Raw genomic sequence first — 573,086 nt, forward strand, 5'->3', positions numbered from 1 at the left:
GAGGTTTACTGGGACATGCTCTGTGGCTCCATACCTGTGGGAGGGGAGGGCAGGAAAGCAAGCAGAATTGGGCGTATGGAGAAGTAGAGTAGCATCGCCGCCTCAGCCAAAGTCTGAGTTGACCCTGTGGAGAGTCCTGAAGATGGAACAACCCTTCACAGCTGTCCCAAGTTGGAAAAAGTAAACTTGGTCGCCAGAGGAAGCCAGTTTTGCTGAGTGGCTCTCTTCAGCTGAGGCCATATCCAAAGAGAATTGAAAGGTGGGGGCTGTCCACCAGCAAGAGTAAGAGAAGCTCACTCTGCTTTGAAGTGGGAACAGCGAAGAATGTAAATGGAGCCAGGTAATCTGTTGGGGGCACCTACAGTACTACCATGATTATTGAGAAAAAAATGGAAGGCTACAGGAAAGGAACACTATCTGACTGGGCTATTTCAAAATAGTCTAGCTATTTAGCTATATGTGAGTTTGCCTGATGATGTAGTTTATTCAGGTTACTCACAAGGTCTACTGTGCAAAAGACATTTTCATAGGAGAAATGCACAGGAGGCATAATTATCCTGGCCTTAGTATAATAATGGAAGACTTCACATTCAGGACTTAGATAAAAAAAAAAAAGGTAGGAGGGCATTTTAGGCAGAGGTATAGCACTGACATGCTCAGTGTAAAGAAGTATGTCATGTTCAGTGTACTGCAAGACATTCGATAATAAAATTTTTGGCATCAGAAATAAAGGTCTGGGGGGTAAAGACCACAAACACTATGACCTTTGCACCTTGACAAACCAATCAGAAAATGTTAAGTAACTACAGTTTTTAAATCACCGCATATCTGTTGAATAAACAGGAGTCAGTGTAAAAGAATGCTATCTCAATGAAGGAATTCTCAGTAGATCTTAGATTTGTTTACTGAATTCAAATTGTTCAAATGGCCTTTTCTTGTTTATCCATTTCTTTACAATGTTCAACAACCAACCCCAAAAGATCCCTGTTAGAAAGAAAAGAGTACTACATTACTTTTTGTGTGCTTGACCCCGATTGTGGTTCAACTTAAGATATGGCTCTTATTGACCCATGCCAGTGTCCTCAGGCCATTATTTCTTTTACTTTTGTATATTGTCTTACTGAAATTAGGAGCAGAATGTTGAACTCTCCCTCACTAATCATCCTATTGCTAGCTAATGTCTCTGTTCAGATTCACAGGGGTGCTCAAGCTGGTCACAGTGGTGACGCAATGGCTTTCCGTGAATAATTTCAGGCTCCCTGGGAAGGCATTGCATGACTTTACATGCCATCTGCTAAGCCATCTGTGTCTCCTAAATAAAAACATTCGTCCCTGATAACTTACATGTGCCATTCACACAACAAACATTTATTGAGTGCCTACTATGTGAAAGGCAACTCTGCAAAGAATTGTGGGTAAAAATGTCTCACAGAGAAGAGCAATATGAAAGCAACTGAGTACAAAACAGTTTCAAAAGCAATACATAGAAGTATGTGTAAATTCTAAGGGAAGAATACGCACATTGGAAAGAAACTACATAAAAATTTTCTTTATGTTAAAATGTGTACATGCTAATAAGCATTTAATTTGGCCATGTATAAAAACAGAAGCACTGGTAGTGAACGGTGTTTTAAATTGACTTCAGTTAGGTAATTATATTGGTCAAGAAATGAGTGAAGTTGCGCTGCTTTCGGTTTGTGAAGCATTGCCTATTATTCATCTTTAAATGAACAGACACCCAGGGAGAAAAAGATGGATGGGCTTGGTAGTGAGGATCTTAAGAGAAGCAATGCTCCTTATTATGCTCAGAGCCATTGATATTCTCTCATTTTCTTTCTACTTCTATGTGTTAGACTATATTTATATTAGCATAAAGGTTCCTGTCAGTATGTAAAAATAGAAAGAAAGCTCTTGGTGCACTCCCTATGATACCAGTTATGTTTTCAACTCTCAAATTTATACAGTCTTAAACTTATGAAACACTATGTGCCAGGCACTAGACTGCATTACAGAGGTAATGTAATTTAATATCTCACAGGAACTCCTTGATGTAACTATTGGTATTCCCATGCACAGGAGTAAACTGAGGCTCAGATTTAATAATGTAGCAGTTGGGCACCCACAGGGAAATAAATATCATATTCAAAAGAGATGATTTTTCAAAGGTGGAAATGGGTAAGAAAACCTATAAGGGATGGTGAAGAACATGGAAAGGACACACAATAATGGCAATAGGAACGTGCAACAGCAGGGAGCCACTGTCACACTTGGACCCAAGGGGAGAGGGGACAGGAGGGTGTTACTAGAACCACAGGAAGGCTGGAGGGAAGGAAGGTCGTCCTATAAGAGTTGCAGCTACAGAGGAATGCACCCGCAGGCAGAACCCTGGGGATGGAGGCAATATACTGAGGGAACAAACACCCCAAATTCTCTCCTGTTTCTCCTCCCATCCTCCCGCCCCCTGCAGGTGCCTCCCACTGACCGCACCCACCCAGTAATAGGAGGAAAGGGAGCCTAGGTGGTGCAATCTGCAAAGTTCAGCCGGAGAGAGGAAGGAGGGTGGGGGATGAGGAGAATAACGAGCACAAATAACTTGCCCAAAGCCACACAGCTAATAAGAGGCAGTGCCAAGAGTTTCTGTAACCCATCTTCCACTTCAAAGATCATGTAGTTTCCAACTGCGACAAGTCATTTTCCTATAAATTAGTAACAATTTCAGAGATCACGCACCCTATAAAACTAAGATTTTTGAAAAAGGTGATATCTTTTATAAAATCAGAATATTTTGGTTTATAGACAAAGAATTTCTATCAGGGCTATTCAAAGATTACCTTGATAGGTACTGAGATCCCGTAATGAAGGCATTCACATCTAGTAGTCACTCAGTATTTTAGAAATTATTATATGAATAAATGACATTTATCAGAGAGCTTAGAGAGAACATTTCCTGTTCTTGTGAACTCTTCTAACGTGATGCGCGTTGATGTTTCTAACTCTAAGATTCTATGATTCCATACACATCCAGTATGTTCCTTAGACCTCTGTTACAAACGAGAGTTGCTTTAAGAAATTAATTGTACCAGATGTTTAAGCAATCACTTATACTCTCAAGGATCATGTCTCCGTCAGAAATGTTTTCATCTGCTGGCAATAACAGCAAAAAATTCTGAACAGAAATGTATAAACAAATAGGAGAGTGTTTACAATATAGGCAGTTGTCTTCAGTGCTGGTGTCTTTACAGTTCTCTAGGAGCTTTTGCTCATGGCCGTACGTACAGCTCCATCATCAGGTTTCATGATTAAACCTGTATCAGGAGAGCCAAGCCTTTCCCAGAAATCTCACCACAGGACTCTGCTTCTATCTCATGACAGCCCAGAAGGAGGTCAGGAGAGAGGATTGAAAAAAAAAGGTGGGTCAGCTGATCAAAAGTGCCTGCTGGCAGCTTCCCTCACAGTGTCAGTTGTGAAAATGATCCCCTAGGAGTAGATGTTTGCTGATAAAGAAAGGAGATAAAGAAAAAGGAGACTAGTAAAAAAAAAGAAGAAGAAGAAAAAGAAGAAGACAGCCATCTCATGGGTTCAGGTTCAAACCCTTGTGGGTGCAGCTGTGTTCCTTAGCATTTTTTCTAGAGATTAGAGCCCAGGGAGTATTAGCCCATAACCATCAGGGGGACAGGTATTGCTGTCACTGGGAAATATGCGGGGTTTCTCTGAATAGGTTTTGAAGGTTAGTGCAATGGTTAAAATCAACTTTGGTTCTTTAGTTTTGGGAAATGGAATTTATCTCTAATTTGGAAGGGAAAATTATGAATTTATTTTAACCTCCAATCTGATGAGATTTCTGACGGAGTTTTATTCAGCATCTGCTTTAATAGCTCTAGCATAAGGAAATTTACCGTCTCCTGGGGTTATATCACTACTTTGTTGGAAAAACCTTTAAAAACTTTTTATATTGAACTGAAGCAGGCAGCATTTTAATTTCCAATTTTTGACCCAATGGCTTTTTTTTTTTTAAACTAAATTGTGATAGATTCCTATTTCACATGAAATCCTACAAATACTTGAAGTTAATCTTTTCGGTTTGCCACTTAGGCAACTTTGTCTTTTTTTATCACTGTTTTCAAGCTCGTTATCATTTAATATTGCTTATCCTATGGTACTACAGTTTGACAGTGTCCCTTTTAAAGTGAAGAAAAAAGAGTACTGACATTCCAGGCAAAGGGCACATTACAGATGTGATAAGAATATAGGCTGATTATTTTTCTTTTCATACTACTCTTTTTGAGGCCAGAGGTTACATTAGGTCTTCGAGTGAATTGTTCAGTTAGCATAAGGTCAGCTGAAGAGTCCAGGCACTGCTCTTAAGTTTGACTCAATCCCTTAGTTATTTCATGCCTGCTATGTGCAGAGGCACTTAAGGACATTTTCCTCCATTTTAAAACTCTACAACTTATATAATCATCCATCCCTGGGCTCAATATGTCCATATTTATACCATCAAACATCTTGTCATATGTCTTCTTGAAATACATTATATTATATCAGTATTTCCCCTGTTAATAGGTATTTTTAATAAATGAGGGAACAAAGTGTAGAAAATTTCAGTGAACTGCATAAAAATCATTTAATCCATAAGAATTCTAGAAGTTCTTCAAGACTGTTGATTAGAATCAGTAATGATTATCAAAATGACTATATATTTTTTAAAAAACTAACACCCTTAGATGGAAAATTTTAAGGAATTATCCAGGAAATGTTCCCTTTTTTTTCAAAAAATGTAATCTAGGCAAAATAAAAAGAACTTTATGGAGTACATTAGAATGCAGCAGGTATAGTATAAATGAGAAATGAAGGCAAAAAGGACCTTCAGGGCCTCTAATGAGAAAGCCGTGTCTTTAAAGCCAGAAAATGGTCACTTGATGATCGTGGTATGCAGGGCATATTAAAGGAAAAGAACAGGTAGCAGACAGAGCAAATTATTTGTCAGCATTTTTAAGGAAGACGTTGTTAAGAGTCTTCTCACTCCCAATTGCTTTTTAAAGTGTGCAGGTGAGAGGCACTTGGGGCAAACCTTGGCAAATGCCCAGGATATTCCAGAAACTATGAGCAAACTAAATGTCGTTAAACCCATGAAACCAAGATGGTAGCTACCTGAAAATTCTCAATTAACCCAAGGATGAAATTGTTGAGTTGTTAGCCAAAATGTAAAAAAACCTTTCATCATGAATATAATGATGCTAAAGGAGGAAAGATCGCCAGTGAGCCCCTCAATGTGGAAGAGTCCCCCCAGGAGACTGTAGAAACTATAGCGAGGGCCTCATTACCAAAGGCTGGGCAACTGAACTTCTAACCTAAGACTATCTTATTTCTAAGAAGGATAATGCTGCCCCCAGTGAGTACATGAAGAGAATAAAGCAAACAAATCCATTCAGTCAGCAAACATTTACAGAGTCCCTGCTAGATACCAGGAGCTGGGCAAGGTGCTAGGGAAAAATAGATATCTTTCAAAATATTCCCAGTCAGGGACCTCAAAATTATATTTGGAGAAAGAAAGCAAACTGACATAACTGTGTTGAACCTTCATGAATTGTCAGGATGTATGTTTACATTTCCTACCTCAGCTATGCCTCAGAGAGTGGTGGAATCAGGATGCATCACCCTGTGTACCCGAATTTCACTTAATTATGGCCAAAGTCAAGCCTGTTGGCATTGCACAGGAAGGACTAAAAGTGAAAACATTAAGAAAAGTTATAAGCAGAAGGCTTAGTGAGAAAAAAGACTCATGGAACAGTGGCCGGATGTCACCAATGGCAGCAAGCAGATTCAAAGAGTTGTGTGATGTGAGGACGAGGGAAACAGTTTTCTGTGTACAGGAGAGGGAGCCAAGCTAATCTGCTCTAGGTTTCTATCCCCTCTGTCCACATAGGCTAGAGATGTTTCTGAGGTGGTAGGATTCTCTGCTTCCACAGAGTGCCAACCACAAAGTCATAGAGAAGATTTCTAAAGATATCTCTGATATAAGTAAAACCAGCCAAGGATGTGGGAAACTATAACTCCATTGGCTGAGTCAAATGAGAAAGAACTACATTGAAAATTTGAAAGTGCTTTGCCTCTGAGAGTGAGGTTCTGGCCACATGCACAAAGAGCAGCAACGTGCAAGTTGGCCGACCTGACCTGCCCACACACGAGCAAAGCGCAGACATGAATCACACATGGAATGCATATGTGGCTTTGTGAAGTAGCTCCTGTTCAAAGTTTACAAATAATGTTGGCTTAGCCTTTAGGGATTAATCTGGCAGTGAAATAATTTCCTCCTTCCAATTCCATTTGGCACAAATCTATGAGGATTTTTAAGTGGCCAGATTTTTTAATCTTGTGCCTTTCTTGGAATAAAGAAAAAAATTGTGGAGATCTGAGAGTTGCTTAGAATTGTGATTTAGGGATTTGCTGTGATATGTGTTGTGGGGGACTAAGGGAGGAGGGGAGGGAGAGGGAGGGAAGAAGAAGAGAGAATATGAATAAACATAAAGAAGGGCATTTGACGCAGTGATTTGAATACCATGGACGTATAAGATGCTGTTGTTTTGATGTTGCAATTCTGAGATAAAAACCCAAACTCCAGTACCAACAAAAAGCAGTATAAGAGTTTGCAGTTCCATTCATTATTTAACATGACTGTTTCTGCTTCTTGTATAGTCTCATACTCACCCTAGCTGTCACTGGTCATTAGTATGACCGTTACTCTTTTTAGTCTAATAAAAAGGGAAAGAATAAACAACCACCCACCAGAATCAGGTTATGTCTGCCTCTTATTCACTCTCATGGCATGCTGTTCCTTTCCCTTTTAGTATTTATTAAACTGAGTTTAATAATTATTCATGAAATGTCTATGTCTTTTGCATTAATTTTGAAGCTTTAGAATGGTCTAGACTTTTTCACTGCTCTACTCTGGCACGTAACACAGTGTCTACCACATATTAGGTCCTCAGATATTTTTGAATGAATGAATGAATGACAGTGTAAATGTCAGGAGCAGGCATATCAGTGATAAGGTAAAGGGGGATCAGGAGTGATATGTCGCTCAGGAATAAAGCGAAGGTCAGGGTGGGTTCAAAGATCACGAGTGGAGTTCAGTGATGGTGAGGGGACACCTGTTATAAACATGACTTGATGACAAAATAAAATCAAACATACATTTATTTCAGAGTCATTTGTTTTTAGAATCAAAGTATGTATTGACACATTTTTACATTTTCAGCCCCAAGTCCTAAGTATATCTTTTATTTTTCTCTGTGTTGAAATTTAGTAGCATTTTCTAGTAGTGATTACTTGAGGATGCTCACTCTGTGATAATTCATTAAGCTGTTCACTCCTAATATGTGGACTTTGCCACATGTGTATCATATACTTCAATACCAATTTTACTTTAAAACATGTTGATGATATTTATTTAGCTTACATCCCTTTACAGCTAGTCCTTTGCAAAGTTATGACTTTTTATTCAAATTTAAGTCTCTAAGGAAAAACTATTCCTAAATCGCACAAATTAGAAGTGTTCCCATAGTTTACTGTTTGTTTCAATATAATATTTATTTGGCCCAGTACGAAGAAAACACTGAACTTCCACTTTAAAGATTCTTCCTGCTCCAACACTAAGTTGTATTTCTTCTCAGTTGACATACTACAATATGCAAGGCCCATCGTGCCTAGGGCCACAATCCCTTCTGCGATTCACAAAAATGTTTGACATTTTTTTAATCAGAAGGGAAAAAAGAATGTTTAGGTTGAAGGAAACATTTTCACATGTAATAATAACATATTTGTCTTTATACCAGTTGAAAAAATATTTTTAGATAATGTTATGAAGAAAGAGACCCACAAAGGCAGTGCCGAGTGCCTACAGAGGTCATGGCATTGGTCCTAGGGATGAAATGAAGAGGACAGACCAGGCCTATTGTCCTGAATCAAGCTGTGGTCTTGGAGGGATGAAATCCCCTGGGTCTTCTCCGAATTAGGTCACATATCAAGCTCGCCTGTACTAGCTGTTTTTTCTTTTATATAACTGCAAATCAGTCTCTCTTTTTGAATGGAAAATTTTAGCAAAGACTATGACTTCTACTTTGTTAAAATCTTTGAAAGCTTTTCAGAGCTGAAGACTGAACTTGCCCTATTGCTATATTAGTGAAGAATACTTAGAAAATGCATTAACCATAATTCTCTTTTTGATTTGTTTTATCTTTCATTTTTCCTTTACTATATCTTAACTACATTTTTCCCTATTAGTAAAATATAATGTTGAACCTCACACACACAGTAATTTTAGTAAATCCATTCTTTTTTTTTTTACACTCAAGTAATTTTATTTTTAATGAAAGTAGAGTTGACATACAATATTATATTATTTTCAGGGGTTCAACATAATGATTCGACATTTATATATCTTATGATGTGATCACCACAGGAATCTAGAAACCACCTGTCACCATGCAAAGCTATTACACTGTTATCGACCGTATTTCCCTTCATATTTTTCATCTGTCCATCACCACCCTCTACTCTGGCAGCCATCAGTTTGTTCTTAGTTTCTATGAGTCTGTTTTTGTTCTGTTTCTTCATTTTTAAAGATTTTTTATTTTCACATATGCATGAAGTCATGCTATATTTGTCTTTATCTGACTTATTTCAGTTAGCATAATATCCTCTAGATCCATCCATGTTGTCACAATGGCAGGAATCATTTCTTTTTTATTGTTGAGTAACATTACACACACACACACACACACACACACACACACACACTCTCTCTCTCACACTCAACTCCACATCTTTATCTATTCATCTAGTAAATCCATTTTTAAAGTTGTGGTTGTGATGACTCTCTCTTTCTCTTGTCCTTTCTCCACTGGCTGAAAAGTGTGATAACTCTATGTACTAATGGCCTAAATAAGAATAGCAAATAAATACAAAGGACAAGCAGAGGGTCCAGCAAGATGTCAAACAGAAGCTGTAAATCACAATCGTAACTGGAAGAGATTCCTCATCAGGTATTCTCATTCAAAAAATATTTTAGTGCTTTAATTATGCCAAAAATAGTAATTAAGTTCACAGGAATGAGAAGGTTTCCACATCTGGTTTATATCCTTCAGTAGGGCCCCATCAAAGTCCTAGGAGATTACATTCAGTTGAAGGTAGAAACAGCTATTTTGAGAAGATGCAGTGTTACTCAGTGACTAACAAATTAACAAGGCATGCCAAGCTGAGAAAGATTTACTCACTATGGACAATTTTGAATAGTCTAAAATAATCATAAACTGCTTTAAGCTAGTAGACAGTGCCTGAGAGCAATTAGAGAATTGGATGTCTGACTCGTTACATTGCCAGAAAGATATGGAATAAAATAGATGGAAAATCCAGGACATGGTACTATTATAAAATGGGCTCCAATAACTGGCTAGTGCTGTTTATATATAATTTCTGCAGAGATTTTTTAAATTGAATTACAATTATAGAATAAGTAACTCCTTTTCTATATAATGCACACATTTTATTCCTGCTCTTAAATGCAAGATAGTTATTTTTACCTTAACCTTTAGACCCCAAAATTTATAATTTGTGCACATGCATTTTAAATATTTATAGATGATTTTTTCAGATTTGTCAATATCTTCAAACTTAGAAGCCCAGAGGAATCTAGTCCCACTAGACCAAATGTTGAAATTTACATTAATATTTATATCTGTTTCACAATGACTGTTTACTTTCCCTAAGGTCATTTCGATGATCTTAAGCCTGCATCGTTTCTTGGAAATGCTGACTGGCCTTCTCCAGACTCCCAGAGCATCCTCTGAATTTGGCTGCATATTTTTGCCTGCTGGGATTAGTTTGAATTCTGTGAATCAAATTTTAATTAAAATAAATTAGCTTGACTGTAGGCTTTCTGATGTTCTTAGTTACATAGTTTTAATTATTCATGCTAAGTAAAGAGCTGAGTCGAGGAAAAGCTGGTAAGGAAGAGAGATACTCCTCTAGAACAACATGGAAACTTAATGGAAGGAGAGAAGTCAAAGGTAGCCATAGCTAAAGATGTCTACTTATTTTGACTCTCAATTAAACAAGCATGCGTTTAAGCTTGGGCTCCAACATTGGATGCCTATTTCTCCTAAAAAAGGTGGTAAAGCAGAGTGAGGCTTTTCTCCTTCCTCCAGTCCTAGCACCTACTAAAAACAGACCACCACCACCAAGCAATCTAAGGGGAAGAAGGATAAATAGCCTGAGTTTTTCCTCTCTATATACAATATCAAGTCTTTCTGAAAAGACGTTAGTCCTATGCCAGAGTTCAGGTATTTTGTAGAAAATATATAAATATAATCATTTCAGGGGCATTATGGTACAGGTTCAGAGGAAGCACTAATTCCAAAATAATGAGGAGGACTCCTTGGACCAGTGAAGGAGTTGGAGAAGCTAGGATTCAGAGTTTATGAGTTGTGATATATTTTTTGTTGGCTACACAGGATTAAATATATTCCCAGGGGTGGATTTACTTCTCCCTCATTGTGTATTTATATTAATACTGCAGGAAGGAAGAGCAATGGCTCGGATATGTACTGCAGATACTGCTCAGGATGATAATAGGATACAAACAGAAACCTCTGGAGTTCCCCCACTGCACCACAATTATAAATAACTGTACTGGAATCCAGAAGGAATGATGGAAATCACAACTAATCACAACTGATATTGGAGAGTGAGAGAAACTGGGTGATCCATCCAACTGACTCTTCCTTTAAGTAGCCAGTTTGGCCTAATATGAACACAGATAATGAGTCCTACAGATTCATTGTAGATGTTGGAAAATAAATGAGCTTGTGCCAACCACAGTTGTCCTTGTCTTGTTATTATTTCTTATAGTACAATGATATTTTAAATCTTAATTGATGAGATTACTAATCAGGAAAATGCACTCTTTTCCTTATTTTTTCTAAGTGTATTTATTTTTGATTAGGTTATTTATTCATGAATTTCAAAATTTATAACATACAAAAGGACATAGAATGAAAACTCTCTCCTCTATTCTTGTCCCCCATTTCCTTTCCTTTGAGGACACTGGTGTTGTCATTTTTTCTCCTAACCCACCAGAGATGTTTTATACTTAGAGGAGCAAATATTTATTAGTCTCACTCCTTTTCTGTGTAAATGGTCGTATACTACACACAGTTTAGCATCTTGCTTTATAACAAATGTATTTTGAAAATCATTTCATCAAGAGCTTCCCCATTATTTTTAAATGACTGTACGTAGTTTCATTGTATGAATGCACCATTCTATTTTTCATTTCTCTCATACTGACCGGCATTTAAGTTGCTTCCTGTCTTTTGCTATGACAACTATGATGCTCTAATGAATATTCTTGTACACATATCATTTTACACAGAGCAAGTACAGCTGTAAAATAAACTCGACAGGGAAATGCTAGGTCATGGTATAAAGACATTTGTAATTTTGATAGCTGTTGCCTAATTACACTCCATAGAACTAACTTATACTCTCTTCCTCATTAACATGATGTTATTACATGTTTTGATATTGCTGGTTTCGTATATGAAAAATAGCATCTCAATTTGAATGTATTTCACATTTTATTATGAATGAGGTTGAATATCTTTTCAAATGTATAACAATACTGGTATGTCTGTTGCTGAAAAATATGCCATTAGGTGAAAAATAAATTTGTATATTATTCTCATTCAGGTTATGTGATTCCATTTCTGGTTAATGCAGTCACCATTAGCAGTCATGGGACCCCCAATCCCAAAATATTCGCTTAGGAAATAATGTTCATAACTAAAATTGTCTAAGAGTAGGTGCATAATATTAATACATAATGAAACTTTACCTTGCTTTCACCTCCAAATAATAGATATAATGGAAGTATGACATAGAGTACTTAAATCCCAAATAAAAATCCTCATGTTAACAGATTTGAGCCTGTTAATGAAAATTCCCTTTTGGGGCTGGTTTTAATTGAATCAGCATTTATGGTTCTATCTCCCTAATCCCCCACCTCCCAGCAGATAAGAACAAGGGATATGGAGAAATAAAATGAAAGAAAGAAATTTGATCAATAAATCAGACCACCCTCCCCCTCCAGGTATATCTTGTCATAATAACCACCATGAATGCACCACAAGCAAAATACTAGAACATTTCTTTGTTGAAGCCCAAGTAAAACTGAAGCTTTCTTGTGTACTGGATTTATACAAAAAAAAATTATGTATAAATACTATTTTTAATACTTTTTATAATAAAAATTCATACTACTTTTCTATTTTTGTGGCTTTAGGAAAATTGAAGCCAAAAAATTGAAAAAATAGTATAAACATGAGATTTCTACTAATTAAACCATATCAAGGACTTATGATTTTACAATTCACCAAAAATATTAAGGAAAAAACTTTTTTTTGAACAAATAGGAGGCAAGTTATGGGTTAATTATGCAAAAAAAAAAAAAGTAATATTTGAGAGCCCAAGAAAAACTTTATGTGGAACTGAATAAGTACAAGAAAAATATAATTTTAAATCCCCAAATTACTTGATATTAAGAACTTTTCACTTGATAAAAGTTTTATTTTCCAGTCTAGGTCCCTAGTCCTTCTCATTCTGATTGTAAGTTACTCTTGATTGTGGCTATTATTGATTGTATTTACCCAAATTTCCCTGGTAACAAGTATTATGGGACCTGGAAAGCAATGCCATCCCTATTTAGAGCAGATTTGGAAACCTTATGAGGCTCTGTGCACGAATCAAGAAAACCCAGTTCCCATACCGGAGACCAACTACAGACTTTAATATTAATTACATTTAACCACATACCTGGATAGCATCTATAAACAGAGACAGCTTTAAGGGAAGAGTAAGACTGCCACATCATAGTTCCTGGGAAAGTGAATCTGTGTAGAAAAGTAAATGTTACTGATAATTTGTACAGAACCTAAGTCAGCCTTGATATGCCTGGTATGAAGATCGAAGTAAAAAGTACACCAGATCCAATCTAATAATGCCTGACTCTAAATAAAATGTTTCTGTTAACAGACATAATATTCAATAAGCATATCCTGGTATCCTGAGTAGCAGTAAATTTCATTTTTAAGAAATCTCAAGTAGGTAAAGAATAAGTCTAATATAAATAATATAACAAATGGAGATGGATATAGAAATTCTAAGCATTAGAGAGTCCACAGATCAAACTGTTTTTAAGACTCTACATGCAGCTAAATCATATTTGGATATAACAATTGTCTAGACTTCACTGGGGTCATCCAAACTTAAAGAATTCCATAGAATAAAGAACTAGGTCAAATTAAAATATATGATGCCAGTGTCCGATCCTCACAAGGATCAGCTTAGCTTTAGGGAGAGGGAGATTACATAAATGAATGAGCAGTGCTGTATAGTGTGGCTCGAAGTGCATCAGTCAGTCAACATTTAATTGCGGGTCAGAATCTGTCCATGTTCAAGAGACCGAGGTTAGTTTGTTAGAAGTAGCTAGCCAAAGAATAAAACTTGATTTAATGGATTTTCAGAAGTGGAAAGTATTTCAAAATAAATTATTAAGACCTTACCACTCAAGGTTGTGCATTTTAGTTTTAAAGTATATGGTTTTTTCCTTTTTCCTTAGCGTGTAACACATTTATGGGAAAGTGCACAAATTAGAAGTATACACCTTAATGAGTTATCGTGAATGGAACACATCTGTGTAACTACCGCTGAGATTAAAAAATCAAATATGACTAAGACCCCTGAAGACCTTTTCATGTTTTTGCCCAATTTCTCACCTCTGTAAAGACAATCTGATTTCTAACATACCAGATTACTTTCACCTAGCTTTGTGCTTTACAAACGGAATTATACGCGTGTGTTCTTTAGTATCTGGATTCTTTTGTTCAGTATTATGTTTATGAGTTCTCTTTATGTTGTCTCACGTTCTTTTAGTTTACTTCATTTTAGTATGTAATTTTATCAATAGTATCTCAAACGCATAGAAGGAACTGAGATCTTCTGAGAATGGTATGGTAACCACTGGTGAGCCTCGGAGGCATCAGTTCGTTTTTGATTTTCCAGTCAATAAAACTGTCTTGTTTCTCAGCACTATGCTTCCACATAGACCAATCTACAGTCAGTTGTTTTATTCTTCTGGTTGGGAGTCTTAAATCACGGTCACCGCAGATAGATAGAAACATCTGGCTTTGTTCTAAGAGACTGTTATTGAGTACTCAACTACTTACTCTTCTTCCTGTGGGAAAAGAATTAGCAATTCTAATAATTATTCAAGTATCTAATATTAACATCAGGAACGCTGTGAGGACCACACCTGCAAGGTCACAATGACCCTAATTAATCGTGTAACTTTTGTACTCAAGGAAATCTTGCTTTTCGGAATGAAGTTACAATATTTGACCAAAAACTTTTCAGAGTCAGATCAGCTCTGCTGGATGTGTCCTCTTGTTCTAAGTCCTAGATAAAGGTGTAACCCTTACCTGCAACATATTTGGAGTCAATAGGTTGAGAGAAAAAAAATGGACCTATTTCAGTTTGTTACTCATCTTAATCTGTATTTTAGATTAATATAAAATGGAGATGCCATAGAGGTGAACATTAACTGAGTGCAGTGAAACAAATATATTTGACAAATTAGTAGGAAATTTCAAACTTGTGAATGGAGAATCCTAAGCTGCTGAGGAAAATGTACTCTTTTGCCTAGCAACTCACAGCCTTGCTGTGATCAGCCCAGGTGCCTCTTTTTAGTTATCTTCTATCAGTGAGCCAGACGAATGTCGCCTCCTTCTTTCACTTTGCTTTGAATAATGGCCAAATACCAGGATTTGCTATTCCTGAAATAGTATGGCTCCCATCTGTTCAATCGAAAGAAAGAAATGGAAATGTGGAATATGCCATGGTCTTTGGCCGTTCCTGCCATGTTGACTGAGACAGGTGTAAGCTATTTGTCATGTGACTTCATGTCCTTTTTTTAAACGTATGGTATTGGTAAAACACCATTAATATTGTATGGAATAGCAGGGCTTAATGCAGGTTTTCTGTAGAAAATAATTTCTATAGTCCATGACAAGGGAAATAAAACAAAAGCAAGAATTTTTGCTATTTGTGTTCTATTAGGGAATAGAAGAAGACTGCCTCTCAGTGCCCCAAATGAGAAAGAAAAAATGGTCACTGACTGTAGTTTGTCACCTTTCCAAGATTATGTTAGGGTAACAAACAGTCCCCAAATATCAGTAGCTTATAATAACCAAGTTAATTTGTTGTCCAATTAGATGTTGTCTGGAGGTCAGCTCTGCTCAATGTATCCTCTTGTTCTAAGATAAAAGTGTAGCCCTTACCTGCAACATGCCATTCTCACGGCAGAGGGAACAATGACAGAACCTTGAAAGGAATATAAAAGGAAAAGATAGTTTAGCTCAAGAGGAAGATGTTGTGGTGGGAACTAACCATAGAATTCGACCATAAAATGATCCCTTTTTGTCTGCCGAATCCTGAAACAGGTGGTTGGTGAGACAGTGAGGACATTTTAACTGAATTGTAATGGAACCTTTTAAACAAGCTGACAAGTAAGGTACTGAAAAACCAGCAAGAGAAGAATTAAATTGTAGTAGTCCCACCCTTATCCTCAGGAGATATATTTCAAGACCCCCCAGTAGATCCCTGAAACCACAGACAGCACCAAACTATATATATGGTGCATATATATATAAAATATATATATAATATATGTTATATATATTATATATTATATAATACACATATATATAATATATATAAAGTTATATATATAACTATATATTATATATAATATATATAATGTTATATATATAAAGTTATATATAAAGTTATATAATATATAACATATATAATATATATAACATATATATTATATATATAATATATATAACATATATATTATATATAATATATATAACATTATATATATAATATATATGTTATATATATTATATATAACATATATATTATATATATAATATATATAACATATATTATATATATAATATATATAACATATATATTATATATATAATATATATATAAAGTTTTTTCCTATACATACATACCTATGATAAAAGTTAATTTATAAATTAGGCACAATAAGAGATTAGCAACAATAACTAAAAATAAAATAGAAAGTTCTAACAGTATATTATAATAAAAGATACAAATGTGGTCTCTCAAAATATATTATGGTACTGCATTCACCCTTCTTGGATGATGTGAGATGATACAGTGCCTACACGATGAGATGAAGTGAAGAGAATGACATAGGCACCATGACATAGGATTAGGCAGACATAAGGGTTATTTGAACATAGGCACTGCGATACTGTAACTTAATCTGATAAGCAACACAGTTACTAAGTGACTGATGGGCAGGGAGCATATACAGTGCAGATGCATTAGTCAAAGGGATGAACCATGTCCCCGGTGGGATGGAGGGGAACAGCACAATATTTCATCACGCTACTCAGAATGGCACAAAATTTAAAACATGAATTATTTATTCCTAGAATTATCCACTTAATGTTTTTGTACTTCAGCTGACATCGTGTAACTGAAACCACGAAAAGAGAAACTACGGCTAAGGGGGGAGTACTGTATTACATACTTTTACTTGAGAAGAAAACGAAGGGACTTGATTGGAAAACCTTCTGACTGATAGCTGCCTTTTAGTATGCTGAACCTTTTACTTGCTTCCCTACAACAATAACTTAGAAATGAATTTGGAACTTCACAAGAAACGAACACCTGCTCTTTTATTTTTTAAAGTCCTTTTATGTAATGCTCTCCTTGACAGAATATTTGTACTTCTACCATTTAGAAATATAACTTCCAGGGAAGACACGGATCATCTCTCTCTTCCATCCCAAGTCCCTTGGAAAGGATTCATTCATCCAGCTTGGCTCATAGATCGACTCATAAACCGACCAGCCATGCCCAGAGACAGGGAAGAGGTCAGAAAAAATATGACTGCCTGTGGACTTTAGTGCTTGTAGCTGGTCTTCCAGCTTCCTTCTTGGCTCTCTTTAAAAGATTGTATCTCAGATGCTCTTTCTCTTTCCTCCTGCGCTGGCATGCCTTAGGCGATGTTAACAGCTTCAGATGTGATTGCTGTAGAGCCAGCTCCATTCGCTTGACCATCTTAGTATAATGATACACCCATTCCTTATGATGAACACATTTTTAAAGTACTTCAGAATATTTAATATGCTGAGAACATACTCAAACTAGAATAAAATAGTCCCGTACACTCATTTATTTACTCCTTCATTCATTTATTCATTATTCATTCGTTTATGCATTCATTCAACAAGTATTCATTCAATATTTTAACATGCCAGACGCTAAGCTAGGCAGATTATGATTCTTCTTAGTATAAAGAAAACGTGACCTCATTTTCATGATCATTACCATAAGATCAATGTAGCTCACTCATTTTAAAATTCTAAGTCCTAATTTTGGAGAAGTTGCTGGGAACATAATCTAACAACTCAATTATTCTTGTGAAGTAGTCATTTGGAATAATTTTTTATTTAATTAAAAAATGTATCGAGTCATAAAAAATCTTTTTATAATTTGCCCTAGTGATTTGTACTTAAGGATTTATTCTAAGGGAAAATGCTCAGAGGGTGTTTATTATATCATGATATTAATTATAAAACCTAGAAACTACCTAACTGTATAAAAATAAGAGAATAGTTAAGAAATTGTGGTATATCAATTAAATGAAATATTATATACTTATTAAAATGATATATATGTATCATTTATATGAATATGAATAGGGGTAATGTTAAATGGCAAAACTGGAATACAAAATCACTATATATCATTTAAAATTTGATATATAACCATTAATGTTTAATCATCATATGCTTAATCATATTGTCCTCTAAACTGACATTCTGTGAGACATAAAGTCAAATAATATGTAGGTTTCAGGTGTATTAATTTATTTTGATTTTGTACATTTTTAGAATATCACAATAAATTTTTCTTGGTGGTGATAATGCAACTTACCAGTATATAAGAGTGATGTAAGCTGCTATAACAAATTTGTCTCAAAAATTTATATTAGCTTGAGGACAATAGTTTTTTTGTTGTTCACATAACAGCCCAGCTCAGGTGTTCTGGTCAGAAGGGATGATTTCTGCACATAGTCACTTGGGGCTTACACTGACGCCTGCCCTGCCATTTTCAAGGGTTTCAAGCTGGCTTTGGTGGTTATCATCTCCATTAGCCATAAAGAGATAAGACCACGGTGGGACATGTGGAGGGGGTGTCTATGAGGCAAGCCTCGGTCATCAGTTCTCATATTCCACTGGTTGAAATTCAAGCAATTGTTCATAGCTGATTGCAAAGGAAACTGTGTAATGTAGATTCACTGTGTTCCTAGGAAGAAGAGAAAAAATAATTTTATTGAAGATGTAGCAGTCTCTGCCCAAACCCAAAGTTCACTTGGCTCCAAATAATGGTTTCCTTGCAGTATCTTGATACATGGATGTGAAATAATAATTAGTTGTGAGCCGAATTGCAATAACAGCTAGTACTTATAGAGAACCTACTATGTGCCAGTAGTATATGCCGTATATATGGAAAATGTATGTATGTACAAAAACCTGAACATAAACATTTAAAGCAGTTTTATTCAGAATTGCTGAAACTTGTAAGCAATTAAGATGTCTTTCAGTAGGTGAATGGATAAACAAACAGTGGTGTTTTCATAAAATGGAGTACTATTTACCTGTACAAAGAACTGAGCTATCGAGCAATGAAAAAACATGGAGGAAACTTAAATGCATATTGCTAAATGAAAGAAATCAATCTAAAAGATTGACATACTATACAATGCCAATTACACGACATTCTGGAAAAGTGAAAACTGTGGAGACAATTAAAAAGATTAGTGGTTGCCAAGAGTTCGAGGAAAGGAGGGAGGGATAAACAGGTGGAACACAGGAGATGCTTAGTATGGTACTGTAATAGCAGATACATGTCATTATATATTTGTCAGAACCCAAAGAATAAACACACCCTGTGGCCTTTAGTTCATAATGATGTTACAGTATTGGCTCATCAGTTGTAAGGAATATGTGACACTAATGTAAGAATTTAGTAAGAGGAAGCTATGTGGGAGGGAAGGGGTGAGAATGTACGTGGGAATTCTCTGTACTTTCTGCTCACTTTTTATGTAAACCTAAGCAGCTCTTTAAAAAATTAAGTTTATTAATTTCATTTGAAATATCAAATGAAAATAGGTTGACTCATAAGCTCTGAGTTTGATTCTAACAAAGTCAGTTAAATGTTTCTCATAGTCCATTTTATACTTTCTTCAGTAGACAATATTTTCTCCCCCAGATTTGTCTGAGCAAATTCTGTAGGGAATGAATAAAGGGGATTCCATTTTAGTCACTAATCCTGGGTAGGGAGACTCCACTTGAAACTTGAAAAGTTTCAAGGAAAAGTTAAAGGTATACTTCTTCATATGGAACAAACTAAGAATGAAAGTTAAAATTAAACTCAAGGTAAAATAAATTTATAAGTTTACTATCTAGGAGATTAAGAGAAAACTTCTATTAAATTTAACAGTAGTTGTAAAGAACTGAAGCAAAATCAAACCTGATAAATGATTATGTGGCTATAAACACAACACTAGGATTTTATGAAATATTATCATCACTGTCTCCTTTCAAAAGAAGTAGTATTTTGGAAGACTCTGCCTTTATTAATGCTCAGATTGGGTCCAAAATAGATCTCATATTTGCTGATGCTTTTACTCCGTCTGGAATTCCATTGAGTTAATTAACCAGATCTGGGTGAATTTCTCCATCGTAGATTTTCTCACTCATGAAGAATGTAGGAAGGAGAATTTGATTTCTCTGAATAATCCATTTGGCACCGATATTTTAATATCTTACGGTGAAATAACATCATGTGTATTTAGAGCCATTCTGAGTGTACTGTTTTAAAGGGCTGCCCCCTCAATTCTAAGCCCAAGTTTAGCTGTCTATAGAAAGGAATTTCAGATTGTTTCCATTCTTGTTGGGAACTCACTGTCTGGATTCCTACAATATGCCCAATATCTGTCCCTTTGTTTTCACATGCATTTTAAACTTGATCCTTCAGATTCTAAACTCCTCCAGGGCTGTTTCTTATATACCTAAATCACAGTATATGTTTTAAAAACATATGTTGTTAAAAATGACAGTATTTAAATTTTTGAATTCTAAGAAATCTATTCCCAATGTATTTTAAGTGTTACTATTTAAAGAAATGAATTTTTGGACTTACTGAGAAATCCTGACATCTTTATGACATTGAGACTTCAGGATGCTGGAATCTCTAAGAACTAGTTCCTTAAGATTAAATTTGAACTGTCATAATCAGTCATGTTAATATGTGGAATTGAGAAGCTCGGGAATAGGAGTACAAAATTCCAAGAAATTGCTCTAGATTTGAATTATCATATTTAATCCATTTCCATGTTGATGATGGTACAATAAGGAGCACCATTTAATTTTAATTGTTAAGAATCAGAGAGTATGCTACTTACTACATCATATTTATTACATGCTAGTATATAACAATCACTATATAAAGGTAACTTTTAACTTTTAATGTCTTCCTTTTTTACTTAGCATAATATCCAAACCCCTTGCCACGCTCTCTTAGACCTTCCTCAAGCTCATTACCCCCATGGCCTCCACCATTTCTATTTTAACTAAGTCACCTTTTAAAATGTCTTCAAACATTGCACTAAGCTGTTTGTTATTTTAAAGACTTCGTACATGCCGTTCCCTGTGCCTGAATTCTTTCCCCCTATTCTTCCTAGCTAACTCCTACTCATTCCTTAGGGTTCAGTTTACCAGTTACTTCTGAGAGGCCTTCCGCATCCCTTCCCAAATCGAAATTTGAAATTTGGCACCTCTTTTTGCTCTCTCTCATATAATACCCATTGTTATATTATCATTCATTTAAACTTGTATTTATTCATGTAGTTACATATTTGTATTTAAATATCTATCTCCCTCACTAAACCATAGGCTCCAGGAGGTCACGAGACCACCTCTAATTTGTGAAGATACTTCCTCATATTTATTAAGTGGGTGAATTAATTAATACATCAGAAAAATAGAGTTATAACATTGAAACATGGTACTTTTAAAACTATTACTAAATGACATTATATATTTTAAAATAAATCACCCAAAAAACTTGTTATACTTTAATTAGAATAGCCTCTTGCTTTTTTTATAACTTTGAATAGAATAGCCTCTAAATAGAATACCCTCTTGCTTTTTTTATAACTTTGATTAATAATTTTTAAAACAATCTTGTATTTTATGTTTAAAGTGGTTATTATTTTCCTGTAGAATTAAAAGCTATCTTACCTCTGAGAAGTAATCTTTTGATTTTGTCACAAGGGAAAATAAAGAAAATATTCAGAATATCAAACATTGAATACTTCAAAATATCAAGCTTGAAACACGAAATGGAACTAGTCTTATGGGATCATTTTATCATAAGCATCCTTTTGTAGATGGTTAGATTTCAGCTGGTTCCAAGAGGCCTCCCCAAACATTTGTACACTAAGATATCTAGTTAAAAAAAAAATTCACAGTACTTATAACACTCATTTTTGTAATTAATTATGTATAACTTTGAATTAATACTTTATGGTTTAATTTCTTATGAACCCAAATAGACGTAACGCTTCTCCTAGGGTAGAATTCTGTTATGCCACCCTCAGCACAGTGCGACACACAGGGATTGCATAATAAATACTTGCTAAATAAATTAATTCCTAATTATTTTATTGCATTGAAGAGTCCAATGACCAGCAAAAAGTTTTGACTCTGCTGCTTTTACTGGGAGTAGAAGATATAGAAAAGTGCATAGAATCTGAACAGAAAGAGAGAATTTTCCCTAGGGGCCTGATATTTATGCAATGTCAATAACATATCAGGGTTTTAATAGATATTTATTTCATTTGATACTTCCATCAACCTTATGAGATTGTTATTATTGTTATTATTGTTCTTTTATTGAAGAAACTAAGTCTAAGTTCATTTTTAAGACCAACTAGCTTGTAGGAGTTGCAACCCAAATTCAAATCCAGATCTATTCGACTCCAAGACTTCTCTTTTCATTAACCCATCATACTTTGAAGAACCAAAGAATAAAAATGTTTATACAGTAGGGAGTGTGGATGGTCAGAAAGGAACTAAAAAGGGATGAAATAAAGCCTAGATTTAGGAGGCAAAATGGTTATCTAGAGAGAAAGAAGCTGTGACTTTTTCTCTCACTTCTGCTGAAATGAAGGCTACACGATCAGCAGTTACTATAGTAATTCAAGGAACTGAACAGTTGTACAAACCATGCCCCAAATGATATATCTGCTCATGCTGGCAGGCTGTATGGCTCAGGAAAGGCTCTCTTCCTCTCAGGCAGCTGTGATCCAAGAGAAGGCCTCAGTGAAGACTGGGATAGTGAGGAAAAGAGAAGTTTTGTTTTGTTTTGTTTTGTTTTTGTTTTTGTTGTTGTTGTTGTCATCTTTCATATACAATCAATTGACTCGAAGCTTTTAAAAAATATAATTTTATATTTATTTAAAAAATTTTTAAATGTACTTCTAAGGCCACAAGAAGATTGTAAATGCCTGTTGTGCGATTCAGATATCTTCAGCTCATAGGAGGTTGAGGAAATTATCCTGGCACTCGTTGACAGAATTGATTATTTTTGAGCTCAAAAAAAGTTACTCTGATAAAACTGCCATTCATGTATATGCGTATATATGTATATATGTATGTGAATATATATATGAATAGTGAATATATGAATAAATGAAATGTAAAGTAAAATTCCCAGAATGTACAACTTGTCAGCAATGCTATTTTTGCAAAAATGCCAAGATCATTCACAGAGAAATTCTCTTCGAGAAAAATCTTAACTAAAAATTATCTGGTAAATGTTCTTTCTCCATTTCAGTGTGAAAATGCAGAATCTTTGCCTGACTTATTTCAAAAAATCATTAGAAGTTCACAGTGTCAGTGCATTCTCTCTACACACATTGTTAGTGGGAATAGAAACTTAAATGCTGTCATTTCTGCTCTTTGCATAAGTCATTGTGAAATTCTTCAGAACGTATTTTGGAGACCACAGTGGTACTGTGGATATCACCTTCATGCTTTCAAATAAGTTGCAAATAATTAAAGTATATTGTTTCTAAAATTTATAGGTATTTTTGAAAACTTTCTTTTTGAAAACCCTTGGCTACTTCAAACTTTTTAAAGTGTGCATGATTTTACAAGACCTTTTCTAAACTGCTCTAGCTATTAGTGTATGGTATTTTGATGATTTTTTTTATATCGAACTTTGAGCTGGTAGTAAACAAGAAAATGTAGTAGATATATTTGGAGCTTCAGAATTTATCTCCTCACTGGAGAATCCAAATGTGTCAGCTAAAAGGAAACAAGCCTGTTACCATCAATAATTCCTGGTCCCCCAATTCTAGAAGGCCTTACAAAGGCCTTTTTCCACAATGTGTCCTAAGGAAAAATAGTCCTGTATGATGTTCATTACCAAAACTTTGGTGATAAAATTAGGGAAATGCTGCCTCTGTGATTCACCCTCTATGAGAGTCCTCATGCATCTTAATTTAGTAGACGCTCAAAAAATACTTAGTTAAAGAAGCTTCTTTCTCTTTTAATATCTGATGTTTCTTAAATTTATTAGACATTAGGAACCTTTTTTTTTTTTGATAGAGAATTTAATAGTTGCCTTCAGACCCCAGAGTTCAGAAAACAAACTTGGTAGAAAATTGTTATATAGGGTTTGTAATAGTTAGGGTTCTCCAGAGAAAAAGAATTTATATATATATATGGTTCATCCTTGAACACCATGATCTTAAACTGCACGGGTCCACTTATACACAGATGTTTTTTTCAATTAATACACAGTTTACCCCTGGGTTTTGCATCTGTGGAATCAACCGACCACAAATCAAAAACAATATTTGCTATTTGTGGTTGGGAATCCACAGATGTGGACGCCCACTGTATGCACTCTTCTATGCCATTTTATATAAGGGATCTGAGCATCTTTGGATTTCGGTATCTGCAGAGAGTCCTAATACCAGTGTCCTCAGGGATGACTGTAGTTAAGTTTTTGGGGGACTCAAAAGTTATACACAGATTTTTGACTGCTTGGAGGGTGGTGCCCCAACACTTGCATTGTTCATGGGTCAACTGGATCGATAAAAGATAGATAGGTGATTGATAGATGATAGATAGATAGATAGATAGATAGATAGATAGATAGATAGATAGATATTGATATAGAGTGAGATTGAGAGACTGATTTATGATGAGGAAGTGGCTCATGTGATTTTGAAGTCTGGGAAGCCTCATGGTCTACCATTTGCAAGCCGGGTACCCAGGAAAGCCAGTGGTGTGATTCAGTCAGAGACCAAAGGCCTGAGAACCAGGGAGGTGTTTGATGTACATCACAGTCTGAGGTCAGGAAAAGATGAGATGAGATGTCCCAGTTCAGCCAGTGAGGCAGGAAGAAAGGGGCAAATCCTCCTTCCTTTGCCTTTTGTTCTTTTCTGGTCCTCTGTGCATTAGATGATGCTCAGCCAACGGGGAAGGGCGATCTGCTTTACTGAGTCCACAGATCCACGTGCTAATCTCACTTGGAAACGCCCTCACAGACACACCCAGAATGATGTTTAATTTGGATGCACTCGAGATGACACATAAAGTTAGTCATGACAAGGTTTAATTTGAGGACTACAACACGAACAACCAAAACAAAGAAAAAATCTTAATAAAGCAGTAAAGAAGGATTAAAACAACAATAACACAAACTTCATTTAAAACCCATTTATGGTTCAAATATTTGCATGATTTCATGTACAAAAACTGCTTATACTTTTTGGGAAGAAAATAAGTTTCAAAAAATGTGATTAGAATGTAATTGGTCTTATCTTGATGCATTATTAAAAACTGCACTGTCGTCATTAAGCTAGGCTATGGGCTTAATTGGTGTCTCATATATACTTCGACAGAGACATAAATGGATTTTATACTGTGTGATTTTCACAGATGCAAAGAATGGCCCAGAGTGTAGAGGAGCATTTTCTTTTCAGGTGTCAAGTTTGCTAGATCTCATTTATTCTCATCCAGCTTTTGACAAATTTTCACACTAGTGTGAAAACACATATCACAGGCTTATCATCTGAAAGAATAAGCAAACAATACTCCAAGCTGTCTTAGCCCTTCGTCATTACGAGGCAGGATGGATTTTGACCTGACCTTTCACAGTCTGTTTCACTCTCCTCTTCTGCGATGTTAGTCAGGCTCCGAACATACAAACGGATGCAGAAATTGACATTTTTTGTTGCCAGCAGTAATTCTAAACAAAAGAGAAAGCCAAGCAAAGTAAGATAGCCTACCTTTAAGACTATGGCTCTAACGAATGCCTGTTGTGAAAGTATTTATAAAAAGGCTGATAATTATTTTTATTTAAATTTGGGTAATTGGACAATTAATCTAGTTGAAGGGAAGAAAATCATGCAGACACTAAAGAGTCCGTGATAAATGTTTTAACCATCTTTGTGAATGAATAGTCTGGAACTATTTGTCCATGAAATAGATCACATTGATTGAGCTCGAGACGTGGATCCAAGTGACACGCTGGCGTGGGATACAAACACAACCAATGGTTTGTTGTTGTTGTTGTTGTTGTTGTTGTTGTTTTTGTGGTGGGAGCACTCTGACAACTTCCTTTTTGAGGTAGCACTCAAACTTAGTAATCCTATCTTTACACCAAAAGGTAATATTTTTTTAGACATAACTCTCCATTGGTTTTGTTGTTCTATAAAGAGAAAACAAAGGAGAAAGAAAACTAGGAGACAGAAAATGAGGAGGAAAAGGAAGAAAGAGAATCGTGAGAGGGAAGGAAGTGGGGAGGTGAGGTTCTCTCTGGTGCAAAGTAACAGTGACAAAACCAAGTTTTGATGTCCGCACCTCATGTCCGAAAAAGAAACGGTTTTTATTCTGGAGGCTCAGTCTCAAAAGGGGGGAAATGTCTTTCCAGAACACCCCAGGAAGCCTTTCTTCACATCTCATTTTCCCAGTGGGGTCTCCCGCCTTATGATGAAGACATTTATATCAGCTCCTTTGTTGCTGAGGAAGCATTCAGCTTCCTTTGAATCACGTGGACGCTTTGGGAGACCTCAGAATATTGGAACAAAAATCTGGGCATTAGCGAAAAAGGGATGTCGACAACTAATATTTTCCCCTACATTCTGATTTTATTTAAAAAAAAATCTTTACTTTGTAATACTAATATTTATATTCCTTTGGATGTTTAAGTAAGCAGGAAGGCCATTAGACTGAGATGGATCTCATGCCTTGGCAGCCTGTGTGAGCAAACCAATACCTAGGTCTGTAGCTGTCTCGAGGTTTGGAATCAAAACTGAAGACAATCAATCACAAGCAGCTAACTTGTCTTTTTTTTAAAAAAAATATTTTTATTATGGTGACATTGGTTAACGAAATCCAGTAAGTTTCAGACGTACAATTCAATGGCGAGGCATATATATGTATTGCATTGTGTGCTCACCGCCCATAATCAGATTTATTTCCGTCACCACTTATTTGACCCCTTTTACCTCTCCCCAGTCCCTTTCCCCCCACCCTCTGGTAACCACTAGTCTGTCATCCATATCCATAAGTCTCCGTTTGTTTGTCCAGTTTGTTTGTTGCTTTTAGGTTTAGCTACAGCCAGTCAACCATTTCCTCTTTTCACTTCAGCAACTTCTCTATCACCGGGGCTTCCCCTGAATGCTCTGGGCGGAGCGCCCCTAACCACTTCTGGTTTGAGGCTGCCCAATTCAAATGGAATTTTGCTCAAAAAAATAAAAATAAATATATAAATAAGCTCTGAAAAATTTTAATATGCCTCAGTTTATCTTTTAACAGTATTTTTATTTCCTTCTTTCTCTTAGTGTTTTTTAAATACCCAACTGGCATCAGCCATACTAAGGAGCCCCAATCGAAGGTCGTTTGCTTTTTAAAATATGTGTATGTACTTGAACCAAAGTGTCAAAGAAGGAGCAGTGTGGTGCCAGGAAGAGGGTGACAGAGACCAGGGTGACGGTCAGGATGCTTAGCTGGCCACTCTGTCCCCACCACCTGGAGTTTCCCCTTGGAAACGGAATAGGGTGTGTGCTTGCTGTCCCAACCTGTGGTCATCCTTCTGCGAGTCACATAATCTTGGCTTCTCCTGGTAAACTATATCTCTCGATTCTCAGACTATGAGGTCACTTGGGACTGACATCATTCTCAGACTTTAAGGATTCTTACTGCGGAATTGGTCAATCGAAGAATCGCCTTCCCCTGGCCACAGTAATTGGCTTAGGCATATGTATGAAACCCAAACTTTGCCAAATAGAACCTCAGATATTAGCCCCAACACCTTTTCCACCCTAGCTGATTACCTGGCTGCTTATAGCCTAGAACAATTAGCGACCAGTAGCGCCAACATGTAGAGATTCTCTGAATATAAAGCTAATATAGATGAGAGCACAGCCAACAGGCTGAGACAGAAAGTGCCTGATGACCCTGATGACATGGAGCACTTGGATCTAGTTAGGCATAATATTACCATCCACTGGCTTTATAATTATATGGCCCAATACATTGTCTTTCCTAAGCTACAGTTGGGCTTCTGATTCTTACCACACACCTAACCAATTGCCCTTTCACTGCAAAGCTTTGGAAGTAAAAATATGTTCCCGCATGTCTATTTTTGGCCTTTTTTCATTTCTTAGTCTCCACTGATTTTTTTCACAACAAAATACCAATTAACAATGAAAGAAGAAATAGACAACAACTTCCTACAGGAAGGCTTTCTGGATTTTTTCAGCTATAAATAATCCCCCTTTCCTTTAAATTCCAATAAGCCTCTATTTCTCTAATGTTTCACTTTTCATTTGTTGTCTAGCATTTTTGTTCATTATTCAACCTGTAATGCTTCTTAATAAATAGTCTACATTTGATTCAGCTTTGTATCCAGGTAGTGTCTGATGCATTTCCTCTATTAAATCCTTACTTAAAATTGGAAGAATAAATCAACAAAAATAGTGAGCTACAAACATTATCTTAGGTACTACTTTAAGGCTTTTTCGTGTTTTAAAATTCAAAGAAAGTTTATCTTCCATTTTAGGGCTGAAGAGTTTTCAGACACTTGCTTTCCTTTGAGGAAAAGAGCTAAACGAATCCAACAAGTAAGCAAATGCTGAATTAATATTATTGTCTTATTAACACTTCTACCCTCTGCTCTGACTCCAGAATAGCTCTTAAATGACTTCCCATGCTCCTTTGGAGAGCATGATTCTGAACTCTGCTAGACATCACTGCCAGGGTGATTCCTAAGGCAAGAAAAGCAAAGTCAATTGTCCTGGGCGAGCACAGGGAAAAGTCAGCAGGAGAAAATGAAGGATGGCAAAGGACGGGTGATAATTTTTCATTGAGATGGAAAACACCAAAAGATATCTCAGAGTTAGGTGATGAGCAGAAGTCAAAGTCAGGAAATGGTAGAGGCAGATCACATGTTTGGCAGAGAGCACTTCATAGAACTAAGTTTGTTTTAAATGGTTCTCCCCAAAACTCTTCAAGTATTGCCTAGTGGCACCTGATATACACGAAAAGAAGAAAAATCAGTAGGCAAATCTTAAACTTTTAAATATAACTCATAAACTAGTTTCTCTTTTACTATATGTAAAAGAAAGCATTTAAAAATTTCAAATATGTGCTTTGTTGGTGTATCCCGTGTGTCTCTCATACCAATCCTAGGCATTTGATTCTATTAGTTTCCTCTTAGCAATGAGGAAACTAAAACGCAAAGTAGCTGTCACCTCTACATTACTTGCCTAGGAAGAGAGGTGTGGATTAGAATCACTAAAACTGTGATGTCTGAGAGCAGAACTTCTTTCCTCTCAGAACAATAACATAATATAATACGCATTTAGTATGCACTATTCATGCATTCTTGAGATCCTAAAAATAAGATATTTTAAGAATCAATGTCTACTTCAAACTGATAACAAGAGTCCTAACAACGGAGAACTTGGGACAGAATAAGTGGTTAGATGGCTGTCTCCGTGTTTTGCCTCAATCTTCTGATACTAGAGAATTGTGAATAGTTACATGTTCTCATATACTCTTTCTTCTTCTCTATGTGTTTTCTCTCTGATGGATTAAAAAGGCAGACATGAAGTAACAAGGAAAACTAGACAAGATTATTCTATATTGGACAAACTAGCTCATTTAGAGAAAACTTAGGTTTCTTTTATTAAAGAAGGCATATTTAAAGAAGAAGAAATTGCTTGTAAAAAGTTTCATAATTGACAACTCAGAATGAAAGGAGAAAGGCAGTCAGTTGTGATATCACCTTTGTTTTTTAACAAAGTATTTCTCAAGAAACCTTTGAAAGGGCAGAGATTTTGTTAAAATAATTCAGCACTGTAATTTATAAGATTTATTTCTCCAAAACGTAATAGAATTGAATTGTGTTGTTTTTCATGTATATGTGTGTGTGTATATATATATATATAGTGTGTGTGTGTGTGTATGTATGTGTGTGTGTATATAATTTTTTTGAATCATCTCTCTTCCTCAACCTAAGAAGAACTTTTAACACATCTGTCTATCTGACATTTCAAATTTTTAATTTGCTGTATAAGAAAAATAAAAGCTCTTCCAGCATACCCTACTAAGAAAACTGTATAAGAAGGATGAAATCTATCTGCTTCCATTTGGGGGAAAGGACTGAGGTATGGATTAAATACACATGGGGAAAAAAAAACACAGATAAAGAAAAAAGAAGTAAAAAGATGCAGAAGAGATTTAAAGTTTGAGAAGAGATGACAATAAAACTGACACCACCAATTCATACTTAATATTTATACATTGGCTCTTTCTGGCTGATTATGTATCCATATGGGTGGCCCATCTTCCCAGCTGGATTGTGAGTTCTTTTCAACTCCAGCACCTAGCTAAAAGCTTTTCTCTGCACTGACTGCCAAAAATCCTTGGCTGTCAACTCATCATAAAGAACAAAACGGAGATTTTTTTAATGCCCAAAGACAAGATCTCATTTTATCTTCTTTGAAAGCCTTAACTATAAAGAGAATTATGCCACATGGGAAGGGGAAGAAAGGTAAGAGTTCGAGGGAAGTAGTAGAGTGATGTGGATTTGCTCTAGCTTTAGAAGCAGAAGTCTGAAATTCTATGAACAGCAGGACCTCAAGAAAAATGGCAAAAGTTCCTGAGTGCTAGGTGGCAAGACAGCGAGTTCTCTGTTGGCCTTCAAGGACCTGGGCACTGGCCAGTTAAGCAATAACCAGTGGATCAATGAAAGGCGAGACCTTCAGATGTTGTGTTGTTCATACAACAGCATCCTTTGCAGACACTGTTGTGAGGGAAAGTTCCCTGAGCATCTAAGGCTACATTTCCCATCAGCCTGGCAGGGTGAGGGCTCTGGTTGGAATAAGTTCACTCAAAGAAAACAACCCTGCACAGATGCATTTTTGGAATAAAAATCCTAACTACTACCTGTTTCAAGTGTTTTGAGCCTTTCATGACATCAAAGGAGTATATTTTTTATGATAAGGTTTATCTTTCTTATCGTTTTGAAAAATACAGAAAAGCATAGTGAAATAGGTAAGATATTATTTTGTTACCTAGACAGTATCACTTCTGAATTCTGGTTTATTATTCTTTCATTCCTTCTGTTATCCATCTAAAAAGCCAAAAATTTTCTAAAAACTGTCTTTCATGGAAAATGAAACATTTATATAATTATAATTACTGTCATCTATTTCTACTACATATTGTATCTTTCTAGTAAAAAAAAAGTACATTAATAATCAACTTTGTAACCATATGTAAAAGTTACCCAGAGTTAGCTCTGTATGTCTAGTTTTAATGCCAACATTTTTCCAACTAAAATTTTATCATTCTTGAGGGTTTTTTTTTTCTTGGTTACCATTCTTTTGTTCCATAGCACATCTTCAAGTAGATTATTTAGGCAATGGGGGAAATTGGTTAGTTTTATAGGAAATAGTAGTGTCATGGTTTTAAAAACTATGTAGTCTTTGAGGTCATATGCTTAGTCTTTGAATTCTAGCTTTACAATAAATGATCTTGCAACTTCGGAAAGTTATTTAACATATCTGAGACATAAAAATAACTACCTCCTAAGGTAACTGTAAGAATTAGATAAACTAATCTCTGTTAACCACTGAGCCAGACTGGAAACTTGTAAAATTGCAGTAAATGATAGCTTGTATTAATATTATTCCAGGATATACTTTTCTAACTATAGCCTCTGTTGAAGAGGTAGCTTTAGTCAGCAAAATTTGATCCTCTGTGACCCATCCTTCAACTTTACTGCTGGTTAGGTCAAGTGTAGATTCTGTACTTAATAACAGCTAATCCATAAACTGATACAAAATTATATGAAAAAATATTTTACCCAACAATGGCAAGCTGGACCAATCACACTGTCATTCTTGGGAACTGGACATAGATAATCTTGTAGACAGAAGTGCACTGCAGGAAAAGATGCTCTTTAGGCTAAAGGAAAGCGGTGCCAGATGGAAAGCTGGACCTATTGCCGGAGCCCGCCGGCAGAGATCGAACAGTACCTAAAAGAGCGGGGTGAAGCCTAAGAAAAAAGAAGAAGATAGGAAAGCGATTCGGGAGGGCATACAGTCACTACTGCAACCCTGAGTTTATTTAGCACAGCCTTTATATAAGTTTTTGGATACAATAGCAGAGCAGGATAGCAAAGCACAGAGTACAATGGCAAAGCACAAAGTGCATTACCATAGGAATGCTGACATTTACATAAGTTCCTATGTATCCTTCCCTCAGGGTAGAACATCCTTTTCTGGGCTATAAAACATTCCACTATCTTGAAAGGGTTTCTTTATGATGCACGTCTCCCCACCAGGGTCAGTAAAGTTTAAGTTAACATCTTGCTTCCTTGAACCATTGTTAAGCAGTCTCAGCAGCTGCCTCATGGCTATCAGCTATGTGACTTCTTCAGTGTCTCTTAATGGCTCCTGAAAACCTATAGGAGTCGAATGGCAAATATGTAGGTAAATGTAAAAGACCGGTTTTTTCTCTCATTTACTTCTTAAAAGACAACTGACTGTTTTGTTTAAAGTGAAAACAATAACGAGTATGAGGTAAGGTTTATAACTCATGCAGAAGGGAAAGACATTAAATAATAATGAAGTTGTGGAGATTGATAAGTACATAACATTCCATTGTTCTAAGGTTATTACATTTATAAAGTGGCCGTATCAGGTGGAAAGTGAAAAGTTCAAAATGGAAAGTAAGAAGTGTAAGTTATCTGATATAATGTGAAATGGTACAATATTGATTTCAATTAGATTTTGAGAAGTTAAGGAAATATTTTATTATCTAGAGTAAGCACTAAATATACAATAAATTACTAAAAGAGGTATAGCAGTTCAACAATCACTTAAAAATGAAGAGGAGGCATAGCTAAGGAGTTGAGAGGAAATGAACGTAATATTAAAAAGTTTGTGATTGACTCTCAAAAAGGCAAGAAAAGAAGCAGCAGAGGAACAAAAATAAAAAAAAAATCACAAATGGAAAACAAATAGCAAGACGGTTGGCTTAAATCAGCCATACCCATAATTATATTGACTGCAGACGACATTAACACTCAAAATAATAAAAAAGACCCAACTAAAAGTTGTCTATAAAATATGTAATAGTAAATATAAAGACACAAATAGAATGGAAATAAAAGAATGAAAAAAGATATCGTGTAAACCAGAGGTCCCCAACCCCTGGGCTGCAGACCGGCACCAGTCTGTGGCCTATTAGGAATCAGGCCACACAGCAGGAGGTGAGTGGCGGGTGAGCGAGCGAAGCTTCATCTGTGTTCGCAGCTGCTCCCCAGCACTAGCTTCACCACCTCAGCTCCACCTCAGATTCAGGCATTAGATTCTCATAGGAGCACTGGTCCTTGGTACCTAAATGTTTAAGGACCACTGATGTAAACAGTAAGATAAGAAAGATGATGTTATTATATTAATATTTACATTAATAACAATATCAGATTTAGGTAAAGAAGATCATTAATAATGAAAGGAGCAATTCATTAGTAAGATATAGCAATACTGAATACATATACATAATAACAGATCTTCACAATTAATGGAACAAAAACCAAAACAAGTAATGAAAGATACTCATACCATAAGAAAATTTAACACTTCAATCTCAGTAATTGATAGAACAGAAAGGTAAAAAATTTGTAAGGATATAGAGCATTTCGTCAACACTGTAGACCAACTTCAAATAATATTTACAGAGCAATACACCAAAAAAAAAAGGTAGAATACACATACTTTTTGAATGTACATAAAACATTCACCAAAACAGACAATATACTGAGATACATGATGTCTCAAAAAATATAAAATGAATTAAATTATAAATTAGTAACAAAAGGATACCGAATAAAAAGTGGCAAATATTTGGAAAATAACACACTTCTAAAAATATCCAATGGTTCGAAGAAGAAATAGAGAAATTTAAAAATATTTTAAACTGAATGATAATAAAAACAACATATCAAAATGTTCAGGATACAGCTAAAGGGGTCCTTAGTAGTAAATATATATCTTTTAATGCCAATACTAGAAAAGAAAAAATATTTCAAATAAATTGTCTAAATTACCACCTTACGCCAGGAAAGTAATTAAACTTAAAGTAATCAAAAAGAAATAACAAACATGATAGCAGAAATCAAAGTAAAAGAAAACAGCAACAATAGAAAAAACAAAGACAAAAATTGTTGGGGTTTTTTACTATCTTTTTGAGAGCAGTTTTATATTTTACAGCAACTTTACCTTTGAGAGGATGGTACAGAGATTTCCCATATATCCCATCCTCATACATACATATCGTCCCCCATTATCAACATCATCCACCAGAGTTGTACATATGTTACAAATGATAGACATACATTGACACATCATAATCAACAAAAGTCTATAGATTTCCTTAGCGTTCACTTTTAGTTTTGTGTATTCTATGGGTTTAGACATTTATATAATCTCATAAATCCATTATAATAGCATACAGAGTATCTTCACTGCCCTAAAAATTCTCTGTGCTCTGCCTATTTACCGCTTCCCACTCTCCTCCACTTCCAAAAACATTCCAACAATTTTTTTACCGTCTCCATAGTTTCGCCTTTTCCAGAATGTCATACACCTGGAATCACACAGAATGCAGCCTTCTCAGAGTGGCTTCCCTCACTTTGTGACTTGCATTTAATGTTCCTTCATGCCTTTTCATGACTTGATAGCTCGTTTCCTTTCAGCACAAATGATCTTCTATTGTCTAGATGTATCGCAGTTTATTTAAATGTATTCATCTGCTACAGGACATCTTGGTTGGTTCCAAATTTGGCAATTATGAGAAAAGCCACTATAATCACTGGCGTAAGGTGGTAATTTGACATAATTTTTCAGTTCCTTTTGGTAAGTACCGAGGGGCATAATTGCAGAATCCTATGGTAAGGTGGTAAGGGCACGCGTAGTTGTGTCAGAAACCACCAACTGTCTTCCACAGTAGCTGTTTGGCATTCCCACAGCAACGTATGCATGTTCCTGTTGCTCCACATCCCTGCTGGCTTTTAGTGTTGACAGTGTTCCAAATTTTGGCCACTCTAATAGGTATGTGGGGAGTGTTTCAGCATCGTTGTAATCATTGTTGTAATCTTTGAGGACATATGATGTGGGGCATCTTTTCATATGCTTAATTGTCATTTGTCTGTTTTCTTTGATGAGGTATCTGTTAAGGTCCTTAGCATATTTTTAATCTGATTGTTTGCTTTTTTGTTGTTGTTGTTAAGTTTTAAATTCTTTATATAATTTAGATAACAGTCCTTTATCAAATGGGCCATTTGCAAATATTTTCTCCCGGTTTATGGCTCGTCTTCTCATTCTCTTGGCACTGTCTTTTGCAAAGCAGATTTATTTCATTTTACTTTATTCTTTTTTGATAATTATTTTTCAATTACAGTTGACATACAATGTTATATTAGTTTCAAGTGTTTAACATAGATATTAGACATTTATATAACCCACGAAGTGGTCACTCCTATATTTCTAGTACCCATCTGACACCATATATGGTTATTACAATATTGTTGACTGTACTTTACATCCCCAAGACTATTGTATGCTACCAATTGGTACTTCTTAATCTTTCCCCCTTATATAACCCTCTTTAAAACCCCCTTCCATATGTCAATCACTGAAATGTTCTCTACATCTAGAAGGGTTTTTTTAAAAAATTATTTTAATGCAGTTCAGCTTATTAGTTATTTCTTTCATGGATCATGCCTTTGATGTTGTATCTAAAAAGGCATCACTATACCCAAAGTCATCTAAGTTTGCCCCTATGATATTTTCTGGGAGTTTTATAGTTTTTTTACATTTAGGTATATGATCAATTTGGGGTAAATTTTTATGACGAAGTTTTTTTTTTTTAATAAGTTAACAAAAAACATACCAATATTTCTTGAGTAAAAGAAAACACAAACTATTAACATTGGGAGTGAAAGAGGGAATATCATGACAAATTTTACAGGCACTAAAATTATAATAAGGGATACAAACACCTTTATGTTAATACATTCATAATTTAGGAAAAAATGGACAAATTCCTTGAAAAATATAACTTTTCGACAATCAAGAAGAAATGAAATATCTGTATCGCTTTGTACAGATTGAATTTAATTAATAATCTAAAACCTTTACACAAGGAAAACTCTAGACCCAGATGATTTTAGATGATATCAATCTTACACAAATTCTTTTTGGAAAGTAGATAAGGAGAGAACAATTCCTAACCATTTTTTTTTTTTTTTGAGGATGTTCTGATCCTGATACCCTGGCAAAGACATTACAATTTAAGTAATTATGGACAAATATCCCTGATGAGGATCCATAAAAATCTTTAACAAAATATAAGTAAATTGACTCTAGTAACAGAAATAAAAGAATAATACATTATTATCAAGTGAAGTTTATCCCAAGAATAGAAGCTTGAATCAGCTTTCAAAAGATTGGCCAATGTATTTCAATATAATTCATAATAAGTAAAAAAAAATGAGAAATTTAGCACATATTTATTATAAACAGTATCAAAAATGAGGAAGAAAAAAATATCTCAGTGTAATAAAGGGCATTATATAGAACTAAGAGTTCACATTATGCTTAATAGTATACCTAAGAGTATATTTTATCTAAGACCAAGAAAAGGCAAGAATAAGAATGTCCACTTTGTCACTTCCATTCATCATTGTGATTCAATTCCTAGCCACTGCAATAAGGAAAGAAAGAAATAAAACTCTATTTGCTGATAACAGCATATTCTTACTAGAAAATCCTAAGTAATCTATTAAAAAAACACTCAAGCTAATAAACTAATTTCCAAGATGCAAGGCCACTATACAAAAGAAACTATATCTATGTAGTAGCTACAAACAACTGAAAATGAAATTAAAATAGTAATGCTATTTATAATAATATTAAAAAACATAGAGCCTTAGTGCCAGACAGGACAGAAAAAAGTACCAATGATAAAGGGCAAAAATTATGACCACTTTTAGGCAATGGGGAACTTGTTTATCTCTATAGCTAAGCAGGAAATGCCTTTAAAACCCCTCTCACTGCACAGATTCCTTTGTTTCTAGGAGAGTTAGCACTAGAGGCACAATACAAGGCTTTCTGCATACTGAATGGGTCAGAAGGATGCTGGTTCTCAAAAGAAAGTGCAAGTCCAGGTGTGGGCCTTCTAAACTCATAGTCAATCCTCAGCTCTCGTTCGTTTGTTTCTCTGAATGAAAGAATGACATCAGGAACAACCAGACCCCTCTCCCCCAAATCTGGGAAGATGCTCTGTCAATAGAGTATCAAGTGTCATCTTTTGTGATCTTGTTTATTGAAACTGTATTTTTTGGCGGCTATATTGTGACTGGGCACTGTGTGAGTACTGGGGATATTATCTGAAGTGAGATATAGCCCTTTCCCTCAATTTGGGCATCAGATGAGAAAATAGGCAACTGCAACCATTAAGTATCATAAAGGGATGAGTAAAGATGAGAATACTTAGGAGGAGCATGCAGCCCAACTCTGAGCATTGGGGATTGGGTGTCAGTGGAGTGACATCTAGGCTGATACTAGACAGATGATGGGAAGCGTGTAGGTGAAGGAAATTCATCTGTCTGACGCTAGCAAAATAGGGCATGTTGATTACCCATTCCTGGTTTCCTGTGTACATTTTTCTCTGTGGGTATAATGTATTGGTTATTTAGGAAGGAGTCTCTGCTCATTCTGTTTTATTCTAGAAGCTTTAAAACAACACAAGTTTTTAGTAAAAACCCAACATTTTCTTCAAGTGTTATTTAGATAAGCAAAAAACATTACATATTTTCCCCCTTAATAACCCCTTTTAACAAAATCTGTTATGAAATAATGTCTTAGCAATGTTTCCTTTTCGTTCATTACTTTCTTTTGTTTCCTTGACCTCTTGTCATATTAAATATGCATAATTTTGGTGTTCATGAACTATTTGCTCAATATAAAATGATAAAAGCAAACAAAAATATACAAAAAAATCATAATTGACTGTGACCAATATATTTCTAGCCTCTCTTTAAGCAATTATTCTGTTCTTATTTCATAAATGGAAGTTCTTTCAAACACATGTCACTGAAAATTGAGGGAATTTATAATGTTTATTATTTATTTCAAACCATGGTTCTTCCTCTAAATGATTTCACATCAAATGTTGTTTTAGCAGAATTCAAAATATTTCTGTATTATAATGCCTAGCAGTAGAAACTTCATCTCTACCTGAAGAAGATAGCTGTTATAAAACTTTCACTGTATACAGTAAAGAACAGACCTATCTAATGAACACTCATTTATTCTACGTGCCTGGATTGTGCTGGGAATATGGTAGTGAACAAAGCAGACACAATTCCCGCTCTCCTGGAACATACATTCTAGTTAAGAAGAGTAACATTAAATAAATAATTGGATAATAAGTACACATATACACACATACATATTTACATACATGGAATTGTTATCTGAATTTTTATCCATCTCCCTGTCCGCTATATGTCTTATCAAGGCATTACTATTTTTTGATCACCAGATCCTACTAGGAGACTGTCATCAGTATAGTTACTCAGCATAAAACCTGGGAAATGATGATATAATCAAGAGGCCTCTGCATAATATATTGTGGCACAGAACCAGAGTTGATCTTCCTCTTAGATAAGACAGTAAATTGTACTGCGTTTCTATGAAGCAAAGGTGAAATCAAACACCACCTGAATTCTGTGTTTATGGACACAGTGAAAAACACATTTGGCCAATAAATAGCTAAATACAGAATATCAGAGACTGTCTTGAGTTATTCCAGTAATGAGGTTAATGTTGGAAAATCAACTGCAATTGGTGTAATCACCTAATGAAGCTTTTGAGAATCTTCTTTTTTCAGGATCCATATAGCTTGTGCATAAATTAAATAGGTGAGTGAAATGGAGGATGTTATTGTAGTCACTATTTTTGCTACTTTCAAGTATTTTGTGGTAATACTTTCTCTATGACTCCCCTAGGGATGTGATATTGCTTTGGCTCATTAACTAGTACTTTGCTAGAGAGATTGAGGTCTAGGAATTGGGAGGAGTTATTTTGCTTGTTTGAGGGGGAAATTTTCTACTTTGAAAGCAATCATGACATTTGTCTGGGAGTTAATAACAGTTACTGAGGATATATATTCTAACTCTTCACTCAGGGAGGTGAAAATTTAAGCACAGAATGTGTTTGCAAAAGCCCCCTGCGACATCAATTTAGCATGGGATTTCTATTTATCACCTGTCAGTGAATCACAGTGGCACTGGGTTAGAATGAGAATGCAATAATCCCCAGAGAGATCTGGGTACTCTTCTTTTCCAAGATACAGTCACCCTGGTAAATAAGTTCAAGTCCTTTGTGGGAAGACTAGAAGAAAGAATCAAGTATTGTGATGCAGGACACTTCTCTGAGTGTACCCAGACTCTGGTGCTCTAACTCAGGTCTGGAAATTAGGTGGGGAGCCATTGTGATAATTTAAATCAGGTCTACTTCACCACCACAACAGCTACCTTGGTTGTATAGATTAAGTAGGATCTTGGTCGACACTCAGGTATTCCAGTGCTAAGGAGCCCATGATCTTTTAGCCACATCCAAGGATCTCCTAAGGTCACACTTTCTGTAAACATTTCAGCCCTTTCACTCATTGTGATGAAACATTTCATGTATATACATGTAAAATAGCCTATCTCCTGGTTCTTAACTGTCCTAATTTCCAAGAACTAGCTCTGTATAGTGTCTTGGTGATAACTTTATCAGAATAACAAACTCTTAGGCCAAATCTGTCACGGTTTCAATTCCACTTTTGTTGTTGAAGTTTGGGTTGATGCAGTCAGCTCCAGTGTTATGCGGTAGTACAGTCAATACTGAGCAAAGCCTGAAAGGAATGATAGTCAAAGGTTTATTTTGTTTTTTTGTTTGTTTGTTTGTTCGTTTGTTTTTTTTGGGAAGTCTAGAAAACAGAGTGATTAAGAGACTGAGTTTGAATTCTGGGTCTCTTCATTTGCTATTTTCATAGACAAATTACCATAGTTCATCAAATCTAAAACAATAATATCACAAAAAAAAGATGGCTTCGATTTCATGAAAGTTAACCTGTGCACTATCTTAACAGAATTGTTGAAATACAGTACTGAGTCCCTTGACCTTAAGTTTTCGCATCTGTAGTTTCGCCAACTGGATTTCTTCCTGGGTTACTATCTACTTCACCCTTCTCCATTTGTCCCATCCTCTGAGAATGGCTGGACTAGCAAATGTGGGACCCAGGGGCCATTTTTCTGCTAGGTGACCTTGCCCACTACTCATAGGTAGTTGGTCTTAGATGCACGCCTAATCCAACATCTTGGATCATGGTTTTTCCTCGGGAATTTATTTTACTAATATTAGTTTTTTCCCCTATATTTTAAAATTTGAAGTAATTTTAGATTTATGTGTATCCCCTATGGTTATTATCTTACATTTGTCAAAACTAAGAAATCAAGATTAGTTCATTACTATTAAGTAAACTCTAGATCCATCCCAGGGTCCAGCACTAGAGTTGGTTGTCTTATCTCTTTGGTCTTTTTGGGTGTGTGTCAGTTTCTTTCTTTTTCTTTTTCTTTTTTAATGACTGTCAGTTTTGAGAAGTACTGGTCAAGTGTTTTGTATAGTCTTCTTCAATTTGGGTTTGCCTGATATTTTTCTCATGATTGGACCAGAATTGTAGTTTTTCGGAAATAATTCCATGAAGATGAGGTGCCTTTATCACACTGTATCAGGAGGTAAAAGATATCCATATGACGTCACTAATGATATTAACTGTCATCTCCTGGTTACAGTGGTATCTGCTAAGATTCTCCGCTGTAAAGTTGCTATTTTTCCTTTTCCATACTCTATTCTTTAGAAGCAAGTAATAAGTTATCTGGGAATTTTTAAGCCAAAACAAGTGGAATAGACTCAGTCTTTATTTAATGGAGGAAGCCCTGGACTATATAGGTTGTAGAAGGAAGCTTGTCTGAAAGGTGGGGAAATAAAGCCATGCAAGAGAGAGATGTTCATGAGAAATGAAGAGAATCATGGCAGTGTTCCCAGGAGGAGCAGAGAAGCCCTCTGCCTTCTGGAGGTTATATATTACACCATTATTGTACCAGAAAATCTTTTTCATTGAAATCACTTTAGGTTGGGTTTCTCTATGGGCTACCAAAAAGACACTAAGTAAAATACTACCTCATTGGATTGCTAAAAGAATTAAATGATAAATAGTATGCAATGTGAAAGCCTACCACAGAATGAGACACACAGAAGTACTGATAAATGTTGAATGTTATTATTATTAATTGATGCCAACTAGTATTTTGAATCCGTTACATTCAAATGTGTTAAGGAAATAAATTAATGATTATAAATTACTTGATAAAACTTTAGAATCTGAGATCATACATGAAAAACATTTGTTATTATAGCATTGGACTTTGTGAGACCTGAAAAGGGTTGCAGCTGAATCAAGACCTTGCTGCTCGTTCAGTAACTAAGGCATGTTTGCGTTAGATTTAGAGGCAAGGAAAGAGCAGTCTACTATTTGAAGTACATAATTATCCACATTCTTCTTCCCCAAGGATAGGGCCATCAAAGCTATGTCTTTTAGTCAAGAGGCATCTTTGATTCACAAATACTATGAGCATCCTTAATGTCCCATGACTATTACCTGGAGCTGTTTTAGCCTTGATGTGCAGAGAGAGGGGGAAGTGAACATTTATATTTTTAGTATATATATGTATCATTAGTTCATCTCTTATGCATTTATCCATAGTTATGAAATGAAAGCCTAGCTTAAGCATTAGTGACTTTGAATTACTCCTATTTAAGTCTCCATATTATAATATTTTAACATTGAGAAATGATAAAGACGAACTAGAACTTTAAGCAAATATAATCAGTCAGGAAGGTCTAGGGGAGAAGCTAGGGCTTATGGAAGTTCTCGCACTCGATATAATTATAAGAACCCTACACGTGAGAATCCTACAGAGAGAACTCTGTGCTTATAATAAAGTTCTTTGGTTCTAACTTCTCCTTCTATTAACTTCCTTTTCCCTTATATAAATATTCTTCCATCTTGGCACACAAGCCATTAACGTGGCTTGCCACGTTAATGCTTCAGCAAGCATCTATGGAACACCGAAGAAGATAAAAATACACACATACATAAATATGTCATAGTTTCAGTCCTCAATGAACTTGTATTTGGGGCGGGGAGGTCGAGGTGGGGAGAAGCAAGTGTATAGATAGCTAAAATAAAAGGGAGAGTGGTGTCAAACAAAGACAAGAAACTGCGGAGGTGGGGTAAAGGGGAAGAACTAGGAAAAGAAGAGGAATAACCAGGGGTGAGGATTAAGGTGTGGTGTGAGGAACGCCGAGTGAGGAGTTCTAGAAGACCAGGTGCAAAGAAGTCAAAGAGAAAAGGGATTAAGGAAAACATCCTGGATTTGATGATTTTAATATAACTATAAAATGCAGTTTAAACGAAATGATTCATGGATGGTGGCATTATTTCTTCATAAACAAATATTAAAAGAGGTAACAAGTGAATTGCATAAATTTAGGGATAAGTGCAGAAAAGAGGACTGTTAATCATTTCTTAAATTATTCTATCAGTGAGTCATATAAAAGACATAATATATTTAGTATAAGAAGAGCAATATTTCCCCCTTATATGTTCAGGATTGGAAGCAAAAGGGAGAAAACTCACTTTTATTATTAAATTATTAAATGGTTTACGTAATTATCAGGTCTGTAAAATTAAAAAAAAATGGACATTAAGAATATGGAAAATATCTTTTTCTCTACAGTCAAATTGTGGCCTGGAGGCTCATTAGAATAATTTCATGAACAGCACCACCTTAAGAGCAGCCAGGGCCCTGAAATAAAAATGAAAAGGCGGCAGACAGGGGACTATCTGCTACCCTTAGGCAGGCACATCAAAGCATCTGAGCCTAAAATGAGATAGGGAAAAATCACTTGAAAACATTATTATTTTTTACTCATTCCTGAATAACTCAAACCAACAGATTTCCCACCAAGGGCTTGCTTTTTGACTAAGCGGAAACAGGCTAGTCCGTGGCCGTGGTGGGTACCTATTATTTCTATCTTGAAAGCATCCTCTATCTCTTCTTCCACTGATTGGATACTTTCCTTTTGAGAAAATTTCTTCCCCTAGAGGATGCACAAAGTTATGTGTGTGACCCAAGACAGCCAACCAGTCCTTTTCCATAGCTGGACCTGCTCATTAGAGCATGAGGTTTGCTTTCTCTGTAAGATCAAAAACTGTCCTCTGTGAGGGCTGGAACTGCAGCATGGATAGAGTCTGGTGGAGAATGAAACCGACACAGAAAGCAATGCTGAGAGCAAGTGAGAGTGAGAATCTTATTCCTGCTGATGTCGTTAAGCCATGGATCAGCCTTACCATTCCTTGTACCTCTGAGTTACCTGGCCCCAGTGCATTTTCTTTATGTGTCTAAGTTAGTTAGAGTTAAGTTTCTATCACTTGCTATTAAGAGGCCTGAATGCAATATGCTTTCAAACTTCATATTTCTGTAGACAACCAAAATGTCTAAACTTTAAAATCAAACTGCCCCCGTTTCATGATTATGTCTAGAGTGCATGCTGTAGCATGAAGATGTTCAGTCATAACCATTTTAAGATTAATTACTGAGAAAAGAAGAAGGAAAACAACTGAGATGAAGACAAAGTATGTTTTTCATCTTCTTTCCCCACCTACAGAAAGGAATGGGGCAGTTGTGTTGAGACCCTAGTGAAATTCCATTTTGATTTTCCAATGCATGGTTCATGGAAAATTACAACAACGATGTTATAATTATAAAGTGGCTCTAGTCCTGGATGGCACCTTTTGGAGAGACACTCTAAAGAAAAAAAGAATCAAGGAGCTGCAGACAAGCAAGTTAAAGATCAAACATTAATTGATCATCTATTTTGGACTGGATGTGGCCCCAGATTGTAAGTGCGGAGCTTAAGAAAGAGGACAACTTGACCCAAATAGACATATACCACTACAGTTCTGTGAAAAATCACACCTATATTGCTTACTAGGTTTTGCAAAACCTTACTAATTTATAACAATGGCAAAGGAAAGTAGCTTTAGCAAATAATCTCAACTGTGGTATATTATAAAATACATACAAGGTGAATGCATTGTTCTTAGAAGAGTCTCAGTAAATTCTCTCTGAATGGAAAAAAATAATAAAAGTCACTTTTAACATAATACACAAAATCTAAGCTGTGAACGCCCAGAAATTAGGGGAAAGAATAATGGAGAACAAAATTTGTAATCAGCATTTTTCAATTATTAGCACTCCACAGAGAATAATTCCTAAATTTCTTCAGCCCTTATTTCAGGTAAAGCTATTGATTCAGGGGAATAGGTTATGCGGAAACCATGAAAGTTTCTAGTGTGGCAGACTCTGGATTCAGCACTATAGTATTATTCTAGGCAAGAGATAAACGTCCCTGAACTTCAAGGACCTTATCCGTCGAACGGAAATGATTCTCTTATGGGGTTGTTGTTAGGAGTGAATAAAATAACACAGGAATTTCACCCAGGAAACATTTGTACCTCTCAGGATGGAAATTTTCAAAAGTAGATTATCAGGAAATAAAGTAGAATATACTGAAAAGTAATAGCAGGAGAATAGTTAATTTGCAAGTGCTGTCAGAAACCATGAGACTGGCCATGCTGGGTGCTCAGGTGACTTAGGACACATCCTGGCTCTAACTTGGCAACAAGATCTACCCTGTTCCGAAAAATTAACCAAACAGCTAAATTCCACGTCAGGTGTCACAATCTACCGGTCTCCAGTTTGCACTCTTTTCATGTTGCAATTTAATCTGCTGGAAGGGGCGTGGGGCGTAAGGGTGGGGGGTGGAGGTCGAATGTGGGGGAATAACAGTTCAGATAAGGAGAATGTCGTCAAGGTCAGGGTGTCAGTGAACTAGGCAAAACCCTGCAAAATGAGGAGTCAAAAACACCCAGAAAAGAATCCTACATGTTAGAAGCTCTTCCAAGAGTCCCCTCCAGCCGGGCCCACACAGTCCTTTGGGTCCCTTTTTGGGCTGTTGAATGTCTCCCTTTCCTCCCTTTCCTTTCTAGCAAATCCAAGGATCTGGCAAAAACAAACAAACAAAAACTTTTATTTTTCTCCGGAAGTCTGAATCAATTTCGTTGTGACGGAGCCTTTACATCGCCTCAACCCAACTTTTCTCTATTTCTTTAGCGAGAACCTAAAATTTGGGCTGCCCTGGAATCGGGGCAGCCTCGGGCTTAATTCCGGCGAAACCCGCGGTGCCTGCGTGGAAGGCGCCGTTTCCCCCTAGGTGCGGGCAAGGACCTAGCAGGTCGCGCACTCTGGTCCCCGACACCCGAGCGCGGGTGGGGAATGGGATCGCTTTAAGTTTAAGCTGTGGCTTCCGCAGGAGCTATTTTTAGCGGCGCCCCGCCCCCCCTTCTCCCTCGGCTTCCAGCTTGGAAGCCTCCTGGCGACAGCCGCTTGGCGGCTCCTTTCGCTCTCCCCCGCCGCGGCCGGCTCTTGGTAGCGTCCACGCGGGCAGGCGCGGGGACTGAGCATGTCTGGAAGCGCTCGGCGGCCTCGGCGGCAGCGGGGGCAAAGCCGGGCTGCGTCAGGCTGAGCCCGTTTACCGCGCGGCCGCAGGAGCGCAGCGCCGGCGCCGCGCCGCCCAGCCCCGCCGAGAGGGGCGCACTCGCAGTCGCGGGGCCCGCCGCCGCTCACCGCAGCCCCCTCCTGGCGACCCGCAAGTAAGTTTGTGCGGCTGTTGGGCGGTGGGGCGAGGGCTGGGCGCCCCGGGGAGCCCAGGCTGGCAGGCGAGAGGCGCAGCTGGCGCCCGGGAGAGCTGGCTGACGCTGTCCCCCTTTTCCTGGCGCCTCGGCGAGGCTCTTGGCCAATTTGAAAGTGGGTGGCCACTGGGATGCTCGAGCAGAGGAGACCAGCAAAGCAGGAGGGCTGAACTGGTTCTGGCGGGGGTGGAGGAGGGCGACTTGGAGAGAGGGAAGGACCGTGCAACGGGAGAGGGGACTCGGCAGGCTGGGAGCGGGCTGGTGCGGGATGGGGAGGCTGTGTCGCGGATGCGGGAGCCCGGCCGAAAACAGCCGCAGAGGGAAAGCAGGGTGTCTCCGGGGGTTAGGATGGGAGCGGCGTGAAAGCGCAGTATGGGGGGCACAGTAGAGCGTGAGTGTGTCCTGGCTGGAGCGGCGGAGGAGAGGATGGATGGAAAGTGGGGCGGGCGTGTGGAAAGCGGATTTGAACGAGAGCAAAGGACGCCGGTGGAAGGGACAGTGGGTCCGGAGAACAAGTGCACTGGGATAATTTGGGGTATCAGTACCAGGTTAGGGCGATATAATGATGGAGAGAGGCAGCCTTGAATCGAGGTCTTCCGAGGGAGAACGGCGAGGGCACACGCTGAGAACTGGCTGGAGAGAGGATGGATGCAGAAAGTAGCCTGAGAGGGGGAGCTGGAAAATCGCTAAGGGATTTGGGTGAAGGGGAGGAACCGAGCGGTGCCGACATCCGGAGGAGGAACGGGGTTCCTGGTGGGGTGGAGAAGCTCAGGAAAGGCATGGAGGCTAAGTGCGGCCCCCTGCATAATGACTTAGTAACGGTTCTCTGAGGTTCACTTGCACCCTGAGTTCCTCCTCCATCTCCTACCTGGCTTAGTCGCCCGGACGCTCGCTGTGGGTGAGCTTGTGGGAGATTTGGGCTGATCAGGCAGCCAGAAAGGTAGTCATTTACAAGAGAGCGGCAGAGGCTTCCCTTAAGCGGTTCCTGGTACTTTCGGGGTGCAATGTAGGATCTGAATGTGTGTTTCGGTTGGGCTGGGGGAGTGGCGGCTGTTCTAGGCCACGGGAGCCCCTGGTCTCGCCCAGGAGGTGCGGAGTTTAGGGCGGCGAAGTCGGGCAGAAGTCTGCAGCGTGCAACTCGCGGCGGGGCGTGTGAGTGTGCGTGTGTGCGTACTGCCGGCCCGGGGTCGCGTGCGTTGCTGCAATCTGTCTCCATGACGAGGAGATCCAGGGCTCCACGGGAGGCACGGGGAGGGGATTAAGGGAAACGTGCTTTCCTACATCTCTTCTACCTCCTTTCCTCAGGGTCACATTCTTTGCTCGTCCAGTGATGCTCCCCTCTAACCTCTCCCCGGCCCTCGCACACCCCAAACCTGACGCGGGTCTCGTCCTCTTATTCGGTACCTGGAGGAGGGGTCCATCCCTCCTCTGCTGGAGGGAATCCTAGTAGTCTTGGCGATCAGAGGGGCTCCCGAATCCGCGGGTCTATCCCTGGGGCGTCGCTCTGGGGTCTGTAGTTCACTCTGCTGCCCCTGCAGGTGACGCGGTGTTGTTGACCCGCAGACTCGGGAAGCACGATGGCTCCAAGTGGCCCGTAGGGAGGAGAAGCCCGAGTGACCAGCGCTTACGGATTCGGGGGGGGGGGGGGGAGGGTCTTCCCTGATTACCCCCCACACAAATGTAACTTAAAAAGGAAAAGACCGGGTTAGAATAAACAAGCATCTAAGGCAAAAAGCTTTTTGCAAAAATACCTATTTGACTAGGAAGGATTTCACCTACCAACCGCTAGAAGGGAATCATTTGCATACAGAGTCGGAAATTGAGAGATGGTTAAAGTCTCCGACTTTTCCGATGCCATCCGGCCTTCTATGTTCCGTGCCATATTTTAAACTAGACTTTACCAGGTACCCGGAAATGAGGATAAAGGCGACTATTGGAAACCTGTGCCATCTGTGGAAGGACTCAAGAGGGAGAGAGAACTGTACCACCTATTGGCCGATAGATATTTAAGAGGGCTGAGACCGTGCGTGGGCAACCATCAGAAATAGTTCCAGACATCCAAAACACAGGATGTGACTCAGATGAAGGAGAGTGAGAACTCTAAAAAAGTGATGAGGACCGTGGTATGGATTGTCTTGCAAAGTAATCACTGACCCATCGAAGGACATAGCAGAAAAGACAGAAAACTTCTAATGGCCAGAGCATGTCATCTTATTCCATGTGACAGTGGCTGGCCCAGTTTCTAGTACAGTAACTATTGAAATATACCTTTTAAAATATGTCCATTCTTCTGAACATCTGTAAGGCAGAAAGTTTGGATAAAAAGACTTAGGCTGTTATTTTCTGCTTCTATTACTGTTTTTCTCAATTGATTACTATTAGAACATGCGGTAAAGGTACAATAAATTATATTAGCCATTAATTCTCTTCTCCCCAGAGTGCTGTTCAAATAAAACACAAACATATGTTTGCCTATTTTTTGTTTGGGGGTCAAGGAAGAGGGATTATTGGACAAATTGATTAGGGTTTCAAATGAAGGCAGTTTAGGTACCTGAAGCCCTTATGAGTGAGTAGAAGTGAAGGCTTCACTTACAGAATGCTAAATCTAATGTGAAATGAGAAAACCTTTCTCTCCCTGCCACTTGTCTCCTGCATTGGAAATACAAAGGATTACCCCTAGGCCTCAGAAGCCTAATTTGACAATTTTTCTAGAGACTTGTTCCCTAGACCCAGGTATGCCTTAGGAAATAGTCAAGGGACTCCTTGCTGCCCTAAGCTAAGGACATTGAAAAAAAGTGGTAAATGGCTCGATGAGGCAGAACAATGAGAGAAATGTTAGTCAGAGTAGAAGAGACAACACTTTTCTTTCTTTTTTTCCCCTTGTATCTGATTGGTAGGCTTAGACCAGTGGTTCTTAGTGGGGCAGTTTGGACTCCCAGGGGACACTAGCAATGTCTGGAGATGGTTTTTGGTTGTTACCACTTGTGGGGAGGGCTGTCGTGGCATCATCTGGGCAGAGGCCAAGGGTGTTGCTAACATTCTATAAGGCACTGAATAGTGCTCAATGACAAAGAAATGATCTGACCCCAAATGTCAGTAGTGCTGAATTTGAGAAACCTTGGCTTAGAACAAGATGTGATTAGAATTGAAAGCAACTCCTTTTAGGATGGGTTCAAATATTTCTCTTCGAAGTCTGTCTTGCAAATCAAGAGTAATTAATATTGAGAGACTTTTGTTTACAAAATGGCCCTACATACAAAAACACTTGTTTTATGAAAATTAAAGATGTTTCCTTTTAGCAGAATGTCTTTCAGCCTTCAAAAAAATTCTAAATATATTGGGAATGTTATAATGTATGGTTATATAGTATTCATGGGAAATGAGTAAACATTTTTGTTGAAAAATTAAAACTGTTCAGTTTCAGTATTTTCACTGAATTTGGTAATTGCTTTGTTAAAATACATAGCTTCAATTTTTAATTATTAATTTAATTAAAATTACACAAATATGTTCTTCATGTAGTGGGGGACTGAACAGAATTAGAGAAAAACATTAGATGAATATTTATTAGAAGCCTCAGGAAAAGTTCCAAAATGAAACCTTCATATTTGTAAACATCTACACAGGAAGGTAAGAATCCCGTATAATTTTCATGTATTTAGTTTCAATTTTGAATCAACAGCATGGCATATATTGAGAAACCTTTCCAGCCTGTAGCACAATACTCTGGCTAGAGAGGAGAGACAATAGCTTACATCCTTAAATGTAATAAGATCAGGGAACTATTCTATTGATCGTATGTAGGGACTGAGAACACTTACCAGGTAAAAGCTTTGTCATTGTCACATTGAGGCCTAGAGAAGCCAAAGAGATTTGGTCAGTGTTTCTACCCTCTCTCTGCCCTCCGCCGCCTTCTCCTGGTTTATTAGTTTCAGAATTCGTTCTTCAGGAATCATCATTTGGGCTATTTACCTTCCTTCTTGTTCTAATAATCCTTTCCTCCATCCTTGGCCAATACCGTCCTTCAGTCCCTCAGTTCCTCGGGAGTTCTTATAGCAGAAGAGACTTCATACTTCTTCTAAGTCCCTTGGGCACCCAGTAACCCCTGCTTTTCTCCTCTGCATGCCAACAAACTGCTCTGTCCTGGGTCCAGGTGGAACAGAGATTTGTGTCTCTCTTGTTAAAAGGCAGTGGGAGAGCCCTTGTTTTCTTCAAAGGCAACCTCAATTTCTCTGCTTGCATCTTTGCCTTGTTCAATTATTTGTTCAATTGCTCATTCTTGCTGTTAGGAAGGCTTTGTTTTTTCCCAAGGGAATAGTGACAGAACTGAGGAAAACACAACTTTAGCTTGAGCAACACTGGTGTTGATAGAGTGTACCTATAATTGGATTATGTAAAAGCTCAAGAACATGATTTAAACCAATGAGAATCATATTTTATAAATTCAGCAAGCATTTGCAGATTCAAAAGTAGCAAGTTCTCTTCTAGGCACTGGGACTGTTGAATTTGCAAGGCTGAGCTGCTTTGTGCATTGCAACCAGTTTGCAAAACCAAGTTCATTGAGAGAATGCACATATATTCCATACATGGCTCTAAAAGTCTATCTGTAAGAAGAAACACAGGATGGATATTCATTTTCATGAAATTTGGAGCAGTCATGTAGCCTGATTCTTGAAAATACTTCCATACACAATTGGCGAAATGCAGAAGGCATAAAAAACCATTAGGGAGGAAATAGTTACATGGATTTTTTTATAGACTAGGCAAGGAAGGAAAGAACGATGTGAGGTGAAAGGGGTCAGTTCTTGTTTCTCTTCTCCTTTCTTTATGAAATGGTTATTGATTTTGTTTGACATCTGAACAAGGAGATGGTTTCCTTCCCTGCTGTTACTCGTTGGATGGATGTGCACCCTTTTACACTTCCAATAGCCATGGTAGTGGAAGGCAGTAGGTTGTCTGATGGTTAAAGTAAACCAGAATTTCACATCACTTCTGTCCTAATAACGTTTGGAACAGAGGCTTTGAACACACACTTACAGGACTGATCATATCATGCCACTATTTTGAGGACGCTAATAGAAAGATGATAGAACTGAGCATTTTTGCTGTTCTGAGTATTACCTATGTTTTAAACTATCAGAGTATACTTATTTTGGGGAAAATGAAATAATATTTTGGTTCCTCTTATCTATAAACAGACTGGCTGGTCACTGTGACATATAAATTATTGTCCCAACTGGAAGAAGAATACTGTGAGGAGAGGGAATTTTATCAAACACTGTATATTGTCCTTGATGAATTCAAGAACTAAAACAACAAAAGCAAAGAAATTTATGCTATAGCAAAGGCAAAGAGAGTTTCTGGTTTATTTTCTTTTAGCTTATTATTGTTAAGGATGAACAATTGCAGTGCATGAAGAAGGAAATCTTGCCTGTGTAAGGTTTTACTTTTGTTTATAAATGCTTATTCATCTTAGAAAACAAAACAGCCAGAACAATTCCTGAGGCTTGAAGCCTTCCATATAAATATAGGGTGTCTCTTCTATCTTCTGGAATATTCATTATTGGATGTCATTTGAAATCTGAATACTGGGCTAAGTTGCCTAATACAGTCGCTTCTAATTTTGTGATTTAGAGCTGTCTGTGTCCTTTTAGAAGAGGTGAAAGCTTCGGCAACACCCTATGGGGGCTGATAGCAACCTGTTTTACAACAGGATGTGCATGTTCCTTGACATTGGTCTGGGACCCCCCAACTGACCAAAACAGAAGATCTCAGGTCCCGATTACGAAGCCTGACTGTAACAATGTTGATTTCAACTAGTGTTGTGATCAGGTTTAGGAATCAATTGGTATATTTGGAAAAGAGTAACTGATGAGTGAGAGCACTAAGTACCCATTAGAAGGAAAGGGGTATAGCAGTTTAGGGAGGATCAAGAGCTTTGCAGTTAAATCTGGCACTCTTTCTTAGTAGTTTTGTGACTTTAGATGAGTTCCCCCCCCCCCCCCATGGAGCTCCAGTTTCCCATCTTTGAAATGAAGATAATTTTTTTCCTCTGGTATAGTTAATTATAGGATTAGAGGAAGTATTTTCAAAAGGAGTTGTCTGTTAAATAGTGGTGGCACTTTTATGCCCTTCTAGTGCTGGAATATGAATGGCTACTGTCGAAGAAGAAAGGATGGCGAATATGGAGTCTAAAGGGCCGTTGGTGAGCAAAATGCGATGGAAAGGACCATAGGGGTGGATCATAGGGTAGGAAGGGATTTTGGAGGTGATGTAGTCTGATGTCCTCTTTTAACTGATAAGATCTTGGGGATTTAGGATTATGAAGTGATTTGCCCAAGGTCAACAGTCACTCTGCATTATTTTAGCTGAGTCCATATATTTTAAAAAAAATCTCCATTCAGACTTTCTCAACCTGAAGAGTATACTTATTTTCTTGGTTAAATCTGTGTTTCTTCTGTTTACTTTAAAATGCTTATGCAACTCAAGTTGTTATATTCCAGGTCATCTATAGACAACAACAATTCATCAGTGGATTTTTAATTGCATTTATGTAGGAGTTCAACTCAGGTGTTCACTTGAATGATCAAAATGATCAATGACAACTTAATTTTTTCTAATTAGAGTGAACATAAGTAGGATTTTAGGTAAAGATATCTAAAAACAAGAAATGCCACTATGAATAAGTATATAATGATAGATTGTATCTATTAATGGTCAGAAAATTGAAGGTTGGCTCTCGTTTTTAATTCTGTTGCTAAGTTAATAGTTTTGTTTTTGTTTTGAATCAGTTCAAAGCTATTGTCATTGACGAATGGTTTCTCAAAGAGTTTCAGAGTCAATAAGAACGTAAAAACCTATGTGTGTTAGTGGTACTTTGCGAGTTGTAAAGTATGTTACGTGTGTTGCCTTATTTGTGATTTATGATGAAGATATGTAATCCATTGCAATAATGAAAATTGAAATTGGAAGCCAGGACAGATTGCAACTTTTAAAGAACATTTCTTTTAGAATCAGATAAACTTGAATTCAGATCTCTATTTTTTAGTTAGTAGCTGTGAAAACTTGGGCAAATTACTTAACTTTCCAGCTTCTCCTATCTTTTGAGAATCAACTCACCAGATTATGAGTGTGATTCTTATGATGATTAAGTGAGATAAACAAGTAAAAATTTTAGCCTGATGCCTGGGTTTGATCTGAATCTTCATAGATTAAGATGAAAGCAAGGCACACTGGCTCTCTTCCTGAAGTATACATCATTAGACAGCTAGGGTAGACACTAAGATACAGGTTTTGTTACAAGTAAACGTTTGTTAAAGGGAAACATTAGTCCATTATCTTATATTAGATATATGTTGTAGGGTCACTGTTTTTTTCAAAAATGTCAGTTATTATTTAATGTCCAATGATTTATTTCTTGGGTCATGGATGACTGTGGCATCTGGCCTTACATCCACAAACCAAATTGTAATGTACTTAAGGCTACTAAGATTTTTGCAGCAAAGAATTTTTTGTTTTCAAACTGTTGCACATGGGCAGCTAACAAAATACTCTAAAAGGTTAATTTTTTAAATCTTTATATTTATTTAAAAATTCTACAATCTCATTGGGGCTCTTGTCACAGAGTCTCTTAAATGTAGTTATTCCTAATATAAAATGTGATCTTACATTGTGAATTAATATATTAATGGACTAAGGATTCTCATCTATTTTAAACTCTATACAGATCACAGTAACAGGCTGTCATAAGCATATATCACACATTTAGCAGGAGAATCTTAACGACCATGAATAAATAGTGTTAAGCAAAAAATAATTTCTCTGTTTTCATTCATCTGAATCATTTAGTAATATAAATAAAGTGCCTTGCTTTAAATGTTTCAGAAGGAGAAAATAAAGTCACATATCTTTGCATCTTTAAAGCTAGCTTTCAGTCTAATGTAAAATGCAATCTACTTGTGATGAAGGAGGTGAGTGTATCAGTATAGCAACTGGTTTTCCCATAGTTAGTTCCCAACACGAGAGGAAATATATTTTAGCGCAACGAAGTTAAAAAGTGAAGTACTATCAGCAGGATGTTCATTACCTGTTAGATCTCTTTAGAGCTTAAATTCTTAAAAGTGCCAAGGAGGTTTCAAGGTACACTTTTACACCACTCAAGTGCTATTGCAGTGAGATTTTCACTCTTTACCAGCATGTTTTAACATTTCAAATGAGCAATCAGATTGGTGAATGTACAGCAGAAAAAGGGTAAGATACAGTTTTCAATTATCTGAGCTATAAGATGACCAACCAAGAGGGAAAATGAACTATTCAGGCACTGTGGAAGTATTGAGCCATCTTTAGAGACATCTAGGGAAATGTTATTTTAACATAGCTTTGTAGACACAACCGTTGATTATGTTATTAAGAGTCCTGTGTTATAGTATCAGGCACACATCATGTTTGTCATGAAATATCATGGGATAACTTTTCTTTTGGGATTGCAGTTATCAGAGCTCCTTGTCTGAATTAAATAGAAACTGATTCTGGGTAATTTAAGTGGAAAGGAATTCATTGGATGGTTACGGCAGAGTTCATGGAATTGAACAAAGTATAAGACCTTGGAAAATATAGCACACTGTTGGGATGAATCAGCTCTAGTGTTTTTCATCATTGTGTCACTGTGCTCAAAACGTAGAATGGGGAGTAGGGGAAGGAAGGGAGGAAGAGAGGAAGGAGTGTATTCTGAGGAAGAACAGGACATCTTGACTGACAGCCCACCAATACTGTGTTTGATAAGCCCAAGGAGTTACCCTCAAACCATAATCTGTAACCTGCAGCCATGGGAGGAAAGGAAATAGATGATACGGTCAGGTATACTCAGCTAATGTCCACTGCATAGATTCAGGATAGAGAAACTTGCTTCAGTGATGATGAATTATTAGGGGGAAAAATCCCCCACAAACAAACCCTGATTGTATTATCTAAACAGTATCTCTACAGAAGACAAAAACACTATTATTAGTTTCCTAAGGCTTCCCTAACAAATTACCGTAAGCCTGGTGGTTTAACACAACAAATTTATTCTCAGTTCTGGAGGCTTAACGATCAAGGTATTGGCAGGACCATTCTTTCTTTGTAGACTCGAGGGGGTCATGCTGCCATGAGTCCTCGGCGTTCCTTGGTTTATAGACGTATCACTATGATCTCTGCCTCCATCATCACATGGCTTTCATTCTCCCTCGTGTCTCTGACTCTGTCTCCTTCTACTGAGGACACCAAGGCATATTAGATTAAGGGTCCACCGTATTCTGGTATGACCTCATCTTAATACAAGCAATTACATCTATAATGACTCAATATCCAAATAAAGTCATGTTCTGAGGTTCCAGGAAAAACATGAAATTTGGGGAGACACCTTCCAAGTTAGTACAAGTGTGATGTGACTAAAACCATCAGCATTTCAAATAGCTAGGTCTAAAGAGTTGGGAGCATTAGTATCATATTGTTCTGTGTTATAAAATTATATCTGAAGTATCATGCCCGATTTTAAGCATTCTTTTTCAGATGTTCCTATGTCCACTGGAGAACTAATAGAAAAACATTTTGCTCTTTAAGAACAGTTTTATTTTTTAATTTTTACTGTGGGCCATAAACTTGGCAAAGTGGATTTAAGATAAATAAAACCATCCAATGAATTCCTTTCCACTTAAATTAACCAGAATCAGTTTCTATTTAATTCAGACAAGGAACGCTGATAAATAAGATCTATGACTGGAAGGTTCAGGGAAGCCGATTTTCTCTTGCTATAAGCAAGAACATTCTTATATTAATGTGGTTCGGGAAGAGAATGAGCTGCCTTGAGAGTTAGTGAGATCCCCATCTCTGGAAACACTTGGCATAAGCTGGGTTGACATTTATCATGGATGATGTAGAAGAGATTTCTGAATATGACGAGAGCTTACATTAGATAACTGTACAAAGCTCCATGTTCAAGATTCTCTTCTTCTAGGAATACACAGGACACTAGTGACCCCCAAAACATTTATTGATCATCAAACACAGTATTTATTATATGCTGGTGGAAATAGAAGTAAACATGCCGGACATAGTTTGCAGAAGTGTATTGCAATAATAATGAAGAATAACCTTGGATTTGATACAGTATCTGGCAGACTCAATAATAACTATTTGTTGAATGAATTTGTTCTTTCTTCAGAATCTCCTTTACAATTACACATTCAAGTTGTTTACCTGGAGTACTTACCAGATCCTTATCAGCCCTGCCATACTCATTCACATGGTTTCTTCATAGCCTCCTGGTTATCTCGGATCACCTTGCTTAAATATCATCCCTCTCCTTGCTTCATTCTTGCCATCTTAAAAATAGGGTTAGAGGTGGGGAATAATTTTTCTCCTTAATCTCTTTCCTCCTCTAGGCTGTCTTTGCCAGCAGACGTAGTCCCGAACCTCTGAAGTGTGTATATTATTGTAGAGACTGAGGGAACTTTGGCTAAAGCTTTGTTTCTCAAAGTATGGGACACTGACTGGTTTTATGCATGAGGACTTTGCATGGTATCTGGATATGTATTGAGAGTTAGCGAGATCCCCATCTCTGGCAACACTTGGCAGAAGCTAGGTTGATATTTATCATGGATGAGGTAGAAGAGATTTGAAAGGATTTTGAATCTGTTCTCTTTCAATGTTTCTTATTAAGGCAAGGAGAAAGTTTTTAACAGCTCTTCAATATACATATATCTCCCTCTTTAATAAAGAATAAGTTTCTGATACAAAACTTTCAGAAGTTCAGTAAAACTTTTGTTTTAATTGTGTTCATTTTTATTTTACCTTCTGTTCATGCTAAGTGCTAGTTTCCATATAAAATAATGACACAAAGCTTCATTTAAAATTCGTGCATTTAAATTTTTTTAAAAAAGAGTATATTAGTAGAAAAACAAGAAGGTATTATATCTATGATTGAGATGTGGCAATTTCTGTGTCAGAGTTCTCCGGATGGTTCGTATGTCTGGGCTTCTTCCTTGCTGTTTCGGGCACTCCCTAGCATTGTCGACGCCTGGAAGCAGGTATTCTGTGGAAGAGTCCTTGCTTCCCTCACTGGTGCAGATGATGAACCAACTGGCGCAAGGAGAGGGACAGTTGTGCATATGAACATGGCTTTGCATGGCTTATGACGTCTAGATTCTGTGTATTTTAAAAGCAATTCATATTGCTCTTTTGGCTTTTAAAGCAGATTCTTAGGTTGATAAAATGGATGACCAATTAATTTACGTAATTATTTCTTCACTGTTTTTGTTTTTTGTCTCCAACCGTTCCCTGCATGTCTGTTTGTGATAAGAGTATAGACTTCAAAGATGTAAAGAGATTTTTTTATTTGTATAGCTTTTTACATTTTACCATCTCAGAGAACCAACTGTGATACTGAAGGAGTTTTAAAAATTGTAAACATATCTTGTCCATGTTTAAAAAGTTAAATTTTTTACAAGGCATAATGTAGGTTCGCAGTTTTCTGCTCCAGTGCTCACCATCTCCAATTCCTATTCACATGAAGCAAACTTTTTTTTTTTTTTTTGGAGGTAAACACCAGATTCCTAAATACATACTTAGAGCTCCAGATCTTGATATTTGCTTTTATCTATTGGCTTCCTAGATGAATAAATATGGAAGATGAGGCTTTATATCTTTTACTAACCCCCTTCTCTTTATTCCCAACATTTCATCATTTTCTGATAAAATAAAATTTACAAGTTCTGTTTCCACTTATGAGGGAGAAAGCCACAAGAAATCACTCCCACTAGCGTTACAGGAAAAAAATGAATAATATACAAAAGCATAACTTGTCTTGAGCCCATCAAGATCTGAAGTCACAGGATAAGCAAGTGACTGAAATCCAAAGATGATCATGCCTTTTCAAGGAGCAATGGGACATGAGCCTTTCACCTTAAGAAATAATTTCCATTAAAGCGAGTGAGAAGAGTACACCCACGTTCTTAGCAGCATTATTCAGATAGCCAAGGGGTGAAAACAACCCGAGTGGCCACTGACAGATGAATGGATAAACAACATGCGGTACATGTAAACAACGGAATACCACCCTTCCTTAAAAAGGAAGGACATTCTGACACATCCCTCTAAACAAATGAATCCTAAAGACATTATGTTAAGCGAAAAAGCCCATCACAAAAAGATAAATACTGTATGATTCCACTTATGTGAGGTATCTTGAATAGTCAAATTCATGGAGATAGAAAGTAGAATGGTGGTCATCAGGAGGTGGCGGGGGGCAGGGGGACAGGGGAGCTGTTGCTTCGTGAGTTCAGAGTTTAAGCTTTGCAAGATGGAAAGTATTCCGGAAGTGGCTGGTGGTAATGATTGTGCAACAGTGTAAATAGATTTCATGCCACTGAACTGTACACTTAACAATGGGTAAGATGGTAAATTTTGTGTTATGTATATTTTACCACAGTAAAAATAATAACGAGAAGATTTTAAAGAGTGAAGAAGGAGATAGCATTTAAAATCTTTAATAAGTTCTTAAAAGGCAAGTGATGGCTAGCACGGTAGTTGAGAATAACTGGGAGGGCAGGCACAGGGGAATCTGTACTTACTCACAAGTTCTTTCTCATGGGCGTCGACTCGGTGCTTATCAGGAAGTTTGGGGCCAGGGAAGTTGACCAAAGAGAGCACCCCAGGTTACACAAGTGTGCAGTTCTCAAAAGGCTGCCCTTGGGAAGAGGCACAAAATCCCACTTAAAACCCCAGATTCTTCTCTCATGCAAAAGCCTCAAGCTACTGGGGAGGGGCAAAACCCCCACCAGGTCCTGGATCCTTCCCTGAAACAAATCAGACATCTACAGCGGATCCAGAGTCTGATTTGGTTGCGACTGGAAGAGGGACCGGACAGAAACGTTGAGGAGAAAGCTGCCAAGGCCAGTTTGTGGGTCCTCGGGGAGAGGATAGACCCAGAGAACTCAAGCGTTTATAGCAGCTATATTCATAACTGCCAAATATTGGAAACAACCCAATGCCCATCACTTGGAGAATGGATAAACAAATAAATGGTGGTAGTATTCCATGGACTGGAATTCTACTGGACAGTAAAATGGAATGAAAGGAAAGTTCTTGGCTTCTCTGCTGTGCCTTTGATCACTGAGAATAAGCATCAGGGAGGGAGCCATGAATATTTTATGAAAAACATGGCACTTTAGAAAATGCAAAGGCACAGAAGTAAATCAAAACAATTATGCAGAAAGCAGGAGTAGCTTAGAGGGGCTGATGGTAGGGACAGGTGAGACCGTAATCTGCTCGGCAAGGAAAAAAATCCTTTATACTATCCAAGTTCTTTTTTTTTTCATTATAATACATAAAATACTACTAATTGATGAAACATTTTATTTTTAAAACTCGAAGTCTATAAATACATATACAGCTTTTCCCCTACCCTAAGCTTATGTTACGTTAATTATAGACTCTTTAAGGTTAAAGGATTTTTAGAATTCATCTCATGTCCTTCTAAAATGGGTTTTGTAACCTGTAGTTTGCAGACATAGATAGAATTCAGCTGGATACAAACTTGTATAGAGAAAATGACGTCTTTATTGTTATTATCCTCATTCGAATTTAGCATCCTCCTTCATTGTGGATGCAGGTCACAAACCACAGAAGCATCAGCACAACCTGTGGCTTAGTCACCAGTAAGTCACAAATAATACTGTATTATATTATAGTTGTTTGCAGATATTTGAAAAAAATCATTTATGTTCATCCCAACTTTGAAAGTATGGTGATTATTAGACCTGCTGTTAGATATTTTTATGTAAAGTATTAGTAAAGAAACACATACACCATGTCACAGATTCATCTATTTAAAATTTGATAGTAGTGTTTCATTGTGTTTAGTTTCTTATATAATCCTGTGTATCTCTTAGGAGAGCTCATAGACTTTAACAGACTCTTAGAGGGATTCATAGCACCAAAAGTGGTTAAGAACCTAAAACTTTTCTTGGAGTCTGTAGCAACTTCCATTTGGTGTCCATGGCTTGGTCCAGAAGGCCTGAACTGTTCAGTTTATTCCTGTTTACTCACCTTTGCCTTCGTCTGAGAGACACCAGCTGTGCTGTTCCTTGGGAAATGCCAATTGGTGAGAGCCACGGGCACTTTTTTGAGAATCTGTAGATTCTTTGGCCTAAGAGGCCTCTCCTGCGGTGGGGCCAGCATGGTCTTAGAAGTAAGGAAGGACCCTTGTGTGATGCTTTTTAACTTTAACCCTTAGGGAACCTCGGTGTTAGAGCATCATCCTCATTCATGGCTCTGGGCCTCTAACCCTTGGTGGAGAGATGGGCAGCTTGACAGAAGTCCTTCTGGTGGGTACCACCTGTTGTGTTTGTGAGGTGTAAGGAAGACCGATGTCAAACGTCAGACCCGTAGATCAGGGCGATTCTTCTTCCAGTTTTGGTTCAGTTCCCTGGCCGGCTAGGTACAATGTGAATGAATACATCTCCCTTGCTGAGATCTCCATATTCTTGCTTTTATTATCTTTTAAACTTTGTTGATTCTAAATGCTGTCATACCACAGCAAAGTGCTAGCAATGGTCTAATGGGGATCCACCAGGACCCCTGAGGAGCAGGAGGATTGCTTCCCTGTGGGTTATATTTTACAGTTAGATACCCTTTCTGAAGGCAAATTTTCTAACTATCTTAGGTTAGCTCATTTCGTTTTTGACAGTCCTGATGGGGAGTTTTTCCCCTTTTTGGGTAAAATCTGCTCTTGTTTAATTTCTATCATTGACCTAGTCTATAAAACTGCTGATCTGTAAAACCTCACAATTATCTAGAATTTTCTTACTGTGACATTCCTGATGTGTCTAAGGAACACAGATCTTAGTGAAATGTGCCAAATCAAGATATATTTTACCAGAAACATACTTACTGGGAAACATTAGTCTTCAGCCGCATGCAACATTTTTCTAACAAATGTTTGGGATCTGAGCATGTGTCAGGCACTCAGCTAGCACTGGGGCATGACAAGGGACAAAGCAGACATGATCCCGGCCCTCATGGGAGTTGGGGGAAAGGGTTAGTTATCGTACTGTTACCAGGCCAAAGTTCACGTGTCTCATTTTTTTGAAAGGCCAAAACTCAAAATGTCAGGGTCTGGAGTAAGAAAGGTTTATTGATCACAAAGGTGCCAACCGAGAAGATGGGAGATCTAATGGTGCCTCACATCCATCTTGTTCTCTTGACTGGTTTAAGGGTTTTTGAGAGGTTGGGGGAACAAGTAGGCAGAAGTGCTGGCGGGGCAAGTTTTAATGGGAGGACTTTGGAACTTGGCCATTTGTGGTTTCTGGGCGTCAACACCGGATCTTCCTGGACAGTGAACCCTTCACTTCCGAAAGGGTTCTGGTGTCCAAGTTCTGCTTATTTCCTGGTTCTGTGGGGAGGGGGCGAGGCTTTTATTCCAGGTGTAGCTGAAAGTCAATGTTTTCTCCTCTGCGCATGGTTCAGCTGCACAGCTTACGGTTTTGGTCTGTTGTCTCTGAAAAGCAACTCAATCCCTTGTAAAACAGGCTCGAACATTTTGAGCTGATTCTGCAGTTGCATTGCTGGGAAGGTGCTCTGAAGACCAGGAGGCTGTGCGGCACGGGGCCTGAGCCCGGGAAAGGAGGGGCTCCCAAGATCCAGCACTGCATGGGGCTGGAGTTTGGGGCCGGAGGAGAGGAGTGTGCTGGGCAGAGGAAGCAGCCTGGCACATAGGAGGAAATGAAAGATGATCTGTGTGTCCGGGACAGGGATGAGGGCGGGATTAAATGGAGGTGGAAAAATAAGCCAGAGAATGAAGGATATACTTGGCCAGGCTGAGCATTTTGGTCTTTGAAGCAGGGGGTGACATGATAAACTATCCTTTATTGAGACAGAGTTAACAATATTTATTTGCTCAGGTAATATTAAGCAAAATCAGGATGCTAGTAACTTAAAAAGAAGTCTACTATTTAAACATGTACCACAGAACATATACATTATTACAAATGTTTCTTCACCTCTGGATAGCAAGCTTGTGGCTTCATTGGTGGGATTAGATTACTTGTTTCTTGGAGCTTTTGAGCTTTCAGATTCTAAACCAGTTGCCTTTCCTATTTGCCTCTGAAGAATTCTCTATAAAGTTTTCATTATTAAAAGAGATTAATGTTATCTTCAGTCTTTAAAATCTGGCTATTAAAATCACTCAGATATCTACTTTTTATTTTAGTTGCTATTCTTTACTTGCTTATTTGGTTCTCATCATAAAAGGCTGAGATTATCATTATTATAATTGAACTGACTTTCAAGAAAGCCCCTTGCTTTTACCTTTATAAATAATTCAAATTCTTTGTTTGATTAGCAAACGTGGACCACAGCAGTACTAAGCACTGATGCTGTATGCCCCTTCAGCCGCTACTCTTGTTGCAGGAAGCGACACCCGACGGAAGAAACTGGACGCTCAGACAGCTTTGTTAGAGGAGAATTTAATGCCAGTGCAGCACGTGAGGCTTTAACTGCACCAAAGCACGAGCTCACCCTGGTTAGCTTTCTTACCGCTTAGATACCTCTGCAGTGTTCGTGCAAGGGCTGGTGATTCCTCAGTCTGAGGTTCTTTGTGCACTTCCTCACTCAGGATGGGGAGGGGAATTTTGGGTGGGGGCTGCAAGGCGGAAGGAATTCCCAGACCACTGGTCCTATCTATTTACAGATGTTTTTCTCGTAGGTGTGACAAGTTTCCAGAAGGCCATTTAAAGATCTATAGGATGTGGTTAATCCGTAGGTCACTTCTGCAAGCCCTTCCCTTTGCATTTTACAGATGCCTTCTCTCTTCTTCTGAATTAAAAATTCTTGCAATCTTTATTCCATTTGAGTAAGAATGTAAAATGCAGTTTTCCTTTCATGTGTGTGCTTTTTGAGATGGCAACATCTTGTCCACAAAGTAATGGAGCAGCTCTGCCTCATTTTTAGTGTTAGCTCCCAGTGGGGATGATTTAGTTCCCTGCTCATTGTATTATTCTCATGGAGAGTCAGACTTTGATTTTGGATACTCTGAGACAGACATTGGACATGAACAAGAGGGACGTTCTTCCTTTTAAATCTGTCAGCTCAGGATCTGTGTGTTCCCATACGTGCAGTTTCTGAAACCTTTCACATGAAGCTAAGACAGTGAGTGATGAAACAGTCAGCATCCACCTGTACTTAAGGGACTTGTTATTACCCAGGTTATTTTTACCTAGTACACAGAAGATGTCATGGGATGCTTATTGAGTCTACATTGTGAAGGACTTTGAAAGGTCCTTGAGACAAGGATATTCACAGGAGGCGACTAGAGCAGTTATAGAGAAAGCTTTTTTTTCCCTGTGTTTGGCATCTTTATACATGTCAACAAGTACATTTTTGAGAATGTACTTCCATAAAAATATGTCTTTTGTCTGTGCAACATTCCTCTGTGGACAGCCCCCACCCCAGTTTTCAGTTCTGTGGTTGCTGTGGGCCTGGCCTACCTCCTTTGCTCCTGCTCCCCTAGGAGTTAGCATATGACCCAGCCAAGTACCCTTTTTTCTAGTCACAGTGATTCGTTCAAGGATAGATATATGATCAACGCTGGCAGTATGAGGAAGGTAGCCCCTGGGATTCTGACGGAACACCAAGAAGATGCTCTCTTTCTCAGGGGGTTACAAAGCCATTAGGATTTGTATCTAGAGCTGTTATATGGCCATCTTTGTTATCAAATGGAGAAAGCCTGCCTGAAATGAAACTATTCCAAAGAAGATAGAAATGGACGAAAAGGAACATTTCAACCCATTAACCCCACCACACCTGAACTCAGTACAATTCCTAAAAGAATTAAGACATGGATTCCACTCACAAATTGTCCCTTCCCCGAGGTAGCAGCAGGAAGGGAGCGGTCGGAAGACATCATTTTGGTATAAGTGTGAAAGACTTGAAAATCTGTATTGCCCTGAAACAGAGTCTGTAAGGGACATGAAAGAATGTGCTAACTTTTCCCTCCTGTTGCTGTTTCCTTTAAATAGCATTGCATCTTTGAAACTACATTTCGAAGCAGTAGATTCCTAGTTTTCTCCTGTACAGAAATGAGAGACTTAGTATTGCTGTGTATTACAGAAGTAAACATAAATGGTCGTTGGCTGATTCCTGGTTGTGGCCTCACCCTGTGAAGTATGTGGCTCCGTTTGTATGCCTTTGCTTTTAGGACGAGGCATTCTAGGGTCTATTGTTCCACAAATAAGATATTACAACCCCAGTAATGGTCTCTAATGCGAATAACAAGATTAGAGAGACAAGCAGTAAAAATCATAAAAGATAAATTATCCTCTATTTCTAGTAACTCAGCAATGAGAGACGTTTATGTTCTCATTTGGACGTTAAATAGCTAGAAAATATGAGTCAGTGATTTTGGATGAAAAATTCTGCCACAGCATCATTCCACTTGGTATCCTAGGTATCAATTTATTACAGATATTTCATTTTAAAGACAGAGAAGAAAAGATATGCAGTATGGTAATGAAAATGAATATTCCGAGTGACCTGTGACCCTAAAGTGGAAAGCAAAGGAATTATAATGACATTTCTGAGGCATGTTTGTGCTAGCGGCTTATTTTTTTTCATGATTTCTTTATGAAGAGATACATAAAACATCTATAAATTGGGATTTATCATGGCTAAAAAAAAAAAGCTAGGGGAATCAGTGGCATTATTAAGACTCATTTTATCTTACATTGATGCTTGTCTCGTGGATAATAATTTCTGCTAAGAAGTGTTATAAGATAAGCCCTTGGCTAAAAATAGAGCCTGTTACTAAGCTATAAGCAGAGGTGCTCCGCGTGTGGTCTGTCGGTGACTGGAGAACACTGTCTCCCAGCTTGTGATGGTTCCCAAGGATGTGTGGAAGCTTCTTGGTTAGCCCCCTTCCGTCAGAGGGGAAAACACAGATTCCCCATGAAGTATCATGGAGTATACTGAGGTATTTATTATCCCTTGTGCTCACGTAATAGATTAGGTTTCTCTTCCCCAGTAATTTAATGTAGAAAAACATTTGCATTTTCAGAAGAAAATATGCTGCACAGGAGGAAGTAGCATGAGGATAATGAAAGAAAAAAAAGTTATCATCTTTGTATTGTTTAGTAAACAAAAATTAGCACTCCTGTTTACATTTGGGGTATTTCCCCAAGTATTTGTTTTGTTATCAGTTATTGTTTCTATAAGCATATGCAACTCAGAGAACAGAGCCTCTCTGGGCTGTTCCAGCCAGAGTCGATGCTTCTAGCCCCACATGGAAAGTGGCTGGAATCCACACACGTGTGCAGTGGGGTTTCCCGTGCACAATCTTCCACCAAAAGGCTGAGGTGTGGGTCACATCCTGTTACCATGGCCACGCCCGTGCCAAAGGTGGAGGCTGCGGGCTGGGACCTACCGCTTAAGCGTAGGGACAGGTGGACCATGCAGACAGATGGGGTTTCTGGGCAATGAGAATTCAATATTAGCAGGCGAAGTGTATCGGAAGATGTGGGACCCTCCTCATGTTTTATGAAGTTAAGAAAAGAGATAGGTAGGCTGGCACAAGTCCAAGTGGTGACTCTGAGTTTATGAACCTTGCACTTGGTGTAATTGCTGACAGGAAGCCTGACGTTTCTCTGCATTTCGTGGTGCAGACTGTGATGCAGGGGAGGGGTTGTTCCAGGGCAGAGCAGCATGAGCCACAGAGGAGCGATTCTGGGTGACAAAAGTAGAGGGAGAGTCCAGACATTTTCTGTGGCTTGGCATGAATGAAGGTCTGATTGGAGTTGATACAGGAACCTCTCCCCGCAACATATTTACTTTTGTATAATATACTTCAGTTACTTATATGATAATCTGATTGTCATTTTCATTCGATATTAATTTCAAGGATTCTTAACTTTATTTATTCTTTCATTCAGTATGTAAATTAATTGCTTACTTTGAGCCAAACATCGAAGAAGAAAGTGGTGAATAAATTCAAAGAAATCTTTGCTTTAACGGACATGCCATTCTAGTGTATGTGGGCAAACGACAATCAAGCACATACTTACATAAAGGCTTTGAAGGAAATACATTCTGATAATGTGATACATCATCGCAAGCCTAGGAATTGAGGAGTAGTAATAGCATGTGGATTAAAAAATAAGGGGGATCTGAGGATTGACTCAAAGGTAGAGTAAGCTTTAGCGGGTGAGAAGGCAAGGGGCCTGAGGAGCCATGAGTGAGGTGGCGGGAGAACCAAGGAAGTGGCCCTTAGTCGTCTCTCACTAGTGACCTGATCCTATTTTTGGATGTTTTTGGAAGTTTCTCCCTGGCTGCCAATGAGGCAGGACTGTCACAGGGCAAGGACGGAAGCGGAGAAAATATTTAGTGGGCCGTTGCAGTAATCAATGTGAGAAATAAGGATCGTTTGTACTATGATTGTAATGGTCTAGGTGGTCAGAGCCGCCACATATGGGATATGCACAAAATATGCCAGAAGACAGCATGCAAAAAAATGGTAGTACACATAGCATTTACTGATGGAGTCAACATAGGGCTTGAGGGGAGGAGAATTGTTTTATATGGGTGATCTTCATTTAGATCAGCGCCACTCAAAATACTGGTTTGCAAACTTTGCCACTTATCTGTGGCAGCATAAGGAGTTTGTGCTAAAATGTAAACTGGTTGACTTTTTCATAGCAAGATTTTTCAATGAAGGGAGCAGTGCATTGATTTACATTGTAGCACCAAGTCCTTATGTTGCCTTAGACCGGAAAGAGTTTCCAGACTGATCTGTGGCCCTCACTTTGGATAACCCTGCTTTAGATGAGGTCATCAGTAAAGGCCATTATTACCAAGTTCTCAGGTGTATCCAGGTATGGCACATTCTTGAAGAATTGCTGATTTTGTAGTTGCATAGTTTGTTGTAGTTGCCAAAGTTAATGAAACTGTATACAAAATTATAAAATATATAAAATATAAACTATAAAAGGAATAACACAAGTTATGAATTCTAGATTTTCATAGGTTTTGTTTTATTTTGTTTTTTGATTAGTAGGCAAATGTAAAAGAATAAGCTCAGGAAAATATATATATTTTTAAAATAACAACTCATGTTTATAAAGTAGGGTCACAGGACAACTCCAACTAATCCTTACTTGTTCTTCAAAACTTAGCTCAGGCGCCATCATTTAGGAAGTCAGATCTTCTAACTATTCTGTTTTGTGTCTCTCTTACTTGTTTTCATAACACTCTGTGTGTTTTATCTTTATCATAGCACCATTATAAATCAAGAGTACTTGACTTTTTTTTTCCCCTGCCTCCTCCCAAATTATAAGCAAGTAGAAAGAAGACTGTCTTCTAATGCTGGTGCTCGGTAGAATGTCTGGAACATTATAGATATCCAGTTAAACTTTATAAGCTAAGTAGCATGACCATCATTTCAGAGAACAAAAGGATAACTGTGTATAGTGCTAGGCATAATGGTTGGCTTTCAAGTTCGGGGTAACTACAAAGCAAAGACTTCTTTAGGCTAACCAAAATCTGAGTTAAATAACGTCGGTTATAGCCTCAAATAAAATGAAGAGTTTTTCCTATTTAAATGAGTATCACACATTGGACTTCTCAGCCATATCTATTAAGAGACCAAATGGCTGAGTGATATCATTTCAGAAATAAAGGACACTACTGTACATATATTATAATAACCTCATTGTAGAAGGAATGACTCATTATACAACAAACAGTATTACTGTAAGACCTGAGGTGGTGGAGTCCAGCAGTTTCTCTTACTTCAGCGTTCGCTGGACTTCAGACATGGTATTTGGCAAAATCTCTTAAAAGTCTTAAGATCCGATTACAGTTTACAAGCAGACCAATGACTGTCCAGTGATTCTAGGTTTCTTAACCAATCAGAACACTTGTAATTTTTAATTTTTTCATCCAACAGATTTCTTTTTAACATCTACCGTGCGAGGAAGTACCAGGTGCCGTTTAAGTCCTAGGAGCTGTGGGAGAACAGAATGATGAATCAGACATAGGTCTTGTTAAAGAGGAGTGAAGTGAAATTTTATCAGTCTCTTTGCTGCACATACCACCAGATGTTACAGGATAATGAAACTGAATCCTTTTCCCTGGAGAGTGAGTCATACTTTCCTGGTGGAGATCTCAGAGCTGGAAAGTCTTTGAGCCTGGCTCTGTGTCCTGTTCCCAGTGATTGCTCCCAGAGGTGGCCGTTTCCATCAGTTCTCACAACTGTTGTTTAGGTGCACTCTTCAGGGAAGATCCCAGCCACAGCGGCAATTTTTAAAGCCAGCGTTGTTCACAGCGCCCTGCTGTTTGCTCCTGTCTGCAGTTCTCATAGGGCCTTATGGGTTCATCATCAACCTGCATTGTATCCACTCCTTTCATTGCCCAGTTTTGCCTTGATGCAGTCAAAGGTTCTATGAACTCTCACTTGGCTGTGAGGGAGCTCCTTAGGGATGTCCTTCCTGTTGCGTTTCCTAAGAGCCGATGTTAAAAGGACTTGTGATTGTGTCACGCTCTTTTTAGGTAATGATGCTGTTGATAATGGTAATAATAAAGATATCACTAATATTTATTGAGGGCTAAAAATATGTGAGTCCCTGTCCTAGTTGGTTTGCAGATATGTTCTCATTTATTCCTTATAACAGCTGTGGAAGGAAGGGGCCACTATTATGTCCACTTTAGAGATAAGTGGCCAAGGCAAAGAGAAATTAAGTAACTCGATGATCACCATCCTCAGTTCCTTACATCTAACAGCAGGCATTTATAAAATGAGCCCCATCTAGAGCTCTGGTTCTTCCATTAGGTCTGTGTGATTGGTTAAACTCTACTAATGACCTGGGTTGTGTTGGTGAGTAGTGATGAGGCCAGTGTACATATTTTGGACTAAATATAATTTCTGGCTATCATTCTGTCCTTGGAACAGCTGTGAATATTTGTCTTTCTGGTCCTGAGATTGAGTCAAGGACCAAGGCAGGTTTAAGAGGAGAAAGATAATGCTGGGACAAGAGTAATCTCAGATCTTGATACCTAATTCCTGTCCCATGCTGGCAGAAGTGTTCCGAAATTTTGGCCAATGATTTCCGTTATTTATTTTTGACCTGAACTGGTTGTCGATGCTGTATTACCACTGGTTTGCCCGAAAAATTATTCTTTACTTATCAGAGGAGTCCAAGCACATTCTAAAGCTGTGATGATAGGTTCACTCAGCATCATCACCACTGATATTTACAGGCATTTACACCTGAAACTGCCTCCTACTTTGTGTGCATTATCTCACTTACTCCTCATACGAAAACCTTATAAGGTTGATCCCACTGTATTATTAATACAGTAATCTGCATGCCAGGGTACATTACTCATTCCTTAACTACCAACATCAAATGATTTGAACCTGACAATTGGGAATATTAGATGAATAGACTCTAAGGTTTTGTTTTGTTTTGTTTTGTTTTGTTTTGGATTAGATACATTAGATACATTCTTTTGTCCTGGTTAAGGGGAGGGATACTGCCACTTATTAAATATCTGCTTTTTGCTGGGCACTGTGCTGCTTGCATAAAAGTTCTTATTTTTACCAGTCTTATGATTCAGTATAAATATTCAGTGAGAGTGTTTTCTCACAGATGCCTAAGACACCTTGGGAAAGGAGTAGGGAGAAACCTACAAGAAGATGAAGGAAGTAAACAAGAACTAGTGAGGGTACTTAATGAATACAGAGCAGATGCTTAACACGGAGAACAGATTTTTGATGACAAGCTATTGCCCTGGCAGATATGTAAAATTTATCACTGCGGAGGCAGTGATTCAGCAATGGACTAAGTATAAACCTTGCAAAGAAATATTGCAAAAAATATTTTGTAGTCAACAGAATATTTTCTTATTTATTCCTCTGCCTTCTCTGTCAGATTTGCCACTGCTCACTGATGCCAGTCAAGCAGGGATTAGGGGAAAATACGTTCCTGTGATTGGAGTCTGTTGTGATGAGTACCGTCTCTGTCTCTGTAGTACCTGCTTTTTACGCAGTATTTTATAAAGATGAATGGCATGGAATGGAGGAGAAAGGAATGGAAAGTGAAGCAAAAGTGAATAATTAGAATTATAACTGTACAAAGATGAAATATGCCCATAGCTGATTTGATCTGGATATCAAATGATGTTTATGTTAATAGTTTTATTGAAAGGAGGCGCTTCTGGGTAAGAAAGTAAAACAAAAACAATTTTGTTTATTGACAGAATAATAAGAACCTAATTAATCTGTTCATACTAGTACACCTTTCCTTCCCCTCCAGTGACCCTGAAACCCCTAAAAAAAGAAAACATGAGAAAGTCATATCACATATATATGTGTGTTTGTTTATGTATAATACACTGCTACTTATGTAGTCCCACATATCATGGGTCAAAATAACCTAGGCTGTGGTGTGTTAATAATCAACCATCAAACCTAAGGTGTTTAGACCACAAAATTTTATTTCTCACTCATGCTACATGTCCACTCTAAGTCAGCTGCAGCTCTTCTTTACATCGTTTTATTTCGGACCCAGAATAACAGTGTAGCTCATATCCGGACTATTTCCTAGTTCATAACAGACAAAAAAAAAAAAAAAGTACTTTGTAGACCTCATAATAGACCCGACAGCTGCCCACAGGAGTGGGTTCTTCTACTCCTAGGTGTGTTTTCCAGGTGGTTGAGACAGTGATGGATAAGAAGAAAACATTGCTTTGTGGCTTTAACCCATTTATTCTCAAAATTACCTCCCCTATTTCTCTCTCATATTTCCATTCATTCCGTTGATGATATTGGGATGTTATTTTCATATAATAAAGTTTAGCACCAGTATTTTTCAGTCAGATATCTACTGAGAATCCGCGCTGTGTCAGGCACACTGTCATGTGCTTGATGGCACCTTGACCTCATTTAGAAACAGTTTCTTAGTGATTTAAGGTCTGGAGGAAACAGTTTATTTCATTAAAATATATATTGATTAGCAGTCCAGTGGGTGAATGAAACCAGATCACAGTTTTGTGGAAGAGGCAGATATTCTGGAAGAGAGTTGACAAAGTGCTTTGGAACGTGAAGAAGAGAAAGGTAGATTCTTGGGGAATCTACTGTATGGCACTATGGACGAAATCTTGACAAAGACGAATGGGGTTTTGTTAAAAGTTAAGGAAGAGGTGAGATGAAAGCCTTTTACACAAAGTTATTAGTATTAGCATAAAGAAAAACAGGAAAAAATTTAAAACATTTGAAAAATATGTCGTTCTTTATAGTTGGGATATAGAACTTGGAAAAAGCATCCTTAGAGATATAAGACTTTATATAAATACAAAGACAAGTTTTGGCATTATTTGATAGAATTCATCAGTTCTACCTGGAAAGGTCAGCCTTCCTGAGCCTCTGAGGCTCTCCCTGGCCCCTGGCAGTAGAGCCTGACCTCTTCCTTTTACTCATCCTTTCAAATGAACAGTGTCCCAGACTGAGTCCCGTGGTTTCTTTGCATCCATTACCTTTGAATAATTTGGGCCCCTTATTTTTTACCTTTTCCATGTCTAAGATTTATATTTAAGCCTCCCTGTTTTATGGCTTATTTCATTTGGATAGAATGGACTGTTACCAGTGAGTGACCTAAAACATCATCTCATATGTGGATTTCCATATTTCTGTTCAACATATACAATTTTCCCTGATATACCTGGATCCCTTAGTTAATGTGTTTAGAAATGAATTAATGAGTCATGTGCAGCATGAAATGCACCCTGAATCATTGTTTTTATGACGCTCTGCAAATATTCAACCCAGGGCATTCAGTGATTCATCTCTGGTATAAGGGCTGTGCTGTACAGACATTTCAGAGACAGATCAAAATGTAACCTGCCAGGAACACCATCATCACTTCAGTTATTATTTCATAAAAGTCAGAGGTACTGATACTGAAAAAGAACATCTTCTTTTTACCTTTTGAAGAACAATTGGGCTGAGGTTGAGAACACTATGTGTCATTGCTTTGCTTTCCACTGGGGAAGATGAATTTCTTCATACACCTGCCTTCCAGGGTGTCCCCGCGGAGACCCTGTTGGATAATTTCTATTGGATAATTTTATTCTTTTTCCTTATTCTTTTTCTTCTTTATGTCTGGGTTTAGAGAATGCACAGTTTGGCTTCAGAAGTGGAGTATTTCAGAATGATTCGAATTTTTATGTTATAAAATGTGAGAATTTTAGGTCCAAAAATATGAAGTGATAAAACCCAAGTCATATAAAAGCTGAGATAGAAAGTTAGTAATATTGACTTTCAATACCATGTTTGGAGAAAACTATAAAATCACCCCAAATTAGGAGTAATTAGGTGCTAGATGATTTGAGGAGTCAATACTTATTACTGGTAGGGTATTGTTAATAAATTTTACAGTCATTGTATATTTCAGCTATACTTACATATTGATCGATTTCACTAAAGTCATTTAATTTGGGAGTTGAGGTATCTTCCCTATATACCCATAGAATACTGTAGCTGTTTAAAAATATTATATTAATTTACTTTTTATATTATTACAGATAGATTTCAGTACTCAATAGGAAAACAAAAATGTAGTCAGGCTTTGAAATTTACAGGGACTAGGATTTCAGTCAAGTTTCGAATTTCAGGTTTAGATGAGGCTAACAGTTCCAGTACATTAAGTGGAGGGGCAGGTGTGGGGGGTGGGGTTGGATGTAACAGATCAGGGTCCAGATCTCTGCTACGGTGCTCTTAGTCCTGAATTTCATCAAATTAAGATACCATTGATTGCAAACAGTATCCCAATGTCAAGGATGCATTAGAGTGAAACAAGCCCATCTTAGAACCTAAGAAACACAGTACCTTTGTGATTTGGGGCAAGTTCAGGAATAATCTCTTAGAATTTTGATGCCTTTTCCTGTTATAAATGTGGCTAAATAATAGTAACTAAAGAAGGCTTAAAGATCTGCAGAGATATTATAATAGTTACATGAGAGAACATGTAAAAATGTTGAACCTTATTTTAAGAACTTAGTAAATGCCTCAGTTATTCATGATAACTTGTTTACATTTCAAGTAAAAATACTTCCTCTTAAGAATCTGAAATCAAAATATATTTTGGGTCACTTTCCTTCTAAAATAAAACAAAAGTCTCCATCATCTGAGGGAATTTAAAACAGTATATAAAAATAAAAATCTTTTTTGTTAAATTCCTGATAATAGATGTAAGAAAATAAAGAAGAACCTACCAACGTATTGCAAGATCGAAGTTATATAGGAGTGTTGGCATCACTTTATAAAGTAGAATTCATGGCCATCTGCTACTTTTTTCTAGTTTATTGTCAGCATTCTTTTTTAAAATTGATCAATTTATTAATTAATTTTTATGGTAACTGGTTAACGAGATTCAATAAATTACAGCTGTACACTTTAACAGTAAGACATATATGTGTGTGTGTGTATATATGTATATATACATATATATACATATATATATTTACACTGTGTGTTCACCTCTCATAGTTAAATTTCTTTCTGTCACCACATATTTAACCTCCTTTACCCCGTCTACCTCCTCCATTCCTCCTACCCTTTGGTAATGTCAGCATTTTTTGTCCTAAGTTTTGGAATCATTCATTAGTCAGAACTTCTTACTCTATTTGAATTCAGCATTTGTTTTTTCATAACACAAAGTTTAATAAATTTCATAGTGAAGGGTGTGCCTATGACTTAAAAAAAGCATTGAGGATCATTTAGAAATTATGAAATAAATATGGCAATGGAGTATCAGGAAGAAAACAACTATAGGTTGAATATTTTGAGAGGCAAAAGGAACAAAAGTAATATATAAATGTGTTTTTAAAATTAAAAATATAAAAAGGAAAGCGCCAAATAAGTTAGCCTATTTTAATTTTCTCTCTTGATTGGGTAGACATTGCCTCTAATTTTTAAAATGAACACATTTCACATTTATAGGGAAAGGAATAAACCGTTGAATGGTTACACTGCCATGAACTTTGAAATTTCTATATGTTACTTCATTTAGTCATTCAAGTAAACCTACTGAATAGATTAAAAATCAGGATTCTGTCAACTGAAAAATAATGTCAACTAGCAATTTCATCACCAGAAAGGATTTATTTGGGGAAAATAAAAAGAAAAGGTTGCAACCCAGAGCATGCGGACATGGCAGCCATGTGTACTCTGGCCTTTTTTTGTGCCATGATGGAGGGGTATTTAAGTAAGGGAAAAGGCAGTTATTGGAGGGGGAAGTTCTTGTTGTAGGGTTCTCCTGATTATGTACAGTGTGAGAACTTCTGCAAGCCCCAGCTCCTCCCAGAGACCCACCTGACTGATTGTGATTGCTTAAAGTTCCAGTTTATCTTTATTAATTCAAAGTCACTGTTGGCATTTTTAGCACTTAGAGTTTACATGCACAAAAACAAAAATCTATTCAATGAAATATTTTACATCTTTTGGAATAAAATATGTATAATGCAGAAACTGCTTTTAATTAAAATTTTAGCTAAATAAAATTGATATGGCTTTTCTCCCAATCCCTGTCAGGTAAATATGCTTGAGTATGTGGTTCATCTTCCAACATTATAATATCTATTAGTAATTTAACAAGTATGTATTTCATTTATCTTTGTCAGAACAACTAAAATAAAGCACCATTATCCGCCTTTCTCTTTTTAGCTGTGAAAATTATTAAAAGATTTATCTATAAATAGTAACATTCACTACTTTAACATACCTTGTCTATTTCATTAAGTAAAAGTGTTTGGCTACATCAGTATATATTATTTCAATTAACTTTTTGCTAGGAAAATTGATTCAGTCAAGTCTTTCTGCTACTGATTAAAATCCTGATTAAATCTGAGTCATTTTAAATCAAATCCTACCTAACTTAGTTACTGTGCCATGATTTAATCTCTTTCTAATCTCTAAATGGTGACAGAACTTTGCTAACCCAAAATCTTGACTCATCACCTACATTTCCAAATATTTCATGTATTTCTTTTAAAAGGAAAACAAATGGACGCTTTCTGTACTATTCTATGTCTTTTGGTTAAGATACATTTTCTTGGATAAGTGTTCGATAATCTTTCCTGCTGTCTAAAGTCTAAGGCTAGAGTTATGCCTAATCAGTAAATTGTCAGAACCAATGTGTTAGTCACAAAAGCTATGAGTCCATAGCTTTTAATACCTATGAGAATAACAAAATCTCTTTCTGTTTATTTTCTTTTTAAAATAGTTTAAACCAGAGCTGTCTAGTAGAATTGTAATATGAGCCACATATAAATTTTAAATTTCCTAGTAGCAGCATTAAAAAAAAGTAAAAAGAGGTGAAATTGCTTTTAATAATAGTCTAGTGTGTCAAAAATATTATCATTGCAATTTGTAAAAAATATAAAAAATTATCAATGATATTTGAACATTTTTTATACCAAGTCTTCAAAATCTAGTGTATATTTTATGCTTTCAGCATTTATCAATTAAATTTAAAATATTCAACTCCTTCATTGTACTAGCCTCTTTTCTAAGGGTTTAGTAGCTACCTGTGGCTCATGGCTACCACACCGGACAACTCAGTTTAAGTGGTTATTTGGGGGAAATGTCTTGGCATGTTGTACCTTTGACTCAAGGGAACTTTAGTATCACTGTTAATTGGGGTCAGTTGTCTGGAATTGATCACAATGTAATTCACAATAGCTAGCAGTTCAGATAATATATAAATAGAAGTCTATATGTATAGTTTAAATTGGTTTTTCTTATTTTGAGCTGAAATAAAAGTATAATAATCGCTACCAGAATTACCTCTCTTTTGCTCCATGCCATTTTAAGTAATGTTTTATAAAGAAAGAATAAAACTAGGCTCAGAAATTTTTGTGCTTTTGCCTTTCAAATGAGAAGAATAAATTACTACTTAGGCTTAGGAAAAACTATTGTATAAAAAAATTATATTAATTACAGTTGAAAATGTTACAGTACTTTTTCTCATGTAGTTACTCCATCAACTGCTTGTATTTAATCATTTTTTCTTCTATGTTTTATTCCTTTTTGGTACTAAAATTTGTGTTATTTTTTTTAATTTCCAAAATATATTTTATAAAATAGATTTCCATCTTAAGATTCACAGATGTGAAAGTTTATGCTTTTGAATGTTACTTGAGAGAGTTAGATTTAGCAAATATTACTTTAAGGATTAACAGGTCTGGTTAAGGAAAACACCCTAATTAAATAACTAAATAAGTAAACTAAATTAAATTAGTTTAGGAGATAGATTTAGATAATTATTTTTATGACTTTGCTAATCGTTCTTTTGACTATAATAAAATTACCTTTGATTTATTTATGTTAACTTGAGACACATTAGATTAAAATAATATTTAATTATTTAACTGTGCGGATAATTTCCAAAATCTATTTTTGCCTTCAAACATCTCCAAACCCCATCTGTTATTTTCTGCTTTGGCTGCTACTTATTAAATTTTTTTTTATTAAAGCTTAGTTGGCATACAATATTAAATTAGTTTCTGGTGTGCAACATAGTGATTCGACATTTATATACCTTATGATATGATTACCACAATAGGTTTAGTAATTATTTGTCACCATGCAAAGTTATGATATTATTGACTATATTTCCTGTGCTGTACATGACATCTCCATGGCTTATTTATTTTATAATTCTTTAATTTGATGTAGTCCCATCTGTTTATCTTTGCTTTTTGGTGCTCTTGACTAGGAAGACATATCCAAAAAAATATTGCCAAGACCAATGTCTCAGAGTTTACTACCTGTGTTTCCTTCTAGGAGTTTTATGACTGTAGATCTTTTTAATTTTTTTATCTGCCAGTGTTATCTTTGATATCTCTAGGCACAATATCTATGCTTAGCAGCGTCTGTGTCCGAGATTCATTCTCTGTTCTATATTTTTGCTCCCTCACCATTTGAATAGCTATGTCAGTTGGATCTTCTTGCTTTTTTGTTCCTACCTATAACTGTGACAGAGAAGTCTTTATTGCTAACTCAAAGCCACACTTTGTATTCTGGAGCAAAAACTAGAGGGCTCTTTGCTAATCTATTTAAATATCTAATGAGAGGATAAGAGTTTATCCAATGGGCTTAAATTTTTAGGAAGAAAAGTGAGTTATTTTCTACTTTTTAGGTTATCTTCATTGTATATTTTCCCCCATACCTTCAAAAGCTCTTTTTTTCTTATTAAAATGCAGTACGAATTTGATTCTCTAGATTTTGAAGAGCTGTTGATATGATTATACTGTTTAGTTTTAAAATTTTCCTTGTAGTAAGATATTTCACCTTTGGGACATCAGAGGAGTAATTTTCTTCATAGTCCCTAAATTGCAATATTAGATATAAGTGTTCAGAAACTAGTAAAAACTCAGTGAGATTCAACAATTTAGAATTCACAAAGCACTGATGTATAAATGTTTAGAGTTAATTTTTTCTATTTCATTCTTATTCTTAGTAAATTGGATTTAAAGCTGCAGAAATCCATTCTGACTTCATCTCCTTAAATATACACCTAGCCTATGACTAGGTCAAAATATATATTTGAAACAAATGGGAAACTTTATTTACAAAAACAATTGTACATTTTCATAATTTACATATTTTAATTATAATAGCTAAAAACTGGGGGAAAAACCCTGAAATGTTTACTGATAAGACAGATGGATAAACAATTTGTGGCATGTTCACACAATAAATAACACTCCTTAGCAATATAGAGAAGAATGAAAACATGGATATCTCTACGATTTTCTGTTGAATGAAATAACAGAATGGGCAGAACTGATTAACTAATTCCATTTTTATGAATTTCTAGAATGGGCAGAACTAACCCAGATGATAGCAAACCAGAAGAAGGGTTGCCTGCGGGGGCTGAGAATTGACTTACTACAAGGAAAAGTGAGAGAACTTTCTGGGATAGTGGAGATGGTCTGTATCTTGATTGGGGTATTGATTTCAGGGGTGTACAACTGCTAACACTTATCTGATTGTACACTTAGTGTCTGTGCATTTCACTCTATGTAAATTTCGTGTAGATTTTTAAAATAGAATCTAAATGTTATAACAACTTTGCAATAATAAAAGGAAATGTTAGCCAGCCCAAGGGGAGAGATGTAAAAAGATGCAAAGGTGAAGGAAGGAGTAGAAGTTCGTGTAACTTTACCTTACATTACAAGACAAGGGGTTGCTGACTTTATTTTTAAATTTATAACAATAACATAGTTGTTAAAACTTGTGAAAAGAAACAATGAATAGCATGAGTCATTAAGAAATCATTTTGTTTAGAATTGGGAGCCATTAAGTGACCTAAAATAAGAAACGAGTGGAAGAGATTGCTTCTTGGGAATGGTACTGTGGAGAAGGTGTGGGCATGCCCCAGTATTGTTTCTCAGCCCAAGCTTATCCATCAATAAAATATGTGTGCTGTATACACAAAACAGTTTGCTGGAAATAACATTTTAAAACTTGTCATGATTCCCCATTGCCCTCAGGATATCATTCTAAAACCTTTGTCTTATGTAGGCTGACACTCACCTACCTCTCCAGCTTCTTTCGCCAGCCTTACACTCCCTCCCTTACACTCCTCATCCTCCCATAATCATCTGGCTTCCAGACTGTATCTTATTCTGTTTCATTCTGGGCTTTTGCACATACTGTTCCCTGAGGCTCAAGCACTCTTTCCACAGCCTTTGGGACCCAGACTTCTCAGGTTTCATGCATTTCATGTGCACTGGCTCTAGGAATTTTTTTTTTTTTTTTTTTTTTTTGCATTCCGTTTGTGTTCTCTAAGTTTTTATCTCTATCTCCTACTAGAATGTAAGCTTCATAAGGGCAGGAATCATATGTGTGTCTTTCTGAAGGCTGTATCCTCAGCAGATAGCACAGTGACCTGCGGTGTAATTAATTTTCCGGAGATATATTTTAAATGAATAAACAATTTGAATAGTTAAAATAGTAGCATGAGTTTAAGAAATGATTTAAGTGATGGCTTCTAGATCTCTTCCTGTGGTCTGTAGACAGCTGTTAAGATGCCAGGCGAATGGGTACAAATTCTTTGAGTGACTTTCTGAGGATACAGAGTGAAGGCAGTGATTGTCAGAGTCCACTTTTTAAAAATGAATGGTGTCTACTATAGGTCAGTAATCCAGTGCTGACCTGGTTAGACCTAGAAGTGTTCAGGAATTACTTGCCTGCCCTGTGTATTAGCAGCTTCCTCCATGTTAACTGCTTTCCAATTAGATCAAAATCCAAAGAAAGAAGCTACAGGTGATTATCTACAAAACAAGAAGCTTTAACATAATCCTCTACTGCTTAAAGCCTGAAAGCTCTTTTTTTTAAAAAAAATGATAGACTGCATTTAGAACCTCTCTCTTGCATAAAATACTGTGTAGTCCTATAAGATCTATACAAAATAAAATTTAAAATCAGCTAAACGTATATATTGACATAAGAAAATACACAATATTTGCCTGATTATTATTCTTATTATTTATAAACTGTTGACAAGGAACAGAAAATTTTCTCGGTTTGTGCAATATGTGATTTCAATTGTACTACTTTGTAAAAGCTTTAGAATCTCGACTACAAGAAGCATTCACAAGACATAGTCTCAAGAAAGGATTACTTGGATCAATTACTGATGTGTAATTTCTGTTATACAACTTATTGACTCTATTTGTAAATAAAACTACTTTGTAAATGCACTCACAAAGCAACTAATTTTTCTGTAATATAGTCTTCCCTAAATTGTATTGGGTCTGCCATCAAGAAAGTCAGTATACTTAATTAGAAAACAAATGATATGTGACCTCTAAAATTAAAACCTTCAAAATTTAGAATAAGTGTAGTTTTCCAAAATCTATATAGTCATTGAAATATTTAGCTGTGTTCCTTATTCAAAATAATACTGATAAAAATAATCTATGTGTAACTTACAGATTGTAAGTTAAATTGAAATTTTTATATTGAGCAAAACATTTTTAGAATAATAAAATTAATTTTATGGCAATCATAGCAAAATTATCTTTCAGGATCTTACATCTATATTTTTAATAATGTGTGTATGTGTGTAGATGACTTTACATGGACAATAAAGTAACAGGAATACACTCCAGGTACATGAGAAAATTATATATTTTCTTAATGGACTCGATGCAAGTCTCATTTATTTATTCCTTCCTTTCTTCACATTTCTGTTTTGCATAATGTCTTCTCATTTCCTACCATGGAACATGGGTATGATTTTTTAAATGTTTTTTCCTTTATCTTTTCGATGGTTATATCAATTTTCAGTAAAATTAATATTTAATGCCAAAGTTATGACCAAGAAATGTTATTCATTGTTGGTTACATTTCGTTTCTTTAACGATGTTTTGTTTTTCCTGTCCTTTTGTCCCCATTCATTCTATGCTATCAGAAATGTAAACTTCTCAGTAACTATAAAAATCATGTATTTCATCATATATTTGTTTTTACTTATTTTTTCTTGGAGCCATTCTTCATGTAGCTATTATAGCTATCTCCTTGTTAAACGGGATTAGTTAGTTGCTCTGTATTCTGCTGCGCATCGTCATGCATAATTCCTCTTCCCTGTCATCCTGAAAATTCCCTTTGCTTATCTTCCGTGTTGGATTTCCTCCCTTTCGATCTCAGGTCTTCCCTTTTCTTAGTTTCCTTTTTCACCTCGAGCAGCATAACATTTTATAATTTTACGTGATAGGAGGTATGTTTTTGATTTTATGTGGTCTGAAAATGTTTTTATTCTAATTTCACGTTCGATTGATAGTTTGGGTATAGAAATATAGGTTAGAAATACCAACCCTCCCAAATTTGAAGGTATTCCTCCATTCTCTTTTAGCATTCAGTTGTGATTGAAAAGTATGATGCTATTCTGCTACCTAATATTTTGGTTTTGGCCCACTTTTTCATCATTTTATTTGATTAAAGCTTTTAAGGATTTTTTTGTTGTTGTTCTCAGTGTTCTGAAATTAACATGTCTTTGATTGGATTACTTTTTATTTATTTATATGAAATAGTAGACCCCTTCTATCTGGTAACCATGTACTTCAGTTCTGTTGTATTTTTTTTTATACAATCTTCTTTAATAATTCTCTTGATTTTCTGCTTTGCATTTCTGGTGGTCCTATAATATGGATATAGACTAGCTTGGTGAGGCCTCTAATTTTCTTATCATTCCTTTCTAATTTTCATCTTTTTCTCATTCTTTTTCTACTTTGTGCGTGAGAGTTCTTCAATTTTATCATTCATCATCTTTATTTGATGTATTAATTCTGCTCTTTTTTCAAATTTCTGCAGTCATTTTTTATAATACCCTGTTCTTATTTCATGTTTGCATGTCTTTTCTTATTGATTATACTTCCTAAAGTTTTCTTCTGTTCTCTGCATCTTTTCTTTTTTTCTTATTTCTTTGGTCTCTGTCTTAATTGTCTATCTACATTTGCAAATGAGGCATCTAAAAGCCAATTGTATACCTAGTGTTTAGGGATAGAACTTGTTGGTTGGTAAGCTTCACTGTATTGCCATATATTCATTTTTAATCATTTTATTTGGTTTATATACCAAACTCTATATATCTATATCTGTCTCTATCTCTACCTTTCCTCCCTGCCCCTACCCCCAATATACATATACATATTCATATATATATATATATATATATATATATATAGAGAGAGAGAGAGAGAGAGAGAGAGAGAGAGAGAGAGAGTGTGGGGGGGGGTTGGGGAATACTCTGAACTCCTTTCTAATAGGCGCCTGGCAGTATTAGAACTAAGTAGAGCAGCATGGTGGGGGAGGGGAATTAGTTTTCAGTACATAGACATTCACTAAACATTTACTTATTTATTGTATTTTATTTTGTTGTTATTGAGTTTTTTTGTTTGTTGGTTTGGTTTGGTTATTCTGTTTATGACACCCAAACTCACCTCTCCCCGAGATCTTTTATACTTTGATTCATCTTTTTAAGAGACCAAAGAGCCATTCTCTTGCCTGGGAGATGTTATCATCTAGTTGCTCAGGGTAAAGGACTGGAACTAAGGGCCTATATGCTTCTTGGACATTCACCCAACCATCCCTTTTAGCCCCACCCTTGCCACCGCCTTCAGAAATACAAGATGCCCCCTATTGCTACCTTCTTATTTCTATTAAGTGGGTTTGCTTGTTTTCTGTTTTTTGTTTTTGTCTTTTTATTTTTGCTGTTGCTCCTCCCTATACATTTTTGGCATTGAACTTTCAGTTTTCTCTACTATTAAGTCACCTATTCCTCATTGTTCTACTTTCCTGCATTTATAATTTGTACTCTTTCTCTCACTCCTCCACTCTGTTCTCTGCCATTGTCTCTTTGTCTAATCTCGTACTTTTGGATTTATGCCCCCCCCCTTTTTTAACCCCTTTATACCATTGCAGGAGAGAGTAGAGGCTAACTTATTTAACTGGGTATCTTAAAGATTTTGAGGTTAAAGAGGTTGACATTCATATCATTTCAGTATAAATTTGAACTAAGCCTGTCTTGAGTCTACATCTCCTTCGGTACCCTTGTTTTCCTCCTGTACTATAGTTAACAATCATAGTGTTACAGGACTCTACCCTGAGTGCATTGAGATCAAGAGCCAAACCCAATCTCAGCTCAGCTGAGGGCTAACTTGTTTCAGTTAGGGGAATCATTTATAGAAGGAAGTATGGAGTTGGCATAGAAGAACATTTGAGGTAATGGAGGATGTGTCTTCCAAGAGGACATGGCGGAGCCAGTATTCTTTTTTCCTGTTTAGTGTCCCTTCCTATAATAACAGAAATCATTCTAAAGCAAAGAATGTTTATGCTTAAAGGGAGTTACATGCAAGAGCCCTCCCAACTCGGCATACATCCATTCATGTAATACTTGCTAAGGACCTAATGTGATCCAGGGACTGTTCCAGATTCTGGAGATACAGTAGAAAATGAAACAGACAAAATCTGTGCCCTCATGGAACTTACACTTCTGTGCTCCTTGTAACTCACCATACAGTGAACCCTTGACATTTGAGAGAAACACCCAACTTCGAAAGTCTGTGCTTGCTTAAAGCCTCCCATGAATTTCTACCTGCCTGGATATCACACAACCACATCTCTGTCTCACTCACACACACACACACACACACACAGGCACACACTCTCTCTCTAACACACACACACACACACACACACACACACACACACACACAAGCCTCCCACTACAGCACATACCATAGTCATAAAACAAACATATTATAACAAGTCAAAGCTACAAAACACTACGGATTGAAGATGTTGAGTATACTTATCCATTACTGTGCAGAAAATTACCCCACCAACTTTAAGATACAATATATATTTATCATCTCACACAGTATTTTTGGATCAAGGCTTTAGAAGCCGCTTAGTTGGATGCTTGGACTGGAAGCTTCTCACAAAAATGAGTCCATTTGCCAGACAGGGCTTCAGTTGTCTGAAGGCTGGCCTTGGGTAGCTTCCAAGATGTTTCATTCACCTGGTGATAGTTGTTGGCAAGAGGCCTTAGTTTTTCTTTTTATTTTTTTAAATGACTTTTCTAAAATATAGCTAACATACAATATTTTATTAGTTTCCTGTCTACCAATGGTTATGCAACATTTATATACCTAAAGTAGTGATCACCATGATAAGTCCAGCAACCATCCGAAACTGTACAACGCTATCATAATTTTATAAGAAGCCTCACTTCTTACCCCTGTGGGCCTCTCTGTGCTTGAGTATCCTCATGACATGGCACCTGGCTTCGCAAGAGTGAACAAGAGAAGAAAATAAGGCAGTGTCATCTATGACCTAGCTTCAGATGCTACACTCCTTTATTACCACTGCATTGTACTAGTTAGATCTGTTCACTGTGGGAGAGGATGCACGTGGGTATGCATGTCAAGAGGCAAGAGTCACTGCGGGTCATACTGGAAGCTGGCTACCGCACTGGATATCGGGTTACTCTCTGTCTTCTTCTGCTATAGCTGCTGTAACAAAGTACTACAGACTGGTGTCTTATAAACAACAGAAATGTGTTTTTCACAGTTCCGGAGGTTGGAAAATCCAGGATCAAGGCGCCAGGACATTGGGAGTCTGGCGAGGGACCTCAGCTGCTTCACAGATGCCCATCGTTTCACTGCGTCCTCACTTGGCAGAAAGGGCAAGGAAACTCTTGGCTCTCTTTTGTAAGAGCCATCATGGTCTAATCACCGCCCAAAGGCCCCATCTCCAAATACGATCACATTAGGAATTAGGTTACAATATATGAGTTTCTGGGGGACACAGAAATTTAGTCTATAGTACTCTTAAGCTTTAGTGAGGCAGATTGGTGTTCTTGGATGAACTAAATCTTATGGTTTTATTTGTGAAGAATCAAAATAAAGGATAATTACTTGAAAGCTATTTATAAAGCTTAGATTAACCCAGCAACCTGTATAATTTGTTATATAATATAGATTCAGTTGTCAGCTTACAAGGACTTGAGTTAAAATTATCCCTTCGTGTGCTAATGAAAGGTGCCTACATTGCATGTATGTCTGGTTTCATCTGGGTAGGCCAGATAATCAGATGGCACCAAAATAGAGCCTTGTGTTTGGAAGAGCCAGTCTTTTGAACTGCATAGAAGGCATTTCGGAGGTATTTTCTTATTTAGAAATGTGGTCATTAGAAACATAAGATTATAAAAGAACATCAGAAACCACTAAGCAAAGTGAAATTTAAACAGAGTATAGAAGATCTTGATTTTTTTTCTTCAGTGTGCATTTGTATTTTTTATCCTAGAACTCAGAATAGTTTTAATGCTGTGTGAAATATCACTTTAGGGTGATAGAATATTGGCCTCTTTCTTGTTGAGAATTATTTGCTATTATCATGACTGCCTTCAAGGTAGGTAAAGATTTACTATTCCTTTACATAATGCTGTTAGAGCTACAGGTTCATTCTTAGAACTTTTAGAATTCCTTAAATATGTACATTTTTTTTTTTTGAGAAAATTGTAATTTTAATTTTAAATCCGCTGGAAACAAATATAATTTAGGGCACAGCATATTCCATTTTGCAGTAGATTATAGAAGCATGCAAATGAGGCACACTATTTTCCATGGCCATTTGATTTTTATTTGAATTTAAAGAGATTTTCCTAAATTGGTGACCAGTAAGCTGACACCACGTTTTACTGTGGAAGAATTTTTTTTTTTTCTATTAACAAACACAGTTATCAATTGCAAGATACATATTGCTATTTTGTGATGTGAGAGAATCTCTAGTCCAGTGGAGATTTTTCTGCCTCTTGGTAGGACAAAATGAATTGTTCAAGTCTTATCACCACCTAAAGATATATTATTTCTGTGGCAAGAATCCATTGCCAAAATTAGAAAGCTTTTTATAGAACTAAAGCAGTTTATGTAGGTAGGAAGTGTAAGACTCGCCGCCGTATGTTCTTCTCATCCTGTAGTCCTCAGCGCTAAGTCAGTTGAAATTTTTTTGAAAACTGAAGAGGCGATCCATAATACCATTACTTTCATTAAAAGTTAAAGAAGAGTTTTTTTGGGGGGGAAACTTCCAGTGGGGATTTAGGACTATGTTTCCACAGAACTTGTTTTAATAGGTGTCATGTGAAGAAAAAAGTTCCGTGAATGTGAAAATTCAGTAAGTTATTAATCTGTAAACATAGTTCCACAGGTTTCCTTCCTGTATGTGGGTGCAGAGCACAGGATCGTCGTGCATCCAGAAGGGAATATTTTACGTAAATCCAAAATTGCAGGGAACTCTTTTCTCCTAGGACTATGTCAGGAGGTGAACAAATTCTGGGAAACATCTTAATAGGTATTTCTCATTCATTGCAAACTAAAGTTCATTTTGTTTCTTGATGTTTCGATCAAGGTATGACCTCTCGGGGTTGCACATTATGGACCACAATGCAATTTTCACCAGGGCTTCTCCAATTTTAAAGGGAAGGCAAGATTCGATATATTAAGGATAGACCTGAATATATCCAAATCTAAAATCAAGTTTAATTACTTCTATATATAAGACACTGAGTTCACTTTGCTTACTGCCTAAGCTAAAGTTAAATGTGTTTGGACTTTGGATTCCCTTTTACGGGCTATATACCTCAGTAACATTTAAAATATTTATGGAATGAATGAACTGGGCTTACTCTGTGCTAGGCAGTGAGCTAAGAGCTTTATGAACACAAACTCATGATGATGGCACTGAGGCTTATAGAGGCTCAGTAAGTGGTTCAGGGTTCTACCATTAGTAGCAGTGAGGCAGGGACTCAAACCCTGGCTTCACGCAAGTTCCTAACTCTACCTCTTGACAAATGTGGTCAGGTATAGAATTTTAGAAATTAGTTGTTAAATCTCATTAAAGAAAGAGTATCCTGACTTATGTGAAAATAATGGGATCATCACTGAATTTTTTAAAAGATGGTGTTAATTAGTGTGTAACGATATAGTCACTCAGAATTATCCCTGGGGATGACATTGGCTTTATTGTTAGTGATCAGAGAGTAGATATCCCTGAAATAAAGTAAAAGATATATTTCTAAGAAAAAATTTTAAGCACATGAAAGCATATTTTAGAAATCTTGTTTTTCTAAACTTGTCAAGTTGACATTTCTTGGAGAGGCATTATAATGGAAAGGGCCTTAGACTTACCAGATATCCTACTTGGGTTAATTATTTTTTAACCTCTTTGGAGCCTGGGTTTCTTCCAATGTAAAATGCGTAAAGTCATATGTATACATAGGATTGTTATAAATCTTAAATGAAATAACTTATATAAAGCGCATAGCACAGGGCAAATAGCCAATAACAAATAGTATTTTTCTTCCTTCTTTCTCTACCTTAGTAATATTTAAAATCTTAATTTGTTATATTAATTAACTTGATTTTTTTTTTTTTTTGTAAACACAGTGTAAAATACCTGGAACTTTCTATAACTAGATGGCATCTTCCTGACAAACTAATTCATAGTTGGAGATCTTTAAGGCCTGGCTGAAAACTGCCTTAAAAAACCTTTTTCTTAATTCGAAGACTCATGTTTTTACTCATTTAACATTTTCAAAATGTTCAGAAAAGTTGTTTTTAATTGACCGGTGAGACTTATAATCAATGGCACCTTAGAATCAAAGAAATACAGGAGAAAACATAATGGGTAATATAGCAAAAATGTTGTACTCTATCATATAAGCAAGTCTTATTTCTTCCATTTTATTGAAAGGCAACTAACTGAAGCTCAGAAAACTCTGCACGGCACTGGATAGAGAGATTCCGATTTCCTTTGTCAGAGCAGGTCATCTCTACTTTTTTTTTTTTTTAACACTTAGCCCTTAATTCCACAAAAACATTAATCCAAATGAGCCAAAGTGGAAACAAGAAGCATGTAGATTGGGAAAAGGTTTTTTTTGGTATGTGTATTATTTTTAAGCTTTAACGTGAACTAAAGAAGAATAATGAAATATATTTCTCAAAGGTCTTTAGAAAACAGACACCTGTTTAGAAAACCATTTAGAGAAGCAGTTGGTCCTGAATGGTTTGTGTTATTTTATAATATTTTTTGTCAAATAAAAAGCTGTAATGCACAGGACTATCATTGTAGTGGCTCAACATTGGGAACAGAATATGTAAAGGAAAATGTGACTATTGTAGAAGTCTAGGCACCCATATTGGATGATTATGTCCTAGTGCAAACTCACCTGTTGCTTTGGTTATATAAGGATACATTTAGAAAGTATATGATTCAAAGCTTCTTTTTCTCTGTGTCAGGTATAGACAAACACAGGTTAATGAGATAATCAGGAAGGAGTTTAGCTTCCCATGTTGGTATATCTGAAGAATAATGACATTCCTTCTGCCTTGAAGGCTGTAATCACTCTTTATTGAAAAGAATCTAGGCTGAAGACGCGCAGGCTTTTTGGACACTCCTGCCTCATTACATTTTGCATTATCTGCCATCTTTTTACCTCTTGGTCATTGAGGGTTACAAGCATTTACTTAACAGTGATTTTTTTTGTTTGTTTTCAGAAAGCAAGATAAATGAACCTACAATATTAAGTTATATCCTTGTTTCTTTATTTTATTTGGATCCCAACGAAGATTCAGTGTTGGACTTCTCCCTTTAAAACTTAAGTAAAAGAGGCTAGGAATGGCTAGTGGCTCGATGTGTTTATTTTTCCTCTGAAAAGACAGTAACAGTTTTAACTGCAATTTTGTGGCCAAGTTTGCAAGATAATATTTTTTATATTAAAGTTTGTGTAACATGACACTTTGTGTGTATGTGTGTGTGTATAAAACACGTGTGTGTACAAAGAAATTTTTACGCGAGTGAATATTCTGAGTTTAAGGTCTCATTTTAAATATTGATCATATTATGCATTTGCATTAGGTATAACCTTAATGTGTATTTTCCTTTAGCTCATGCCCTCAGATGACTTTCTAGCTAGGACATCATTTGAGCAAGTCAGTCAAAAAAAAAAAATGAGAGCTCCTCTCCCATTATGCAGTGCCATGCTTCCGGATATTTTCTATTTTGAGCGGCTGTAGGATTTAACTTACACAGCAGGATGTCACAGAATATCTTTCTGTAGGAGAACTCTCATTCTTTTTTACTTTCTTCCTCCTGTTTTCTAAATTAAAAAAAAAAGTTGGAGAGTTTGCATTGTTTATCAAAAATTAAAAGTTAGAACATTTTTTGCATTCAGTCACAATGAAGTACATCTAGCTTCTGATCCTTCTTCCACCTATAAAAAAAAGGACTAACAAAGAATATAAACCTGTTATGTAAATAATAATATTAAGTGTGAAGATAAAATTCATATATTCCAAACAACTCTGACAAGTAATAATGATTATATTATTAAACTCCAGTTCCTCTTACATAAATTCTATGAATATTGGGTGTATGTGATACCTATACACAAAGGCTTCTTAAACAGAAATCCAATCTTGAGAATTATGGTAACAAAATGATAAATTTTTAAAATATCAATTACTTTGTTATCTGAGTGTGAACACACACAAAACGAAAAGTCTAAAGTAATTGGTTAGGAGTTCTCTGTTCCCACCTTATAACTGATTAAAATCAAACTAAAAGAAAATGTTTTTTAAAATCTACATTGTATAGTGTTTATTGGAGTTATTTGTTTCAAGTTTAGTTTAAGTAAATGGCAAAAGCACAGTAATCTTTCTGGCCAATAGTTTTGTTTGAGGGTTCTACCTTGTTCAGAAATCTTTAACAGCTGCTCATAGCTTCAAAGAAAGTTTTACTTTAAAAAAAAAAAAAAGATAATTAATTCTTATTAATTTTATCGGTGATATTGGTTAATAAAATTATATAAGTTTCAAGTGTACAGTTCAATAATACATCATCTGTATATTGCATTTTGTGTTCACAACTGAAAGTCAAGTCTTCTGTCACCATATACTTGACCCCCTTTGCTGTACTTACCTCCCTCACCCCACTTTTCCTCTGATCACCACTAAAGTGTTGTCCGTGTCTATGAGTTTTTGTTTGTCTTGTTCATTTGTTGTTTTCAGTTTTATATCCCACATATAAGTGAAATCATGTGGTTTCCAACTTTTTCTGTTTGATTTAATTCGCTTAGCATGATGATCTCAAGACCTATCCCTGTTGTCTCAATGGCAGTATCTCAGCTTTTCCTATGGCTAATATTCCATTGTATATCTGTACCTCATTTTTTTTAATCCAGTCATCTACCAAAGGGCGCTTTGGTTGTTTCCATGTCTTGGCCACTGTGAATAATGCTGCAGTGAATATTGGGGTGCATGTATCTTTACAGATAAATGTTTTCAAAAATTTTATCCTAAAGACTGCACCAAAAAACTATTTGTAAATACAATAAAGTTACAGAATACAAAATCAATGTACAAAAATCTATGGTGTTCCTGTATACTAACAATGACATTTCAGAAAATGAAATGAAAACAATTCCTTTTGCAATTGTAACAAAAATAATAAAATTCCTAGGAATCACTTAACAAAGCCTGCAAAGTACCTATATACTGAAAACTACAAGGTATTATTAAAAGAAATAGAAGACACAAGAAATGAAAAGATAGTTCATGGATTGAAAGAATCAACATAGTTAAAATGGCCATATCACCCAAAGCAATAATGCAGATTTAATGTGATCCCCATCAAAATCCCAATAGCAGTTTTTAAAGTAGAACAAAAAATCATCACATCACATTTGTATGGAATCACAAAAGACCTCGAGTAGCCAAAGAAAGCTTTATTTAATTTATTTTTTTCATATGGTATTCAGGAATCTTCTCCCACCCTTTCATCCTGCTTCCTATGCTCACCAAGCTCTCTGCCTTTTCTCAGAGTGGTACAGACTTTCACTGTCTTTGAAATGCCCCACTCATCACTTTGCTGACTAGCAAATTCTGATTATTCTCAAAGCTCAGCTGAGATTTCCCCTCAAGTGAAGGATTTTCACATCCTTTCTTCTGTCTCTTGGCCAAATTACTTATTTCCTCCTCTGTATTCCTTCACTCCTTATGCCACAAGTACGGCATTTATTGCATTAATATTATAGGGTACTTTTCTGCTATTTTAGTCTTTTGGAGAGCAGGTATAATACATCATTTTCCTTTTTATTGCTAGAGCCTAGCTTGGTGAAAGAGGTAGGTAAAACTGAACCACAGATCTATCTATAGTTGTCAACAGCCATTTTAATAAATGAGGGAGATAATATCCAAAATATCTTCCCTTTTATATGAGCATATTAATCTTAATGTCTAAGTGGATAGGCTATTTGAATAGTTGACATTTCTAGCAGGCTGTGTATTCCCAAGGTGATTTACATTGCTCCCATGTTTTACCATTGCCTTAATCCCAACCTTTGGGCTTTCTAAAGATTCCTCACAAAATTAATTTAACTAGCTGCAGTACATCATACCTTTTTCTTTAAACTGACTGCTTTATAGGCTCCCATTTCCATAAGATCTTCCAGCAAAAGTAATTTAGGATTGGTGTCTATCCAAAAGCCTTCTGTATAGCTGATGGCATTAAAGTGGATCCAGAGAAAAAGATAAAGAAGCAGGCTAACTACTCCTTTGCTAAGGAGCCAGAAGGACAAGCTGAAAAGTGACTTTCCAATGATTAAAGAAAATCACATTCCACTAAAGGCAGCGCATTTCCAGACTAGTGATTAGCCAACTTCATATCCAGAAGGAAAGTGATTTAATAGAAGAGGAGTCGCCTTTCAGAGAATTAAACTTCTTGTCTGAGTTCGGGCTGAGGAAACAAGGCCTATCTTGCCTGTCTCTAAGTAGGGCAATCAAAGCTCTTTTGGTCTGTAAGAAAAAATTAAACTCCTAGGGAATTTTAAAAGGCCCTTTTCTTGTGAAATATGACAGTTTGAAGAAGGCTTTTTTTTTTTTTTTCTTTCTCCCATTTAGTCTTTCAATGAGGAAACTTATCTTCCTGACAAAAATCACATTAAGAAGCAGCTGCAGCCATTCCCCTTAGGCAGCATTCCAGGGAAATATTTGCGAGAATAACTCCCTGAAGATCAGTGGGTTCCTAGTAGCTTTGGGCAGGAGGAATAAAGGCCACCTTTTACTTTTTATACTATGGGCACTTCTGCAAATTGGCTGGTGAGCCCCAGTTAAAAATCAACAAAACTTTTTTGATTAGGAATAGTCGATCAGCAGTATTTCTCATCCTTGTCGAAGTTGAGAGAGAGAGTGTGTGTGTGAGTTCTGTGGTTGGTTAAGGTTCTTTTCTCTATTTCTTAAGTTCTTGTCAGTTTGAGAGGTGTCCTTTGGTGGTCTGAAATGAGGCTGAGAAGCAGAGTGAAGTTACTCTGTAAATCTGTACCTCTTTTCAGGACGTTTCTTTGGCTACAGATTTTGGAGTGGTCGTTAACTGTTATTGAAATCTAATGATGCAGTCACATCACAGATCACATAAAATCCTCTCTTGGAAGTTGTCATTATGTGCTCAAATCTTCATAGTGTTTAGGACTCTCTGTTTCACTGTATTCCACTATCTTTCCTCCAGTGTCCCCATGGACAGTTTTTTTCTCATTGCCCACTGCTGCCTTCAGGATCTCCTTGTCGTAGGTAAAGGTTTCTCTAAGGATTTTTTCTACCCTTTACCTATGATGAGCCCACAAACACAAGATAGCAAAAATCTTCCTTAGAAAGGGAGAGGTGGGAATAAGAAAACTTACGTTTAACATTTAGCTTGCCCCATAATTCTACAATTAGTGTCTATAGTGATACTAATTGAATATGTCCCTCCATTTAGAATTTAGGACAAAATGGGCATTATTTTATCAGCTAAGAATTGCTGAGTGTATAGTTCTTTCCACCAGTAATTTCTTGGTTATAGATACGAAATCACTGTACGTATGTTTGTAATTCTCAGTCTCCCTCTCTCTCTTTTTTGTGTCTTTCATTCTCCCTTTTTCTGTCATTATTGACGGCAGTTATTACTTTTCGCAGCTTTTGACAGCTGAATATGTCGATTAATATGCATAAGACTTAGTAACATAAATCTATAATAGTTCATGTGATAAGCACAGAGTTTCTTCAAAACTAGGATTCATTTTACCTTTATAAATTAAATGTTGAGTGCAATCAATTTTAGGTAAAATGGTCTTTGGAATCACAATTTATAAAAACAGAGCTTTGTGAAAATTTTCATTTATTGATTGAAGGACCAATGACTTTATGTACAATTTTCCATATTAAATGTTTTAAGTTGATTCGGCCTTCAAAGAAAAAAATATAATGGATTCGATAGTTTGATATATATATATTTATTAGCATATTTATTTTTCTACTATGGTTGAAGAAGTGGAGTCTTTACAGTGTGAAGGTTCTTCTGACAGCAGTTGTGCTTCTGGCAATAAATAGTATGTGGGTCAAGATTTGTAGCAACAAGTAAGAAGCAGAAGCTGGAGGTGGAGATTGAGATTGGAATGGACGGGTGGTAAAAGGAACAGATGGACCAAGCAACCCTAGAGGTTACTAAATACAAAGAAGAACCTTTATACCAATTTATCAGTGGCGTTAAGACTATTTTGAAAGAATGTTAGGTAAGTGATGGGAAGTAAGAATAAGGAAGTAGAAAAGAAAGAGTGTAGCCTCTCCTTTACGTTCAGGCTTTGCGGCCAACCAAAGGCACAGGCCCCAGAGTCTACCCCAAAGTTCATTTTAACTGATGTTAGAAGTGGCTTTTAGTTCTGATAAAGATCTACTTTCTAGAATGATGATTTATGCTACGGTTGTGAAATAAACACTTCTTTAAATACTTCTTTAACTACCAAATATCTGTTTGATGTTGGAAAACCTTGAAATTAACTTTTTGTTGGGAAGACTCTAGATTATTATTTGGACAACAAATTTGTTGTAACACCTCTTTGTACAATTTTATTTTCATTACTCAGATAAGTAAAAATTGAACAATAACAAAACATCATTAAGTTGAAAAAACTTTGTCATGTAAATAACAAAAGGCATGCTCAGTAAATATATCTATTGTCACTGTTATTAATATTAATACAAATCAACTCTTGGATCAACCTGAAGTTTGTCAATCACATTTATTTTATTTGATTCATATTTTTCACTTGAATCTGAATGTTTTAGGAAGATATCTATAGAGAGAAAACCTTAACATGTATTTTACATTAACATTTCTATGAAAATATACATATTTTATTTGATTTAATTATTCTTTATAAAATACTTATGCCATTTTTATTGTTTGTTATAAGATACAATTGTCTTTAAAGGTCAAAGCATTTGTATGTGAGGGTCTGTAGAAGAATAAATTTAGATGATGTTATCTATCACAATTTATTTTTGCTGCTTATAAAATGAAAGTATAAAATCGTGTTCATACAGCCAGCAGTCATCATCAATGTGGCTGAGTTTTTCAATCCCTGATACCAGAGGTATCAAATCGACGGCAAAGCCCGCTGAAATTGGCAGAAGATCCCGGCAACAGTGGCTACATCCAGAGGCACCAGCGAGCGTAAGTCAACGTGAAAATGGCACCTGGAAGTGCTGTGAGTGCCCAGAAGTCATGTGGGTATGTGGGAAACCTTGTTCAGCCTGTGCTAATATTGAACAAGACATTACCCACTAGAGGGGGCTGTGGCAGACACGAAAAGAAAAAGCCGAAGCCACGTGGCAGCAACTGGATGGTCAACCCAACCAAGTGATGGGCACCTTTTTTCTCTTTTTTAAGTATAGTTGGAATACAATATTATATGCTACATTAGTTTCAGGTGTACAATATAGTGATTTGACATTTTTATACCTTACAATGTGGATCACTCCATTAATTCAAGTCACCATGCAAACGTATCACAATATTATTGACTGTATTCCCCTTCACATTTTTTACTCACCTCCCTTTCCCCTCTGGTAACCACCATTTTGGTCTTTATCTCCAAGAAATATTTGAGGAGCACTTTACTGTCAGAAATATTTGGGAAGTACTTCATTGGCTGCTGATATTGTGCATTTTTCAGTAACATGTTTTTTTTTCCCCCTTAATTCCAAATAATAAGAAAGAAACCATTTTGAAATATGTTTGTACTGTTTCCAGGGAATAAGATTTGCATATGAGTGTCCAGAGTTGAGAAGTACAATATACTACTACAGTTAGAACATGGATGGAAAATAGGAGACCATAGTTCTGGCATCAGGTTCCTTGTTAAATTGTATGTGTAACTAAATCACTTTAACTTCTCCGAGCTTCCATTTCCTCTGAGCTAAATTATCTTTATGATCCTTTTTCATTGGTAAAAATGTGTCTCTAATATTTTTATGATTATAAAAGCACCCAAAATATATTTAAATGGATAGTAAATTCTAAAATGAAAACAGGGACTCGAGTGCCCTTTGCAAACAAAGAACTGGTAGAATAGTACTTGCTTCATATGAAGATATATTTTGGACTCTGAGTCAATCTCTTTTTTACCAATTTGCCATGAAACTTGATTAATATATTCAAATAGTTCATTGCATATATGAACAACTATTATCTCTTGCTAATAATTTGACCATAGTGTGTATTTATTTAGCTAGAGGGAGGAAAAAAATCTACCATTGGTTTTGACAATTGTTTTTCAATTTGGCATACAAATGAATTAAATATCTCCACTGTAACTATCTTGTTTGACTTGAAAAGTCTGAAAGTGTTTGGTTAGCATTTTATTAATTTTGTCAATAAGTATCTGAATTTAATTCAGTATAAGATATTTATATTGGATGTTTCGAATCAGGGTAGCACCAGATGTACTGTATTCACAGGAGTTCTGTAATTATCTGGTTGGAGTAGTAAGATTTTATTAAGTGAAAAGATCAGTGAACCATAGGAGAAGATACGCAGTTTAGAGGCAAAGAAGGGGTAAAGCAAAGGAGGCTGGACGAGGAAAGGCATCCACGTTCGTTGGACTTGACCATGGCCTTAGAAGCTGAGTGGTGTGTTGGGGGTCTTCAAAACAACTCTCAGGCTTGATAATTCACTAGAAGGGCTCACAAGATTCAGAACTTGTTACACTCACAGTTATGGATAAGGAGAAATCAAATAAAACTGATGTCAAAGATCATGCAAATGAAAGTGCTGGACCAGAAGTCCCTGGCCTTAGCTTCACGTTAGAATCACCGGAGAAGCTTTTAAAACTCTTGATGCTTAGGCCACTCCCTGACCAATTAAATCAGAATCTCTGTGGGTGTAACCAAAATCAGTGTTTTAGAGTTTTACAGAGTATGCCAGTTTGCAGCCAGGTTTGGGAACCACTGCTCTAGAATGTAATTTCTACGAAAGCCAGGAGTTTATATCTTCTTCACAGGTGTGTCCTCGGCACCTAGCCCCGAACCTGGCACATGGTATGTGTGTAGCATGAACCCAGAAGCAGTGTTCGATTGAGAAGTGAAGTGTAGATAGATGGTTATTTGGTAATTGTAGACAAAATCATAACCAGTAAGTATATATTAGGCCAGAGAAAACACAAAGCACTACTAGAATTTTATCCTACCTTTTGTTTGTTTGCTTTTTGGGTCCTCAGTGCACAGCACAGAGCCAGGAATACAGTAAGAACTCAATGATTTTTTTTTTCAAGTATATCAATTAATGAATGTGACTAAAAAGCAAAAACAAAATAATAATAATAACAAAACAAAAAAAATGCAGTGTATATAAAATAAATGGAAGTATAGTGATTCCATTCTTTTAATGTTTTAACATTGTACTCAGAAAGCAAATTGTTCTTTCAAATTACTCGTTTTTACTCTGCTTTAATTACTTATGATATGGTTGTAAGTCCTAGCTTGGTTTCCTGACTTGTATGATTGACTATGGATATAGAACTTTCTAGCCTCTGTTTTTCTCATTTGATTAAAGAGCAGTTACCTGGATTTAGAAGATTCTTTGGCATTTTAAATTTGTGATTACAAATGAAGAATTCTTTTAATCAATAGAGATTACTTTTAAAAATCCTTAGGCGCTTTTGAAAATGAACTATTTATTTATTAAAATGATTAAACCCAAATTTAGATTGGTCTAAATTAATATGTAGGATGAGTGTTAGGATTCTTTGGTTAGATAAATTTTCTTCTGTTTACATAGATCTTAAAAATTTTAGCATTGCCTATAGGATAATTCCAGTAAGACAAAGAAAAGGTGAAGAAAATAATTTAAAAAGTGGGTCTTGTTTTCTAACCTAAATTCTACCTTTGGAAAAGCAAACATGTGCATTCTCTAGTCAGTGAAGATAGAAAAAGAACAAAGTACCAGTAGATTTTAACTTCTGATTAGAAAATTTTATTTAACCTAAGCCAGAGATTTTCAGTTCCTCCTATAGTTTCCCCTTTAGTCTTTTCTATGAGGGTCATCATTATTTCTAGAGTTTCTTTTGTGTAACACATTTCTATTATTTATGTTGCTACCTAAATATTCTTTTGAGATAAAAATTTTTATTTTTGAGCATACTTAGGTATTTTTTTTTTTGGAGAAAGTCTGAAACCTAAATATTTTTAAGAACCTTTTCCCATTACTTCTAGCTTCCTTTATTTCTCAACTTTGAGTTGCTTGAACTCTGCAGTCAGTATAATTGGTTCTTTGCACCCTCACGTGGACAAACTGGGGTTTCTGGTTTTCATCAGAAAGATTGTTTCCCTTCATATCAATGCACATTAGCTCAGTCCACCATAGTACTGAAAAGGTGAGTCTTGGAGTCACTGTCTGTGTCACAATGTCACAGAAATGACCTTTCTCTCCCTTCCTTTCCCACCTCCTTTTTGACTTGACAGGTCTGTAAGAGAAAAGAGACTCCAAACCAATGAATACTAGGGTGTAGTTGAATACTAGGGTGTAGTTCTGTTATCCTCTGGGACCAGGTATATTCTCTGGGTCCACATTACTTAAAGTTTTCCTTTTACACACGATTAGCAGTGTTGCTAATTAAATTACAGTTTGGCGATTATAGATGATATTACAAACTAGTGGGTATTTATTTCTGTTGAAAATTGTCACATTCAACTTTTCAACTATACATTCAAGAAATATCTTTTGAGTACCTATGATCTACTTCCCTAACTGCTTGGAAAAAACAGACACAGATCCCTGCCCATTTCCATGGGAACAGAGAATACACAAAACATACTGAAAATGAAGGAGAAGGAGGAGATAGAGAATAGACAAAAATATAATAAAAATCAAATTATGTAGTTCGTCAAAAGGTGATTAAGAGAGAAAATGACAGAGCAAGGTAAGGGGAACTAGGAATTGCTGTAAGACAGTTTGAAATATAATTGTCAAAGTAGGTCTTCTTAAGAAGATTGTACTTGAACAAAATCTTGAAGGAAGAGGAGTGAGCCATGTGAATATCAGGCCAAGGGGTATCCCGGACAGAGGGAAAATCCCATGTAGGGTTAGAGTATGGCTGGGACATTTCAGGAGAAGTAAGGAGACCAGCCGTGCAGAAGCAGAGTGACAGAGGAAAGCACTAGGGAATAAAGTCAGAAACGTGGTGGGTAGGAGCTGAGGGACATCATGAAAGCTTTGTTGAACTTTGTAGGAGATGGTGCCATTTTATTAATTTCTCTATTAGAACTTCTCATTTTATACAATACTGCATATTTGGTAAAGAAAAGTAACATAATTATTGTATAATTGATACTTTATGAGAGAAATCATTAAATTATTTTAACTTTTAGGGAAATTCACAGACATATATATATAATCATTTTAATTTCTCATCTATGATGAAAATATTTGCCTGTAATTTCAATAATACAGTATCTTTTATAAAAATTTTCACCTATTCTAACCACCAGATTCTTTTTTAATGTGCTAGATTCAGCTCGAATGCAGAGCCTACATTATTAACTCATTGCTCTCTGTAACTTTATTATATATTTAGTTCATTTATGTTTGAACTATTTTGTGGAGAATAAAAATAAAGAGAACAATTATAAATGTCTAACCATTATGCTGCACACCTGAAGCTAATATAAAATAATACTGAAGGTCAATTCTAATTGTAAAATAAAAATTAAAATAATATAGAGAACAATTTTATGTCTTTTAAAAAATTATAGCTTGAACCAGAAAGAGGTTACTACATGCTCCTGCTCTTTGATTACATTTTAATTTTAAAACTAATTTTACATTTTTAAATGTTAAAGGACTTTAAGGGTTTTTTAGCTTCCTGTCTTTAATTCTAACATTATCTATTATCTACAATGCTAATTTCTTTTCTGATTAATTGGGAGTACAACAGACACCAGCACAGAAATAGCAGAGGTCAGAATGCTCACCAAATTAGGTTCTGGTACAATGTATAATTCATGAAATATATTCACTCACGTTTTCCCTTGTCCTCATCTGAAAATGTGCCTGGCTAAATGCAACTCTCTACATTGTTTTAAACGTTTTTCTACTTTGGAGAAAGTCTCTTTTAGTCTGTTTCGTGATTGGCTTTCTTTATAAATGTTTCTTCTACAAAGAATACTTTTTGACTTTGTACCTCAAGATTCACTAAAAGTTGGTTACTCAGTGCCAAAGGAATTATGAGTCCTAGCTCATAATTTAAGTAAATCTATTGATAAGGAAGACAGAAATTTATTTCACTATATAGTGTACCTGTTATTTTGTGTTTTCAAAGAGAAGAAACTAATTTATTGTTGTTCTTGCATTGGTAATCAGGACTCTCATAGCTGCAAGTGGCATAAATTCATTTTATTTTTATTTTTTTTAAATTTTATTGTATTAGTTTCCAGTATACAGTACATTGGTTAGACATTTTTACAATTTATACAACGATCCTCCCATCTTAAATTAACTTAATCAAAACAGGGACAGGAAGGCTGAAGGGCGCGGGTTGACTCAAACATTGTGGATCCAGGGGTTCAAACACTAGCACTAGGGTTATGGATGCCTGTATGCCTTTCTCCATTACTAACTACTAATTTTGGCATCATTTTGGGGTAACACATGGCAGCAAAGATGGTCAGCTGTCAGTCCTCAGCTTACATGGCCTCATAACTCACAATCCCAGAGAAAATACCAGGATTCTCTTCCACCTAATGTTTTTAATTTCTTCAGAAGGGTTACATTTGGGTATTCTTGGCCATTTGCAGATCCCTGAATAAATTTTCATCTAGGGGGATGAGAAACTGATGACTATGGGTTGAGTGCCTAACTGAGATGGGAGAAGTGAAATGGCATGAGGAAAAGGTGAGAGGTTCCTAAACCACAGAACTGGGACATGCAGCAGTGATAAGTTCCCGTGTCTAATTCAGTTCCTTTTGATACCAAGAGTCAGTCAGGGGATTCAAATGGCAAATCTTTCTTTCTTTTTTTTTTTTTTTACTAACAGTTCCTCAGGTTAGTTACTTGAATTTTAAGCCTTCTTCAAAGTGATATTTTAAATCTCCAAGGACCATGGACAACAGCTCAGTTATAACTGTTCTCAAAAGGGAGGACATGCTCTTTTCTCCATTCAAACGGCAATCTCCTCAGTTACCGATGCTGCCTATTCAGAACTAGAGAAATGTAAACAAACTAAACTGAAGAAGAGTATACAATGTGTTTATGTTCTATCCGGTAGCATTCTTTAAGGTGCTAAAGAGTAAGGAAGCAAGTTGTACTTCAAAGATGATAGTCTTTGGTTGCTCTGTGATCATAAGACAGTGCCGTGATTATTTTGGGGCCCTTTTGAATTTGAGAGGTGTAAGATGCACTGATACTTGTAGATTTAGTTTTATTTGTCTTACAACAATATAGGGGAAGATTATGATAACATGTTTATTAATGTTTTTACTCCTATCCGTTAAAATCCTCTTTTACATTAAAAAAAAAATCCCACTTTAAAAATTAAAAATAAACTTAAGAGGGTATTATTGCTAAGTGTAATAAGTCAGACAGAGAAAGATAAATACCATATGATTTCACTTATATGTGGAATCTAAAGAACAGAGTGAACCAACAAACAAAACAGAAACAGACTCATAGATGTAGGGAACAAGCTGATGGTTGCCATATGGGATGGGGGTTGAAGGCTGGGTTGAAGGGAATAGAAAGTACAAATTGGTAGTTACAAAAGAGCCATGGGGATGTAAAGTACAGCATAAGGAAAATGGTCGATAATGTTGTGTTAACTATGTATACTGCCAGGTGGGTACTAGATTAATTGGAGTGCTCATTTCATATATTATATAAATGTCTAACCACTATGCTGTACACCTGAAACTAATATAAAGTAATATTGAATATGAACGTAATTTAAAAAAAAATAGCAACAAAATAAATTATACTGTTGGATTATAATAAACAGGTAAGTAGACAGGCAGATAGATTGATGATAGATAGATAGATGATAGATAGATAGATAGATAGATAGATAGATAGATAGATAGATAAATTTAATAAGCAAAGGAGACATGGTACAATGTAAGTACAGCTGTGCTGGCCGCTAATTGTGGGGCTTATGTTAAACTTCCGTGTCAGTCATCCTGCTTTCTGAGATTCATCTATTGATAGAGCAACAAGTTTGAGTTAGGGCCAAGGATAAAAGATTAAAAAAAAAAAAATGAAGGAATAGTGAAAAGAAAGACCCCCTGAGCAGGAATAGTACCCTAACAGGGTTCATTACCTACTTTCCTTTAAGACCAGGACGTTTGATGAATCTTAGGGATTGTCAGAAGCATATTTTTCACTCTGTAGTCATTAAGTAGAAATTTAAATATCTCTGTTTGAATTAATATTCTGATAGAACCATTGCCCCCCTTTTCATTTCTGCTGCCGAAATTCATAGCCGCATCATTCCTGGATCAGCACTGCGGCCCTCTAGTCACCCGCCCGCTCTGTAGAATGTCCGCTCTGTTCCGTGCTCAGCTTTGGGGTCAAGCTAATTATGCTGCTTATCTGTGTAGCACTCATCAGTGACACCTACTCATCTATAAGGAAAATGCAAATGCAAGACGTTTTATGATGGACATAGGACCTGGAATTTGGGAGCTGCAATAAAGGCCCAGCCCTCCTGTTTATTAGCTGAGTAGAGTAGGCATTAGTTCATTTACCTTCTCTATCTCAGCTTTCTCATTTGTCTTGGATGATCAAAATAAAATCTGCCTTGTAGACTCCTTGTAATGACTAAATGCGAAAAAATGTATGCAATCCATTTACCACAGCAGCTGGCATATAGTTAATTCTTAGTGTTGGCTACCCTCCGAATTCTGTCTCCCTCCCAAACCCCTCCCTGGCCACTCCCCCACATCTGCCCTATGATTTAGCCATAGCAGACTTCTCGTTCCTGAACTGCCAACTTACTTTATACTTCTTGGCCTTTACACATTCTGCTTCCTCTCTTTCTCCAACTAGGCTGATCGGATTAAGATTAGTAATTATATTTTTCTTGACATTTACAGGGCTTACTAGTACTTAGTTGAAGACTTGTGAGAAATATTGTTGGATGAGGACAATTGTTCATCCTTCCAAGTAGAATTGGCTCCCTCATCTATTTTTGCTTTTGGTTTAGCCTCACAGAGAGGTGATGTGGAAGCCATATTGGAAGAAGCTGCCTTGTCCTAGGGTCATGGGTATGAAATGAAGTGTTGTGGAAGAGGTTATTTGTGCTAAGTGCAGAGATTTTCACAGTCCTTTTCAGTGTACTGTAACCAACCTGTCTGTTTCATATGAAGCTTGATGTTAAATACTTTTAAAAAGGAAAGCATTTTCATTTACCGTATTGAGGAATATAAAAATCATCTTATGGGTAGAAGTTTTTCTGGGCATGGTTTGTTTTCTGATACATGAGGTTTTTGAATGCTGGCTGCTAAGAACTTCTTGATTAAGTCTTGTTCTCTCAAGACTCCATCTTTTCTGCGTTGACGAGAACCAACATGAACCAAGATATGCAAGTCTGCTATTGAGTTTGTTGGACTGTGTCATTAAGGTATGAAGAGCTAGTGGCACTCTCATTTTGATCAGTTTTGAAACATTCAACAAAGGTAATTTAAACGTGGTAAAATATGATAGAAGCAGTTCTTCTACAAAAATGTGTAGCTACTTTGTAGTAACTTTTTCCAGGGACTCAGAAATAGTAATTCTTCTCTGATCTTCACAAGCTACTTCTAATAAAAGGTGATCAGCTGGTTTTTAAGAATGTTAGTTGAGAAAAGTATGAAGTGCTAGGAGGAATTAAGGTTTATTGTAAATTATCTTTTAGACTTTGGAGTTACTGTGGTTCCCCGTTATCCTTCGTTTCTCTTTCCTCAGTTGAAATTACCTGTGGTCAGCCATAGTCCAAAAATATTCAATGGAACATTTCAGAAATAAGCAATCCATTCAGTTTTAAATAGTGCGCCAGTCCGAGTAGCAGGATGAAATTGCACATCATCCTGGTCTGTGCCACAGTGGACGTGAATCATCCCTTCATCCAGCATCTTCACGCTGTATACGCTCCCTTCCCTTTAGTCTCCGTTATCAGATCGACTGTGGCAGTATCGCAGTGCCTATCTTCAAATGACCCTTACTTTACTTAAGAATGACCCCAAAGTGAAAGAGTAGTGAAGCTGGCAATTGGGATATACCAAAGAGGCACTACAAAGTGCTTCATTTAAGTGAAAAGGTATGTTTGTATAGAAAAAAAAACCAGTATATATAGGATTTGGTATTATCCGCGGTTCCAGGCATGCACTGGGGGTCTTGGAACACATCTCCAGCAGCTAAGGGGGAGCTCCTGTATTCTGCTCACTGCATTGATTCAGTGTTGGCGAGGTACCCAGAATCACGTCAGTGCAACGAATGACTGTCTTTTCAAGACCTGCTTGTTACTTATTTGTTGATGAACTACTACTCAAGTACTATTTGCCCTACTTTATAATTATTTGACTTCCCTTTATCTTTATTTCTCAAGTAAACAAACATCTCAGCCAGTGACCAAAAAAAAAAAAAGTAATCTATTCTAATTGTCTAATATCAACAAAACATTTTGAAATGTACTTTATGCAAATATGATTGGATATTTCCCACTAGGTGATTGAAATTTAATGTCTGAAAAAATTGTTTTAAATGTTTTTCACAGTTACAAGTATGGTTACCATAGGTTAATCTGTTATTGAAACACTCATACAAATACATTTAATTTCTTTGCAGACTCATTGCAGTTGCAGTATCTTAGAAGTACCTTAGAAATAAATTATATAATTATTTAAAACAAATCTGGTATTAGCTTTTTAATAAAAAATTTAGTAAGTTATGGCTTTGAAATTATTTGTGAACTGTTGAAGGAAATGCCATAAATCCCATTATGACAAACTTAATTTTTTGTAATTTGTACTGAGAAACACTATGTAAAATGTCTTTAACAGAATGCTTTTGGCACCATTTGTTTTATTTATTTCTTAGAAAGAAGAGGGGGCATGTGCTCTAAGTTCATTCCTCTTCACACTTCATACACTAGGTCCCCCTTCCCCCTCCCAAAATAAGTGATGATATTTTTTGGATTTAGGGATGTATAATATCAAGTCATGTGTTAATGAATTTAGAAGCACATATGAGAGGGGATCAAGGGAAAGTAAATTAACAGCTTCACAATTTGGACTGTTACTGTTTTAAGAATCTGTCTTTGCCATATTTCCCCTTTTTGTCAGATTGTCTTCCAGTTGGATCCTCACTTTTTAAAATATTATGGGAGGAAAGCTGACACTTAAGGTCTTATCATGTATACTTAAGAAACTCGCAGTGCTTATCATAACAAATTAGATTTTTACTGATTCCTAAGCAACTTGTTAGTAGGCAATGGAATGCATTTTTAGTATGCGAGCTGATCATGTGAAAAGTCAAGAAGGATAAAATTGGGTTTTGGAGACTTGTACCTTATAATTGAGACTTAGGCCTCCTATTATGTTTGTAGAGTTTGCATTTCTTTTGCTGACTACTGGAGTTACTTGTATATTTTCCAGTAACATGTTTTCTATATTTCAAAAAATAAGAAATAATTCTGAAATATGTTTGTGCCATTTCAAGAGGATAAGATTTGTATATGATCCTCCAAAGATGAGAGATACAATGTGCTACTACAGTTAGAACCTGGATGGAATTAGCAGATCCAAGTTCTGGCACCAGCTCCCTCGTTAAATTGTTGTCTGTCTTTGACAATTAAATCTTTTTTTTTTTTTTTTAATGAGATATAATGCATATGCCATAAAATTCACTCTTTTAAAGTATGCTATTCACTGGCTTTTAATATATAAAAAAAACCCTGTCCAACCATCACCACTTTCTAATTCCAAAACATTTGCATCACCATCAAACGAACCTCTGTATATATTAGCAGTTACTGCTCTCTCTTCCCTCTCCCAGCCCCTGGCAACCATAATTTACTTTCTGTCTCCATGAATTTGCCTATTCTGGACATTTTATATATGGAATCATACACTGTGTCACCTTGTTTGCTTGTATTTTTCACTTATCATAATGTTTTTCAGGTTTATCCATGGTGCAGCATGCATCTATACCTCATTCCCTTTTATTGCTGAATAATATTCCATTGTGTGGGTATACTACACTTTGTTTACCCACTAATCAGTTGATGAACATTTGAGTTACTTCTATTTTTTGGCTATTATGAACATTTGTGTGTAAGCATTTGTGGGAATATGTGTTTTCTGTATTCTTTTTTGAGTACCCAAGAGTAGAATTGCTGGGTCACGTAGTTAATATTTTATGAATAAATTTTTGAAGAACTGTCAAAATGGTTTTTCACAGCACCTTTTAGATTCTCATCAGCAATGTGTAAGAACTCTAATTTCTAAATATACTAGTCAGTATTTTAATTTGATAATTGCCCACATTTAAGTTGGGTTATTTTTCTTTTTATTGTCGAGATTTAACAGTTCCTTATATATTGGGAAAAGCAGAGCCTTACATGATATGCAAATATTATTTTCTCCCATTCTATGGATCACTTTTTCACTTTCTTTATAGTGTGCTTTGACATGCAAAAGGTTTTTTTTTTTTATTTGGAAGAATTCCAACTTACCTATGTTTCTTTGGTTGCTTATATTATAGGTGTCATATCTAAAAAAAGAAAAATATTGCCTAATACTATTCTTAAAACATTATGCCTAACTTTCTTGTATTTCCTGTCCTACCCTAAACACATAGATAGACGTGTGCTGACACACACTCACGCTTTAGCCATTACTCTTCCTAACCATTCAAACCTGCTATACCCAGCTCTATTGCCTTGCAAAATGTTTCCTTCCTCATTCAAAGTGCCTCAAGTGGCAATTTTTAAAAACCCTGACATAGCCTACTTTAGGAAGCTTGCCCCGACCTGCCTTCCCTTGCCCTCTTCAGTGGCTTTGTATCCCCCACTTTCTTCTTACAATCTCCACACATGCAACAACGATGCAATATTTTAATTGTTCATTTACATCTCTCACTCATACTGCACCTTGAGTTCCTTGAGATCACATTCTTTCTTTGATTTCTTAATTTTCTGAACTGAACAGTGGTATGTAGTAAATGCTCAGAAATATCTGGATACATGCCTGCTATTATCCTCATACTGCCTTCTTGGCCACCCAGAATTAAAGGCTATGTCTTTCTCAGACTCCTTATTTTTCCATGGGAAGATATGAAAATTTGAACCTTTCTTTCTATTCTCCCTCTTTTAGCCCATCATACCCACTTGATTACAATTAGTATACTGTTCACTGAAGTAAAATCATAGAAAATAATTTGAGCTATATTATTCTTGAATTATTTGGTTCCTAATTTGATTAAACACTAATTCTCTAAGTGAAGAATTAGAACTAGATTTGGGGTCTTTGATTTTTCTTTAGAGGAGTGAGTTTTTACCCAGATAATGCGGACTCGCAGATAATACAGAAGTTGACTTTAATACTGATCTCATTTTCCTTAGATCCATTGGGAACAAGGGAGAGGGGAGGAAGATTAGACAAAATAGCATATTAAAGGATAGTAGTTTATCCAGGTTGGGCACAATGCATACCGACAGTGTACATGGGGAACAAACATTATCTCCATCCCAAGGACTGCCAAGGACACCAAGGCTTTCATTGTGTGCTGTAGGCAAGAGTAGCAGTTTTATTGCAGGCATTCAGTAGTTCCAGTGGCAGAGTCAGAGATGGGGTGCATTCTATAAGGGCACCCTTGGTGATGACCTTATAAGTTACCCCATTAAGAGATTGAATTTCTCAGGCTTAGCTAACACACCAGTCCCTTTGTAATGTATTGCTACCTCACTTCACATTTCAGATGTAGAATTCTGCCTAAATTCAAACTAATGCATTGGACTCAAATTGTGCCCACCAGCTTTAACTAATTTAGGACAGAGTTACACTCCCCTAACAGTCTCATTACTGATTGCCATTTGGAGAGGTACAATGGCACACCCCAGTGTATTGCCTTCAGCTTTCATCTCTGAAAGTATTTGATTTCTAGTGAACTCCTACAGCCATTCTCGGGAGGTGAAATCCAAATTGGAGAATTGTTGACACTGTGGCAAGTTGACAAAACTTCCTGTTATTTCAGACCATAAACACTGGACCAGAATGGCTCCTTAATGAGCTGGAAATGTTAACCTAAACCAATGGTTTACACTAACAAGAGTCATTTAGACACTGAGTTTAATTCAGATGTTGTTAGACAAATGTCTATAACATGATGGTAAGATATTAGAAACCTTCATAAATAAAATTACATTTGCACTTTGCAAATATGTTTAAATTTAACACCAAGCAAATATGCTTCGTGAATTTTCTAATTGGAAATTTCTCTTGAGTTATAAGCATGACTTGAAATACTTAGTTTTGTAATTAGCATAGAAGTACAAGGATGATTCACAAATAGTCTCATTTCCAGATGAAATTTTAATTAAGCATTTTAAAGGCCAAAATAGCTCCATCATATGGCATGTTAAATGAATAAAAACAGTTTGGAAGAAATTATTATGAGAAAATAATTTTATAGTCTAGACATGTTCTGCCCATGGTCTGCACTTATTGACTAACGTAAGAAAAGTGAAAGTAAGAGCTATGTAAAATGGAAGACACTAGCATAAACTTAGAAATATAGAAAGAATAAAAATAAATTAAGTTAAAATTTCTTCTTTTAAAAATATTGTATATTTCACTATACATGTAAACATTTGTGGAAATTGATTTATTATAAGGCTCAGAGAATTTTCTAAATATAGACTGTCATTGAATCATAGGACATACCTACAGAATATTATAGATTTGATTTAGTAACTTTTTTAAAAAACAAGAGGGAAGTATATTTGTGTGTGTGCATGCGTGTGTGTGTGTTTGTGTGTAGAAGAGAGAGACAGAAATAGAGACAAAAAGAGGTAAAGAGCATAACTTGTGGCTAAGGCATTCTGAATGATTAAATATCTAATGAGCATATTATTATTTAACTAACTACAATATAATAAAATACATTTAATATTAATATTATATGGAATATGATTTTATATTTGAGGACTTAAAATGTACAAATTTCTTCAAAGAGCATTACGGCAAAAATCTAGAATCTTTTTTCCCCATAGTAATACACATTATATCATTGTGCTTAAATAAAATACAAAAGCAGGTAAAAGTTATTTATGCTGTTAAAAGCCAATCTAGTGGTTATCTTTGGGGAAGGTAGTGACCAGCAGGGGGCATGAGGCTATCTAACCTGTATTTTGTAGTATTCGTCTTCAGAGTACTAATTTATGTACCATCCTGTTTAAGATTTTCTGATAGAAATAAGATTTTTCTCCATAAAATTTATATGAAACACATAAAGGAGCCTAGAGCATACTTTGCCTTAGTGCATCAGACACACCATCAAATTTATGTTTAAGTTGGAAGTGATTACTTCCACTTTCTTAGAATCCTTAGTCATCACTTTTATATCTTCTCAGGATTTTGATGTGTTTTATGAAATTTGCTTGCATTACCCAAGCGTCTGGCAGCCATTCTGCTAGATCAGCTGCCAATGAATGAGAAACAAGCAAGCTCTTGGTTGTACAATATGTGTAAAGTCATGCAGCTTTATAAAGGAACTACTCGATTTGATCTTTAGTGGTGGGGGTCTGGCAGTCAGAGGGTGATTATAACTACATCTGTTTTTTTCTTTTTGTTTTGTTTTGTTTTGTTTTGTTTTGTTGTTGTTTGTTTTTTTTTAAATTAAATTTATTGGGATAACATTGGTTAATATAAGTTTCAGGTAACAATGATGATAAACAATAAATATTATTGGAATAATGCTTGATATTTAATGAAATATTTCAGTGTCCCAGACAGATGATTAGTTCAACTTCTTGTTTTAAAGATAGACTGAGATTCCACTGCTTAAGTGACCAGCCTAGGATCGCATAGGTTACTGACACCATCTTGGGAGAGAACTCGTTTTCGAGCTTTGTTGTAATATTGGCGAACGTAGGAAACCCTCGTTGTGGAACGGCCTCTCAGATGCCTATTTATCTGACTTTAACAATTATTTAAACATTGTCAAAATTTTTAAATAAATGCCTCCAGTTTCAAATGTTCTTGAAGTCATATATTTTCCTTCAAGTTATGAGGGCAAATAAAATATTCCTCCAAAGAAATGGGCTGGAAGTATAAAGTCTCAGATGGAAATTTAATCCTTTCTCTCATGTTGAAGTGTAAACAGAACTCCATATCATGTTTGGCTTTAAGTACTACCCAAAGCATTTTTATTTCAATTTTTAAAACCGTAGATAAGAAAGACATAAAAATGTAATAACTACCTCCGAAACTAAAAGCTAATTTGGTTTTATGTAGAGTTAGGAGAACAGATTCTGATATCTTCAGTGGTAATCTCAGAGTTTTCATTGTAAGTTGTTATGTCTGGAATGATTTACAAGTATAATTCATGAAATGTCATTATATCCATGCTTTATAACATGTCTCTAAAGCATATGTTGAGATTCTTCAAATGTATACAAAATTTACTATGTGGAAAGGACATATGTATACTTGCCTCTTCTCGCCCTCATCCCCACACCCCTTTTAATTTACTCTCTGGTTTTGATGTGATTCGTTAGCAAATTAAGGTTGCAAATACTCTCTGTCCCCTCAAGTTGCTCTCATACATCGGAGAAGGGATATAATACACAATAAGGACTTTATTGTTGTTTTCTCTTGGTTAAAGCTGTTTATTAAAGGAAGATTCACATATCGGGTTTCATGTTTCTCTTTAAGAATGGACCTAACGTTTTCTGTTTCTACATTGGGAAATTCATTTGAAATCTTGCTGCTTTGTAGTCACTCCCTTATTGCATGTGTTCAGATATAGTCATTGACAAATTTAACAAAAGCACAGATAAAACAGGTAACCAGTAGTATTCTGGAAAATAGCACATACTGCCTTTTAGGTATATCTGTTCAATGAATCATACTGGCCTGTTTGCTGTACTTAGAACAGACCAAGTTCATTTCTGTCTTAGAGGCTTTCTATGCATATTCTCTTCTTCCTTCTGTGAAAAAAAATATACTTTTTTCTCTGCTAAATGTAATATATGGTCAATCATCAATTCATCCGTGAAACTTAAGAAGGTATTACTGTTTTCTCTGTTTACAGACACTAAAACTGAGGGAGAGAGCTTACCTTGTAGAGGATTGAGATAAAGTGCTTAGAAGAAAATTTAAAATAAAGTAGGTGGTTAATAAATACTAATTTTTGTGTTCTTAATATGTAAATAACATTGTTGTATTTATATGTTTGTTTTCCTAGTCAGTTAACAAAACACAATCTTCTGAGCTGTTGGAAGACTTTTTTATACAAACCTATTACCAAAAACTCCAGTAGGCAAGCCTTAAAACCATCATTTAGAATGTTTTAAATATTTTCTCTGAATTCTTTTAATCTTAGCTCTAATTTTTCATACCATAGCATTCAGCAGCAGTCAACTGTTAGGTTGTGATTAAAGCAGTTGTTAATGAGGGAAAAGAAAGAAACGATTCTGATTTAAATGGATCACCCTAGTGATCTGCCGCCCCAAGTCTCCAGGAAGCACTTAACTCCTTTATTTTATTTCGTTTAAGAAAGCAAAAGTATGTGTAATAATATGCTTCAGAAGGTTTTCCTGAGCTGCTGAATCCCAACTGTTATTTTGGATAAAAGTTGTTAAAATCCTTCAAAGTCCATAAATACCTTAGGAAGGAGATTAAATTATTTCCTTTTATATTTTATTCCCAAATATCACCTTAAATAGACTTTCCTTTACCACCATATCTAAAATAGCCTCATCGCCCACTTGCACCTTACCTTACTTTATTTTATATAGCCTTTTTCATTTCTTGATGTTGTTGTTGACTTTTTCTTCCACTAGAATATAAACTAAATGAAGACAGCAGCTTTTCCTTTTTTTTTTTTTCCAGTTTTCATGGCACATAAAACAGTGCCTCTCTTGTAATAGGCATATAAATATGTGTTCAATGACTGAATTATTTAATAAAAAATGTAAAGTCACCAAGGAATATAGAGGGAAACAATGACTTTGGTTTGTACTATCTACTACAATTTTAGTAATCTCAAAGTTTTTCTGTTAAAGCCTCTATTTGGTTCAACATTTACTGACATTTGCAAAACATTTATAGCAAATCCTACTGCCATCTCAAGGATACATGAGATAAACTTGGGTCATTCAAAATGCAGAAATGAGGACATATAAACGCAGTGAAGGGAGATATTAAGTGATAGATCCAAGTTAGACAGCTTCTCTGAACCAAGAGCAATGAGAACGTCAGCTGCTGCTACTACAAATTCTAGTCTGTATATCCTGTAAAAATGGGGGGAGGAATTTTAATATGTTTTATGTCATCTATGTGTATATTATCTCTTTTATAACCACCACCTTTACTTGAAATCATAGCTTGGGACAAAGGTCACAATTTTCCAAATAGATGCTCTAACGTATCTATTACAAGTACAAATATCCCAAATACAATATGAAAATTCAAGTTAATGAGATTCGAATGAAGATTGAGAAATAGTACACCCTTTTAGAAATAACCTACATATTTATTTCCTTGTTCATTCAAAGAACCAATCTACCTATATATCCACTTACCCACAAATGATAATATTAAATGACAACCAAATGAACTCAGATATATGTAGGGAAACAAAGACACAAAAGATACTCTCACTTCTCTAGGGAGACTTACTTCAGTTTAGTGGAGGAAGATAGCGAGGAACATCGTGTGTGTGTGTGTGACACATACACATACACATATATATATTTAGTACTTGCTCAGGATCACCATCTGCTCCCATTCCCCACATGAGCTCGTCTGGCCTCTGAAAGCCTAGTGCCACCTGATCGCTAACCAAATGGCCATGCTTCCTACTTCTCAAAGGAATTGGAGACTATGATCTCTCTTTCTCTTAAATAGCACAATTTCCCATTTCTGTACTCAAAACTGTTTCTTTATTCAACCTTACCTCCTTTTGTCAAGCTTCAGAGGAGGATTTTTTTCCTATTCTGGTCCTAGTTTCATCCATCTTTTCTTGACCTGATCTCTTCTCCTCAAGAAATTTCTTCACTGCTTCTCTCTCCATCTTTCATACATTGTGCTAGCTTTTTTTCCCCCCCTCTCCTGGCTCTTTCTCCACACCTTGTTTTCCACCTTGGCGTATTTTCCAAAGTTCATCTGTGTGCTGGACCGAGCTACACCTGTGTGGCTCCTGAGAGCTGATTGTGAGCGCCTCTTCCCAACTGTGCTTTCAACAATGTCACATGAGTAGATTGAAATTGCCCTACTATCGTGGAATCGTTTGCATGAGAGACATTAGCAAATGGTACAAACCAGATCTTCTCTCCACTCCCTAGTGCTGGTTTTGAAACGTGTATGGGGAAACCAATGCTGTAGTCCCGCAAAAACCAAGTTCTTCTTTTTCTGTACTAAACCTTTAAAAAAAATTTTTATTATTAGTTTCAACTATACACTACATTGATTAGACATTTATATAGTTTATGAAGTGATCCCCCCACTCTCTCTGTCACTCCTCTGGCTCTACGCTTAGCCCTTACATTACTGCTGACTGCATTCCCTATGCCGTGCTCTCCATCCCTGTGACTATCTATCAGCTACTAATTTGTACTTCTTTAACCCTTCACCCCTTTCTCCCAGCCCCCAACCATCCTTCCCCCTGGCAGTCACCAGAATGTCCTCTATATTTGTGAGTCTGTTTACATTTAGTTTGCTCTTTTTGTTCCTTAGATTCCACATATAACTGAAATCTTATTACTTATCTTTCTCTGTCTGACTTAGTTTAGCTCAGCATCATAACTTCTAGGTCTATCGATATCATCGCAAATGGCAGGATTTCATTTTTTTCATGGCTAAGTAATATTCAAAGAACACCAAAACACTAAGTTGTAAAGATCTATGCTCCCCTCTGTTCACGGCAGCACTATTCACAGTAGCCAAGGTACAGAAGCAACCTAAATGCCCACCAACAGATGTTTGGGTAAAGAAGTTATATGGTTCATCTATACAAAAACCAAGTTCTCGAATTAAGTTGCCCATCTAAATCTATCAACTTCCTCACTTCACATTACATCTCTGAAATGACACATCCATCCCTGGCTGTCCTGGAAGTGCTATTGCAAAAGGAAAAAGTGGCCCTTATTCCCGATGTTCGGGCCACGGCTCATGCTGTTGATGTCTTGCCTTCTGGAAAATGTCCCTTCTCCGGCTCTTCGACATAGTGTCTCCTCGTCTCCTCCTACTTTTCTGGCCATGTCTCTTATTGGATCCTCTTTCTTTGGCCCTAATCATTGATGTCCCCATAATTCTGGTCACAGGTCTCTGCACGTTCCATGTTGGCTGCCTCATCAATGCCCATAACTTTGAACTATTCCATTAATTATTGCCTAACATACAGTTCCATGCCAAACTTTTGCCTGAGTTTCAGGTTGGCATGTCCACTTGCCTTCTTAATACCTCCGCCTAGTTATGTTACAGGCACCTGTAACTCAACCTGTGAAAACCTTAATTCTTTTTTTTTCCCCCCTCTTGATGTTACTCCATTTTCTATATTTCCTATCCAGATAAATGGCCTCACCACCCACCAGGGCAACAAAGTGGAAAACCTGGGAGTCATCCTAGACCCTTTACTTTGCTTCATTCTACAGAACTATTCAGTCACTGAATATCTTTCTGTCCCCTTCCCTCTCCACTTCTGCCTTATCCCAGCTACCTTAAGTCCTCCTCGTTTCTTACTTAGATTGTTATAAATTTCTCCTAATTTGTCTTCCTGCCCTCTGTTAGACTCCTCAGCCAGCTCTCCCCAGTGCTGCAAGAATGAACTTTTAAAATGTTAAATCTTCCATTGTTCTTCACAGGCTCTAGTATAATTTATCACATAATACTCTTTCAGTACAAAGTAGAGAAAACTTCACCCAAATTGCTTAATCAAAATGGAACTAATGACAACTGAAGATTTTAGAGAGCGAATCTGGGTTGATTGATGCCAACAGGAATTGGTTTCTCTTCATATTTCAGTTCTGCCCCCCACAGTTGTTGGTTCCAGACTCAGGATCAATGTGACAGCAAGATGGCGGTGGCCACTGCAGCTATCTGTGTAACCTCTCCACTTCAAGGTACAGCAAGGAATAAAAGAAGAAACTTTAAACCTCCCCATCAAGGGACTTATAGTATATCATCGTTATTGGACCATGTGCCTGTCCATGAACCAGTCACCATCACTAGTGTAAGATGTAACATGTTGATTGGCCTGCATCCAAACCACGTGAGGCTTAAGGAGGACATATCCTAAAATGGAAATTTAAATTCTGGAAGAAGGAGGAATGTATGCTAGGGAAGTGACTGCTCATAATGAAAGCATCTAATATTTATTGAATTCGTTACATGGTTCAGGCACTGCTTTACTGTTTTGCATGGATTTTCTTATTTAATCTTTATAACAACCTCACAAGGAAGTGAGGAAACCAATGCACAGAGAAGTTAGGTAGTTAGCCTAAGTTACATGTGGCAAATGACCGATGTAAGTTGCAAAGTACAGATTTCTTTGCATGGGCCTTCCTTTTCTTTCTTACCTAATAAATTCCTGAGAATGTTTGTAAGTCAGATGGCTGATGGTTCAAAAATTAGCTTACATTTTATAAAATGAATGTGTTTCCTTTTAAAAGAACTAAAAATCTTTGGAGAGTTCCTGAGTTCCCTTCCACAGCACAGGCAACAGGCGACTTTACGAGCACATAGAAATGTCCCCAGTGGCTGGGGTTTCATGGTTATCAGGCGATTTGGGAGCTTGAGGTTGGGGTGAGGATGAGATGTTCAGTCTGCAGTTACCTGTCGCAGACGCTCTCTTCCCATGATCTACTACTGCTCCTCTTCTAATCCTGCCACAGGGGTCAGGGTGCATGGTCAGCTGGCTCCTAAGTTTTTAAACCTCAATGGGCATGGGGAGGGGGAGACCATAGGACTCTGTCCCAGTGAACTTCCTAGAATTCAGTGTGCCGGTGCATGAACAGTAAAGTTCTGTGTGTATTTTTATCTGATAAAAGTCAAATTTCTGCACAATAAGAAACAGCTGTATGACTCCAAGGCCCTCCATGATCCGCTGGCAATTGTATCCCTTTCTGCTTTTACCTCATAATGAATGAACCCCTCGCTTCCATGCCTGTGCTCGAGGATCCAGGGTGTCATTCCCTCGTATGTCATGCTCTTTATACTTTTTCAGACCCGCTTTGTGTCTTGGTTAATGCTGTACCCTCTGCATTGTTCTGAAGTTGTATCAAGTTACATCTCAATGAATACGTTCCTGAAATTACCCTCCTTCGGAGCAAACGAATCTGTCTCTCTTTGTGCCTCAACTACGTACAACAACATTTACTGTAGTTCCTGTAACTCATTATTGTATTCCTGTATTTATGTTTGTCTACTTCTACTGTGCTGCAAGTTCCATCATAAAATGTAGAACACATTTTATTAATTCTTATATTCTTAGCATACTGCCTGACACATAGCAGCTGGTGTCTACATATATAAAATGTGTAAGAAATATGCAGAAACTATAATAGGGGGTCCTAATTGGCATCAATTAATTCTGGCTAGAGCTTGAAAGAATGAATTGGGAAAAAGTTTCTCACTCAGAGATTCTAAATTAGAGACCAGTAAACACATATATGAAATAATATAGATAACCCTCACTATCTGAACACTTGCTATCCAAGTATTTGTTGTAGTATTGCACAGAAATTTTCACCAAAAATTTATTTTTGAAATAAAAATTCTACCATAACAAGTTTATATAATGCAGTGGTGGGAGTGGTTAAATTGTAGGTGAGCTCGTGTAGACAGGTGTATTCTCCCATCATAACTCAGCAGTTCTTTTTATAGGATCATGTCAATTTTTTCTAAAGAAATGGAAGAACCTGTGAAGAAAGTTGGTGAGCACAAGAGGCCTAACAAATCCCATGTATTAAAAGGAACATTTGATGGGAGACCACCTAGGAAAACCAGGCGCTGTAGGCTGTGGGGTGGGGTGGGGGGAGGGAAGGAACATTGGAAGTATAAAGTATACTGAGAGAAGTGAACACATAAAAGATATAAGCTTGGTCTCTATCCATAACATATAGGCATTTTTCTACTTGTGAGAATAAATTTAAAATACAATGTATTAATTACTGATCTTGGAAAGCTTCACTGTGTTATTCAAACATAATATGGTGTGTTCGAAAAGCTAGAGAAGTACCACTCTATGCGGTGGATAGATTATCAGTCTTTAAAACCATGTGGACATGACTAAGGGCACTACATGCCTTTGAAAATCTGAAGATGATGAATAAAGTGTTTGATCCTTTGATCGAGAAGTCCAGTTTCAACTTCGAGTTTGTAATGGTCCAAAAAGGTTTGAAACCAGGAAAGGTAGGATCATTGGACGATCACAGAGGAAGCAGCTATTTGGTAATGAGGTTGCAACTGTTTTCCCAATGATTTACAGAAAGCTTTTAACAAAGTAAGCCAATAAATTTTCATTAATACCAATTTTCTTGATAAAATTTGGCTCTTTAAAAATGAGTGTCATCTTGTCAGAGGATAAGAAAAAAGAGCCAGGACATTAACCATCCAAACATAGGTTGACACAATTTTTAAGTGGAATTTGTAAAGGGTGATAAACTAAAAGCTATACACTTGCATAACTGTAGAGACCCCAGGGTCTTGGAGTAAATGCTGAAGAGTAAATTGCCTGTATATGGTCCTCAAATTAAGAAGTTTAGTTGACAAAGAAGGCATTTAGTCATTATTCAAGGAGTCCTAATTTCTGACAGTTCATTTCTTAGGGGTGTGAAGTCTTAAAAGAACATAAAAGAGTTGGGCTTGAGACTTGAGTTAGTTTTCACTTAATAAAATAAAGAGTGATAAAGTTGTTGAGTAGACACTACTGTGAAGAAAGACAGTTTGGATGATAAGCTAAGAAAGTGCTTTTTTCTTTCTTCTCAGCATGGGTATCAGAACTATTTTTCCATCTCTAATTTATTTTGCCAGTGAAAACCTCACCCCTCAGGCTGTGTACCTTCACAGGTTGTGGCTTCACCGAATCTTTACTAAAAGTCTGGTGTTTAGAAGCACTCTGTGTTGAGCTCCTAAAGGTGGAAGTTCTTCATTTTTCAGTTTTAACTGTCTGTTTCTGCAAGTGAAAGTCAGGCTTTTAATGAAAAGTCAGTTCTTCCCCATACTCATTGAAGGGACTATTTAAGAGAAGTCAATTGATTTTGATCATGTTGGGTATTTTCAAATAGTGCCTAAAAGAAGGAAACATTTGCCTAAGCAAAGAGTGACATGCATATTTTTTTTCTTTTCTGTCTGTGAACACTGCCTCACTCCAGGATGCTATATTCCCTAAGAAACAGGTATTGCCTGCATGTAGGAGCTGACTAGTGGTTATCAACAGGGAAATCTTTCCCTTAAAGTTTTCTCCTCTTGGATGTAGACTGTTTCTTCTTATATCTATTGTTTGAGAATCTCTTATGCAGATGTCCTCATTGTCAAACAGAATAATAATAATTTGCATGACCATAGCGATGTGGCAATTCAACTGAAATCAATTTAACAAATATTCTTTGATTGTTTATTCTAGATAATAAACTATGCCAGGTAGTACGAGGATGAAGAAAACAAGATATAAAGGTATAATTATTACTCTTAAGGAACTAGTAAGACCCAAATAATGAGTAAATAGGAGATTTATTTTGCTTTTGTAGTTTTTAAAAAATATATACCAATAGGTATATTTTAAATAAATATTACTATGTCTTCTTTCTGGTTATCCATTCGTTTGTTATAATACAGGGGTTCTCCCCCATCCACATGGCCAGAAATTTCAAATTCCATGTTTCTTAAGTAGTTAAATAATATCATAATATATTATTCACATAAAATGGTTGCATTTACCAGACACATAAACCTTACCACTAGTACTATGCAAATATTGCAATAGAAATATGTGTTTTATGAGAAAGGTACAATTATGAAGGCACATAATTCTACAAAGCTTTAAATTATAGGGGTATTAATAGTTAAGCTGGATTTTGCAATATAAATAGAATTTCCCAGACAAGGAGGGGAGAGATATTGCTGGAAGCAGGAACATAATGATCAGTCTGTTTATTCCGAAACATACAGGCAGGAAAATGTTTTGCTTATTCAAGGAGGGACCAGGCACGTGTATTTTCAGGCTCTAGTGGGGAGGAAGACTGGGGGTAGCTTGAAATGAGGATCAACAAGGTTACCAAGGCTGAACTGTGAAAGGCCTTGAAGCAACGCCTGAAAAGTCTTCAGGAAAGAAAGCAACAGCTCTATATTACATTTCTAAACTGCATTGTGATCAGAAGCAGGTTTTTCCCACTTCTCTCAAGTTAATTCTGAATGTTAAAACACTTATGTTCTGAGACTACTGAAAGATTCATTAAGTGTGTTAGGATTTTTTTTTTTTTCACTTGAAACACTTATTTAGGAAAAAACAAACCGTCTGCTGCTTGTTTCTTTCTGTTTTTAATTAAACCGAGTTTCACAGACCTTTCTGCTGGATGATCCTCATGGGATTGAACCTTTAGGGACTCATCAAAATCGATTGTAAATTCTAGAAACACTAGCCTGTTTAGATATATCATACTTGTTAAAAGGCTCATTTATTTGGTGTTACCCTTGAACACAATCATGTATACCGGAAAAGCTTGACTTTGAACTGAGAATTCAGTTTAATATTTTGATGAGTTCCAGTGTACAGGGTGATGCACTAGGCCTTTAGTAGAGGGTGGAACCAAGTCCAGGTAACAGTGGTGCTCCAACCCGAGTGTAGACAAGCTTGAAAATACAGGGTAGACCATACAGAGTAGGATCCACGTGTAACATTTAGATGGAATGACTATTTGAGGTTTATTTAAATAAGGAATTTGCATATGTAAGTGCTTTGCCTTAATAAAATTAATTTTTCATATGGATTGAGACTCAGAGACAAATTTGGAGGCCAGTGCAACAGTTTCCAGTCAGTGATTTGCAGACTGTACCAGACAACTGCTTGTGAGCGAGAGGTCCCACTTCATGGGCAGTGAGATGCTGCCCATCAGACAGTAAAGGCTTTAAACTGGCCAAAGAACCAATTTAAACTCTTTCTCAATTCTTAAGATTTTTAAAAATATGCTTTAATTGAATTAATTAAATTTATTTTCAGATGCTCTAAAAATCTGGGAAAAAAAAGCTAGTCAGGACAAAAGATGGCTTCCACATGGGTGGCAGTGGTGGTGGTAGCAATAAAAAGGAGACCATGGCTTCAAGACATCTATTGAGCATTAAAGTAAACAAACAAACAACAACAACAAAACAAGATTCAGCAACTGCTGAATAAATAACTAGGAAAAATGATTCTGTAAGTCAAGAGAAAAGGTCAGATCCATAGGAAGAAATTTGTGTATTGTCTACTGGGAAACTCACCTTAGCAGAACTTTGAAGAATGTTAACATAAAGGAAATGGGGAATGATGATAGATCAATGAAGAACAGAGAGGGTTAGAAGAGCCTCGATGTTTCAGCATCCTGGGAGTCAAAGGAGAGTGCTGGGTAAGTGGGCAGAGAGAGTGGAGTCTGACAGAAGGCTGTGGAAGTCGATAGTTAAATGTTGGCCATTTGACTGGCGATGAGAGTATTGACATGGAGTTCAAAAAGCAAAAGTGGGTGGTGAAAAAGAGAAATGGATATAGAGTAATATTTTGTGGAGTTTGTTAGGAAGGGAAGAAATAAGAGAGAAATAGTCTGAATTCATAGCTGAGGCAAGGGAAGGTTGTATAGAATCAGGGACACAGAGAAGAACCAAGAAGAAGCAGAGATGAAAGACGTAGGCAACAGAGCAGCTTACGATTGCATCATGGTTCAAGAGGAAATAAGATCAAAGCAGAGGTGGAAAGGTGTCTTTGTAGTCATATAGGAATAGAATGAAAATTTCTCTGAACATTATAATAACATCTGGTACAATTAATCTGAAGGAAGGAATCCTAAACTGTTTTAAGGTGATCTTTGTTTAGCGTGATAATTTATTTAACAATTACTCTAAGGTCCATAAGCCATTGTTTCTCTGGGTATGGTAAATACTTCCTGTTATTCGAACATGGGGGAATATTTCTGAAGTGTGTACTTATGATAATTACAAATATAACCAAATCTCTGTGATAAATGCTTTTAGACTAATTACTGACATGCTCAATTGAATATTAATACTTCCTATGAAATGGCTTTAATACAAGTAAAATGACAGCTGCACTGCAGTGAAAGGACACATAAAGCTTTGCATTAGCTTGTCTCCAAGGTTACCATCTGTGCCGATCTGAAGTTTTAATGTGTGGGCTTTCTCAGCCCTCTGCGAAGACTATATTTTCAGGCTAGGTATCAATAGGTATAAAAACAACTAGAAAGGCACGTATGTTGTTTGGTCTTACATCCATGCTCATCTTAGTCATTGCATTGTTCTAGGGACCTAGATCTGTGTCCTGTTAGAAATTTTGTGTGATGATTGCCAAACCGGCTAGAATAACATGAGTGTTTGATCCCACTACATTGCATATCCAAACAAGAAGAGGTTACTTTACATATTTTACTATTAAAACGTTTTCTGGATAAAATTGAGAAACAAAATGGTTTTGAAAATGGATTGACTTCAAAGTTTCCATAATTGATATTTCGTAATTAATATGCAAGTTTCAAATAAATATAAAAAATCAGTGTAAAACATAATGACATTTTAGAAGTGTGGAACCTATAAATATAACCCAAAATTAATATTTTTATAGTTTTAAAGGAAAAGAGACCCTGCTTTTAGTTCAGTATCCTATAGGATTTTACATTTCTTGATTTCAGGCATTCTTTTTGTTTTCAGCAAACATATATTGAATACGTCTCTCTTCTAGGCACTGTGTTTCCTAGATGATATTGAGACTAGCTGTCTGTCCTCAAGGAACTCACAATCTAGAGGGAACTACAGACCAGCATCGAAGAATTAAACCACTATTGTCATGGATTAAGAGATCATGGAGAGCTTCACTTAATGAGGATTATTAGGACAGTTTGAAAGAAACATTATTTATGTTGAGTAAGCTAGAAGTTAGCCAAGCAGAGTGGGAGATGAAAGAGATGCATGTAGCATGTAATGGGACTAGCACGCAAATGGCCTATAAGCAAAAGAGACACAGATTTATTCAGAAAAATGCAAGTCGATTTAGTTAAAATATAGCTTGTAGGGATTTGGGGAAGGGTGGTACAGGCCTCAGAGAGAAAAGTGGAAAGGAAAGCAGGTGTTTGATCACCTCCAGTCTTGTAAATTATCTCAAGGAATTGGAGCTTTACTATGAGGGCAAAATAGAGAAATTGAAGGTATTGGTACAGACGTTTATATCATCAATGTTTCCTGCTCCTCCATCATCAACATCTCCATTATCATTTTTTAAACTCTTACTACATGGCAGGCCATGAGCTCTCTTCATGGATTAATTTTTTAAATTCTCGCCGTAATTGCATAAGTACTATTAACATTCCTATTTTAAAAGTAAAGAAACAAGAGAAGACACTTAATTTTTCTGAGATCATAAGTTACCGAGAAGCATAGCCAGAAATCACACCTGTTTGACACTATTATCCCTGCCTCTTGTACTCTACAGCTCTAATGTTGAAAACTACTGCATTCCAGTCATTGTGGACTGGAGTTTGAACACAAAAGACCGCTCAGCCCATAGTGCCGTAAGTGAATGTTGTGGATGGAAGCTAAACTAGACACGGGGGCTGGTGATGAGGTCATTGTTATTCAGTGGACAGAGGTAGTGGGGATGGAGAAAAGTGGATATCTCAGAGGTCGAGTCAACCAGGGTTAGTGATTAATTGGGTGTATGAACAAATGTTTTTGGGTTAGAAAATGATTACACTTCAGGAAGTGTATTTGTAAAATTTACTTGGTTTATTAGTATTCTAAGAAGCAGTAATGTTAGAATGATTAAGCTTATGTATTGCTGATAGGACTGTAAATTGGTACGACTTCTAGTAAAAGCAGCTTACTAGTATCTTTTGGAACAAAAATCTGCATAATTTTGACCTGGAAATTTTACTAACAAATATACATCTATATTGTATCATATATACAAGGATATACAGTGCAACATTATATGTAATTGCAAAATATCAAATGCAAGCTAAATCTCCTTCAGTACGAGACAGGCTAATAAATTTGGGTGAATCTATTTAATGAAATGCTTTACAACCCATAAAGGCAGTGAGGCATCTATACGTGTATCGATAGGGAAATATTACATACAGACATATGATTATGTATATATGAAAAGGCAAGTTGCGGAAGAAATTGTATATGATAGGCTACCATTTTGTGAAAACCAAGTAGGCAGGTAGGTAGGTAGGTAGGTAGCTAGATAGATAGATAGAGTTTGATATAGATAGAAATCCATAGGATAACTCTTTAAGGATAAAGATACTGGTAAGAATCATGATTGCCTTTGTGAAGGGGAACTAACTGAATGGCTAGGGACAGAGGACAGAAAAGGGAGATTTACCCTTCACTGCACATCCTTTTGCGTTTGCTTGTTTGCATACATTTCTTATTTTAAAAATTAATAAGATAACATAAGTTATAAATATTCAAAGCAGAACCTACTCCTCTTTTAAAATCTTATATCTAGAGAAGTATATAAGAGATTAACAGAAAAGGCAGACTCTTAGTTTGGTTTCCTTGTTTATTTAAGGATTTATCTATATACGCAATTGAAGTTTTCACAAGAACAATGAAATGTTTCCCCATGATTGACTTCTAGTCTGCCAAAGTTCTGGATGTCATGAAATTTATGATACAAGGATGAGAATATAAAAATTAAAAAGTAATGTTTGAACTGTTGTTTTTCTCATTCAAGTCCTGTTGCTGCTAAGGTATTGCATTTTTTTAATTAGTTTGTTAACACCTGGAGAGTACTTGGTACTTATCCAGATGCTCTGGAGTTTGAGCACGAAAGACATTTTCTGATCTTTGCATACTTACAGTTTATTTAAGCAATTAAAAATAATGTACATGAAAAATATGTACACATTTTAATGCTCAATATATTTTAATTGCTAACTTACATATAAGTTCGTGGAGAAAAAGGGATCAGAGAAACCTGAAACTGTGAGGCACATTCACAGAATCTGTGGGCCATGTATTGTTCTTTGAAAAATTTTGATACATGCAGTTAGAGGGACAAGAAAACAGCAGGCCACAGAAAAGAATCAAATCCCTGTTGTATGTAGTTAGGGCTCAGGCACCGTAGGGAATCTAGCTGGGAAATATCATCAATATCAGTTTATAGGGGAACCAGAAAGCATGAAGAGGCCTTTGATTCGATGTAATAATAGAAAAGAAGGTATTCTTGAAAACTCAAAATATTCTAATATTTCCTTGATAACTCATTTTGCCATTATTTTGAATCTTTAGTACAAAAATGTGCTTTACATACTTAATGATTCTTCACTTTATGCTTATTATCTCTTATAATGCCCTTAGGGGAATTAGAGGATATGGGTACCTCGTCACCTGTACAATGTATCTTTTAAACAAAATCCAGTGGTCTCACCCAGTTTGAAATTATGCTATAATGTTTAGTGTCCCCTTTGGCTCCAAGCTCTTCTTTCTCTAGGCAAAGCAATAAAATTTACTCTGTACACTCAGTAGTCCTTAAGGTCAAAATCATTCTCATTCTTCTCCCAAGTAAAATTTTTATAGGTTTACTGTCTTAAGTATGCAATACATAAAACATACATTTATTATATGGTAAGTTAGTTAAACTGATAATCATGGAATCTTAACATCTTAAAAATACAAAATCATTTGTATAGTCATGGGACTAGGTTATGAAAATACTTCTTTTGCTTTAATAGAATCACTTTACAGAAGTTCTATAGTAACTAAATGGCAAAGTAATGACAACTAAATGAACATATTAATATGTAGTCTTCCTTCTGGCTGAATTTGAATCCCAAAATCTTATGAATAAAATGACTAAAAGAATTATTTTGGTAAAGTATAATCTGAGTAATCTATTGCTGTAGTCAAGGGTTGTTCATTTTTATAATGTGTATCAAATGAGGGGTCTTATATTAAATTTGCATATTACTTTTCTTAACATTGTGCTAAAAGAGTGACCTAAAGAGAACAATTGTGCCTATGTTTATAAATTTAAAATCCTAGCTAGGTATTTAGGGAAAGTCAAATCACTCCATATATTTTGAAAAGCTTCCCCTAATATGAACATGTACTCTCATTCACTTATGACAAAGGGGCAGATGGTGACACTTAGTAATGAGAGAACTTTGGTAAAAGCTATGAATACATGGAAATTGAGACTGATATTGGGGCTTTTACAAAGATTGTGAATTAGCAAAATGAACAAAATTTAAACTTGCCTGAAGATCTTAAATTTTTTTTTTCTGGAAAGGTTGCATTGATAACGAATCATTTAAATATCATTTAAAAGGATTACAAACCCACTGCCAAGGCTTTTCAAAAATATTACATCATAAAAATGTAAACATAACAGACTTTTTTGTGTTATTCAACTCAGTAAACTTTATTGCATGCCTAGTGTGTGTGTGTATGTGTATTCTTGAAGAAGCAAATTAGTTATAAGATGCAAATAAAATAAAAAGATGATATAATACTAAAATGAATGTCTGAGTGATTATTGTAATTATTATGGTTACTGTGAATTTTTTGTGTGTTCAAATATTTTATTATAAACATCTAGGTTTAAAATAAGAATAAATGCAAGTCTAATATTTATTTTATTTTACAAATCCACATTTAATGTAAGATTGTTGAAATCCAAGTTGTTCATTATTGCAGGTAAAGGACACTGAGAAAAGATTTCACTTTTTAACAGTATTGCCAGTATCTTAGGAAGTTTTCCTGAACTTGAAGGGACTAAAAAATGATACCTTTTCAAAGAAAAATGGAACCAGAAAGATTTCAACAGGCAAGGAAAACTTAATTCAAGACTATTGCAATAGGGGAAAGAGACTGAATTTTTCTCTGCTGAAACTAAGGGGGTGGGGGGGGGTGAGCCAGCGGAAGACTCTGAAGGATGTTAGGGAGAGGTTGGTCAGTGTGAGTGAGCCATCTTTGTTTGCTAATTGGCACTTATGGAAGTTAGGCTTCTGTCCTCCCACAGGGACTGGGTGGTAGGGTTCTAGCTATCTCCTTTGATGGTTATATTTCACAGGGTTGGCTTCCAGGTTCTTGAGAAAGACATTCCTGGATTATAAACTGACAGGCCGCTGGAAGAAGATTTACATGTCAAAGGGGCAGAGAAAGAATTTACACATGCAGGCTTTCTAAAGTAAACGGACTAAGAAAATGGAGGTCAAGGGCCCAGAGGCACGAAGAAGTCTGTCTAAAGTTTAGACAAGCTGAGGGGAATAAGGGGTTTTCTTGATCAACTCTTCACTTATATTAAGTCATACTATGTTCATTGACAATATTTGACCATTTTTGACCTACAACAGTTTCATAAGGATTAATCTAAGATCCTGGCATCAAATTTCTTTGCATATTATTTCCACATTCTGCAGAAGTAAACAAATCTGGATTGTGGTTTTTAATTATATACTTTCTCACTCTAAAATGGACTTGAGGAGAGTTTTAGGTGTATTTTCATAAATATATTGTGCATATGCGTGCCTATGTATGTGTGTTTATCAAAAACATTAAAAATTAAAGTTGTCAATAGAGGAAAAAATGCTGTTATGATGAAGCAGACCTCAAGGCCTCGAATAACAGTTCTTAAAGAAATTTACAAATTTGCTTCAGAGCTTGCTTTCCCATAAGTTAAATCAAGGAAAGAAGCATAAATTGCAATAATGTCCTCCCCGCCCCCAAAACCCCCAGGATTAAGGAAAACCAGAAATTTAGGCTAATAGTTTTGGTATAGGACAAGGTGAATCCCCCTGAGTGGTTAACTTAAGTCCTATACCGAGAGGGAAGGTCCGTGACTGCATGTGCGAAAGAATTCAAGCGCAAACCAGAGTTAGAGACAAAAGGTAGTTTATTAGAGAAGGAATGATGCTCCACAGACACATAGTCTCCTGTCAAAGACAGAGGATGAGAGAGACCCAGAGTGTCCAAGGAGTTCAGTTTAAATCTGTTTTCCTTTTTGGTTGTGGGTGAACAGCTTGAAAGACGTGAGGGGAGTGGTAGTTAGTAATCTCAGCAGGAATTTTCCTGTGGGTTCCCCCCGGGTCTGATCTGGCCGCTTGCTGATCAGCCAGGTCCTGTGCTGGTCCAGGAACACATAGCAGGCTCTGAATACAACCTGGTGTAATATCTAGTCAATTTGTGTGGTTCTCATGCCTCTTTCCTATATTAGTTTTCCAGGTGTAGTAACCTGACACATTTTTCCTTTGGGTGCCCATGGGGCAACATCTTTCTGTTGGTACATATTCCACTAAAATCTAATAGCTTTTTTCACCGGCCTGTTTTTTGCTCGTTTACTTATTATTTTCTTTAGTAATGTCCCTCAATGCAAACTCTTGGCAAAAACCCAGAATATTATTCAGTAAAATTAATTTGGTTAGATATTAAAATAATGACATTGAGATACACAGCTCTCTAAAGATAAAATTAAATAAGAATCAGGTAATACAGAGTTTTGACAGTTTAAAGTTACCAGTTTGGGAGCAGAATTTGGAGTTTCCATGTCATTAATAGATGGAAGTCCTGATGCTTTAACAATTAACCAAAGATGGACTTAGAAGGCTTGTTTGGAAGGTAAGTTGACAGTGAGGGATATGGATCATGTAGCTGCTTCCTTACTAGCTATAAGCGTCTGTTGAAATTAGAATCCATTGGACTTGTGGATTTGTGCCTATGTATGTGTGTTTATCAAAAACATTAAAAATTAAAGTTGTCAATAAAGGAAAAAATGCTATTATGATGAAGCAGACCTCAAGGCCTCAAATAACAGTTCTTAAAGAAATGTTAGAAATTTGCTTCAGGGCTTGCTTTCCCATAAGTTAAATCAAGGAAAGAAGCATAAATTGCAATAATGCCCTCCTCCCCCCCCCCTACAAAAAAAAAACCCTAGGATTAAGGAAAACCTTCTCTGTTCCCCTATAACTGTTCATGTGCCCTTGTACATACACAGCAATCTTCAGATGCATTTTATTTTGTTTTATATTTTACCTGATGGCATCTATGTTACACAGTGAATTCTTTATGTGCAAAGACTATATTTTATTAAGCTTTGTGTCCTTAGTACTCAGAGCCTAGTAAATAGTAAGACACAAAGAATATTTTGTTTGCTTTATGACTAATTTAAGAAAACTGATGTCATATTTAAAATTATATATCAAATATGTAAAATTACCAACACACAAGGGACTGGTTCTAACTCCCCTCTGCCCCAAATTTACCACTTTGCAGTATGTACAGAATCATAAAATATTGAGGATAAAATTCACCAAGTCTCAAACAAGATGGCAGACAATGCTAGTTTTCTTCTAATACACACTTTGACCACCTTTCTTTCTCATAGACACCTGACTTTGCAGTTGACCATAAGGCTGCCTAGAATAATGGCTGCATTTTTCCAGTCTCCATTAGAATAAGGGTGGTCAAGTGACTAAACTCTGACCAATGAAATGCAAGTGGAAATGTCATGTGTAAATTTAGGAAGCCTCCTTCTTTCCCTCTTCCTTCTTTCTGCTGTCCAGACACACGTGCTGGAGCTCAGCAGCCACGTGGAACATGAAGGGGAACTACATGTTGAGACCGGTAGATGACAAGAAGGGATCCTCCTTTACTGGTGTCCATGGAGTCGCCCTATCTGCCTTCTGCTTCTTGAGATTTGTTTTTACGATAGAGAAATAAACTCTCTTTTCTAAGCCCGGTCGATTTTAGTTTTTGGTTTTTTGTTTGTTTGTTTGTTTGTTTTTGTTTTTTTGAACTTGCAGCCAAACCTAATCCTAATGGTGGTGGTTGGGGGCATATCTTCTTTAGAAATCCTTCCCAAATTCTTAAGCCTGGACCAGAAGCCCCCCTTCTGTGCTCCCGTGTACTCTGTGTAAACCCATATGTGAACACTTACCATATTTTATCTTATCATCTTTTCTATATAAAAATATCTTGAAGGCAGGAACAATGTCTTATTCGTGTGTCATTCATCTTTATCCCTGAACTATACCTAGGATAGTGTCAGTGCACATAGTACATGCTCAGTAAATGTTTAATTAAACTGTACTGAATTAATAACCTGAACTCATTAATTAAAGTGTCTAACTTAGTACCATGTAATTAATTGTACCCTAAGAAAAATTTGGTTCAAGATTATACAACACTGTACACAGGAGATATTCAACAAATAGTGTGTGGAAATGTTTCTTATGTACATGCACACTGCTTACTTTCCATGTGTTACTCAATATAAATCCTTATTCACTCACGTATAGTAGTGAACGATTTTTCGTCAGACCTTTGGACAAAACATTTGTGCCAAAGAAGTTCGTTTTCAGGATCTGCTATGAGCTCATCATGATCTTTATTCTTACCCTTTTATCACAAGTATATAAAGCTCATTTAGAGAACATAAGTGATTGACCATGTGGAAAAAAAAGTGTGGTGCTTTCGAAAACACATTCTGTTCTTTTCTTGAATGAACAAGGAATTCTGTATTTTAGAGAGTAACATTTTTCTTAACCTTTAAGTTGATTTAAAAGCTAAAACATTCAGCTCATCATGGGGTTGGTTTTATTTTATCTTCGATTTATGTCATGTCTTATATTTCAAGAAAACAATTTATATTTTCTTTTGGGTGTCTTATACCACAATAACACTGTTGACTTAGATGAAATAAATCTGTGAAAAGTCGTAAAGACCAGGTACTGTAGACATCACTTTCTTTTTCTTTATAGGTCTTCTCAAACTGTGAATGCCTAGGTGGTTTGTGCATCATTCCAGCAGCAAAGCTGAAATACCCAATTATCTTGTCTACTCGACCGACTCGCCCTGTTCTGAAATCAAGAGAAGACTGCTCCACAAGACTCCTGCCTACATCGCTGCAATGTCTGTATCTAATTTATCCTGGTGAGTGGATTACTTTCTAACCTTAAATGCAAATACATGCCTATCACGAAACACTATTTTGTAGTTCATACTGTCAGAACTGGAGCAGGGAAAGAACTTTACAAATCTTAACAGAGATTATTGGTCTTATGTTACGTTACTATGTGAAAGCAACCTGGAGTTCAAGGTTGACGATTTCAGTGCTGTGGTATCTGAGAACCCCGGAAAGGGTTCAGGCCTCCCACTGAATCTCAGTAACATCCAATGCCTGTCCTTCCAACACACTCTGGGAAGAGAGGAGTAGGAAAAAAATAGCCTTTTAGTATTCCTGACTACTGTGCTATTCCCAGATATAAGACTAACAAGCTATAAGGGTGGTTCTAAGGGTGGGATGGATATTGTCTCATCAGTACTTTTCTTCAAACTTTCTGTTTCAGCAGAGCTAGTCGAACTGGATAGAAATCAAATATGGAAGATAAAATTATCTTATAGGTTCTTATCTCTGCAAAGGGCATTCTGAATAATTTTGACTTATAGTTTATGTTGAAAAGTTGGTGGTTTTTTTTTTTTTTAAAGCGTGAAGATATTTTTCTATGGTAATCAAGAGCAGCGATAAATTTAAAGCCATTTTATTGAACTTTGAATTTTTAGTATATAAAAAGTTGAATAAGTGATATTATAAAAAAATGAATATAAGAGAAACCTAGTAATCTTTTCCATTTTTGTAAGAGCTCATCTCATTCTTGTCTTCAGTTTGTACTGGAAATATGGCTAGCATTAGATTAAAGAATAGTTTCTGCAACTTAGCTCCATGAATTTATTTTTAGTTAAGAAAGCAACTTCTTAAGGGCGAAGAGTAGAATTATTCGTTTAGATTTAGAGTAGTATCTCTGCAGGACCTAATTTTTATGAATTTCCTAGAATACATCCTTGGATCTCTACTGGATGCTAAAGATCTCAGTTTGAAAAAAAATTAAGCTAAAAGATATTCCGTTGAACTAAATTATGAATTATTACCACATAATATGTATTTATATTATTATTAAAATAAAAGACTAAACAATTTCTGTAGAACTTATGTATTCCTTCAAAATCCTGGGAGATATTAAGGACATATTTATTTAAAGGAATTATACTCCTGGCAAATGTGTGCGAGGTAAATCCTTAAAAAGCCAGCTCCCTGCCAAAGAAGGAAAAGATAGAGAAGGGGGAAGGGGAGGGGACAGGGAAAGAGGAGGGGAGGTGTAGGAGAGAAGATGAAGAAGGAGAAAGAGGAGGAGGAGAGGGAGATTAAAACACAGATACATTGCCGTAGCTCAGCATAGGGTGTGGTACAGCCCGGTTCACAGAGACCGACTCTGGAGCCTGTCCGTGATGCGTGCCTCAACCAACATTGCCTTTATGTGATAAATGATTTGATTAAGGGCCAACCAGAACACAGAACTCCACAAGCGGAAAGGTTGTATAGTATAGCTCCAGCCCAACTGCCTAGCACAGCCCCTAGTAGATATTCTATAAATTCACACTGCGTAAATGAATGAAAAAATACAAACCCGGTAATTTAATGGTAACTCAGTGTTTTCATTCTAGAAGAAATTTAAATTGTGGGAGTGTCTTATAGAATCCACATATATGAAATTTGTTAGACTTCTTTCCATGTCACAGTTTCAAATCTTACAGAAATAATCCTTGGATATTCTCACTTATCGGTGCCCTTAATTCTGATGACGGCGAATGTCTCACGTTAGATTTCCATACGGGGGGCTCTGGGTCATTTTACAAGTGTCACGCCGTCCTCCAACAGTGTGCGTTTGGCATCTCCATTCTCCCTTTTAGCATCTGAGCTCCCATGGGCTGACAAGGACGCGTAGCAAGGAAATCTACGATATGCCAAACCACTGATTTAGTTCACCTACACACAGTTTAGAAACCGTTAACCTTTTTTCATATTAACCTTTGTAATTCTTCTGTATTTCCTAACATTTCTAATCTATATGTTGGGAAACGTTTTCCTGTACACGTCTGAATTGAAATGAATGGTAACTCACTCGCTCTCTGGGAATTCCTCACAGAGATACATTAATTTAGTGACATTATTATAGTTCACGGTTGAGCTCCCTGTTTTGAAATCCAGAAACTGAGGTATGAAAATACTAACATTTTAAAATAAACTGGGTTGACAGAGTATTAATTTGAAATGAGTTACGTAACTTTTAAGTGCACAGGGTGCTCACTTTGGTCTGACCAGTGCCATCTCTACCTGCAGTAGAAAACGGCAAGTCAGAACTTTGGCTGAAGCTGCATAATCTATCAAGGAGAGTTACAGGCTTCCAGTACTCAAAGGAATCAGGATAGAATGCACCTGGCGGGCTGTGTCTATCAGTGAGGATGCATGTTCCAGACACCCCATCTGGTTCTTAGGGCAGCTTCTTCATGGCTGAGAGTCAGAGTCCTGCTGCTGGAGTTTGTGTGCATGGTTCTTCGGAGCTGCACCTCTGCCAGACTTCCCTCTGCTTGGCTTTCTCATTAATGTCAGCTCTGTATATATAGTCAAAACCTACTCCGTCTGTGACCAGTTTGGTCTGCCTACCATACCGGTAGTTCTACATATCTGACCATGTCTGTGCATTGATTTTAATATTTAACTCTAAGGCTTAATGGGCGAATTGGTGCTTGATTGTGATTCCCATATCAATCTAGGAATTTAGAAATATATGGCCTAGATACTTACATTCATATTTACAATTACCCAAGCAATACCCCCAGGTTTTAGCTCTCCGATAGAAGAAATTATCTTTTTACATATTACAGAAAAGTTTTCTGGCTTTAGTAGTTATGTGTATGAACCTTGAAAAAATATGAAATAATTGGATCTTTCCTGTAGAATTTCACAAAGAAATACAATCTAGGAAACTTCCAAGTTTCTAGGAAACTATGCAGTGTCAGCCAGGTAAGGAGAGTGGTGAGAATTGATTACAAGAGTTACACAGAGACATACGACAGATGTTTCATGAATCTTTCTGTTTACCAAATAATTACCAGAGGGAGACAAGGATTGAGCTGATGCTGGCTGAGATAGAGACAAAGGGACGCACAGAATCAGCCGCAGACATTCATGAACAGGTGACAGGTTCCGGGCTGTGGTCTAAGGGAAAGAATCGTCGCTGGTGGCAACAGGGGACATAAAGTAAACAGGAGACGTGACGAGGCACAGACAGTAGAAAAAGGGGGAAATGGTGTGATGTCAAGGGGTGCTCGCAAGGACTTTCGGTTCCTCCTTCCCTGCTAATCATTCTCAATCCCTCCTTAAAAAATATTTTTGTAAGATGTACATCTTACATATTTATATATCTTATACATCTACAACATATATATCCTATAAAATAAATAAATAAGTAAATATTATTAAGAGTGAACATTTACATGGCATTTACCACATACCAGGCACTTTTTTAGACACTAGCAGATACGAACCCCTGTATCCCTTACAATCTAACCTTGTGAGGACCGTAGTATTATTATTCGCATTTCCTCAAGTGGAAAAGTGAGGCACAGGAAGTTAAGCGACTGGCCCGACGTGACACAGCCACTAGTAGCAGAGGCAGGAAGTGAACGCGGGCAGCCAGTCGGTGCTCCTGAGCACCGAACTGCAGTGTGAAACGAAACTCTCCGTGTCAAAACGATCTCCTTGCTCTGTGCATGTGGCTTCAAGACAAGTGCCCTATTCCCATTTTCCAGCTAGGCTAAACGTCCTGGCCCTCTCCCAGAAGGAAGTGAGTGTCCGGACCTGGGAACATTATAAGGCATCGGGGTAGTTGTGAGGGTGGGGTGTCGGGGCAAGGGAGGAGCCCCCTGATTTCCTAGGTAAGGTAAGGAGTTTGTTGCTATTAGAAACTTAGTGTAACTTCCAAAATTATATTAAATGAGCTACCTAAACTAAAAAATATAAAACTTAGTTCCACTTGTGTTACAGGTTAAGAAATTGTCAGGTTTTCATCCTAATACAAAAACAGCACAACAGAAAGATACCAGCACTTTGCTACGATTCCATGAAATGGCTCTTCAATTGCCTATGTCATAGAGCGGTGGTCCCCAACCTTTTGGCCCCAGGAGCCAGTGCTCCTATGAGAATCCAATGCCTGATGATCTGAGGCGGAGCTGAGGCAGTGATGCTGGTGCTGGGGAGCGGCTGCACATACAGATGAAGCTTTGCTTGCTCGCTGCTCACCTCCTACTGTGCAGCCCGGTTCCTAACAGGCTGTGGACTGATACTGGTCTGCAGCCCAGGGGTTGGAGACCGCTGTCATAGAGGCCCTCCACTAATAAATCAAGTACTTTTTATTTTCCCAGACCCTACTGCACCCTTAGCTTCCATTATGTTAGTATTATTGTATGAATGTTAACCGGTGTTTAGAGAGATCTTAGTAGTAGCTCAACTGATTTTGCCAGATTGTTCTACATTGTGATGTCTGCACACACTTCAGCATTTGCCCCACAGTATTTTAAAGGCTGTCTAGCTCCTGGCAGAGATGAAGGTAATGTAACTAGAGCCAGGGATGGGAGAAAGAAGACACTAGATGAAAGTAAGGAGCCAAGTAGCCAGTCCAAATCTATTGAGCGGCTCTAATGTGCCATGCTGTGTGTTAAACGCAGAGACGCGGTGTTCATAAGTGACAGCTACTCTCATAGCAGCTCATATTTGAGCCGGGAACTCTAAGTAATGAAAGAACTGACTTACTGTGGTCAGTGCTCTAAAAGGTATGTTCAAGGTGTTTGGGGAACAAAATGGATATTTCTTTTTCCTGCTTGGAAAGAAATGGCTTGTTTTTTTTTTGTTTTTGTTTTTGTTTTTTTTAAAGAAATACAAATAAATCTTTTGTATTTAGTTCTAAAAATAAAGCAAGCAATATGCTATTTACGAAGAGCCAAGTGTTATAGGAAATTATAAAGCAGAAATAAAATGTGACCTAACTCATACCATTCCTAGGAAACCACTGTTATAAATGCTGAGGTATAGTATTCTCTACATATGCTCACATATTTTTTGTAAAAATGGACTCAAACCATGCATGGGATTCTGCCATCTTCTGTTTTCACTGAAAAAATTTTAAGGCTATCTCTGTGTTTGATGTATATAGAGTGACATCATCACATGTAAGGGCTGGGTGACATTGTGTCGAGGTAGCATCATTTATTTTACCCATCTGGATTGGACCAGCACATGTTTTCTAATTTTATTTTTTTCTATTCTAAATACTTCTGTTTGTAGGAAAATTATTTAAATGTTGCTGGGTCACAGAGTTCTGTGCCAGCCAGGGGACTGGCGAGGCCGTATCTTACAGCCGCTCTCTGGGCTGTGGACATCAAGTCTGCAGAGATAATAGGTATTTCTGAGAAAGGGTCTCATCACCTCATCTCCTTTTTTCTTTTATAAAAGAATCCGTCCTCTATGCTAACTTTTTCACCAGATTTAGTCCCTCATAAACATTGAAAATGTGCTGATAATTGTCAAAGAAATATTTACTTATAGTTGACTAATAGAATTTTATCAGATGTCAACAAAATAATCTATCATGCATAACCATAGATTGGAAAATAACAAAGTGTGAATTGTGTAAATTAATTGTTGTATTGACTAAATTTAGAAGTGATGAGTGGTCTTTATCTAATAGAATGCTGTTCTGAATGTTGGTGAGTTTAATAATGCTCTAGTAGGAGATGAAAACTAATTTGAATTATCTTCCTTATCCAAAAGTAATGGTGCGTTAGAGTTCCAGAATTAACATGCAAAATTAGAAGTAAAGATACTTTCTTTTGTCAGGCTACTTACATTATTAATAATGTTTTTTATCTAAGTTCTTTAGTGAATAAATGAAGAAGTGAATCATTCCTTATCATTCCTCAGCACCTGCATTTAGGAGGGAAAAAAAAATCTAGAGAGAGAGAAGCAACCTATTTATTCTAAGCGGGGGTGGGGGGAATCAGGATCTTTCCTCAAAAGTTACCTTAGCCACTGTTCTGCAAACAACTTATGCTATTTACACTGCGGAATGGTAGGCTCTCAGGGACAGTGTTTGCAGCCGCAGAGGAAGCAGAGACTGGAATTGTCTCTGCTTTTGAAGGGATCAGAACTCACAAAGGGGAAAATGTAGATAAAACAGAGATTGCAAGGGAAGTTTTTACCCCGTTTTACAGAATTGTCAACAGCCTTAGAGAAGAGGGGGAAAAAAAGGAAAAGATTAGATGTAAATATAAATCTAATGTTTCTAACTGAAAAAAAAAAAGATGCGACCTTCTGAGTGACAGGACGAGCTTAGTTGGCAAGATATCGTATTTCTCAGCATAGTAAGTGGATGCTAAATGAATAACTAGTATATTTAAGTACTGAGAAGAAGGAGGGGGTTTGAGAGTCTAAAACTTAAGAAGCTTCATTTAAGTGGGGCTGTTCAGCTTTAAAGGTGAATATAACATCTATCAGGAGCATAGAAGAAGAACAAATTGATGTTAGAGAACAAATAAAGAGCAAATAACCTAGGAGAGGCAGAGAGGAGAGAATAATATAGCCAATGAATACTCAAGATAAATAAAAATGTGTCCCCAAAATTACATAATATTTTAAGACCTAGTGTGCTGATTTGGATGCAAGTCAATTTACTGAATTCTGAAAAATTCCAGTATGCATTTCTGTTTATAATATGCCTTTTTAAATAGAAATCATTTCATTATTTTGATCTAGTCTTGACACTTGAAGTAAACACATATTTTTAGACTCCCTGACCGTTTTTGGCTTTGAGCTCTGTGCCTTTAGAAGTAGCTTTTTAAAAATTAAACATTCTTAGGAAACTTCCTAGATGTTTTTCTCCATATATCTACATCAAATTCTTTGTTCTTGTAGAGTCAAATAATTAGTAAGGCAGATTTTTGTTTTTAATTTTTGTTCTTAAACACTAGTGCTAGTTAGACATGAATCGCATTTTGTAGGAAATTGGTAAGTTTTGGTCTTCTTAGAGGAGTTTGCTTTCTTGTGAAGTTAATGAGTTGGAGGTTGCAGGTTCGTTCCCACAGGGACCAATTAGTTTCACTCGCTTTCATAGTCGAAGCCTACACCTGTAACCTTGGCCATTCCTTCTTTTCAATCTTGTCATTGGTTGAAGTCATTAGAAACAGTTGATTGATCATCACCAATTCACAATCAGTGTTGGGGAAAAACAAACACTCAAATCAAGTGTTTTCATCATCCAGGTCTATAAATATGCTTTGATGTATGTCTTTTCATCATTCACAGAGGGATTATAATTTACTCTCTTGCGAAGGAACTACAGTGAGTGATCATGTCAATATTCTCTTAGACTTTAGAAGCTTTAACATAAAACTGGACTGTCCATTCCAAACTTAAGACTAGAGTTACCAGACACCAGCGTTTTTAGGACTTGAATAATTAAGATAAAGACCGGTGAGTGGTCTGTGAAATAATTTAGTTATTAAAATAATTATGTAGGCTAAGGTATGTTATTTTCAGCATGATCAAAATTTAAATGACTGAGATCTTAAACATTTTTTGCCATTGGTGTATAAAATTCTCAATCATCGTGTTATCCTGGTATATATCCCTCACTGTCTTCTTGTGTTTGTTTGTTTATTGGATTTTATTCATTTGCTTATTTTGTATTTGTTTTTAAGATTGTGAAGAGAATTCACCTTGATTTTAAAACTATTTCTGTTTAATCGAGAAGACAAAAAACATTTTTCACCTCAATTGAATAGTCACTAAAAGAGTTAGATTCATTCATTCATACTTGGCTTTATGTTTCTTTTAAAATAGGTTTGTTGTTATGATTTTTAACAGGAATTTAAAAATAATTTCTCTGAAGTTAGAGAGATGAATTAATGTAGATAAGTTGTATGTATATAAGTTGAAGGTATTTTCTTACATTTATATTCATCCATGTTTTCATTTAACAAAGATTTTTGAGTACCTACAATGTGCAGTTCTCCTTAAGCTTATATTTTAGTGCTGAAGACAGATATAAACAGATAAACAAATATTTTTATATTAGATAATGATATGTATTTTGAAGAATAATCAAACAGTAAAATCAAAAGAGTGATGGGATTGAGGAATTGGTCAAGAAAAGCCTTTTGGACAAGATGTCATTTAAGTAGAGAGGGAAGAAGCTTAACAAATCTTACAGGAAATCATTTCAGGCAGAGGAACAAGAAGGACACAGGGCCCGAGACTGAAATGTACCTGGTGAGTTTGAGGAACCATCAAGGAAGCTGGTTTGGTGGAGACAGAGTCAGTGGAGGAGAGAGTCCCAGGAACTGAGCTTGAAGAGGTAGCAGAGAGCCATGTAGGTCATGAGAAAGACTGGATTATATTTTAAATGTGATGGGAAACTTTGCCCTCACTTATTAGATTGAAGACAAAAGTTCATATAAAATATAAATGTAGTAAAACTCAGTAAGTATTGAGAGCAGAATTTTGATTTAATTTCTGTTTCAAAAGGACCTCTCTATGATCTTCAAATTTTATGAAAACCATTTATATTCTTAGTATAAACACTCAGCAGATATAATTAATGAGATATAATAATGAAAGAAAAAAGGTTAATGAAAAACCATTTTCAAAAATATAGCTTGTCTCATTAGCATTCATTTGAAAAGATTCAACCAATCTGATATATCTGAATAATTAAGACAATATAAAAGAGAGTCTATAGAAATATTCCATTTTGCATTAATGAGTTTTACAGTATATGATTGAAATGCTATTATAAATTATGGAAATTTAGATTATTAGTTATCCAACTTAGTTTTACATTTATTTTTAAATCTCTCCCCTCACCCCTTTCCATAAACTTTAAGGCCGTTTTCAATATATAAACACAACAGTGCATTAAGCAATGAAGTATCTATTCTATACTGGATATTTAATGTGTGTGGTTTTAGTGAGGAACCAAATGTAACACAGCATCCATACAAGTGCTAACATGTGTTTCAGAGAGAATGTTGACTTAAAATTACTAGGTGTCTTTTCTTGGAAAAGAAATTCACCTTTATTCTAAGGTTATGCTCTTTCTACACTTTTGGTGGTAAACATGGTTTCCTCTGTGGTACTGGTTATAGGTAGAAGTTAGGTTAGTTTTCCTTTTCTGTGTCTTTACTTGACAAAATAAAAGTTGGAAACAAAATATCAATCCCACTCTTCCTCCAACGTGTGTGTGCGTGTGTGTGTGTGTGTGTGTGTGTGTGTGTGTGTGTGTGTTAATTTAATTGGATCATGAAACCAAAAAGTCTAGAACTTCTGATATACTGGGAATTATTTCACACCTTCATTTGTCACTATGGGGCTATAGATTCAGTGTATTGAGAAAGCTTGAAAATTACTTCATTGCCTAGAATGGGGTAAACTGGTCTTGCATGCATATAATATCCAAACTATTAGATTATGCACGCCACTGCCTACATAAGGAGGCATGGCTAATCCATCCTTTTTCCTGGATGTACTTTACCACTTGATGTCTAGGAAGTATCTCTATAGGGTTACATTTACATCCTTCCTGCTATTTATTTTTAGTTATATTTAACAATGATGCATTTTTCTTTTTAATTTCTTTATCAGATAGTGTTAATATTTTCCTACTGGTATTCAGCAAACTCATCTTTTATTATGGACAGAATAATTTACACAGTTCATTGCTCAATGCTAATTAACTTGTTAATGCCACTCCCAATTAATAAGAAATATCTATATATAACAATAACTAGACTTTGAGCCTTCAAATGCATTTCAATTCTGCAGAATTTGGAAACGTAAGTGCTCTAATGTTCCCATTTACAGAGGTCATATAAATGGTATCTGGTGAGTTGAAACTATTAATTACAGACACTAGTTGAACTCAAATGAAAAATATTCTTGGATCTAGGTCTACATAGATAAAATGGTGCATGATTTCACAACTGCGGTGCTAAATGTTCAAAGCAACGTGGTAACAGGAGCAGAGACAGAATAACCTCCACTGGCAGATGACCGGGTGCCCCAGGTCTCCCTATTCAGTAGAGAGCTTGCAGTAGAAAGCTGAGGTTCTGAGAGAGAACCATCATCTTTTCCAGCTGATAAATTTCATGAAAGAGGGATGTGATTGTTCCTGATGGTTTTTAAGCTTTATGCACACGAGCTTCATAGACTCCTGCTGTAACTGAAAATTGGTTGTACTCTAACATTTGACAGAAAATTATATTAGGTTAACTACTCTTTGGTTTTAGATTAGTGATACAAAGTCCTTTTATGAATATGACAGAAAAAAATGAAATTCAAACTAATTGATGTTGGTGGGTGCATTTTCATTTAGACATTTCCCTGAGGTTTTTATAGTATTGGAAAATCGCATTCAGATAGAATTTGCATAGAATGAGGCTCATTGAAATTTTGATGATATTTTTCAATCCATAATAATTCTTTTTAGTGTTTTTATGGAAAACTACCCAGCTATTAGAGGTGACTGTAAAGATGATGATATGAAAAGATTTAAAATGCACCTATTAATTCACTTGCCTGGTGAAACATTCATTATAGTTGTTACTTCTGGGTTCTCATGAACTGAGTATGAGAAAGTAATTTTTCTGGAATTGGTGATTTAATTGATAGCCTTCCATATTTGTTCCTGGTTCAGATTTTATGTGTTTAGAGAATTAAACAGACCTATAAAATGCTTATTCTATTTGGCAAATTATAAATATGATCAATTGAAGCCAAGCATGAAGCTGTAGTTGTTACCAGAACATATATGATGAGCTAAATGTAACTGCAGCTTCCCAGGTGGAACGTATCTGGAGAGCCTACTAGTAGGCCAGGAATGAGGTCATCCTGAGCATCGTCGGCACCTGATACTTAACAGGTGCTTTGCACTCACAAATGGCTGAACCTTCAACAGAGCGCCTAGTCTCAGTCCCTGCCAGGCACTGTAATGGAGAGGGAGTATACAGTATGGGTGGGAAGATTCTTGGTTTAAAAAAAAAGCCTAGCATTGGACCAGGAGGTGAAGTGATTTGACTGCCATCAGGTTATTCTACGTCTAATATATGCAGACATTTGTTACTGGGCACAGAAGAGTTTTGTGGATATATTTTCAGCTCTTAATTAGAGTTCTGGCTCACTTGAGCTAAGATGAAAACTTTCCTCATATTTAAGAAAATAAAACAACTCTGCTCCCATTCAGTACTCTTGATTTTTAACCTGTGCACTTTGGAGAAATTTCCTTGGATCCATGTTCTGCCATCTCCTGACCTTTCTAACTGTTTCTTAGGCTTTTCTCATCATCATAAATTTTTGGCTAACACTGACAGGTCATTTGCCTAAAATCATGGGGTATCTTCTGAGAGGAAGCTGTGAAGTCATATTGGGTATTGGTCGCAAAGTAGGGGTTCATGGACAAGGGCCAGTTGGTAAGAAAGCATCTTGTTACAAAATGAGAGAAAATGAAGATGATTTTGCTGAATTTCTTTCTTTATTCTGAAATGATATTGTATGTGATTATTTGATAATACAGTGGTCTTCCTTTTATGAAATGAAGGCGATAATATGATAATCATGTCCCTAATTGAGAAAAGCAGATGTGTTTAGCCCAAAGTAGGCCTCCAATTCTAATTTTCACATGTATGATTCTATAAATTTAAGAGTCTGGAAACTACTGATCTAGTTCAGTTCAGCTAATTACTCAAACCATGAATCGCACCAACAAAAACGCTAACAAGTGGTAATCCAGCCTTTCTTCAAAACCCTCCTTGTGACTTCTCAGCCTCATGGGCATCCCATTATGATTATGGGCTTTTCTGATTATTACAAGTTTTCTTTACACTGGATCTAAGGCTACTACTGTAATCATTACTTTTTAATTTTACTTAGAACCACATACGCTATGCCTAATATAACATTTTCCCAAACATCTTCTAAAAAACTCTAATTCTGCATATATGTTAACATGTATCACAAAGGAGGTGGGGAAACACAGTCAGATGATTTTGTAAACAATTATTTAAACAGAAGATTATTTAATTTTAGTACTTCACAAATTCTTTGTTGGGTCAGTTCATTTTACAAATATTTATTGAGCGGTCATACTATACATGACAGGCAGTGTTCTGTATACTAATCTATGCTGGAAATATTTGTGAGGAAGATACAATAATCTGGGTTTCTCAAATTTAGACTGTAGAACCTTCTTTCTTGTAGTTGATGTTGTTTGAGACAGAGCTAAAATCATTAGATAAAAGTTCTTTTCTTTCTTTCCTTTCCCTTTCTTTAAAGTTTCTCAAACTAAACATGTTGATTCCTTTAATCTGTACTCAGTGATTTCTGGAACTTCTGCGCTATTCTGGACATGACTTACTTTTGTCTTTGCTTCTGTTGGAAACATGGTAATAGCTGAACACAAACACCAGGTTTGGGCTGACCTAACTCAATATGGGACTGCTGTCTTTTTCTATATTCCTGTAAGTACAACAAGAGCTCATTTTTGTTTAGTTTCGCCCTGTTTTGTTTTTGCCGGTTTTATCATGTGGTTATCAAATATGAGCTAGAGTCTATAATAAGCACATATCTGTGTCAAATGTCATCTTGTTCGAGCTGGCATGTCAACCTGTCACATTAAGATCTGTTTTGGAAATTTGTTCATTGGACTTTCAAGGAAAGCCACTGACTCTATCTTAAGTAGGGGCATATTATTGTAGGAATAACTCTGAGATAATCAGGACAGGTGTCTTAGCCATGCAATCAAACGTATTGTACTGCAGGAACAGCAGCACAAGAAAGTGACGGGGGACACTGGGACAGCTGTACCATTGGGCTACGCAGAGCTGAGAACAGGGTTCAGGAGCTGAAGGCCAATTAGGATGCAGTAATGGCTTACTCACTGTCATCTGGGTGCCCCCGGGAGCAAAAGGTTATTGATCTCTCTTCTACTTTTTTGTCATTGATCTGACTCGGTGATGCCTGACTTTCTTCGTGACCTTCCGATCCTACACCTGCTTCCACTAAGTTGCACCATAAATTTCAAGCTCAAGCGTTGGCCCGTTCAGTACACCACTGTCTTATGCAATAGCTTCCTCTCAACCAAGTGATTCTCCCATTGCAGCAGTTCGGATCTACAGAGCGGTTTATATAATAGCTTTGATTTGAGGGATAACTATGTTTGAGCATAGTAGGATAAATTAGCCATAAGTAAGACCACAAAAAATGAAGTAGGTTAGTATAGAACAGTGAGTGGTTCTTAAAAGTGTGGTTTCTCAGCTAGCAGAATCAGCATCACCAGGGAACCTAGAGGCTCTGCTCCAACCCTAGTGAATCAGGAATTCTGGGGGGTTGGATCCAGCAATCTGTAGTTTATCAAGCCCTTCAGGTGATTCTGATGCACGCTCAAGTTTAAGAACAGATGGTTTAAAATTGTCTCTCTGGAGTTTAGATTTATAGTATGACTGCCAAAAATAATGACTTTGGTTATAATTAATATGCAGAAGATCTTTCTAATAATATTTAACACTTTTGACTGTTTTTAAAGTTGTTTTTTGATAGGAGGGGAGCATTGTAAACATATACGATCATGCTTCTTTTTCTGTTAGCTGTGGCATCCAGTTGATCAATTTTTTTTTGGTACACAACTTAAAAACAGTTCCTTAATGTTTAAAACATTTAAGAGGAATATGTGCTGCTGTGGGCCATTCCTGCCCATTCTGGTTTTCATGGTATTAAAAAAATACCATGGTATATATATATATATGTGCACACACACACACACGCACACACACATACATCAGCTTTCTTAAAATTAAATTCATGTCATAACATTCACTTATTTAAAATATACAATATAATAACAGAGTATAATCACAGTTGTGCAACCGTCACCATAATGAACATAACATTTTCACCGTCTCTCCAAAGCCCCCATACCATTAGCAGTCATTCTCTGTTCCCTTCCTTACCTAACTCCCCCTTGGCCATAGGCAACCACTAATGTGTTTTCTGTCTTCTATGGATTTGCCTATTCTCGACATTTCATAGAAATGGTATATAATACGTAGTCTTTTGTCACTGCATGCTTTCACTTAGCATAATGATTTCAGAGTTCAACCATGTTATAGCTTGCATCAGTACTTTATTCTTTAAATTATTCCAAATCATTCCAAATAATATTCCGTCGAATAGATATACTATATTCAAACATAGATCACATTTTTTTATATAAATAGCTAGACATTTTATTTATCCATTCATCAGTTGATGGACACTTATCACATTTCAGCTAGCAGAAATACTGCTGCTTTGAACACTCGCGTACAAGTTTTTATGTGGACATTATTTTTATTTGTCTTGAATATACAATTAGGATTGGAATTGCTAGGTCATATGGTAACTCTGGTTTTAATTTCTTGAGAAACTGCCAGGTTATTTTACAAAGTGGCTACATTATTTCATATTCCTACCAGCAATGTATGAGTATTCCAATTTCTCTGTATTCTTGCCAGCACTTATTATTATCTGTCTTCTGAATAGAGCCATCTTAGTGGGTATGAGTAATATCTGATTGTGGTTTTGATTTGAACTTCCCTAACGATTAATGATGTTGATGTTAGGCAACTTTTTATATGCTTATTGGCATGTCTTTGGAGAAATGCTATTCATATCCTTTGTCCATAGTTTTTAGGTAATGTTTGTATTTTTCAATTACAGTTGATATACAGTGTTATATTTGTTTCAGGTGTACAATATAGTGATTAGACATTTATATAACTTACAAAGTGATCACCCTGATAAATCTAGTACTCATATGACATCATACATAGTTATTACAATATTATTGACTATATTCCTATGCTATATTTTACATCCCATGACTAATTTGTAACTACTCTTTTGTACCTTTTAATCTCTTCCCCTTTTCACTCACTTGTCTCAATTCTGTTCCCATCTGGCAACCATCAAAATGTTCTCTGTATCTATGAGTTTGTTTCCGTTTTGTTTGTTTATTTATTTCGTTCTTAATATTCCACATGTAAGTGAAATCATATGGTAAATAATACTGCAATGAATATGGATGCACATGTCCCTTCGAAATACTATTTTGGGTTTCTTTGGATGAATACTCGGAAGTGGGATTATTTGGTTCTTCTTTGTCTCTCGTTATAGCCTTTGTTTTAAAGTCTTATTTTCTCTGGTATAATATTGCTACCCCAGCTATTTTGTTTTTTCTTTTCTACTTTTATAAAATACTGTTTTCCATTTGTTTACTTTCAGTCTCTGTGTCTTTCGATCTGAAATGAGTCTCTTATAGGCAGCATATGTAAAGGTCTTGTTTTCTTGTCTCTCCAGACATCCTATATCTTTTCATTGGGACATTTAATCTATTTACATTTAAAATAATTGTTGATAGATATGTAGTTATTGCCATTTTATTATTCGCATTTTTAATCTTTTTTTCCTTCCTTTTCCTTCTTAAAGAACCCCCTTTAAATTTCGTGTAATACTGTTTTTTTTTTTTTTTTTGGTGGTGATGAACTCCTTTAGCTTTTTCTTCTCTGGCAAGCTCCTTCTTTTTCCTTCAGTTCTAATTGATATCTTTGATGGGTGGAATAATTTTGGTCGTAGGTCCTTGCTTTTCATCACTGAATATTTCATACCAGTCCCTTCTGGCCTGCAAAATTTCTGTTGAGAAATCGGCTGACAGTCTCATGGATGCTTTCTTGCAGGCAATTAACTGCTTTTCTCTTGTAATTTTTAAGATTCTCTCTTTCTCTTTAAACTGGCATTTTAATTATGATATGTCTTGGTGTGGGCCTCTTTGGGTTCATCTTGTTTGGGACTCTCTAGGCTGTATGTCTATTTCCTTCTCCAGGGTAGATAAGTTTTCAGTTATTATTTCTTCAAGTAGGTTTTCAATCCCTTGCTCTCCTTCTTCTTCTGTACCTATATGATGCAAATTTTTGTACACTTGATATTGTCTCAGAGGCTCCTTAAACTATCCTCATTTTTTAAAATTCTTTTTTTCTTTTCGTTGTTCTGATTGGGCATTTTCTGTTACCTTGACTTTTAAATCATTGATTTGATCCTCTGCTTCATTTAATCTACTATTGATTCCCTCTAATAATATATTCATTTCAGTTATTGTATTCTTTATTTCTGATGGGTTCCTTTTTGTTTTTTTTTTCCCTTCCATTTTTTATGTTTTTGATCTCTTTGTTAAAGTTCTCACTAAATTCGTCTACGCTTCCCTTAAATTCATAGAGCATTCTTATAACAAGTGTTTTAAACTCTAGATTTGGTAGATTGCATGTCTCCATTTTGTTTAATTCTTTCCCTGGAGCTTTATTTTGTTCTTTCCTGAGACATGTTTCTTCGTCTCCCAGTTTTGGCTGCCTCCCTGTGTTTGTTTCTATGTATTAGGCAGGGCTGCCGTGTCTCCTGGTCTTAGTAGAATAGCCTTATGTAGTATGCGTCCAGTGGCACAATCTTCTTAGTCACCTGAGCCGGGTGCTCCAGGTCTGTTCCTTATTTGGGTTGTTTGTGTGCTTCTGTCGTAGTTGAACTGGTCCCTGTTTGCGTATCAGTGGGCGGGATTGACCTATGAGCTGATTGGTTGTGAGGACTGGCCAGTGACTACAGTGCAGAGGCTTGACCCTACAGAGCAGGATTCGCTCTAGTAGGGCTCCAGTGCTTTCTCGGTCTGCTCTTTACATGTGTTCTCCTTGGATGCAGCTCTGGGTGGTGCTCTTGCTCATTGGAAGCCAGCCACCAGCTGCGCCAGCCCTGGAGTCTCTTGGGAGGGTTCCGGGCAAAGGCCAAGTTTAGCCACAGCCTGTGCCCTTCCTGGGGCCACCTGGCATAGGCCACCAAGCAATCCTCAGATTGCCACCACCTGTGCTGGGCTTGGAGATGCCTTTTAGAGGCCAAGCTGTGAACCGAACGGAGGCTGGCTGCCGCTAGTGCTGGGCTTGGGGCTGCTCAGCAAGAGGTATAGGGCACGCTGAGGCCAGATGCTGCTTTTTGGGGGTTTGTAAACCTTTGATAGATTTTAGGAAAATCTGCAGCATGAGCCAAAACAGACTATTTGTCTGGCAAAGCCACTAGAGATGGCTTGGGTGGGCTCGCAAGTTGGGTGGGGCGGCTTCTCAGGAACTTTGGAGGGAAAGGTGAAAGGTATTAGCCAAGTTGATGGAGACTCAGATAAGGCAGCCACCTGGGTCTGCAAGGCAGGAGTGGGGAGGACTCAACAAAGAAACAATGGATTCTACCAGCGTTTCTTTCTGGGAGAAAGCCACTCAGCCCTAGCCCTGAAGCCAGGCAACTCATTTCCTCCTCTTATGTCCCTGGAACCATTCACACTGCTACCGCAGTGCTGGAGCTCAGAATGGGTTAGTTCTGAGTCCCCATCAGCAAGTAAGTCCTTGTGTGAGCCATTTAAGAGGATTTCCTGGGGCTCTGGCTGCCCTCTGTCTCACTCAGCCACAAATTCCACTGATTTTCATATCCAGAAGTTTTGGGAACTTCTCTTTCCAGCTCTTTCTAAATTATCAGCTTTTCTCGGGTGAATTTCCTTTGCTTTAATAGTTTATATATGAAGATTTCCTGCCAATGTGTTATCGATATCTGGAGAACGAAGGTATGGAAATCAATCTTTTCATTCATCAAAAGTCAGGAGATCCATCTTTAAGTCCTACGTGTGAAGTAACTAGCACTGTGCCTTTGGTCCGGTCACATTTTCTCTGGACACTTTGTTTCTTTGTGGTAAAATGACAAGATCTAAATGAAATTGAAAGACTCTCTCAGCTTTGTTATTTTGTAAATCTTCATATAAATTTGGAGCTTCATTTTATCTCTTTGTTTACTAGTCCAAATCCCCCAAGTTAAAAAACCAAAACAAAATAGTAATCTGACTTAAACATATAATGTACCACAATGTTTCATTTTGTCATTGCTGAGTTCTTCAGTTGATTGCAAATCCTCTAATCAGAAATCCTAATGTTCCCTTCCTGTCCTTGAATCCCTTTACATACCACCTAATGTTGACCCAGAGCTGCTGCCGGGCTGGTCCAGGCTCAGGCCTCCTGAGTAGCATTCACACACTTGCTTGGACCTTCTCCTCCTTGTGAGCCATGTTCACGACCACGGCTCTCTCGCCTCACAGCCCAGCCCTGCTACGGGGTCCTGGCAGTCTGGTATTTTTTTTTTTTTTTCCCTCTAGTCCAGATTTTCTTCTCCAGGTCTGTAAACTATATTGTGCAGGTTTTCGTTTTGTTTTGTTGTTATGTTTTGTTTTGTTTGTCGTGTGGGCTTGGAGAGACTGTAGGCGTGTATTCCATACTAGTCTCTGCTATGTTCTCTGTAAAACAATCCCAATAAATGTTCCACTCTTCCTCGGAGTTGGGTAATCATTTATACAGGAGGAAACTAAGGCTAATTCAGGTTAAATAACTTACCCAAGTAAGCAGAGGGGAATAGTCTGACCTCTGACACCTAACATCAAAGTCTTCACTCTTAGTGACTGATTTTGTACATCTAGAGTAACTCTGAGGTGGAAAAATATTGGGCTTAAATAGAAAGAAAAACTTTAATACTTTTTTCACTTTTTCTTTTCGCCTGGATGTCTTAAAGTATTGGGAGGAGGGAACCTTGAAGAATATGGAAAAGGAAATTTGATAACAGTATCTCTGAAGAGCATGTTTATTTCATTTCAAGGTATCTATTTTAATGGAAAACTTGTTTTCCCATTATTAACAATAAAATCATTTGTCATCTCTTGAGTTGCTAGTGTAATGAGTCGAGATCAGTATTTTAATTAGGTTATAGCATGAAAGCGGTTTTTGAATTTCTCTATGTAAAACTTCCATGCATTTTACATAGTTAACATCATTTGTTTCTGTGAATTTAAATTTATTTTCAGTATCTTTAATAAGCCATGCTGTATTAGTTCGTAAATGTATTATGGTGACATGCAGTGTATCCTCTAGGCAGCTACGAGATTGCAGTAATGTGAAGCATTGGTTGTAAACCAGATGTGTGTCTTGTTATTACATCACTTGAAAAACTGCTTTATGAAGAAATTGATGCAACGGTCAGAAATCTATCAGGATTATCTTGCACACGGCTGATAAAAACAAAGGGGGGAAAGCCATAAAGCCATTTATTTACTGTATTGAACAGTTCAGCGTGTATCAAGTGCATGCTTTTGGCCAGAAGATAAATAGATGATCAAGACTGAAACTCAGGCTTCATATAGCTGGTTAATAGTCTGGTGGAAGACACAAATAATTAGATTTTTAGTACCATGGGGATCATCTTTATATAGTTTATCCCATTTTTTTAAAGCATCTGAACTATAAATCACACAAACCAAGACAAAGCTTCCCCTAAGCAGAATTATTTTATCATGTAGCCCTTAGGATTTTTTTAAAAATCACCTATAAAACTATAGAATGAGAGATATTCGGTGGCATGATAGAAACTCTTCAGGAAAAGACCTGGGGATTTTATTTGTTCATAAAGTCAGTATAAACCAGAGACACGATGAGCTCCCATACCTGTTCTGATAGATGGCATTACCGGAAGTATGGAGCAGAAGCAATGGGCAAGAGAGAACAGTGCATCTGTCTACTGTGATCGTTCGATCACATGTAGAGGATGGTGCTTACTCCTAACTGTTACATTGTGGAAAGGACTGACAAAATGAGGCTCGTCTAAAGGTAGATAAAAATAGAAGTGTATCTCCTAAGGATGTTTCGATCAAAAAGTGTTTGTTAACTCAGGATAATTTGGAGTCCGTGGCGATGGTGATAGGGATATCTTTAATAACAGCTAATGCTTATTATATTACCTTATTTTATGTTCTCACTATCCAGTGTGGTATGAATACTTATCATCTCCCATTTGACAGATAATAAAATGGGCACCCGCCGGAGATCACAGAGTGAGCGGGGGGGGGGGGGGGGGGGGCGGTAGTGAGAACCCGTATCCGTAATGCCGGCACTGTGCTGCATCACCCACGAACAGCCGCCGGTCCTGGCGGTGCCGTCCAGAACCTCGGCATTTCGTGTGAGGAGAGAGAGTGATTTCGTAGACTTGCCAGGGTGAGGAACCAGCCAGTGGGATAAGCTTGGCAGACAGATTCCCAAGCCTTAGGTGAACAGAGGTGCTCAAGAAATGGCAAGAGGAGCAGTTGGAGGTATATGGAAAACCAAGGGAAGCTTTCTTCTTTGGTCTGACCCTAACTTTGTTTCTTTCACTATAGGAAGAGAGAGTTCCAGCTGTCTAAGATACTAAAAATTGTTGCAAGCTTCTATTGTTGTTTTACTGTCCTTAAATTCTTGACTCAAGACAAGAATATTGTCTTGTCTTGACTCAATATTGAGTCAATTGAATATTGACTCAATATTAAAGAACATGTTGTCATTTCTCATACTAGTTCCAGTTTAGACTCTGGTTTGTTGTTGTTGTTGTTGTTGTTTGTTTTGTTTTTCTTTTAATGATGGAAATAGAGAGTAGTGTTGAACTCAAATTTAACAACCTGGGGCAGGACTGTGCATTTCCTTCAAAGGAGAAAGGTTTCTGTAAGCTTTTATTTTCTTACCTAGGGCAGCCACGATAGGCTGTGACAATTATCTAATTTGAGGCAGGTCAGTGACAAATTTCTTTTCATTCTTTAATAGTAGCATTCTGAAAGCAAGCTGGAAAAAAGTCTAGGGACAAAATTCTCACCGGCCCTTTGCAAAGATCATATGTTCCATTTGTTGAATTCATGTAAACTATCTTCTCATAAAGATGCACACAGATCTTAGTTCGGCATACGTATTTTTTTATTAAAAGCCATAGTTTTCTGGAAATAATAACTAACATTTTTTTGAGCACTTAGTGTGTGATAAGCAGCATTCCTAGCACTTTACGTTTTAATGCACTCATTCCTCACACTACTCTGGGGAGTTAACAGTTACACATCAGTCTAGAGAGAGGAGCTTAGGAAGAACTAAGGAGATAGTTTTCTATTGTGTGGATCGGCTGATAGTTTATGAGCAGATTTAAAAGGCTCTTTTAAGAAATGTAGTATGAACATGGTAAGTTGAATGATTGCAGGTGGGTAAGAATCAGAAGGGACAATAATTATGAGACTGCTTCATTAACCTACCAGTGAGAAGTAAACACCTGAAATATAAAGCTAGAAATGGAAAGTTTAGCAATTAGGAAAGGAATACTGGTTCAAGTTGGGAAATTGTGTTGGAATCTAGCACAAACACAAAAAGAGCTTTAAAAAGATGAAAATGGTCATCAGTGCTATGCCTCAAAGATATAAATAAGAATAAAGATGTAAAACTATTGAAAATGGATATTAGCCATCCTTGAAACATGATTTTCACATACAGTGCAAGAAATAGATGGCAAATAGCAAGAGACCCAGCTGCACGCAGGCCATCCATTCTCTAGTTGTTTGTTAGGGGACAATTTAGTTGCACAACTGGAGTAACCGTGACCAGCACTGACTACCCAGGAGCCACCATGACTTCCATAGCGACTCTTTCTTCATCTAGACATAACTGCGTTTTCCAGTTTGCGCTAGGAGGAGTCCCATATGCTGCCCTTCTCATGACTCCAGGAAAGGAAGTCGTTCTTTTGAGATTGTTGGGTGTTTCTCAGAGGTTATTGTTCTAGCTATTACTTCTGTTTGTATTTTAATTGTAAATCTTTTTCAAAGCAACACTAGGAAGGCATTGAAATATTTAGCAAATAATGGAAAATCCCTAGGGTCATAAGAACTCAAAAGAATTTTTTTCTTTTCCCACCTGGAAAAAAATTAAGAATTAAAAGTTAAACATTTTAACTCTAGGATTGCATCTGCCCTAGAATTTAATTTCAGTTCGATTATCAGAGGGCACATGTGATAGATGAGTCGTACAAATACACTCAATTTTGCAAGTAATGTGATTACTCATGAAATGTTCATTATGATCAAACCCTTGAGTAGTATGCATCAGATCAGTACTAAGCTGACTTCAGGGCTCTAAATCTATTTACAGTAACACCTTATTTATCTTAAGATAATTTATTTTGCAGTCTTAACCATCCGAGAATATATTAAGGATGAGGAATCAAGTTTAAAATTCTCCTATATTTTAAAATAGATAAAGCAAAGTCAATTTTCCATGTGCTTTCCATAGGAAAACCCCTCATGCAAATATTACTTTTATTATAAATCCAATATTCGGAAGCTTAGATTGTGGCTTCCTAAATCATAACAAATTAGAAGCAACAAATAGCAAGAGGGAGGAAGAGGTAATAGTGGAAAATACTGTAAGTTCATTGAGAAGTAAAAGCTTGGAGTTTCACTGTAAGAATGATGAAGATAAGTATAATAATCCTTATTTCTCCAGTCTCGGGAAAAACTACTCAAAGGCTCAGATGTAAATAAATATTTGGCTAACCCTGTAGCTAGTGCTGGAAAAACGATGTCACCCCCCCCCCCCCCCACGCCTGTGCCTTTGGCTCAGTTCTTTAAAGACATAGAGCCCTTGCTCTTGGCGGAATAGTGCTATTATGCCATCTGTTGTCACCGAGGTTTGTGAGACTTTTTATGTTGAACTTCAGGAGCACAGCATCTAAAAAATTCTGTTATTTTACCTTCCTGCACCTTGAAGTTAATAGTTTCTATTGTTAAAAGGTAAACCAAAGCACATTGACATTTTCAGGAGTTTATTTGAGCATACGTGGTTTGGAATGGGCCAGCACCTCACTCAATTAGGGCTTCTCCAGTCTGCATGGACAAGGTTTTATAGAGAAGATGCCGAAACAAAGTGAAGAAGTTTCTGATTGGCTACAGCTTAAGGCTTTGGGAGAGCCTCGTTTGGCTGTTTGTAATGGGCTGTTCTCAGGTTTCACTTTCTTGGATTCAAGGGCAGTGACTCTGGCTCAGATTTTAGTTTGCCTTTGCGTGCTACCAGGGCGTTAGAGCCGCCTCAGTCTAACGGCCTCCTTGTTGCATTGCTTTAACACTGTAATATTTTCGACAAATGAGCTAAGCTGAAAAATTGACTATAAATTTTTTTAGGCTGCAGTAGAAGTCCTTTTGCCCAATGAAAGTCTTCTGTTCTCTCTCCCTTCAGGAGAATTTCTTCTTGGGATAGTCTTGCACCTCTAAGAGCTGGCTTCTAAGGTCCATTCACAGCTCCTGGGAGATGGGAGTGTTATTGAGTGGCCTCAATCTAAAACCAGAGCCCTGGGGCTCTGAAGCGAGTGTTCATTGCAGGCCTCTTTTTCACATGTCCTTTTAATAAGAAACAGGGAATTATAGCAATCCGGAGCCTTTGGTAAGACAGCTTTCAAAACCTTAGATCTTCCCGAGTGTATTCCTGTATTACGTACAATACAGAGCAATAATTAATTTTAGTAATGATGACCCTGAGTCACTAGGAAAAGGCCAAATAATCAAACATAAAGTTTAATCAAACAATGTTTGCTATGTGCAAAAAAAAAAAAATGCAAGGAAGAATTAAAGTTGTTTTGGGAATATGCTCATGTAAATATTTTAACACTATATGAGAGGGATAAGTTCAGGTTACCTGAAAACTTAAATATCATGACACATCTCCATATTTGGTTGTGTTTTCTCATAAGAAAGCAAGGTATTGTAATAAACAATCTTATCTACCTACCAGTCCTGGGATGTCTACGGCTATAGAACCTAAATAAGGTTTTAATTGACGTTTTAAATTCTTGTTGAATGATTCATTGAATGATCCATCTGTTTAAAAGTTGGTTTAGAAAGCTAATGATGCCCACTTCCCAGTTATTTACTAATATAGACCTGACATCAAAATTAAGTTTATCTCCTGAAAAGAAGTGAAAGTTCAATCTCAGTAAAACTGAGATTTCATATTTGATGATATATGCCTTCAAGATATTAGCTGGGAGGACAAATCTCTGGGGTACCACTGCCTTTTAAATATGGATTAGCTTCATTTGCTCTTGGCTTTTAAGTTTATGCATTGTGAATATAAGTAGCAATCACAGAATCTGTAATTTCTTCCTTCTTTTTACTTACAATTTATACTTCAGCAGGATTGTTGCATGTTTATTCTTTAATGTCATAATAAGTAATGTACATTCATGTTTAAATTTTCTCTATAATGAGACAACTAAAGTTTTATATATTTACTTATTGAACAAATATTAATTGTTTATATTGTGCCGTTACTAGACACTGGGGATACATTAATGAACAAAAAATTCCTTTCTGGAATTTATATCCTGGGAGAGGGTGGTTGGGACAACAGTTTTACTAGGTGCCAAGCATTTCTGTAAACATTTTCCATATATTAATTTTACTAATCTCTCACAACATCTTTAAGAAGTAGGAATTTTTATTATCCCCGCCCTCCCCCGCTTTTATACATAAGGAAACAGATACAGAGAGGTTACGCACAAGTTAGTGTCGGAGCAAGCCTTCAAACCCAGGCAGTCTGGCTAGAGTTGAGTGGTTCATAACCATTGCACATACTGTTGATCTACGTTTCTATTCTGAAGAAATTCTGTTAATTTATTAACAGTAATAGTAATAAAAGTTTTATTTTAAATTTCTATTTCAGAAAACCTAAATTCTTCAATAAGTCAATATTTGTTGCCCAAATAGAATCACACACATGACTCTCCAATACAGTTTGGTCTTCCATGCATGAGTCACTAGAAGTTTCCGTGACTAGCCTCTTCAGAGTTCAGATTTAGTGGCTCCACTTGAGAATGACTCATTCACATTCCTTGTGATTATTTTCTTCCTTGTTAACCAAGAAAAGTCAAGAGGAATGTGGACAGAAATGTGAAGTCAGCAAAGGTGATTTTTGGTATTTCCGATTTTCGCACTGAGCACCCTCTGCCTCTTGTTTTCTCCGCTTTAGAGACCCCACACTAGCCCCTCTTGTCTCTGTCCCATTTTTGCTCTATCCCACTGAGGGTACTTGTCATCTGTATAGCTCAAAAGCTGATTGAGCTATATTGATGGGCTGCCTCATACACTTTCCCTTCTGGGCAACTTGTGTGTATTTTGTCAAGGGACATTTAGAGAGAATGCCTTAATCCCAGGAAATGCCCTTAGGTCACTATCGGGCAGTAGGTAGGACTGAAGGATCTATTTTGTGGTCATTTGATCTTTTGGAGCTGCTAAAAATATTCTCTGTAGGAGACTACTAATTTTGTACCTATGACTCTACTTTTTTATGAGGAGAGAAAATCAGTGTTATTACATTGAATAACATTTTGCTTATGTCAGCCATTAATCTCATGTTGGGGTTTCCTTTAAAAACCATGTAAAAATTCAAATGTTATGAAGTCTGAGATTTTCTTCAAAATAATTGGAGTTGAGGAAAGTGACTGGAATATAGATGAAACATGAGTTGATAGAGACGATGTGTGATGAGTTGATAATTGTTGAATCATATGGATTTATTTTATTATTCCCCTACTCTTGCATATATTTGACATTTCCCATAATTTAAAAGTTTAAAAAAGGTGCAGAGATTATATTAGATGAAAAAATAATTTAATATTTTACTCTCTATCTGATTCTGCCAAGATTAATATCCAAAGTGAAATATGGGGCGTGCATTGCTAAAGTTTATGTAAATGGTGTTATGCATATAGCAGTATAAATAATAAACCATTTTTATTAAAACGATGCCAGGGTTCTGTGGCCAAAACACACACTCTTTGTCTTCAGTCATGAGGAAAAAATGCATTCCTTCTTTAAAATATTTTTTGAGTAACGAATACAGAGCTATAAGAAATAAAAACATGTGCTCTATTTAAAATGAGATACTAAGTTTGTGTTGCTTTAGTTTTTCACTTACCATAACAGATGTTTTTTACCATAATTTTAATTTCCTATGAAATAGTAATTGTGCATTCTTTTGAGATCTGCAAACTCAGAATTAAAAAAAAAAAAAACTTAGCATATATGCTTTTTAGATCCTGGTTTCCTTTCTTTTTTAGTGTTTTTCCAAACACTAATTTATTTCTGATGGATCAAGTCATACATTTACCAAAAAAAAAAAAAAAAATTAAAATATAGAAAATGTTAAAGAAAGAAAATGTCGCATGCAAATCTATAATCCAGTAATAGCAATCAAACATCAAGCGTAGTGACACCTTTACACTGTTCCTTAGCACTGTCCCAGAGGTAGGGTGGGATCAGCAGGAAAATGGCTACATGGTACCACAAAGGATTCCCAGCCTCATCAAAGAGTTCCTTGTCCCAACCATGACATACAAGCAACAGAGCTGCAGGATCTTGAACAGAACCAGGGCAATGGGCGCTAATCTGGGTGCATCACTTACAGGTGGCAGTGGGCCTGCCAGGTGAGATGTCAGGACTTTAAAATGACCGATGGATGCCTAGTCCTAGTCATGATGAGAGTGAATTTCCCCCACTGCATGAAGGACTTCTTGCACATAGGAGATTCTTGCCTCACATATGTATTTGCTTTATGTAACAGACCAGAGGATGAGCCCAGTAATTCTAGTAGAAGACAGTAGAATAAGTTTGGATTGGGGAAAAGGATTCATGAGCTCAGTTTTGAAAATTCTGAACTTGAGTTGCCTTTAACATATATCTAAGAGAGGATGTCTAAAAGGCAGTTGGAGAAGATAAAAATTGAGCTGGGTTGGTAAAGAGAGGAGGGCTTTTTCCAGGTCAGTTACAGCATAAGCAAGGTCACAGGGGAAGAGATATGAGGAAATATTACTAGGTCCTAAGGATCTATCAAAAGTTCATATTGAAATGAAAATAAAGTAGTAGGATAATGCCAAATATGCAAAACATATAGCTTATGATATGGTCCAATGATGTTATTGATTTATCATCATTTAAAAAAAGTGGTAACAGAGGGCACTGCATATTCTTTTACCAAGGAGCTAAGGAATGAGATTGTTGAAAGACTTTTTATAACTGGGCCATTATCCTAAACAAGCTTAAGTATATTAGAGAGGAAAGGGGCAAACAGATGTAATTTCCTGGAAAAAGATAAAAAAGGCTTAATTATTTTTTTTTCAGGATAGGTTATCATCCAATAGATGTGCCAATTCAAATGACAGTAAATCTAAACAGAAACAGTGTTCTTACTGTGCACAGCTTCAAAACAATCTATCCAGTTCCCTTGGATCCAGACTGCTCTCTCACAGGATAGCCAGAGGGCCTGCCACTGTTTCCTCCCCTTCCCTACTTGTCCAGCGAAGGTGGACATTATTTTCCTTTCAAAGTCATAGCTTCCATATGATATTTGTTTCTGTCCTCTTATACAATGAGTTGATTACTAAATCTTTTCATTGCTGAAGTCTGTATCTATAGGTACAAAGTTAGGATAAAGAGAAAATGGTATAAACAGTGTAGATGAACATTAACTTATCTATTCTCACCACCAGAGAAATAATTCAAAACAAATTTGCTAATGATAAATTGCTAACAACATCTTTGTATATCATAGCTACTTTAGTTATTCATTATTTAGCTCTCTATAGCATACTTGAGCCTGGATAGTCTCACAACACAGTTAATTATAATCTAGCCATCAATTTATTATATCGCTTTGAATTTTTCATTCGAACTACTAATTCGTATAATGAGTAAAAGTACAAATCACATATTATGGAATCTGTTTTTAAATAATCAATATAAAACAATAGATAGTAAAAATCACATTATAGCTAAATCTTTGAAAATCTCTAAACACTTAAATGTTACCAAAATAATAATCTGGATACTTCTTTATTCCACTTCTTGGAAGTATTCAATAGTAATGAAATATATAATATTTCATAAAAAGTGGATTAAAAATAGCTATATGTCAGATTTATAATCATAAAAATTCTCATAGCTTAGAAATATAGGAACTTTGATGATATTGGTATTCTAGTAAAAATTATATACATATTCATTATATAGAATTTTATAATTATCTTTATATATGTTTTTACTATCAAATTATATTAAGTAGTTGATATAACTGTAATATGTAGTTATCATTAAGATTCCATACACCTATATATTGTATACTATCTGAAACACAGGAAGTTATTAGTCAAAGAAAAATTAATATCATATTCTTCAGATAATTTTTAGCTACTTCAGTTTAAACTACATTTTAAGAAAGTAGTAGAATGTGTATTTTAGGGAAATAGTAGAAAATCATTATCTAATGGAATCCTTACCTTAAAAGCAGACCATCATTATTCATGAGATTTACTACCCATTAGATGATTAAATAAGCAATGACAGCATTTTAAGACAATATTTTATTCTAAGAGTTGAGGTAAGAAGGAACATATTTCTAACAATCGGCACACAGCCACGCGCAAATTATGATAAGTTGGTCTTTTTGAAAGATTAAACCTTTAAAATTAGAGAACATTTTAAAGGCATATATTTACTGCTACATATTTTTTGAAATGGCAAAAAATAAAAGATTAAAAAACAGTTTTTTATAGAATTAATCATACACTTGACATAGACCCAGCAGCTCCTAGTTAATTACTTAAGAGATACTAAAACCAATACTCACATGCACACCTGTATGAGGATGTTTATAACACTTTTATTTATAACCACAAAAAACTGGAAACAATCTGGATATCCATCCCTCAACTGGTGAATGGATAAGCCAATGTCATATAGTCATGCAGTTGAATACTATTCACAATAAAAAGGAAGAAGTTACTGCTATTAGCAATGCCATGAATGAATCATAAACATACTTTGTTAAGTGAAAGAAGCTAGACTGAAGAAGCTACATATTGTATGATGCCACTTGTTGGACATTCTGGAAAAGGTATAGAGATGGAGAACAGATAGTGGTTGACATGGGATCAGTATTCAAATAAAAGGGAACACACAGAGGAATACTTACAGTGCTGAAACTGTTCTATATACTACTCGGATAGCAGATATATGGCAGATATATATATGCATTAAGGAAAGCCCGTAAAATGTGTATCAGAAATGTGAACTTCAGTGTTTGCAAGTACATTTTTAAAAGATCAGAAGATCAAAGGATCCCAGGATAGAATGCAGACTGACAAGTACATCTAACTTTTTTTTTTTACAAATGTATGACATAACTTTAGCGAAGTGGGGGGAAAGTTGTTTGCCTACGTTATCTCAGAAAACACTTCTTTAACTGGAAACTATAAAGCTGGAAACTAAAGGAACTGTGTATGAACAGCACATTCTAGTTGGAAAATGGTTTGTCACAGGAGTACCTGGTAGCAATTCTTTAATTACTCCATATGTAAGTTTATATATGTAAGCTGCAGATAATGAGAGTCAAGTTCATCAGTATCAGGGATATAAGTTACAAATAAGCAGTAGGTACATATGTCTCTTTAGCAACCTGTTTGTATCTCCTTTGGATAATGGATTGCTGGGTAGTATGGTCGTTCTATTTTGAATTGTTGAGGAATCTACACAGTGTTCTCCATAGTGGCTAAGCCAGTTTACGTTCCCACCAACAGTGCACAAGCGTTCCCTTTTCTCTACGTCCTCGCCCACACTGATCATCTCTTGTCTTCCTGATCATCGCCTTTTTACAGGTTTAGATTTTCATTTCCCTGATGATTAGTGGTGCTGAGCACCATTCCATGTACCTGTTTATTTGGATGTCTTCTTTGGGAAAATGTTCAGTGCGTCTGCCCATGTTTTAATTGGATTGATCGAAGATTTTTTATTGTTATTGAGTTATAATACAGAGGGTAAATATACCTTCTTTTTCTTACTGATATATATCATTGCTTCACTGGTTCTTATTATTCTATAAAAATATTTCTCGTACATGCACATCTGTGATTTTTTTTCTCATTTTTTCTAAAATTTCAGTTTAGTCCTTCCCCCACTAAATAGTCTCATCCAAATTGGAAGACCAAGCTTTTTACTTTTGTCTCCATGGTCTTCATTTATTCGCACCTGCCATATATTTTTGGTGCCCTAAAGGCCACTTGAAAATACTACTAAAAGGTTGTGAAGTTTAAATGACAGCTAGCAGTTAGCTCTTGGGCCTCCTAAATTATTCTGAGTTCGTTTCCACAGCTCTGACATGGGTAATAGTAATTCCATAATTATCTCAGCACACTTCATTGTGTTAGTTTGGGGAGCAGATGAATAAAGATAGCAGTGAAGAGGACTTGGCAAAAATAAAATACTCTATATTGTTTATAGCAGTTGGTGATACAGCCGTGACAATAACAATCCTAGCATTTCATCATCATTATTTCATCTGGCTCCCAGCTGTTGACCTGGCTGGGGACAACTGAAATAAAAATGAGTTATTACGGATCATCTTAGGCTCTATAATCTAATAATGTCTCCCTATTCTAATATGTCATTTTTAAAAACTTAGAATTCGGAAAAGGGTACTACAGCAATAAATGTAAATAGTTAATGAACATTATTTAAAAGAGAAGTATTTCTGAAGTATAATGAAGACACAAAAGCTGATTAGAAACCCTATTTTTCTTCTTTACCTAGTGTTTCATTGGGTTCAGAAGATAATAAAAAGGAAAAGAAATCACCTAATTAGAGTAGAATAAAAATGAAATAATTGAGTTATACCGTGTCTTCTGGGACTGCAGATATATGCAGTGTCTACATAATGTAGCCATGGAACACTTCAGTAGCGGAACAGAGTGGGTGTAGTGGTGTGAGCGGGTAATCGCCAAACCAATACCCACAGAGAGAGGAATAATAAAGAATTAATGAAGCATAATCCCTTTTGTAATTCTTTCAATTAAGTGTAGTTTTTCATACCCTAGGTAAGACAAAGTGGTTTGATTACATGCTAGTACGAGAAAGTTTGAGTGTTGTCCTGCTGTGAAATTCGAGGTAAATTGCAAGTACATTGCTATTAACTAATAGGCGTTTGTGATGAATGAAGTCAGAACAGTTTTTTTTCTTAAGCCTATAGCTAACTTTGAAATGGAAATATAAACAGAATCTTCGTTATTTAATTTTCTATTATTTTTTCTAATATGTAGGTTATCAATGTGGGTGATCAGGATTTTCAGTTATGATAAGATTTCTGTGGTGGACACATATACTTGTTTTATAACCTGGCATGCTACCCCACGTGCTGGAAAGTGCACATTCTCCCTAATATGATCCCCTGTAAATGAAGGGCCTGTTTTTCAATATTTCTAATAAGATATTCACCATTTCTACATTAGCTTTCTAATTAGGAAATCAGTAGGTCTTATATGCAAATCATAGAATGCTGGTATTATTTTTAATGAAGACAAATTCAGAACCATTGGTTTTCTTTTTGATCATTTTTCTATTTTTTGTCCTGTCAGATTTAAAGAATAGATAATATCAGCCATCCATTTACTAATTACCTAATACTTTGCTAGACACTTTCCAGATATTATTATGTTATTTCATAAATTTTTGCAAAAGTGCTGTAAGGCTGGTATTATCCCCATTTTACTTTTGAGGAAAATTAAGATCAGATTTGTTAAGGCCTTTGCTCAAGGTCACGTAGGAGGGCACAATGTCAGAGTCAGACTTTTCTAGTTAACAGAACCCCAGGATTTTCACACTATGTCAAATGTGCTTTTTTTCCTGGATCACCTACAGCCTCTTTTGCCCAGAAATGTGAACAACCAGCAGCAACAATGGTCCTTCTTCAAAATAGAATCTCTCGGAATCTCTGGTAAGACACGAGATTGGCAGACCCAAGTACAGTCTGTAACGTCCTTTATTGAGACAGAAACGAGTAGGAGAAGTGCACTGTGTTTTCCAGCATATTAGACCCACTTTCCCGCTATAATAATTGTAGGCACGGGAGTTAATTTCCTTTACACATGCTTTCTTCTAGCTCATTACAGTATTATAGATTCTTTATGTGCTGCACTAACCTCTTCCGTAAAACAGAGCGGAATACTACTACTGCATAGGATGTTTGTGAAGATTACATGAAATAATACGTGTAAAAGACTTACAAGAGTACCCGCGTGCAAAAAGCACTCAGTGGATTTCAGCTATTATTATTCTGTCAGAAGTCTTATTTTGGCTATTTTATTTATTTGCCACTCACTATATAACCATGTATGCCCTATTACCCAAACTGGTATATGTTGAAGAGAGTATTGTACTTTGTCATCTCTCTCCTTCACAGATATTTTAAAATTTCTTTCTCATGTGCTTAGAGATTATTTTATTTAAAAAATACTTAGAGATATTGACTATATGCCAGAAACTGTTCTAAACATTTTACAAATATTAACCCACATGATCTACACAAAACTCTATGAGAAAAATTATCTGTCAGAATTTGTTTAGGAGATCATTCACAGTAAGTATTATGGCATACAGATTTTTCTTTATTTTTAAGGAATCAGATCTTTCACAGTTGTGGGAGGAGTGGGGACATGAAAGTCTAGAAATGGACATTAGAGGATCATGGGTGTCACCTGCCAGTCAATCTGAGAAGCCATGTATTTCGACAATTGAAGTGATGACGTGAGGGGCGCTCATGAAGAGGTCTGTGGGAAGCTGTGAACTCCTGGTACCTCTCACCTCTCTGGGTCTTTGATGAACAGCATTAAAAGTGGGGAAGAGCTGCCGGACAGGGAATGAGGAAAAGCTAGGGCAGGCTGGAACCCACCAGACATCTCTGCATCTGTTCGTCATTACAGCTGACCACAGTGACTTTCAGAGATTAAGTGGCCACTGCCTCAGTTCTACTCTGTGCATCTCCTGCAGATTCCTCTTTCGACCCGATTAACCCAGAACTATATAGGGAAAGAAGTTCTGGGAAATGAAGTTACCACCGTAACCAATTTGACACAGTGTAAAGGGCATATAGGCAGGTGCTACTATTATTCTGGTTTTACAAAGGAGGAAGTGAGGGTGGGGAGTGGTGGTGGGGGTGGGGGGGGGTGGAGAATGGCACAAAGAAGTCAAGTAAGTTGCCTAATGTCACACAGCTAGTGAGTGGCAGAATCGGGTTTGGACCCAGGCAGTCTGGAAGCCTTAACTCCTGTGCTTTCCTGCCTCTGCAATTAAATAGGTTCTATAGGAAATCTCTGTGCATTTTCCCTTGTTTCAAGTCTCTTTGTTTCTGGTTAATCAAGAAAATTCATTACCAGGCTGTTATAGAAAGCAGCGATACACCTTGTGTTTATTCTGTTCTATTTTTGTCAACACCTTTAACTTTAGTTTTTCTCACAAATCTGTTCTGCCTTTTTACGACTCACTTTTTTTTTCTGAATAAATTCTCGATCATTAGTTTTCCAACTCTTGATTTTTTTAACTCTGTCTTTTAGCAGTGGAATATAATGATCGTTTGGATTTACGTTCTTTGTATATATTCTTATATCATTGCTGTGTGCATGCTCCATATATCCTTCAGTCAGGAAGATTACCTGCTTTTCCTTTATTTCACCACCAAAGTGGGAATAGTTGATGCTCAGAAGTACTTTTTATTAAATGCCAAAACTTCCTTTTGTAAATAAAGGGAATTTTATTTGAATGACTGGAAATCATGTTCGAATTGAATAAAACTACTTTCTATATATGTATAACAAAGCTGTCAGTTTCAGCTCCATTGGGTTTTGATTTTATGGCTACTTTCTTAAAAATACCCTCGAAAGAGAATTTAATAGGATGAACATGTTGGACTGGAAGAATCCCAATATTTCTCCAAAACTAACAAAAACATTCCTTGTAAGTCAGTTTCTCCATTTTCCAGTATTAAAATATTTACAATAATATTTTAAGGCTTATATTTTAATTAACTTAAATTGGTCTTATGGTATTGTAGCCATAGTTGACAGGTTATTTTAGTGACTGAAATAGACTCCTATTTAGATTAGGAAAATAAATAGGATTTAAATTTGTTGTGTTATAAAATGAAATATTTCTCTATAATAAGGTTTCATTCTGAATCACACTTAGAGACAGAATACCTAATTTTGCTATATAAACAAAGCATATTCTCAGGTATTGTGATCCTGTTGAATGAGTTTATTACATTTAGATATCAGTAGATATGTGTTTTGGAGGATTAAATTATCCTTTTTACTTGTTAATTTACTTTAATGGCTTAGTAGCAGCTACTCAAAAATTTCAGTGTGTTAGCATATCATGGTGAAAGTAAATTTAAGAAAATGGAAAGTTAAAAACAGGTGGAACGTCAAACACTTAAAATTAGTTTTACTTGAAACTATTTAACAAATGAGAATTTGGGTGATTGTCTGTTCTTGTCAATAAAGATTGGAAAAAGCCATTCGTTATCACAAAAATTAAAGCTAACCAAAAATAACTCCTTTGCTGTTTCTATGTACTCAGAATTATGACTTAAATGACTGAAAGATGAATTATTTGAGAGAGAAGTGCAGTTTATCTCATTTTGCCCAAATTGGGTAATAATTTTGTTTCTTATGGTAAGGTAAAGTTTCTTTATAACAGATAGTAATAATAATAAAATAATAACATTGAAAAAGGCAGTATGCTAACCAATCATGACACTACGAAGTCATTATCATTATTATTCCCATTTTACAAACAAGACTATTTAGAGAGGTTAGTACTACTCACCTAGTGAATGGCAAAGCAGGGATTTGAGCTTTAGTGGGTGACTTCAAGAGCTCAAAGTTTAAACCACAATGTTGTCCTGTTAGTCTAATAACCTAGATGTAGCATATTGCAAAAATGTCAATCACTTCTTTCTGTATCGATGCCCTGTACAAGGTGACATTTCATCTTCTCCCATCAAGAAGTGAAGTTTCTTCACCCCTTCCCTTGCATCTGAGTATACCTTGTGACTTGCTTCAGTCAACAGAATCCAGCAGAAGTGACATTGGGCAAATTTAAAGCCAAGCCTACAAGAGCCCTTGCATGCTAACCTGCTGGAGAATGAGAGAATATGGTCCAGGGCTGAATTAGCCCAGTTGCCCCAGCCACAGTCACAGAGATGTGAGAGAATACAAAAAAGATCAGCAAAGATAACTTGCATCTCACTGGCAATGATGAGGTACTTAAGGTAGTTGAGACAGAAATAATGACCCAGATGAGTCTAGGCTATGTTGTTTATCCACAGAATTGTGAGTTGGATAGTGGTTGTTTTTAGCCACTACATTTTAGGGTGGTTTGTTGTGCAGTAATAGCTAACTGATACATCAAAGAAGTTCTTTAATAGAATAAAAATCTAGATAATAAGTATTATTTTAGACTTTATCCTATATATTCATATACAGTAAACTATAATATTCAAAGTATTCTGAAACCAATCTCCCATTTCTACTAAGTAACTACTAAGCATCACAGTCTGTGTGGCTAGAAAAACATAGTTGGGATCCTCCTCTTTAATTCTTACACTGATCTGATCTTGTCTTTGGCCTGCTTACGTTACTGTTTGCTTTTGCACATGTATAAGTACCCGGAAAATTATCTTTACTTATTAACCCCAAGAATAGCTGTTACTTTCAGCTCTACAGGATAGCTGCTGAGTTTATTAATAAACATGTGAATTAGAAGTTTACTTAATAAAAGTTGACTTATTTTTGAGTTAAGAATAAAGCTGTGATACCCATTTCTATCTTGCTTATTCATATACATAAAACAATATTTTAAAAATTATCTGACTATCCACACAAAAATCTTTATGTGGCTGTTTATAGCATCTTTACTTATAACTGCCAAAACTTGTAAGCAACCGAGATGTCCTTCAGTAGGTGAATGAATAAATAAATGGTGGTAGATCTAGACAATGAAATATTATTTAGTGCTAAAAAGAAATAAGTAAGCAAGTCATGGAACGTCATGGAGGAACCTTCAGTGTATATCACTAAATAAAAGAAATCAATCTGAAAAGGCTGTATACTATTATGATTCTAACTATGACATTCTGAAAAAGACAAAACTGTAGAGTCAAAAAAAATTCAGTGATTGCTAGGGGTTAAGGGAGAAAGAGGGATGAGTAGGCAGAGTACAGAGAATTTTTAAGGCAGTGAAACCATTTAGTATGATACTATTAATGGTAGCTAGATATCATTATACATGTGTCTAAACTCAAAGAATGTACAACACCAGAGTGAACTCTAATGTAAACTGGACTTTGGATAATTATGACCTGTCAGTGTTAGTTCAGCAGTTGTAACGAATGTACCACTCTGGTGAGTGATGTCGTTAGTTGGGGAGGCTGCGAGTTTGTGGAGTCAGGGATTATGGAACTCCATACTTTATGCTCAGTTTTGCTATGTTCCTGCATCCGCTCTGAAAAAAATAGTCTGTTAAAAAAAAGAATCTGAAGACTGTGGTTTATGTATTGAGCTAGTCATTTCCCTCTGTGTGGAATATTTTAGGATTTTTGAAGTATATTAGTATGATATGTGTATACATCTAGGATATGACAAGGTTGTAATTCTTTGAAACTGATGCAATCCTGAGCAGTTTAATTCACTGTCAGTACAATAATCCTGGGATTTGTCTAAAGGGTGAGTGATTTCTCCTTTGAATCTGAATAATTTTCCCCTCTGGGGCATGACAACTGAGGATGCATTTCTAATCAGTTTTCAGCACTCAACTTATTAGAACTGCTGTTTGATTAGTGCCAACTGCAAATCAATATAACATGAATGGTGTCCATTTTAATGAGCAGAGAGACTACTGTAAGAAACAAGAAAGATTTATCAAAGAATTTCTTAATTCGGGGGCACCGAAGGTCATTTCCTAATTGAACACCTTCATTTTATAAGCATGGGCACTGAAACAAAAGTTAGGTGACTCCCCAAGATCGCGTAGCTAGCTAGTGATTGAGCCTTTACCATTATTTGTTACGTTGTACTGTCATTGCCTAAAGTATACAGAATGTGTTATGGTGGAGGAAAGAAAGCATGATGAAGCCACCATACCCTGTATAGTCTGGAAAATTGATTGTTCCAGGAATGTCCAGCACCACCAGCCCTGAATGTTCTCAGCTTTGAGATCTCCATTTAAATTTATTCCTGGTCAAAGGGTTTATTTTGACCTTCTGAAGTAATTCTTGTTCACCCTGGAAAACTCAACCAAGTATCACATTGTTTGGGAACCCTTCCTAATGTCTCCAGGTACTGTTGATAATGTCCCCTCCATACCTTGTACTACACATCATATTATGGCCATGATTCTTACCTCTCAGAGAATGTATAGCAGATGTCCGGAGACATTTTTGATTGACACGATTTGAGGTTGTTTCTAGTATGTAGTGGGTAGAGGCTAGTGATGCTATTAAACATCCTGAAATGCACAGACAGGAGAGCCTGTCCACAACAAAGAAATACCTGGTCAAGATGTCAATAGTACTGCTCTTGAGAAACCCTAAATTATAGCACTGTCCTAGATGCTTGCCAAAACCAGACGTGATAAGTCTTTCTGGGATAGACTTTTAGTTCTTTGAAAAAAAGGAATAACATGGACATTTCAGGACATAGAGAGATATACATTAATTCATAGTTTTTTTTTTTTTCAATTTTTTAAATCTACAGTTGTATTCATCCATATGCAGATATGACTCACATTGGTATTGGTTCTTTATTGGTGAGACTTCTCTTCCTCCACCTCCTCGTCTAACTCTTGCTTCTCCTCCTCTGGTTCTCGGCCCCCTATTTTGGAAGATTTTGGACACACGGGGTTTTACTAACTGCTTCAGGGGGAGGGAGTAAGGGTTTATTTCATTCTTTTATCTTCTCTCTTCCAAAGTAGAATATGGGGCTCTAATTGGAGCAAAGTTCTTCTATCTCACTGGTGGCAAGTTCAGTGGGCAGGTCCCTCTCTGTTCTCTAATGGCAAATTTATTCCCACCAATTAACTTTAAATATTCTTCAATTTTTGCTGCTGTTGGGCAAGGTGCACACAAGTGTTAATATGACTTAGGTGAAGAAAACAGCAGTTACAGAAGGATAATTTCATTAGCTTCCCAGAAGAAAGAAAGGATCATGTATTCTATGGTGAGGTGTTTATGGAGGTGAGAGAGGGAGCTGGAGGGGAAGTTGGCCCATCATGAGGGATTTAACCAAAACTCTTCTGGGAAAAGCTTTTATCACTGGGATGGTATTTATTGTGTAAGAGATTTATTTGCTGCCCTAGGCTGTGAACCTCTTGAGGTTTTCTCTCTTGTGTCTAGTATGCTTCAGGCATACAATAGGCGTATACTGTAACTACACGTAGAGAGGAAAATGATCGTACATCACTTTCCCCCGTGATTATTAGCTTTTCCAGAATCATTTCTGGGAGTCAGTTTTGCAAGAGTGAGAAGCTAGAAGTATCATTGGGCTTTTGTCAAATAAAAATAGAGAAATGTTATTTTAGTATTAGACACAATGAAAATTTGTTTTGTTTTTTCTTTTGTGGGGGATGGGGAAGGTACAGCTATTTTTCTTTGTCTATAACTATCTAATTCTTAGGCAGTGATTATATAATTTGACCTGGAAAGGAATAATTAAAATTTAGAAAACGTTTCTTTCCATAGAAGTTAAGTTTTATCTTCTATAAGAAATACTACACTTTTAAATGTACTCAGTATAGAAAGCCAATGAAATAGTGGAAGTAATGAACAGAGAACTTGAAACACTTAAAGTTACTGTAAGTAAAGCTCAGTGAAATTACACTCATGGAAATTAATTCACGACTCCTAAAGAATATTTAAGAATATTTATAATTCACTCACTAGCTTTATATAGCAAGATAATACAGTTGCATTGTATGAAAGGCTTAATTATAGTTGAACTTAAGGCTAGAAAAATATTCGATTGGTGTTCATCAATAGGCAACTGGGTCAAGAAGATGTGGTACATGTATGCAATGGAATATTACTCATCCATAAAAAAGAATGAAGCCTTACCATTCGTGACAACATGGGTAAATCTAGAGTATATTATGCTAAGTGAAATAAGTCAGCCAGAGAAAGACAAATACCATACGATTCTACTTATATGTGGAATTTAAAACAAAACAAAACAAAATAAATGAACAAATAAAACAGAAACAGCCTCATTGATACAGAGAACAAATTGATGGTTACCACATTGGAGGGGGGTTGGAAGATTGGTGGAAAAGATGAAGGGATTAAGATGTACAATTTATGGTTACAAAATAGCCACGGGAATGTAGAACACAGCATAGGCAATATAGTCAATAATACTGTAATAAATATGTATAATGCCAGGTGGATACTAGACTTATTGGGGAGGAATCACTTCATAAATTATATAAACGTCACCTGAAACTAATACAAAATAATATTGAATGTCACCTGAAACTAATATAAAATAATATTGAATGTCAACTGTACATGAAAAAATTTTTTTAATTAGCTTGTATTTCTTTAGACTATGTAAAATAATAAAATATGACCTTTAAAATTAGTTTAGCGAATTAAATGATTTTTTTGATACTTTTTAATTCTACTCCCTCCTTAGAGAATCATCTTGCAAATGTTTTACCTTGGAGAGTATAAGGCAAGGTCTCTAAATAGCAAAGTGAAGAATTTATTTTTTGATTTATTGGGATTTAAAAAGAATGCCTACAGGAGATAATGCCCCCCCCCACACACACACACACGAATTTTCAAAAGACTACCAGTAAAATATCAACCAGAAGCTGACAATGAATATATAATTGCCCATTATTTCAATAATGATCTAAGGTTTGTATTCACACTTGGCCTCATTTATTTCTAGGAAGAAAATGATTAATAAACACAAATTTTTACTTAAAATGAATTATAGTTTTGTAAACATCTATAAACATCTTTCTAGGTTTAATATTCCATTTGGCAATAAAGAGATTTTGTTAAAGAAGATAATTAAATAAAATTCATTTAACTTGGAAGCTAAAGCTTCTGTTACTTTCTTGAGTTTCTAATTGAATCCAGTGATCGTTAAGTATCTTTTGTATGTGGAATAGTGACTATTTGTATGTGGAGCTATTGGCTATTAATGACTCATCTTTAGAAGGAAGAAAGATATGATTTTTTCTTTATTCGGTAAACCAATTCATTAGTGCAAAATCAACCTTTCTTCCTTCAAAAAGAGCCCTGAGCCTTCAGAAAGGGCCTTGGTCTCTTAGAATACTGAATTACTTCTAAGGTGTCATACCTGCATATTGGTAGTAAGTCAAGTGGGGACACAAATGTTTACAACTGCAGCAAAGGGGTAATTAAAGACTTTGGCTTAAAAACCTGAGATGTGGCTAAGCTAGTAAAGGATATGGCTCAAAAAATAGCCAATGGATGGATGACTGATTGGTAAAAGCAAAAGAAGAATGATGGAATGTGTACAAAATACAACTTTAAAATGAGTGTCTCAGAGGAAACAGCAATAATATCTAATGAATCTAATCTGTACTAAACTGTAGGCTTCTCAGGTTTCGTCTGTTTCTGTTGCATTATGACTTTATATGTATCCTCCAAAAATGTTTATTCATCCACTTATTCACTCATTTATTTATTTAATAAATCATTATCGAGCATCTACCAGGTACCAGATACGATGTCAGGTGCTGAGATTATAGTAGCAGATAAGACCTACAATGTTTTGGCCCTTATGCAATAATTACGTAAATAAATGTTTAATTAGATGTGAGATGAGTGTTAGGAAGGAAACAATATCTGTGAGATGAGAATGACTTACAGGGAAATTGACCTAGTGTATGAGAGAAAGAAGAGTTTTCTATGGAAGTGACACTGAAGCTGACACCTGCCTGAGGACAGACTTCCTGCGGTGGAGAAGTGCTAATGTCTTCAGGGATAATAAGGAGTGAGGGAAGAGAGTGGCGTGATGTGAGGCAGGCCAGCTCCTGCACAGTCCTTCAGGCCTGGATAAATAAGTTGGCTTTTATCCAACAGATACCCATTATGTACTACACTGTGGATGCGCTGTGCACTGTATAATAGACACATAATAGGCACATGATGCTACATAATTGGCACCATGAAGGATGCAGAAGTGAGACATAGTTGGTTCATTCAATAAAGCCCACAACATCATAAGGGAGATGTATGAATAATGCTTTTCCTCTCACATGATGTATATGCAAGACAGGATTTTTTACTCATTATTTTATCCCTTTTCCCTAATGCAATACATTTGTGCTTAGTAGTAAATATATGTTGGTTACATGTTTTTTTTATACATATCCATAATGCAGTGATAAGGCTTTGCTTAGTCAGCATCCTGATTTCTATAAAAAGTCTTTGTATGTTAGAACTGTGGCCTTTTAGCATCTAGCTACTTCTGCCTTTGAACTGTTATGATTAAACTCTGTCATCTTATATATAGTGTCACCAAAGGACCCTGCTTTTTATTCAGGACAGTAAAAGTGCTGGGCTTATTGTAAAATGCCCTTTGTATCCAGTGTTTTACTCTAGTACTATAGCAATTGAATATTTTCGAGGCACACTACTTAGGATCTAGTTTTGACTCTTCTGCTCATGATGTTTTAGTTTTCTCATCTTCAGTTTCTGAGCAATAAATGGAGAGAAAAGCAGAATCTATTTCACAGGATTATTGTGAGGATTGAATATGACAATGTCTATTAAGTTCTCAGCACACTCCTAATACATATTAATATTAAACACTCAAAAAAGTTAACTTTTATTTTTTTATTCGTGTTATTAGGAAAGTTTCACAGTTGCCGTGAGACAGTGGTCATTCTAGCATTTGAACCTACATTTTTTTTTTTTCTGACAGCTTTCACTCTTGACTATGTCAGGTTGTGCTGGGCTTTTTGTGTCTTAGAAAATTTTCTCAGCCATATCCAGTAGCATACAAATGAGTCCCCAGAATCCCAGTAGGCAAACTGTCCTTCAAATACTAGGATGGGAAAAATGTGGCTCTGGGACCAAAAGTAAGCTACATCTCATCTGTCAATCTGAACTGTAAACATGAAAGCTATTTAAGGACCAACCTTGGAAAAAAATTTGCAGACCTCTTTAAAATTGTCATCATATATTAGAGTATGCAGCTTGTGGTATGAGAACCAAATAGAACTTTGGACTGTGAGCAATTCCTACTTAAGTGTTCTTATCAATTTTCATAACCTAATTTATTATAGCAAGGAAAGCTCCTGAACACATATTGTCATTTGTCAAGGTGAAGTACACTGAGAGCCAGGAGAAATTTAGACCTAAATCTCTGCCCTGAAATAGAATTATGTTAATGATTAAGGCAGGCGATATGGATCTAAGCCTCTATTTTTTTTGGTTAACTGAGCAGACTGAATTTTAATTCTTGTATGTACTTGGGGTGATTTTTTTTTTGGTATTATTTTTCTTTTCTTTTGTTTTTTTTTTCCCCAAAAGTTTTTCTTTTGGTGTTTTGGTGTAATTCCCAAAAGTTTTATAATAAATACCATTTGCTTTATCAAATCATTTCTCTTTTTAAAAAGATGTATTTATCATTGTGGAATAATGATGTATATACTTCTCCAATCTTATTCTTATTGTCCTATAAAGGGAATACTTATGCTCATCATGTTATAGGAATTAAGTAACTTGCATTATTATGAAAGCTATTCTTGAGGAATGACATTTGAATTTTTGTTGCTTGCCAGGGAATCCATTTGTTTATCTGTGGCTGACTTAGAACATTTTTTGGCAAATAACTAAAGAAAAATTTGTTTTAGGCAAGGCTCAGCTTTGCCTTAATTTAAATTAGTTTTTTTAAATATATGCCTTATTTTTCTAGAGTTTTAACTAATCTTCTGCATTCATCATATATGAAACCAGTGTTAGTCCATTCATTCTATGATAATTTTTTGTTTTAGCTTTGACTTTGGTCTAACATTGCTTTTGAATACGTGGCAATTTAATATTAGGCCAATATATGTGTTCAGTGCGCTTGCAGGCACCCGACTCCAAGCATCCTACGGCACTCTTCATGCACACCTCCCAGAATTACACATCCCTTCCAGTACTCGCTGTGATTCATTAATACATGCACTAATAATTTTAGAAAGACATCAGTATCTATTGAGCTTCTTGTTAAGGCTCTATAACTTTTAAAATATTACATCCCCTAGACACAGTTAGTGATCATTAAACATTGTTAAAATAAGAGCTAATCAAGACAAATTTTAAGTAACACTGAAAAGAGTTTTAACAGGTTGGTTAAGGGTCATATTTAGACTTTATTTTTGCTGCATGCTATTTAGAAAATATTTGTAATTAGGTGTTTTCTAGTTTTCAAAGGAGATACAACTGTCAAAGCATATCATAAATAACAAAATAGAAATAATGCTATCTCTACTTTTAATTGAATATTTTAATAATGCACAGTGTTTTTTGTCTTCCTAACCAATGATATTTTTTTTAGTCTAAATAAGGAGCTCTGTTAAATTTCCGAAATTGATGAACTGATTTATGATATTTGGGACTTTGTTTTCTGGCATTGATGGTTTTTGGTTTGTAAATGTGTCATCAATAATTTATCACAAATGAAAGGGGAAATATTTCCTATGTGACAAATGCTAACAAATTATGAACAACTCCTAGGAACACAGTTGGACTGTTTTCTGTCATGTCCTTCAAAGAGAGAAGAAACCATGCTGAGTTGGAGAAATCAGGGGGAGGGAAGCCGTGTGTACCGATTTTCCACCATTTGCCAGACACTATAGCCAGATTGTTGCATGTGGGATCTCATTTAACATGATCAAGGTCATCAGCAAGTAGAAAAGAAATCATAATTTAGAATCAAATCTATCTCATCCAAACTTAATATATATATTTTTCCCATTCATAACACTTAAATTCTTTAATAGCATATTTTTGAGATGTATCAGGGAAGCTTGCTAAGCTTTGGTCATGAAAAAGGATGGGTAGCACTGGGACTTTAAAAATGGGAAGCAGATAGAACCTTCAGGTCAGCACCTCATGGTTAAAGGGTAGAAATCAGAAAGGGTGTTTAGAAATGAGAAGGAGTTTGGTTTGACCAGACCAGGACAACCTTTGGAGTAGTGAGAATACAGATTGGAAAGGAAGGTTAGCAACATATTGTAAAGGACTTTTAAATGCCAAGATAAGGAGTATGGACTTAATTAGGAAGGCAGCAGGGAGCCACTGAAGGTTTTGTGCAGAGGAGCAATATGATTACAGCTGACAGCAGTCTTAATAAGGCTTAATAAATAGTACAGTTTATAACCTTAGGCCAACTGCTGAGCAGAAGCCAAAAGCTGTGCTGCAGAATTAGCAAACCAATTACTGTGAAGGATGATGACCTGAATTTAATTTAAGTCATTCTTTACAATAGAGTAGAAACTCCTGAAAATGTAAACAAATATCTGAAGTGACAGGTGACATGTCTCCTCAGAGCTTACTTCCTTTATTTGACTCCACAGTGGCACGTTGTGGAGTCAAATAAAGGAATGCCTTAACTGCGCCACAATTTACTTTAAATTGCCTTAAAATGCCTTAACTTTAAAATTTACTTTAAAATGCCTTAACTGCACCACAATTTACTTTTCACCATTTTAAACTTCTCTTCCTTGTAAATATTCAGTATTTGTATGGCTTTTCAGCAGGCCTTGAATCTGTTGCCATCTGTCTTATGACTTGTATTAATGCTTTGCCATCTTTATGGGTATTACTATGCTTTGCCAGAAGGAAAGACATCATTATGGTTATCTCTGATTGGAATTAACAGCTGATGTTGACTACAAGGAAACATTCACATTTCAGTTTTAGTAACCAGGAAAATATGCATGTGTGTATATATATATATATATATATATATATATATATATATATATATATATATATAAATTTGGAGAGTGGGCTACATAAGAATCTATAAGTTTCCTTTATCTTTTTATTATTTTAAAAGGCTTTTAGTGTGATGTGTGTGTGCACACACATGTGTGTATGTTCATGCATCCATGCCAAAAAAGTAAGAATCAGAGAATATTCATATGTGTATGTAAAAAAAGGCTAGATGTTTATCATATTGCTTCCTTCTGGGGAACAACTCCTGGCAAACAAAAAGTTACATGATTATTTCTTTTAAAACATATTCTCTTTAATACATTGTGGTGATTAATTCTACTCCACCCTTACCTCTTCCATAATCAGAAATTTTTACTCCCTTGTCACCATTCCAATATCATTTTGAACTTATGTAACTTTACTTATTATATTATGGTTAGATTTTTGGCTTTTCCCCCCTGGAAAAAATGGATAGCTTAGCCATTTGTGGCTGGTGAGATTCAGAAAGGGCCTTGACTTAGGGTTTATGAAGTTTTCTCTTATCTTAGAATGTTAATTAACATTGTGCTTCTCTGGAGAACATTTGGTGCATAACATGGCACTTGGCTCATGGTATAACTTCAAACAGTTATTCTGTGGCATTGAAGTTTTCCTTTCTCAGAGCAATCTTGCTTGTGCTTTCTTAAAATCAACAGATTTTGAGAAACTCCTAAAAATGTTGCCAAGTAAACAGGACACAGATCCCTCTCTTCCAAAGCTTCTAGACAAATGATCAGGTAATTAAAATATAATCTATAAGTGTTGTGATTGGTATAGGTACAGGGTAGAAGTAACCTGGGGTGAGAGGGTGGCTTATTGGTGGGGATGACCTTTTATCTGAGTGGTAATACAAAGAAAAAAGTTGATACAAAGAGAAAGCAAAAGAGATGCTTATAACCGAATGCACATGGTCCTGAGTTTAAGAGCAATACGAAGTATTGGATTGCTGTTAATTTAGAATGACTATGGTCAGGTGGGAAGTAATAAAGCTGTAGGCAGATTCTGAAGGTATTTTTGTTAACACACAAAATCAGGTGCCACTAAGATTTCTGTATTATAATTTAAAGCTATAATTTAAACTTAATTAAATGCTAACTTCTTGATAAGGAAGTCAATTACCATGACTACCCATTGTCATTCCTTTGAAAGAAGAAAAGATTTGTTTGGTTAAAAATGCCACAGTTAATGTTTTGTCATTTTAGACTTTATAGGGATGTTTAGAATACACGTGCAATTAGGGTTCTTGTATCTATTTAAGAAGTATGATAGCATCTAGTTTTAAGGTTGTGGATTTTCAATGAGATAATGCAAACAGTGATTACATAGCAAATATGAGATTGTATTTGTGGGAAAGACCCAATGTGTTGTGAGAGACATCTAGGGTGGTAAGAATGCATAAATCTGGCCAACATCTCAGTGAAGTCTAGTCCTTCTGGTCTACTATTTTTCAAGTAATATTGACCACTGGGACCAAAATACTATTTATTTAGCCATTTTTTTCCCCTCCAGATTTAAAACCAAAGTAGCAGCTTTTGAAGCTTTTATTTTATTAGGTGGCTTTGCCATTTGTTGCTGGTGAGATTTGGATGGGACCCTGACTTAGGGTTTATGAAGTTTTCTCTTAACTTAGAATGTTAATTAACATTACAAAGAAACAGAGTTGATGCAAGAAAGGAAGAGTGTTATAAAAAGACTTAATAAGAATGTTATGCATCAAATAGATTTCTATGTGCCTAATAAATCATTTTTAGTGTCTTACACTTGACATAGTTTTTAAACTGTCGAGTTTCACTTCTGCCTTTTACCCACTGTGTGACCTCATCTAAAAATAATAGTACCTATGTTCTAAGACTTAGAGCATTATACAATAATTTATATAATATACCTAAAATGGTAACTGACAAATACTAAATATTATATTGGTCTTAGCTGTTAGAACTCTATTATGCAAATCTGCTATGCTTGTGAAAATAAGATAATTTGTGCAAATAAGAGAGAATTAAATTTATGGATTTATCATTCAGATCTGAGTAAGGTTTACTACACTATGCTATATATAGTTTTTACTCTCAGGAACTAATTATTTCTCACTTCAGACTGTGAGCCTGAGGAAATTTATTTGTTTCAAGTATAATCAGAAAAAAAACCCCTAATAGTCTAAGTAAATCTCAAATGTGTCTCTGAGGCCCATAAGTTCATTTATCGAATTTTCTGTTCCTAATATAATATAGTTTCTATCTACAAAAACTATTACTGTTCATAGAAAAATGTTTTAGATTTCCTGGTCAGTCAAATTTTATAACATAAACAGGAACCACTAGTAATTCCAGCAGTTAACATATTGCATCAGTATCAATTATAGTGTCTTCATACCTATAAAATATGTATGGTTTAGTCAGTCTCAACCAGAAACAGGTAACACACTCAAAATGACTAATTTGAGGACACTTTAATAAAGGGATGGTTGACAAATGGTTGACCAGAGTATAGAAAGCCACAGGGGAGTATGGTAACCTTGAGGGACCAGGGGCAGCAGTGGTGGTGAGTTGGGGCTTTACCAGTCCTAGTCATGAAGCGGCCAGGGATGACAAGACAGAGGACTTTGAGGGGAAGGCCGCTTCAGTCCAGCTGGGGCCTTCTCTGAGGGGCACAGCAGTTCATTCAATATCAAGTGGCCAGCTATTGTAAAGGTATGTCTTAAATTTCAACTTTTGATAAATATGGCAGCTTTTAGAATTTGATTACTAGGAAGTTAAGAAAAAGAGAGATGTTAAATCAATGGGGAGGAAGTTCATTTAGGCAGTGAATAAAGTCTGCAAATTTAGGATTTTGTCATCTTTTTTGTAAGCTTTTATTTAATCTTGTAAATGACTACTCAATATATACCAGTATATGTATAAAATAATATATATATAAGATCCATTTGAAAATATAGTAATATGTTCATTTCCTCTTTCCATCTATCTGTATATTTCATGTCCTCTATATTACAATGTCTCTGTCATTTCCTGGCTCTTTGTTCATAACAAATGTCTGATCTTTTGAGATGGTGCTGAAGCTCCTTTCTGTCGTTTGTTGGTGACTGTTTTTCAGAATGCTGCAAAATAGGTATCAGTGATGGAGATTAGTAAAATAGTATATCTTTGTTATGGAGCACAATGTAGCAGCCATTGAAAATCATGCTGTTAATCTATTTATTTATGAAAGAGGAATAGGTGTCCAAAGCAACTGGGAAAAAAGCAGGTTTCAGAATAGCGCACACTTCAGTTGATAGGTAGGTGTGATTTTGAGTGTGTGTGTATCCACAAAGATGTCCAGAAGAGTCAGTCACTCAGATGTTGACAGTAGTTATCTCTGAGAGATGGGATTCAGAGTCATTTTACTTCATACTTTTTTGTATAATTAAAAAATTTTTTTTTACAATGAGCATGTACTATATTAGTCCTTGGAACACACATCCCTTTTAATTTCAGAAAAATGCTCATACCCAAAGCTCATAACTATTAAAAATGTAGCACTATTATTAGAAAAGTATAAATAAAATATTCCACTCCTGTATATATTATCAATGACACAACCAACTGCCTTGACATGGTTGCATTTATCTATTCTCGATGCATTTGCATGTGGCATTTTGGGAACTGGAAGCCTGGGAGCTTTGTGAGGGATAGTGAGCTGTTACTTCTGCCCCGCTGAGTGCTGTGGATGAGAAAATTTGTCTTATCCTGACCAAGCATCTTCAGTCCCAGAACTCACATTGACGTTGAAAGATAGGCTCATTTGGTCTCCTAAGACTACAGTGAGGCAAGCTATTTCTTATCCTCTGTTTGCAGATAGAGAACTTTGAAGAGTGAGTGGTTGATTGGCTTGATTGAGGTCACATGGTGAGTCTGTTAGCCGATCTTCCAAGAACAGCCCAGTCCCTTGAGTCTGGATCCAATCAATAGCCTTCTGGCTCAAAAGCTAAATAGATGACAGATAAGCTCGTTATGTGGCACAAGGCTCAGAGAGCCGAAAGCCGTGGAGCTTGTGACAAGACTTGTTCTCCTGCATCATGCCCCACTCCCTTTGTGGGGCTGCAGATGGTCCCCCATCAGGGCAGGCTGGGGCTTAGCACATCCCCTGGCTCTGGCCGGATTGCTGCGTTGTTTATTGGGAGAAAAACTCATAGCCACCCCTGGTTCTTTATTTTTTATTTGGGCAATAATTCAGTGGATTATCTTAATAACCCAGACTTTATTTGCGAGTCCAACTGCGACAGTCTGAGCTGACAGATTTATTTCATTTTATGGAATTAGATATAACTCAAAACACTATGAAAATCAATATGCAAATCAGAGTTTTCACTTATGGCTGTTTTTTTTTTTTTTTTTTAACCTCAGAAGGAATATAACTCAACATGGGTAAGCATGTACACACTATTCCAACCCTCTTTTAAAGAATTAAAACTGAGCTCTCAGTACATAAGTAGCCCAGAATACTTAACTCTCTGGGGTCGAAAAGAAGGAAAGCATTTTTATGTGAAGGGAAAGAAATCACGTGTGTTTTAAGAAAATACTTTTAAATATGAGCATGTATGGATTAAGCAGGTTGATCTAAGAAGAAAACAAACAAAAAAGTATGGTAGAATTGAATCTATAAGAAAACCATAGTGAAGCAGTTTCAAATTACTTTTATTTTAAAAACATAGCACATTATAAAATTGCTTATGAATTGGAGGTTATAGATCTTTATTTGCTAATTTGTAGAATATATGTTCTAACAGTTATCTTGACTCTCTGAAGTTATGAAGAATGTATCTTTCTTATAAATTCCTTTATGTGTAAGAAATAAATACATCATTCCTCACTAGTTCATTCTACTAATAGATATATATTTTAAGTTCGGTTCCAATAAAAAAGTTATTTTGGAGTTTATATGATCAGATAACTTAGTTGTGTTTTAAAAACACTATAAACCATTAATATTTACAATCTCTTAAAAAATCCCAAACTCCTAAATCTTTATACTCATTATTATAATTGTTTCTACTAGTAAATATTTGGTGTTGAAAATATTTTGTATTTCAAATAGCTTGAAGTATTAATAAGATCTCACACTATAATTGGTATGACCATTTAAGGTGTTAATACTTGAGGAATATTCTCAAGTCAAAGAGACTACGCTCTATTTTCCTATGTGACTGTTCTGTACACTGACCATGCATTAAAAAAAGAATCCACTATACAGTCACTACCTTTATTTTTCAATTTACCTTAATTACATACTAATAATTTCTTAAAATACTTAAAATCTCAATATATTTAGAAGAGTGACACCTCATCAACAAATTGGTCTTCATTTCAGTGAAGACCCACCATGAAAGCCCATGCTATGAGAATTATTATTAGAAAATAAAATTACCAAAGGTAAACAGAGTCAAAATCAGTGGCCTCTGAACTTTCTTGAGGGTTCATACCTATCAATAAGATATGCACCTCCAATACGTATGCATGGATTTATATTAATAAATTGTATATATGAGCTTTTATAATAATATACTCGGTACATATAAAACATATTTCCAAAATAATTATTAAATAGAAATTTTAACATCTTTCATACCACTCTAAAACTGATGATTTTGTGAAAACATTAGTATAGAATTCTGTTCTTCCCTAGACTTCTTGAAGTAATCTGAGTTGTGGAATTGTAAGTTAAAACTGGAAAACTCAGATTTCTTTACTAATTTACAAGTACATAAGTTATGTGTTGCCAAAATAATACCACGTAACAACCTACCCCAAAACATAGTTTAAAACAATATGCAGTTATCATTATTCATGTGTCTATAGACCAGCTGAATGGTTCTCTGGGCTCAGCTAGGCTCACTCTGTCTGTGGTTTTCCTGATCTTGGCTGGGTTCTCTCATGTGGCTACCTGTGGACTGATCTAGGATTGCCTCAGCAGGGACAACTTGTCTCCCTTTCACATGCATGTCTGTACTGTTCCTTCAGAAGGTTAGACTGGTATGTCCTAACATGATCTCAGAAAAGTAGGACTGGAAACAAATGACTGAATGCTCTTTCAAGCCTCTGCTTCCATAGAGTTTGCTTCTATCTCACTGGCCAAGCAAAGCGAATCAATTGATGAAGCTCAGCATCAGAATGGGAGGTGAACACAAAATTAAAGAGTGAAAGGCATGGGTCTGCAAGGCTAGTCATTGGGGTCATTAATGCAATCAGTCTACATCATCAAGAAGCCTCTTTCCCATTAAATATATGCAAAGGGATTAAAATTTCTAGATAGCTGGAAGAGTAGCTAGTGCCCGCTATACCCCAGTGTTCTGATTATTTGAGTATTTAGGGTAGTTCTCTGTCCATAGAGGCTATAGATGTGTCATTCTTTGTCATTCAGGTCACTCGAAGTTTAATTTTCAAATCGTATTTCCAAAGTGTTTGACATCACTGGCTTGGGTAATCTGGGTTCTAAAGTGTAACTGTCACTATCATAATTATGTATTAACATGTTCCACATATGAATATTGCTGACTAATTCTACAGAGGACATCGTGCAGTAGAAATGTAGGCCTCCTTTCATGGAGCATTGGTCTAAAATTAAAGAGGAAATATGATCATATTTATCATTTAAGTTAGAAATGGGTAATTCCACAATGAAGACATGGGAGTCTGTGTCCTATATGTGTATATATTACACACATATATTATTTAAAGAACAAGTACCCCCCCACACACACACACACAAAGAGCACTTCTCTTCAAAAGTGAAAAAAAAAGTTAATTCTCAATGATAACCTTGTATCTGTTTTTGAGGTAACTTATGAATGTCTCCTGTGTTATTGACTTAGAAAAATATTTGCTCATTTAAAGCATTGTGAAATAGTAAAAACATTAATTGTAATAGTATCTTTATTTTAAATTACATTTTCTAATTTTCCATATGTTTTCCATTATTTTAAATAAAGAGCCAAATGACTTCTTAGAGTGTGTATTCACTCTCATGGCGATAACTACCATTTTTAGAGTACTCCTTCTATGTTATTTTAGAGCATTCATTTAGTGCTTGGAACTCTATGAGGTAGCTATATTTATTACCTGAATTTTACAGATGAATAAAAGACAGAAGTAGAAAGGCTAAGTAACTCGTCCAAGGTTACCATCAATTGTAGAGGGAGAACTTGAATCCATTTCCGACACCAAACTCTGTGTTCTATTTTCTTAATCAATACACTGTACTTCACTTAATAGTGCATGGATTTTTAATATTCCAGAGACCTATTAAGAGATGAATGCCCTAAAGTCAAAATGGTCGTTTGTACTGGGCAGAAGAGAAGGTCCAGCATTTCCCTAGGGTTCTCGATGTGTCTGACTTTTAGAGCTCAAAACCATGGGTCCCGTGGTTTGCTCAGGCCTGGTTGTGTTTTCACTGAGTCGCCTTTTCATTGAATCAGTAGATAGTCTGGCCCCGTGGGAGTTAGATTTCTTATTCTGATTGATTAAATTAGCATCTAGGTAAATAAAAATTAACAAAGAAAAACATTTCAAGAGGGACCAGGGCTCTCACAGTCTTTCACGACTGCATAAGTCACCATCAAAGTGCTCTTGCCAGTACTCTTCAGATTTCTCATCTATTCTAAAATGTAGTTAACAGCTCTCCTTTTGATCATCTTTTCTTTGTTAGTCAAGCAATCTCAGGTGTTTAGTTTTGGAACTGTCATTCATATTAAATGATTGGGTTTTATTTAAGGAGCTATTTCTCCATTTTTGAAACTACAGCTAGAATACACTCTAGAAGCAATTTGAGAGAATAAGTTGGCTAAATTCTGGCAGGTAAATTAGCTATTCCCGAGATGCTTCTAAATTGAGTTTACTTTCTTGTAAGTCTCTGTTATACTAATTTAGTGTGGCAGAACAGTTGTTTATTTAGTGGATTTCTGTCATTACTTAAACTTTTGGTAAGGCAAAACTAGTTGTAAAGAGTAGAGGAAAAATTGATTAGTGTTAGTCTATCCATGTGGGTAACATTTTTAACCACAGAAGAGGATAAAATGAAAAACCTTACATCTCCTAAGAGTTGGTTCTCTTTCTCTGATATATAAATCTTATCTTCTTTGCCTTTAGTGGCCTCCATCCAGGGAAAATTAATTCCATTATATTACTATAGATAAAATATAAGGAAAGGTGAAATCCCTTAGCCTCCTTTATCAAGTGGTTTTTAACAAAATAATTTTTCCCTTTTTAGTAAATATTCTTTGTCCTTTGCAGAAAAATTAGAAGAGACATGCAAACAAAAGGGAGAATATCAGAATTATCTTTAATTTAGTCATCCAAGTAAACCTTAATTTTTTATGTGTACTTCCCCAGGATTTTTCTATATATTTAAATGGGTTCATATTATTATAATTTGCTTTTTCCTACTAAAATACAGGTCATGAATATTTCCCATGTAATTCAATATTGTTCAATAACATTATTTTTAATGACTACCTAGTAAATAAAGGTAAACATTCCACTGAATATTCTATTATACATTTAACCAGTTCTCTTTGTCACACTCAGATTGTTTCTTAATTTTTTCACTATTAGGATGACACTACAACAAGAATCCACCTTACAAGGTCTTCCAACATCCAAAATTATTTCCTGGGCATAAATTTGTATTAGTGGAAATGATGGACCAAGGTGTGTGCAAAATTAGAAGTCTCTAGTGAGTTTTGTCAAATTATCCTCTTTCAAGGTCTTACCCCTACCAGCGATTTTATGTGATTCTAATTTCCTTGGACTCTGTCATTAATTAACATAATTTATTTTTTCTCAATTTTATGAATTTTAAAAGACAATGCCTTATTTTTATTCATATTTCTTTTATTACTAGTTAAGGTGATCGTTAATGCATGTGAGTATTTACATTTCTTTCATTTGAAAATACAGGTATTTCTTTAAACCATCCCCAAGATCAGGTTATTTGGTTAGCCTAATTTGAACTGATATTTCCTTCATTATTGATCAAAAAAATAATTTGAAGACTAATTTGAGATTAACTCCTGAAAACTAAATACTGTTATTCATACAGATTTATAGGTATTTGGCATGTTTAGCTTTTAATATTACTTTTTACTTTGATATGGTCTTATAAAGAATTTTATTATTCTTCTGTCCAGTATATTTTGTGAAAGTAAGGTTTACCACTGAATAGTATCAATAAAAATAATTAACAAATAACGAGAACTAAAAGAATCACTCACTCCCCATCCTTATTGGTCTTATTTCTTTCATCGTCTAAGGTGGTAAGAGGGACATACCATCTACAGTAACATGGTTATGTGGGCCAGTTTCTCTCTTGGAAACAGTTTTATTTCCTAGAGTTAATCCTTTATCTTGGAATCTGTGGCTCCTTCTCTTTAAAAAACAGTCTGAACAAAGACTAGTGAGGGGAGAAAAGCAAATATAGAAACCTGTGCAGAAGTGTCTTCTCAGTCAGCACTGCACATACCTGAGGGAGTAGAGTTGACAGAGGTCTATTTATTTATTCACTCATTAAATGTGAGATGGATACTAGGATTGGAGGTATGAGTATTACTTAGAAAATCAGAGTAGGCCCCTCTGATACAAGAGGAAACATAAATGTAAACTTCTCAAAGAGGGATTATGTGTGAGGAACACAACAAGGTGGGAACAAGGTGAACAGAGGGGAGAGGAGTAGGAGCTGAGGGAGAAAAGAGGTCAAGGGCCAGATCTGAAAGCAGACTGTGGAACCAGATTCCTGGGACCATTCCTCACTCCTGTGCGACCGTCTCCATGCCTTGGTTGTGTCATCTGTTATGTGGGGTAATACCACCTCCCTCACTAGGATGTGGTGAAGATAAAAGGTGATGATGATACATCTAAGATACTTAGAACAGGGCCCGGACCTTTAAGAGTTCAGTAGTTGTTTGCCTCTGTCTCTTTTTAACGTTAAGATGAAAACAGTACTTATCTTGAAGTAAATTTGTGACCATTTAATAAAAGTGTATGAACATTACTAGCAATGCTGCCTGGCTCACAGGAAATAATAAATATTTGATACCATTGTTATAATCACTGTTTTAATGTGGCTTACAAGTAAATGAATGAACTAAAATTGGAATTACCGTGAGGAAATTTGTCAGAAATATTTTTGAAATTTTTTTCATTTCTCCCTCTTTTACTATAATGGAGTTAAAATTGTAAGAAAGTACCTCATTAGATATTTCTCCCCATTGATTTTAATTCTGTGACATGCCTCCACATTTGGTAGACTGATTTGTGATTATATTAATTGAAGCTCAGAGATGGCAGGATACAGTTCCCGGAAGGCTTCAACGAGGCTCGTACTGTGGCTCATGTGGGTCTCAGATTCAGCTCTCACTCTGCCTTAATTTTTAAAACAACAAAAGAGACTGGTATATTATGAAAGGGCTGAGACCCACCCCTGGAAGTGACACTGTGTGTTGAATTCAGTTGCTTTAACTTGGCAGCTGCTGTCATTGTGACATGGTTGTGGCTGTTTTTCCTTCTTCCTGAAATATTAGCCTAGGAATATTAATTTTCTTAATTCTGCCATTATCTTCAGGGAGAATACTTGATTATTTGGAGCTATGTGAAGAATATGTTCTGACAGATTAATCTAATGCTCTGAAAAACTGTGAGAAATCTCTTGGATAAAAAGCTAGTGATAAATCAATGTGTGACACCTCCAACAATTAGTTACCTGTGGGCACGTGGGCTTGGTTAGGGGACAGGGACCAAAATATTTTTACCCTTAGCATCGTGATGAAAATATTAGCATCTGTAGCATTTACAGTCTGTTTGGCCTCAAAGAACATAATTTTCTCCAGTGCTGTTTAAATGGAAAGTTTCCGTAAGGATGGAAATGCTCCATTATTGCATCACCCAATACCAAGGAACCAAAATTTGTTACTAATTTAATTTTAGTTAATTTAAAATTTAAAGCCACATGTGGCCAATAGCTACCATATTGGACAGCTCAGCTATAAATGATGGCTTAAACAAGTACTAGGTCTTTTTTTCTCACATAAAAAGAAATCTGGAACTAGGAAGTACAGGGATTCTGTGGGTGCTTAAAGGTGTTAAGAAACGAGCCCCTTGGGTATTCTTTCTAGCAGCCCTAAGGGTGGACTTTCGTCTTCATGATCACAAGATGGCTGTACCCCGAGGCATCACGTTTGTATTCAACATAGGAAGAAGGGGATGGGCAAAAGATTAGGCCTCTACCTTGGGTACTTTTTTTTTGTTACTCCCCAAAAGACTTTTGATTGAAGAGGGCTTTTCACATGGCCACCCCTGCCTGCAAGTGAAATATTTCCCTTACCAGATTCTACTGCAGAGAAAGCAAAAGGAGGAGAAGGTTGGAATGGATATGGAGTGTGCTGGTCTACAGTTTTGCCATAGCAGACATTTAGTTAATTATCCTATAGAATTCCACTATCACAGGGGGAGTTGTCAATGTCTTTTTTCAAAGATCTACATGATAAATCGTAGGTGACCTTAGACTGTTTAGTACTATAAAATACAGGATTAGAATGTCAGTGTACTGGAACAATGATAAACAGAGTGATGCATTTAAGGAAAACCAACTGACTAATATAAGTGATCTTTGAAGTATTAAAAACGACTTAGAATGCCCAGCTAGCTCAGTCAGTAGAGAATGAGACTCTTAAAAACAAATTAGCATGTTAGGAAATAAAGAGAATACTAGAGCTAAAACTTCAACACCAAAATCTTAATGTATGTAGGCATCTTGTGGTTATGAGGTATGTGAGAGGCATGGAGTGATACAACATGTGCTCAGGGCTCACCCTTCAGCATTAAAACTTATCCTCTCAACCACGAGCAGATACCAAAAACCTCCTTCTATAGGATAGGAACCTGAGCCTTGGAGCAGTTAAAGAAGGAACTTGTCCAAAACTTTGTAATCACCTTGTGGCAGACCCAGGATTCAGACCCCATTTGTCTGAAGCAGGAGGAAGCCAATTGCTCACCCTGGTCTCACAGTCTGGTTCCTTCACTTATTGGATGATATTTCTAAGATCCATATCTGCTCACATTGGTTCCCCACTTGGACATGCGTTAGCAGTGGCTGCCATATAAGACAAAATTGGCCCCAGTCCCTCGCTCTCCACTGTCTCCCAGTGGTGGAGGGGAGGGTCCCTGCAGAAGACAATGAGCTCCTCACGAGTTATGAATCTCTTCTAATTAATTTTAGATCCCAGCAGAGCATCTGGCACATAGTAGAGACTTAAGAAGTAATTACTGTATCAAACAATCTATGATAGAGATCAAGAAATCTCTCCTTTGTGGAGGGCTATTAGGTTATATATTTTTTCTCTATCAGGAAGTGTTGAGTTTTTTTCAGACTGCTTTGGGTTTCTTAGTTTTGTTAAGAAAATATTGTTATGAAATGTAAGTAAATTCGTGACTGTCTTCTGGTTTTTTATTCAGTATATTAAAAGCTTTTACATGTTCACTGTATTTTCTAGCAATTTCTGTAATAATTTTTCTCTTTGAATATATGGTTATAGGGGTTTATGTTCACTTAAAATGGAAACTAAGAATAGAAGGATTTCCATCACCTATTTTTTGTGAGTATGGATAGAACTTTTGTGCTTTCATTTACCTAATAGTCTGGTATCATTTATTCTCTTTAAGTACTTTTCTTGAAGTAGTAATTCCTTATAAAATGAATGCATTTGCCAAACTTCCAAAGGCCTGGTTCAGAAAGTGGAAAGGAACCATATGTGTTATATAAAGTAATAGACAAGTTAGTTTGCTTGGTCTCAAAAGGGAACTGACAGGAAGAAATCAGCTGGCATTTTAAAAATACGATTGTATAGAGATGGAATGAAAGTTATGTTTATCCCATACTTCCTTCAAATGTAGATTGTGCTCTTTACCTATCTGACTTCATTTCACAGCTAAGTGAAGGAACATTTTGTACTATGTTCAAAATACCTTGGTTTAAACAGCTGCCTCAGGAAGAAAACTTTATTGATTTTATAATCCTAAGAATAAAGACTTACGTAACTCTCTCCTCTTCTAAACACCTGCTGGGTGTAAAATGATGCTCTGCAACAAAGCTGCTGCCTGTGTTATGGAAGTCATAAAACTTTGAGAACTAGAACAGATGCGCAGAGCTTGGAGTGCCTTAGAGCTAGCTGGTGTTTCAGTTTATCTTCCTGTCATGCTCTTCCAATTTCTGGGAAAAGTAACAGAGCTTTCTTATGAATATCTACCTCTTCTAGTGCCAGTGGGCTTCAAGGATTTCCTGGACCCTCCTGATCTCAGGCGAAAAGTGTTTTTAAGTTTCTTTGTTAGTTCCCTGTAGGTCTAGATGGACAAATTCATTTTAGAGGTCCTCTTAGGTACTAGACAGTTTCTATACATTATTTGCTATCTTTACAACTCTCTGAAGTAAACATTATTGCTCCATTTTATAAACTAGATTAATGCATCTCTGAAGAGTTAAGTAATTTGCTGTGGTAGATTAAATTAGTTGCCACCGCTCTCATTGAGAGACGGAGTTTAATTCCCCTTCCCTTGAATTTGGGCAGGACTTAATGATTGTTTGACCAACAGTATATGGCAGAAGTGACGTTCTAGGATTTCTGAGGCTGGGGCATAAAAACCTTGCAGCTTCTGCCCACAGCTCTGGGGATACTTATTTTTGGAGCTCTGAGCTGACATAAAAGAATTCCAACTATCCTGAGGCTGCCATGCTATAAGGAAGCCCAAGATATGCTAAGCTGCCCTACAATGGTTTCAGCTCCCAGCCTTTTGAGCCATCCTCGCTGAAATTTCAGTATCTTGGAACAGAGATGAAGTCTCTTCACTCTGCCCATTCCTAATTGCAGACTCACAAAATTATGAAATTTAAATAATAATAATAATAATAATATGAGATGATGATGATGATGATGATGATGATGATGATGATGATAAACTGTTGTAAGCCAGAACAGAGAACTGGTGCACTTGCCAATTTCTGACCCAGGGCTTCTGACTCCAAAGTTTTAACCTTCCTATAACTGTCAGTTGCCTGTGTTCCTGTGATGTTTTATTAGATCTATGATGTATAACCAGAGATAAAATTGAATAAGTAGATTTCTACTATAAGAAAACAAAGTTAGAACCAATTTAAAATAACGCATCATGCTTCCTTTTCCTTCTTATTCCTAATCCAGAATGACATTATGTTATATATCTGTTCCTTCAACTGTTTGCCTCCTCCCCCAAAATATAAACTGCACAAGAACTTTGTTTTGCTCTTTGTAGCTTTAATAGCTCCTACACCAGCATCTGGCATGAGCAGGCGCTCAAGGAATATTTGTTGAATAAGTGAATGAATCAATGGTTCACAGTGAAAAGAAAGCATAGATACTGCTTGTTCTGTATAGACTATAAGTCTTCTGGAAAATATGATAACCAGAATATTATAAAAATAATAAAGCAAATATCAAAACCCAGAATTTACAAATGTTAAAATTATACCATTTTCACATCAGAGTTATTTTCTCTTAAAGAAATAAAATATTAGAGAGAATGTTGAATCTGCCTTTGTTTTCCTATTCCCCTTTCTCTTGTCCAGAGGCAAACCTATCTATATTCAACATGTATATTATTTAAGTAATGTTAAAGTTGAACGACATTTATACCTCAATAAGGTTAGAAAAATAGGTAGGATTCAGAAAATACAATTTATTCATTTAACAATTATTTTTTGAGTACCTACTAGGAGTCGGGTGCGATTCTCTATGTTGAGGATACGGTTATGAATAAAATACTTGAGGTCTTTACTCCCTTTGAGTTTACTGTGAGTGGGGGAGAGAGATAATAAACTAGTAAACTAATACTTAAATGAGATCATTAATGCTTCACTGTGAAGTGACTAATGCTGTGAAGCCCAGAACACAGGGCAGTGTGATTGAAAGTGAGTGAGCCTGGGGAGGACCGGCAGAATTTCCTTAGCTGTGGTGGCCTGGGGGCTAAGAGCTGAATGAAACATCAGCCTTGTAGCCATCTAGTGAAAGACTGCAAAAGAATAACAATGGAATCTTGCTGAGGTGAGAACAAGTTTGCTGTATTTGAGGAATAGGAAGGTCTGTGTGGCTGAGGAAATGAGGGAGGGAGTGGTAGAAGGTAAAGTTTGTGGTACAGCTAGGGACCTTGGAGTCTTGGTAAGGATGTGGATTTTATGCTAGAAATTTCCAGGTATTCTAGAAAGCCAACGGTAGGGTTAATCAAGAGAATGGTATAATCAGATTTATAGATGTGTTCTATATTAGACATATTAATAATTAATATACAAATAATATTGTAGTTATATTGCAAGGGAGGCAGAATTTTACTTCTACCTTCTTAGGGTTTTTTTGAGTGAGTCTAAGAATTAAACTGATACAAAATAAACAGGGGAAAAGCATGTAAGTTTGATACCACATGGTAACCCTCATAAGGAAATGAAGACCCAAACGAGTGGCAAATCCTAAGTGCTTTTATTCTGGGTTGAACAAAGAGGTAATTGTGAAAAAGTAACTCAAATATACAGGGAGGCCAAAAGAAGATAACTATTTTAACAAGATCTATTTGAACAGAATTCTCTCAGCTTCGACTCCTTGTTAATGAATGTTTTTTTTCTCCTGGTCCAGGGAGGACATCTTTCAGGAAGGAAAGGGGATGTCATAGTGCCCTTCCTGCATCTGCTCTAAGGGCCACCAACCCCAAATGATCCCCACACCAGTGTGGCACACCTCAGGGTGGCACATTCTACCATCCTTCACCATAATTAATATAATATAAATATAATATAATATAATATAATAATATAATATAATATAATTAATATAATATATATAATATATATGTAATATGTAATATACTACAGAAATGTATATAATATATGTTATATTATAATTATGTATAATTATGTATGTAATATACAGTATACACATTTCATATAATGTAGACATACTTATAAATTTTGTTTCATTTTTCTATATTTTAATGACTTTTCTGGCTGCTGCTTGGAGAATGGATTGTAAGTGGCCATTAGCGGGGAGCAGCAGGGCAGGGCTGCCAGTGGCCCAAAGACAAAAATGCATTAGTGGATTAGGTAAGGGCAGAATTTCTGAGCCCAGGTACTATTGACATTTTGGGCCAGACCATTGTTTGTTTGTTTTTTGGGTGGCGGGGTGGTTATGCTGTGATAGTTAGCGACATCTCTGGCCTAGTCTCACTATATATCAGTAGCATTGCCCTTCTTCCTGCCCCAGTTGTAACCAAAAATATCTCTGTACATTGCCAAAAGTCCTCGGGGAGGGGCCAAATCAGCCCCAAATTGAGAACTACTTAATACGGGACAGTATTGAAGTTGAGGGAAAAAAGCTTTATTTAATGTATATTTGGTGGTGGAGCATAGGTGACTTGCTGACTGATTGGATTTAGAAAGTCTAGGAAAAAGAAGACATTGGTTCTTGCGTATGACTCCATTTGCATATAAATAATATTCTCTTTGCAAATGATATTTATCTACAGTTTACTAATGCAGATCCTGAAGAGCTCTTCTTGGCAACAACCTCTCACTGGTATTATTGCTATTTATAGAGTCTAGTTGAACATAGAAAACTACAAAAGTACTTATGAATCTGGACTTGTCAGTTATTCAGTCAGATCTTCTCCCTAATTACCCTCAATCATGAGGATTTGTGATACTATGAAAGAAAAGTACCTGTTCCTGATAAATATCAGTAAATCTGCTTAACCATTTATAAAGGCTGAATTATTCGTGTATGTTTGTGTGACTTCACAAGCGTGTTGGGGACTTGTGGGTATGACTATGTCACAGATGAAGAGCTAGTACACTCTCCGTGTATAGGATGTGGCGGGGACAGGAGTGACCATAAAACTATGAGAAGTGGGTATATTTTGAGTCGAAATAACAGGAAAACTATCTCTTTATTCTTTCACTTTGCCGTCCAGTTCTCTGGGACCAGCCCCTCCTCACTACTGTGGTGTGTGACTGTCAAATCCCTTTCATCTCCCCTGAGCTCAGCAGCCGCAGCTATAAAACCATTCCTCAGGTTACTCACCGCTTTATAGGATGTGATTGGTCATATTTGCGTGACCAACTGCATCCTATGAACACCTAAACCGAAAATTAAGCTCCTAAAGTAATCAGACAGATGAAGAGTAAAGTGGGGCTTTGCTTTCTTTCATCCCAGATGTTACATCCATTTTTACTATTTAAGATTACACTAGCTCTTTTGAAATCCACATGACTTGTTTTTTTTCTCTCCAAGAAAAGATTAAAAATAATCATGACTTTTTATTTAAAAACTAAAATAGATATACAATTTGTAATGCTTTTGCCATGAAAATATGTCAAGAGTCAGTAATTACTGAAATCGGTAATAACATTAACAGTAGCAACCATTTCATTGTTGCTGATAATGTGCTAGGCAGTTAGCTAGTTGGTCGTGTACCTTGTGTATGTTATTTCTAAATGGCATGATGCTTCTATAAAATGCATATTATTATTCCCAGTCTACAGATTTGAAAACGAGAATTGAGAGGTTATGTAGTTTTGCTCAAATTTGCACTGCTGGTGAGTAGCATACTCAGGTTTCAAACATAAACTGTTTGGCTCAGGAGCCCAGGTTTTTTTTTTTTTAATTAATTTATTTTAATTAGTTTCAAGTATATAGTACATTGGTTAGACATTTATACATTTTGTAAAACGATCCCCTTAATTGCTCCTTCTCTACCCTGGTTTTCCACCTAGCCAATATATTAATGCTAACTTCATTCCCTGTGCCATGAGGAGCCCAGACTCTAAACAAGTTCACTCTCTGACCCTTTTAAAATGGAAAGAACACTAGTGACTGAGTGCATCTCAACATGTTCTAGGGCCTTTGTGAATAAAATTCCAATTACTCCTCAAAAAAGTATAATAAGATGTTTTTTTGTGCCTATTTTATCACAAACATATGAGGTTAGGGAAAGTTTGATAAAATACAGTTTTATCAGGACCTTACAGTTTCAAGTGATAGAAAACCTAGGTATTAATGATTCACATGAAGTCTTCTGGTCGATCTGGCTTCCATCATGCCTGAGCCCAAAGGACATGATCTCCCTCTCTCCCTCTCTCGGCTGTGCTTTGCTTTCTGTCAGCCACCTTCACCCACAGCCCTCCCTGTTCAGGTGGCTGAATGGCTTCCAACACCTGCTGGCTCACAACTTCTCTGTTTACCAGTCCCTAGCGGGCCAAAAGAAAGGGGATGACTATCAGGTAAGCAAAGCAAAACTAAGTAACATCTATTATATGCACCTCCAAGGCAGTTGCACTAAGTATGCTACTGAATCCAGATTCAAATTTATAATCAGGATTCAAATCCAGATTTACAAGCCCCAGAGAACTTCCTCTTACCCTTTACACTGCTCTTCAGCTCTTGATCTTAAAGAATCTATTTTCTTATATTTCTGTGATAAAATATTGCATAGAATGGACTTTCTCCTCTTTTGCTATCATTTTGTCTTTTCTTCCCAAAGTACTGCTCCTGAAGTGCTGCTGCCTAACTACTGGATGGTTACGCAGTCACCACTGTACTTACATAGCCTCACATAGACAAGAAGACAGTACGCAGATGAAGGGCAAGGACCTTGGGGTCACCAGCTCTGTGACTGGTCGCTGCTTCCTCGCCGAGCAAATTATTTAACTACTCTAAGATTCACTGTTGTCATCTGTTAAGTGGGATGACAGTAATACTGTTCTCACAAGTTTGTTCTAAGTGTTAAATCAAATAATACGTTTTAAGTACATAGTGCCCAGCCCACAGTTAGGATTCAACAAGTGGCAGTGGTGTGTTTCAGATGAGCATGTTGGTAGAGGGCCCTATCACTTGTCTGATAGGTCTGGAGTTAGATTAGCTCTGCTTTGGTGCCCTTAATTTACTAGCCATTGACGTTTGAGTCAGTTACTTCACTTCTCTGTGTCTCGGTCGTCCTCTACATACAAATCTGGTTTTAATAAGGGCCTCATCTCCATTGTCATTGGGATGATTAAATGAGATAACGCATGAACGTGCTTAGAACCCCACATGGAGCAAAATAATGGAAACCGATAGTTGAGTTGGTGCTTTCGATGCTGTTGTCAATATTCAGAAGACTTTTGCTTTTTAAAATTGTATTTATATTTTTGTTTTAAATTATTTTAGCTTTTTAATTGTTTCTGTTTTATTTAGTTTAATTTGCTTTTCTGATATTTGTTTTTAAATTTAGGGGTTATAAAACATGGTACTTTCTGAATTCATTCATTCTAGACTCTTCCCATGCAGTTAAGGCTATGCATGGTGCTGGTCTTTAATAGCCACTAGTCAGCCCATCTCAATGGCTTTTCTTTTTTTGTAGCTAGTTTTTTAAACATCTCTTTTTTTTTTTAATAACGGTTGACATACAATATCATTTTCAGGTGTACAACATAATGATTAGACATTTGTATTCCTTACAAAGTACCTTTTTATTTGCTACCCAAATATTTGTGGATTTTATTTTGCAAACCCCATTGGCAGAAGGAACAAATCACTTTTTCCCCTCATGATTTGAATCCGTACATCTAGCAAAGTGCCACTCACATAGTAGTGCTCAGTACATGTGCTGAATGGATGAGAAACTTAGATAGCCATGCTTATTGTATTAATAGTGAAAATAAATTCTTAGATCTAGTTCTAATCAGATTCTGCACCTAGAATTCTCCAGTAATAAAGTCTTTGAGAATTTGTGAATTTATAATTCATCAACTGGGTCCTGGATAGGTGAAGTAGCTAGATAATTGAGGTTTTACTCTGGCTGGTTATTTGTGGGCATAAATAAAATTTCACCTAATTGACCTTTTACTTCATTTTCACTGAAGTGGAGAAAATATCTGTCAGAGAGGGGGTTAATGGGTGCCCCTCATCGGTGGGACTGCACTGGCAGTTTACCAAGTGGATAGAAATTTAAGAAACACTAGGATATTTTCTACATTATTACAGGTTTATAATGTGTTGGTTTGTTCCTATACCCACCCCACACCCTCGCCCCGCAGAGGCTATGGTAGATTCAACTCTGCTCTGAAGAAAGAAGTGCAGCATTTCCTGGACAGCTGTGCCCAGGGATGCCATATGGACCACTGCGCAATTTGTCCTTAATACTAATAAATGTCACAGGGCAATCAGCGCAATCTCTAATGAAAATATGATTTTTTTTCTTTACATGCTAAAAGCTCTGCTGGTTTCAGTAAATGGACATTATCTGAATTAGTTGGTGTATAGTTAAAAGTAAAAAGAGAATTTCATTCCTTTATAGTGCTGGGTGATAGGATAATTTACAACTCAATAAAATCGGACCGTTAAATTTTACTATAGGCCTAGGCACGCATCTTAAGAAATATCAGGCCACTTATGAACATATTACTATTCGCAGTTTCTACTCCCATTTGTTTCTTTTAAAGGAGGCATTGATTTTGGTGTGTAGTTATTATCTCTTTCCATATATGTAGTTAAAAAACTATTTTTAAAAGATATTCAGTAGTTGGAATTTTTAATAGTAATAATAAAATCAAAGTTTATGTTTTATCTTTAAAAAATATAGTAAAATATAAAGTAGTGCCATATTGAAATTAAAATACCAGTACAGCATGTTAACCTAGATAAGTGTTTTTTCATCAATTGATATTTTCAGGTTAAAGGTATAAAAATAGTGCCCTCTCATTTATGACATTCTTTCAGTATAAACATTACCATTGTCAATTTTATTGCTGAACTTGAACTTATAAACATCCATAAAATATATTAATTTCTTGTTTGAGTTTTTAAAAAAGAATCAAAGAATCATCTGAAAAATTAAATTCCAAAATTATTTTACAAAATTTATATATACACACACACACGCTCACATCATCTGTACATCCCATCAGCTGTTAGAATTAGGGGAATTTAATATAAATCACAATATTTAAGAACAAATATAATGTACTTTAGATATGACCTTGGGCAATAGGCATTAAGAATTCAGGGAGAGTTCTTTCTCTTAAGTTTCTAAATCCTTTTTCTAATGAGTCTACCAATAGAGTCCTTTATTTATAGGGAATTAAATGGAAACTACTAAAGAAATTCTGATAATATCCACCTGCTTTCCTATTATTAAAGAGCTTAGGATCACAGTAGAGAAGACAAACACTCTAATCCTACCTATTTTATTTCTAGTATAACTTCATGAGCTGGTGACAAGTTTGTAGTCATTTAAGAGGCTTATTTAGGTACTAAATTCCCAAGAAGGTGAACCCTGAATCATTGCAAAACAAACTAACAACAAAGAAGTAAAAAGTATCATGAGGCCTAACTGCTAAATTTTAAGAGTCTGTCCAAACGTTGGCATTTCCATAGTGCCAGGCGAATCCTTCTGCAGGATGCCAAGGCCAGCAGCCTGGTCCCCATAGTTTGGATCCTGTTTCAGGACAGCACCCCCAGATGGCACCAGGTCTAGCTGTGCTAACAGACCAACCTTATTGCCCGGCTTGGTTCCTTTGCATTCTTCCCCCATGTTTGCCGAAGGGTAGGACATTCTCCTTGTTTTCCATCCATGTCCATCTTCTGTGACCTTTTTTGGACTTTTGTTTTCCTTTTAAGTTTACTCTAGATGCCCCCTTAATCAGATTTTATCTGAATAAAAACTTTAGAAACAGAAATAAAAGGATACCTCATGCTAATTAGTTCGCAGCCCAACACTATGCAGATTGCAAAACCTTTGGAAGAATTTCTAAGCGTGACAAATTATATCTTAATACTTCCTTTAAAATGTAATAAAGATGTAGCTTCTCCTAAAGGAGAGTGGCAAAAATCAATCTTTTTATGGGGCCAGGTCAAGTCCTACCTTGCAAGCTGGTGCATCTTAATTTCTCCTGGAGTAGGAGTGCCAGTGAACAGAAGTTTTAAGAAGACCACAGTTCGGGCATATTTTCAGACCGTAATGTTTGCAGAGGAAAGCAAGCAGAGGCCTTTCTTCCTAGGCTGTGAAATAGAGATTGGCTTTGCAACATAACTCTTCTCCAGCCCAAGCAGATGGACAAGAGTAAAAATATGAGTGTGGTGATAAACAGCTCACCCCACTCGCTATTTATTACCCTCTAGAAATCAGCAAGGCAGACACCTTGTTGTGTTCAAATGTGATTTTCTAGCAGATCAGCTTGTGGTCTGAGGAAGCTGCTCCAATTTTTGCTTCTCTTCACAAGGCAAGGTGTGGAAATGCCTGGGGTCATCCCATTTCACGTCTTCTCTGAATCCATAGGGAGCTTCTCCACTTAGAAATGGAAGTTTTACAATGATCTCTGGTGGAATAAAGTTTTTATCCCACCCCTAAAATACCCTTCGAATGATATGTTTCACTTTTTTCTTTTCTTCTACTTCTATTTGTTATGATGGTGGGTAAATTACACTTAAGGATCATGTTTCCAGATTTTTAATATCATCATCTACATCTCAATTTTGAAAATATATTAAAAATTAAATATTTCTTTTGAAGGCATTTTTAACTTTTTGAGAGTATTAATTTGCCAGTAACGGAGGCTTATTTCTACTAATGCATCATGTTAAATTACTAAATCTGCCTTATCTTAGTATTTTTCTTTTAATATTTAGGAAGAATGTTTTAGTGATATGAGGGGCTCTACCGAAGATAATGTAATAATGCTAGGGCAGTGTGATGACATGGTCAACAAGCCAGTCCTTAGCGTCTTAAAGGGATAGAGTTCAAATTCCATACCTGCCATTCACCGTTTGACCTTGAGCAAACTGCAACGCTGCTGATTTTCCATGCTTTCTTCCGTTAAGTGGAAATATGAATAGTTCTACCTCACAGGCCACTGTGAGATCAAGTAATGCATTAGGGCACTTATCACATCACTTAGCGCATAGCAAGAACACAATGAATTACAGTGTTCTTTGGTGGTTAGAAGTCTGATACGGGCCCTATTTCTAAATTGTTTTTGTGAGGTTTTGTTTGTGTTTTTGGTATGCTACAAAGAAATTTCACCTCAGCGCTACCTGTCATTTCCTAACACATCCTATTTTATAGTTTAAATGATGTGCTACAAAGAAAAAAGACATTTATAGAAGCACATTTCCCACATACATAACTGAAGAGCAATCGCGTTTCTTTAGGGGATAACAGCTTCCCGTGAGGAGTTTAGGTCTCCATTTTCCTTGGTTGCTTTCCCGCATGCCAGCCCCTCCCCCAACAGCCGGGCCCTGGTGGAGGAGTGGGCGGAGCTTGAGAGACATCAAGTACCTGACTCACAGGTAACAGAACACTCATCAGATCCGACTGGGCTCCCACTGGACTATAAGGTTGCCTGCTGACCTGCGCAGAAACGACGAAGGACAAAACAGCCCAGGGTAGGTGGAATCTACCAGCTTCATCTGTTGTTACTTCCTCTGTTGTTATGAAGACAACGTTTCCTAGTTCCATTATCAAATAGGTTCTCTGATTTGTGTGCAAGTAGGAAATCAAATCTTTGTTTTCGGGACCAAACGTATAGATTTGTGTTGCCACTTGTTTCCTGGTAAAATGAGACTGTGAACAAGGCAGATTGCCAAAGGCACAGGTATTAAAGAAAGAGAAACCCTCGGACATGCTTGGTTTGCTGTATCCATTACATCTGATCCATTTTTTAAAACCATAGTGCTTTGTCATTTTTAAATGATATGTTTTTTTTTTCTAATTTCATCCCAGGACTATCTGTCATTTTCTAACACCTCTTATTGTATGGTTTAAATGATTTTAAATGGCATATGGAGACAATCATACTTTTTATTCTCCATTAAAAGTATCTTAAGCACTTACATATTTTAGTATGTTGTATTTAGCTTAATACAGTATTTAAAATCATTTTAAAAGAATTACTTGAAAAAACAAGTCACGAAACATTTTGTCTATGCTTTTCTAAGGATAACAGTTTTTCAAACACTTTATAATTTAAACTAACAACAGTATAGGTCTAGCAACATAGAATGTCTCTCAGATATTCTCACTTCCCAGTTCTGCGCGAGCAGTGGTGGTTTGGACGCCCTGGGATTTTTCAGAACATCAGATACAGCAGAGTTGTAGAAACTCATCTCCCACCCCCAGAAGTAAACCAAACTTTACTCACTAGTTCTCTTTTTGTTTTTCACTACAAGATTGCATTTTCTTTTTCTTTATTTAAGTAATGGACATAACTATCAATCATTTTTAACATTTAAAGATCAAAATTATCTTACGGTACCATATTATTTTACATAATTAAAGCTTTATTTCCCATTCTGATATTGAGTTTAAAGGTAAGCAGGTGGGAAAAATGTAATTTTTGAAACTTGAGTATTTAAACAGATTACTTAATTAGCATTCTGCTGCCTGGCTTGACATTTATAGTTGACCATGAATTTTCATCTTAGAAGCCAGAATAACACAATTATCTGGAAACTAAATCTGAAACATATAAATTTTCCTGATGTAGAGATATTTTAGGGGTTGAAATTGCCTAATTGAGAACTAACCTGCTTTAACAGGTGTTACTTCCTTGATCATTTTTGGCCCTTTAGTAATGAGAAAAACTTGCAGTTCTTGTTGCCTTCCATTAATATTTAAATAAGGAAAACCATCCAGAGTTCTGAGCCAAAAGCAGGTAGCAACACAGAACATGCTTTAGTCACAAAACCAGTAGAGTTATCCAGAAACCTTAGCAAATTAGTTCTTTAAAAATACACCCAGATACACCACCTCTTACACTAGAAGATGACATTTATTATTCAAAATAGGCCACTATTCTGTGTGCCCTACAGATATTAACATAATTATCACAACTGCTCCTATGAGGTTATTGTTATTATGCTTATTGTACTAATTAGGATACCGAGGTATAAAAAAAGGTAATTTCCCAGCATCACACAGCTAGTAAGTGATGGCTGTAGAGTCCATAGCTTGGTGCTTAATTTAAAAAAATAAAAACAAATTCAATTCAAGATTAATTTTTTAAAATTCTGTTTATACTTTCTTCATTAGATATTCACATTACAAAATATGTGGTTATTGATACAAGTAAAACAATATAAAAATGTACAAAGAAAAAAAATTTCCCACCTCCTTTTTCTAAACATACTCTCCTGGCAGGGAGAATATACTTACATTGTTCTTCATGCTGAAATAGGAAACACGTGTATGTTCTTCCATATGGATACATGTTTTTAAACAAAAATTAAAGTATGCTATAAACATTACTCTGAAATTTGATATTTCACCAAAGTACGTGTCACAATAGAATGATGCTTTGTCCAGGCCAGTAGAGTTATAGCTTAGCTTTGCATTGGTATATAAATACTTCTTGTGATGAATGAAGCATAATTTATTCATGTTATGATAGATGTTCAGATAAGTGAATGATCAATTGCCTAAATGTTTGAAATAGACACCTGACAGTAAGAGTTAATGAGCCAGGTGCTTTAGCTAAAGCTAAGGGCGATTATGGAGACATTCTTCATAATACTGCAGCTTCTTAGCCATTTCCTTGATCAAAATTATGCCTGGCTCCAGCCCAAGTGCACATTTCTTAAAATGCTCTTCATCACCTCACTATAATTGATCTCATATGTTTGTCTCTATGGAGTATGTTCAAATTTATATTCTTTGAAGTAAACTTCGAAGGACTTGGGAAATGTAAAAATTGAAATGTCCCTATAATGTTATATTTTGCTAACAAGAGGTGGGGAAAACCACTAAATCACGTAGTCCTCAAGTTTAGATTGTAGAAGGAGAATAATAGCAATCAAAACAATAAATTAGGGCAGGCAGCTCTGAAATAAACCCAGGGCCTGGGATGTTCCCTGTGAGAACGCACTGCCCACGGCCGAGGAAACAGCAGTTAAATCCCGTGTCTCTTGTGGCTCCAATCAGTATTTCAAGTAGAATAAAATCTTTAAGCCACCTCGGCACCTCTTGAGCAGAGGAGAATTATTCTTTAAATGCTTTTATGTTTCCATTTTTATAGAGCCCTGAAAAAGAGATTTTTCTTTTTTAAAAAAGGTTGAAAACAAAGAAAATCTATGGTTAGTACTTGCCCGTCGTGCCTGAGAAAAGTAATTCCTCATTTTCTTATTTCTCAAGAACAAGCAGCTCATCAAGGCTTTTTCTTGACTTCACCTGCTTCTAGAACTGGCAATATTCTGTAAAACAGCAAAGAGGGCTATTCAGTACTGTCCCCATCAAGAATTTAAGAACCAGAAATGGAAAAAGAATGGAACGTTCTTTGGGCTCCCATGGAATCCATCCAAGCTGGAGATGTGGAGCCTGACTCTATTTACATCTTTAATCTCTGTAAGAAATTTACATTGTGTTTATTCGCTCAAGGTTTAGTGCAAAAAAAAAAAATGCTCTTGAGGTGATGACAATGCAGTCATCTGAGAATGTGTTTTAATACTGAAACTGTGAACATTGTGTTCTGGACCACCTACAATCTAGGGCCACATCCAAATGCATTATATTGGAGCTCTTACAAGTATCTATACTGGCTGTAATATGTATTTTATTTATGCAGACGAATTCTACTCAGAAACAAAAACTTGTTCAGAAAATACATCATAGTACTTGTTCTTTAAACATACACTATTCAGAATAAAGGATTTGTTCTCATCGTTTTGAGACTTTGAGAAATTTTTTATGCATTTGATCATTCACTTTAAAGCCAATTCAGTTTCAAAGCAATTTATATAATGATTCATTTTAATTCAGATTAATAGTTTTTTTTTTCATATGTTGGTTTTGATGATGCTGAAGTATGCTGGCTGGTTGGAACATTAATGATTTGAAAATAGCACAAAGAGACAAAGCTTTAAATAGTATTAAAATTTTAATTGTTTTCTAGAAATGCTTGTACCTGTTGAGACCAATAATAAAAAAAAAATTAAGTATTGTACTCATATCTGTAATTTAGTTCAACATAGATTTATTTATTTATTTTTTTTGCTTTCATTATTTATGTGGCATGTGACTTTTTGTCATAAGAAGATACAAAAATGAATAAAACACCATTTTTGCTCTCCCGAGTTTTACAGGTTAGTGGGTGAAACTGAGAGTTACACGTGTAAATAATATATGTGGTATAATGTCAGAAAGGCTGGTACATGCGCAGTGGTGAGTTAAAAAACACAGGACATGAGATGATTTGGGGAAAGGGAGCACACTTGACCAAATGCCTACTGTGTACCCAATTGAGGTCCCAGAGCCTAGCAAATATTTCAGAACATTCCATGTGTAAAACATACAGACCGTGGTCTGGCTCCTGACTCCATTAGCACTTTATTTCTTTTTAGTGAGGTCATGTGTATAATAAAAGATGTGGGGCAAGTGGTTTATTCTTCAATGGTAATTTAAAAATGATGCAAGATGAGTGCTGAATCCCACAAATATTCAAAAGAGAAGCATAATCTTAGCTGAATTTTTTATTCATTTGCAGTTAAATTTTTGAAATCCATGTTAATCTGAACTCAAAGAAAACCATGTTTTTTAAATCTTCTGTAAACATGGCAGCAAACCAAAATGTTGATGTAAAATTAACCCTTGTTTTATGTATTTTTCTTTAAATATATTATGCTCAGAAATATAAAAGAGAAATTTTTAATAAATGGAAGATTTTCCATATTTTATCTTTACAATAAATGATCTTTAGGTTACTGGTATCTATAGATATCTTTTCTTTCTCTTATATCAAAGTGCATTGTAGAATAATTCCGAAAACAGAGCCAACCTCTCTACTTGATATTGAACTTGTAAAGAACATAATTTTAAATTGGTCACCAAATTACTGCCCCTGGTGTTTTACTTTTTGAGAAGCATTTTAAATTAATTGCATATTTCAATGGGGACATACTACAAATCTCTTCCTTTGTTTTTTATTGTTTATTTTGAAACTTGAAACTCTTTTCTGGATTGTTTTTATATATAATCCAATTTAGAGCGATAAAAATGTTTGAAGGCCTATTTAAACAACAAAATGAAATATAGGCAGTTCTTTAGTGGGTCTATAATGCTCTAGGATTAAATTGAAACCCTTTAATGTGCTGTAAGTCCCATTGGCTTATGTGGACTCATATCTCTCCCCACTGTCGATATTAAAAATTGCTCCCAGTATGCTTTGCTCTCTCTCAGCTGTGTAGTTTTGCATGGGCTTAACCTCTGTCCAGAATTCCATTTATTGCCTTGTTTACTTTGCGGCTTCTTCGTACTACTACTTCAAGTGTCTGGTCAGATGTGACTTCCCCGTGGATGTTATTTCCATCTCCAGGCCAATTTGAGCCCTCCCAGTGCCTCCGTTACCCCTCTATTACTGCAGATAATCACCTTGGCGTAATCACATCACCTGTGATGTCTCTCTTCTCTTCTCCTGGGAAAACTTGATTATCATTTGTATTCCCAGGGCTTCGCGTGGTGCCGTGCCCTCAATATTGGGACATTTAAGGCTAAAAGGTACATATAACACTTGAAAGTGAAAAATAGAGTTGATGATTGAATAGCTCTCAAACGCTATACTGTATTTCCACCAATGCGAAGGCAGTTTACATTGTCTGCTGGTTTTCTTTGATCATGCACTGTGAGCAGTGGGCATTATGTTGATTAAATCCTTTCTCTGCCTCTGGTCATGCCTTCATTTGGACCTCATTATATCTCACACAAACTATTTCAAAATCTTCCTAACTCGTCTCTCTACCACCTGTATATCTTTGCTTGTTGGAGCTAACTTCCTCAAAACATATATGATCTCATCATTCTTGTTCTTAAAACACCATGGGAGTCCCTATTATAATGCGTAATCTTGGCTTTTCAGCCCAGAATTCAAGACTGTAGCTTGGAAGTAGCGTGAGATCTGTGGTGTATCATGTTCTGCTGACCATTATTCCCACTTGTCATGTCCTAGGCATACAATGCGCATGTGCTGAATAACCCATTTCCTCAAATCTAAGATGTCAGTGATCACAAAACACAACATTATTTTGTGTACCACTACGAAAAAAAGATCTGCAAATTAAATTATGCCACGGTTCTTTCTTATATCCCTTTGAATTTGTAATTTATTCTTACGGAAAGACTTTTTAGATTCCTTCAGGAAAAAAAAAAGTTATCTATCACACTTGCACATAAATAAAAAGCAAGATAAATGAATTAAGGCTATTTTTACAACTTTACAATGAAAGCCTGACTTTTCTGAAACTCTTTCCACATCAGAGTCAGCGATATAAATGTTTTGGTCCACACAATGTTGTGCTCTGTTTCATCAGGAGTATTAGCAGTGAAGCATTTTTTAAAATAGTCATTTTCTTCCAAGTTCTTGACACCCACTTTGCAAGTTTATATGTATATGCATAGGTAATGACAATCTTTTACCTGTACCTGTCCGACTGCATCCTGATTTCAAAGCACTAGAAGTTTTTAAAAATAAGGTACATCTCAGAATTGATGAAGTAAATGAACACGCGCATGGAATAAATGCACGCTGTAATTAATCTGCTGTCCAGCCCACCCTGCGGGTCTCCCGTCTCCACCGCTCCCTCTCACATACACCAAACTGTGAGACTTTGTGAAGGGAGGGCGATTCTTTTGCAGCACTGCTATTGCCTTCATTCCTGTTCACTCTGCACCTTCTCTTTTTCTCTGTTCTCAAGCACTAGCCCTTCGTGATATGATTCAAATGCCACCTCCCAGCCTGCCTTCCTCACTTCCCCAGGTGAACCTGGTTTCTGCCCCTTTTGGTGCCTTCTCAGCATTTTGTATACACTCAATTTGACACCTCTCTCATTTTTTGGTGACTGCATGGTCAAGGATAAGGACCAACCATGTGATATTCTGTATTCTTGCTGCTTGCACACAATTATGTTTTGACAAAACTTGAATAAATATAATTTGGGTTATCTCACTCCTCTAGTTGACTGTGGACTGGTATGGAAGGAGGGAACATTGTTCCAAAATTGTCTTGGAAGGACTTCTAATATTTTTATATGACTGGTGCCCTCAGTCAAGCATCTTTTAACCAAGGGTTTGTTTTGCTTTAGTCGGAATATTTAAGTTCTGCATGGCTCAAGGTCTACGTTTCACAAAACAAAAACCTATGAACCCAGTATTTGTATACATTTCATCAGGATTGTACAACTTGTTTGGTAAATAATCATTCAAATCTTCACAGTTTTTACACTAAAATTAACCAGAAATCAGAGACAGAAAGTGACAACTGAAAGCAATTTTAGAATCTTTAGGAATAAATTTAATGTCTCAGTTGAAATATTGTCTGTTGATAAAAAATGTTAGCCGAGGTCAAATGCCTGTCCTTTAAAAGTGTCTTCTCATTTCATTAACAAATGTCAAAAGAGTCTGTCCGAATTCCTGATGTTAGCCATGATCCATTCTATTTATAGCTGTTGACATAACTCTCCAAGAGACACTGACAAAGGAGCAGGTGACAGACAACCCCCTGGAACAATGTTACCGAAAATATTGTCTGGTCCAGCTGCATTAGTCACGTGGGCACTAGATAGAAGTGCGGCTTAAGGACATGGTTTCTGGTTCCCTAGATTTGAGGTAATTCCTATAAATAAAGAAATTTGAGATTATGTGTTTTTAGGTTATGAGCCACTGAATCTGTTACCACAGAAGATATATTGAGTATTTTCCTGGTAACCTAGACTAATTCTGGGCTGTAAAAATTAGTACTTTTAGGTCCCCAAATTAAAAAACTTTGAAAAATATTTTCTAGAATATTTTCATCATTAGTTTTTTTATTATTAAATTCTTTACATGTAATGATATTTCACTTCTGTCTGTATACATGGGGAGTTAATTAACTCTTTGAATGGAGAGAGGAAAAAACCAAAAAAGATAATTTTGTATATTTTCCAAAGTAAATGATCTATTATAAAGAATTGCACAGAGGACTTTTTAAAAGAATTCTGAGTCACTGCAAGCACTCAGAAAGTGAGATGTGAGTCATTGTAGGTCACCCAGAAGATAGAGACATAGCTGGGAATAGAATGCAGATATTATCCTTCAATACCATGCCCACTTCCTACTTCCTCTGATGATCCTTAAATCTATTAATTGAGTCATATAATCATGCTCATACGAAACAGTATTGCTGTTTTCTGAAAAGCTTTTCATGAAGGATTTTCTGGGCTGCTTGTACATGCATCAGAAGCAGAATTAGCATTATGTATTAAAAAACAGCATTGGAATTATTGACAATAAAATGGAAACTTGAAAAAGTGATCAAATAATTGAATTTGATATGTCTCGCACCATTGTCTGGTTTTCTTCCTATTGATAAAATACTTATCTTGGAAATTATTTAATAGCATCAATGTAGTTTGAAGGAAAGGGACAAATTTATCCATTTCAATGAGCTACTGTTATTTCCTCCATACCACTTTTTTTGCCTGCAGTTTTTCTTTGTAGCTTTTGTAGCCTTCAGAACATTTATTCATGATAAACATCATAACAATAAATTAAGCAGGTATTTGATTATCTCTGAAGCCTAATTAATCCCTCTGCCTGGCCCCTCTTTTAATTAGATTCTTATCAGAGTTGCATGTCAACCAGGAATGACAGATGGAGACTCAGGAATCCAAGAGACCAAATAAAGAGTATGTGTGTATGTGTGTGTGTGTGTGTGTCCCCGTCCGTCCGTCCGTCTGTCCGTCTGTCTGTCTGTCTGTCTGTGTGTGCCTGTGCATGCATGTGTGTGTGCTTCCTGTGAGTTCCAGTTATATTTATTGTATGCATTTTACACAAAAATGCATCATTAAATTAACTCCTAATTAAGTAGCTAAGATATTCGACTGGCATCATTGTTAACACATTTTTTAGACAATTTTTATAAAAAAAATTTAGTCTTTCTCTACTTCTTAAGCTAGACTTTACTTATTTAATATCTAAGGACCAGTCACAGGCATTTACGAAATCCTTCCAGCATGCCAGTCACCGTTCTAGCATTGGGACTCAGGTAAGCAAGGGAATTACTTCCTTCCAACCACCTTGCTTTTCTTTTTTAAATTAAATTTATTGGGGTGACATTGGTTAATAAAATCAACCTTGCTTTTCTACTACTGTCGCTTGGCCTTTTGACACCACACATTAGGCATGATCTTCTCTCTTTCTGTCCGCATCTATGATAAGCTAACCATTTTCTGGCCTGGACAGGAGCCCTTCACTAGGTAGAAAGTGGGCAAGTATCTTGAAAAGCCCAGAACCTCACATATCTGCTGTTTATTTAGCTTAATATGTCTCAAATGATATGGCCTCGTTAATACATGCCAGGTTTTTCCTGTTGCATTTGTTGCCAGAGTATGAACTTCTTACTTCACTAAATACAATCTTTTATTTTAATAAAATACACTCCTTGTGATATACTGATGGCTATCATAAAAATGACATCATGGTTAACCCTCACTATTCACCCAGCGACACAACCCAGCTGTGCACACGCTTACATCAAGGGGAGGTAGAGCATTCATAGGTGTAGAGTTGACTGCCAACTCATTGTAGTCATTCACTTATTTATTCCTTTGAAAATAAAGTACATATTGAGTGCCTGTTTGTGGTAGACATACTACTAGGTTCAAAGGATGCAGTGATTGACCAGACAGAGGTGGTCCTAGCCTCCTGGATTCCAATCTGTCACTTGCAGGATATCTTAAATTACTTCTGACATCAGTGCTCTCAATTATTGCTCTCATCACTTCACTTTGACTCTAAGAATAGATCACCCGGAATCTCTTTATACTTTGGAAATATCTGCAAAGACTTTAGGTACACTGTCCGAGGCTGCCCTGTCCTTCAGGAGCTGCCACCTTCAATTTCCAAGTGCAGGATTAAATGTCATTATCATCTTTATAAGAAATGTGACTATGTTCTGCTTCCAATTATCTGGGGCCTACATGGACAGCAGAGTGGATTTTGATGAGATGCAAAGGCCTGACATTTTGAAAACGTTCTTACCAAGTCAAGTGGTAGAGCCTCCTACGGCTTTGGTTTCAGAAGCATTTCCGATGGTGGCTAACGGTAAAGCAGCCTCCAAAAGTGGCTGATTCCTGTGCTTGGGCAAAATCATGCCCACTGGTGGTAAAACAATTTGCATAATTATTATCATCATATAAAAGCAACTTTATAAGCATGCGCTCTGCTAGGATGTTTTAAAGTTCCAGATATGTTCTCCTTAACACTTCTTGTTAAGGAAAATACTTTCTATAAGGCAGAGTCCTTCCCTGTACTCAGATGGTACCAGCCATGTACACTGGCCTAAGAAAGGTGGCTGGCAGATGAGTCAAAATCATCCCCAAAGAAATTCGGATTTTTCTTAGGGGCAGGTGTATAATATTTGCATTATGGAAACATTCTCAGAAAGGCTGGCACCTCCCTTGTCTCGCAGAGCAGAGATTTCAGACTGCCCCTGGGCTGACACTTTATGCGTCTTTTGAGTTTATACCCACTTCCTTCATACACACTATAGACAGCATTGTTGTAGAGGCATGATCTGAAGTTTTTACCAAAGGTCTTGCGAACAAATGCCACTAAATTCAATTAAACATCTTTTAGTGTCCCACGTTCTCTGAGTCTCTACCTGTCTAAACTCTGACCGTACACAGAAAAGTAGTTGAGGTATTTCATAGTAACTCTTCAAATAAAATATCTGAGGGTCATATCAAATTATTGAGGATATTAGTGTGTGTGTGTGTGTAGTTGTGACCTTGAGGAAAAATATTCCACTGTTCTTTTCCTGTTTCCTTTGTGAAAAAGGAAAACCATAGGATTCCTAGTTTTACAGTAGTCTGTTTAGGTCCCTCTATCATTATTGATGGGCAAACAATTATTACAGTCATTTCTAAACTGCAAGTTTAGAGACCTGAAAATGAAGAGTATGAATTCTATCTTTAATAGGGCATTGAGGAATTTTACTTAAAGCATGTTATTATCATGAGTCAAGCTTCTGAAAGGAATTCCACTTAAAAACAAGTTGTTTCTACAAAACTTATAATAGTAATTTATAACCATAACAAAACCAATAATAAATTCTGGAGAAATATACCAAGCATATTAAAAATATTTTCTCAATTATTTAAGAGCAAACCTAGCATTGAATAGATGACCTTCACTAGAAATCTTTAAACTTACTTTTAATTCTTTTAAGAGGCTTCGAGAAGAGAAGGATTCTCTAATCATAGATCCAGATTCAGCACTTGCCGTGGTCAAGGCAACAGAAATTGTGGCCATTTCAACCTGTATTTGATAATCCAATAAATTTCCGTTAAAATTATAATTAGTACCAGATGATGGAGTGCTTACTTTTACTTGGATTATTCCATATACTTTTAAAATTAGATATCGCCAACTGGACTATAAATTGAGAAAAATTTCATATGTGTACCATATTTTTTTTCCGTGCGTTCTGCTCAAATTTTGGATACATAGTAATCCTTCAAATATATATATATTGACTTGGTAAAATGATACAATTGAATATATTCAGCTTTACCTCCACAGGCTTGTATAAAATCTCACAGAGAAATGTAGCATTAGGTGCCTATATATGCAGAGTAAAATTAAAAGCTGTTTGTATGTATTTATGTAAATATACATAATTATATAAGATATATTACATATTTATTATAAAGTGACTTAGTGAATTAACATGTAAATATATATTAAATTAATATAAAAGTATGTATTTTATATGTACTCGAAACATAGAGTTGAGCAAGCAGGATATTTAGCCTGAAGGAAAGAACCTTAGGGGAACATAATAACCAAGCACATATATTTGAGAATCTCTTTAGGAGTAGAGTTGTCCTATGTGGCCTCAAAGGTAAATTAGGGCCAGTGGTTTAAGGTTATATGAATAGGTTTTTGCTTTCCCTGTGGAAAAATTATCTCAAGTTCAGATCTGGCCAGATCTGGTAAGAATAATCTCTTTTGGGAGATGATGAGTTTCCCCTTTTGTATTTACATATAAAATAGAATTTCAGAGTGAAGTTAAGCATTGGGTATGTGGTTTAAATAAATGGCCAGTTATTTTTAATACTGAAAACATAGAATTCTTGCCGATTCTGTTTCTTTATTTGTAAATTGACAGTAATAATACCTGCCTTTCTTCTCACAGGTTGTTGTGCAGAATAGATAACATACGCAAAGTGTCACAAAAATATAAGGAATGACTATTTCTGTTGCGCCAAAGGAAGTTACTCATTAATGTGCTTGAGTCAGATGTGACTCATACCACAGTATTCATTAGCATTTGTAAGAAACGTTCAAATTAAAACACCTAAAGCTCTTATGTGAACTTGTATTTTTGAGGTTTCTGCATAGAGAAAAGGATACTGAATCACTTTGAAGGAACTTGGATACTGATGGATTGATTTCCCTTTCATATTTATTTTTAGTCAATAGTATTATTAATGTATTATTTTTTTACAACACAAAAGATCTTGTGTGATCTCTTTTGTGATACTTCGCTGGTTGGTGTATTGGTCTATTCTGTATGTCTCAAAGCAATTTTTGAAAAAAAAAATAATTCCAGAACCTTTTACTTCTGCAGATAATTAAGCAGAATTAAAATTGTTTTAGAGACATGAAGTTAAATCTCTCAGATTTACATATTCACATTCCTGCAATGGTCTTCATTAACCTTTAATGGACAGAGGGTTTCTCTGAGTGTTAATACTTTAGGCAACATGTAAAAATGTGAATGAAATAATTTTGTTGAACTTCTTAATCAATATTTCTGCATTGAATATGTTAGTTTATTTTTCCACCTTTGTCTAGATCATTACTCATTCATATATGCTTCAGTTCCTGGCTTGAACTTTGGGAAAATGCATTGCTTCACTGAGTGAATAGTAAATTCAATACAGGACCTCAGATAAACTATTTAAGTCTAATAACATCCCATGAAGAATGAATCTCAGTCAGCAAAAACATTGTCACGATGGGAACATTTCCTCGTTTTCTCAGCATCATTATTTATTTTGTTGTTCCATAGCCAATTAATATATGAGAAAATCAATGAAATTTACCACTGTTAATAATTAACGGGAAGATTTGCCAGAAAGAGCACTGCATCAAGGGTTAGAAGACCTGGTTGTAACACTTGCCAGTTTTGTGATTCTGGGTAATGCACTAAACTATGAGCTGTGTTTTTCCTATATACTTAAGAGGCCAAGAAATGACCGTCCTACCTTATTCTGATACTCAAATGTGATACTATATAAAAGTATATTTAAATTATTACTGCATTTCAGTAGTAATAGGCACAACCACCTATATCCCTTCCAATAATAATATGAACTTGTTTTTATAACTTTGTTATTTATACTTGCCCTGTTCTTTATTATTTCCATTTTATAGATGAGAGATCAGAAACTCAAAGGGCTTAAAATCATTTGTCAATACCAGTAAATGGTAGATCTGGAAGTCACTTCCTCTCTTCTGCCTCCAAATCCTATATTCTTTCTACTACACTCCACTGAGTACCTGTTCTCCTGAACCATATTTCATCCAATTTAAAGAAAAAATAGCAAGGCAGGGAGACTTGACAAGGAAAAAAATGCCTGGGGAAAGGCTGGTTGTCAGCCCTAATGAGGCTGGATCCTCTTTACCTAAAATGGTTCTTCATGTGACCATCAATGGCAGTAGTCTCCTAAGTGGTGATGAAAGGGATTTAATGGGATGGGGGTTTACTGAATCTGTTTTCTGTTTATTAGAGTGAACATTCACTTTTTTTTGTTAACTTAGGTATTCATCTAAGGCAGTGTTTTCAACACTTTTAATAATTACCCCTTCCTCCCACTGCGGTGCCTTCTTAGACCTTTTTCCTAATCTCTCCCACTTTCTAGTAGAATTTAAATTCCACAGGTATACTGTATATTTGTTTATGTTTTGTGGCCTTTTGGAGGTGCCAAATCATTGTGCTGAGATCTTTTTTTCACCAAGAACTAATTTTGTATGATAATGAGAACGCTTCTGCTTAGAGAAGTGACAATGAAGTTGAGAACATAGCAAAGCGTCAGCCTGCCTTCTTTCAAATCCTACTTCAGCCATTCTCAAGCGGTGTGACCTTGCTAAATTACTTAATCTTTCATTGTATCACCTAGCCTTTGGGGAAAGTAGGGATTTTAAGAGCACCAACATCATTGCATTATCCATATAAGTACTAAGGGCAATACTGGAATATAATAATGAGATCAGTAAATGCTTCATGTTATATTTTAGAATCCTGAATTAGAGTCAGGGAAACCTGAGCTCTGAACCTGAGTAATCTGGGTAGCATATAGTCAGTTATTACTCATACATCAGTTTCTTCATCAATATATAATTGATTTCCTTTCAATCCACAGGTGCTCCTGCATTGCAGAATGTAATCACAGGACCTCATTTATTTATCTTTACACTTAAGTGGAATTATCATTTTCTCCTTGTTGATATATTCATTTCATTTTATTATAATAAGTTTTAAAACTCCCTGAGTATGTGGTCATTGTTCTTTTTGATTGTAGCCTATTGAGTTGAACCTAGAATCTTTGTAGGAAAGTACTGTATTCCACAAATGCTTCCTTTGGAATAATAGGAGCACTCAATACTTTGTGAAACATTTCAAATCCAGTATTGCACTAATACTCAAAACATCTTGTGATGTAGATATTTTTATTATTTCGTGATGAGAAAACTGATAGCATGGTTAATGGAGTAAATTACTTTATGGGGAAGAAAAATCTCAGTTGTTTTTTTCTAGACTATGCAAATTAATGTATTATATTTGTGAGAAGAGAGGAGAATTGTGCCCTGTGCAATTTTTTTGCACACAAAATATGCAAAAAAATTTAAATTAAAAAAAAAAGATGTAAGGAAGAAACCATTTGTTTCTTGACATCTGTTATGCCCTTTTTTCCCTTCTTCACAGAGTGGAGGAACTTCAGACATGACAAATGTCAGCCTAGTACAGCCACCTTTAGGCGTCTCCAGGTTCTCTGACATTAGCACAGTATAAGCATCAGTGAACGAGACTCTTGGCAATGTATCTATCATCCTTTTTTGTTGTTGACACCATAGTTGTTTAATGGCAGTTAGAAGGCAATTTTTAGTTTTTATTAATTTTCTATTCAACAAATATTTGTTGGGCACCTAGCATATGTCAGGCGTGGATGTGCTCCTACGCAGTACCATGGATTGTCCTCTTGTCTGTTCCGTGTTCTTCATCACTGAGCATGGGCTTCTGTTTTATTGTCATGACATCTGTATTCATGTGTTCATTCAATGAGTGTTTACTGAGTAGCTACGTTAGGCACTAGGGATAAGGTAGTAAAGAAAAAAGAAGCCCTTTACTTCATGGAGCTCACATTCGAGAGGAGAGAGTAGACAGATAAACAAGACACTTGAATAAAATACATAGCATGTTAAATATATTTTAGTACTAAAGATAAAAATAAAATAGAAAAGGGTATAGGAAATGTTGGTTGGGGGTGAAATTCTAGATGATTTGGCCATGGGAAGCTTCACTGTGAAGGTGATTACTTATTGGATCAGTCCTGGAAGGAAGCGAGGGGCCCAGCAGTGGACATCAGAAGAAGATAAAGTAAGTACAAGGCCTAAGATGGGAGCCTCCCTGATGTGTTTGAAGAATATTTAAGAAGGAAATGTGGTTGAAATGAAGTCATTGAGGGGGAAGATGGGGCCAGAGAGAGATAGGAGATGAGGTCAGAAGAACAATAAGAGACTAAAGCATGTAGCACCTTGTAGGTCATTGTGAGGACTTCGGCTTGAACTCTGAGATGGGAAGTCATTGGAGGGTACTGAGCAGGTGAGTGACTTGATCAGATTTACATTTTAGCCGAATCACCTTGTTATGTTAAAAATAGACTAGAACAGAGCTGAGAGACCAGGTGAGAGGTGATCTTGACTTAGACCGGAGCAGTGGTAGTAGAAGGATGAGAAGTGATCAATTTATAGCTATATTTTGAAAATACACCCTCCAGGGCTTGCTAATTGTGGAATGTGAGAGAAAGATCAAGGACGATAACTGGGTTTTGGACTTGAGCACCTAGAAGACTAGAGCTCTCATTATCAGTCTGAGGAACATTATTACTTGTCAGCATCCTCTCCCATAGATTAAGAATGGACAACTTCACCAGCTTGAAAATAGTGACAGGACACTGTTATAGTACTTTATCCAAAAGACAGTTTGGAGACTTGAATATTGAGTAGTCTATGAACTAGCTAAGTGATATAAAATAAGCGCTTTAAGTCTCAAATTTATTTGTTCATAAATGAGACGAACTCAGGCATTGTCTTCTCTAAGAAGCCTTCTGCAATGTCATCGCCCAAAGCATATTAAACAGTTTCTCCAATGCCCTACTTCTTAGGTATAAGCCTCTGCTATTCCATTTATGTTTATGTGTTGACCTATCTGTTGTCCTTTCTAGACCATGTGTTCCTCAACTAAGGGCAGAACCTATATCCTATGAATTTTGTATCCTGTGCTATAACACAGTTTGGACATGTAACCGCTTACTTTACATGATTTCTGAGTTTAATAAAAAGATGAACATTCATCATTTTTTCATGAAATTGAACCTTGTTAGGTTCAATAGCATAACCTTGGACTATATTGTAGGAATAGGAAGGGAGTGTTAATATTGTTGATTTGAAGAATGGATTATACCACAATGAGCTGTATATTAAAGGGGGCTGAGGGTGGTAAGGAAAAAGAACTTTCCTTTCAATGACTATGCTTTTAACCCAAATAAGTTACATTTAGCCATAGTGTAATGTGATCATGCTCTGGATTTTTCTATGAAAGTTAAAAATATAACTTTGAAATGACATAATCATCTTTTGATTTTCTGGTTTTCAATTCAGTTATTTATTATAAAGAATGTAATTTACTTCTGATTTAATTTATATTAATTGATTTTCCCCAAAGGAAGTTCATCTCTGTACTCAGTATAAAGGAATGCATGTAGATTTAGTAGAGTAATGAACATGAGCCATGTCACTGAAGAAGTCAACAGTTTGCTTCAAATAATTTAGTTTGACTCGATTAAGCTACAACACAGATTTCCTGGATCACATTCTGTATTTCTCCCGATGCTAAAAGTTCTTCAAGGGCTTCACATAAATATGGCAGACTACCAAGCTAGTGATTCTGATTTTAAACTAATGAGAGCTTTTTTAGTTGTTTTTGAAATTAATGGCAATTCTGAAAGATAAATTCCAAAAATATTTTTTATTAAATTTATTGGGTTAATATTGGTTAATGCAATTATATAATTGTCAGATGTACATTATAACATCTGTATATTCTATTGTGTGTTTACTACCCAAAGTCTAGTTTCCTTCAGCCAAAAATATTTAAAGCAATAATAGCATCATTTGGGCTATGTTCAAGAAAGAACCTGTGAAGAGGAAAGGATTTTTTTTTTACCATTTTATTTTGAAATAGTTCTAGACATAGAAGAAAGCTACAGAAATTCTGAGAGCCCTTCACCCGGCTTTCTCTAATGTTAACTTCTTATATTACCACAGTTCAATTATTAAAACTAAGCAATGGGCGTTTATAGATCTAGGAACTAATCTATAAACCCTGTTAGAGTTCCATCAGTTTTTCTACTATTGTTTTTTTGTTTTTTTTTTTTTTGTTTTTTTCTGGTGCAAGATCCAATCCACATTCTATTTTCATTGTTATATCTCTGTCACATCCCTCAAACTGTATTAGTCTTTCCTTATCTTCCATGATCTTGTCACTTTTGAAGAGTAATGGTCAGTTATTTTGTAGAATGTTTGAATGATGTTTCCTCATGATCGGATTCAGGATATGCAGGAAAATACTCTATTGACTATATAAGCTAGGATGCATTTGTTAAAAGAAGTAATATGTTATATATAAACAATTATTCTTAAAGACCATGTTTTGAACAATACTGAGCTGATATTTTTTTTCTTAATTGAAATCTAATGAGGATTTCTTATTCACAAATAAAAGAATGAGTTAGTAAACAAAAAAATTGAGAATATACAATAAAAATATACTGGTAGGTGCATTGGGAAATACAAAGACAGTCAAGATTTCATCCTTTACCCCAAATACAGTCAGCTTAAAATGAAAAGATATAGAGTGTTCACCATTTGACTGAAATTGTTCACTATTAAAATGTGTATGCAAAAAATAAATAAAAAGCATATGAAAACAGCATAGTAAAGGAAGATTACTCTATCATTTAATTTTAAATCATTGAATCAGTTAAGATTATTTTTAATGGCTTAACCAACAGCAAAAAATTATTGGCTCATATAGGCTGACAGTCCAGATATCAGGGTCTTCTAGATTCAGGGCTTTAAAAATGTCATCAAGACATGGTTCCTTTCTCTCTCCTGCCCATTTCTCCTATTTTATTGACTTTAGTCTCAATTCTCATGTGTTACCAAAATGGCAGCAGTTACTTCTTTCTCTCTTCTTGGGTTTTAGGGGCAATGGAAGAGAAATTAATAGTATTTATAATTCCATATCTTGTTAGGTCTACGTCACATGCCCATTCTGGAACCAATGGTTGTGGCCAAGGAAAAACAACGTAAGAGTTAGCTTAGGTCTGGAACACTTACCCCGCCTTGGGGTTTGGGTGCAGAGTCAGATTCAGTGTTGGCATGTGGCTGATGGGGGACAGAGGCTCTTCCTCAGATTGGGATGTAATTTTAGGAATGAAGGTAAATGAATGCTAATTGGTAAAAAGAACAGATATTTACGATAACCCTCAAATATGAATTGGTTTAAATTTAGGGGGTAAGTGCTCTTCAAAACACAAGAAAAATTTATTGCTCTAGTAAAGGATATATCTACATACAAACAAACAACTTGCTGTCCTATGCTTAGGTCATGGAAGAGACTTATACAATTGAATCACATTAGTATATCACTGCTGTCACTCCATGGAGCTGTATCTTGTTTCCTTCCAAAGCGAAAATCCACATTTGCCTGTCATCTAAATAAGTGCCCACTGACTATATTTCTCAATAACCTCTCCCTGTTAGGCGAGAGCAGTCGGTAGTCTCTGTATGGTCTTCTGGTCAGGGCTGCAGGTTGTTTACTTTTAAGCTGTTCTTAGCTTTGTACTATGAGGTTTTAGTTTGCTTAAGCTGTTTGTTCATCTGTTTTTCCTAAAAATAAGCTATGTACAAACTGCCTAACCAGGTCAGGCATTGGGTCATTCTTTCTTTCTTTATTTTTAACATTACCCAGATTATACATCACTGATATGTTCTATAAAATGTTTTTTTTAATCCCTCACTTTTGTTTGACAGGGAAGGTTATAAAATTTGTTTATACCATTTGGAAAAGGAGAAATGACTCTTTCTGAATGGGTTAGTGTATTCTAGTTTGGAAGCTCATGTTAGATAAAAATGACCACTCAAGTTTTCTTCCAGTTCTAAGACAGGATGGAACTTAATGCCACAGCACTAATAAGCTGCTGCCACAACCGGGCACCTGGTAAATGCCTTTTGATGATGGTGATTAAACAAAGGTCAAAGAATATCACTGCACCCTAATGGTAGTCATCACACGACATCAGCCTTTCTCCCGGTGCCTTTGAAAATACCACTTGAAAAGACTATTAAAAATGTGTTTTGTTTAGGCATCAAATGCTCTCATTAGGCATTTCAGGGTTTCTTTAGAAAAATAAATGTTAGGGTTCTGAGTACTAGATTGTAGGTTTAAAAGAAAACTAAATGTAACCTTTTGTTATGTAAAATATTAAACTCCTAAGATAACCATACAGGCTTTTAACTCATCTATTTTCTAGCAGGCTCTAAAAAGAGCCATGTGATTTGACCACAAGCTATAGGGAGAAAAAAAGGACACTTCAATAAACTAACATTTAACAGTGTTTGTTTCTAGTGGAAAGTGCAGAGATTTCCAAGAGGATCATTTCCATTTTTAGGGGGTGAACTTGAGTAAGCTAAAAAATTTTTATAATACTTTTAAAACAGTTGACTATCAAGTTGTTTCTATATATTTAATGTCTGGGGTCTCTTCAGTGGGAGAAGTTTCAGTCTTTCTTATTCAATACTCTGTAAAGATAGATCAGATGATAAGGCTCCATTTTCTTTTATGTTTTGTGTGTGCCTTTCTTTGCCACTGATATGAGCATTACAACTGTCAGTGGAAGGCAGAAAGGCTGTCCAATTTGAGAACAAAAGTTTGATTACTGAATTGTACTATGCTATTATGAATCGAGTGAGAAAAACATATCTATTAAAGTCTTTCATCTGAATTTCAGACTAATATTCCCTTAGTACTAATATCATTATGGACTATAATCTAAAATGCTTTCCTATTTACTTGTTAAGCTGGCACCCCCATGTGACAGGGGGACACTAATACTGTTCTGCTTGGAAGGTACATGTTTTCAGCACCAGATTATGGACAGCAGCACATTGGATGTGTAGATTTCAGAGACTAGTTTTATGGTAATCTAAAAAAGTGAATTTAAGAGAATTGTCTGCTGATGGGCCAAAGGTGTGACAGCCACTGAAATGAAAAGGTATCCTCAAACATAAAAACACAGCAAGCAACTCCATAAAATATAACAGAATTTAGTGTAGGGTAGTTTACTTAACAGAAGGTTGGGTTGGATTGGAACAGACGGCCCAGCAATTCTGCAATGATTATTTTCCACTGCAGATTCCTGTTACTATGCTTTTTAAATAGTATAACTCAGGTATACTGTGATTGACAAGACAAAGGAACAAAGAATGCCGTAGCTCTAGGGGCCATACCTCCTGGTGATCTGGTGATAAATGATCATTTATAAACTATACTGTCATCAGTTTGATATATATCTCAGTTATCATAACCATTCCAGCCTTACTAACAAAAATATTTACATTGACATTTTAAGAAACACAGATAATTGTCAACTAGAAGGCTTTGATATGCTTGCTTAAGAACAATGAGGTTTGTCAAAGGTACAATGTGAAACTTAAAAATGAAATGAAATCTGGGACACAGATGGTGCTCTCTTTAGGTTACAGTGTTTCTCAGTGTGAACTCTGAAGTTGATTACCTGGAATTAATATACTAGTTCCCAGCTATGTCAAGGGTAGACACACTATAGCTGGTTTTCCAAATCTAGCCCATCGCCTTTTTCTTTGTGGCTTGTGACCCAGGAATAGTTTTTGCATTGCTGAAGAGTTGAGAAAAAAAAAAAAAAAGAATTTCGTGTGACTCATGAAAATTATATGAAATTCAAATTCCTGTGTCCATAAATAATATTTTATTAGAACACAGCCACATGCATTTACTTATGAATTGCCTGTTGCTGCTTTGGGGCTGTATCAACTGAGTTGAGTAGTTGCGACAAAGACTTTATGATCTACAAAGCTGAAAGTATTTGCCATCTAGCCCTTTACAGAAAACGTTTGCCTTCCTCTGAGCTAGGTGATCTGAATTAAATTCCTTACATTCTCTGTGTCTCAGTTTCTCCATTTTTAAATAGGGATGATACACTAGTTCCTGTGTCATAGAAATGTCATGAGAGAATAAAAAGGCAGCATAGTGTAAAAGTTATAAATGTAGATTCTGGAGCTGGACTGTCTGAGTTTAATCTTGGTCTGCCATTTAATAGCTTTTGGCCTATGTAAGTCACATAACTTTTCTGTGTTTTGGCTTCCCCATCAGTAAAATGAGAAAAACATAATACTAGCATCTACTTCACAGGGTTGCTATAAATTAAATGAGTTAGCACAGAGGAAAAATATCAAGTAGTATCTGGCATTCCTGCTATAATATTTTTCACTATTGGTGGTAGTGCTCTGATCATTTTTGCTTACCTCATAGGATTATTTTAAGAATTAAATGAGGTAATCCAGGTAAAGTTTAGGGTATCCCACTCAATAAATTTTACTTCTTGTTATTATGCACATTTTTAGCTGTAATAAGCTGGTGCATCTTTGATTTTCCTATCAACTAGGAATTGGAATGCTGTCAGATTAAGAGAGAGTAAGAGGGAAGCAATATTATATTAATCTATATGATTAATATAACATTTCTATATTAAATTTATTGGTGATGCTAAAGTAATTAGTAGCAATGTCCTTCGATGACCTTATTATATAATAACTGAGACCAGTTTATTATCAGTGGGTGAGTTTTGTGTAACTGGCAATTCCACAAGGATCAAGTGTGACTAAAGTTCCTTACTTATTGGTTTACATTATTTCACAAAGCACGCCATCCTTAATATATTAAAAAATAAATAAAATGGCAGTTCACTAACCAAAATGTCACTAATTCAAGTTTATGGGCGTCCAAGCAGATTATTTTTTACCTTATAACCTTAGGTTACCTCAAATCACCAAAAGTTGACATTTGGCTAGGTGGTTTTAATTCACACTTGCAAAGCAGAATGAAAAGACAATAAAAATATCTCATGCTTGAATTCTTTTGTCTGAATGAGTAAGAAAGCACTTGGCAGAAGGAGCACCTATAAAAAAGATGAAGTGCAATAATTGGTTGGAAGATAATTTTTTTTTTAGAGATAGACGCTGGACTCAGTAAACCCAGAAAAAAGAGATAGTATTTTAAGACAGGGGTGGATGAATTAATGTGAGAAGTTGATGGGAGGTTCCTGATGCCTTTATATTAAGAGTTCGATTTAACATAACCCATATGATTAATTCAAAAAAGTAATTTGATCATAGGAAAGAACTGTTATATAATTTCTCCTATTGCTTATTTTTCATTATAAACTCATTATAACTTTTAGCACTAAGAAAATGTTTTCTTGTATATGAGAGTTAAAGTTAGAATAGATTTCTAAGAGAAGTTGGAGAAAGTGTATGTGAGTGTATGGAGTGAATGTGAGTGTATGTTTGTGTGTATACCTCTAAAGTAGGGAATGGAATTAAATTCAACTACATTTAAATCTGTGATGGTTTAAGTTCTTCATTTAATTCTCCTCCAGTCCTATACTTTTGACAATTTCTACGTATTCTTCATTGAATGCACTATAACAATTCAATACCCATCTCCTCAAAAAAAGAGAAAAAGGGTTATATTTCTCTAGATAGGTCACAACTCTATCATAACTTACTATTCTACTATCTTTTTAAAAAATATAGTATTGATAATTAGCTTTTTGGTCTAAATATTTAACATATGTCCTTAATAGTTCTGTATCAGTTCCTGTCTTATATTGTCCATTTCTCAAGGCCTGTGCTTGTTTAAATTTTTTTTGGTAATTGATCCTGACCATATGCTGCTAATTATGCATTCTACCATGTTACTGTACCTAATGGAATCATAAATCAAAATCTCTTATTCAGTTCCCATTGACATAGTCTATGTAATATCTTCTCTGCCTAGTGAGTCTTTATTGCCCTCTACAGTATCACTTTAGATTTGCTCATCACATTTTTTCAACTGCTAATAGGAAGCAATTATTTAAACTAAATTCACTGACAGGGCTGCCACACTGCATAATTCCTGGGGCACCATTGTCCCATTGCCCCCTGGGATTGTGCAGTGCATAACCTGATGGCCGAACACAGCAGCCATGTATCGCCTACACTGCACAAACATAGGATTCAGTTTGGGGTATTCATGTTGACTCTAGAAATGGCTAATTAACTTGCATAAACTAGCTTTTGCAGAAAAATCCAAGATTTTAGTTGCTGTAAATTTCATCAGTATTCACACCTGTTTTATTCTGTAGAAATTCACAGATATTCCTGAACTGCAAGCGGCACTTAAGAATACAAAATTTTGGACTTTAGACTTTATTCACAAAAGATTAAATTTTAAAATTTGATTTAAAGAAAGAACTTAAAAGATATTACTGGAAATGTAAATAGTTTGGGCATATTCATTTTAGTTGTGAAGCTGTCTAGTTATGTAGGTGGAAGCTGTAGGAGTTGCAATAGTATATTTGGCCAGTTCTCGACTTCTCTATATTTTTAACTGTAGTAGTAATCCCTTAAATTTCTGGAATTCTCCATTCTTCTGCAATAGTTCCCAAAGAAATAATTATTTTTTCATTAATTCTCAAGCTATGTGCAAGGAACAATTGAGAAGGGATGGGAAGAATCTGAAGAAAAAGAGGAAGAACCATGACGATCATCTTTGCTTTACATTACATGCCTGTACACAGTGCCAGCCCACATCTTTCATTTTTCTGCATTATGATATTCCTCAAATTATCTTGCTTCTAAAATTCAAACCCATTATAGCTATTTCACTTCTGTATTTTTTCTAATTTCCTTTTATAATGGCCTGATGTAAATAGATTTTACTTTAATTAGGCTTATGGGAAAAATAGCTGCTATGAGTCTAATGATGCCTTTTTTCCTTAAAATGCTTTCTTTTTGTACTGTTGTACTTTGATGGTTTGGCCGGGTATTAATAATAATAAACCACAGAAATAATTCAGCCCCAGAACTTTTGAGTGATAATATTGTTTAATTCCTTCCTATGTTTCTATCTTGTTTTCTGAACTAGATAGTGCTTTGAATGCATGTGTGGGACACGTAGTAAGCCCTCAGTAAACACTTGTGATGTAGCAGAGCAAAACGTGCTCCAACAGGGAGGATGTGTCTGGCTTTGTGTGTTCCCTATGCCAATCACTAGCTATGTAAACTTTCATGGTCCCTTAAGCCTTTTGAGCCTCAGATTGCTAGCAGAAATATAAAATGTCTGCCTTGCCTAGGGATTATGTGGATTAAATTATTTAATGGACATGAAGAAATTTAGACCAATAAAGTACCATAGGAATCTAAGAAAGAATGGTTGGACACTTCTGATTAAATTAAGATCACAGTTACTGCTTTATAAACTTCCTTGTTTCGGACCACTGAGTGAAATAAATTGGTATCTCTGAATAATCTCCAGCACCGTAAAGAAAGTTTGCCAAGTAAATGAAAGTAACCAGGCCATGGCTAGAACTAAGCAAGAATAATGAGATAGATGACAGTAGCTTCTCATTTCCTTGAAAATTTTCTACTGTGCCAATCCTAAGACAGGCCCGTGGCTTCATAAAATATGTTTAGATCTCACGATCTTAAACAATTGGGCCAGTGCGACATATAGGATGTTTGATGTTAAAGACTGGCTAGTGAAGGGTAATGAGAGGCTCTACTGAAGTTGTGTAAAGTGTTCTGCCACCTCCTTAACTTTACATGGTAGATATAAACAAGGAGACCTGTGGAAATTTGCATTAAAGACTCCAACAATAGGGAGAGGCTGGATACGGGCAACGTGATATAACCAGATATAGAAAGTTTTGAATATTGATGTTTTTTAAACATAAATAAAGCTTTCTAAGGCAATATTGCCTAATTCTCCAACAATCGTTTTGGTAGCACTGGTAAGAACATTCGACTGGTTTCTTTCAAAGTTTCCTCAATTTCAGGACTTGAAATTGAGGACATGATTTATCGCTGGATAGAGAACCAGTAGGGTGAAATCTTTAGATGAGCCATGGGGGTAAAAGTATACCCCAAAGCTTTTAAGGAAAAAAAAAGTATCATCTTCTGTATGGAGCAGCTAAATTTGCCACCTGTTTGTTTAACATTTTAATGTGTTTTACTTTGAAAAATATATCTAAAACATGCCCTTGATGGGTTCATATTTTGATTTTGATTAAGTCAATATCTAAGAATTATAAATGACATATGTCATGTTTGTTCTGGTATATGTATATTGTAATATATACATATGTATGTGTATACGTATGTATATATATGTATGATTTGTTCCTATATATTAAAATACACATTGAAATTTAATATGTATTATATTTTCAAAATAGGCAAAAATTAGTATTTCACATTAAATTACAGAACAACTGCTGTTTTTAATGTGTATTTCAAGCACTTAGCACATTTATTCTGACATACAATATTATGTTAGTTTCAGGTGTACAACATAGTGATTCCATATTTATATACCTTTAAAGTAATAGCCTCCTGTCTCTTAATTCTTGTCTTGGCCTGATATTAGATTTCTAGTTCTGCTGTAACAAGTGACCACACATACTTAGTGGTTTGAGACAAATTTATCTTACGGTTCTTGACACTCATCTCATTGGGCTGAAATATTGTAGTAAAATATTGTTTATATATTAGGTAGGTAGACCTTTAGGAAATAAGTCCATTTTATTTGTATGAAGCATTTTTGAAATTTCTCACCGTCGCAATTTCAGTAATAGTCCTGTTTATATGCATAAAATGAAACTTATCAACTTGCCTTTTGTCCTCCAGGAAGAAATAGAATTTGTAGATTTCTAATAAAGTACTGCAGTTAAATTCGTATGTATGGTGTTATTGCAATGACCAGATACATGTTATTATAATAAGTTATAATTACTATATGATAGTATCTTAAATGACAGGATAATTTTTAAACTAAAATTTTCTGGAGTTCAAATTAAGAACAGCTTTGGGTAATATTGAGTACCCAGATACGGTAAGGACTTCCTGAATATTTTTTTATTATGTTTATTGGGGTAACATTGGTTAATACAATGATATAATTTTCAGGTGTACATTATAATTCGAAGTCTATATATTATGTTGTATGTTTACCACCCAAAGTCCAGCTTCCTTCAGCTACATATATTTGATCCCCTTTACCCACTTCACCCTCTCCCTAAACCCTGTATATGACCCCTTTTAACCGTCTACTTTCCTGAATATCATTTGAGGTACCTCTAACGCTGTTGTGCGACTTGGCAGACTCAGGATGAAGGATGCAGAAGGAGCCCTCGGGAACCCCACCCCAGTGTAATTGCCAGAAAAGCTCATTAGTTTAAATTTTCCCAGGAGATAGATTTCTTTAATGACTAAGGATATGTGCAAAAAGCATGCACATTTTTTATTAATGTATCCAACAAATTATGTTGTACCTTATACATGGTAGACACTAAAATATTTATCGGTTGCTTGATTTTAACTTCTTGAGAATTGGCATTGATATTTTTTGAATATTGGATAAATTAATGATGATATAGATAGCAAAATATTATTGCGATAGAATTGTGACGTGGTTATAAAGAATAATAGTTTTAAAAATGTTCTAATTATTAATTATAAAATGTTTCATAAACCGTTCTGCACTTGTGACGTTTAGTTTTACGAAAAATACTCGTCTCTTGCTAACTTAGGGTTATGTATTACGGTCTTTTTGTGCTGCATGATTCTGAGGAGTTATTATCACCTTTCTTACAATGTATTTTCTTACTTATCAAACAACTTTTCTTCCTGTAACTAGAGTGACCATATAATTGGGTCAAATTAAAACACTTGTGGGAGAATAAGGTCACTTTTCACAATTACGCCAGGACAACTGGCTTACACTAGTCGGTCCCAGGCAAGCGGGATGTGCACTCTCTCCACCCACAGCCCTGTTTTCACTAAATACCACAAATGCTTACTGAATACTGTTATGTGCAGGGCGTGATGCTTCGAACCAGAAGTGTATAGACAAGAACGCAGTCCCCTTTCACCGGCCTCCTCTTTCACCACCAGCCAGCAGTGTGGTGCTTCGATGCATTTTTTTTTTTTTTTTTAAATCTAACCAGTGTATTACCTGACTTAAAATATTTGAAAACCACCAAAGGAATAAAGTAAAAGAATACAGTGTCATGGGGGCAGATTTAAAATGTTCTGGGGTGCAGTATTTAAAAAGCATGTTCCGCTTCGGGGTGAGCCTGGAGGGATGGGAGGATGGAACTAGGTGGGAGGCGCCCGGGTCGGCCTCCCCACTGTCCCTCTGCCCAGCGTCGCTGAGACGCCTGGCCTCGCTTTCTGTTCTGGTCTTTCACTTCCCACCCCTAATTATCTTTGCTATCTTTCATGAGTTTTTCTTCCCCGTGTCTCAGTTCTATTTTATTTCAGTTAAAAGATCTGAAGTCAGTGTTTGTACAAACACATCCATTTGCATACACACACATCGGTGTGAGTACACTGTTTCTTCTTGACCCACAAACATTTTTTCACATTCTAATTAATCCAAACAGAACACATTTTAACCAATACATATACAGTTACTCCCAAACCCCACAGAAAGCTCCTATGAAATCTGCAGCATTTTAGAAGTGTGAAAATATTGGCAGTGTGAAATTTTCAGTTATCAGGTCTGCGAAAGAGAGTGGGGGCCTGCCGAATTATACTTCATGTGCTCCTGACCTGGGAAGCGCAGCCGTGTGGTATGAGGAGACACGTCCCCTGCCTGCTCTGAACGTGCGTGACCTTGTGCAAGTGTGTCGGCCTCTTCTGCCCCACTTCTGACCTGTAAAATGAGGCTGAGGACAGACTTTCCAGGATCAGTTTGGGTTTATGTGAATATTTAGATTAATGCTTAGCACATCTCGAGGTAACTGTTTGGTCAACTTTATTATGTTACCTCCAGATTTAACAATGAAGAAGCAAATTGAAAGAGTGAAAATGCAAAATGGCATAAAATACTAGCTGGTTATATTTTATGAGACACAGAAGAGGTTTGCAAATGTTCTGGGTTCACTCTTATCTCAGGTTTTTTTTTTTTTTTTTTTTTTTTCCCATGGGTCCCTGAGGCTAAAATAAGTATCTAACAGTTTGTTAATTAATTAGGTCCAAACAGCTAAAAGGTAGCCATTTGCCTGGTGTGCATCAATTGTCTATGTGTTTTCCTTGAAAATTATGCAAATTTTCCCCCTCACCCCTGTCCCTGTGAGTTTGCTGTGGCTTCTGGGGTGCTTTGGGGCACAATTTGGAAAAGATAAGGAGCTCACTCATTCAGCTCTCTTATTACTAATTAATAAACAGCTAATTCATGACTTCCCCCTCTCCAAAAGTTTTTGATCTGTTTGGATGGTATTAGCTCAGAAAACCCCTCACAGGGCTTTTTAAAGAAAAATTTAAAAAAGAAAGCTTGACAGCAAGGTAACATTGAAGAAAATTTAAAGAAATGGAGAGTGATACCAAGTTTATGAGTTGGAAGACAACACTAGCGATGTCAAATCTTAAAAAAAAAAAAAAATGAAAGAGAGGGAGGGAGGAAGGAAGGCAGGCAGGCAGGCCAGCAAGCTGGGACTTCATGTAAAGCGTCACGGTGTGTCCGAAAGCCTCAGAGAATTTAAACAAAGCAGACAAAAACAAGAGACGCAATTGCAGTTGCCCGTAAAACCTAGGAACACCTGCTTCTGCGGCTCTCTGGAGCTCCTCTGCAGGTGCACCACCCAGAGGCTACCTGAAGGTCACCTGCACAATCACATGTGGAAAAGGAGCACCTGAAGTTTCCTGCTCCTCCCTCCAGGCTCTGGAAATGGGCAACAATATAACACGGGCCGCTTACCATTTTCCCCATCTCTCAGTATGTTTTAAATTGCTCCCCACAGGCAATTGGACCAGTGTAAAAAAGCTAATTAAGTCTTTAGAAAAAGGAAACACTGCCTCACAGACCTGTAAACCCCCCCTCCTGTTAACCCCTCCAGTCATATGTATTATGTGCTATACAGTAATGCTGACCAAATTGTGTTGTCAGTGCTGTAACCAAACTTCACCTGTCCGGAACCCTAAACAGTACAGCGTAGGTTTCTGACTTGCTGGAGGATCCATGGAGACTAGAGCTTTTACATGTGAGCTGATGTTGAAAGAAGTTTTTATAAAATGCATCATAAATTTTTCTCCATTCTGGAAAGCAATAATTACATATACAGAAGTTACCAGAGTGGACCTTTGGGCTAAGTGACTTTTTACACCGAGCTAGTATTAAAAATAGATCTTTAAAAAATGTGTTCTAAATTGTTCCGCATCCTTGAATGCTATAGCTATAGATATAGGTGTGGTTGGTGGGGACCTTGGGGTTAAGCAGTGTGGCCACTACGCTGCAATCCAGGGCAAAGCCACTCCGGCCTGCAGGTCTGTATTGCTCAGCACACGACACATAGCACAGTGCCTCCCTCAGGTTCAAGTGCACCTCTGTCACATGCCAGCTCCTGTATTCCCTGCGCATGTTCCTCCCCCAGGCTCTGCTTCCATATTCTCTTACTCTCTCCTCACTCCCCATTTTACACACCCTTTGCTACCACCATATCCAAGGTGGTCTAGGGACCCCCCTGAGGAGCCTGTAGGAACTGCAGCCCCGCAGAATCACAGCCTCTGGGGAGGGAGTCCAGCAACAGCATCGTCAATTCACTTCTCATGAGTTTCTTGTGTTAACTAAAACTGGGAAAAGGTCAGGCCATACTAGATTTTCCCAGGTATTCCTTGCTCCTCTGGGACTCGGGACTCAAATGTGCTGTCCCGCTTTCCCAGGAGGTCAGGACCTTTCTGACCTGCGCTAGTTTCTCCTGGGGGCTCAGGGAGTGCTGACTGAATATAAAGGCCTTTTTTTTTTTTTTTTTAATGTTCTGTGTTAATATTAACAGTTATTATAGGAGAGGAGAGGAGAGTGAAATGAAAACAGCTGGGAGTGAAGGTCGATTTAGAATTACGTTACCAAACAGCTCCCTGAGGCACTATCAGCTAGAGGTAAGAACAGGCTCTTTGAAGCCTCGGCATCTCATCTGTGGAAAGGGGATGATGATACCTGCCTTAAAAAGCCATTATGAGAATAAATCGGAATATGTTGATGGAAGTTAGGTCTCTGAAAATAGTAAACACTGATAGCTTATTATTAACATTACCTCATTCTACAGATGAGGCAGCTGAGGATGGAAGTAGATCATGGTTTATAAACAGCAAACCGAAAGACACCTTCCACCTCATCTGCTTTCTTTTACAGCCTAACTTTTTCCTACTAGATAGTCTGATGCCCTCTAGAAGCTGAGGGTTCTGAAGCATCAGGTTTTGCAGTCTTAGGATTTTCTCTTTTTCCCCCTCCCTCCCTAGGTAACATGAAATGAAATTTAAAGCTGAATATATTGTTTATGGTCTCACTGAAAACAATGCCTCCATTAAAAAGCAATTATTGTGTTTGGTGACCTTTTACCACACACAGTAGGTGTGCACTGTGTGCGGTAAAAAAGAGCCTTAAAATGATCCAGGATCATTTAAAGCCTGAAGACAGGTATCTGTGAACCATAACCTTCTCCAAATTTCATCAGTCTCCTGATTTATCAACTTGAAACTACAGTGTGAATATTCACTGACTAAATGAATAAATATCGAGCCCCTACTCTGTGCTACTGCATAATCACCTGTAACAGTACTTCTCAAACATTAATATACAAACAAATCAGGCGAGCCGTTATTAAAATATGAAGTCTGGTTCAGTCGGCGTAGGATGGGACTTGAGACTGCATCTCTAACGAGCTCCCAGGTGACGCCAGTGCTGCTGGCCCATGGACCAGCAGGTGGTTCTTCTGCACATTAAAGTTCGAGAAGCACTGTGGTATTCCATTCCTCTCTTTGAATTCTGTAGTATTTTGTGGCATATTTTGATTATTCCTTTGTTATTTTACTTATTACCTACATCTCCCATCTGAAGCCTGATGTCTCCCAGGAGAATTTAAATTTATATTAGTCAGGATAGTATAGGTCCGTGCTTCTCCATGTCTTATCTCTGAAGGGAACTTGTTAGGAATATAAATCCTCAGGTCCTACCCTAATCCCACTGCATCAGAAATGCTGGGAAACAGGGTCAAGCGATCTGTGTTTTAGTGAGGCGATTCTGATGCATGTTCAAATTTGAAAAACAATAGGCTAAATTATACTTTAGTAACAAACTAGCCTCAAATCTCAGTATCGTAAAACAATGTGGTTTATTTTTCATTCAGACTTCATTTCTGTTATGGTTAGCATGGGCTTGTTCTGCTCCATGACTCCTCACTCTGGGATTCTGGTCGACAGAACAGACGCCATCTGCCACATTGCTAGTGCCATGCCAGAGGGGAAAGAGAAATGGAGGGTCTCACATTGGTGATCAACAGACCACAAGTGACACACACCATTTCCTATACAACTAGTTGGCCAGAGCTAATCACGTGGCAAGGGAGATGCTTGGAAGCCAGGGAGCTCAGTGATGACCAGCACATCAAGATCTCAGAGAGGATGGCCTTCTAATACCCCTGTGGAGAACTCATCAGCCACACCAACAATTCTCATGTTTGCAGCAGCCACAGGAATAGCAGAATCACTGGCCCTGAGCGGTCTCTGCAGCCTGGGACTGTGCGTGGTCCAGTTGGGATCAATGTGTTCTGTACTCAGCGTGGCTTGTAACAGCGGCAGACCATCATCATAGACCAATCAATGACTGGGATGGGCCAAGGGTGGGGCGATTCATTTTGCTTTGATGATGCTTAAGACTCTGGGATATTTGCATAATTCTGGTCAAAGGAGGAAAGTACAAAAGTGATTGAGATTGAATTTCCTGTCACAGGATACTCAGTGTTAGATTTAAGTTGATTTAAAGAAAATTGTTATTTCTGACACTCCTGAGATTGTAGAGTAAGCTTCCTGGCCACTACAGCTGGTATCTATGAAAACTGCCCTCGTTCAGCACTTAACACAGGACATTTTAGAGGGAGATTTCTTAAATATTTTCAATAATTAGAAAATAAACTCTGGATATCTTAACACTAACTAAATTGACATATTAACTTAGAAAAGCCTCAGGCCTATAATCTTTCTAAATTCGTATTGGAACTCAGTTAATGGAGCAATATGAATCACTGGTACTTAATCATTTCTTTGTGATTATGACAGGTAATTCTTTTTCATCTATTTGAAAATGTTACACACATTCAACCGGCATTTTTCTATAATACACTCTGCCTGCCTTGCTTTTATGTCGAAATGAAGAAAAGGTATCCATGTAATGATGAGAAAGTATTCACAGTAAAAGTTGAACTAATACAGTCTTGTAAAAAAAAAGCCTGACTCATCCAACGAAGGTTTTATTTCTTGACTCTTGGAAATATCTGCTGGAGTCTTAGCAACTGTGCCACCAAATGTATATTTGAGGAAGATTAAAATTTATAATTAAAATACTACATTTGTATTTAGTGGCCCTAATATATTTTTCAGCTGCATTGTAATGCACTCATAGGTGATCACCCTCTACCTCTAAGAGAAAAAGTGTCTGTGGAAGAATTTATGTGGTCGCGATACTTTTTTTTTTTTTTTTTGATGTTTTTACTGAATGTCAAAAAGTGAAGTAAGACATAGACATATTGGTTGAAAATGTTTCACCTTTTCACTGTGAAATACACATAGTATGATGTCTGCCCATTCTTACTACATATGTGTATTGCCCAAGAAAACTCACTTTGGGCATGGTTCCATAGTGTAGCGGTTAGCACATCTACTTTACGTGCATCAGGTCCTGGGTTCCCACCCCAGTGGAGCCACAGTCCATGCTCTACATCCATGCCACCCTGAACAAGCTGGATCCCACCTGATCTCGGAAGCTAAGCAGGATTGGGCCTGGTTAGTACTTGGATGGGAAACCACCTAGGAAGAGCAGGTGCTGTAGCCATAAATAATAGTAAACGATTTCTTTAAAAAAGAAAACTCACTTATAGGATTAGTTAGTATATGTTTTTTTTCATTTTAACTTATTTTTTTCTTTTATATTTAAGTAGAGTTAGTATATTATCTTATATTGTATATGTTAGTGTCTAGTGTACAGCATAGTGATTTGACATTTTTATACCTTCTAATGCGATCACCCCACTAATCCTAGTAATCATCATGTGTAAACTTATCACAATATTATTGACTATATTTCCCTTCTCCTTCTCACCCATCTTTCTACTGTCTCCCTTCTGGTGACCTTTCCTTTGGTCTCAGTTTTTATGAGTCTGTTTTGTTCTGTTTTTAGATTCCATACCTAAGTAAAACCATAAAGCATACTTTTAACAAAGTTCAAAGGTCCTGGCTCATCTCTGGCTTTTTACATATGACTTTTGTCTTATTGTAATTTCCTGCCAGAAATTTGCTGATAATTGTCTGTAAGCAATAGCCGCCAAAAGTTCTTATGCAGACTACTAGAAATTGGCTTATATTGTTAGCTGTGGATTCCATTTTGCAAAATTGTAGTAAAATATAATTTTTAAGAAAATGATGCAATTATATGAACATTATACTTTTCTGAAGAGCAAACATTTTTCTTAAATGTGTTTTTGAGGTTTAATGCTTACACATGTGGGGTTATTCCTTTAAATATTTCTCAATACACTCTTGTAAACAAATCACTTAAAAAAATATGGAGGGAATAATCTATCTGCAGAAATAGTAAAATTTTGCTTGCTATTAAACAAATTTCATGAGACAGTTTGCAGGCTACAATTTTAGTTTCAATCAAACAAACCTTTCTATGAAATCAAAAATCCTTTAAATCACAGCATGGACCATATGAATGCAAGGAACCAACTGATGCAGGTTTTACTTCTATGGCTAAGGAATAGACAGATATTTAAAAAGTATATAGTGTCCTTTTTAAAAAAAATAACAACTATAATTTTGCTCAGGAACTGATAATCAGAATAACTGCTTGTCGATTACTACTATTTATTTGGACTAATATGTATTCTCATGAAAAATTTTATTTTTTCTAGTGGTCTTTATTGAAGACCAGTCAGTGAGGGTCATCCTCAGTCAGAAAGAAAAAAGGGTACATGTTTAATGTGAAAGATACTCATTTTAAATTCTTCCCCTGCTATGGCCAAAACCTTTGTGTAGCATGGTTTTGCTTTTTTTTTTATTCTATATTGTCAGCAGTAGAATGAGAAAATAAATTCTACTCTGTATGCTTAGTTTCTTTTTTTCTTTCAGACTTATCTGATGCTTTGTTCTTGCTGTGAAGGAAAGATGAAAACGCACGACGGATCTATTGCTGTCTCTAAAATTGCTCCTGCCCTTAATCAACTGAGTGCATGATTAGGATTATGAACAAATTTCACAGATTTCCCTTCTTCCTTGATTCTTGAATAGCAAATTGGATATTATTTGCATTTCATGTTGAGGAAGAAAGGGAACACAAAAATATAATTAGTTGATGTCTGTAGTGAGATAACGCAATATTTGGGTTTGGACTCCAGCAATACTCTTAAAGTTAAATAGAATAATCTGTGATAGAAAAATAATTGTTCTTCCACTCAAACTCTGACCTTCTTGTCACTGTCTCAGCAGTGACTTGCAATTTCACATCATCGTCTGAATAACAAAGCAGTGTTTTTGTTGCCTGTGATATTGAGAAATGTATGCAAAATATGTAGTCACTGAGCCTTCATTTGCTTAGTGTGACAAAACCCAATGACCCAGGATTTATAAGTGATGACTGATGTCTAGCTGCTGGCTGTGGTACTCTACGGATTTTTGCGGTGCAAATTACTGTCACGTGTAGACAACATGACTGAGCTCCTGAGAAATTACCAAAGAAATTTTTTAAAAAATGGAAGTACTGTCATCAAAAAACACAGCAGATAGTGTGTATGAAACACCACATTACGATGTCAATCTTTTTCCTGCATATTTAAAAATCTCTGTAGAGAAGTTGTCATTTTTTTTTAAACAATAGGAAGCATATACTGTTTTCTTCTAGTTAACAATCTCTGCATGTAAATTGTCATTTTTAAATGATAGGAAGTGTATAGTGTTTCCTTCTAGGTTAATACAGAATAAAGTATTTGAGTATGTGACAAAATGGCCATGCCATCTAAAATTCTGTTCTAACCACTGGTGATCTGTCAGTGAACAAGGCAGGCACACTTCCAGTTTTCATACCATTAATTAAGGGGTTAGGAACCACAGATAATTCACAAGAAGATATATCAATAGTCGGAAGAAAATACAAATAATATAGGGTGATAGGGGGAGTTGACAGCTTTTGGTTGGGTGATCAAGGAAGGCTTTTCTGTAAAGAGACTTTTGAGTTTGAAATCTGTTCTCAGTGAAGAGAAGAACACATTGAAAGGACAACCTTGATCTGAATTATGTTTTTAAAAGAGTACTTTGCTCTTCATGTGGAAAATGGATTGAGTGAGAGAAAAGAGTTGAAGCAAAATGGGAGGAGGCCACAGCTGCATCCAAAGAAGGGATAATGCCACCTTTATCCTAGAGCGATACCCAGAATGCTTTTCTCAGGACTCTCCAAATTACCCTTGTTCTGAAATGCCCCCTGACTCTGCACAATGAAAATCTTATCCATTTAAACATGTCCTGCTTCAGTGCAGAAAGGGAAGGGTGGCATATTTCCTCCACGGCTGTTTCCCATCCCCGAGGCGAGACCCTCAGTGTCCTCCTTTACGTGTGGAAATCATCTCGAACCATCCAGGTGGTTTTAATCAAATAACACGCGTGCAGAATATTATTATCAAGTGCCAATAATTGCCCTACAGACACATAGATTAACTTGAACTAAGGAAAGTTCAACTTTCAGAAGGTTAAGACAGTATTGAAATTTATACTTAATAGTACTTTGGGGTTGAGCTATGACTTTCGAAATAGGATTTACTGACCAATAACAGAGACTTTTCAAGCCGGACTGTCATTCAAGGTATCCTTCTTTATACAAGATTTCTAGGTGCTGACGAATCGTTTTTGATAAGCTGTGCTTTGGGAAATCACTTCAGGGGGTCGTGTCAAGCAATAGAGGCAGGTGCAGCATTCCGGTTGTGCACCGATTGCAGCTGCACAGGGCTCGTGTTTAAAGGGGCTTCGCACTTGGTTTAATGCTCTGCTGTCACCATCTTGAATTCCTAGTGGTTTTTCAACAAGGAGTCTGCATTTTCACTGGGCACCACAAGTTTTGTAGCTGGCCCTAAATACAGGGCTTAGGAAATTGTTTTAAAATCTGTCACTTTCTTATAAAATATAGAGAGGTAGAGGCAGGAGCGGGACAGATTTGAATAAAGTGGTTCTGAGCAAAGCAAATTCATTGCCTGGAGAATCTGAGGTCCCCTGGTTCAGTGGTTAAGGGCCCGTGTTTGGTCCGTGCCTGTCTGAGATTTACCTGTCTGTGGCAAAATAAAAACTTGAGTGATGATGCCCTCAGTTTTCTGTAAAGCCAAATTTACTTCACTCAAAGTTCAGTTCTTTATTCTAAAATTAAATTTTTCTTGCCAGATTTGGTCTAACATATCTTTTGTTTTGTCACATTTTGGTAATAGGGAGCAATTTTTTCTTTGTTTTTAAAGTATTTCTGAAAAATAAAACTTGACTGCTACATTTCAGTCCAATGCTTCTTGTCAAAATAATTCAACAACAACAACAAAAACCCATTCGTAACCCATCTCTGCCTTCTACTTTACTTTTACTTTTTTTTTCTAATCTCACCCTTTTCTCATATTCTGATTATTCCTAATAGCATCCAAATCAAGATCCAAAAAGCTGATGGTCAGGAACTGATTTTGTGATGCTTAGCTGACAACCCATCTCCCGCCAATATAACGATTTGGAGATTAGAACAGGATTTTCAGAGAGAGAGAGAGAGAGAGAGAGCGAGCGCGAGAGCGAGCGAGCTGCTGGTGTTCTGAGAATTCTGTCCTATCTCACATCCCCCCAAGAGGCATGAGGGGTGCTTTTACCACATCTCACACCTACGTGGGGGACTTCACTGGGACAACCCAGGAGCTTGGGTGAAGTTGTAGGTTAGACTTGACCGAACCCTGAGAAATCAAGAGGAGTAGGGGCTATGGCTGCAGGAGCATCTGACAAGGGGACATAAGAACGGCTACATCCCAGGTGTGCCGAAACCTACAGGGCAAAGGAGTCTTGCCGCTTGTAGGCAAGGTGTTGCTATGCAACAGAGCCCTGGCCTAAAGGAGACTTGGATCTTGCCCAGGGGGGATCCCTGAGGGAGGAAAGTGACCCCAGCAGAAAGAACATGAGAATGTATGTGGGGGCTAGGGCAGGGACTATTGGTGGTGGCCAGTGAGAAGACTTGCATTCACCAAAAATGAAGAAACTGCAGATGAGAGATCTCCAGTGAGATGTGGGCCACAAAGAATCATAAAATATCCACCCGACAAAAGAGTTGTCTTTAAACACCTAACGGAATGCAGAGTGCTGATAGCAGCGAGTAGGATCCCTGGAGTGTAGGACAGTAGTTCTCCCTTATTTGTGGTTTTGCTTTCCACGATTTCGGTTGCCCATGGTCAACTGGTCTGAAAGTATTAAGTGGAAAATTCAAATATACAATTTATAAGCTTTAAATTGTACATTGTTCTGAATAGTGTAATGAAATGTCACACCCTCTGCTTTATTCCACCTGGGACATGAATCATGCATTTGGCCAGCATCTGCACACGATACAACTATCCACCTGTTAGTCACTTCGTGGCCATCTCAGTCATCAGATCGACTGTCCAGGTGTCAGTACTTGTGTTCCAGAGAATCACCGGGTAACTTGGTGAACACAAAGACACATAAGAATGTTAGGCAAATATCACAAGGATGGTTATCAGCATTGTATACAGATGAGAATGGTGCGGTCCTGGTGAAGTATCTTTCATCAGATTTTGCTCCTAGGAATGGCAGAACATAGTCCAAAACATTGTTGTGAAAAGGAGCCCGGAACAGCACTGTTCTGCCATTATCAGGCTTCTGACATGAAGCAACTAGGTATTCACAAGAAGTCTTCAAGACAGTCCTTCCCTTGGCTTTGTGCCAGATTATTCAATTTATCCTTAGGTGAAGTCAAGCTTTAGTGGTGGTTACTACGTGCCTGGCAGGACACAGGGCACTGGTGGTTCAAATATGAATAAGACAATCCCCGACCTCAAGTAGCTTATGGCATACAGATAAAAGGCAATCATTTGTCATTTACTTCACATAGAACATGAGTTCAAAAAATATTAGTTTCATTCCTGATATTATAAAATTATGTGGTTGAACTCAGGTCACTTACAGATTTGAAAGTCCTCCGATCTATAATTAAATATAGATCGCTACTTCTTTTTTCTGTCACCAGATTATATTTCTTATTCTTTAATAATGATTGACTGAATATGCTGTTGTAAATAGTTATGTAGGAATTTCCATCAGTCCTTAATGAAATTAGAAATGAAATGAATATATATATATGGATATATTTATTTTACTAACCCCCCCCCTTTTCCCCCTGGCTTTGTTAAGGTGTAGCATTTTGCTTCTCTACATTCAATCTCCATCTTATTTTTCTCCTGATGTAATTTACCACCTACAGAAGTATCAGGCTTGGAAAATGCAGAAGTGAAATGCCCATTAGCACAATGCTAGTATGTTAACAGATGTTTAAAAGGGTCTTCTAGCTTAAGCCTATTTCTTAGAGCACATATTCAACCGTAATTCTCACCTTTCAAAATTGAGTCAAGTCAGAAAATGGGAGATAACTCTCTTTTCACATAACTTATGAATATTGTGGTTTTCTAACCAAAGAGATATGACAGTAATTTCTTGAGAAATATATAAGACATTGTGACTGAGCTAAATTAAGAATGAAAGAGGAGAGAGAAAATAAATATAACCTTGTGTTCTGTAAGACTTCTGAATAAAGATGTGTACATTCTATGTGGAGGGCTAATTCACTCAGTAATATTCTTGGTGTACACATAATGTGCAAGGCACTGTGTTAGGTGTATAGAGGAAGTGTGAATGGTGAAGTGAGGGAGACAGAGCAGAGCAAAGCGAACATGAACAAACACAGCATTAGATTTTGTGATAAATCCCATGAGAACCAGGCAAGCAGAGTGCTGAATAATAACCTGGAGTTGAGTGGAGGCTGGGGGGCAGGAGATGAGAGGCAACCAGTCATTCAAAGAGCATTTCAGTCAGAAGGGATAGCACATGCCAAGGACCTGAGGATGGGAAGAGCTTGACATACGTGAGAACCTTGAAGTATACCGAGGTGACCAGAGCACAAGCAAGAAGAGCAGCCCAAGATTAAGTAGGAGATGGAGACGTGCAAGGTTTTTTAGACCATGGAAAGATGTTTAGAAATTCATTCAACCTCAGCAGGAAGCCATTCAGTTCTTTGAAGCAGGAGAACGACCTAGCTCCTTCATGCTTAAAAGTGCTTGTTATGACTGCAGTGATGAATGGTTTAGCAAGAAGAATGGTAGCAGGAGAGAAAAGTCTAACTAGAGAGATGAATCTAGAGGCTCTGGCAACAATCCAGAACAGTGATGACTAGGGAGTGGTAGTAGAGATGGAGAGAAGTGGAGTCACTTAAGATACAATTTGAAAGCAGAATAGAGAGAATTTATTAATAAATTAGAAGTGGAGAGAGTTTCAAAGGAAGGTTTAAAATATAACTTGCAAGTGTCCGGCTCGAGTAACTGCATGAGCGGGTGGTGGTGCCGTTTACAGAGATAGGGAAACAGGAAGGAAGGTTAGGGTGAGGTTATGAGTCGAGTGTTTAGGGATGTGTTAATTTTAAGATGTGCCATAGGCAACCAAGTAGCTAGTTGTATATTTTTGTTTGCTCTTCTGGGAACAGTTCGGTTGGAGGTATAAATATGGGAATTTTCAACATAGAGATATTTCATCCCAAAGGGATGCACGAGAACATCTAAGGAGACAGTGAAAATTGAGCAGAGGGAGGCCCAGCTCCATTAGCCCCTGAATATTCCAAAATATAGAGTTAAATAGAAAAAAAAGAAAAGACTCTTCAGGGAAGAGTAGAAAAAGAAGTATGAGAAGAAACGTGCATTAGGGAATCTAAGGTAGAATGCTTCAATGGTAGAGAGGCCTGTTAAAAAAAAAAAAAAGAGTTGAACACTTTTATATACCTGTGTGCGTCCTGCCAATACTTAAGTGGATAATGTTATATTGTCCTTTTAATAACGCTTTAAGGTAAATGCTGTGATTAAACCCATTTTACAATGAGGAAACTGTAGAGAGAGATTAAGTAATTTGCCCAAGACTCCATAATAGGGAACCAAGTTTTGAACCTACACCTTCTGACTCCAGAGTCCATGGCCTTAACCGATGTAGCATGTACCTCCACAAGTACATCCTGCAACTAAAAGGTTAAGAGAAATGAAAACTTTCCAAAGTGTAACTCTCGAATTTGAACACATGATGCAATTGAAAACCTAAACAAGTTATTTCGTGAAACTAATAGACACGAAGCAATATTGTAAGGGATTGTGCAGTGACGAGGAGATGAAGCTGTGTGCCGTGAAAGAGGGAAGAGAAATCGAGAAACGGGGTCGGTGGCCTTAGAAAAGGACTTGAAGGGATGGGAGGTGTTAGCGCCTGGCGGAATGCTGGTGGGAACGGTTTAGCAACGACGGAGAGATTAATGGCCGGGAAGGAAGCAGATAACCTAGGAGCAAAGCCTTGAGAAAGCGCTGTAGGAGGAACATTGTCTCCCTTTCCTGCATTCCTTCCTTTGCGTGTAAAATAGAAATGCCCTTCCTTCTGAAGCATTTGTAAGAGAGCTCTGACTCTCCTTGCCTATGCCTGTGCCTACCCAGAGGAGGCAGAGCGATGTCTCAGACTGTGAAACGACTGAGGTTCTATGTCCCAGCCTCCTCTGCTGGTACCCGCAGGTGTTCTCTGAACTGCTGTTTGTGGGACAACTTCACCAGACACTGCTTCTCCAAGCTACCAGCTTGTGATGGAGTCCCTGACTCCTGTCTCTGTTTTTCAATTCAGGACTTATCGAGGGAAGAGAGAGGTTAGTACATCAATACCCCAAGTACAGAGAGAGGATGCGACTGGATTCAGAGAACATGTGGAGAGTTTGGCTTCAACAAAGGAGGACCGTATTCTCTTCTGTAATAAGAGAAAAAAAAAGTCTTCAAATAATAGGGGAAAGATAAACATAGGTTGATAGAGTTGCCTATGGAAGAAGACAGTTATTTCTTTAATTTTAAATATTACATGTTTACATAAAGAAAGTCTAAAACCCAACTTCATTGCACATAGCATCCCTGCGTTAAACCATTATCATCTGAATGGTAGGAAGTTATAACAGATTCCCCAGGAATTCTCAAATTAGGGGAGAGAACATGGAATGCCTTATCTAAGTTAGCTAATCTGAATCTAAATAGGGCAGTTTTCAATAAAAGAACTCTTTTAAATCAATAATACAATCAATAATACAATCTAACATTTAAAAACCACAAGCATCATTTGAAGACAGGATGTCAAGTATTTCTTATGCTCATCAATAGGATGATTTAGTTTAAAAGAAGTGAAGAAGCACAAATTAGTAGTTGATAAATCGTTACGGGGATGGGGAGCATGGCATAGAGATTGCAGTTAGCATTAATGTAATGGCTAGGTAGAGAGAGAGGAGAGAAAGCAATTATGGGGATCATTTTATAAACTATATAAATGTCTAACCAATGTACTATATACTTAAAACTAATGAAATAAAAATTTTTTAAAAGAAGCGATGGATTAACCAAGGTAATATTTCATATCAATTTCCTGAATTAATGTCTAAATAAGAGACCTATATTTTTTCTACATCTTCCTTTTCTTTTTCTCATGTCTTCATTTGGGGAAATTAAGATGAAGGGTTGTGAGCTTTATTAGCATTTTAACTATAAACCATTAGGTTTTGGCCTAGATTATTATTACTTGCAGAAGCTGTCTTGATTAAGTTTGGAGTTGCCTTATGTTGTGCATAAGCAAAACTATATTTTAATCAGCTAGTCCATATGCTTTACACAGATAGTTTGTAATAGACTGTAAAAAATAGACTCCTTTAATCAGCAATGTTGGCTAGAAGCCTGGTCTTAAAATATTCTTCTGTATTTGATCCCTTCTTCCTAAAATAAATAAACAAAATGCAAGCCTTGTGGCAATAGCATGTTACAAATCATTTCATTAAAAAAGGTAATAAAATTAATTTCATTTCTATGAGTTATTGCAAAAGACTATTTAACATTTACAAGAATTTGACTTCCAAATCCTTCATGCTAATCTTTGGATTTGCATAATGGGTTTCTACTTTCAGGATTTTCCAGTTGAAAGGCTTTGAAGTTCCGAGGCAAAAACTGAAATAAATTGGAAATTTGTGTAATTTCAAAGTGAATGCTTGCAATACAGTGGTATAATTGGAAAGTATATGGAAGGGGAAACTCATAAAAATTTTATTGCTGTTGTATTAGCATTTCAAAACTTTGTAGTAGAAAGATACTATACAAAATTCTTAATGAATGCTCAAATAACATAAAGTAGAACTTTCTAGTCAATAAAACTATTCCATCATTAGGTTGCTTAACCTGAACTTGAACCCAGATGTTTGATTCCAGAGTCCTTATTCTTTTCATTCCTTTATGCCACCATGAAAATTTTTTGCATGAAGATGTCAGTTTATCAGAGCTACAGAGTATTTCTTTAGATATTACTAAGCTAGATTTAATAAATAAAGTGAAATATCACAGTATTGATAACAGAGTTTAAACTATTTCCTTTGTCTCTATTAGTTCAAAATATTCCCATAATAGGGTAGGATGAAGTCTATGTTATATGAATATATTGAATTGGTCATTATGTTGGCTATCAAACCTTCCAAAGTCTTACTCTCTTAGTTTATTTTCATCAGTTTTTACATATGAATTTGCTTGTATTTATGTAGTATTCTTGTGGCTTTTTTTCCTAATGAAGTCATTAATTCCTTTGACAGTTTTCGTACTAAGTGCCTACTATACTAAGTCCTAGGAATAAAATGGTGAACAGACTGACTTTCTGTGAATGTAGAGATCAAGGTGGCCTGGTGGCGAGGATTCCTAATAGAAAATGCTTCTGTCCTACCTCTTCTCTGGACTGGAATAAGCGTAGGGATATAAAACAGCTGGCAAATTTTGAGAACTTGGATGTCTTTTTCATAAAAGGTCAGTAAAAAATATTAACCTTTTATGTTCGGGTTTATTAAATTCTGGAGAGTCAGTTTGGTTTTGAATTTGATTCTAGTGTTTTTGGAATAAAATTATTAGCTATAATAGCAATGAATTAATGTCCACTTCCATATGATTCATAGTATGTATTTTGGCCTTGCCCTTCATGGGGTTGAATTCAGTTGCATTTAACAAGAGAATTTCTAGCAAACCATTCCTGCGTGTCATTGCATCTGTGACTTAATTCTTGAATTCTCTGTTCTCTGAATTTCTAAAATAGGAAAGCGTACATTCCTTAGAATGAATTTAGGGCTAGAAATATGTCTTTATAACAAGGTATCTAGTTGTGGTATCCCAATAGCAATTTCATTACCAATTTATACTCCCAAAGGATACTTCTGTTGATACATTTCTCATTGGTTTGGAATTGAAAAAGTAGACTGCATAGATCCTGATTCCATGTTAATGAAATTTTCTGTCTCAGTTCTCATGTTTGGGACCACGAAAACTAGTATGGCCCCAGGAATTACAGAGCAGACTATAATTGCCATATTTTCTATAGCATATGATTGTTTTTATGCTTTAATGCATAGATTTCCAATCTGTCATTTCTTCTCGTTGGACTTCTAGATGTGCTTTTTTTTTTTTTTTTTCCTCGCTGATTTTGTTGTTTGTTTTTAGCTGTTGATTTGTAGCCAGACTGTATAGGATGGGTAACAAAAGCCCTTAATTTTGCAATGTGAAAATTTTTTAGGCATTTGCTCTCTAAAGCTTTTTTTAAGTGACTTGAGATTTTGCAGCAGCCACAGTATCCAACTTGGAATAGCTGCGTTCTCAGCAGCTTTACTGCTTTAAAAAATATCCTTACATTAGCTCTTTTAGGAAGGAGTGAGACAGCTTTGCTAACAGTAATGAGCTGTGCAAACCACAGATGGTCTTGTTGTTGCTGGAAATCACTGGAAAGGACTATAAGTGTTAGGTTTTTGGGACACAGCCATTCACGTGCATCCATGTGTACATTGTGTACATGTTCATTTGTGTAAGTATATGACAAATGGGCAAACATAGTGTAGATTTCTGTGGAATTTTATTAAGTGCTTTTGCATTAATAAGCACATTTACTCTCTCGGGTAAAATAGGCAGAGACCTAGATAGTCCGGGTCCTTGTCCAAAGTCGCTGGTGTTAGGGCTGAAATTTATGTCCTAGTTCCAAAGTTTGGCATTTTGGTCAAAACGTCCTGATTAAATTCCAGCTTCCCTAATTTTTAGCCCTATCACTTTATCTAAACCTCAGTTGACCCTTTGACAAATAGGGTTATGTGATACCTACTTCATAGATTTGTTGTGATCAATAAATGAAACTATAGCATATGGCCTGTACCCTGTACCTTATAGTAATAGCTCGATGACTGTTCATATTTGCCTATGTTTTTGTTTAAAGCAAATCTTATATAATACTTATTACTTAATACTTATAATACTTATTAAAATATCCAACATGCTTTTAAACATATTAATTTAATCCTTGTGGCGATTTTATGACATAGGTATTATTAATACCTCTATTTTACTTATGAGAAAACAGAGGCAAGGAGAGAGATTAAGGAAAAGTGCTCGGATTACAGAGCTAGTGGATTCCAGATTAGGGATTCTGGCCCTTATGTTCATTGTCTTAACTGCTCTACTATTATTTTCAAAGTACAAAGTCAAATATATGAAAATATGACTTTTACATGCTACTGTTATACCACCTTAAGTTCCTATGACCGAGGGAATATACCCATTATGCTATAGTAGATTTTCTCAGCTGTTGCTACTATTGCTCAGGGTATCCTGACTATGCTAAGCATATAGTAGAAGGTTCATTTTTTTTTTCCCCAGATGGCTACAGAACTCAGGAATGTATCCAACTAGTTATAATGCAGGTACAATTCGAAGTCCACTTGATAGAAGAGGTAATTCCAGTTAAGAACTGGAACATTTCTTTCTTATGCAATTAAGTCATATCAGAAATTAGTTTTGACTTAAGGTAGAGTTCTATCGTGCAATATTTAGACTAAATAACAATACTATTAAAAGATGCAGAGCCTGATAGAAAAAGAAAGATGAAAAAGCATGGCATGGCTATGACTTGAATGGAAGATGAGAGAAAGTTGGAGATAGAAGCTGAAAACCCCACAATGTGAGAGGAAAAGAGAAGGTAAAGACCAAAAAAGTATGGCAGGCAATAAATAATAGTAATACAGGCTAAATGTGAAAAACTCAGTGGTTAAAGCTCTTGAAGTAGGAAATCGATCTGATATTTGAGAGCAGTCCTCTGTGGTAGGCAAGGGAGCCCTTTCAGTCACTGTTGGTGCAAGCCCTGGGCTGTGGGGTGTCCATGTAACACATTTAAGCCAAAAAGAGTCATGGATTCTACTCAAACAGTGATTCAGAAGATGAGTGGAAGATTTCTTATGTTCCCAGTAAAGTAGTATAAGTTATGCAAGAATAAAATTTAGCTGCTTGCTTTGAGAATAATTCTGTTTGACTTCATTGACATTGGAAGTTTTCAGGCACTTCTCTTTTTCTCTAGTTTATGACTTTATGTTTCACATTGGCCTGTGGGGCTTCTTCCACTCCGTGGACAGTTGCAGAAATTGCTGTGAGCCCTATTTGTATTGCATAGAGAAGTCAAAAACCCTCCTCACACTTCTTTTCCAATACCTGTTTTCATGGTTCCCTGGTCTCCACCTCCACTTGTGAGTTCTCTGTTTTAGGTCAACCCCACGATGATTAAAAAATACATGCACTCAAGTGAACTATTAATGAGTTTGGTTGTTTCCAAAAGACCTGGGGACTTTCATGGGGGAAATGCCACCTTGCACACACTGAAAAGACTCATTTAGCTTATCCTCTCACCTTCCCCTCCTTCCCCCAAATCCGCATTCCAGAGGAGGCGAAACCCCCTATGAAACATAGTGGAGTTACTGCAGGCTCCGCGTTTCTCCAAAGTAGTGTGGCCAGGAAGGAGTCTAAGTCTGTGTGTGTGTGTGTGTGTGTGTGTGTGTGTGTGTGTGTGTGTGAGAGAGAGAGAGAGAGAGAGAGAGAGAGAGTGTGTGTGTGTGTGTGTGTGAGAAAGAGAGAGAGAGAGAGAGAGCGCGAGAGCGCGCGCGCGCGCGCGTGTGTGTGTCTGTATTTATTTATTTATTTTTGTTATTGAAGATCCTTCCTTATTTGTCCTATTCCCATGAGTGGCCGTGACCAGGTGGTAAAACAGAAGGGAACCAGGCAGCGTGGGGAGGGGTCATCTCCACAACATTCCATTTATACACAGAACTAAACAGACAAGCACAGAGTCACTATCGCAGTTAGACGTTGGCTGCATGGGAAAGGGGAGGGTAGTCTAAGAAGCTAAATAATTTCCTCTGCATCCCATGAAAGTTTGAAGAACAAAATTATGCCCTCCCTCTCCTCTTCCAGAGAGACTGGAACTTGCCTTTATCAAGAGCATGCCGCGTAGGTGCAATGCTAGGCCCTTCCGCGCAGGACGTTTTCTTAGCCCTCAGAACCTTTGTGGGCATGTTTTATCCTCCTTTTATAGACAAGGAGACTGAGCCTCAGAAAAGTGTCCAACATTGTTACCATACTCAAAGAAAGTATTGGAACACATGCAGGGAAGACTAGGAATCGTTTTTTCTTTTCTTTTTTTTTTTCTGCTCAAAAATGGAGGAACCAGAAAAGGCAAAGATTATGAAATACCAGACAGTCTGCCTGTCGGAGCCATGCCAAGAGGGATGCCTTCTTTAACTCATTCTTTTTTCTCCATCCAAGATATTGGCACTCATTTTCTGTTTGAGATGCAAAGCACATTAAGACAAAGATCCTTTTGGTGCCTGGGAAGAGATTTTAGCCTCTATTTGTGATGTTCCACTTATCATCAATGGGTGTTTTATCTCATGTACACCTACATATTCTATTATGCTATAGTCACATTTCTTTCACACATTTAATTAAGACATTGTTAAAAATTTAGAAGGATTTCCCCTCTCATGAAATTTGGAAATCGAAGGTAGCATTTAGCAGGTTTCCTTGTCAGCCACGGTAGTCATTTTTAGAATCTGTAAGGAGTAATTTAGTTACCCACACAGTTCTACTTTCTAAGAACATACAAATGGAAGTCTTTTCTTAAGCAAACGAGCAAACCTGCTATCGAAGTTCCAGACTCCAGGAAGGAGGAAAACAGAACACCCACCCGTGGAGAGGTCAGTGGGGGAGGGCAAAAAGAAGAGGGAAAATACAAGAAGGTTATTTTTCTGCCAAACTTTGGCCTTTGGAGACGAGAACTATGGCCCTTTGCTCATTCCAAAGTTTGTGAAAAGGACTTGTGGGACACTTAGACATTTTGAAGTGCTACAGAACTTCATTAATTATATCATCTAGTACTTTAAGCCGTTACCTAGCCTGTAACTTACAAAGTCTTCAATATGTGACTTCAGTCACTCCAATCAATTCTGAAACAGGCCAATATAAAATACAAACAGTTTCTGGTGATAAAATAATCTGCTCTGTGAATTTGAGATAAAACCTGTCACACTTAACATTTTGAAAATAATCTTTGCTGAGAACTGGAAAACAGCTTTCTTTCTGTGAAATTCAGCACCTTTTCTTTAAATTCCTATTCCCTTTCCCATAAACAAACAAACAAACAAACAAAAAACCTTGTTTTATATTGAAATTAAAATTTAATTTTGAAATCAAGTTTATAGAATGAACTATAGAATATTTACATTTTTATAGATGAAAAATGGTCAAATACTGGTGATTTCTTAGGGTTTAGGGTTCAATGTAATATTTAGGGCAACCTAAGTCTGCGTGTCTAAGTGCGCCTCGCTGGAAAGCCACGTTGGGACAAATTAAATTTATTGCCCTGGTGACCTGCAATGTATTTCTTAACCACTTCTTGTTCATTTTCATGCCGCCTGCAGTTGTATAATGGTACTACTTAGACTTTTAGCTCCAGTCTACAAACTGTAGACTAAGACAAGAACGGTGTTATTGGGAAGGCGTTAATAAAAAGTAGTATAAAGCAAATCCAGGTTTCCTCAAGCATGTGGGACACTGGGTGGCTTTCAGTGGCCGCTCCTTGAAGGACAGTGCATGGAGCTCACGAATTTGAGACAGAGCCTTCAACCTAATTTCAACAAAGCAGCCAGAGGGATTCTCGTAGAATACGGTGCTCACGTGCTGACGCCCTGGCTCAGACCCTCTCCTGGCCTCATTCCTTCATGGCCTCGAAGCGCTGCATGATGTACCTACCCTCTTTCCCCTAAACCCACACCATCTTCCGGTGTCATTTCCTACTCCTCTCCCCCTTTCTCTGCTCTAGCCGCCTCGTTCCTCAAACACAAAAATCAAATTCTGCGTTTGCTGAAGTGCTGCTTCCCCAGACGCGCTCCTGGCTCCTTCCTTCAGGGTCTCCTCAGACGCGGCTCTCCCGTGTGTCAGGTGTGAGCGTGTGTCTGCCGTATTCCACACCCCTTTACTCTGCTTTACCTTAATCCACAGCACTTTTTGCCACCTGATTCATTATTTATTGGTTTGTTCATTTGCTTATTGGTCGTCTCCCTCCACAAGAATGAGTACTCCACGATGGTGGGCGTTTTGCCTGCTTTGTTCCCTGTGTGTCCCTGGTGCCCAGAACAGTCTTTGGTGCAGAATATCAATGAAAAGTCCATTCTAGCTCATGAAAAATGGGGGATGGGGATGGGGAACAGCCATCTCCAATGGGGAAAGGATCCTTCTTTAGATTTCCTCTACTCTAGCCATCTTTGAGAGGCATGAAACCAGTAATATCATTCTATCTCTTTTTACTGTTACCTCTTCGTGGCAAGTAGCCATTTAGTAACTATATATAATCTTCATTGTAAATGAGTAAGTTCAGTCACTTTCTTATGGAAACTTTATTAAAGTATAACACATACCCAGAAAAACTGTAAAAATCATGTTAGATTTTCACAAAGTAAATATATCCTGATATACAGAACCTATGTCAGGAAACAAAACATTACCAGAATCTTAGAAAACCCTTCATGTCTCTATCAATGTAATAACCCTCAACGGTTATAGTACCCACGCTTTTAATATTATAGGTAGTTTTGCTTCTATTTGAACTCTATATAAATGGACTCATACAATATGTGCTCTTTTGCATTAGGATTCTTTTGCCCAGCATTATGTTTTGTGAAAACTATATATATTGTTGCAAGTAGTCATAGTTTATTTATTTCCTTTGCTGTATAAAATTTCATTTTATAAGTGTTAGCACAATTTATTCACCCATTTCTGCTATTGGTAGACATTTGGGTGGTTTTTGATATTTGAGTATTATAAATAGTGCTTCTGTAAACATTTTTGCCTGTGTCTTTGGATGAACACATTTATATTTGTGTAGGACATATCCTAGGAATAGAAGAGGGGAGTCAAGAGATGCGTGCCTCCAGCAAGGCAGATATCGCCAGACATTTGTCTACACTGGTCCTGCCAATCACTGTCACCAGCGGCTTCAGAGAATACCCCTCGTTTATCACTGCACTGAAGATCGTGTCTACATTGTAGCCATCCTAGTGGGTGTGTTATGAATGCCGTGTGGTCTTAATTTGCATTTCTCATGACTAACACTGTTGATCACTTTTTAACATATTTGTTGGCAATCTGGATAAAGCCAGTCGATTTTCATGAATAGTAAGAAGGTAACATAGATGGTATGTGGATATGGCAGAAGACATAGACGTGATAAAGAATTGACTAAGATTTAGTAAACACTACTTTCATTAGTGAATCCTTTTCTATTGTACATTCTGTTCCTTTAACAAAGCTTTTTCTCGGGTAAATTAAACCTAATAGAAGCTTATGGAGCGTCGATGATGAATAACTCTCTCTGTGGAATGGGGGGAGACTGCCGAGGTTCATGTGATCGGAAGCTTCCCAAAGGGACCATGTTGACACCGAGTCTAGAATTGTGAGCAGCTCTGACAGTGGAGCAGAACTTGGAAGTTAACGTACTTTATTTTCAGAAAATAGAAACAAACCTGGAGGTGTGAAGACATATCCAACTTTTAGAAAATTGCAAATATTCAAATATAATTACCATAATTGATCAAGAAAACTGCCAACTTGTTTTCTATAAGGAATGAAGATCTGAAGAAAAAAAAATGACACTTGATGTTAGCCTCCAAAAGTGCAAAGGGCAAGGAATAAGCTGTGCTTAGGGTTCGGTTATGTGACAAATACCAAGTTGTGTAGCTCGAAATATTTGAATTTAGCTCATATCATTTACCGATGATTTTTACATCTAGAGAAACGTTTTCATGCATGAGTGGTGAAAATATTTTATGGATAGGTTTTTGCTTTCCAAGTTAGGCCCAATGTCAGTTATTTAAAATGCAGAAGTGAGCATTATCTTTTATTGTCATTGAGAGTGTCTGGAGAAACAGTGTGACTTCTCTAAGTTTTATAGCTAAGATGCTGTTAAAGATTAAACAGGGAAGCGCTGGCAGCTTCTAGTTATCCAGATAATCATTTCATTATCCCTTTTTCCGGGTTGCTGTTATTTATTTCTAACTAGTGTGTGACTATAGCATTAAAAATTTTTTACTTTCAGAGCCAAAAGCGATTCCCAAATGTGTTATCTTTGACACTACGTTTTAGTTTGCTATTAGAAAAATAGAAGTCCTTTATCACCTTACATTTTAGTATATTTTAGTGAAGCTTTTCAAAATGATAAGGCAGAAGAAGATTTTTTTTTCCTCAAATACTTTCAATAATATTTGAAGAATTTAAAAAGGTCTGAATAAACCTTGTTCTATTCCAGGGGCAAATATATAACTCAGTTGTTGAAAAAAATTATGATGCAGATAAATGTGAAACAAGAACATCTCTTGAGTCATAATCATAGCTCTGGTATTCTTTACCTATAGGTTGAAGAAAAAGTCCCAGTCGGTGGATATTACTGCCCCAGGGTTTAACCCTTTGGCCGGTGCAGCAAAGCAAATGCCACAAGCCAGTAAGCCCCCTGCGTCCAAGATGCCTGTCTTTGAAGAAGAACAGAACACAGCAAATACCCAGAAACATCCTTCCCGAAAGAGTGAACTGAAGAGGTTCTACACCATTGGTGAGCACTAAACATTTGATGCAAGTGGGTAGGGGAAGTCTGTGTGTGGGTCTGCAGTTAAATGCCCCATTATTTATGTAAGGCGCATATCTTTCTGATGGTTTACGTGGAGATTTTCTTATATGGTCTGAACATGAAGATGGAAAAATACTGACAACCTTCATTCAGCAAGGAGAGCAAGCTTGAGGACCTTCTGTATCTTGGCCCAAGGGGAGTAAATTGCACATACACGATTTTCCAGTTTTTAAGCTTATGTGCCACCATTTTCATTTCTGCTGTTTTTCAGCCAGCGCCATTTTTGGTTTTTTGTTTTTGTTTTTTGTTTTTGTTCTTTTCTTTTCCCCTCCAGGCTGTCAAGTCTCTGACCCTGTTCTGTCAGGCTGTTAAGACAGTGGTTGATGCAGCTTGTAACTAACAAAGCCACTAAGAAAATAGAAAATTACATTCGGAGGGAGGACAAATTACATTGTAGGTGTGTTTTGGGCTTGCACATTCCTTCACTCTAGAGAGATTGAATCACATCCAGAACCTGTCGTGTGAAAGAGTGGGGGATTTTGGAGGGGATCCTGTGAGTTAATGTCCCTTTTTTTCTCCAGGTATAATAATATTCTGTAATCCTGAACTTTAGCAGTTAATTGGAGTGTTGTAGGTAATCCATCTAAATGAGTCGAATTGCCAACTTTTATGTACTAAGTTTTGTCCATCATGTCTTTGGCCTTGCTTTTTAACTAACAAAAACAGTTTTCCATGTGTTAGGTCTATTTGAGACAAAAGTTGCTTAACATATATATGGTAAAGGATGAAGCATGTGTTGGGAACGGTGGGCGGGTGAATCAACCTGGGAAAAGGATGGATGCTTTGGCCTTGCATATTACAAATCTCCATATTGCAAATCTCCATTTTAGAGAGATTTGGTCATATCGATAAGCTTTAATAGTAGAGACTGTGGCTTAATGAATTTACCAAAGTTTCATCAAATAGGTCATGTTTTATTTGATATCTACCACTCCCACAACCCTCTATGGGATGCTTGAATTTTTTTTCCCAGATATTTTAGTGTCCCTGTCAAGAAATAGATCAGATAATCAGGAGATCTGATTCCCGCACTGATTTCCTTTGTAACCTTGTCAAGTCATATTTTTATGTCTCTGGGTTACATTACTTCACTTCAAGCTTGAAGAGATGCCTCTGTGTAGGTCTGGTAGTATTTCAGGATTTGTCTACTAAAACCAGATTTAAGACAGGTCCATCGTTTTATGTATCCCTCTTCTTCTATCTACTCTCAGGCTTCCTCTTTTCAGGTGAAGATGTTCAAGTCTTATTTTCCAACGGGCAACAAACTTGGTGTCTTAAGGATGTCAATAGTCAACTAGCAAAAATTGATATAAGATGTATCGACAGGTTTCCATTCTTAAAACTTAGGATAGCAGAGTTCGAAAAATCAATTAGAAAAGCCCATAAAGTTTATATAACTGCCTTCTCATGTTTCAATGTCTCTCCTCCCACCCTTCAACAATTCCACCACCTTCTGTTACTTTTCTGATTTATTAACTGGCTAGGAAGACTCAGTATTTTTCCCTTCAGAAAGTAGTTTACTGTACAAACTCAGTATTCTCCAAAAATGAGAAAATGATGGGGAATGACTGACCAGCTCTGCCATGGTAAATAGAGAGCTGTGCCTAGAAAACAGAAATCTGCATGGTGAGTCTGGATTGCAGAAAGTTGAACTCCGAGTCATTTTAATAGCTCTACCACTAGTGAATTTTAAATTATTGGATTTGAAACAATATCACTCATAGTCAGTGTCAGTGGTGGGTCCAGTATGTTAAAATAGACATCTGAATTGTGGACTTAGCTGTGTTTATGTAACCCTGCTACTAAAATGGACTTGGAAACATTTTCCATTTTCAAGGCCGAAATATTTGTAACCATGTAAAATCGCCTATAGTAAAAGACCACAAGACAAACCCACTTCAGTATCCCTTAGTGAAAGTATTGATAATGAACAACAACAATTAATTGAACCTTAGAGAAATGAAAGAAGAAGTCATGAGCCAGAAATAGCAGACTCAATAAATGAAATTAACCTTTCCTTGTGATTATATGTTAGAGTCAATCTTCTTTGTCACTCAGGATACCATCCCCCTCTACACACAGGTGAACCAGAGGAGTTGCTATATAGATAATGTAGCGAGGTGATATTTTTACTGCAACTCTCAGGTGATTTCACGGAAGAAAATCATGCCAACTGGCCCATCCACCAGCCAGGATGCCCTTTCATTGAAAGTTATCTTTCAATGTCTCAATTTATAGTTCACACAACTGAAAAACCTGGGAGCCCTCTTGTGGCTCTCTGGAGTATTACATTTAAATTTAGCGATAAAGTACATTACTGCATTCAAGTAAAATACTTAAATTGAAGCAATGATTCTGGGGGGTTAAAGAATTTTAAAATAAAGAACTAGAAAATTTTGGAGTTAATTTAAATGTCCCTTGGTGGCTATGAGTGGCCACATTAGCTTCTCTAGAATTTTTAATTTTTTTTTAATCTCACAGCTTTTATTCTTCATGAACCTATGTACAGGATCTACTTCCTGTGAGAGGATTCTAAGAAAGAGAAATTATAGCCTCCTTGCACAGACAAAAAATTCAAGTTCTTAATCATTTTTCATAACAGAAACATTAAATCTAGTATAGCAGCAAAAAAACCCCAAAACACACAGCATATAAAATCGTAACTTTTTATGATAGAATAACCTGTCTTACAAAAGTATAATAAAATTTCATTGATTTGAAATAAGTAGGGGAAAAGCTATTCTCTATTGATGTGAAATATATAAATCTTCAGATAAGTTAAAAGGAAAGTAATCACTATAGCAGGACTATGGCAAAAGAAAGAGCTTTTTCTATTCTGCTTCTGTCACTGATTATATAACCTTGCAAGTCATTTATCTTCATTTGACCTTAATTTTCTCATCTGTACAGATATTTAGACCAAAACAGTATCTTTCTGAGCATTTTTTTCTCTTCCTCTCTTATGATCACAGCTGACCGTATGAAGTACTATGTAAGTTTTTGATTGCTGTGAAACAAAGTACCACGAACTTAGCTGTTTTAAACAACCCCCATTTATCAGCTGCCATTTCTTAAGTTAGGTGCTGCATGTCTGTGTTCTCTGCTCAGGGTATCACAAGGCTAAAATCAAGGTGTTAGTAGGGCTGAGTTCCTGTCTAGAGGATCGATTACAGAAAGACATTCTTCCAAGCTCTTCCTTCTTGTTGGCAGAATTCAGTTCCTTGTGGTTGTAGAACTGAGGTCTCCATTTTCTTGCTGCCTTGTCAGCTGGGGCTCATTCTCAGTTTTTAGTCACATGATCCCCTACATCTTCAAGTCGGTAACTGTGGGGCAGATCCTCCTCATTAAATCTCTGACTTGCTCTTGTGGGGCCAGCCAAGAAAGCTCTCTGCTTTTAAAAGGCTCATGTACTTAGGTCGGGCCTTTCCAGATGGTCTCCATGTCTTAAAGTCAGCATAGCTTACTCATGGGAGTAATGTCTATTCACATTCCTGGGGATTGTGCAGGCGGGGGCAGGTTGCAAGAACCTTGGGACCACCTCTGTATTTTGGCCAGTGCATTTTATACCACTTCCCCAGAGTGTACACACTCAACTACCAGCACAGCTCAAATAAAGCTTCCTTAAAACATTTTCCTTAGTATCTATTCTGATCATTTTTCTTTCATCCTATTTTATATTTTAACTGCAATATCAACTCACTAAATTGATTGCATAGTCCATTAATGAGTTGTAACCTGCAATTTTAAAAATCACTGGACTAGGTAGCAGAAGTCCTTCAGATACTTAAAATTTTACTATTTTGTTAAAATGAAAGTGTTAATTGAAACTAGAATAATACAACATTAAATTAGTGGACCAGCTCTAATGAGTAAATAGATACAAATAGAAAAAGATTTTTTACTACTCCAATTTTTGTCCCTGCTGGATAAAACTACTGGAGTTTGACAATGGATATAAGGAAACCGTTTGTCAAAACCATCATCCCAACATAAAGATAAAAAAGTGAATCTAAATAGTAGACTCGGATATTCACAATACTCTGTTTATTTGCTACCTTTAAATCAGAGAAGTCCATGTAAGGACTTCTGAAAGTAATGTAAATCAGGCACAGAGGCAGCGAAGAAGCCCATGCACACAGGATCCAAAAGGTCCCCTGGCTCCCTCAGGTAGCCTTGAACAAAGCCATGTAACAAGAGTTCCTTGCTTCAGAATCCAAACTAGAGTTTATATGTCCCTATACAGCTGCTATTACTCTTAATATAAGGTGCTGACGTCTTTCCATTCTGAGGATTTCCCTGGACAGTTAGGAAGTGGGACAGCTCTTAAATGGTTGTCCCCACAATGAGTCATTCAGTGCAACACAAAATGCTGTTTCGTCCCAGATCAGAGGCTGCGGTGTGAAGACATCCCGTTCGGAACAGAAAGGAAAGCGAAACGGAGAACCTGCTTTCAAGGCGGTCATCCTATGGAGGTAGGGGGTGGGGGGAGCGCCTTGTTAAAATGGGCACACTGGCGAGTAGAAGTCAAGACAGATGCCCTGAAAGCTATGGCAGGGATGAGTGGGGCACAGCCAAGGGCAGGGCAGGCCCACTCAGAGTGCTGTGGAATCCAAAAAGATGGAGAAATTGCCTCAAAATGTAAAGACGCTTGGAGGCTCTACCGGCTCTGTAGATCCAGCCGCCTTTCACCTCCGTCCATCCTCCTTGCTTGTAAGCCCCCGTGGCATCTGGCACTTCTCACGTTAGCATCTCCGTATCCAAGTCTCAGTCCCTATGCCTAGGGAATGATGCTTTATTTAATTAATCCCAGCACTTAGACGGTGTGAAGTACATGGCTAAATAACGTTGGGGGTGAGGAAGGAGAGTGCAAGAGGGGTGCGGCCGAGGTTGCCACGAACCTTGCCCTTCTCCGTGGAGGACGAGAGGAGGGAATCTGCTGGAAGTTCAGTTGAATTCGGAAGCGCTTCCGAGGCTTCAGGGCTCTAGAGAGAAGGACCGGAACAGCCGCCGTGGAGAACAGTGAATAAGAGACTAGTGCAACCTTTATATGTGTAAGGAAAAAGAACAAAAAACAAAGAAAATAGAGAAAGGTTAGAGTTAGCAGAGCCCCGTTTTATTACTTATGCTGTTTAAATGCTCCCTGCAAGGTCATGGAGAAGGCAGAAACGAGTGGAACCTGGCCTTCCCAGGCTTCTAGCTGACCAGGCTTCCTGACAGGTCCAGTCAGGGGCTCCTTGGCTGACAGGTAACTGAATAACAGCTCTAGAACTTTCCTTCAGTTGAGATCTTCTCTGTGAACCAATAGCCCGTGTGCTCCTTTTAATCTCCTGTTATCCCTCATGGGTCAGTCTCTACCTCTTTATGTTTTTAAATCTATTTGTATTTTTATATTTGCATTAATCTCACTCTCGCACCTTATCATTGTAAGACCCCATCTAGGATGAGTCAGTCAATGTTCTTTACACAGTAATTTCCAGTTATATTCAGATGAATAACTTTTGGGTTTATTTAGGGGGTGGGTATAACTCACACTTTCCCACATATGAAAACATGTTCATTCACTTATGAATCTCTTCATTTATTAATTCAATAAATATTTATTGAATGCCTACCACATGCCAGGCCTTGTTCAAAATGCTGCTGATATACGAGTAAACAAGACCAATTCCAAGCCCTCAGGCGCTTCACATACATATTGTCAAGGAATACATTTTTAAAGAAAATTAAAACTGGTTAAAGGAGAAAAGTAATAGAAAAGTGACTCTGTAAATCTGTTTAAATCTCATGTGATTTTTATAAAAATTTTTGCAGATGAATTAATACAGTTCTGAGAAATCTGTTGGGCTGGTTTAAATTAAGGATATTAGCTTTATTAACATTTTTTCAGTTTTTTGCTTTACTTGTCATGGAATTAGTCTATAAAAAGACTAATGGAACTGATATTTGTAGCATGAAGAAGAAAATGGTTGAGAGGAAATTTAATGATTCTCAAGCCTCTTGGCATTGTTTTAAAGAGGCAGTGCCCAGATGTTATTTATTTCTACCAAGAAAAGAAGGCCTCCAGATTCAGCTGTAGCAGAAAATACCGAAGTTAAATACCTTAGAGAATGTAACACATCTTAGTATATATTACAGGAAAGTGCTGTTTGTTTATTTTTTTTTAAGTTCAGCTTTTATCTCTTTAGAATAGTTTAGACATCAACTTGCCTAGAGGAAAAAGGGATAAGATCAGCTCTCAAAGACCTAAGTGATTATGGAGTTTATGAGATGAGAGCCTCTCATCTTTTGATCCTTGTAGATCTGGTCAGCTTAGCTGCAGCTTAAAACCCTGCAGTGGCTCCTCATTCTCCACAAGACAAGGTTGTTACTCTATTGACCTTTCATACTCTGCCCCTACTTACTCTCCAGCTTTGTCTTAGACGGGGCCCTACACTCCAGCCATGCCAAATTCCTTCTCTATGAGATATCAAGTTATATAAACTTTTCCTTCTGCCTGAACAGTGTTAGGATTCAACCCAACCTTCCCTCATACCTGGCCACATGCCTTCCTCAGGTCTGGTCAATGTGAATAGATTTCAAAGCATTTTAGCACACACTTTGTCGGTTTTTTAGGTGACTAATACCCACTGAATTCAGTGCATGCTTATAACATTCCTAAAGGGAAGTGGGACGTGTACTATGACCACCATGGCACATCCCCTGGGATTATGTGTTATCTGTGATCACACTATAAATAGTGGTGAAGTCAAGGGGAAAATCTAAGTGAATGATGACTGATGGTAGAGAGCTCAGCCTCTCCGTGTCTTCAAGTCAAGTTCTCTTCTCAATGACAAAAACAAAAACGAAGTTAGAGTATTGACAGGGAGCTCAGTGAGTAGTTTCCCAAGTGGCAGCCTATAGCATGGATGGTGAAACGGATCCATCAGAAAAAGAATAGCAGTTTGTCATGAAATTACATTTATTCAATTAAAGCAACTGTCCTTTCCTTCTTTTTTTCTTCCTCCCTTGATATATCTCTCCCACCTTCCTTATTTTCTCCCCCCATCTTTCTTCCTTCCTCCCTTCCTCCTTTCTTTCCTTCTTTTCTTATCTCCTTGTGTTAACATGAATTTTTTAATGAAATGATAGCATAGCATATGCATCGATTTGGTAGAGACTGTGTGTGTGTGTGTGTGTGTGTGTGTGTGTGATAACAGATATTACTTTTTTTCCTCTTTCTTTTTTCTTTTTTGTTAAAGTGTCATTGCCATGTAATATTATATTAGTTCCAGGTGTACCACATAGTGATTCCACCTATATGTACCTTACAATGTGATCACTACAGATGGTCCACTTTTTAAATGAAATCTGTTCTTTTAAAGTGGCCTGGCTTATCAAAATTAAGTTGGAAAATGTCCCCCAAATAGTCTTTTGAAATTTTTCTGGTCTATGAAATTGTAAAATCTGAAATCCAAATGATCTCGTCTTTTGGCCTAACTTCAGGATACAATGCCTTCAACATCCCAAGCATAATGAAGCGAGTTAAATACAAATTTGTATCTTACAAACCCCAGGCTGCTTACATATTGAAAAGAGAGCCTACAGAATTACGGGCTCCCTGGGAATCCTTCTGAGTAGTTGGCAAAATTAAAACAGTAATAATAATTTGAAAACTCTAAAAAGAGAAACGCAAGATGCACATTTAACTGCTTTTAGGTTGCAGTACACCAGGCATTTAAAAATATCATCACATAACTTGTGTGCCTGTCTTTTCGAAGGTACACTTTTTAATTACGAGAATTAAAAAGATCAAATTATCGAAACAGGGGAGAAAAAAAGGAAAAGGCTAATCTTGCTGGAGGCGACACATTCTCTAACATGAAACTAGGTCAGCACTGAATGAGAACCTTCTCTTCAAGTAAGAAGACCCTTTCTGTGAAAGCAGGCGGTCTCTGCGATCTACTCAGCAGAGCCATTCTGACATACAGGTCACAGAAGCTAAAATGGATAACCGCTCCAAGGGCTCAGATTAAACTGTGTTCTTGAGAAAAATGACTTTGTTTTGAAGTTTGTTCTAACAGTTTGATGATTTCTTGTGTTTTCTGGGTCATAAGAATGTTTGGGGAAAATTATTCCGCAGCTGAGGTTCCTCCTTGATGGCCTCTGGAATTCCCTGAATGAACCTAGGTTTTTCATCAATCTGGAAGATGGGTGCATGTGCGAAAGCACCATTTCTTTCTTTTTTTACACACATTGCATAAGAATGTGAATTTTTAAGCTAGTGAATTTGAAGATGTTTAAAATTCAAATTCTACTTTTTGTTCATTTGTGGGATAAGCAGATTTGAGATTCAATATATGAGTGTGTGTGGTGGGGAGGGATTCAATCGCATTTTTGTTTTGTCTTTTTTTTTTTTTTTTAATTCCATTTAAAATCTACTTTAAAACACAAGACCTGGGAAAACTCTTGGGTAAAACCTCCATTTCAACTCTAGAAACCATATGAAAGCTTTATTTCTTTCTAGAGAAATTAGATGTTGTTTACTAAACGTTTATGCAGTTTTAAACATTCTAAAGCAGTAGTAGATGTACTCAGAAGGAGTAGATTGGAGCACTTTCAATGTGCTAGATAAACTCGATGACTCCATTTTTATAGGGTTAGCCCCACATTTGGTACGTAAGCCATATTCTGTTTTGCCTTAATTCTGGGATTGTGCTCTGTCCAAAGTAATCAACCGAGAATCAAGAAACACAGCTCAGTCATGGCTGCAATAAGTGGATTACGAAATGTCAGTAGCGCTGAGTTTCCTGGAGCAACTTGTGTTTGTGTGGTGTTCGAGTGGCACCGTAATAGTCTTACAACTTATTAAAAACAAATTATACCTGTCAATTTACTTAATGATTTGTGAACAGCCTAATTAAACCTATACCGATTAGAATCATGGGATAATTAAAATGGACATTGTTTCATGGTTGAAAAAAAATATGATCCAGTTTGAAATTTGCTAAATCCCTATTAAAATAAATCCCTTAGCTCTGTCTGCAATCACAACTTCCGTTCCATCCGTCAGCACTTGGGGAACTTTTCCGTTTCACTGAACCATGGCTAGGGCAAGAAGAGATTATTTTTTTAAAGACCTACTTTATTTTAAACATTTAATGATAAAATGGCAGTTTGAACAGTGAGATAGTATATCTAGATCTTTCCAGGATTTTCATTTTTTAAAGTGTATGAATTTGAAGAGCATCTAGGTCCTTACACACATTCAGAAATAGAACTATTGGTACCTCCTAATTTTTTTTTAAGTTGACTTTTCTTCCCAATTCATACTAAATTCATACTTCACACATAAAAAACTGCAGTATATATGCTCCTCAGTTAAATATGGACCATGTTTACAACTCCAGCCAAAAGATTATTCCTGCAAATAATGTAAATACAGTTAAAAGCCAGGCATAATTGGGGAGAAATGCTTCTGTTGCTGTTTCTGCCAGAGGTTTTGAAACTACTTTGAGTAACCCAGTTATTAAATGTTTCAGTGGCCATTCCTAACAATTCAGTATAAATCATGTGCACATCTACATGCAAGCAAGCTTTTAGTGAGCTCTTTAAAAACTTCTCTAATTCAAACTTCGTGAACATCTGAACAGAATGAGATAAAAAAAAAAAGCCTTTGTGTTAGTACAATCTGGGAATGAAAAGCTATGGAGATTTATAATGGAAACATGATTTCAGGACACAGAAAATACCGTTCGGCAAATTAGCTTAACAGCTTTTTAGTAAGTAAAAATACCTACTAAGAGAAATTAATGGACTGGTTTTAAAGTAATTGTTATCAATTGGTTAACCTACTTCATGTTACCATGTATGTTTGAAAACAATGAAGTTGAATATCTTAAAAGTGTTGCATGAATGCCTTTAGTGATTCGGATGGATGCATCCTGGGGGAGGGGAGGGGATGGATGGCTCATTGTCAGAGGACTCAGTAGGCTCTACACAGTGCCTGCCTACCCGCTGCATCACAGTATTTTCTGTTTGCTGGGATTTATATTTGGGGTGCTTAGACGTTATTTTGTTGCTTACATTTTAATACATTGGTGGGAAGAATATCAGTTTCCTATCAGAGTTCTCTGCGTCATCGGAGGCAAAAATTATTGTCAATCAAAGGTGCTCACAGCGAGTTGAACTTTGTGACTTTGTTTATTTAGTGTCTCGTAGACCAATTCATAAGAATTTATTTTCCAAAGAGGTAGTTTCAGTGTCTTTGACGTCTTTGTAAGTACCATTTCAAGTGAGACAAAATAAAGCAAATGCAGCAGAATAATATTCACTCTGAGTAAAGAAACGGATATCTGGCATGCTACTTGCAGCTACAGAGTTTCATTCCTGCTTTAAACAATTCTCTCAAATTACAGACCTCTGTGATATGAGAAATATTCTTGTAAATAAACATAGGGTGAATGGGATGGGATGGAGATGGCCCAAAAGATACATTTAGATAAAGAAGAATGTAAATAATAATTTCCTTTTTCCATGCTCTGATATGTTTTTTTCACATCCACCACTGTTAAACCTCAGCACAATTGGCAGTTTTAAGAATGCTTATACATTCATTCAGATGATTGACTGACTTCACCACTGACAGCTGCCAGTAGTTGTAAATGAAGCTTGAGACAAATGAAAGCCAGATAATTGGGATCTTGTATGCTATACTATCTAATTTGTACTTACTCTCGACACGTTGGGAATCGTTGAAGGGTTTTGCTTTGAGGAGTGCCTTGATAAGGTTGCCTTATAAAGAGATATTTCAAGTATCATAACAAAAATGGGTTGGGGTTGGATATTCTAGAGATAGGAAAATACTTTAGTTAAACAGGGTTAGGCCTGGTTAGTACTTGGATGGGAGACCACCCAGGAAGACTGGGTGCTCTAGATGTAAAAAAATTTTAAAAAATAGGAGATTGTAAGCGGACAGGATCTTTGTAATCTGTGAGGTCAGCCAAGGTCGCCTGAATAGATATATATATATATTTTTAGACATATAGCATAAAGGCTAAATAGATAGTTTGTCATATTAAGAGTTTTGGCTCTGGAATTACATAGGTCTGGATTTGGATCCTAGCTCAGCTATTCTAAGTAGCTCTGTGACTTTGAATAAGTCAGTTAACCTGATTTTCTTTTGTAAAGTGAGAATAGCACCATGTACCACTCAGTTTTGTAATAAGGCTTATGTGAGATAATATGTAAAAATTGCTTAATAGACATTGGTACAGAGTAAGCACACAGTAAATGTTAAATAAAAAAGCAAAGTTTCAAAACAATATTAGCAAAGAGTGACAAGAGCCAAAACTAAGGCAGAAGCAATAGGCAAGAGAGAATTATAGAGAGATGATGGACATCAATCTAGAGATATTGGTGACTGACCGAAAATGGAGGCTAGAGATTTTCCAGTTTGAAACAACAATAGCTAACCTTTTCCGATTAAGAAGATATATCTTCTTTTGTAAACAAAACGAATAACTCTAGGGCCAGAAACGAGCTAAAAATATATAGCAATAAACAAGAATTTAAGCTATAGGCCTTTGAGCTCTGGTCCAGAAACAGTCAGAGGCAGCCAAGAGCTTAACTCCAGCAGGGTAAGGGCATGGAAGGACACCATGAATCGTCACTGCCATATAGAGTCCAAGAGGACATCACAGCTAATTAAAGTGTATCCTGGGTAGAATCCTAGAAAAGAAAAAGGACATTAGGTAAAAAATAAGGAAATTCGGATAAAGTATGGACTTTAGTTGATAGTAATGTATGGATATTGAATCATTAATTATAACAAATATAGCATCTAAAATGATAATAGAGGAAATCAGATGTGGGATACTTGAGAATTTTCTGTACATTCTTAGCAATGTTTTTTTTGTTTGTTAGTTTTTTGTTTTTCTTTTGGTAAATCTAAAAACTTCTCAAGAGGGATGGAGCCCCACTTGCTCCTTCGAACTTAGACCGAATCAGGGATCATTAACTGAGAGAAGCTGCCCACGCAGGGTTGTGGCTCATGTTAAGTGTTCAGAAGCCGGAGGAAAGAAAGTCTTGTTAGCTTGACGTAGGAGAAGCTACCTATTCATTGCCTACATGGATCTGTTTTCACCCCATTAGCAGGATGTGACATGAGCCACCAATATAAGACCTTGTTCTATAATGGATGTCTCAGGGGACAAGGAGAGCCCAAAGAAAACTGGCTAGAAGAAGGGGGGGTGATTGGGGTTGCAGAAAGACAGAGAAAGACAGACAGACAGACAGACAGACAGAGACAGAGACAGACAGACAGAGACAGAGACAGAGAGACAGAGAGAATGCGAAACCTAAAAAAGCTCCTTTTCAAGAAGAGCCTGAAACTAAAATTTAAGTACACTAGGAAAGCTAAAACTGAGAAAGTCAACAAAGTCAAATTGGGTAAAGAATTGACTTTTGATAAAATAAAAAAAAAAAAAAACAATTCTTTAAATGAACTTTTTTTAAAATTAAAAATAATCCATAATCCATTTATTAAGGTAAATGCCTTAAAAACAGGAATTAGAGCAATTGAACACAGATCTTAAAATCTAACTATAAAGTTATCCCTAATATCTCTTACTAGGCTGGCGGATAAAGCCCACAGGAAAAAAAAATTGAGCAGCAGTTGTCCTATAGGTTCCACAGATGAAGTACATAGAGATTTTAGTCTTATATTATTTAGTAAGTTAGCTGATTAATACATTACGATTTAAAAAATTAATTGGCATTTTACAAATTATATTTTAAAGTGTTTAGTGAGAATAAATATCTCTGAATTATAAATCTAGCCTCTTAATGAACCATAGCCTACAAAACATGTGAATGGCCAAAAAATTCTATATGTAGTGTTTTCATTTGTCAAATGGGTGAAAATACTCTAGAATTATGGAACCTGAGAATCTCAAAAGAAATGAATAATAGTTTTTTTTTTTTTTTTAATTTGGCCTTCTCTAGAAAAGTACTTTAATATTAATCCGAGACTGTTGGAAGTTCTAAATATAGGGCAAATAAATACATTGAATGTAACAAAAATGCATTATTTCTCATTGTTTACAAGAAATTTCCTGGTACTATCTCACACTACTACACTGGACCATATTAGATTGGGTGAAGTTATACCATAGGAAATAAATCATTAAACCAAATCTTAGCCACAAATCAATAAACCAGATGTGGAATTATCTTAGAAATTATCAGAGAAAATTGGTTTATTACATATTCAAATTTAGAAAATATCTGTCATTTAAGCATGTTGAAGGCTTAGCTTTATGTTCTTAAAATATATGAAAATTAAGGTGGGCCTGGGAAAGAAAAACGTAGGAAGGAGCTATTTCCACATGGAGGATCCGAGAGGGATTCAGGATGAAGATATTATTCTGAGACTTGACTTAGATAGTTTCAGACAGGTGATAACTTTGAAAAGAACATATAAGTGGTCATAAAAATCAAGTGTGTAAGAAATATATTCTCGACCTGGAGGATCAACTGCTGTGGCCACCAAAGGGGCAAATGTGCCACATGGAGGCGTCAGCACAGGAGCTGGGAGCCAGGGGAGCTGGGCGAGTTGGGGATACACAGAGCTGACGGATCCAGGGGCAGCCAGTATGGTTGGGAGATTCGTTAATAAATGAAATAGAAAATTGAGCAAGTGTGTGTGTGTGTGTGTGTGTGTGTGTGTGTGTGTGTGTGTTTGCACCCGTGGAAAAGGAGGAAGAAGAAAAAGAGAGCAGATTTCTCGCTGTCAGGGAAGGGATTGTACAAACATGAGCAGCGAGGAGAGAAAGTATCTTCAGGGAAATTTAAATTAAAGACAGTATCAACTTTGTGTGTGTGTGTGTGCAATACTTAGATACTTATAGAAATATACAGAGACATGTAGATCTAGATGTATGAATATACATACATGTGTTTCTTATTTTATTTTCTTAGAGGTCCTTGATCAGTGCCATCCCAATAGCACATTGAGTCCCCAGATCTTGGTTTCTGAATACCATCCTCCATTTAAACAAACCAGAAATTCTTGGAAATGGCTGACTCCAGGACTGGGGTGAGGCAAAAACAATGAGCCTGGGACATCATTTTATGCCAGATAGTAAGAAAATGCAAAAAGGTATAGGATTCAGCTTAAAAGGGCCAAATCTATGACAGTTTGTGCCAAAATGAATAATAAGAGCAGTGAATTACTAGCCCATAGAATAAAATAGGAATTTGTTAAGTCTATATATAATAAACTAAAAAATAAAAATTCCATATACTATAAAGAAATAATAAATAAATGAATAAATGAAGGGGAAAAAGCTCTTTCTTAAAATACAGTGACAACTCATAAATGAAAATGGAATGATGGAAATAGAAAATCATCCTTTTGATAACTCTTATAGAATGATTCAGGTGGAAGTCATCAGTGGATGCTAATGGTTAGAGTCTTGATATGCAACAGTAGAGTAATATAATATCAGACTTTTTCCTCACAGAGAACTAATTAGTTACAAAAGGGAAATGGACATTTTTAAATGGAGATGCCTGGTGCACCCCAACTTGACTAAGTGGTCAGAATTAACATTGCCAGGAATATATGCCTCCATCATCATGAACTGAGAAGAACAAAGCATCATTTCCATGCTATTTCTCTCAAGAACGGATGACCTGAGTGTGGTTAAGGAGAAAACATCATTTGAACTCATGTTGAAGACCATCAAAGCCATTAGACACAGGGAAATACTGAGGAATTATTCCCGACTGAATGAAACTGAAGAGACATGATGACTAAATACACATAGGTTTCTAGATCACAAAGGAAAAAGCATCATTGTTGGGGCAATTGGTGGTCTTTAAATGGTGACTGTGGATTGGATGGTAGTGTTGCATCGATGCTGATTTTCTGACTCGTAGACTATTGGAGAGGTCCTCTGAGAAAGAATCCTTGTTTTGGAGAGGTAAACACTGGAATATTTAGGGATGTTGGGGCATCGTAACTGCAGGTCGATCTCATATTGTTAGATAATATCTACATATAGTAAGAAAGGCCGACAGAACACATACAGAATCTGGGTAAATGGGATGAGTGACGTTTTTGTACTGTTCTTGCAACTATTCTGTAGGTTTGTAATAATTTCAAAATACAGTTTTTAAAAAATATACGACTTCGTATTTCTATTAGTCAGTTTTATTTCTGTGTGGAGCCACATTCCACTGAAATGGCTGCAAACTAATCACATGAATTTCAGGTTTTCCCTTCTCCAGAGATGCATCTTGGCTGGTCAGGATGGATGAGAAGGTAAAATGACCTTATGTTTGTTGGAGGCTTTTAGGATAACCACTGAGTTTCTGATTTGAGCATCTGGGTGAATGGGGTTACATTTACAAAGATGGAAAATACTCCAGGGATAGCTTTTGAAATGGAACCCATTGAGTTTAATTGTGGGTTGGCTGATCATGAAGTCCCTGTGGATATAGGCAGTTGGATCTGAAGTTCTGATGCTCAGGAGATAGGATGAGATATCAAATCAGCATGTACGTATACAGGGGTTTCTTAAGAAGAGTGAGTAAATGAGAATAAGTTTACCCAAAATTTAAGGAGTAGGACGAGATAGGTAGGTTGCAAAGGAAACAGAAAGGATAATCAGGGATTTGGGGGCAGTCGTTATTGCTTCCCTAAACTCTGTAATCCAATATATTCATCCTCTTTTAGCCTCCACTAGTTATTTAGGAAAGGAATGAAACTATGTCACTGCTATGACCAAAAGTCACAGGAGAAGATTATCTTGATGGCTTCTTTAATTCTTGACATCTCAGTATTAGAGAATAAAGGTTGTTCATGAAAGCTATATTGGAGGTGGGTGGGCAATATTCTTTTTTTAGTAAAATATGGTTAACAAACAAAATCACATTAGATTCAGGTATACAACATAGTATTCAACATTTACGTAAGTAATCAGCACAATAAGTCTAGTAACTATCTGATACCAGACAAGGTTATTATGATATTATTGACTATATTCCTTATAATACATCCCCATAACTTATTGACTTTATAATGAAATTTGTACCTCTTATACCCCTTCACCTTTTTGGCCCTTCCTGCTGCCTCCTTTCCCTGCAGCAACCATCATTTAGGCTCTATGTCTATGAGTCTGTTCCTATTTTGTTTTGTTTGTTCATTTGTTTTTAAGATTCCACAGGTAAGTGAAATCATATAGTCTTTTTCTTTCTCTGACTTATTTCACTTAACATAATACCCTCTAGGTCCATCCATGTTGTCTCAAATGGCAAGATTTCATTCTTTTTTTTTATGACTGAGTAATAATATTCCATTGTATACATAGACCATACCATATCTTCTTTAGCCATTCTTGTATCAATGGACATGTAAGTTACTTCTGTATCTAGGTTATTGTAAATAATGCTGTAATGAACATGGAGGGGGTGTATATCTTTTTGAATGAATATTTTTATTTTCTTTGGTTAAATACCCAGAAGTGTAATAGCTGTATCATTTGATAGTTCCGTTTTTAATTTTTTGAGGAAACTTTATACTGTTTTTCTTTGTGGCTATTCCAAAATATAATCCTACCAAAGGTTTCATTTTCTTTATATCCTTGTAAACACTTGTTATTTGTTGTCTTTTTGATAATAGCCAGTTTGTGAGGTGTAAGGTGATATCTCATTGTGGCTTCGATTTGTGTATCCCAGGTGATTAGTAATGTTGAGCATTTTTTATGTACCTGTTGGCTATCTATATGTCTTTTTTGGAAAAATATTTATTCATGTATACATATAATCATGTCATCTGTAAATAGTGATAGTTTTACTTTATCCTTGCCTATTTGGATGCCTTTTATTTCTTGTCTGATTGCTGTGACTGAGACTTCTAATACTATGTTAAACAAAAGTGGTGAGAATGGGCATCTTTGTCATGTTCCCGAGCTTAGAGGAAAAGCTTTTAGTTTTTCACCATTTAGCATGTTGTTTTGCATTTGTCATATATAGCGTTTACAATATTGAAGTATGTTTCCTCTGTATCCATTTTGTTGAGTGTTTTTATCATAAATGAATGTTGAATTATGTCAAATGCTTTTCCCGCTTCTATTGAGATGATCATGTGATTATTATCTTTTGTTTTGTTGATGTGGTATAGCACCTTGATTGATTTGCAGATATTGAACCATCCTTGCATCCCTGGAATAAATCCCATTTGATCATGGTTGACGATCCTTTTAATCCATTGTTGAATTCTGTTTGGTAATATTTCGTTGAGGATTTTTGCATCTATATTCTTCAGGAATATCAGTCTGAAATTTTCTTTTTTATAGAGTCTTTGTTTGGTTTTGGTATCAGTAATACTGTCCTCATAGAATGTTTGGAAGCATTCTCTCTTCTTCAATTTTTTGGAGTAGTGTTAAACCAATATGTTTTATTCTTTAAATGTCTGGTAGAACTCATCTGCAAAGCTATCTGTTCCTGGACTTTTGTATTTTGGGAGTTGTGCTGGGAATATTTTTTATCAAAAGAAAAAAAGAGAGCAACAGCTGCTCTTTGGTTTGTTTCCTTCTTTAGCCATCACCACGATTTAAGTATAGTAGAATAATAAAATCTGTCAAGAAAAATGGAGTGGATTGGGACTAATGTTTAAGTATCATATCCGAAAAGTTTTGATGTTAAAGGCAAATGGTTTTTATTCAATTAAAGAAAAGGCAGTGAATCTCAAAAGCCAGTGAATCTTTTTTTTTTTTTTTCTGGTATTGAATCAGTTTTCATGAGTCTCTTCTCTTAGTTTAAGTTACACTTATGATTCATTCTGTTTAAACACCCTATTTAATGCAGAGTCATACCACATCACACAGTCTGAGAACTTTTTCCTACATTATTTTAGGACTTGTAAACAACTTCAGGATGATCAGCTGACAGCTAAAGCCTCAGAATCTAATGGCAGTTCAGCAGGGAAAGTTTTAACACCTTAAAACTATTCTAAGCAATTGTTTTCTAAATTTTAGTATGCATTGGAGACTCTTATAAAGACACAGAGACTGACTTGGTAGTCTGAGATGGAGCCCACAATTTTTCACTTGTAACAAGATTTCAGGTGATGCTGATGCTGCTGGTCCATGAATAACCAAGGCTAAAGAGTCTGAAGGCTTTCTTCACTTGACAACATACATAACATATTTTTAAATATTTGGATCCAAGTTATCATGGACCAAGAATTTATCACTAATACTTGCATTCTTTTCTTTAAAGAAGTTTAACTGCTAGCTCTTGATACTTATGGTACGAGAAGCTTTCAGAATAAGGAAAAGAATAGAAGTATGGATATTATCTCACAGACACATATGTATAGTTTTGATACTATAAAATATACAAAACACCATGTGATTTAATAGATAAAATTATTTTGTCAAGATGGAAGCATTTGAGACATATTAGCAGTTTCTGAATTTGATTAGTCAAGGGTGCAAGCTGTGATAGCATAATGCAGTTTAGATGGAGCAGCAGAAATTACAGATTCTGACAAAAAATAAACATGTCATAATTTAGCAATTTACTGGCTATTTTAACTCTGCTTTTCACCACTTGTGTTGATAAAGTGTTGGTCAGTTTTTCAGCTATTAAGTGTTTTTTTAAAAAAGCACTTTCTTTAGAGTTTTTGTGAGTTTTAAATAAGATTTAAAAAATAAAAGCTTGAATAAACATCTTAGTACTTTATCTGGCTAATAAGTCTTTAACAAATATTTGCTATTTTATTAAAGAAGGAGAATGGAAAAGGGGAGAAGTTAATGGGCAAATAATAGCTAATTCATAACTAAGTAGTCTTGGCTTGGGGAAAATACATTATTGATAAGTTCTTAATATCTACATTTATTTATTGTGTCCTGAAAGCAAAAACGAGGTTTCTGGATCGGACATGTTATTACCCACAGCAATAATCGCACTAGTTCCTCTTTTCTCAGTCCCTTTATGACAGCATGATGAAGGGAGATGTCAGCTCTACCTACAGGGGTTTGTACTGTGGGAACCCTGAAATTATAAATCTGGACATTTATGTAGGAGCTGGAAGAGGGAGAAGAATCCTTTTTCTCTTATGTAAATGAATCCCCTCGGAAAGGTTCCTAAGTTTTATAGTCCTTTGCAAAATAGACAAAATAGCTCTGGCATTTCACCTCCTTCTAAGTATAAATACAGAGCTCTAGGGAGATAAATCTTGATCTCTTCAAAGCCCTCTATCTGATCATTCTTTAACTCAGGAACCAATTTCCTGTGTCAGCACCAAGGGCCTTACGATGGCACCTCCACAACATTTCTGCTTGTGACTCCTGAACTTCCAGCAGATTTCATACAAATCATGAAATTCCGGCTGTGATCGGATTTCCTGTAGAAACTGATGGAAGGCCTAAGTTCAGTGCCCCGGTTGAACTGGGCAGAAATGGGGAGATTATACACACAGGACATATATGAAGAGTGACCTTCAGTTAACATCAGGGTCAGATACATTATTGCTAATAGTGGAAAGGCAGGACTAGAAAATAAGATGATTTTTAAATGGTTCCCACATTTCCTCCTAACCAAATGTGGGTCCTGGCCCTCGCTCATCCGTCCTCCCAGGTTTATAATTCCCACCTCTGAAACATTAGGGAATTTGACATCCTCATGATAATGAAGATTCCTTTGAGCCTCTAATTTTCGATTTTTAATATTTTTAACTGAGATGCATTTTATTAGTGTCCTCGTCAAATGAGATTATTCTGAGATTTGATTTTTGGCACAACAACTCTCTAAACATAGCTCAAAATAACATATTTTTAAAAAACATGTTCAATTACTTGTACAATTTCCTTTTTGCCACTGTTAGTATTCTTTCATTAAATTTTATTGTTTCAAAACTAAGCTAGGTTCTTTTTTCTCCAAAAGTACAAATTTCAGGTTGTACCTGCTGTTTCCTGTTTGTAATTTGAACTATCCTTCAAGATTTGTCTTTTTTGTGGTCTCCTAAACTTTTTCTCTGATGCAGTTATATTACTGCATTAAAACAAACAACTTTTGTAATAATTAAATCCCCTTATAGAAAGGAAACTTTTTCAGTGGCTACATCCTTTGCTTTGGTTTTATGACCCCAGATAGTTCTGACAAACTGAACAATGATGAATAGCATAAAAATAGGTGTTTCGAGTGTGGTAAGGCAAAGTTAAAGTTAAGCGTGCAAAAATGCACGTGGAGCTACATTCTTCGAAGAGGGGAAGTAGAAGGAGAAAAGGACCAACAGGAACACATGTGTGTGTTGGATGCTATGCATTATCATTTTATGAATCATTATCAAAATCTTGATAGGTTTTTCTAGTCTTCATATTATTACATATGTGGTTCAGAGATATTCATGGCTTACACAGGGTCATCACCCAGATTGTAAGATGTAAAACAAGAGTTGAAATTCACATTTGACTCCAAAACCTGTCTTTCCATTAAATTTCACTTAGTTGTTTATCAGGTGAGGTAATGGCTGTAAATGCTCTGTATAAAGTGCTGTATAGTTGTGACATATTGTCACTATATTGATAAAACAGGACGAGTCATTTAGGTTCTTAAGGAACAATAACAAATAATTGATATGCACAATTAATCCCTCAGTCTTGTTCATGTAATTTTACTTCCAATATGTGTATTTGAAATAGCATTTTATAATTAATGGATTGTTCCCACTAAGCACTAAACATGCCCTTTCATATTTCTCAATGAAAGCAGAGTATTGTCAATGTTTGAAAATTCATGTAAAATTTAGCTTTGGGGTTGTAGGGAAGGAGAAGAAAGGGAGGAAGGGGGATGATGGGGAAGAGAAAGAGAGTTAGTAAAAACTAAGCAGGACTTCTAAAATTTGCTTTTTTTATGCTCTAGTAAATTACGAACTGATTAAATTGCAGCAATATTTTTGACAAGAACAAAACTAAGTTCATTAAACATATTGCTAAAAAATGGTAAATTAATTTGAAAAGTCATGGGGTAGGATATGATATGAGTACTTTAAGAATAACTCATGTCAAACAAACCCCTTTTTTAAAAAAAATGGGAGACTAAAGGATTAGGAAAATGTCATAGAGAAAATATATTGATTTCAGCAGAACAAATTTCATCTGACAAATTTTATGTGATGGTCAGCTAGAAAGAGAGAGAAGTAAATACAAGCGATTCTATGGATAATCCTTGCTTTGAGGATGACTAATGTGGAGGGGTCAGCTTGATGAATGGTTTCTAGGACAAGAACACAAAGCCTGAATTTGGGACTGCATCTCATTCATATTTTACCAGTGCCTTTGACCTGGACAGATAAGATATAAGTTAACACAATGCTAAGTGAGATCAAAATATGACAAAGTAAGTTCAGCTTAAATGATTGACTCAGATTGAAAAATTAACATTTATATAATTAATTCAAACTTTATATAATTGACTCAAACAAAAATTTAAAGTTAGGTGTTAACTTTTTTTATTTGTTTGAATAAGTCAACTATGTACATAAACAGATTTTAGAAAACTTGATTTAACAGCAATTTGAACAACTAAAATCCATGGATTTTAGTTTTAGAGGTGAACTGTCAACTATGTGACATAGCAAGCGAAACAAGGAATATAATCTTAAATGATCATGATCTCAGGGATACATTGTAGATATTGTCCACCCCAAGGAAGATAGATCAGCCATCATCTACATGGCTCTCAAGAGTAGCTCTCAAACCAGTGGTGGAAGTTCCAAGATCACTTTTTAGCTTAATATAAAGGACTATATGAAAATAGTAACTGCAAAAAAAAAAAAAAAAAGAGGGGAGGGAGTCTAAGACAATCAATCCTGCCCTACAATTTATTCTATGCTTTTAAAATAATGCCTATTTCATTTTTATGAACTGTGATAATGTCTTTACCATGTCATTTTTAAGACTGTGCAATGCCACAATCAACTTTTGTTTGCATTGTGGTAGACTTTTGAAATGATTTCCTTTACTTTTGCATTACTGCCCTCAATTAGGAGGGTCTCAGTAAGAGGCAGTGTGGAAGAGATTAAAAGCCTTGGCCATAGAGCCAAATATAACCTGATTTAATTCTGGGGGCTTCCACTTACTATGTGATATTGGTTTTGCGAAGGTTGCTTAATTTCTCTGAACCTCAATTTCCACATCTGTAAAGAGAAGATATTGTCTACATCTCTGTGCTGTTCTAAGGACTAAATGTAGATAATATATTTTTTTAATTAGGATATCCTTTGAAATATGATAAATGATGAACAAATACCTATTAATAATAGTTTATGAGTATAATTCATGTTTTTCAGATGGAAGTGTGTCAGACACATAGTAAGTGGTAGATGAATAAAAGTGAATAACTATTATGTTAATGTGATACAAATTTGTATAATGATCCTCCCGGGATATGACACAAATCATGTATTTCTACTCCTTGTGTCTCTATCAGCAAGCATAAATCATGCTATAGGCTCGCCTTAGTTTTTCCTGAGGAAGTACAAGTTCTTTTCATCATCATTCTTTCACTGATCCTAGTCAAGGGAGATTCAATGGTGACGAAGTAAAGGAAACAGGATTCACTCATTGTTGCCAGCGCATGCACACTGCATGATGGAAGGGGTTCAGTGAAGCAATATCTGCCCCAAAATACTCTCTCTTTGGTTTGATCTCAAAGGTTTTCTATGAAAAGCACCTGTAAATCATAAAACAAAAACAGGACTTTCTTTCCACAGAGAATCACTGATCCACCTGTGGGGGAAAAAAAAAAAAGGACTACTGTTGATTTTTTCTTACCAGCCCTTTGGCAAAATTTAGTTTAGCAGATTAGTAGTGGATACCTTAGAAGCACGGATGAGTTCCCTGAGGTCTGATGAGCTATAGAAATAGTTCATTTCAGTGAGAGTTAAAGAAGCAAAGCAAGGATTAACACTGAGTGGTTGAAATCCAGGCCAGTCCACGAGGGCTCTCCGGGAGTGAATGGAGATCTCAAAGGTGGTGAAGAAACACATGAGTTAGGAATAAGATGCCAACATTTTATCTAGGCCCAAAGCTTATTGTTTGTATTTGCTCTTGGGTCTTACATGTATCATTCTGGTTTATCTTAATATATCCTGTCAGTTATGCATTTTTATCTTTTAACAAATGAGCAAAGGGCTCAAGCAGGTTAAGTAGCTTGCCTGAGTTAGTAACCAATAGACTGAGTATTTGAGTCCGTCTTCTACACAACGGAGGCCTGTTTGTTCTGTATCAGGGCCTTTAACAGATAAAGCATTCCTCTCTTTCACAAACAGCAAAATTATTGCACCACTCTAACAAGTATGCAGGTGATCTTCCCAAGCCCTTTACAGATAATTTTTTAGCTTTAGAGAGACTGTTTAGCAGCTACAGTTATACTTGGAAATTACTATAAATATTACTCAACTTGAAATCCTAAAATAAAATAACTTTACAATGAAAAAAACAAGCAAACAGTAAGTGGCCTAAAATAAGAATTTATTAAACTGGTGGTACACCTGACCAAGGAAAATATATTCTCTTTCTTGCTCCCCAAGGTTTTTCTCAATCTTCATAAAGCAACTCTAAAGTATTTTAGAGGGAAAACTTCCTCAACGTGAAATTCATATTAAGAACTTTAAAAGCTCATAAGAAATACTTATTTTTCTTCCCAATCTATATTTCTGCCAAATTTAATTGAAAAAAAGATATATATTCATATTCATGTATATACAATTATAAAATTATTTTGCCAGTAAATTTCCAGTATAGGTTAGGCATCTTTTATTTTTAAATTTCCATTCACTGCAATAAAACTGTAATAGAATTACTGCATATAAATAGATTCATTTTAAATAAATGTTTCAAATATATTATGCCGTTAGCAATAACCAGAAAGTAATAGCCCTGCAAACACCTAAATTTCACATTGGCTTGAGTGTTAGGGTCATGGAAAAAAAGTAATGAATCTATGTGTAACTTAGTTTTGGTATCTCAGAAGATTTTTACATTTTTTTTTAGCAAACCTTCACCAATTTCTGTTTCTTCCTCTTATTTCATAAATGGGGATAGTTTGTGTTGACAATCCCCCTAAAAGGTCGAGGGTATGCTAAATTCCTTTTTGCCTGTAATTGACTTGACAAGTCTTTTAGCTTGAGACTTGTGAGTCTTATGCCACATTTCTATGGGTCCCATTTCTATGACTTGTTTTATGGTAAAAGGCTACACACACCTACAGAAATTTGCAACTTCTTTCTGCACCATAAGCATAAGGAAGGGGCTTCCTACCTGTCTTCGCTTCTTGGTGACATCCTCATGGCTGGCTCCAAATATGGGCACCAGTGGATTCTGCAGAACATAAGTAAGGAAAGAGGAAGGAGGTTACTAAATGAACATAATACTCTTCATTCACAGAATTTCATAAAAGACTTATTGATCAAGTATTATACTTTGAAATTAATTCAATTTATTAGTTTAAGTTATGTGTGGGCATTCACTTGTTTTTATACCCATTTTTTAAACATCTCTACCTTGAGATGCAATTAATTTATTTTTGTTCCAGATTTTCTGTTGATGGATTGTTTCATTTTTGAGTACCCAAATGTGGGGGTGAGAGGTTGGTTAATGATTCCCAAGATTGGAGATATTGAGCATTATATACACATGAAACAAAAGAGAAGACAAAAAAAAAGAACTCTGTAAAATTGTGTTTTTCTTAGTCACAAATGACTTCTTTAAAAATTTTTGAAAAGCTACTGCCATCCTTTGGTGAGCTGATTTCTTCAGACGTAAGTAGGTAAATTTCTCCCTAAAATTCTTTGATGATCTAATACTGTATGTTAGCTAAGGTTTGCTTAGGAAATCAGAAACCACTCTAGGTATTTAAGCAAGAAAGGACTTTATACAAGGAATTATATGCTTACAAAGCTGTGGGAAAAGCTGGGAGTGAAGGTCAGAGAACTATTACTGGTTGTGAAAAACCCCGGAAGTCCAAATACGGCAGGCGGGAAGCCGGTGCCAGTCTCTCAGCCGCCTCCAGTGCTGACCCGAATGATTTGCAGAGACGTGCAAGAAGCCTCTGGAAACCTCACGCTGCCATCTGCCCATAAGTCTATCTTTACCTCTCACTGATGGAATGTAAATAGAAATCCTGCTAACAATCAACTACAGATATGTCTAGTTTTCAGGTTTCTAGCCCTTTGTGTCATTGTACATAAAAGGTCAGGGATGGGACTACATTGATTTCCATACAATAAAGAGCACACTGGTCAACTCCTCATATAAATCTTAGATGGAACTGTGTATCTTCCCCAAAGCACTGGCTTGAGTAATGTTGAATGAGTTAGCATTCTAAATGTTTACATATCCATTCTTATTCTGCCTCCTAATTTCAGAGAGGACAAGATTTTTTTCCGTTTACAGGGTGGTGGTCTTGTCAAAACATATAATGCAAAGGGAGACAGATAATGTGCAACGCACAGGCAATAAGGAAGTTACCTAGCAACCAACAGTAGGTGAAACTTTGAGCTTTTCTTTGCCTATTATGAGCATTTTTCTTTAGCACATCTGATCACATGAAAAGATAAAGCAAGCAGAAACATATATTTCCATATTTTCAGTTTATCTTGTTTTAGAAGGTAAAAGTTTAACCGCATTATGGAAATACTCTTTAAGATATATCTCATTTATTTTCAATTGACGAGAGCAATCAAGCCTATACACACATTACTAGTGGAGGGAGCCTGAGGGAGAAAGAGCACTGACTGACATTAAACTAGGTAAAAATATTCTGTTTTCTCCTGAGAATAAAAATAATAGGGGAAAAAAAAATCGTAGTGCTGCATCTATCTCATTATTACAGGAGATAGTAGATGCTCTTTGAAGGTTTTATGTGAATGATTCTATGGTTGTGCTGGTGTGATTTGTAAAGTTCAAAACAAGGTTTTTCTAGGTTAGCTATAAATTATCTCATATTGAATTATATTTTATGTGCACTTTAAATATATAATTATATATTTATATATTTTGTGACTTCTATTACGAGATAAAAATCTTCAAGATGGCTAGTGCAGTCACATATACTGTATAATTTTGCCATCTAGATTTTGATTACTTTGAGTTCATCACTGCAAAAGTGATTATCTAGAAACACGTCACTATTGTCCACCGTTACTTAACATTTTCTGGAGGTCTTAGATCAGGCTTTCTCAATCTTGACACTAATGCTATTTTGGGGTAAATAATTCTTTGTGTGGGAGGCTGTCCTGTGCATTGTAGGATGTTTAGCAGCACCTCTGGCTTCTACCTGCTAGATACTAGTATCATGACCTCCAGTGTGACAACCAAAAATGTCCCTAGACATTGCCAAATGTCCCCTGGGGGAAAAGTCACCTCTGGTTGAGAAGCAGTATTTGAGACAATGAAATATAATACAAAATAGAAATAAGAAACAATTACTGAGAGACACAATTATCATTTGAGATAATATAGTTGTCTACCTGGTGAAACCAAGACATTCAAATGAAAAGTTGTTTGAACAAAAGACTTAAGTAGTAAAAACAAAAAATATTTACTTAGCCCTCTTCTCTGCCAGACAGTATACTCTGTTGCACAGGAGACTTCTACCACTGCATTCCCGGGTTCCAGCACAGTGGGTTTGTTTTTTGTGAAGTATACTTATAAAGGAATCATTCATTTTTTAACTTGTGATAAAATGCCCATGACCTAAAATTTGCCATTTAAATCATTTTAAGTGTATGGCTTAGTAACATCAAACGTGTCATATTGTCTGTAACTGTTACCCCCATCCACTTCCAAAAGGTTTTTATCTTGCAAAACAAACTGTACCAATTAAACAATAACTCCCATTCCCTCCTCCCGCCACCCCCTGGAAACCACCATTCTACATTCCATCTCTGAATCTGACTACTCTAGGTATCTCATGGAGGTCATACAGTATTTAACCTTTTGTGACTGGTTTATTTCACTTAGCCTAATGTCTTTAAGGTTCAGCCATGTTATAGCATTTGTCAGAATACTCCTCCTTTTTTAATGCTGAATAATATTCTATTGTAAATATATACTACATTTTTTATCCATTCATTCTCTAATGGACACTTGGATTGTTTCCACCTTTTGGCTATTATGAATAATACTATAAAAATGCTTGTACAAATATACCTTTAAAGTCCTTTAAGCATATACACAGAAGTGGAATGGCTAGATTATATCATAATCCAATTTTTAATTTTTTGATGAAACATAATACTGTTCTTCATAGTAGCTACACAGTTTTACATTTCCATCAGCAATGCAAAAGAGTTCCAGTTTCTCCACATCCTCTGCCAATGCTTGTTATGTTTGTTTTGTTATAATAGTCATCCTAATGGGCGTGAAGTAGTATGAATTATTCATTTTTATATCTTAGCAATTATATAGTTTGACTCACTCATTTTGCCAAAGGGAAACCAAAGCTCAAGAATCCATGGGACTCACTCCAGGTTAAGTGACTGCTTAATATATTTCCTGGTCCAGAGCTCCTCCAAGCAAGCCATTGTGTTCCTCTGATCATACTAAGAAGCACAGACCAGAAACTTTTATTTTAATTTTGCCTTTTCCTTTCTCTTGCTTTATGGTTAAACATTTTCTAATCTCTCAATAAAAAAAAAAAAAAAAAAAAAGCTACCAGGAAAATTATGAGACTACAGAGAAGATAACTATAAAAATGTGCCAGTAGGCAAAAATATAGTATTGGACACTTACAACTTTGCTAAGAGCATAGCTGTCATGTTAAGTGTTCTTGCCACAATAATAAAAAAAAAAAATATTATGTAAAAAGCTTGTTCAGAAACATGGGCAAGTATTATTTTCTCCAGAAGCCAAAGAAGGGTAAATTAAAAAGTAATTTACAGTTCTTCTCAACAATGAATGGATAACTAGCTGAAATAGTTTTAATTCATTAGTATATGTTTAGGGCCCCAGTGAAGTAGTTTTCAGGAAATTGCTAAGTGTAAAAGACAGCTGAACATATCAGTGGGATGTGTATTACCTGTCGCTTTGCCATTTTCTATTAGTATGAAGAAATTTGGGTTTGATTTTTAGTGTTCTCAAAATATTTGTGGATTTAGAGGTAATGTAGTCTATGAATATTATAAGATGTGCCATGTTTTGGCAGACTAAAACCAGCTGCAGGAAAAGAGCAACTTGTCTAAACATCCAGCCACAGAATCCTTCCCTCTCACTGGAATCGATCACACCCGGAAAACATCCCCCACATGTCATGAATACGTTAAAAGAGCACAAAGCAGCATTACACCTGCCTCAAAGTCATAGTCACTGGGGGGGAAAAAAAAACAGCAGCTGTGATGTAAATCCAAGCCCTGGGCTTCCACCCTCCAGGGAATTGGAACAGCACACAGAGAAACCATGCTCCTCCAAGCAAGGGAAATGATGATGTCACAAGTCTGACTGCAGAACTTCCAAAGCACCCTGGAGTTTGCCATCATAAAACCTGCCAGTCATTTTTGAAACAACTTTCATCTCTACCTAGACCGTGGTCTCCAGGAAGGCGGGTGTCACGGCAGCTCAGTGCATCAGTATCTCCCCAGCACTCTGCTCAGGCCCGCACACACGTGAGGGACACAGCAAACAGCCGTTGCCTTTGTGAGCAAACGCCAAGTGTTAGCAAATGTGTGTGGACACAGTTGGATAAGTTCTAATTTCTTTAAACTCTTGAGTTTTACCTCTGCACGTGACACCAAAGGCTGTTCTTTACAAATGTTCCATCATATCTGTTTTTAAAATGCTATAATCAGATGTAAAAAATGGAGATAAAAATAATGGTCCCCTAGATCCTCCTGTGCCCTGTTACAAAACCCCATCCTCACTGCTGTGTCTCCTGCCTTTCAGAAGAACATAGTTTAGCACAGGTCATCCTGAGTCAAAATAACTGGTCTTTCTGAATTCTTACTATTTGACTGGTATTCTGTAATAATCCTTACAACAATGCTATAAAGGAGATGTTGCCGTCATTCCTATAGTTCGTATGAGAAAACTGGGGCTCAAATTACTTATATATCTATCCAAAGTCACAATGCTACTAAGGAGTGTAACTGGGAAACCTGTGCTAGTGGCCCTGGGTTCTCCTGCTAAAGTCATAGTCTCAGACTCCTCACTTGTGCTCATGTGCGCGCGATCGTGCTCTCTCTCTCTCTTGCTTGCTCTCTCTCTCAGATTCCAAGTGCTTATTTCAATAAAGTAATATGTAAGAAGCTGAATAAGGAAGAATGATGCTGTGGTCACAGCTCTCAAAATAATTGGCACACTGTAGACAAACAGGAAGAGCCAAAATCATAGTATCTGTCCACGCAACACCATTTCATAGAACTCATTAGTAAGACTTCCAAAAGAATTCATCTGAATTTCACCCACAGTGGAAAGGAACCCACATGTCTAGAACACTTGATAAGGCAAACTGTGTAAAGATGACCTAGCAGTATAGAAAATAGTTATCACAACATTTGAGCACTCTCTGTCTCTTTATCCTAGAATGGTTCTCTCTTCTAACAGGCAGCTAATTAATAGCCTATTAATGATCTCAAACTGAATTCACATGCTACCCCTCCTGTGAAAACTTATTCCAGTCCCAAAATGGACCTTTTCTTTCTCTTTGCTCCCCTTCTAATATACTTAGTCATTTAATCGAAGTGATAGAATTAAAATTGTTTACCATCGAGAGCAGTTTCATTTTAAAGCAAGCACGTAAATTATCCGGAAAATTCTCTCATCTCAGAGCGCTATATTTATTTTAGGAAATAGTTAAACAACCAATAACCAGCTACATAGGGTTCAATAATTACTGCGATTAGGGAATATTACTTCATTGAAACAAGCAAAATTTAGTTGAAACATAACAATTAAAAGAAATGAACCACAGAATAAACATTCTAAAGTCCTCTTCTGTGAAGATACTTTGAGTATAAGAACAAAAATATAAAAGCTTTCAATTAGTTTTTTAATTTGCTTTAGCATTTGGTTCACTTTTTGCCTATATAGGCTCAAACGAAAGGCCCATCGGCTGGTGGAATTCTGGTTTTTATTTCTGAGAACAGCTCAGTTTAGAAAGCTGAGGCCACATCTAAATTCAGCAACTTAGGGAGTGAGTGGGACTTTTTGGTGACATTCCTTTGTTATTCTGCTAGCTAATTTTTTAAAGTAGATTTGATTAAAAATAAGTCTTCAATAAATGATTCTTTGTACTAGGAGAATCACTCATACTAGCCAGTGGTGGTTGTATTTGGAGAACAGGGAGTGCTTCCATATTTTTACAGCTTTCTTCCAGCGAGAGGGCAGCTGTGTCCGAGCTCGCCCGTAGGCAGAGGGCTTGGCTGAGCTCTGTGTCACTGGAAGAGCCGCAGCTGAGATTTGAAACCAGGCAGTGCTTTCTTTTATGAATCTATTCTAAAGAGCCCCACTTCTGTTTATCAAGCAGATAACATTTTGTTCATGTCCCCCAACCTCTACGTGAACATTCTTTGTGGGCGGCTATTTTCTATTCTTGGGCAGTGTAAATATATGGACTTCAGGCTTCGACTATTTGTTACCTTTAAAAATTAAAGTTGAGTTCAGTATATTCAGGCCTCCTAGAAATCCATAAAGACTTCAAAGACATTAAATATTAAGCCATCCTGATAGACAGCATTTTATAATTTCAACTGCTAAGCGGCCAGATATATTTGTGGAAAACCACAATGCAGAGGTGCATTTTGATCCTACTTACTTTTTGTGTCTTCCTGAGAGAGAGGGTCCAGTGACTCTTGCATTTGCAAAAGATAAAATATATAGCTTTTGTGGTGGTTGGAAGTGGCCAGAGATTATATTTATCCTTAAATTTTCAGATATGAAATTTATTCAAAATGCAGTTGGTTCATTAGTGTGAATATTTCATATCTCTTCATAGTAGTGACGTGGCTGGGTTCTCCGTTTACTTAGTTCCACGTGGTCCATAAGTCTTAGTGTGGTCATGGGAGAGGATCATTTTAATTTCTCTCTCCAAATAAATAGTAGCATCCTGGATATGGAAGCCTCTTTCATTCTTCTCTTAAATGCCCCTCAGCGCCCATCACAGTGCTCTGTGTGCAGTTGGTGTTTCATGAGCATTTGCTGGCATCTCAGGAAAGAAAAATTTTCTAAGCCAAAAGGGAGAAAAAAATTGTTGGCATAATTAGAAATATATTCTTAGAGAAAAATAACCCTGAAGTCTTACATATTAAAAAGCAAAACCCAAACTCAATTTTTAATACTACTTTGTTATATAATTTTTATTCTTATACTATATTTTTAAAAAACATTATACTATAGCAAAAGCAAAATTGATACACTTGTTCCCCAACTAATCTGTGGTTTCATTTTCTGTGGTTTCAGTTACCTGATGTCAACCACAGTCCAAAAATATTAAGTAGATAATTCCAGAAATAAAAAAGATATATCCGTTCTTACCACTGATGTTTAAATTGAAAAATATCTAAAAAAAATTTGACATCTTATTTGAGGACACTCAAGTTTTCCATATCCAATAGAAATAATTTTCTAGTTGCTTTCCTTTGAAAAACAACCATGCTGATAAATATAGAATAAGTTTCCCTGTCAAAAAAATGGTTTCCTCTACTACTTTCTTACCTCTCGTATAGAAAAAATGAATTCTGCCTATGCTAAGTATGTGTTAAGTAATAGATTATGTCTAGTTTCATTTCATGTATAGGTTAAACGAAAACAGTGTCCCGATGTGTATTTTCAGTATCCCCATGACTTAAGAAAATAATATATAGAAAAATAGGTAGATAGATAGAGATATATAGAGATATTTATTCTTGACCTATCTAATAATGATTTTAATGTGAGTTAAATAATTCTGAGAACTAAATACACTGAATAAATTTCCTCTTCCAGAACAATTGCTTATCATGTAATGCTCTACAATTGGAATTTTGCCACAGAGTAGCTGATGCCCCCTCCAAATTAATTGCCCTCATAAAGTGAGTTTTTTACTTCAAGAGTATATTTTACTTAAGCAGCATTTTGATGATATCAAATCTAATGCGATACACTTATTCACATTGTACAAAAAATGAAGTATGCTGGTTATAATTAATGATCTTAGGCTCAGTTTTCTCAAATAATGGTGAGGAGGCTATTTTCCAAGGTTTCAATTAAGTGCAGACTGAAAACATCCTAGCCTCTGCTTATGATCAGCTTAATAAAATACCTTAGGACAAGTTCTCACCTTAACTACATGCTCATGTTTTAAAATAAAGCTTTGCCACAGAGTAGGAATTGACTATGGAAGTGTTGGTAAAGTCGGAGATCAGTGGGATTGATAGCAAAATACAGACTAATAATGCATTTGAATGTTACATTTCCTCGCCTAACAGGATACTGAATAGAGACTTATGCAGTATAATTTTCTCCTTTACTTAAGGCAATTTTAAATCATTTATTTTGGCCTAAGGTCTACAAGTTTCTCATGTCACTAGTATGGTTCATATATTAATAAAACCTTTTCCTTTGGAAATATAATCTAATATAAATTGATGTACTAGTCTAAAGACTGGATTATTACCCCACTGAGTGGAAAACATTTTTCTGTGATCTTGGGGCTCTCTCAGACCAGGGTTTGAGCAACTTGCTTTGTTGGAAAATTAGGAGAGCAGAGCTTTCTGGGAAGAAGATGAAACTGGCTAAAGTATAAAGCCATTCATACCTCTTATCAACCAAGACTCTGCCTCTGAGGAAAATTTGCAATGTCCATTTTGAAAGAAAGTTCTATCCAGCTGAACATTAACAAAGAACTAAAACAGCAGTGGGAATTCCCTCCATTTGGCTGGAGATTGTAAGGAGAAAAATATGTTTTAGGAAATGTTAACAGATGCAGTGGGGGGAAATGCCCAAGGATACAAACTCTTGAAGCCTTGCAGCAAAATACATGTTCTTGAAAGCACCAGCAGGCAGTAGCTGAGGAGAACTCTACAAAACAAAGCATTGGCCATGGCCCTCGCTTAGGCCTACTGGAGCCATCTTGGTAGTTGAATCGTAAAGCAGAGAGAAGAGTAAAAGTCAGCTAAAGAAGCTGGAAGAAGCAGGTCGAACACTCAACATTTCAGGCCCTTGTTACTTGACTGTGGGCACAATTTGAAAGGTTAATAAATAATGAGGAGGTGATACTAGGCTGTTTCGTGCTTTCATTTAAGACTGGATTTAGTCAATTCCAAGAATAAAGACAAACTGAGGCCTTGTGGTGTCAAAGAATACAAATTTTTGTTTACAACAATGTTGGTGTCTCCAGATCAGAGGCTGTAGGGTCTAGTGATGAAAAGAGGCATTGCTATCACGTGACGGAATCTGTGTTCAGATCCTGGTTCTGCCTTTGTTGTCTGAGTAAGCTGAGCAGAATACTTAGCATCTCTCCCTACATTTTTATCATCTGTGAAATGGTAAAAGAAGTACCTAGTTCTTAGATTCTTTTAATTAAATGAAATCAGTCATAAACAGCTGAGCAAAGTAGGATGTCAAAAGTCCTTGAAAAACAAAAGACACAAAAGAAGTTGAAAACTGATCTCAGCAAAAGCTGCACAGAAGCCCCTTGTTCTGCAAGATGACTGGCTCATGCCATGCCTGTTTTATATAATCTTTCCTCACTGCTTATGTAACATCTCTGCGGGTGTTGCTTCTAGTCACTTTTCTATGTATATGCTTCAAGGCACAATGTTCTTTGTAACTCCTGATTCCGGACAGCTAGTCTGAGCTTCATTCCATAGCTTCGGGCCATGGCTTCGTTCCCCTCATCTGAAACTGAGCAATTCCCTTCCCTCATTTATCTTGTAACCTTGAAGCTATTAAAACAGTCTCAGCAAATAACCACCTGCAGTTTCTTTTTATCCTAAACTCTCACATGAACTGAATTCTTTCCTTTTCTTGTCATGCAAACACGTAAACTTGAATTCCTTTTTCTTTTAGTGTTTACTCTAATTGTAGTTAATGAAACATATGCTACATTGAGCTCTTCCAATTAATTAAGATATTTTTTTCTTTTTCTAATAAAGGAAATATAACCCATTACCCCAAAAAACGATCAGTGGGATTTAAAGAAAACTTCCACTTTATGGTATTTAAACCTTTTTAGTTTCTTGCTGTCTTTAATAAGGTAGCTGAAGCATGGGAAATAACTTACAGCTATGTATGAAATTAATGCTCGGTTTATAATGAAATTTTAATTATATAAAGCATACAGTCAAAGCTTATGTTACCCACAGAGGCTATTCTTCTGGCCTAGTTTTCTTCTATATGATGACAGTGATCAATAGCCAAATCAGGTGATTAACATTTTCTGGGCATGTTTATCTGAGCCACTGAATTAGCAGAAAACAGTTCTCAGTAAAACTACTGATTTGTGGAATTCTGCTTATTTACTGCGAACAATGTTGTTGCAAGGCTGCTTCCAAGAAAAGAAAAAAGCCAGTATTTCCCCTAGATTTTACTTGTTGAATTATCACATAGGATCCATTGGCACCAGAAAGGAAAATGGATTTTCCATCTCTGCATGCAGCTAAGGATGAGCAAAGCTAAAATGCATCAAGAACAGACCTTTACGGTCATTAAGAAGAGTTGTCGTTCTATGCAGTGGTCAGTCAGTTAGTTGCCACTCACATTAATGACAGAATCCTCTTATGATGAGGGATCTTGGTTGTGACTTGTCTTATTTTTTGTTTGTTTTAATTTTTAACAGAAAAAGCTCTGTCTTAATAAAAAAAAAAAGGAAAAATCAATAAGGAATAATTTTAAATACGACTAACTCAGAAACTGAATTGAAAATTGAAAACACATCAGCAAACTAAAATATATTCCGTGTAACTACAGGTGTTGACCTCGATGATTTGAAGTCAAACGTAACTGGCTTTGAATCCTGGTTGTACCACTGATTAGATTTTTAACTTTGAAGATGTCATTTCACTTCTCTATATGTCCATTTCCTCATCTGTAGAGTGAGAATAACTATCACTTCATAGAGTTACTGTGAGAATTACATGAGGGATGCGCTCTGATTTCTGTGACATGTGCTTGGGAAAAGCTTCCTTTTTGAACAGGCTACTTTGGCAAGTAAAAGAGTATAGCCCTTTTGTATCAGTTACCCACTGCCGCATAACAAACCAATCCCAAAGCCAGTGGCTTAAAACAACAACCATTTATTGAACTCACAATTTTTTGAGTTAGCTATTTAGGTAATGCTTAGCTTGGCAATTTTTCAGGTATCATCTGGGTACCCTCATACTTCTCATGCTTCCATAGTTGTCTCAATCAAAATAATTGATTTTTATGAATGTTCAAATATTTTACCTCTATTCAGAGGTGATGTTTAAAATATTTACAAATCACTTTGGCAGAGGCTTGGACTAATTGAGTATAATTTATAGGGCTGGATCAACAGTCTGGAAGCTTCTTGCCAGATAACTGTCAATCTTTTAGTTCCTGGATCATCAATTTAACTGAGGTGCCAAGTGCAAGAGCCTAGACAGTGAGGGAGAGAGCCATCTGGGGGATTGGTGCAGTGGCTATGTGTCAGTCAATATAAAATTATTTCTGATTCAGACTGCCTGAATGTTAGGCCTGTCCCATCCAGATTATAATGTTCTTCCTTCCTGTGTTGCCCCAAGTCTCTTCATACCATTAATATACTTCACTCTGCAATTAACACTAGTGCACCTGATACCTTAGCACCAAAGGTACCTCTTACATCCATGTGTGTCTCCATCCCACCTCTCCCAAATTTCAGTAAACTCACATCAAGAACAACCACAAGTTAACATGAATACTTCTTAGGAATAGGACAACAATACTTATTTGGGGAAAAGGGAACGGTAATGTGTAGTTTGAAAAAGGAACATATTTCAATATTATAACAATCATATTCGTCAAGTGAGACCAAAAAAGCCCCATATTTTTCATAATAAAAAATGAAAATGAAGTTGGTAGAGATTTTCCTAAACACACAATTCTCCAAGTGGAAGTGATATACCCCATTTCAAAAGGTATCCTAGATTAAAAACATTGAGAAACATAAAACTAGAGGTAATGTGGAGAAACCTAGAATCTCGGAAGCAGAGTCCTGGAATATTTATTTTAAAGAGATAGTTCTAATCACCTCTAATGTTGGAAAACTTGGCTTCTGTCTGCTCATCATATCGAGGAAATGCATCTATGAAAGGGTGCTGATGTGATAAAGAGTAGGACTTCGGCTTGCTAAGGCAAATTGGAAATATCTCCTGTTGCAGAATCTGCCCCATTACCTGGTTAGGGTTTTTCCTCAGAGCTCTTTCTTGTGTACCTTCACACATATAAGCCTGTTCCGATGCTCCCAGATGACTCATTTCATGTCTGTGGTTGGATGAAGTTTGCCAGGATTGCTGACAACAGGCATCTGGGATAGTTCCTATCCTGAGCCTTGACAGATCGCCTGTAGGTGCTCTCCTGGAGTCCCCACTTGCCTTGGAAGTCCTGTTTGTAATCCTTTTTTTAAAAAATAAATAAATAAATTTATTGGGATACAATTGGTTAGTAATATTATATAAGTGGCAAAGGTCTAATTCTGTAATACGACATCCGTAGATTGCATCGTGTGCTCACCACCCAAAATCTAGTCTCCTTCCATACCATATATTTGGTACTCTTTACCCTTCTCACCCTCCCTTCGCCCTCTCTGAGCAGGGGTGTCTGCCTGATTCGCTGGGGCTCCAGATCGCCTTATTCATCACCGGCCACTCCAGTAACTACACAAGATGAGCCTGAAACAGCTCGCAGTGTAGAAACGTGAAGAAATGTTTTAAAATAATGAATGAAAAGGATAGAGGCATGCTAAATGGAAACAGGAAACGATCTGAAGGAGCCCTCAGTGGCCAAAGCTATGACGATATGAATAACAGTAAATAGGGAAGTAAACAAAACAAACAAACTCATAGACACAGATTGCAATCTGGTGGTTACCAGAGCAGGAGGGAGTGAAAGGAGGATGAGGAGGGTAAAGAGGATCAAATATAGATGATGGAGACTAGACTTTAGGTGGTGAGCACAATGTAACACGCGGAGGCTGTATTATAGAATTAGACCCATGACACTTATATAATGTTATGAACCAATTGTACCCCAATACATTTAATTTTTTTTAAAAAAGGATTACAAACCAAAGTACAAAATAAATATATGTGAGTCCATGCCCCCCATCCAAAAAAAAAAAAAAAAAAGGTTTCTGGCTATAACAAGTAGATCAAACCACTCTACTTTAGCCCATGTCATTTTTTTCCACTATGCTACAACAAATGACTTAAGAACTTGTATATCTTACTTATCATGTGATTATTTTGTTTTCACAACTCTGTCTCATTGGGTGCAGGGAGAAGAGGCCACACAGAACTTTGTCTTATAAAGGTTCGCTATGCATATGGAGATATCTAGGACGCTGATTTTATTTAGTTTCAAGACAGGTAGACCAAACACTTCAGGTTTAGTTCCTCAGGTTTAAAAAGATCACTCCTGGCTTCACCAAATCCTCTGTGATTTCATCAGCACCATATACTTTATACAGATGCTGCCTCAAAAAGAGAAATACTGAGTTTTATGCTGTATTTTTGGTGCTTATTTCAGTAAAGAATGAGTTCAGATACAATTTTTGGTCTCATCTGTTTACATTGTTTTCTATGAGCAGACTGCCAGATAATTCTCCAAATAAGGAGTTACTTATCTGGGCTGCCAGAATTCATCGTAATACCAAATACAAATGCAATTAAAACAGGGAACATTTGGAACTCACGTTGGTCTATCAAAATATTACATATATCGCATAATTTTAATGCCATGTCTATTATGCATCCCTTTGAAACACAAAGTATTCAGGAATAGTTAATAAAAGTTAATGAAAACTAAATAATTTTTAAAAATTCTGTGGTTCTCCATTCCAGTTTATTAATAAATACAGAATATCTTCAATTAAAATGTAAATGGAATTCATTGCATGAAGCTATCCAGGATGATATGTGATCATTGAATAATTTGCTAAAAGCCACTGAACAATGGCTGAAAGAAAATAGAAGTATTGCTTAATGATTCAGATTATGATATTTTAGGATCATTTCTCTCTAGTGTTGGTGGAATGTGACCACGGACAAGTTCCTTAGCCTCCTAGAATCATTGTATCCCCATCTATGATATGAGGTAATTAGAACACATGATCTACAGATTCCTTCCTGATCTAAAATTCAGTGACTTTATAGGTCATTGGCTTTGATGTATCTTGGTTTCTTCTGCCCCACTAACCAAGTTAATGAAAGAAAGACTGATTTTGGACCCAGAATGAATTTAAATCTTGTTTTCTCACTTCCTAGCTGTGTGAACATGAACAGGATACCTTTCCCTAGATTCTTCACTTGTAACAAATGGAGATACCTACCTCGTGGAATTATGATAGATGAAGAAGTATTTAAAACTTCCAGTACAGAATCCTTTATTTATATCTAATCAGGTCCTCAGTAAATTGTATTCCTTTTTTTTATCATGCATCATTTTAGAACTCTAAAAACTGCCTTTTCTCTCATGCATGGCCTCTGGCTTCTGATCCCTATAGAAAAAGGGATGTAATACTGGACATTGTACTAGAAGGATGATGAAATATGGACCCACGACAGATAAGACTTGAAAGATCTTTTTTTTTCCCTCCTAAGTTGTCTTGATGAAAAGAATGATGGCCTCTACTGAAAACAGTTGTCTTGCCTGTTTTTCTTTTTGCCTTTGAGGTCTCACATTGGCCTTATTTTTTATAAGTGAAAGATATCTGAATCATGTGGGAGTGGCACCCTTCCGGTATGATAGGAACCTTTCCTTCCCATACCCCAATTTTTTAATTAAAAATAATCTATGATTATTTGTCTATTACAAAATATTAGAAAATATAAACAAATAGAAGAAATGAAGCATAGACACAGTCTCTAGAAAGAACTACTTTATGTAACTTCCCAGATTTTCTAACTACATGTAAAATCTATACATATTAACAAAACAGGTTGGTAATGTATGGTTCTAACGTAGGCACCAGAATATATGCTCAGCAAGGACTGAGGATGCGCCCTTTTGTTTCTGTTCACTGCTGTCTTCCAGCATCTAGAACACGCTGATCGCTGATCGCAGAGTACATGCACAATATTCTTTTAACCTAATATAGCTTATATAACTTTTCGTGCCAATTAATATGATTCTGCAACATTTTCTGTGATTATACAGTATTCTGCAGTATAAATATACCACAACTTACTCAGTTGATCCACTATTATTGGATTTGTCATTTTTGGACTTTATTCATTTTGCCTATAACAGTATTTTAATCAATACCCATGCAAATAAACCTAAGGCTTTCTTCTTCTTTATGACTTTGTTGGGATAAATTCTTAAAAGTGAAATTACCAAGTTCAAGTAATCTACTCACAGTTTTAGAGAATTATTACATATTGCCAAATATCTCTTCAAAAGATTATGTCAATTCATAATCTAGTCAACAGAAATTGACCTTCTCCCTGCATTCATAGATATTAGGTATTACACTGAAAAAAAAAATTAAAACACAGTTTTAAAAGCAGGTCATTGAATACTAAATGTTGATAATACCCATTTATGCCTGCTATATGACCAGCCTGGGACGCCTTTCTAAATTATTTTTCTGAGGTACAAGATCCTATAACCCCACAAAGATAAAATCTTGCTATAAAATAGTGTTTTGTTTGTTTCAATTGGGGAGAGATGAAAGGAAAGTTCCTTTAAATATTCCATTGACATTCACATCAATATTCTCACTTTGACAATCTACCATTCTACATTAAAATCGTTTTCAATAAATCATATTTTACATTTGGATAGTTTGACAGTGCTCGTTTAAATTAATCCCAAACTGTTATAAAACCCAGAAACACCATAAAACCTTGTGGAGTATTTGTAGCCTGTTCAGTGTTCTCCCCTTATGGTATTAAGTGTGAAACGTCTGTGTGGGAGCTGTTTTTCCAAGGTAAATAGATTATTATTTATATCTCTAGGTGCAAATGCTTTGAAATAACCAGAACACGTTGCAGCTGAATGTGGCCTTACATAATTTTCACAGCTACTGCATTCTTGTTCGTTATGTCATGGTGCGGCTTTGATGGTTTGATCTGAGTTTGACCCCCAGTCATGCTTCTTGCTCACATTTTTATCATCCACTCTCCTGTGAACAATACCTCTGATGATATCCAGTTGTGCTTCCTTATGTTCTCTGACTTTGACATTCAGGAAAATCATTAATGCTGCTTTCCACTGTGTCTGTATCTTCAGACGTGAGATTCCTCCCCCCACCCCCTTGAAGATATTTCTAGAATACATAGTCTCAGAAGTGAAGAGCCAATGGCTTTGTACTTTTTCTATTGCACAGAGTTCAATTTGATATGATTAATTAATCATTACCAAGAGCTTTAGAGATGATTTTGCTGTTTAAGAAGTGTCTCAAAGAAGCACAGTTGCCAACAGGAACAATTATGAAAGAGGCCGGGTGACAGTGTGGAGATTTAAAGAGCAGAGGGGAGTGAGAATTTAAAAAGAAGAGTTAAACAGGATGTTGAGAGAATATATGGGAAACTTGAACTTCGATGCATGCTAGAAAAAGGCAATATAAAAGTAGACAAAGAGGCTGGCCTCCTCCTGCAGGGAAGGAGGTTATGGAAAAGCCTGGCCTCTTTCTGAAGGGAAGGATGTTATAGAAAAGGAAGTTTCCAGAAAAATCAAAGGAGAAATTATAGCAGGAAAGCAGAAGAATGGCCATGAATCATGCTTTAACAGTAGAGATAGATTTGAACTGTGGGACTCTGGCCAGCTTAGAGAGATGGGGAAGAACTCAGAAAACAGCTCTTTGATAAAGGCTCATTTGAAACGTGCAGTGCCTACTACAGATAAACGTGGAGGGAAAATAGTTGCTAGTGTCAAACTGTTCAAATTAGCACATTTATGTTTTTCTGATTTTAAGTCAATGCTATCTGCCTGATTTCAGAGACATTGAAGTTATCTCCAAATAGTCTGAAAATTTCTCAATGTTTCTAAAGCAAAATTTTAATTCTTAAAATGTTATACAAATTTGTAGAGGCAGACCGTGTCTAATGTTTCAAAAACTCACATATTGAATGATATTTCCATCAACTGTTTTTATTTGTTTGGAATTTATTACTCATCTAAAGCGGCCCCGTTTAATGGGAAGAGACTGAGCTTTGGAGACTCAAGTCCCAGCAGCTGTATTAACTGCTGTGTAACCTTGGCAAACTTATCTTCTTTGAACCTCATTTTCTGTATCTATTAAAAGAGACCATGTCTTCTCAGTTTTGAGAATTAAATAAGATAGTGTACATTAAATGCCTGACTCAAAGTAGGCAGAAAACTAACGTAGGTTTTTTCCTCACCACTTCTCTGTGCAATGTGAGAAGGGTCTGCAGAGGCATATGAAAATAAATATACCATAAAATTACACAATTAAGTTAAAAAATGAAGGACCACTGTTAATTGAGGGGATTGGCATTATCAGGAATGTCGGATGAAATTAACGTTAAGAATTAAGGCCTACATTTGTCTCAATTTCTTGCTGTCTCTATTAGGATGCTTTTGCTTACAGGCAACTTCAAACCTATCAAATGAATTTTTAAAAAAGAAATTTATAGGCACACGTGGCTGAAATCCAGAGGTAAGCGGACTCGACGTCAGGCTTGATCTGTCTTCTTAAACGATGTGGGACGGTCCCGTTTTCACACTCTCTCCGTTTCTCGATTCTGCTTCTTTAGGGCTAACAACATTGTGTGAAGTCTTCCTGCCTCATGGACTTCAGTTGTCTACCTTGTTCACATTCAGGTTTCTTTATCATTAGATGTCTAATCTCAAGTAACTACTGTGAATGATTGAGAACCTGAATTTCATACATTCTATTTCATTCACATTTAGCAGAGTACATTTTTCCATTCTCAAACAAAAATCCTGAGCTTTAGCCTAAACAAATCAACTTAAGCACTTACCCACTTTTATCTTAATAACTGTGATTGGAGATATGGGATTATGTCAGTTAACTTAGGCCTGAGCCATTTATTTGGCTTTTAATACAGAAGTCAATGCAGTTACCCTTGGAGCACGTGGGCTGCCTTGGTGAGGGGTGGAACCAGTACAGAAACGGGAATGCTGTTCCCAAGAGTGAGAAACATACATGCTGGTAGGGTTAAGGGGCAGATATCCACCAAAGTCACCACAACTAAATGGGGAATATTGAGTATATGCGTGTGTGTGTGTATACACATACATATGAGTATATGTATGTGTATATACGTATATACATACATACGTATACAAACAGACATTAAGTTCAAGGGAGAGTTTAGTATTGTTTAAAAAAGAAAGTCACCGTTTAATAGTGACAGTGTATTTAGTGATAATTCTGCTAGATTAGGTCAGAAATGCCAGTCAAATAACTAGCTTTATATATATATATATATTTTGTTTTGCGATATTTTAATTTAATAGGAGACATGATTTGGAGGATCTAGAATAGGTTGCTAATGTATCCATTAGTCTTTCAAGTAAGGCCATTTTAAATGCTCGAGCAGTATTCCACTGCTGTCAATCTATGATTTAGGTTTCTAAGAAGGGACTATAGTACAGCATTCTGAGATGAAAAGCGAGGCAAGGTCTGTTTATGCTTAAAATGTGCAATCTGAAGTGCCTGCCATTCTGTCATGAACAGTTGAGAACCTGACTCATCTCAGCGCTGATGTGGGGAATCCTGTGGCCTGAAAGTGCTCCCGATAAAAGCTTTGACTTTTCTCCAGCAGCTGAGCCTGAGCCATATGACATATAATGTGTGAGTTTTAATTAGGGAAAAAAAAAGGCATTCATTTTTAGAATAAGCTTAGATGGCTTCTGGGACATCTGGTTTCAAGTGGCATGATAGTCTGTACTCTCAAATAGCTATATTAATTGGCCTATAGAATGGGTTATTTAAGATGAGCTATTTAAATGTTAGAGAATGTCTGCTAAATAGTGGTTTTAGTTTTGGTGTAATTAATGGTGAACTAACCTTCTAAAAGTAATCAACTAAATTCAGCTGCTTCTGCCAGATTGAAGCAGCAGTAGTGAGCATACTAATTTGGTGGCTAAAAGATTTTATTAACAATCCTTTACAGCAGTCCCAGGGTAAAGTAGTCCTGGGCAGGTTGTTCTGGGTCAAGGGCAGAGACCCCTAGTCTCTCTGGCATCCTTAATATTCAACTCCCATCTCTTGATCTAAATAGCCTCTCTAGAGTTCACTGCATTTCAGCCAGTGAACAAGGGGGAAAGGGAAAGGCACAGAACTTTCCTTGTAGGATCATGACCCAAAAGTTGTCACATCGCTTCTGTTCATTTCTGATTGACGAGAAAGTAGTCTCATGGCCACGCTCAGAGCCAAGTAAAGCTGGGAGGTAACATCTTTTGCTGGACAGCATAGTGCCCAGTTAAACCTTCTGTTTCTATGGAAGATGAGTACAGATATTAAGGGGAAAAGCAGCAGGCTCTGGCACTGAGCCTGCAAAGAACAGAGGCTGCTTGCTTTCTGTCCACCAAAGCTAAGGTGTATCTTTCCCCCTCCCCCAGTGAATGTACCAAGTTGTCCAGCTGTAAACTGTCAGGATATAAGATCCTTCTACATGAAAATAATGTTTCTGCTGCACTTACCATGGGTTATGGAATTCAGCATTTAAAATAATTATAACATGTACTGTTTCTTATTTTTAAAAATGCACATTTTTGAACATTTGAAAAATACAGGAAAATATAAAGAAGTTAATAATCAACCATAATTCCATTAACCGGAGATGGCCTTGTCAAGAGTTTGGTGCATTTCCTTTATGGCTTTGTTCCATGAGACTTTTATATTTATATAATTAGACAGAGTTTTGCATTCTTTAACTTGATAATATACATTTTTCTCACTTCATTGAAATGTGATTCTAAATGTCGTTTTTAATGTTTTATTTAACATGTGGCTAATGTCAGATGCTTAGAGTTTCCAGCCTTTGTTGGTGTTAATAATGCTACTATAAGCATCAGTATCCATACATTTTTGTCTGCATCTTGAATGATTAAATATGGTCTTAAAATGAAATTGAATGAAAGAGTAAGAACATTTAAAGACTCTGGGTCCATATTGCAAAATTACTTTCCACAAGACTGAAAAATTCTCTTACTAGCTCTAGTAATCTCGCATCACCCTCACTAGCGCTGTTGTAATTAAATAAATTTGTCTCATTTACTTACCTGAAAAAGGACATTTGTATGCCACTGATAACTGATGAGCTTGAGTATATTTTCATATGCAATGTTTTTGCTACATTAAATTCTATTTTGATCGTTTATCCATCCCTTGTTTTAATGCAAATATAAACTATCATACGTCCAACTGTGTTAGTAACTAAAGCAGGTACAAAGTGATGTATGTCTCATTTAGTGACATGTACGTTTAATGACGCCAACCACTTTGATTCAGCCAAGAATCTTCAAGAATTGTTTTTGAAGGAGTGGGTATAGAATTACTAAAATAAATGTTGCCTTGTTTATATGCCAAGGCTCATGCAATTTTCTTAGAAGGGAGACTTCAAATTCTCATTTCAAAGCTCATTAACTATGAATTTAGGTAAAATTCTAACACATTTGATTATATGATTTCCAAGTCCATGGCAGATTAAAGTTAGGAAAGAGCAGGAGTGGGGGTGGGGGGCGGAGAGAGATAAAGAGAGATTTAGTAGTGTTTATAACACACACAACAACAACCACCACCTAAAATTCTGTTTTTAAAAGTTGTCACATCTTATAACAAAAGTGTTTAATTAAATTATGGCCCATCTATTTAAAGAGTATTAAGAATTTCCTTTATATTATTTTTACAAGGAGTATACGATCACAGAAAAATAACATTTATAGTAAGAAAAAAGCTGGATATAGCCTCGAACATAGAAACTGATCACGAATATGTCTTCAAAAATTGAAAAGAGATATCTTGGAAATAAATGCACTAAAATATTAACTGTGATTTGTTTAAGGTGCTAAGATATTTTCTCTACTTTTTTCTGTATCTTATAAATTTTCTAATATATCTATATGTATTACTATACTACATAGAATTAAAGTTATGTTAGTTTAAATAATATTCTGGAAATCTTAAATTGTTTTTGTAGATGTTATATATACAAGAATTATACAATAATTTGTGCTTATAATGGTAGCCAACTTTATAGGAAAAGATCAAATTTGGTTCCACAGACTGTTGCAGAAGACAGTAAAACAATTAAATTACAGTTTCCTTTATTAAACAATAAGTAACATTGAACATATTTATACAAGTGCCAGTTTTTAAGTTACTGTCTCTCAGATCTAAACCCACCCTTCTGAGCTCCGCTTTGTGATATCGGAGCTGGCTTTCTGGCAACCAAGTTTCTGCTTTGTCAGCTGCTACCTATTGGGTTGTTCCCACGGCGGGGGCAGAAGGGAGGCACCACAGGGCGTCTGCAAGGCGGGCACAGGGAGAAGGCACTCCTTCCTCTCAGCTGGCCCTTCCTGTCGGTATCTGCCTTGTGACTCTTCCTAGTTCTGACAATGAGGCTTCATTCCAGGATCAGCCCTTCTCTTAGTTCTTACGCTTTAATAACCAACAACTTCCTGTCGCTCCCCAGCCCTAGAGTTAGTACATGCTTCTTGCAATTGCTGTTTTTGTGATAACTTAGTGTTATCAACTTTATACCTAAGCTATTCTTTATAATTTCATTCTGTCTCCTGGCTACACTGACTGATATAATTTCCTAAAGCAGAAATACCTATATTGACAGAAATAATTTTCCTAGTAGTTAATGTTAGAAGTTAATGTGGCTATTTATGTAGTAACTCTGGCAGAAGATTTCAGAGCTTTGCTTACTCTGCAAAGAAATGACTTCTGTATAGCATATATGTACTTCTGTATGGTTAGGGGATATAAATCATGGTTCTTCTCATGCACCAGCATAGCTTCCTTATCAACATTTTAAGGAATGAAAATTTTACTATATATGCTCTAGATGTGTGTGTATATATACACATGTGATATGAAGACAAGGAAGAAAAGCACAAATTTAATATGATTGTAAAATGGATTAATCATTAATTTTTAAAATAGGTTTTCATCATCCCACTTGGATCAGAGTTCAGTACTAAATTCATTAGTTAGCAAAATACTTAGAACACCTGATTACATATTCATCAGCTCAAAAGTATTTACGTGGTATTAGCATTGTTCTTATCAACAAGTTTGTCCCCGGCTTCCCACTGACCCTCTCCCTGTTCCAGCCATCATCTCAACTCATCTGCTAGAATAGTAGCACTTTTGACCTGGGTTACCACCTAAAGAATCATCTCAGCCTTTTCTTGCATAGAAAGGAAATATACCAAGCCCTCCTGAAATAAATTCCATAAATAAATCGCTGACTTAAACTGACCTCTATTAGCTCCTGAACTTTTTGACTCTCTCTCCCTTTGCCAGTCTCTAGCCATGACTGTTTTGATAACAGAATTGTTGAGCCAACTGGCTTCCAGGCTTGCCCCAGACTACATCTCTGGCTTACTGCTTGGCTTTTGTTTTAAATTCTTACTCATGGCTGTGGTTGGTTATACAGTTATACTTGACACCCATTCCTTCCTGTCTGACGTCCTTTAATGGTGGTTTCTTGGCATTTGAAACTCCTCAAATTTCTGATTGTCTGTCCTTTCATCTTACCTGAGGCCACAGTTAGTTAGCCCTAGCGTTGCTGCTTCCCAGGCCCGCCAGCCTCAAGCTAAACAAAATGAGCAGGAATACCCAAATAAAGTGGGAGAAGCGGATAACTGACTTTCACACATCTGGGTAGCTCCGAGTATTCAGGGAAAAATGTTGTAAAGCCTCGTGGTGCGTTTGCTGGCTCTAGAGTCAGATGGACCATGATCCAGTCTCGATTCATCCATTACTAGTTGTGTGACCTTAGGAAACTTTTACCTCTATATACCTCAGTTTCATTAAGTATAATATGAATAGAACGTATCTGCCTCAAAAATTATTATGAAGATTAACTTAAATGAGGCATGTGAATGGCTTAGAAGGGTCCAGCACAGAAAAAAAGTCAAATGTTAATCATTGTCTTTATCATCCCTCACTTATGATACTTGATAACTTTGTTGATCATCTATTGAATATCATCTCTAAATGACTATTTTCCTAACTTAGGAATCATTATGCGAGGAGTAAGTAGACATAGCTTCCCTTACACAAGTGTCAAACCCTCCATCTTTATGTGGCATCCGTAAGTGGAAAAGGGCAAAAAACCATTATTAATAAAATCATTTAGACTCTTATTTCAGCCTTGTGTGTGAATTCTTATAATAGCCTGTTCCAAAGCCAGGTTTCTGGATTAAGCAATTAAGAGTCTGAGTTCGCAATCTAGGTGCATGAATGAGACAAAGGCAGTATTTTCACCCATGAAGGCCAACCTGCACATAATTAGCTAACACCTGTTTGTCCTAGATAATGACTCTACAGTGAACAGCTACTAACGATATACATCATATGTATTTGATTATTAATCTGATAAAACATATTAATTATCAAATGACTTACTGTTGATCACATTTAACTTACTTTCAAAGTTTTAATGGAAATTAATCTAATTTTTCATATGAGACTAGCTTAAATATATAAGGTATACACAAGCATCCAGTGTAACATAGCTAGCGATCAACTGCATACCTACCCCTCCTCTCGTTACTCCAAATTCAGCATTCTTTCCATTACCTCAGGGTGATGCTGAATTCTCTTGCTACTTCACAAGATGTGATATAGTTAAAGGTAACATGGTAAAAATGAAACCACTAATATTCAAATATTTAATACCTTAATTTGAAGAAACCAAGTAATTTACAAAATCAAAGTAATTATAGAGCAACAGTATAATTGATTTTGCCATTCAAAATGTTGAGATCTCTAGCTTCAAAAGGGAAAAAAAAATTTATAACAATACCCAAGGTTTAAGTGTTTATTATGTGCCTGGCAATACAGTAAGCATTTATGTTCTCATCTGATATACTTCTCATTAGAATTCCACAAAGGAATTATAACTTTTTCACTATGTAGATGAGAGAAGGAAAGCTTAAAGCTTAGAGAGGTTAAACAATTTGTCCAAAGTCACACAGTCTCTAGATAGGGAAGTCAGGGTTCAAACTTAGATAAGTTGAGTTCTGAGCCTCTATTATTAATCACAGTGCTATATGTTATTTTTTTTATGCTTATTTTTTTAAATTTTTCAGTTATAGTAACATACAATATTATATTACTTTCAGGTATATAACAGTGGTTAGACTTTTATAAAATTTATGAAATAATATCACCCCAATAATATATATTCTTGATTTTATATAATTTAGCCTTCCTGAACTGTTCATTTCTTTGGTGAAGTTTAGGGTAGTAATGATTGGTTCAATCTCTAAAAAGTTTCACTAGTCTCGTGGTAGCTGCTCAGATGCTGTTATCGTCCTTGGCTTACAGCAGAAGTGTGTGCATTTTGGCTGACATCCAGCTAGCTGTATAAAGTCATTAACTGATACTGATGAGCAACACTTTCTTCTTGTGTGTGACTGACTGGCAGTTGAGACTTTAAATGCACAGAACGATAGGCAGAGAATAATCTAAATAAGGATCCTTCCAAACATTATATCTTTTTTTTGCCATCTTAACTATTTTTAAGTGTACAGTTCAATATGTTAAGTATATTCACATTGTTGTGAAACAGATTTTCAGAACTTTTAATCTTCCAAATCTGAAACTCTATACACATAAGACATTTTTTTTTCCCCTTTACCATTCCCCCTAGCCCTTTCTGTTTCTGTGAAGTTGACCTCATATAACTAGAGTCACACAATATTTGCCTTTTTGTGACTGGTTTATTTTACTTATCGTAAAGTTCTCATGGTCCATCTATATTGTAGCATATGACAAGATTTCCTTCCTTTTTAAGGCTGAATAGTATTCCATTGTACATATATACCACATTTCATCGATCCATTCACTGATGGTCATTTAAGTTGCTGCCACCTCTTGGCTATTGTGAATAGTGCTGTTATGAATATGGGTGTATTAATACATCTTTGAGACCCCGCTCTCAATTCTTTTGGATATATATTCAGAAATAGTACTGCTGAAGCCTGTGGTAACTTTAATTTTTTGAGAATCCTCCAAACTGTTTTTCATAGTGTTTGCACCATTTTTCAGTCCTACCAGCAGTGCACTAGGGTTCTAATTTCTCCACATTATCACCAATATTTGTTATTTTTTTATAAAACATTATATTTTTTCTTTTTTTTTTGATAAAGCAATAGATATTCAGTTTCAGAAAAAATATTACTGAAACTAATACTTGTAAGTAACAATATAGGGCCAACATATTTAAATGTTTTTCAGCCTTTAAGATGTGTTTCATTTCAGAACCTGAACACTTCCCAGAACATTCCTTGAGTAAATGAATAACTTGCTCTTTCGAACCTAAAACACATATTTGTTTCTTCATTCTTTTGGCTACCACTGTCTCATCCAGCTCTAAAAGCTTCTTAAAATTAGTCAGAGGGAAACAAGTGGGAAGGTGTAGACTTCTCACTTCAACAGTCTGCTAAAGATGGAAGAAAAAACAGTGCTATTCAAAGACATCATGTACTTAGAGATTTAGAATTCAGGATGGAAATAAACCCACGGAAATAGCAACTATGTTTGAAAGAGCACCCACCAACCCACTGCTGCAGAAGGCTGGATTACAAGGAAACATGCCCATATCCCATGAAGCTGAGAAGTAAGTTTCTGAAATCATGCCCTTCTATTTTTTCTTTTTAATTTCTCATTTACTTAAAATGTCAATCATTAGTTGGGGAAAGCAGAGTCCTGCTACCCAAGCATGGAAATTAAACAAATGGTAGATTCTTATGCAAATAACAGTGGATTTGGATATTTGTATAGTGTCCATTCTGTGGTGTAAGTACCAGAAATTGCCAACCTTTGACTTTAAGAGCCCTAGTTATGTTAGCTGTCTATCATATTTTGATTCTGTGGTATGAATTTTAAAAAATACTCTAAAATGTTTATCTTATTTCCATTAATACTTATTTATTTTTCTTGTTTTCATTTCTCATTTAATTAGTTTTTTCACTCTAAATATGACACCAAATGAATAAAATGAAATTACAACATATTTAATGCCATATTTATTTACCATAAGATGATGATAGATTCTCAAAAGAATTGCTAGTATGGCAAAAATCAGATATTTAACATTTTCTAGGCGGTGACAGATAAATTTTCTAATGCCGTCAGATACTTTATAAAAATAATTGATAAGAAAGACAGCAAGATATTACTGTACAGAAAAACAAATATTAGTCAAAACTCACTTGGAGAGAAATAAAAACCTCTTAAGTAAGGCAAGATTATGTGGATATATAAGAATAAAAGTTAATAATAACCTAAGCACAAGGCACTTGTTCTGTGTGACGGCTAAAAATAGCACACCTGGGGACAATGAAATTTTCTTTCCCAGGTTTATGTGGTGTTATGGTTATATCTAGCATACAAAATTTATGGACATATCTGTCAAAAGCGAAATATCCCTGCTATTGTAGAACTTATTATAATTTCTTCTTGGTGGTGGGTGTTCAACCATAGAGAATACTTTTGTTTTTAAATAAAAATAGAGATCTCTTACATTTAAGCTTAGCCTTTGCTAATCTTAAAGAGCCAAATTACTTACCGACTTTATGAGTAAAGCTTAATAATAACCAAATTAGAGGGAAAACACCACATTTATAGGGAAGGAAGCTTATGAAGCAAGAGCAGTGTTGATTTCTTATTTTTAGAAAATCACCGCTGAAGCTTATTACTTGACCAGCATGCTTATTTTATAAAGGAATCTTTATAATAAAATGAGACTTTTGATGAGTCTATGGACTTAGTCACGAAGTGGCCATGAAACAAATTGGATCATTCTTGGGGGAAATTGGGATTGAAAAGAGAAAAATAGAGACCTTTGACTTTTCTAGGGGCCTTTTTAGTAGTAGTTGGAGATGATGAGTAATGTTCACCATTTTATTTCTTTCTACTCTAGAAAAGTATTTTGCCAATGAAATAACAAGGGAGCACCATTTTCTGGTGGGCCCTAACAATAGCCAACAAGCTCTTTGACTGACTTTGTTTCAATACTTTTTCCAGATAGTAGAAGTACTTCTCCGTGGAGTTCTCTAGAACTTTGCCCAAGGATGTCTGTATACAATTACTGCAAACTGCCTGCCCCTCAGATGTCTTCTAGGCTTTCCTTTCACTAACTAGGTTTCTTTTACCTGAGACTCCCTTTTAAACCATACAGGGAATTAGCTACTGTGGCATCATGCTGATTACCTACAAGGGTATCTGGTTTCCAAATAGACTGCTTTGCTATGCCTTCTTTTTGATTGGCCAGTGGGCTGCAGCCAGGTCCCCAAAGAGTCCCTTTGAAGACTCTTACTTGCCTTGAAATGAGGAGGAATCTCTCTCTAGCCTTCTTCCAAAACCATGTGGGGGTGAGCATAGAAGCACAATATACTGCCTACTTTCTCCAAAGAAATTCTCTCTTGGCATTTTCGACATCAACTGTTTTATACCTTTAAGGTATATGATGGGTGAATGCTGGCCAGTGTTATAGTCTCTTAGCGTCACTTTTAGGATGTGGAGATATTTGGTACCCACTCCATGGTTTTCAGCCTTGGGGTCCTCAGCTAAAAGTGAAACAAAGCTCCACTTGCATACCTTCTATGCTTCTATTCTTCTATGACATGATATAGTTACACTATTTTTTAAAACTTATTCCCATCAGATTAAAAAAGAACACTTTATCGAGGTGTGGTTGACATATAAAAAACCTGTATGTATTTAATGCATAGAACTCAATGAGTTTGGAGATAAGTATGCACCCATGAAACCATCTCCAAAATCTGTGCCATAAACATCTATCACTTCCAAAAATTTCTCCCACCCTTTTTGCTTATTTTTAATAAGAAAACTTAATATACGATCTATGCTCTTATAAATTTTTTTAGTATCAACATACTATTGTTAACTGTAGAAATCATGTTGACCAGTGAATCTCTAGGGTTTATTCGTCTGGCATAACTAAAGCTATACTCTTTGATTCTTCTCTCTTCCCACCACCCGCCACGACTGCCAAGCCACTGGTAACTACCATTCTGTCCTCTGCTACTATGAGTTTGACTATTTTACATTCCTTGTATATGTAGGATCGAGCAGTATTTACTCTTCTGTATCTGGCTTCTTTCCCTCAGCATAATGTTCTCCATGTTTTAGTTGGGAGGAGAGGTTGTCCTTTGTGAAAAAGACGATTTAAAGTTACTTGTAGTTAAGCATATAACTTCTATAAGCTGATTATTAATTAGAAAACACAGTTTTTCCTCAAGATTTAAGCACAATTCATAAGCCTAGATATTCATTTTTGCTTGATTTCATTAAGTCATAAACTTAACAGAATAGGTTTCCCTGAAATTACTTTTATTTACAAACTTAGTTAAATAAACTTTTAAAAATGTTTCAGACTATACTTACAAGTGATTTGAAACAAATTTTAAGCAAATCACCTTTAAAAAGTGATTTTTATGTAATTTTTAACAAACACTGTAAACGAGTAATGAGGCAAATTTAAAATGTAATAAGCCAATACTTTCTAAGCACTTAAACAACTCATAACTAATAAATTGCATCTATAGAGGTAGTAAATTAAATTCCCCTAAGCATTTCAAATATCTTAAAATCATGACTGGAAGCGAGACTTCCAGTTAAAGATGGCAGATTAAATACAACCATAAAGATCTCTTCCATTTTGACACTCAACTAAAATGACAGTAAAGTGAATTTTTATAAAGAAAGAGACATGGGGCAAAAGGGTAGAATACTTAAAGAGGAAATAACAGCAACAGTATTTTGGAAGCAGGAAAGCAGATGCCTTAAATGACCCAAGAAAGGAGAGGCAACAGTGGGAAAAGCTAAGAAGCACCTGATTTACGGTGCAGAATTTCCCAAAAGGCAGATCAGGATATTGATTATTTCATAAAGTAGGAATAAAGGTAGGAAAAAAAAGTTTGTCTACAAAGTGGATTGACCCATGAGAAAAGACCTAAAGCTATTGACAGAAAGAATTCTAGGAATCCGCTCCCTCAGAGGGCCTGACAGTGGAGACCACACCTGACAAGCCTCGCTGCCAGTCAGCTTTTACGGTGTGCCACCCTTAAATAGGAAAGCTGTTGAGATGTGTTCTTTAAGCACTCTTAAATTAAGAAGCCTGCTAATGTGAGAACATTGACTCAACCAAAGACATAGGAAAAAAAAAAATGGAAGGAGCAGAAAATATCAGGAAAAAAAGAGAAAAACTTCTAATAGCATTATTAATATTCTCAGTAGGATAAAATATTTTGTATGCATGAAACCAGAATAGGTTGTTACGAAAACAAAAACAAACAAACAAAAAGCACTAAGAGAATAAATATATGTTGAATAAGTGAAAAACACAGTAAAATCTTTGAAGGAAATTTCAAAAGTATAATAAGAGAAAGGGATGAAAATAAGAGAAGGATAAATACGAAAATTAGAGGGCCCGTCATGGAAGTCCGTCATCAAAACAGTGATTCCAGAAAGAGATATTAGAGAGGAAACAGAGTAGAGAAAAGTCAGAGCAAAAACTCACAAAGGATCCCCAGAACTGAAGGACATGAGTTTCTAAGTGAGAGATCTCACCAAGAACAATGAATACAAATAGACCCACACCTAGCCATATTACCATGGAGCTTCAGAAACTGGCGGTAGAGAAAAGATACTGAAATCTTCAGGAGAGCGTATTTATTCAATTGATCAAGAACCAGAACAGTATAGGACTTGTCTACAGCAACACTAGAAGCTGGGAAGGCAATGAGTGGAGTTTGCCTTCAAAATTCTAATGGTAAATTATTCCCTACCAAAAGTTATACTAAAATTATAAATAATACCTAAGCGTAGAATAAAGCCTTTTTCATAATGTGCTCATTTTTGAAACTCCGCGCATGCCTCCTTTCTTACCCAAGAACATAAGAAAATAAAACAAGAAGGAAAATGTTATGGAATCCAAGAAGCAGAAGATAAGAGGGAGGGGGAGGGGATCTCCTCCAGGGCGATTCCACTGAGATCAACCAAGCCTGACCACAGTCCAGGCTGGAGCAGGTCTGCACAGAAAGCCAGAAAATAAAGAATGGACATCGTAAATAAGTAAATTGAATAGTAAAATTAAGTGATAAGTGCTAATAAGTAAAGACTATCCAACCAGGTGAAGGGGATCAGGCGTGCCAGGGAAAGGGTGTGTTGCAATTCTCTTTGATGGTAGTAAGGGTCGGCCTTATTGGAAAGATGGCAAAGATGGGCAAAGACTTTTAGGAAGTCTATTTCCTAAAATTAGCAATGTTGATACCTGGGGAAATAGAATTTCAGGAAGAAGGAAAGCATGACCCTGAGGCAGCGGCTTTCTTTATGTTTCAGGAAGTGTGATTGGAAAGGAGTGAACAAGTTGCTGAGTTTGGGGAGACAATGGGAGCCAGATCATATGGCGTCTTCGAAGCTTTTATTCTGGATCATAGGACTGAAGCTTTTGTTAAGAATGAAATGAGGAGCGATTAATGATTTTAAGCAGAGAAGTGACAAGATATGACTTATATTTTGAAAGATTCATTATAATGGAAAGTGGAGAACAGACTGTTGGGCCTGGAGAACAGACTGTTGGACCAGCAAGAGTGGAAGTAGAGAGACCAGTTAGGTAATTATTGCTGTGATTCAGGTGAGAAATGGTGGTGGCTCACACAAAGATGGCAATGATGGAGGCAGTGAAAGGTGCTTATGTTCCAGATGTATTTTAAATGTAGAGGCAACAGATTTTCCTGATGGATAGAAAATGTGTGTGAGAGCATAAAGAGGAAATAAAAACAAAATATGGTGTCAAGTAATCCTCCAAGGCTTTCGGCCAAGGTAAATGAACATATTCTTCCTCATGCAAAGTGGGAAAGATGAGGATGGAACAGGTTTGTAGGGAATTCAGGAGTTTATTTCTGAACGTGTTGAGATATTAACTAGGCTTCCAAGAGGAGATATAGAATAAGCAAATTGGCTATACAAATCTGGAATTCAGGGTGGAGGGGAATTGTGCTGGAAACAGTAACTTGGGAGTTTTCAACATATAGATCACAACAAAAACTATATATGAGCTCACTGAAAGAGTGAGCATCAAAAGATGACTGGGAACTGAGGCCTGGAGTTTCCAATGTTGAGGAGAAGATCTGGCAGAAGGAACAACCAGTTGAGAAGGAGGAAAACCAGGAGGTCATGGTGTCCAGGAAGCCAGTGGAGAAAGTGTATGAAGAAGGAGGTAAAGGTTAATGTGTCAAATGAGAACTAAGTTGACCATGGGTTTTATTGAGGTGTCATCAATTGATGACTTTAACAAGAACAGTGCAGCGATCGACCTGTAAGACCAATCTGAGTGGATTTAAGAGAAAGCATAGGAGGGGAGGAATTAGAAACGGTAAATAGAGAAAGTTTCAAGGAGTTTTTCTGCATAGGGTTGCAGAAGAGAAGAGCAGTTTATGTCGGGTAAATTGGGTCAAGAGAAAGCTTTTTTTAAGATGGGAAAAATAACAGCATTTTTTATGTGGATGAGAGTGATCTAGTAGAGAGGGAAGGTTTTGACGACGTAGAAGAGAGTGGAGCGTTTCAGAAGGATTGTCTCTGAATAGGCGAGAGAGGAGGGGGATAAATGAGCTTAAGACGAGAGCAGGTGAGAAGGCCAAGTGGGTGTGTGCAGGTGTCGGCAGGTGGGTCGATGCAGTGCTGAGAGTCTGCGGACGTCCTCCGAATGCTTTTCCTTTTCACTAAAGAAGGGAGCGAGATCATCAGTCGAGAATATGGATGGGGGAAGAGCCTATTAGGAAAGAGGAAATGGTGTGAAATCATCTTCTAGGAGAGTGGGAGAGTGCATAACTAGGAAAATACAGTTCAAAAGCCAAGTAGCACTATTGGTCTACTTGAAGTTCATGGCCATAAATATCTCTGGAAAGCTTGCTTATCATGACATTTGAAAATACAATGGAACTCTAGTTATGGTTGTTGTTTTAAGATGGTCTTTGAATAATGAATGTTCTGTGAGTGAGGCTAAACTCACAGAAGTCCAAGTAGGTCAATGAGTAATCAGTGTGCTTCTGTTTGATGCGTATGCACATATGTGGCCTCTGTTGGGTCTAGATCAACTCCACAACCTGGCTTTTCTTCTCCCTCTCTTCTTGAAACCTCTCTGTTTGTACGTTTGTCCTTTTTTACTGGCACGTACCGAGGCGGAAATGTTAATATTTAAACCATTATTTTTGAACCGGGGAAAAGAAAAACAGTACTAGAATGCTTGAGAACAGGGAAGAGAAAGATAGAAATTTAGATAAGAAATTACTCAGAATTATAGGCCCGTGAAGATAAAGCTGAACTGTGTTCTAACATAAACAAAAAAGAGAACAGCATGATGGTGTAGAAATTCAACGTCTCAAAAGGATTCCCAAACTCTATGGAGTTACTTTTGGTGGCTCTGCCAGGTATTAAGTTAACTGAATACCGAAGCTCTTATTTAATTTTTGAAGCCTTGCTTCTTGGTTTTCATTTATTTTCAAGAAATTGATATAATTCTTCATTTACTTTTAAACCAGCAATTTATTGTAATATGATATGATAGTTTAAAAGCTTCCTTTCAGGGCATGTGTATCTCATCTGCATGATTTTAGGCAGATTAGTTAACCTCTAGCTGTTTGGTGTTTTACTCACAGGGTTGGTTAAATGGTATTATTATAGATAAATAACCTTTTGTTACTTAGCCCCAACATTCCCGTGGTCATATAATTAGTAAAGAGTGAAACTGGAAGTATTACTACCACCACCTGAATCCTTAAATTAGATTCTTGTGCGTCCCATGACTAACTGCTTCTTCATTAGTTGGAAAGAAAACCAGAAGGCACAAATGAGTTTTCCTTGATCTTTGAATTAAAAGCTCCATTTTTACAGAAATAAAAGACAGTTTACATTTTATTTCTCTGAGGATATCAGTTTTTTCTTTATCTCACAGGATGTAATGACTTGATGGAATATTTAAATAAAAGTTAATCAATTGTAGGGAAATGAGATGACACCTGGGCATTAGATACATTTTTGACACACTGCTGCCCCCTGCTGTCTGAGATGTAATTTTACTTTTTCACATGTACCCTTATAAAATTAACAAACTATCCTATATTACGGAACCATATTAATGAGGAAACTGAGACCCTGAAAGAGACCAAGTTGACATGAATGGTGGGAGATTCTGGATTAGGCTACTGAAAAGTCACTTCTTCCCATTTTGCCATATTGTGTCTTCCTTATTAAATTAAAAGCCAATAGCTTATTTATCGGACACCTGGTGCTTTAGAAGCACTCAAAATGGAGAAGTGAAAACCCAATTCTCTGCACTGATAAAACTCCTATTCTTATATGAGTAAATAGCCAATAAATAAGAAAAATATCAATAAATAAATTAAAGTTATGATAGGTGTACTACAGAATAATGACGGTGACTAATATTTTGAGTCACTATAAGAACAAAAAGTTCAAGGCAGTGGTCAGAGTTCTTTCTGTGAATTGGCTCAGTGATTCTCACAGCAACTCTCAAGTAGCTTCTTCACCTTCCAGATGAAGATAGTAAGACAATGCCAGGCTGGTCCTAAGAAGTAGAACCAAAATTTGAACAAAACCACTTGTGGCTCCAGAAGTGTTTACGGCCAGCCTCTCTGGGGTGATGATGGTGAGATGAAGAGAAGAAGCCAAGCTTTGAAAGATATAGGGACCAGCGACCCAGGCAGAAGGAAGAGCGCATGCGAAGCCCCGGAGTGGATGTGAATTTGGAGTCTCAGGGTATGAGAAAAAACAGACCCATGTGGCCATACGAGAGGAGCATTCAGGGACAGCAACAGAGGTCGGCTCATGCAGAGGACATTGGATTTTATTCTAAATTACAAGACGCCATTGGAGAATTAATCAGTTTTAACCTTATTCCTGATATAAGGAAACGTCTCTGGGTATTGAAGAGAAAACAGGTTATAGGAGGACAAGAGTTGGTAAAAAGCAGCTAATTAGAAAAACAGTGACCTCCGCCCCACCCGAGCCTCCCCTTCTGCAGGCCTCGCATTCCTCGTTCTCCAACCTTTCCGCTCACCGCAGCCACAGGCCTGGTCGCTTTCCGATGTTCTCTGGTTTGTCACAGGGTGTGGCTCCCAGAACTGGGCAGGCTCCTCTACCTCTCATCCAGCATTGGAAAAACGATCTCCCTTAATCACGTGTCATGCTAGCAAATGCAGCCGGTGGCGCCCTCCACTTTTCTTTCTCATGTGACACATTGGGGGATGAGTTTGGGTTTGTAGCCAACTAAATTGCCATGTCTTTAGCTTGATCCTTACAAAATCCAGAACCCCACATTATATAGTTAGCAATAGATATCTCTTGATACCTCTTTTTAGGAAAATATGAAGACCAACTCCCACGTTTCTAAACATAAAGCCCTTTTTTGTCCCTACGTAATAAGGTAGCGTGCTTTTATTTTTAAATACTTCCGAGTTTTCTTTAATTGAAAAACTTCCTCCCTGCCTAAACTGCGTAAATTGTTCTAAAACTCCTTACCTCCTTCATGTCAACTTTTTCTGGATTAGCACTTTATGAGAGAACAAAACCTTTTATTCCGTGAATGGAGCAGCAGCACTATAGTAAAGTGACAGGAAATCCTCAACCTGTTTCCATAAGTTGTGGATACCAATGAAGACAATTAGGACAATCAGAACTAAATTTTCCGTTATTTTGGTGAAAATATATTTGGTATCCGTATCAGAAAGGAAGTATGTTTAGCTGATGTAGACCAAACTACAGTATTTAGACAAATTAGGCCTTTATATCATGCAAAATGACCAGAGGTAGGCAGCTCAGGGTCCATGAGTCATCACTCTCCGTCTTTCCGTTCTGCCGTCCTGAGCATGGCTTCCATCATCAGCACGGCTGCTAGCGCTCCATCCCTCATCCTCATGCTCCCTGAACATCCCTTTGGCCCATCAAGCTCTACTGTCCCTGGAACCCCCCTTCTTTGTAGCATTGCCACTCTGCTGATGACCCCACTTTAAACCTTTGTTTTCAGTACTGTCTCCTGAACAACCAGTTAATAATAGTCTGAAATGGTCTCCCTCTAAAATGTCAGTCAAATTCGCTTTCTCCTTTCCATCCCCATGGCCTTTCAGGTCCTCATTGCCTCCCACCTGAACCTTCCAATCGGTCTTTCTATTCTTGTCTCTCCTTTTGCTTTCGTTTTAGACACTTGCCACAGCAGTGCCCTGACTTGTCAAATGAAAAGAACACTTTGCTTAGAGCCCTGGGAATCATAGAGGGGCTTGGCCCCAGTTCTCCTGTGTACTGGCTTGCACAGCAATGGGAACATTAACCTTCCAGAGCTCGTTTCCTAATTCATAAAGTGGAGATAACAGTGTGCGTTTTGTAGGATTGTCATGAGAGTTAAATGAGGTAATTCATGCCAAGAGCTTAACAACGTGCCTGATGTGCAGTAAGTATTCAAGAATTGTTAGCTGTTACCTTTATCATTAACTCTTACTGCACAACACCTGCGGCAGCGGCTGCTGAATTAAAAGCGGAATCCGAACTGTCAGAGTATTAGCACCCATTTCCACCGGTTTTAAAAACACTCCTTAAAGCCTGGCAGTCCTGAACCTCGTCGTGTTTTCTAAGTGCGCTTCCCTAACCCGTTCCTTTTCAAGTGTTTTCCTCTATCTTGAATCTCTCTCTTGAACCCTTTCCTCCTTTCTATTGCAGCCTTAAAATCTTAAAATCTCTTTTAAGATTTCTTTTGTGAAGCTTTTCCTGATCACTCAGCTGCATGATAATTCCAGTCTTTGAATTCAGTAGTATTTCAAGCATATTTCCTGTGTTAACCTCTATCCTGGGACAGAGGTTGCCTCCTTCATGACTGTTAAATTCTAATACTGAGATCAAGGAGTAGGTCTTGCAAGCCTACCATGTATGAGGTTGCATGTTGACCCTTTCGCAGAAGCACCCAACCAAGCCCATGATTTGCAGCTGTAATCCAACCTGAGCTCTGCTCACCAAAACTGAGCCCAGTGACACAGGGCTGCATCTGCCCAGCGGGCTTCTTTTTTTTTTTGGTCTAATTGACATAAAGGTCCCATATAGATTGCTGAACCAAGAATTAATTTCACTCAGTTTTGCATCCCAGATAGCACCAGCATCTAACATGTAGCACAGGAGCATAGACTTAGTGGGTGCTTGATTGACACACTTTGATCTATTCGGATTTAACCAAGAGAGGTTGTGGAAAATAAGATATAAACATAGGTTCAGAGTATGCTTTGTCATTTGCCAAGTCCGTATGCAGAAAGGAATGGAGTCGGGGTCCTACCAAACCTTACTGAACAGCCGCCATATCTCAACCTCAAACAGGGGAAGTAAAACGAAGTGTCTGTTAAATTTGAGGATTTAGTTTTTCCTCTTCACTGGCAGTTTATAGGACATGTGGCTTTGTCTATTTTGAGGGCTAGTTTCTTTCCCCCCCCCAAAAAAAGTAAATCTCTAATGGACATATCAGTACCTCCTATGTTACCGTGTAAGAGAAAGTCTTGACATCTTTTAAATTAATTCAGAATTAAATTCATTCATCATCTAATTCATCTGGCAGTTTATAAAAGCAGTCTTGAAATCAGCAAAGCTGGGGGTCATCCTCTTTGTTAAGTGGAGAATGATGTCGGCCCCCACAGAAATCTTAGAAACCTCTTTCGTGCCCCAATCCTAACTGCTGCTCTCTATATCTGTTTCATTTTAAGAACTTTATGATTTATCTGTGTCATATCTCTTGCTTAGAGACATCCGAAAGTTCTCATCCATCTTTCTGACTTCCGTGTGAATGAGTTCAAACACTCTACTAAGAGCAAGTATAATTAAAAAGAATAAAAATCATTTGTACCTAACATACGAAAGAATGCCAATCAGGGGTGACATGGGGCATGGAATTTGGAGCCCAAGGTGACACTGGTGAAAATGGACTGACTCGTATTGCTGCTAAGAGTGAGAACAGACCCATGAAACACAAATAGCAGAGTTGCCACAAATGAACCCGAACTGATCTCTCGCCCATCAAAAAGTGCTCCATCATTACACAGCCCCCTGTGCCTTCAGGGGAAAGTACTGCTCGGGAGAGGAAGTGGCCAGCTGGAGAGTCTGAAACTGGAAAGCACCTGCTGGTTCAAACAGGCAGCTCCCAGTTGGCTCCAGGAAGCCGCTGCCCTACAGAAACGCCTGCCCACGGCTGCCAGGTTTTCACTGGAGGTCGTCGGCATTCTGGATTTTTTTAAATTTGTGAAACCTACAGACAAAACCACACTCTTATGTGTGGGGGCCAAATGTGGACTGTGGACCACTAATTTGCAACCCTTCCTTTAAAATTATAAAAGACCCCTGGTCCCTGGACTCTGATGAAGGCGCATGCACAGAACTCACTTTTGGCTTTATTAACAACCAGCCACATCAGTACATTCTCCATTTGAATAGAGGCATCATTTCACTTTAAGAAATCCAGAGCTATACTAGTCTCCTCTGACTTGGATCTCATAACAGTCCACAGACCCCATTTCCAAAAATATTCAAGCGTGTATTGAATTCTAATTGCAGCAAGTTATAGAGAATCCGAATACCACGCTTGGAGTTCTGTTCGCCGCCTTTATTGGATCTGCCTCGTTCCCATTATGCCTGTGGGCTCATTCACGAGCAGGGAGGAAAAGTCTGCTTCCACCATTACTGCATGCTGGTAAAAAGTGACCATGTAAAACAAGATAAATATGCGGATGCCTATCCTTGCCCTTTCCTCCCCAAATTTATTGTCTACCTATAAAGTTGGTTGTGTTCCGTACTCATGGACTGCCAAGTTATTTGAAAAACGTAGGCTGTTAATAGCCAAGAGCTGCAGAACAGGAAAACACGGCTACGTTAGGAGAAGGCCATTGCTATTAGTGGGAGAGAGTACAAAATTGTTCCTTATATTCGTGGATTAGTATCATAAAAAAAAAAAAATGTGCAATTTGTTGGACAAATCTGCAGATTTATGTGAATTTCACAAAAAGCTCTTAGTTGTCACCGTCTATTCTCTGTCACATACAGCATTGTTCTTATCTTCCAAATTGGAGACAATATTTGTTTTTAGCATTCTGTAAAATTCTGTGGGTATCACTCTTATTAAGACTTGCGGCACGAACAATCCCCGCTTTCGAGCTCATCCATTTCTTTTCTGTGGACAGATGGAGAAATTTATGCAGTAACATAACTTTGCTGCTTTACTAAGTGTCAGATTGCATGATTTTCAACTTGGGACAAAGAGGAAACAGAAAGAGTTTTGTTGACAAAGCCGATTAACTAATGTTTGTACAGCTATTTGCAATAACACAAGACATGTCTTCATTTTGGTAATCGTTATGTAGGTAGTTTTTTTTGTTCTCATACAGTTGTTTCCATAAACTCTCATAGAGTTTATGTAATATGCCTAAAGGTTATACCAACAGGGAAGCATTTCAGAAATTATTCAGACTGCTTATGTATGTGCACAAGCATATGAATGATATATTTATGTGGCCTGTGCGCACGCATATGCATATGATTGACACATCTTTCACAAAGGACTTGAGGTAGCACAGGATGTCATTCTGGGTAAAAAGCCACATCAGATTACAATCAGTTAATAGGTCAGGCGCTACATAATGCTCTCTTCAGCTTAGATTTCTTGAAATCTTATAAATTGAAGAAGGTGAGACCCTGGGACTTCTAATTTACACTAAGGCAGAATCTTTCCTTCGTACTGAAGGCATGTGAGGAAAAAGATTTCACTGGGAAAGTCAAGCTTTTAGAAGAGTTTGCTGTATAATTCATAAAGATAAAAAATATGTAATATTTTATACTTGAAAACAAATTTTTTTAAAGCAATTATTTATCAAAATTAAAACTGGAGAAATCGAAACATAAGGATGGGGCATGACTTGCTTCCTGCATTTCTGATTTGGTTTCTGTTTGAGGTCTATTTGTACAGGTCAAATATTCTTCTCCAGCAAGACTCAGTCTAGGCTTGCCTAATGGCTTGTCCTAATTGACCCAACCACATTCCATAGGGAAGGATCCAGGACAGAAATAGCTAAGTTTTAATGTTGTGAACAGGGTCATTGCTAACAGCCTCAAGTCAGACATATCCTACTTCTTATTTAGATAGGAACAACATAAACACTAAGCTTCAAGGAATGGCAATTAGTTATTTGTGACAAGGCCCTTTTCACTTTCCTTGCTGAAAGCAAGCAATACAAATTAATTAGTTATCCCAACAAGAAGACAAGCATATTGTTTTTACTACATGTGATTATAATCTATTCTTGCCCCTTATACCATGGCACAGGTATCTTTAGATGAGTAGAACTATGTTGAGGCATCTTCTAAGAAAGAAGGGTGATGACTGGAAGCCCCTCTGTTGGTATTTTGGAGGAACTGGAGGGGGAGAAAATAGTGGTTGAGAGTATGGGCTTCGGTATCAGATCAGGATATGACTTTTCTAATCCTCCATTTCTATTTTTAATAAAATGGGAATAATAATAGGTCCGGTCTCAGGTGTGGTATGTATTTACCAGAGATGTGTTAGTTTCCTATTGCAGTTGTAACAGATTACCAAAGAGTAAGTACCTTAAAATAGCACAGATTTACTTATTTATCTTATAGTTCTGACAGTCTGAAGTCCAAAATGCATTTCACGGGGCTAAAGTCAATATTTGGGTAGGGCTGTGCTCTTTCCTGGAGGCTCTAGGGGAGGTTCCTCCACCACCACCACCCCTTCTAGCTTCTAGAGGCTTCTAGAGGTTTCTAGTTAGAACTCTTGGTTTGCAGCCCCCTCCCATCTTCAAAGCCAGCAATGGCTGGTCAAGTCTTTCTCATATGGCATCACTCAGACACTGAGTCTCCTGTCTCACTCTCCTACCTATGAGGACAATTGTGATTACACTGGGCCCACCTGGATAATTTCCCATCTCAAGACCAACTAATTCACAACTGTAATTCCATCTGCACCTTTAATTTCCTGTTTGCCATGCAAGGTGACATATTCATAGGTTGTGGGGATTGAGACAGAGGCACTTGTCATTCTGCCCACCACACTAGAGTACTTACCACTGAGTAAACACAGGGAATGTTGGTAATGTTAGTTTTTGCTACTCACCCAGAAAGAAACCCTCTCCGAACGGTTTTATCATTTAGGTAAGAAGATCGCAACTGACTGATATCCCAGAAACCAGATGAGTGTAGAGCCCTCCCCACAAAGCTTTTCAACACCTTTACAAACAGTAGCCTTGGCACTCCGCCTTTAAAGCTGAAAAATAAAGAATAGGGTTGTTACATCTGACCTCAGCTTTCCTCTTCTTTCTCTCTCTATGCTTCTTCCTTTCTTGAAGATATTTTCCAATGTGGTATCAGCTCACCTACATGTCTGGGTCCCCCGGAGTAGACTTGAAGTACTCACCTTTCTGTCTAGCTTCAAGTAGCACACGCCTAACCTGAACTGGACAATGCCCCCCTAACATTCTATGTGTTCCTGAGAACATCTCCAGCATTCAGATGACCCTTTTTGACTCAGGCCGTCCCTCTGGCTTCAAAGGCAGCACCGCTCTTTCTGTCACGCAGATGTCAACACTGAGAGTCACCTGCCCCCTTGCACTCCTCGACACTCTCGTAACCCTCTCAAGTAGTCTTCCTCACTGGTGCTATCCAAGTTCAAGCTCTTGGGGTCCTTGTCCGGACGACAGGCACAGCCTCCCCACCGTCACCTGCTTTCCTTCCTTTGCTTATTTGTGCCTTCACTCCCAGGAAGCCTCAGGGGCCTCGATTCCCTCTTTTCTGCCTTAAATCAGCCCTTCATGTTGTACCAGATCTGTCCTTGTCAGCACGCTAAAGGGCTCGGGGAATTATTTTTAAGCACTTACCGTGTGGCAGACATCTTACATAATTTACATGCGTTATCTCATTTAATCCTAATTCGGTGCCCTGGCAGGCAGATGTTATTTCTCCTTTTCTACTAGTGAGGCAACTGGGGGCTGGAGAGCTTTACATAATTTAGTCAAAGCTACACAGAGAGAGAGAGAATTCGAACTCAGATGTGTCTGATTTCAAAGCCCATAATTGAACCTCTACACTACGGCCCCACCATTTGACTTTGTTTTTTAAGGTATCTGTTTTACGGAGGCTCACTTGAGTTTATGTATTTAGAGGCAAATCTTCCTAATGACAAACATGGCTTGGTCATCTGGTTGGTGGTTTCTGTGGGCAGCTAACGACTGCCCTGTGTACTAGTTTTTATCAAAGATCTAGGACTTGTACAATCTCTCTGCCTTTGACGTGGGTTGTAGATTAACGCAGGTACATTTCTGAATCTAAAAATCAAAAAAGAGAGTGGTGAGGGAAGGAAGTCATTTGTCCATGTGTGAGTGGGTTTGAGCCACATTTAGTTAGGGCTTTTATGGAGGTAAATAATCTTGATAAATCTGTTGCTTTTCCATTGGAGATCAACTCTCAGTACCCAGGGACAAGCCAAGACATGCTTTTCTTCTTTGACCGAAATACCCACAAAGGAAACAGAAACCAGTTTAGCAACTTTGTAAGTGGACGTAAAAGGATTCTTGTAAATAAAGCCTCTTATTATGCAGCTTTGGTCATGTTAGGTTTGAAATGCTGAGGGTTTAAGTCATCCCACTCTGAACTCTTAGTGACAACCTAGTACATTTAGCTCTAGCTGATGCTTTGATGCCTTACAAAGCAAGTACTATACAGAGGAGGTCCATCTAAGCAACTCTTTTTTAGTCACATGGTGGCTTTGCCCTTATGTAGATGATGGAAACTGTAGAAGCAAAAAAAAAAAAAAAAAAAAAAAAAAAAATTCAAGAAATGGACTTCAGTAATATAAGGAAATATCCTTTCAAGCCTTATTACTTCTTTTATAGGAAGGAAAATGCAAACAAAGTCAACTATTAAACGTGGTTCTTAGATTTTTGTGTACTTATGAACGCTAAACATAGCAGAAAAAGAAACAAACTTGAGAACTAAAAATGCTGTGTGGAGTCATTATTGGGTCAGTAGGCAGAATTGGAATGTGGTGCAGAGAAGAGGTCACATGAAAGTATTATGTGAATGTGAACTTGACTAAAGTTGAAACTGCCTTGTGATAATGTAAGAGAGTATGCACATTCACGGGAAGTATGTACTTCAATATTTAGAAGCAAAGGACCATGATGCATGTAACTTACCCTTAAATGGCTCAGCGAATATATGCATTATGTGTATGTGTACATCAGAGAGACTGAGACAAAGCACAAGTATAAAGCAGATAGGGTGGTATATTAACAATGATTGAATCTAGGTAAAGAACATAGGAGAATACTTTCATCAAAAGCAATATTAATACATTAATCTATGAACAGGTGATGCTTGAATCTAAATTTCCAGCCAAGAAGATTGTCATAAACTCTAGACACATAAATTCAGCTGTTTCCTAGACATATCCACTAGGGTATTTCACAGGTATTTCAAAATCAACCTTTCCACAATTGGTTTTATAATGTCCCTCTTTAAACCTGAGTTTCATTCAATATTCTCTGTCAGGTTAAAAGTCAGATCTTTGGAATAATTTATAAGGAACGTGAAGGCCCTGGGTCTCATTTATTTCTTATCTAATCTCTTTACCACTCGTCTCTCTCTCTCTCTCTCCTATTTTGTCTTATACTTTCTCATTCGTACTGCAGTCACACTGGACTTCTTGAAGCTTTCTCTGTCCCCAAGACCTTTGCTTATGCTAGTCTCTCTGCCTTGAGCACTTTCCTTTTTTCCTACTCCTAACTACTTTTTCAACACGTAATCCTATTTGCCTGATTTAGTCTTCCTTTAAATCTCAACTTAGATGACATTCCTCTAGGAAATATGCATGACAAGTTTGATCAAATCAATAATTAGAAGCAAGTTGAAAATAAAACAATAGGATTATTTTGAATGCATTTTTTTGTAACACAAAGCATGTACACATTCATTCAGTCAATATAGTTTTTCACAAATACTTATTGAACATCCATTATATGCCCAGCAATGGGTCATTGAGCGGATATTTATTAATCTCCTGTAATGTTCCAGATACTGTTTTGGATGCCGAGACTATAGTAGGGAACATTCTTAGAGCTCAGATTCTAGTAGAGTTGACGATTCAGGAATATAAATGTGTAATATCAGTTAATGATAAGTGTCATGAAGGAAAAATATGTAAGGGGGTGCTTCCTTAGATACCACAGTTAGGGAAGACCTTTCCGAGAAAGAGGTATGTGAACAGGAACCTAATAAAAATGACAGAGCAGGGCTAGGCCAGTGTCTGGGGAAGAGCGTGCTAAGCAAAGGAGAACCGTGAGTACAAAGGCCTCAGGACAGGCGTGTGCTTGGCGTGTTCAGAGAATAGTGGAGGCCTGCATGTGTCTACTAAATGAACGGGAGGGCGATGATGGAGAGGAGTTCTTAGGGCCATATCTGGTGACAGTGAGCATTGAACCTTCTGTCAGTCTAATTTAGTGTGTGTATTGATTTCAGTTGTCCTCATGATTTTGTACTTGTCCTGAGCGCACAAACTGGACTGCATTTTGTGAGGAAGAAGGGATACTGGGGACCAAAGACAGTGTGAGTAGGAGCGTCTCTACTTAAAAGTTGTTGCCCTGGGAGTTGGTGAGGCAGGGTTGGATACACCCTGGAGCACTGTGAGCATGATGTCAGAAAGGGAGCAGCAGGTGGAGTGAAGCCTTTGTCCCACATGCACTAGCATCCCGGACACCCCATATCTCTTCCCTCTGCCCTTCCTCATTCCCATTCTTTCCGAACTGTTCCAGAATTAACTCAGCCAAAATCTAGGGTTTTTTCGGGTCATTAAATGGTGATGGAGAGTACTCTGCTTTTGAACTATAGCAGTGACTTTTGACAGGAAGTCTAATACATCATTTTAAAAAATAAAATAATGAATTCTAGTTTTTACATCAGTTTCCAGCCACATGGTCTAAATAGACCAAATGTTGCATAATTTTAATTTATACACCTCTGTATGATAAAAACTAGAAATAAAAGATCATTCTATTTTTCAAAAGAACTGACTTGTTTCCAGGATTGACCTGAGATTTCCAGGATATGACACTAAGATCACGAATTATTTTCTAAAATGATATTTATTCTTTTTTATTTTCTTATTAATTAGTATCTAATCATTTAATCATTTTTCTCTTTCATTTTCTTGTACTTGATTTTTGTTGTTTTCCCTTCTTGATTGTGTATAATCTTAAAGATTATCTCTCTTGTTGAAAAATAAAAATGTTCTAAAAAGCATATTCTTTCAAATTTATTTGAAATACATATAAATAAGTAAGGATAAAGGGAAACGCTGGATGGGGAGAATCATATGGAAATGAAAACAGTATATATAAGGCACATAATTCATATCCAGAGAAGTTTACTGATAATTATGCTAATTTATAAAGTAAAAAATTCAAAATTTACACTGTTAGGCAGTCTCCAAACTACCATTGATTGATGTAAATATTTTGATCAAACATCAACTTCAACATAGTTCTTTTAGGATATAATAATTTTCATATACTGTATAACTTATGTGTGTACCATTCATTTTCTTCAATAGACTTTATTATAGGCACTTGAAATCAAGTTTAAAACTCATTTGTCATGATATGAGGGGTTTTATTCTTTATTTCCATTCTGTATCTCTTCTATTTTGACAATTTTGAATTTTCTAAATCAGAATGTTAAGAAAAGCTTTGTTTTGAAGAATTCATCTCAATATAATTGTCTATGTTTTAAAGAATGTTGTATTAACATGGTTTATCTTGACACAGCAGGCACCATGTAAAATATCTACACATACTTTTATAGCTCTCTTCATAATGATAATTTAAAAAGCTGGCACTTATTGAGCACTTCTCACATGCCAAGTACTAGTCTAAGTATCTTGTATATGTTAAATCATTGAATCCTCGTAGCAGCCCTGTGAAGTAAGAAGTATTAAAATCTTGTTTTCATAGATACGAACACTGAGAGGCAGAGAGTTCAATAATTCACCCCAGGCCTCGTGACTGTAAGGTAGAAGAACAGAAATTTTAACTGTTCATGGCTGTGCAATGCTTGCATTAGCTGATATAGCCCAGAGAAAGCAGGAGGCAAGCTGACGACTTAATGCAGTTTGCTGAGAAATATAATAGGAGGGAGGAATAGAATGGAAAACATGCTTCCTAGTCAATATGAGACATTTTTTTCCCAAGGGAAAAACACAGAAAGTGTGTTCACAAGGAGAAAAAGAGAAAAAAATTTAGAAGTCTATGTATACCAGCTGGCTGAATCACCACTGTAACCCAAATCCTTAGCACAGGCCTGCCTCAGACACTTAGTTGTTCAGTAAACAACATAAATTTTTGTTACTTGCTACTTGATCTGGTTTAAGGAAAGCTGTTTTATGCAAGCTAAACTTAAAGAGATTTTGTGAAATATTTATTTTCTATGAAGCCTAGCTCACTTGAAATACCTTACATATATCCAATGATAATTGCTATTATAAGCAGTTCAAAACACCTCTAAGGACCTTTTCTCATTGAGAAGCTAGACGTTTACTCTGGACCAGGGAAGAATGCCCTTCCTTGCATCTGTCCCCTGGAGAACCTTGTTTGGGGACTGACACCATTTATCATTAAAGCATCTGAACCACATTTGTTTCCCATTCAACACTTTACTTATGAGGGATAGTGGGGTTTTTTTGTTTGTTTTTTGTTTTTTGTTTTTTTGTTTTTCGGTCTCCTGCTGAATACATTTTGATACGGGTACAGACTTCAAGTCATATTCACATCTAAGGTTAAAACTATATCCTTAACATTGTAATGTGATATTAGGAAAAGTACTTTTGTAATCTACCTGCCAACAATTACCATTTATAAATAGGAAGATCACAGGATTCCAAAATTGCCCAAGTCTTTTTTAAAGACTTTTTTAATCAAAATTATATTTTAGCAAAGTCTTTTTTCTCTACCATCTTTTTAAAAAAGTTGAGTTTGAACAGGCTCTAATCATGTAATCAACCAGATTTATTCATCTCATAAAAACTAAACCAACAAATTTGGACATTTGATCATAGTCAACATAATCACAGTCAACAATGTATTGCACACTTAAAATTTCTTAAGAGGATAGATCTCATGTTAAATGTTTTTACCACAATAAAATTGAAAAAATACATTTTAAAAAGTAAAATAAATCATGTTATTTTAAATCAATCAGTCTACATGATGTGATAACAGATATAAGGACAATAAATCAAGAAGTAAATTAGGAAAATAAATAAAAAACTAAACTAGAAAAAGAATCTAGACTAAAAACTAGAGGAGATGTGGAAGCAGTGGCCTTCCTGACTACCACATTAAAAATATTTTTAAATCTGAGTTTCTTAGCAGCCTGGATCACAAAGGTGGTGAACAGCTAAGAGGACACAATGCCCAGAGGCCAGTATTATTCATGGGAAACTATGTTCATCAGATGGCTGATGGGCAGCTCTAAGCACAGTGAAAGGATTGATTTGGTCTTATATAACCTTGAAAAAACTTCACTTAGCTGACAAGCGATTCAAGTTTAGTTCCCACCAGATTCCTAAGGAGAGCAACAAGAAGGAGCAAATGACAAAATATTGGGAAATATATATCTTGTGTAGGTGTGGCGCATATATAGATATAATTTGCTTCTGTAGGTACCTGTCCTGTGACAAATTCACAAGTGTGTTTGATGAGTGCGTATACGTGTGTCTTTATAGCTTTTTTATTCGTATTCAAACTCAATGCACTATAGATAGCATTACCACCTTTGTGAGATGTGCTTGTTAAAAGCCCTATTTGCATTTTCTGTAGAGGCTGAAAACTGAATGTTTATGTTTTGTCTAGGTTTTGTGTGTGAGAGTTTCTTCTAATATGAAGTCTTGCTTTAAAAAAAAAAAAAGATCAATTCGTTCCTGCCTTCTACCTGCAAGTGGTGTTTCCCCAGAGTCTGCGGCTTTGCTCAGTTATTTGAAGATGAATATCAGAGCATCCCCCAAACGCTTCGTGCCCTCTTTTTTTGTTTACCATGTAAAGCTACAAAGAAACATTCTATCATTAATTTTCTATACATAGCTAACTCAGCAAAACCTTGAGAATAAGCAACATCTCCCAGGGTGGTTGTGTACATAACACGAAAACATTAGTTGAGTATTCGTAAATGATAAAGCATTTTACATGTGGAAGGCACTGTTAGCATTACTTTAGTGTAGTAGAATGGTTATCTGGGACTGGAAAAAGCCAGTCATCTCATTAAGGAAAGGATTGGAAATTAATACCTATTAAACACCTATTATAACAGAGTGCTGGGAACTTTACTAGAAGTTTTACATTGGCTGTCTTATGTTTTATAGTATTCAGAGGAAATATCGCCAAACTCTTAAAGGAGCCAAATGAAGAGTTTGTAGGAGATACACGTAGCTCCATAGAGAAGATTAGACATCCTAAATTTTCCTTTGATACTGAATCACATTGCCAGTTTATATCATTTCCCTCTAGAAAGATGTTGACTAGGTCAGGTACTTTACTAGTCAATGAGTAACTTGGCAAAGGTCATAAATTCTGTATTGCATGCAAAATCTTGGTATTACTATATGGAGAGTGTCATTATTACCAATTGGTGATAACGTGAACTCCATTTTCTTTTTAACCATTATCAGTTCGATGCAGTGTACTAACTCAACACATAGTTTTCAGTGACTTGTTTTATCTTTTTAACTTGCCCCTGAAGCCCGCCTGTTTTGGCATCCCATAGTCCCTGGACTTGCAGTGATCTTCCAAGTTGACATTTTCTCTACCAGATGATTGTGATCCCTATCTCCCAAATAAATTATGGTATTATAATATGTGTGTATTATAATATGGGCTGTCATTGAAGAATTTCATAAAAATGTGATAACAGAGAGAAGAAAAGGGAAACATCCAGCAAAATCTTCTCCAGGATTCTGAAGTTTAAGGACACAAACGGGGAGTCTGGTAGAGCCAGGCTATGGATGATGCCATTTGCTTTCAGATGGCTAATGTGGAATTTGGATTAAGAAGGAGCCAACTAGGCATGAGAGAGTTATGACTCTTATTCATTCGCTCAGTTACTAAATGTTTAATACCATCATGGGTGTTGTGGTGGACTCTCTCTTTGTCCTAAAAGAGGAAAAATACAGGAAGAAAAAAGTATAATGAAAAGCAGTGTGTACTGTCTCATGACTATGCAGTTGGAGGTTCTCAGGGGGAAAAATCAAACTTCTGTTTGGACAACGAGCTAGCGGCATTTAAATATCTGTAAACACCAACTAGGTACAGAATACCCAGCCTTATCATATCTACTGCCTGTCAGTGCCGTTAGAACTAAATAATAGAGATTTGTTAAAGGCAGCTATGCCATTGATATACTTTATGATAAGAAATTGTACAGAAGTCAGATATTGAGTTCATGATAAACTATAGGGTCAACTTGGTAACATATTAGGTGGAACATGCTGGCACTGTTTCCAAAATGTTCAGTGAGCCAAGAGTCTTAGACAGATGCAGTTGGTTTCCCATGCGCAGAAGCAGAAACCTTTAAGTTTCACACACTGCCACCAGGGGTCAGGGGCCAGAGGAAGGGGAGGACTCTCTCCCAGAAAGGAAGTGTCTTGCCCAGGGAAGCACAGGAGCCAAAATCTCCGTCTTCTCTTCCTGAGAGCAGCATATTGCTGTCTCGGTAGAGCTTGAAGGGAGGACCCAGAGATGCTCTGCCCACGTAAAGGTATGTGTAAGTGCCCTCAGCTTTAAACAAGTCATTTTGGAAAGTCAGATGAGGCCGACTTTATGTTATATTTTCAAAACCAGATGAGCTGTATCGATCTGTTGGCTACTGCCTGCGGAAAGGGAATGTCTAGTGGGAGCAGTCGGCAGGGAGTAAACTCTGTGGAAATACTCACCTAAGTATAAGATATAAAAAAGACTTTCTGTGCACGTACATTATTTGTCTATGATTTGCTGTAGGTGCGGCTGCTGTGATTCTAGAAGAAGGCACTCCCTAAAACACATTCAGACTTAGAGATTGTGAGTCTGTTGTCATGTTCAGTGGCCATTTATAACAAGTTGTGACTTTTTTTCATTCGTTCATAAGAAATCATTTGTCACTAAGATTTTCATATAGCTTTACCTTGCCGTTGACTGAAAAATTGTGCACAATTAGGGTAATGATAGTGATTAAGTCACATGGTCATGCTTTTATCACCATTGTGCTCTGGGTTTCAAAGACTGGTAATACATTTCATTAGGCTCTCCTAACCACCCTCTTTAAAGTTTATTTAAATGTCTTTTTTTGCTTTAGCATTTTATTCCTTTAATTCTCTAGGATCCTGAGAAATGAGGAGAGAATTAGGAGGTTTTTAGTCTTTTAAGTTTTAGTCAGACAAGTCAAAATAACATTATTGGTGGATCGACATGTACTTTTAAAATGGGAGGACTAAAGATATAAAAAGATCTAAGGCGTGTAAGTAACCTCTTTGATTTTTAATAGCATGCAGCAGACAGAATTCATTATTGACTTTTAAAAATAAAATTGCTCTACATTATTATTTATTTATAGTTTTGACTTTCAAAAGAAGTAATTATCATTACTAGGTTAGTTTTTCTTCAATCACAAGCAATTATGTGACAATATCAGAGTGTATGATATAGTTTACTACTTAGTCATGAAGCTTAATGATTTTGTAAGATATTATCCCTTTCAAGTTAGTAATAAATTTATGAGCATAATGCATAGCTAAAAGGTTGAGTATCTTCTCTTTTTATTTGGGTAATTTCAAAACAATTGTTTCACATTATAGGGCAATTTATTAAGAAATCGTCATTGCAGAAACAGAAATGTTTTCAATTAAAAATAAACTAATTTCATTTTTCCAGTTTAGCACACACATTTTGTGCTGATGATCATAACATGCAAAATGCCAAAGTAAAATATTTAGATGATTGTTTTCAGTCCAAACAACTTTTAAAATTTCAATCACAAAATTTAGGAGATTGAATTTCCAACTAATGCCCAATGCTTAATCATTTATATTTAGTTCAAATTTGATAGGTATTGAAATCGTCTAGTTTTCAATTTTCATGATTTAAAAAGTACTCGGGAACGGAAAAATCTTCAGTAGTAGACGTGAAGTTATAGACATTTCAAAAACGTAAGAAGCCCTTTTTCAAAGCTGATGTTTTAAAGTGTCATTTCACATACCGGACAGCAGTTATATTTTATAAGATCAGGAGATCTGGTGCAGACAAGATTCGAACCACTCTTAAACTTCAGTGAAGCCCCTGATTAAATTAGATGCCTCCTTCCATTTTTGCTGCCGCCCCTCCAAGCTGTCCTCCCCTCCCCCAGCTGTTTCCTCCTCTTGACAGTTCCCCCTTCTCCTCCCTCCTATGTATATACTTATGTCCTCCTGGCACTGGAAACTCAGCCATCTTTTTGCACAAGTGGATCTGTTTTCTTCAAAAGTTGTCATCATTGTGAAAGTGTAGAATGGCAATTAATATTTCATATATAGCACTTAAGCCTCTTCACCTAGACTATGCATTTTGCTTCTTTGTACCCATCCATAGGCACTTAATAAATGTTTATTGATTGTCTAGTAAGGTTGGATTATGACTGATTTCGAGAATTTTCATCCCCTCTGCAGTTACCAGTACTATATTTCCTTGATTCTAAGAAGTATCTTTTTTTTTTTTTTACCTTTTAACTTTTTAAAGTCTGAAAATATATTATAATCAGTGGCATCTCATAATTAGCAAGGTTTTCTTTTTTTCTCTCTTGGTGGTGCATCTTATAATCAATGCTGTCTTAGGTTTGATGACATATGGGAATAAAAAAATAGGTAAATCTTTATTTGTATGATATGCTAAAGGCTGTGGATTTCACATTTAAACTCTGTAAGAATATTTGTTTTGTTTTGTGGCTTCTCCTAGCCAGTTTTGGTCTCTCCTCACTATCTGCCTCCACTCCCATTTGTTTGTACTGTGGTTCTACCTGTCCTTTGACCAGCTCTCTTGAACACCTCTGGGAAACACTCAGTTAATTGTATTAGTAATTTAATTACCAATATTTAACATTAATGAAATGGAAAGAGTACAGGTTTTTTAAACTAAAGATCTAGGTCCAAGTAATGGTTCTGATTCTATGCGTGATTCAATAATTATTCTCAGAGCTTTGAATTATTCATCTAAAGAATAGAAATAATGTGAATGATTTCTTCACAGGATTGTTAGGACAATTTGTAAAAATTATTGAACTAGTGAAAACATTGAATATGAAATATATATGAGAGTACTTTATAAAGCAAGAAATACTATTCAATTATAAAGTTTAAGCATCAACATTAAACAGAACATTAGGCAGGTTTATGTGTGAGTAGAAAGTTGGGAGAAGAAAAGAGAAACTATGGAACTTGTCCCAAACTAAAGGAATAAGTTCTGCATTTTAATTACCATTGAAAATGATATGATTGGTTAACTTACTGTCTGAATTACAAGGAAAACTATGAACTCTATCTTCAGGTGATGTCCTACTGTAAGAGTTCAAGCTATTTTGAATCCCAGTGCTGACTTCATATCAGTCTCTGAGAGCTTGTATCTTTTATTCAATTAGGAGAACCACAGTCCACAGCAGCTCCATGGCATTAAAGATAAAAGAGGTTACTTAGATTCCCCAATTGCCTTCTTACCTTTATTCTTTCCATTTGAGAGAAATCGATCTGTAAATTACAGTAAGTCTTTGGTTTCAGAAAAATAACATACACAGGTTTAACAGTAGATTTTAGAATCATTGTATGGCAATTATTTCCTCACTTTCAGAGAAAACCATGGTGGGGAAGTAGGGGAATTACCAGCAATTAATCTTTTTTTCTATGTTTGTTTTAGTTGCTTGGTCTTGTTGAAGAAGCCAAACCTTATTTGTTGGGTCCTCAAAGTTATTTATTTACCAGGCCCTATTATACATGAAGACTTAAATAAAATTTGCCCATAAACATACATTTTCACAGAGCCTTACCTGCCTCATGGAAAGAGAGTTATAGGTATAAGCTAATGCCCACTGGAAAAAAGTACTGTAAGTCATCATGGTAATTACAGAATGGCCCCACTCCCTAGTCTCAGGTATTCATGAAGAAGAAATGATGCAAAATTAATTGAATCAAATGGGATCAGTCACATAGTTATTTTTATAGCCAGGACCCTTTTCCTGATAGGAAGATTTTAAATATTTTCAGCTTAAAATATCATCTTAATGATTTGTCAATAAAAAAATGAATGCATAAAAGAACATAGGTACCATTGTGTAGAAACCAAACACTGGTTAGGGGAATTCTATAATACATATCCTTTGGTCTTTTGTTGTCTTGGCTTTCACAGATTCAAGAACATAAAATAATAATAAAAAATAAATGTCATTTATGTAAATTACATTGCTCTAGTAAGTATAAAACTCAAAAATTATATTTTTGAAGGTAAAATGTTATACTTGTATGTGTGTTGTTTTGAGGATGGAGTATGTTCAAGAGGCAGAAGTAGAGAAAAGAAAGATGTGCCATATTAAAAGTATGGCAGGAGAAAAGGGAATGGAAGGAGAAAGGATTTGGGTCACTACTTAAAAATCATGTTTCTCTTCTATACTCTATCTGCCAATGGAGAGCCTTTCGATATCTTATTTCAGTCACTATATTTCCAAAGACCAAAAGTTGTAAGTCTAACATGAACATTTTCTCATCTAATAACATATCAAGGTTTAAAGTGTTTTCCCATTTTAATTTATTAGTAGTAACAGCAAACAGTTAACATAGGGCTGACTTAGTATAATGTACTACACTAACTACTTGACATATATTAACTCATTAATATTTTAACCCATTTTAGCATAACAGTATTAATCATACCCTAAGCTACATAGCATTTCAGTTTGTGGAAACACTATTTGAATTGCTCAGGCCCAGAACATCGGCATCATTCTAGACTCTACTTTCTCTCCCACTCTGCAGCTCATCAGCCCAGAGACCCCGTTGGCTCCATCCTTAAAATAAATCCAGAATGCGCCCAGTTCTTGCCACTTGCCCTTCTTCTTTCTAGATCTAAACACCACTGGCTTTCACGTGCGTTATGGCAACAGCCTCCTCACTGGCCTCCTTGCCTCTGCTCTTGTTTCCCTTCACTAATCCCCAGCCAGGCAGCTCTCAGTAAGACAACTAACTGGTGGAGGAATGCGGTTAAAACATGAATCTCATTGTGCTACTCTTGTGCTCAAACCTTTGCAAGGGCTCCCCTCTCTCTCAGAGTAAAAGCCAAGCTAAAGTCATGCTGCACAGGGCCCTACCTGGTCACTGCCCTACAAATGCACACATGCACAAGCACGCACGCGCACACACACACACACACACACACACACACCCATCCCTCCATTTTCCTATCATTCCCTCCTTGTTCACTCCATTCCAACTATTCTGACCTTTTTGCTGTCTCTTGAATCTACCAGCCATGCTTCTTTCTCAAGGCATTTGCAATTGCCCTTCCCTCTGCCTTGGAGAATCCTCCCATAGAGATGGACGTGGCTAGCTCCCTTGTTTTCCTCAGTCATTATTCAGAACCTGATTTTTCAGTGTGGCTTTCTCTGGACACCAACTAAAACTTTAAATTCCCCCAGCCCCTCAATAGTTCATATCCCTCTTCTCTGTTTCTTTTTAGCATGTATCATTAACAAATATGTGTGTTTATATTCATGTTGCTAACTGTAACACGTAAACTCTATGAAGTAGGAATTTTTGTGTGTGTGTGGTTTTTTTCATATTCTATTCTTCATATCGAGAGCAGAGCCTGGTGTATAATATGTCCTCAGTAAATATTTGTTGAATATATCCTCAGGTCGACCTACTTATTAAACACAGTACTTACTCCCATTCCACAAAGGAGGAAGTTAAGGCACAGAAAGATTAAGAAATTTGCTTAAGGTCAAACAAACTAAGTTTCAGAACTAGGATTGAAACCCAGGGCAGAGCCTGCTCCAGAGTCTGTGTTCAAACCACTCTCCAGTCCTTTTTTTTTTTTAAATGACTGAGTAAATTAATTGAAACAGTAGAACTATATATAGATTCATCTATTCTCTGTGATTTTCTTCAATATGCTTTCCCTCCAGTTAAATGAAAAATTGAGAGTTGGCTGTCTTAGACAGCACAATATGACACAGCAAAGCCTCTTGCCTCTGTCAGCTTTTGAAATTTGTCCTAAGAAGACAATATGAGTTTTTAACATAGGAAAATATAAAAACAAATGACCCCAATCCCACCGATAATGATATTCAAATAGTAATAATAAAGTAAAATATGTGCAATGGTAAAAAAAAAATTAACACTGGAAATGTATAAATATGGACATATTTATTGAATGACTACTATGTTCTGTAATAAGTAAGCACTGGAACTACGTATTTGGTAATGCAAGTAGAATCTGATGAGAGAGACAGACACATACACAGACAGTGTAATTCTTCACTTCTTATGTGTCGCTGTAAGGTACGTATAATTATGGATTGGAATTTAGAAGAAGAAAAACCAAATAGGAATCTGCTGACAGCTGAAAGCAGGGCCTGGGAGACTGAGTTGTGGGGCAGGTATATAAATAGGGAGTGGAAAGGGATTCCATGTCTCAAGAGTAAAGAAACACTTTTTGAAGAGGAGGTTGGCAAATGCCAATAAAAAGTGTGGTATATTAAAATTTTGCTTTACAAAAATAAACGAATGGGACTACATCAAGCTAAAAGGCTCTGCATAGCAATAGAAACCATTAACAAAACACAAAGGCAACCAACTGAATAGAAAATATTTGTAAATGATATCTCTAGTAAGGGGCTAATATCAAAAAATATATACAAAGAACTCATACAACTCAACAACAACAATGACAACAACAAAAAAATCCAATTAAAAAATAAGCAGAGGACCTGAACACTTTCCCAAAAAGACATGGATGGCCAAAAAGTATATGAAAAGATGTTTCACTAGCTATAAGGGAAATGCAGTCAAAACCACAATGAGATACTACTTCACACATGTTAGAATGACTGTTATCAATAAGACAAGAAATAACAAGTGTTAGGGTGTAGAGAAAAGGAAACCCTCATACACTACTGGTGAGAATATAAATTGGAAAACAGTATGGAGGTTCCTCAAAAAATTAAGAATAGAGCTACCATATGACACAGCGATCCCTTTTCCATCGTCTACCACCAAAATTAGAAAATACATATTCATAAAGATAAATGTACCACTATGTTTACTGCAGCATTGCTTAAAATAGCCAAGACATGGAAAAAACCCAAGTGTCCTTTGACCGATGATTAGAAAAAGATGTGGTACATACATACAATGGAATACTACTCAGCCATGAAAAAAGAAGAAGTAGTGCCATTTGTGACATTGGATGGCTTGTGAAAGTATCATGCTAAGTGAAATAAGTCAGATGCAAAAGTACAAGAACCATATGATTTCACTCATATATGGAATATAAAACAAAAAGCCACAGAAAGCAAACACAGCAAATAAATTCGTAGACACAGAGAACAATATGGTAGTTACCAGAGTGGAAGGGGTGTAGGGGGAGGATGACAAGGGTAAAGAGAGTCAAATATATGGTGACAGAAGGAGACTAGACTTTGGATGGTGAGCACACAATGGAGTATACAGATGATGTATTATAGAATTGTACACCTGAAACTTATATAATGTTATTAACCAATGTTGCCCCAATAAATTTAATTAAAAAATATTTCAGGGTGGCAGAAAATTAATGTATCAAATGTCATTAAGGGTTTAAAACAACCAAACCAAAACTAATATACTAATAAACTTAAAAAAAAATTTACTTTAGATGATGGGACTGAGAGTATTTTAAAATAATATTTCATAGGCTATAGAGTAAAAATTATAGGCAAATCAATTAGTTGAAGAATGTATAAATACATGTTGAATTTAATTTTTTAAAGGCTATCATTATCTATCCAAATACTTCACGTCACCAAGGCTACCTCAATCTATTTTTTCATAGGATTCAGGTTGCAGGGATCTGACAAGCAAGAATATGTTCTGTTTTCGAGACTGTTAGTTTTGCTAACATAAGGCCATCCCCAACACTCAATGGCAAAGCAAAAAAAAAAAAGCCATTTATCCTGAGTCCATTGAGTGTTTTTATCCTCACATGTGTTTCCTTACCTACCTTGTTCCTCTAGAAAGTCAGGTTTCCAGCTGATCTTTCCTCTGATTTGACAAGGTCACTATGAACTTTGCGATTGTCATCCAGTGTTGGCAGTCCAGTTGAGCTTAGTGACAGACTACTTGGCCACTCGGGTCTTTGTGAAAAGGACACTGGGCCTTTATATTCCATCCATAAACAAGTAAAAAAGAAATAAGATATTTAGATAATAAATGATAAAGAGAAAATAATAAAACAATTGGGTAATTTGATCACATGAGAGCGGAGCGAAGTGAGGCATGCAGTTAGCTTAGAGCATTTCTGGGGAGATGTTGTTAGGGATGAAACCCACGCAATGAGAAGCCATACAAGGATCCAGAATAGCTAACCAAAAAGAGAAATAATAAGTGCAAGGTCAAGAGGTAAAAACAAATTTGGTTTATTCTCAGAACAGAAAAAAATACCAGAATGGCTGGAAGAGAGGTAATATAGTACAAGACGAGATATCAGAGTTAGCCAGTGACTTGGTGTACACTCATAATTAACTTTCATTTATGCCTGCGAGCACTGTAATGGTCTTTCTTTTATAAGTATGTCTCAAGTGAGTGTAATAGTGAATAGTTTCAAGTTGTTCTGTACTACATCATTTACAGAAACCTTTAACTTAAAACTCCATAAAATCCCCTTTAAGTAGGCAGAGCTAACATTTCCATTTTACAGATAAGGAAACTATGGTAAATAAATGTTACATAAGTTCCTTAAAAAGGCCTACAAAGCACACATAACACACCCCCCAACACACACACACACACACACACACACACACACACATTTTGATTTGCAATGCTTTATCAAAATTTTCAGTCAGAACTATCTTTTAACCCACAATTGAAGTGAACTTGTGCCTTCACTGTAACTAAGGGCTCATCGTTGCTAAAAAAAAAAAAAAAAAAAAAAAAAAAAAAAAAAACAAAATGAAACCAAACAGAGTTGCTACAATGAATAAAAGAAAAGGAAACCTCAGTTTGCCTAACAGCTCATGAGTGTAGAGCAAGCATCTATATACTCTTTTCCACTACATCATCTAGTTTATGCATCACATAATGTTCCCTGTCAGATTTAATTTTTAAATAATTCGCTTTGGACTATGAATTTGAGGAGAACAGGACAGGTTAGCTCAATGTGCGATGCTGACAACCTGAACTAGGCAACGAGGCCTCGTAGCCTGAACCACCTAGGTAATTCCGTACTATATCAATAATATTTCTGTAGTTGTGGAAGTCATGTCACATGTGACACTTAAAAATTAAAAAAAAAAAACGAACTATATTCTTCTATTTTTCATATGCTTATTTTATCATAAAAGGATATCTGATTATTTGTAACAGTTTATTATTTGAATGTTAGTTATACTTAATACTTAACTTTTTCTCTTCTATATGCTTGAAATTTGCTCTTTTAACTTCATATCTTTTTAAATACTAATCTAGCTATAATTGTCAGAATAAAAAACACTCTCTATCAAGAAGTGCTATGTTGCTCAGTTCCAGGTTTGTGTGTGTGTATTGCAGCATAAATTCTTACAAGGAAAAAAGGAAATAATCTTTTTAATTAAAAAAAAACAATATGCACATATTAGAAATATCTCAGGTTGAAGCTATCAAGCCTGCCTATTACAGGCAAGTCATGTTATGCAGTTAACCAACTGTTCTTTCTTTTTTTTAATTAAAAAAAATCAAATTATTATGAAACAGTATGATATATACTATTTTTGCCTATTAACTAAAAAAACCACTTTTTACATTTTGTAGATGATAAGATTAAGGTATTTTTTGGAAATCATTAAAAAATTAGCCTTTCCTTTTTTATATATATTTTTTATATTTTCGGTTGTATTTCTGCAAACGTCATTCTCCGCAACTTGAGAGAAGTTTGGTGGCTTTTGCTTTTAATCCTTTTGTATTTTTAAAACTAATTTACTTATTTTTGCTTTGGTCTTATGGTTTCTTAACACCGTCTCTATCTGAATGATTAAATTTTGGTGGTATTTTTTTTTACTTTAAAAGTATCTCATTTTTTTAATTTTTAAAAAACACATTTATTAAACTTGAGATAAGTTTTAATTTAAAAATGTCTTCTCTCCACCTTTACTTCCAAACCTCAAAGCTGATTTCCTGATTTAACATTTGTAGATCCTTGTTATAATCAAAAAGCAACCAACCCCAAATCTTAAACTTGAAGAAAAGATCTCTTGGTTACTATCCACTAGCGTTATGATACTTTTTCTAGTTTTAGACACATTAGTTTAATACTTCATAATTTCAAAAATTCTTCAGGACATTTATAGCTTCTAATTCTTATATAAATATTTAAACCAATTTTTAAACATTTATGATAATTAACATATTTTAAATGCATCATGATTTTTAATATGCTCAATAAGTTTTTTTAAAGAGCTAGCACACATTTTTTCCTTTTATCGTTTTTAAATTGAAAATCTTGATAAACATAAAATGCTCTGACCTTTTTTCTCCTCTATGTCCTGACTTTTTTCCAGATAGTTATCTCTCATGTCAGCAACAACATGTATCTCAAAGTACATGCACATATTACGCAAACACTTGAAATCAAGGCAACTTGGATAAAGCATGTCTTGATAAGCAAAACTGGATCAGAGCATATGTAGAAATGGAAGAATTTAGGATAGAAAAGCTTAAATTTCAAAGGAAACACTGTTTTCTCATAGATTTCTCAAGGTATATATTCAGATGCTGGTACGTAAGTAAGTCTTTCCGAATTATCGGGCTTCTGATATTTTGAGAGAAGAGTAGCCTTCCATGTGTTTTAAAATTTCTTTGCCTTCCTTGCACTTTTAAGTATGCATTTTACTATTGAGAATCTCCAGATGAAACATTAGGTGTGTGGTGGTAAATCAATGATAAAATGAGCTATTCTATATTTGCATTTTATATCAACTCTCCTGATATGCATGATTTACTGCTCTTGAATTAATGTAGTATATTACTAACGACATCACCAACATATGCAGACGATAAAAAAGAAATCCAACTATCCAAATGCTCTTAGAGCATCTGTTTTCTACTTCTCACATGTAGCTGAGAAACAATCACACCGATACTTACTTCTGCCAATTCCAGCAGGGAGCTTACTTGCTACTTTTTCAGAGATGATTAAAACCTCATGCTACTTGGTAACAAAACCAAACTGAAAAGAGCACGAGAGCTGGCACAGTTCATAGCTGAAAACATTAGCTTTTAGGCAAATCCTAAGGCTTTTGCCATGACAAGATGCAGGAAGAGGTAGAGGATGGAAGCACAGTGGGCTGCCCGCCGTCTGTCCTGAAAGTCTGTGGTACTGCAGTTAGGATTTCCTGTAATTCCTAACTGGACTCCTAACCTTACTTCTCTCTTCTTGCTCTTCTAACCCATGTACCACACTTAATGGTCTTTCCAAAACATAGAACTCTTGTTGATTCTCTCTTAAAAATCCTTGTAGATTTTCTGTTGTCTGCTACTTGACTCCTATGGCATACACAATCTTTCATGGTTTAGAACCTATCTTCCTAGCATCTATGCTCTGCACAGAGACTTGATTTTAGGAATGCCTGTCCATTGGATTGTTGCAAGAACTCAGAGAGAACATTTATACAGAGTACTTAATAATAACTAGATTTTATTGGACACTTACTATCTCACCCGATGCCAAGGACTGAGCTAGGTGCTTATGTGTATCCTCTGATTTAATCTTCATAGAACCCCAGGAGGTGTAGATACTTTTGTAATCTACATTCTCTAAATGAATAGATTTTGAGAGGTCAGACAACTTGCCCAAGGTCATACCTGTAGACAGAAGTGGAGTTGTAATTTTATCTGTCCAACTGAAAAACTGGTGCTTTTATAGATTTTACTGCTGCCTGGCACGTCGCCTGGTATACAATTCAATTTGATTAAATATTCATTTTTAAAAACCCATTACTATAAAATTTACAGTATGTGAAATGTGACCTTTTTTCCTTGCTTCCATTGCCCACCAAGGTTAACTGATAAACTGCTTTGACTCTTTTTACATGCCCCAGTCTTCTCTGTGCCGTCCTCTTTCATCTTTCCACTCACCGTACTGTAGTGTAATAAGTTGTTTGAATATCTAACGCCTCTAATCTTTTGGCAGTTTCTTGGGTGGTGGCACCATACATTTGTTGTTTTTACATCCTCAGCACTGAGCATAAAGTACAGCACTCAGCACTTGTCGAACAAATGAAGGAGTAAAGCAAGCTCCGAAGATAATTTTGAAATATATGGGGATTTCCCCTTTCTCAAAAATGAGGAATTCCTTTTTCCATTTAATGTGTAACTGCACTAACCCACCAAATAACACTCAACCAACTCATTGTGAAAGAGTATAACCGAACTTAAAAAGATAGGAGGGGGCGAAGAGAAGACAAAATCACCCTCTTGTTCTTCCTTCCTCATTTCCTTCTGTAAAATTGAGGAATTTTTTTTTTCTACCAAATGAGAAAGAGACAAGGTTGAAGGAATGAAGAAACGTTTGGAAATAGTGAAGTTAAATTTCAGTTCTCTCAAAAAACTACTAGCTATGCCTCACGCTAAGTCATCTAGGACTCAAGTCTTACGGTCTTATTCCCCCCTGGTTCTTCCTACATTTTCCGAACACAGTCATACCAACATTCACATCATTCGTGAATTAGGAAACACTCCTAAATTCTAGCAAAGATATGAAAACCAAAGGGCAATCAACTGATAGGCACATGGTTACTGAGTGAGTCAGTGCATAGTCCCAGGAATAGAGCTTAAATCTTCTGACTGCTAGTCCAGGGTTCTATTTATCTAACTAATGTCATTTCTCCTGAAGAATTTGGTAAAAAATGAGGATGATATATTTGGCAAAGTAAATCATTGTCATTGCCAGTGTTCATATTCTATTTTTCCATGTTTAATAGAATAATAATTTTAAATTCCTGGATACAAATGTTCTATTACTTAGTATATCAAGAATACCAATGCAGAAATATTTAATAGAATTTATATTATCTCCCCAAATACAGGAAGCCCACATCTATCAGCACTAAAGCATTTCTTAAATTATAAAATAAATCAAATAAGTATTTATTAAACATCGTTATTCTCTATAAAGAAGAGGGCACACATTATTTTTTTAAAAAACTGCTTTCTTTTTTTTAACTTGATTGACAGGATCCTGTGTCTCCAGATGAGATTCAATGACTAGAAGGTCTAGTCTAAAGCAGATTTTGTACTTTAGGTGAAAATAATAATACTGTGAAACAAAGTAACAAGGAATATGATATAAATACAGTATGATATACTTGCAAATTATGGTCCCATGTCTTAGGAAAGTAAAATCCCTGCCTCTAGGAATTTGTAGGTGAGCCTTAAAAATCTCACCCATTTGACCTCCTTTGTCCTCTCATTCTATAGGGAAATGGTGGCCTAGCTTTCTCTGCAGATAGGAAACATAGCTAATACCTGGGTTTAGGTCCTTGCACTGCTACTTGCTAGGTGTACATGAGTAGAGGAGTCATTGAACCCCCTTTAACCTCTTGCTTCTTCATCAGCAACACTGGGATAATGTTATTCCTCCCGGTAAGGTTGTTGCAAAGATTAATGACATGTGGATAAACATAGGCTTAACTCACAGAATCTTGGAACTGAAAAGGACCTTCCCCAGGTGAATCTACCTCACCGTTTTTCTGCTAAGAAAACTGAGGCACAAGAATGGCAAATGCTGTGCCCAAGACCATTAAGCCAGTGAGTCATACATCTGAAGCTAAAACCAAGTCTTTTGCTAGAGTGTGCTTTGTTTTATTTAATTTTTTTTTTCACTCGATAGGCATAACAGAGCTGATATGCACATGGAAGGAACATAAAAATTATGATAGACTGAGCTGAAAGAGGAAGTAGACTTTTTACACCACGTAAAATGACAGCAGATGAGAAAAGAGGAAGATATAGGGAAGAATATTTATTAAAGGGTTTAATAGCATGCTAAACATACAGTAAAATGTGTAAAGCAGACGTGCTAACCACTACACTAAGAAGCCACCCCCGATACAGTAAAATGTGAACAACTTCTAATTACCTGATTTGTGTTACATAGCTACAATATCTACTAAGGATATTTCTTAAATGTATAGGATGATCAAAAACACACTCCGTGCCCTCCTTGTTTCTAGCACTCACTCTTTGAATTCTAGGACTCAGCAGTCCTCACAGTGGAAACCGGATCCCTGCTTTCTGCAGTGTGGCCACCTGTGCTGGTGCCGGAGGCGGGGGCAGTGAAGAGGTTTAAGGGGACGAGTTGCAGAGAGGAGGAGCTGCTTAGATGGGATGAGGAGGACCAGCGAAACCCCTCACTTGGTGCTTTCCAATCTCGGAGGTTCGCCTGGATTTACAGGCCCCTCTTACGAATTGTAAACCCTCTTAAAATGATATTTGCATCCCATAAATCACTTTAGTGATAATATTTCCACATTTCTCATTATATCAGCGTTGATTGGTAGTAGAGAGGTAGAAGAAAGTGTAACTGAGAGCTTAAACAACCGTTAGCAATAGGCAGGCCTAGATAGGAATTGATAGTAGATACCAAAGGATATTAAGTGCCAAGAGGCAAAAGAATCTCATTTAAAAATATATATATTTCTCATATATGTGTATTAATGAGAAATATATATCATATATATATTAATGAGAAATATATATCATATATACATTAATGAAAAAATATATATATATGGAATGCTAAAAACAATCTATGGCTACTTTTTTTTTTCTTTAGTGCTATAGAGGTAACTAGTTAAAATCCAAGATGTGAGAGCATTTGAGATCTTGCTCCCTGGCATATGTCAAAATAATAAAATCCAGCATGTGATACTACCCTTATTTTGTTTGCTCCAGGACTCGATGTTGAGTGCTATTTCTCCTGGTAATATTCCTGCCAGGAATAAGAACAAGTCAAACATGTAGTCTAGGAATTATCAGACACCATAATCTAAAACAGACAATGGAAAGATGGCAGAGCTGGAAACTGAGAACCAAAATGCAAGTTCCTGCTGGGATGGCGAGGAATTGCACTGGCCTGTGAGTAGAGACCCCCGATTACAGTCACCCGAATACATAAAGCTTTATTTTTCTCCTATGAAAAGGAGTCTGGAAGTGGGCAGTCACGGTGTAGGGTCAGGATGTCAAGGTTCGGTCTCTCTAAAACGTTCTTAGCCGTTTCCTCATGGTGCTCAGAGGGCTGCTACACCTCTTGCCACCCGTCCATCGTCTAGATAGGAGGGAGGTGGCGGCAGAAAGGAGTACTTGTGTCAGTGAAGCAAAACCTTTCCCAGAAACCCGAACAGACTTCAGCTCACGTCTCAGTGTCCAGAACTATGTTACAGGGCTATTGAGAAAAAAGAAAAAAAAATGAAAAATCAGCTTTTTGTTGTTGTTGTTAAATACATTGTTATTCCAAATAGAATCAGGAAGAAAGAAGGGAAGGATGGATAGTGGGTACTTAACAGTCTCTTCCTACAATCACTAAGTAGTTATTGCTCTGCCTGTATCTCATTTTCTTATCTGTGGAATGGTCGTCATAAATATCTGTTCTATCTTAACTCTTTGGTGCTGCCCCCCAACCTCCAATACTGGTTAGGAGAAAATAAATGAGGGTTTTAGCAAATCGAAAAGCTAAGAGTGGTATATAAATATAAGGTAGTTTAATTAAAAAGGTAATAGGAAGGAAGTGGTTGTATGCATTTGAAGGAGACTTGAATGCACACCTTTCTACTTCTTTGGTCATCAGTGAGAGTAAAAGAAGCATAAATTTTCTAAAAGCCCATGTTGGGCATTTAAAAATACACCAATATGTAATAAAAACTTAGCCTTAAAATATACCAACCACAAATTATTCTTATAGACCATAAACTGTGCAAACTCTCGCCATTTGACCAATCATAGTGCATGCCAGGTGCGGTCTCAGCATCTGGAAAGTTGGGTCAGGTATGTCTGTATAGGATAAAAAAATACTTCTGTTTGAGAATCCCTAATGTGGATAGCTAGTTAGGGAAAAAAATTGTTTTGAATCAAGATATGGGGGTGGGGGATAAATTTGAAAGTAAACCAAATGGTGTAACATTGATCTTTTTTTTTTTTTTTTTTTTTTTTTTTTTTGGTATTTAAGATTACAATAGCTTCAGATTTTCTTGTGAAAAAAAACATTTATCCTTTGTTAGGCGGACAGTGTTCCATGTTGAAATGTATTCTCTGATAGAATAATGTGTTAAAATATTTTGTTTCAAGCTATTTTTATGTACTCAAAAAATTAAAGTTAAAAATCAGAGATCAGCTTCAATATCTTGAAGCCATCCATGCAATTACCTTCTCTTATAGATCCACATTCAGAAAGAGCCAGATAATCTGTCACATAAAGATATCAGGAACAGAAGAACACTATAGCAACACTACTAGCTAATTGAAACAGCCTGTTTCTTAAAAGCTAGGATGAATTTACAAATAGTAATGCACTTATTTCATACAAAGATTTGAGACCACTACCCAGAGGTGTTCTTTTGTTTTTACCCTGGTGGACTGTTTTCTTCCATTCAGTACCTATCGTATGACCATGGGGCATAGTGGATAGGGGTAGGGAGCAATAGGTTTCTTGCTTGTACATGATCACAACTACACCAATATTCAGTAAACAGACAAGACAGTTAAATTGGGATTGCTGGAAAGAATCTGTAACATTATGCTCAAGAAAAGATTATACCAGTTCCTTTTGGAGGATTCTGGCTATTTGCTGTATGAAGTGCTGTCTGACCTGATGTGTAAAACCTGGAATAAGACAAGGGACCAGCGGAGCAAGGGAGATGCTTCTGGATCAAGAGAAATGGTTATCAAGCATAGAACTCATTGGAGGAAGAGAAAATACTGATTAAAATCCCAAATACTGGCTCAATAATGAAAGATGGGGAAGATGAATGTGTGAGTGGTAAGAGATGTGGGGCAGAAACGAGAACTGGGAGACTCGGGAAGTGTTTGAAGTTTTTTAGACTGGAGTTTACACATACACAATTACAAACTGACGTTTTCCAAAATCTCAACTATTTTATAGTAATTCTTGATAGCATTATGCGAGGATGTTAACCAACTGTGGTTTGCCTTCATACGGATGGAGCATGAAATTAAGGCACATGCAGTGTCTTCAGAAATATTCATCCTCAAATTGTGTATGCATCTCATTTTGTATTTATCTACTTATAAACCAAATTGTAAAAGGTAGAGTATTATAGAGTATTATATTGATGTGAGTCTAGAGCACTTAGTGAACATGTAATATGTTTTCATTTTGTTCTGTTAATATTTATTTATTTAATTCATTCGACAAATAAGTACTATTGTATGCCATAGATGCCGCGTGCCAGTAATAAGCTATGTTATGTCATTAGAGATTGTAATCAGTCTAATAAGAAAGGTTTGGTTCTAATAACATATAAGTGTTCAATGATTTCAACACAAATTTACTCGGTAACATATTACTGATACAATGATTTAACCGCCACTGAAAAATCCCTTCAGTAAAGCGTTAGTGCTCTGTTTGAAGGAGATCGCTATGTCTGCTACTTATTTTAACACTTTAAATACTTATATACCCCTCAACAGGAGACAGCAGAAATAAATATGCTAAATACTTGCAGTTTGGAAACAAATCAAATCAGAGGTACTGGGAATATTCTAGTTTGTAGCCTAGACAAAAAGACAGAAAATATCTGTACTCATCAAGAAAATATTTTTGATCCATTCCCTAAACCTAAATACAGACTGGGAAGGCAGAAGATTTCCTAGGAGATTTAGATCATGCAAATATTAAAATTGAAGAAAGATGCAACATGATCCAATTAGACCGCCCCTTCAGATCTTATTAAAAGGTCTGGGGAGAAAAATAGTATTCTTTGCATGTAATGTGAAAAACAGATACTACCTTCAAGTGGTGTCACAGAAGTACGTACCTAGCTTTGCAATGTCATCCATTTTTGGCATAATTGATTGCATAACACTTTTTCTGTGCCTTTCATCTTTATACGGATGAATTTTAGAAAATCGTTCTAGCTTACAGTCCAAATATGTTTTTAAAGTGTTACCTTGTTTCTGAGTAGTCTTATTTCATTTAATTCCTTTTTATGTTTAGCTTTTAAGCAGTAATTTCAAGCTAAATGAAATTAAATGTCTGGAAATAGTAAAATTATGGCGATATCATTACTCTTCTGTTACCATATGGCTATCTTACAAGTAACTCTTCAAAAGTAATTGACTTTTGAAATATTCCTTTCAATTATTTTGCTTTGGTCCTAGTACTCTGCCAATTCTACCTTCTTATCTTACTCTGTATCTCATTAAGCTTAGAGAATACATCTCTGAAACAAATATATTTATAGTCTCATGGGAAAGATGTGAGAAAATCAAGCTCAAAAGGAAAAGAAAAAAGAGCTAAGTGTAGAACAATGTTGGGCTCATTGCTTAATATATTTTTGGCCCTGATCATATGAGCCAGCACTTCCTTGTTATGAAAGATGAGTCTAAGTTACTCCGTGCTGATGGAATTTATTATAAGGAAGGGAATCATTTACAAGTCGTGGCTTCAACTTACAATTGCAGACTCTATATAAATCATGTGCTATGTTTATATAGTCAGTCATAAAAAATTCATAATGTACTGTGCTGTTTTGTATTGTCCTCGGCTTTCTTCCTTAGATTCTTAGATTTCCCGAAGTATGAAGTTTAATTTGGGGAGTCTTTCCAAATTTCAGAAGCCTATTTTATAAAGATAAGAAAATATTAAAGTGTCCCATCAGCTCAACTTGAGTAATCTCTTGAAGGTTTACTGACTAAACCCCAATCTTCATATCAAAACATATCTTTATTATTGATAACACACAAAAAGGCTATTTTATATAGGATTTGAATGAATTTGAATGAATGAATGAATGACAAGCTCCCTTAGTTTTGTAGTATCTACTAAGTTGGTTGATTTGGAACCATTTCATATTGTGCAATTTTATTTCCTAAATTTCTGTGGCGAATTATCAAAAACTAATAGTCTTTGAAAGACTTGGATGAGTTGATGTAAGATTTTGAAACAGTCTTATTTGTAGGCTTTATAAGCCATGATAATCTGAAAGAGAAATTAAAACATGAAAAGGAAATCCTCCAAACACTCATAATATACTCCTTCTTAGGGTCCTTCTTGATCCATGGTCTCCACTGCACAAAAGAGGAAAGCTACAGCTGATTTATGGGAGAGCCTAAAGTGAACAAAGAACTGAAAAGCTAGATTTAGGTCTTAGAAAAAAGTTCCAGACACTGAAATATTACTGGAGGAAAATAGATTACAAAATCAATAACAGTAATAGCTTGCATTTTTTGAACACTTGCCATGGGCCATTTTTCATGCTTACTCTACAAGAGATATTATTATTATACCCATTTTACAGATGAGAAAACTGAGACTTGGTCAGAATGAACTTGTCTGAGGTCATACACATAGTAGATGATGCAGGTAGGAGTTAAATAATAGAAATCTGACTCTAGAGCGAGCCAGCTCTTTAACATTACAATTACCATGAAGTGAATGATAGTCATACAGATTGAATAGTTACTTGAATCACAGAACATTCCTTAAGATATTCTCACAAAAAATAAAGGTGAGCTATTCGAGGTTTTAGAACTAACATTATTTACAGAAAGTAAGGATAGTGAAAGGGGTACAAGTTAAATAATGTCATGCAACAAGCCAATGACATACAAAAAAACATACAAATAAACAAAAACCAGTGGTGCCTTTGTTAGGATTTTACAGCTCCAGGTGTAGGCCACATTGAGTCCAGTAAATTGGCACCACCTGGGAGATTGTTAGACATGCAGTATCTTAAGTCCTGCCCAGACTCTACTGAATGTTAAGGTTCATTCGCACATTCGAGTAGAGAAGCACTGGTCTAAATGCCTGGAGACCCATTTGTAATATGTAGACCTTGTTTAGATCACAAGTCAACAAGCCAACTGCAAGAAGATGTTTTTGCCTATCAGGGAAATTGAGCATGGACTAGGTCTTGGGTTCTACAAAGGAATAAGTGCTAATTTCATTAGATATTACAGTGGCTCCTAATGGTTGATGATGAATGTCCAGATCTTTTTTTTTAGTCTTTATTTTTTAAAGTTTAGTTAGTTTCAAGTATACAGTACATTGGTTAGACATCTATATAGTTAGCAAAATGATTCCCCCAATTGGTCCCACCTTCCCCTCACCCTCCACCTAGCCAATGTATTAATGCTAATTGCATTCCTTATGCCCTGCTTCCCATCCCTGTAACCATCCATCAGCTCCTAATTTGTACTTCTTTAACCCTTCACCCAATTCTCCCAGTCCCCCAAACACTCCTCCCCTCTGTCCTTCACCAAATTGTCCACTATATTTGAGTCAGTTTTTGATTAGTTTCTTCTTTTTATTCCTTAAATTCAGCATATAAGTGAAATCATAGTGTTTATCACTCTGACTTAAATACCTTCTAGGTTCATCACAGCAATATCTTTTTCCATTCTCTTTCTTTTCTTATGTAAGGGTCTTGTTTTTTTTATCCATTCATCTACTCTTTTAGTTGGAGCACTAATTCTTTTTTATTTGAGGTACTTATTGATAGAAATGTAGTTGTTACCATTCTTTATCCCTGTTTTCAATATATGTTTTTTCCTCTTAAAGAAGGTCCTCCAACATTTCCTGTAATTCTGGTGGTGATAAATTTCTTTAGTTTATTTTTGTCTGGGAAGTTCTTTATCTGTCCTTCAACTCAAAGTAATAGCTTTGCTGGATAAATTATTCTTGGTTGTATATCCCAGGTCTTCATCCTGCAAATATTTTTTTCCAAGCCCTTCTGCCTTGCATAGTCTCTTTTGAGAAATCAGCTGCCAGTCATATGGGTGTTTCCTTATATGTAATTGTTTTTCTCTTGCAGCTTTTAAAATTCTTTTTCTGTATTTAACCTTTGGCATTTTAATTATGATGTGTATTGATGTGGGCCTCTTTGGATCCCTGATTTTTTTAATCCTCTGAGCTTCCTGGGGTTTTATGTCTATTTCTTTCACCAGGTTAGGAAGTTTTCCATTATTATTTCTTCAAACAGCTATTCAACATCTTGATTTTCTTCGCTTACACCAATCAGACAAATATTTGGAGCATTAATAGAATCCCATATCCTCCTCAAATCATCTTTAGAATCTTGGCATCTTTTTTCTTGCCATTCTGTTTGAGTGTCCTGATTGGCTTTCCTGTTCTCTAGATAGGACACATGATCCTCTTCTTTATTCACTTTGTTTATTCCATTTAATATACTTCTCATCTCAGATAATGAGTTCCCCATTTCAGACTGGTTCCTTCTTATAATTTCCATCTCCATTTTTATCTCTTTGTTGGAGTTCTCTGCATTTCTCAAAAGTTTATTGAGCATCTTTAGAACCAGTGTTTTGAACTCTGCATCTGTTAGATTACTTGACTCCATTATATCTTGATCTCTGTTCTGTTCTTTCATATCATTCCTGCTTATTTGTCTTCCCATTTTGGCTGCCTTTCTGTGTCTGTTTCTATGTACTAAGCAAAGCGCCTAAATCTCCCAGTCATATCAGTGTGGATTTGTGAAGTAGGTGTTCAGTGGCATAGTCCTGAGAGGGGTTCAGCTGCAGGCCAAATATAGCCCAAGCCTCTACCCTTCCGGAGCCACCTGTCAAAATTCAGCAAACACTCCACAGATGCTGTGCTTATAGTTGCCTCAAAAGGCTATACCAGAAACCGAGACCAGCGGCCTCCAGTGTGAGTCTAGGCACTGCTCAGCAAGGAACACCTGACTCACTGAGGAAATACCTGGATGTGGCTTGGGTGGGGCCCAAGTTGGGGGAGGCAGGGTTTCAGGGAATCCTCTGGGCCGAGCGACCTTTGTTATCCAGTTTGATGACATCATAGCTATGGTGGTGCTGTGTCTGGCGCACTGGGAGTAGGGAGGGCTCAACAGGGAACAATGAATACTGCCGGAATTTCTGTACTGAGCGAGTCTCGCTTTGACCCTCACTCTGACAACATCTCCCTTAAGTCCCTCATGCCCCTGCGCACAGCCGAGCGGGCACTGGTGCTCAGAGTGAGCAGGTCCATCACCGCAAAAATCCACTTGTGGATGCGGCCCCTTTAAGAAGCCTCTGCCACTGCCACAGCCTCCATCTCACTCACCTGCTGGGGACCGAACTGCCCTGTGTCCTCACCCCATCCTATCTTTTGCCATTGCAGGGTGATTTCTTGGATTTCCCCCTAGTTGTATGGCTTATTCATCTAGGTCCCAGGTGATTTTCCTTACTGCTGCTACTTGTTTCTGTCACAGCTTTGATTTGGTCACAGAGAGATGAACAGAGCCTCTATCATCTATGCCATTTTTTTTTCTCTCCTCTAGATCTTTTAAAATTTAGACATGCATACTGTAGCGTGTAGGAGTGAAATAATATGTCTGGAATTTGCTGTAAAATGTTTTGGGAAAGAAAATAGCAGTAAGTGATACAAATGTGGCAAAATCTTGGAAATTGTTGAATCTATTTGATCGGTCATTCTATTTGTCTGTCTACTTTTGAATATGTTAGAATTTTTCGAAAGAAGTATCTTATAATAAAAAGAGATACTCATTTAACTGGATGCCAGAGACTGTTTCCACAAAGAATTTTAAAAATAGGACCAATTCATTGGTCTGGGGGGCAATTTTAGATGTAGTTCTCATAAAAGGCAGAGGACCTAAAAAATCTGTTAAGCTTCTTTTCTCAGAAATGATTCTACGGTAGATGTTATACTTTGTGACTACTTTGGGCCATTCAGCTTAGATTTAATGCTTTAGTTGTGTTTTTTAAAAAAAGAAAAAGCAGTTGATATCTTTCTTCTCGCCCCATGTTTCCTTTCTCTGAGCAGTCTTCACTGGCAGTTCACTCTAATGGTTAGCTGATGGAATGCAGAGCCACCTACTCATCCAGATCAAGCGTTTAATAGAGTCCTGTACTGATCTCACTCTGTTGAGAGTCTATGCTTGTAAGTGCAGACTAAAGCCTTTTGATGCTATGTGATCAATAAGAAAACTTTTAAGCTGGTATGTATTTGTCATTTAGAAAGGCATTCCTTTCAAAAGCATATAAACCCTTAATGTACTTGCCCATTGCAAAGAATATCAACTTTTGTTTCTGGAAAAGGGAGCAAAAGAGAATTCCACAAGCTATTAAAAAGAAAAACCAAGCACTTTTGTTGCTTATTAAAATGGCAGTATTTGTGGTAATATGTTTTATATTTTCTGGCTCCTTCCCATAGAAACCTGAGAATGCTTCTCCAAGACTAATAAACTCAGCCAGCATCCTCAGATGTAGACATTATACTGTTCACAGATGAACAACCGACGCCTGACTGGTTTAGTAGGTGCCTCGTGTTTATAGAGTGAGTCAGTGGATGAGCAAGAGTTTGCTTCCAGAAGCCTTCCCATTTTACCCACAAGCAGTTTTTCTTACTTGGCACTATATTTGGGTCTATTGGTTTGAATTTTATGGAATAATCCAGAGCATCTAAGATTTTCCTTTAGACAAATATATATTAGGAGAAATAAATGAGTAATAGGATAGTGGAGGGAATTTTGGTTCTGCCTGAATCAGAGCTGCTGACACTCAGGTGCTGCTCCTCGCACATTTCTAATTTGGGTTATGCCCCTGAGAGGCTGTTTACAGGACACTGCATTGTTAGATGTGTGTGAATTTTCAGTTTTGTAGACACCTAACTTATTTTCCCTCCTTCCTTATGCTTTCTAATAGATACCCAGTCATCTAGTCTCTTTATTCCCCTTACAAGAGTAGCCTCCACATAAAATTCTCTGTATTTCTCACCAGCCTTCAGTACAAACAATACCTGATACCTGGTAGGTAGTGAAATGATGGTCTTTTGGCATTTCACAAACATACTGCACACACTCCTGAACTTCTCAGCTTGTTCTGCTACAGCACAATATATTATTGGCTAGAGAATTGTAGTTAGAATAATTTGCTCCTTTTCCTAAACTTGTTGCCACTGTTAAATTATCATAAAACAGAACAACATTGCAAACGAGCTAAAATGCCTTTATAACTATAGATTTGAGAGGAAGCACAATGCAAAGTTTCATGGTCCAAAAAATTAATATAGCAACATTTTTTTCTTGCTATTTTAAAAGGATATCATATCAAAAGAAAGATCTTTAATATGTGTGTATGCGCATGTGTGTATCCCAAATGCTTTGTTTCAGAGAAATAAAACAGTACTACATAAGGACAGTTTTCCCCCAAAAAAGGGAAAATTAAGACATATATTAAAATGAACACATTAAATATTTTATTTAACTCATTATTAATAAAGGAACCAGTAAGGTTACAACCAATTCAAAGGAGAATCCAAACATACGTATTTATAGATCAGGATTATTGAAAAGAATGGGCAGATGGAGGCACATTCTTCCCCTGTTGGTAAAGAGAGTCAATTCAAAGTCTATTGGACAGAGTTTGCATAGAAAAGAATGTTTCTGTTTAAACGCAAGAATTATTATGCATTACTGTAGCTTTTACAATTTATAGAGTTATAAATTAGCTTCCATAGAATAAAAATCAGATAATCCAAAAGAGTACTTTTGACACTGCATAGTTTTTCATTAAATTACAGATTTCCCTCCCCCCTCCAGCTTATAATGCTGTATCTCTAAGTACACCATCAGTAACTCCTTAATATCTACAGAAGGAAGGCCAAACTCCTTAGGCAGACATTGACAATTTAGTTTCAGCCTCCTTCCAACAACATTTTCTGTTATCCAACCCAGCATGCTTTAATACTACTTTATTCAGCAAAAGTTAAGTATATACTCTCAAATTTTACTAATCATTTAAGTTCCTGATAAACTGTCACTTTCTTCAAGAAGCTCTGTTGTACATCATCTACTTTAAATAGGAATTACTATACCTCCCTTTGACACTCATCACCTTTCTTCTGTACTTCTCTTTTGTATTAATCATCTGCTATGATCTATAGTGGTTCTAAAACCTCAGAGTACATCAGAATCACCTGGAGGGCTGGTTAAAGCACAGATTGCTGGGTTCCACTCATCCTCTGATTCAGTGGAGCTGAGGTTGAGCCTAAGGATTTGCACTTCTTACAAGATTTCAGACGATGCTGCTGGTCTGAACCACCTGCCCAGCGGTATCATGTAAAAAAACTACAGATTGGATGAATGAGACATAGACTCAGCCTTTTAGGAATTCACAGTCTGATGGAAATATCAAAAAGCTGGCCCTCAAAATATCAGTACAACCACCTTTAGGTAAGATAAAACTGAGGTTATAGAGGTAGAAGAATACCACTTCACCAGAGCCTTAGTAGTGCCTTGGAGGAAGGCGGGTGGGGTGGGGGTGGGGTATAATAGTTGGGATATTTGAGATTTTGAAGTTTGATTTGAGGCAAGTCTTTTAATATAATGACTGAGGGTTGAGTAAGGAAGGATCATGATGTGGTAGTTTACAATTCATAGAATAAGATGAGGGTTTTACGGCAAAGGGTTCAAAGAGTTCTGGTATATAAACTGTTGGTTGATGCTTTCTTTCAGAGAGTTGATATGTCATTTAGGATGTTTCTGGAATGAACGAGAAAAGAGTAGAGTAGTAAAGTAATATTTATGTAGATAGTCATAGAACCCTTTGGGAGCAAGTATATAAAATCTTGCAACCTCCCAGCCATCTCCCACTGCCAGGAATTTCAAGATCGTCGATGTCCTACTTAGGGTTATCTTTGGTATAGCAAGGAAAAAGCATTATGTTTATAAAGGCATTCCTCCTTGTTTCTTTTTCTTTTTCTCTTTATACTATTAAACATGCATACTTCCACATCTATATCTTACAAACAATATCAAATTTTGGAGGAGTGGAAAGAATTCATATTTATTAAGTACCTACTGTATGACACATACAGGTATGTGTATGTATATTTTAATTAACCGGTATTAGATTTTTGTGATAATTATGATCACCCTTTGTTAATGCAGATAATCCTTATCAGGACTTTAAAAGTAAATGGACCTTTGGAAAGAGCTCTTTATATATTATCTAAAACTCATGATCTCTTCTTTTTGGTAGGGATAAGTAGTGAATATGATAATTTTAAAACACAGTAATCCTCTATTAAGAAATAAGTATATATATGTAAAATCCTCAATAGCAAGTTATCTTTGGGAAGTAACTCAAGCTATAATCTGTGGTGACATAAAATGTCATCTGTTTCCTTGCAAACAATTTCAAAAAACACCCTAGAGTGTATTAAAGTTACATCTGAGAAAGACAAATCTTTTGAAATTCAAATTCGATAAGCTCAGATTCTTGAAAAATAGTTAAATGTTTGTACCAAGTATACCCTATGTTTGATCAAAATAGTTAAAAGAATAACCATCATGCTTGTATAAGTTTCAAAATCAAATTAGAAAATACACACATTATAAAGTAAATTTGCTTAGATTTATTTATGACAAGTTAATATGCACATTCTAAAAAATAATTGAGGGAGAATTCATTTCAGTGCATCATTTACTAAAGTTTTGAGAAAACATCTGCAAGGTAGTTATCAGATACTTGCCATCATGCTAATGGCATTCATAACATACATATTTGCTAGCTAAAGAAACATTATCCTTTTAGCAATAAACAATTTTGCATGCAACTATATTTGCCATATGGGTTTTTTTCACACTTTTCTCTTAGTCCCAGATTTCTCTGTGCTAATTGCAGCTAAGTCAAATTGGTACAAAGAGGACTTCAGAGAGTAGTAGGGTGTCTTGTCTTAATTTGAAGCTGTAAGTGAAGTGAGGCTGAAAGAGAAAGCACAGAAAGATATGTCAGGAAGTGGCATGAAAATAAGGCTTTCTGAAGACAATGAAATAAGACAGACTATAAAATTTGCCAGAGGCATGATGGGGTTATGGGAGTGCTTAATCTCTCCCAACATCTACTAGCTCTGGGTTTCTCTACCTGGGCACTATTGACATTTGAAGCTGGATAATTCTTTGTTGTGGGGACTGTCCTGAGCATCATAGGATCTTAAGCAGAATCCTTGGCCTCAAGCTACTAGATGCCAAACACCACACCCTCAGTGTGATAATGATGATGCCTAAATATTTCTGGAGAGAAGGTCTGCCAGATTTAGCAAGTAAAAATAGGTAGCCTAGGTAAATGTGAATTACTGATAAGCAGCAAATAACTTTTTGATATAAGTATGTCCTGTGCAATGTTTGGTACAGACTTATACTAAAAATTTGTTATTTACCTGACATTCAAATTTAACTGGGGGTTCTATATTTTATCTAGTAACCCTCCTAGGAGTCAAAATTGCCCATAATTGAAAACTGCTGTGCTGTTGGTGTCAGGAAATTAGGAGCAAACACCCAGCATACCCTCGACTGACCTGTTTGGCAGTGCTGCTTTCCTTAAAAGCCTGGTAACCTTTTTCCCAAAGGAGGGCTCATTGACCTCCCTCACAGGGTGAACGTGAGATCTAAAGGAAATAATGAATGGAAATCTCTTAGTATGATGCCAGGTGTAGTAAACAGTCGATATGTTTATTACTGTCTAGCGGTCCCTCCCAAGATGCTGTCATATTATCTACTGGTCTGTCAGCTTAATTTTCACTAACAAGAAAGACTGTATTAAGGAAACAACAGGAGCCATGCAGTGATGCTCAGTCTTGGCTGCACATTGAAATCACCTGGGGAGTGTCCTCCCTGATATTTGTATCCTTCCACTGAGAGATCTGGATTTCAGTGTGTGGCCTGAGGAGTAGTTCTGAAATGTGTAGCAAAGCTGAGAACCCCTCTTTGAGAGAAAAGTATAGAATAATTGGTACTCTTGAATAATGAAGAGAGGGAGTGAGCATGACTTAATTACATCTGATGCTTGGATTGTACACAAGTGGGTTGGAATCAAAATTAGAGAAAAGATGTACATGATTCATTTATTCATTCAACAAATGTCATATCTGAGTGTCTACTATGTGCCAGCCCATGTTCTAAGCAGTGAAAGGAGTCCCTGTCCTTATTAAACGATAATAGAGACAGACAATAAGTAAGACATTTTAATCTAATTTCAAAGACTAGAACAAAGTCATGAATAGTCTTAATGAGAAAGCAAAATGGGGAGAAACCAGCCTGACTTGACTTGTTTTCTGACCTAAGCTCTTAGAAGAGATAGAAGTGGGAAGGACATATTCCAAGGACAAGTAGAAGGATGGCATAAAACTAAAAAGTGTCAAAATGGCCAAAACACAGGGTGGCATTTTAGAAACACTAAAAAAACTAGCTCACTACAGCAGGACCATTCGGTGAAAAAGGAAGTCCTAGCTTTATTTTTCTCAACAATGAGCTACGAGAAAATACAAAACAAAAACAAAAACTGGAAATTCATAGGCTAAAATAGGTGATGATATAGTGAAAGGCTACCCACATCCACTACACATGGATTATTAACCTCTTGGTTCAGAAAACTGAGCTATCAGTAAATTTTCATATGTGATCACAGAAACTTTGGTAGTAATATTATAGGAGTGATAGTGTATTTGTGAAAATTACACTCGTTTTTATAACCTCAAAATATATATAATGGTTTAAATGCAATCGGAGTTTATTTCTTGTTCAAGTTTGAAATTAGTGTTCCTGATTGGTGGGTGGCTTCTTTTAAGGCTGGTTCAGAGACCCAGGTTCCTCCTATCTTGTGGCTCTGCCATCTTTAATGAATGGCTTCTCAGGTCTCCATGCTCATCTACTTTCAGACTGTGGAAAGAAAAAGACCATGGAGGGTCACCAGTGGGGTGCACATGTGGGCTCGGCCTGGAAGCAGCACATATCACTTTTATAACCCTCCACTGGCTAGAACTCAAGTCTCTTGGGAACCCCCATAAAAAAAGAAAGCCAAGAAATGTAGCAGGCTCACGAAAAATGGTAATTAAGTTTGGTGACAGCTAACCAGTGTCTGCCCAGATAATGAGACATCTACCAGAAAACCCTAGTTAGATGAATAATTCAAATTTCAAAAGCAGGGTTGAAATGGAGTTGAAAGATATAGAAACAACATAGACTTGAAACCACTTAGGAAGAAAAAAGCAGTGATGACTTGCAGTCTGTACCTCCCCTTCTCCTGCATATTAGAAAGGCATTTAACAAATACATGGCATCGTTGATAAATGAGAACTGGGTGATGGTATCATTTAGTGGGTTCATATTTCTTCCGATAACTGTGTCCAGTGAGTGGTAACCACTGTTAACCATGAAGGCAGTCTCTTGTGCTGTGCCATGTGACTCTCCTTGCTCAAGTCTCAGAATTTTTATGAAAAACTTGATGAGAAACAAATTTGTGGCTGACTTAGTAAAAGAAACACTGAATGATACTGCACATGAAGGATTCAAGGGTAGTTTCAAAAGGATCTCAACAATCTAGAATATAGGTTGGCTGAATTTTTATGAAAACAGCAAGAGAGTATTTTAGACTTTTGAGTCATAAGGTCCCTGTCACAACTAGTCCTCTCTGCTGTTGTATCCCCAAAGCAGCCATAGACAATACATAAATGAACTGGTGTGGCAACCCATGGGCCATACTTTACTGAACACTGATCTAGGAGTACAGGCAAAAATCTGAAGGTGATAAATCTAAGGTTGTTCATTTAAGGCCAAAGAACAACAGGCCTAATACATTACATATATGGTATCCTTTCTAATCATAACAGAGCTATAAGATAGACTTCTGTTCTTATTTCACGGATAGGGAAGCTTAATCTCAAAAATAAATAGTTTGACCCGGCTTTCACATCTAGATAATACTTTATGGGACATCATCCCACTTCATAACATGTTTGGGCAAATTGAGAGTCACAATTAATTAATTGCTCAGGTCCAAGATGGAGCCCTTCTTGTGGTGGCCCTGGGTTCTTCCGGCTCTGTTCTTATCCAAGTGTTTGACCTTGAGAAACTTGCTTGACTTCTCTGGGCCTTGGCTAACAAAGCAGTAAAAATAAGAGGCTTAACTAGATAAACACCAAGGCCCTCCTCTCAGGTCCAATAGGGTTATTATTAAAATGTTAAGGGCATCATGTGAAAGAGAACTGAGATTTTGTGTGTGTGACTCTACAAGCAATTCTTTTTAAACTGTTCTAATGTAGTTTTACACAAAACCAATATATAAAATATAAAAATGGCATTTTATGAGTACATGTGTTTTATAAGTTCAAATTTATAATATTTTCTAATTGTAAAGACATTTATCAAAAGACAGGCTGATACACATGAAACTGAAGTTTTAAACTGAGAGCCATAGATGATGGATTCAGCATTCTATTCATTGTTATTTGCTTGCTGGCCTTTGGTTGTGTAATGAAAATCCTTATTCACATATGTAGTTTGATAAAAAAAAAAAAATTAATAGTTCTGCAATCTCAGAAAACTCCTCAGAATGTAGAAATGATAAGAGAGGCCTGAAAAATAAAAATGCATTAACTTGACAACATAAATTAATATATTAATTTGGCATACATGATAAAAATAAATTAAGCATTTGCAAAAATCTTGTATCAGGGTTGGCTAAGTTTATGCTGTTGTGCTAAATGAACCCTCAAACCTCCATGGCTTGCTATAATAAATATTTATTAATTTATTTCTTGCTCATATTACATGTCCAATTCAGGTTGAGGTTGGGGCAAGGGGCTCTGATCCCTGTAGTTTGTCAGGGATCTAGGTTGTTAGAGATGGCCGCACCATCTCGTAGCTAGGTAGCATTCCTTGGTTGCTGAGGCAGAGACAGAGGCATCTGGAGTACAAAACAGAGGCTATTCTTTATGTGAGTGTAAAAGCACATTGTCATTCTGCTTAATGTGGTCCTAGTCTCATGACCCTATCTCAGAAGTTAATGTGGGATTCATATCTATGGGAGGACTATGAAGAAACAGGTCTCAATCATGTTTCATAATCGCAGCTTCCTGAGACCTACCCTACAACCCTGGAATCAGGATCTCTGGGGTATAGCTGGGAAATCTGCATTTTAAAAAGTGTTGCACAACTGATTCTCATTATCAATAATAAGCCACTGCTATGAACCAAGAGTCTTTTCAAAGTAAAAGAAAAGCAACAATTAATTCTGTGGATTTACGATTACCCCGGCTGCAGTGTCAGAGATGAATTAAAGAGGGAAGAAACTAGAAGCAGAGTGATTTCATGTCACACAACATATAGTTTAATGAGCAAACAAAAGTGCATGTCCTCATATCTCATACAGTGTATTAGCAGGACCAGCTCAATGTGAGAGCCAAACAATGTTGTTGTAAATGTCTCTGCATATTTTAAGAATCTTCCTCCCACCCTTTCCTTTCTCAACTCCCAGAAAACCAGTAGGTACAGAGTGGCTGCTGTCAACCAGTCCTGTTCACTTTATTCAATAAATGTTCTGCATGCCATGGCTGCCCATGGTGTTGACTGGAGAGCCAGCTCAGCACTGACAGGAGTCCGTGGATAGGCAGTGGAGAATGGTAGGTGGGCGTGGCCTGCTCCTGTCTTGAGAGGTTACTAGAGGTTGTCGAACTTTTCCTCATGCCTGAAAGGGCAGCTCAGAATCTGATTATACTGCTGTGTTTTCTGCCTCTGGGAAGACTGATAGTTAAGCATAGATCTGCATTGGGAGAAAATGACCAGTGCATGATTCTTTTGTAAAATAAACCCGTCTGGTCAGTGCTGGATCACTTAAGGGTTGATCATCCGGGTTTTGGTTTCTCCTCCCACATCTGCCTGTATTTTGGCTGATTCACCTGGCATTATTAGCATCTCTCCCAAATGGGGTTTGGGATGTGGAGATGGGGAGTCAGGGAACACCCATGCACTTTGGGAAGAGGACTAGGTTTTCTTCCTTTCAAATATTATGCTCAGCACTTATCAGTGTGCTGTTCATGTACCATGGCTGAACCAAGTAGAATATTGATAAGAACCTGGCATCGCTGCCCAGCAATGTCTCTCAGAAATGTGTGATACATTCTCTTTTTATTGCCATGCTTCATTTTGTCTTGACAGAGCCCAGGATTCAGTCCTCACCCCCTCACCAACAGGAGAAAAACAGAATCAAAAACCACCTAATTACCAGCTGTAGATTGAAGTTGGACTGAGGTTTCTCCCAATTTTGCTCTTTCTTTTCCTTTTTGCATTTACATTTTTCTGGTATAATTTAAAAAAAATACGAAGCAAAGATAAATTATTTCTAATATATTCTATCTTAAAACTTCTTTAAAAATATAACTAAACATTATATAACTTTAAAATATTTAATATTAATACTCAGAATTAATATATTAAAATAAGGCATTAAATATATAAAATTATGTAGATTAAGAACATGAAATATCAATAATATAAATAAGACATAGTAGCAACATGTAAGGACCTAATATAAAATTTAGAGACAAGTGAGCCAAGATTAGAGAGGAAGAGTCCAGAAAGATAGAGAAAGAGGTAGGCATACAGTCCCACCTGTAGAAATGCACACTGTACTACAACCCCACACAGAATATAGGTGGTATAAAGAGAAGAAACCTACAGTAGAAAGAAATCTATAGCAGAAGGGGAATGTAAATGTTCATCTTCATAACGTAACACTCTTCTTTGGAGATTTTGATTAGTTAGTGATACTAAAGACTTTTAAAGCCTTGTTAAGTTTTCACAACTTTGGGCATAAATGGTGTTCATTGACCTAAGTAAAACTATCCAAAGCCAGAAGCTTCCTCATCCCATGTATGGAATATTTGGGGCTGTAATTATATAACTGTAATTAAAATCTTTGGTACAATATAAAAGGAGTCCTGAAATAATTCTATGGTAACTAGATGTGAGTTTCTGTGACCTACGTTTTTATTATAATTCTCAGTGATTGTATTCTTGGGTCCTTGCTCGACTACCTATATGTTATTTCTGACAACTTTTTAGACACTTTCAAATTGAGAAAAAGTTACTTGGCTTTTAGTAGAGTTTATAATGATTATATCCAGGGTTGGCATCTACTAGAGGGGAATTTGATTTTAATCAATATTAAGCTTTCCCCCTTCTATTGAAAGGCCATATTAAATCTTTATAATATATTCGTCAGTGTTTTGATCATGGTTATGTCAAAAGGACAACCTATACTCATTCTCTCTGTGACAGTTTTGTCACAGGTGAGAGTCCCACCTGATAAGGAATTTGAATGCTAGCCTAACCCCTTTATTGGGGAGGGAAGGGTAACCAATGCCAAGGGTAACCGATTTGGCCATCTACCAAGTTAGGCTTTAGGTTCACCAAGAGATCCAGATGTACTAAGGGAATAATAGATTCATTCCTCTGTTTCTTAACGTTTACAGAACCACTTTGCTTAGTGCCAGTTCACTTTACTGATTCCATCAGTGATTCTGCTTATCACATCAGAAACTTGAGTGCTGACATTTTTATCCTATAAAATAGTTTCCAGATAGATATTCCATGATTTTCATGAAGTAACAAATTTGTCCATGAGAAATGAGGCAAGATAAAGGTTTTCCCAAACAAAAGCAGAGGGAGTTCATCACCACTAGATCTACTTTACAAAAAAAAAAAAAAGAAAGAAAGAAATGCTAAAGGGAGTTCTTCAAGCTGCAATGAAAGGATGTTTGATTAGTAATCTAGAAACACATGAAGGATATAAAGCACACTGGCAAAGGTAATTATATAGTCAAATTCAGAATACTCTATGATAGTGTGTTAATCACTTAACTCTAGTAGAAAAGTTAATGGACAAAAGTATTAAAAATGTTACAATAATTTGTTAGTGGATACACAATATAAAAAGGTAAATCGTGATAACAAAAACAATAGGGCAGGAGTAGAGGGGTAAACTATATACCATTGAAATTAAATTATCAACTTAAAATAGACTGTTATGTTTTATGTAAAACTCATGGTAACTAGAAAGTAAAAACCTACAGAAGATACCCAAAAGATAAAAAGAAAGTAATCAAAGCATGCCATTATGGAAAATAGTCAATTTACAAACAGACAGGAAGAGAAGAAGAAATGAATGAAAAAACTAAGTAAGAGCCAAAAAAATAATAAGCTGACACCAGCAAGTCTTTACTTATCAAGTCCTTACCTATTACTTTAAATGAAAATGGATTAAATTCTCAAATCGAAAGGCACAGAGTGGCTGGATGGACTTTGAAAAGACACAACTATATGCTGCCCATAGAACACTCAATTCAGCTTTAAGGACACACACACAGGCTAAAAGTGAAGGAATGGAAAAGGACATGCCATGCACATGGAAACCAGAAGAGAACAAGGGTAGCTGTACTTAGAGCAGATGAAATATACTTTAAGTCAAAAACTGTAATAAAAGACAAAGTCATTATAAAATGGTAAAAGTGATAATCCACCAAGAAAATACAACATTCATAAATATAGATGTACTCAACAGCAAAGCGCCTAAATATGTTAAGAAAATACTAACATCTGAAGAGAGAAATAGACACTGTATGTTAATAGTCCGGGACTTCGACACCACTTTCGACAATGAGTGGATCATGACAAAACCTTTCAATATATTGAGTATAGAAGAATGTACCTCAACATAACACCCATACATATGGCATATATATATGGCAAGCCATCACGGTCAGAGATGAAAGGTTGAAAGCTTTTACCCTAAGATAAGGAAGAAGACAAGGGTGCCCATTGTTACGATTCCTGTTCATCATAGTACTGGAAGTTCTAGACAGAGTATTTAGGCAAAACAAAGAAATAAAAGGCATTCAAATTGGAAGAAGTAAAACTGTCTCTATTTGAAGATGATATGATCATATACATAGACAATCCTGAAGACTTCATGAAAGGGCTGTTACAACTAATAAATGAATTTCATAAAGTTGCAAGACAGAAATCAAATTAGAAAATTTCTTGAATTCACATACACTAACAATGAACTATCTGAAAAATAAATAAACAATTTCATTTACAGTAACATCAAAAAGAGTAAAATATTAGGAATAAATTTAACCAAGGAAGTGAAAGAAATGATATTAACATTAATAAGATATTAATGAAAGAAACCAAAGAAGACATAAATGAATGGAAGGCTGTCTTGTGTTTATGGCTTGGATGAATTGATATTGTTAAAATGTACGTACTACCCAAAGTGTTCTACATATTCAGTGCAATTCCTATCAAATTTCCAATGGCATTTTTCACAGCAATATAATAAACAATCCTAAAATTAACATGGAACTGCAAAAGACCTCAAATAGCCAAAGCGACCTTGAGAAAGAACACATCTTGATTTCAAACTATATTAAAAAGCTATCATAATCAAAACAGTATAGTACTGGCATAAAAATAGACAAACCAATGGAACAGAATCGAGAGTGCAGAAATAAACTATATGTATACTGTCAACTAATTTTTGACAAAGGAGCCAAGAATAGTTAATAGGGAAAGGATAATCTCTTTAATAAATGGTGTTGGGAAAACTAGGTATTAATATGCAAAAGAATGAAATTGGACCCTAACTTATACCATACCCCAAAATTAACTCCAGATGAATGAAAGGCTCAAATGTGAGACCTGAAACCATAAACTTTTACAAGAAAACATAGGGGGAAAAGCTCCTTGACATTGGTCTGTGCAATGTTTTTTTTTTTTTTTTTTGATATGACACCAAAAAATAGCACAAATGACAAGCAAAAATAAACCAATAGGACTATATCAAATTAAAAGCTTCTCTACAGCAAAGAGTCAACAAAATGAAAAATCAACCTAAGGAACAGAAGAAAATATTTGCAAACTATTTATCTGATAAGTAGTTAATGTCTAAAATAAATAAGGAACTCATAAAACTCAATAGCAGAAAAAAAAGAAAATCCAATTTAAAAATGTGTGGAGGACCTGAGTATACATATTCCCAAAGATAACATATGAATAGCGGACAGATACATGAGACCACAACATCATTAATCATCAGATCAAAGCCACAATAAGATGACATCTCTTAGAATGACCATTATCAAAAATACAATGGATAACAAGTGTTGGAGAGGATGTGGAGAAAAGGGAACCCTGGACCACTGGTGGAAAACAGTATGGAGGTTCTTTAAAAAATTAAAACTACAACTATAATGTGATATAGCAATTTCACTTTCGGGTATATCCAAAAGAAATGAAATCATATCTTGAAGAGATATCTGCACCACATGTTCACCACAGCATTATGTACAATAGCCAAGACATGGAAACAACCTAAATGTCCATTATTAGATGGATGGATAAACCACACACACACACACACACACACACACACACACACACACAGAGGAATATTATTCAGCCATATAAAAGAAGGAAATTTTACCATTTGCAACAACATGGATGGACCCTAAGGGGATTATGCTAAGTGAAATAAGATAGACAAATAAAGACATACTGTATGATCTTACTTAAGTTTGGAATCTTTAAAAAAGCTGAACTCATGGAAACAGTAGAATAGTGGTTGTGAGGGTCTGGGGTTTGGGGGAAATGGTGAGATAGTGCTCAAATGGTGCAAACTTCCAATTTTAAAATGAATAAAATCTGAGGATCTTGCATTGTCAGTAGTGTATTATATGCTTGCAAGTTGCTAGGAGAGTAAATCTTAAATGTTCTCACCACGTACAGTCAAAAAGGTAATTATGTGAGTTTATAGAGGTTTTAACTCACCTAATTGTGGTAATCATTTTGCAACATATACCTGTACTGAATCATCATCTTGTATACTTTAAACTTACACTATGTTATTTGAAAAAAAAAAAAACCAACGATTCCACTCCTAGGTATATACAGGAAAATGAAAACTTATATCCACAAAGAAAATTGTACATGGATGTTCATAGCAACATTATTTCTAATAGCCAAAAAGTGGGACCAATCTAAATGTTCCTTAACTTATGACTAGATAAATAAAATGTGATATATCTATGTAATGGAATATTATTTGGCAATAAAAAGGAATGAAGTACTAATACATTCTACAATATGAATGAGTTAGAAACGTTTAGCTAAGTGAAAGAAGCCAGACACTAAAGACCAGATGTCGTATGATTCCATTTATATGAAAATCTATTTAAGGCAGATCCATACAGACAGAAAGTAGATTATTGATTGCCTACACCTGGGGGTGGGAATGAGTAAGAAGTTTTTTGAGGTTTGATAGAAATTTTCAGAAATTAGATTTTGATGATGCTTTAACAACTGTGTAAATAGACTAACAACTATTGAATTGTATAATTTTAACAGGTGAAATATATGGTTTGTAGATCCATAATGAGGCAGAGAATTGCTGAAGGAAGCAGGCATGGAATATAAGGAAACTCTTTTATTCAAGATGGGAGAGATTTGTGTGGATAATATAGGTAGGATAAGGGGGGAAAACCAGAGTGGAGTGAAAAATAAGGCTAGCTAGGCATAGACAACATCTATAAGACTATGATCAGAGTTAATTTTGGAGGAGAGCAAACTTCCTTCCTTCTGAGACAAAATATGGAGATGAACTTGTAGATTGATAAGAAAAAAGGAAGAAAAGTGAGAGTGTTCGTATCTAATGGCCTATGATTTTCTGAGTCACATGGAAGGAAAAGTAGCATGTTTGATGAATTTGGTAACTTCAGAATGGTGACGGTTCAGACAATGAATGTAGAGTAAGAAAAAAAGCTGATTGTGTGGGTAAAAGGCTTTTGAAGCCATTAGGGCTTAGTTAAGTTTAAATCAAAAATTATAAAGAATTTAATCATCAAGGTTATATACATATTTTTTCTGCCAGCATCTTTAGCTTTCCATGAAATAGAAGCAGGAAAAAAAAAATCAATTGATTAACTGCCTGTAAAACTGTATTTGAACTGGTAAAGTACAGGTTCCTGCTAAGGATGGATGTAAAAGCACCGATTTATTATTCAGATATAAACCACTCAAACACTTTGGGATATGGTTATCACAAACTCACTGACAAATTTCAAGATGAAAACATACCTCAGAAAAAGAGTTTCAATTCATTAATCAAGATTAGACTTGTCATTGAAATAGGGTGTTAAAGATTACTGAGCCTCTCTGACATCTTAGGAAGTGGTGGTAAGCATGATAATGCTCCTTATCAAAGGGAAATCTTAGAAAAAAACAAGTGCAACTTACCATCCTACCAGATGGGTCCACAGGAGGTGCAGAAGGAAGTCTGGAGTAGTGCTTTCCCATGCAGCACATCTGAGTACATGGATGATTGCTGGATATGCACATTTCTGGGTCCTTTCTCACAACCACTGTGAATCACACTCTAGAGTACAGCCCAAACATTCTATATTTTTAAAGAGGTATAAATGTGATGTTGATGTTAGAATGGTGATATTTGTCTAACCTGGTAAGAATTTAAGCTGAAAATGGTGATGGGAAAAAGATCAAACAATTTTTTTTTAAGGGGTATAGTCTTTAACGCTATGGCAAAAAGCTTAAGTTCCAGAAAGATTGTCTGGACTCCATTATTTGGTATGATTAGCTATTCAACTTATTAAGTAAGTCAAACCTTTTCCTCGAATACATTAATTGGTACTTCCAAGTAAGTGGATGTTTTTATATAATGTGTGGGAAAGAGCGCCATACAAATGCGAAAGAAAGATAATAACCAGATCTCATCGGATAGTAAATGTCTGTCAAAAGTTATTGCTCTTTCTCTGCCTAAAGGAGGTTAAGGTTGTACACTAAAATCCTTAATTACCTTGCCTTACAGGACCAGATTCAGGGAATGTCAAACTCTTAGCATCAGTTCACGATGCCACAACGACTTGAAACGCGACTATTAATGCTTTATTTTACAAAACTAGTCTCCTAATCCCTTCTAAATAGCATTTTATCTGGATCAGTTTTATCTTAACGATGACTGCGATTTTACCTTAAAATTAACCTTCTCGTCTTCTTCCTCTCCACCCCGCCCCCTGAAAATTACAAGCTCCAAAAGTTTCACGTGGATTATGCGCCTCCTGCTAAATACAAACACATACACCCCCACACAGAAACTTTTGACATATAGAAACTTTTTGAAATTGCCCCTCTAGGCCCCCAGATGTTTCAACAAAGCCGCCCCTGGGCTATTTTCACTCCCAGCTTCGCCCTCAGGGCCACGGCTCGGCCTCCACTGCCTTCCCCAGCAGTCCTGAAAGTCCGGTTGGGTCCGACGCGGCGGGGCGGGCCTGCTCCATTGAAGCCTGGCGGGGGGGGGGATAGCGAGCAGGACCCGTCCCCCTTGCCTAAAAGCTGCCAACTTGTCGACCTTGTATATGTTCTAGCAAGAATGTACCTTCTTCACCAGCTAATTTTTGCCTGTATTGGCCCTTGGAAGCGACAAGAAAAACTTTTTAAAACTTTCGTCCAGCTTTTGTTCCCCCACGCTTCCTTCCGTGATGGTTCGCCCCGCAGCCACGCCGGGGACGCCCTGTTCCCCCTCCCCGCCTCCTGAGAGGCGCGCGGACCCCCCGCCCCCGTGTCGGGTTGACCGGCCCGTGGGCGCGCACGGAGTGGCCGCTGCCGCGGAAACCGTCGGCCTCCCCGGCCCCTGCCCCGCGGCAGCATGGACTACCTGACCACATTCACGGGGAAGAGCGGGCGCCTTCTACGGGGCACGGCCAACCGCCTCTGGGGGTTCGGGGGTGGCGGCGAAGCCCGCCAGGTGTGCTTCGAGGATTACCTGAGGGAGCCCGCCCAGGGGGATCCCGGGTGCGGGTCCCCACGCCACCGGCACCCAGCGCCGTCCAACCCCGAGGGACCTGGTGAGCCCAGCCTGCTGTGACCTCCCGCGCGGTCGGGCCCGGGCTGCGGGCTGTGGGCGGGGAGGCGGAGGTCTGGGTTGGGGTGCGCGGCCGGGGGAGGCGCCAGGGGGGACGTGGGTGCGCAGGGGTCGCGCGGCCGGATGGTGCGTCCGGGCCAGGCTGGCGGCGGGGCGGGGGTGACGCGGGAGGACTCATTCTGCTCTGGGGACGGGAAACTTTCTGCTGTCGGTGTCGCAGCTCTTCCTGCTCTGCTCTTCCTGCTTTCTTCACCCACACTCGACTTTCTTAACCCCGCCAAGTATTTCAAGGGTACGGTCCATGGTCCATTCGTTTTTCCCTCCGACCAGGAGGTGAATATTGAACCAATTATGACGCCCGTCTTTTCCGTCTTTGAGATCCTTAAGAACATCGTGCCTAGTTTAGTTTGGGTGTGGGTCAGTGTTTTTGATATTTGCCAACTGTTAGGATTTTCACTTCAGCACTTAATACTACTTCGGGGGAAAAAAAAAATTAACCTAACTTGAAGTTTAGTTGATTTTTGTATCATGTGTTTTGAAAGGCTGCATGTTGTTTTGAGGTGGCAGAACCTAGAAACTTTTTCTCAATTATATTTATACTGACTGCTGTGTTAGTTTTCGTTCATCGTAGTGGCTTTGTATCATTTTTTTTTTAATCTGTCATGGTATGATATTGCTCTTATGGAATTTTTAAAAGTACTTGCTGAAGAGATATTAGCATAATGTATATACTAAATTCTCCAATGACATTGGCTTTCTCTAAGTTGATAAGAGGCATTATATTTTGCTTCATTTGTTTACTTGTTTTAACATGCATTTTAGTATTGTGAGTATAGTATGATGAGTAATTATGTGAGCATTAAAGAGTCAAGAAAATAGAGAAAAGCATAAAGAATATAAAATCTGTAACCCCACATCCTGCCATTCTTTTTAAAGCAGTGAGTGAGGACATCTATTGATCTCTGAGTGGGTGTGTAACTTAAGCTTTGCAGAAACTTGAATGTTAAAATCTAATTTTAGCATGACTCCTTTTAATAATTTTCTTCACGTTACAATAAAATATCCTGTTTTTCTAACTTCCTGTTTATGGGATTAGAAAATGAAAAAGGGGGATACATTTTTTTCTGCTTTAAAGAACATTAACCAGATACAGAATCCTCTTTATAGGTGGGACCAGGAATGAGGGCTGGAACTTTAAATTATTTGAATAAAGAATTTTTTAATACATCATTAATTGCTTATTGAAAACAATATATAACCAGTCTCTAGAGAATTCAGAAGTATGTGTTATAACCAAGTAGAAATATGATCTACTTTAATAAGTATTCCCAAACATATACATCCACTTCATTCAGAAACATTTGTTGACCACACTGCTATATCTGGCACTCTCATTTCAAGTTGCAGCTTCAAAGTACTTTACCAATTCCTCTTCTGTTGAAGCTGCCTTGTGAACTCATGGCACATAATTTTTAAATTAAATTTATTGTGTCAACATTGGTTAATAACATAAGTTTCAGGTGTACAATTGTATAATATATCTGTGTATTCCATTATGTGCTCAACACTCAAAGTCTAGTCTCCTTTCACCACTATATATTTGACCCCTTTTAAAATATTCATTGTGCCCCCAAATCTTGACACAAGTTAGACAGTACTTGTGATGTCACAGTCCTGACCACAGTTATGTGGCCAGGTACATACTAGGACTAACTGGCTGAAATAATTTGTACAAGTTACTTAATCTCTTTTGGCCTTTGTTTTCTTGTTTGTAAATGAGGTTGATTGGATGATTTCGAAGGTTCTCAATTCTAGAGTTTTTTTCATTTGGAACAAAACCAGTGAAAATGATGGGTGTTAAAGCTAGAAAATAGAATTTGGGGCTATAAATGTTGTAGGTCTATAAAGTTATGCCTACAGAGTTCTGAAAGCAGTTTAATAAATGCCCCAGCAATAATTTGATCACCTCCCCGCCACTATTCATAGAATAAATACAGCTTCCTAAATTGGCTCCTTTCAGAGGCAGCATGTATAAATACACATGAAAAATAAATGGTTATTAATTTCTAGTCAGCTTTTCCTTAAAATGAGAACTCTGTTCTTTGCAGCTGCCTACTAGATGGGTTTTAGCTATAGGACTTTTCTTTACATTTGTGTCCCTCAGAATAACTACCTATTAGTCTGTTCGTAAAGGATTTATTGTGCCCTTTCTGCTTGTGACTACCCTTACTTGAGATTTTTATAATATCTTCTTAGGTTCCTATTGTCTGTCACTCTTCCTTCAATTCTTTAAAATGTCCTGTTTGTTGTAGTGGTATTTTTTGTTACTGATCTTGCCTTTTACCATTTCGTGTTCAGTAATGATGTTGATAAAGCAGTTTCAACATTGACAGGTTAAAGATGAACCAGGTAAAACTTGGATGAGATGCTTCTGCTTTTACTGTTTCTATAACCAAACTCCTTATTTTGGACAGTTGGTGTTATGCCTTTTTATGCCTCTCCTGGGTGGCTGCTTTTGCTATTACTAGCTATTAGCATTTGCTGACTCCAAAATTATAGTCCTCTCAGGAAAAATGTAGTTGGGACTTAGACACATTAAGGAGTTTATCACACTATTGCTCTAGTTAATAACAATTAAGTAAAAAAAAAAAATCTTGTGATGCAATTCTTGTTCCTGCTTAAAGTGTAAATTACAATTTGATTAAAAAAAATTTTTTTGGACCTTGATTATATTTTTTGGGGGGGCATGAACACAAGCCTACATTATGTAGCCTTTAAAATTATTCACCTCACTAGATAATATGGTAATAAATAAGTGCAAGTAAATAGATTTAACAAGTTTAGAGTCTCAATTTATTGTAATATAGTTTTTATCATAAACTGGCCTGTTATGTCAACACTGTTATTCCACTTGGTAAGAGGATACTTTAAACATCTCAGTCCTATTTAAATTTTCTTTTTATTTACTTTTAGCAATTAAAACAATATCTTTCAAGGGGAAAGAGTAACAAAAATAATAGCTCCTAAGCACATTCTGTGTGGGACAGGCACTGGCAAATATTTTTATTTAATCCTAATAACAACTCTGTAAGGTAGTTATCCCATTAATTTATCTTATTTTCCTGATGAAGAAACTGAGCCCGACAAAGAAATGGAGTGCATAATCTATTTGGATGTTATCTTTATTTTTCTGAGAGTTATGACCCTGTGATACAGGAAAGATGTGAGAAGAAAGAATTTTAGCATGTAAGATGTTAAAGTTAAAACAAGTTAGGTAAAGGGTAGGATGGATTGTCATTGAAATTTCTTCAGAGCTAGAAATATATTAAAATGACTAAGTTGAAAGTGCAAAATCCAATTACAGTGTTCAAACATATATTTTAAGTTAGAAATCACAGATGCACATGATCCGGAAGAGTTATAATTGTTTATCTTGAACCCAGGAATGACCAGATGCCTCTAAAGCAGTGATCCCCAACCTTTTTGGCACCAGGGACCGGTGTTCCTATGAAAATCTAATGCCTAATGATCCGAAGTGGAGCTGAGGCGGTGATATTAGCACTGGGGAGCAGCTGCAAATACAGATAAGGCTTCCCTTGCTGGCCCAGGTGCTCATCTCTTGGTGTGCGGCCCAGTTCCTAACTGGCCACGGACTGGTACAGGTTCATGGCCTGGAGACTGGGGACCCCTGCTCTAAAGGATTTGGAGTACTAATTGTTACAGTGGCTACAGTTAAGCACTTCAAAACAATGTTTTTGTCAATAACTTACTGCATAGATGATGGTGGTCCCATCAGATTATGATAGTGCTGGAAAATTCCTATTGCCTAGTGACTTTATAGCTATCTTAACATTGTAGCACAATGCATTACTCAGGTGTTTGTGGCAGTGCTGGTGTAAACAAAGCGCCACCAGTTGTGTATAAATATAGTGCATACAGTAAAGTACAGGACACAATGCTTGACAATAATTAACAACTATGCTACTGCTTTATGTGTTTAGTATACTATTTATTAGCAGAGTGTACTCTTTCTACAGATAAAAAATAAAAAACGTCGTAAAACAGGGTGATGTTACACCAGCAGTAGCCTCATACATTTTTACTCTCTTAGTGGGTCTTTTATCCAAAGTTAGAAGTAAATATAGAAATGGTGAAATTTATTAAATATTTATTACTATTATTTTTGTATTAAGGTTAAAAATTATCAATATACTTAATCTTTAATATATTTTTTATATCAGCAAATTAGGCCTATTAGGTGCATACAAATTAGTTTTGTAAATCTAGTTTAAAATAAATACTTTGTAATTGTTTTTTGATTTGTGATTTTAAGTTAAAAGGTATAAGTGTCTGTCTAAATTTAGAAACTATTAGAATATTTACAAGAACTTAGCATTCATTGTATTGAAAACTTTATTGTGTTGTATTTGCTAAAGTTCTTAGAAAGATTTACTTGTTAGAAGTAATTAAAGTGCTTAAAATAGAATATTGTAAATTTATAAATACAGTTTAGTATATGTGAGAGAATTTAATTACCTAAGTTTATAAATAGGATTATTTAAGGATATTTAGTTTGTTTTCTGTTTTAGTTGATCAACTATCAAAAGCAGTTTAGTGTTAAAATTGACTAGATTTATAAATAGAATGCCCTTTATAGTTGAAAGCTTAAGGGAAAAGTAGGTTTTTATATTTGTGCTTCAATAAGTCAAACAATTTGAAAATAAAGTAACTGCAAATAGTTTTTTTCAATGTATAAAGGCTCCCTTCTGGTCCACCAGCAAATTTATATTAAGTGACGATACATTTTGTCAAATGGGTGAGTGATATTAGTACAAGAACAGGTGCCTTTTTAAAGATCTCATTCATATATTAGAGACAGGTCAAAAATTTGTTTTGTTTTTTAGCAGTCAGAGAAAAAAGAAATGTGATCAGACATAAATCATAGTATTCCTAATATAAAGATAAACCTGTTGCTTATGCAGGTAGGAAAAAATGCCACTTTTTCTGTTAGTGAGAATAAAGAGAAAAAGCCTCATGGAACTTAATACATAAAGAAGTATCCTCACTATCAGATTCTAATTTCAAAAAGCTATATTTTTACATTATTCTTTAATGTAATTCAGTGGTATAACAACAAAATGAAATTTAATAAAAGCAGTTCTGTGTAGGGCCAGAGCAATTCAGATATACAGTTAACTGATGGCATGTCTTAACTGAGGAGTAGGTTCTAGATTATGAACTATAGATTTTAAATAATATAGTGAAGACTCTAGATTTTAGATTTTTCTAGGGCAGTGCTGTTCAAAAATAGAATTTTCTATGATGGTAGAAATGTTCCATATTTGTGTTGTCAGTATGGCCGCCAGTAGGTAAATGTGACTGTTGAACACTTGAAATGTGACAAATGAAGAACTGAATTGAGAAATCTAGATTCTAGATTCTATATCTGCATTATCCATTATGGGAGCAACTAGGTACATGGAGCTATTTTAGTTTAGTTTCACCAGTCACATTTCAAGAATTTGAAAACCATTAGGCTACCATATGAGGTGATGAAGATAGAAAGCATTTCTGTTATTGCAGAAAGTTTCACTGGGCAGCATTGTTCTAGAGCAGTGGTTCTCAACACTGATATCATAAATCAAAATCTGTTAAATTTAGGACTTCAGCCAAATTTGTTTCTCAGGGGATTCAACTGTGTAGGTAGGATTTAAAAACACTATTTTCCTTATTATGACTCCCAGATTACTGAATCTTGATGAGTTTAGCAGGGTTTTGTATTTTGTTTTTTGTTTAACAGCTTTATTGAAATATAATAGATAATCAGTGCTCATATTTACAGTGTTCAATTCAATGAGGTTTTTTTCAGTTATAGTTGGCATACAATAATATATTAGTTTCAGTTATATAGCATAGTGATTAGAGATCCATAGTATTCACAGTGATCACCCCACTAAATCTCGTACCCCTCTTCTCCATTACATATTTATTACAACATTGTTAACTATTTTCCTTATGCTACACTTTATACATCCATGACTATTTCATAATCATACATTTGTACTTCTTAATCCCTTTGCCCTTAATCTGGCTTACTTCATTCAGCACAATACCCTCTAGGTCCATCAAGGCAATATCTTTTCCATCCCCTTCATTTTAGTATCTGTGTGTCATTTAATCTAAAGTCTCTCGTAGGCAGCATATGTAGGGGTCTTGTTTTCTTATCTATTCACCCATCTTATCTTTTGGTTGGAGTACTTTAATTCTTTTCCACTTGAGGTACTTGTAAATAGATATATAGTTATTACCATTCTTTATTCATGTTTTTGATACATGTTATTCTTAAAAGAAGTCCCTCCAACATTTCCTGTAATACTGGATTGGTGGTTATGAACTCCTTTACTTAGCTTGTGTGTGTGTGTGTGTGTGTCTGGGAAGTTCTTTATATGCCCATCGACTCTAAATGATAGCTTTGCTGGATAAAGTAAGTATTCTTGGTTGTAGATCCTGGGTTTCATCACTGTGAATATTTTGTGCCAATCCCTTCTGTCTTGCACAGTTTCTTTTGAGAAATCATCCGCCAGTTTCTGGGTGCTTCTTTGTAGGTACTAACTACTTTTCTCTTGCTGCTTTTAAGATTCTCTCTTGTATTTAACCTTTGGCATTTTAATTATGATGTATCTGGGTATGGGCCTGTTTGGGTTCCTCTTTCTTTGGACTCTGAGCTTCCTGGGATTGTATGTCTATTTCCTTTACCAGGTTAGGGAAGTTTACCATTATTATTTCTTCAAATAGGTTTTCAACTTCTTTCTCTCCCACTTCTCCTTCAGGTACCCCTATGATGCAGATGTTGTTACATTTGATTTTGTCGCATAGGCTCCTTAAATTATTATCATATCTTTGGATGCTTTTTTCTTGCCATTCTGATTGTGGGGCCCTCCACTTTCCCATCCTCTGTATCGGTGATTTAATCCTCTGCTTAATCCATGCTGTTGATTCCCTATAATGTGCTCTTCACCTCAGATAATGTAGTCTTCATTTCTGACTGACTCTCTTTTATAATTCCTATTTTTATGTTTTTTTCTCTTTGTTAATGTTCTCATTTAGTTCATCTATACTTTCCCTAAGTTTATTGAGCACCTTTATAACCGGTGTTTTGAACTCTTTGTTAGATTGCTTGACTCCATTATTCCTGGATCTCTGTTCTATTCTCTCATATGGTTTCTGCTTCTTTGTCTTCCCATTTTGGCTGCCTTTCTCTGTCTTTTTATGTAACTAATCAAAGCTCCTAAGTCTCCCATTCTTATTAGTGTGGCTTTGTGTAGTAGGTGTCCAGCTGCAGACCAAGTTTAGCTCCAGCTGGTGCTTTTCTTGGACCACCTGTTAAGATTCAGCAAGCAATCCACAGATGCTGTATTTATAGTTGCCTCAAGAAACCACACCAGAAACCAGGCCAGCTGCCAGTGGTGTGGGGTTCTTTGCTGCTCAGCAAGGGGTACAGGACACGCTGAGGACATGACTGAATGTGGCTTGTGTGGGACTGTGAGTTGGGAGAGGTGGGATTTCAGGGAATCCTCTGGGCAGAGTGACCTCTTATTTAAGTTGATGATGTCTAAGTTCTGGCGGCACTGTGTCCGCACACTGGGATTGGAGAGGGCTCAACAGAGGAACAATGGATATTGTCAGCACTTCTGTCTGGGGGAGAGCCTTGCCTCCAGACCTCACTCTGGCAACTCAGTGTTCCTCTTTAAGTCCCTGGTATACCTAAGCAGCCGGCTCGTTGCTGGTGCTCACCGTCACCACAAACGTCTGTTCACAGACATGACCCCTTTAAAAGGAACATCTGCAGCCTCTGGCTTCAGCGGCTGTCACCTCTGTCCCACTCACCTGCTTGGGACGAGGCAGCCTCAGGTCTTTGCCCCCTCCTATCTTCTACTGTTGCAAGGTGATTTCTTATTTCTCTCCCTAGTTGTAGAGCTTCTGTTCATCCGGACTGCAGGCAACTCTGCTTGTTGTTTGCTGTTTCCATCACAACTTTGGTATGGTTCCAAGAGGAGATGCACAAAGCCTCTATCATCTACGCCATTTTGCCCAGTCTTTTGAAATTAATCTGTTTTATTTTTTTGCCTTCACAAGTATTTGGGGCGTGCACTTGTTTTATGATTCAGGTTAAGAAAAGAGATGCATGTTTAAGTTTTATGCCAACGTCTGAGTAGGATTGAGACCTTAGGAAAATTGAGATGACAATGAAAAGCTCTTGAAAGGAGAAAATGCTTATATGCTTGAAAGAAATGTTGAAGTTAGAATCTTGATATATTTGCTTTCAGTCTTTTATAAGAAAATTTTGTGGGTTTTTTTTTTTTTTTTGTAAAATGTGTGCTAACTATAAAGAAGTCACACATTGCAAATGTTAAAATGTAAAAGGTACCTCCTACTCAGCCATCCAGATCTCATTAATATTAGGGATAGGCAATATTGCAATATCCGTTCTATGTATATTCACATACAGAATGATGGATGAATGGTTAGAAGGAAGGAGGGACTAAAATATATTATTTGTTAGACATTAGAAAGTATTTCCTAAGATATGTCTAAAGTTAAGCAGATTCTGAAAAAAAATATTGAGGTTGGTATTGTGACATTCTTGGTTCAGTTTTAGGTTAGATATATTTAATTCTTTGCGATGACATTAGCACTTTGGATTCCCATATTTCATCTCCTTACCTCCTGATATTTATTCATATTTTTTCACATTTTTCCTATCTGTAACATTCACAATTAGTCTTCAGCTATGATTTTATAAGTTCTTATTTTCGATATTCCCTACTAGTCCTTTTGTCATATTCTTCTCATTCCTCAAGTTTTATTTTGATACAGTTGGGATAATTTCAGTCTTGCAGCATTGAATAATGTTTCAGTAAAGAAGTCTTAAGCAAGTTAAACTGTTTATTTTTTTCTCTAGTAGGTAATTTACTTTTTATGCATGAATTCCTGAAGAATTCCATTTTTTTTTTCCAAGCACTATAATTTAACCAGGACTAGAAATGGAAATGGCCAGATTTGTGTGCAAGAGTGTGTGTGTATGTGTATACCTTTTTAGGAATTCCATCTTTACTCTAGAATCCATGTCATTGGAGCAGCCACTGTATGGAATAGTCCAAGTCTTAAGATAGAGGGAAAAGAAAGCTAAGAAGTATAATGTTGGATTTTAACTTTTCTACCTGGAAGACTAATCACTTCTGTTCATGTTTCATGGCAAAGTAAGTCACATGGTCATGTCTGCATTAATGGGATGATACTATGTATTTCATATTCCTCCTCTAGGAGGAATACAGAATGCTTAGTAACAGTAATGTAGTCTATCACAATAACTACTTTAGAAAACAATTATATTAGTTCAACAGTGATTTGAAAATTGCTGTATTACTGTCACAAGTAGGGAATAGTATAGGGAAGCTCATTTCTTCTGTTATTCAGTCTGCATGTTCCATCCTCTCAAAAGCTCTGTTAACAGTGCTTCTCAAATTTATTGTACTTGCAAATCAATTGTGAATCAGTAGTTCTGGAGTGAAGCCTGGGATTCTGCATTCATAATAAGGTCCCAGATGATCCTGATGCTGCTGGTCCCTGGAACACAACTTTAAGTAGAAGCTTCTGTAGCACTTTATATCACAGACCTTTTCACTTAGAAGTGGACACCACCACCACCAACAACAACAACAAAAAATAGAGGAAAGGAGAGCAAGTGGGTAGGAGATGAATAGGAGTATAAGATGTTACCAAATGAGGGGAAAGATGAGTGTTGAGAAGGAATTAGTTAATGCTTCACAAAGATCACATAAAATAAAATTGAAAAACCACTTAGTTTATTCTCCTTAGCTCAAAGTAGGTGTAGTGAACTTCACAGAGAGAAGCCATTGCAGTGCATTTTGGAATCGGTAGGAGGTAATGGAGTTAAAACAGTGAAAGTGAACTCTTTATTTTCAAAAGTTCTAGAAAATAAGCAGAAGGATGGGGTGATAATCTAAATGGTTACAAAGTTGAAGGAAAATTAAAGACTTTTTTTTTATTATTTTTGTTTTGCTTATGGATAAGGAGTGAAAGGTTGAAAACACGGACATTTTTTCCTATAGTACCTTGATATAGAGGGAATCAGTTAATTAGACAAGCTGTAATCAGTGTATACTTTTTAGTTTAACAGATGCTTTTAAAGTTATTTTAAAATCTATATTGTGTTTGAAAATATCAACTCCCAGAACAATATTTTTATCAGTAGCTACTACCAAAATTATACTAGTCAATTATAATAGGAGTCTTTTGGAATATTAAAACTGGTTCTCATAGTTTTCATGGTTCTCATAATTTTCATGCGTGGTTTCCAGCCTTGCTTTCTTTCTAGTTTGCCGTTCCCATTCTGTTACCAAAATGATCTTAAAAGTTCTGATATTGTTTTGTCAGTACTCTGCTTGAAAGTCTTTTGGACCTTCTGAATCTGGTAATAGCAAGGTAGGTAACTCAGACTATCCTACTGAAAGCAATTTAAAAAGCTGGGCCAAAACAAAACAAAAATTTTAAAGGTATCAGAAAGCTAGCCTATATGACTAGATTAGGATCTGAGTGAGAACAGAGGCCCTAGGAGGAATGGCTCTAGTTTAGAATTGTTCCCCCCCCCCCCCCAGGGGCTGTTTTGATTTCAGAAGCAGCAGATAAAAAGATGCTTTTAACAACCTATGGGTGTTAGGGGGCAAGGACAAAGTTCAGGATCCATGACTAGGGAGCAGCAAACCCCTCTCACTGAGGACTCCAAAGTGTTTTATCCTAAGGTTCAAAAAAAACTGAAGTAGCTGAGCTCTCATAGGATAAAAACTCAGCCTCAAATTTTCATTCCTGTAATTTCATTAATAAAACGTGGTATTACTAGTGTCCTCAGGTGTTTGGCAGAGCAAACATTAATCTTTTCTAGAGAAATACAACTTTCTGTGTGTCAAATTCTGTCTGTAAACAATTTTGCAAATTTAGTATCCAGCACACAAAATATAAGTAGACACATGACAAGACATCAGAACAACAGAATAAAAACAGACCCACAGGGACTCTAAGTATTGTAGTTACCAAATTTAAAATAGCTGTGCTGAGAATTTTGAGTTAATTTTGAATTTTATAGAAAGATTAAAAACTATCAAAGAAAAATGGATATTCCAGGACTGAAAAATATAATCCTTTAAATTAGGACATTTGTGGATAGATTTAACAGCAAATTAGCCATCAGAGATGAGAGAATTAGTGAATTGAAAGATAGGTCAGAAGAAAATAACCAGAATAAAGAGAGAGGGACAAAAGAGTAGAAAATATAAGAGATGGTAAGCTGAGTACAAGATAATAAGTTCTAAGATAGGTATGAGTCCCCAAAGGAGAGGAGAGAGAGATCAGGGCCAGACACATTATTTAATGATACAGTGACTGAAAACTTCAAAACTGATGAAATACTTTAATTCATAGATTCAGGCATTCCTGCAAACCCCCAGGAGAATCAGTACAAATCTCACCAACAGTGGAAAATCTTAAAAGCAATCAGAACAAATAGAAAATGTGGTGTAGCAATAAGATTGACAATTGATTTCCCAACTGAAACAGCGGAAACTAAAATGCAGGGGAGAATACCTGCCAGTCTAGAATTCTGTCCCCTGTGAAATTATCCAGAGATGCGATAAAAATGGTATACATGAGTACAAAACTAAATAAATCTTCACTGTCTATAAAAATAATGTCTGATAGTGTTTCTGTATACATATATGTAATTAAAGTTTGTAATAGCAATTGCATATAAATCTTGGCAAGGGCATACAATTTTTAATGTCTTTGCATTGTCCAGGTTGAGGATAAAAGTACTAGTTAATGTTAGACTAAGATCAGTCAAGCTATAATCTCTAGGATGACCACTAACAGAATTGTTAATGTAGAACTTCCAAATTAATAAGAGAAAGAAAATTAATACATTAATGCTCAATTCAAAGGAAGTTAAGGAAAGAGTAACGGAATAGGCTGACAAATAGAAAACAGAACAGATTTTAAAGGCCCTGCTTTAGAGATGCATTATAGCATAAGGATAGAGAAGGGTTGCAAATGGGAAGAAAAAGTGAACACCAATGGAAAGTAAGTCCGTATAATTATATTCATATGAGACAAGGCAGACATTAAGGCAGAAAGTATTCTGAGAAGAGGGTCTATTTACAAGGAAGATGTAGCAGTTCTTAATTTGTATGAACCTAATATCATGGTCTCAAAATACAGAAAGCAAAGTAGAGAGGCTTATGAGGAATCAAATAACTCACATAGTGAGAGATTTTAGCAACCTCTGTCAGCAATTTACAGAATAACAATACAAAAGCAAACCAATATAGATATAAAAAACTTGAATAACACAATCAGCAAACTTGACCTCATGAATGTGGAGGTGAATATGTGTGCAAATATGTGTACACATACTGACACACAAACACACATATAACACTCACTACCATATAGTACAGAATACACATTCTTTTCAAGTACATATGGAGCATTTGCTAAATTTACATATACTCATAAAGCAAGTTTCAACAAATTTAAAAGATTTGAGCTTTTTTTTTTTTAGAGTATTTTCTTTCACCGTAGTACAATTAAGCTAGAAATCAGTAACCAAAAGATAAATTTTAAAATTGTCAAATGCGGCAAGTTTAGCAATACTTTCTAAATGGCAAAAAGAAATTAGAGTAGAAGTCAAAATATTTTGGACCAAATTATTAAAACAGAGAGTGTCAAAACTCATAGGAATTAATTTAGATGGGAATTATATATTAAGTTTCTGCTTCTGGCAGTGATGGAGTAAATTCTAACTACTTTGCTCTTTCCACTATACCAGGATAATTGTGGAACAAAGAAGCATGATGTTTTGTAAGTTGCAGTTAGTAGGAGGGATTGAAAAAAGAAATTTAAATTATGCCAGATGCTACAAAAGAAACATAAAGATGCTATGTGATTAATAACAGAGATTTGGGGTAGCCCGGGTGATCAGGAACGTTTTAGGGTAGCTTTTTCAAGCATTGCAGAGCTGACTTTTCTGGGATCCAAACTTGATTATTAATAGTAGTTTTATTATTATTAATGCTTTATTAGAACCACTCACCCAACTGAGCTAATTAGGTACATATAAACAAACTCTACCATGGTCAAAATAGCGAATAAGATTGGATAGAGGGAGAACAATGAAGTAGATATTGTTTAGATTATTTGAGTTTAGGTAGAACTAATTTTCTTTCGGAAACCTATTGTTTTAATCTTGTAAAATATCGAGGATGAATCTAGCATTTTGCTGTGTTTACTATCTTACTCAGTTTTGAATTTTTTAGAGTTTGTTTTAAATTGTTTAGATAGAAGTGGTATGTTATCAATTCAGTGCAGTCGTTGTTACATGAAACGTAGATGAGAAGGTTAACACTAATGCAAAATTTTAACTAAAACAGGTAACATAATCTAGATGATAATGACGTGGTCAAGTGAAATGTCTTGATAAGTAAGTGAAAAATAGTTGACAAAAACATAATTTACTTCAGGGTTTGTAAATAAGGAATTTAATAATTTAAAGTAATTCCATAGAGAAGACTACATCCTTAATTTTAATTGTAGAAGTAGAGAGACATTTTCTCCTGTGAGGACTAATGTTACATTTTTTTAAACTTGATTTGGTTAATAACAACAAATATCTGTGTATCTTCAAATATAGTTTATTGTAATTGGATTAAATCTGTTGAAAGAAATTATCCATAATTTAGTTCTTTATAATTTCCTTTCTGCAGACAGCTACTTATGTTTCGAATTGACTTCCAATTATTAGTGTTTCATACTGGTTACTTCCTACAGTAAGCAGTGCATTTCCTTTTATTGATGGTTTTATTTTTTTAAATTTGTTTAAATTACTTTCAAGATACAATACATTGACTAGACATCTATATAGTTTGTAAAATGATCCCCTCAATTGCTCCCTTCCTTCCCTGGCCCTCCATCTATCTATCATATTAATGCTAACTGCATTCCCTCTGCCCATCCCCCATGACCAACTATCAACTACTAATTTGTATTTCTTTAATCCTTCATCCTATTCTCCTAGCCTCCCAACCCTCTCCCCTCTGTGTTGATGGCTGTATTTTTGAGCAGTGAATCCCAGGTAACAAGCTGTTATTACTACTGAATCTAGTAGATATCAGCCCAGCGAGCTCTATTTAGTAATCTTTGGCATTATGTGAAAGGAAAATGAATTTAATAGGGGTTTTGCCTAATTTTTTTTCCAGACACTGGCCAAAAGAAGACCCTAGACAAGAAAGATGGGAGACGAATGTCTTTTCAGAAACCTAAAGGGACTGTTGAGTATACTGTAAGTTATTTGCTTTTGAAAAAGCTGATTGATCTTTGCAGTAGTTTTATGTAAGACATTCTTTGTTTGTACTATAATTGAAACAGGAGTTGTTAATTGCCTTATTTTAGAAATCTGTACTTCACTTTGATAACTTTTATAAATAATACTACTTAAATTTTTAATTGTATTTTAGGATCTTTTTCCTTACAGAAAATTTAAGTGTGATACAAAGAGTCCGGAAAATTTAACTTACTATAGATGATAAATCATTGGGGGTCAAAGCTCCTGTGCTAAAATAATTTTTATTAGGTTAGGCTTTTAAGAAAATAATTTCTTTTTTGGAAATGTTATCTTCATTTTATTCCCAGCAGTGCTAATGATAATAAAAATGGCAGGTAGAATATTTAAAAGATACATTGATATTAATCTTCCAGAATAACCTCTTACATTAGATTATTTGTATGTATTTATAGTGAAGTTTTCTTTAGCTCTGAAAATGGAACTTCTTTCTGTCATCTTGAAATGACCGTCAATTCTTCCTGAAGTCAGATTTTTCACATTTCTGGTTACCATGGAGAAGTGAAATAAGAAATCATCTTCAGTTTGTGGTGTGCTGCTTATTTGATTGAATGTAATATTATTTATTTAGATAATGTTAACATATTATAAAGCAATTATTTTAACAGCTTAATTTTCTGTTATTTTGTGTTTTTCTAATATGGTAATGTAACTATTAAAATGGTTTTTAAATAACTTATGCATTTGTGTCATCGTGAAACCTTCTAGTGTTAGTTTGAATATTATTTTTCATGAATCCTTAAAATTGAACAAATTATCAAAACCTTTAGTTAACTTTTTCATATACTGCATAATAGACAATTTCGAGATTTTAAGTACTTCTGAAAAGTTAGGAACTAGATAATATAGGGTAGAATTATATTTACTATCAAAAGAATTTCTTCTTCAAGCATATTATAAACTTAAATTTGATGTGCTTATACCTTCTCTTCCTGGTTGAGAAATTGAGAAATAAGATCAAACAGTAAAATATTGGGTAATGTAATTGATATATTCATTAGCGTTTATTAAGGCATAAGATGATAGGCATGAGGAATAAGATGTACATATAACCATGTAATTGTGCAAAATTGTAAAAGTTTGGTTTGGTTTGAATTCAGGAGTTTACCAATCTTCTCTTTGTAATTCAATAAAACGTATTATCTGTGGCAAAATTAAAGTCAAATTAAGAACCATTATTTGGGGGGTGGGAATTTTGAAATTTGAAATTATTATTTTTTTAATGTTGTAAATGACCTTTGGAATATAATCAAGTATTGATCAGAAAAGTTATTAAACATTCTCTAGCAAGATTTCATTTAGTGTTTTTTTTTTCTATTGTAATGTTGTTTATTCTTTTTCCAGTATACTTAAAATCCTGACAAAAATCTCAGAAGTTGCCTATGAAAAATGGCAATGTGAGCATGCAACTTTTATAAATGGTTGTTTAGTCATTTTTTAATTCCTTTCTTAATATTTTGTTTATTCCCTATGCCAAATCCTAAAAGAAAGAAACAAGTATAATTCTAAAACTACGATATTCCTGTCTTATATTCTATTCTATAATTTTTAAAATCTTCATAAAACATCTTTATATAAAATACTTACATAACATGATTTTTATATTTAGGAAAATATATATCCCTATACTTTTAAAAGAAAACTTTTAATATTACAGTGTACTCCCAAAATTTGTTTACTCTAAAAAATTTATAATCTAACTTAAATGTATTTCCAGACCACATAAATATATTATAAGTTAATCTTGTACTTTAGATAGCTTTCAAGTTAAAATCATACATGTATACATATGTATACATACATACATACATTCTGTTCTTAATTATAACATTACTTTCGGTAGGATTCAAAAGTAGCCCTGAAAATGCTATACATTATCATTTTCTTCCTTGTTAACTTAATATCCCTCTGTCTACTGAAGGAACCTTCTCCAGCCACTAATGACTTTCTGATTATCAGATCCAGTGGCCTTTTCTTTGTTGTTGCTTCCTGCTTATTTTTTTCTTTCTGGTCTTTACTTTCCTTCTTAAGGACCTTTAATAATTCTTTCAGTGAGGATCTGTGAATGAGTAATCAAGAAGTGTCTGAAAAGTCTTTACTAACCCTCTTCCTAGTATTTGAACTGTTTATAGATTATTAGATTGACAGTTATTTTCTGTCAGCACTTTGAACATAGTAATCTATTGTCTTAGGTCCCTCTGTTGCCTTTTTATTTTTATTCATTTCTAGAGTCTTTTTTTTTTTTAAGATTATTTTTAAAGTTTCTTCCTTGTCTTTACAGTTCTACATGCCACTGTGATAGGTCTAGATTCAGACAAATTTTTATTTATCTTGCTTTTTGTGTTTTTTTAATCTAAGGAACCATGTCATTCAGAAATTCTGGAAAATTTTCAGCCATTATTTCTTTCATTATATCCTTTCCTCCTTTCTCTATTTATTCTTGAAATTAATTGTACTGCCTTTTGCTGTCATTATGCTTTGTCCTGTTATTCTTGCTATCATTTTGACTGTATCTTCGTCTCCTTTGCTGGCTGTTCTACTCTTAATTGATTCCAAATGTGAGTGATCCCTTGTTTCTTTTTACTTTTCTATTTACATTCTATTGCTTGTGTAGAGCTTAAGAACTTTATTATATGAATAACGTGGAGTGAGACCGCACATTTTTGTATTCCTACCTTGCTAGATGCTTGCATTTCCTACTAGCACTTTACATTTAACAAATTATAGCAAACCTCTTACTAATTCTTTCTCCATGCTTGCCCAATGCTCGATTTTCTTATTTCCATTTTTCCTTTGGTCTTTTATTCATCTGCATTGAGATTTTAGGATTCAGCATCAGTTGCTCATTGACATTTACTTCTCTGACCTGCTATGACTACCACCATCATCACAACATCACTTAGTTCATGAGTTGTCTTCTGTTGAGTTTTATTTGAAAATCTTATACCTTAATCTTTTTCTTTTTTTACATTTTTATTACTTTAAACCTGATCTACTGCAGTGGTATTAATGGTTTTTCTGTATCTCTTCTCTTGTCTTATTAACCTAGACCTGTTATCACCAGGCTAAGGTTCTACTTGGGCCATTTAACTTCCTTGTTTTATAACTATTAGTGGTTTTTATTATCTTTATCACCACATTTAGTGGGATCATTGTGAGTGTAAAACGTGTGGTAATTAATAAGAAAGTACTTTGTGAACTTAGACGTTACTGAAAAATAAAATTTGTTTGCAGAAAGCTTTTACATATATTATCTCAATAAGGTAGGTGATATATCAGCTCATTGCATAGATAAGGTTTGCACAGAAGAAGCTGAACTAGATTATTATTAACTAGATTATTTGGCATAAATTTGGTTTTACAAAATGATTAAAAGTATGTATATTTATTGTTTTTTACACTCACATACATATCTACTTTTCCTGACTTTCAAAGTCTTTAGTGAAGAGCTAAAGAAGAACAAATTAGTAGTTGCAAGACGGTGAGATGGTCACAGGGATGAGGAGCATGGCATAGGGAACGCAGTCAGCAGTAACGTAGTGGCTAGGTGTAGAGCCAGATGGGGCATAGAGTAATCAGGGGTATCGTTTCATAAACTATATAAATGTCTAACCAATGTACTGTATTCTCAAAAGTAAAAATAAAATAAAATGCTTTTAAAAGAAGTATTCTTTAGCCAAATATAATGACTGTTTAATCTCATCCTTTTTTGAGATTTAACTGTAGTTACTCACCTTCCTAAAATCTTAAATTCATGAGTATACTCTGGATGATTTAGCAGGAAAAGACAGTATCCCACAAATGTGTTTCTTTCTTTCCTGTCTCTGAACATATCATTCTAAACTTTTCACTTTGTTCTTTTCCTTCTTTCTACTTCTCAAATTCCCATCCCTTCTTCTAGATTTTGCTTTAAATCTTTTCTATAAAATCTTTCCTGAACAATTTGGAGCAAATATGGTGCTCTATACTCATAACTTCTGTGACATTTGTTGTTTCATTTATATAATCTTTTTTGTCTTATTTTTCCAAGTAGATTGTAAATGTCTTATAATTTGTAAGCCACTTAGTTTCACTTAATTTTCTTTTCTGTCTCTCATAATGCCATATGTGTAGAGGATTCCCAAGGAATATATTGACTATTGAAATGACTTTTTCTTTCAGGATAATTGGCAAAATCCTATGATTTAAGATTTCTATAAATATAATCATTAAAATATACTGATTCAGAAAGAGATTGTTCAACTTGGGTTCAAATATGTTTTCTAATTTATACATTTAAATGACAAAATGTACATGAAGATCATTAGAAATAGCAACGTAAGTTTAAAACAGGCATACTTTGCTAAAACAAAATTAGTATGTTTATAGAAATTAGATATGTTTTAGGAATTATTTAAAGGAATAGTATGTTGTCTTAAAGTCTTTGTAAAAATAAAAATCACTCATTTGTGTTTTGTAAATTATATTTTGTATTTTGAAATTGCTCGAATCAGTAGGGGTTCACATTTAGTCGTGATATATTATAATGAAAGCATATACTCTGTATCATAATAGATTGAGACCGCTTGTTAACAAAATATAAAATTTCTCAAATTATCTCCAAAGGTGGAACTGCTACTTGTTAATCAAATGTAAGATTGGTTTATAAACATATTAATGATCTTTAAACCTCATAGTTCAGGTTTTCTCTTTTAACAAATTAAAATAATTTATTTTTCCTTTTAAACAGGTTGAATCAAGGGATTCGTTGAATAGTATAGCCCTGAAATTTGATACAACGCCAAATGAACTCGTTCAGTTAAATAAGTTATTCTCCCGAGCCGTCGTTACTGGACAGGTATCTTGTTTTTTTAATACGTTGATGTTTAGAAGCGTTAAGTAGCAAGACAGAAAGTATTCATTGCAGCATAGCTGATAATATAGGAAATTCTAGAAGAATACTTTTATTCATGCTTTGAACAAATCATATTGTCTCCAGAAGAGAAAATTAACTGTCATTTACATCCATATGAATTTTTCTTAAGAGATATTGAAAATCATTGCTATTGTCTTTTCAAATATAATTTTAAAGAGCTTTTTAAAATATTTAAAGCAGTACATATCCAACTTAAAAATGATTCAAAAAGACTTATAGTTTCCTTCTCCATAAGCGATCACAGTTACCACTTTGTATTCCCTTTTAGAAATATTTTAGCTTTTTTTTATCTTTGATTTTGACAAATTTTATATAAGCACAAGTGGATCGCAGACTTTTTCTCATGTGTATTGTTGCACTATATTGATATATTTTAGTTTAACTAGGCACAATAGGCTTTAGACCGTTTCTGCTCTTTTATAGCTATTATAAACATCGCTATAGGAAATGCACTTACACGTATTTTTTTCTTTATATGCAAATTCTTAAATAGAATAAAGTCCTAGAAGTAACATTGCTGCATTAAAGGATATATCCATTTAAATGTTTGCTAGTTATTGCCAACTTGTCCTTTAAGAAGAACTAACACATTATATAAGAATTATTGTTTCCCCACCCTGTCCCCAACAGTATGTATTATCAAACTATCAGATCATAGCCATCACCTGCTATCTGATTGTGGGCAATAGTTAGAAGTAATTCTTTTGAACAGTAATATTATATAAACTTCAGTTATTTTTTTAAACCTAAAAATATAATCATCACTAGATTCTAAAATAATATTTCTATATAAGTTTCTACATGTCACAAATGCTTATATCTCAGTATTATAATTATTGAATTTATGCTTCCCATTCTATATAAGTCCCTTAGAAGCACAGCTCTTATATTTTATTAGATATAAATTCTAAATGGAATTTAAATTTTTTTAACTTTGTTAGAATTATTATGATAACATTTTAATATGAAGATTTTTATTTTTTCTATTCATCACTGAAGGTCATTGTTAATGGCACTTGGTAATAGAACACTATCTGATTATTAATTTTTCAGTTTGTGTGAATGTTTTCTTCCAGGTTTTATATGTTCCTGATCCTGAATATGTCTCCAGTGTTGAAAGCTCTCCATCGCTAAGCCCTATAAGTCCCCTGTCACCAACATCATCTGAGGCTGAATTTGATAAGACCACTGTAAGTGTCCCTGCTTTTCAAAGATAGCTATGAAGAAATCTCACCGTATATGTATATATCATCATGATTTTTTTTTTTTTTAGACTATCGTTAGAACAAAATTTCACCTTTTTATTTTGTTACTTAAGTGTATAAATCCCAGTTTCTAAAATAAAACATTCTTATTAAAACAGCGTAAGTTGGTGCTGGTGTTCTAAGGATACTCATCAATTCTCTCTTATAAATACCATATAATAATTTAACTAAGGGAGAAGTTTTACCTAAAAAATATGAAAGTATCATGATAGGAAGTCCATGTTCTATTTGATTTTTATTTCAGTTTTTATGAATATTTATATAGTACTTAGAATTCTTGAGTTCATTTTGACACACTGCCTTTTAAAAAATAATTTATTATCTTAGTCACTTTTCCAAGTATTAACTCCAAGTAATTATTAATGGATTAATTTTTAGCATTTTTAAGGAATGAATGTTCTGTATAAGTTATATTTTACAAATGAATTTCAAGTAACCAAACTTGATTTAATGATTTTGAATAAAATCCGAAATTGCGCCTTTTCTATGTAAATTACTACTAATCAGAATTTCCCATTTTCATAATGACCTAATAATTATGTTTTCACATAAAAAGCTATTCATTAAATGGCTCAACTCCTATGGGAGAGTCTTCTATGTTTCTCTATTGATTTTTAAAAGACATTATTTCCTTCTCTGCTCTAATTTGCACTGAAAATTTAAGATACTAAATAGCACACTAGTAATAAAACACAAATTATTAATGTTTGTGAGGAGAGAGAGAGAGAACGAGAGCATGAGAGAGCAGTGGTGTCTTTTTCAAATGTTTATTAGTTGGATATCTTATTTGCATCAGTATGACAGCACTGTAGTTTAGAATATAGTCCCATGAAAGGAATATATTACACTTATCTTCATCATTGATGAGAATGGAAGTCAGATTCTAATAATAGGTATTGCTGGACCAAATGATGCAAGAATATCTTCTTGAAAATGGCCATGCCATTTTCCCATGGGACTTAAAAGATCTGTATTCATAAGGGTTAGTGCCAAAGGAGACCAGTATAACCTTAAGCTAATTTAGCTTGTGCTTCAAACCCTAAAGCAAAATTGTGAAAAGCCTAGATTATAGCATTAAGTTTCCTTAAAAATTAAGGTAATAATATATAGCTTATATAAATGTTTTGAAAATTAAATGAAATGGTCAATATAATACACTTAAATATAATAAGTATTCATAAATATCCATTAATATTATTAATATCCTTATTCGTGCTAAACAAACTTATACATGATCAAAACTCTTAGATACAGTAACTACCTGCAACAACAGGATGAGTGTGAAGTTATTTGCATCATAAACTGAAAAGATTAAGGATCTTGTTAGAAGTTATTAATGATTGAACAGAGGCATTCAACTGTTAAAATGTAATTCCATTTTAGGTTTTTAAAATATATACTATGTTAAATATAGTGTTTTTACGGTATTCTGCTTTGGTCTGTTCTTCTTTTAAAGAACATCTGCCCAAGTGCTAGGGATTCAGCCCTACATCTTGGGGGTGGGGGCAGCTATGTGAAGTTGAGAAAAGAAATGTAAACATTCCGTGCTATATAGGTTTATTAATTAGAGTAGATTGTTAAAATGTGATAGCTCTTTTCATTATCTTAAAAGCTGTGAGATTGCAGAGAAGGTAGGCTTGCTTATTATTTCAAAAGACCAGATCAGAACTATTCGGCATTAGTAGCACAGTGGCTGATTTTAGCTCAGAAGTCTGAAGAAATTTACTCTTATGAAATATATTCTTCAAGGCATTGTGTGTTTACTCATAATGTATGAAATGCGCCTGTGAATTCTGAGGGATCTATGCACTTGGATATAAAACATTTTAAGTGAAATGTAATATTTTTAAAATATTAACACTATAAGAGTAACACCAGGCGTAACTGACTTTGTCCCCAATAGAACTCACGTATCTTTAAATTACTTTAGAGTTGTACATATCACAAAATGTTTATAGTCATCTACTGGAAAACAGTTACCAGGGTCACCACTAGATCTTGTTATTTAATATATTAAAAAAGAGTATATATATTATTATATCTTCAATTAAAAATATTTTGATTATGGTTCAATTTGGTTTTTTTTGTAAACTTTTATTTGATGTATTCAAAAGAGCATTTTGAGGAGGTCCATAGGCTTCACTGACAGAATGGTCCATGGCACTAAAAATGTTAAGAACCTGTGATATAACTATTTAATACTTTGTAGAACTGTATTGATAAATTTTTTATAGCTTGAGCTTTTAAAAGGCTCTTCCAGTGAATGGGTTCTGCTAAATCCCTAGTTATCACAGTCACTTCACCTTTTCTCTACTCCTAACACCTGAGGGATATATTAAATGGTCTTATCAGAACCAGTAGTTTAATTCAGGAGCCAACTGAATGTGTGTGTGTGAGGGGTTGGGGGAGAAGGTCGGGGATACAAGAAATGTAATTTTCAGCATTCTCCAAATATGATACATGATTCATAAATGTATACCCTCCATTAAAAAATCATTAAAAATGTGAATGTACGCTGTATTAGGGATCTTTACTGAAAATGAAAATAATACCATTCTTACCTATATTTTCTACATGAGAATATTTTGGGCTTACCTCCAGTATATGACGAGAGGGAAGAACATTTACTGAGGAAAGCTGTTCATTTGGATTTAATAATGTGCTTATTTTGTTTAGTTCTCTGAAGTGCTTTTACTTATATTTTTAAAGACTCCTGATGTAGTCCACCCAAAAGAAGCAACTCCCTCTACTTTTACTGGTATTCGACCTGCACGAGTTGTATCTTCAACTTCTGAGGAGGAAGAAGCATTTACTGAGAAATTTCTAAAAATTAACTGCAAATATATTACCAGTGGCAAGGTAATGAATGGTACCTTAGAAAAATAACTTTTAATTATGTTTTGTTTATTACTAAAATATGACAGTTTTGCATTTACATTTTGAGTCTTTGACATTAGCAAATGCTTTAATATTTTTAAAAAGTGTTAATGGAACTAATAGTTTGGGTTAATGTAGACATTGCCAATAACTAACAATCTGGTGGCCTCTTGCAAACTGTTAAAGGCAATGTGATATAAATACATTTACTACAATAAGGTACAGTTAATTTGCTGTTTGGTAGACTGTTTCAAAAAGCTGATGTAAAATGACCACTCTTGGATACTCTTTGCAGTGCTAACTCTTGGAAACGTAGTATAACACAGAACTATGAAGATAACTCCTATTTATTGAGTAACTAGTATATGCCAGAAATTGTGTTTTGGTGTATTAATTTTTTTACTAACTCGAAATACTGTGCAATAGATCATCCTATTTCTTCTTTACAGAAAAAAGAAAAACTGTCAGAAAAGGTTAACAAGTCCAAGGTTTCTCTGTCATGGCCAGAATTCAAGCCCAGTTTCAATCTCTTTCATATACCACACCTTGCTGCTTTACTGAGCAAAGAATTTCTAGTCTGCCAAGGGAATATAGTAAAGTAACACAGAATTGCAAAATAAACTCCAAGTATTGCTTAGAAAGTAACTATAACATGATACCAACTTTAAAGACAGAATTAAGACTACTTCATAGTCATAATTCATTAATTATGAGTATTTGAAATACAGGTGTTTTAGTGCTATAAATTTTCCCCTATGTACTGTTTTAACTGCATTCACAATCTTAATGTGTTGTATTTTTATTTTCATTTAGTTTATAATACTATCTCTTTATTTCTTCTTTGGCCTGTGGAATATTTAGAAGTGTTTTAGTTTCTAAGTGAGGATTTTTCTAAGTATTTGTTACCAATTTCTAATGTTACTCCATGTAGTTGTAGAACATACTACTTTTGAAGACTTAATTTAAAACTTATAATCCAGAATATGGTGTATCTTGATAACCATTACATGTGCACTTGAAAACAATGTGTATTCTGCAGTTATTGGGAGGATTATTCTATAAATATCAGTTATTTCAAGTTGAGTGATAGTATTGTTATTCTGTATCTCTACTGATTTTCTACTTGTTCTATCAATTGGCAGAAAGATGTTGAAATAGTTCACTATATTTGTGTATTTGTCTATTTCTCCTTTCATTTCTATCAATTTTTGTTTTGTATATTTTAAAACTGCCATTCGTTATAAAAATGATATTATCTTGATGAATTTACTTATTTCATTATGAAAGACCCTTTTTATTCTCAGTAATATTCATTGCATCAAAATCTGCTTTGATGGATACTTTAGTCATTTTAGATTCCTTTTGATTAGTGTTAACATGGTTTATCTTTTTGATTGTTTTACTTTGGCCTTTGTCCTTAATTAAAATTGGTTTTCATATCTCCATTAGAATTAACTCTCTGTGTTTTGCATTGTCTGTTGGGTTTGACTAATGTATAATGACATGTATCCACCATTACAGTATCTTACAGAACAGTTTCATTGCCCTACAGATCCTCAGTGCTCTGCGTATTCGTGCATTCCTCCAGCTGAACTCCGAGAAACTGCTGCTCTTTTTATTGTCTCTATAGTTTTGATTTTTTCATAATGTCATTTAGTTAGAATTACACAATATGAATATAATTTCAGTTTGGCTTCTTTTAATTAGCATTATGTGTTTAAGAGCCCTCTATGTCTTTCATGGCTTGACAGATATTTTTTTTTTTTATTGCTGAATTAGAATTCACTGTAGATATACCACAGTTTATGCATTCACCAACTGAAAGACATTATGGTTACTTTCAAGATGGGCACTTATAAATATGGCTTTTATAAACATCTGTATGCACATTTTTGTGTAGACATAAGTTTTTTTCTTCATTTGGGTAAATACTAAGGAGTGTGATTGCTAGATCTAAATCTTGTGGTAAGACTACGTTTAGCTTTGTAAGAAATTACCAAAATGTCTTCCAAAGTGCATTATTTTGCATTCCTACCAGCAGTCAATAAGAATTGCCATTGCTCCACACCCTCACCAGCATTTGTTGTTGTCAGAGTTAGTGGTAACTCATTGTTTTAATTTGCATTTCCCTAATGACTTAGAATATTGAACATATTTTCATAAGCTTATTTACTACCCTCTGTCTTTGACATTTTCTTTGTATTTTGAAAGATCTTTTCACTGGGTATAAAATTTTAAGTTGACAGGGCATTCTTTTCTGAATTTTAAAGATGTTCTTTCCAAACTCCATTGTTTTCTGGCTTGTATTGTTTCTGAAGAGGTGTCTTCTGTTATTTTTATATTTGGTGTCCTTTACAAAATATATATTTTTCTTAGGTTGCATTTAAAATAGTCTCTTTATTACTCTTTTGAGCAATCGATTATGATGTGCCTTGGTGTATTCTTTTTTCTTGTTTCTTTGAGATTTATTTAGCTTCTTGGATCAGTGGGTTTATAGTTTTCATCAAATTTGTAAACTTGTTGGCCATATTTCTTTAAATATTTTTTTCTCTCCCATCCTCTTCTCTTCTTTGAGAACTCTTAATTATGCATGTTTGGGGCTGCTTGATCTGTATCTCATAGCTCACTGGTACTCTTCTCTTTTTTTCCCTCTCATTGTTTTAGACCATTTCAGTTGCTATATATTTATGTTTACTAGTGTTTTTATGTCATGTCTAATCTGCTATTCTGACCAGCATATTTTTCATCTCTATAAGTTCAAACTGTGTATATTATATTTTCATGGTCCCTACTTAAACTGTGCACAAACTTTCTTTTATATTCTTGAATATATTGAATATATATTAAGGTTTTATTTTACATTGTAAATATTCTCCTGTTGATTATTTCTTGGATTATCCCTTGCAGTGGAAATGTTCCTACAACATACCCCATCACTCATTGGCTCAAGTGGGCATGTGATCCAAGAATACAAATTAATATATTCAAATCTATTTAAAATATTGATCAAAAGATGATTAGTCTGTGGTTTGCATGAAGTTACTCCTTATTTAGGTGGTCTGTGGTCTGTCCGAACTAAAAGAAATGCTATTCAGAGTTTCAGATTGATTTTCTTTGCCCCACCAAAATATATGCACATGTAGAGTTTTCTCTATGGTATTGCATGCAGTTACTACTATAAATAATAGGCATGTTTTATTATCTTGAATATTTATAATAGCTTTTTACCACTTGAGGTTAGGTGACAATTTTTAGTGGGATTCCCTTTTTAACTTTTTTACTCGATTATTTTTATAAGTAGTGTCTGTCATAACTCAAGTTTCATGCTCTTAAAATTAAGCTGGGTAAATTCACAGAGCTGAATATGGACTTGGAAGGAAGGTGTGATACCAAATCAAACAGGATTTAAGTTTTTCTTTAATAGCTTCATAAAAACACAAGACAACTTTGAAGTAACTATTTGGTTTGTTTTTAGAATTCTGTCTGGCTCTTCATTTTTTACACTTACAGAATAGAGTGGAATGAGAATTTTAAAATGGGGTTAAGGACTATTTGGCACTTGAATTGGAGTGATTATATAATTTGTTACTCAAATGTTGGAGAGATTATAGTTAAAAGCACTGATTGCCTGGATTTTGAATCTTGGTTCTACCACTTATTAGTTAGCTATGTAATTTATTATTTAGGAGAAATTGCCTAGTCTGTCTTAACTTTAAATTGTTCATCTATATACTCATCTCAGAGCTGACTGTGACAATTAAATGAGCAATAATGTATATAAAGCCTGTTACATACAAAGCATTCAAAACAAGAGGGATGGACTCTGATATTTATATCACCATTTGTATAAATGTATTTAAAATTTTATAGTTTTTCGTGATTAAATTAAAATGATTACTGTGTACCTTAGAAGTCATCTAATCTACCTATTTTATAGATTAAAAACTGAGGCCCAGCAGCTTTCCTTTCTCAAGATCACATAGCTAGGTAGTAGCAGAGTCAAGTGAAACAGATTTTTTAAAAAGGTATTTAAAGAGATTATACCATTTTTTTTATAATGGATTGAATCATCATCATTATTTATTAAACCAGCATTGTGTATATTAAACTATATTTGGTACCGGTAGTGATGGAGCAACACAGGAGGCAGGTCACAGGTTGATGTGAAACATGGCTCTGCCTTGCAGGACTTTACAATCCCATCTTACATTACAAAAGCTCTTGCTTATGTAACTCAGTATTTTACTGAGTCTGCGAATCTTAATACCTGACTCGGTTGTTTGAGGGTGAATATAATATTCTTTGTATTTTGTCTCTCCTAAAGAGGAAAATTTACTGTGAAAAGCTGAATGTTAAAAACATTTACATGAGAATGCCTTAGTGCATGAATGTACTACTTCTATATGTAGGAGATGGACCGACATAAGGAAATTAGTAAAAATAGCTGGGATACTTTTTGAAAATTTAAACTTCAAAGATTAAACATTATTTTCTTTTTTTATCTTAGGGCACAGTCAGTGGTGTGCTGCTAGTTACACCAAATAATATAATGTTTGATCCACATAAAACTGACCCCTTGGTTCAAGAGAATGGCTGTGAGGAATATGGGATCATGTGTCCAATGGAAGAGGTGATGTCAGCTGCAATGTACAAAGAAATTTTGGATAGCAAAATAAAGGAATCCTTACCCATGTAAGAGTGGTATTTATACTCCTTTGCAATTTTATTGCATCTAGATAGTTGACCCTAACCTAATACTCTTAATTATTTCGATTAGTTTTATTGTAGCTGCTTTTCATTTTAACAATAATGAAACAAAACTATATGTAGTATTAAGATTATTCTTAATGCACTTAGAATAGTTAAGAGTTGCTTTAGGTTCGTATTTGTATATTTGGTCAGAGAACCAGATATTTTATAAAGTAACCTACAGTGCTCATTTAATACAATGTTTATCAGCTCTTTTTATTCAGACATAGCATTCAGAGTTCTAAATTATTTATACGAGTAATTTAAGATGATATAAGTAATCAAGGTCACTTTTAAATTTTCCTTCGAGGACCCCGAAGAGTTAGGAGTGAGACTCGGGAAGGCCACATGAGCAAAGATCTGACATTAGTATAACAACACAGCATTTTTTTTATTTATTAGTTTATATGTTTACCTCCTTCTTTCTCAGAAAAGTGTAAAATATAGAGGCGAAGACCCCAAAATTACACAGATATAAAGAGTTAACATTGGAATATACTGGTCAGGCTATGTGTGGTTTTGATTGTGATTCAGATAACATAGGTGTGAGACTACAGGTCAGCACGATCTTTGAAAATAATGTCCTTGACCAAAGGAATAACCAGAGAGAAAGAGAGGAATAAGAAATAAAAGGAGATAATAAAAGGTAGATAGGTATACAAAGAAAGGAAGTAGAAAGGATGAAGATTGATATGTAATAGAAAAGAACTCTTCCAGTCTTTCATTCATTACCCTGTCAACAGTTTAAAAACTGACTTCACTTTAACCTAATACTGGGATTTATATCCCCATATTAGCCCTGGCCCACAGGGACGACGAAGGCTGTTTTAAAATTAACCCTTGTTGGATAGAACTACTTACAAAGGAGGAGAGGAAATTATTTTTGTTTTTGAGGCAAACTATATGAGTTGTTAGGATACCCGTGGTGAATAAAATTCGTTATTCAAAAGTCTTCATTATACCTTCCACTCAATAGATATTATTTTGGCTTGCTAAACTCATCTAGAGGTGCAGATAATTCCTAGGATTTCCTCTAGTGTCAGTTAATTTTATAGATCTTCAGAGTCAGTTTCAGCACATAAGGATTGTTGGAGTGGTTGGAGGGATGAGACAGGTAAAGGAGTGAAAGATTAGATTAAAAGAGAAACAGGTTATTTATGTTTGTATATATTGTCAGTATTGGTGAGATTAACTTTCTGTTGCCCTGCTTTTTTATTTGTATTATGATACTTTGGGATCCTCTCATGCTGAATGATTTGTAACTGTTCTACAAGGATGCTGTAGGACTTCTTGCAAATCACTGTTTCATCATTTAGAATGTCACCTGGAAAGATTTGCTTTTGATCCAAACATTTAAAAAAATTCTTCCAAAAAGAAATATCTTTTAATCCTCTCTTATGAATTGAATAAAACAATATTTGTAACAAATCATGTAAATGAAATGGTTTTGCAGTGTAATGTCATTTTTGGCAAGAATGAGGTACAAAATTTGTTTGGTTTTCTTTTGTCTTAAACTGCTTGGGAAGCCATTTAAAGGTACCATTCTGGAAATACATTGAGCAGTAGCAGTATCACTGGCATAAATAAGTGTTTAGTATTTCAGTATATTAACTCTGAAGCTTACAGCACTTATCTAAATATGTATCCTGTTAGGGTTGTTAACTTTATCTCTTACCTAAGGGTCTTATTAAATGTACAGGTATAGTATCTCAAAATTTGACTAGTTGAGATCCTACATATGCAGTTAGAGTGAATTGCCAGTAGATGACACTGTTACAATATTTAAAAGCACAAGTTAGATGCTTGTGTTTCTTAAGGTGAATCAGATGTCAGGCAGAAATATGACTTCAACTTCAACTAATTAATAACTTTTAAACAATAATTTTTCCTATCCTATTTATAAAAATTTTGCATATTCATTATAGAAAATTTGAAAAAATAGCAAAAAGTAGAATAAGAGGAAAGGTGTTACAGTTTCACCATCCAGAGACAGCCAGTTATCTTTCTTGACTTACTTTCCAGTCTTTTTTTATTTTCAAACTTGCATTAATGTTAATAGTTTTTCCATTAAAAACTCATGCAATTTCCATTTATCACAAGCTAGTTTTAACCATCATTTTATATCGCCAACTTGCATTTCATGCTATAAACATTTGTACTACCTCCCTTCAGAACTTAAACTATTTAACTTTTTAACAGTACTGCTTACATATACCAGTGCCAGTATAAATGGAAATCTAGTTGTAATTATTAACCATTCAGCTGTCTACTATCAAAACCCTTTAGCTGAACAAGTTCTCTCGGAATTGTTACTAAGAGCTGTTGTTAGTAGCCTGAAGAATTCCTATAAGTACTTTTGCCTCAGTTCTATTCAGGTTGCATTTAGGCTTTGCATCTGAGACATATGTTTTACTTTAATCTCTACTTAAACTTAAGCACCGTATGTGTGCACATACATGTAATGTCAATCAATGTATTACTTTATTAAGAAATTAAAATTTAGTCAAAAATTTGAGCTTATTATATTCTATCAATGAACAAATTTTAGTTTAGAATTATAGCTTCACCCCAAACTTACCATCAACTTCTCTTTAGGTAGATTAATTCAGGAAATCTCACATTGATGTTTCTAAGATCTTAACCAAATGATGCAAAAGCTTAACTATTACTCGGTCTATATGAATAAATCAAAATTTTGATATACTTTTAAGAGAAGCCTTTTTAGTAATATTAATTTAATGTTAGAATAGAAAGAACTACAATTTAAAAAGTCTGATTGCTTTTAATTTTGTTCACTGACAGAGAGATAGACCAGTTATCAGGAAGGGACTTCTGCCATTTAAAGAAAATCGTAAGAAGTAATACTGATGAAATAGACTCAAGAATCCGCGATGCAGGTAATGATAGTGCCAGCACTGCTCCTAGGAGCACTGAGGAGTCTCTTTCTGAAGATGTGTTCACAGAATCAGAACTCTCTCCTATTCGGGAGGAACTTGTCTCTTCAGATGAGCTACGGCAGGATAAATCATCTGGTGCGTCATCAGAATCTGTGCAGACTGTCAATCAGAGTGGAGTAGAATGTTTGACAGTCATATCAGAGTCTACCGGTACTCCTGACCAGTTAACATCTGATTCTGGACAGTCTGCAAATGAAGTTGGGGCTCTTTCTCTTAAAACTGATTTAAATAATCTCGAAGTGGCCATTAAAGAAGGAAGTCAGACTCTAGAGACTTTTCAAGAAATACCAGGCGCTAAGGAAGAAAGCATAAGTATAAAAGGTAATACAGACCAGGATTTTCTTAATGAGAATTCACTGCACCAAGAACAGGATGAGAAAGAAAGTATGCCTTGTGGGGAAGCAACAGAATGTAAACAAAAGCAAACTGGCAACAGAGGAAAACAAGGAAAGGAACAAAATCAGGACTCAGAGACAGAGGTAGAAGAGCTACGGAAACTCTGGAAAACCCATACTATGCAACAAACTAAACAGCAAAGGGAAAATATTCAACAGGTGTCACAAAAAGAAATTAAGCATAAAACAGCAACTGTTGAAATAGAAGGTAAGTGTTAGAGAGTATATAAAGTTCACTTTATTGCATATTGGCTCCATTTCCTCACTGACTCAAAAGCTGCTGTTATCTTACGCTACTCCGAAGGATAATTCAGTGGCCCATGACTGGTGTTTCTCTGGGACAAACATATAGTCTCTGGTTTCTACTGTCTTGTTTTTTCTTATTCCACGATGGATTATACACATAATTAGCGTATTTTCCACCATGTTTAAACATTCTGAACTCACCACCTTCTATCTTTAAACAACTTATTTCTTAAAATAAATATATACAAATTCTGTAATACCTTTGATTTCTCCATTTTTTTTTTTTTTTTTTAGGTTTTGGTGTGTTACCTCATTAAAATGTCTTTTTTTTTTTATTACGTACATAATATCCTAATAGCAATTTATAATTGTCAAAGTCATCCCAACTTTTTAAAAAAGTACATTAAACATAAAAATATATTTTTTAAATTCTTCCAAGTATCTAGAAGTTTTATCATTGTCTGGATAAATGTTTTCCTTAGAAAGCAGCTCTAAAGATAAATTAAAACACCATTTTCTATTTCAGTTTGTTTTTTGGTACTGCTTATTTATGAAAATTATAGTAATCATCTTTTATTTCTAATACGCAATGCTTCTGCTTAATATATTATGTTTTAAATGAGATGCAGCTCAGGTGTCTTGGTTGATATTTCTTATATTCTATTGGAATATTGACTCCAGATTAATCTAATTTATATATGAACTTGCATTTTTTAATTTAAAAATTTTTATTAAAATGCACATAAAATTTACCAGTTTAACTGTTTTTAAATGTGAAATTTAGTGCCATTAAATACATTCACGTCGTTGTGCAACCATCACCACCATCCACTTCCAGAACTTTTTCGTGTTCCCAAACTGAAACTCTGTGCCTGTTAAAAAGTAACTCCCATTCTTCCCTCAAGACCCTGGCAACCACCATTCTACTTTCTGTCTGTGTGAATTTTTGTCTCCAGGTACCTCATAAATGTAATCATATAATATTTGTTGTTTTGTATGTGGCTTATTTTCCTTAGCATGAGGCCTTCAAGTTTCATCTTTTGTAGCATGTGTCAGAATTTCCTTCCTTTTTGAAGTTGAATAATATTCCATTACTCATACCACATTGTCTTTATCTGTTCCTTGATAGACATTTGAGTTTTTCAGCCATTTAGCTATTCTGCTGTGAATATTGGAGTGCAAATATCAGTTTGAGTTCCTCTTTTCAAAATTTTTTTTTTGATATATACCCAAAATTGGATTTGCTAGATTCTGTAGTAATTCTATGTCTAGTTTTTTGAGGAACTGTCGAACTGTCGAACTGTTTCCACATGGCTGCACCAGTTTACGGTCCCACCAGCAGTGAACAGGGGTTTGGTCTGGTTTTAAAAATGCCAAGTTTTTTTTCCATTATCTTATTTAGATACCCCAAAGACCTAAAGATTATATTCAGTAGATGTTAAGGAATTCATTTCTATAAAAGATTGAATACTTCTTTTGCGATATTTTGAAATAATTAATGTTCATTAATGATCATTTGACAAAAATATAGGAAGTTTTTAGAAAATTTATAAAACTTACCTGGAATTCATCACCTGGAGATGATCATTGTTAACATTTGGTATGTTTTCACACACACACACACACACACAATTTCAATTTTATTTATATGTATTTATACATATGTATTTTTATATAAAATCAAGATTATACTGTATGTAGTGTTATATTTTGCTTTTTTCACTTAACACTTTATGTCATGAACATTTTCCCATGTCATCATAGTTCTTTGAAAATGTGGTTTTTAATAACCGTTTTCATATTGTTAAGATATTCAGTTGTTATTGTTAAGCTATTTCCTCTGTAAAGAATGCTGGCATAAATATCTTCATTTGATATCTATGTGTTAGAATCTTTGAAAAAGATAAAATAAGGGGTTCTGTTTAACCCAGTAATATGGTAAGCTTTCGATTTTAAAGGGTTTGTTTGGGTGCAGAATTTAATGGGAGAAGGCTCTATTTTGACAAAATATTGAAAGGAGAAAAGTGGATAGATATGTTTAGACAGGTTGTTACATTTAGGATTCTGTAATAGGAAAATATTCCAAGTTTATCATCTTTATTGACTTTATAATAAAACTTTAATAAATATAAATATAAAATAATAAACATATTAATATTTAAATATAAAATAATAAAAAATAAATTTAAGGAATATAACTGTGGGCAGGATTGTAAAGGTTCACTTTTTTAACCAGATGCAAATACTTGGGCTCAGATAGACTATGTGCCTTCTAATTCTGTCATATTATACAGAAAAAAGCCATGACTACTATTCAGATCTCCTGAATATAACTAAGTGCATTTTCCTTCACAACATGCTGCCTTTGTAAGCTAATTGAGGTCAGATTCCTGAATTCAACCCATTGTCAGACCTTAATTTACCTTATGTCAGCATCTCCTATTGAAAGAGTTCATGATAATTCAGGCTTAATAAACTGCCCAAACAGATGGCTGAGTCTAATCTACTGTTGTTTGTTTTATCATACCTTTTTATGTATGTAACAGCTTCAGAAGCTTCTTTAATTTTGTCTGTAACATCTTACTAAAGTAAACCTTTAAAATTCTACAACCTTGTTTACTTGTTATTCTAGAAGGCTGATAGAAAATGTTATTCTAGAATATTGCTTTGTCACACCTTTATGTGTACGTAAAAGCTTCAGAAATTTTTTATTAAATTTTTGTCTAACTATGTTAAAGTAAACCTTTAAAACTTCTACCAACTTAATTCAGTTATTCTTGAATACAGAATATTATACATATATATATAATTTAGTGTAGTGATTATAAATAAAAATTTAAGAAAAGAAATTTCCAAAGCTTTCACATTTTTTCCTGATATTCTTAGACATAATTTCAGTTCATAACATGGCTGTTAGTTCATTAGTCTTGCTGTACCTGTACCTTTGATGGAAAAGAAAAAGTTACATGAGAGAGTACACATAAGTGAGTGTCAGTAAATTGAACTTTTATTCTATAATTATTTGTCAGAAGTTTGGAAGTAAACATATTTAATCTAAATTATTTAAGCATGCTGTATAAGAATTGAAGAAACACTATTTGCATATCGATTCTAGGTTCTGCACTTTTAAAAGAAAAGAGAAGGCATCGATTACATAAGTTTTTATGTCTCAGAGTTGGAAAACCAATGAGGAAAACATTCGTATCCCAAGCAAGTGCTACGATGCAACAGTATGCACAGAGAGATAAGAAACATGAATATTGGTTTGCTGTGCCACAAGAAAGGTAAACAACAAACAACGAAAACTTGAAAACGTTATTGAGATTCTTTGAATCAAAATTATTTTGCGACCACTTAATACCATTGACAAAGTACTTCGGAAACATACAGTTTATGATTAAAAGCTGACATTAAGTCTATTCAAAATAATTTAGCTCCGATTGTATACTCTGTCATTTACTCCATTTTTAATGTTATTCCCCTTTGGGGTTTAATGCCAAAAATTTGAACATATATAACTAGTTTTAGTAGTAAAGAAGCTTACTTAAAATGTCTTAGTGCAAGAAGATACAACTAAATACTAACTGGTATGGCACCTACCTCAAGGCAGGTAATGATGTATAATCTCTGTAAAAATCTCAAATACTTACTGAATGCCTGCTATATACAAGCACTAAATTCATTTCTAAGAGGATGAGGTCTTGAAACTATTTTTTGTATCCCCTTCATAATAAAATTTTTCATCATCACTTTAAACAATTATAATGAAAGTCTTTTGTCCTTGTATTGTAAATATTGACATTCTAAGTTAAAATTGTTACATTAATTTTTTAAATATGTCCAGTAGAAGCTAAACATAACAATTTGTCATTTATCATTATTCATTAAAAACTACTTGAATGTGCCCTTCTTGAACAGAATTTCCATCATTACTTTTTCTCCTTGAACTTATATTTTCACTATATCACCTTATAGAATCTTATTATGTTACTGTATTCTTATTTCTTATTATATTTCTTTGCAATAAGTTATATACACTTAACATTTATGTGTGTATACATAGTGAAATTTCATTTATTTAAAAATTTTCTGTGACTGTTGTCAAAATAGTGAAGGACCTAAGGCTTCCCCTGCTTGCTTGCTAACAGGTTGATCTGCCTCATTTAATGCATGCTGGCAGAAAACTGGCATCACAACAATAGTAATAGTCAGAGTACCAGCATTTTCATGAATTCTTTGAGCCTCAATTCCTGCGACGTGATATGAAAGCCAGGTGACAGATGCATATACCATCGGTTACATTACAGAAGAGGAACCATAAATTTAGGGGAAATAACCTTTTATAATGTACAGGAAGCATGGTTCCCCTTTGCTCCAGAGGAAGACATTATTTCTACCTTCTAAGACTATGCTTTTGTGTTTCCTGTGCTAATATACTTGAAAAGATAGGGCTGAACAAAGAAGGTACTTAGTACCTCTACTCACAAGACGAACAGAAATTCAAGAGAGAATTGTCTGTAAACAACCACATTATTCCAAATGTTTATTAAACCCAGAAGAAATTTTTATTTTATTACAATTATTAATACACAATTGATTATAAATTATAAATTTTCATTAATACAAATAAAAAGTAAAATATCATAAGAAATAACAATAAAATAAATAAGACATCTAGTTCATTTATGTATCCAATGATGAATATTGTTTATTGAAAGAATGCGATGCGATTCAGCCCCAGTTCTGAGCTCTCCCTTTTTTCTTTTTAAATACTGAAAAGGTTTGTTCACAAAAAAAGTCTGAGACTGCAAAGAATTTTTATTATTATAAAGTCACTCAATTTTCTAAACATGTTTTCTGTTTATATTCCAAAACTTACTTAATCATCTTTCATCAACATTATTTTTAGTGATCATAATGAACAACTTCATTGAAAACTCCTTCAGTTTTGTGGAAATCAGTGAATTAGAAGCCACCTGATATGTAAAAGGACTTTAGACTTTTTCCCTGTCTTAATATCAACTTTGGGCAGCATGGAAGTTTTTATACTTTATACCATTTTAAAATTCTAGATGGGTGAGAGACACTCAATTTAAAGTGAGAGACATGCAACCTTAATAGTTAGAAGCCACCATGGGTTGTTAATTGGCCAAATTTCAGTACCGGTGTGTTGTTGTGTCTTAAGGAAGTTCCTAATAGGGAGTCCCACGGAGAGGCGGGGGCGGGGGGGGGGGGCGACTCATTAGTGGGACAGTCAGAACACACAATATTTGTAGATTGTTTGCTGTTTTATATGGGTCCAGTTCATGGCACCCCAAAACAATTATGATAGCAACATCAAAGATCACTGATAGCAGATCACCATAAAAAATACAACAATGAAAAATTTTGAAATAACATGAGAATTATCAAGATGTGACAGACACATGAAGTGAGCAAATGCTGTTGGAAATGTGGCGCCAGTAGACTGGCTCATGCAGGGTTGCCACAAACCTTCAGTTTGTAAAATATGAAATATCTGTGTAGCACAATAAAGCAAAACACACAAGGTGTGTGTGTATATTATCTTTTGTAACAATAGGCTTTAATAAAATTGAAAGGGGAAACAAAAGCTTTAAAAAATTAGGTAATCTATCCCTGAACCAATAATGCATGATATATTCCTTGTTTTATTTACAATTAAACGTAAAACATACAGAATTTCTGTTAACTTATAAAAATTATGTGTACTATCCAGGTTTCAATATAGGGAATTAGTAAATTGTTTACTTACTTGTATTTTAGATAATTATATCATTGTGTAAATTATGTCAAAATTGTGTGTTCAGTTTTCCTTTTTATCACTAGTTACTTTTAAAAGACTGGCCATAGACAGCTTCTGAACTGGTCAAAATCTTAATATGGTTTTCTTAGAACAACTTGATAGAACACAGCCAAAAAAACATTTAAGTTAATGTCTTCCTGGTAGTGGGCTTTGTTATCTTTATAAATAAAGTGTGGTATATTTTGTGTGTATTTTAAGTCCTCAGGTTTATTCAAGATATTTAACAACTATAATTTTGTCATTCTAGCTAATAGCACAGAGCACTAAGTCTCTTAATAGTCACTTGTTCTAACAGGACAGACCACTTGTATGCCTTCTTCATTCAGTGGAGTCCAGAAATATATGCAGAAGATACTGGTGAATATACCAGAGAACCTGGATTTATAGTTGTAAAAAAGATGGAAGAATCCGAAACAAATGAGGATACTACGAATGAAGCAGCAGCCAGAGAATGGGAGGTAAGGAGAAAAATGTGAAGTTTCATTCATCTTTTTCCTTTCTGTGAATTTACAGCTTTATGGTAGTATAGGAAAGTACAAGTGATCTTTATACAAAAGGATAATCTTCTAAAGGTTCCCTGTCCAGATATATATGTATTTTATTGAATGAATCTGATTAGTAATGTTAGTTTATTACTAATTGTCATTTTTATTTCGCTTTAAAATACTAGAGAAGCAACATACATCATCAATAAAATGACTAATTGAGTTCCTTTTAGAATAACATTATTTGCTGTTATACTCATTTTTATAAAACTATTTTTAGAAATGATTTAATGTTACCTTCTGCATGGAGCAGGTACAGCAGTCATTTAACATGTTTATGCAAATTAGCACTCTTTTCAAAGTCCATACCTAAGCATTATCTTGATGTGAATGTAACAATGCCAAGAAAATAAGCTGATGCTAATTTTACAAACTAGTAAAAATGTTATGTGCTCAAATTTAATGAACTTATCTATATGGTCAAATTAACACTAATCAACTTTTCATAACTCCTCTTAGGAGTACATCTTTTAATATTACATATCATGTTTTACATGCTTTGTCCTCCAGGATTGACAAGGTGACAATTACTGAATTTTCTGTCATGATTGCCTGGATTAATCTCTTCTTGATACATTAGAAAATATAGAGCAGATGCTAAAATGTGATAATAAATGGAGTCAAATTTTGTTATCCATTTGGTGCTAATGTTTGTGGTTGTTTATGTGGTATAAATTTATTGTGTATGTATTTAACATGTATTATGATTGAAAATATACATGGCATGTCTTTTGTCTAAAATGTAAACCTGATTTTGAATGTGTTAAGTCTATTCTGTGTAGTATATACATCAGTTTCTACTGTAACTTTAATATAACAGTGGAAAGAGGTAACATATATTAAGCATTTATTTGGGGTTCTTTTAATACTTAAACCAACATTATTAATCTTCATACAAGCCTTATTCACAAATATCCCCAAACTGAAGACAACCTGGGTATCTGTCTGCAGGAGAATGGATAAATATTGGAATATTTATAAAATTCCAAATAATGTAGCAATAAAAAAGATCTGCCAGTACAGGCAACAACTTAGATGAACTTCCTTCACAGATAACATATTTAATAAAAAGGAGCCAAGCCAAGCAAAAAAGCATATGATGTTTAATTCCACTTATTATAACTTTAGAAGGGTAAAACTAATCAAAGCCCATCAGTCTACCTGTTTCTGGGGGTTATTGAGTGGCCAGGGCCAGGAGGGATCTTTATAGAGTACTGGAGATGCTCTATATATTTTATCCTGGGTGATGGTTACCTGGGTATTGACATATGGAAAATCATCCCTGTGTATTAAAAATTAGTTTTAGAAGGCTTTTAAAATAGCTCAGGTGATTAAAGAAGGGTACTTGTACTCAGACAGCAATAGTCAAAGATAGAGTGAAAAGGAGTGTGTGGTGTGTGTGTGTGTGTGTGTGTGTGTGTGTGTGTGTGGGTGTGTGTAAGGTATTATATGGCTAGTAAGACTGAATTTAGTAACAACCAGGTAACTGAAGTTTCTAACTTGGATGCAAGCTGGATGGCAATATTTTCAATCAAGTAAAAGAATTGGGAATTTTCTCTCCACTGGGGTTGGAACACTTAACTTAGGAAAACCAATAGACTATTATGATTATTTGATCATTGACAATCTTGGTTCAGAGGAACTGCCTCAGTTCTTGTGGAAGATTCTCTGTGTTATAAGTTCTAAACAAAAAATAAATAACTCCTCACCTGTTTTCAACCATAATTAATTCAAATTAAAAGAAATGGAAGGAAAAAATAATAATTTCAGGAAGTTTTGGCTGCATTGTATAGAAACAATTCTTCACTGTCTAATATGGTATCCACTGGCCACATGGGGCTATTAAATACTTAAAATGTGGCTAATGCAACTAAGGAACTGAACTTTTAATTTTATTCTAATTAATTTTGAAACTGATACTTGCCTCAGTTATTAGATAATTTTTAAATATGTTTGGAAAAACTTGGATTTATGAATTATAAATGTCATGAAATCTAAATGTGATCTAAATAAATTTTAACCTCAATATGATCAAGTATCTCCTGTGAAAATTTAGTGTCTGAATTAAGATGTGCTGTAGTTTAAAATATATTAATTCCTGTAGATAGAATTGCCACTAGCCATATGTGGCTAGTCTGAGTTGAGATGTCCTTTAAATATAAAATACACAACTGGCTTTTAAGAATTTAGAGCTGAAAGAAGAAAAGGATGTAAAATATTGTAAAATATTATTAATTTTTCTATCTATTATGTTGAATGATAATATTTTGGTTATATTAGGTTAAATAAAACATTAAAATTAATTTAACTTTTTTTCTTTTATAATATGGCTACTAGAAAATTTATAATTGCATATGTCTTATATTGCATTTCTCTTGTACAGTGCTGGTCTAATGCCTGATGGTTACAGAGTACCTAAAAAGTATATTTTTTCCATCCAAAATCACTCTTGGTGTTGTACATTCTATGAGTTTGAACAAATGTATAATGACATAAAAATATTTTAAATGAAAAAAGTATTTTAAATGTTAATATGATGTTTTGAAAAAGGAATTCGGCTAGAACACTTACATTAAATGAGAGTTCTTCAAAGTGTGAAGTGATGTTTTTAGGGTTTTTTCTGCCTAGGGATCAAGAATAGGTGACTTATAATTTAGGATGAACTTATGGTAACATGAATTTATTACCAACTTAGGCATTGGTCTCTTCGATTAAAACTATCTGGCCTATTCACTCTTACTCTGATTCAGTGATACTTAGATCATTATTATCCCAGAATTATTTAGGCTGAAATATATTGCTAACCAGAAATTTGTACATTGAGGAAACTTTTTTACATGTGGTAAACTTACTTGCACTCCCAGTTTTCTTCTGTTTCCCTCCTGTCCCCCTCCCTATATAAGCACTATGAGAGTAGGGCTTGTCATTTTCTTAAACTACTGTATCCTCAAAACTAAGACCAGTATAGGTATGTAATTCTTAATAAATATTTATTGATTAGTGAATAAATTTGGGCATGCGTTAAAATAGGATACAAAACTTCTACTACTCTTTCAACATTGGTTTATATCCTAAAATAGGTTCTTATGTCAATTACAGTAAATATTTTGTTATGAAGCTATAGACTCTGGGCATTGGAATCAACTGGCATTCTGGCCTCTCTTATTTTATATATTACAGTGTTCCTGGTTTCTGCCTTAACATACTCAGTAATAGGGAATTTATTACCTCAAAGGGCAGTACTTTCATTTTAGAACAACTCTGTTAAAAAGTTATTTCTCAAAGTTAGTTTTAAAAAAATACCTCTGCAAGTTTAATATATTTGTCATTGTTCTTCCTTTTGCTGCACATCAATAACAACAACAAAAAAAAATTCTGTATACTATGATAATCTGAAAATATTTATTAATTTCCTTTTTAACCTTTTTACAGGATTATTTATCCTGGTACTTCCACTGTTACACTTTATTAACTCTTTCTAGATCCTACACTATCCTCATCATTACCCTAAAGTGTGTCAAAGCATTATAAACAATAACATCCCAAATTACTAAAATGTTCACTTGAGATAGCAAGAAAAATTCTGTAATATTTGAAACAATTTCAGTTTCAAAATATGAAAATTGAAAGTCAGTTCTATTGAAGATAATTAGGAAAGGCTGGACTATTAGAGTTAGAGATGATGAAAGAAAGAAGGAAGAAAAGAGATTAGTATTAAAGATTTATTTGTAGAGTAAATTCCAAAGAAAGATGAGAGCAGCAGAAACGTATGTTTACTAAGAAAAAGTTAGCCTGCTTTTAAGGTAGTCAGGAGTAAAAGTCCCTAATAATACATCAGAACTGAGATTTCTGAATATTGGGAGAAAGAATATAAGAAATGCTGTATATATAACTCAAGACATATACATTTTACATTTGTTAGTAATGTAAATATAGTTAGCATAAAAGATCAACTCACCTCAACCTTGTTTTTTTAACCATAAAATCTCGAGTTTGTTAATTATGATTTCTTCTGCTTGGGTATTTTAATAACCATACCTGGCCATTGAAAAGAATTACTTATTATTAAAAGTGTTTTCCGCTATACTGGTTTCTGCCAGTATCCAATGACAGGAAGATGGTAGAACCATGTATAGATGTGTAGTAAGGGTAACGTTTTACGTGGGTCTTTAGAGTTTTGCAAAAAATGTTACTTTTTTTTATTTTTTGATGGGGATTGTTTTTATGGATTTACACTGGAAAGGGCATTTCAATAAAATGTCAAGAAGGACCTGAGGTAAAGGGAAAGATACCTGTTGACACCTATTGTTTCTTGATAATAGTGCCTTGATTTGATAAATACACAAAAATAGAGACTAATGTAATGAATTCACATATACCAATGATTCAGCTTTATCAGCATATTTTATCTGTAATTCCTCCTTTTTCCCAGTTGTTGACATTGCTTCAAATGTCATAAAGATGTTTAAAATACATATAATATGAATGTATTTTCACAGTTTGGTATTTGAATCAGGATCCAGCTAAGGTCCAAATGTTTCAACTAGCAAAATGTCTCTTAAGTCTCTGTAAATACAGGTTCTTCTTCCATTTCTGTGCGTTGATTTTTTTTCCTTGTAATTTTAGTTTTTAAGACATCAGATTTCTCCTGTAGAATGTCCCACGGTTCGGATATTATTGATCATATACCCACAGTTTTATTAACATATTTTTCTGCCTTGAATTTCTTATAAGCTGATGGTTAACATCTAGAGTAACCCATTTAACCATAGACTATCATCTTTATTATAAAGATAATTTCTCAGACTTGTTTCTCTTTGACTCATCTACTCATAGTAGTAAATCATAGTGGTTAATCTAGAATGCAGAGCTTGTACTGTGTTTACCAACTTCTTAACCTTGACAGAACTTTTGAATCATCCAGGGGACTTTCAGAAATCTTATGGCTTAAGGTCACCTCAGACCAATTAAATCAGAATCACTGAGGATGGGACCTAGTTATCAGTATTCTTTAAAGCTCCTCAGGTGATTACATTATATAGTACAGATGGAAAACCCACTGTAGTATGTATACTCTATGCTACTATTTCAGGTGTTGTATTAAACTTACACAATGTTAAGGCTGTGGAAGATTCTTTCAGACTATACTGATCATAACAGTTTAATTTTCAAGTCTCTGTCATACAGGTTATATTGTATAAAATTTTTTCAAAATGTATTTTTTTGATGTTGCATCTACATCCCCAAAACATAAATTTGGTTCACCATGGAGAGATTTTCTTTAATCATTTGTGCCTTGATTTAAATTATATATAATTTATCAGTAGCAGCCATGCTAAAACTTTAAGCATAGTTCCCTTATGTACCAGATGACTCCTATGATATGTCTTGAGTTCCTTCCTTGTAGTGCCTTTGAGTACCAGGCTATAATTTATTGGTAATGCCTCCTGAACTGGCGCATTGAATACTTTTTAAAGTTTGACATACTTGACAAGTACTCAAGAGTCCAGTGGTGTCGTCTAAAGCAGTGGCTACCACAATAAGCCTGAAATATCTCTGAAGCCTGTTTTATCTTCAGGATTCATGAGAATTTTGCACTCATCTTCTTAATTTATCTGATGTAATATAGAAAGAATTTTTTAATTCCTTACCATGAAGTAAAAGTGATGCTGCAGTAATGCAGGTTATTTGCATCCTGTCACCGGGTATCACGGCACATTATTACACCCCTCGGGCGGTATCCTCCTCGACCCAAGTACTCACTTCAATAGGCTCTCTAGCAGAAATCTTTGAAGGTTTAGGTTTCAGAGTATCACGTGTTGGGTGTGCCAGTCTTGCTGCTTCATGGAACTTTTAAGCCAAAAAATTGCTTGTTGTCCTACTTCTTTGGGTTCAGTTTCACTCTTGGGATAAGAACTGCAGAAAAAGTTTTCCATTTTTTTTCATCTCCAAAGTTAATTTTATATCACTTGTAGTTCAGTATCTCTCATACTCCAAACCTACTACTTAAAACACCCAGTACTACTAGGATAATAAAAACAACTATGAAATGGACTTTATTCATTAGCTTTATTTATTTAGAAATTTATATCTCAGTTTTATGGTTATTGATTACATTTTAAAAATATGAGCTTACTAAGAGTATATGCCTATGGATTATACAGCATATTAATGTTTTTTTTTATTTTCAAAAGTCATGGTTGGTATTAGAAGAAAATTGGTGTGGTTTTTCTCCTTACTTCACACCTTTGCCCAAATATTGATAAAAATACGTTCTATATGATTTATTTTTGGTTTCTGAGATGACATTACATTTTCTCAAACAAATCAAAGCCTATGTTATTCATTTAAGTGCAAGTTTAAATGTAAATAATGTTGACTACTTGTTACATTAATCTGCGCAAAGATTTTGTAATTACTCATAATATTTTAGAATCTGCCTTCTGGCTTAGGTAGTTTTTAATAATTATTTAAAGAATCTTTGCATTTTGATATTAATTTTTAGTGTTCTCCATTTAAATTATGTGAATATGAAGTATTTAACCTAATTTTAGGCCGTACAATTTAACACGTTACGTCCTTGTTGGATTTGGTCTTCCACTAGTATGTGGTACTCGTCATGTGGAGGCAGCTCTGTTTTCTGAGCTGTCCTTAAGTAAGTGGAGTCAGTCATTGCCAGGCTTGTTCTTGAGAATTGCTGCAGAGAAGCCTTTCACAGCAGTTTGGTGTTGCTGCAACTTCTAAGAAGCACAGTGTCAAGAGGCTTCAGTTGTTTGGTTAATATTTTATTTCTAAAGCTGCCAGATAATGAGTATTCTGGTGTTCATTTTATTAAACACATGAGTTTGTTTTTTTAATTAAAGCATGAGTAATACCAAAATTAAAATTGAATCAGTGTATAAAACAAAACAAAACATTCCATATTTCTTCTCATCTTAGCCAGAAAAATCCATACAGAATTGATCTTGTTCACAATGAAAGTAGTCTCTATGTTTAAGTCATTAAATAGAACGGGATCACATTTCTCATAAAGGCAATTAATGTATATATATTTTTTTACCTTGATCGAATCACGTAATATTACAAGTCATAACTCCAGAAGAAATTCAATAAATCTAAAACAGGTAGAAATCAAAAACATTAAAATAAAGTAGATTTTCTGACTGAATATAAATTGTCTTATATTTCTATATTGAGTATTTTTAAAACCACTTTATTGGAATATGATTGACATACAAAAAGGTGTTCATATTTAATATATTCAGCTTGATGAGTTTGAATGCAAGTATGAAGACAAGTATCCATGAAATCACCACATTTTATGTCATAAGCATATCCATCAACTCAAAATCTTCTCACTTTCTTTATTATTATTATTTTTTGATAAGTACACTTAATGTAAGATCTACTCTCTTGGCAAGTTTTCAAGTATACAATACAGCATTATTATAAGCACTGTGTTGTAGAATAAATCTCTTGTTCTAGACTATTCACATATTTTCTCTTATTAGCATTTAGTACTCACAAGTCATGCCCATTATGGTCTGTTTTGACTACTAGTAATATTAAATGAGGATGTTATCTACCTCAGGGAAGTTTCAAACCAATGCTTTGCTTTCCCTGTTAATAGTCTTCCTCAGTCACTAGCCAAAAGTTATGGGCTATAAAATTTCCATTAAAAACCCAAAATGTTATTTAATATGGATTGTGAGAAGAGATGAGATGGATAAATGACAGACTGGCTTATGATTTGAGATATTAAAGTTACTTCTAAAATATTACCTTAAATATTGAGTAGGATAGATTATGTATTATCGCTTCTAGTAGGCTACTCCCAACTCAGAGGAAATCAAATAGAAGGTAATTCAGTAATTTCAGCCCCAATAAAGAAAATAGAGGGAAAAAGTATTAAATTGAATATCTGAATTATGAGAACAGATTATGTTCAATCATTAAACTGGTTATGTTTTTAAAAGTGTTTCATTTTATAGTCTGTCATTTTACACTAATGATAAATTGACATCTTCAAGCTCTGGGATGTCTGGACAAATTTAAATGACCTAGTATTGTGTTTTCTAAACACTATGTAAAAAGAGAAAGCAAGAAGGATATTTACTGAACTCATTTTATGTCTGCTAGATATCATGTTTATTAATTAGGAAGCATTTTGCTTCAAGAAACAAAGGCACACTCTTAAACCAGTTTTTTTTTTTATTATAATTGACATATAGTCTTTTAGTGTCAGGTATGTAACATAATGATTCAGTATTTGTACATATTGCAAAATGATCACTGCAATAAGTTTAGTTAACATGTGTCATCATAAATACTAAAGAAAAAGATTTTTGTCTTGTCTTGAAGACTTTTAAGACCAACTCTTTTAGCAACTTTCAAATATGCAATACAGTTACTGTCATTACCATACTGTACATTACATCCTCACGACTTATTAACTGTATGTTTGTATCTTCTGACCCCCTTCACCCATTTTTCCCACCCCCTTGGCAACCACCAACCTGTAATCTATCTAATCTATCTATGAGCTTAGTTTTTTTTTTTCCCTTTGGTGGTTTTAAATTCTACATTATAAGTGAGATCATATGGCATTTGCCTTTCTCTGTCTGATTTATTTCACTTAGCATTATGTCTTCAAGGTCTATCCATGTTGTCACAAATGGCAAGATTTCATTCCTTCTTTTAGAGCTAAGTAGTATCCATCATATATCTTGGCTGTAGTAAATGATTCTGCAGTAGACATGGGAGTGCAAATATCTTTTAGAATTCATGTTTTTATTTTCCTTGAGTAAATACTCAGAAGTGGAATTGCCAGATCATATGGTAGTTCTATTTAAAATTTTTGAGGAATCTCCACACTGTTTGTTATAGTGGGAGCACAAATTTGCATTTTCACCAATAGTACACAAGAGTTTCTTTTGCTCCACATCCTCGCCAACACTTGTTATTTCTTTTTGACAATATCCATTCTAACAGGTATGAGGTAATAATTTCATTGGGTTTAGTTTTTCAAAGTATATTTCCCCCAGACATCAGCAGCATCTAGGAATTTATTAAAAATTCATGTTCTCAGACCCCATTTCAGTCTGCTAAATCAGAAACTGGCTTTGGAACCCAATGTTGATTCTGTGTTTTAACAAATGTCCCAGGTGACTCTGACGCAGGCTAAACTTTGAGAGCCACGGGTTTAGATCTGAGAGGACACATCCTGTCCGGCATGGAGACAGCCTTCTCAGAAACACGTTACTGAAAATCTACCTGAGTGAAATCAAAGCTGTGTTAGGAGCAGCAATGGGAGTGGTGTGTTGAGTGGACAACCAGCAAAATAGGCTATTCTGTGCTAGGTGGGTGGGTGGTTGTTTGTGTGTTTAAAAATCTCATTTAAACCACAGTTTGGCACACAGGTAATATTTTTAATTTTAGAAAATCTAGCTGCCCATAATGGATAGGTTTCCAAAATAATAACCCACTACCACCAAATTATGTAATGTTGGTGAGTATAGGGGGAGTGCAGTGATGGGGGAGGGGTAGATGTTTCATGGGACTCTGTACATAGTAAGACCACTGTGGTTACAGTGTGCCTATGAGGGCCTGTGGGAAAGAGATCTTAGGGTAAATGCGGTGGGGATGGCTGCTGTGTGGGGGAGGGAGGGTGTTCATTGTGGGGCGGGCTCTGTCCTGTGCATGCACGTGCTGGAATGTGGGGAAGGAGCTGTGGGTGTGTGGCTGCGGTGCAGGGTTGTGTATACTAGAAAGGTGGTTTGTGTATGAAGGGTGTCGTTGTCATTGTGTGTCCACACTTCTGTGTGTGTGTGTACACAATAAGGTAAAGGGGAAGGAGCAGGTTTAACTTAAAATGGAAGAAATCTTCAGATATACTCTTATGACATTGATATTCTAGTTAAAATTGTACTTATTTGGTTATTGAGCATACCACTGGGTAGTGAAGTATATGTACACATAGTAAATTTAAGTACTTCAAGAAATTAAATGTTAGAAAATATAATTTAAAAATGGACTGTGTAACAGCAGGCAAAGGAATTTTCAGGTCACTTTTAAATATTTGTGTAGGATTTATTTGTAATAAATTGGCTTCTTTTTTACACAGTCATTCCATGAAATTTGAGAGTTCAAGGGTACTTGAAGAACATCTTATTGCTTAAAAAATACTCATATAAAAAGATGGCATTTTATAAGATTCTTAAATGTTAATAAAGAACATAATTTTATGACTACGAACAGACAACAAAATGTTAATTGAAATCATTCGTGTACATGGGAGGGACTCTGGCAACTGCACTTATTATTTTTTTATGACTGAGATATTTTTAGTGCATTTCTTAATGTACTGGTGTTTGGAAATACATGCTCTGTGTCTTTAAACTTTTGAGCCCTTTCTTTGCACATTTGGGTACAGCGCAACCAAACTTAAACACGGGAAACCCTGTCTTCCCTCCCCAGCTTTACAGTCTCCACTCAGGACTCTCTTTGCAATGGATACTATTTAGTGATTAGCTCTCTGTATTGTCAATCAAATCTTTGTCTCTAGCAAACTGTTCTGTCACTGTAGTAGGAAGGGCTCTTGTGCTGGAAATTTATCTTTGACAGAGGAAGAATGCTTTTTAAAACAGTTGGTACAAGATCTGATGTAACTTAATTTGCCCTGGAAAGGAAATGTCTCGTCTCTGGTATGGAAAAAAAGGGAGAAGACATCAACCAATTAATCATAAATATACTCTGGTAAATCAGTCAGTGGTTTTAATTTCTATATTTACTAGTCTTTTTATGGTGACATTATGCAAAATTATATAATTTCTGAATGTTTAAGCATAGAGAATATTTATAGACTACAAAATTGTGTGATTACAGAGAAGTATCTTTAAGTTATTTCTGCTAATCCTAAATATCTTCAAAGAAGGAAATGAATAAGGGACTGTAATTTGTTTTGTAGAAGTGTTTTTGTTTTCTTATTCTACATAAGCAGTAGTTACCAAATCTTTATTTCTGCCTAAATTTTTTATTAAAGCTTAACTTTGGAGTATGATATTCACAGTTTTTTTCCTGCTTAAAAATAAATGAAGTAGAATCACCAGAGTGAATTAATTTTAGTTTTGATTGACTGAATCAAACTAGATACATTTATAATATTATGTATTAAGACTATTATTTTAGCTATCTGAGAAAATCCTCTTTGAAACTATCCAAAAAGTTTCAAGCAGTGCTACCGAATATAAAACTTTAAAAAATATTCTAGTAAAGAAAAATCTGTCAACCTTACTGATTAAGAATTCTTGTTTTTTAATATAAATATGTGTGCATTATTTGTTAGAAAATATATTGCCAATTACTCTTTTCTGTGGTAATTCAGGATTATATCTTGTCTTAAAGAATGTTAGTTTTATTGTTACTGTAATTGAGGGTGGTTTAAATAGGCTTGATATATCCTTCGAACTAGGAGTGACTTTGGAAGATGCTCCCAAAACAACTTGCCACCCTTAAATGTTAAGCATGTAAAAATATCAAAATGACTTTCAATTGGTATTATTTTTAATTGGGCTAGAGAGTACTTTGTTATGTCTTTTTATTTTTGATTTGAATGGTTTAAAGTTTTTGTTTATATGCTACAACAGCACAGAGGGATTCAGGAATATGAAATGATTGAATTGGTTAAAATAGTGATCAGATTTATCAGAATAGCCAATTAACAAAGTTTTTTTAAATCAAGAACAGTGAAGCTATTCATGTATTTTTTGATTTGCAGTTAGAATTAACATTAGTTTGCTAAAACTTTAATACAATTTAATTTATTACATATAACAGTCAAAATAAATTGTGGATGTTTTTAATTTTACAAGTCATTATAAATGTGCATCACACACTTACAACACTCACCAGTTCTATTCAGCCTTATGTGATTTTGGCATATATGAATGAGAGCTGGCTTTTCACTTGTCTTTAGCTCTGCCATACATATAGTTTATATGTATATTATTTTATTTAACCTTTACGACGACTTTGCAAAGTCTAGTAGTATTACTCCCTATTTTAAAGATGGCTAAACAGATATAGAATGGTTACCAAACTAAGCTGTCTTGGAGTAGAGAGACACTTTGACCTGGTACATTTTCGACCCCACCAAGATGCCATTGAGAGTTTTCTAAAATGGTACAATACGGTATAATGTGTTTTGATGTGTAAACAAGCTAAGGTCTCGATTTTCTAGCTGTTTGCTTTGCTTTAGAGTAGATATGCTAGGAGCCGTATGGCAGGAGAAAGGCTTAAGAAATAAGAATTAAAAGGTTAGCAGTTTTACTCATTTTGAGATTTCCTATAAGATTTTACCTGCAAAGGGACTCTTCTGCTTTAAAACTAAAAAATAGAAAATGATTCTTCTAGGAGAATAATAAGTATTTTAGAATAGTATTTCTTATTTTTAGACTTCTATTTTGCAGCTTTTTACAATTCTTTATATCTTTACTCAACTGATTAGCAGAACGGTATAGACCTAAGTGAAGAGCTACTTATAGTTAGCAATAATGTGGCCATATTTCTGCCGTAAACCGTAACAGTTTTTTAAATGCTCACACGTGTGATATCATATTTGACCTTAGAGTAACCCTGCGGTAATTGGAGATAGATTATTTTTATTTTGTAAATAAGTTAATTTTATGGCTGAAAGACATTAACTGATAAGTAGAATATGTCCCAAAATATGTGGAAAAAAGTTAAACCTTTGCCAATTAGCTTTTCAGTGAGAACCATATTGATCAAGCATGCTTAACTTGCCTTATCTTTATTTTTTTAAGGCCGTTTTGGAGTTCATTCTGACATACCATCTAAACTTTAATCTTCTAATAATTTACTTGAGACTATTTACATATTTGATATACCCTTATACTATATCCTGCCTTTTTAGTGTCTTGTCAATAAAGTGTCATTTCTATGAAAGTTTTGAGCCTGTTTTATAATAAGGATTTTAGGCTTACTCAGACTAAAATCATAAGTCATTAAATAGTGACATTGTTTTATCTCTATTAATATCAATATGTCCCTAATTTGGTCGTCATCGTTTTTGTATTTTGACCCTTATATGTGACATTGTATTTTTTGTATTTTAGGCTTTCATATTTGAAAACAGGAGAAAAGCTCCTATAATGAATTATTTACATCTGTGTAAGAATTAGCTCACAGGTAGAAATTGAAGAACTTACATAAATGTCAAAATTTTTCCAGTGACTTCAGCTTAATATAATAATTGTAGTAATTATAAAAATAATTATTTACAACACCGTATACTTCTAGTAACATGTATATTATTTTAAGCACATGAGTTATTTTATGTAATCCTTAACCTATGAAATATTGCTATTGTTATCTCCATTTTATAAAACAGAGGCATATAGCAGTCATACAAAAACCAGTAAGGGTCATAGCTGTGCTTTGAATGTAGGCATTCTGGCTCTAGCCTATGCCATTAAATTCTTTGCTCTACTCTGAAAATTTTCAGAATATTACTAGGAAAAGTGAATTAACATTTATTTTGTACACTTAATTATCAGTATCTATTTTATATATATCATTTATTCCTCATAAAATGTTTAAAGTATGATTATTATTTCCATTCAAAAGATCAGAAATGGAGAGATTAAATATAGTTGCTCAAGTACACAAAACTAATAAAAAGCAGAATCAGAATTAAGGCAGAGATCTAAAGCCAAACCCAGTGTTCCCTCTGCTGTACCGTGTTGCCTGTAGTACATATGCATAGGAAATTCATTAACTAGTATTTATATATACCTTATCATATGTAAAAGATCCTCTGCTTTCTAGTCACACATACTCATGCCAAGAGGACATCTATACGTATAAAGAATTTTTTCTTTATCGATTTGACTTAGTAGTTGAAAAAGTTCTACATATGCAGATTATGAGTAATAAAATGAATAGCTGTGATCCCACTGCCTAACTTAAGGACTAGAATGTTATCGGTACAGCTGCATCAGCCTGCGTGTCCTTTCTTTACCTCGTCTCATGTCTCATGCCTCCCCCAAATTGGTAACCACCTCCCTGAATTTTATCATTCCCTGTTTTTTTTTAATTAATAGATTTTATTTTTAGAGCAGTTTTAGGCTTACAGAAAAATTGAATGGAAAGTACAGAGAGTTGTGTATGTCCTCTTTACCCCAAACATAATACCCTTACTATTCATATCTTGTACAATTTATGAAGTAATATTATACACTACTATTACCTAGAGTCCATAGTTTGCATTAGGGTTTATTCTTTGTGTTGCACATTCTGAATGACGTGTATCTACCATTAAAGGATGATTCAGTGTAATTTCACTGCCCTTAAAGTTCCCTGTGCTCCATTCATCCCTCCTTTCCTCCACTTTATTTAATACCTGCCGTTTCCAGAGTGTCATATAGTTGGAATCATACAGTCTGTAGCTTTTTCTGATTGGCTTCTTTGACTTCAGTAAAATGCTTTTAAACTTTCTTCTTGTCTTTTCATGGCTTAATAGCTCATTTCTTTTTAGTGCTGACTTAATATTCCATTGTCTGGATGTACCGTAATATGTTTATTCACTTATCTATTGAAGGACATCTTGGTTACTTCCAAGTTTCAATACATATAATAAAAAGCTGTTAAAAAAAACATTCATGTGTATATTTTGTGTGGACATAAGTTTTCAACTCATTTAGCTAAATACTAAAGAATGCAGTTGTTGAATTGTATGACAGGATATTTTAGTTTTCTAAGAAACTTCCAAACTTTTTCAAAGTGTCTCTGATTTTGCACTGTACCAAAAATGAATGCAAGTTCCTGTTACTCTACATCCTCATCATCATTTTATGTCAGCGCTTTGGATTTTAGCCATTCTTAGTAGGTATGTAGTGGTATCCCATCGTTATTTTAATTTGCACTTCCCTGATGACATATGCTAATGAGCATCTTTTCATTTTCTTATTGTTATCTGTATATCTTCTCTGGTGAGGTGTCCAGATCTTTAGTTCATGTTTTAATTAGATTGTTTTCTTGTTGCATTGTAAGAGTTCTTTATATATTTTGGATAACATTTATCAAATACGTATTTTGCAAAAATATTCTCACAGTCTGTGGCTTGTTTTTTCATTCTCTTAAATGTCTATCACAGAACAGATATTTTTAATTTTAATGAAATCTAAATTTTTTTTTTTTGCAGATCATGCTTTTAGTGTTCTGTCTGAAAATGCATACTCAAACCCAAGGTCACCTAGATTTTTTTCTGCATTATCTTCTAGGAGTTTTGTAGTTTTGCATTTATATGTGGGTCTATGATTCATTTTGAGTTAATTTTGTGAAAAGTATAAGGACATTGTGGAGATTAATTTTTTTGCATGTCATTGTCCAGTTGTTTCAGGACTATTTGGTGAAAGACCATCCATTCTCTTTTGAATTATTTTTGCTTTGTTGTCAAAAATCAATTGTCTGTATTTGTATGACTCTATTTCCGGGTGCTCAGTTTCATTCCATTGATCAATTTGTCTGTTCTTTATCAGTATCACACTGTCTTGATTACTCTGCCTTTATAGTAAATTTGGAAGTTGAGTAATGTCAATTTTACTTTTGAAATTGACTAAAAAAGTCCAATTTTGTTCTTTTCCTTCATCATTATGTTGGCATTGGGATTTTTCCATATAAACTTTAATCAATTTGCCTATATCCAAAAAATAATTTGGTGCAATTTTCATTGGAATTGTGTTGAATTTATAGAGCAAGTTAGGAAGAACTGTTATCTTGACAATATTAAGTGTTCTATCTACATCTGTGAACATGGAATGTCTCTCTATTTATTTGAATCTTTGATTTCTCTTAGAATTTTATACTTTTTTATGTAGGTCTTGTATATAGTTTGTTAAATTTATACCTAAATATTTTGGGGAGTACTAATATAAATAGTATTATTTTACATTTCAAATTCCAGTTTTTCATAGCTGATATAAAGGAAAGCAATTGACTTTTGTATATTAATTTTATATTCTGTATACCTACTATGATCACTTATTAATTCCAACAGTTTTGGGTTGAATCTTTAGAATTTTCTGTATAGATAGTCATGTCATCTGCTAACAGTTTTATTTCATCCTTCCCAATCAGTACCTTTTATTTCTTATCTTACTGCATTAACTAGGACTTCTTCTAGTACAATGTTGAATAGGAGTGGTGAAAAGGGACATCTTTGTCTTGCTCTTTATCTTTGTGGGAAAATATTTCGTTTTTCACCATTACATATAATAATGTTACTAAACAGAAAGAGTTGTCCATTCGGTGCTAGCAGAGCCAAACACTAAACACCAAGAATTGCCATGGAGAAAGATTGGCTATTTTATTATGAAGGACACCACCCAGGGGAACAGGAAGCTAATGCTCAAAAGGTGGAACTCCCTGATGGCATGTGTGTTACAGATCATATAGAGCAAAATCATGAGACACCCTGGGTTAGGGAGTTCGGGTCTGCTAGGAGTTGATTGGTTGGAGGTAAGAAAGGGGTAATAAATCATTTCTACAAGTCTTGAGGACAGTTCTGAGGTCTGTTCAGGTGTCCCTCTGTCTGGTTTCATGGGAAAGAAGCTGGGGAGCGGGGGATTGTTCTACCTTAGGGCTCAGGAATTGAAACGTAACTTAGGTCAAGGTGTTATCTTTTAGCCTGCGAGAGGTCCAGACCTTGTGACACTTCATCAGGTCCAGGTCATTGTCTTCTGCTGCCTCAGGGGCTGCCGATTATCAGGGAAAAGGCCAGGTCTCTAAGGGATATTATAGAGAGAGATGATTTTTAGAATTAGGATTTAAAAGGAAATTTAATCAAAGTCATAAGGACTATTGTTTTAATAACTGTAGGGGTTTTCTTAATGAAGTTGAAGATCTCCTCTATTTTACGTTGCTGAGAGTTTTAATCATGAATGACTGTTGGATAGTAGTGCTTTTAAATAGTGCTTTTTCTGCATCTGTTGATTATAAAAATATGGTTTTTCTTCTTTGATATGATAGATTACGTCAGTTGATTTTCAAATGTTGAAGTACCTTGCAAATGCCTTGCATACCTGGAATAGACCCCACTTGGTTATCGTATATAATTCTTTTTATACGTTATTGGATTCAGTTTGTTAATATTTTGTTGAGGCTTTTTGCATGTATGTTCATGAGAGATATTGGTCTGTATATTTCCTTTCTTATGATGTCTTTATTTATTTTATTTTTTTTGTTAGTCGCATAAAATTAATTGGGAAGTATTTCCTCTACTTCTATTTTCTGGAAGAGATTGTAGAGAATTAGTATAATTTATTTCTTAAATGTCTGATAGAATTCACCAGTGAGTCTATCTGTATTCACTCCAAATACTCCACACCTAGAGATCAAGACCACTTTGGGTTGTTTCGTAAGTACAGAGTCAGCTCCCATATTGTATGCATTTTCACCTTGCAAAAGACAATATAATAATAATTGCCAGAGTGGAAATCTATCCATATTTTTTTTTTGTCTGCTCATGTCTTGCATAACTTTATAGTGTTACTTTGATGTTTACTGGTAGCTACTTCATTTTATATATAGTTATAATTTAAGGCAAAGAGGAGCAAAGTTTTAACATAATCCAGGTTATATTTTGTTATATGACTCTATTGTATATGATGAAATAAAAAACAAAAGGTTCTGTGACTTCAAGGATGCTGTTGTATGCCCTTTTTGTTAACTACAACAGCTCAGATTTACACTCCCTCCCTGTTTAACATATTTTTAGATACCAAATTAAGTCTAAATGTCATCAATTGGGTAATATTTTTCTTTCTACCTTATATCCCTTTACTAAGGAATAAACGTAAAGAATAAGTAAGGAATAAAAATGGCACATACACAGATATCTGCCAGACTTTTGTGACCTGTAAGGCAGTTGGGAGAAGGGGGTTTTTTAGTTTGTTTATAGGGTACTCAGGGGAAAAGACTAGAACATCTGGAAGGAGAACTGTTAAATCAAAGAACTGGTCTTTATGTCTAGAACACGTTCCTATTCATGGGATTGACAGCAACCTATAATATAAAACTTATTTATTATACAACTACAATTTTTTTTATTTTAAGTTTTTGTTTTGTTCTGATTATTGTTGTTAGGCCCTTTTGTAATAGGGGTGGGTGGATTTAATCCTGCCTTTTCATTTGTAATTCTGTGAAAATAAATGCTTACGAAAACACTTTCTTTGTGTGAGAGTCCTCCTTTGTCAAAGACTGAAAAGACCAGAGAATAAGCACTTAATTTGACAGAAGGTAGATCATGTTGTTCTCATACTTAGTTCCTATGCATAGGTTTTAACAGTATATGCAGACCACTTTATTCTTCCAAAAATGACTTCCTTGCCAGTCCACTTTTAATTGGAAGGTCTTGGTTTCCCTAACTCCGTACCCTTAATAATTAAAAGTGTAATATAAGACATTTTGTAGAAATATGTCTATTTTCTACTTAGGTTTAATCTTTTGGGTAAATTCTGTACATGGAGTACGATTTACCAAAGGGATAGAAATTAAGACTATTTCCAGTTCCATTGTATATACTAGGAATTTATATCTCTTTATTCTTTTGAGAGGAGGAAGTATATTTCTGTACTCATTTAATTTCAAATCTCTTTTCGTTATTAATTCATGGACTCTTTTGACACTTTTATGTATCTTCATCAGGGTGTGTGTAAATACTTACAGTTAAGTGGTGAGTTTAAAAGTAAGTCACAGAAAAGAATACATTAAAAAAAAATATGAATGAGGAAAGGTAGATTTGTGACATGAAAGAAGTTATGACTTTACCAGATATTTATGATGGCAGTTCGTCGTTCCCTCACTGATTACTCTTACTCTCGGCAATGTTGATGAAATTAGATTATAACTGCTGCATTTTGTGAGCATAATTGAATTTTACTTCCATCCAAGAAGTGTGGTTAATATGATAAAAGGAGGAGCTTTAAGAAATAAGTGTAAGGTCATTGCTAACTAGAGAGATAAAAGGAATGCAGAGGAATAGCTAAGTCATATAATTTGAAAATACTTGGCTAGAAGACTTGATTAGATTGAACATCATGGGGAAAAGAAAGAAAAATATAACTGGCCATTAAATATTTTGTAGAGATTTCTTTTGCTGGCCATAGAAAAGCAAGGCTGTGTTTTTTTGTTTTTTGTTTTTTTTAATTTTTACTACTTGGTAGTAAAAAATTTTTTCCTTATTGATAATTCTGTTGTTAATTGAAGAGTCTTTAATATTTTTATCTAATACTGAAAATTTCATAAAAGTCATTTAAGGCACATAAAATAGTTGAGCTCTCAAAACAAATATTTTAATATCAAAAATAAAAATCAAAAGTAAATAAGGAGAATAAATAAATAAGGAGACTCTTCAGACATTCTTTACTACTTAAGATAATAGGTAAAAAATGATCAAGTAAAAGTAGTGTAAATAATAGTAGCCCTCATACTTTATGCTGGATACTATACTCCGTTAAGCAATACTTCACATGCATTTTATTTCATCATCTTATTTACATAAAAACCTTATTTGGTATGTACTCTTATTATTTTCATTGTTTTATAAAGAAATAGAAAAAGAAGAGACCAAATCCAGGTCAGTCTGATCCCTCAGAGCTGGAGATCATTACTTCTTTGGGTTTGTCAGTAGAGTGTTAGCTGTCATTATTGCATGCATCGTTGCTTTGCAATAGTCAGTATAATAATGATGGCCAGAATGGAAATCTGTCTAGTTTCTTTTCTTTGTTTTTCAATTCTCATTGTCTTTCATAGCTTTTCACAGGTTTACATAGCTCTTTATAGAGTTAGCTTGATATTTACTGGTGGTTAATTTATTTTAGTTGGCTAGAATAAGTAGCCTTTTAAAACATAGGCTAGAAGTCAAAATTCTATGTGCTGATTGGTTTAACTGTATTTCATAGCCAGAACCTGTACACATTTGATTACAAGGGAAATTCGTCAAAACTCAGAGAATCAGCACTTATTAATGGCACCATCAGAGTTGTATATTTTGGTTACTGTTTGGGGAATTATGTCACAGTCTGAAAAAGCTGTAGCTGTTAACCTGAGGAAACTTGTCTGTTTTTGTGGCCTTTTTGTAACAATGTTTATCTGTCAAATATGGCTTTTAAATTAAGCACTATGCAAGAGACTAGTCTAGGCAATTATAGAAGATATAGAATTTTCCTTAGGAATTTAGAATGTAGGAAAATTATTGAATTTTATTTACAAATAACTGCTATAGTACCAACCATAAGGAAACAATGTAAAGGAGAAGCAAAACTGAAAAGAGTCATTTAAAAATACTGAAGTAGGCCTGAGAAGGTACTGTTGATTAGATTTGCTTTCAAGAATCTAATTTTCTACTTTCTAGAGCTTATTTTTCTTATTGCCTTAGGTTTTACAACGTACATTATATCTTTTTCTTGCTTTCTTCTCCCCTTTTTTTCTGATACAGATCATATAGCATGGGTTTGTTTGTCACCTTTGCCTAGAAAAAATTTTTCCAGCATTGCCATTAGGATCCAGTATTTGAACTAAACTGATTTGGAAGGGAGGTTTGAAAGTACTGGTGTGTTTTTTTGTAAACTGCAAGGCATTTAGAGTTTAGACGTGATCTATGATGTTAGCAAAGCATGTTATGTTTTATATAATGTTTCCTTTGTAATTCTATTTACTCAGAAAATTCTGTCTATACAAACCAATCCATAAAATGAACCTTATATTGTGAACTAGTCGAATGTAGTGGTTAAACTCATTTATGTGTATTTCACTGTAGTTTGGTATATAAATCTCTTGGATTTTCAGCACAGAGTTGGTGAAAGAAATCCTGATTATAGCTCTCTTTCTCCATTTAAATTTTCCTTTTTCTTTCTTTTTTTTTTTTTTTTTTTTTGGTTTTGCTTTGGCTATTTTTCTCAACTGTCAGTGGAATTATTGTCTTCCTGTCTCCATATTCAGGTAGTGTCAGTGGCTGAGTATCACCGCAGGATCGATGCTCTAAATACTGAAGAACTGCGCACACTCTGCAGACGTCTCCAGGTGCCCCCTTCAGTAGTTTAAACCCCCCGGAGAGTGACCATTCCTGTTTTGAGTGCCTTTTGTCAGGGCAAATCTCATTTTTGAAGGATTTGTTTTGACTACAGAACTAAAATCGTCCATCAGAAAATTCCTTTTTGTACTAAAGAGTACAGTTATGTCTTTAAGAGCTCTAGGAATGTCTTTTCTGTCATCTTTTCATTTGAAAAAGTTTCAGAGGAATTTTCTGTCACTTTGGAATTGTTCTCAGCACTGTGTGTTTCTTTGCGTGATGAGTTTTCACTTAATTTTAATATCGGAAGAATGTGTTTGGGTTTAAGATCGAATTTTTACTGAACAGAATCTGAAAGATGAACTGTGGGAAAATCTTTAAAATTTTAACAAATAGTAAGGTTTTAAATTTTTTCTCTTCTTTAAGGCTAATTTTAGTTGTATCAACCCCACATGAAATATCTTAATGAAATAAATTATTTTGTTCTTGAGGTATTCCTGGTTGATATTAGAAATACTTAGAAATAGTATAGGTTAGGCACCAGAACTAGAGAAATTATTTTAAATTCCACGAAATAATCTCTGTGATTTTTTTTTTTTTTTTGGAAAAAACGATACAACTGAACTCATTTTCCAGTTTTGTGTATTATTATTGTATGTTTTCCTCCTCTTAGTAAGATATGCTTTCATGGCTTTGCTAGAAATACTGAATTTTTTTCTTTTAATGCTTCTCATGCTGCTTTGGATTTTTTTTTTAACTTTCACATCATCAGAATAAGGATAAAACATGATGATGTGAAAGAATTGATACAATTTAGTTTCTCATCAAAAAACAATACAGTTCTAGAACATGTATTGGTTGAAAATATATGCTGTTTAGGTGTGTAATGAAATCTGTTAAAGGAACAAAATAATTTAGCAACATTTCATCCTTGTATGGAATCATAGTCGCCGAGCATCGCTGCATTTTAGTTATCTGCTCCAATAGAATTCTATTTTCCAATTTAAAAGTTTCATCAATAATAGTTATGTTTCATATATTTTTTCTAATGTTATTGTGTTTTATATGTTAAAATTAATATGAAAAAATGTCAACAGCCTAGATTGTATAGGACTTTGTTTTGAGTTAACATTTTTATCATTTTAAGACTATCAGTGAGATCATTTCCATCAAGCAAAAAAGTTTATTCTTTTTAATGAATCCAATTAATCTAATTTAAAACATAGTTTTGCGAACAAATTAACTTTTAAATTTGTTGTTTGGTCCAACTAGATAAAAATTCAGTGTTTAGAACATAAAAACAAGGAAGGCATTTTTAAAAATAACGATAACTTTCTCAGTGAAGCAAATACACACACCCGTACAAAGTTATACTTTTTACTATACTGTTCTTTTAAATTAAAATTTTGGCACCAAGGGAGTTTTCTTAATTGCTTTTGGCAAATTTTATATTTACCATGAAAAAATAATTCTGCATATTTTAAATAACACATATAAAGCATGCTAATTGGTTCTCATTTGCCCTTCATCAGTAAAATTAAAGTTTGCATGCAGTGATCTCCTTTTACACAGAAATATGAGCTGTTCATTCATTACCTGTCTTTCTTCATACACTGGATGAGAAAAATGTCGTCTTACAGTTAAAAAATCTTTTTCTACTTTGGATATACCTTTGCTATTAGATGGAACATCTTTGGCCTTCTAAATCCCTAAATTAAAGCTTTAGTCACCTTTTCTAAGGTATAAAGTTTGATTTCTCTCAAAAGCCTGAAATTTTTAAAGCACGTTATAATTTTATATTAACATCCTGCTGCTGTTTACTTCTTTAGATCACTACAAGAGAAGACGTCAATTCAAAGCTGGTCACTCCAGTGAAAGCAGACCTGGAGTCTGAATCTTTTCGACCAAACCTAAGTGATCCCAGTGAACTCTTACTGCCAGACCAGATCGAAAAGGTATGACGTGCCCACATTTGTGCGTTTCTGAGTGTGTACCCATAAGAGTTAAATAGCCTCTTTTTATCTGTTTTGAAAACTGAAAAAGCAGGGTTTCTGTTACTAGTCTTCCTCTCCCATGAAGAAAAGTAAACATAGCATAGCAACTAGTATAATAGAAAGTACTAGGAGATTTGCGTAAGTATACATTAAAAAAAATCACAAGAGCGATTTAGGTGAGATACTACAATAACTAATATTTAATTTCTTGTATGCTACTTACTTGCTTTTTTTGGATTATCTCATGTAGTTGTTATAACACCTATAGGAATTGGATACTTTTATTGTGTGCATTTTGTAAGTGAAAAACCTTGGGCATAGGAAGGTGAAGTAATTTGTCAAAGTCACACAGATGTAAAGTATTGAAACTTGATTTCTAACTCTCATAATCTGTCTCTAGAGCCTGTTATTTGAGAGATTATTAATAATCAAGCTCAGAGTCCATTCAATATTTTCATTAATTCAGTACCGAGGGCACTATAAGTGATTCATTTTTCTTATCTCTGTTCTAATTTCTGTCTTTTTTGGCATGATTCTTTTCCTGCTGGACAATTAATATTTCATGGTGAGAAATGTATAATTACTCTTGAAGCATCTTTGAGAATGATAAATAATTTCTGTTATTTTTGTAGCCTAAATTTTATAAAGTACCATTAAATTCCAACTGGGTTTAGTATCTTACAAATTGACAATAAGCTGTCAAGTAATATTAATATTTTATTCTTCAAAGCTTACCAAGCATCTTCCACCAAGAACAATCGGCTACCCATGGACTCTTGTTTACGGTACCGGGAAGCATGGCACCAGCTTGAAGACCCTTTATCGGACAATGACAGGTTTAGACACCCCAGTGCTGATGGTGATTAAAGACAGTGATGGGCAGGTAATGAAAATATCTACACAGATACCTTGACTTTAAGAGACTACAGTAACAGTTTAGCATATTCTTTTGATAAAAATTATTTTCATTGGTACATTTTATTAAGTTTAACTGATAATTATTGAGTACTTTTAAAACACAAGGCAATGCTGAGTGCAACAGAGGATAGGCATGAGCATGAATAACTTTTAAAGAGTAGAAAAGAATATTTAAGTCTATCCTTATCTCTAATACCAAGCGAATTATGCTAAGTAGTAAAAACCTAGAAAAAACAGAAGAGGTGTTTAGAATAAGGGTTGTTCCGATCTTCTTGGGAGAAATAAAAATGAGGTTCTCAAAAAGGATGGAAATTGACAGTCTTTAAGCATGGGCAAAGTTTTGAAAGTTAAAGGTAATTGTTAGGGTGATACAAAGAATCAAACCACAGATAAACAAGAGGAACATGGGTGTGTTTCTGAAACAGCAAGTTCAGGTAAATTACCAGCATTGGCAAGCAATGAGAGGGTGAAACAGCAGTGTTAATTTAAAAAACAAAATGAAGTACTGCTACTACTAACACTGTTATTGTTCTTAAGCCAACTTGTCTGATCACTGTGTATGCATTGTCTTAATTAGCCATCAGAGCCTGTGAGATTGATACTTTCATCATCCCTGTTATCAAGACAAGTTAACTATGATTTAAGGAGTTTTAGCGGCTTTTCCAAGGTTATACACCCAATAAAAGGCACTTGTAGGAATGAAAATGAATGAACTGCTATGTGCCGTAGTGTAGATAAGTATCACAAATGTAATATTGAGTTAAAAATCAGACACTAAAGAGTAACTTCTTTATTATTCTTTTTATGAAAAGTTTATAAATGGGCAAAATGAATCCGTGCTGTTGCCAGGCTAGTGGCTTCCTCGAGGGGTTGGGGGGGGGGGGCAGATACCGAGTGGCACAAAGAGAGCTTCTGGAACACTGTTCTGTTCCTTGGTCTGAATGCAGGTTAAATGGGACTTTGCTTTGTGATAATTTCAAATTTAGCTGTGCGTTTATATTTTGGGTATCTATATATGTAATACGTATACTATTCAATAAGAAAGTCTGTTTTAAAAATTAAGACTATAAAAGTGTCAGGAGAAACACTGACTGTAGAGCTCATTTACCACATTCTCCACTTTCCCATTGATGATGTAGAAACTTAGACCCAGAGCATGGAAATGACTTATCCAGGTCTCCTATTCACTCAATCTTGTTTTTAGGCAATCTGCTGTGTGTCTTGTATTATGCAAGGCCATGGCAGTACAGGGCCAAACAGTTTGGACCCAAGGCCTCCCCGCATAGAGTTTACTGTCTAATGAAGAAAAAAATAATGAACCTTTTTAGTAGTAGAATATACTGAAAGGTTTTTGTTTCCCTAAATGCTATAATCCCATAGCAGCATGGGTGCTATTCTTATTATACATATATCATGCATGTTAAGGCTTCCTGAAATGCGTGAACCACTTTTTAAGATTGTCTGTTATAACAAGAATCTCTTTAGATTTCAAAACTAGGAAAAATCTTTTTTTCCCCCATTGAGAAACTGACTTGTATTTGACAGTAATATGAATTATATAACAACTGATCATGTTTCCCTTTTTAAGTATAAGTAGATAAAACTATACTAGATTTCTATTTTTTTTGTATTTTACTTAAATGTATATTATGGGATAATGCTAACTGAAACAAATAGTCATCGAATATGCCTTTTTTTTATCCTTAGGTTTTTGGTGCATTAGCATCTGAGCCATTTAAAGTGAGTGATGGTTTCTACGGTACCGGAGAGACCTTTGTTTTCACATTTTGTCCAGAGTTTGAGGTAAGGACATTGTTCCAATATTCAGTTTATAAATAGATGGCTTAGTGAAAGGAGCATGCACTTTGGAATCAAATACACTTGTATGTGACTCTCATCTCTGCCTTTTACTAACTGAAAACCCAGCACTTTTTTTTTTTTATCATTTTGAGTTTCAGTTTTTCTTTGGATAGAGACTATAAAATATAACAGAGTTGTTTAAAAATTAAATAAGAATCATATATGTGCAACATTTTGCATGGTGCCAGACACACTTGGTAGGGTCAGTAACGAGTATATGTCATTATTACCATTCTGTTTATGAATCGTCTTTGCAAAATACATAGAAATTCTTAATTGCTAAATAAGTTTAATAATATAAGTAAGTCTTCAAAACCTAAAAAATAAATTATTTGAGTTTTAGTCCAAAGTGATTACCCAATTTCTTTTTCTTTATTGTGGCTCAACCAACTTAGAGTGAATACTAATAAGATCTAAAATGTAAATTTTCATGTGAATTTTAATGAATGTGTGACTGTTTAAAACATCGAGTGCAATCCTGGTGTCTCAAATGCATTGAGGTTCAGTGTGTCAAACCTTTCCTAAGAGAGGAAATTATAATTTTGAAAAAAGGAATTGACATAGTTTGTTATTAAAAAAAAAAAAAGTGATTTTTAGGAACAGTTTCTATAATGAGCAAAATAGAAAGTATTTGATTCAGTGGAAGCTCTTTTCATAAACTTGTGCTTGCATGGCACCAGGTTAACCATCCTTTCCTGCAACTAACTGGAAGCTTGCAGGTGTGACAGAGTTCTTAAGCTTCAGTTGTGCTTACTCTCAAAACTTTTAATTCTCTTTCTACCTGATAACTGTAATACTATAATAAGTCAAATGTTTTATAACAGAAAAAGTGAGTGTTAAAGTTATTTTATTGAAAATTATAATGAGGTCTTTGGAAAACTTGATAATGAAAAAGTGCTAGAAATTGCTATTGTATTAGGTTTAGGTAAAACTGCCATATGAAAGAGTAGAAAAAAATATATAAGACTATTAATGTCTAGAGAAGAAAAAAAATGGCGTAGATTATAGAGGCTCTGTTCATCCCTCTGGCAACCAAATCAAAGTTGTGACAGAAACAAGGATCAGCAGCAGGGAAAATTGCCTAGGATCTAGATAAACAAGGCACACAACTAGGGAGAGAACTAAGAAATCACCCTGCAATGGCAGAAAATAGGACGGGGCGAGGACGCAGGGCTGCCTGGTCCCGAGCGGCTGAGTGAGACTGAGGCTGCAGTAGCAGCAGATGCCTCTTAAAGGGGCTGTGTCCGTGAGCAGGTTTTCGTAGTGACGGACCTCCTCCCTCTGAGCATCAGTGCCGATTTGGCTGCACGCAGGGGACACCAGGGACTTACAGGGAGACATTGTTGGAGTGAGGGCTGAGGCAAGACTCACTCTGTATTAAAGGGCGGGCAGTATCCATTGTTCCCAAGAGAGCCTTCCTCCATACCCGTGCAGGGACACAGCACCACCATAGCCATGATGTCATCAAACTGGATAACAGAGTTCGCTCGGCCCAGAGGATTCCTTGAAACTCCACCTCCCCCACCTCAGGGCCCCACCCAAGCTACGTCCAGGTGTACCCTCAGCGAGTCAGGTCCTCCTTGCTGAGCAGCACCTAGACTCACACTGGTGATAGCTGGCCTTGGTTTCTGGTGTGGCCTTTTGAGGCAACTGTAAGCACAGCATCTGTGAATTGTTTGCCAAATCTTAACAGGTGGTCCCAGAGGGGCACGGGCTTGGGCTAAATTTAGCCTGCAGCCGAACCCTTCTTGGGACTATACTACTGCACACCTACTTCACAAATCCACACTAATAAGACCAGGAGACTTAGGAGCTTTGCTTAGTACCTAGAAACAGAAACAGAAAGGCAGCCAAAATGTGAAGACAAAGAAGCAAAAACCATATGCGAGAATAGAACAGAGATACAGAAATAATGGAGTCAAGTAATCTAACAGATGCAGAGTTCAAAACACTGGTTATAAAGATGCTCAGTGAAGTTTTGGGACGTGTAGAAAAATTCAGTGAGAACTTCAGCAAAGAGATAAAAATAAAATAAAAATGGAACTTGAAATTATAAAAGAGAACTAGTCTGAAATGAAGAACACATAATCTGAGATGAGAAGTATATTAAATGGAATAAACAAAGTATATTAAATGGAATAAAGAAAAGGATCAAATGACCTATCTAGAGGCTGGGAAGCCAAAGACACTCAAACAGAATAGCAAAACCAAAGATGTCAAAACTATAAGAATAATTTAAGGAGTATATGGGATACTATTAAAGGTCAAAATATCTATCTTATTGGCATATATGAAGGAAAACAAGATGTTGAACAGCTGTTTGAAAAAATAATGATGGAAAACTTCCCTAACCTGGTAAAAGAGATGGACATAATATCCCAGGAAGCTAAGAGAACCCCACAAAACCAGGAATCCAAACATGCCTCCACCAAGACACATCATAATTAAAATGCCAAAGGTTAAATACAAAGAAAGAATCTTAAAAGCAGCAAGAGAAAAGCAAATAGTTACCTACAAGGGAACACCCATAAGACTGACAGCTGATTTCTCAAAAAAAAGTCATACAGGACAGAAGGGCTTGGCACAAAATAGTCAACATGATGAAAACCCAGGATCTACAACCATAAATACTTTATCCAGCAAAGCTATCATTTAGAGTTGAAGAACAGATAAAGAGCTTCCCAGACTAAAATAAGCTAAAGGAATTTATCACCACCAAGCCAGTAGTACAGGAAATGTTGGAGGGACTTCTTTAAGAAGAAAAACATGTATCAAAATCAAGTATAAAGAATGGTAATAACTACATTCCTATCAATAAGTACCTCAAAAGAGTTAAGTGCTCCAACTAAAAGATAGAATAGATAAATGGATAAGAAAACAAGACTCCCACACACAGACTAAAGGGAAGGAGATGGAAAAAGATATTGCTTTGATGGACCTAGAAGGTATTTAAGTCAGAGAAAGATAAACACTATATGATTTCACTTATCTGTGGAATCTGAGGAATAAAATGAACAAACTAATCAAAAACAGATTCATAAATATATAGTGGATAATTTGGTGATGGACAGAGGGAAGGGGAGTTGGGGGGGCGGCTGGGAGAATGGAGTGAAGGGTTAAAGAAGTGCAAATTAGTAGCTGATGGATGGTCACGGGGATCGGGGATCGGGAGCACGGCATAAGGAATGCAGTTAGCATTAATACGTTGGCTAGGTGGAGGGTCGGGGGAGGGAGAGAGCAATTGGGATCGTTTTATGAACTATATAGATGTCTAACCGATGTACTATATACTTGAAACTAATAAAATAAATAAATAAATAAGAATATTAACATCTAGAAGTTTTGCCCTTGGTTTTCTCAAGTATTTTTATGTTTTCTCTTATTTTTAAAGGAATCAAAATGTGTGCCATAGGCTTATAAAAGAAAGATGATAGTCAAAGATGAACTCAAAGAAATGACCTTGGCCTGAGATCAAAATATTAAAATAATAACATACGTGTATGATTAATGTTAAAATAAAAGTTAATGACATCCATATTCGTTTTTTAACTGATTTTCTACTTCAACTATTTTCATTAGCCATCCCATTCTTAATACCTACATAGTCAAAAAAGAGAAGGACGTGTAAAGAGATAACGAGTTGAGGAATTGGAAATGAAGAGTACATTGCAGTAGAGGATACGCTTTCAAATGTCATGCAAACACTGAAATCCAGAGTACCACATCCTCTGCCCGATCTTCTCCTGTTCTTGTTATTCTTATTCTTACTGTCAGTCTAGGCTTTGTTAACTATCTTGGGGATTAGGAGAAGTAACTCTGTTTTGTAACCATTTTCATCTACATTAATTTATAGCTTTTTTTTTTTTTCATTTATGTAGGTCTTTAAGTGGACAGGAGATAATATGTTTTTTATCAAAGGAGACATGGATTCTCTAGCTTTTGGTGGTGGAGGGTAAGTCTCTTGAACAGTTTACCATGAGCTTTTTAAGAAACTTTAAAAAATTTTTGCGTTGTTTATAAAATCAATTATCTTTGGAAAGTTTTTGACATTAGAATTCTAATTTGTCTTTTATGACTGAGAAAGTGTGATTCATTTGCAAGAAGGTGCTTAAGTGCAGTCTCATCTTTCCTGTGGTATTTCTCTCCGTCTTCCCAGATCAGACATATAAAATTTGCTAAATGATTCCCAAATTTATAAAAGTATTATTTATTTTGTTTCTCACTGTTGAGGATGTATAATAACAATTTATTCAGGCCACAGAATCTTGTTAGCCTCTAAGAATATTCATCATTAAGAATATTAATCACCTGGAGTGATTTTAACAAATTCTCTCCCAAATTGTCTGTAGATAGGTGTTTGGAAGATGTGATTTCAGTGATTAAAAAATAACCATGGTTACTATAGCCTTCTCTGAAGGACACAATCAGGCAACTAAAAACTATGGATCTTCATTTGTTGGAAAAAGCATGTAATGTTTACATGCTCTAATACATTTTTTGGCTTGGAGGGAATAGTCATGCAGCCCTACTCCAAATGGTCATATACATGTGATTCTGTTAGTTCTCCAGGAAGTCCTCACAGGCAAGCAGCTTATAATTTCAAGCTGTTAAGAATGCCTTGAGTCTTTGAAAATAACATATACAGAGGCCAATAGGTATCTGCCCAAACTCAGTTTCAATTATACAACATGATTCCAGCAAATAAACTAACCTTTGGCTAATTAGACAACAAATTAAGACAAAATTACAGTCTTTGAAGAAGTGTATAGGCTCAGATAATGGGGGCTACAGGAAATTGACATTCCAGAATTCCAGACAGGAGCCCAAAGAAATCACAGTCATAATGGTGATAGACTACATGTAGGCTTTGGAGTCAGATAAACATGAATCAGGATCCAGCTTCAACATGTTACATATAGGACCTCAATCAAATGCAAGTCTGAAGTTTTCTCAGCTGTGAACTGGAGATTAAACCCTCCCTCAACATTAACGACACATTTTATTTTAGATGATGTGGAATTTCCGTGCCTTAGAAATTCGTGTTAAATATTAAAAACATAGAGCAAAGAGAAATCCAGAAAACCAGGCAAAGAATAACAGCAGCACCTGTCTCAAAAGCTAATACTAATGAAGTAAATGGTAGAGGTTTCATTTTATCCTTTGTTCTGTATGTTAAGTGATTTTATAATAAGATATAAACAAAACAACATTGCCTGTGGCAACATGGAAAATAGTAGGGAAGTGTTTGGAAAAATTAATGATTTTAGAATTGTTGGATATTGAAATATCTTTAAATTATTATTTTACAACCTCTGTAATTATTATTTTATAACTTAGGCAGTGGTCCCCAACCTTTTTGGCGCCAGGGACCAAGTGCTCCCAAAGAATTTAATGCCTGATGATCTGAGGTGGAGCTGAGGTGGTGATGCTGGTGCTGGGGAGTGGCTGCAAATACAGATGAAGCTTCACTCTCTTGCCAGCTGCTCACCTCCTGCATCCCAGTTCCTAGGCTACAGACTGGTACTGGTCCACAGCCCAAGGATTGGGGAGCCCTGACTTAGGTAGGGCATAAGTTTTCATAGATTATCATTAAAACTATTTTGTGTATTGCAGGGGAGAATTTGCCCTTTGGCTTGATGGAGATCTCTACCATGGAAGAAGCCATTCTTGTAAAACGTTTGGGAATCATACACTTTCTAAAAAGGAAGATTTCTTTATCCAAGACATTGAAATCTGGGCTTTCGAATAAATATAATGCTCTCTGTCTTAGCAGGATAATGGCCCAAACCTGACATGGACAAGCATTGTTTGAAAATTTCAAGAAGCAATACAATGTAACATGTTACTCGTGCTTTAAAATTAGTCCATATCACCATTTATTACAGTTTTAATTTTGGAATTTGTTTTTAAAATCATGTTTCTGTCCCAGAGTTCTTTAGGTTTAGACCATGGCATGGGTCCATGCAGTATCAGAGCTTGGGTTTTGTCAGAATTTTGACAGCATTTTGATCATAGTGACCATCTCATCTACAGTCCATGTGATCTCAGTCTCCTGAGAAGTCTGGTGCTCTTTTGTTGAACTTATTGTAGTTTATGATTTAAAAGACTGTATTGATTGTTTTACTAGATCAGTCTGATGGGGGCATTGAGGGAATGAAGACTAGATACTACCGTATCCGTGAGATTGGCATAGGTGAATTTTGAACGTGTTCAACTTAGTCATTTTTATGAAGGAAAAAACACATGCCAAAATAATGCATACTTCATGGACCACTGAGTTCTAGTTTTAATTCACACTACAACATTCTCTTTGTTAATTTTGCAGGTACTCAATTTCATTTTAATAAAAAAGAAATTGGAGAATTCTGGTTATAATAGATTGCAGTGTACATGACCTGCAGGTTTGGGCATAGGCTTTCATCATTGAATTAACTGAAAAAGAGTTATAAAATGACAAAAGAGAATGAGAACTTGATGATTATACTGGATTTAATATATCAAGCAAGAAAATATACTACTTACATATTTGTAGATTAGCAGGGCATTATCATAAGTACAAAAACTATGAAACAGATGCATATTTCTTCAAAATTTGTGTCAGGTATACTGTTTTATAGTTCTGTTGTTTTAGCCTTATTGCACACCAACTCCCAAAATACAGGTTCCTGTTCAAAAGGAAAAAAAAAACTTGTGATTTTTTTTGAGTGGTATATGTTATTAGTTGCCATTAGCATTTGCTATTGTAAAAGGACAATGATTATAGTAGACAATATTGTTAACTCAGTAGACTTGTTGAATATGCAAACTTACTGTCAAGTGACCTCAAAAAAAAAAAAAAAGATAGAATATACTAGTAGTTCTTATCCTCTTTTGTAGGAAACCAACAATAAGCCATTGTGGCAATAATTCATCAGTTAATTTCAAAGCTTCATGTTATGCAAAAAAAAAAAAAAATCCTGCTGTTATACCTGTGACAGTGACCTTGTGCTGAAATTTCAGCTATTCCAGATAAACATTGTATATTATCCTGTAAATTAATGTTTAAAGGTAGTTTTGTTCTTATAGAAAGTGTGGATTGCCAGGTTGCTTATAGCACTTTAAATTATTCTAAAAATGAAATTTTAAGCCAAATATGTTGGCTTAAGTAGTTTTAGATGTATAGCACTTGAATATATTTAGATCTTTTGAAATTTAGATAATGATCTAAAGCATAATGCTAATGGAAAAGAAAATATGATGTTCTATTTAATATGCTATTGCTGACTATGAATAGAATACAGGGCATCATTTTCTTGTCTATGTAAAGCTCTCTCATTATAAGTTAGTAACGATATATAGATTAAATGTTTACAATATAGGGAATTGTAAATAAATATATCAGATTCCCCCTCCCCAACCCACCCCACCTCCTTTGGTCTTCCACAGCAGTATTATTGTCTTTGTGGAGTTGACTAATCATTAAAAAAAAAAAATCCTGTATTGGATTTCAATTACAATAAGGTCATAGTGGTGTATACCAAATAAAATTAAACACATAATACGAATTTGAGTTTGGATTTATTAAAGAACAATTTCTTTTCATACCTCGGAAATCTTAGATTAAATATACTATCTTTTATGTGTCAAAAATGCCTCTGGTAGCCTTGGTGGTGGTGGTAATGGTGGTGACAGAAAGATGCCGTCAAGTAGAGGGGCACTGCCATTTAAAAACACGGGGGTGTAAGAGGGCACTTGGCATGTGGAGAAGTACAGGTCGTTTGATATTTTTAAATTATGTTGTTTCCTTTTTAGATGGGGAGTGCATAGCAAGGTAAGGCTAATGTCATAAAGAGTTTTGTTGTGTGCAGTGCCAAGAATTTATTTTTTTTAATCTCATAGGCATAATTAAGAAAATTTGAGTGGAGGAATGACATGATCATATTTGTACTTTGTGAAGAGCTCTGTGAAAAATAGATTGGTCAACAGAAAAACTAGAGAACAACCAAGTCTGTCGTAAAGTCCAGAGGAAAAATGATAAGGCCTGAATAAGAATGGAAGCAACCATGATAAGGAAGGAGGCCTGGATTTGAAAGATTTAGGAATAAGGATTCATAGGATTTCGTTATTTGATGCCACAAAGAGTTAATGATAGCTCTCAGGTTCTTTGCTTAGTGTCTGGGTATATAATTCATTGAGATGGTTGATATAAAAGAGGAGAAACAAGCAGCAGATGCGGAAATCCTGTTAGTTAGGAACCTTAGAGTATGACGTGAGGAATTGAAGAACAGATGCAGGGGGCTTCATATTCTTTTCTGATGAAAAGATTTTTCAGTTGACATAGATGTAGAAGCCATAATCTATGGACATAAAGCCTTTGGAAATTATAGACTGAGTTAAAAAAGAGAAATCTTGAGATAGAGTTTTGGGGCATAGTGATACTAACTGACAAGCAGAAGAAAAGGCTCTAAATTTCCATCTCAAAAAGTTAGAAGAACAGCAAATTAAACCTAACAAAAATAGAAAGTAAGAGTGAATACGAATATGAACAGATCGATAAAATTTAAAACAAGTATATAAAACAAAATTTGAGAATAATAAAATTCTAACCCTCTAACAAGGTCAAGAAAAAAAGTAGATTACTATTGTTAAGAATGTAAAAGGAGACATCACTACAGGGCCTCTAAGACCTGAAAGAGACAGAATATTGTGAACAACTTCTACATCAATAAACTTGACAATGTAGTGACATGGAAAAACGTTTTAGAAAACTATTAACCTGGCCTAAGAAGAAATAACGATTTCTGTATTACAGAAATTGAATCTTTTTTTAAAAGGTGGTGGGGGAGGCTTTGTACAAAAAGCCTAGGCCCATATAGTTCCACTGGGTAGTACTTTTTAGTATTTAAGCAGAAGAAAGTATCAGTTGAAGTCTTCCAGAGTACTGAGAAAAGAGAGAACTTCTGATAATTGTTTTTGAGGCTAGCATGGCTTGATACCAAACTTTACAATCCTTACAAAAAAAGAAAATTCCAGTAGTCTTGTATTTATCTTACATAAAATAATCACAAATCAAAATATAAAAGAAAATGAAATTGAATTTATTGCAAGAAAGCAAGAGTAAACATTTTTTAAATTTGTACCATTTGCCATATTTATGGAAAAAATATGATCATTTCTAAAGAAGCATTTGATTAATTTCAATTCTCATTTATGATTAAAAACTTATAGCCAACTAGAAAAGAAGGGATCTTTCTTAAACTGATAAAAAAAATATTCTGAAAAATGTACAGGAAGCATCATCTATAACGGTAAATGATTGAAGGTTTCCCAAAAATAGAATCCTGATAATGATAACTGCTGTCACCACTCCTGTTCAGTGTTGTTCTGGAAGTCACAACCAGTACAATAAAGCAAGAAAAAAGGCATAAGGATTGGGAATGAAGAATTTTAAATGTCATTTGTATATGACATGATTGCAGATAGAAAATTCCAAAAGGATCAAACTATTGGAATTGATTAATCAAGGTCACTAAATACAAGTTCAATATAAAAATAAGAACCTTTCACTTTTTATATATAACCAACAATTAGAAAATGAAGCTTAAAATATTGCCATTGGTAATACCACTGAAAATATTAGATATATCACAAAAAGACCTAAAAAAGAAGGATATACCATATTCCTGATTGGAACACAATATTGAAAGATTTCGGTTTTCCAAAAACAATATGTATTGGCAGTAAAAATCTCAGCCAGGTTTATACTTGTGGACATTAGACTGAATTTATAATATATATGGAAATGTAAAGCCAAAGAATAGCTAAGGCAACTTTGAAAAATGAGGCTATAGTTGTAAATGCCAGATATTGACATTAAAAAGCTGAATAAATAAGACAATGCAGTATTGGTCAAAAGATGTACAAAGGAATGAATCAAAATGGAGAGTCCAGGAATGAACTAATTTTTTAAAAAGATGACACTGCTGCTTAATGTAGAGGATTTATTATTTCAATAAATGACACTGGATTAATTGGATATATGGAACAAAAAATTTTGACATACAAAAATTAATTACAAATTGTAAATCTAAATGTGAAAAGTAAAACAATAAAGGTATTTTTTAAAATATAGAATATTGTCATGACCTGAGGATACACATACATTTCCTAAATGGAGCATGAAAGCACTATAAAGGGGAAAAAATGATATGCTACATTACAATTTTAAGAGCATTTCATCGAAAGACGTCATTAAAGGTGAAAAGGCAACCAACAGAGTGGAGGATTTTTGTCATACACAGATCTAATGAAGGTCTCATACACAATATACAAATGATTACAAGTCAGAAAAGATCACCAGAAAAGGTAGGAGACTGGCAATTCCTAACAGTATTAAAATAACAAGGGAATATAAAGTGGAATAACTTTGGAAAACTTTCGGAAGTATCTACTAAAGGTAAGCCTTTGACAAGCAAATTTAATTCTTTAATATGTACCCAAGAGTAATGTGTATATTTGTTTATAAGAGGTATGTACTAGAATGTTTATAGAACTATTTGCTTGCTTTCTCCTCATTGCCCCATCCTTACACACTCACCTAGCATCTTGCTGCATCTAGCTCTGTTACACTAAATATTTTTATGTATCTCCTAAAAATATTTTTTTATATATAACCACAGTGCAATGATCAGATTCAGGAAATTTAACAATTCAATAATATGATTTAATATGCAATCCATTTTTTTTAAATTGCATCAATAGTCTTAATATCCTTTAAAGCATTATTGTTATTATCATTATTATTATTTGATCTAGGATCCTTCATTGCATTTAGTTGTTCTATCTTTTTTATCTTATTTAACCTGGAAGAGTTCATTAGTCTAAAAATGACTTATGACACCGATATATTTGAAGAGTTCAGAATCGTAGAATGTCCTTCAATGTGGATTTGTCTGAATTTTTTCTGTGTTTAAATTTAGGTAATGCATTTTGGGCAGCAAAACCACACCAGTAATGTTATATTAGGATGCACAAAATGTATGTTTTATCCTCTTATTGGTGAAAGCTTTTATTAGTTAAACTGTCCATCATGTTTTTCCACTGCTATCATTTTTCTCTTTGTAAATTAATAAGGAGTGTGTAGGGAGGTGCTTTGACACCATAGATACTCTGCATTATAAGGATTCTTGCCTGAATTATTTTAAATGGTTGCAAAATAATTTTTCTTTCATCCTCAACACATTTACTATAAGAAGAGCTTTCCTTTCTCCATCATTTAAGAATATTTGTTAATATCTATTATGGAGTGATGGATTTCAAAGTGTTTCACCTAGATCTAACCAGTGGGAACACCATCAAGCTGACTTCTGTGCATTGCTCCATTTCTTTGAGTACTTGTTTGCTTCTGTTGCAACGAGATGTTCCAGAATTGTCTGTCCTTTCTGTAACCCAATCCTAGGATTAGCCATCTCTCCAAGTAAACATGTTTCACTTTAAGGAGCATGGCATTTGGAAATCTGGATGTTAGCTTGGTGCTCCTGGGGTGGCATTGCTGCTATAGCCTTTCAGGACAGAGGTAAGAAGTAAATGCACACGTCATGAATGCACACTGATACCTCCAATTCCAACTTAGCACCACAGAATTCTTCCTTGTGTTTCCTTACGCATTTTTTGTATCTCTTCCCGTACAATGTGGACATTCATATATTTACTCATTTGCTCAGTCATAATGCAGACGTTATAGTTTCAGAATTGTACACCAATATCTTCACAAACAGCAAAATTGAGTTTAATATTTCTTTGCATTTCCCTAAATATCCTCTCATTATATTGAAGATATTTAATCAAAGTATAATCTGAAAGTGTGAACATTTCTTCCTCTGTGCTTATTTTAATCATTTGAAATAGAATTATTTGTTACTTTAGTATTTTAATTTTTTCTTGTGCATTTATTTAATTTTACTTTTTGTACATGTAAGATATTTAAAAGGTTCCAAAAGTCAAAACTACAGAACCTTCTTCTGTGTCTTTCAACGTGTTTCTACCCATTCCCACAAGAAGTCAATTTCATTATTTCTGCTTACCTTCTATTTCCAAAATATAGATATGTAAACATGTACACATATATAATGCAGTTTGAATATATATGTGTATATAAAATCCAGTGTGTGTATACAGAAATCCATGGTGAAAATAACTCCAGTTCTTTTTTTTAGAGCTGCATCCACTGTATGGAAATGCCATACTTTTTCAATGATTTTTCTATATGTGTTAGGTTTCTTTACAGTAATTCACATTAAAATAATGCATAATTCATTATTGGTATGTATTTTAATATTGTTTGAGTTCCAGGGAAATTTTAAGAGTGGAGCCTCTTGATCAAAAAGTAAATGCAATGTAATTTTGTTAGATACGGACACGTCATCAGATAACCCTTGTGCTGGAATGATAGTGAACCACAGCATTCTGAAAATGTCTAGGCTAAGAGGGTAGATCATACAGCACATTTATAAATTAAATAATTCAACAAACATTAACTGTCCTTACTGTATACTAAGAAATGCCCTAGGTAATGGGAATAAGATTAATATTCTAGGAATCCTAAGGAGGTGTCTGTGTTAAGAGGCCATTTTAGCATGGGTCAGATGGTCTCCTGCTCCTCTTATAAATTTCTGAACATAGTGACTTGAGTACAGCAATAGTTCCCCAAGTATGAGTTCCTATTGACACAAAATTTTTTTTTGTCCAAAATTATTCCCATGTCTGCAAGAAACAGTACCTGATATACCTGTTGGTAGTATTAAAGAAGGAAGGAACTTGAGTTTTGGAAAGGAAAGGAAGAAAGCAAAAGACAAACTAAGAATATAGGTGTAGCCTCATTTTGTGACAGTTTAGGAAGAAAACCTGAGCTCAGAACGTCCCTCCTATTGGTTTAAGTGGGCAGAGTAACTTGGGAATCAAGAGATCATAAAATTTCAAGTTCTAGAAGTTGAAAGGCGTCAGACATTTGGAGGTCCAGACGGAAAGGGGGGGGGGGGGAGGAGAGTAAGTGTCGACAGTCCAAAAGCTAAACATCTTATCGAAAGCTTGGGAAAGGAAAATCCCGAAGGTTTGGAAAGCGATTGTACACTACCCATTATTGGAAATTTAGAATTACCAATGAAAAAAATACTATCGGTAGTATATTTATTTTATGCATAATTATTTCATGTTATTTTGATTATAAAAATAGACTTTCAGTAGCTTGTTTGGCAGCTGAATTCAACTTTTCTCTCTCTCTCTAAAAGTCTTTAAGTTTTTAACAATGAGATTTCCTATCATGAAGTTTTTAGAACAAAAATCTGTCATATAGCAGTCGTTTTCCTCTAAGGAAACTAGCTTTCTGACTTCACAGCCACACCTTATTCAAAAGGGTGTTAGTTAATGTAAGCTCTCAGAGAAGACAACTTTTTAACTCCATCCTCAAATTCAAACAAATTGAACTTTGAATAATCTGTGTCAGTGCCTGCATAAACGATTATTGTCCAGAGCTGAATATGAGGTAACTTTTTTGAAGCCTCGGTCTAAATATTCTCCTGATGACTAGAAGTAACCCAAGTTGTACTATATACAATTTTATTGTAATTCAAACACAAAAGGGATATTCGGAATATAACCTAAAAATAGTAGTCTAAAAATAAACAGGAAAGACAAGAAAATATCTTTTATTCTTGTGCCATGTTTTGAAATTTTGACAGGTTTATGGTTATGATAGAAATGTACATCTTATATGAAATTATACTTAGAAATATTGGTTATATAATTTGTAATTTAATAAACCTATTAAAAATGTACAAATCTTCTTTAAGAAGTTATTGGAACTTTCAGTTTGAAAGAATCATACATGAAAACGGGTAATTTCTATAGTAGCCTAATCTATACTTTATATTAAACCTAACACCTAACAATTATGTCTGTTTTGAGGTATCATAATTTGACATAATTTCTGTATTTAACACCAAGGAGCTATAGTATTAAATTCAGATAGATTGTAATCTCACATTTTATTCAATTTGTTTTTAGAAATATATAAGACATGTTAAATCTGAGAAAAAAATAGATTAGTGTCAAATCTCTCTTCGGCATCATATTACACTATACTTTCTCACTTTGGCAGAACTAATACTGCTGTTTTGTATTTTCAGCTATTTCATAAGGTTTATTAGAGCATAAAGAAAATTAGAATGTCTCAAATCTGATTTCCCAGTGATTCTGTCGGATTCTTCTACATGAACACTTCACTGTAGAATTTTCTGTATTTCCACTTCACTTTATATTGATATATAAATATCAGCAGTATGATTTGCTAAGTCTTTGAGAAAAATTAAACTTCTACAAGAAGCTCTACAAAGGCAGGTAAATCTGATCTCACCTCTGCTTTGGTGACAAAGGTAAACATAACTGCCTTCTCTGTTGGTTCTAAAACCACCAGTGATCTCTGTCTGTTTGTATGTGATTTGTGCAAATGCCACAGAAGTGCGGCTGACTGGGAACCTACTAAATTACAAGCCCATAGAGCAATTTGAGCAATTTCATCATTTTATTTGAAAACTTAATTTTTTATTTGTGTTCCTATTTTGTAAGTGATGCTATGATAAAAATAATAGCGCAAAGTCCAGCTTTTAGAAAACTAGTTTTAAACTTAATGAAATTTTTTTTCCTGAAAAAATGACATAATATAGTCTGCTGGTATTAACCTAAAGTCGGTATTCTTACATGTAATAACTTTTTAATTAAAGATCTATTAAAAAAAAATTCCTACAGTGAATAGCCAAATATCTTTGCCTAAAAGGGAAGTGGAATTTCAAAAATTTATGTGTGGGCTTTCTCAAAATATTCAAAATTCCTCAGAAACAGAGTGCCAAAAAGTCCTTTACGTAAAAATCATTTAATATTTACTAACTTATTACAGTTTGCATTTTAATTTTTCTAAGTTAGCATTTAACATTAAGACGAGAGTTGGGTCAAGTTCAGCTTTCGTGGAAGGTTCACTCAAGTAGAGTAATCAAAACATGGTCATGCTGGCCTTGCCATAACATCTCGCCTTCAAAGTCAACCAGTCCGTGTTTCCTGGCGCGCATGAGAATGCCCACGACTTTATCTGAAATACGAACGTATCTGTCAAACAGATCTCCGAAGGTAACTTGGATCTTGCCATCGCGTCTGTGGCGGGCCATCGTGCGGATAATGAAGCACATGTCCATAATTTCTCTGTAGATGTGCTCCTCGGCTCGCTTGGCCCTTTCGGCAGTTTTGGTCCCCTCCTTGGGGCGGCCGTAGCCTTCATCTCCTTTGCGCAGGCGGGTGGACATGGCCAGCTGATAATCAAATTCTTCGCTGAAAGGGTTGAGCTTCTGGGACTGGATGTGCTGATCAGCCCACTGTTGCCACCTTCCTTTCAGGCTGTCCACCTGGCTGTATTTCCTTTGGGCCTTGCAGTTGAGTTTCCCTGTGTATCTATTTGCCCTAAATGAGAAGGGGTGGGGGAGGGTGAAGAATCAAGATTTTTAATACGCAAGTGTTTTTCACATTGTACTTCCTGCACATATGCATCTTATGTGTCTAATTTTTTTTTCAGTATAAAAGAAATATCAACACGTACAAAGAAATTAGAAATGAAAGTAGAAAAATAAGAGTCCTATTATTGTTCTTAGTTTGGTATATGTCCTCCTAGATTATTTTCTCTATGGACATAGTAATGTTAAACACCATAAAATAATGATATTAAACCCCATTTCAAGAAAAAGCTCCCTTGCATAAATGTAATGCAAATATGTGTATCTTAAATTGCATGTTAACATCTCAGAACTGGAATCGTGAGTGTATTAGGGGGATACACTTTAGATAGGACTTCCGAAACCAGTTATTTCCCCATATATTCCATATGTGTGTGTATACACACTGCAATGTATATATTGCAATCTTGTATATATAACGCACACATTGCAATATTGACTTGTATAGATTTTCATATATGGGTTTTTAATGAGAGTATGCTTGTACTAGTACCAGGGATGTACCACAAATTTTAAAATATCAAATTGTATAGATAAGACACTAGCTAGCAAGAGTAACATTGAACAATTTGTGCTAGCATCCTTCTAAACATGTTTTACTAACATTCCTACGATCATTCTGTGATGTAGATACTGCTATGCTCATTTCACAGATTAGGAAACTGAGGCCAAAGGTGTTAAGTAACTTGCTTCAAGTCACAAAACTGATAAGTAACAGAGCTGGGATTTGAACCAAAATTAAGCTGGGTCTAGAGCCTGCATATCACTTCTATTAAGTAGTGCTCTGAACCAGTGGCAGAGGCAGGATTCAAACACGAACTACCTGAGACTAAAATCCATGCTCTTTCCACTGGGCCATGATACCACCTGTCATGTGGGTATAGTGTCTGTAAATGGATGAGTGTGTTTCAAGTGTGTGTGTTTGTGTCCTTGCAATATGGAATGCATTTTTTTATTTAGAAACAACAAAACAAAAAAAACAGCACTGGAAATAGACCAATAGTGTCATGAGGTTGCATGCCTAATTTTAAAATGGGCAAAATTTATCTTTAAAAGCTTTCACTGGCATTTCTGTATCTCTAATCTCCTAGACTTTTCCCCCAGGTTTCTTTGTCTTCACAAATAAAATGTTATCTCTTAGACTGTCTAAAAGTCAGAGCTTTGTATTCCTCGTGCTCACAAGTGATGTGCTCTCCTTTCTCCCCAACACCGAGTGGCCTCATGTCTGAAAGTATTGGGCTTGGAGATGGAGAGCAGTACTGAAATGCTTATGTGAATGGCGCGCCTGAATCAAGAGGGCCCCCTTACCCGAAATTTCACAATTTGCTGTTCCTGACTCAGGAATAGGTCAGATGTGGGTATTCCTCCCTATCCAAACTCACTTTCTGAAATCTGGTTATCCGAAGGCAGGAAGGGAACAGATATGGGAGGCACACGTTTGCATTGGAATTGTTTTCAAAAGAGGAATGGCATCCACTAGATGGCGAACTTTCATTAATTCCCATGGTTTGTGTTTCTAACAGTCCTACACTTGCTGCATTCAGTTTCACTATTACAATAGAATTCAAACTAGGAATACACTGCTACTTGTAACACTTGCTATTCTTTGTAGCCACATGGACAAAAGTCTATGACAAAGTTAATTGAGAAAAAGCAGCATGCAAGAACCTATACACAATTATTACAACTTTAAACAATCATACATTTATGGAAAAGTGCTAGTACTTATGCCGCTGTGACTGGAATGGGTTTCTCTGTCCCGCTTGGCCTCACCATCACCTCCCTCTCCACAGACCGCCCCATTCAGCTGCTCAGATTATGGGCTGTGTAGTCTCATTATCGAAAGAGAGCAAACACCGTATTCCTTCAGAATCCTGGCAATCCTTGACAGGGATAGCCTTCAGTAAAAAGCCCAAGGCCGTCAGGACAGAACCCAAAGGTCCTACCAGATTTGAGGCTGGGACGTCCTGCTGGAGAAGGGACTCAAAACATCTCAGAAGAAAGCAAAGAGAATAGCATGATTCATGAATGCATACCTTTTGTCCCCTGAGCACCAAATATAGTTCTGCCCTACAGCCTAAAACATATGACATCCTCATAAGGAGCTTCTGGGCACTTTGACACTTTTCCCACTCTTTTTTAAAAGTATTTATGATACTTGTGGCAGATGCTGTTTTAGTTACCTATTAACTATTTAATAATGAAAAAAATAATGAGAAACTATTAAAAAACAGTCATGAAAATAATACAAATTTGAGTATATGGTATGATTCCAACTATGTAAGATGTGTCTGCACCAGGCTGAAGAAATCAATAGCGTATGCACAACTGAAAATATTTATGTAAATGTCCAGGTGACATTTAAATTTTTTATTTAAAAAAAAGTGATCTCGGTATTACATTGATTTTATAATTTAGAGAAAGTAAAAAATAGAAAAATAGTCAAATTAGTATCCAGAGGTCATTTGTTTCAACTGTATGCTATATAGGTTTTTGATTCTTTGATGTAGTTTTTTTCCTTCTAATTTTAATTAGGAATGTAGATTCCCTGAGTGTTGAAACTTTATGACATTTGGAATAAGGGTTGGGGTTGATGAGGTGATAAATTTTGAAGAAAATCATTTATCTACTAAAAGAAGCACCTAAATATTAATGTTCATTTGTTATATTGTAAAATTATAATTTTCAAAAACAGGAGAAAAAAACAAAAAAAAATTGGTCCTATACGCAAGAATTAGAAAATATGGTTATAAAAAATGTTATCAGGAAGAAATATACCTTAATGAATATTTTATTTTCCCATCATAAAATATTCTGTATCATTTTTGTATTTCCAACTTTTAATTAAAACATCTGAAAATGTTTAAATAAGGATTAGAAAGTCTTATATCCTAAGTAGCTTCTTGGTCAATGAATATAAGAATATAACAGCTTATCCCGTTGTTTTTTTCTTCAAGAATGTGCATAATAGTTTAGATTGAGCTTTATACAATCTAGTATAAATTCATAGATAACAGAGCAATATTCAAAGACTGACATCATGCCTATTCTTTAAGTTAGTAATATTTAACTCAGACTCCTTTTTATCAGTAAACAAATTTTCTATTGGCCAATCAGTAGATGTTTTCCTTGTCCTGTTATGTGCAGGTACCTAATTCCACTAAACATTACAAGCATTCTATCTTGAAAGTCAGTTCATTCACTGAAATAAATTCTGACATGTATTTATTTCTTAACTGTCAGTGTTAAAAATGACATCAGTTTGAGTGTTGCTTTCTTATGTGAATGAAGCCCTTTAGCTATATGATGGGAACCAATGTGTCATAACTTTACCATCTTGGAGTAATAATTATATGTGTAAATTATTAAATATGAAAAAATACCCATACTGAATAAAAGTTCTAAAAGGTGTATTTCAAATCTAGCCAAGTTCACTGGTGCTGGAAGCATTCTCCCCAGAAAACAGCCTTTATCTGAATCACCAGCTTCAAAATGTCATGGAGCCTAGAGGAGTCTTTGATTTTTATGAAGAAAGTGGAGATCTGCTCTTGTCCCCCCCCCCCCCCGCCCCACACACACACCCCTCACCCCTCCATAGACTCTACTATGGAGGTAGCCTTTTCTTCATTGTACAGGAACATTTCTCTAAAGCAAAAAAATTCTGCCACTTTTTTTTCAACTCAGGGAAGTGCTGGGAGAGAATTTGCTTCTCTGCGCATTGTTTTGCTTGCTCTTTTCCACAGGAAGTATAGCCGGTTTGATGTCATGGGAGCATGACATCCACAGGGTCCCATTTATCAGAAGCAGGGGGACTGCATTCAAAAGGCAGGTCCACATTTCTGATCAATAATTTTGCTCTCTGTTCAGTCATCAACCAGGTTTGAGAGCCTGTGATTCTCCTTGCAGGTTAATAACTCTGCTCAGGGTCCAAGGAAAGGGTTCCAAACTCCGGAATTGAGAGTCATACTTGTGCATTCATTTCTAGTAACATCCTTCAATATAGATGCACCAAAACCCTACAATTGGGGAGTTACTGAGATTCTATTAATTAGGCTGGCACTTTGGTCTCCATTTCATTTCTTGAGTCTGTTCTCTACTGATCTGTCTACCACGGTGGATAAGAACACATGCTCTGGCACCAACCTTCCCAGCATCATCACTTACGAGCTCTGTGGTGTAGATACATTGCTTAATGTCTGCATGTCCACTCCCCCATGCTCAACCACGATTATCTTGACTGAATAGGAGAGGATGGACGAGCTATTGGCTCTTTAATATTTTACAATTTCTGGATGGGAGAGGGATCCAGTTCTCTCTGTCTAAAGGAACTTGATTGAATAAATCATAAAGCTATACAATCAAAAGACCAAATATTTAAAAAAAATAAAGTGTAAAATAGAAACCATTTTCATAGTAAAACCCCAGTTAGCAAAACCACTGTAAGTAAAGAAATGACTTGTTTGTTTCTATTATCTTAACTACTAAGAAAACTCTTTCTACTTAAATATTTATGATACATAATTTTCTCCCTATTGGTGGCTAGGGGAAAGAATGATGTTTAAAAATAAGTGAAAACTTCTTTCACGTAGGCTTACTCAATAATGCCACGTTCATTTCTCAAGTTGTATTTAAGAGTCCCATCAGGCAAAAAGTCTGATTAGGCTTCTCCTAAAGCTTCCTAAGCACAGCTAGAATCACTGATGACCTTAAGAGCTGCTGTTGCATACAACATTCTGGTACCCCATGTACTGTAAGACCGAGGGAAGGGAACCGAAGGAAAAAGAAAAGATTTAATTCCCACTTCCCCCCGGGGCCAAACCTAAGAGCCAAGTTCCTACCATCTCGTAGGGTTGAGATCACCAGGGCTGGCTCTCCCTGCATTATAATGAGTACAGCTTATTAAGTAGCTCCCTTGGGTCCATTGCTTTACATAATTAATGTCAAAATAAATCTAATTACCATATATTTTTTAACTGAAGACAAAGAGACCTAGGATTTGCCAAGATAACCACGATTCAAATCTGTCTCTCAAAGCTTAAGTACCTTTCCGTCACACTAAGACGGTGTCCACATACGTGCCTGATTTCAGCAACTGTGAGAGAATTCCTGAATGCACGTCCCCACTTCCTGGTGGGAGAGTTCAGAGTAGTGCTCAGGAGAGGAGCTCTACAGCCAGAATGCCTCCGTTCAAACCCATGGGCTGTGCAACCTTATGCCTATTCCCTAATATTTCTTTGTCTCATGTTTCTATCAAGTGTGGATGTGATTTTACCTCCCCGAGGAAAACATCATGAGGGTTGAATAAATAAACATGAAAAGTGCTGAGGTAGTGCCGTAGAAGAGTACACACACTGGAGATGGGTCCCAACCTTCACCTCCCTACCTCGGGCCAGTTCGAAATGTGCTGACAGGAAGGTCTTCATTGTACCATTCTGTTTTATTCTATTGGGTGCTTTTTTATTTATTGCATGTCTATCGTGTGTGTGCATGTGCATGCGTGCATGTACACACACACACACACACACACACACACACGTACACACACATCTATACATCCATAAGGCCAGAATTTAGACTGCGGTTCCATACATTCTGGTAGAAGTTATTTCTGATTATTAATTTCAATATTAATGGAAGTAGAGCACAAATCCAGATCTCTGAATACATACTAAAGGCACTGCATGAGAGTTTGTGCCATGTCTGGTTTCAAAACTTTGCATTTGGAGACAGGAACGTCTCAGCGTTGTCACTAACTCGCTAGGTAAACTTCCCCACTGAGCTTCAGTTCTCTCACTGCTAAAATGGGATAACGCCTATTTCATACAATTATAACGGTTAAAAGGACAAAGCATGTAAAATACCCATAGCACATAATAAATGCCTAATGGATTGTTATAATTATCTTAGTTTGCCATTTCATTTTTCTCAGAAGCTTGCAGTATAGTATTTTAATTCTTTAAAAACACCTTTAAAGTCACAAAATGTAAGACAGCTCCTAATAAAATTAGATAACCAGTTCTGTTCTTTACTTTCCAATTATTTCATAAAACTTGAAAAGCACACCTACACGTCTAACTACTCCCAGAGGGAATCATTCATCACATCAGTTACTTTTCCTATATTTTGATATCCTGTGGTCGTGGAGTGACATTTCCTGACTTTCTACTATGTGGAGGTGGAATTACTGTCTTGAAATAAAGTGTGAGCTCCTTGGGTGAATACATGTGTTAGTCTGAGTCAGCGCACGTGTGTGTGTGTGTGTGTGTGTGTGTGTGTGTGTGTGTGTGTGTGTAGTTAAATCTAAATGTTTTAGGATTTTAATTGCCCAGCTTTAATAGCACTTCTGTTTTGTTTGCAAATAGGGCAAATTTTTTTCTGAGAGTCTGACAAATTGCTAAATAATAGAATCTGTATGAACAATAACAGCTTCCATATACTGATCATATGTGGCGGGCATTGTGCTAAGTGTCTGGCAGCTGTAATCTCATTTACTTCTCCCAATACAGTAGCATTTTTCGCAAAGGGTTACTATTGCTGTCATTTTACAAAAGAAGAAATGGGCTTAGAAAAATCATCAGGGGTGTGTGTGTGTGTGTGTGTGTGTGTGTGTGTGTGTGTAATATTTAAGATTTACTCTCTTAGTAGCTTTCAAGTATCAATACAGTATTGTTAACTGTAGTCTGGGTAGAGCTGGCATTTAAACTTGGATCTGACTTTGGAGCCTGCTGTCAGGCAGATAGCAGCTTCCCACCCATTTACCGGATCCTGGAAACCTGTGTTCCATGGGCATTCTTTGGGTAGATGTGTCTCCTGATATAATTTAGACTGATTTGGGACAAAGAAAAAGTTTCTCCAACCTAACAGCAAGCACTTTTCTCTGCAGAGAAATAAGCCAATCTGCTACTCATTAGAGAACCGATTTTAAAAATTTACCCGAATTACTCCTCTCTCTCTCTCTCTCTCTCTCTCTCTCTCTCTCTCTCTCTGGTGGTTTAATTTCTGTTGAGATTAAAATTCGAGTGTTCAGTTCGAACAGAAAGGAGAAACCAAATAGTGCCGGCCGGCTACCGAAGGCCCCTGTCTGAGCTCGCCACTGCCCCTCTAGCCCCGGGACCTGCCCTGCCCGCGGGACCGCTGCCTGCCCCGTCTCTAGTAGGACTTAAGAAATCTCACGATCTGACTTTGGTAGGACTCCCCCGCTCTCCTGTTCTGGAAGGCGGCTGGCTCAATAGCAGCAGCAGGAGGTGAAGGACGCATTCGCGTTCGAACTTACTGGGAGGGCGCAGGCCGTTTGATTCTGGCCGCGGCCACCTGCTCTCCGTCCTGCTCGGGCCTATCTTCGCCCTCCCCTTCGTAGCCGCTGTCCTCGGTGTCTATGCTGTCACTCCTCCACTTGGGCTCCTCCTGCTCCATCTCCTTCCAGCCTTTGGTCAGCTCAGACACCAGGTTACCGCATTTTCTCCTCCGCGTCGGAGAGCCGTGGCCGTGGAGGAGTCTGTCAATGTCATTCTCTGGCTGTCCAGGTCCAGGTGTGCCACCGTCGTTCTCGTATCTGTGACTCAGGTGGCTCACATCCCCTCCTCTCTCATAAGCTTTGCTGACAATGGTCTTGGTCACCTCTTTCCTTTTGATGTGAGAGACCTCAGTCGCGTCCTCTGAGCTCTGTCCATCTCCATGTTTCTCTGGCTTTTGGGAGGGAGAGTCTGGGGCACTCTGAGCTTTCTGGTGGGGAGTGGGGTGTATCACTGGTTTCAGATCTTCGGGTGGGTCCTCCGTCCCTCCCGGCAGCCAGCCTGTGGGCTCCTGGGCCTGCCTGGTGCTGTTCTCATTTGCCCACTGCTGCCAGCCTCGGGCCAAGCTGATCACCAGGGTGGCCGTGTGGATCTTCCGCCGGGCACTCTTAGCTGGCCCTTCCTCTCTTTCCTTTTCTCCCGGAGCCATGCTACCCTTCTCTTCTCCGCTGATAGTGCCGACTCGTGGCGTGCCCGGGATTTAAATAGAGGCAGGGAGTGGGATGGGAAACAGGTTTGGTGACGGTAGAAGCTATGTTCAGCGTTTCTCGCCAAGAGCTGGTGCCTTCCCCCTGATCGTGTTCTTTTTTTAAACCCTGCCGGCTCCAGTTTCATCACAGCAGAGGGACCTCTCTGCTGGTAAAGGACAGTGATATGCTCACTCCCTTTCTTCTCCAAGTGCCAGAGTAGAAATTACTAGATCTGATCATGTGTTTACCCTTATGTTTTTCTTGACCTTAAAATATGGCCCTACCATTTATAGAAGCATAAAATATGTGTACAAACTGTGCTGGGAACATTATGAGAGTCTTCTCATTTAAACCTCAATAGCCTTCAGTATAGCTCTTAATTGGTCCCATTTTATAACTGAGTACAGTAAAATCTTACTTCCTGTGGCTAATGCTCTCTGAGATTCAAACCCAAATCTGTCTTATTCAAAGCTTGTGCCTCTTTCCACCCTAGTTATCAAAGGTCCTTAAGCTGCCTTTTTCTTTTATCTTCAACCCTGTTCAATGTAGACCACGCACATCACCTCATCAACCTTCATTTTCTAGATGAGGACATTGAGGCCTAGATAAAGGGGGTGACAAGGGCCACCTGCTCTAGTCCCAGATTCACATTATTGTATAGACAAGTCATATTAAAATAATAAGATGAGGGTCAAAATTTTGGTACAATTATATTTTAAAATTTCAAATTATGATCTATACACATTAAATTTCATAGATTATTATTACAATAAGTCTTGTCAAATATTTCATTTTAAAAGACCATTTAAAGACAAAGTAAGGGAATGTTATCAGAAACAATCCCTGTCTGACCTTCTGTTTTTAATAACATGACTTTCCTTGGCAGGCCTTTGGGTACATACAGAGAAAGCCACTCCTCCAAGTCTCAGAACAAAGACTGAAATATAGCTTTTTAAAAAGGACCAATAGATAGGTCACGTGGACAGAAAAAGAACCATATATGAGATATACTGAACTAGATAAAGATGCTCAGAGCTCAGCACTGAATAATTTCTTAAAGTAAGACAAATAGCATTTTTTTTTTGTACAGCAGTTCTATAGAGTTTCATACTGTATCCTTTCCTCCAATCTTGACAGGCAGTTAACCATACTAATTGAAAATCGCTAAGAGCATAAAAATCGATATGAAAGTTAATTACTTCTGAGGGTGTGACCAATTTATTTTGGAAAAAAAAAATAATGTCAATTTTTCATCACGTAGGCCGTTTACCTTCTAAGATTAAAACAATTTGGGAGATGATTTAATACTCTATCTAGAAATCTGTCAGATGTGTTTCAGAGTTCGACATTATCTGATAATGTTAACTGAGGTCCGAGGACACAGAAACAAAATCGCACTTGATTAATTAAGAGAAAATCGGGTCACAAAGAAAGAAAACTGTTACGAACAAAGATTTAAATCTGAGTTTGAAACTTTTGGCATTCTTTCTTGGAATGTAGATGCACTGCAGACCGTTGGGCTCCTATTCTTATTCCCTTGGATCCTGCCTGGAACACCTTGGGAAGGAATGGGTTCCTCAGAGACGCCCATAAGCTCAACCCAGCATCAGGCTAATTGATGATTTTCAAAGGGATTTGTCTGCTTCCCTGCCCACACCTGCTCCACATTCAGTTCTGGTAGAGGGAGAACAAATGGAGACAGAAAAACGGTATTAGTCTTTCACTTATTAACCAGCATTGCAGTCAGCTGCCTGGGGCCTGGGGCTGTCAGCAGACAGTCTTGGCAAGAAAACAGAAGTAGCTCCTAAAAGAATCTGGTTATTCCTTTTGAGATTTTGCTTCCATGGCAACTGTGGTTCTTCATTCATACTTCTCCAGAAGAGAGTAAGCTTTCCTTCCCTAAAGCAGGGGCTGTGTGCTACCAACCGTGCATCTTTTGATTACTATACAAATGTTATATCTTCTTTTTCGACCTAGAACTAGATTCTTCAGAGTGTAGTATTCTACTTTATAAGACAGTCTAAAAGCTAAAAATAAAGTCTTAAAAATGAAGGTCTAGTAAAGTAAGAAGTAGCTAATGGAGAACAAAAAAAAAAGCTTCTGATTTCAACTCCATTTACTCCATCTTTGTGGAATGTACACAATGCATGAGGAATGACGGTATACAAAGTGGGAGAGGGTATAAAGCTGAACAAAACAGGACTCACTTTTAAGGTTTCCCCCGATGAGCCAGGAGAAGACATACATTTGACTGCCTTTAATAGTTTGGAGAGAGCTACATTAGAAAAATAAAGCTTATGGGATCACTGAGCAAAGTGTGACTGATTTTGTTGGGAAGAGTTCACAGAAATGGTAATCCTTTATCTGGTCCTTAAAAGATAAGAAGAACTTTGCCAGGTGGAGACGAGTTACTCTAATCTGAAGAAACAATAGGAACAAAGTTTCGAAGGCACAAAGACACACAGTAGGTACCCTTAGAGACCTTCTAATGGTCCAGAATAAAGATCACAAACTCAAATGCCTACAGGGTCATGCAGGTCACTTAAATGTGCAGGTGAGTTGGGTTGGGAACACCACACAGGATGGTAAAATAACTTTCAAGAGAAGTTAGAGATGTGGATTTTTACATGAACTCTCCCAACTCTTTAAAAGGTGACAGTTAATACACACACACATACACACACACACACACACACACACAGTCTCTCCTGTACATCCACGATAGTAATCAACACAGTGTAGCATGTCTTTGGGCCAAATTCTGTTTTGGGGTCTCAGTTTATGACCTTTACAGAAGAACATACCGTGCTTATGGGACAAGGACACATTGCCAGGAAGCAGCAGGACAGGCCTTTGAAGAAGTAAGTTGGAGCTACACTGTGAAGAACATCTGGGTAAGGAATCCATGTTTTGTGTTTTATCAAATAGAACTCATTGCATCACCGAAGGATTTTTAAGCCCCGATGTGATTAAATGTGTGCTACCAAATGGTCAAATCTATAACCAGAAAAGTGGGGTTTGGATTTGAAAAAGATAAGACTAGGATAGGAAGACTGTTTACAGCAGTTGCTAAAAATAATATTGCTAAGAGCCAAATGAGGATCTGAAAGGAGAAAGAACGATTTGAGAGCCACTAAAGATACCATTGAAAGGTCATGGGGGCCAACTAGTTGCCGTGGGTGGTGGGGGTCCGGGATGATCTAGAGGTCTCAATTTAAGTCATATACATAGGGAGGTGACATAAGCCAGCAGACGACAGAGGAAGGAGATTATTTGTGGTGAGAAGAAAGCATTTCTACCGTAAGTTGAGGAAGCTCAGGGTCACACATGTAGAGGTGTCCAGTGGTAGAAGTAACCAGGAATATGGATGCTGGGGTCAGGCAGGACCAGGTGAAAATCCAGGCTCTGCTGGTTCACAGACTTAGGGCATACTATTTACTTTCCCTATGACTCAGTTTCTTTATCTTTAAAATAAGTATTATCAGAGCATTTACCTCATGGGAGCATTAAAGGAGTCAACACATGTAAAGCACTTAACACTGTGTGTGGCTCGTGCAGACTCTCAATATTGGTTATTGTTAATATTTTGATGTTGAGTCATGGAGTTAGATAATTAAAGCTCCTTATATAATTCTGCTTGACCAAGGACAGGACCAATGCCAGGCCCATGGCAGGGGTGAGTCTTCAGGTGGGAGGGTCAAGTGAAGTCACTTGTAGGGACTGGAGACTGCAAGGCAAAGCTTATTTATAGTGTTTTATTTTAAGATAATTTATAGTGAGGCTTGTAAGGCCATGTCTAAAGGTTTCCCTCAGCCTGATAAGGTTAGGTGAGGTCTCAGTTACTTGGTGGTGAGAAGCAAAGACTTGAGCACAGACTCTTTCCTAGAACTTCCTGGAACATAGAGCTCAGCAGTTTACGATCACTGAGGGTCACTCTGGGATCATGAATCACATTGTGATCACTTGTGGAGTTTTGAAAACTATAGATGGCGAAGTGCTGTCTCTGGAGACAGGTCTTGGGTGAGGTCTGGGCACCACTTGCATCTAACATGTCCTCAGGGTTGAGAACCGTGGTTCCAGCTTCTTGAGTGCTGTGTGTGGGTCCAGCAGACACTCAACATGCAGGTTCCACGAGTGTAGTGACAAGTAGCCCAGGTATGGGTCCAGGCAGATTGATTTGGCCTTCTGAATCTCCTTTCAGAATCTGTGTACCCTTGGAGGAGTTAGTCAAGTTCTCTGAGACTCAATTGCCATGTCTGAATAGCAATGATATTACTTCCCCCTGTGTTGTTATCATGTTTATATGAGACAGTGTCTGCAAAGCATCATTTGACACTTTAGGAATCTCACTCCTCCTTCAAATGCTTTCTTCACTCAACTTCCAGAACAAGGCTCTCTCTCGGTCTTCCTCCTATATCACTGGCTGCTCCCTCTCAGTCTCCTCTGCTTGTTCGTGCTCTCCTCCCCAGTGCCCTAAGTTGGAATGTGCAAGGCTCATCCTGGGTCCTCTTCGTTGCTCAATTTACACTCACTTCCTCGGTGATCTCGAGGCTTTAAATGCCATCTCTGTGATGACAATTCCCAAACATGTATCTCAGCCTGACCTATCCCTCGTACTCCGGGCTTGTATATTGAAAAACCTGATGGGCATCTCTATTGGACTGTCTAATTGCTAACTCAATTTTAATTTAACTGAACTCAGTCTTTCCAAATTGAGCTTTTTACAATATTCCCCGTTTCAGCTCAAGGTCAACTTTGTTCTACCAATGGCCCAGGCCAAAAATCTTAAAGTAACTTTTGACTCTTTTTCTTCTCTCATATCTTACATTCAGTACACCAGTATATTCTGTTGCATACATCTTGAAATGTACCCAGAATCTGACAACTTCTTATCTTCTTTACTGCCATTAACCCCCCCACCTCTGCCCACCTGGACCATCTGCAGCTCGAGCCACCATCAATTCTTGTGTGGATTCTTGCATATTCTCCCTAACTGATCTCCTTTCTCTCGCTCTTGTCCAGTCCATTCTCAACATTAGCCAGATCCTTTAAAAATGTAAGTCAGACCATATCGCTTTGCTTAAAATCCTATGGTTTTTGCCTCAGCAAGAGTCAAAATCTTCACAGTGGTCTGCAAAGTCTTACAGTCTCTCCCCTTGTCAGCTCCCTGACTGCCTCTCCCGTGACTCCTCTCTACTCCATCATTCACCCTGCTGTGGTCAAACTGATTCAAGCTCACACCTGCCTCTGGACTTTTGCACCAGCTCCCTTTTTCCTTAACCTTTTTCTTCCCCACCAAGCTGGGTGGCATTGTCTCTGCACATTTAAGAGACACAGTAAAGTCTTTCACTAAACAAAAGAGGTTCTTCTTTTAAGAGCAAGGCTGCCTCTTCTGGAGAATAAAGGGATCAGTGCCTTCTTTTATGTCATCCTTTTGCAATGGAGACTGAAGAAGGAGGCTCAGTGAGGTTTGAGGCTAGAGAGGTAAATAGGTAGGATGAGACTTTGAAGAAATGTCAAAGCCCTGAGAAGAAATGCAAGTTTCATCCAAACATATTAAATTTAACTTTTGGGATAACTTGACCATAATTGCATTTTAATAAATTCACTTTCTTGGTGGTATGAAGGACAGACTTAAGGATGGCATATGGGAAAGAGTAGAGGCTGAGATAATTTTTTCTATAAGGAGACCCTCCACACTCCCCAATGAACGGGATGTTTGGGTTCTCTGTAGGCCCACTGGTCTCTTCACCACCCCCTTTAGACATATTAATTTGGAGAAGCCTGTAGGACATCCAGGGTAAGTTATCCATTAGACAGAGAATGGAGCTCAAAGGAAAGATCTGGGCTCTTATGTAGATTAGTGCATCATTTTGGATCATGGAGACTATGCTGAGCCAAGTCACAGAGTCAACAAGAGTTACAATGGGATCAGACCCGGGCATTCTGCAGAGTCAAAGGTGTTCATGGCTGTGCTCTAACACGAGTTCCTTTTCTCCTTGCCTGCATTCCACCCCCACCTTGAAGGACAGAAGTTCACAGCTTGTGACATAACTCTCAAAACAAGCCTCTTAAGGAAATCTAAATATAGAGCTTCCTAGTTCTGACTTTCTATCTAATCCTGTAAAACTTTCCTTAATAGCCAAGTGTTTTTATGTAACCAGTTGGAAGTGTTAGCTAACTCTACTATGGTAATAATTTTGCAAAAATAAGTGTATTAAACCAATACATTATACCTTAAACTTGTACAATATTATATGTCAATTATATCTCAATATATCTGGGGATAAAAATGTCTTTAGAAAGTTGTCTACACTCCTTAGTTCATGACCTCCTGTTCATTTCTCAACTCATTCAACTCACAATTCTGGTTTCTACCCAGAAACTCAATTTATTAAGGTCACAAATGACTTCCTCATTGCCAAATCTCAACCTCTATCTTCAATGAAATAGGACACAGATAATCCACAGACTCCGACATATGCGTAATGGCTGCTAACACTAGCTGAGATTAGATTAGAATGAATCTAGCATGAAGTCAAGAAGGACACTGAGGAGGCCTGGCAGTGGTGGGTTGCACAGGGATTTTTCAAAAACAAAAACAAAAACCACATAAATTTTATGAAAGAAAGAGATTCACCCTATAGCAAAAAAAGCTGATGGCTTATTTGCTACAGTGAATGCAGAAAAGAAATCTGGTGCCAGGGCTGGCATAAAAATCCATCTAAACTTTGACTTTGAAAAGCAATGGATTTAAGGAGGAAGCTACAGTAAAGAAAGCTACACAAAGAATTACATAGATGTAGTATTTTTACAGGAAACAGTCAATCTCTGTGGTATCAATAGGAAGTTTTTTGGATTGTGACACCTGGAAGCTATTCTAGTGACCTCATTCTTCATCAAAGAAATTTTCATAAATGCCTAGTCTGGAAATATTTGACCCATTTAATGATGTAAAAAAAAAAAAACTTAAAGGTATAATATCAACCCAAAAACACTTTAAGAAAAACATATGGGAAAGTACAGTAAAACTACCAACAAAGAACACTCATCAGAAAAAAAAGTTGCCAGAAAACAGGTGAAAATGTGAACTTTTAGCCACAAATTTAAAGATAAAGAAACTTTACCTCTATGAAGAAGGAGGGAGAGAACAAAGCAGATACAATAATTCATGGGATAGATGGCAAGAAAATTAAATAAATTATCATATATTCATACAAAAAAATGAATTCTAGCCAATAGTACAAAAATAAATAAGGAAACTTTCAGGTAAAGAAAGTTATCTGACAAAAAGCTCTAAGATATATTAAATTAAAAAGCAAGATGCAGTATAACATATTGCATTTCATATTAAAGAAAAAAAATATATTCAAATTTCTTGCTATATCCATGAAGAAACTCTAGAAAGATTCAGAAAAATTTAATACCAGGTGGTAAGAAGAAGAAATTTGCTTGGTTAGCTTCCTTTACTTCAAGTTTTTGCTCGTCTCCCTTCTCAAAGAGGCTGACTTCAGTTTCTCAGCCCAGTTGAATGTAAAGGCCACAAGGGCAGTTATTTTTGCCTTTTTTATATACTAATGTACCTCAAGCACTGTACACATAGCAGGCACTCAACACATGTTTGTTTGGTCAACGAATTAAACAGGTGGGGGAGGTAGACCTCACTGAAAACGTTTATATATTTTAATAATGAATTTCTTTTAAAAGTAAATTAAAAATAAAACAATCACTTTTTTTTTATTTTTTTCACTTTAAAATATGTAGGAATCAGTTTCCATTTCTATGACAATGTTTTGATTAGACTAGGGCTGAAAACATTTGGTTGCTCTAAATTTCCAGGGGCTGCATCTGTGTTCTCCTAAACAAGGGCAGGGCTCCTGATCCGTGCTCCATGTGACAATTCCAGTCTGGTCTGGTCCCTTTGGAAAGGACTGACTTGCCACAGCCACCTCTGCAGGCTCTCAGATGATTCTAGGTTTGCTGTTTCTACAGTCTCCACTCAGCAGAACTTCAACTATGTCCATGGTCCAGTTCATTAAAGATTCACTACGCTAGCTACACCTAAGTATCACAAATGTTGGGGATACGAAGATGAATGAGATAGCGTCTGCGTCCTCTCAGGGTTTATAATCTCGTCAGAGGTTCAGGCACACAAGGTAACTACAGGGGATTCCACAAGTTGTTGACCTAAGGATTATTTTTCTAAGTCTGTATTATTTTGCTAGGGCTGCTGTAACAAGCTGCCACCGACTTGGTGATCTGAAACGGAAATGACGGTGTTCGCCTGGCCAGGCTCCCTCAAAGCCTCCAGGGGAAAATCCTTCCTCGCCTCTTCCAGCTTCTGCTGGCTCCAGGCTTCCTTGGCTTGTGGCAGCATCACTCTAGTCTCTGCCTCGGTCTTTACATGGTCATCTCCTCTGTGTCTGTGTCTTTCCCTCTTCTGTCTCTGTCTTTCTCTTATATAAGGACATTGGTCATTGAATTTAGGACCCACACAGATAATCCAGGATGATGTCATCTGGAGATCCTCAAATTAATTAGATCTACAAAGACCTTTCCCCCACAAGTTCCAGGGGTTAGGCTATGGGCATATCTTTTGGGGGGCTACTGTTCAACCCACTACAGTCTTCTTGGAGGGCAATTTCAGCCTTTTCTTTAAGATCCTATTGTGCTTTTAGTCTTTGTATCATGCAGGCTGACTTCGGATCAACTTAAGTCTAGTCATCAGCTAGCTGTGTATGTTACTTAATGGTCCTTCTGCCTGAGTTCACTATCCAAATGGGAATATAAATATGCATTTGCCAGGATTCTTGCAAAGACCAAACAGGGCATGGAATGCTCATTGTGGTTCGCACCTGTGACAGTAGACACTGGAGGACTTCTATTCCGCGATGTGTGATTTCACAAGGAGGCATTTACCCTGGTCCTTCTGCTTTAACTTTCCCAGTGCCAGGGTAAGTGTTGGAGACATGCTGCAATCTCTGAACCATAGCTTTGCTTTGAAAGCCTTGTAGCTAGTTGGCAGGCAGTTGGAAAATTCACAGTTTTAGGTTTTAGGACACTGGTAGAGGGTCTGAGTTGTGTTAATTTCAAATCCCTTTGACAGGCTTATATTCAGGCTTCTTCCTTCCTTCCTTTTTTTTTTTTTTTAAGTAGAGATTGGAGCTCACTCAAAGAATTAATGGAAACTGTATGGAGAAGTATCTTGTTTAACATCTGCCTGTCATTTAACACTCCTGTACCCCACAGGGAGAAAGAAGAGGTTACCTGAGAGCTAAATTAAAGCTGTAAGGGTCTAAACAGCATTTTTAAAGGAAGGTAGATAACAGCTTCCTGTCTGGACGAGATTACTGGAGAAATTTTCAGTCAACATTTCTTTACTGTTTTCATGAAAATTATTCTCCCCTACAAAGTCCAGGGAGAGTTATTTGTAGTTAAGATATTTTAAATCTTTGTCTTTTCTTCAAAGCAAATATTTATTATCTTAAAAAAAAAGACCCAGGAGTATTTAAAACTGCACATTTTTTCCTTTCAAAAAAAGAAAAAGATTTCTCTGGTAAAACACTTTGGTCAAAAAAACCCCAAAATGTCCATGGAGGCCCAGTTTATAAAATAAGAAGACACTTCTGTCATTTAGGGAGGAGGAGTGACGGTCGAGAATGTAAAGCAACATTCGTTCAGCACTCCTCAGCAAGCAAAACACAGAACCCTGGTGCAGGCAAAGTCCTCTGCCGGGCTGTGCCGCCCTGGGATATCTGACAAGTATGCAGTGGTTATGGGCCTGGGGCTGGGAGCTCAAAGAGTTGCTTCTACCCCAGCTTTATGGAGTCTTGGTGGTCCCTATACCAGCCAGGAGTGTCAGATCACCTGGAAGCTTGCTGGAAATGCAGACTCTCACGCCCCACGCCAGCCTTACTGAATCAGAACCTGCACTTAACAAGATCTCCAGATGATCTATATGTATATTAAAGTTGGAGAAGCACTGATCTAGGGTGGGAAAGACCCTGGGGTGACCCCCAATAATTACCACCTCCCATTGTTCGTGCTTTCTGGTAATCCCCTCCCTTGAGTGTGGGTGGGACTTGTGAGTTACTTCTTCTAGTAGGATTAGGCAAATGTGAAGAGAATTAAAAGGGAGACTACTCTGGGTGGGCCAAATTTTAAGTGACTGGACCTTAAAGGAGAGACCGAACCTCCCTTGAAGTGAGAGACTCATTCTAGGCTGGAAGACATAAGCAGCCATGTTGGAGAAACCACGTGGCAAGGAACAGCGGGTGGCTTCTCGTACCTAAGGTCAGCTCCAGCCAAAAGCCAGCAAAAAGCAAGCTGTGAGAAAATGATTTCTACCAATCACACAAATGACCTTGGGAAAAGATTCTTCCCCAGCTGAGCCTTGGGATGAAAATGTAGCCCAGCTGACAGCTTGATTGCAGACTCGTTAAGATCCTGAGCAAAGGACCATTAAGATGTTCCTGAGCCCTTGCCCAATGGAAACTGTGAGTTAAACAATGTGTGTGTTGTTTTAAGCTGTTAAGTTTGTGGTAATTTGGTATGTCAATAGAAAACCAGTATATCTAGGGCAATAGATTTATCCACTCTGTCTTAGTTTGCCTAAATGTAAAAAGGGTATAAAGATGGTATTAACTATGGGGTTATTGTGCAAATTAATGGTAATATGTGTGAAATGCTTAAAACCGTGCTTGATAAAATGCGGTAGGTGCTAAAAAGTTGTATTATCACAGCATGTAAAGGATACGGAGAATTACGTGATTATAATTCCCTTCTTTTCAATGAGACTGAAGCAGCATAAAGTGAATGACTGTCAAGGAATGACGTTGTACCTTGTGCATGTGACTTTCCAGGACATTTCGAGTGTGCCTTTCAAATTTGCTTCAGGGAAAGTGTAAGTGCTACTCAACTCTACGTAGCTTGCTGGGTTAGCGCCGCCTATTAACGCAAAGTGGAAAAACGTGTACCTTATCTTCACTTTACAGACAGTTAAGTTGAGCTGTGGAGGAAATGATTTGTCCATGTTGTGGAAAAAATACAGAATATAAGTAGAATTGAAATCTGGCAACTCGATTCAAGCCCAGATTCTAAAACATCATAGGCTATTTGCTAGGCGGCACAAGACAGGTTCAGGCAGGGAATGGGCTGTATTAAATAGACATTTCCCAATGCAAATAACAACACTTGCTTCTTTCTTCTGTGTCCACCCCACTTAACCTGCCGATCAATAAATCATCCTTTTTCCCCTTCGACAGAAACTTTGGGCACTTGCCAAAAGTTCCTCCAATTATATACAGCATCCCTTGCAGGTATAAACAACGCAGAAGCAAGAGCTGGTCTCTGAGCCTTTGAGTGGCAGCAGGGCTACTGTCATGACAATAAAATTGTAATGGAAGATGGATTCTACCCTTTTTCTGACACATTATTTTTTTAGCCCCTACCTGAATCATCATGTATAGTGCAATTCCAAGCACTTACTTTCTGAGTATCCCTGTCATTTTTTTGTCAATGCCTATGTTGCCTTCTTATTGGAATGACCTTGTGTATTGTATTTAAAATGCTGTTCAGATATTTTAATTGTAATGCCCTTTCAGGAGACTTATATCTGGCAGCCTCCTGTTACATTGCTCCTTGTTTTGAAGCTCAATATGCGTTCAAGGGTGCTTTTTGTTCTACTCTACCAAAGACACTCACATTTGATTCTTGGCAAATACCACAGATGAGGTCACCCTATAACTGAACTTTCATAAATCATCCTCTGCTACGTGCAACCAAATTCCCACGACCTTTATTTTCCTCAGAAACCTTTTCTAAACCACTAAAGGATGAGATAAGGAAACAGGTTTATCTCCCTCGGTCCATGTTTTACTTTTCATCCCTTTATCAAATAAGGGTTTAGGTTTCATTGTTAATGCAAATGTTCTAGTCTTACCTCAGCCTGCTGAGGAGGCGGCTGAATTGTGAAAGCTGTGTATGTCCTCAGATATTCATGATAATATGAAAGAGTATATATATTTTTTCTTATTCATTAATCAATTTAACGTCACATCTCAGTTAATATACAGGTATCTACATATACATATATATTTACTTATGTCCTTGCATTAGAATTCCTTGGTTTTTGACCCTAAGATGCCAACATCAATGACTATTTTTTTTATTATTGTGTTAAAAAATAATGAGAAGAGAATAACTTTAAGCTATTCTAAAAAACTTAGGGATAGTGAAAAAGAGTGAGCATAAACTTTCCTTTAAAACATTATTAGGGGCTAAAATATCTACATAGCACCAACACAATACACTAATATTGATGATGTTGATGATAATAGTTATACTGTCTTTTAATCCCAAATCCAGCTAAATTAGTATGTATGCATGTTAAATGACTGTGTTAGAAAAGTTACATGACACAAATTCTTTAAACATCTTTCAAAGACAAACAATACTGGAGAGTATAAAGAGATTATTAGATGACATATTTACCTTCAGAAAGCTTTCACAATCATAGCATTTTCATGATATCTTGACTGAAGGTGGGAAAATTTTTACACAAGGAAAACTTTAGACAATGAGATTAATTATGCAGTTGTATAAGAAACATATCAAAGTTACAAAATCTAGATCCTGTCATCATTTGTGTTCTTTTATGCCTTATAATGAACAATTTGGAGAGCAGCATAGGCTATAAACAAGAATAGTATGACTCAGGGTACACAGACAGCTGGTACAGTCATTAGCATGTTGAAGTACTCTTTCTTGTAAATGGTACTTATGCCCCACACCTCACCTCTGCGCAGGGGACCTGCAGACCCTCCTAACCCATCAACTAAAGAAAGATTAACTCCTCGAGCAAAGTGGGACATTCAAAACTCAGCCTTAATTCAGTCCCCAGGCTGTCCCTATGGTTCTCTATTTTGAATGTCACCCATGGAGACAGTTGTTTAATAAGTAATTATGATGCCTGTGAAGTTTCAATAATCCAAATGACCTGTGGCTGTCTTCAAAAGGATCATGACATGTCTCCTTTCTGTTGCAGTATGTTTTGGTATATTTTCATCTCAAACTCTAAAAACGTCAACTAATCTACCTCTGCTCTGTGAAGTTCCAGCCTGGAAAGCCACTTCGCAAGATCTGATATTTGAAAATCTAAATGCCTCAATGAGGCTCTAAACTGCTCTTAGTGATGCAGGAAATGGAAATACAAAAGAAGTGGTGCCTCCACATATGCTTTAAAGCAGTAATCTGAGGAGACCAGAAATAATATCAGAACAAATCCTTAGAGGGTGACAGGATTTGGCCACGTAGCTGCAAATCTTATTGGTTCTAATAAGCTGGCCTCAAACACGTAAGTTTGTGATCTTCACTGGGTGATAAAGACAGTCTATGAATTGAGTTAGATAAACCCCATGTGTTATTTTTCTTTAAATGAGGAAGGACTAGTAACTGAAGTTTGAAATATCAAGCACCCACGTCTTTCTGCTGCAATGATAATATCACATGGTTAAAGAAACATTTCACGTAGTAAAGATCCACCATAAATTTCCAGCATTATCTAAATGTCTCCAATGTCAAGACTAGCTCTTAGGGAGGGAGTCAAAGACTAAAAATTCGTATGCTATTGTCTGTCTCAAAAGCTGTTCAGAAATGCTATCTTCAGATAGGTTAATTTCAGCCTTTATTCTGTATGGAGTCAAACTGGTTATTTCCCCTTCAGTATCCTAATTCATTTGCATTCCTTATCCCCATTTTCCAAGTAAAACTTTCTTCTGGGTACTGATGGCCTGCCCATATCGATAGGATGCATAGCTTAACTTTTCTCTTTCCTAGGCTCCCGGGTGCCCTGATTGAGCCTGAAATGCACACCCCCATCGCCCTTCCCCTCCTACTCAGTTGGCTTTTCAGTTTCCATTATTCAATGCTATTGGTGAAATTTTGTGTTTTCTGATACAGCAACAGACCCAAAGATGATAGCCTGATTTTTCAGTCAGTGGTTGGACAATATGATCTCATTTTTCCTTCTTGTTTTATTCCCCCTCTGGGCTTGGCTTCCAGAAACAACTCAGTTGCATTTTGGTCTAAATATACATCTGAGTTGCTTAACCTTTCTATGCTGCAAAGTTTCTTGGGGCAAATCGGGCTATCAGCTACCCCCTTTTACATTTCATAGCAACAGACAGAACATGTTCTTATTTATTACTTTTGCAGCCACCCACTGTTTAACTCAGCAGGCAGCTATATTATGGTTAGGAAGTAGCCTTCTAACTGACCTAATATTTATTTAACTAATATGTATGAAGCATGTCAAAGACTTGTGATTAGCAACTTTGATAGGATGGGATTTACACTCATTTAGGTTTCTTGAATACCTTTGGGGATCTTGGCTTATACTTGTGACATTCATGAAATATGGAAAGGAAACAGCAGTGTAGTGAATGTTATAGAATAATTTAAGATATAAGCCAAGATCTGTGTTAGAGACAAGTCCCTTTGGTTAAATTAACATTTTTTTTTAGTGCATTTAAGAGAAAGTAGTCTTTTATTTTAAAGCAACTAGGCATAGACTTAAAAGAAATGGAAAAGGTGTAAATACAATCAAACAAAAACTTTACTTTTAAAAAAGGATAAATCATGAACATTCAATGTTTTAGTCTTTTACAAGTTCTAAAGTATAAAAATATTTGGGCAGATTTTTTAAATTGCATTCCAGTTTCTTAGTTTTTCTTCCCCAGAAGTCAACATAGTTCTTAATCAGACTAGTTCTTCTTATTCTCAAAATTAGCTGAGATGATCCATGTATCATCGCAACGTAATCCATCACTCTTGCACTTTATCTGGTACCTAGATCTGTCAAAGACAGCTATCTCCCAGCCACCACTTACCTATCTTTACAGTTTGCCTTCACACCTGTCTCTCGGCCCCTTGTTCAATCTTCACTTCACATGCTACTCTTGGAGCTCTCCTCTATGTCTTTCTATTCTTATTAATCAAAGTAAATGTGTTCCTAGAGAGCAGAAGCCATGTAACAAGCACTGTAACAATATTAATCATCTCTAAGACACAAATGTTGGTGGCTTTAAAAACTTCACTGAGTTTGCTTGGTTCAAAGGCAAAAGCAAAGGACTTAGCTCTTAGACTACTCATTCAATACTCTCTAGGAATACAGCCAGGATGCTGGGAAAAGCCCAAGCAAAGTGGATCGCCCATACATGCACTTTAATAACTATCAGCTGAGCTCCCAGTCAACAGCCAGATACGTGAGTGAGGTCTTTTAGGTCTCCAGCTTAGTTGAGTGATAAGACACCTCAGCCCCAGCAGCCATGTAATTGCCCCTACATGAGAGACCCTACAAGAGAGACTCTCAGATGACCCTGGTCAGTCCACAGAACCTACTTCTCACTTTTTAACAAGGTAAAGATCATCTGATGGTTGTAGTTTTGTTAAGACTCCTTATGGACCCTTTCAAGTAGAAAAGAAGCCTTCTAAGAATCTTAAAGGCACAATCTCACCTATGGTTGTCAGATAAAATGCAGAATAAAATATTTGGCAATGTTTATACTGAAAATTTATTCATTGTTTATCTGAAAATCAAAATTTTTGAATATAATATTTTAAGCAAACTATATTTGTCACTGAAATGATTTATTTTAAAACTCTATTACCTGGCATCCCCTGTGTGTTTTTTTTAAATTTTATTATTAGTTTCAAGTATATAGTACATTGGTTAGACATTTATATAAGTTATGAAATGATCCCCCTGATTGCTCTATCTTCCTTCTGGCTCTGCATACAGCCATTACCTTACTGCTAACTGCATTCCCTATACTGTGCTTCCCATCTCCGAGCCCATCTATCAAATACTAATTTGTACTTCTTTAATCCTTCACTGCTTTCTCCCAGCTCCCCCCATCCTCCTCCCTTCTAGCAATCACCAGGTTGTCCTCTATATTTGTGAGTCTGTTTTCTATTAATTTGTTCTTTTTGTTACTTAGAATCCACATACAAGTGAAATCATATGGTATTTATCTTTCTCTGTCTGACATATGTCATCAGCATAATAACTTCTAGGGCCATCCATGTCATTGCAAATGATAGGATTTCATTTTTTTTAATGGCTGAATAATATTCCATTGTCTATATGAACCATAACTTCTTTATCTAATTGTCTGTTGATGAGCATTTAGGTTGTTTCCATATCGTGGGTATTGCAAATAGTGTTGCCATAAACATAGGGATGCATAGATCTTCACAAATTATCACTTTGGTTTTCTTTGAATAAATACCCAGAAGAGCAATTGTTGGGTCAAAAGGTACATCCATTTTTAATGTTTTGAGGAACCTCCAGACTGTTTTCCATAGTGGCTGTACCAATTTGCAATCCCGCTAAAGTGTATGAGGGTTCCCTTTTCTCCACATCCTTGCCAGCACTCGTTTTTTTATTTATTGATAATAGCCATTCTGACAGGTGTAAGATGATATATCATTGTGGTTTTAATTTGAATTTCTCTGATGATTAGTGACCTTGAGCATCTTTTCATATTGGCCATCAGTATGTCCTCTTTGGAAAAATATCTATTCAGGTCTTCTGACCATTTTTTTAAATTGGATTGTTTGTTCTTTTGTTGTTGAGTTATATGAGTTCTTTATATATTTTGGATATGAAAATCAAATTTAACTGGACCTCTATTTTATTTGCTAAGCCCGGCAACATAGTATACCTTGAATCTCTACCCAGCAAAGAAACGAACTGCTTTGAAAAAGGCTGCTTATCTTCCCTGTCCATACTTCATTCCTTGGTTCCTTATTAGATCAATATAAGAAGTAGATTTCCTAGATCAATCAGATCCACTTAGTAACATGCTATAACCTTTCCCAAGATTTTTCAAGCAGATTCACCCAACATTCTCAAAACTTTTAAAAATATGTAACTCAATCCCACAAAACAAATCCAAAAGGAGACTAGAACTTGGACTTTAGAAAAATCAAATGCAAATAAAAACAAACTTTGAATAAAACAAAACACTTCTTATTTTGCTTTGTCTCTGCAGGATACAGTGAGGGAAAAAGAATTCTAAGAGTTCAGATGATTTTCAGCAACAAAAAATGACTTAAGTTCATGGAAAAATAATACCAATAGCATTTAATTTTTGGATATTGCTTCATAGTTTACAAAAGATTCTCATATTATCTCATTTGAATTTCATAAGTAGAAAAGGTATAGATAATTTTTGAATTGTATGGATCTTAACAATGACTGACATTCAATATATTCTTAAGTTAAGTACTTATTTCCATTTACCTACAAGGAAACTAAAGTTTTTAGAAATTATATTAATTGTCCACTGCCAAAATTAAATAATGTATTAGAAAGCCAGGACTTGAATTTGGTATTCTCACTCTTGATTAAGTAATTTTTCCATTATTCTCTGTGATCTCTCTGAAAATTCTGTGCATTATAGATGAGAAACACTAATATTATTGAGCACCTATTATATTATGTATCAAGCATTAATCTAAGTGGTTTTGCCCACATCTTCTCACTTCGCAGGAATTATAAGTAACAGTTTATACAGAATTCAACACATCTAAACCTACAAAGCCAAGAATATAAAAATAGGCTTAGAAGTTTCAAAACAGTCAAAATGCCAAACTGTAAATTCACGTAGTCATTTAACACATATTCACCGAGTGTCGATTACATATCAGCCACTCTGGTAGGTTCTAAAAATGCAGACTATCTTAGATTTCTGAGTATAGTGGTTGGTGAACATAAAATACAGCCCATTCACTGAAATTGTTGTGCCTTATTCATTGCAGAGCTCCTAAAATGATCGCATAGAATCTATGTCCTCTCAGACAAATTCTAACTCAGTCATCTGTTATTCCTTCTGCACAGGTTGGAAACCGCAGTGAGGAACATATACTTACAGCCCTAAGAAGCCAAAGTTGACCACCTGGCAGTGGAAGTGGACACAGCAGACACAACTCCAACTGCACATGAGTTTGAAGTCATCTAATATATTGGCTAAAGATCCATAGAGGCCCCAGTAAGTCAGAAGCCCTGAGACTGCTATTGATTTTTGACATGTTAATTTAATTGATGTTTTTATCTATGACCCAGACATATATGCTAACTAAGTACTACTATAAAGCAACACACTTTAGAAAACTATATCAAAGTCATACATAATTAAAGCAATTATCTGGAAAAATTTTCTATATCAAATACCTTATTTTTGACAATGTTGAACAAGACAGGGTTACGTTAGAATATTAAAAGGCAATTACGTGTATAAAGCAATGGAAGTCATTTATTTCTACTCTCATTTTAAAGTGGATCTTTGCTGCACAAAATCAAGGATATCAACAACATCCTTGGTGATTTCTGTATTATATGCTAGTATAGGTTGAAACTCTAAGGACAAATTCCAAAATAAATCTAAACAGCATAAACTAAGTAGCCAGAAAAATCTTACGTGAGCTAAAGACTTCTTTGTCTTCTTTCTGCAGAGTCAGGCTAGCTGAGGTCTCAGAGCAGCTCTCAAACTTTTATTGCTTTTGCATACATTAAGGATGGCGCTTAAAGAAAAGCCGGCTGTAAACTTTGCTTCAGTTTACATAATAGCATTGGAGTCAATACGGTTATGGGTATGCTACTTACTCTTTCTGCATTTCCCCTTGCTCTTCCTTATTCCAAGTGTGTCTATCAATAACATAAGAAAAGAAGTTGTTAAGATTTATAAAATTATAATCCACAAATTCATCACTGGTTTTGACATGCAAGAGAGGAGAACCCAAGATAGGTTTGTCTGTTAGGCGCAGCTGACAAATGGTTTTGCTAAAATTCCACAGCTGTGTGAAGCTGACTCTCTTGGTTTTGTCTGCTGGGCTTTCTTTTTTTTTTTCCTCTGGAAACAATATCTCAATTTTTCTCTCAAGAATCATCTTACTTTCTGCCTATGTAGTTGAGTGGGACTAAAAACCCACCACCCACCCCATTATTCCCGTGCTGGTGAGTGATCAATATAACAAATTAGCGTATTTTATCCCCTCTGCAGGAGGAAATGGACAAGTAACACCACTGATACAGTGAGACTCAATCCCCGAGTTTTTCTAGAATGATTATGAAGGAAAGATTTTACTTCTTTTGGTGTTGCTAAGTTATAAGGTAATCTCTTTTGCGACTTCATGGTGAGAGCCTGTGTTAAAATGAAATCAGCATAAAGGAAAGCAAACCCAGGAGACGGTGAGAGGTAGAGGCCATATAACTCTGTTTTAGAACCTTGGTCAAACCATACCTGAAGATGTTACTCCCCTAAGATGCTTCGGTTATGTTAACTACTAAATTCTTGTTTATTTGTTTGTTTATGCCACCTTGAACTGGCATTTCATCATTTAAGATCAATCAAAGTTTAGAATTAAAATATGTCAGCAAGAATGACATTATATGAGAAACCATGATGCTGTTTTAATTTCAGGAAGAAACTTTGATTCCTCAATTGCAATTAGGTATTACTCATTTGTGCTACTCTCCTCATTGCCCTTAGAGATGTCTGTGAGGCAGAGCATGAGTCTAGGCCATTATTTGTCCTTTTCACATATTTAATTAGATGAGGGAATTTACTACATCTAAAAATATCTTATGGCCTAGCATCATAAAAAAGCAATTGTCACTACCATCATGAGAAATCCTGGCACAAAGTACAAACGCCAGACCTACAAGGTGGTATCTTGAAATACATAATGATAGCCGAAAGCAAAGAGTTCTTGAATTGGATTTAATGTAGCCTACCCTTGTGAGCTAGGAAAACTAGGAAACAAGATGCTTTATTTTACCTTCAAATGCTTCTGTCCAAAAGTTAGCACAAAAGTTATGCATGGACAAGATGCCATTTAGTCAGTGGCTATACTGGGCCAACTACTATGACAAATCTTTGCATGGAGGGTATTATTAGCTACAAGATTGTTGTTCCAGTGGTGTTAGGGAGGTAAATATTTACACCTCTCAAAAGGGAGGATTGTGTTCAGTTTTCCTGCCAAATAACTTGTCCTTCAGGGTTAACAAGGACATTGTAACTGACTCCACTTAAAAGTTATACAATACATCTTGGTGAGCACACGTGAGACTGGTAACACAGTGCTAAGGAGCTTTGGCTTGCAGGGGAAAGGTTAGCCTTTCCTCTTACTTCCGAGAAAGACCCTATCTAAAAGGGATTTCTCCTTTTCCACCTCTTTATCAAGTCATATGTAGCCATCTTGCCTACATACCTGCATGTTAAGATTTAACTTCTCTCTGAACAAGAAATAATTTCTTTGGCAAATTAACAAGTCAACGTTATCTAAGATTGAGCTCTCACCTGAATTTAAATCAAAAGTTATTTTTCATTATCACGAGCATCCTTTTCAGGGATTCTCTTAGTCTCTAACTTTAAACTCTTCGAAGTCAATGTGTGTGCACGTGTGTGTGTGTGTGAAAAACAAGTGGCTACTTTTACATGTAAGCATGACTCTTTGCCATATGCCAGATGAGAGCCCTGATGAGTTTCTGGAAGGAAAGGAATTTCACAGCACTAGAGGTTAACTGCACTGAGGGATGAAGGATGGAGCTGGTTGACTTGCCTGATGAATCAGCAAAAGGGTACGTGTGCCTGTTTCCTTGGTCAACGCCAGAGAGAACACAGTCTCCGATATATTTTTATTAGTCTCATTGTGTTTAATAAGATGGGCTTGTGTGGCAAAAGACGTGGATTCTGTAGTCAGAAGGATCTGGCATAACTAGTTGTATGACCACAGATGACTTTCTGACCCTCTCTGTGCCTTGGTTTTCTTATTTGTAAAATAGGAAGATAATAGGTGTGCTGAAAGTTTTGTATTAAATAATATTAAAGTGCTGAGCACCCAGTGGACATTCAAGAATTCACCTGAAAGTGGCCGGGGCACTTGCTCGAGTTGTCAGTATCTGTCTCCTGATTCACTTCCTCAGTGGCAGTTTAAGCATGGAAACCTTGGCACAGTTTTTTTGGAACTCAGTGCTAGGAATTTAGATTGTGACAGACATCTAAATTCCAAGTTAGAATGAAATGACCATCTCACAGTGCTCGCTCTCTTCCTCTTACATTTTGAGAGCAAGCTGAACCTTAGGATCCACTTCCTGAATTTGCTACCTCTCTACATTGATTTAAAGCTGAATATTTCCACCCCCTTTGATAGCAAAACTCATGTGCATGTTTTGGACCAAACATCATCAGTGGAATAGAAAGAATGACTCCAAGCGGTTTATGTTATCATTTACACAGAAATCACATTGGGAGACCTGGAGGTTACTTAGAACTATACCTCTACCCTCTGGGAGAAATGGACTCAAAACTTTTCAGAAAATGAATGAATATTCTTTTTTTATTCAATCTTGAATATCTGTTAAATCTAATAGTATCATTGCCAGGAAGTATTATATATACTACTTAAGATCTCTCTACTGATTATCTCTTCTTTGTATATAATCTCATTTTAATTTTCTGAGCCTAAGTTTTCACTTACCTGTGATTCACAGTAGGTCTTCCAAAAGCAATCTTTGATTTGCCGAATATAATGTGTGTTGTGGAGACTTTGTTCCATCTTTATTCATCTAGTGAAATGCTATTTATTAAAATCTTTTTAAAGAATTTCAGTTATCTTAAACCTTCCCTGTAGTTTGCATATTTACTAAGCATACTCTTTAAAACTTCACAGAAGGGAAAATTCGAAACAGATAAAAGTAGAGAATATGGTATAGCAACTTCTGTGTAACCTGAGCCTCTATCACCCAAGTTCAATCATCGTAAGCTAATGGCCAAACTTGTCTCACCTACATACATAACCACCCTCCTTCCATTTTCAGATTACACTGAAATAAACCCTAGACAGCATATCATTTTATTTAATATGTCAGCCTGGCCTGTCTTACTAAAAGATAAGATTGCTTTCATTTTTAATATATCCATAATACCACAATCACATCTAAAAAATTAACAATTATTTCTTATCGTTATGATCACTCAGGGTTCAAATTCTACCAAACTAATTATACTTTGAACTGCAGCTTTTTTCCCAGGTGTGGTTCCCAGAGCTGATTGTCAATCTCTGAGGTCACCACTGGACAGCCACTCTGTGCCTACCGAGAATCTTTGGCCACCAAATTAATCTACTTATATTCAGAACTCGGGATGTTCCCGGGATCACTGTATGCCACGGCCCAGGAGAGCTGCTTGCTCTGAGAAACAGGGAGAGATGGGTCCTGAAAACCCACGTGCACCATGAGATGCTGAGCCGGTGGTAGTGGCTAAGACTGGGAATCAGAGAAAGGGTTTTCTTCACCCATTAGTAAGCTGACATTGCAGAGGTGTGGGCAGGGGCCCTAATTATAGATGGGGGAGACAGCTGCCTCCACACAGTCTCCCTGTTCTCTCACATTATGCAACCTAGTGGTTGTGGGTGGGGGAGGGGATATGGTGTGGAGGAGAGAGGCTGGAATATGTATCTGTCATTCCAATCAACCCCAGGGGGAAAAACAAGAATAAAACCTTCCAGTATGGGAGGGACATGCTATCTCACTAATCCTCCCCTCTCTAACCTTCCTCTCCAGGGAAGGCTGTGCCCTGAGAACAAGGCTGACAGATGGGCAGATCCCACTGAGGTCCCTGCTCAAGTCTGTCTGTCGGGAATGTTCCAGCGTGATAATGCCTGAATCGGGGACTGGCAGTGGTCTCGGAGACTGTGGTGTGCAATGTGCCTCATCACTGGCCCTCTGGGAGAGGGTGGCAGCTTCCTAGCAACATTTGGTGGGAACTGCAGAGAGACCAGGCAGAAGGGCAGTCACTGACTCTACCATTAGTGTCACCTCTATGCTGCGTGGAGGAAAAGTGTCCAGAGCACGTCAGCACCTGGGGTTCCCTGGGTGGGGACAGGGCTTCGCTCAAGGAAGAGATGCGCACTGGTATCGGGGTGGGTTGCTTTATAGTCCCTGGGGAGAGTGCTTTCCTTGTTCCCACCATGGCTGGTGTAATGTAGCTACACCACACAATCACCAAGGAGAAGGACCTTGCCCCACCTCTCCAGCCTCATCTGGTCCTCCATAATTCAGCCATACGCAGCTTCGACTACTTCCTCCAAAGCACACAGCTCTGTTGACTTTTGGCCTTCATGCTTCTTCCTCCATTTGGAACAGTCAACTAATTAGAGATAAGACCTTAACTGGATTACAAAAAAAAAAAAAAATATTGCTGATAGGGGAGTAAGGGGCAGAGAAGAGCGGAGGATGGGACATTTTTCACAACGTGCTAACCTGTGCCATTGACAGAGCATGTGCTCAGTCACACCTAGTGGCCCAGCACAGGAATTAGGACAAACCTCATGTCGTTGATGCTCTGGGGGTCTGTGTCAGGTCCCTCTACGCCTGGAGGGTGGTCATCTGATGTCTTGGAAGTAAGGACCTGACAGCCCCAGATGGCAGCCACCTCTGGGAGCTGTTACCACAGTGTAGAGCCTGACGGTGTGAAGAGGCCATTCTAAGGGCTGCTAGTCTAGCCTTCCGTTTGAACCAGGGCTTGGCTCCTGCATGTCCCATTTTAAATAAATGATGACACAGCCCCTGCCTGAAGAGCTGATTTATGGTTTATGGTTAAGCAATTCTCATTTAAACTATAAAAACAACATAAGGATTTTTTTTTTTATTTGTTCTGCAACCTGATGTTCTAAAACTTAGATCCATGGGCCCTAGTTCCAGAGAAACACATAGAGGCTTAATTCCCCTCCAATGTAGCAGACCTTGAAACATGTGAAGAAAGAGATAAATTGTGGTCATATGGCTTTCATCTGTGATCTAATCGAGACATTACCTTGAATTAATCTAAAAGGACAATAGGAATTATTAATTACCTTGAAGGAGCAATGGGAGTTTTTTTTCTAATTGTGTAGTGATAATTAATTGTAGGGAATATATTTCTAAAACCATCTAAAATAAAACGCTGCTAAAAATAATTCATTTTCCTACCACTTATAAGTCATGTTTCATTCCCAAGTACTGCTTCCATAGGCTATCATTGCATATGGCAACTGGAAATTATAAATGTACTTTAAAGAAAATAGTAATTAAACAAGTCTCTGAAAAACAAACTCTCTGTCCTGTAAAAGAAACTCAGCTGACTTTATTGATTTTCTGAAAGAAATGTCATCCAATTCTTTGTGATTTTGCTATAGATTAGAATGTCAGATCATCTGCTCCATTAATTTATCAACTTGGGTTAATATGATCGTGATGATAGGTTAAGTTTTGCTCTAGGCCAAATTCTTTATTTTCAAATTGCTGTCAGCTGAATTCATACACTGACTTATTCAAAGGTTATAAACAACTAACTCAGTTGCTTTGTTTAGTTCCTAAATCACTTCCCTATTTTTAGATCATTACCATATTTGAGAAGAATAGATAACCTTTGATTTCTTATGTGTGTGCCAGTCTGAGCTGCCAGCACTTAGGGCTAATGTAGCTACATTTTGTTCATGTAATAAAAGTAAGAGATTGGTTGTCAATGGAATTTTTCCTGAGAATGTAATAACTTTAGCCAAAATTAATTTAGCTGTATTTGAAGCCCCTGCCCTTCTCAGCAAGTAGCTCTGCGGTGACATCCCTCTCCTGCCCACTGTTCTGTGCTCTGTAACTCGAAGCCACCTGCAGTTGGTTGTGTTGGTGTGTGATCCCCAAAGAAGTCATGCCATGCCCTTATAAGTAGAGCCACAGCGCCTAGCTCTGTTAATGCCACCCCAAGTTAGTTTGCCAGGAAAAATGATTGACTCATAGAAAGAGAACCTGTATTAAAAGAGGTGGAAAGTAGAGAGAATTTATCCAAGAAGGTCCTCATACCTAAAGCACTTCAAACTAGATATCTGTGTCCTTGACACTGTGTATTCCATGTATCGAAAATGTGAAGGCCTATGGGATTGACACATATCCATCCTATCAGTATATACTTCTCAACTGGACCTTTATGTATCCTGAAATATCAAAGTTCTCCTTATAAGATAGTTGTTTGTTTGTTTTTTTTTTTCCAGTCCAAGATATCATTGAGATAGAACAGTAGTTCTTAACCTGGGGTGATTTTGTCCCCCAGGGGACATTTGGCAATGTCTGGAAACATTTTGGTTGTTGCAAGTGAAGAGTTACTACTGACATCTAGTAAGTGGAGGAGAAGGATGTTGCTAAAAAGCTTACAATGCACAGGATGGCTAAGGTTGAGAAACCCTGGGTTGGAGAATTTATTTCTAATTGATTTAAATTTCTTTCCTTCAACCTTATTTACTATTTTAGATTGTTTTTTGGAGTCCCAGAATGATTAAGGTTAGTACAGAACTGCTGCTTATAGAAAGTCCCTAAACCGCACCCAAGATGAACCCCCATTACAAGTGTAACAAGATAATCTTGGATGAGACTGTCTCTCCATGTCTTCTGTACCCTTAATGAAGAGAGACCGTATAAAGGAATAAGTATTAGTTTTACCACCATAACCAATTACCACAAGCTCGGTGTTTTAAAACAATACAAATTTATTATCTTATGGTCTGTGGGTTGGAAGTCTCACACAGAATCAACGACGTTGGCAAAGCTTCATTCCCTCTTGAGGCTGCGGAAGAGTATACATTTCCTGTCTTTTTCACCTTCTATAGGCTGCCCACATTTCTTCACTTGTGGCCCCCTTTCTCCACTGCAAAGCCAGTAATGTTGTATCTCTCTGATCATTCTTCTGTAGTCATATTTACCTTCGACCATCTAAGGACTACGGAGATGTTCTTTGCTTTTAAGGACATCTGTGATTACATTGAGCCCACTCATATAATCTAGAATAATTTCAAAGTCTGTAACTTGATCAAATCTGCAGAGTCCCCTTTGCCAAGTGAGGTAAAATACATACTTAAAGATTCCAGAAATCAGAATGTCAGCATCTTTGGGAAACATTATTCTGGCCATCATATAACAATACTAATTTTAACAAATCTAACTTCCATTGAACTGATAGCCTACGAATTGGAGACAAGCTAAAGAACACGGGCTTTGGGAAGTGTGCTATCAGCTAACATAATGTTGTTTTGTGAGCTACTCAACTACAACCTTACAGATAGAGCAGATTTACCTCTGAAGAAAAAGGACATTTCAGTTGTCAATCTTTCTGGAAACAAATCATTCCTTAGCGAGCCTTAGGACAAGGTATGAGGCCCAGGCTCCCTTTGATCTACATGCGGAGGTGTGGAAGTACCTGGAGCAAGCACAGCTTTTGGGTGTGGGATAAACCCTGTGTCTGAGAAGGTGGCCTGGGATAGAGGACCTGACATAAACATGCTTTGTAAGAGACCTAGAGGGGGCCAGATAGTGCACATTATCCTCAAATTACTTTTAAAATAGTCTTTCTTTGGTTTTAAAGTAGCTTATTTCTATAACGCTGTGAAAAGTGAAAGGGAGGGATGGTTCTCATGAGATGAGAAGAAGCAGTTTACAGAGTCTAGAATCTCATGACCAGTGATGGGACAATTTAGGGAACATACAAGATACCACGATATTTGGAAACTGTTATAAGAGAAAAGCCTGAGCTATAGACTGAATATTTGTGTCCCTCCAATATTTATATGCTGAAACCTAATCCCCAATGTGATGATATCTGGAGGTGGGGGCCTTTGGGAAATCATTAGGTCATGAGGGCAGAGGCCTCATGAATGGGATTAGTGCCCTTACGAAATTGGGAGAGCCCTTGCCACTTTGTGCCATGTGAGGACACAGCCAAAACGTGGCTGTATAAGAACCAGGAAGTGGGTCCAAATCTGCTGCCACCTTGATCTTGGACTTCCAGTCTCCAGAACTGTGGGTAATAAATTTCTATTGTTCGTAAGCTACCCATTCTGTGGTATTCTGTTATAGCAGCCTGAATCTAAATGGACTAAGATAATCTGGAAAAGATTGAACGTCCAAAGGATGGGAATGTTGTGATTTGTATATTAAAGGAAAATATGTCCTCCTGACTTCTGAAGTCTAAGATATTTCAGTTATTACCAAAAAAATGATATATAGTAACCAGTACAAGTGCAAGACTCGAGAGCATTTTGGTAATAAATATAACATGTTTAATTCTGATAGAATTCTCTTAAATCACAATATTTTAAAATGTAATGTTGCAGAGCTTATAGTAAGTTTTTCTTTTGAAGGAATTGACTGGGGTGGACCTTGTGGGAAGAGCCTTGGACCGACTACTTCTGAGGAGACTAAGTTTTCTGTCTCTTCCTTCCTCTCTGTATGTAGTACCTGACTGAGCTCATCCTCTCCTGGACTGACCCACCATCGCACATATATGATTCTTCAGCCTTGACTTTCCTGTGGAAATCACAGTTCCTGCCCTCAAGGAACTCAGAATGTAGTTGTTTATTTCTCCTTGGTACCAACAGGTACCCAGCACCATGCCTGAAAAAAATGGCTAAATAACTACATCAACATTACTATTCTCACTAACCAGCTGGCTGATCCTAAGGAACATGCATTGTTGAGCCTCATCCTTTAATTCTAAGGTAATTTATGGCTCTAATATTTCATATTCTTTTCACTGTATAAAGTGTTACTTCATCCCAGTGATGGTTTTCTCTACTCATTTTTATTTGATAAAGTAGAAAAGGCACTTGATTATTTTCCAGTAAAGTGTCAGGTAACCAAGCTGGGTGGGATGATTTTTGATACACACATGCACGCATGTATGCACTCATGCACACATGCACACACTTGGTTACCTCAGTTCCAATCAGTTCATGCTATGTTTGTATAAGACAAAATACATTGGAAATTAATTCCACCTGTGTGTCTTGTCAGGCGTAATCAAAGGAAACAGTGTCTGGCCACTATATCAGACAAAGTTTTGGGCAAAATGAGGAATGGGAAGAGGACTGATCTTTTATCATTTCCTTCTACTTAAGCTTCTCCTTAAGCTTCTTAGTCAGATTCATGTATCTGGTTCTAGAGAGTCCATGTCTCTGGCCTGAATCCCTTTAGCTCTCCAACTCTCCCTTTTATTCTCCAAAAGAAATGCTAAAGTTGTTGCTAAAAGGTTTCCTAATTGTATTTTTCCCCAAAGAAAATGGCAGCTGCCTTTCTTCCAACACACATGTAGCTTTCTTTTGAGCTATGGCTTGTGGGTGATGACAGAAATATACTTGCTTACAAATGCCAACACCCAGGGCCACCACAGAGATGCCCAATTCACCTGCCAGAGCATTTGACACTTGTGTCAGGAAAAGGCAACAGCTGAAGAAAGCCCCGTGAAAAATGCTTTCTCACATACGTGGGAAAGGCTGCCCAGAATTGTAAATCAGTAGGATGTCTATTTATTCTAGCTAACTCTCCAGTGGGTGGAGGAAATGGGGATTCGTTCAGCGCATTTGGTGTTTGGGTGGAAATGACAGCATGCCAATGACGTGGGCTTCATTTTTCACCATGTGATAAAAGGCCTTTGGTTTCTCATCCTTAAAAGTTTGGCTAAGACTGGGAGACCAATTGCTCCTAGCTGTAGATTTTTGTGTTTAATAGTAAAGATCATAAGTTTTGAGCTTACCCAAAGAGGCCAGCTCTTTCAATTAGACCATTCATGACAATGATATTCAAATGTCCTTCTCTTAGATTTGCCTCCTTGAAGCCCTTAGAGAACATTGTCATTCCGTATGGGGTCCAGCCTCCTTTAGAGGAAATAAGTTAAAAATGTTTCCAATAAATAAGCCATTTGGTTTTCAACTCAGTAGTGAGCTAAAGGTAGTAGGGCAGAACCATTTGCCCAGTATGTAGTTGCTCAGAGTGGGCGGATAATATGCAGAGAAAGTACACGTATCAATGTGTCATTGAGAAGAATCTTTCCTGCTCAGGGAGTCACTACAGTTAAGCCTAGAGACCTGCCAGAATGCACCTGAAATTCCAGATGGGACTGACTCTTTTGAACCTGAAGACTCATGCAGCTCCATTTAAGTAATAATTTAACATTCGAAATACAGAGTCCAGATGCTCCAAAAAGAGTCTAGTAAAAACTCAAATATTTCACCTGTGCTATTTTGAGACTATTAATAGAGGGATACTTATCAAAATATCCATTCTTCTCTTCAATTCTCTAGCTTCTTCAATCTTTCCAAAGAGTGTCATTTCCAAGTCTAGAATATTCTATATCATTGGCAATAATCATCTTCCAGGCACAAATGAGAGAGCTACTTTTTTTCCCTAGAAGGTGGATTCCACACTACATGCACTAGAAGAGTTCTGGCAAGAAATGTGAGTGTTAAATGGTAAATCCAGCCTGGCCTTTGCCATCATTTTCTTTAGTCTTGAGTCCCTATTATTGTACTTTTGTTTCTCTGATTGTTACCACAGGAATGTATATAAATGACAAATTGGAAGTTTGTTTGCTTACTTCATGCAAATTGATGTGTTAGGCCAATGGTTCTCAAATTTGTTCAGGAGATAGTGTCCAGATTTTTCTGGACAGAAAAAAAGTACCATTTTTCATGGCGTTTTTCAGAACACCATGAAAAAAGAAAATGGATTTAGTTATTTCTATTAGATGACCTCAGAACATACTTTAAGTTTATAACATTGAGCATAACTATCCATGAAATAGTCAACAAATCAATATAGTTAGCTTCTTCTTAGGTTTCTCATTTTAATGTTTATAACTTTTTATTTCCTCTTCTTCTTTTTTAGCCTTTAGCACTCAACAGCGGAAGTGCAGAACAGGTGGGTGCCAAAAGTGCCACACAAATGTATGAGAGACAAAGATGCAATTGAGAACACATCATCCTATAAATTATTTTTTTCCTGTAAACTGAAAAAGACAATCAGAATTTTGTTTTAATGATGCAATATCTTTTATCTAACTTAAAATATCTGAATTGCATGGGAAAATACTTTGATAACCTTTGTACTGGGTTTGTGGAGGGATCTAAAGGCAGCTCTTATCCAAAAGATGGGCGAAGGAAAGTCTTATTCCTCTGGGTTTATTTTTTTCCTTTTTCTAGGTTACCTCTGTACAATTTTAGCCTGCTTTGTAAATTTTAGTATTTTCTAATCCCTTTTATTAAATAGGTATATTTTAGTCTGTAAATTAAAATGGACCCTGTAGCTTTTCTTTTCTTTGATAACAAGCAGTCTTCTTCAAACTCTCTGCTGTGGTCCAAATGTTTGTGCCTAACCAATACTCATACATGAAAATCCTAATCCCCATAGTGATTGTAGTAAGAGGTGGTGGCCTTTGGAAGGTAGTTAGGTCCTGAGGGTAGAGAACTTGTACTTGGGATTAAAATGAGCCCCAGAAAGCTCTCTCTCCCCCTTTTGCCTTGTGAGGACAGAGTGCAAAGAACAAGACCCTCGCCAGACACCGACCGAGTTCTGCCAGTGACTAGATCTTGGACCTCCAGCCTCCAGGACTGTGAGAAATAAATTTCTGTTGCTGATAAACCACCTCGTTTATGGTAGTTTTGTTATAGCAGGCTGAACGGACGAAGACACTCTCTCTCGACTTCTGGGACATCACTCCTCCCACAGTCCTGGTGGCTGCTTGTTCTTTATTTGTCCCTTAGAGGTCGGTGTCTTCAAAGCTGGCCACGCTTCATATATTCTTCCTGGTCAGTCTCATTCATTTTTAAATTTTTTCCAACATCTCTATGGTAAGGATTTATAACTTTCCAACCAAGTTTGGACCATTCTTTTAACTTTCAGATCTCTGTTTCTAGTGTCATTATTTGCCTTCCTCACAATGACATTATATATTCATATAACACATATTTGCAGATACTGACAACACAATGACAAGTAGCAGTTTTCTGTCCTCAGGTTGTTCATGGTTTCTTGTGAGAGGCAATTTTCTCGATTGCCTTCTCTACACTGTGAAATTTGTGTGTGTCCAGATTCTACCAATAATTGGCAGGTTAAAATGCTTTAAATCTGTTCACCGATTTAACCCATAAATTGTAGACACTTGAGGGCAAAAGGAACCTTACATTCAGCCACTGTCCCAGTTAGATATTTGATTTCCCTCTAAAATATACCAATAATTGGTCGCTCAGTGTCTGCTGGCCCTGGTGGGTTATTGTTTGTTATTGGTGTTTATAGACTCCATGCAAATGGATTTCCTAGGTTTCTTCTTTCTTAAGATAAAGAAATAGTGAACCAAAAAAAGGCTGGGGGAAATCCAAGGATATGTGAACAGAGGTAGAAAGAAATGAGCATTTTGCAATGAAGAAGTCATATAAACAGGTTAGAAAAAGGGACTGAACTATTCACCTCACGTAACACTCATTCAAAACAGAGGGTCAATGGCTACAGCTGTTTCAATTTTGCCAGTTTTGCCCTCCAAATTAGACACGTGCCTTCCATTTACTTTAATAGGGGCCATATGTGTGCAGTTGCTGGCGGTGCTTATCGCTAAGAAAGCAAAGTGCTGAGTTCCTGCCACCCACCCACATCTGTGGCTTTATAAGCCACAAGCAAATGAAAAACAAACGTGCTGCTGGCATATTGGGAAGCCACGGACGGCCTCGACGAAACCAACCAGGAAGAAAAAGAGTGGGCGCGTGGAGACTGTGCCGGTGGGCTGCTCGAATGTCGCAAAAGGTCAGGTCTGAAATTCACCGTTCGGGGGCACTTTGTTTTTTTGTCACTGGGGTATTCAGTTTAAACATTGGGGAGGATATTTCTGAGGTTTTCAGATATGTGACTAACGCACGAAACTCACAGTTAGTAAAGATAGCCGTCAATCCATTATTGAACAAATGATTTTTAAGGTCCCAGACGTTGTCAGCTAGAATATATATGGTAAGCCTTCCCAGAGTGCCATATTTGAGATTCAAAGGAAAAAAAACTTTTCATAAATACAGTTAAGGATATTTAGTGCAGCATTCATTATGGTATCTCCAAATTGGGTAGTAGTCAGTGGTCAACGAAAGTGGCCTTTATAAATTATAAAACCTCTACACAGTGAAATACCATTTGTAGAAGTTAAAGAGTGGTCGGCCAGTACGAGCCTCTTCTCCAGGTGTATTACGAACAGAAAAAGCTGTAGAACGATATACGTGTAGACCTTTGTTCCGCAGACTGGGGAGTCTCTGAAAACACAATTTCTTCAAAAGCTTAGTAGGTTTGGGATCTATTTGCTGCCAGACAATTTAGTAAAGATAAAACTATCTTGTCAAGCCAGTGCCCCAGAATTTAGATTCTGGCCAGCGGGCCGGAGCGTGAGCTCTGTGCACCTGACCAGTGCTTAGCTTAATACTCTCCAGTTTGGACTCTGTCTCAAGATAGTTTTAAAGTCCCGTCTCATCTTTCCCTTGTCTCCAATCTATATAGCGCAGTGACTGGCTCCTTTCCTTGGGGTTGCTTGTCACCTTTTCAGATAGGGACCTCACAGGTCGAGGTGTTGGAAGGAAGCCTGGGGGAGAAGGCAGTTGATTCCTTCTGCTGTCTTATCTCCACACTGGACTTTTAGCCTCAATTCCACCTTTATCATGAGGCAGAGAATTTTGTCTCTCTAACTCTACAGGTAAAAAAGGAACAGAATTTAAAACATCTTAAAAACATCTTAATTACTTTTATACAGAAAGGGTTAGCAAGGTTTTATTTTCTTCCCCCTATTTCCAGGTGAGCAAGCATGCATAAAAATTATTTTGTAAAAGAAATTTGTTTCTCACCAGAGCTTAGTGAAGGCTGCAAGGAGTAACCAGTACATCCCCACGTTCTAAAATTTTATGCAAAATTTTCTAATATTCCAGCCTTGTTAGGCATGCTATCTATATCACTATTGTAATAAACATTTCCAATTTCTTGGCTTAAGAAAGGGGCACTTTGCTTTTCATCACTGGGGAGGATATTTCTGAGGTTGTCTCAATAAGGAGAGACACCTCCTTACTGCCATCTACCACATCACAGCTTGCCCAATTCCACATTTTATGGACTCATATATATCACCCTATTTCCAAGTACTGGTTTCTGAATTAGACGTAACTCTTTCAGTTTCAAGCGACAGAGACCTAACTCAATATACTTCAAAATAGTTTGTCTTCTATTTGTGAAACAGATAGTCTTTCTTGAAGCACAGCTGGACTCCATCAAAAGCTTGGTAGATTTGAGATTAACCTACTTGAGTGACAGTATTACACCCAGGTGCATTTTCTTTTTCCTCCTAAATTCTAGGCTTATCGTAGGCTTCATTCTCAGACTTTTTATACTTACTTTTGGCAATTATAGACTTATATTTCTAAGGCTGGTATCCTCAGAAGAAAGAAAGCCTCGTGTCTAATAGTATAAACAAGCTTTGGCTTGTTTCATTGCCTTGAATTGGCTGGGCCGAGACACGTGCTTACCCTCAATAGACTGTAGATGATTGGCCGGCTCTCGTGCTTCTTCCTGAAGGCAGGTTTACCCAGATACACCTGAAACACTTTCAAGGAGGAGGGGGTAATTTCTCAAGGAAAAAGTGTTTTTATTACTAGAATTAAAAAATTATAGATTCTGGTCATGAAAAAGAAGAGAGATTAATGAATGATAAAATTTTAAAAAGATGGAAAGCTATTTATAGGAGAAATGAATGGATTTGAAAAGGAAGAGATGGAAAATCCTGAGTACACTGAATTTTTGAAAGATGGGGTTTTTGAAAGAGCAGGAGGAGATATTAGAGATATTCGCTATACCTCAATGTAGGATTTTGGGGAGAAAGTATTTTAAAGCATACTTTGCTGAATTTTATGTTACATAATTTTCTCACTTTTCAATAAATATAAAAGCTTATGTCCTTTGTCAAGGCCTTTTAGAAATATATTTTGTTTTATAGATAAAATACAATGCTAATTCTGGTAACCATGTGGATACATTGTACATGAAAATAACATAAAGGAGAAATTCATCTAGCTGCACATTAAAATCATAAGGGAGCTTTTAAAAGTACCAATGCCTAGCCCTTTCTCTAGTAATATAATTGGCTTCAGGCAGCCTTGGTATCAGCTTTTTCTAAAAGCTGTCTAATCAGTGGTCCTCAACCTTTTTCGCCTATGAGAATCTAATGCCTGATGATCTGAGGTGGAGCTGAGGAGGGGAAGCTAGTGCCGGCTGCAAGTACAGGTGAAGCTTAGCCCTCTGGCTCACTGCTCACCTCCTGCTGTGCAACCTGGTTCCTAACAGGCCACAAACCAGTACCAGTAAGTCCACGGCCCTGGGGTTGGAGACCCCTGCTCTCAGTGATTCTGATGTGCAGCCTCCATAGAGAACCACTACTGCAGAGGTCATTCCATCCAGCTTGCAGATTGAGGCCATAGCCAAACTGCATTTGTTGAGAACTCATACATTTCATTCAACACCCTCGTGTTATTTAATTAGTTTAATATGATGTGGAGTCGCCTAACTGTAATCCTTCTGTTAAGTTAGGATAGTGTCAAGGTCTCTGGGTTAGTTATTAGGACCCAGGAGTTGACCTGCTGAATAACCATGAACCCAATGAGGTACTTCACAACCTTGTTCTGTACTACACTTGTAATAGATGGCAGAGCTGTCCAAGTTAAAGGCCAATATGTCAATGTCAAGTCTTCGAAGGCCTCTGGGACCTACAGGGCAAATCAAACATTCCTACAGTGATCTTAGAGCAAAGCTGTCCTGACTTTGTACCTGTGGAGACAGGACTTGGGTCACTTAGTTCATATGTGGCTTATGTGGTAACGCTAATTCCCATGAAGGGAGCTGCCACGACTTAGGGAGATAGAGCTGATTTTGCTTTGAGTTACAAGCTCAGACGTTTCACCGCCGTCTGCCCACTGCCTCTCTCCCCCAGTCCCTCTTACTCCGCCTGCCGGCCGCCTCCCAGTCCCGGTTGCCGTCCTATCTTGCTTACAGTACCTGGGGTGTCAGGGAGGGGGTGTTCCGCTTGGGGGATGCTGTGCTTGTTGCACCTGAGGCTGCTTGCATACCTGCCCGTGTAGCATCCTGTAAATTAGGTCTAGGGAGCAAACATAGTTGCTTGCTTGCTTTCATTTGGCATCTTTAAGTAGAACACCTCCTGGTGTGAAAAGAAGAGCCACCATGAGTGTTTTACATGCTGCTTAAACACACACACACACGAAGCTAATGAGATTTCATTAATGCTGTACTGAAAATAATTCTTTCAATGCTGTCATCTTCTGGGAAAACACTTCCTCAGTCCTGTGGTAGTTTTTTCCCTCAAAATGGCCATTTTTGAGGGCCATTAAAATTCTATAGTGAGGGATTAGAAAGTGGTATTTCACCTGTTCTGTGATGAAGATTTAGAGAACTGAGACTTTGCATAAGAAAAAGAGTGGGGGTGGGGCGTCAGGGAGGGGGAAATCAAGTGGTATAAGAGTCCTGTTTATAGAGCAGGGAGAGGAAGTTGGAAGAATGAAGCCATTGGCTTCCAGAGTCACCAAAATCCATTTAAGATACATTGGAGGCTTTGTAGACAAATAAATAATGCCTTTAATCCCTTTTTCTGGTTGAAGTTGAAGGAGCTTTTACTCTTCCTGAGATCTATTTCAGGTCACCTGTTACCATGTAACAAACCACCGGCAAACAGTGACTTAAAACAGTTAACAATCACATAGTATCTCCGCTGGTGCTGAGGGTCGGCTGGGCTCAGCTAGGTGGTTCTCAGTCTTTCAGGGCGCTGCAGTCCCAGAGTGGCTGGGCTGGGTCATCTCTGCCTCCACACCCATGAGTCTGCTCTCTGTGCTGAGGGCTGCCACAGCTAGGGCTCCGGGAGCATCTTCCTCTGTGGCCTGTCCGTGTGTTCTCACCAGCCTGGTGGCTTCAGTGCAGCTCAACTTCTTCCATGGTGACTCACTTGCTTTCATGGGACATGATAGCTCTGTATTGATTGTCTCATCTTACTGTAGAACTGAACATTGCCAATGGCCAGTATTTAATCCCCATTCAATAAGTCAGTGGTATGCATGCATCAACACACAAACGCATGCATCTTATATATACATATCTATGCACACTGGGCTGCCATATATCTCATGTAAGAAAAGCTCTTTTCTGAAAAATATAAGGGAATTGGATAGTATGTATTGGTCCGCCACATTCGGATGTTATTTAGATCCCAGCACAAGTGTGCCATGACCTGATAAAAACCTGTTTTCTGAGAAATTACTTATTAGGCTATGTTACTGTTCTTAGTGTTTATTTTTGCCTATTCACTTCTCACCTTTTGGTTAATTTAGTTGGTATCTAGGAGTCATAAAAATATTTTACTGGCTGATCTTACTACCCAATAACTGGGTTATGATTTTGAATTCTCCCTGGAAAGATATGTATTAATGCCTGAAAGTAATTTTTACTTATGCCAATTGACTCTCAAATGTGTTTATTTTAGATCTCTAGTGCCTTAACTATACCTTCTATTCTGTATGTAGAAATATACTAATAATTCAGTGACATTTAAGTCAAACCAAAAAAAAATATATCTTGCCCAAGACTTTTTTTTTTTTTTCATTAGCAAGAGGTAAGAAGGTGAGTGAAGACATCTTAGGTAATTTTTCTAGATACTTCTTACCTGGTGTGCTCTGACCTAGAACCACCATTGTTGTGCGCGGGCTGGGCCTTTTCCCCCTAGCTCCGTCAGGTCACGTCTGGTCCCTGTTGCCCCCTCATTTATCCCTCTGCAGAGGAGTGACTTGTTCATTGTGAGTTTGCATGAGCATGCAGACTCAATCCCTTTCTCCTTCACTCAGAAGAGCCTAAGATCCGGTGTGCTCTTTGCCAGGTGGGAAGCTTAAAGCGAAGAGCTCCACCCTACTGGGGAGGCCTGAGATCGGGCGGTGTCACTGGTGACTTGATGCATGAAGCAAATGCTATGGCTGCCCCACCTCTCTCGTCCCAGCCTTTACCTGTAGTGTCAGAAGCTTGCTCATTACAAACACCTGTACTTTATGTCAATCCTTTTCCTGGCCCATGTACAAAACAAGCTGGAAGTGCCTAGAATTGATGTTCCATAAGGTAGTTCTCAAACACAGATGGGGTGTGAGTTGATGAATAAATGTGCTAGCTTCTGGGACGCTAAGTTGAGACAACTTGGAGGTGCACTCTCTGCTTTCTCGCAGAGTCCCCGGCCGGACTGAGCCCAGGCTGCCTGCAGTGGTAACTGGCTCTCAGGTGTACTCTTTGCTGTCTTTCCTCCCTCCCTGTCACACTCCCCACTTTTCTGCTTGGATTAATTTCCAAACAAACTACTTGTAGTCAAATCTTTGTCATGAGTCCTGCTTCTCGGTGAATCCGTTCAGGGTACATCATTAAAACCTCTGTCACTTCCCACCGAAGTCACTTTCTCCAACAGCTCATGAATAATAAAGCTGACATTTCCAGCACTGTGTGCCTGACTTCTGTTTATATCAATTCGTTTAGAACCCAGGAAGTCTATATTATTGGAGGCTCCTTCTCAAATCCCCACAAATTTTACTTTCAACTTTTTTCAGTTTTCTTACAATAAAAAAATTTGAAATATGACATAAAGCCTTGTAGACATTAAGTAAATTTGGCTCACAACCCACTCCTTCTGCCAAAACATGATGACAGAGAAGAATATATCCATTTTCTATTTTGTTTATAGTAGTATAGTCTTATGGTAAATTTAATCTCATTTGCTAAAATTTGACAAAAATTCCTTTAGTTGACAGTATTGAATTTTTTTTTTCTTGTTGGACATTCAAATTTTCTATCTGTATCATAGTTTTATCTGAAAACTGAAAATGTTTTTAATAACATGTAGCTATTTTTATTTACTATTGGAGCTGATGCAGGAAAATTTACAAACAGGAAGTTGATGCTAAGGTGTTAAGCCGATGTACAAACTTGGATTAACTGCATAACCTCAATCTCCTCATCTATAAAATGGGCATGAAATTTTTACCTATATAAAAGGACTGCTGTTAATATCAAGTGTAGATGAAAATGTCTTATCAGCTTAAAGAGGTATACAAATACTGGTTTTTCTTTCCTCAGGGATAATTTTGTTTGGGAGGCCAACAGAGGTAGCTAATTCTCAAGAATATGGATAATTTGAAAGTACAGGTCCCAGTAAGAATGCATTGACCTCTGAAGTAAAAAGATATGAAGTTTTCTGAAGGGAGGTGGTGCCAATCTGTTATAAGCATAGTAAATTTAGATCTTATATAGGTGAGGGGGACTTGACCGTTTTTACTTGATTATTTGTGGCAGAGGTAATTCCCTAAATAGGCAGAACCTTCTCTAAAATTGCCAGTAAGAATCTGAAGCAAGATTATGCATGTGGGAGGTATGGAATGGGCAGCTAAAATTCCTTGGAATTAATCAATAGCTGTGAGCCTCAAGTAGCTCTCCATTTTATGTGATACCTGTGCTGATCCCAGATAGGAATGCATCTGACAGTCACATTTATTAAATTTTGCTATTTGCTGCATATCTGACCAATAGAAACCATTATTTCTTCCTCCCAAATATGGCATTGGTTAAGTAAAATAGACATTCTCTGATATCATGAGCAAAATTGGGAGTTCATTTATCATAGTGTTCATTAACAAACTTTTTGGTAATTTTGAGTTTCTGTATTTGATATTTAATCTCAAACATGCCCAGAATGTTATCTCCTAGTGCCCTAGTGTAAATTTAGGCAAGCTTTTTTTTTTTTTTTTCTTTAAAGACTTGTTTTTATTTTCTAGCTTTCACTGACACCTGGTGGACTCTCATGCTAATTGGGGAAAGAAAGCCATTCTGGGTCATACTTTGGCTAGACAGCAGCTTGGTGTCTTCTGACTGTATAATGCATCTGGATCTCGGAGAATCTTGACTTTCTCATTCAAATTGTATATATCCCAGCCTGGAGGGAGTACAGGGAGTTAGTGCACTTGAATAGAAAGACCACAGTAGCTTTAGAATAGTGATGTCTAAAACTGATGCAGGCCAAAATGGAAAGTTAGTCATGGTTAATAGATGCCTCACAATACTTTGTGGCTCTGTATGAAGTTCACAGTTGTCACCACGGTTTTTTCCATTGCATTCCAGCAGTATGGGATATCCGACATACAGGGTAGGAATAGCTAATAGACGAGAAGCTGTATGCCTTAATGACTCATTCAGATACATTGGAGATTGATGTATGTTAGCAAAATAGGAAGAAGTTGATGAAAATTTAGTAACTAAGTATGTAGAAATTCTATATGTAAATAGGAAGACCTACTAGGCATTGACAAAGAAGTGCTATTTAGAAATTCGAGAATTGGAATAAAGCAGAGGAAAAAGATATATCTGTTTCCCACAGAAGCCCACACTTAGGGCTGAAATTAGTTGTTACCTCACAAACTCACCATGCCGGATTTTTGCTATGGGAGCTCTTCAGTCATTTTCTCCTTTAAAGAGTGTGTTAGGGTTCTCCAGAGGAATAGAAAACATGTTGATTTTGTAAGATTCCTTGAATTAAAACTTAATTTGTCCAAAAATTTTGTGTGCTGTTTCATGGTTCTATAACAGAGACTTGCCCATTTATGACTCAAAAGAAGTAAGAGTTATGATTAGATAGCACAGTTTGAGGCCCAGGAGGTACTGAAATAGGATATATACATAGAAACATATAATTATATATAATCTATATTATATAAAAAAATATGTGTAGAGATTTAATATAGGAATTGGCTCACAGTTATAGAGGCTGAGAAGCCCCAAGATCTGCATCTGCAAGCTGGAGAACCAGGAAAGGTGATGGTAGGATGTAGTCCAAGTCTAAAGGAGTGAGAATTAGGGGGGCTCCCAGTATGATGTAACTCCCAGTGTGAAGCCTGTAGCCTGAGAAATGGGAGGATAAGGGTGGTACTGATATAAGTCTCTGAGTCCAAAGGCCTGAGAACTAGGAGCTCCAGCTCCTATGTCTGAAGGCAGGAGAAAATGAATGTCTTAGTTTAAGAAGAGGTCGAGGTGGGGGAGAGAGAGGGAAGGAGGGAGGGAGAGGAAGAGGATTCATCCACTTTCCTCTGCCCTTTAGTTCTATTCAGACCCTCAAGGAATATGGTGATGTCTGTTTACCTGTTGGTGAGGGCAGATCTTCTTTACTCTGTCTACTGATTCAAATGCTAATTTTTTCTGGAAGTACCCTCAGGACACACCCAGAAATAATGCTTTACCAGCCATCTGGACATTCCTTAGCTCACATCACCCAGGGCCTCAAAATCCCTGACAGGTAGTATTTAATTATTTTTTTCTTTTCGTGGGAAACAACTAGGATTAACAAACTGTGCTCATTGTTTATTGTTCTTAAGTCGCTATAAAATAAATTCTACATATTGCACAGGGGTAGAAAACATGTCGATTTTGTAAGATTCCTCGAATCAAAACTTAATTTGTCCAAAAATTTTGTATGTTGTTTAATGGTTCTGTAACAGAGACTTGCCCATTTATGACTCAAAAGAAGTGAGAGTTGTGATTAGACAGCACAGTTTGAGGCCCAGGAGATACTGAAAGGACACAACTCCTCACCTTCCGAAGCTGGTCAAGGTCATGAGGTTGGACTACAGATTGTATGCAAGCCTTAGGAGCTCTGGATCGCTCAAGCAGGGAAGACATGCCATGTGCAGAGCAGGAGCAGGACTGGTGATATCTGGGTACTTCTTCTTCAGGTCCGGCATAAAGGGACAGCAAAGCCCTTTGGCTGGTCTCTCTAATTGTCCTAAATTTCCATTTCATTGTGATTAAACAATACAAAGTAAGGTCCTGCCTAGAATGGGGAGGAGTCTCTGATTTTGTAAATCTCCTAAGATATTCGGCACAGAGTTTTGGCTGACACTAAAACTGTGCTAAAGAAATACACTGGAAAATACCTTATTACTACAACAGCCCAAAGTCTGTCTTTCTATTGGGCTAATATACCTTGAAAGCAGGAATCCTGTCTTATCCATCTTTGTATGCTTAGCAACTGACACATCAGAAGGTACAAAATAAATGAGATAAATGGGGCAAAGTTGGGACTTTAAGAGGAAATAGTTGGAGATGATTCTAGAAGGGTAGAATAACTTATGGACAACTCATAAAATGTCTTAAGTGAACTCTGGCTGATGTGTGGTTGATTTTAAAAACCAAGTATTATTTAGTTGAATATTTGAGTCTGAACCTATAAGATTAACTTAAAATCCAGGAAAGGCGTACGAATGAGCTATAGTAATGCGGCCTCTGTATGAGATTTATGAACTCATCTAAGTCAAATTCCGACAGAGCTGAACTTATCTAGAATAGAAAGTTAACAGTGGAGCTTACTAAGTCTCAGCGTCAGGTATTCATGTGAGCTCTTGGCTGGGGTTTAATCGGAGAGAATTCCTGCGTGCATTCTTGGAGTGCCCGAAGTGCCCACTGTCTGTGGTTTAGATTAAAGATAGATCTCAATGCCTTACTGCCAGACTTGCCGGCGGCAGAGTTGAGTTTCTGCCACGGAATGTTAGCAGCCCTGGCTTTAGAGCTTCTGGACAAGGGCTCATCCCACAGCTGGGAGAAGGCTTCAGGGATGCCTGAGAGCGGGGGAAATATTTTTGTTAAAAGTTTTCCTTTATAAAATAAGCTAGGCCTTCAATCCGCTAACCATTTAGGGAGGCATTTGTCTCTTTTTGTAAAAATTATCCTAGGAGAGGGATTAAACCATTGTTGGGGATGGCCACCAGCCTGGCTACTTCTTTTGGCTTACAGTTTGAGAGGGAGATTAGAAAAAATTCTATACTGGGAGAAGACTTTTGAGCCCTTGGCTTCCTGGAAAATAGAAGGAGACAGTTTATTAATAAAACTGTCAATGAAAGTGTTTCCGTAGTTGTTTAGATATCGTCTTGGACCTGCTTATAGCTCTTCGATGGTTCTTTATTGTTTCTTGAGTAATGTACAAACTATTATGACATTCAGAGCTCTTCGAAATTTGGTTCAAAGTTCCTTTCTGATGTCTTCATGCAACTCCATCAATCATCTTGTTCTCTATCCCAGAGAAACCTGATATAACTTCACACTTCTCTGGCTCCTTCTACTGTGTTCTCTGAAACAACTCTGCAAATTTTTCTTGGGGGTAAAATATAACACAAAGCATAGTAGCATTTTAACCATTTTAAAGGGTAAGAGTCTATTAATTGCATTCATAATATTCTGTAACCATCATCATTAGCTAATTATAGAACTTATTCATCACTGCAAAAAGAAACCTGTCCCCGTTAAGCAGTTACTCCCTATTTTCCCCTCCTTCTACCAGCCCTTGGAAACTGCAAACTTGCTTTCCGTTTTTATGAATTTGCCTATTCTTGATTTTATATCTGTCTATATACATAGATATTTTATATAGAGATAGATATAAAATCCAGAATATATATATAGATTGATAGATATAGATATATTTATATATATAAATATATGGATACATATATATAGAGAGAATACATTATGTGTGGACTTATGTGTCTGGCCTCTCACTTAGTATTATGTTTTCAAAGTTTATCCATGTTGTAGCACTTCATTCCTTTTGATAGCCAAATAATATTCTATTGTATGGATTTACATTTTGTTTATACATTTTCTATTATGGATATTTGGGTTATTTCCACTTTTTGGCTATTGTGAATAAAGTTGCTATGAACATTTATTTCTTTACAATTTTCTTTTAGATACACACACACCTAGGAGTAAAATTGCTGAGTTACTGTAATTATAACTTTAACTTAGTAAAGTACCATGAAACAATTTTCTACAATGGCTATGCCATTTTACATTTCCTCCAGCAATGTATGAGAGTTCTAGTTTCTCCGCATGCTCACCAGCAGTTGTTATTTTTCATTTTTTTTTTTATTATGGCCATCCCAGTGTGTAAAATGATATTGTTGTTTTGATTTGCATGCCCCTAATGACTAATGATGTGAGCATCTTTTCATGTGTATATTGGCCATTTGTATATCTTCTTTGGAGAAATGTCTGTTTAAGTCCGTTGGCCATTTCAAATTTTCTTTTCGTCGTTGCATGGTAAGAATTTTTTTTTGTATTCTAGATATTAGACCCTTATTGGATGTATGGCTTGCAGATGTTTTCTCTCATTCTTCAGGCTGACTTTTTACCTTCTTGATGTTTCCTTTGCTGTGTAACAGTTTTCAGTTTTGCTGAGGTACAGTTAATCTATTTTTTCCTGTGTTGCTTGTGCTTTTTGTGCCATATTTTAAAACCATTGCCAAATCCAACATCTTGTAGATTTTCCTGGTTTTTTTTTTTTTCTCTCCTTAGAGTTTCATAGTTTTTAAATTTAGGTCTTTGGTCCCCGCTGAGTTGATTTTGTATGTGGCACAGCATGTGGCTATCCATTATCCCAACACCATTTCCTGAAGAGACAACAGTGCAGTTTTCACAGTCCCCCGGATTTTTCTATTTCTTTAAATGAAACATGGTTTTCTCTGATGATACCACTTGTCTGGCAATCTTCTTAAAAAGAGACCTTTCTTTATACCTTTTTTCCCTCATTCATCCTGGAAAGGTTAGTACACATTAAGCTCCTTTTATCTGCTTCAACCTCACTGCTCCTTCACTAACCTTGTCTGTGCCTTTCTTTGGACCCCAAATATCACTCACATATGCCACCTTTGACTTAGAGAAGTATTCGTGTAAATTGAGCTTCTCTTGTCATCTTAGTGGACTTCAAGCACTGCGTGGATGACTTACCGATATCTTAATTCCTTAACTTTCACAATTCCAGAATCTTGATCTTCCCTTTTCACAGCCACTGCTAGTGAGGCCATGATGTAGGTTGTATCACCCTCTGAAACAGCCTCCTTAGTGAGGTTTAAAACTCTGCAGCTCTTTCTCTCAGTTCACTCTGTCTCTTGCTCTTTTACTTGGGCTGAGTTCGATATTAGCTCTGGCATTATTTATGACCTCTCCCCACTCCTGATTCTCCTAAACCAATGTAAAAATTTTATAACTTAATTTTAACACAATTTTAATCTTATAGAAAGTTGAGAATAATACAAAGAACTCTACTCCATATTCAGATTTACTTATTTACATTCTTTGCCTTTAGCTTTACCATTCTTTCTCCCTTTTTCTGAATCATTTAAAAATAAGTTGCAAATCGTCCCTTTACCCCTAAATATTTCAGGGTACATTTCCTAGAACAAAAGTATCACATAAATACAGCAAATGATGAAAATGAGGATATGTACTATTGAATATTATTTCTTACCTAATTCATATTCTATAATCAAACTTCATCAATTTCTCAATGTCCTTTTTTCTTCAGCCCAGGATTCAATTCAGCATTATGAACTCCTTTTAGTTTCTCTATCTCGTTAGTTTCCTTTGACCTGAAACAGTTTCTCGGTGTTTTTTTGCCTTTCTAGACCTTGATTTTTTAAAGAGAACAGGCAAAATCATTCTTACAATGTCCTTTGATTTGCATTTATCTATGGCTTCTTTATGATTACATTAATTTATGCATTTTTTTTTAGCAGGAATACTACAGAAATGATGTGTCCTCTGTACATATCAAGAAGCATATATATAATGAGGCATTGTCCTCTTATTGAGGATATTAATTTCAGTTACTCTGTTAAGGTGGGGTCCACCAGCTCTCTTCACTGTAAAGTTACTGTATTTCCCTTTGTCATTAGCGATAATCCATGGGGTGATATTTAGAGATTATGGGAATACCCGGTTTCTCAAACACTCATCTACTAGTTTTATCATCCATTGAGCATTCATGTCTAAATCATTTTTCACAAAAATGGTGGTTGCAAAATGGTGATGTTTTTCTTCCTCTAACACTATCATTGTTTTTGTATTTATTAGTTGTCATTCACTCTAAGGTGAAGCTTTACTTTCTCTCACACTTATTAATTTACTTAATATCGACTCATGGATTTTTGTTTTATTAAAATAATTATTATCTATTAATTATTTTGGTGCTCAAGTTTTCCAAGATTTTGTCAGTGAGAGTCTCTTCATGCTAATTATTGTGTCCTTTTGACATGTCCTATTTGTTCTTTAAAGAATTCTTTACTTTCTGGCACAGAAAGATTCCATTCTTACCTTAATACTTAGCTCTGCAGTTTCCTGAAAACCCTGATTCCTTTCTGTGAGAAATAGTATTTTGAAATGAAGATCTGTCTCCTAAGTATGTTCATCATTCCTGGAGTATCAATGCTTCTAAGTCTTCTTAGCAGAAAGAGGTGTGTGTGTGTGTGTGTGTGTGTGTGTGTGTGTATGAATGAACTATATCTACTATGCCTGTCTATGTCAAACATTATGAGTTGATACTTTCAAAAGCAATCTAGACTTCTCCATTTCTGTGTTTATGATCTCTATCAGCAAGAGAAGCTAGCTCCCATTATTCCCAGCATATAGACACATTTGCTCAATTTTTGAATATTATGTACAATAATTTCAGAATTGCTAATGTTTATCACTGAAAAACTATAAACCAGAGTTCAATATTTATTTGCAGTTTTTTTTTTCTTGTTTTGTTTTGTTTTTTGTCTTTGGGCTGAGGGAGGATTTTGAGTTCTATCAGAGCAATGAAATTGAGATGACTAATACATATATGAATAGAGATGTAGAGCAGGCTTTCTGTATCTCATAAAATTCAGGAGAAAGAAAAACTTAGGAATCATCAGCTTAAAAAAGATTAAAAGCATTTAAAGCAAGAGCATTGAGTAAATTCATAAGGGAAAACAAAGATAGAGAAGAGAGCTGAGGAGAGATTGAGCAAAGGATACTGAGAAAGATGGGCCAGCGATAGGAAGATATTAAAAAATAATAATCTGGAGGCCAACTGAAGATAGTGTTTCAAGGAGAGCCTCATCAGCTGTGCCAAATGCTGTCAAGAGGCCTCAGAAGATGAAATCTGATAATTGACCATCAGATTTGTCTGTTAGTGATCTTGACAAGTGAGGTTTCCACGGGGTGATTAAAACATAGGCAATTTCTGCCTGAGAATGGGAAATGAGGTAATGGAGACAGTATGGACCAAATTTGAGAACTTTGTTGTAAATGAGAACAGTAAAAGGCTGATAGCTAGAAGAAATTGTGTTGTCTTTTTAAAGATGTCAGATATTACAACATGTAAGTAGGTTGATGGAGACAAAAAAATGATGTAGGAGAGAGAGGGAAACTATTCAGGAGAAAAATCTTCAAAGAGCTGGAAATATAAAGATCCATTGTACAAATGGAGTGGTTCAACTTAGATGAGAATAGGAAGCTCATCTGGGACAAAGAGACCTGAGGATTCTGAACTGGATCTTTCTGACTCTGAGTCACAATATAATAGCACATCAAATTCATAATTTTATACAGCTGCACATTGCCTTTCCAGACTAAGTTCCTGTTATTGTCCATCTCTCAAAACAATTCTTTGTTTGTATTACATCCCTCTCCTGAAAATGCTTTAAAAAACTAAGAACGAAAAAGAAAAACATTTTCTTTGTTTAATCTCCTACTTTTTCCTTCCAGCCAAAGGAACATATTCCCATCAGGTCTCATCCATGGGCTGGATACATACAGCTAGAGCTAGGGGTCACTTTAGAATAAAGGCTCAAGGATTTCTGAGATGTTATTTTGTTTGTGAGCCATCCCCATCACTCACCCCATATACCAAGGGAGAGACCAATTTAAAAATAAATGACCTCAAAATCTTCTTCCCTATCAGATATAAAAAAAACTACACATAGAAATAAAACAAGTTGGGTTGTGGTTCATGGGGATGTGATGCCCTGTCTCATCATGCTCACTCGAGTCCACTGCTATGGGACTTGGGATCTGAGAGAGAGTGGTCTGAAACCTGCTCCTTGTCTGAGGTCTCAGAGTAGCAGCACTGCCTATCTACCCCGCCCCGCCGTTCCACTGAGCTCATGGTGGTGGGGGGGAGCTGAAAATGGAAATAAATGTATTTGTGCATCCAAAGGACAGACTCTCCTGTGTCTTTCATACCCCTGAGTTTCTTAGTGCTCCAGAGAATTAATTGGAAGGGTGTAGGGGTTCCCTTGGGCCTTAGTGAGGTGAAGAATTGGCAAGCAGACATGTCCCAGGCTATGACTAGATGTAGGAGGAAGTGTGAAGGTAAATAATTAACTTTCGATTAACTCAGCAAACTTGGTTTGAATTTCCGTAGATCCTAAATGCCAGGAAGGAGGGAAGAAGTAGTCAATTTACACAGAAGGTTAAGGTTCATGGGAGGAGCATGTGACACTCATGCTGCAGGGAAAAATGGGACAAAGACTCAGCAGCTGACACTAGCACCTTCCTTGTATTAGGACTACAGAGTCAACCCAGGAACCAGGCAAAGGAGAAAACCCAAAAGCATGTAAGGAAATTTTGAGGTATAACAAGTTTGCACCATAGGCCTGAACTGTCAATTTGGTCTGCATGGAGAGTAGATCTAGAATTGACCCGTTCTCTACCATATACAAAAACAGAGCTAGTCGATTCCAGTTACAGAGAATAAGACAATGTAGTTACACACTTAATTATGTATTTAAAATGTGTTCAGATTTCAACAGGATGATAGTAACTTATACATTATTATATTTAAAATTAGAATACATCACATCTAAAGACGGAAACTGATCACCATCTCCACTGTTGAAATTAATAAACTACACAAACTTTCTAGAAAAAAATAACAGCCTAGTACATAAAAATGATACATTTTACATAAAATATAGTTGAATATTTAACTGACCATTTTGTATGTGAATAGATGATTTAAAGGACCAAGTCTCTGCTCATTTAGTTAAATATTTTTTTTGGTAAATCTCTTAATGTGGATTAATTTGCATGTTGGTGAAGTTTACTTTACATTTTCTAAATTAGAAGTTGGCAAACTGGCCTGTGGGCAAAATTTGGCCTGTTATCTGTTTTTGAAAATAAAGTTTTATTGGACTTCAACCACCCCCATTTGTTTATATGTTGTCTATGGTCCCTGTTGCAACAGAGACCATTAGGCTCACAAAGCCTAAAATATTTACTATCTGACTCTTTATACAAAAAGTTTCCCAAGCCCTAGCCTGAGGTTTAATCAAGACAAAATGTATTTGTGGTCTTACAATACTAAGTAGATCCTATTTTATTTCCTTTAGAGCATATTAAGGTCTTATTTCATTAAGGCATGGAACTTTCCAAACATAATGGTTGGAACGTTGCAGAGAAAGAACCTTTAGAGATCTTGTGCTCTATAAAATGGAACATCAGGTACAATATTAACCCTAGGACTCAAGCTAACATTTATAGATCTATGAAAGCAATGTTCTTTAGCTTGTCATAAAAACTCAACTACTTGCTAAAGGAGCTGGCAAAGAGATGCTGTTTTGTAAGAAAAGAATTCAATGAAGAATTCTCCTGCCTTTCACTTTTCCTTCCATATACTGACTACCACTGTCACATTGCAATGTGAATCTTCTGCCCTTCAGAATTAATTTCCACAGTGTTAAACTCAGACCAAGTGGGCATTACAATGTAATGGCAGGGGGAACATCACTGTGCCTTCCTATGAAATGACTCATTACTTTGCAAAGATCAAGTTCTCATTGCAAATCCTGAACATAAGGCCTGGTAGCCTATTGATTTCCCTTTAACTAATTTCATATATTCCTTTTAAAATTTATTTTTCAATTACAGTTGACATACTAGTTTCAACGTATAATATAGTGATTGCACATTTTGTACCTTACAAAGTGAATCCCTGATAAGTGTAGTAGCCACCTGATGCCATATATAGTTATTACAACATTATTGACTATGTCCCCTAGGCTGTGCTTTACATCCCAGTGACTGTTTTTATAACTGGCAGTTCCTACTTCTTAATCTCTCTCACTTTTTCACTCATCTTCCCAGTCCCTCTTTCATCTGGTGGCTATCAACTTTATGAGTTCACTTCTGTTTTGTTTGTTCATGTATTTTGTTTTTGTTTTTTTTTCATTCCACATATAAGTGAAATAATATGTTATTGAAAAGCATCTCTGATTTCAGTTGGGTTAATTTTTTCTTTATATGCTATTCCCATTTCCCACTTTAACTTTAAGCTATACCACATAGGACTCAAAATACTCAAGAAATGGTGTGGGTTGAATATCAGAAGTTCATCTCGGAATATAAGCTCTAGAAGTCATCGTGTCTTAGATAGAATAGGATTAAATGATTATCAATGTCTCTAAAATAAAAATCTGTATTCATTTTTAAAAAGATAATGTTTGAAATAATAGAAAAGTAAAAATATGAAGTTTATTCATAATGTTCCCTACAGTTACTAATTTTATAATTTTTGTGTATATATCTTTTCAAAAAATTTTCTATGGACACACATTTAGAAAACAAGAATTAGTGCCATTTGTATTGTAATATAACCTTATCGTGAATATCTTTCCGTATTGATAAATAACTAGAAACCTTTAGTGTGTGTTGTATACCTGCCATAAAATTCACTTATAGTGTTATCATTTGATTCTTTGCTTGTTTCCAGGTTTTTGATATTATATATGATGCCATGATAAATGTATGTACCTAAGTAGCTGATCAAATACTTTTTTAGGCACAATTTTGATTGGCAGAATTATTAGATCGAGAGATCTGAACAATTTTGATGCTTTTTGTACTTATTACTAAATTGCCCTTTAAAATGGTCATAGCATTTCATATTCTTTCTTGAAGTGTATGAAGGTGCCTTCTTTCCCCATATTATCACCAAGTTATCTGACCTAATGACATTCAAAAATTTTTCAACTTTGACTCAAGTAAAAAAAAAAATTATATTGTGACTTGAACACATACACGTTCATACACAAATAGCAAATGTGTATACATCAACACACGTGTATTTAAAACAAAAATATCACAAAACAATCTGAACCCTTATTGTATGAAATGTATTCAATTTTTTATTCTATTTTGTTAAAAAAATGCTAGTCGAGACCAACTAAGTTGGTTTCATGAATGATATTAAACTGGAAGAAGTAATGAAGTTTTAGGGAAAAACAAATATGTGAAAAGTGTCTTATCAGCCAAAGCAAAATCCTGTAACAAAAATTTAACATGGACATCGTGAGGTCCCTCCACGGGGATCAACAGAACCATCGCCACCACCACCACACGTGTTCATGCTCTCCGTCCATGTGACACTCCTCTTGCCCTCACTTGCTAAAGATCCTTTTGAACTTTCTAAGGTGTTCCTTAGTGGTTTTCGCACTTGATTTACCATCAAATGTGCTTTATTCCCTTCAATATATTCCCTGGTTTAAAAAAAATCTATATTGATGACCCTTTTAGAAATCCAGCATTATTCTTCAAATTTCTTGTTTTCGGGTAGTCATCTTCAAACATACTTCAATTACCCTTCTTTGTCCTCATAAAAATTATCTGGGACCATTTTTGTCAAACTGTCATTGTGCCTCTGCTGTATTTGACAGGAAGAGGAAACTTTGCAGGCTGAGTACTACTTTAGACTGGGACCCATCACTAAAAATCATTATTCTGTTATTTTTTGTTTGCATCATCAGATGACACTATCCTATCTGCCCCCACTTAAGACCCAAATAGCTGTAGCTGTGGTTAAAACTCTACTTGCTGATCAGCAAGGATATTACTGTTCTTGTTTTCTGTTACGTATATTAGATACATACAGATAGACTAGAGATATAAGAAGGGGGAAAAAGATTAGAGAGAAGAGTTTATAGCTTTTGTTTTCATTAAGATTATTTTGCTCTAAAAGAACAGAAACCAAGTAAAATTTCAACAAGAAATGTCACCACAAAGACACTTGGTGTATCATGGAACCCAAGGACAGGAGTGCTCAGGGCCTTGGTTTTTGAAAAGCAGGATTCAGGGGTCTGAACCCCTGTAAAAACTTGGCTCTTCTCTACTCCCCACTCTATAGATTTTTTTTCTTCTTACTACAGACCAGCTTCCTTTGTTTCTCCATCAACCTGACAAAGCATGGCCACCCACCAGCAACACCCAGGCTTTAAGTGTTCTAATGTAGGCACACAAGAAAGACTGTCTCAATTCTCTTGATTTAGGTCCAAATTCCAAAGGAAGGAAACTCATTGGCCAGCAGGCAGGTGATATGTTGTAATCTGACAGCTCCGGGTTGTGGAGGGACTGATCCCTAGAAAAGGCATGTTGGACGCACACAGAGGTGATCCTTCAGATATTTTAGCCAAAATTATCTTCCTCAAACCAGTTTCGAATTTATCTCTATAAATTTCCAATTGTTATCACTCCCTAAGTTAGCCAGCTGAAAGAAGCAATACTTTAACGTGTCCTAACTCTACCTCACTCAGGTTTTTAAGGGTATTTTAGCATTATTGAATTTGAAGACCGAGTCCTTTAATTCATGTTAGTGACTGTTTTATTCATTTTTCTGTTTCCTTTCCAGCCTCACCTTTATAGACCTACATGTTGCAAAGCTTTCAGCTTTATCTTTCCTCTGATCATTTTGGTTGCCTTTCTCTGCTTATTTTCCCCTTTGTGAGCTTTGGGTTTTTGGAATGAAAAATAATTTTCAGGAAAATAGTTGTATTATTCATTATGAAATTCTAGATGGCTAGTCAACTTCATTTTTAAGATTGTATGTTTCCCCTGTCATATCCACATCCCCTGATACTGAGATACATTCTTCATTACGAATAGACTGCGATGTATTCAAGAAAATAATTTACTCTGTTCAATTTTTGAAAAAAGGAGGAGGCCAAATTATTCTTGACTAATAGAATGACGAAAATAACTTCCTTGGAATTTCAGAGCCCACCTTCTAAGAAAGCTATTAAATTCTTTCTGCATAAATTTTATTACCTGGGCCATCTATTGGTAATTAATGGTGATAGCTGAAATAGGGTTGGATCAGCTTATATCAAAGCCCTAACTTGTTTATTTGGAGAATGAGTTTTAGATGAGAGAGGATGTCTTTCCTTTTTCTATTTTCCTACCTCATATTCTTTTATTTTCTCCACCTCTTCCATACTTTTTTGTTGTTGTTGTTCCTTTTTTCCTTTTCTCAGATCCCACTCCTCCCACTATCTATAAAGCCTGTTATTTGGAGGATGGGGTAAAACGTGCTCCACTCACACGAGCTAAAATGCTAGGACATAAAATGAGATAGTACATGAAATCATCCATGAGAATTGTACCATTTTAGTCATATGTGTTTTGCAGATATTTAGAAAATGCATATTTTAATCAGGAACAAGTCTAAAAGTAAATGGTAATGTGCAGGGGAGGATTTTTACTGCCACAGCAGCATGTGTACTTCATCCACTCAACTTTGCTTCTGGCGTTACCCCATTTGTCCCTCTCTTTGACCTCTCCCTCTGTTGCTTCTTACAATACCATTTTTCTTTTGCTATATCACCCGTTTGAATTTCTTTGAATTTTTAATTCTTCCAAACAAAAGCAAGAATGGCAAGTACATTTTAACCAGTTTTGGTAAAGATATTTTGTGATATAACTTAATATCTCTCTGCTAGGCTGTGAACAGCTTAGGCAGGGTTTGGGTCTCTAGTATCTAGAACATTACCCATTATGGTAGGCACTCAGTAATGCTTGTAGAATAGATTGAATACAAGTATTTTAAAAACTTTTTATTTGGATTGACTTGAGATTTACAGAAAAGTCGTACATGCAGAGTGATCCTATATACCTTCATCCAGCTCCCTTGCCCTAATGTTATCATGTCACATAACCTTGGACCATTTGTCAAAATCAAGAAGCTGACTATGCTATTAACTAAATTATAGACTTTATTCAGATATCAGCAGTTTTTCCACTAATACACTTTTTTCTGTTCCAGAATTAAATCCATGATACTATCTGACATTTTGTATTCATGATATTTTAGTTCTCTCTAAAACTGGATACTAATTTTAAAGTTTACCTTTCATGATTTTACTTTTAATAATTCATATGCAACGTTAAATGATTGGAACACTAATATATGAATATGTTAAAAAACTATGTTATATATCATTTTTCAGTGATTCTAATTTTGTTTAAATTGAGATTGATATCAGAATGGTAGAAAGGAAAATTATCAGATTTAAATGTCTAGATCTAGAAAGGGTAAATTTCCTGTGACATCTCTTAACCTATCAAATTCTCTTAAATATAGCTCTATTTACTGACTTTTGTAGATTGAGAATGTTTATTTCTTCATACTGATAATTCAAACTCTACTCACTTGGCAAGGTTAACATTGGTTTCTGAAAAATATGTATTTGACAATCTTATTATTGGAAGCAAATTAAATTCCAAAGGGAATACTTTTAGAAACCAAAAGGATTAGGACTTTTGAGTCAAACTGCAATTTTTTTTTGTAGTAATCCCGGTAAGATTTTTTAAAAAATTGCCAGATACGCCCAGTCTTCTATCTTGATTGTTTTATGTGGCACTTTTCTTGCATACTTTCTAGTTGCAGCCTCCTGTGCACCATATATGTACATTAGTGTACTGTCCAATAGTTCTTGCCTTCTCTCTAAACAAAATACTCAGTGTTCTTTTTTTCCCCCTAAACCATATGGTAAATAAAAGTAATTTTTTAAACTGGATGGTAATACCCCAAAAAACCCTAGCATAATTCTTGGCACATGATAGGCATCCAAAAACATTTATTGAAAAGTCAAACTCATAACAGAGAGTAGAATGGTGGTTGCCAGGAACTTGACATGAGGGGCGGGGAGAAGTGGGGGAGGGAGCGGGGTCGAATGTGGAGATCTTGGTCAAAGCGTATAGACTTTCAGTATAAAATGAATAAATTCTGGAAATCTAATGTACAGCAGGGTGACTATAGTTAATGATATCATATTGCATACTTAAAATTTCCTGAGAAAGTCCATCTAAATGTTGTCATCCCAAAATAAAAATGTTGGATGTGTTCATGAGCTTGATCGTGGTAAACATTCTAAAACTTATATGTATATCAAATCATCATGTTGAACACCTTGAATATATAAAAGTTTAAATTGTTAAATTATACCTTGACAAACTTGGGGTTGGGGGGCAGGTTTGTTGTTGGATTCAGTAACAGGAAACCTGAATTAGAAAAAGCAAAAGGACAAAACTCTAAAGGCTTCATTGGAACTTAGTCTAAATCTCCGCCTGCCATCTTGAGGACACAGTGAGAATTGCAGCAGATTCTACCTGAGCCTTGTCTGCTCATGCTAACAGCAAGGTCATTTATTGAATCAAGGCAGAAACCCTGCAGTTTTTAAAGGGGAAATGAACGGAGATGATTACTTTGTTACTTAGATAACAAAGATGGAAAGGAGTTTTCACCTGAAATGTGCCAATTATTGAAGCAATTTTAAACAAAATTACCAGAAAGCTGTTTGTCCTATTCTTCGTCTGGTTAGAATAAAGAAACAAAGAATCTGTGATGTTTCCTTAACTTTTCCTTTAGTATGCATGGCTCAAATTCTATTTTATTCAAGTAGTTTAAGTTTTCTTTAAATCTATGATATTTAAGTTGAAAATAAATAAAGGAGACTATTGATAATAAAGGAACAGTGAAGGAGAAAGATCAGTCAAAGAAACAGAGGCTGCTTTCCACATGGTAAAACCCCTTGGTGGTTTTACCTTATATCGCCATGTAACATGGGCATAATGGGGTGCGCCATGTTTGCGGCCAAATAAATCTGAGGATGATCTTTTTATCTCTCCCTTCTTTGTCCTTCTGCCTCAGCATAAATCTGAACCACTCTCTTTATTTTATCCCCTTACAGAGTCTTTTTTACACACACGGGAGCATAGCCGCCATCTCTGCAGTCGCCATTGATTCTCTCTGATGATGCTTTAACCTTCCAGGTGTCTGGCATGCAGTAGGTGCTCTCTGTGAGATGGGAGAGTGAGGCGGCCCCCACAGCCATTCTTTAGCGTCCTCGGGGGGTGACGGCCTCCTCAGCATTTTATACTCTTGCAGCCTGTTTTCTCTTTATTGGTTATTTTTAAAACATCACAGGTGTTTTCCTCTGTAATAATCATTTCCTTAAGTCTGTCTGTTGTTCAGCCCACAGCCCTTCATCTCTCCATCTCCCATCTTATTTGCCTCTTCAGCACACTGCTTCATCCTTCCAGATGTCTCAGATTCCAAAAACACAGTCATCTTTTCCTCATTGTTGTGTATTTCCAGCCAGATGATGAGATTACTTACATCATTATGGACATATTTTCCACATGAGGATTTTCATGGGCATAAATATATATATTATATATTCTGAGATTGACAAAATCATTAAAATGTGATGTCATACCCAAAGAGGAACCGACTCTGCAGAGAGCTTCCTCAGTACGGAGTGGACTACCAACAGTTAGAGATTTTCTCCCTAGGCGGGCGCCTTTAACTATATTTCTGTTGTTCCAGTTGTTTCAGTTCCTATTTGGTAGTGCATAGATCTGAGCAAACGCTGAGCCTGCAAATATGTACATAAACCCTCGGAAAGCTAAAGTTTCTTAAAAGTGGCAAACAAGCAATTTAACAGTAACTATGTGCCAGGCATTTTTCAAAGTGCTTTCCGTATAGTAGTAACCCATTTTATCCTTACAACAGCCCTATGAAGGAAAAATTATCTTCTCTGTTTGGGAGTTGAGAAAATTGAAGCTTATAAAGTACTTCTTCCACCACTGCCTCAGAGGCCGTTCTCCAGAGCAGGTATCTAGATAACAAAACTCTGAGGCTGTGGAGCCAGGATGTGAACACAGGCAGTTGGGCTCTAGAATCTGGTCTCGGCAGCATTATTCTGTGGATTATCAAGATGCCTGCTGCTGGTGAATGCCTCCTAGGGCTGGAGCAAGAGGAGTATTTTCTAGGCTTCATTGGCTTCGGAATGATCTAATGTGCTTCAGCGACCAGTGGTTAATTCAGAACGTACACACTTAAAGAATGACGTTAGGCACCATGGATTCTTTTAGAGGCTGAGCACATCCACTAGAGCGCCAAGTCCATGCGCTCAGGGAGAATGTTCTCATGCTGTTTTTTTTGGAAAACACTCCACCTGAATAGAGCTCTCCTCGCTGAAAGACGAGAAATCGGGTGATAGAATGAGAACATTTTTCTCACGTTGTAGAGAAAAATCAGACGTCTAAAAATTGTTTAAAACACAAAAGTAAATTTTATAAACTGCCTCGGACTTTCAATAAAATACAGGAAAATTATGTTATAAAAAAGATGACTAATATATATACGCATGTAAACATGTGTGTATGTGATAAGAAATATAAAAAAGAGTGACCTTTGCACAAGTAAAAAGAAAAACCTGGTACGAAACCTAAAATGATGTAGCATGATTTACAACTTTAATAAAAGCAGTGAAAGGCATAATCAATATTCAAAATTTGACAAAGTTCCTCACCAGAAAAAATGAAGAGTAATAAATATGAGAGCATGTATGAAGCTTTACTGATCTAAGAATCAGCAGTTGTAAATAAAATAGGATCACCAAACAGCAAGTAAAATTGATGAAAAGACATAGACATAGCTTGATGAATTCTTGTAAATTTCAGAGACAGCATTAAGTTTTCAGATGGGAAAAACCAAAGCAGAGGCAAAACAGGGTAATAACAAACTAAATGAAATGAAACTGATTTTACAGTTTTTACATTAGTGTTAGGCTCTAAGGCCACAAAACTTACACACTCCTGGGGAAAAAAATGTGATCCAATTTTTCTTTTTTAAAAATTTATTTTTTATTGAAATATATTTGGCATAAAACATTGTTTAAATTTAAGGTGCACAAAACCTTAATATGCACCTGTATATTGTATTATAATTGTCATTGTACTAACAGCACTTCATTCACGTTATGTAATTATCATTTCTTTTTACTGGTTGGAGTAATTGAGTTCTCATCTTTTGGCAAGTTTGATGATTATAAAGTTGCCTGTATTGCTATACTGTGCATTGGATCTTTAGGACTTATTTGCTAGTCATTGTAAGTTTGTGCCCTTAAACATCATCTGTCCTATCCTGTCCCCATCATTCCCTGGTAACCGCCATCTTACTCTGTTTTTTATTTTTATTTATTTATTTTTTACATGCTTGGCTTTTTAGATTCCAATTATAAGCGACATCATACAGTACTTGTCTTTCTCTGTCTGACTTTCCTCATTTAGCATAATGTGCTCAAGGTCTATCCATGTTGTCTTAAATGGTGGGATGTCCTTTCCTATGGCTGAGTGATATATATGTATAAACTATGTCTCACATCTTTATCCATTCATGTGTTGATGGGCACTTCAGTTGTTTCCATATCTTGTGTGTGAACAATGATGCAGTAAACATGGGAGTACATATACCTCTTCATTATTCTGTTTTAATTTCCTTGGGTATGTACCTAGAAGTGAAATATCTGGATCATATGATGGATCTATTTTTAGTTTTTTGAGGAACCTCCAAATTATTTTTCATAGTGGTTGAACCAATTTACGTTCCCATCAACGATGTACAACGATGTCTTTTCTCCACAGCCTTGCCAACACTTATCTCGTTTCTTCTTGTTCATAGCCATTCTGACATGTGTGAGGTAATATCCATTGGGATTTTGATTGATATTTCCCTAATAATTAGTGATATCGAGCATTTTTCCATTTACCTGTTGGCCTTTTGAATGTCTTCTTTGGAAAACGTCTACTTAGTTCCTCTACCCATTTTTTTAATCCAATTTTTTTTTCTTATTGACTTGTATGAGCTATTTTTATATTTTGGATATTAACCCCTTATCCCAACATATAGTTTAAAAAATTTTCTCCCATTCTATAGGTTGCCTATTCATTTTGTTAATTGTTTCTTTTGCCGTGCAGAAACTTAAGTTTGACATGGTATCATTTGTCGATTTTTGCTTTTATTGTGTGTGCTTTTGGTGTCATACTTGGCCCGCACTTCCCAAATCATTTCCAAGACCCATGCTGAAGAACTTCTTCCTTACATTTTATTCTAGAAGTTTTATGGTATCATATCTTATATTTGAATCTTTTATTTCAAGGTAATTTTTGTGAGTAGTGTAAGATAGGGGTTCTCCTTGTGCTTACTCAGTTTTCCTAGTACCATTTTTTGGGAGTATTCTTGGCTCCCCTGTTTAATATTAGTTGACCATATATGCGGGGATTTAATTCTGGGCTCTTTATTTTGTTTCATTGGTCTGTGTGTCTATTTTTATGCCAGTACCATAGTGTTTTTATTACTATAGGTTTGTAGTATAATTTTAAATCAGAAAGTGTGATATCTCCACTTCATTCTTTCTCAGGATTGCTTTGGCTATGCAGGGTTTTTTCCCATATGTTTTTTTTTTTTCTCTTTTTCTGTTAAGAATACCATTACTATTTTGATGAGGATTGCATTGAATCTATAAATAGCTTTATATCATAGTATGGACATTTTAATAATATTCTTCTGATCCATGAACATGGGATATCTTTCTATTTGTGTCTGTGATTTTTTTCACCAAAGTCTCATAGTTTTTCCTGTACAGATCTTTTGCTTGGTTAAATTTATTTCTAGGTATTTTATTTTTGATGCTACTATGAACGGAATACTTTATTTTTAAATCTTGCATTATTAGGGTATAGAAATGCAACTGTTTTTTATATATCGATTTTATATTCTGTAAATTTGCTAAATTTGTTAAGTAGTTTCAACATTTTTTGGTTGACTGGGATTTTCTATATACAAAATCATATCTTTAAATAACAATTTTACTTCTAAGTAAGATGCCTTTTAATTCTTTGTCTTGCTTAATTTCTCTAGCTAGGACTTATAGTACTATGTCAAATAAGATTGGTGAAAGTGGGCATCCATGTCTTTTTTCCTGATCTTAGAAAAAAAGCTTTTAATTTTTCACCATTGATTATAATGTTAGCTGTGGGATTTTTTAACGTATGACCTTTATTATGTTAATGATCCTTCTATGCATAATCCGTTGAGTTCTATCACAAAGGTGTTGCTTTTTCTGCATTTATAAAGGAGATGATGTTACTTTTCTCTTTCTGTTAAGGTAATGTATTTATTGATTTACATATGTTCAACCATCTTTGCATCCCTGGAAAATCCACTTGGTCTTGGGGTACAATTTTTTTAAATATGTTCAAGAACACATTAAATTCTGTTTGCTAATCTTTTTTTTGAGAATTTTTTATTCATATTTATCAAGGATATTGGTCTATAGTTCTCTTGCATTCAATTTATTTGGCTTTGGTGTCGGTAATTCTGGCTCTGTAGAATGCATTTGGAAGTGTTTGCTTCTCTTCAATTTTTTGAAGAGTTTGAGAAGGATTGGCATAAATTTTTCTTTAAATTTTTGGTAGATTTTTGCCAGTGGTCATGGGGTTTTCTGTGTTGGCAGATTTTTGATTACTGGCTCAATCCCTTTACTCATTATTGGTATGTTTAGATTTTCTATTTCTTTCTGTTATGATAAATTGTGTACTTCTAGGAAGTTATTCATTGCTTCTAGGTTATCTAGTTTGTTGGCATGTAATTGTTCATATTATCTCAAGATCTGTATTTCTATAGTACCAGTTGTAATACATCCTCTTTCATTTCTAATTTTGAGCATCTCTCCTTTTTCTTAGTCTAGCTAAAGTTTTGTGAATTCTTTTTTTCTTTTCAATATACTTAGTTTTGTTTTTTTTCTGTTTTTCTGGTTTTTATTTCATTTATTTCTGCTCTTTTTTTTTTTTTAAACACCTACAGCATCGGATCTTCCTAGGAAGTCTCCCATCCAAGAGCTAACCAGGCCCAACCCTGCTTAGCTTCCAAGATCAGACAAGATTGGGCATGTTCAGGGTGGCATGGCCATAGATATTTCTGCTCTAAACTTTATTTATTTATGTTTTACTGCCAACTCTGAGCTTAAATTTTTAATTCTTTTTCTCGTTCCTTGAGGCGTAAAGTTAGAATGTTTGAGTTTAATTTCTTAATATATGCATTTATTGTTATAACTTTGCTTCTCACAGAACTGTTTTTTTGCCAAATCCCATAACATTTGATATGTTGTGTCTGCATTTTTGTTTCAAGATGCTTTTGAAAATATTTTCTTCAATTTCTTCTTTGACCCGTTAATTTTTTTAGAAGTATGTTTTTCTATTTTCACATATTTATAGGTTTTCCAGTTTTCTTGTTTTTTAGTTTCATCATATTATACTGAGGTAGGTGGTATGATTTCAATTTTCTTAAATATGCTGGAACTTGTTTTCTGGTCTTTCCCGTCTATCCTGGAGAGTGTTCTGTATGTACATGAAGAGTGTATATTCTGCTACTGTTGGATGGAAAGTTCTATATGTCTTTTAAGTCTATTTGACCTATAGTATGGCCCAAGTTCAATGTTTCCTTGTTGATTTTTCTGTCCGATTTATCCATTGCTAATAGAAGGATATTGAAGTCCTTTACTATTATATTTTTATATATTTCTTCTTTCAGATCTGTTAGTATTTGTTTAATATATTTAGGTGCTCTGATGTTGGGTGTGTATGTATTTATGACTTTTATATCTTTATATATTGACCCTTCATCATTACATAATGACCTTCTTTGTCATTTGTTATTGTTTTTGGCTTAAAGACTTTTGTATGATATAAACGTGGCTATCCCTGCTTTCTTGTGGTTTCTACTTGCCTAGAATATCTACTTCCATCCCTTCGATTTCATATGTGTCTTTAGAGCTGACGACTCTCCTGTAGGCAGCATGTGGTTGAGTCTTCTTCCCTCCCCCCCCTCCCCAAGCCACTCTGTGCCCTTTGGTTGATGAATTCAATCTATTAATATTTAAGAACTTACTAATGCTATTTTATTGTTTGAATTTTCATTGTTCTGTATCTCCATTGTTCCTTGTCCCTCTTTTTCTGCCTATCTTTGTAAATAGGTGGTTTTCTATGGTGGTATGCTCTGTCTCCCCTTTTCATGTTTCATGAATCTACTTTAGATTTTTGCTTTGTGGTTATCATGAAGCTTACATAAAACAATCAATGTTATGCCTATAACAACTTATCCTCATGTACCTATAAAGGCTTGAGACTTTTACTACTCTCATTTTATATTTTTGATGTCATAATCTTTTTATGCTATATATTTATTAACAGTAGCTATAGTTATTTTAAGTGCTATTTTCTCAACCTTTATATCATAGTTAAGGGGTTAACACACCATCTTAATACCGAGTTACAGTTTTCTAATTCTACCTATTCTTCACCTTTACTAGGGTGTTATATACTTTCATATGTTTCCCTGTTGCTGATTAGTGTCTTCGTTTCAGCTTGTAGAGCTCCTTTTAGCATTTCAGCATTTTTCTTGCAAGGCAAGCCTACCAGTGGTGAACTCCCTCAGCTTTTTTGGAGGTGGGGAGGAGTGAGGTGGAGTTGGGAAAGTGTTTATTTATCTTCATATCTAAAGGATAACTTTACCAGATAATGTTCAGTGCTAAATATATTATTCCACCCTCTCCCGACCTGTACTGGTTCTGCTGAGAAATATGAATGGGGATTTCTTTGTAGGTTATAATCTTTTTTTTTTTCTCTTGCTGCTTTTCAAATTCTCTTTTAATTTTTGACAGTTAAGTGTATCCTGGATAAGATCATTTTTAATTGAGATGATGGAGTGAACTATTAGCTCTGTGGACTTGTATATCTTAGTTCTTTCCCAGGTTTGAAAAGTTGTCAGGTATTATTTCTTTAAGTAAACTCTTCTCCCTTCTCCTTCTGTTATACCAATTCTCATATTTGCCTTTCTGATCCGATTCAATAGCTCTTGTATGGTTTTTTCACTCTTTAAAAACCTTAGTTTTCTCTCCTAATTAAATTATTTCTATATTCCTATCCTCCAACTTACTTATTCTTCTATCTGGTCTGCTGTTTTACCAATGCTCTCCATTGCATTTTTCATCTCATTGAATTTTTTAGCTCCATAATTTGTTTGATTTTTCATAATTTCAAACTCTCTGGTAAAAAAAAAAACCTGTTCATTAATTTTATTCCAGAGGTCATTTAATTCTGAGTTTTCTTGTCACTGAATTTTTTCATAAGAGCTATTTTGAATTATTTATCATATTATGAGATTTTATGCCTTTGGGTTCAGCTGCTGGATACTTATAATTTTTTATTTGTGGTATCATATTTTCTTGATTTTTTTTTAAAGTGTTTGAAAGTATGCATTTCTGCTTTTGCATTTGAAGTAGTTGACCCATTTTTAATTAAAGCTTTATGTCTTTAGTTCTTACAATTCATCAGGGGCTGGCTATTAGAAACCTTTCTTTGTTTTCCAGAAGGTGGCGTTATAGCTCAAGTTTGTGGTTTCTCTTACTAGAGCTGTCTCACACTTCGGCGTGTACCCAAGAAGCCAGTAGCAAAGTCGGGGGAGGTGTGGGTTTAGCGCCTGGAGTTTTGGGGGTGCCCATTGGCCAGGCGAGGGGATCCTCAAGTGAGCCACTCCCAGAGGCCCATGGGTGGACCTCCTGCTTAAGTACCAAAGACGACAGGAAGAAATGCATTCCTTCAATGCTTTTGATATTTTTTATCTGCCTCCTTTCCTTCTCTTTTCTCTCCGCTGGCCCTGTCACGGAAGTCCCTCCTCAGAAATCTAGGTGCTGCTGGAGAGTAATGGGTCTTGCCAGCTGATATCACACATCTGAGACAGCCAGGAAGTCACTCATCACTTTTGCTTTTCTCCTCTGCGGTGGGAGATTTGTAGCTTTCTACCTCCTGCTGGCGGGGTCGCTACTGCTGCCACCCAAACCCCAGCTACTTGCAGTGTTGTCCTGAGGAGGTGAAGCCACCTGGTCAAGTTCCTCCCTCGACTCTACATCCAGATTCATCTTTATTCCACGCTGACGGTTTGCCAGATTCTCCCATTAGCTAGCACTAGGGTCCACTAGTTCTCTCTCTCCCATGGGTATCTGCCTAATCTTGAACTCTCCAGGTTCCCCTTTGTCTTATCCAGGCAAAGGAGGTCGTGCAGGCGTGGACTCCTTTGGATTCACAGCCTCTACCGACGTCTTAGCCTCCCACTTTTGGATGCACAGGTGGATGGAAATCTCCTGGGGGGTCCCGGTGCAATGTGCAGAGGCGCTTGTGTTTGGTTGCGGATGTCTAGTCGGTCGTTAAGGGGAGAGAAGAGAAGAGTGGCTCCTGCCACGGTGGGTCTGACCTTACTCCCAGCTTCCCTTTCTTTTTCCAAGATGCATAGGGAATACAAAAATGAGCATATGAAATATGAAGACATATGAAACAAAGATACTCTCATAAAATGAAAGGTTCAAAAATTATATTACCCCTACCTCTTTAAAAATATAAATTAAATATACATTGGACAGGACATAGATTAATAAAAAAAAAAAAAAACTCAGAAAAAGGACAAATTAGGCCATAGAAGATTGATGTTAAACAATGATACCAGTGACACATGGATACAAATCTAAATTCTTGGTGTAAATATAAATACAAAAGTAATGCAAATGTAAAAATATGCCCAAAGAGAATTAAAAATAAAAATAATCTATGACTAAAAAGGACATAATGTATAAATAAAAAGAGAAATAAAAAAATGCTAAGTTTCTTATTTACATGTGTCAAGAGATTCTCTTGCATTCTTGATACTGATAGTTGAAGAAAGTGATTTTAAGCACATTCTAAGTTTTAAAAACATTTTAGGTAGCTACTAATTGAAAAAAACAGAGTGTCTATAGCAATTGTCCCCAAAGCAAAAGGCAGAAACAAGGTAATCTATAGGGAAAATTATAAACAAGGCATGTATGAGAATACATACACACAAATTACAAATAAATTACATTTTTATATTAAAGAGGAAAAAAACCCAAATTCAGATTATGCTATTTCCAAGGAGAAAAACTGAAATTACATAACAAAATGTATTAAGAATAAGAGGAATGGCAAGGAAAAATCACGGAGAAATTAAAATTAGTGGTGGCAACATCATTCTGCAAAAGAGGATTTATGGAAAAAAAATTGTTATATGAACAGATATATTGTTTGATGAGGGGAATGATCCAAATGAATGGTGAAATTATATATTATGCATGGGATAATTTTACATCAACATATGTAAAGTGAAAGCGTTAATACATGGAGAAATTATAGATGTGTCTCACATAGTGTAGCAAATACATCTAATAGTCTTTGAGCAAATGTAAAAAGTGAAGAATATAGATAACTGAAATATAGATAATTGGAACTTATCAAATTTTTTCACCCATCAAGACTATAACTTACATTCAGATATTTGTGGAACATTTCTTGAAATTTTATTCACAACTAGCCCAGCAGTGAAATGAAATTTTAGAACTTCTCGTTGTATTTATTTTTATCTCCTTTAAAATACATATAATGTGTATCTATTGTATAAACTACATATCTAGAAATTAAAACATAAAATATATTTATGTACATTCATAAAAATAATTCATATATATTACATAAATATAATCACACATTTGTAAATGTATATTTGTTGGAGGTACAGGTTCAAATTTTTCACTAATGAAGTTGTATGATTCACAAAGTGGGACACCACTGCATTTATTCAGAATAACTTTTTAAAAGCAAGAATTGTACAGACTATTCTGACTGCAAGACAGAGTAGCATACCCCTGCCCCACCCTAAATCAATCAGCAAGACAAAAATCTTCACCCAGTCAGAACTATACCCCTGGAAATTAGTATTTGAAGAATAGCACATGGTACGGCACTTCTTCACTTGGTACCCTGAAAGCACTTTGAAAACTTTCCTGTCCAGTTTGCACACTTCTCAGTCTTTTTAAACTTCTCTTGTTATTTGCTTCTGTCCTGTATTTACTGCTTGACTAATCCCTACTTCCCCTATAAGCTCTGTTAATAGTTTATATGCTGTCATTCTTGGTTTTAGTTTTCTTTTTTGACTAACACCTCTTCCCAACCCAGTCTTTTCTAAGTACTGTATAGTTCCTTCAGACTTAGTAGATCTGCTTTCAGCATCCCTTCGCAATCTCCGTCTCATATCAGTTGTTATCTCTATTTAGAGGAGTCAATTTAGATCTCTCATCCTGATCTTCTGCTGGGTTAAAATTTCAATCATCTATGTCAATTTGGAAAGAATCTAATAAGTGACTGGTACTATTTTAAGTACGTTCACATATTCTCACTTAATCTTCGAAAAAACTCATAAGGCAGGTAGTATCACCATATATATAGACAAGGAAATGAAGTTTTAAGATATACAGGTAACTTACCCAGAATCTGTAATTAAATAGTGTTCTGCCCAACATCAATGCCCAAGTAAAGGACTAGTGAAAATTAAATTTTAGGAAAATCATCTTTTTGCCACTTTAGGGAATAACCAAGTTCACAGCAATAAGACACAAGTCGAACATTATTGAGTCTTGCTCTGTACATAGCACTATGCTGTATTTTGCATCTGCGGCTTAATTTGTTTTATGACACTAAGAAGTGGAGGTAGACAGGGGAGGAAACTTGTAAAGATTACATAGCTGACAAGTAGCAAATCGGGAGTTGATTCTGAGTCTTTTTCTTCATTACATCACTGCCTCGATTTATTAGTTGTAAGTTTGGGGTTAACTTGGTTTCTCTCTTCATCTCTACTCAGTTTCCTTATTTTTAAAATTAAAGAACTAGATGTTTGATAACCAAAGCCTTCTTTTGTTCTATCATTATAAAACTCAAAAGCTCTAACCAGAAAAATTGCTTTCTCAGAAGATTAGGTATGTTAGTAACAGAGCTGCAATTGGATATAAACTCAAAACCTACTCTTAGCTTTCTCATTTTATCCAAACCGCTCCTTCTGTGGTCTCCGTCTCAGTCAATGGCGCCTTCCTCCACTGAGATGATGGATATAGAGACCTGCCTGTTGCCATCCTCACTGCTCCCATTTAGACACTCACCTAATCTTATCCACTCCTCTGTCCACTATAACTTCCAGAACACAGCATGCAGGCAGGTCCTTTTTAACAAATTTAACAAATTGTCCTTGTCTAGTCGACTTTTAGAAGTCCCATCAGACGTTTGTATATGTAAAGAGCCTATTTATAATTATCTGAAGAACCTAATTATTTATACACACACACACATATGCACTTGTTATTTTCATGCAGTGTTCACATCAACTGAATTTGCTAGAATGCAGCTATTGTGGAAAGATTTTACTTTGTTTCATTTGGAACTTTACCAAGATCTGTTCATTGCTAAACTTATCACTGATGACAGTGCTGCTTCTGATATTTAAGTTGAAAATGCAACATACCTGTGCCAGTGAGCATTTTTTGGCTGTTTAGATCATTATTTCTTCTAATATATTTACATATTGAATTATGTATTATTTTACTATAAACTTTTATTTCTCCTTTATATAACAACTAGGGAGTTCTGTCCTGGGTGTGGTTTTTTTTTTTTTTTTAAATTATATCTGTAGGAAGATTGTATTTTCTACAAATTTGATTTTAAGATGGAGAAATAGTAGTTACACAACATTTATGTTAAAAAGTGGGTATTCGATTTGACAGGATTGAAAACCATTGATCTGTGATTTAAGAACAAGGAATATGGGATCAGTCCAGTGATGGAATCCCATTTCCACTACTCGTTTGCTGTGAGAACATTGGGAAGATTATTCAATACGTTTGATTTAGTTTCCTCATCTACAAAATAGTTAACTTATAATGTTGACGTGATTATGTAGGTTATGCAGCTAAAGGTATTTAGTTCTAGACCTGGTATATAGAAAGTGTTTGGTAAATATTAGATATAAATATTATAAGTCTTGACTATTTAAATATTTGTTTCCTTTCTTTTGTAGTCATATCTGAAAGCATCTGTTTCACTTTTGGTCCTATTCTGTTATTTATTATTAGATTATTAGGGTTTCCAGAGTATTTTGATCTTCAGTATGAAATATAACTTGTCAAACTCTGTTAATATTCCATACTTTGAAGTATAAAGTCAGTCACTGAAAATATTTCTGAAACACGTATGGGATGGAGAGAGTTTGTAATTATTATAGGAAATTATTTTAACAGTAATAAATAGTTACAGATTGGAGTCTGTGGATGTACTTGGATGATAAATTAATTTATGATTTGTATCAGTCTTTTTTTGGAATGGTGACAAACATGGAGATTAATTAATGGAGAAAAGATGAAAGTGCAAGGTATGATGATGAGATGGCCTCAATTAATTAATTCATCTTAGTTCCTCTTTTGATGGCAGAAGACAGCCTGTAAATGTCCTGAACACTGTCATGCTAATGTTTAAAACTCAAGCTTTTCTGAAAACAGTTATCACTTTTATGAATTACCAGCAGCTCCAGTTCAAGAGCAGACCAGACAAAGGCAAACCAGAGGTGGCTTGCCAGGGGGAGGGTGGAGGAGGCTCAGACAGAGGAAGGAATGTCCCAGAAGACAATCATGGCTGACAAGAAAACAAAAAAGGAAGAAAGGAAGTGTGTATTTTCAAGGAAGATCATCAATTATGAATAAAATGGCCAAGAAATAGATTTGTTTGGCTTATGTGATGCTAAAATAAAATGTTTAATTAAGTTTGAGATCTAGCTTTAAAAAAAAATTCCAGATAAAATTTAAATTACAGTTTTGTTGACACATTAAATTATATTCTATAATTTGGGAAAGTGTTAAAATTATTTAAATATATTTGTGGTCAAAGTATTTTTTAGATTGATGTGTCCTTGAAAAATCTTACTTTCCGAGAAAGGTATCATTTCAATGACTTTTAGCATCTAAAAATTCTTACCTTTATAAAGTACATTAACTAGTTGTAAATAGGAAGTGTGGCATAGCCTGGGAAATAATAATCATTATAATTAATTAATCTGTGAAAGGCCACTAAATATAATGTTTTGTTAATGGGAAATGAATAAGTAACATTTGTTTACTTCATTGAAAATTTCGAGTTAGGTTTTACAGCTCTTGATCCTGTAAGACAGATATGATATTGTGGACTTTCAGCAAAAGTCCAGCTGAAAGGACCTGAGTGGGAGGAACAGTTACCCTGACATGCTCACAGAGAAACGTAAACATGTATCAGTTATGATTTTTCTGGGGAAAGCATTGCTGTATATGAATGCTAGATGTAGAAGAATAAATTAATAGAAAGACTAATAGAATTTTATAACTCACAAAGACAACGTAAGAAGCAGGGTAATCTGTTCTACCACAGTGTTCATCAACCAGATGAGGACATGTTTCAGCAAGAGAGAAGATGCTCTAAAGGTTCTGAGCAACAGGTGAAACATCTCCTGGGATGTATAGTTACCTACTATACAAACTAGCCAGACCTTTTCATGGCACATGTTCGGAAATGAAACCACAAAGGTTTGCAATTTAGTAAAGTCATACATTCCATCAGGGACCAAGGTAGCTCTAAAACCCAACTCTTAATAAAACGGTGTATGAATTTTTCCTACACACACAACTTTCATTTCCCTGTGCCGCCTTTTATACATTTCTATGATTACTTTGCAAGAGAGTCTGAATCTTGATCTTTGCAAATATAGAGGGAAATGTAAAACAAGATAAGTTCTTACCCTTAAGCTTGTTTTTGAAAGTTAGCTTTTTTGTCCCCTTCTCTGCATATATACAGAAGTTATAGGAATAGGATGAAAGAAAAAATACCTTTAGAAGTACACCAGCTATTGAGCCATTCACTAGCTAAATTTCACCGTTTCAAAATCTGTTACCCTGTCTACCTCAGCCTCATTGTTCTCTGAAGCCTGACTTCACGTCTCACCGCCCTTTATTGTTTTCCGTTCTTTCTTTCCTAATATTGTCAACCTGGTGACTGCATAGATGCTGATGTTGTGCTTTTCAATATTACATGTATTTTATTTTACCCTCTTTTGTTTTACGTAACTACTATTTAAGCACTAATACCAGGCACTATTTAATTCCGTCCCTCTTTCTTTGTAATCTGTTCTAACACATGAACCCTGAAACAGATCAGATCTCCCCTTGGGGAATCTGCAGCACATATTACTTGCATTTAAACTCACTGTGCTAAATTTGGAGGGCCCCTGAGGGGGCCATCAGTGGACCAAGTCAAGTCCAAGAGCGTGTGTTTGGGGACCATTTTGAGGCACCAAGCACATTGAGTTCTGATTCCATACATTAGGTACTTCTAAGCCCTTTAGCCTCTGGGCATAACCGTGGGTGTCACTGCATTGCATGCCAGGACATCTGTAGTTCCTCGCATATGGGAAAACATGTGGCAAGCATTTGATTTTACTTGTCAGCACTTTATGAAAAACAAAGTGATCTGACTTTAATAGGTTTCATGTTTTTTTAAAATAATGAAATTGGTTCATTAAAATGAACTTTATAAAAATTCCTTAGTTTATAATGATTCTTCTGTGTATTTAAAATAAGAATGAAGTTATTTTGAATTTAAGCGACCTAAAGAAAATAAGTTTTATCCAAAAACTACAACTGAGCACAGAGAACCAAAAAACGAAGTTGTAGGAGCTCCCATTAACTGAACCCTCATCACATGGCAAACATGGTATGATGTGATTTACAAGCCTTAAAAAAAAAATAAATGCTTATAATAACATAGTAAAACGCAAAATTAATTTGATCGTACTCTAGATGAGGAAGCTGAGGCTCACGAAGTCCGAGTTTATTGCCCAAGGCCACACAACTAGTAGGTGGTGGAACCTGGGGTGAATTTTGGTTCTGTTCAAACCAAGGCGTGTCATGTTCCTTACCTAAATAAATAGGCACAAGGAGCATTGTTCAATGTCAAATAACTTAAGCAGAGATTCATATCAACTATAGATTGGACTTACCCTGTAATATCAAAAACTGGCTTGTTTTTACGTTTTTTACTAAGCAGAACCACAGCCATCACTAAAAATCAATTCCTGTCCTGATCCCTCTGAGGCCTACACTTACACAGAGTACACGGGAAGAAGCAGCTTGAGCCCGTCACGGCAATTTGAAGCATTTACCCTGGGGGCTTTCTGTTTGGAGATCAGATTTGAAACAAGTGTTTTCTCTGTCAATGGTGTCTTAACATATTTGGCAAATCTCTTCCAGTTGGCAGCCATACTGCACTTTCCCTGTTCTTGGGTTTCAGCTGTTCACGCATTTGGTGCAGAGCCCATATTAAAAATCGAACATCCCAAATGTAACATGCAGATGTGATGACAGCGTGCACATCCTCATTCATGTACTATAGCAGTAGACAAACATACACATACACTGGAACTTTATTTCAATCTTTTTTTTTTTTTAACTCTTGGCCTTGTGTCTTTTCCACTGAAGAAGAATGAATGTGGCTACTTGGTATAGAATATATAAAATACATAATCTATAAGATAATTGGCCTTCCCAGCAGTAGACATTGCTGGTGCTCACCCACCCCTTCCTCTTCCTTCCTGGGCCTGCAGGAGACCTCGGTCTCCAGCCCATACGGCTGTGTGAGGTCTGTGACTGGGGCCTGCCAATGAAATACGAGCAGAAGGAGAGACCGTACTTGTAGGTTTTCTTGTTTATGTAGTCCACCCTGACATCCTGTTGCCCTCAGGGTAGGTACCAAACTCTGAAATGGTTTAAAAGGCTTTTCACGATCTGCCTGCCTTCACCTCTTCGTTCTTCCTGTTTCCTGCCTTGCTTTCTGTCTCACCCTTCCTGAAACTCCCAGAAAGCACTAGGCTCTTTCTCACCATTCTATCTTCATTCAAGTGACAGTTACTTTCAGAGCTGTCCATTCTGACCCTCGAACATTTTAGGTGCCCTTCCTATGTACTTCTGCAGGCTTATACGTACTTCTTATTACAGCTTTTAACACATTTTATTGAAAGTCTTCTTTCTTTCTACATTTCCCTACTGGTTATGTGCCTCATGAGGGCAGAAGCTAATGTGTCTTTATTCATTCATGCATTTAATATTTATTTCCATCTCTAAGTACTGATTCTCTCTGTGAAAATGTTCCTTTGTTCTTATTTATAACTCCCATCTCCCCTTTGTTTAGAGAAATTACTCCAAGGCACATTTGAATCCTCTTGTTCTCTTCTGCTCCCATATCTCGCCCAACAGAAAGTCTTATTGGTTGTTTTTCCCAAATCATACATCCGTCCATTTTGCTCCTTCTCCACTACTACCATATTAGTCCAGTTTCTTGTTCATATTATGGAAATACCATTCAAATTGGTCTAGCTACTTCCTCTATTTGTGAAGTCAGATATGTATCATATTCTCTACTTAAAACCTACCACTAACTTCCTATTTTATGTAGAATTTAATGCAAACTCTTTATCTTTGTCTTTGGTCCTTCATAAGCTGACCACTACCTACTCCTCTGACCTCATTTCACATATGCCCAGTACTGGCCAAGCACTCTGGTCTTCCTGCTCTTCCTTGAACAAAACAAGCTAGTATGATACAAATTAGTTTGTGTGACCAGTGTGCTACACGAATGTCCCTATGTGATACTACAGAGTGTTTGGAGGTAGAGACAAATGAGCAAATGCTGTGACATGCCATCTTTACTACCTATTTTCTTTGCCATATCAGTAAACTGCTGCTTGTATTTAATTTAGTAGCTGAAGATTTTTGTCAGCTAAAGGGAAGTAGGCTAAATCACTACCTAATGGCCTATGGAATAAAGGGTGGCATTACAGCCAGGAAAACTTTTGTTCTCCTGTAGTGGAAACTTACTCATCTGATAGAGAGCTGATGAGGAAGTAACCATACAATTAGCTGAAATCTAAGCCACTTACTATATCATTCTCCAAGGCGCTCTCCTATCTTTCAACAACATAGCTGGCACTAAAAATCCAGTAATAACCAGAAAGTAACTAGCGTTAGAAAAAATCTGGACAGGAATGTGATAAAGAACTGAAAATTGGTTCGGATGGGAAATATTTTACCATGAAGCAGGTAAAAAAATAGGATAAAAGTCTTTTTAAGGTTAATTTAATAGTGGCTACCCTGAAATAGAGTTAAGAATATAGCAGGTAATAAAAACATTAACTCAGAAGAACTCAGGAAACAAATATGAGAAATAAAACTACGTCAGAAATAGAAAACATAGAAGAATTCGCAAAAAGAAGACCGAAGATTAGATACTGTTGATAATGGAATTGGAGATATGAAAGACAGGTCTGAGGAAATTGAACAAATGAATAAAAGAAGTCAGGCCACAGAGTTAAAAAAAAAAAAAATATGCTAGAAAGTCAAAGGAGAGAACAGACATTATTGACATTTCTTAAGAACAGAATGGAAAAATAGAACAAGAATATATTAAAATATATAAGACTATGATTTCCTACAGCATTGTGGATTAGATACTCTGAATATTTCTCCCACTGAAAAGGCTGTGTAAAATAGAAATATCTTTTTAAACGCTGACAAGAAAATAAATGTATACAGGCAAAAAAAAAAAAAAAGAAAGAAAAAAAGAAACAAATCAGAGGCGAAGGTTTCTCCTGAGGATATCTGACGTGCCCCAAGTGACCCTGAGCTTCACGTTGTTTGATTTTGAATATTTTATTTCCGTATCCTTTGACACTACGGAAAAGATTCAAGAACAGCACCTAAAACTATTTATCATTCTCCTACGGACCCTATCCTGGTTGTGCGAATTGCCCCAGGAATGTTTTTTAATGGCAAAGATCCAGTCCTGGATTGTGCATTACACCCATCGTCATGTCTTTGTCTCTTTCGCCCTGGAACAGAACCTCAGTCCCTGTTACAACACTGACAGTTTTAAAGAACCTAGGCCTATCATTTTGTAAAATTCTCCTTAATGTGAGTTTGTCTAGTGTTTCTTTACCATCAGTCCCAGATTATGTATTTTTGTCCAAATATGGAATCATTTTGGGTGGTAGATTATGTCCATTTCTCCTCTTATTGGTTGTGTTAAATTGGATAAGTTCATTAAGATAATGCTTGCTAGGTTACTTCACTAAAGCTATTCCCAAATCTTTCTCCCTTTCAATAATCATTTTGTGGGGAGACTATACAAAATTCAGTTTCTTAACCTTCATTAGTTTAGCATCCATTAATGTTTCTTGTTTGAAATAATTATTACTAGTATTGTTAAATGATGATTTTTTCCCTAATACTAGTATTCCTTTAATACATTCTAGTTGGTTTCTATGGTAAGAAATTTCCTTTCTTTATTAATTTATATTAGTGTGGACTTCTGGGTTCCTATTTTATTAGCTAGGATATGATCCATCACTATGCTATTCATTCTGATGTTTTAATTTTTCAAGATTCAGCCAGTTGGAGTGTCTTCAAGCTAGCTTCTGTGTTCTTTTGCCATACTCCCATTATATGTATACTTCCTTACTATCTGGTATAAGGTATTTCAAGATCATCTTGCTTTTAGTGTGCCTTAGTCTTGGCTTCATCCATTTTCCCAAGAATCTCTGGTTCTGTTTAGTGGAGGGTGGTACTCAGACACCAAGATGTAGGTGGGAGCTGTGCATGGTGCTACTGAGGTGCCACTCTTCACAATCTCTATCAGTGAAAGATTAGGAAATATATGTGTGTATGTATCTTCCCACATGTACTCACGAAAAATAAACATTTCCATTTATTCCCTTAACTACATATATGTTTAAAGCTATGAGTTCACATAGTTATCTCCAGTTCCAATCCAATAACACAAGATTTAATCCAGCTTTTTCCCTTTTGACATTTGCACTTCCTCCTCTGATGAGAAAGCGAGTTCGCTGTCTCGGTCTCCCTGCGTATAGCCAATGTTCTCATTTTGCTGGTCGGTAATCCTCTCCTGTGAGAAACTGCTTCCCCAGGACACTACCTCGTTCAGGGCTATCTAATGGCTTTTTGAGGAAGAAAGAAGGGAAGTCGATATTTAAATTTGTAAGTTAAAAAGAGAAAGGAAGGGAAGAGGAGAATTGAACCCCAATTTTCAAAATTCCATAGGGCTTCACATATAGGAGATAAACTCTACGACCTCCTCGATGTGAAGAATCTGATAGGAAATTCTGCTAAAGCTGAAACTTCAAAGACACACACTCAGTGCTGTAGAAAATGAGTAACAGCCCTGAAACACAGAAGAGGACAGAACTTTGGCATAGGTTGGAAGGGGAAATACTTTCCTTGATTATTTGTACCACAACTTAATTAACATGTAGATTCACTACCTGGATTCTTATCTGTTTGTTCCTAAAATATGTCAAGCATAACCACTTGAAATTTAGTGAGAAATCTATAAGGGAAAAACATAATTGAATTTTGGGGGCCACAAACAGATAAAAAATGTATCTGAGCAAATAAAACAAACAAAAAAATGATAGTGAGATACAGCCTAATATATATCTAATTGGAATTCCAGAAGAATAAATCAGATTGAGAAAGAACCAATTTTCCAGAAATTTTGGGACAATACCTTTCAATTGAAAAAATACAAAGATAATACACACAATTAAGCCGAATAAATAAGAAATTCTAATTTAGATGAGTCAGAGTGAACTGTAAAATACTAAAGGCAAGAATAAGATGCTAAAAGCAAACAGAAAAAATGATTACTACAAAGAAATGGCAATTTGATAGACAACTGACTTCTTAACAGCAATAGTCTGAAGAAAAGTAAATACCTTTGAAGTTCTGAAGAAAATAACTGTAAACCTAAAATTATATATCTGGTGAAAATATCTTTCAAAAATATTGACAAAATAGTCATTTTCAGACAGCAACTAAGAATGTTTACCACCACTAAATCCACACTGGAGAATATTCTAAATAATATACTTAAGGCAGAAGAAAGATTATATTATAGGAAAGCTCTCAGAGGTGAGAAATGGTGAACCAAGATGTTACTAATTATGCGAGAAAGATCTGTACAAACATTAGCTGTGAAAAACATCTGTTTTGAGTATAATTGAAGTTTTTTGGACTACACAGACAGAAAAAATACAAAACTCTGAGCAGTTAAGAGAAAAGGAAGATATTGAGGTATATTCTAACCTATATAATGTGAGAGAAATACAGACTAACATATACAATGTGTAATGGTGGAATTAGTATAACAACATAGAACTAAAACAATAGCATATGAGTTACTAGGGAGTATTCAAATTAAAGTGTTCTAAGATTGTTAAATTTGAGGCAGGGGAGAGTAAGGATCTTGAATGACATTAGACTTGGTCTAGATTTAATATGCATGAAACTCATTAACAAATAAAAATGTGTAATTTACAAATAAGGAATAAATGGATTGAAAAAAAGAAAAAATAAGCAACCAAAAGAAGTAAAAATAGAAAAAATAAAAAGAATTGGGACAATGAGAAAGTTCAAATAAGAAAGTAGAAATAAGTTGAAATTGATCCACAATCAAAATAACCACAGTGCACTCTATAATTACATTAACTGTAAGACCAAATTTTTAAAATCTAACTTTGCAATATTTATAGATGAATTGGCTAAAACAAAAGGCTATTAAAATACGAAGAAAAAAGTTAAACATGCCAATATACCAACTAAAAGAAAGTGAAACTGATTGCATTACTATCAGGCAAAACTGACTTTAAGGTAAAAAAAAAAAAAAGATTTTAAAGCTACTTTTAAAAAAGATAAGATGAGTTATTTTATGGAGCATTTCTTAAAGGAATGTTTGCACTCAGAAGGAAACAATTCTAAACTAAAATTATGGCTTCAAAAATATATAAAACAAAAATTGAAATACAAAGTCCAATGGAAAACTATCATATAGGGAGACTGTATCATATGTCTTTCAGAACCTGGTGAAAGAAACAGTCAAAAAAATCAGTTAAGTACATAGTGAATTTCAACAGCAATGAAGAGACTTAACCCAATGACAAAAGTAAAGTATCGTATTAAACAATCAAATATATCTAGTGTCAGCCTGGGAGCAAAATATTTAGGTGCTAGCCTACAAAGATATTCCTATTAGTTACTGATGAGGAAGGCTTAAATTTTTTTAAATTCTTGAGTTCTAAATCCAAAGCTCTAGACAAAAGCTTATTCCTGTCTTCAGTTTTGTGTTTTTCTCTTTCCCTCCAAAACTTCAAATCTTTATACATAATGAAGTTGGCTGTATTTGAATTAAAAACCTGCTGAGAGTGAGTTTCTGTTTCTCAGTCTGTAATTGGATTTCCTTTTTTCACGGGCTAGTCAAACAGAGTAAATCTTGCCTACAAGCAATCAGATTGTGAATTCCCATCCAGATTTGTGATTAGAATGGTTTTAATAAGAGCATTTACTGTTTTATTTGAGGGCAAGGCAAATGTTCATGTATAAAGTATGTCTTGTGAATGTTTACAAAATATTTAGTTTCCAACTTTGTGAGTGTGCTACTTACTTAGTATATATATTTTTCTTTTAACTTTTTTTCCCTCTCATGTCCTCTTCATGTGAAAGTGGCCCTATGACCATTCAATATAGCTATTTTAGTGAAAAATAGTAACTTGTTTATTTTCTCATACATACTGTGTTGGCATCTGGTTCATGAAAATGGAGAGTTATTTGTGGTTTTCTCTTCTATCCAGAGAAATGACGGTTGGTCACATAATATATGTAACAAATATCATCTTTCATATGAAATCTCAAGAAAAACAACTTCTATTAGACTGAAGACACTTTTACTCTGAAAACATATTCTGCTTACCAAAATACAGCATAACCACCACAGTTCATGTAATTGGTTGGAAAATAATTTTTAGAAAAGTCTTTTGTGTGAAAAAGAAATGTGGTATGACTAAACGTTGAAAATTCTAAATTTTTTTTCTTGGAGCTTCAGAGTCTCTATCTATTCTTTCCCTGAACAAGTTCTTGTTTTTTAAAGTTGATACTTACAGTTCAGCTCCATATTTCCTGAGTCTTCATTCAATTAACTTTAGAATTCTGATCTCTTAGTAGTAGTAGTAGTAGTATTTTCAGATTTATTGAGGTATAGTTGACAATAAAAATTATACATATAATGTATACATCCATTATCATAATGTATACATTTTGATATATGTATACATTGTGAATGATCACCACAACCAAGCTAATTAACATACCCGTCACTTCGCACATTTTCTTCCTTCCTTCCTTCTTTTTTTTTTTTTTTTTTTGTGATGAGAGCACTTAAGAGTTACCCTCTTGGCAAATTTTAAGTATATAATTGAGTATTTTTAAATATCATCACCATGCTGTACATTAGATCACCAGAACTTATTTATTCAACACTCTGAAACTTTGTATCCTTTGACCAACATCTCCCATTTCCCCTTCCTCCAAGCCCCTGGAAACCCACCATTCTACTCTCTGCTTTTTTGAGTTTGACTTTTTTTTAGCTCTCCATATGTAAGATCATGTAGTATTTGCCTTTCTGTGTTTAGCTTATTTCACGTAGTATGTCATTCAGATTCATCCATGTTATTACAAATGGCAGGATTTCCTTTTCAAAGGCTGAGTATTTCATTGTATATATACTACATTTTCTAGTGTGTTGTCTGAGATGTGGGGTGGGCTTTTCTTTGGACAATTGAATGTAAGATAGTTGACTATAAGTTGCCCTATATACTAAGACATCATCGTCATGGGGGCAGGATGCTCAAAGCTGGTTCAGAATAAGAATTCTTCTTCATAAATTGACTAACCAGATAACCAAATCCTCACTATCAGGATGCAATGTTGTAGCGTGTGTTTGCAGATAACTCGGCACTTCACAAATGCTCACTACTTCAGGAAAACCTGTGTGAGGAAAGCTCAGTGTAAATTTTGTTTGTGTATATGAAGCTGCATCAAAAGACTTGATGTTAAAAGAATCCTGCAATGACTCCTGTGGTAACAACTGTGCTGATGCACAGAGAAGAGTTTCTAAAACTTGAATGTGCATACATATCTCTTGGGGGATCTTGTTACATAAAGAGTCTGATTCAGCATATTTCAGGTGCAGCCTGAGAGTCTGAATTTTTAACAAGCCTCCAGGTGATGCTATTGCTGCTTTCCTAGGACCACACTTAAAGTAGCAATGACATAGAGCTTTGTACATTTACATAGAATTCTCCAACAGCTGTGCAGAGTAGGTATTAACTCCTCAAACAGATAAGGAAATGGAAGCTAAGAGGATTATCTTTTAATGTCATGTAACCATAAGTCTTTCAATTGAGTTTTTTTTATTACTATTCTTCTTCAACTGTATACCTTTTATAAATCTTACTTAATCTCTCGATTTACTATTTTTGTATATTTGATTTTCATGTAGTAGCAACTCCCACCATTTAGGAATTTTGCATCTTTATACGTTCTTTTCAAAATGATAATATTCAAATAAAACATGACACATCGTAGCATTAGGTTTTAAAAATCTTCTGTGCTTTCATTTCTCCTATATTCTGTATAACTGACCAGTGGATTGACAGAAGTGCAGAACATGGCGTGCTCTGCAAACATAAGGCCAGGGAGCTGATCTGCTGCAGCCGAGGTTGCAATTTCTCATCAATTTTGTAGAAGAAATTCTTTCAGAAGTTTTTAACCCAGGCTTCCAATATGAAACACCTGTGAATTTGAAACACTATTGTCATTGGGCATCACTTTCAGAGCTGGACGAGTCATGGGATTGGGCATGGCATTACCTGGTTAGGTATACCAGGTAATTCTAATATATAAAATTATGAAATATATATTATGTATTTGAATATATAATATATATTTAAATATATAATATTATGAAATGATATATGTATATAAATAAAATGGGGGCTGACAACTATTGTTTTAAAATAACTCATACTTAATCACTTTCCTACCCAAAACAATTACAATTTCTAGGTGGAACCCAAACATTGGTATTTTAAAAAAAAACTCCTAGGTGATTTTAATGTAAAACATATTTGAAAATCCCTACCCCACTCATTTTTCTAGCACGTTTATCTCTGAGGCATATGGCTTATATTAATGTTATGGTGAAAAAAGGAACTATTTTCTTTCTTCCAAGAAGATTAATGAGAATTATCACAAGAGGATGGGGGGTGATCAGCTTTGGTTAAAATGATAACAGTTCTGAAAACTAAAGCAAGGAAAGGGCATCAGTAAAATGAGGTCAGTTTATGCAAGTTTTAAATCAGTGGTTTCTAAATGAGAATATGCCAAGTATTTGTCAAATAACTGTCAGATAATCCAATTTGTATTAATCTTAATGCATGTTTGTGTAATGTATCTTTCCCATTAGTCATAATAAAGTAAGAATAATTCTAGAATGTAAAGGTAAAGAAATTTTGAGATCTTATATAATATAAATTGTTACAAGTTAATATCTGATAAATTCTATCTTCAAAATTTTCTCCTGTGGTGGTTTTTTTTTTTTTTTTTTTCTGTATGTGAGGTCCTGTTGCTTTGTCCTGTGAGATACTTTAGCCTTATAGATGTTGGCTTATAATCAGGTTTAATGCTATGTCCTTTAATATAAAAACAGCAATTATAACAAACTCATGATATATTTTTCCTGGATAAAAATGGATTATGACTAAAATTTGTGACTCCTATTTATCTAGGTTATAGTACAGAAAAACTAGGTGACTTTTCTATGGAACAATAAAATATTTTCACATTTCCATATGAAAATCAGCTTCAGCTGGATAAACCTGTCTACCATGTTCTTCTAGAGAGGCATGAGCTATAAGTTTGTCTCTTCATAGTTTATTTAGGAAGAAACTGTTCCTGCCCAAGTTGAAGACAAAACCGAAATAAGAGGTGAGACTTTAGGTGGTCAGTTGTTTAGCTTATAATATTTATGATCGTTTATATCAGTATTTTACATGGTGTCCAATCTAATAGCATATTTCTTAAATATGATTCAGACTACTTTCATGAGGTTAACTAGTTGATTATTGATAAGCAGACAGTAAACATGTCTGGCTTATTCAATCTCTTGTCCTTTACTAAGATACTCTTTTTGGAAAAAATCTTAACTGTAGTGTGCTCTCAAAGAATTGAAACTGGGAGAGGGGAAAGGAGTTATATTAGATGATGGTGATGATAGTGATGATGATGATGATGATGATGATGATGATTACCACCATCACCTAAATACAGATCTCACAGTGACATTGCCTCATGGCCAATGGGTAATAACAAAAAAAGTAACTATTAAAATATGTGATGGGCCTTCACGATGAACCATGAGATGCCAAGGTCCCTGATACGTTTGTGCCATATTGACACATCTTTTTCTTCAGTTCTTGCCAATCTCTCCCACTTTGTCTCTTACAGAACTTCTCTTTTCCTCCTTTGTGGTAAAACTTTTCTGAATGTCTTCCAGCCCCAGTAATGACATTACATTTCTTCTGGCCTCTGAACTTTCACATATTGGTTCTCAGTATCCCTTAACACACTTAAAAATTATTGAGGACCCCAAAGAGCTTTGGTTGACATGGGTTATGTTACTGTCTCTGCCACATTAGAAATTGAAATGGAAAATTTTAAATTATTTTCTAATATAACAGCACAAACCCATTACATTATGACAAATAACATTTTTATAAAAAGCAAACTATATTTCAAATGAAAAAAAAACAGTGAAAGTAGTAGCACTGTTATATTTTTTTCAAATTTCTTTAATATCTGCTTTAATCGAAGACAAGTGGATGTTTGTATGTGCTTCTGCATTCTTTTGCAAGATATTGTTTTGGTTGAAACATGTGAGCAAATGCAACCTCTGACAGAGAACAAAGAGAGTCCTGCTTCTGTGAACCTTCCCTCAACTCACCTAACACCAGCCAAAATCCTATTACAAATCATTTCTAAAGTTCCCTTATTGAGACCTCCCCATGGTTCTCCACCGTGTGTGTTGACTCCAGGGGCATTCCTGGTGGTGTTGGGCTGGAAAGAATCAAAAATAGTTTTTTATAGCCTCCTGTGAGTGGGGATTTATAAAGTATATTCTTGGAGATGTGTAAAATGACTTATTAATCCATTTTTAAGAGATTGGTATAAAAGCGGGGTGACAACAGGCCTAATTTTAGGATCGGTGTTATTCTGATAAATGACTGCATTAAGTCCTTTGACTTCTTAGACTACTCTGATGCATAATAATCAATGCTAAAAATGTTGTCGAGTTATAATATTTGCATCTGGGTTTTGTGAATCTGTATCCTGGAGCCAGTGGCTGGGTTCAAATCTCTGCTACTTACTGTGTGATTGAGTGCAATTTATCTAATTTCTCTCTGCTTTGGCTTCCTCATCTGTAAAAGGGGGATAATTATAGTACCTGTGCCATAAGGTTGTTACAGGGATTAAAAGAGTTAATACTTGTGTTCACTCTGAATATTGTCCTTAGGCACATTATGTATGGGTATTTGTTAAATAGTTTCTCAAGTAGAACCTGAATTCTGCATATCCCCATAGACCTTAGCCCAAATGCACAGGTTTAATTAAAGAGAAGCAATGCAAATGTAACTCTGAGACACTCTACAATTTGCCTTTGAAATTGGTCATCACAAAGAAACAACGATGTGGTGGTTAAAAAAAAAAAAAGACTTGTACAGTTAAAGATTGTGAAGTTTTTTTTTTTTAATGGCAAATAAGGAAAGTAGGAGATTATAAAGCATGCTCTCAGAGTCCTAAAAGCATGGCATATTAAACCTATGTGAAGATCTGAATTTTTGCACTTCAATTAACTATGCTCTTCTCCGTTAATAGTATTCCAAACTTTAAAGCTCCTAGGTGATTTTAATGTAAAACATGTTTGAAAATACCTGCCTCACTCATTTTTCTAGTGAGTTTATTATCTTTGAGGCATATGGCTTATGTTAGTGTTATGGTGAAAAAAGGAACTATTTTCTTTCTCACAAGAAGATTAATGAGAATTATTATTATTTATCTTTATAATATTATATATTGGAATTACCTGGTGACCTAACCAGATAATGCCATGCCGAATCCCTGGATTGATGTGGGAAGCTCTATAAATGTAATGTCAAATAGGATTTATAATAGAAATTAATTATAATCTAAACGTACTTATTTTTTTTTTAGTGTAATGTTGGGCATTTAGGGAAACACTGTGATAGTTCGTAGAATCAAAGAAAGAGTGAAACAGCGTAGCCTTGGGGAAGTGGAGGGACAACTGCATTTTATGGATCTTTTCTTTAGTGTTCTAAACATTTTAATAGGATAGCTTGGAAAAAAAAGTTCATTAATTACCTAAGTCCAATTCTACTTGCGGAATACCCCTTAGAATTCTAACAAGTTTTGTTAAAATGCAGTGGTTCTACCTGGTCTGAAAACCCTCTTCATTTTACAGATGAGAAAACTGATCCAGAGAGGTTAAATGATTTGATTATAGTAAATATAATACAATTCTTTGGGCACTTAAGTAGATGAATCTCTTTGAATGGTTCTAAAAGTAAATTAACTTCTAAAGCATTCCTGAGTAAATGTGATTAAAGTGACATTCACTAGGATGTATTGTGTTAGTTCCTTTGTGGTATCACTGAATATGGCACCAGGATCTTAATATTTATGTCATTCTTTACACTTTTCTCAGCCCTCTCCTGTATCTACAACAATACCAAGATTAGGTATGTTAGTTGCCTAAAGTCAATCAGTAGTACTGAAAACAGATTTGAGACAGACGGCCTGGATGTGACAACATAGAAAAAAATATGATTTTCCCAGAGGTTTCTCAATTCTTTTTGTCTAGTGGCTTGTTAAAATTAGATTACTCTGAAAAGATTAGCTCTTTGGAATTTCATTCACTTATCCAACAAAGATTCATTGACTATGTACTGTTTGTAAGGCACATAACAATTTGGGATGCATTAGTGAACAAAACATAAGAACAAAAATATCTGTGGCTTCATGGAATTTATATTCTAGTTGGAAAATAAATGATAAACATACAATATAAGTAAATTATATAGTGTATTAGCTGCTACTAAGCATTATAAAGCAGGCTAAGGCAATCAGAAATTGGAGAGAAGGGTCACAAATTTTAAAAGGGTGATTACTACAATCCCCATTGAAAAGAATGACATTTGAACAAAGACTCAGAGGAGGTGAGGGATTCTTTCATGTGAGTATTTGAGGGAAGAACATTAGCCTGTATTTGGGTTTACTTTAGATTTTTAAATGTAACTTTATTGAGGTATAATTTACATACAGTAAAATGCACCCATTGTAATCATAGAGTTTGATGTTTTGACAAATGTCTATTCCATGATACTACTATCATAACCAAAATATTAAACATTTCCGTTACCTCCAAAAGTTTCTTTATGCCCCATCCCAGTGAATGCCTGCCTTTTACCACTAGTTGCAGGTAACCACTGATGTTCTTTCTATACTTATAATTTAGATTTGTCTTCCTAGATTTTTATAAAAATGAAATTACTATTCAATATGTGTTTCTTTATGTTGGTCTTCTTTTGTTCAGCATAATTTTTTTTTGTGATTCATCTTATCACAGCAATTCACTCCTTTTCATCACTATGTAATATTTCATTGCATGAATATACAATAGTCTATATCTCTATTCACTTATTGATGGACATTTTGGTTTGTTCCAGTTTTTAATTATTGCATACAAGGCTTCTATAATTGTTCAAGACAAGACTATATATGGACATATATTTTCATTTTTTTTTTTAGATATCTAGAAGGAGAAATCTCATAGCATATGTAAATATGTTTATAAGAAACTTTCAAACTGTTGGCACTATTTTATATCTCTGCCATTAATGTATGAGATTTCCAGGAGCTCCACAACCTTGCTAACATTAAGCAATGTAAATCTTTAAAAAATTTTGCCATTTAATATGTGTACCTCACTTTGATTTTTATTTGCATTTTCTTGATGACTAATGATATTGGTCATTTGTGAATCTTTTGTGAAGGGTTTGTTCAACTATTTTGCCCGTTTTAAAATCACTTGTCTGTCTTGATATTATTGAGTTATAAGAAGTCTTTATATATCCTGAATACAAGTCCTTTGATATTTATATGTATCGTAACTATTTTCTCCCAACCATGGTTTGATTTTTCATTTTCTTAACAGGTTATATACTGTAGATGAATGAGGTTCCTAAATATCAGGGGACATAAAGTAATTTAGAAAAAGCAGAAAATGCTAAATGCAGATATGAAATGAATGAATTTTATATGATAATGAAAATTTTGCCCAGTTCAAGGATATTTCTTATATTAAATTCTTTACTAATCTAGCACTGATTATATATTTTTATGTAATTTTGCCTCTGATGTTTCATGTGCGTACAAACTTTCTCTTTTTTTAGTTTGTTTCTCTTTCTTTAGATAAGTCTTTCCTTGACTAGACTGTAAGTCTTGTGTTTCTCTTCTCTGTCTACCCCTATAGCTTTGGGCTAATTAGATATTTAAGAATTGATTTATCCATTTGATTTGTCTTGAATTTTACAGTCTAAGGTTTGTGAATATTTGGTTGTTTTCTTAATCATTTTGGTGGTTTTCCTTGTGTGTATTAGTCAGTGTTCTCTGGAGAAATAGAACCAATGGAATGTAAGTTTACACACAGAAAGAGGTTTATTATAAGGAATTGGCTCACGTTATGGAGACTGAGAAGTCCCCAGATCTGCATTCGGCAAACTAAAGACTCAGGAGGGCCAATGATATGTCAAAGGCCTGAGAATCAGGAGAACTCATGGTAAAGCTACAATTCGAATGGTGGCAGGTTTAAGATCCAAGAGAGCATTTTAATTCAGAGTTCCAAGGCAAGGAAAGGCAGACACCCAGCTCTGAGGCAATAAGGCAGGAAAGCTTCCACCTCACTCTAGAGATGATCAGCCTTTTAGTTCTATTCAGGCCTGTAAGCGATTGAATGAGAGACACATCTGTGAGGACAACTTGCCTTACGCAGGTTACCAAACCGAATGTTAAGCTCATCCAAAAACACCCCACAGACACATCCAGAATGACACTTGACCAAATGTCTAGGCACCCTGTGGACCCAGTCTAGTTGACATGTAAAATCAACCATCACATCATAGTAGAAGGAAAACTAACTACAATAAAAAATTCTTTTAAATTTACATTAGGGCATGGCAAACCTAAATAGGCAAATTTCTATTAATGAGGAAAACTGTAGCTATACAGACATGTATTACTTATACAGATATATTTTTAATTACTGGATAGTTGATGTGAATTAGTATCCACTTATAATTGTTCACTGATGCTCTTACTACTTTTTACAAAATGTATTTTAGAACTACATTGTTTAATATGTTTTCTAAATAGCTTGATAGATGCCAGTTCAAAACCCCCTGAAATGAGGGAAGGGTATATTCCTTGTATAGTCATAGGGTTCCTAACTTCCTCTGAGTTTTATTGGACATAGACGAACAGATATTTAGAGAAAGAAAGAAGTCAGATATTTCCAGTTTTCGTGAGATGTCATGCTGAGGTCATTGAGGTCATACTAAAAGTTTAGCTGGGGATATCTATAAATTCTTTCTTCTTCTTGAACACCTAGAGACCAGGTATGAGTCTGAGGTAATACCATAGCACTCCTTGCTTAGCTTTTTAGGCACTCAAACAAAATGGGCTAGGACAGGCTTAGTGGTGAGAAAGGATGCCCAGTAAGTCATCCTTTTCTAAAACCAGCATATTCATTACAGACATCGGCCCAAGTTAACAGAATGAGAGGCAAGATAGCCTAAAGGGATGGAAACATAAGGAAGGAACAAGAGCTAGTAAATTTATAGGTGGTATTTGTAAATAACATTGTCTACACTCTTGTTGATAGTATAGTATGTCTCTTAGAATAGCTTCAGATGGCCAAACAAGGAATAGTTAGGTATAAATGAGGACTGGAAGTTCAGGCAGTATATGATTTCATCCTATAAAATTTCCCATTTCTTTGGCACTGACTTTACTGCTATGAGGAGGAGCCCACATAGTTTATCACATCACAGCTTTCTTTTAACTTGACAGAGCTTCCATTGTACCAGGCAGATAAAATCCAAGAGGGATTCATTTGGATTTAGGCTTTGGGTGGGAACTGGGCTAAATTGTGTTCCCAGCTCATGTTCTACATATCACATTCTTAAGCCAAATGAAAAACACCCATCCCTTCAAGGTTGACATACAACTGGGTTTTACTTTACATGGTGAGACTGGATTTTTGAACGAGGAACATGTCCCTAGGGGCCCAGTTAATGGCTGAACTTTACTCTCTTCAAGTTGTAGGAGAAATAGCAGCAGCGTAAAAGTGTTCAATGACACCAACAGCACTTTTATCAGAATTCAGGTCCTGTTTGAGTTTTCTGTACGATGGATATTTATTCCTTAGGATTTTTCTCTTTGAGAGTTATAAAATTGAATGATATTCTTCCCTTAATAATGTACTTTCAGCGAGAGGATTTTTATTCCTTAAACCAGGTAGATTCCAGTGATATTTACCTTACCCTCACTGGCATAAGACATTCATATTAATTTGATTTACTTACAACTTTAGCTTTTTTTCTAGAAGAGGAATTTCTTCTGAGGAGATTTCACATGACCTAGAATCTTTCACTGAGCATATCATTTTTTTTTACATAATTCTAAATTTAAATATTTTTGTATATTTTATTAATTTTTATCACCAATTTATTATATTTATAAATCGTTTTGTGGACAAACTTGGAGTGACTTCTTTTTTTGAAGAGTTTCATTTCACTAGGAGTTCAACATCACTAATGTAGAAATTAATTTGTTTCTATGGCCCCAATATAATATTCAAAACAACGCTGTGTTCAGCTTTCACTTGATAATATCTTTTAATAAAATAACATTTTTACCATCATGTCAACATCCATTATGCTGCCATTCTCATATTCATGCATTCTTCCTGTCACGAACGATAGGCATAGAAAATATAGTGTTTTTTTTCACTCAAAGTGTGCCTCTAGGACTGGCTGCTTGTGGTACTTCAGGAATTTTCACAACATGTTTTCTTTCTGGGAATTACGAAGTTAGTTTTGGGATCTGGACAAGTTACCAAGAATTCTGAGAATCTGAATTCTAAAAGTAGTTGTGTCAGTTCAGAGGTTAGGTGGTTTGGCCAGTGAAAGGGCAACATTGGGGCAAGTGGCCATCCATCATCCTGTCATAGGGCTGCTCCGTGGAGTTCTGCAGTGTGGAAATGGCTTCTTCCCAACCACCTAACCCCATTCTGACTCCTCAGCAAACATCTGCTGTCAGGGCCTGTAGCCCCCGTTTGGGCCACGGACTTACTGAAGATTGGTAAGACTGGTGGTTGCTCATCTCTCTTGGCTACTGGCAGGATAAGCTATGTTTGTTTTGAAGTTGATTTTAATTTATTTTTTTTCTAAGAGGTGAAGGTACCTCATCAAAAGCCAGTCTTGTCCTCAGCTGTTCTTGAGTCGTATTTAGGGTAATCATATCATTCAAACTGAGACACCTTTGAGAGTGAGTAGGTGCTATTAATAATTGTGCTGGGAGACAGGTATAAAATAAGACCGTTCCAGGCAAACTAGGATGAAAGTTCACCCTAGCAGTAATGGTATAGAGTTTCGTCCATTGCATCTACAGCAAGGGTGATCGACAAGGGAAGAAATGTGCTCTGTCATAAGGTAAACTGGGGGATAGTTTAACATCATGCGCAGGCAAGAACCTTATAAATCATCGGACACTGGGCTAACGCAAGGAAAACACTCGATCATTGCTTATAGGTCACCTAAGTTTGGTTTAAGTAAATCAGAATTTTTACAATTTCATGTGAGGTATTTTTTGAAATATGATGAAAGCTAACAAAAATGCTCTCTGGAAGAATATACAATTATGTCAAATTTTGCACACAGTGTCGCAGATGTCTCAGTTTCCATGAAACCACCTCTGAAAATATGAACCCTGTATTGATCAGTGCTTTAAGGTGTAAACTACACAATAGGCTTTTATTATTTTTATCAAAGGTGTTATAGTAAGTTTAGGAGCATATAGCATATAGAAACTATTGAAGTAGACATGATAAAAAAAACCGTTGTGTATCAGGTAATAAATAAAATATATATTAATCTAATTCATGAGTGATTACTTCAAGTTCATTTTTGTAAACCTGCATCAATAGTTGGCTTTTGTACCAACTGAGGGACCATTAAAGGAATTTATACAGTCAGGATTTAGCCTGCCCTGATCCCAAGATTACTCTGTCAGAGGTGTTAGTTTATGACAGCAATCCCAACTTCGTAATATTCTATAATTATAGTTCATGTGGGATTTTATAAGGAATATAGACAAATTACTAAAAAAGCTAGCATTTACTGAGTAATTTCTGTCGACGAGGCATGCATCCAAGGACTTTACATACATATCTCAATTGTCCCACAATAACCCTTAAGGAAGTACTTTATTTTAAATTTTTATTTCACAGATGAGGAAATTGAAACTTGGAAAGGCAAAGTAACTCCCTCACACAGTGTCATTTCGTCCAAGATTGTCTGATTATAAATGTTAGGCTCTCGCCCTTTACAAAACGCAGGCCATGATTCATAAGCACCGTACTTTTCTTAATGTTATAGGATGGTAATGCTGTATACGAGCAGAAGAAAACATGAGGGTCAGGAAAAAAAGTTGTCTGTCATAGGATGCAATTCGCCTCATGTCATTTTAGAGCTGCCTCAGGAGAAAAGAGACGAGAATTTTATGAAGCGTCTTAGAGTAGTTGTGATAGAGAAAGAAAATGAAGCTTGATAGAACATAGGAAAGAAAATGGTCCTCTGGCTGGGCCTCAGGAGATATGAACCCATTTTTTTATGCTCTTATTTTTTTCTCCTATAGTGCCATATTCAGTGGCTTCCCACACTACTCAAACCTTCTCTTTCCTCATATGTTTTTAAAAAATTATACATTGTTTTAGGCATTTCTAATCTTCTAACCACCTCCTTAAGAAAAATGGAATCATACTAAATGCAAAAATCAACAGGAGAATGGATAAATTATCTCATATGCATACAATGGAAATCTATGTAGCAATAAAGATAAATGAATTAGTGTTACAATTAATGTGGATGGCTCTTACAAACAGTTGAGCAAATAAAGCAGAAAGAATATAAGGTATGATATAATTCAGTATTGTGTATCATTAGGGACACATTCATATATAGTAAAAGGATAAGCAAATGCATGGCAATGCAAAATTCAAATTTGTGGTTATCTTTGGAGCAATGAATTGAGAGAAGTGACTGTGGAAAGGTTATAGGGAAATTCAATTCTACTACCTTCCGCTAAAGTTTCTTGAAAGAAAAGTCTCAGAAGTCAACTGAGAACTCTATTGCCAGCCTTCCCAGCAGCTGGGGCAATGGGTGTTTCTACCTCGCAGCGGGGATCTGAGCGGACACCACAGCATCCACTAAATCGTTGGTTCTCAAACTTGCCTGCACGTTAGAATCACCTGGGGAGATTTGCACACTCCAAGAGCCCAGTCTGTGCACCAGAGCAGCTTTCTGGGAGTGGGCCCCAGGTGTCGATGCTCTTTAAAACTCAGGTAATTTCATCTCGCAGCCACAGCCACGTTGAAGAAACACTGCATTTTCAGTATGTCCTCCCACTAATCCAGGTACTTTAAGGGGTCTTGTGGTAAGGTTTTATACTTTTCTCCACGAAGGTCATTTTATTAAATTTATTTCTATGTATTGTCATTGTTTGATTATTTAAAATGCTGTTTTGGAAATTTCATTTTTTTTTGTTGCTAGTGTGTAGATATGACTCATTTAAAAACAATTTACCTTATATCTTTCAATGTAGACGTATTTTCTTCATTTTTACACATTGCCTATATTCTCTTTTCTAGTATCTTTATAAGTAATCGTGTAGTGTGTGAATGTTGATAAGTTTCTTTATTTTTGATCTTTGTTCTTTTAAACGGCTTAGATTTCCAATGCTATGTGGATTAAAAATGAGGATGGCAGGAATTATCCATTCTTGAATTTTGAGAATGCTTTTAAAAGTTCACTATTAGTGTTATATTTGTTGTAGGTTTTCTATAGATCCTCTTTATTGGGGTATGATCTAGTCTCTTCTTGATTTCATAAAAGTTTTATCATTAATTGATATAGAATTTTACTAAATTCTTTTCCTGCCTCTCTGATTACCTGAATATTCTTTAATCTGTTCATGTGGTGAGTAGCATTTTTTATTGGTGATTTTTTTTTTTTTTTGCATTTGTGGAACAAATCCAATACATATTACCTCTTTTTGTTTCAATTATGGTCAAAAGTAAATTTAGCCTAACATTTCCTTTTCATACAATTATATTGCTATTAAAATTATACTAAAAAATACAAGTTATAGCATGTTTCTTCTTTTCATTCTTTTTCTGGTAAAGTTTGCAAAGTTTATAACAATTTTTTCCTTTATTGTTCAGTTGCGTTCATCTGTAACACAGTCTGACATGCTTTGAATTACCCAGGTAGATTTTCAACTACTAATATAATTATTTTTTAATAGTTAAAGACTATGTTTTCTATTTCTTCTTGAGGGAGTCACACTAAGTATATGTTTGTAGGAATTTGTCCATTTTATTTGTTATTAAATATAATGGCATAATATTAATAAGATATTATATGGTATCCTATGCTAAATTTATGGCTCCCTAGTTGCTCCTAATACAATTTTTTTTGTCCCCTTTCTCTTTCCTTCTTGGTCTTTTCTGGGGAAATACATAAATAAGTTTCTTCTAATGTTAAGGGCTGAACGTATATTTATATTCAAATACTTGATCCAAAGAAAACATTTGGATTTGACTGGTGCTCTTAAAACAAACCCAAAGTAATTCTAATTACAGACATATCAGGCATATTTTGGGAGAAGCGTGACTTAAGACTTAATAGAAGCTGCCTATTCTGCTTACGAATAGGACTGCTTTGCTCTCATACATTATCCAAGATTTTTTTTCCTGTTATTCAATTGTAAATTAATGATCATATGTAAAATAATTGATTAATTCATTCATTTATTCAAGAAGTTTTATTAGACACATACCATGTGCCAGGCATAATCTTAGGCATATGACATTAGTAGGCACTGCCAATCTCTTGGCCTAGAGTGCACAATGTCCTTGTAATTTGAAATGTGCTATTTCTAGAAATTTTAAGAAAAGCAGTGGAGTATTCATAAGGGCCAAAATCAGCAATAGGATGAAAACACTGCATTGAACAGTTGGTAGAAACTAAAACATTGGGCTTTTTCTCTGCTTCCCTTCAACCTAAGTCCTTGTGACAGGAGTATATTTAGGTATGCTTCTCTCCTGGTGCTATTGTTTATGTCACATTGATGTCACCTAGTGAGGGGATCATTTGCTTCATACCATTTAAATTGCTGGTGGAATCCGAGTAGCATACATATTTCTTTAACTGAGTTATTTTTTATTTCATCACTTGTCATTTCTAATATATTCTAAGAGAGGTTTGGTTATGTAATTATATCCACTCACATAAAGCAAAACATTTGGTTTTGAGAATACATAGTCTACAATGATATTGCCAAAATCTAGGAGTCAGTTGGTTATTAAGATGGCAGATCGTTATGATTTTCAATTTTAACCCATTGAAAATTATTTTTATAGGGAACAATATCTGGCATTCTTGTTATCCTTTGGTGGAATATAGATATTAATTCTCATACTTCATTATCAATATAAATATAATTGTCTAAAAATACTTTAAAAACAGTTCCTATTTCAGTGCCCATTTAAATTTGCCTTTAATACGTCTTTTATGGGACTTCAGAAGAGGACTTCAGGCATTTTAGAATTGAATGGTTTTTAGTCCAATGTCCATCCCAACACAAGTGAGTAACTCAGATATTGTCATCAGTGAGATACCCTATCAGTGATTCGTTTGGGGATGGGGGTGATAGGAAGTTTATAAAAATCCCCAAAGAAGTTTATTCTCAGAGGATGCCTATTTTAAATATTTGTTCAGTGTCTGCTGTGTGTTAAACACAATCCTAGCTACTGAAGATATAGCACTCAGCAGGATAGTTATCGCCCCCTTGGATTACATTATGTTTGTGGACGTCTATCAGGAATTCCACAGCAAAGAGATAAGAGTTATAATAGGTTTAATGCAGGTGCCTATAGAGCATGAAGGAGACTTGGAGATTAGAGAAGATTTCCTGGAATAAATCATCTCTGTGCTGAGACCTGTGTAACAGCATTAGCTAGGTGAAGAGCTGTCAAGGTTGTAGGCTAGGTGTTGGGAGTTCTTAGCAGCAACAAAACAAACAAACAAAATCCCTATGTGGAATGGACCAGGGTTATAAAAAGCAGGGCAAGTTTAAGGAATTCAATATTCACAAGTTGTAGGGTGTACTGGATTGAACCAGTTCTAGGACATGGGTCTGTCCCTCTTTGTTTTATATCATTTTCTTTTCATGTACTCTAATGCTTTCAGTGAATGAATAGAATTTGAATACCGTCCTTTACAACTCTTTCTTAGAACCAAAGATTAAATGCATAAAAATGGCAAAAGGGGATGTTCGAAGAACAGTGATGATTATTAGAGGTCTGTTTAGTGCAAAGAGCACCAAATTTAGTATAAAGAAGCTCCATTTTAGACTCTTTTCACTCAGTTACAAAAACTATACAAAGTAGCTTCAGGCAAAACAGAATTTATTCTAAAGATACTGATGTACTCTATGGAATCCAAGGACAGAAGTGTGAAGATTCTGGATCTCTTGAATTAAATAGAATGAAAACTCTCTTACTCCATTTCATCTCCACTTCTATTTTTGTATTCATTTTTTTTTTCTGGCTCAGAATACATTCTCCATTCTATGGAAGTCATAGATGTCAACAGGTCCAGAGTTAAGCATATAAATGCTGTCATCAGAGAGAAACTTTCTTTTCCTCTTTTTTTTTTTTTTAATTAAGGTTATTGGGGTAACATTGGTTAATACAGTTATATATTTTTCAGGTGTACATTATCATTTTACATCTGTATATTCTATTGTGTTTACCACCCAAAGTTCAGTTTCCTTCAATGCCATATATTTGATCCCCTTTACCCACTTCACCCTCGCCCTAAACCCTATATTTGACCCCCTTTACCCCGTCTGCCTCCTCTCACCTCCCCCACTCCACTAGTAACCACTAGTCTGTATTTTACTGGTAACCACTAGCCTATAGTCCATGTCCATGAATGAGAGAAACTTTCTTGGCCTAACTTCAAAGAATCTTGGGAAGAAACCCTTTGGCTCAGATTGAGTCACCCTTGGACCAATCAGTTGTGGCCGCTGTGAATATAGGCTGCTGTTATTGGTTCCACTTGAATCTTGTTCCCAATCTTGGACCAATCCACGGCAACCTGGGGTCTGGATTTATGTAAGACTTGGAAGTTCTAACAGGAACCCTATAAATCATAGGTCCCCAACCTTTTTGGCACCAGCAACTGGTGCTCCTATGAGAATCTAATGCCTGATGATCTGAGGTGGAGCTGAGGCAGTGATGCTAGTGCTGGGGAGCGGCTGCAAATACAGATAAAGCTTTGTTTGCTGGCCCGCCACTCACCTCCTGCTGTGTGGCCTGGTTTATAACAGGCCATAGACCTATACTGGTCCATGGCCTGGTGGTTGGGGACCCCTGCTATAAATGAAGTACAGCACAGGACATTTCCCAGATAAAGAAAAATCCTAGGCCACTGAAATATATCTACTAAAAGTTATTAAAAACACTTCTTTTCTCTGAGTCTTAATTATCTCCACTCTAAAAGGGTATAAATTACCTATTGCTATGAAATTTTATCAGATAAGATATTTACAAAGTGTTTTAAATGATAAAGTTTTATACAATAAACTGTCGTGCTGAGTTTTACAATGACTTTACTGAGGTGGGAACCAGACTCTAGCTCTCAAGAGCTTTAGTTTGTGGAAGTAGAATTCTTTTCCTCTATTTCCTATGGTTGTGGACCAATAAAACAAAAAGTATCTTTCATTCACTGATGCTTTATTATGTGCTATTCTGGAGGGGGCTTTGCATGTATTATCTTCTTTAATCTTCACCACAGTCAAGTGAAGTGGATGTTCTTACCAAGTGCACTATAAGTTGACGAAGGCAAGTAGGTTAAGTTCCTATAATGGATAAAAATCGGAGAGAAGATTTAAATCCAGGCCTGAGTGATTACAAAGATAAGAAATGGATGGCATGGATTTTAACTCGTATAAATGTATTATAATTTTTATTGTTTGTTTTTACAATTCGTTTATTACAGTTGGGTTGACTGGCATTCTTAAATTTTTTTAAAAATATTTTTTTATTCCATTTCTATTTGGTGATCTGGGATAATATTTAAGATCCTATATTTTATGAAGACATAGGATTTCATACTATAGTTTTGCCAAGGGCTGTTCTACTACTAGTTTTAAGAAATTAAAATTTTAATTTTGAATGGAAATCTTAATGTTTGTAAACAACTATAAGAAGAGAGGGATAAATAATCAGTTTGACCAGAAACAATACGATAGCCTCCAGAGTGGTTTCCAGAAAGTTCTCAACAGTGGATTAACATTTTTGGTCTCAATAGTAGAAAGTACAAATACATAAGCAATTATAAGAATTTCTTGATTCTGATCCAGCTGAACAGAACATACCATCTCTTCTTAGTAAATTTGTATTCCAAAGGGGATACCTAGCCCACCTGAGTTGAGTAATATTCCATTGTATGTTTGATTAGTTTGTGGAATTGTGTTGTAAACATGAATATTAGTCTTCTAATTATCTTTCTAAGGCAAACCCTTTCAATCAGATAGCAAATATATTTTTAAAAAGTCTCCTACTTTTATGTTTTTTTAATATAATAAAGTGTTATATATCCAAAATTCTATATAAAGAGATATGCGATATTTCTCATCATTGGGATATTTTATGATGTTTCAGGTATTTCTGAAAACACGTGGGAGAGAGTCCACTCTTCATAAAGTGACATGCGACAGTTCTCTTCAAGGGTCTAAATTGTCACTGTTCACCTCTTGACTTCCAGAAAGTTTCTGTGCAATGCCTTTCTTTTTCGGCTTCACTATGTGGCCCCTCTCTGCTAGTCTCATGCGTATACTTAATGGTTCTATTTCGAAGGGTATATTTTCAAGTTTAAGCTCCTTTGGAAGTTAATCCAAACTTGTGACTTTACAAAGAAGTCTAGGAATAGTATTATTTATATAGCTGGGAGAACAATGCCATCCACAAGACATTATCACATCATTTACTAAGAAAGTATTTAGATTTCTTTGGACATGACTTCTTGAGAGTGGGCTATCCCTTTTATGTACTAAAAAAGTCTCAGGTATCTATAACTTTCTTATTTGAAAATACTTTCAAAGATGGTATCTTGTAAAGTTTGGAGAGAATGTTATATTATTTCTACTTTGCAGATGGTAGAACTAATGTTTTGAGGAATGAAATGGCTTGTTATATGATGTCACATGGCAGTTTGAAAAGTAACAGTTCTTTTGGCTCCTAGTCCAGAGTACCTTCTGTGACCCCTTTACACATCCCTTTCATCTCTATTATGTTGTTTGGTTCTTAAAACAATATGGCATGCAGGCAGGAACAGATTCGTTCCTTCACGAGTTTGCAGATGAAAATATTGAGCCTTAGAGGGATTTTTGCCCAAGGCTACACACAACGAGAAACCTTTTGCTTTCAAGTCCAAGTTCATTTCCATTTCAATTTACTAGCTTTCCAACTTTAATAAGTCTGATATGGCTATTTTAAGATTCTATGATGTCTTGGTTTTGCAAAAAATTCCCTTTATTTTTTTCTTGATTTCTTATATTTATAATATATTAAAATACATATTTTATTAAACTAATAAAACAATGCTTTATATAGACTTTCAGCCTGAACTCTAGGGAACCTGACCTGCTGCTCTTGCAGTACTAACAAGTGCAGCAAATAGCCTTTTTTTTAAAAAAATATAATCGACATACAGTATTATATTAGTTTCAGGTATATAGCATAGTGATTCAACATTTATATACCTTACAAAGTGATCACTGCAATAAGTCTAGTAACCATCTGTCATCATACACAGTTATTACATTTTAATGACTATATTCTTTATGTTGTACTTTACATCCTTGACACTTACTTTATAATTAGATGGGTTGTACTTCTTAATTCCCTTTACTTTGTACCTATTCCCCACCCTCTCCCCTCTGGCAACTATTAGCTGGTTCTCTGTATCTCTGGGTTTGTTTCTTTTTCATTTTGTTCATTTCAGTTAGATTCTGCATGTAAGTGAAATCATATGGTATTTGTCCAATTTATTTCACTTAGCATGATATTCTCTAGGTGCATCTATGTCATTGCACATGGCAAGATTTTATTCTTCTTTATGGTTGAGTAATATTCCATTGTATGTATATACCACATCATCTTTATCCATTCATCTATCAATGGGCATCTAGATTGCTTCCATATCTTGGCTATTACTAGTTAGTAATGCTACAATGAACATATAAGTGTATATATGTTTTTGAATTAGTGTTCTTGTTTTTTTTTTTCCAAATACCTAGAAGTAGAATGAACATATGGCAATTCTATTTTTAAATTTTTTTAAAAATCACCATAAAGTTTTTCATAGTGGCTGTACTATGAGGGATCCCCTTTTTCTATATCCTCATCATTATTTGTTACTTTTTGATAATAGCCATTCTGACAGGTTTGAGGTCATAGTTCATTGTGGTTCCATTTCCATTTCCCTGACATACATCTTTTCTGTTGCCACTAAAATGAACATTTCTTATGTGATAAGTGTGAAACAAAACTTTTAAAAATATGAAAATTCTTTTTATCCCTCCAAGCCAAAATAAAAATGTTTTTATTTTTTCCTTGAAAACTAATTGATATAAATTTAATACCATCATTATTTGTTGGTATCTTTCAGAACATCTACTAACTTGCTAAATGTCTATTAAGAAGCAGTTCAATATTTACTATCAGGAAAATATAGGTATATTCCAATTTCATTAAGAGTAAATAGAAAATGGAATCAGTGTTTTAATCCCAATGTTATCAGTAAAAGTCGTGTGATTTTGACAAAGTCACTTTTCTATCCACTAAAGTTCTATATTAGTTTTCTATTGCTGTCACTAAAAATTGCCATAAACTTAATGTTTAAATATACATTATTATTTATTTCTGTAGGTCATAAGTCTGATCCAGGTCTCACACGGTTAAAATTAAAGTGTCAACAAGGCTCTGTTTCTTTAAAGAGGCTTTAGGCAAGAATCTTGTTTCCTTGCTTATTCAGCCTGTTGGGAGAATTTGTTTCCTTGAAGCTGCAGAACTGAGATCCCCATTTATTTGCCGGCTATCCATTGGTGGTCATTCTCACCTTTTAGAGCTCACCTGCATTCATTCATTGGCCTGTAGACCATTTTGTCTTCAAAGCCATTAATAGCAGGTGGCTGTCTCTTTCCTGCCTTCTGTCATCACATCTCTATAAGTACAGTTGGGAGAAGTTGTCTAATTTTAAAGAGTGCATGTGATTAGATTAGGCTCACTTTGATAATCCAGCACAATCTCTTCATCTCAAAATCCATAACCTTAATCATATATGCAAAGCCCCTTTAGCTACATAAAGTAGCATTCATCAGGGCATAGACTGTTTAAGGGTTTACTATTCTGCCTACCACAGATCCTTTATGAGATTCTCTGACTCTTTGATTCAAGTTTATATCTGCAGAATAACTATTTTGACTTCAGAGAAATAAGAAATGTTAGGAATATTGTAGCCTCTGTGTTTCTAGGGTCAATCTTTCAGTTTAATTGTATTAAAAATAACTTTCTGGAAAAAATGAACTTTCTGTCCCAATTTATGCCAAATATACCAAATAAAAGGTTGACTTCTTAACATTCAATCAGTCATTACAATGAAAACAACTATACTTTTGTTTGGTATCAAAATGACAAAAGTTCTCACTATCAAGATGTGAAATAATGCCATGCAAAAAGAATTACAATAAGTATAAATAGACTAAAAGCATTCACTAAAAGACATTAGATTAAAAAAAAGTCATCTAATAAAAAACAAATATTTAGATTTTGTCCCTGGTTTTTGTCACACAGTTTCTAAAATCCTTGGAATCTCCTGATAATAAGAGTGCCCTTTGTACGCTAATGAGATATCTGGTCACTGGGAGCACCTTGATAGCTTCAGGATCTGGGCTAGTTGCCAGAAAGACCAAATTATGATTAAAGGGCTGAAAATTTCAGCTCACAACCCCTGATCTCTGTTTCCTTTTATCTATTATTCTTCCTCTAACTTATTTATTGACATTCATTGAGCTTTTTAATTTTAATGTATATCATTTCAATTATTTTTTTATTTCTGTAAATTATAATCTTTTTGTTATATTTGCTTATTTCTCATAGTTTTACTGTACTCTTGGCTTGTTTTTCTGTGTTTGGTGATCTTTATTTGTTAGCTTGTGCTTGATTTTAATTTGTGGGAGACCTGTGGGCTTATTTTATGGAAACTTTCCTCCAAGAAGAGTTTGTTTTGACCTTAACTGTTAGGTGGAGTCTCCAGGACACTTCAGACCCTCTAATTCCAGCTCAGAAGAGGAATCTTGGACTCACTTTTCCCTCCTATCCCTTGGACCTTTGCCTCTCAGTTGGCACCTGTTGATTTAGCCCATCTCCCTCCCTTCCCCTCGGGCTGCCTGCAACTCAAACTCTGTTTCTTTAACCCAGACTCTCTTGCTCTGTAGGACTGACTCCAAAGTGTTTTTATCAAATCATTTAGAGATTCCTGCTTCATCTTCTGCTTCACCCAGTGCTTGTACCCTGGGAGTCCTGAGATCAGCTCTCCTTTGTTGGTTTGTCTGTTTTCTTTTGGGAAGGAGTGGGAATATGACTCTAAGAACTGTCTCTTACCTTTAGTGACACCAATACTATCTCCAATAATGAGCAGTATATGGTTCCAGTTGTAAATAAACTGATTACGCATACTTGTTAGGTACTAATGATCCTGATAGCAAAAACAAGCCATAACTTCTTGGCACTGGGATGTACAAATAGAAATACAAGAAGACACTCATATAAACTTTATATACCGAGGCTTGAAAGAGCTGTATTTGGGGAGTTATATTTTGAGAAGCAAATTTTGGCAATGACTATCTCACTTATATTTATGACCAACTAATAAAAAAATCAGCCAGAAATTGGACAAAATTGCAAAGGAAAAAAATACAGTCAAATTTATGTGCTTGCTCTGTGGGATGAGAGAAAGGAGTGAGATTTTCTATGCTGTTAAGGATATTCTCATTATTAAGGTATTAATTCACCTTAACTATAAATTATTTTCTATCCTATCTAGAAAACATACAAAGCTGGGTGATATATAAATGATCTAGATGAGGAAATTCATTTTCCGTATCAATCTCTATGAATATGTATAATTTTGGAGGAGTTACTGTCACATCGTTCATATGTAGATAATGTGTAAAAACTTCTGAGAATTATAGAACTTTATAAAGGATCATCTTCATTCAGCCTCTTTAGGAAACTGAGTCCAAATATGGAGAATGCCCTGTTTAAATCTAAAGAACTAGCAAAAGACATAGCCAGTTCAGGACAAGTGTTTGATTTTTATACCAGTGCCCTTTTCATTGTAACTTGCTGCTAATCTAGGGATAGAACCTTTGGGGACAATGTGAATGGAGGACAAGGTTCTTTGAATTAAAAAAAATCTAAAACTGTGGTTTCATTTAAACTTTTAACAAAGAGTACAAATTGTGAAGAGATGTTAACAATAACAAATCTTTGTTGAATTATCTTTGATTGAAATGTCGTGGTGTCTGTTGATTAAAACAGTGTGTATGAGAAAAAGAAGACATGTAGCTTCATTTATTCCTAATGAGGTAGAATTTGGTATTCATCTAAAAAATTAAAAATATGTTTTAATTTTCTTAGCATCCATTTTTATCCTTTTATTCTATTGAATAGTTGATGAGAAAAATAGGGAATGGTAAGAATTTTTTTCAAGAATAATAATTATAGCAGGTACTTTATAATTCTCACACTTCTCCAAGCATGGCTGTATGTAGTTTGTGAATTTTGACCACGTAATTCTCACAATAACTCCATGAAGTAGGCCCTATTATCTATGTTTTAAAGGTAAGGAAACAGAGGCACAAGGAGATTAATTAACTTGCTCTGAGTCAAACAACAATTAAGCATATGAACAACTATGTCAATATTAAATTTCCACAATAAACTATTTTGAAAATTCTTATATATTTAGAAATGAATAGCAGGACCCAGATGACTCTACGAATCTAAATGACAATTTTTCGTTTAGGCATCTTCAAGCAAGCATAGTTTTGGTGTGAAAATTATTGACATTTATGAAGAAAGATAAGCAGGGCCAGGAAATCCTATAGAGAGGTGCCAATGGCAATGTTATTACAGTCTCTATATGAATACAAGTAGAGAACATCTGTAATGAGTTATACTCATTGTATAGTTTTATGTGATTGTCACCAAAAATGAGGTGCCCAGTGGTGATGGCAGTTATAAAAAGAATGGTTTCAGAAAAATCACAATTTTTAACTGTAGAATTGGAGATGACTATATATATATATATATATATATATATATAATATATATATATATATATAAATGTTGATGGCAAGTGATATAGAGACTCTTGGATTAAACTGAAGAATGTGATCTTGAATTAAATAAGAGAAAATGATCTTACTTTTTCAAAATTCTTTTGCAGATAAACCAGGATGTTTTTTCAACATCTAAGCCTAAATTGTAGCTCACACACCACAGTTATCTACAGTAACGATCAACCATTTCAATCTTTGGTTCAGAAATGCCACATGGCATATTATACATAAAGAAACTGAACCTGATATAGCCTAAATGGCTACATAAGTTTAGCGTGAGAATAAGTAAATATGTGGAAGAATTTATCATCTTGGATTGGATATTTTCTCATATTATAAGGGTGAAACTCCAGTCTTAATAGAATGCAGAATAGGAAATCTGTGTTACCACTGTTGTGTTTGTGGGATATTCACAATGTGCTATCTCACATCTTTTTTTATGTTGACCCATCATATGACAGATTTCCATGATATGAAAAGTTGTGTTTCTCTTGAGTGATTGCTTTTTAAAATTCTTGGGAAATTATGCATCTAAGTGATTATATTTCTTTCTTTGCTTTGGGTGCTAGGAATCTTAAAGCTGAATTTGCAAAGCACTTTAATAATCACATAAACTTCTGATGGACTTAATTTAATGTACTGAGTTCATCTAACAGGCCTGCCTTTATTCTTTTCTGCACTCATTTCCCAATTTGTTTTGGGTTCTGATGTGGTATCTATATTTATGTAAGCATCTTCCAATTATTCTGAAAGCATGCAGGGCATAATTACTTGAATAAATGCTCTATTTTTTTCTTATTGAAACATAAAAAGTGATAAGGAATGAATTATCAACTGTGCCAAAATGACATACCAGAAAAATCAATGCCATTATTTTCTGAGTGTGGGACTTCAAATTATGAAGAAGTTCAGAAATAAATTTAATGTTATATTATTCCAGCAATGGCCATGGATCAAGAAGTAGATATGTATATTGAACAAATAAGAATGTTATCTGAAAGGATTAGGGCACCAAATTTGCTTATAGTTTGAAACCTAAAACATGGCTGAGCATTGGAAAATCTTTTAAGGTGTAGGAGACTTGTAATTGATTTTGTTTAATGGAAATCAATTATAAATTATCCTACTTGTTTTTCTGTATTTGCCAATGAGAGTATGCAAGGGACCTAAATTAATTTGTTATACATTCACTTTGGCTTATTCAAAGGTCAAATTTTTGGAACTGAATTTCAATAGCATAAATAACAGTGGCAGAATTGTGATTTTTAGGCTAGGCAGTTTCACTGCTGATCTCATTTTCTCAGGCACTGTTATATTGTTTGTATCTGTTGGGATAGACAAAGTTAATGCATGGTAAAAAAAAATAACCTCCTGAACTTTAAACCATATGAGCTTTAAACCATAAAGTTGATTTCTCATTTATGTTTACATGTTCACGATGGGCTGGCTGGAGCTTTGCCATCTGTTGTCTTCAGTCCTGGATGTAGGCTGATGGAGAAGCTCCTTTCAGGGGTGTTGCTGGGATCATAATAGAACAGAGAAATGTAGTGAATCATGTGTTAGATCTGAAAGCTTCTGCTGAGAAGTGACATGTGTCACCATCTGTTCACATTTCATTGTCCAAAGCAAGTGATGCGGCTAAACCTGTTGTCAGGAGAATAAAGATGTATAATCCTCCCATAAAGGAGCAGTGCAATTTTGAATAATAATGCAATGCATAACATTGCTACAAACAGAGTTTTCCTCTGTTTTGTTTTTTGATATTTTTTTTTGCTTGATTGAGCCTGCCATAGTGTTTAGTACCTAACTATATGACTGTGTGGTGGACACACTACCAGACTGTGTGGTCTTAACCCTGGAGCAAGTAGATGACATGTTCTCTTTGTAGCATCTTAAGATGATTACTTTTTGAGATAACGAAACTTAAATGAAAATCTCTCAGTACGGTCTACTTTCTTACAATCATTTCTCGACTGCTTTATAAAGGATAAATAGAAAGTGTATCTGTGACCTTGGAAAGGTATGAGATATGGTATATGTTTACCATATAATGTTTTGAGGAATCAATCATGTCACTCAACATTTTTCTGTAGGTTAGCTGACCTCGTTGGTCAACATCAAGAAGTTCACTTAAATCAAGTTCGAATGAAATCAAACTCTCCTGAATTAAAATTTTCATTAAAGCACACATGGTTTTAAAAATATGAAGGACCAAAATATTCCATAAAATATGTTTTGAATTTAATGAACCCAAGACTGTTAGCAATAATTTGAATCCCAATGAAATCAACATGTGTGGCAAAGATTTGTCTACTCTGGTAACGAGCAGTACATTTGTGCCCCAATTTTGCCTTTTATAGAATAGTAACAAAAGAGAATACTTAAGTTCAGTTCTTTAAATCACTTTATGAATAAAATGGAAAATACTTCATAAGAAAAAAAATGAATGATATCATTGAATACCATACATACAATAGAGTTGACTTTTCTCTAAAACAACTATATTATCATGTTAGTATTGTGCTTTACATTTTTTTTGTCTCATCCTCTACAGAAATATTTTCCTTATGGTGGAAATCCAATTATTTTTTCCCCTTATAATTGACATTTTCTGTTTGCATGAGGCCAAAGCAGAGCACAGATGTGGAGGGAGACAAGAAAGAAATATTTGGGGGTAAGGAGAGTTGTGTGGGAGCGCTTTCCTTATGGGTAGTGGGAACAAGCATGGATGCATGAGCTGGAGTAGTGTTATGTCATTGGAAACAAACTATCTCTGAAGCGCTGTGTGAATTAATTTTGAAAAAGGAAAATTTCTTCCCACTGATTGGATAACTATAGTTGGTTTTATCTCTGATCAGTTTTAAACAATGTGACCCAATTTTCCAATCTTGAAATTATCTTCCATGTGTACATGTGAATTGGAAGATAAAAAAAATACTGTACACTTTATAGTACCTTGAGATAAGTGTTTTTATAAAACAAAATACATTTAATGGTGGTGATAACCCTCATTTGATCATTTTTCCAAGTTGGTCTTTTAATATTTTCTCATGCTATATTTTTTGAAGGTGAATGTTGCAATGAAGAGTCTATATGTAATGCAAATGATTATTTGGTAATTTTTTTCCTTTGGAGATATAGATTAATTACATGTTAAGTTTTGTGGGATTCAGAACTGACCAATGGCCTGAGTCTGAGGAATTTTGCCAAAATGGCATGCCTGTGATGTTAGTGGGGCATAGGATTGCATAGAAGTCCCACCTACCTTGTGTAAGGGAGGGCTGTCACTGGTTCATGCCCTGGTTCCCATGGTAACTTGGTTTAGTATTCGTCTTTGACATTGATAGTGGCATAGCACATATCATGTTAAATTTGAGCCAGGGGACTCAGCCGCAAGTGCTTTCGCTTCCTGATTTACGAGAGAGAGCATGATTGATAGAAAAGAATTTGTAAGTAGCAATTAGAGGAGCAGAGGTAGAGTTGCACTGAGATTTTTTTTTTTTTTTTTTTCAGTGAAGGGCAGTTAATGGTGCATGTAAACGGAAAGGACTTTCCATTCTTTGGCTAGTTGGTACATTCTCTGATTTAATCAAATAAGACTGAAGTGTGCCTTGTACTTTCTATACAGTCTGACAAAGGTAATTTAGGATGGAGCTTTCAGATAAGTGTCGGCTGCTGCTGCCAGGACTTATGTCTCTATAAAGGAAATACAATTGCAGATGTCTTCTCAAGCTGATTAATAGGCAATAAGAAAGTGACACAAGAGCTCCAGCTCCAAGAAATGAGAAAAAGTTGTGTTTGTTAAATGGGGCAGAGAGATATCGTCTATCCTCTGATGACTTGAGTGTTTAATTTAATGCCTGTGTGGTTTTGTACTGGGGCACATGGAACCAGACACACATTACCAATGTAACATGCTTCATTTGAGTCATAACATTTTCACTGAACTGTGTATCCCTTAATGCTCCAGAGCCAGCCTAAAATTTCGGGCTGATTAAAATGATCCGCATTTAAGGTGTGTGTTATGTGCCATTGAGTCAGCTCCAACTCTTGGCCACCCTATGAATGAGCGATGTCCACACATCCTGTCCTGAGCAGCCCTCTTTTAAAACAAAATTCAACTAAGTGAATTTGAATATCTAATTGGCTTAAGCGATTCCCGAAGCAGGCAGGATCCTATGGAGCATATAGAAGAGCTCTCTGAGAGTTTGTACAAAATGAAAGGTTTTTCTAGGAAGAAGGGTGGGGCAAGGGAGCTATTGAGAAAAGAAAATAAAGGACTGGGGCAGGGACAACTTTTCTTTAGGGGAAGAGAATGGGAAGAGTTTTTATCATGCCAATTGCTTCTTTGGGAGATTGAAAGGATCCATGTGACAGATTACTTTACTGGTGCTTGATGGGAAAATTCCATACTGGTTGATTAAGATTATATTTCTGGGAGAGGTTGAAACAGCAGTTAGATCAGGTATTAAATTTAGGTTTGGTATTATGGGCTTTTAGCACAAGTGACACTATTTTGGGCCTATGGTCTTTCTCTTTAACAAGCCATTACAGCATAGGATGACACTGACTCCAGAGAAGCAGAATAGAAAGAAAAATAAACAGGTTCTTGATTCAGTTGTCTGAACAAATGATCTCTGCAACCTGTAGAGAATTTTTATGACTGTGTTTGAACCAAACTGACAATTGCCAGGAAACAAAATCTCAATGGATTAACAAGATGCTCAGAAGAATGGCAGTTTTATAGTTTATTTTATGCATTAGAATCAAAAGAGAAGACGTAAGGAAGGTTGCATGAAATCCTTTGGTGGTAGATAGATTAAGGGGGCAGGAGAAAGCAAAGTGGGGAAATCTCTGGGATTGTATAAAAAGTGAAATGGAGAGGCACATACTAATTTTATATTGGTGGGTACAGGATAGTTAATAATGAACATTTATAGCATATAGAGATGGTATTCAGGGGAAAAAGGAAACTGAGGGGTTCTGTGGTCTCTTACCATTCCAAAGATATGTTATCTTAGATGCAAAAAAGACAATAGGCTCGTTTAAGGTAAAGATTGACCTTCATCAAAGAAGCTACTGGCTATGATGTGCTTTAGTTAGGAATTTTTATGTTCAGATCATCCTATGTGGTTACTTTTGGTCCGAGTTTTTTAGGGCTTGTCAGGCAGGCCTCCCCTGAGCTCGTCAGGTTTAGTTTGTGGCCCTTTTTTCCGTCCACACATTCGTTGCATAGTTCTCATTTAAGAAATGTGAAGAGGAAAAAATAGAGTGTGGAAGAGGGTAGGAATAAGTAAAAATGATTTAAAATTACAAATTTTTAGTTTGGCAAGGCCTTAACTGAGTAATTGAAATAAATTTAGGAAAATGTAAAAGATAATAACAATGGCTGAAAATGTGAAGAATATAACTAGAATTTTTTTGAGAAGGTGAATGACGCAAAGAGAAAATCTTGCAAGTTTTCAGATTGAAAAAAAAAGTAGACAACTTATAAAGGAAGAAAAATGATACTGGAGTTTTAGAAGCAAGAAGATAGTGGGCTGTTATAGACCACTGGGAGGAAAGCGTCCCGAGCTGAAAATGTTGGTATAATTCACCAGCTAAGGGAAAGAAAATTTAGATTTATGAGGATTTACAGAATGTGTCAAACTCACACCTGAATAAAAAAGATTCTTGTAAAAAACTGTCAGAAGAAACCTCAATTTAAGTAAAGATAAAGAGAAAAAGAATGGCAAGCAGTAAACTTTAAAATGTTTATGTTAATGTAGATATATGCAAATACATTAAATGTATGTAAATGGTAGTGTTAATGTAACAAGGAATGCATAATTTAAGAAGAACAGAAGGGAGTACCGAAAGGGAAAACCGCAGTTACTAAATGTTTGCCTAAAAATTTAGAATTTAGATGTCTGTGCAGTTGGGTAGAATAAAGCTGGAGAAGGATTCCATAAAACTCATCACCAAGGAGTAGAGAAGGGAAAACTTTTTTTAGTGGCCTTATTGGGAAATAGAAGGAAAATGAAGTGGAGAAATAGCCGACCTCAGTTGTAAGAAGTAGTTTTTATTTTGGTTTCATACAAAAAGATAAATGAGTGTCAGATTATGAGTGTTGGAAAAGAAAGTTTATCCTGGTAGAATGGAAAAGTACAGAATTTCAAATTAAATACAGGGGGAAGAGAATAACTAGCAAAAGAATAAAAGTAAGAAAAAAATAAGTAAGAAATTACAAAGTAAAAATGAATTAACAGTGAGATGTAAGGAATAAAATAAAGCATATAAATTATTATATTAAATATGACTTGGCAAAATTTCCTTATTGAAAGGTAGAAACTAAGAGATTGTTTTTAAAAAAAAAAAATTAGATGCATAAAGTTTAATGAAAACACCCTTAAAGTGATAACATTTGGAAAAAGAAGGGTGGACAAGAGAGACCAAAAACAAACAAAAAAGAAGTGGGATTTTCTTAGATAAGGTAGAACTTAGGGTTAAAACATCAAATATGCAGTGTGACCAAAGAATGAGTTAAATCTATGTCAGCTTTCTCGGTGAGATTTCCATGTGTAAGTGTGGAGTGGTAGGTGTAGACTATAATATGAAAATCATTTTTGTAAATCAGTCACCTGAACCAAGGTGTGTGTGTGTGCGCACGCACGTGTGCATGCAATGCTATAATCGTGGGGAAAGGGGTGGAAGGCTGCATACTAGGGTTTAATATTGGCTACCTAGAAAGGGTTGGGACAAGTTGTACAGGATCAGGTCGAGGTGAGGTTGGAGGAAGAAAAATCAGGATTCAGTAACATCTGACTTTGAGCAAATGCGTTGGTAAAAACACTGCCGCCACTTGAACACTTCTAAGAACTCAGGAGTACAGGGATCAGCAAGCACAGAAGGAGCTAGAGAAAAAGTTCTTGAACTGACTCATACTTGCTTAGCCATACTGCTTAGAAGAAAAAAACTTCTACTCGTACATAAATATACAAAACAAAAACAAAAACACACAAAACAATCAGTGGAGAGTTTGCATTTTTAAAAATAAAAACATAAAAACAAATGCTCAATTCAATACAATTTGTGTTGTTTGTGTGGCTAAGCGTCCTAGGTTAATACACATTGATGTATTTCTGTGATGTTATCCTTGGCGAATGCATATTACGAAGTGTTAATTTTAAAGGGTTAGTGTCCCAGGGCTAATGCATGTCACAAGGTTTATGCATAAGGAGAACTGAGAACACCTTGAGGGCTTTGGATCTGTGCTCCATCCTTTCACTGATATTTCCTACAGGCCATGTAGTTTTGAAAAGACAGACACGTACATAAAAATTTTCTTGTTCTCCCCCTGGTCCCTGGTAATTGCTTTAAATATCCTGCAAAGGTCTGGAGTCACCTTCATTTAGATGACTTGGATTTTAAGTAAAAGAAAATTTAGTGATAATTCAGAATTTTTCTAAATGTTTCAAGGTCCAAGAAGTATAACCATGGCTTATATAAATATCAAAGGACAAATGAGTTCTTTGGACAGAACATAAAAGAATTGTGTTGTATGAGTAAGCAAAGTAACTTTGTGTTAAGTTCAGATAAATTTTTCAGAGGTGAGATTAATTTTTCTTTCTACAGCCACAAGAGGAAGCTAGCTAATATGCTTTATGCTTATGCTTAAAAGAAAATCCACACGATGAATTCATAAACCAAGGGGGCTGGAATTACAGAGGGCTAGATTGATTTTAAGGTCGATGTTGGTCAGCATATTTATAACAAGTATTTATAAATATAATTTCTGATAAACATTTTTAAAGCAAACATGATTTTCTATAACAAATGTTTTATAAGGTTTGTGGTCATCAAAAGCTTTGTTATTCAGTGTTACATTTCTTTGTGATTAAACCAAAGGTTAGTTAAGCAGTCGACTATTAAAGGGAAGAACTTTAATCACACTAATAAGAAACAACTTGTATAGATTTAAACTTAAATAACACAGTTGTGCATTCTGGCTAATCTCTGTATCACAGCTACCCTTGCTTTATGTCTCCCATTTAGATTTCCCCAGGGAGAGGGAGAGGCAGAGGCAGAGGCAGAAGCCAGGTATTGAAGGCTGAGAGGAGAGTGGAGTGGGGTGTTTATTTTCCTAGCTCCCTCCCTTGTTCTGTTCCTACAGTGGGCTGTGTTTGGCTCTGAAACTCAAGGCTGTCCAGCATTGAGCACAACTCTCCCACAGTTCCAGTGACCACCATTTCCCCTGGTACCTTCCGGCCTGGGTACAGCAATGGCCCCACTGTTACTCTGGGCTACTGTATTCTGCTCAGAGCTGTGCATGGGACCAATTGCTGAGCACTCCTCCATCCCTGGTGTGACCAGACCAAGTGTTCATTGTTCAGCTCTTGTTAATCTCCCTGGGAGCTTCCTGGGTGTACTCTGAAACTGGTCCCCACACAGAGGGCAGGGAGAGAAAGGAAGAAAAAGGGAAAACTACTGAAGGTTGGTAGGTGACCAGTTTAATAAGCAAGGGAACTTACTTGTGAGGCTTGTCTTGGGTGGCTGTAGTCATAAGTAGTTTTCTGCAACCAACTGCCAAGTCTTAAAAGTTTATACAGGGCCCTTAATTAGTCATGTATCCAGTCCAAGTAGTCTCAGCAACACATTACTATCTCAAAGCTGTATCCTTGGAGACAGCTCTAGGACTGGGGAAGGCAAGTGAATGCACATTCCAAAGATGGGAGAGAGGTGGGGAGCCTCCATATGTTCAGGTCCAGGTTCTGCGTCAAACCAGAGGTCACGTCTTTCTGATGACCTTCCCCAACATAGGCCCCTGACCTTGTACTCTAACCTTCTCTTCTATAACTTATTCAGAAGTGGAGTTTCAACACAGGACTCTTTTGCCTATGTCAATAGGATAGTTCTCAAAATAATTCTCTTCAAATAGAAGCATGCCTTACATTTTCACAGCCTAGGCCAGCCAAAGAAATTAAAGTTTACTAGTCCTGATTTTCATAGTTATATCCTGTTTTACAAGTTGCTAATCAAGGGTCATTCAATTATGATGTGGATATTTTGATCTATGTATTTCATTACCGTCTGTTTCCAGCTTCGCCCTTCTCTCTCTTTGGACGGTGGAATTAACATGTTGACATTTTATGGCAGTGATGTATCTTTAAAAGAATCTTGAGCAGATCTAAGTGACAATGATTTATCATTTTGTCCTCGTTTGTGAGACCGAAAGGCTCCACAGTGCCTCTCACGGTACATAAGAGCATGTGTGTGTATCTAAATCTCTCTCGAAGACAGATATTCGAGCCTGTGCGCTGTGGATGGTGGTGGAGAGTGACTGTTCATCCTTTCATTCATTCAATTAAAAATTCATGGACATGTGGAAATTTGAATCCCTAGATAGTGAACTCTAGAGACTTTTTCCTGCTCCAGATGCTTCAACCTAGCTGATGACAGTGAAGTATTTCTCAAGCTGAGAAAGTCCTAAAGAGCTTGATGGAAGATAACCAGCTACTAATGATGAGCAGCCTGACAGCCCAACATGCAAATTGCTGGAGACTTTGTGAATCTTAATCCTTGAATTTGGCTTGCATTAAGGAAAAACTGCTGCCAATACAATATACTGTCTGAACTGTGATTGTGATGCAGCCCTTCCTGACACAAAACAGATGTCTAAAGTTTTCTGGATAGGAGTTTTGACCACCTGATTAGTGCTGTCCTGCTCAGTGCTGGCATCTTTTTCTAGAGGCCCTGACCAGAGATCCGAGAGCTAGGGAAGGGGGCACAGAAGCCTGGCTCTAGAAGGCATCCTATAAAGGTGATAGGGCAAAGACAGGAGAAATTTGGTGCCCCAGGGCAGTTTCCCTCTGGATTAAACAACAGCAGCAACAAATGAGGGCCATGCTGGAAGATCGTTTAGAGGTTTCTTACGAAATCTAACATTCTCTTACCATATGATCTAGCAATCCCCTTGGTGTTACCCGAATGAGTTGCAAACTTATGCTCACAGAAAAACTAGTACACAAATGTTTATAGCATCTTTATTCATAATTTCTGAAACTTGGAAGCAATCAAGAGTCCCTCAGTAAATGAATGGATAAATAAACTGTGGTATATCCAGACAATGGAATATTACTCAGCAGTGAAGAAATGAGCTATCAAGCTATGAAAAGAAATAGAAGAACCTTACCCACATATTACTAAGTGAGAGAAGCTAATCTGAGAAAAGCATCCCTTTAGTATGATTCCAACTATATAACATTCTTGAAAAGGCAAAAAGTATGCAGACGGTAAAGAGATTAGTGGTTGTCAGGGTTTGTTTGTGCTGGGATAGGGGACAAGAGGGATGAATAGGTGGAGCACAGATTTTTAGAGCGGTGAAAGTGTTCTGTGTGGTGCTGTAAATGGTAGATACATGTCATTATACATCTGTTAAAACCCACAGAATGTTCAACACCAAAATTGAATGGTAATGAATCTATGGAGTTTGGATGATGATAATTTGTCAATATAAGCTTATTGATTACCACATGTGTACCGCTCTGGTGCAGGGCGTCGATAGTGGGAGAGGCTGCACATGTGTGGGGAGGGGGTATGTGGGAAAACTCTACACTTTCTGCTCAGTTTTTCTGTGAAACCTAAACTGCTTTGAAAAATAAGGTCTATTTTTAAAAAATAAAGCTCAGAGGTAAGCGTGAGTTGGAGATTTGGGTTCCTAGTCACATATAAAGAGTTTGTTTAAGCCATGGGACCCTTCCACACTGCCTGTCATGCTAATAGAGCTCAGCATCAGAACTATGATATGTATTTAACACATGTGAAAGGGGGAATGGTCCTTCAGTGGTCATGGGGGACACGCCTGTTTTCAACTTATTGTCCTGAAGCATTCTATGTCCATGGGAATCTAAGCTTACTGATGGTGGGACGTTTCATAAATATCTTCAATCTATTAAAATTTTTCTTTGTTATTGGCCACCAATAGCAAAGAAACATAGGAAGTGTTTTTAATTTTAAAAAACACTTCCTAAATCACTGCTTGTGGCTTGGAAGCACATGGACTATCCTATTTCTAAAAATAGAGAACCCACTCTACACAAGGATTTTTTACGAGAAGAAGAGAAGCAAGTGAAATACTTGTGCTGTGATTGCACATATTTGGAACACTAGGCCTTTGGGCAGTGTTTTCTGAAGCCCTCAATTTTTCAGTAGCTACCAAGTGGCCAAGAAAGAAAATAGCAGGGCTACATTTTCATATATCATTATTCATAATGGTTTTGAATATTTTCCCCAGAGAAAGTGATGTTCCTTTGGCAGATGGTAGATAATTAATCTATCGTCACATTCTTGCAGACGAGAAAAAGAGTTTTCTGATTTAACAGATGGAAGAAATGTGATCATCAGTGGAGGAGACTCTGGCTGAGGTCAGGGCCTTAGGGGAAGGATCAGAGATTTTGTTTCATGGTCAAGTTGAACAGGTCGGACTACTGCAATGCTACGATGCTGTTTGCTGCTGCTGCTATTTCCAGAAAAAGATTGGTTTGTCTTGACATCCCCAGAAGTAGATGAATATATAGGGCAGCATAAATTTTGGGCAGGAGTGTTCCAACATATTTCATGCTATGCATTCTTTCGTCTCTCCCGGAAATGTAGCACATGCATTTATCCCATTAGTGGTAGGAGAAAAAGTCTTAATTACCTTCCAGTTCCTGTGATGTATGTCAGTGGGTTGGAGCAGTGGTGGTGATGCATTCTTCTGTGCTTAGGCTATACATGTATTTAAGGATTCTTGAAATCTGAAAATGACTGCACTATAAGCAGTTGAGTCACTTTTCTAGCTACTGCTCAGATATTGGGTTTTAATTTAAGCAAATATCTTAATTTGAGCCACAGAGTTCTCAGGCAGCAGAAAATGACAAATTCTATCTCCAATTTAAGTTCTTTGTGGTGATTTGCCTTGATTTTGCAAATTTAAATTTAGGATAAAAAATAAAAGACAAGACTGTATGTAACTCACACCAGCATATGGGCATAATGACAATGTCAACAAACCTAGCAGCTTGAACTTCAGGACTTTTTGTCCCAGTGTTCTCTATGTGACTGGCAGGGAGATAGTATGAGAAATGTGGTGAAATGTCAGCATCCTACTGGCGCGGGAGCATTAGGGTAATTTTTCTTGTAGGGTTTGTTTCCCTACTGCAGAATGACATTGGTGGAAAAACTGGATAGGCTCTTAACTTGATGTCCTTTGTCTTCCATTTTAGTCAGATCGAGGTCAACTATATTTGGAGAAATGATTGAGCTAGCCCCTCTGCTGAATTATTTCTGGCCCAAACGACCCATGGACTGAACTTTATATCTCCCCCAAATTCATATTTTGAAACCTCATCCCTAATATGATAGATTTGGATATTTAGCCTTTGGTAGGTGACTAGATCATGAAGGTAGAGCCTTTGTGGTGGAATTAGTGCTCTTATAAAAGAGACCCCAGAGCTCTGTCACCCCTTCCCTGTGTGAGGACACAGCCAGAAGACAGTTGTCTGTGAGCCAGGACGTGGGTTTATTCTAGATACTGAATCTGCCAACCTTGATTTTAGACTTTCTGCCAACCTTGATTTTAGACTTTCTAGCATCTAGAAGTAGGAGAAATAAATCCGCATTTTTCTATTAACTGCCCCCCTTCACTCCGCCTCCCATCTATAGTATTCTTCTATAGCAGCCTGAACTGACAGACAAGTTCCAAACAGTAGATCGTGTTTATGGCAATAGTAACAAGAGGCAGTGTAGAAAAAGCAGCATAGAGACTGTATGGTTTTGGAGTTTGGAGGCCCATGACTTGAATCCCAACCTTGACCTTAAGTTGTTGCGCAATCTCAGGCAAGCCTTAATTTTTTTTTTTTCATCCGTAAGATCATTTCAATAAGGAATAAATGTAGATGAGACACTTAGCAAAGTTCCTGGTCTATAATGAATATTCAATGTAGAGTGCAGTGATAATGATAACAGTTAATACTGGAAATATATTAACTTGATTTTTGAATCAGAATCCTGTACTCACTTCCAGAACCTTCTACAGAGTAACGGAGTCTGAATAGCTGAGATTAGGACTCAGACAGCTGCCTTTGAGAAAGCTCTGTAGTTGATTGTGTAGGGATGGGATAAAAAATTATCCATTTGGAGTTGGGACATTCTCTGACCTCTCTCAGCTTAGTTTCTGAATATCTGACTCAGATAATCTTAGTTAATATTCTGCATATCTGACTCAGATCATCTTAGTTAATATTCTGCATATGTGACTCAGATCATCTTGGTTAATATTCTGTACAGGTAAACTCAGCATTTCCCTGTAACTATACCATCCCTTCCTCATACCAGAACACCACACGTCAGGGAGTAGTGAGAGGCTCTGGGAAGATGAGGTTTGAAAGAGAATGGTAGTGAGACTGAAGTTGGACAGGTCTTTTGTGTAGGAGATGCAGTCTATGAGAAGACGTTAACTTTAGGAGAGGTAGAACAGTATAATGCGTGACGAACTTGTGTAAGCAAAACTGCAAAACAGGCTTTTCTGGTCACACATTATTACTGAAATAATTTTATTTAAATGCCCTATTTGTGTCAGGTGTGCAAGAGGGTAATAAACTAAAATTCTCAGCCTGGAATTTGCTGGGTTACCTCTATTGGTTTAGGGAACAATGGACAGACAGACATCCTGTTCACTGGTGGATTTATGGAACAACGGGCATTCCTATTCACCTGTGGGCAGTTCCAGGGTCATAGAGGGAGGAGGACTGTGCTCGGATACAGGTGAATAAAGCATGACTGTCCATGGAGCATTCAAGAAGGGAACCAAACTTTCAGAGTCAGTGACATGGTGAAAAGGTAAAGGTAATTCCATAGACTGGGGAATGTGGCCAAGGAATTGGCATCCTAAGTGAGATTTCTAGAAGTGGAACTTGGGGTCAGAAGTCCAATCATATGAGTCTGGGTAGATGCAACAGTGCCCCGAATTAAATAAACAGACTAATGAACAGGTGGCGAAGCAGGAGAAATCTGCCGGGAGGTGCCGCTTTTTAAAGTTAGGACTATAATTTACATTTAGCTTATCTCTCAGGATAAGGCTTCGGTACTTCCTGTTTCAAGGAAACTTAAGGCGATCAGCAGGTGTAACTGTGGGGAAGGTGGCAAAAAATGTAACCAAGGGCAGTGAAGAGAGGGCTAACTCTACCAGAGCATTTCCTGCTTTGAATTTCCCTAAAAGTAATTTAGGGAAATGATGATGATGATGATGATTACAGATGAGTATCACCACCACTAGCATTTATTAAGCACTTAATATGTACCAAGAACTGCACCAAGCATTTTTCATATATCAGCTCTTTATTCTTCCCAGCATCCCTATAGGTAGATTTCTTTAGTCAGTGAGAAAACTAAGTTTCAGAAAAGTAATGTGATAAGATCACAGAGTTGTCAGTGGAAGAACTAGAACTCAAACTCAGTTATATACTTTTGAATTTTGGCTATGATTTGTTCATCTGTGCTAAATCACAATAGTCTTTACTGAAGTAGTTTTCTTTATTCCTCTCCACTTGTAACTCCAGCTTATCCAGAAGGAAATGAAGAGACATGAAAAAAAATTTATAAGAATATACACACATTATCTCTGTCATCTATCTTTATACATCTATATAGAGTGCTAAAGCGGCATTAATTGTTAAATTTTGTAAATACTGAGCTATTTGGTTTTAAACATTTAGTGAGACAGTATGAGAGATTCAGGCATGTAAGAGTCATTCTCTCTGGGTTCAGGAAATCCATAATCCAGTTGGAGTGATAAGACAAATGGCACAGTAATGTATTAACCAAGATCATATGTATCACATGTAGTGCAGTCAGGCAAACACAACGCTATAGGAGTCCAAAAGGGGGAAAGGTCCCTTTGATCATTGGAACTGACTTCATGGGCAAGACTGCAGTTCGGTTAGACCTTCATAGTATTCTGTAAAAATCAGATGACTCAAGTTTGGGCTTTCTGTCTGTACCAGGATTATCAAGCCCAGCGCCCAAGTCATGTAGAAGTCAATAAATGGTTTGTATTAAAAGAATAAGCCAGTGAACTATATCTTAACCATTTAGCTTCTCAGCTTATTGCAATAGATTTATGGTTGCATATAAATCATTCCTTTTGTACAACTGTTGTGTTTTTAAAGATAATTACATTTACCATCAAGCTTTTTAATTTAATAATTTTCTAATATTTGTGGTTATTGTAAGGAGCTCTTAAAAAAAGTTGGAAATGGAAAAAAAAAACAAAAACAAAAAAGCCACTGACCTGGGAAAGAACTCAGTGTCTTTAATTAGACTCATTAAATTGTGCATATCTGTATTTTTCCACAAGTAGAAAGTTTAAAATCTTGTAGACAAGAAGATCTTATTCTATTGAAAGAGACAAAATAAAAATATTTCTTTTGTCATTAGTAAACTAATATTAGTATGTAATTCTCTGCTAATTACAAATAGCTTAAATCTTCTAGTCTTTCTCATCCAAGGCAATTGCATTAGTTATCTATTTCTGTGCAACAAATTACCCCAAAACCTACCAGCTTACAACAACAAACATTTATTATCTCAGTTTCTGAGGGGCAGGAATTTGAGAGTGGCTTAGCTGGGTGGTTCTAGGTCAGCATTTCTCATAACTTTGTGGTCAGGATATCAGCTTGGGTTTTAGTCATCTGAAAGCTTGTCTGGAGCTGGAAAATTTACATCCAGGCTCTATCATGTGTTGATAGGAAGCCTCATTTTATCACTGGTTGTTGGTTGGAGACCTCAGTCTCTTTCCATGTGAACCTCTCCTTGAGGAAGCTCACAGTATGGCAGCTGGCTTCTTCAGAATGAGTGATCCAAGACAAAAAGAGAGAACAAGATAAAAGCCTACCTTTTTATGACCTAGTCCCTGAAACCTCACACCATATTTTTGCTGTCATCTATTAGAAATAACTAAGTCCATCCTCTCCATAAAGAGAAAGGAATCGAAGAAGGGGAAGAGAAGCAAAGAATTTGTGAAGAGTTGTTTTAAACCACCACAGGCACATTTATATTTGTCACTATACATTGTCATTCTGCTGTAGAATATGAGAAATAGTTTTTTTTTGTTTTTTTTTTAAGAATGATGTGTATTTTGATATATATCATTTTCTATACTACAGATACATTGACACAATGGCATGGAATTATTTCAAAGGATATTTTGAGAAATGGACCTGTGTGAAACTAAATGTTCTATGGACTAAATGAAAATTTATTATGCTAAATAAAGAACAATTTCGCTTCATCTGAACAACTAATTTTTTACTTTTTGGACCCTAATAATCTCTAACATTATTAGGTTTCTTCTTCATGCTACCTGCAAGAAAACTTAGAGTAAAATTTCTGGCTCAAGTTTAGTGAAATTGGGTCTTTTTTTAATGTATTTTGAGAACTAATCTGAGTATCAACTTCCTCTTCTTACCATAATCTGTCCTATCCTAAGTTTTTAGCTTTTGTTTTTTAGTTTTTGTAAATGTAGTATTAAGCATGCAGTTTTAAATGTCTTCTTATCCTTTTGGGGACAAGACATGCTATAAATAAGTGAGTGTGTGTGCACGCGTGCATCTGTGTGTCTTTCTATTACATTCTAAAATAATAGCTTCCATTTATTAAGTGCTTATTTATATATCATTTTATGGATATTATTTAATGTTCACAAAGATCCTTTGATGTATGAAAGATTAGCTCTAGTGAGATGATGCAGCCAGGTTTAAAATAGCTACTAATCGGCAGGATCAGGATTCACACTCATGGCCATCTGACTCCAGAGCCTCCAGCACAACTCGGAATTTACATAAGTAAATGGCCAAGATCCCTGGCCACTCTCCCTCAGACTCTCCCAGCGCAGCTGTTGTGACAGTCACTGACCAATCCTGCTTGTTCAGAAGACATTAAGTTGCTGTCTCTGAGTCACATACTTGAACTGAAACCTTCCTTTTTGTGGTACAAAGGTTTACATCTTATTTTCTGTTTTGTACACTCCTCCCCACTCCCACAACAATAAAAAGAAAACAATAAGATGACATTAATGGAATATGAACTAAGATTTATATTTTTGGAAATCACAAACAGCGTTTTGAACTGAGAATATGTGATAATTATTTTTGAGGGTTCACTTTGACTCTAAAATTTCTTTTCACATTTATACATTTGGACTTTGAGATTCAGATTAATATTTCACGTGATAGTCCTGCTGCCAAAATGTAACTATGCGTTCTTGTTTTTAAAAAATCCTGTACAAATTCCTGAGGCATGCAGAATTTCTATCTGTGTTAATAAACTGATGACCTAAAATCAGATGGAGGGAGGCATGCTGCAGACTTCATTTGATCTGCGGGATGATAAAGGCAAAGAATCAAGTTTATAAGATTCAAATTCCCATTTTGCTTTCAGTCCGCCTTTTTAAGGTCTAAAGAAATATTGTTTTCACTCTCAAATTTTCCACATGAGTAAACTTTGGAATAATCTGTGCCAGCCGTTTTATGAAAGGTTGACAGAGATGGAAGCCTTTGATAGGCATAACTCTCTGAGCCACATGTCGCCTATAATATTCATCTATTGACTTGGCTGAGGAACTCAGTTTATTCAAAATTAGGATTGAGTATTTGGTGATTGTAGAGCCTGCTTTATTTGCTTCATTTAGACGACGGTCCACTTTAGACCCCAAAATGTAAATGAGGATTTAAAACTATTATACGAATAGTTTATGCTATTATAGCAATCTCTTTATTTCTGTCTTTGTATTTGAATTCTTTCTGAAGGTAGATTTAGTAGAATGCTAAAATATCTCAGAAGTTGAATATAGCAGAAGAAAATGAGTCTCAGGGATTAAAGCAGCATAATTATTAGATTTTATCTAAAGGAAATCAGCCACTCTGTCCTCAGATCTCTAAAAGTATAAAAGAAATTGTCTTCTCAGCAAATGGCTAGGAAACTCTAAAAAATTTTTAGGGAAGATTTTGGAAAGGCATTGGCCGGGGTGTCAGTTTTTCTTCGTCTTTTCAGGCCCTAGTCCTCTGTTCAAATTTGTAATTCCTGAAGAAATGAGCCAAAAGGATTTTATCTGACATAACCAAGTAATTGAAGACAAACTAGGATATTTAATTAAATTATTCAAATTCTTCCTTAAATTTCTCTTGTCACTTAAACAATTATTGAGGAAAAAAACCACACAACTAGTGGAAATGGTCTAGAGTTTCTGGAAAGAACACAAAAAAGATGTCAGTCAAGGATTTGGGATATTCATTTATTCATTCAACAACTTTTCCACTATCTACTATGTACCTGGCAGTATTCTAGGTACTGGTAATTCAGTAGCGCAAAAAAAGAAAAAAGTAAAACAAAGACAAAAATATTAGTTTTCTTGGAGCTTACATTTTAGGGGATAAAACAATATACGACATAAGTAAAACATAGTTTGTTAGACAGTGGTAAACGGTAAAGAGAAAAAAACAGGGAGCGGTTGAAGGAAGTGTTAGGGGCAGGAGAGATTGAAAGTTTACAATCTGTGGCTAGAGAGGTCTCCATTGAACTGAAAGTAACAAATGAACAAGACAAACAAAAACTCGTAGACACAGACAATAATTTAGTGGTTACCAGCAGGAAAGGAGGGAGGTAGAAAAGGGTAAAAGATCAAATACATGGTGACGACAGGAGCTCTAACTTTGAATGGTGAATACACATGCAATGTACAGATGATGTATTATAAAATCATGCACTCAAAACCTCTATAACTTTATTAATCAATGTCACTCCAATAAATTGAAAAAATTTTTAAAAAGAGATGGCATTTGAGTAGAGACATGCCAGGAGGGAAGGAATAAATCATGTTGAGATATGTGGGAAAGGGTTTCTGGGCAAGGGAACAGTAGTGCAAAGGTCCTGGGGCGACAGCCTTTCCGACTAGTGGTGGAATGGAAGGCAGGGAGGCCAGTGTGGCAGGAATAGGGCAAGGAAGGGAAGAATTAGATGAGTTAGAGAGGTAACAGTTGGGGGCAAGAGGCAGATCCTGTAGAAGGTTGCATGTCATAGCAAGAACTGTGGCTGTTAGTATAAGTCGTTTTCCCAACCTGAGCACTATTGACCGTTTGTCACGAAGTTGTCCAGTGCATTGTTTCATGTTTAGTGGCGTCTCTGGCCTCTTCATTAGATTACAGAACTCTCCCAGGGTGAAAATAAAAAATGTCTCTGCGCATTGCCAAGTATTTCCTGGGGAGCAAAATCGCTGCTGAGAATCACTGCTTTAAGTAATATGAGAGGCCCCTGGAAGGTTTAGAAGGGAGGGGTGCATGATCTGACTTAAAATTTAGTAAGATCACTGGCTGCTATTTTGAGTATAAACTTGAAGGAGCAAGAGAGATCATACAATATTTCTGTAGTTCAATAGATCCTGAATTTTAACACTGGATGTTATCTGTCAGAATTCTGTTGCTATACTCAAGGACCCCTTCTCCTTACCTGGTTAGATCAATAGTTAAGGGAAATTTGTGGCAATCATAGGAAATCCAAGTATGTCATCCCTCTTCTCCTTTATAAAATAGAGACTTAAACTTTTCCTAATTATAAGAAAAATCTTTCAGATAACCAGTGTATCAGTAAACTAAGATTAGAAGACTGAATTTAATATAAAAATTTTAAAGCTTTTCTATTATAAAATGATACTATATAGTAAAATAAGATTACTGACAAACATTTTGTATATATTTGTAATATAAACATTTTATTTATATTTTGTATGTACAGATTTTATATATTTGGATATATTTATGTTTAACATAATATAAAGGATTAATATAACTAAATAAATCTATTTTAAATTAATAAGGAAAAAGAGACATCAATAGTAAAGATACATGATATTAATATGAAGCACACAAAAGAAAAAATATAGATTAATGATATAGAAAAGTAATTAGAAAAATTTGTTTAACACCATTAAGAATCCAATACATTAAAATTAAATAATGATATACAATTTTTTACCTATCAGACTGGCAAGGGTAAAAGAGCATCTTATTTAATATTTACAAGGAGCAGATACATCACTGGGCGAAGAGTAAAAATCATAACCCCTGAATATTCTGCTTCTAGGAATTTTCCTATGGAAATAATTAGAGAAGTATCCAACAATGTCTGCATGTGTTTTGTGGTTGCCATGTGAGGGAAGAATCAACCCCTCACCCAAAGAGATTTAGGTGATGATACTGATAAAACCATGAATGTACAGATATGGGGAAAAATGGGCAAGAGGATGGGTGAGGCTTGGAAGCTATCAGTGATCAAAAATAAAAAATAGAGTCAGATCATTAGAATTTGCTCCTGATATCTGATAGATGATGAAAATGTGTCATGTCTTATTTAACTGAGTTTGAACTTAAGTAAGCCATTATGACATTCTGTGAAACCTACAACCTAACTGGAAAGAAAGGTAAAAGTTCCATCAAGTGCCTTGTTTAAGAGCTCAGTGTTGTGTGTTTTGAGAAATTTGATTTATATTTTGGGTATCTGTGAGGCAAGAAATTCCCCAAGTTTTTATCCCAATGGAAACAACCTTGGATAAATAATTGCTGCTGCCATTAATTGGAATAGATAGCTAGACCATTGTCAGTGGCCCAAGAGTCCATAAAAATGAGAAGAAAGGGCTGAGTACTAAGACAGTTTTCTCAAGTTGGTCAGCAGTTCTGATCCTTGGGTGTTGCCTTTGATCAGGGATGTCTCACTTGGAAGATGGACAGTAGCAGCTCTCTAGAAAGCTCCGTCATGGGTGCCCTCCCTCAAGTGTATGAACTCTCTTTCTCATCACTCAGTTGATTCCTCTGGGCTTACTAAGAGGCCAGTGGGTCTGAAGAGGGGTAACTTTCTCTGGTGCATTGAATTTGACAAGGGAATGAGAACAGGGGAAGCTATTTCCCCTTATAGGTGGAATATACCAGAGAGTCTGGGTTTGGCTCTATTTATAAGTAATGTTTCCATTTTGATAATGAGGTCTTCATGGCCATGCCAAACCTTTCAGGTTCTGTCTCCATGGCCCAAAGCATAACAGTCAGTTGGGCATGGGGAGTCATAGGCTCAAGGCTTGTGAGAACCTCCATCTCCACAAGGGTATGTGGCCAGAAGTTGCTGCTGTCATGGAGGGTAGCCTGGGGCTGAGGAGGGCAGTTTCTTGTATCAGAGCACATGGGCTACTATAGTTACTGGGGATAATCTAGAAACTTAAGACATCATGAGAGGAGGTTACAAAAGCCTCAACAGTGACAGAGGTGTCTCTCTGGGGACACCAATGAGCGTGCCTGTCGTATGGTAGTTTAGAGCCTTTTTTTTTGGTAGAGGACACAATTCAATTCAGAATGGGGCAATTTGCAAGTAACAGCATGCTGGACTTTCCATCAGTTACAGATTATGCTGGAACTGAGACACTTGATTCAAACTGAGTCATGAGGATAGTTCTTGGCCAAGATACACAATTTAGATCCACTTTATGGAGAGGTCCACTCCCATACTGTTGCCCCTAATGTCTTTTATTGAAATTTGTGAATTAGGCAGATTAAATCTATAATGGAGGCTTGGTAGAACTCTTATAAATGCAACAGTATGGGACAGCTCAAAAGACAAGCCTGCCAGCAGGCAGGAACATAGCTCAAAGCTCATGTTAGTTGGCAGACAACAGCTCAGAGTGTGTGTTTGCTGCAGATAGATGATCCAGTTTAGAAGCCAAATACGAGAGAACAAAGATTGCCAAGTGGTGGTGGTCGTCACCTAGACTGTCCTGCTTGCAACACCAGCTGTATCGTGGTGGCCCTGTGCTGGGCGGGATCAACTCCTTACTCAATTTGATTCAGATTCTGAGAATGATAATGTCACACATGCACCAAGAAGGTAGAAAAATGTTTATTACTCACGTTAACAGAACCATCCAGAGTGACATGAACAAAAGGAGAGACAAGTGGCTGGGGTTTGGGGCTGGGACGAGAGTCTCTCTGGGTTTGTGGGGTTTGAACTTCCCCTCTGGTGCCAGAGGCTTCCTTATGGGGTGTGAGAAAGAAGAGGAGGGTGGGTTTGAAGGCAGTCAGGGATCAAACATCAAAAATGAAGCCAGCCCCCTCATTAGACTGTATTCGTCATACTTCGACTTACATTTAAAGATTTAGAACTAACCTGAATACCCGAAGACAGGACTGGGTAAACAATTTTGTGGATCCACACAATGGAATACTGTGAGGCCAAAAATATTGTTAGGTGAGGAAATTAAGTTATGAAGCATAATTTGTTTTTGTGTATATCCACACAGACATCTAAACACACATACACACAATTAGAAGGAAATGCACTGAAATGTTAACAGTATTTACTTAGTAAGATTACAAGTTTTCACTCTGTTTTTATTTATTTGTATTTTCCTTTAATGTACATTATATGTATAATCTTTTTTATTTCAGATTTTTTTTTTTGCGGGGGGCGGGGGGACTTCTTTTTTGAAACCTTTGGTTTAATGTCATTTCTAGCCATGGGGCCACACAAAGAGTTGAGGTAAAAGTTGGCTTTGCTGCCTGTGGCTTAGGTCCTTCTGCCTATGTGTTTCATCAATTTTTTTTTTTTTTTTTTTGGTCTAAAGATGATCCAGATGGCCAAAAATGTTATGTCGTGTATATAGCTTTACTGCATGGTCTGCTTAATTCTAATTTACCATGGTTCAGTACATCTTGAATTACTTTTGTGTTTATTTCATAATTTTATAAAATGCCCAAATTTTTGAGGTAGAAAGATAAGATTATTCAGTTACGATGGTAATTACCTTCCCTTCCACTTTTTAGTGCCTTCTCTAGAAAACGATAACATCTCTGTAATAAAGTTATTGAATTCCGATGATTGAATAGGGTGAGAATTTGGTCCATGATAATGATTACTTCATTAGTAAAGCAAATTTGTAGAAGATATAGCACAAATGAAGGATAATAAATGTGCCGATTAAAAACTTCTTTGCATGCTTGAAAACAGCATTGCTTTCTATTCAAAATGAAATACTATTTTTTAAAAATGAAAGATCATTAAACATCTGTATTAAGACTTTTTAGAGTATTAATATTAATTTCTTAATCATAATTTCCAAAAGAAGTATATGTTTAAAAGCTTTTTAGCAGGTAATCTAAAATTAAGAAGTTTTATATGACATTTACTTTCATTATAAGAATATTTAAGATACAACAAAAATGTATAATGAGTAACACTGTAGAGACTTTTAAACTGAAAAAAAAAATCATTGAATTCA

At 36.0% G+C, this 573,086-nt stretch overlaps 3 protein-coding genes, 1 long non-coding RNA gene and 2 pseudogenes across 12 annotated transcripts; 2 read left to right on the forward strand and 4 right to left on the reverse strand.

Moving 5' to 3' along the window:
* The first annotated feature begins 45,511 nt into the window (after positions 1–45,511).
* On the forward strand, positions 45,512–434,433 carry OXR1 (oxidation resistance 1). 9 transcript variants are annotated; one of them, XM_016147442.2, is made up of 17 exons: positions 45,512–45,653; positions 128,807–128,978; positions 248,571–248,764; positions 375,851–375,933; positions 380,723–380,830; positions 381,985–382,098; positions 384,883–385,032; positions 389,558–389,742; positions 392,602–393,359; positions 396,513–396,681; positions 399,517–399,679; positions 420,785–420,865; positions 422,684–422,809; positions 423,579–423,731; positions 425,474–425,569; positions 429,505–429,578; positions 431,240–434,433. In XM_016147442.2, exons 2-17 carry the CDS (start codon positions 128,824–128,826, stop codon positions 431,373–431,375), a joined length of 2,745 nt encoding a protein of 914 aa, XP_016002928.2. In that variant the 5' UTR covers positions 45,512–45,653; positions 128,807–128,823; the 3' UTR covers positions 431,376–434,433. The 9 variants fall into 9 exon arrangements, with proteins under 9 accessions (XP_016002928.2, XP_016002931.2, XP_016002932.2 ...); XM_016147445.2 differs by lacking the exon at positions 420,785–420,865; XM_016147446.2 differs by lacking the exons at positions 45,512–45,653; positions 128,807–128,978 and adding an exon at positions 196,988–197,199.
* Positions 45,533–47,574, reverse strand: LOC118611955 (translation initiation factor IF-2-like). Its single transcript, XM_036232731.1, has 3 exons — positions 47,472–47,574; positions 47,097–47,376; positions 45,533–46,325 (listed from the first exon to the last, which is right to left on the reverse strand). The coding sequence occupies exons 1-3, from the start codon at positions 47,572–47,574 to the stop codon at positions 45,533–45,535; spliced, it is 1,176 nt and encodes a 391-aa protein (XP_036088624.1).
* Positions 230,194–230,312, forward strand: LOC118612262 (annotated as a pseudogene).
* Positions 345,905–361,117, reverse strand: LOC107512198. The gene is made up of 3 exons (XR_004954633.1): positions 359,882–361,117; positions 349,108–349,197; positions 345,905–348,514 (listed from the first exon to the last, which is right to left on the reverse strand). It is a non-coding gene; the product is annotated as an uncharacterized LOC107512198 (long non-coding RNA).
* Positions 434,434–439,762: 5,329 nt separating the features above from the next.
* On the reverse strand, positions 439,763–449,208 carry ABRA (actin binding Rho activating protein). The gene is made up of 2 exons (XM_016147452.2): positions 448,433–449,208; positions 439,763–441,109 (listed from the first exon to the last, which is right to left on the reverse strand). The coding sequence occupies exons 1-2, from the start codon at positions 449,098–449,100 to the stop codon at positions 440,632–440,634; spliced, it is 1,146 nt and encodes a 381-aa protein (XP_016002938.1). The 5' UTR covers positions 449,101–449,208; the 3' UTR covers positions 439,763–440,631.
* A 59,652-nt stretch (positions 449,209–508,860) lies between these two features.
* On the reverse strand, positions 508,861–508,979 carry LOC118612264 (annotated as a pseudogene).
* Between the last annotated feature and the right edge of the window lie 64,107 nt (positions 508,980–573,086).

The sequence above is a fragment of the Rousettus aegyptiacus genome, unplaced genomic scaffold, assembly GCF_014176215.1.
Source record: "Rousettus aegyptiacus isolate mRouAeg1 unplaced genomic scaffold, mRouAeg1.p scaffold_m13_p_15, whole genome shotgun sequence".
Taxonomy (NCBI): Eukaryota; Metazoa; Chordata; class Mammalia; order Chiroptera; family Pteropodidae; genus Rousettus; species Rousettus aegyptiacus.

Bases quoted from the DNA above. Each gene is read 5' to 3' on its own strand.
- OXR1 (XM_016147442.2), top strand. From the start codon at position 128,824: ATGCCTAGGTGGTTTGTGCATCATTCCAGCAGCAAAGCTGAAATACCC. The intron at 399,680-420,784 runs GTAAGGAGAAAA...CTCCATATTCAG, and splicing joins CAGCAGCCAGAGAATGGGAG to GTAGTGTCAGTGGCTGAGTA. The intron at 422,810-423,578 runs GTATGACGTGCC...TATTCTTCAAAG, and splicing joins TGCCAGACCAGATCGAAAAG to CTTACCAAGCATCTTCCACC.
- LOC118611955 (XM_036232731.1), bottom strand. From the start codon at position 47,574: ATGGCACGGAACATAGAAGGCCGGATGGCATCGGAAAAGTCGGAGACT. The intron at 47,377-47,471 runs GTAGGTGAAATC...TTCCTTTTTAAG, and splicing joins TGATTCCCTTCTAGCGGTTG to TTACATTTGTGTGGGGGGTA. The intron at 46,326-47,096 runs GTACCGAATAAG...TCCTCTCTCCAG, and splicing joins GGGATGGACCCCTCCTCCAG to CCAGTTCTCAGCGTGTGCCC.
- ABRA (XM_016147452.2), bottom strand. From the start codon at position 449,100: ATGGCTCCGGGAGAAAAGGAAAGAGAGGAAGGGCCAGCTAAGAGTGCC. The intron at 441,110-448,432 runs GTAAGTTCGAAC...CTTCTCATTTAG, and splicing joins AAACGGCCTGCGCCCTCCCA to GGCAAATAGATACACAGGGA.